This window comes from Bos indicus x Bos taurus, chromosome X, assembly GCF_003369695.1.
Source record: "Bos indicus x Bos taurus breed Angus x Brahman F1 hybrid chromosome X, Bos_hybrid_MaternalHap_v2.0, whole genome shotgun sequence".
NCBI lineage: Eukaryota > Metazoa > Chordata > Mammalia > Artiodactyla > Bovidae > Bos > Bos indicus x Bos taurus.
This window is the reverse complement of record NC_040105.1, coordinates 14973465-15550180: the sequence shown is the minus strand read 5'-3', so window position 1 is coordinate 15550180 and position 576716 is coordinate 14973465. Positions and strand designations below refer to the sequence as shown.

At 45.0% G+C, this 576716-nt stretch overlaps 3 protein-coding genes, 1 non-coding gene and 2 pseudogenes across 15 annotated transcripts; 4 read left to right on the top strand and 2 right to left on the bottom strand.

The window, feature by feature from the left end:
- The first annotated feature begins 18894 nt into the window (after nucleotides 1-18894).
- On the top strand, nucleotides 18895-90366 carry RAI2 (retinoic acid induced 2). 3 transcript variants are annotated; one of them, XM_027534437.1, is made up of 3 exons: nucleotides 18895-19094; nucleotides 88401-88559; nucleotides 88710-90366. In XM_027534437.1, the coding sequence occupies exons 2-3, from the start codon at nucleotides 88425-88427 to the stop codon at nucleotides 89994-89996; spliced, it is 1422 nt and encodes a 473-aa protein (XP_027390238.1). In that variant the 5' UTR covers nucleotides 18895-19094; nucleotides 88401-88424; the 3' UTR covers nucleotides 89997-90366. The 3 variants fall into 3 exon arrangements, with proteins under 3 accessions (XP_027390238.1, XP_027390236.1, XP_027390237.1); XM_027534435.1 differs by having other exon boundaries at nucleotides 88401-90366; XM_027534436.1 differs by lacking the exon at nucleotides 18895-19094 and adding an exon at nucleotides 19385-19692 and having other exon boundaries at nucleotides 88401-90366.
- A 25026-nt stretch (nucleotides 90367-115392) lies between these two features.
- SCML1 (Scm polycomb group protein like 1) lies at nucleotides 115393-133281 on the bottom strand. 6 transcript variants are annotated; one of them, XM_027533973.1, is made up of 8 exons: nucleotides 133095-133281; nucleotides 126581-126725; nucleotides 125470-125550; nucleotides 124923-125000; nucleotides 121496-121606; nucleotides 120606-120651; nucleotides 118605-118756; nucleotides 115393-117077 (listed from the first exon to the last, which is right to left on the bottom strand). In XM_027533973.1, exons 2-8 carry the CDS (start codon nucleotides 126608-126610, stop codon nucleotides 116943-116945), a joined length of 633 nt encoding a protein of 210 aa, XP_027389774.1. In that variant the 5' UTR covers nucleotides 126611-126725; nucleotides 133095-133281; the 3' UTR covers nucleotides 115393-116942. The 6 variants fall into 6 exon arrangements, with proteins under 6 accessions (XP_027389774.1, XP_027389775.1, XP_027389770.1 ...); XM_027533974.1 differs by having other exon boundaries at nucleotides 124923-124997; XM_027533969.1 differs by having other exon boundaries at nucleotides 120606-121113; nucleotides 133095-133279.
- A 1535-nt stretch (nucleotides 133282-134816) lies between these two features.
- Nucleotides 134817-480652, bottom strand: NHS (NHS actin remodeling regulator). 5 transcript variants are annotated; one of them, XM_027533111.1, is made up of 9 exons: nucleotides 479504-480652; nucleotides 199174-199326; nucleotides 184407-184540; nucleotides 151317-151379; nucleotides 149133-149325; nucleotides 146516-146647; nucleotides 142804-145080; nucleotides 141455-141581; nucleotides 134817-138892 (listed from the first exon to the last, which is right to left on the bottom strand). In XM_027533111.1, the coding sequence occupies exons 1-9, from the start codon at nucleotides 480051-480053 to the stop codon at nucleotides 138283-138285; spliced, it is 4239 nt and encodes a 1412-aa protein (XP_027388912.1). In that variant the 5' UTR covers nucleotides 480054-480652; the 3' UTR covers nucleotides 134817-138282. The 5 variants fall into 5 exon arrangements, with proteins under 5 accessions (XP_027388912.1, XP_027388908.1, XP_027388911.1 ...); XM_027533107.1 differs by having other exon boundaries at nucleotides 142114-145080; nucleotides 479504-480651; XM_027533110.1 differs by lacking the exon at nucleotides 479504-480652 and adding an exon at nucleotides 244139-244583 and having other exon boundaries at nucleotides 142114-145080.
- On the top strand, nucleotides 162908-165838 carry LOC113886724 (annotated as a pseudogene).
- Nucleotides 235033-235104, top strand: TRNAW-CCA. Its single transcript has one exon. It is a non-coding gene; the product is annotated as a tRNA-Trp (tRNA).
- A 36577-nt stretch (nucleotides 480653-517229) lies between the features above and the next one.
- Nucleotides 517230-518016, top strand: LOC113887562 (annotated as a pseudogene).
- Nucleotides 518017-576716: the final 58700 nt, after the last annotated feature.

The window sequence follows — 576716 nt, the reverse complement described above, 5'->3', positions numbered from 1 at the left end:
CCAAGGAGTAAGCGTCTTTTAATTTCATGACTGCAATCACCATCTGCAGTGATTTTGGAGCCCCCCAAAATAAAGTCTGACACTATTTCCACTGTTTCCCCATCTATTTCCCATGAAGTGATGGGACCGGATGCCATGATCTTCATTTTCTGAATGTTGAACTTTAAGCCAACTTTTTCACTCTCCTCTTTCACTTTCATCAAGAGGCTTTTTAGTTCCTCTTCACTTTGGTGTCATCTGCATATCTGAGGTTATTGATATTTCTCCTGGCAATCTTGATTCCAGCTTGTGCTTCTTCCAGCCCAGCATTTCTCATGATGTGCTCTGCATAGAAATTAAATAAGCAGGGTGACAATATACAGCCTTGATGTACTCCTTTTCCTATTTGGAACCAGTCTGTTGTTCCATGTCCAGTTCTAACTGTTGCTTCCTGACCTGCATATAGGTTTCTCAAGAGGTAGGTCAGGTGGTCTGGTATTCCCATCTCTTTCAGAATTTTCCACAGTTTATTGTGATCCACATAGGCAAAGGCTTTGACATAGTCAATAAAGCAGAAATAGATGTTTTTCTGGAACTCTCTTGCTTTTTGCATGATCCAGCGGATGTTGGCAATTTGATCTCTGGTTCCTCTGCCTTTTCTAAAACCAGCTTGAACATCTGGAAGTGCACGGTTCATGTTTTGCTGAAGCCTGGCTTGGAGAATTTTGAGCATTACTTTACTAACGTGTGAGATGAGTGCAATTGTGCGGTAGTTTGAGTATTCTTTGGCATTGCCTTTCTTTGGGATTGGAATGAAAACTGACCTTTTCCAGTCCTGTGGCCCCTGCTGAGTTTTCCAAACTTGCTGACATATTGAGTGCAGCACTTTCACAGCATCATCTTCCAGAATTTGACATACCTCAACTGGAATTCCATAACCTCCACTAGCTTTGTTTGTAGTGATGCTTCCTAAGGTCCACTTGACTTCACATTCCAGGATGTCTGGCTCTAGGTGAGTGATTACACCATCGTGATTATCTGGGTCATGAAGATCTTTTTTTGTACAGTTCTTCTGTGTATTCTTGCCATCTCTTCTTAATATCTTCTGCTTCTGTTAGGTCCATACCATTTCTGTCCTTTATCGAGCCCATCTTTGCATGAAACGTTCCCTTGGTATCTCTAATTTTCTTGAAGAGATCTCTAGTCTTTCCCATTCTGTTGTTTTCCTCTATTTGCATTGATCGCTGAGGAAGGCTTTCTTATCTCTCCTTGCTATTCTTTGGAACTCTGCATTCAGATGCTTATATCTCATTTTCTCCTTTGCTTTTCGCTTCTCTTCTTTTCACAGCTATTTGTAAGGCCTGCCCAGACAGCCATTTTACTTTTTTGCATTTCTTTTCCATGGGGATGGTCTTGATCCCTGTCTCTTGTACAATGTCACGAACCTCCGTCCATAGTTCATCAGGCACTCTATCAGATCTAGTCCCTTAAATCTATTTCTCACTTCTACTGTATAATCATAAGGGATTTGATTTAGGTCATACCTGAATGGTCTAGTGGTTTTCCCTACTTTCTTCGATTTCAGTCTGAATTTGGCAATAAGGAGTTCATGATTTGAGCCACAGTCAGCTCCCGGTCTTGTTTTTGCTGACTGTATAGAGCTTCTCCATCTTTGGCTGCAAAGAATATAATCAATCTGATTTCGGTGTTGACCATCTGGTGATGTCCATGTGTAGAGTCTTCTCTTGCGTTGTTGGAAGAGGGTGTTTGCTATGACCAGTGCGTTCTCTTGGCAACACTCTATTAGCCTTTGCGCTGCTTCATTCCATATTCCAAGGCCAAATTTGCCTGTTACCCCAGGTGTTTCTGGACTTCCTACTTTTGCATTCCAGTCCCCTATAATGAAAAGGAAATTTTGGGGGGTGTTAGTTCTAAAAGGTCTTGTAGGTCTTCATAGATGCGTTCAACTTCAGCTTCTTCAGCGTTACTCTTTGGGGCATAGACTTGGATTACTGTGATATTGAATGGTTTGCCTTGGAAACAAACAGAGATCATTGTGTCGTTTTTAAGATTGCATCCAAGTACTGCATTTCGGACTCTTTTTTTTGACCATGGTGGCTACTCCATTTCTTCTGAGGGATTCCTGCCTGCAGTAGTAGATATAATGGTCATCCGAGTTAAATTCACCCATTCCAGTCCATTTTAGTTCACTGATTCCTAGAATGTCGATGTTCATTCTTGCCATCTCCTGTGTGACTACTTCCAATTTGCCTTGATTCATGGACCTGACATTCCAGGTTCCTATGCAATATTGCTCTTTACAGCATTGGACCTTGCTTCTATCACCAGTCACATCCACAACTGGGTATTGTTTTTGCTGTGGCTCCATCCCTTCATTCTTTCTGGAGTTATTTCTCCACTGATCTCCAGTAGCATATTGGGCATCTACTGAGCTGGGGAGTTCCTCTTTCAGTATCCTATCATTTTGCCTTTCCATACTGTTCATGGGGTACTCAAGGCAAGAATACTGAGGTGGTTTGCCATTCCCTTCTCCAGTGGACTGCCTTCTGTCAGACCTCTCCACCATGACCCGCCTGTCTTGGATGGCCCCACACGGCATGGCTTAGTTTCATTGAGTTAGACAAGGCTGTGGTCCCTGTGATTAGATTGACTAGTTTTCTGTGATTATGACTTGTGTGTCTGCCCTCCGATGCCTCTCGCAACACCTACCATCTTACTTGGGTTTCTCTTACCTTGGACGTGGGGTATCTCTTTGTGGCTGCTCCAGCAAAGCGCAGTCGCTGCTCCTTACCTTGGACGAGGGGTATCTCCTCACAGCCTCCCCTCCTGACCCTGAATGTGGAAAGCCCAAAATCTGGAACACTAACAACACCAAATGCTAGTGAGGTTTGGAGCAACAGAAACTGTCATACCCTGTTGCTGGTTCAATGTTGAATGCAACATGGTACAGCTACTTTGAAAGACAATTTGGTGGTTTCTTACAAAATTAAACATACTCTTACCATAGGACCCAGCAGTGCCACTCCCTTATACTTACCCAAAAGAGCTGAAGCCTGGCTTGGAGAATTTTGAGCATTACTTTACTAGCGTGTGAGATGAGTGCAATTGTGTGGTAGTTTGAGCATTCTTTGGTATTGCCTTTCTTTGGGATTGGAATGAAAACAGTGGAAACAGTGTCAGACTTTATTTTTGGGGGCTCCAAAATCACTGCAGATGGTGATTGCAGCCATGAAATTAAAAGACGCTTACTCCTTGGAAGGAAAGTTACGACCAACCTAGACAGCATATTAAAAAGCAGAGACATCACTTTGTCAACAAAGGTCTGTCTAGTCAAGGCTATGGTTTTTCCAGTAGTCATGTATGGATGTGAGAGTTGGACTATAAAGAAAGCTGAGCACAGAAGAATTGATGCTTTTGCACTGTGGTTTTGGAGAAGACTCTTGAGAGTCCCTTGGACTGCAAGGAGATCCAACCAGTCCATCCTAAAGGAAATCAGTCCTGGGTGTTCTTTGGAAGGAGTGATGTTGAAGCTGAAACTCCAGTACTTTGGCCACCTCATGCGAAGAGTTGACTCATTTGAAAAGACCCTGATGCTGGGAGGGATTGAGGGCAGGAGGAGAAGGGGACAACAGAGGATGAGATGGTTGGATGGCATCACCGACTCAATGGATATGGGTTTGGGTGGACTCTGGGAGTTGGTGATGGACAGGGAGGCCTGGTGTGCTGTGTTTCATGGGGTCGCAAAGAGTTGGACACGACTGAGCGACTGAACTGAACTGTACTGAAAAGAGCTGAAAACTCATGTCTACACAAAAACCTGCACATGGGTATTTATAGCAGCTTTATTCATAACTGCCAAAACTCTGAAGCAACCAAGATGCACTTCAGTAGCTGAACAGATAAATTGTGGTACATCCAAACAATGGATTATTCAGCACTAAAAAGAAGTGAGCTATGCCGGCTGTGAAAAGACATGGAGGAAACTTAAATGCCTATTACTAAGTGAAAGAATCCAATCTGAAAAGGCTGAATATTGTATAACTCCAATTATGTGCCATTTTGGAAAAAGCAAAAACTTTGAAGACAGTAAAAAAAAAACAAACCAGTAGTTACCAAGAGTTGGGGATCAGAGAAGGGATAAATATGTGGAGTACAGAGGATTTGGGGGCAATGAGAATACACTAATGATGGATACATGTCATTATACATTTGTCAAAAATCATAGAACACACAACACAAAGAGTAAAATCTGAGGTAAAGCACAGGCGTTGGGTGATTATGATACATCAGTGTAGGTTCTTCAATGGTAACAAATGTACCACTCTTGTTGAGTGATGCTGATTACGGGAGAGGCTATGCATGTGTGAGGCAAGGAGGTGTATGGGAAATCTTTGTACCTTCCTCTCAATTTTGTTGTGAACGTAAAACTGCTCTAGAAAAATAAGTCTTTTAAAAAATAAATCTATGAAATCTATCATATCAACAGAATAAAGAAGAAAACCCAAATAATCAATAATTGGTGCAGAAAATGCATTTGACAAAATTTAGCAGTCATTCATGATACAAACCCTCAGCTTTGTTCTTTCTCAAGATTGCTTTGGCTATTGGGGGTCTTTTGTGGTTCCATACAAGTTTCAGGATTGTTTATTCTTTTTCTGTGGAAAATGCCATTGGAATCTTGATAGATATTGCATTGAATATGTAGATCACTTTTGGTAGTATGGAAAATATTTAACAATATCAATTCTTCCAATCTAATAACATGAGATATCTTTCCATTTATTCCTGTCTTCTTTAGTTTCTCTTCATCATTGTCTTATAGTTTCCCATATACAGATAATTTACCTGCTTGGTTAAACTTGTTCTTAGGAATTCCCTAGTGGTCCAGTGATTAAGACTCCACACTTTCACTCATGAGGGTTTGGGTTTGATCTCTGGCCAGGGAACTAAGATTCCACAGGCTGCATGGCACAGCACAAAAAGAAAAAAAAATGTGTATATATATATATATATATATATATATATATATATGCTATGCTAAGTCACTTCAGTCATGTCCAACTCTGTGCAACCCCATAGACGGCAGCCCACCAGGCTCCCCCATCCCTGGGATTCTCCAGGCAAGAACACTGGAGTAGGTTGCCATTTCCTTCTCCAATGCATGAAAGTGAAAAGTGAAAGTGAAGTTGCTCAGTCGTGTCCGACTCTTAGCGACCCCATGGACTGCAGCCTACCAGGCTCCTCCATCCATGGGATTTTCCAAGCAAGAGTACTGGAGTGGGGTGCCATTGCCTTCTCCAATGGGGTCGCAAAGAGTCGGACACAACTGAGCGACTGAACTGAACTGAAAGAGTATACCAAAAAAAGTGTTTATTAATAAACAAATTCAATAAAGTTGCAAAATACAAAATTAATGTACATAAATCAGTTGTGTTTCTATACAGTAACAACATATTATCTGAAAAAGAAATTAAGAGAATAATCCCACTTACAACAGTGTCAAAACAGCAGCATGCCAGGTCTCCCTGTCCATCACCAACTCCCCAAGTACACTCAAACTCACGTCCATCAAGTCAGTGATGCCATCCAGCCATCTCATCCTCTGTCATCCCCTTCTCCTCCTGCCCCCAATCCCTCCCAGCATCAGAGTCTTTTCCAATGAGTCAACTCTTCGCATCAGGTGGCCAAAGTACTGGAGTTTCAGCTTTAGCATCATTCCTTCAAAAGAAATCCCAGGGCTGATCTCCTTCAGAATGGACTGGTTGGATCTCCTTGCAGTCCAAGGGACTCTCAAGAGTCTTCTCCAGCACCACAGTTGAAAAGCATCAATTCTTCAGCACTCAGGCCAACTTCACAGGCCAACTCTCACATCCATATAGTCTCACATCAATATAGTCTTTATATAAGTCTTTAGGGTTTCCTATTTATAAGGTCATGTTGCCTGAAAACAGAGACAATTTTAATTTTTTCATTTTGGATTTGGATTTGGATGCCTTTTATTTCTTTTTCTTGTATATTTGCTCTAACTAGAACTTCCAGTACTATGTTTAACAGATGTAGTGAGAGTGGACAGCCTTGTGTTATTCCCCATCTTAGAGGAAAAGCTTTTAGCTTTTCAATGTTGTGTATGATATTAACTGAAACACAGGGTCAGAAAAAAAAAGCTCCTTGACAGTGGTCTTGGCAATGATTTTTTTATATGACATCAAAAGCAAAAGCAACAAAAGCAAAAATAAACAAGCAGGAGTACATCAAACTAAAAAGCTTCTAGAAAGCAAAGGAAACAAGCTACACAAAGAAAAGGCAACCCATGGAATGGGAGTTAATATTTGCAAATGTTATATCTGAGATATATAATATGAGATGTTAATATCCAAAATATGTAAGGAACTCATACAACTCAATGGCAAAAAAGTCAAAAATAACCTGATTTCAAAATGGGCAAAGACTGTCAATAGACAGTTTCCCAAGGAAGACATAGAGATAGCCAACACATATCTGAAAAGATGTTCAACATCACTAATCATCAGAGAAGTGCAAATCAAAACCACAATGAGATATCGCCTTACATCTGTTAAGACAGCTATTATATAGGCAAGGATGTGGATAAAAGGGAACCCCCCCCCCACACACACACACACTGTTGTATCCATGCTCAGCCGCTCAGCCATGTCCAACTGTTTGCAACCCCATGGACTGTGGCACACCAGGCTCCTCTGTCCATGGGATTTCCCAGGCAAGTATACTGGGGTGGGTTGCCATTTCCTACACTGTTGGTGGAATGTAAATTGGTGCAGTCATTATGGAAAACAGTATGGAGTTTCCTCAAAAAAATTAAAAATAGAGCTACTATATGAACTATCACTTCTGGTATTTGTTTTTTGCTATAATGATATACATTTGTGTTGTACTAAATAAAAGACACATCCAGATAAATAAGATGTAAATTTTACTGTTTAATTAATGTGAGTAAAAACAGTAGACTCACAATTCTCTTAGGTATAAAAGTGGAAAGCACACAAATAAAAATGCCCCATCTCCCTAGTAATCAGTGAAGTATAATTTAAAACAAAATAAGACAAATATTTTGGTCTATACTAGTAAATACTCATAAGGCAAGTACTCTAAGAGCTCATATTTGGAGTTGTAAGTGGAGCATCCTTTTTAAAATCAGTTTGGCGACATGTAAATGTTTCTGTGTCTGCTCCAGAAATATTCCAGTTGTGTATTTATCCTGAGAAATAATTATTAATAGGAAACATTGGTATACACAAAGATACTAATTGTAGATTCTTTATAACAGCAGGATTTGGAAATAGCATACATTTCCAACAGTAGAGCAAAATCTTAAGTATATGGTGATGAATCCACTTAATAAAATTGTTTATTGAACCATTGAAAATGTTTATTTTGATTATGTAACATTACTAGAATGCTATGGAAAATCTTAGTTGAAGATATTAAGAGACAAAAGCAGGAATACAATTATATGTAATATTATCTCACTTGAGTAAGTGCTATAAAAGAAAAATTTGGAGAGAATATACAGATATTTGAGAGTGGGTATGATTGAATGTTTATGCTGAAGATAGAATAGCCTTTTACACTTATATTTAATTTTTAATGAATGTTATAATGAAAATCATTTTTAAAGAATTATGTGTAGTCTACAGTATTTCTATATCAAATGTGAATATTTTCTAAAGCAATATTTGTAAAAGGTCACTCTATTTGCAGATAAAATGTTTATTCTTCAAAAAATCAAAAACAACCACTGTAAATCTCATAATGAGGACCCATCTAATAGGAGTGCAAGAGATAATCCAGGATGGTGGTAGTCTGCAATTTATGAAGATACTCTTGTCAAGTGTGGGTACAGTCTCTCTAAGGCAAGATGTCTGTAAATGAGAAATCAACTCTATGTTATACATACAGAGACTGATGGGGATGCTGGTGAGTGGGGTTTGGTGGTGGGGCTACATTTCCAATGGAAGGCATGAGAACTCTGCAGAGTCACAGACCCAGAAGCCTGATCCTAGGGCTGGGGCCAGTGTGGGGAAGGGTCATGGAGAAGAAGAGCTGCTAAATGGGGCTGAGCAATGCCTCAGGGACAATGGGAGAAGCCATTTTCAACCTCAGACCCACACACTGGTAGTCTGGTCCAGAAATTAGGCAGGGATAATCCCAGGGTGAAGAGTACCAGAGAGTCACCTGGAGGGGCCAAGGAGGGCAGGAACTGATGGAGAGTAATCTCGTGAGAGCTCTTGGATGTTGACCTGGCAGAGAGACCACAAATGCAAAGGGCAGCAATGAAAACTGTGAGCCATCCTAGCCAGAGAGATTTTACTCTTGCTCTCTCTCCCTCCTATAAAATTGTTCTGTTCATAAAACTCTGTGATTTGAGAAATCCTCCCAACTAGAGAAAAATGAAATGATTGGAGTCCCTCCTGTATTATACATTGATGTCCTGTTCAAAAATGAAGGATCTTGCAAGTCGTTTTACCCTTGAACTTACAGCAACAGAAGCCTTGTCAATTGTGTTGGAGAGAGTGGCCGCTCCTGAATCGGACGCACCGGACAGGCCCCACACACTGCGGCTGCAGGAGGCAGTGCGTTTTGTGGCGTAAGCCGTTCGTGAAATTGATGTCTGTGTTCTTGTTTGTTTATAAGCTGTGTGCTAGCTAGGTCAGATAGGATGTATCTGTGGGAGTGATCACTAATCCCTCCCAGAAGCCGATGCGTTTAATGGCTGAGAAAGCCCTCAGCAGCTCTTCTTCCAAGGGCCAACTGCAGAGATAGACTCTTGTCCTGACCACAGGGCCAGGCACCGGGGACCGTGGTTTTCAGTGATTGAAGATGTTAAGGGGCCACTGCTCATTGTCCCCTTTAACATGAACACTCCTGCCTTGGAGTACCTCAGCAGTTATTTTTTAGGATTGTTTTGGATAATATTCTAATTTTCAATGCTCCTTACTCCAGGACAACTTTGTCAATTTTTCCTTTTTCACTGGGAAATCAGGCTGGCTCATTTCTGAATGGATTTTTAGGAGAAGGTGAATCAGACCCCTGGAAAGAACAGAGGAGTTGGCAGGTGTAAAGGGGTGTGTGTGTGTGTGTGTGTGTGTGTGTGTGCACGCATGCATGTGTGTGTAGTTCTCTGAGCATCATTTCCCTCATTCAAAGGCCGGGTGGTGTGTGGCCATCTCTGAACTAGCCTATCCTTGGTCCTTTATGTGGCAGTATTTCAATCACACTCATGTCATAATTGGTACTGTTAATCCCATCCAGCAAACTGTCACCTCTCCAAAACCAAATCTGGGTCTGTTTTCCACTTAACCAAAATCTACTGCCTTATTGTTTCATGCCTGTGACTATAATTTTTGTTTCTGGTCCTTTCTTGGTGATGAATATGCATGCCCCTCTGTCTCATGCAACCTGGCTTCTCACTTGGCTTGTACAGGACTCTTCATTGAGTGAACAAGCCCAGAAAGCCTCAGGTGATGATCACGTGGCTTGTACAGGGCTCTCCGTTGATTGGACAAACCCCAAAAGCCTAATGTGTTGATCACATGGCTTCAACCCTAAACCCACTCTGTCCATAACCTCCCTCCACATGGAAAAGAAAACTGCATTTGATGGTTATAATACTTGTACAAGATGAAGACTATTGATGCTCCTTAGTAATAAGACCAAAACACTCATTGAGTGAGGCGAGATCCTCATGAATTTAACCATTACTTTTAAATTTTATTTTTAATATATTCTTATTGAAGTGTACTTGAGTTGCAATGTTTCAGGTGTACAGCAAAGTGGGTCAGTTATACACATAATATATATTGTTCATGTTGTTCAGTTGCCAAGTTGTGCCTGACTCCTTCTGACCCTATGGACTCTAGCCCACCAGGGTCCTCTGTACATGGATTTTTCCAGGCAGGAATAGTGGAGTGGGTTGCCATTCTTTTCTCCAGAGGATCTTCTCAAACCAGGATAGAACCCATGTCTCCTGCATTGGCAGGGAGATTCTTTACCACTGAGCCACCAAAATTATATATATTCTTTGTCAGATTCTTTTCTGTTGTAGGTTGTTACAAGATATTGAATATAGTTCTCTATGCTATACAGTCAGCCCTTGTTGTTTATTTTATACTTAGTAGTGTGTATCTGTTAGTTCCAAACTCCTAATTTTTCCCTCTCCACCTTTTCCCCTTTGATAACCCTAAGTGTGTTTTCTATGTCTATGAGTCTGTTTCTGTTTTGTAAATAAGTTCATTTGTATAATTCTTACATCCACATATAAGTGATACCATATGACATTTGTCTTTCTCTGTCTGATTTACTTCACTTAGTATGATATCGCTACGTCCATCCACGTTGTTGCAAATGGCATTATTTCCTTCTTTTTTGTGGCTGAGTAATGCCAAGAGAATGCACTGGTCATAGCAAACACCCTCTTCCAACAACACAAGAGAAGACTCTGCACATGGACATCACCAGATGGTCAACACCGAAATCAGATTGATTATATTCTTTGCAGCCAAAGATGGAGAAGCTCTATACAGTCAGCAAAAACAAGACCGGGAGCTGACTGTGGCTCAGATCATGAACTCCTTATTGCCAAATTCAGACTGAAATTGAAGAAAGTAGGGAAAACCACTAGACCATTCAGGTATGACCTAAATCAAATCCCTTATGATTATACAGTAAAAGTGAGAAATAGATTTAAGGGACTAGATCTGATAGATAGAGTGCCTGATGAACCATGGATGGAGGTTCGTGACATTGTGACAGGAGGTTCATGACAGGAGACAGAGATCAAGACCATTCCCAAGAAAAAGAAATGCAAAAAAGCAAAATGGCTGTCTGGGCAGGCCTTACAAATAGCTGTGAAAAGAAGAGAAGTGAAAAGCAAAGGAGAAAAGGAAAGATAGAAGCATCTGAATGCAGAGTTCCAAAGAATAGCAAGGAGAGATAAGAAAGCCTTCCTTAGTGATCAATGCAAAGAAATAGAGGAAAACAACAGAATGGGAAAGACTAGAGATCTCTTCAAGAAAATTAGAGATACTAAGGGAACATTTCAGGCAAAGATGGGCTCGATAAAGGACAGAAATGGTATGGACCTAACAGAAGCAGAAGACATTAAGAAGAGGTAGCAAGAATACACAGAAGAACTGTACAAAAAAGATCTTCACGACCCAGATAATCACGATGATGTGATCACTCACCTAGAGCCAGACATCCTGGAATGTGAAGTCAAGTGGACCTTAGGAAGCATCACTACAAACAAAGCTAGTGGAGGTTATGGAATTCCAGTTGAGCTATGTCAAATTCTGGGAGATGATGCTGTGAAAGTGCTGCACTCAATATGTCAGCAAGTTTGGAAAACTCAGCAGTGGCCCCAGGACTGGAAAAGGTCAGTTTTCATTTCAATCCCAAAGAAAGGCAATGCCAAAGAATGCTCAAACTACCACACAATTGCACTCATCTCACATGCTAGTAAAGGAATGCTCAAAATTCTCCAAGCCAGGCTTCAGCAATATGTGAACCATGAAATTCCAGATGTTCAATCTGGTTTTAGAAAAGGCAGAGGAACCAGAGATCAAATTGCCAACATCTGCTGGATCATGGAAAAAGCAAGAGAGTTCCAGAAAAACATCTATTTCTGCTTTATTGACTATGCCAAAGCCTTTGACTGTGTGGATCACAATAAACTGTGGAAAATTCTGAAAGAGATGGAAATACCAGACCACCTGACCTGCCTCTTGAGAAACCTATATGCAGGTCAGGAAGCAACAGTTAGAACTGGACATGGAACAACAGACTGGTTCCAAATAGGAAAAGGAGTACATCAAGGCTGTATATTGTCACCCTGCTTATTTAACTTCTATTCAGAGCACATCATGAGAAATGCTGGGCTGGAAGAAGCACAAGCTGGAATCAAGATTGCTGGGAGAAATATCAATAAGCTCAGATATGCAGATGACACCACCCTTATGGCAGAAAGTGAAGAGGAACTCAAAAGCCTCTTGATGAAAGTGAAAGAGGAGAGTAAAAAAGTTGGCTTAAAGTTCAACATTCAGAAAATGAAGATCATGGCATCTGGTCCCATCACTTCATGGGAAATAGATGGGGAAACAGTGTCAGACTTTATTTTGGGGGGCTCCAAAATCACTGCAGATAGTGACTGCAGCCATGAAATTAAAAGACGCTTACTCCTTGGAAGGAAAGTTATGACCAACCTAGATAGCATATTGAAAAGCAGAGACGTTACTTTGCCAACAAAGTTCCGTCTAGTCAAGGCTATGGTTTTTCCAGTGGTCATGTATGGATGTGAGAGTTGGACTGTGAAGAAAGCTGAGCACCAAAGAATTGATGCTTTTGAACTGTGGTGTTGGAGAAGACTCTTGAGAGTCCCTTGGACTGCAAGGAGATCCAACCAGTCCATTCTGAAGGAGATCAGCCCTGGGATTTCTTTGGAAGGAATGATGCTAAAGCTGAAACTCCAGTACTTTGGCCACCTGATGTGAAGACTTGACTCATTGGAAAAGACTCTGATGCTGGGAGGGATTGGGGGCAGGAGGAGAGGGGATGACAGAGGATGAGATGGCTGGATGGCATCACCGACTCGATGGACATTTGGTTGAGTGATCTCTGGAAGTTGGTGATGGACAGGGAGGTCTGGCCTGCTGCAATTCATGGGGTTGCAAAGAGTCGGACATGACTGAGTGACTCAACTGAACGGAACTGATTCCATTGTATATATGTACCATTCCTCTGTCAATGAATTTAGGTTACTTTCATGTCCTAAACAGTTACTTATGGTAGTCCTCCTAACTAACATAGGTCCAGCAGGAGACGTAAGCCATGAGTCCTCCCTTGATACTGCAATTAAGTCAGCGAGACAAGACATGAGGGGGATGCCGGCTACTGCTGTTACAAGGTATCTGAGGCCAGAGAGAGAACCTTGCTGGCTCAAAGCCACTCAGACAGAGCAGAGAGAGGACAGGAGATAGAAACAATCTCTCCTGACACTTGTTGCTGGAGTCTCACCCTCTGGCAGAGGTGGGGGAGTACCTCCAAGGTGCTGCTAGCATGAAAACCACGATGTGCACAGTGAACCATGTACTTTAACATGTTCTAGTTTAGATTATTTTCTGCACTTGTCCTCAGTCAGATTAAAATATCAATTACTGACCTACTTCCTCCCTGCACTTATTTTTGTTAGGTTTCTTGATTTCAGAACAGCCCTTACCCCTTTCCTGGGACTAAAACCAAACAAAAACAATTCCGTAATCCTGAATGTATGTTTTAGGATGCTTTTAATTGCAAGCAGAAGAGACCTGATTCAAAGAAACTTAACCTATACAGCAGGGTAATGATTTACATAATAGGAAGTGCAATTTTAGGTGGTTGTTCTAGCAGTTCAATAACATCGTAATAGTTTCAGATTCTTTCTCTCTTTTTGTTGTGTTGCTTGAGCATCAGCTCCCTCCTAGCATTGCTGTGATCATCCATTGTGGTTTGTTGAGAAAACCCAGTTTATGCCTTTTGCCCTGACATAATTAGTAATAGCAACCCCTTTCATCCTTAGTAGTGTCCAAGTTTAGATGGTCAATTACATGGTCAGCTGCATCGTGTTCTTGCTGCCAGTTACAACTGTGGTTACACTGTCTTTACGTCCATTGGGAGAGGGGGTATTCTTCCCAGCAAATCTCTCCTCTCACCTATTTGGTCCAGGTTATAGCAGAAGGGAAGCAATTATCCTCACATCAAACAGACCCCATCCTAAAGTTAGGATCAAATTCTAAGGTACATGATTTCAAAGGAGAGGGATGGATACATGAACAGCATTAGGGCTCTGTTAGGAAAGAGGAATGGCGAACGCAGAATGGAGCAGCCACAAGCAACGCCCTTTATAACTACTTCTTACCCTTGACAATTTCTGCAAATCCTCTGAAATCAAATGCCCTCCTGACTGAGACTAGACAGAGCTACAACTGGACTATGAGAGACCTCGGGCTCTCATTGTTCAGTACCTCATTGCTCCATGTGTTGTGTGTGTGTGTGTTGGTCGCTCAGTCATGTACGACTCTTTGCCACCCCATAGATTGTATGGGATCCATACAGGCTCCTCTGTCCAAGGGATTCTCCAGGCAGGAATACTGGAGTGGGCTCCCATTCCCCTCTCCAGGGGATCTTCCCGATCCAGGGATCGAACAGGTCTCCAACATTGCGGGCAGATTCTTTACCATGTGAGCCACCAGGGAAGCATGTAGCTTATTACTGTAAAGTAATAGCTGTTGGAGATATGCTTGTCGATTGCCTAACTGAAGGACCAACTCACAAATCTTTTGATTCACTCTTTGCCAAAATTATCAAAAATTTCACTGGACTCTATTATGGTCTTTGGATAAAATCAGGGCATAGGAAATTTCATAAGAGATCTCTGAATGAAGAATACTGAAGCCCCCATGCTGACCACAAAATCTCTGTCCTATCAAAATAGTCAAAACTTTTCCCTTACCCTGTGGTTCTGGATGTTCCTTAGGTCAAAATGTCATTGCAGCTGGACTGTCTCTCTGAATGCTCTCCATCCTCTTTCCCGGAGCCTGGGTTGGATTTCAAACCTCTGTGATTTAATTACTGCTTGCATTTTTTTCCAGTATTTATCCCTTTTGCATTGTGATTATGTTTTCAAATGCCTGCCTCATTCAGTCACTTAATCATCCAGTAAATATTCTTGACCACAAAAATTTTTTAAAGAGTTTCAGTTTTAAATACATTATTCAACTTCAGTAAAATATAGACCCCTTAAGAATTTCTTGCAAGTAGTGGACCCTTTCCCCCAGTGACATTCAATACTAATGAGCATTAAACTGGCATCAACAACTTCAGGGCTTCCAGCAACTCCTACAGAAATCCACAACAGTGTTTATGCAGATTAGATCAAATCATGTTGGCACAGCCCAGGGTAATGGATTCAGCCTTCAACTCAAGTCACATGTGTCTTCTATGGAGCTCATCAACACCCACTGATTCGACCAACACCCAATCTAGGTCTGCAGCTTAGAGTTTGAATTCCAGACCTGTTCTTGCGAATGCCTCTTGGACTTCTCTATGTGGTTATCCAAGAGGCACTTCCAACTCAAGATGTCCTAACCAGAGCTCCTTGGAGTGCACACTGACAGTGCTCCACCCCCATCCCTGGGATGCCACCATTTCAACGTGCTTCACACACATCCAGCTGCCAATATCTTTTCCCAGTACCTGAGAAGGGCTCTCTGCCTACGCCAGGTGGCAGGTTAAAATTGCCAGATAATCAGCGCCCCCTGGGCCCTTAATCAGCTTCCTCACCTCTTGAGTGGGACGATTTTGAAATGAATGCTTTGCATCATGTCCAAGAGTTTGCTTGCGGGATTCAGCTCCAGTTGCCTGTGGTGGTAATTGGCACCCCCGCTATTGGCTGCCGCCTCTCTCTTTCCCTTCCCTACTCCCCTATCAGTGTTTCCTTCACCTTCACATTCAGGATCTGCTTCTGGGGGACCCTAGAGTGTTCATCATCTCCAGCTCCTAATCTGCTTCTCTTCCTCAGGACCTCTATCACAGTGATCACACCCCCACCCACTGTGTCACCCAATTTAGAAAGTCAGGCACAAGTTATTCCAACTCCTACTCCATCACTTAGTCCTGTTGATCCTGCTGCTGCTGCTGCTGCTGCTGCTGCTGCTGCTAAGTCGCTTCAGTTGTGTCTGACTCTTAGTGACCCCATGGACTGCAGCCTACCAGGCTCCTCCATCCATGGGATTTTCCAGGCAAGAGTACTGGAGTGGGGTGCCATTGCCTTCTCTATATCCCCAGAATCACTTGACTCAAGTTCTGATCCTTCGTGTCTGCTGGCACTGCCTTGACTCAAACTTTGGTCATGCCACAGTCGTTCTCGCCTGGTCTCCCTGCTGCCTATCTTACCCCCACTGCAAACAGCCCTTCCCACCCAACACCAGAGTGATCATTCCTTAATCCAAATCTTTCCTGGCCACTCTCTTGCTCAAAGTCCTTCAGTAGCTCCCCATTGATTACAGGAAAAAGCTCCTTTACAGGACAGACCCTAGCTAACCCGTGGCTTCCTTCACCCCTCCTTGCTGCTGTTCTTCACAGCCCCTTCTCCAGCCTCACAGAGCATTTGAAGCCTCCAGAACGTGCTTTGCATCCAAGCTTTGGTGCCTGCTGTTCCTTCATTTGTAATGACCCTCTCTTCGAAAAACTCCCATTCATCTCTCACTGCTCCACTCTTAGCAACATCTCTGTGCCATCTTTTCTGACTTCCCTGCTCCATGCCACTCACTACGTCTTCCTGCACAGTGCTAGGCCCACCCCCCTGGTGTTCACCTAGCCCATTTTATAACTCCTCATGTACACATAGCGTCACATTGTGTTGTTAATAGTTTGTGTACTGGCCGATGAGCTCCTTAAGATCAGCAGTATATGTTGACCATCTCTAACCATAGTCCTTTAGCATACAGCAGGTGCTTCATAGATGTTTACTGCACAAATGAATGAGTTACTCATCTGGCAAGTATGTGAAACTGGATTATGAGTCAATTCTGTATTAGAAAAGCAGGATATAGATCAAAGAACCAGATCCAAAGTGGGAAATTTCCTGAGTCTTTACTTAAAATCACCAAATGTTTGAATTACAGATCTCAACAATTGATTGACCCTGATTGACCCTGAAAGATTTTTTTGTTGTTGTTCTTTCCTGCTGTTTGGGCATGTCCTTTCCTCCGTCCATTTTCTGTATGAACGGAATTCTTTCATATTAATGTCCTATTTCTATCCCCAAACCTCTCCTCCCCCCGATGCAGACCCTCCCTTATAGACTTTTCTTTTCCCCTTTTCTCTGCAAGGGCAGCTGCAGTGAAAGTACAGAAGGGTGCCACTGCACATTTCTCTGGAAATGGGGGCCATGATGCCTGTTTATTATGCATTAATCTGAATCAATACAGTCTTTCCTGAAAACATAAGCACCTCAAAGGGCAGCAAATATGAATCACAACTGCCAGTGAGGATCAAACATTAACCCAGGGCTGCGATGAGGCCAACAAAAGAAATAGGCTAGTAATTGCCTTCCAGGATATCAATCCCTACCTTATACACACATACCCCCTCAACACACACAAAACCTTTATGGTTCTTTCATCCATGAACTTGCCCAATTATAATTGCCCAGCTGTGTCTTTAGTTGTATTCAGACTAGGTCCTGGCAGCCGAGACCTCACATACCTGATCCACGACTCAGAACACTTCTCAAATCTATAGAGGAAGTCTTTGGTTTCTGAAATGATTGAAGATGAATTCACAGACAAATATTTCCACAGGTATCATTAATGACTTGAAGCTGATTTAAAACCTCCAGAACCTGACCGCAACAAGCAGGAACTAGTACTTTCTGTTGATACTCGTTTCTATCAGTTCTTAAACTTGCATTGTGTCTTTCTGCCCTTAGGTCGATCGGGCACTTCTCAGTTTAACTTTTTTTTTTTTTTTCCAAAAGAAGAAATTCAATATCAAGGAAAGGTACCACCAGGGCTGACTTCTCCTTTAGGGGCTGTAGGCATGATGCCTGAGGCCCAAAATACTTTCAGGGGCTCAGGGAAATGTTTTAAAATCAGATTTTCAAATTTCTTTTAAAATCAGAAGAAAACGTGTTGTTTTAGGTCAAAGAAAATGTTTTAATATATAATATTAATTCATTCGTCTTTATACCAATGCAATCATAAAATGTAATTTTTACCATTTTTTCTATGGAGGAAATAGTCCACAAAGGCAAAGTGCCCACAAAAGGTATAACGTGGCCCTGGTTTCTACCACATTATGCTTGCAACACGAAAAGGTTAGAATTGAACCTTTCAAACCCAAGTTCCAATTACCATACTCATAAACATGCAGGCTGCTCTGTATGTACTGCACACTCTGGTCACCCCCAATTCTACAAAAGGGAAAGTCATGGCCACTACTCATATGAGTGTCCAGACTGAAGGAGGTTTGAACACGCAAAGGACATCCAGATTCAGACCAGCAGTCTCTGCTCTGATTCAAATAATTTCTGCTCTGCCTTTATCTCTCAAATATCTGCATCCTGTTTTGATTACCAGAAAAAAAAATCTTCTCATCTTTAGGGATTAATTAAGCCAATGTATTTGCTTCCTTTGCTCTCTTAAAACATTTATAGTATTTAGGGTTTTTTTTTTAACTTTGTTTTAAAATGACCAATACTACTACTGATACCTATGATTTATTTACTGGTTGGCGACCACATAGTCATCACCTCTAAGGCCAGTTCCTAGCCCAGTGTCTGGCAAACAAACACTGGGTGCTTAATAAATGTTAGATTAACAGATGCATCACCTCTCCAGCAAGTATGCGGAAATGAGATTATGTCCGTGGGCTAATTTTGTCTTCAATCATCTCGCACCTTGCGAGAAAGATCTTCGACCTGTATCACAATTGGCATTTTAGTAGATGGTCGCTGGGCCCTCAGCACCTCTGCCGCCTCCATCCACCAGCCACTCCCTCCCCGCTGGGCTCTGTTCTCTCCCAGCATCCTGGGGTCTGAAATGGTCCCCAGCCTGCTGGGAGGCAGCAGGGTCCCGCTTCACCGGCCCTCCCCGGCGTCGCCCCCGCGCCCTGGCACCCCTTCCTCCCGCCACCCCGTGCCTCCCACAGCCACGCCCTCCCCGTGGGCGAGATCACCTGTCCGTCCTCAGCAGCCGCCTCCTCGGGTACCCTTTCGCCCCCCTCCTGCTCCCCCTCCTCCGCCACCTCCCCCAAGCCCTCCCCTTCCCCGCCTCCTCCCACCCCTCGGTGTATATAGTAAAGGCCGGGCGCCGCACGCAGACACACACTCGTCCGGACACAGGCGCACACACGCTCACGCACGACCGGCAGCGGCGGCGGCGACAGCAGCTCGGTGACAGCGGCGACGGCGGCTCCCACCGCTGCGCACCCCCTTCAGGCGGCCGGCGGCGAGGCCAGACCGTAGAGTCCCCGCACCCGCGACCACCCCACGGCTTCCTGGAGGCGGCGGCCGCGATTTCGAGGTAGCGGCCGCGACGCCCCCGTGCGGGCCGGGGTACCCACCCCCCACCCTGAGCCCTCCCCGCGCGGACCTGCCACCGGGACGCAGGGGGCGCGCCGGGCTGGGCGCGCCTGGCGGGGCCCGGCGCCCGGGGAGGGGCCTGCTCCCGGGGGCAGGACGGCGCCTGGAGGCCGGGGCCAGCGGGGAGGGCCGGCGGGGGCGGGGACGCGAGGCGAGGCCGCCACCCGCGCGGCGTCCCCGGGCCCCGCTCCTGCTCCCAGCGCCGCGCACTGGCCGGCGGGGCCGGGGCCGGCCGGGGAGGCGGCACAGGGCGGCGGGGCGGGGGCCCCGAAGTGGGTTTCGGGCCGCCACCGGCGCTGGCACAGGGCGCAGAGGGCGGCGCGTGGTGGACTCCGCGCCCGGGCATCGCACCCGGCCGCTTTCGGCTCTGTGGCTCTGCCCCGGCCCGGAAAACCCGGCGCCTTCCAGGCCCATCGAAAGATGGATTCTGTTGACGTATCTGGCGGCCCTGGCGAGCCGGGTGGAAAGTTGGGTTTTGCCAGATCGCACTGGGCTCGTCTTTGTGACGCTCGGCCAGCCCCGCATCCTCCCGGAGCTGGGTGAGTGTGCATTGGCGCCCCGGGAGTCCTCGTGCCCCCCAATGCCCAGACCCAGGGTGGCCGCACCAGCTCGGGCTTTCTGCCATGTTAGGCACCGAGCAGCCTTCTCGCTGCATTTTGGCGTGCGTTTCAGCGGTGCCTTTTGCTGCGAAGGGAGTTCTTGCCTCTCCCCGTTGGCTTTTTCGGGGTTGGGGTTATGCTCTGTGTGTTTGCTTGTTTGCCGTTTAAAGCCCGACTATTGTTCAGGATAAGCTCCGCCTGGGTGGGGAAATGGCATCCCACCACAGTTGCCGGCGAGGGGTAGAAATGTTGCCAAACAGCTGCTGCTTTGTGTTTCCCTATCAGAAGTCCCTGGAGTAGGTTTGGGGCACGACGGATGGACGGAGAGAGGAATGAGGCACGGAAGAAGAAGGTGGCTTTGGAGAAGCGAATTGTCACCCACCCCAAGGCACGCAGTCCGCTTCCCTCTCTGCCTGCCAAACTTTTATGAATATTCCTTTTGTGATGGGGGAAGCTTAATGAATTCAGCCCAGTTTTCCAGGGAAAAGCAACCCGGCTTTAACAATGGTTTGAGAACTTAATCAATGAGAAGGGCAGGGGAGGAGGAGGAGGAGGAGGCGCTGACACCAGTAATCGGCGATGTGGTTGCTTTTTGCAGAGTCAGGTAGGGGAGAGGTGGGCAGGGCAGGGCGCAGCGCCTGGGTGGCCGCGTTCCGGGGGAGTGTCAGGCGCTTTTACCTGTGCCCACTGGAGCCACCCACCGCCGTGCCCCCACCTCACGGTCTGCCCAGAACTCTGCGACGGGGCTTGAGGGGCCGCTCGCGGCAGCGCGCGGGCGGCCCCCCTCATCTGGCGTTTTTAAGGATGTGTAAATATTTTGCTGAGGGTAAGTGACATCAACAGAATGATATTCCGCAGAGCCCGGGTGTGCAGCGATGATAAATAGATACGGCCAAACAAAGTTTTGATAACCGCGGATTCTCATGGCTGGCTCTGTTTCATTTTGGGTCTTTGTTTTTGTTGGTTTAGCATTATCTCTCATCCTCTGGTGTGATCCCTTTATTTAGCTGTTTCTTGGAAGCTTCTCTTTAGAACAGAGAGAAAAGCAGCCAGCAGGGAGAAAATGATTCTTAGCCTTGCATGCATCGGGCAAGGTTTTCTATGCTTTCCCCGTGAGTCTTTCCGGGACTGTTTTCTATGTCTCTCTTCCTCCTTTCAAGTCACCAGAATCGTTTGTTGATTGACCAGGAGATTTCGGATAACTTTGAAAATGTGTTGTGATGTGCCTTTGTTACAGGAAAGAGGTGGCAGTACAGTGGGGAGGCTAGTGGGAGGACAGTGGGGAGGCTAGCGGGTGGGAGCCCCTACCCACTGATTATCCTTGGCGTTTTCTTCTCAAAGGGGAACGCGGGGAGCTGTGCTTCTTTTCAAAGGTGGCGGGGTGGCTGGAAGGCTGAAAGCCGGGGGGCATCCCAGTTTCTCTGCCCCTTAGAAGCCCAGAGAAGCCACTGGACCCGCCCCTATACACAGTATCCTGTGAGCGGGCACGTCTGTCTCATCCTGCCAGATGCCTGCCAGAGGCATCCACAAGGTGGCTGGGCACCAGGAGCCAAGTCAGACTGGATCTTGGGGGTCCTGGCTGCTTTGGCACTAGCCCAAGGGACCATTTAGCCACCCAGGCAGGCCCTTTATCATGCAAAGAAGCCAGACCTCCAGAGGTGAGGTTTGGCCCAGGAAAGTCTGCCCATCTCAGAAACAAATGAGAAAACAGCTTTCCAGGTGATGCCAGTTGCCAGTATGAGAACTTGGTTGATGGGCATTTGGGCAAGAACTGTAAAATAAATGAAAAGTCTTTTAGCCAGAAGACAGGGCCCCTGAAATGCAAAAAAAAAAAAAAAAAAAAAGAAAGAAAGAAAGCAAAGAAAAAGAAAAGGCTGGAAGGTGTGTGACAAGGTGTTGCTGGGAGCGCTATAACACCAGACGACCAATATAGCTCTGGCTATGATGACCCCGAAAACTAGATAGGACTGGTCTCCCCAAAGCCATGCCATGTGACCCAGAATGGAAGTATTCTGTATGTGGAGATGTCCACACACAGTGTGCTCTGAATGGACAGTAAGAAGAGAGCAAGTGTTTGTCTTCTGGCTTCTTCTCTAACCTTAGTTTTGGGGAAGCAGTGGGTAGTGGAGGGAGAGAAGTCGAGAAGGAAATGAACATTTGCTGTTGCCCCTCTGTCTGCCAGACACTGTGCATATGGGAAACCATGATGTGATGGAGGCATTATTTTACAGATAAGGAATCAGACTCGGAGAAATTTCCAGTCAAGTGTCTGATTCCAGACCCCAGTGGTTATGACTTAAAGGGGCAACATATTCCTCAACCCTTCCCTCAAGGCTCTTATTTATTTCTTCCCGAGACTAGAGTCCTCAGCCCCTACCAAATGCAATACCTAACTGAGGGAGGCGGGCACCAGTGAGGCAGCTCAGCCACCCAAGCAGGGTACATGCTTATGTGCTAAGGAGATAGATCCCAGATAGTCCCTAACCATTTCAGATGGAAAGACTGTGCCTTTTCATCTTGGAATTCCCAAAAGTCAACTGTCGCTTAATGAACAAGTGTTGAGTGACTGAATGATGGAACTGATGGAGTGAATGAATGGTGGTGGGAGGGAGCTGTGTCATTATCAAGGGAGACCAGCCGGGAGAAATCCAGAGATTTGTGTGTGGTTGGGGTCTTGGAGGGCCTGGTGTGATGCTGCAGTTCTAGCCTTGAGGAGTTCCAAGCCGACGAGCCTGAGTGAGATGAGCAGTCACATTCCCATCTTATCCATGAGGAAACTGAGGATGAGATAGAGTGGGTAATTAGCCTGAGGGCCATGGTAGGGCCAGAGGGTAGGTAAGGTATTTCTGACTCTTAAACGTCTCAAATAAATAAACTCTAAATAAAAATGAGATGGGTTCTTGCTCTGCAACTGCACCATCAAAGCAAAGTCCTTTAGCCCCCTTCCAATCAGATGGTGGCCTTTAAGCCCCTAGAAATTCTGGGGCCACTGGGAGGGCCAGGATTTGAATCCCTGTATGAGGTGTTTCTGACTCTCCTGCCTCCATGATGAGAATATGAGGGGGGACCTCAGAGAATGAGGCTCTCGAGGAGGGGGAAAGATGGCTAACTGCACTCTCCCCTGCACAAAAGCCTGCGTGGGATTCTGAATTAAGCTTGATTTGGGGATCAGGGTGACATCCTTGCTGTAGAGTTGGCAGTGCTTGTCTCTGGAGAATGCCTCTGATTACCACTTCTCCCTCCTACCTGACCGTCTGCCCGGATGCCCATCATCTCATTCTTTGCAGCTCAAGGCATCTCCTTTGTGGCTCGTCATTTCTGATGAGCCTCTCAAGGCTACCGCTCTCCTGTGTTCTGATGGCAGCTGCTGAGGAGGTGATTCGTGTTAGTACTTCGGGATTTTGCACATGACACCCTCCTTCTCTCTCCAGCCAAAAACACACATAGGAACACGCATGCACGTGCAGAGGCAGGCACACGTAATTTGATCATGTTTCTGTATCTGCTTCACCAAATTAGATTGCAAACCCAGAATTGTTATTGAACGAACATACATGACTTTGGCGATCTTCTATCCCAGCCCCTGCCTTAAACAGATCCATAGAGCTAAGATGCAGGCTGCTCAACCTGCAGATGCCTTAAGTAATGATTATACTCTCTGGCCTTGCCATGCCAGCCCCCAGGGCCTTTCCTAAGAGCCCACTTTAATCTCCAGTTAGAGGTAGGGCTGGGGTCCTAGAACATCCCAGTCTTGCAGTTCCCATCTCTTGCTATAATTCTTATCACCCACCCTGCTCTCACCTGTCATTCTTCTTCCCACAGCTTTTTTAGGTCTTTCAACACAGCACTGTCTAATAGAACTCTCTATGAGGAGAGATTTTATATCCACACCATGCTGTATAGTAACTGCTAGTCACATGTGGGTTTTCAGCAGGTGAAAGGTGGCTACTCCAAAACAGGATATGCTATGATGATAACGTATGCACAGGATTTCTACGACCTAGTGCAAAAAAAATATATATCTATAAAATAGCTCATTAATAATTTTTATATTGATTACATGTTAAAATGATCATATTTGGAATGTATTGGTCAAATAAGCTAGAGTGTTGAGATTAATGTCACCTGTTCTTTAGAATTACATACATATTTCTGTTCGACAGCTCTGCCCCACCAGCCTGAGCCTTCAGCCTCATAGCACCTCTAGGAGTTTCAGGTGGCATGAACACCCTCCATCCCCATGGCAGGCGGGAGGCCTGGGGTTTACTCAAGAGCCACGACAGCCTGGCATCAGGCCACTCTGATTTTCAGGAGCTAAGGTGCCATTTGGGGGGGGTCCCCATAAAGCCCACCTGTGAGCATGTTTGCTCAGTCACCTCCTGTGGGGAATGTGGGCTCTGAAACTTAATGGAGATGAGAGAGCAGGGCGGGGGTAAGGGTGGACAGGGCTGGTTTCCTTTCCTCCAGCCCAGGCTGGTGTCCTTGTCCATCAGAGAGCTGTCTCCCTCCTGAGTGACTGATTTCCTCAACACCTGCTCTAATAATATCCTTCCCCAGGATATGTGTTTGGAGAGTAGAGGCCCAAGGAGACACCCTTGCACTGAGAGTGGGTTATTTGGGGCTGGGGCCAGTCTTAAAGAAGAGAAGGGAAAAGAGGGGATGCACATAGTCATTTCCTGACAGCTTGATGAAAACAAGAGCAAGGGAATAAATGCAGTTTCTGCGCGGGAGACAAAATGAACACCAGAAAGGCCAGTTTCACACACCCGCGGTGCCATAGATGAGAAGCCCTGAGGAAGGGACAGTTCGGGGAGGTGGGGGAAGGCTCACCGTGGGCATTGTGCCCTTGGCCCTGGGCATGGCCCAAGGAGACAGAAAGAGCTGGAATAATGGACTCGGGGCTTCGGTGATTTATAGGTCAGGCGCCTGTGGCTCTGGCTCCTGAGGGGGCTGCCCCCACAGGGGACCCTTGGCTGACCTCCTCGAGCTCCTCGGAAGGAGCTGGTTTTGTTTCCCATGGCAGAAGCAGACTGTTTACTGGAGCACAGGAAGAATCCGACGTTCTGGCGAAAAATAATTCATTAACAGCCAGGGTATTACCAGTTCCCTGGAAAAGCTCCTCCAGCTGCACTGGAGCAACTGTTCTTTCTCAGAAGCGGAACTGGGCCTCACTGGTGGCCAGGACTGGGTATGCGTGGGCATTTTTGTCGTTGTTGTTATTTCTGCCTTTGTGTGTGTGCCCACCTTAAAATCCAGACAAAGGAATGGGGGCCTGAAAGGGTTGAGATAGTATAGCCATCAGCCATTCTGTCCTCCATGGTTTTAGCCTGGAAACACTAGGCCAACTCTAGGAACATGCATCTTCCCTGATCAAAGTCCATCCTCATGCTGGGGGCACTGCACAATCACATAGGATGTTCTAGAACTAAAAGAATTTTAGAGAATCTCAGCACCTGCTCTTAAGATTTTATAGAAACAATTGGCTAAAGGACTCCCATACCCACCTACCCCCATCCCCCCTACACACACACTGGGCAGAATGTCCTATCTTGCTGTGTTGAATTCTTTGCTTACTATGAATTGGCACAGCAGGCCCGAAGTATGTGATTCATCATCCCAGTTTTGAGGGTATTTGGAAAGCCAGGCAGGCATAACCAACAGAATGGTTTGCATGTTTTGTTCACTAAGAATGATTGAATCTACAGTAATAAATAAAATGGAATGATTCAGGAAGCTTTTTATGCTCTGGAAAAATCTGCTTTAAAAGAGGGGGGTGGTTGTGTGCTTGTTTGTTTTTTAATGCCTCATGCTCAGAAATGTGTATCCAGCTAGCAAGAAATGGGGAAGAATGACATTTCCTTGGTTTAGTTTTTAAAAACACTAATTGCAGGTTAAGTAAGATGCAGTGTATTGATTTTGGTTTTGTATGGAACATAATGAGATAATCATTTTATTTTATGAGATATTAATTTCCATCCATTTAGACTGATGAAATACGCATTTCACATGCACCCTGCTAGCTCCACCATCATCACAGTATTTCTTTAATGTCTCTAGATTCAGACTGGGAACCTTTTTCATTTATTTGGAAAGGAAATCAGTATGTCCTTAGTAAACATATGTGTAAGCCAACCTTAGATTTCAAGGAAAATGGGATTTTTCTTCTTTGATGACTGCCAGAGATATGAATATTAAAAGCCGATTGTATTTGCCTTTAATTAGAGCACAGTTTCTCCACCTTGGCCCTGTTGCCATTTTAGGCCAGATCATTCTATGTTGTAGGGGGCTGTCCTGTGCACTGGAGGGTGTTTAGCAACATCCCTGGCCTCGACCCACTAGATGCCCAAAGTGTCACCCCTCCCCCCTAGTTGTGACAGCCAAAAATGTCTCCAGATCTTGCCAAATGTCCCCTCTGGGGCAAAATGGACCCTGATTGAGAACCACTGGTCTAGACCAAGATTTAATAAGTAATTTGTGGCTTTTGGATAATTCAATTTGAAATAATACAAGACAGAATTTCCCTCTCTAACTTATATGTACAATTCATGGGAGTGATTAATTAATGGTTGGAAGTGGGTCATGTGCCTGATTTAATTGTAAGTTGGATGCAAGGGTCTGTAAAATTGTATAAGCACAGAGATTTTTCTTTAAATTCAGGTGACTGAATAAGTCATAGGTAATTGGGGGACACATTGTAACAACTAACACCTTTTCTGTTTTTTCATGAAGAGAACAGGTTTATTTCTCCTCAGTTTCTTTTTCATACTGCCAGATTTCAGACATGCCTTGTCAGCCACCAGGCATCTTCTTCCACCCCCACCTCTCCCCACTGTCATTTCTCCTGTAGCATCTTAAGCCTAAGCCAATTAATTTAGCCCTTTAGTGTACTTGGGAGAGCCCTGCTCATAACACTGTAATAGACTCACTGCAGATCGTGGCAGCCCTTTACCCACCACTAATTTCTCTGTTTTCCCGTTCTGTTGAGAGAGAAAGTCAATGGTGAGCAGATGGAGCATGTTTCAAAATTACTGGACATTCACATTTAGGTGGACTTCACCACCCCTCCCACCTTTTCCCCCTCTTACACACATTTATTTCCCTGCAGCAGTTCTGCTTGGGAAAAGGAACGACAGCAGGGCTCCTCTAGCCAGCTCGGTCCTGGTAATGCCCAAGGTCAGCAGCAACAGATGGAAGGCTGCCACTGGACGAGCTGCAAGAGGGGTAATAATGCCTTCACGGGGAACGTGTCATGGGGTAAACCATTCCTGCCCATCCATGGAAGTGGGATGAGCCCTTGGGGGACAGAGAGAGAAAGGAGAGGTGGATGGCTCATTACATAGGACAGTGTCCTGAGGCCAACCTCATCCTGACCGTCTTTGGGGTGAGATGGGTGTTTAGGGAGTACTCACGGGTGTGTCCAGGTGCTCAGGGCAGACATCACTGGGGGGCCACTTCACTTTGCAGGCATCCAAGGCCGGCTGAAGGCTGACCTTTTCCAAAGAGTGTCCGAAGGAGTTCTGAGTGTCGAGTGCGGAAGGAAGCTTAGCTAGTGAGGAAAGATAGAAAGGTGAGCACGTGGGGGGTTGGCCAGGCCAGCAGTAGCCCTTCATTGGCGAGTTCTTGCCTCCCTTGATGAGTCGTTTGACTCTTGGCAGACATCCCCTGAGTGCTTGGGTCCAGGCAGAGAAATAATTGATTTGCAGCACATGAGTTTTGGTCATACTGAATTGGTTCTCCCTCGTGAACCAGGATTTGGGTGATGGCTGCAACACTAGGAGAGGAAGTGGGATCAAAAATCTGGGCTTGGAGGCCAGTTTCGTGGTACAGAGGCCACTGGGGCCACCTCTGTGTGCTGCTGAAGCCAACAGACAGGTCCGAGTGGTATGTTGTTCCTCAAAATAATGGCAATGGAAATGGCTGTGAAAAACATTCAGACCCTTGTCATAAAAATGCAAACAGTCTTCCTGCTATAGGGAAAAGCTAAATAAACTCTATTGCAGCTGTATTAAGTAGAAACAGATTTAAAAATCGGGTGTTTTTTTTCCTGAGACACTTATTTATAGCAGGTTGGGCAAAGGCTGCCACTATCTTTCGCGACTCCGGAAGACTGTTTTCCAGATGGTCCTTGCTGTTTTTCTCTTTATTAAGCTTAGCTGAACCCAGCCTTGCTTGGAAAGGTTCATAGAAAGTGGTGTTATTTTTTTCAGATTACAATGGCCATTGATTGGCTAACAAATCAATGGAAGGGAATGGATTGAGCCTGTGCCGATGGATTTCCTTTCGCATTTCAAAATAAGAAAAATGTCAAGGAAAGCTCAGAATAGGAGTGCTATTTTGACTGTGTACATCAAAGCTTTGAAAACCATTCAGGGCTGCATTTTCTATTAATTTACATTTGCATCTTTTTCTAAAATAACGCCCTCCTCTTTGCAAAAAACTGCAACGTTACCGTTTCCTTTCCAACATCTAAACAATGTCCAGATACATTTCAGATTGAGCAATTAGCTCTGGCTGCAATTTCCTTTTAGGAAAAAAAAATCACTAACCCACTAGACTAAATATGAAATTATTGAATGTGAAGATATCAATATTTGTTCTAGGATCCTTTGTGGCTTATCACTTGCATTTTAAGAAGGCTAGAAGAGGCTGGTTCTACCTGGCCTTGCCATGTTAGACACACCCACGCCAGAAAACTCAAACTTTGTGTTTTTCCCTTAGGAGCTGGGCAGCTGAATTTGGGGTCATCAAGGCTGATTCTTACAGCTGAAACTGCACAGGGAACCATTTTGGAAAGGCGCATAAACCAGTGATCCCTGCAGACCAGGCTTGAGTACCACCACCCCACATGGGGTAAAATTTCTACCCATTCACAGTTAAATGAAAGAAGAGTAAAACTGTATACTGAGTTTCCATTTTTATAGAACTGCCCTTTATTCTGAAATGGCCTTTCCCACTTTTTTTTAGTGTTAAAGTCTCTTTTGTGAATGATGATATTTGTAGTTTAGCATCTTTTTTTCACAAAGTCAGAAGTTGAACTCATGTTGGATCCTACTTTTTTTTTTAATGTTACTCATTCAGAACATTACAAAGTCTTGGATTTACTGAGGAGGCCTCAGTAGATCAGGAAAGGGAGCCTTTGTTGCCATTTCTAAGCCAGAAAAACTCACTTGAGCTAGAGTCCTGCTCCCAGTTCCTTACCTGATTCTTTTGACCCATCAGCCACAGAACTGTGGCTTTGTCCAAAGCCCATGTGAAGAATGGAATTGCTTCTCTAGAGGAAGTTTTTTGTTTGTTTGTTTTATGTTTTGTTTGTTTTTTTGGTTGCACTGTGAGGTTAGTGGGATCTTAGTTCCACCATCTGAGATTGAACCCAAGCCCCCTGCAGTGTAAGTGCAGAGTCCTAACCACTGGACCACCAGTTCACAGAGGCTCGACCCACCATCCTCCTTTCCTCAGCATGGCTCACCAGGCAGTATCCTCAGTCTCCTTACTGCTGCTCCCCCAGCTGCTCCTCCTCTTGCTAAAGCACCCCTCTGATTTCATCACTGTAGCTCAAGAACATTCAATGACTCCCTATTTCCTAATTAGAATAAAACCCTATATGAAGCCCTTTTTTCATTTTCCCAGGCCACTCTCTCCCTCAGGACTGCTCTTCAGTGGAGAGGATGACTCCAGATTGTACGCTTGCTCTCACTGTGTGTGTTTTTATTGAAGTATAGTTGATTTATAATGTTGTGTTAGTTTCAGGTGTACGGCAACACACATATATATGTAGGGCTTCCCTGGTGGCTCAGCTGGTAAAGAATCCACCTGTAATGTCAGAGACCTGGGCTCGATCTCTGGGTTGGGAAGGTCTTATGGAGAAGGGAACGGCTACCTACTCCAGTATTCTGGCCTGGAATTCCATGGACTGTATAGTCTATGAGGGCGCAAAGAGTTGGACACGACTGAGCGACTTTGACTTTCATATATAGGGGTGTGTGTGTGTGTGTGTGTGTGTATGTATGTATGTATTGTGTGCTCAGTCACTCAGTCGTGTCTGATTCTTTGACTCTTTTGCAACCCCATGGACTGTAGCCTGCCAGGCTCCTCTGTCCATGGGATTTCCCAGGCAAGAATACTGGAGTGGGTTGCCATTCCCTTCTCTAGGGGATCTTTCTGGCCCAGGGATCAAACCCAGGTCTCCTGCATTGCAGGCAGATTCTTTACCATCTGAGCCACCAGAGAAGAAATAATAATAATAATATATATATATATATATATATATAATTTTTTAGATTCTTTGCCTTTATAGATTATTATAAGATACAAGATAGATTATTACAAGATATTGAATGTAGTTCCCTATGCTATAGAGTAGAGCCTCATTATTTATCTATTTTATATACAGTAGTGTCTGCTAATCTCAAACTCCTAATTTATCCCTCCTTCCCTTGTCCCTCAGATCAGATCATATCAGATCAGTCACTTAGTCGTGTCCGACTCTTTGTGACCCCATGAATCGAAGCACGCCAGGCCTCCCTGTCCATCACCAACTCCTGGAGTTCACTGAGACTCATGTCCATCGAGTCGGTGATGCCATCCAGCCATCTCATCCTCTGTCGTTCCCTTCTCCCACTGCCCCCAATCCCTCCCAGCATCAGAGTCTTTTCCAATGAGTCAACTCTTCACATCAGGTGACCAAAGTACTGGAGTTTCAGCTTTAGCATCATTCCTTCCAAAGAAATCCCAGGGCTGATCTCCTTCAGAATGGACTGGTTGGATCTCCTTGCAATCCAAGGGACTCTCAAGAGTCTTCTCCAACACCACAGTTCAAAAACATCAATTCTTCGGTGCTCAGCCTTCTTCACAGTCCAACTCTCACATCCATACATGACCACAGGAAAAACCATAGCCTTGACTAGATAAACCTTTGTTGGCAAAGTAATGTCTTTGCTTTTGAATATGCTATCTAGGTCATAGCTTTCCTTCCAAGGAGTAAGCGTCTTTTAATTTCATGGCTGCAGTCACCATCTGTAGTGATTTTGTAGCCCAGAAAAATAAAGTCTGACACTGTTTCCACTGTTTCCCCATCTATTTCCCATGAAGTGATGGGACCGGATGCCATGATCTTCGTTTTCTGAATGTTGAGCTTTAAACCAACTTTTTCACTCTCCTCTTTCACATTCATCAAGAGGCTTTTTAGTTCCTCTTCACTTTCTGCCATAAGGGTGGTGTCATCTGCATATCTGAGGTTATTGATATTTCTCCCAGCAATCTTGATTCCAGCTTGTGTTTCTTCCAGTCCAGCGTTTCTCATGATGTACTCTGCATAGAAGTTAAATAAGCAGGGTGACAATATACAGCCTTGATGAACTCCTTTTCCTATTTGGGACCAGTCTGTTGTTCCATGTCCAGTTCTAACTGTTGCTTCCTGACCTGCATATAGGTTTCTCAAAAGGCAGGTCAGGTGGTCTGGTATTCCCATCTCTTTCAGAATCTTCCACAGTTTATTGTGATCCACACAGTCAAAGGCTTTGGCATAGTCAATAAAGCAGAAATAGATGCTTGTCCCTAGGTAACCATAAATTTGTTTCCTGTCTGTATTTCTGTTATATATATATAAGTTCTTTTGTATCAGTTTATTTTTTAGATTCCATATATAAGTGATATCATATGATATCTGTTTTTCTCTGACTTACTTCACTCAGTATAATAATCTCTGGGCCTATCCATGTTACTTCAAATGACATTATTGTATTATTTTTTATAGCTAAATAATATTCATACACACACACACACACACACACACACACACGCATGTGTGCATGCCAAGTTGCTTCAATAGTGTCCAACTCTTTGTGACCCCATGGGCTGTAGTGCACTGGGCTCTTCTGTCCATGGGATTATCCAGGCAAGAATATTGGAGTGAGTTGCCATGCTGTACTTCAGGGGATCTTCCTGACCCAGGGATCAAACCCACCTCTTGCATCTCCTGCACTGGCAAGCTGATTCTTTGCCACTAGCACCTCCCAGAAAGCCCTACACACACACACACACACACACACACATACACACACATACACACACATCATACGTCATCTTCTTTATCCATTCATCTGTCAGTGGACAGGTTCCTTCTATATCTTTGCTACTGTAAAATAGTGCATTGCTATGAATATTGGGGTGCATGTATCTTTTTTAATTAGAGTTTTTGTATTTTCTGTATATACATGCCCAGGATGGGATTGGTGGATCAACTCTTATTTTTTCTTTTAAGGAACCTCCATACTGTTTTCCATAGTGGCTATATCAGTTTACATTTCCACCAACAGTGTAAGAAGGTTCCTTTTTTCCTACATACTCTCTAGCATTTATTATTTGTAGACTTTTTGATAATGTCTCTCTCAGCTGTGTTTTATTTGCTTTCTTTATGGGGGGAGGTTTGCAAGAAGATTACGAGATCTTTTGGGCATCTTTCTCTAGATGAAGAGCATCAAAGCCTGAGTCTAATATAATGGACCTTCCCATGGATTGTGACACTAGTGGTTTAAAAAAAAAAGGAAAAAACTCCACACAAAATGAGGCTCTCTAGCTTCAAGAATTATAGCCTTACTATGAGTCTCTCCTACAGTACTGCTTCTGGATAAAAATGCCCCATTTTTGACCTGCTGGCAGATGGGTGTTGCTTCAGGAGGGGACTGCTGGCTTGTCCTACTGAAAACAAAACGACTTATACAAACTTTGAAATTTGCAATTAAGACATAGTGAAAGACATTAGCCAGTGCAAACTGTCCATTCTATTAGAAATGTTTCCAATGGCCTTTTATAAAGTCATAGTAGGACAGTATCATCTATTATTTGTCAAGTTCCTGCTATAGCTTGGACAGTTGTACCAGGTGATTTACATCTATTATTTTTGTTCCAGCTCCATAAGAGTCATATAATGTAGGTGGGTATTTTGAGCTTTATATCATAAAGGGGGAATTAGAGGCTCAGGGGCTTCCCTATAACTCAGATGGTAAAGAATCTGCCTCCAATGCAGGAGACCTGGGTTCAATCCCTGGGTCAGGAAGATCCCCTGGAGAAGGGAATGGCAACCCACTCCAGTATTCTTGCCTGGAGAATCCCATGGACAAAGGAGCCTGGGGGGCTACAGTCCACGGGGTCACAAAGGGTCGGACACGACTGAGTGACTAACACTACTACTAGAGGCTCAGAGAGGGTTAGTAACTTAAACAGAGTCACACAGCTCATGGGAGGTGGAACTGGGATTCTTCCACAGTGTGGTTCAAAAGAATTTTCTGTGATGATGGAAATGTCCTTCACTATCCACTATGGTAGCCACTAGCCAGCCTTAAGTTGCTGTTGAGCACTAGAAATGTGACTGGTATGTGACTGAGGCCTGACTTTTTAGTTTTTTCTTAACCATTTTTGAAGTGTACAGCTCAGTGGTATTCAGTGTATCCATATTGTTGTGCAGCCATTACTACCATCCATCTCCGAGAACCCTTTTCATCTTGCAAATTGAATCTGTGTCCTCCTTAAACACTAACTCCCTGTTTACCCTCCTTCCCCTAACCCCTGGCAACCACCCTTCTACTTTCATTTTTCTTTCTTTTTCAGTCTCCCCTTTACCCCCACAGCCTCTGGTAACCACCTTTCTACTCTATGTTAATATAAATCTGGGGAAATTTTTTAAAAAATATTCTACAATTACAGCTGTGCAAATTTCCCCGTTTGTATATTTCCAAGAGCCAGTCTTGAAAGGCATGAACTCAAAGCCTGATTTCTGTTATTTACAGGGATCTGAACCCATTAATCAGTGATGAAATGTCAATGCAGTACTTGTCTATTTTAAGTGTAAATTGCCCCTTGTGGCTAGAAGGTGCCGTATTGGAGAGTGCCTCTCTGGACCGACTTCACTGTGCCATTCTGCTTGAGGCCCACCTCTTCTGGAATGCCCAGCCACTCTGCATCTTTCTTCTTCCCTCTCTGCCCAGCATAGCTCCCCTGTTCTCAGAGGCCTATAGACCAGTGATTCTCAAGTTTTAGCAGGTGGTAGAAATACCCCTGGTGGCTTAGAGGTTAAAGTGTCTGCCTCCAATGCAGGAGACCTGGGTTCGATCCCTGGGTTGGGAAGATCCCCTGGAAAAGGAAATGGTAACCCACTCCAGTATTCTTGCCTGGAGAATCCCATGGATGTAACCCTGGTAGGCTACAGTCCACGGGGTCGCAAAGAGTCTGACACGACTGAGCGGCTTTACTTTCACTTTTTACTTTCAGAGTCATCTGGTGAAGTGAAAGTCACTCAGTCGTGTCCGAGTCTTTGTGACTCCATGGACTGTAGCCTGCCAGGCTGCTCTATCCGTGTGATTCTCCAGGCAAGAATACTGAAATGGGTAGCCTATCCCTTCTCCAGGGGATCTTCCCGACCCAGGGATCGAACCGGGGTCTCCTGCATTGCAGGCAGATTCTTTACCAGCTGAGCTACCAGGGAATCATCTGGAGGGCTGGTTAAAATACAGATTTCTGGGACCTGCCTGGCAGGCCTGGAGTGGGGCCCAAGAATTTGCATTTCTGGCAAGTTCCCAGGTGCTGCAGGGCTGCTGGTGCTAGGATATTTGGTTGAACATTGTCTATCCAGGCTTAAAGGCTAATTCCTACATCTTACAGTGGTGTGGCCTGGGGTTTAGCTGTTACCTCCTGGCATGCAGGGAGCAGCGGCTGCTGGCTCACCTCAGCTGGTAGAAGCCTCCTTCCTGCTCCTGTCCTGGGGACCTGGCCCTCCCTCAATCCCGACTTGACTTGGACCACTGTTAGCTTGGGTCACTCCCTTGGCAGTTGTTCTGGAATGCATTCATTTTCATTTGGGGCTCCTTAGGAGGGGCTGGAAAGCCAGGCAGGGTGAAGAGGCATAATCTCTAAGAATTTGCCTGACCACGTAGGGCAAGCCAGTAAGGAGAGGCCCATTTATTGTCCATGCTGCTATTCTCTGCAATTAAAGGTGGCAGAAAACTTAACTAGAAAAGGAAAAAAAAAAAGTGAAGAAGGTGAGGCAGACAGATCACGAAGCCTAGTCTCCCTATCCTTGTATTCTTACCCAAATTAATGCCCTGGGGCAGGATTGGAGGTGAAGGGGTGGGTGTGGCCAAGAGGGCCCAGGAGTCCTTGGAAAGGGTGCTGTCGGGTTGGCTACCTTGAGTCTAGACCTAGCTTTCATCAGTGTTGAGAATGTTGTTCTTATTAAAAATAAACACACATGTGAAGAAGTAGCTGCTAGACTGTTTTTCTTATGAGTCTTTGTAAAACAAAAGAGCAATGTGGAGTCATTTTTTTTCCCTTAAGTGTGCACATATCTGTGTTTTCTCCCACAGAACCTATGCTTTTTTCTTTTCTTGTTTCCCTGTCTTTGTTTTGTTTTGTTTTGTTTTGAGAGCAGGAATCATACATCTTTTTTTTTTTTTTTTTTTGTGGCTTGGTCTTAAACCAGCATTCATTCTCTTGAGCCAGGCAGCACTTCCTAAAGTTCATTTTAATCACCATCTAGAACAACCCAAACCCTCCGTGGCTCCTGGCAGCATGCTCTGCAGTACTTAGATGTTGATAATATGTTTAATTTTTGAAAGTTACAACTGCGCAAATTTCCCCGTTTGTATGTTTCCAAGAGCAAGTCTTGAAAGGTATGAACTCAAAGCCTCATTTCTGTTATTTACAGGGGTCTGTCCCCATTAATTGGTGATGAAATGTCAAATTCTTGTGCTTCGAGTACTTCCATCTTCCCACTCAGCTCTGTGCCATCTCCCCCTGCATGAGCTCAGCAAATGTGAGCACACCAGTGAGGTCCCAGGCTTGTCCCTCTTGTTTTTAATCACTGCACCTCATCCTACTTTCCTCTGGTCCATTGGACCCACTCTCAGCTCCATCTCAGATATTTGGAACACAAGGCTCTTCATCCCCTGTCTGTATGGGATGTGTCTTCCCTTCCTGCAGATCTGTGGCTTTCCCCCTCTCTCTGTGATGCCCATTGCCAAGTTCCCCATTCCTTTTTTCACTTATGTGGGTGGGGTGAAGATACCGGGTTCTCCACATCCATGATAGAGCTGAAGCACCTGGCCAGGAATTTCATTTACATGCTCGCAGGTAAACTGCACCATACTATTTAGAAACAGCTATTTTACTTTGCAGTTTTCACGAGGAAACTGAGGCAGAAGGGCAGGTTATGGATGATGAGCAGAAAAGGTTGGCAGGGTCCAGATCATCATGGATCTTATAAGCCTTGGCAAAGCGCTTGGACTTTATCCCTAAGCAGTTTTACACAAGCCAGTGACATTATTTACTTCACATGTTTTGTTTTTCTCCCTAATGGAGAACAGAGCAGAAGGGAAGGTAGACCAGAAAGGCTCCATTGCAGTAATCCAGGGAGACCAATGACCTTGACCTTGAGTGGAAGCAGCATGGTGCCTGTGAATGGGGAGGCACGTGGCTGGATTCTAGAACTATTTAGGAGGCTGACTCCGTGGGACCTGGTAATGGCTGGTAGACTAAATTGTGACAGCACCCTAGTTTCTGTCATTTAGGCCCCTTAATGAGCCAGGGAACTCAGGAAAGGGGGACAGTCTAAGTACCTGGGCCCCATCCCACCTTTGCAGCCAGGGGTGGGGCAGCCCAGATCTAGACAAGTGGTCAGAACACCCTGGCACTGGCCCTCAGTAATCATCTGAGCACCCAGCTCTGAAGGGAATATGATGAAAACAGTGAACGAACCAGAAAATGTGGGGGAGAGAGGAAACCTGACAGACGTAGTGAACAGCCAAGAGCACCTTCAGTCAGCAGCTTTAAAGACGCGTTCCAGATTCATATGCTCTAAATAGGTCAGACTTTGTGAGCACTGGCAGACATGAGTGATCCTGCTGGTAGAGAGGAGTTTGGCTGGTAGCCTGCCACCAAGGTGACCAACTGTTCTAGTTGGCCAGGGATTCAGGGGGTTCCGGGGACATGGGACTTTCGGCTTTAAAACCCGGCGGTCCTGGGCAAACTGGGCAAGTCGGTCACCCCGCCTGCCAGGGGAGGAGTTGCAATCTGGACACCTGGCCTGATCAGGGCCAGAGCACTGGAGACTCAGTTCAGCCTGGAGACCCGGTATGGATATGCCACCACTGAGCAGAAAGGGAGCTTGGGAATGGCAAAGGAAAGAACATAACCCGAGCCCTTTCAGACAGCTTCCCTGGGTCTGCATGAAATGCTTCTCTTAAAATAGGAGCCTGAGAGGCCCATTCTACTTTCCTGGAACTACCCTATGCCTCGTGCTCCTTATAATCCTGCCCATTTGGGGATTCAGCCGGACATTTCCGGTGAATAATAGGTGAGTGAACAAATTCTTTGGTCCTGCTGGCTTCCTGGACATGCAAGTCCTTAACCAGATGTGGGAATATTTAAACTGGGTCCTGGGTGAGCGGAACAGTTTCTTTACATAATGTGTTCCTGTATCCAATCATGGGTATGTGTGTGTGTTAGTCACTCAGTCGTGTCCGACCCTTTTCGACCCCATAGGCTATAGCCCACTAGGCTCCTCTGTCCATGGATTTCTCCATGCAAGAATACTGGAGTGGGTTGCTATTCCCTTCTCCAGGGGATCTTCCCAACCCAGGGATTGAACACAAGTCTCCTGCATTGCAGGCAGATTCTTTACCATCTGAGCTACCTGGGAAGCCCAATCATGGTTAGAAAAGCCTTTTTATTTTTTAAGAACAGTAAATGGCAGAATCATTTGTAGCAATAGAACATTCAGATCTTTATTTGCAAAGAGAGCATAACCCTCCATTATTCATAACTCTTTTAAAACCAAATGACAATTTTTTTTGTTTTCAAAGGCTTCCCTTCCCCACCCTTATCCCAACTATTTTCTCTTCCAAACTAAACCTCAGTAAATAAGCAGACTACATGTTGCAAATGGCAGGACAGAGGAGCACTTGGAAGGGGAAACTAACGAAACATTTTTCCTCTGAAGGTCTGGCCTGGTGGGAGCCTTTCACTCCCTTCCGAAATGCAGAGAGAAATGGAGTGAGGTGACCCCCATTCAAGGAAACCCCTGACACCAGGGAAAGGGAAACATATGAGTCCATTTGTGAGGTGGACAGCAGCAGCAGGAATAAGGAAAATTTCTGTGCAGGGAAATAGAAGAATAGAGGAAGGTGTGAAAAAAGTAAGAGTGAGATTCCTCAGGCCACCAGGCTCAGATAGCGTAGGAGTGAGAAGGGCCATAAATGGGACTCGGGTCTTTGGAAAGGAGCCTCCAACCATACCCTGTGTTAAAATGAGTCAGAGAGTGAAAATGAGCTTTGTCATTTCCCTGTGCCCTTCTGGATCACTTTAAGAGGAGTTGTAGCAAAATTGCCTACAGTATATTCTTTTCCAAGCGTAAAGGACTTGGTGGGTAAAAACTTAAATAAGAGTATCAGCATGTTAAAAAGGTTTACTATTTCACATATACTTTAAATAGATCAGAATTTTTAAGCAGTGGGGGGATGGGGTTTTTATTGGTAATGTTTGACTTTCAAAGTCAGCTTTATGGACGGGAGAAGTCCTAAAACTTTTCCATCACGGATTTTTATTTTCAAATTTTTGTCCAAACTCTTAACATACATACAGGAAAGTGCCTGTATGTACTGCTTGAAGTATTTCCACCAACAGCACACCCACGTCACCAGCATGCTGGTGGAGATAGGGATCGAACCAGTCCATCAAAGCCCCTGTGCCCTTTCCACCACCCTTCACCAATAGTGACCACTATCTTCCCACAGCACAGATGAGTTTTGTCTCCCACAGGGCTTTTTCAATCAGGGCTTTGTGTGTGACTACCAAAAAAAGTCCTTGTAATTTTTTTTTAGGGAGCAGGGAAGAAATTTTGTAACAGTTTCCTTTCTCTGGCAGATCCGAGTTAGGCCTGTTAAACAGGAAGTTCCCGAGCTGGGTCCCTGCTGGTGCAGGGTTTGGGGCAGGCTGGTCTCTGCTGCCCAGAACGATGCCCAGGCCATGAGCCAGTAGCCTGCCCTTGGCGCCACCTCTACCAAAGGCAGCCACTGAGCTGGCCTTATCTGCCTCATTAAAGCCTCTGTCAGATCCTGCAGAGACACGTGTCCGGAAGCACTGGGGACAGGACCACAAAATGGCCGAAAGTTCCCTGAACGTACTGGCCTTCTGGAAAGGAAGGCCAGGCACCACTCAAACTACCCGATGCACTCATTTTTTTTTCCAACTTCCAAATGAGAGTGTGATTGATTGATTTTGCTTCCTGGTAGGTTTCAATGTGCTTTCTGCCCCCCTTTTCTTGTTGCTGCAGGAAGCAAACAGTATGAATGCGGGAATAAAGCTATGGAACATACATCGTAATGTGTCTGGAGCGGCATCAGAAAAGGACTTATTTGTTCTCCTGGGTTGTGTAGTGCCGAGTGATTGAATGCTCGCCAAGCTGTCAGTTTTATGAAACAAATTCCCTAACCCCCTTGGCCCAGAGCTTTGCTCAGCCTGAGATGGAAAAGAAATAACTTTTAATAGAAAACTCATTGCTAAAATCTAAGATAAGATTTCAGAGTTACTTCTCTCCTAAGAATAAAATGAAATATGGAAGAAAGCATTTGATGGGGGACTCTTAGGGAACCTTATTTCTCAGTTCTTGGTTAACAAACTGTGTTAATAAAAATATTTAGACCGTCGTGATGCATAATGCATTTTTATTCCTAGTGAGCTGGCCTATTTGTATACACAGATGTTTCCTGTGGTCCTTCTATCATTGCTTCTACTTTTTCTGAAACAATATTTCTAGCAGGAAACAGAATCTTATGTTAAGATCCTAAGTCCCCCACAGACGCTGTTAGTTTGAGAGAGGATATTTCCATTTCTAGATTTGATATTGGTGGGGGAGGGGGTGGTAGGAATCTTCTTTTATTCAAAAAACATGGAAGATAATGCATTGAATCCACCATATCGAGACATTATTAGGCAATTCTTCCTTGGCTTCTAAATTAGACCTGGACGATTCATCCAGGCACATTCATTGCTGAAGGGCTGGATGGCTTTTCACTCTCCGTTCTCACTGTCAAAGGTGCCGTGAGTAATGCCTGCTCTTTCATACAAACCTTAGGTGTGTTTCACTGGGTTTTACAGATTTTCCAAAGCATTGTTCTCATAGAGCTGCAGTTCCCTTTCCAGCACCAGGGAACACTGGCAACACAGCTCACCAGCCCAGTTTCTCTGCCAGTCTTAGCAGCATATGGAAATCAATTAAAAATGAAATCTATAGGCCAGCGTGCTAAGGAAGAAAATGAGGTTTTACACATCAGCATTTCTCAAAAAAAAAAAAAAAAAAGATGAACCTGTCTTAATAGAAAAATGGCACAATGCCGTAATGAAAAATTAAGCTTCAGGACTTAGTCCCTTATATCTCAGTGCTGAGCATGTATTTCCTCCTGTGGCTACCCCTGTGAGTGAATTCTGAAATAATCAGGCAGTATGTTGAAATAAGATATCATTCTGCCTGACTATAGCAGTGAAGCTTCACCTTGTTTGGCTGACTTGTCAGTTACCACTTGAATGCTAGGAGAGGAAGAATCTGGTTCTTTGGAAGTTTATTTTTCTCTAACATTTTAGTTAATTTGTTTCTTTATGATTATAAAAGTAATAATGCTTATTTTAGATAATTTACAAATACAGAAAGGTGACAAGGAAAGAATAAATGTTGTTTTGGGTTCTTGTCCTAAAGGGTCTTATTCTCCTATACATATGTCCTTTATCTTCTTCAGGCATTTGAAAGATATATTCTACAATTCAAAGTCTTCCTGTGCTTAAATGGATTATTACCCCCAAAACTTCATTAACTTACATTTCTCTAATTATCAATATCAAGAATGAGATGTTGTCTATTTTATTACCTCTCATGTGTGACAAAGAATGTTGGCCTATTTACCCCCTCCCACCTTCCACTTTTCCTTCCCACCCCGCTTGTTCATTGCTGTATACCCAGCACCTAGAACTGTACTCAGCACCTTGCCAGCTGTTGCTTAATAGATTTATTGAATCAAATCAATGAATGAATGCTGAGAGCTTATCCTCACATTACTTGCAGGAGGTGAGCACTGACTCCTGAGGCTGACTGCTTTCCCCCTTCCTTTGCTGCCTCTCCCAAGCAGTCCATTTAAGACAAGGCTTCCATGGCTCTCTGTTGTGTCTGCTTTCCCAGATCTTCCACCTGGGGAGGCAGTGAGGAGTGGTGGTGAAAAGTGCCTGGTCTTTGGAGTCAAACAGATGGAATTCCCAGGTCTGCAGATGACCGCATAATGAGGCATGAGTCTTAGTCTCTATGGGCTCAGAGATGCTATCTATAAAATGGGCAGTGATGATTCTTCCCTGACAACATGAACAACAGGTATCCATGATATTTGGTACACAGGATCCAAAATCTATAGCTCCTAATATTGTTGCCACTTCTTTTTCCAATAACAGTGTAAATAAAGAGCCCATGGCACCCTAGAACACTGCCTTTCTCCTTGCATTTCCAGTCATTTCATCTCATGAGCAAAGGAGACTTTCAAATGAGTTACTTTGTGCTTCTGTGCCAAGTAAATTGTTAGTGGCAAAGAATCAAGTGGCCTTTCTAATGACTGTGTTTCCCCTGCCGTCACACATGCTTCCCCTTGGTGAATTGTTCTTGTGTGTCTACTAGCTGACCCCCACTAGATGGTGAATGGGCCGGCCTTCCATCTTGGTATCCTCAATCTAGGACTCACAGTGCTGTAACCGAGGAGTCACTCAGTATGTATTTATTAAGTGAATAAATAAATGAATAGTATAATGTTGTACACATCTTGCCATATCTCAACCATACCTGTGGGCTTTCTGGAATCTTCTGAATGGCAAAAGTAAACCAGACTATAGAACTAAGTTTCTAGCCCTCTGAATCTATAATGTAAGCTTCTGGCAGACAGATGCAATACTTATTGGTTCTGCAGAGAGCCAGCTTAAGCAAAACCAAATTCTAGTTCCTCTTAGTTTCCATGATTAAGTCCATGGATTCGCTGGCTGGCATATAAGGTTCTTTAGGGGAGGAGGAATGATACTGTGTGCACAGTCGCGCTCGTGTCTGCAGCTTTGACTTATGTGTGTGTTGGCACCTTTTTCACACAGAATCTGATGAGTTGGCATTTATTTTTGACAGAATCTTAAATCTTGTGAAAGTCAGAGTTGGGAGCTGATGTTGTTGTTTTTTAGTAATATCTCAGATGATGGCAGAACAACCTTGATAATAAAAAAAGAGAGGTTTAAAAAGATGTCCTCTTAGAGTTCTTCCAGAAAACTAAATGTTCAGCAAAGAAGAACTGCAAAACTTTTCAGAACAAAGGCTTCCTGAACATTGGAATTTTGCAGACTGAACACAAATAAACACACACACACGCGCGCGCGTGCACACACACACACACAGAGTCTCTGAGGTGTGTTTCCTCATCTAATTCACTGTGACAGCACTTGCTGGTTAGACTTCCAAACTTGTTTTGTTCATCTTCCCAGGTACCCAACTAGACTACATTTCCCAGCCTCCCTTGAAGTTTTATGTGTGGCCATGTGACTAAGTTCTGACCAATAAGATGTGAGTGAAAATGATGTATGCACCTCTAGTTCAGTCTTAAAAGCTTTCCAGGTTTTCCTCCATACTCGTTTGTCATCCACAGTGAATGGGCAGTTCTGGGATGGAGCAAAGTCCCAGGGAAACCTTGGAAGGAAGGTGGCAGAGCCTCCTCTGCCTGGGGAGGATCATTTTATAAAATGCAAGTGCCTGATCTGGAGCCCCCACCCTAGACTATTACATAAACAAGAAATAACCTTTCATTAGTGAGCCATTGCAAGTGTGGAGTGATTTGTTAGGCAGCTTATCCAACCTTAATTAAGTCATACTCTTTGGATACTTTTTTAAAAAGGAAGAATAGCCAAGACTCTTCAAAGACATTTTGTTTGCCAGGAATCATTTATGTTGATACTAATCCTTTCATCAGCCCTGTAAAGTTAAACCCTCATTTTACAGCCATAGGTACAACTCCCTGTGGGAAGCAGGTGAGGATTTTGTCCACTATGATGGTTGTTAGGGCTGGCATGGAGGGGGGCATTGAGTGGGCTCTTGATGAGGCTTGATGATGGAGTAAAAGAAGGCTCAGCAAGGTGAAGCCACACTCCCAGAAAGCCACAGCTGGAGAAAATGCTGGACTCACTATGTAATCCCAGTCTTCCTGGCTTCAAGGTCCAGCTACCTCTGAGGACCTATAACCCAAGACTTTAAAAAGAATGGGTGGGGAGCCAGTGATGGGACCTTAGAGAAAAGGTTTTAGTCTCTCATCTTGTATTTCAGATTGGAAAAAGTAACATATATTTTAAAAATGAAAACAGTACAGACATCTAAAACAAAGAAAGGAACCACCCTCTGTAATCTTACCAGAGAAAACTAGTACATGCTTGGTTTTATTCTTTAAGTTCTTAATGTATACACATATTCAACAAAAATTAGTTCACTTTGTGTATAGAAAATCTATAGATTCTCTCCCACCTCATGACCTTTACACTTATTTTCCCCTTAAATAATTTCCTTAGGCATTATTTCTATCTCAGGACATACCAATTTGTGTCATCGTTTGCAATGACTGGTGATATTAGGTTGGTGAAAAAGTAATCACGGTTTCGGACTGTGAATTTTAAATCATTTAAACTAGGCTCAAACACATCTTTATTAATAAAAATAAGAACCATTTCTTTGTTTATTCCTGTAGCATAAAAATCTGTGCTTCAGGATTCGATTAACTCTTTAAAAACATTTTTTTGCCTCCTGCTGGTTGTGGAAGCATTTTCCCTGCAAAAAATTGTCGAGATGCTTGAAAAAGCAGTAGTCGGCTGACGAGAGGTCAGGTGAAGATGGTGGATGAGGCAAAACTTCGTAGCTCAATTTGTTCAAGTTTTGAAGTATTGGTTGTACAACGTGTGGTTGGGTGTTGTAGAGAAGAATTTGGCCCTTTCTGTTAACCAGTGCCGACTGCAGGCATTGCAGTTTTCAGTGCATCTCATCGATTTGCTGAGTATACCTCTCAGATGTAATGGTTTTGCTAGGATTCAGAAAGCTGTAGTAGATCAGACCAGCAGGAGACCACCAAACAGTGACCGTGACCTAATACAGACTATTATAATCTGCGCTAGTTAACCAGTTCCCTCTTGGTTATCATTTAGGTTGTCTCAGTCTTTATGGCACCCCACTCCAGTACTCTTGCCTGGAAAATCCCATGGACGGAGGAGCCTGGTAGGCTGCAGTCCATGGAGTTGCGAAGAGTCGTACACTACTGAGTGACTTCCCTTTCACTTTTCACTTTCATGCATTGGAGAAGGAAATGGCAACCCACTCCAGTGTTCTTGCCTGGAGAATCCCAGGGACGGGGGAGCCTGGTGGGCTGCCGTCTATGGGGTCGCACAGAGTCGGACATGACTGAAGTGACTTAGCAGCAGCAGTCTTTATAATACAGAGGAACTGTGATCAACATCTTGTGTGTATCTCTGGGGTAGAATCCCGAGAGGGGAGACATGTGGGCATGTCTTATTGCCTCACATGTGTGGAGACCTATTGCTACAGAAGGTCCGGATGGTCAACAGGCATGGAAATGGACTTGATGGGTGTAGTGCTTCAAGCGAAGGTAACGAACAGTGGAAGAAAGGGTTTCTAGCATCTCAGGTTGTTGCAGAGATGGACAGTGAGAAGGCACTGGCATCCCAACCAGAGGCAGTGACATCAGCCTTGTCCGAAAGGCCAGGGATGGTCCAGACCCCAGAGAGGACATTGTCCTGCACTCCAAGAAGTGAAGCAAGACTTCCTTTTGGGGGAGAGGGCAGTGGCCAGTAGGCCAGAGAGAAAGGGAGGGATGGGGTATGTCGATGTCGCCACAAGGTTCCTGCCAGGGCTGGAGCTGAAGATGGCAGGACCCATTCCTCAGGACCAGACATAAACCTGATGGGCCTGGACAGTTTTCGGGGCGAGCAGGCAGCTCCAGGCGGATGTCTTTGTCTGTGGGCACAGCTGTGTGTGCACTGAGACGTCCTGTCCGTGAGGGATGTTCCCGGGATGATGGTGATGATGATAATGATGATGACAGTGGCCTTGGTTGGCAGCGGGAAGAGAAAGATGATTACCCAGACAGCGCTGGAGCGCTCAGAGCTGAAGTGTGTGCGTGTATGCGTGTGTGTGTGTGCGTGTGTGTGTAGTCCCGTGTGGTATAAGCACAGCTATGTGTTGGAGTGGGGAGTCTGTGCAGTGTGTTGTGTATGTGAGTGGGATGTGTGTGGTGTGGTGTGGATGTGTGATGTGTACAGTGCTCTGGATGTGTTGGAGGGGGTGCCGATTAAGTCCCCTGACGCATTTGTGTGGCCTACCAAAGACTCCCAAGCTGCTCACTTTTGAGTTTTTCCTCCTGTCTCCCCTGTTTTTCTATGTCAGAAATGCCTGCTTCACCCAAGACAACCCTCTCGACCCTTCTCTCCCTTAGGAGGCCAAGTTCTAGGGAAGCACATAAGTTTCTGCTGGTTATCGCATTACCTGACCGAGAAAGGGAGGCAGTGTTCTCCAGAGCCAGCCTTGTTTTAGTCTTTTAACTTAGCTGTTCTCTTTTACCTTTTCACTAAGGTACATAAAACACATAAAGTACACGAACTACCTGAATCTGACAGATGTGTACATGTGTAGTCACCCGTCAGATCACAGCAGAAGCCATTCCCAGCACCTCATCAAGCCCCCTGTGCCCTTTCCCATCATTATCCCCCAAATGGGATTTCCCTGGTGGGCCTGTGGCTAAGATTCTGTGCCTAATGCAGGGGGCCCTGGTTTGATCCCTGGTCAGGGAACTAGATCCCACATGCTGCAACTAAATCCCAGTGCAACCAAGTAAATATTTTAAAATTATATATATATATATACACATACACACACACACACACACGTATATTTATATATCCCCAAACAGCAACCACAGTTCTGTCTTCTGTCTCCATAGATTCGTTTTGTCTGTTCGAGAATCTCCCGTCCGTGGAGCCACACAGTGTGGTGCTTGGGGCTTGGCCGCTTTCACTTCACACGGTGCTTTTGAGACCCGGCTGCGTTGCCCACATGTATCAGCACTCGCATCTTCCTATTGCCTGGTAGTACCTCATTGTATGGATGTATCACAGTTTGTTTATTCATTCTACTGCTGACGGACATCTGGGTGGTTTCCAGTTTGGGGCTATTGCAAATAAAGCTGCTACGAACATTCTTGAATGTGTCTTTTGGTGGCCATATGTAGAGCTGTCTTAATGTTGCCTGTGAGAGCATTTGACAAAGATAGAGCTTACAGAAATCAAACAACAACAGTGAAACCCTCAGCTTACTCCAGCAGGCTTCCCTGAGGAAGGAAGCAGTCGACTTGCCGGACTTGCCTGTGACCAGCCTCTGCATTTGGGAGGAGAAAATGGCCATCTCGGGGTGGCAGGCTGTCTGTGCGCAGAGTGCGGAACAGCCACCACCTCTGAGGAGGGCGCTGTTTGCGGGTTTCCCAATGTGACGGTTGCTCCTTAGGGTCACTGGGTCTTTGAAAGGACCAGGGGCTGCTGCAGTTTCTGTGGGCTTCCACAGAACCTTCCAATGCCCAGATTCTCCCACCAGGAGCTCCGTAAGGCTGGGTCCAGACAACTTCCAAATGATGCCCAACTTAGTCTGAGGGAGCTGGGACCTAGGCAGAAACCAGCCTGCTGTTGGATCCCGGGACACAGGGAGGGTCTTCCGGGAGTGAAAAAAGGAACAAACTCGCTTGCATCACCACCCACCCCACCAACCCCAGTGGCCCTTTCCGACATTCTGGTGTCTGCAGCACCTAGCCTGTGGCCGTGCTCTCCAGCACAAGCTCTAGGGTGACCTCTATGTCCCTGGCCCCCCTTCTATCTGCCTGTCTGTCCACGCCAGCCCCTGCCCCCAGGGCTTTCTGTGGCAGGTTTCCAGGGGCCCTGGGAGCATGCTTGGCCCAGATTCAGAGCAAGCAAGAGGCGCTGGAGTATATGTTCCCCAGGGGCAGCCTCCAACCAGTGGGGCAGTGGAATTTGGAGGCAGATCCTATGGCTTCCCCATCTCAGCAGGGATGGCGCTGAGGTTAACTCCTGGAGGGACTGAGCCCTGTGGTCCATGGCAGGACCTGCTCATCAAAGTGCCTGGGACCAGCTACTTGCCCATCCCCACACTGGGGCTACCTGGGGGATCCCAAGTGAAGCCATGCTTCTTCCCAAACCCCAAACGCTCTCTGGCACATACATTCATTCTGCCTGGGAATTTTCCTAATTCTATGGTGTCTTTTGACCACCCACCCCACCAAGCCAGTGCCAGCTACCTTTGTTGTGGAGAAGTGTGAAATCAGTGGCTGACCTGGGGGAACAGGGATAAATAGTAGTTCATTTTCAAGTTGCAATGAAGACAGACAACCTTTTTTCCATTGCTCTCCATCAGCCTTTCTCCCCATAGTGTGCACGATGGATGTGACACTGTGGAACATTGTGCTTAAATGAAATCATTTAAGACCCCCATGGGAGATGTGGGGAATATGGAGGTGAATGGAGTAGGATGGGGGATGGGCATTGCTATTTAAGGAGATTCCAAGCCACTCTGGTGCCCCAAGGAAGATGGCTTATCAAAAAATACAGAGTGGGAAAGAAACAACAAAAGTGACGTCCCTGCCATGACAGGTCATTTTCTTAAAAAATAATACAAAATTAAATAGTTTTGATCTGTTGGGGGCATATGACTCCTGAATGAATTTTTCCTTTTGTTTTTGTTTTTCCATAATGTGGCTGTAATGTAGGTGTGAACATCTTCAAAGAATTCAAGATGTATTGTTTTGCGAAGAAAAATCATAATGCACAAAGCAGCGGTTTCTTTCTAATGTTTTCCTGGACAGGTATTTCCCCACATAACTGAAGAAAGGAACAGAGGAGGATGGTGGGGCTGGGGGCAGAGACCTATAATTAAAGCATTCGAGGATTTGAGTTTGTGGTTCTGAAAGGATAAACAGGCAGACCTCTCAGCGAGGCTGTTGTGATCGTCAGCCATAGCACTGAGGGAGGGCAGAACGTGAGGCTGCAGGTACAGACCTTAGTTCATCTGTGCAGACGGCACAGATAACGTCAACCTATAGAGATCGGGCTGGTAGAGGGACAAGTGTGTTCTGGGTTCTGAAGGACTCCCTTTGGCTTGGTTCTTCCAGGCGTGGTTAGAAGCGGACAAGCTGTTGAAGCTACTACGTTCTATTCATCTTTCCCCAGGGCTGTGTTGGCCTGCGCTGATCCAGCATATAACCACACACATCTTCTAAACATTCTGCTGTTGCACTGCTTGTGGAGTTAGAAGCCTTGCCTGTCTGGTAAAAAGTCGGTCAGGAAGTTCCTGACTTTGGGATGCTGCTAATAGACTTCTGAATGGCAGTGTAAGGGTGCCTGGATGTGACATTTGAGGAGAATGATGGCGATCACTCACTGATGCTTCTGTGTTGGAGTCATTCCTTTCTCCAACAGGTGCACGTGTGGGCGAAGCCCTGCAGGTTGCAGGTGCTGCTGAGAAGTGAACTGGCCCTGGGCTGTCAATTTAGAGGCAGAGAAGTGCTTTTTTGGAGAAGGCAATGGCACCCCACTCCAGTACTCTTGCCTGGAAAATCCCATGGATGGAGGAGCCTGGTAGGCTGTAGTCCTTGGGGTCTTGAAGAGTCGGACACGACTGAGTGACTTCACTTTCACTTTTCACTTTCATGCATTGGAGAAGGAAATAGCAACCTACTCCAGTGTTCTGGCCTGGAGAATCCCAGGGACGGCAGAGCCTGGCGGGCTGCCGTCTATGGAGTCACACAGAGTCAGACAGGACTGAAGTGACTTAGCAGCAGCAGCAGAAGTGCTTTTTATCCATGCCTTATCTCACCTCTTTGGGGAGCTCGCTGCTGGTTCCCTTTCCCATCAGCTCTCCCCTCCCTGAGCCACTGCCATAGCCTTGCACAGAGTTCCGTCTCATCGCCTCTCAATCCCCTCCTAGAAGCCCCCAGGGCTTGGCCATCTCCCTTGTCATACCTGGACTTCTCGAGAGCTTCCTTCTCCTGGTAGTTTATTCTGTCCCCATATCTTTCTTTAGGATACTTCTGGCCAGGCAGAACCCATAGAAAATAACTCTGCATAGCCTTATGATAAAATAATTAGGCCTTTAGGTTGCCCTCAGGAAAAAAAGTAAATTGAATCAAATTATTAAGACCTAGACATTTGTCAAATTCACCATCTGGGCATTTGTAGGGTGAAAGTAATTACTGAGCTAGGGTGTACTGTGGGTGTCTCTCTTGCTTGCTCTCTCTCCTTTTAAATTTTTAATGGGAACATTTTTTGTTTAAACCACTTCTTTCTTCTAGTAGACAGTGGTGATCATAACTGTGTCCAGCTAAAACATATTGCTCGTGTGTGTTCAGGTTTAATTTGAACATGACAACAGTAATTTCTTTGAAGTCTCATACTCACCCAGAGCTAGCCTGCCATTGGTTGTTTTAGAATCCCAGAATTTCCTAGAGGAGGAGAAAGAATAAATCAACATAAAATGATGTAATAAAATCCTCTTAAATAACAACCAGGTAGTAAATTAACATATACACGACCTTTGAAATGATCATGTACAAGGAAGTCAAATGCAGCAAACAGCTGGCTGGGTGCCTGCCCTTGACTAATAGGCTGAGAGATACAGCTGCTGGAAAGAGATTTGAGAGTGAGTCCTAAATGCAGAAAGCTGTCTTTTATTAAAAAAAAAAAGAAAGAAAAAAATCAGATCCTTCGTTTGACAAACCCTAATTTCATTGAGATTGACAGCACTGCCTTTGTAGAGCGTACATTTAACAAATGAGATTGAACAACCACGCCACTCAGTTTCATCTAATTTAATTTGACAACCAAAGCAGGTAGGTAGAATAATGTACTTAGAGAGGGGGGGTGAGAAAGCTTCCTGGGGTTCAATGACAGGGCTTGCTGGATCAGGCTCAAAGCGGAGAGCTCCTCTGTTGTTTTTGTATTTTTGTTGTTTTGTTTTCTTTTACTTCTTAAGTTGATGTATAAAAAGTACATCAATTGAGTTCATCTTAAAAGTACAACTTAATAGATGTTTGCCAGTGTGTACTTTTACAGAGCCACCATCCAAACCAAAACATAGGACATTTCCATCCATATGAAAAGCTCAATTCCCAGTCGATATAACCCCCTTCTCCTTCCCAAAAGGTAACACTACCCTGACTTCTAACAGTTTTTTAGAATGGTCATCTCTGTAATTTATCAGGCTGTGTGTCCTTCTGTGTCTGTTTTCTTTCACTCACTGTGAAATTCATCCATGTTGTTGTGTGTATCAGTAATTCACTCTCTGCTATTGCCCTGTAATATTCTGCTATGTGAATATAGCAGCACAGTTTATGTATTATTGATGGATATTTGGATTATTTCTGGTTTAAGCCATCAGCTTCAGCTTATTTTTCTAGATAGTCTCTACAAGGGCATCCTAGAAATAACCAAAAGTGATATGCCTACTGGTGAACTTGTTCCAGACTGGTAGCAGAATCCACTTACCATCACGTGAGCAAGTGTTCTATGTCCTGAATGCAAAGATATTCTTGGGTTATCGTTCTCCTAAGAATCACGCCAGCGTCATGTTCTCTCATCCCATCCCCCACAGAATCGTGGGGTGAGGATGCTGCTTCATTGCCCTGCCTCCTGTAACCCTGAGATGCAGGAAGGGGAGGTGAGCAGGGTCTGCAGCCAGTTATAATAAGACAGCTTAGCAAACAGATGGGAGGGTGGGCCTTGGGGGGGAGGGTTTGAAGGCAGCGAGGAAGGGAGAGGAGCAGTTTCTCATCTGGATGCCTGTGTATCTGGCACCCTGCCCACCTTTGGGCAGACTCAGGGACGCAACTTAAATTAGGGCATCCTTCTGGATCATTCTGACACCTTTCCATTCTCTGAATCTGGGAAATAAGCCACTATCATCTCTCATAAAGACATTGACCCAGTAGTAGGGAAGGGTTGTTTTTTTTTTTTTCGTTGGGCAGAAACGGGCACAAAGGGCAGTCATCTTAGAAGGCCTCCCCCTCCCTCCACCTGATGGATAAGGCAAGTAGCTGAATATACATATGTGGCAGGCCTGCGACCTTCAGAGATAGGCAGGTCTGCAGGCCAGATCTGGTGGTGTGGAAACAAAGGGAGAGAAGGGCAGCCATTTACCACTCTCGGCTTGCCTGGGACTGTCTTGGGGTAAGCACTGCAAGTCCCAGGTCCCAGGATGGTTGGTCATCCTAAAAAGCGGAAGAACTTTTCACCCGCTTATCTGTGCATTCAGTTTACAAACAGTACTGAACTCTTAGTATAGACCATACACCTTGCAAGGTTTGGGGGTAGAGGGCTGATCAACAAGACAGTAGGGATTCCTGCCTCCCTTCCTCTAGGGAGAAGAGTGGGATTGGGGGAAGTGATTGCAGTTGAGTGCAATGCTCTCTTTGACTGGGATAAGAAGGCACTGGTTTTTTTTAATTAATTAATTTAAATTGGAGGCTAATTACTTTACAATATTGTGATATTTTGCCATACATTGACATGAATCAGCCATGGGTTTATGTGTGTCCTACCATCCTGAAACCCCTCCCACCTCCCTCCCCACCCCATCCCTCTGGATTGTCCCAGATCACCAGCTTTGAGTGCCCTGCTTCATTCATCAAACTTGTACTGGTCGTCTATTTTACATATGGCACCAGGTCTTTTAATTGGGAAAATACCAGAGGCTATGAAACAGGTGGGGAAGACAATGCACAGTGGATTCTTTATCTCCTTAACATATCCACAAAGTTCTAGAGTTGCTCAGAAAAGCAATGTATAGCAAACTGATGCATTCAAAACCTCTGTGGAACAGAAAAGGTGGGGCTGGAGGGTGATAAGGAAGTAGACAGATATAGGTTGTCTCCTGTGATCTTCCAAGCCACACAGACCCCCCAGGACTTGTTGTTCAGTCGCTAAATCCTGTCTGACTCTTTGCCCCGCCATGGACTGTAGCACACAAGGCTTCCCTGTCCTTTACCAGTTCAGTTCAGTTCAGTTGCTCAATCATCTGACTCTTTGCCACCTCATGGACTGCAGCATGCCAAGCCTCCCTGTCCATCACCAACTCCCAGAGTTTACTCAAACTCATGTCCATTGAGTCAGTGATGCCATCCAACTATCTCATCCTCTGTCGTCCCCTTCTTCTGCCTTCAGTCTTTCCCAGCATCAGGGTCTCTTTGGAGAGGGAGGGGGGGATGATTTGGGAGAATGGCATTAAAACATGTATAGTATCATATAAGAAACGAATTGCCAGTCCAGGTTCGATGCAGGATACAGGAAGCTTGGGGCTGGTGCACTGGGATAACCCAGAGGGAGGTGGGAGGGTGGTTCAGGATGGGGAACACGTGTACACCTGTGGCGGATGCATGTTGATGTATGGCAAAACCAATACAATATTGTAAAGTTAAAAAAAAGAACCTAAATAAATAAATAAAATAAAATTTGGGGAAAAAAAAAAAACAAATGAGTCAGTTCTTCGCATCAGGTGGCCAAAGTACTGGAGTTTCAGCTTCAGCATCAATCCTTCCAATGAATATTCAGGACAGATTTCGTTTAGGATGGACTGGTTGGATCTCCTTGCAGTCCAAGGGACTCTCAAGAGTCTCCTCAAACACCACAGTTCAAAAGTATCAATTCTTCGGCACTCAGCTTTCTTTCTTTATTTTTTTGTTATTATTATTTTTAATTACTTTACAATATTGTATTGGTTTTGCCATACATCAACATGAATCTGCCACAGGTGTACACATGTTCCCCATCCTGAACCACCCTCCCACTCAGCTTTCTTTAGAGTCCAACTCTCACACCCATACATGACTATTGGAAAAACCATAGCTTTGATTAGATGGACCTTTGTTGGCAAAGTAATGTCTTTGCTTTTTAACATGCTGTCTAGGTTAGTCATAACTTTTCTTCCAAGGAGCAAGCATCTTTTAATTTCATGGCTGCACTCACCATCTGCAGTGATTTTGGAGCCCCCAAAAATAAAGTCTGCCATTGTTTCCACTGTTTCCCCATCTATTTGCCATGAAGTGATAGGACCAGATGCCATGATCTTAGGTTTCTGAATGTTGAGTTTTAAGCCAACTTTTTGACTCTCCTCTTTCACTTTCATCTAGAGGCCCTTTAGTTCTTCTTCCCTTTCTGCCATAAGGGTGGTGTCATCTGCGTGTCTGAGGTTATTGATATTTCTCCCAGCAATCTTGATTCCAGCTTGTGCTTCATCCAGTCCAGCATTTCACACGATATACTCTGCATAGAAGTTAAATAAGCAGGGTGACAATATACAGCCTTGACGTACTCCTTTCCCAATTTGGAACCAGTCTGTTGTTCCATGTCCAGTTCTAACTATTGCTTCTTGACCTGCATACAGATTTCTCAAGATGGTCTGATATTCCCATCTCTTTAAGAATTTTCCACAGTTTGTTGTGATCCACACAGTCAAAGACTTTGATATAGTCAATAAAGCAGAGGTGGAGAAGGAAATGGCAACCCACTCCAGTGTTCTTGCCTGGAGAATCCCAGGGACAGAGGAACCCAGTGGGCTGCCGTCTATGGGGTCACACAGAGTCGGACACGACTGAAGCGACTTAGCAGCAGCAGCAGCAGCAAATGTTTTTCTGGAACTCTTTTGCTTTTTTGGTGACCCGATGGATGTTAATTTGATCTCTGGTCCTTTACCATCTCCCAGAGTTTGCTCAAACTCATGTCCATTGAGTCGGTGATGCCATCCAACCATCTCATCCTCTGTCGTCCCCTTCTCCTCCCGCCTTCAATCTTTCCCAGCATCAGGGTCTTTTCCAATGAGTCAGTTCTTTGTATCAGGTGGCCAAAGTATTGGAGTTTCAGCTTCAGCATCAGTCCTTCGAATGAATATTCAGGACAGATTTCCTTTAGGATGGACTGGTTGGATCTTCTTGCAGTCCAAGGGACTCTCAAGAGTCTTCTTCAATACCACAGTCCAAAAGCATCAATTCGTCGGTGCTCAGCCTTCTTTATGGTTCAAGTCTCACAGCCATACATGACCACTGTAAAAAACTATAGCTTTGACTACACAGACTTTTGTCGGCAAAGTGATGTCTCTGCTTTTTAATACATTGTCTAGGTTTGTCATAGAAGAAAAGTCTTTTAATTTTGTAGCTGCAGTCACCATCTGCAGTGATTTTGGAGCCCAAGAAAATAAAATCTGTCACTGCTTCCACTTCTTCCCCTTCTGTTTGCCATGAAGTAATGGGACTTGATGCCATGATCTTCATCTTTTGAATACTGAGTTTTAAGCCAGCTTTTTCTCTCTCCTCTTTCATCCTCATCAAGAGGCTCTTTAGTTCATCTTTGCTTTCTGCCATTAGAGGGCTATCATCTACATATCAGAGAAGGCTGATATTTCTCCTGGCAATGTTGATTCCAGCTTGTAACTCATCCAGCCCAGCATTTCACATGATATACTCTGCATGTAGGATAAATAAGTAGGGTGAGAATATACAGTCTTGTCATACTCCTTTCCCAATTTGGAACCAGTCTGTTGTTCATGTCTGGTTCTAACTGTTGCTTCTTGACCTGCATACCGGTTCCTCAAGAGGCAGGTAAGGTGGTCTGGTGTTCCCATCTCTTTAAGAATTTTCCACAGTTTTTCATGATCCACACAGTCAAAGGCTTTTGCATAGTCCAGGAACCACAAGTAGATGTTTTTCTGGGACTCCCTTGCTTTTTCTATGATCCAACAGTTGTTGGCAATTCTATCTTTGGTTCTTCTGCCTTTTCTGAATCCAGCTTGTACATCTGGAAGTTCTTGGTTCACGTACTGCTGAAGCCTAATTTGAAGGATTTTGAATATAACCTTGCTAGCATGTGAAATGAGCCCAATTGTGTGGTAGTTTGAACATTCTTTGGCATTGCCCTTCTTTGGGGTTGGAATGCAAACTGAGCATTTCCAGTCCTGTGGCCATTGCTGAGTTTTCCAGATTTGCTCACATATTGAGTGCAGAACTTTAACAGCATCATCTTTTAGGATCTGAAATAGCTCTGCTGGAATTCCATCACCTCCACTAGCTTTGTTCATAGTGATGCTTCCTAAGACCCACTTGACTTCACACTCCAGAATGTTGCGCTCTAGACTAGTGATCACGCCATTGTGGCTATCCGAGTTATTAAGACCTTTTTGATATAGTTCTTCCATGTATTCTTGCCACCTCTTCTTAATCTCTTCTGCTTCTGTTAGGTCCTTGCCATTTCTGTCCTTTATTGAGCCCATCTTTGCATGCAATGTTCCTTTGATATCTCCAATTTTCTTGAAGTGATCTCTAGTCTTTCCCATTCTGTTGTTTTTCTGTGATCACTGACCTAGAGCCAGACATCCTGGAATGTGAAGTCAAGTGGGCCTTTGAAAGCATCACTACGAACAAAGCTAGTGGAGGTGATGGAATTCCAGTTGAGCTATTCCAAATCCTGAAAGATGATGCTGTGAAAGTGCTGCACTCAATATGCCAGCAAATTTGGAAAATGCAGCAGTGGCCACAGGACTGGAAAAGGTCAGTTTTCATTCCAATCCCAAAGAAAGGCAATGCCAAAGAATGCTCAAACTACCACACAATTGCACTCATCTCACATGCTAGTAAAGCAATGCTCAAAATTCTCCAAGCCAGGCTTCAGCAATATGTGAACCGTGAACTTCCTGATGTTCAAGCTGGTTTTAGTAGAGGCAGAGGAACAAGAGATCAAATTGCCAACATACTCTGGATCATGGAAAAAGCAAGAGAGTTCCAGAAAAACATCTATTTCTGCTTTATTGACTATGCCAAAGCCTTTGACTGTGTGGATCACAATAAACTGTGGAAAATTCTGAAAGAGATGGGAATACCAGACCACCTGATCTGCCTCTTGAGAAGTTTGTATGCAGGTCAGGAAGCAACAGTTAGAACTGGACATGGAACAACAGACTGGTTCCAAATAGGAAAAGGAGTACGTCAAGGCTGTATATTGTCACCCTGTTTATTTAACTTCTATGCAGAGTACATCATGAGAAACGCTGGACTGGAAGAAACACAAGCTGGAATCAAGATTGCCGGGAGAAATAACAATAACCTCAGATATGCAGATGACACCACCCTTATAGCAGAAAGTGAAGAGGAACTCAAAAGCCTCTTGATGAAAGTGAAAGTGGAGAGTGAAAAAGTTGGCTTAAAGCTCAACATTCAGAAAACGAAGATCATGGCATCCGGTCCCATCACTTCATGGGAAATAGATGGGGAAACAGTGGAAACAGTGTCAGACTTTATTTGGGGGGGCTCCAAAATCACTGCAGATGGTGACTGCAGCCATGAAATTAAAAGACGCTTACTCCTTGGAAGGAAAGCTATGACCAACCTAGATAGCATATTCAAAAGCAAAGACATTACTTTGCCAACAAAGGTCCGTCTAGTCAAGGCTATGGTTTTTCCTGTGGTCATGTATGGATGTGAGAGTTGGACTGTGAAGAAGGCTGAGCACCGAAGAATTTATGCTTTTGAACTGTGGTGTTGGAGAAGACTCTTGAGCATCCCTTGGACTGCAAGGAGATCCAACCAGTCCATTCTGAAGGAGATCAGCCCTGGGATTTCTTTGGAAGGAATGATGTTAAAGCTGAAACTCCAGTCCTTTGGCCACCTCATGCGAAGACTTGACTCATTGGAAAAGACTCTGATGCTGGGAGGGATTGGGGGCAGGAGGAGAAGGGGATGACAGAGGATGAGATGGCTGGATGGCATCACTGACTGGATGGACGTGAGTCTCAGTGAACTCCGGGAGTTGGTGATGGACAGGGAGGCCTGGACTGCTGTGATTCATGGGGTCGCAGAGTCGGACACAACTGAGCGACTGATCTGATCTGATCTGATTTCTTTGCACTGTTCACTTAAGAAGGCTTTCTTAGATCTCCTTGTTATTCTCTGGAACTCTACATTCAGTTGGGTATATCTTTCTCTTTCTCCCTTGCTTTTCTCTTCTTTCCTCAGCTATTTGTAAAGCTTCCTCAGACAAACACTTGCCTTCTTGCATTTCTTTTTCTTTGAATGATTTTAGTTACCGCTTTGTATACAATGTTACCAGCCTCTGTCCATAGTTCTTCCGGCACTCTGTCTACCAGACCTAATGAATCTATTGAATCTATCCATCACCTCTGCTGTATAATCATAGGGAATTTGATTTAGGTCATACCTCGATGGCCTAGTGGTTTTGCCTACTTTCTTCATTCTAGTCCTGAATTTTGCAATAAGAAGGTGATGATCTGAGCCACAGTCAGCTCCAGATCTTGTTTTTGCTGACTGTATAGAGCTTCTCCATCTTCAGCTGCAAAGAACATAATCAGTCTAATTTCAGTATTGCCTCACTGCATTTATTCGCCTGCTCAGAGGGCACCTATTGGGTGGTGCAGAGCAGGCAGTTGTGTGGTGAGGAGATATGGGTGTTGTCCATGCCCATAAATTCACACTAATGAGCATGGCCTGGCAAACCTCCTGCTATCTTTTCGGGTTGTGTGGATAAAATGCTGTGTTCGGGGGTGGGGAGCAGGGATGATGTACTGGGTTAATAATTCAGTGCGTTTGTAAACAGGGCTCTAGGAGCGAAAAGTTAGTGCCAGAACAGAACAGCATGTACTTCTAAGTATGTAAAACTAATAGACATGTGTTCTTGCCTAAGAGGCCCAGTTACTGTTTGTTGAAAAGGAAAAACATTTTAATGCATTAGAAATATATGGCAGCTGTTGTAAGATCTGAAAGGCCGGCCCAGTGCCGTTTCGTTCATTTTTCATCCATTTCACCAATATCTATTGACGTATATGCCCCTGAACATTTCACTTTCTACCCAATCAGCACATTGCACCAGCAAAACAAAACAAATCCCCCCAGACTGAAGCCCTTATCTCCATGAGAAGGTCCAGACTTTTATTCCATTGTCAAAGACACAACCAGGTAGGATGGCTTTTGAGTTTTCAAGTCTCTTATATTCCTCAGCTTAGATGGTGTCAGCAGTTTTTCTGTAAAGTGTGTCTTTTTATTGGTGTCTGTAGAAAAGAGAAGGATGGAGGATTTTTTCTAGAGGGGAATTTTGATGATGTGTTAGAAATAGCACAGATCTATTGGGTGCAGGTTTTGTTTGCTTGTTTGTTTCGCTTCTTTGCCTCCTTTTGCCACTGTGCAGTTAAGTCCTTCCAGAGGATTTTTTTTTCCTATCACATGGGAGGCAGGATACCGCTCACTTGCTCTGAGTAGTGATCCTTTGAGGGCTCCCAATCACCATGCAGCCCCTTTCTAGTCGAGCTGTGGTGGGTTAGGGAGGGATCATGCCGCCCTCCCCTAGGTGACCTCCAGGCACTCCTTTGAAAGGAAGCAATGATGGAGACTTAGCCATGAGGAACGAAGCGCCTCTTCTCTTTACAGTTTGACGATGCCTTCCTTTGTAGTAGTTCAGCACGCTTGTCCTGATTTATGATTTTTTGCCATCTGGTTTATTTCTCTTGTTGTTTTGTATTGTTTTAAATATGCCCGAGGCCATCTTTGAGTCTTTTCTTTAAAAAATACAAATTGAAAAAGCAAATCATAGGAGTGTCATTTGAAGGTTAGGGATGAAAGAGAAGTTTAAATAGGTCTTGGATCTTCCCTGTGAAGTTCAGTAGCTAAAAATAAAGTTCTTTTTACTTTGTTGATTATGTAATAGAACACATTCTCAGATGTGAACGCTATGGAATGTCTCAGTTGTTCAGAGAGTTCTTGTTTGGGTTTTCTTAAACAGAGGTGCAAGGGTTCTATCAAACAAGTGAATGCGTTTGCTTAGTGACTGAGCACCTATTGGGTGGGAGCCACTGTTGGGGATCACTTTGTGATGTTGATGAGTTTTAACCAGAGGCGGGACTTGATTTTTGCTTGGCCTAACCTCACTTTTCATTCTCTTGAACTAGATTACTCTCTCTAAAGAAAAACTTGTGTGTGGAGGGAGTGGGGAAGTAGTCCTGTTGTAAGAGGAAAGGGTGGAGTTGGGTCAGGGGTGTCTTTGTTTTTAAAAGAGAAGGTTCTCCGGGTGCTGTGTGCTGTGTTCTGGGCAGCCATGAAATATCGGTGACCTGGATAACTATGTTTAAACCATGTTCTTATTAAAACCAGCAGTCCTGGCTTTCCCAGACAAAGAAATTCTGAAACAATTTTGGAAATACATTCACAAGAGTGGAATTCATAAATGGAACTGTACAGCCATCAGCTGCACTGTTTAGACATAAAGTTGGATGAGCAAAGGGGGAATTTTATAAGTATGGATTCAAAGCTTTTAAATGAACTTGCCTAATTGGTAGTAGTGATGTAGAGCATCTTGCTGGAAGGAAAACAAATCTTGTATCTAAAAATGTTCTCTTAGATGTGAAAGCAAACGCAGCTTCAAATAATGCTTGGGAAATATCTTGATTAAGGATTTTAAAAACAATATAAGGATCCAGGGTTAGTGCCTGGCACGTGGTCAGTTGCCTCACACAATTTAGCAACCTCATCAAGAGGTACCTAAATCCAGTCAACTGACCTTAGCATCACCTGGGTGGAGTTTGGGACCTGCACATTCCTAGACCCCATTAGATATATTTGGCCAGGTTCCTGGGGGTCAGACAGAGAATCTGTATGCTCAGTGGGCTCTCTGGGGATTTCGATGATTGGCCCAATTTGAGAACTGCTGGCCTAGTCCCTTCCTCTGGACAGGATCCTGTACGTACCATTCCAGACAATTTTTTTTGCCCCACAACTGGCCATGAAACAACATCTCTACAAATGCCATCAACTCTGGATTATATCTTTATTCATTTGCTGAAGCCCAATGTTAAAATCCAGTCAACTATATAATTCCTTTAAATGACTTTGAATCAAGTCACATACAGTGCTTCTCAAGGTTTATTGCTGTGTGTTACTATTCTGCTTGAGTCCTCAGGCCATCTGACTGCTCCTGGGTGGGTGGGCTAGAGGCATCAACAGCATTGTCCCCTCGGGTGTGGGGACAGTTGGCAAGGGATTGGAACAGTGTGAGGCATGCCAACGCTCCCAGCATCTTTCCAGGGATGCCAGGAACCCCACTTCACAAGCGGATAAGGTAGAGTGATGATCCAGGTCAAAGAGCTCAGGAGAAGAGCCAGCAGTGAAGCCAGGCCTTCAGGATTTACCCACTACTTGTTCCCCCACTGTCTCCCGCCCCAAGCCTGATGCTATGTTTTCCTCTTTGGAGATGTGATTCAGCCCCAGCTGGGCTCCTCGAGGCACATTGGCTCCTCAGGAGACCTCCATAATCTGTTCAGAGGGACAGCACGTCCTGTTCTGATTTGGCATGTTTGAGAACCATCAAAGGTAGGACTGTTCGTTTCTGAAGTATACATAGGCTTCCCTCCATCTCTAGAATGTAATTAAGAAAAAGGGCTTGAGGAATACCAATTTCCAAGCCAAGAGTCTTATGAAGCTGCCAAAGGAAGTAGATACTAGCAGCTTCTGCTGGGTGCCGTGTGGGCCGGGGCTGCTCTTAGCTTCTCAGCAGGAGGGAGCAGCTATGTGTGGTGCCAGGAGGCAGTAGAGAGGCAGGCCGGGGAGGCACTTACCTTCTGCCCTTTGGACATTGCAGAGGTGAAGCTGGAGCCAGGCTGGCATTTCTCAGAGATTCCCAGATGGGCCCTCCATTGCTGGCCTTCCACCATTTTCCAGATCAGCAGGGTCACTCACCCTTAGCACTGTTGACATGGGACCAGATCTGTCTCTGCTGTGAGGCGGTCCCCATGCACGCCATGGGATGTTTGGCCGCATCCCTGGCCTCCACTCACTGGATGCCTTAGCACCCTCCTCTCACAAGTTGCGACAGGGAAAAAAAAATGTCTCCAGACACTGCCAGATGTCCCCTTGGCAGCCCGGACAGAGTCACACCAGGTTGAGAACCGCTGGCCTAGACCTAGAGTAGAAATAGGAAAGGAAGACAGCATCTATTGTGGCGGCAGGGGACACTGGGTGGAAATGCTGGCAGGAGCCCCCAAATTCCCATCTTCCCACCTTCCCTCACGTGTATAAAGCCTTCACCACCCAGGGTTCCCTTAAGGGGTAGGTAAGCCTCCAGCTTGCTCACTTGACCTTCTCCTTGCTGTACTTCGCCTCTCCAGCCCCCTGTCCTTGGTACACGGTGCTGCGACCCCAGTTCAGACCCCAGCTCTGCCACTGAGTAGCAAGTGCCCTGTTCTCTTTTCGCCACCGTTTCCTCATCTGTAAAGTAGCGGTAATAACAGCATCTCCCTTGTGGGGTGGTTGGTGAGGATTGGGTATTTATAAACATTTGGAAGAGTACCAGCACATAATAAGCGCTTTGTATAAGTGTTCTATAAATAAAACAGAAGTGATCTGGATGAAGAACCTCTGTTACGTACAGCCATTCAACAAATGCTTATTAGGTGTTGAACAGGGCCGCGCCCCTACCATCCAGGTGCTCAGTTTGACCATGAGCCCCCAGTAATTTAGGTGTGTTAAGTCAGTAAGTAAGTTAGTAAGAAGCACTGCCCTGGACGTGCTCTCCCATATATTCCCCGAGGAAAGCCCTCAGCATCCCAGTGGACACAGCATCCAGCCTTAGTGCCCCATGCCCTGCTTCTTGTTCATTGTAAGTGGAACCCTGCTTCACCTTGCCATAAGCTCAGCACTCCATTTCACAGTGACTCAACTCTGTGTAGCTCCAGCTATAGCCAAAATGCGTGGAGCCCATTATTCAAAATTTAGGAGCAGCTCTGTGAGGAATTTGAGGTATTCTGGTCGTTGGGTACACTAGTTGGGAACACTTTCCTCTTTCCCTCCCTCTCTCCTTCCCTCTTTATTCCCCCACCCCGTCACCCTCCCTCCCTTCTTTCCTCACTTCATTCCTCCAAGCATATAGTCATTGAGCACTGTCTGTGGACTGAGCATTATTCCAGGTGCTGGGGATACCTCGATGAACATGGCAGATGAGGAGCTTGCTTTCCAGATGGAATGGAGGAGACAGAGTATAAATACTAAATCAAGGGGGAAACAAGAATTTGCAAATATGATAGATGCTGAAGGAAGGACACATAGAAGTGATGTGAGAGTGAACAGCTGGGATGAAGTTGTGGGCTTACAGATGGTCATAGACTCTTATGTAACGAGACTGGTTTGATTTAAGATGTAAAAGCTGGGCAGGAACCAGCTGTGAAGACACTCCAAGCTGAAGAAACAGCCAGTGCAAAGGCCCTGAGGCAGAAAACAGTGGTAGTTCTAAGAAAAGAAGTATCCTGATGGAGGAGAAAAGTGCAGAACAGAGCAGAGATTGGAAAGGGGTAAAGTGGGGCTAGTCTGTAGGGCTTTGCAGGGCTTGGCTTTTAGTTTAAAACCCAGTGAGAAGCCATTGGAGCTGAATAAAGCAATCTGATTTGTGTTGGAAAAGAAGGAAGGAATGGCCAAGCATGTGGAACACTGCAGGGACAAGTAAGATAAGGGCTGACTTAGTGGATCTGGCCATGTGGTCAACATGACGTAGTAAGAGCATCACAGGGAAGGAGTAGACAGCAGCTGTGCCCTCTGTCTTTTGGTTTTAGAACATAGTCTCACCAAGGGATTTCTCCAGGGGATCTTCTCAATCCAGGGATCGAACCCGGGTCTCCCTCATTGTAGGCAGGTGCTTTACTGTCTGAGCCACCAGGGAAGTCTACCAAGGGATAGGCATTTGCATTGCAAGGGATCCTTAATGTGATAACATTTCTTAACACTGCTTTGGTCAGTTTTCAGGGAGTTACTTGGCTTTAATTCTCTCTTTAGTAAGAGACTTACTGCAATGGTCACAATGCTGTTGGTGGTGGTGATGTCTTTCTTGGTGTCTATGACATCACCAAGCTCCTACTGTCAACCTCTTTGGTGATTTTGCAGTTGTGAGACAGTGCCAGCCCAGCCATACACCGCCACTGGGCCTCTGGGCGATCCATGACCCAAGTTCATTGCAGAATGGCTGCCCAAAGCTGTGGGCTGCCTGTGACACAGAAGAACTACCCAGGCCCCTTGCAAGAGGGCCCTGCAGGGCTCCGAGTGGTGACCTTAGCCTCCGGCGCCATGTTCTGACGGCTGTCCTCTGCATGGCCTTTCACTTCGAAAGTCCACCCACCTCTGTAACCTTGCCTGAACTTTTAAGCCCAAGAATGGTAGGAAATCCCTCAGGATAAATCCTTAAAGAGGCATTTGACAAAGCATATATAAACTTACACTTGGTGAAAAGTGACTGTAGAAGAAAGTATGTTTAGCCCAAGCTTAAATATGACCGTGCTTTTTCTGCGGTCTCCCGCAGCATTTTGGAACCCTGACATTTTTCCTGACTGATCGTTCCCTTTGATTTTTTTTCCTCCACTGCTTTGATTTTGTAACACAAGAATAATATTTTTTCTGGACTAAACTTCTTATAAGTGGTCTTACCCTGGGAATGTTTTTAAATTTAAAGATGATTCTATTTTCTCTTAAGTACCAAGAACTACATATACATACAAACACATTTAATAGCTTCAGATGAGATAGTTTGACTTTTTAAATGCATATTTGCAAAATTTGTTCCTCTTGATTCCAGTTCCTAATTCAAAGTTCCATCATATTAATGGAGAAGATGCCCAGTCACCTGCAGGGTAGAGGTCTCTCCTGAGGGGTAGACCTTGGTTCTGCACAGACGAATCCACCTTCATTTATAGTGCCTTCAGGATGGATTCAAAGGTGAATCCATCCCATTTTCTGAAAGGGAAGGTTAATTTTACTCTCTCAAGGCAAAGACCCATCTTCAGTGTGATAGGCAGGGCTTCAGAATGCCAACACCTTTGTTTTTGCCAGCTGGCAGGACTAGTTCCTGTCAGTAGCTGCGTGGGGGTGCATTTTGTACTTAACCCATCCTGGGAGTGGGGGGCTGACAGAGGACTGTGCTGTGCTTAGTTGCTTGGTCGTGTCCGACTCTTTGTGACCCCTCTTTGCAACCCTCTGGAGTGGGTGGCCATGCCCCTTCCCAACCCAGGATTGAACCCATGTCTCCCGCATTGCAGGCAGATTCTTTACCCTCTAAGCCACTAGGAAAATCCAAGAATACTGGAGTGGGTAGCCTATCCCTTTTCCAGGGGATCATCCCGACCCAGGAATTGAACCAGGATCTCCTGCATTGCAGGCGGATTCTTTACCAACTGAGCTACCAGGGAAGCCCAACAGAGGACTGCTCTGCTCCAAATCTAATATCAGGCCCTGCCTTACTGTGAGTTTTTTTAATAGCTTAGCTGACTGGCTGGTGGGTCTTTTCTATAATCTCTCTCCTATTTAGGAGGGTCTCTCTTATGCTTACGCCACTGAATTCTGGGATGGTCTGAGTTCTTACCTGAAAAAGTAAAGTGAAAGTGTTAGTTGCTCAGTCGAGTCTGACTCTGCAACCCCATGGACTGTAGCCCACCAGGCCCCTCTGTCCATGGAATTTTCCAGGCAAGAATACTGGAGTGGGTTGCCATTTTCTTCTCCAGGGAGTTTTCCTGACCCAGGGATCAAACCCAGGTCTCCTGCATTGCAGGTGAATTCTTTACCATCTGAGCCACCAGGGAAGTGTTTCTTCTTTCTTATCTGAAAGTCTGTGCAAATCTCAATCTATCATTAAAGAGAATAAGTATTGGCCTTGCCTAAGGGTGACCTTCTCCCACCTTCCCACAGAAGTGGAATTTCAAGAGCACGGGTGTCCTGGACTATCCACTCTTCCTCTCCCGTTCCCCACAAATCTCTCTGTAATCAGAACTGTAGGCACTTGGGCAAAAATTCAGCCAGGGCCCGCATTGCTTTGGGGTGATGCCAAGAAGTAGATTTTCTGGGTCAGTGAGTGTGAATGCTTTGAAATTGCCCTCCAGAAAGTTTTTAACCAATATGACTTCCATATCAGCAGATATTTGCCGTGGTGCAAGTATTCATTCATTCCTTCACGTATGTAATCTATCCACTCCCTTACTAATTCTGAACCACGATGGTGTCCCAGGCACTGTGGACTCACACAAGTACTAATGAGCTCCTGCCCTGCATGAGCTTGTGGGTTTTCTCTGTCTCTGTCATGAGAATTGAGACTGTGTGTCTGGGCCTCCTGAAGACTGACCAGGGAAAGTGCTCAATCATGTCTGGAGCAGGGTAGGGACAGACCCGAAGGTGGGGTCCTTGCCACTGGCTGCACATTCAGATCACCTAAGGAAATCTCAAAGATTCTGGCACCCGGGCTGACCATGGAAGATTCTAATTTCACTGGTCTGGGATGTAGCCTGGGTATCCAGATCTTTTAAAGCTCCATAGCTGAGTCTCACGTGCAGCTCACCACCCTTCATCCAGGGGGGTCTGGCCTAATGAAAACCCTCCATCAAGTCACCACTGCCTCTGCTTCTGACCTTATGCTTGTCGCTTCAGACTCATAGCATTTACTATTCCTTTGCACACCTTGCCCACCATGGCCAGCACCATGCCAGGCTGACAACTTGCCGAGAAGAAAAATCACCTTCCTTTTCTCTTATTTATTGCTTATTTATAGTTTAAAATGAAATTCTCACCTCATTTAGTGCTCCACAGTGAGGGTCCTCTGGCTCCCCTGTCTTTATTATACTAACAATAGCTTGCCCCTGCTGAGTGCTCACTGTGTGCCAGGAACTGTTCTAAGTGTTTCTGCATGTTAACCCGCTCACTCCCTTCTGCACCATACAGCAGAGATTCTGCTCTGACCTTCCCCTCCATTGTACAGATGACAACACTGAGGCATGGAGAGGTTCGGGCACTCGCTCCTGTGCCCACAGCCAGGGCATCTCCACCCTACTTCATGAAGTGAGCCTCTTCTCTCCCAGTCGGAAGGGTTTGTCTTGGATTGCTTATGCTTCAGCATTGTATTTCCTTTCTCAAATTGGAGCTTTGGGGCATGAGTACGGGTACACCTGTGAGGTCTCCCAACGTCCCGATATTTCCACAATGGCAAACAGAGGCTTAGCACAGAGAACTTAGCAAGGGAAACATGCAGCAGCTTCTCAGCCAGCAGTTTGAGTCACTTCAGTTGCATCCACTGTGGAGACGTAGCTTAAGTAACTAAAAGCAGACGGTTCTTACCTGCGCCAAAAGATGTCAGGCCCTTCTGCCATTAGCACCCTCCCATCCGCGTACTTTCAGAATCGTCCCCACAAGAAAAATGAGAGGCGGAGAGAACCCTGGGCGTGATTCTGAAACAGCCTGTATTTGTCTCTTTGAAAATACGTAGAACTTCTCATCTGCTTATTCTCCTGGGAGAAGTCACAGACTCTCGGAAGTCAGTCATTGTGATCTCTTGAGTCATAATTTCGGTAGTTGTATCAGAGCCCAGAGTGGGGACTCAGGATGGAGGCAGCACGTGGTTCTGTTGCCATAGATGAGTTGTAGAGTGGAAGGGCTGAAATCTCCTCCTGGAAGGAAGGGATTAGCGGGTCAAAGAGGAAAACAGATTTGAGAAATGCATTCACCCTGAAGATTTAATAGGGAATGCAGGTCAGACTGACTCCAGTGTCTTTAGTCACAGCACTCTCTGTTTTATCTTGTACGCAACTCAGAGTTGCAAAGGAAAAGGGGAGGTGAGCCTTTAAATGCTGACCTTAATATTTCCATCTGTATTTTAGGAGTAAGAAATCTTATGTGTTGAACTGAAAGGATGGCCTTAAATTACATGTAAAAGTATTTATCTACTACTTATGTATTTCTCATTTATTTATAGATTATTAAGAAAAATTCTTTTTTCTGCTTTTGTGGTCATAGTGCCCAACTCAAATTTAAAAGAACATCACCAGCATATCCTTGATGTTTTTCTTGAGAATATCACCCATGATAAGAAAATACCTTGGAAATACTCACATGGTTTTGAACATGGCCCTAAGGCCATTAAAGAATGTCAGAATCCTAATTAGTCATCAAATAATCTTTTTTTGTGTGTGATACAGAACTTCTGGTTAGAAGAACACGATTTCAATATGCTACTTGTCACCATATTACCTGGAAGCCACGTTTGGTATTTGGAGGCATTTGGTGGAATCAAGCCATTTGAGGGCCCAGAGGAGCAGCATGTTGCCAGGAACATTGCCTTGAACAGAAGGGACTTTGAATTCTAGTCATAATCTTGCCCCTAAATGGATGGGGCACGTCATCTTTTCTGAACCTTTGTTTCCTCATCTGTAAAATGGGTTGTACTGGCTAGCCTTTGTGAAATGAAAAGTTGAAGGCCAGGCATGACTTAGTCCCTCACCTTTTTTTTTCTGTCACTCGGGAACTTTCTCACTTCCCTCCTCTGTCTCCCTGTCTCTGTCTGTCTGTCTGTCTCTCACACACACACGCACACACACACACACTTGTCAGAGCACTGGAATGCTGCCATGCTATGATGTTTTCTCATCTTTTAGGTCTTTGCTGCCCGAAGCAGTCTCTCCCCCACCCCATCCCCGTGTCACTAACCCTGACTTACTTTCTTCTTAGTACTTAGCCCCATCAGAAAGTATAAGAAGACACTCCAGTGCTGGTGCTGGTGTAAACAAAAGAACTGGGAGCATAGAAAGTCCAGGAATAGACCCACATGCTGTTGGGTGGGCCATGCCTTCATGAGTGTTTGTTATTTTAAATGTTATAATATTAAAAATAAAACAGTTTTTAAAATAAAACCCCAAAAAGGGAAAGCCATGTATGCAATGGTGTTATGAACCAAAGGTGATGACTACATACATTCTGTGCACCTGCGGCCCGAGAGTTAACAAGGAGGTCTCTACTCCGGGTGGGAGTTTGGCGTGCATGACCAGGAAAGGCCTTCGGAGCCCAGACGCAATTCTGTGTTGAGCATATACTGGGCACCAGGCAAGTTCTCCTTCACCAGCAGTAGGCGTTGTTTCCCCGTTTCACAGGCAGGGAAACTGCAGCTCAGAGAGGCTGAGTCACTTTTCCAAAGCCACACAGTTCTGAAGGGGCAGAGCCAGGGCCAGTTCGTCATAAAGCCACCCTGGGCTATTTGAGGGCTGCACATCACAGCAAGTGGGCGAGACTGCTGTGGCCTCTTCCTAGAGAAATAGAAGATTCCTCACCCTCATGCAAAATAGACCTTTGCCCTTAAGGAACTTCCAACTTCTGCTCCTGCCCATGCTGTTTTCTGGATGCCCCACCCCAGAAGCCCTTGAGGAGGTCTCAGTAGCAGCACTTTGAAGCCTCTCCCACAGGGCCTCCCAGTCGGGCAGCAGTTGTGCAAAAACCAACACGTTTTGGCTCTTGCTCGCCTTAATACTCCCTCCCTTTCCCAAACACAAAAATATTGGCATTTCCTGGAAAGTGGTTTGGGCTCAAGGCCTGATAGCTATCCCACACTCTTGGACCAGCCTCCTTTGGGGCCTCTGTTCTTTTATTTCATGGAGCATTTGTTTGGAGGCTGATGTTGCTGCCTCCTTCAATTGTACCTGGGATAAAGGACCTTGACAGGTTCCCTGGTCAGGGGGTGTTGCTCCCCCTTACCAGCAGCATCCTCAGTCTCACATCCCTTCACTGTGCTCAGAATTAGTCGAAACTTACCATGCATGCACAGAGAACCACTTTGGGTTGTTTTTTCTTTTTTGCAGTTTGATAGTATTTTCAATGTCTAGTTTCTTAAATCAGGGGACAGTTTACATCAAATGCATTGAGGTTTGACAGAAAACAACAAAATTCTGTAAAGCAATTATCCTTCAATAAAAAAATAAGTAAATAAATAAATAAAATAAAATGAGTTTAAAAATTTACATTAAATGATTCTTAAGTGGCCAGATATATCCATGTTGACTGTTGTGCTCACCTGTGTAACCACTGCCTGAAAGAGGTTATAAAACATTTCCATCACCCCAGGAAAGTCCTTCTCCATTCCCCACTCACCAGAACAACTATCTGATTTCTGCTGCTAAGTTGCTGCTAAGTCGCTTCAGTCGTGTCTGACTCTGTGCGACCCCATAGACGGCAGCCCACGAGGCTCCCCCGTCCCTGGGATTCTCCAGGCAAGAACACTGGAGTGGGTTGCCATTTCCTTCTCCAATGCATGAAAGTGAAAAGTGAAAGTGAAGTTGCTCAGTCGTGTCCGACTCTTCACGACCCCATGGACTGCAGCCTACCAGGCTCCTCCATCCATGGGATTTTCCAAGCAAGAGTACTGGAGTGGGGTGCCATTGCCTTCTCCGATCTGATTTCTATCATTATATATATTTTTTGGCTTGTTTTTGAATTGTGTCAGTGAAATCTTATAGCACGTACACTTTTGTAGCTGGCTTCTTTCACCTAACGCAGTGTTTTCAAAACATGGATGTCATTGCTTGTGGCAGAAGTGCGCTACGTTTTATTGCTGAGCAGAGGTCCACTGTGTGGGTGTTGCTCGTTGTGTCCATCCCTGCACCTGTTGACAGACATGTGCGTTGTTTCCAGTTTGTGGCTCTTATGACCAGACTGTTTGGAACATCTGTATACAAGTCTTTTGTGAATATAGCTTCTCATTTGTCTTTGGAGGGTACCTCAGAGTGGGATTGCTCAGCCTGAGGGTGGACAGTTGTTTAACCTCATTAGAAACCGCCAGACGGTCCTCCAAAGTGGCTGTGTCATTTTACCAACAGTGTATGAGCGTTCCGGTTGCTCTGTATCCTCATCAACTTTTGGTGTTATGGTCTTTTTTATTTTAGTCACTCTAATGGATGTGATATAACCCTTTAGGTTTTCTTCTAAAGGACATCTTTAATAATATTCAAGCATGTCAGTCAGTGCCAGCTCAGACACTGAAATGGTCCTGTGGAGGGGAAGCAGAGTGCTAGATTTTTATGGTCAGGAGGTTTCTGCTTGTCATCCTTGTCCCTGAAGTGGAGTCTTTCAGCCCTGAGGGCTGTCTATGGGCTACTGTGGGGCAAGCTCAAGGCCAGGGCCCCAGAGAGGCAAGGCAAGCCAGGAGTCAGAGGCGAGATGGGAGGGGCCCCCACTCGGGGAGATCAGAATGACACATGACAACTGCAGGAGACAGATCACAACATGTGTGCATGCCCACACACACACACTGAGAATCTAAGCTTCAAGTAGCCAGCAGGCATAGGCCAGTTCACAGTCCTGCTGTCATTTCAGCTTCAGTGATCACCCACAGTACGAAAGCTTCACTCAGTGGAGACATGACAGCATTTCCGATTTCTTACTTTGTAGTTGGCTTAAGCAACTGGAAGTCTTCCAAAACCAGTTGCATGGGACCACTTAGGTGGCAAGTATCAGAAGCATTCGGGGCGGGGGGCGGTGTTGGGCTGGCTATGGCTTTCCTGACTTCTCCAACCCTACCCACACGGGTGTGGGGAGCACCTCTAAAATACTTTAGTTGATCTGTGTATCTTGAATATCACTAGTTTTATCCATTTCTAAAAGGAAAGTTATGACCAACCTAGACAGCATATTTAAAAGCAGAGACATTACTTTGCCAACAAAGCTCCATCTAGTCAAGGCTATGGTTTTTCCAGTAGTCATGTGTGGATGTGAGAGTTGGACAGTGAAGAAAGCTGAGCGCTGAAGAACTGATGCTTTTGAACTGTGGTGTTGGAGAAGACTCTTGAGAGTCCCTTGGATTGCAAGGAGATCCAACCAGTCCATCCTAAAGGAGATCAGCCCTGGGTGTTCATTGGAAGGCCTGATGTTGAAGCTGAAACTCCAATACTTTGGCTACCTCATGGGAAGAGTTGACTCATTGGAAAAGACCCTGATGCTGGGAGGGATTGGGGGCAGTGGGAGAAGGGGACGACAGAGGATGAGATGGCTGGATGGCATCACCGACTCGATGGACATGGGTTTGGGTAGATTCTGGGAGTTGATGATAGACAGGGAGGCCTGGCGTGCTGTGATTCATGTGGTCGCAAAGAGTCGGACTCGACTGAGCGACTGAACTGAACTGAACTGAACAGTCATTATGCTAATTAGCCACTTATTTTACCACCAAAAGAGCATTTCTGATTGTGCTCTGCTAACCAAGCCTCAAGTATTGATAGACATGAAGAGATAACTAGAACTCAGCTAGCAGTCTGGAGTTGGGCCTCTCTGCTTTGAACTCAAGCTGACACCTAACTGCCCCCTTGGGGTGGGGGGGAGTGCACACTTGATGACAACGGTGGCTGACTGACCACTGTAGGGCTTCACCTGAGTTAAAAATGTCCCACTGTAGACGGGGGTGCCCCTACTGTGTACAAAGTATTCCGATCAGTTTGCTTCCATGTGGCCATGCCCCAGAGGCTTTAGAGGAATGGATGTCTTGGAGAGAAACCCAGAAAGAGGGCAGTAATATCAGACGTCACACAGAGCTCACTAGTAGTGAAACAGCAGTGTTTGGTGGAGCGGGGCACACTTTTGAAAGGGCAGTCTTTGCCTGTACAGTCAATGATGTAGGACACCAAGGTAAAGCTGACCAAGCCCCTTGAGCCACGGCTGGTAGACTCCCTGAAAGGAAAAGCTGCAGGGACCTCTCCTGTAAAGAATCCCGTGTGGCTGGGCAAAGGGCAGAAGCCCAGGCCTCCCTGCTCTTCAGACAGCAAAACATCAAAGGAGACAAAGAGAGAGGGAGGTGTTGTGGTCCTCGCAGCTTCCTCTGGCCTGATGCCAGGCACGCCAGCTTCCCGGATCTGTTTGCCTGTGCCATGCCAGGCCCCACTGCTCCTCCCTCCCATGCCCCTAACCGCTCACACAGACAGGCAGGGAGAAAGGCCGGCCTCCTCTGCTCTCTGATGGCAGCTCCACTCCTCTGGGCCTCTCCGAACCCCGCCAGCTCTGTGAATGCCAAAGAGATGAACTCTTTTAGAGGAGATTTATGCAGGAATCAAGCAGAGAATGGTCCCGAACCCACGTTCATAAATCGATTCCAGTCAGGAAGAACAGCCAAGGGAGTCAGTGCTTTTAGTGCAGAAAAGTTTGCACATGGAGGCTCAGAAATGCTGGGCTTCGAGCCCTTGGGCTGCTCCTGCCATTCTGGTTTTCAGCCAGGGGGGCTTGAGTTGCTCGGAGGCTGGAAGTTGGCATGCCCCCAGCACTCGCTGTGCCCCAAGCTGTCCCAGGAAGCATGGTAAGGTGATGCTAGCTGCTCTTTCGAACAAGTCAAATGTAGATTGTGGCTCAAGTACACAAAAGTTTATTTCTCACTCAAAGCCCAGAGTGGACGTTCCCTGTGGCAGGCTGCCCTCCTCTAAGACATGACTGTGGTGTGCAGATTCCATCTTGTGGCTCCACTGTCTCCCATCAGGCGGCTTCCATGAGGTCCCTGTGCATCAAGCTGAGGGGAAGATAAAGAGCTTGGAGCATCGTTTGGGAAGGTTTGTAGGAGCCAGGCCTGGAAGTACTGTATTTGGCTTCCACCCACCTTCTGTTTGCTAGAACTCAGGCGCTGGGCCACACCGAACTGCAAGGGAGGCTGGGAAATGTAGTCCAGGCAGATGAAGAGATGGGTATGGCGAACAGCTGGCCGGGCAGCCACAGATGACATACTGTTGAGGGAAGGATGGGAATGAACCACTACCTGGGATGCGTTGAATTAGGAAGAGAGAGTTGTCCTTCAGGGGCCAGGAGTGGCTGGTGGAGGGGTAGTGGTGGAGCAGGGAGCTGCCGCAGGGGCCAAAACAGGCCGGGGAGTTCTAGGCTCTGGTCAGAGGCGAGAAGACACTTACCCCTTCGCCAGCCCCACCAGCCCCGACACGGTACCCTTTCTTTCCGCCACCCCGCCCCTCCCTCTTCCCCCAGACTTGCCTTCCCTGAATTCAGTGTTGTCCACCATTCTCGGAAGGCTCTGTCCCTTTTGTTCCCTGGGGATTCACAGCTCAGTCTGTTGGGAAAGAAAACCAACAAACCAGTTCACACCAAGGTGGTACTGATCTTCTGGGGTTGCTGAGAAACTGAGTTGAGAAAATGAATGTGAAATACCTAGAGGGTGCCTGGCACATAATAAATAAATGCTTAGTAAGTAGGTTATTATTCTCATCTCACGAGTGTATGTGTGTGTATGTGTGTGAGAGAGAGAGAGAAAGAGAGGAGGGGAGAGACAGAGCGCTAGCCAAGTCCCACAGATTAATCTACAAATTAATCTATTCTTTTCCTCCCGATCTAATGGTCTCCTGACTGAATCATGGCCTTAGGGCCTGTGAAAATATCAGAATTGTTCTGGTTGAGTCGGCAGGCCTTTGGCACACAGGCTCATTGCCGAAGGGAACCTTTTAAGCCTCTTTGGAGGAGCCAGCCACCTCGGTAATGTTCACAGTACCCTGTCTCCCTCTCAGGCCCTCACCAGCCCTGGGCCCCAGGCTCCACATCTTTCCTCTAGTGCCTTTCCTCCTGCTTTTGGACACTTGACCCCCTTCCCCGGGCCCCCTTGCCATTCCACCATCTCCGCTGAAATCCTGTCCCCATGCAAGACCCAGTTCACAGGTCGCTTCCGGGAATAAAGGCTTAATGACTGAAACTTAGAGGTGCAGCAGGTGAGGACAAAGGAGAATTATCATGGAGCCTGGCTTGGGCACCTGGAGTGTTAGAGGGACAACAGGTGGACTCATTCCTCCCGGCCCACCGTGGGGTGAGTGCACGTGTCTGTGAACACACGCGTTCCAGAACTCTTTCCCAAACGAATAGGAAGTGACACCTGTTATCTTCACCGTCAACTAGTCAGAGGTTACACGGCAGCTTCCGCTCCCCACCCGGCACCCTTGGCGTTGTTTATGCTGTATTACTTGCAACCGTGATTCAGTGAATTTCTGGAACTTCAAAAGACTCACCAACCCGGAGGTTCTGCAGAGTGCCTTGTGCTGCTCTTGAGAGAGCCACCTCCAGGCAGAGGAGTGCTTCTTACAAAACAGAATTCCAGAAAGAAGGCTCCCCATTTAAAAGGCGAGCACTCTCCAACCCCTTCTCCCAGTGTTGTCTGCCTACTTCTTGGGTCGAGGTTACTATTATTATTATTTTTAGGCAGTGTGCAGCTGATGAAGTGAAGTGGCATTTTTTTATTTATTGGTTTTCCATCCCTATGTTGGAACACGAGATCCCCAGCAGAGAGACTCCCTCTGTGACTCATCCCAGCCGCACAAATATGATTAAAAGAACTTTCTCAAGGGCCCCAGTTATATTCTAGCAAAGGAACACATGAGCTGGGCTGACCACCTCTGAAACAGTTTGCTTTTAAAAAGAGAGCTGTCTGCCTTGTTGTGTCCCCAGTTCGTTATGACATCTTGGGGCACACTTCTAGCGAGTTCCTCTGTGGCTTGGAGGTTGCTATCATTACAGAGTGTCTTTTTCACAGGGGTCATAGAAAGTGCCACCAGTTGAGGAAACACCTGGTCAGAGTGGCTTGAATTGGTGACATTTGGGTCATCACATAATAAACACTAGAACTTTCCAGGGCATGTTGGTATAGCAGACATGGCTGATATCCTGTCCCCATGTCCTCTCAGACTGACCTCTATATTCCAATGGCAGCTCACTGAAAATACCTGTGGTTTTTCCCTGAGGCTTTGTTTTTGGTCTCAGGAGAACATTAGGCCCACGTGCTGGACTGGCTGGAAATGCCAAGGAATTAGCACATCGTCCAGGAGCAGCCCTTGACCTCTGATGGATGGATGGGAGTTGGTGAATAAATGCCCCAACTCCCAGGCAGGTGTTCTCCACTGTCTCCCAGCATTCCCTGTGCAGCTGAGCCTCAGTTGCCTGTGGTGGTAACTTGATAAGTTGGCTTCCTTCCTTTCCAAGTCTCACTGCTTTACTTCTCTGCTGGTGTTTTCTAGATCTTCTCCCAAAGAAAGTCAAGCCAGTCTGTACAGGAGCCCAAACTACACTAAGAAGCCAGTTGGGATTATCAAAACCCAACAGCTTTGCTGCTCCCCCACTCCTTACCATGTCGTTGGGCTTCCACCGTGGCTGTGGCATTGCAGTAGCATGTGTGCATGGGAGTGCTGTCCTTTGAGAGCCCCTGGCCTTTGCATAGAAACCTCATAAGACAGAAACCAGAATTGGAAGGGGTACCCACTTCAGGAACACGGCCCTGTAAGGACAATTCCAGCTATTGCTAAAACCTCTGGACCTGGGAGCCACATACTCATGTGGTTCCTCGTGTATGAACAGCAAGTGTTTGTTGATTGAGTCTAAAAGGATGATCCTATAAAGGGGGAAGATCCCCTGGAGAAGGGCATGGAAACCCACTCGTCTTGCCTGGAGAATCCATGGACAGAGGAGCCTGGTGGGCTACAGTCCATGGGGTCGCAGAGAGTTGGACACGACTGAAGTGATTGAGCATACTTAGCACAGCATACGGAGAAGACAAAGGCACCCCACTCCAGTACTCTTGCCTGGAAAATCCCATGGGTGGAGGAGCCTGGTAGGCTGCAGTCCATGGGGTCGCTAAGAGTCGGACACGACTGAGCAACTTCACTTTCACTTTTCACTTTCATGCATTGGAGAAGGAAATGGCAACCCACTCCAGTGTTCTTGCCTGGAGAATCCCAGGGACAGGGGAGCCTGGTGGGCTGCTGTCTCTGGGGTTGCACAGAGTCGGACATGACTGAAGTGATTTAGCTGCAGCAGCAGCACAGCATAAAGCAATGAAGAATTGACTTGCACTCACTTCTCCTAGTTCTGAAAACTTAAAGGTTGAGGCCATGTTCCATCCCCTTTTTGAACATCAGGTACCTTTTCATGGAGCCAGAAAACTTAGTTGTAGTTATAGCCTCGTGTCTCTATGGAGGGATTCAAGATAAGAAGATTCCTCCCTTTGTTTGGTGTCTAAATTCTCTCAATTAGAGTTTCATTTCTGTGTTCATAACATTATCACCGACTGAATTAAGTTTATTATACCAATGGAGGAAATATAATTCTTGAATCTATCTATCATAGACTTCATTGAGAATGTTTATCAGTTCCATTCTGGAATACCCAATTTTGATACAGGAAACCCAATTCTGACTGCCCAAGGAGGGGTGCTGCTGCTGCTAAGTCGCTTCAGTCGTGTCTGGCTCTGTGCGACCCCATAGACGGCAGTCCACCAGGCTCCCCCATCCCTGGGATTCTCCAGGCAAGAACACTGGAGTGGGTTGCCATTTCCTGGAGGTAGGCAAAAACTATAAGATGAGCACCAAAAGAAGATAAATCTATGTTGTTTTCTACAGCTGACAAGTCACAAGTAACTGTGCTTGGTGGTTTTAAGAGCATGGGAGAAGCTTTCCCCAAATATGGATCACCTTTTTCATGTACCTCTGGTGGTGGTGAACAATTTCCTATTTTCCTGACCTCCTCTTTCTACTGGGAAGCTCTACTGCCTCTTTCTCCACCATGCTGCACAGCAACCAAGCTGTTGTAGCTCAACAGCGACCTCCTGTGGCCAACTGGATAAAGCTCATTCAGTGCTTTTCTCAGAGCTTTTCTCAGTTTCTGTTCCAGCTAGCTGAGAAACCGCTTTCTCATTTGGACAGGCACATACTTTTTTATCCCCAGCACCCCACTACCTTTTTTCCTTCAACTCTTGCTCGATTATCTCAGAAAATTCCTCTGCTTTCTCCCTCTTGTCCTTACCCTCTTCCTCCCCTCTTTCACCCCTCCCTTGTTTTTGAGAAGATGCCCCTCATCTTGCAGCTAGGCAGGAGAGGAGAGCTATTTAGGCCTTTGTGTCTAGAATAAGCAAAACAGTAGGATCTGAAGTGAAATTATGCATCATAACCAATCAGCGATAGCTTTGGAACCTTACAAATGCTCATGAGTCCATATTCAAGATACAAAAGGCTCTGGCCACCTCTTCTCTCTCCCCCAGCCTCTCAGCCTGGATGAGAAATAGATTTGTGTATTTACTGAATTGTTTTCCCACTGTCTTTCATTTCCAGTCGTGCATCAGTGTTGCTTTTATTTTCACTGCAAATATTAATATTTCAGCAATGTTGGGGATTAAGTGAGTTTTTTCGCCATCAAGTGTAACATTAATTCTATGGTAACTGCCTTCCCAGTTCCTAGCAATTGATTTTAAAATGAACCTTTGAACAAACAGGGTTTTAACTCAGAAATTGAATATACAAGCCCATTGGGAGCATTTGTCATGCTACTTAAGATGCTGAGAGGAACTATGGACCGTGGATCTGATAATGAAGACAGTGATGCTGGTGACAAGATGACAGAATGATGGTGATGATATGACAGCTGTGACAGGAGGATGATGCTGCTGCAAACCGTGATGATGGTGATGGCAGTGGTGACGATAGGGGTGATGATGATGTTAGCCATGTCTTCTTGAGCACTTTCTAAGTGCCAGGCCCTGTGCCAGGAGCTTTACACTGATTATTTCCTTTCATCCTTACAGCCACCCCAGGTCTTTTTTAATCTCCATTTTGCACAGAGGGAAACTGAGGCTTAAAACTAACCTGCCCAAGGTCACACAGCTAGCTAGGCAGAGCTGAAATTTGAACTAAGGTCTGTCTGAGTTCAAAGTTTGTACTTCTGACCTGTCTGGTGGGGCAGGGGGCGCGGGGAGTGGGGTGCAGTGCCCGGGGTGAGCCTGGCAGTGTTCATGCACAGAGTTGGTGGGGATAAAGGGAAAATCTGAAGTCCAGGCCTTTGCACTTCGCAAATGTGCACCCCTTCCTTCCAGTGACCCCTCGGGGGGTCTATTTCTGGCACACTAGTCTCTGGAAAATGTCCTGCTAATGACACTGGATTATAAACAGTCCTTTTCCCAGAACAAAAATTTAACCTTTGTATCTCAACCTAATTAGAAGTATTTTCTCTTCCACAGGCCACAGGCAGGTTTCCATACTGCGCTCCCCGCCCCCATCTTTGTTCCTTACTTAAGAGGTTTCTTTATGGCCAGGAAAAATCTCCAAAAACCATAGCTTTGGGGGATGATAGACCCAGGCCTGAGATCTTGAACGTGACCTGGGCTCCTGCACGAGATGGCGCTCTGACACCAGCACCTGAGGTTTTCAAGTGGTGTGTGTCCCGCTGACGGCTACGGGGCCTTGGCCACGTGCAGGGACAGATGCTCACTGGCTCTCACGGCCCATGTGCCCTGAGCATCCCCTGCCACCACCAACAGTTCTTCATGATTTTCTCCAGTGATTCTGAGGCATGCCTCTTCCCTTTCACTGTGGTCACCAACACTTGAGGATGGCACTTCTTTCCTCTTAGTTTCACAGGCAGCCCTCTCTGGACAATAAGTATTTCCTCTGGTCCTCGCACTGACAACTCTTCCCACTGCTGGCTAGGGCCTGGCATCCTTTTAGTGACTTACTCCTTTACCTCTGCAAGAACTGTGGGCCTTGAGGGAATCCCGTTAGAAGCAGATTGCCCTGGGAGAGTAGCAAGTGGTTAATCCTTGGGGAATTGAGCCAAGAGAAAAGGCAACGAGCCTGTGGAGAAAGCAGCATCAGGGTAGATGACTAGGAGATGCGTGCCTGGCACGTGGTAAAGGTGCTCGGTTTCTGAAAGAATAAATAAGTGAACGGACAGAAACCTAGTTCCCTGTTCTGGCCCTGCTCCCAGACCTGCAGCCCAAGGACTGCCATAGGTCCTTTGTGGGCAAGCTGGAGGTAGTTGGGGGTCTAAAATGAGATCGGAAATGCCAAGACATCTGACACTCTCCTGGAGCAGAAAGGAGCCAGGGAAACCCCAAGGCACCCTCCACAGCCAGACCCCCAGATCCCACCTGTGCTCTGGCAGAACCCTCCCAGGCCCACCGATAGAAGACCAGGCCCGGCAGCTGCTGGCTCTGGTCGTGAAGTTGTCTCTGCACTCTTCGGATTTGTCCTGCTTTAGTATTTCAACCATAGTTTACTTGGTGATGCCCAGCCTTAAGCTGAGACCCTACACAGACCTCATCGTAGGTCCGTTTGGCACATCATGGGTTCCCTGCCAGTGCTGTGATGTTTTCATCCACAGACACTGCCCTGCTCTGGGAAGCTGAGGGCCAAGAGACAGAAACCATACTCTGACTGACTCTGAAGAAGTCTTCTTACCTTCTCCCCTCCTTTCGGCCTTCCCTTTCAGCCTTCTGTTCTCCCCGGCCACCAGAGCTTGCCTCCTTTTTCTAACCATTCCTGGTCCTGGGGGCTTTGGAGTTGGGAGGATAGGGGATGGAGTCTTCTCAGTGGTCATAGGGGTGGCCCCAAGAGACCCCTCCATTCTGCCCTTCCCTCACCCCTTGTGCACTTTCCTTCCTGGGTCCAATTCTCTTGAATGCCCACCTCCCTATCTTTCAGGGCCCACTGCAATTCCTTCTCAGCAGGCGGCACTCACTCATGGGAGGCCTGAGTTAACATTCCACTCCTCCATGAGAGTGGGCAGTACCCTGTGTTACAGAGGAGGAAACTGAGTCCCAGGGACTTAAAAAGGCTTTACCACAGTCACAAACAGCTTGTGTGTGTGTGTGTGTGTGTGTGTGTGCGTGCGCGCGCGTGCGTGTCCTGAATCTCATTTTCTATTTCAATTACTTGTCTATTAGGTGTCACGGACTCAAGGATGTATTTCATCTTTTTTTTTTTTTTTTGTAGTCAAGTTCCTCACCCATCAAATTATTTGGCATTTGGTGATTTCAGTTCAGTTCAGTTCAGTCGCTCAGTCGTGTCTGACTCTTTGCGACCCCATGAATCGCAGCACGCCAGGCCTCCCTGTCCATCACCAACTCCCAGAGTCCACCCAAACCCATGTCCATTGAGTCAGTGATGCCATACAACCATCTCATCTTCTGTCATCCCCTTCTCCTCCTGCCCTCAATCTTTCCCAGCATCAGGGTCTTTTCCAATGAGTCAGCTCTTTGCATCGGGTGGCCAAAGTATTGGAGTTTCAGCTTCAACATCAGTCCTTCCAGTGTACACCCAGGACTGATGCCCTTTGGGATGGACTGGTTGGATCTCCTTGCAGTCCAAGGATCTCTCAAGAGTCTTCTCCAACACCACAGTTCAAAAGCATCAATTCAGTGCTCAGCTTTCTTCACAGTCCAACTCTCACATCCATACATGACCACTGGAAAAACCACAGCTTTGACCAGACGGACCTTTGTTGACAAAGTGATGTCTCTGCTTTTTAATATGCTATCTAGGTTGGTCATATGAAGGCAATGGCACCCCACTCCAGTACTCTTGCCTGGAAAATCCCATGGACGGAGGAGCCTGGTGGGCTGCAGTCCATGGGGTTGCTAAGAGTTGGACACGACTGAGCGACATCACTTTCACTTTTCGCTTTCCTGCATTGGAGAAGCAAATGGCAATCCACTCCAGTGTTCTTGCCTGGAGAATCCCAGGGACGGGGGAGCCTGGTGGGCTGCCTTCTATGGGGTCGCACAGAGTTGGACACGACTGAAGCAACTTAACAGCAGGTTGGTCATAACTTTCCTTCCAAGGAGTAAGCGTCTTTTAATTTCATGGCTGCAGTCAGCATCTGCAGTGATTTTGGAGCCCAGAAAAATAAAGTCAGCCACTGTTTTCACTGTTTCTCCATCTATTTGCCATGAAGTGATGGGACCAGATGCCATGATCTTAGTTTTCTGAATATTGAGCTTTAAGACAACTTTTTCACTCTCCTCTTTCACTTTTGTCAAGAGGCCCTTTAGTTCCTCTTCACTTTCTGCCATAAGGGTGGTGTCATCTGCATATCTGAGGTTATTGATATTTCTCCCAGCAATCTTGATTCCAGCTTGTGCTTCCTCCAGCCTAGCGTTTCTCATGATGTACTCTGCATAGAAGTTAAATCTCCATACTTTAGTGTTTGATGCTGGGTCAGGGACACAGACATAGCAAGGGATCTCTTTGAATCACACCAAATGTGAACCCAAAGCAGTGGCTGAGGGACTGTACTTCTGAAGGAGCAGGGGTCTGGGAGCCTTGAGTACCCCAGCATCTAAGCCTCACTGAACCTCTGAACCTCAGCTTCCTGCTCTATGAAATGGGAGATGTGGCCTGGGCCAGTGACCCTAAGATGTGTTCAAGCAGGAGGGACCCTTGGAATTCTCACTAAGCCTTGGAAGCTCTGTCTCTCCTGCTGAGTTGCAACTTCTTCATGCTTGCACTCCTGTCAGAAAAAAGAAAAAATTTTGGACACCCCCTCAATACATAATGCATTGTTAAATTATATATGTGCTTCTGTATTTATTTATTATATACACCAAAAAATAGAAAAATGGGAATAAAAAGGATGAGATGGCAAAACAAACATAAATAATTTTTATGACGACTGCACCCTGCTCCCCGGGAAGACCTGGGAGCTCCCTGGTGTCAGTGGCCAGTTTGTGATGCTCAGGCTCACTGCTTCCTCTGCCTGACTGGCTATCGTCTCCCATTTTTTTTTTTTTTAACCAATATCACATCAGAGCTAAGATTTGTACTCTGTCCTCTCTGGCAGAACTCCCCACCTTCATGAAGGTGAGACTCTGTCATGAACTGCTTGGCCACCGCTGTTTTCATAAATTAAGTAGCACGTTGGGGAACGTGTTCCCAAAGGTAACCTAGGTGCTCATAGTCCTTTCAGAGGGCTGTGTAGATATCTGCATGTAAAACGCAATCAGCTGTAAGCCAGGGTAACTATTTTGCATTTTCTCCTTATTTTAGCCAATTTGAGAATACATTCATGTGGTAATTATGTTCATAGCTTCAGTAGAAAGGCCCTGTGCTGATGTTTAAAGCTCAGAAAATTTAATCACCGGGGCAAGTAATTGACAATTATTACACCCTGTGGGGAGAGCAAAACCATTCTTTAACCAGTTGGAATTACTTCTTAGATATTTAGTGCATATCAGGTCCTAAACGGTGAAACCATATCCATGTTGTAATAAAGAATGAAAATTAGGCTTTGCTCATTTCACTCATAGTGGCTAGTGGTTTTTACACAGAATTAAGTCAATCACTGACAGTGTAGTTTAAATGCTGGGTTGAAAGCAGGAAATAGAATACAGGGTGCAGTTGGGAGGAGTGGGATACTTACACAGGTCTCTGGGAAGTCAGTCTTGCAAGAGGGAGTGACGCCTCAGTGTTTTCTGGTGGGCAGGGGAACACAGAAAGACACTTTGAGAGCCAGGGTGGAAGTTGAGGGAATTTGAGGATAGATGGCTTTAGGCTTCTCTGTGAAGTAAGAACCAAGTGAAAAGTGAAAGGGTTAGTCACTCAGTCGTGTCCAACTCTTTGTGACCCCATAGACTGTAACCCACCAGGCTCCTCTGTCCATGGAATTCTCCAGGCAAGAATACTGGAGTGGGATCACCTCGCATCCTGGGATCAAACCCAGGTCTCCCACATTGCAGGCAGATTCTTTACCGTCTGAGCCACCAGGGAAGCCCAAAGCAGCACTGAGAAGCAAGAGCACTCACTAAGAACTCGTTTGGCTGACCAGGTGCCTTGTTCTCTGGCCTTTGGATTAAGGCCTTTCTGCACAGTGGAGTCACCTAGGGAATTTTCTTAAAATCCCGATGCCCCGGCTGTACCAGAGACCAGTTAAGTCAGAGTCTTGGTGGTGGGACCCAGGCATTGTTTTTTTTAAAGCTCCCAAGTGACTCTAATGTGTAGCCAACTCTGAGAAGAGGGCTGAGCCAGAACTTGTCAGATGGGAACATGCACACGAGTCATCCCAGGAGCTTGTGGAAATGCCACTCCCAGGACTCATGAGCAACAAGGACAAGAACGATCCCATTCTGACCTGAAAAATGGACGGCTGCCTACAGTCGTCATAAAAACCAAAGCTGTTGATATTTTACAGCTGGAAAACGTATCAGGACGTATTTTTAGAAAATGAATGTCTTAGAGAAAGAAATTTATCCTGATAAAAAAAAATTCTAGGTGAGGCTGATTTCAGCAGCAGAGGAGGGCAGGTCACCTCTTCAGGGTGGGGCCCAGGGGACTCTGGAACCGCTGGCCCCCGAGCATCCGGCTCATTGAGACTGCCTCCCTTGAGGCTGAGCTCGCCTTCCTGTGACCTCACTCCAGTGGCTCCAGGATCCTCACAGGGTTCTGAAGCAGGCGGTGGTCCCCCGCTTGATTCCCTGTGAGGTAACCCTGCCCACCAGACCCAGAAACCTAGGCCTCAAACCTCTCCTCAGGGGTGCTTAGCTTTGTGGTTGGCTTGGTAGTCACTGTGGTGAAAACACTCTCAGTTCACAACATGAAATCAAGACGCTTTCCAGAAGGTGATACAGGGCTCCCTGGCATGCTCCCAGGGGATCATTTAGGATGTAGCTGAGGGTATTAGCTTATTGGAGTGTGTGAGCGTGTGTGTGTGTGGAGAGAGAGATTAGGTGTTAAATGCCCACAACATGGAAATAGATGCACTCTACAATCTAGAGAATATTCAGAGTGGTCAAGTGTTTTCACCTTCGAAATTAAGCCATAGTTGAATCCTCATCATAAAAATGTCAGTCTGTACAGAAGCCCATAAGGTAAATCGAGTCCTCTGCAATGCTCTGGAAGCGGAAGCCTGAGAGGCAGGCTTGTTTTGCAGGGCACCCAGTGGGGTGCAGATGCAGGGCAGGTGACTTACTGACTGCCGGGAGTTGGGCCCCAGGTCAGCTTCTTCCCAAATGTAAGTGCTTATGAGAGAAACGGCACATGTGCCGCTTTGCCTTGGTCGTCTTTTTCTGTGTGCATCAGAGAAACACAGGACCCTAGGACAAATCCATTCACTGGTCACCCTGGCAGACTCTTCACTGTCCACAAAAGTGCTTTTGCATCGCCTGCCTCATCGTCATCGGAGTCTCCCCCTGACCAGCAAGGGGGTTGGCTACCACGTTCCCCTCTGTGGGGCCTATGGGCCCAACCCTCTTTTCTTAGGACAATGCGACCGTGTGACCTCTGTGATAACTGGCCTCTGATGAGTGGTAATCAGAATTTCTGGGTCACAGTCTCCTCATCGATAAGAAGGGTTGAGGAGAAGACAGAGGTGTGAGGTTTCATGCCCTGCCAGCCTTGCCCTGCCCTGATTCTATAAATGTGACAAGAGGCTGGTTACAAGAACACCAGGCTGTGAAGGGCCTATGTGTGGCAGTCTGAGAGGTTGGAAAAGAATTTCCAGACATGAGGGAAAAAAATGAAAGAATAGACTTTATTAGAGGGGGAGACGCTGTTAGAATAGTGGGCCAGCTCAAGGGAGAGCTGCCACTTTCGTGGGCTTGTGGCCAATTTTATAGCCTTAGGACAAAGAAAATTCCTATAGAAAGGTGGTGATAGGTCATTGGTTGGGGGTCCTTTGGTGCCCACTTTGACTAACATGGAGAATGGAAACAGTAACTGGCCAGTTAGGAAAGGATGGCTCGTGAGAGACAAGATGGCTCCTGACAGTGGTTGCCATGGAGCTTGGCTGATTCTGGATTTATTGCTCTATGACCTCAGTATAGGGTTCCACAGCCTAGACACTCATTGAGGCTCTCCCTCATCCTGAAAGGATTCACGGAACACCTGCTGTTCATCAGTTATGGGTATAAAGATGAGCGAATGAGAAACTTTGTTTCTCTTGCTGGCCGTCCTGGGGATGGGCAGGACTAGACAAGGCCAGGCAGGGTCCTGTGGGAACTCAGTGGGGTTGGGGGAGGTAGAGACTTCAGAGTGTGACAGGTGAGCAGGAGTTGGCTGGGTGAAGGTCAAGGCCCAAGGGGGCACCAAGCTGAGGGGCAGAGCCCAGGGACAACGCCCCTGCGGTGTGTACTTAGATCTTTGTGATATTTAGGGGGTTCAGGTGGCAATTCTGTGACCCCACAGGTCTCTGAGCCCAACTACTGCCCCACTTCCCTAGCTGCCGTGTGCCCTGAGGCTTCTACCCAGAGTCTCTGCCTGCGGGGCACACAGGCTACACTGGGGTGGGCCCCAGCCCCCTGCCTTCCAGCCCCAGCAACTGGCCGTGGGCCAAGAAAGCAAGGGTCTCCAGCAACCGCAGATCCACAGGGCCCAGTTTCCCTCCCTTTACACCCCATCCCATGCCCCCAGGGTAATAGTGTAGGCTGGATGGCTGACCTCATTTAAATTCATTTGCAAAGAATACCTTAAAATACTCAAAGGGTCCCCTGCCTCCTCGGCTGGGCACACTTGGGCAGCCCATCTGGCTTCCTGGCTTGTTCTCAGGGACAGAGACTTGCCCTCTGAACCCTCATCTCTTGAGCTGCTTGTTATCCTCAGGGCATCACTGAGGCTTCCAGCAGAGGCTCCTGCAACAGGGTCACCCACTGAGGCCCCCCAGAGTTGGGGCTCCTGCTGACAGGGTAAACAAGAGAAGGGAGAGCAGAGAGTAACCCAGGGCTACCCTGCCTTTATCACTCACACCTCCCTGGGCCCTGCATGGTACCGGAGGGGAGCTGCTGCCCAGCCCATAGTGGGGAAGCAGTGGACCAGCAGCAATCTCGGGAAGGGACTGGGGCTGGTCACCGGCCTACTCCCCCTGAGCCACCAGGCAGCTCCAAAGCTGTGGAGCCGGGAGGAGGCAGGAGTGAGATCCGGGCCCTTGGCCCCTGAGATGCCACACGCTGCTCACCTCCTCCTGTGCCCCGGCCTCTCCTGCATCCGTCTGTCCCCAGTCCTGTTCCCAGAGGCTCGTGGCCCCTGCAGATCTGGTGCCAAGAGCTGAAACTCACTAGGTGCTGTAGAGTAAGGGAGTTAGAGAAGGCAAGGTTCGGAAAAAGAACGAGACCGGCACTTTACAGGAACAGATCACCTTTAATGAGGCGAGAAGGGGCAGCAGTCAAATTAGTGACCTGCTGCACTTATCCAAAAAAAGAGTAAGTATATATAGGCATGTACGTGGAAAGCTACTGTCTTAAGGGGGCTTGTTCTTCTCCAAGGTTGTTCGGAGAAGTTATCTTTTAAACAGCTGGGGCAAGGAATTTTGTAGATTGGCCAGAGGCTGGACCGGCTGGGAGCTGGGCATAATCAACCTTAATGTCCATTTTTTCTTTGGGTGAGAGAGTTCTTTGTTTTGCATAGAATGGTGGGGAGGACCTGGTGGGGAATTTTAACTCCAGGCTATTTTGAGCCGTGTAACTTTCCTACAGGTGCCACCTGTGGGAGAAGCAGGGGCCCATGGGTGACACCCTGACCTGGCAAGGTGGCTTCCTCACACTCTGAGTGGGAAGGTGCTGGAGGATTAGCTGTCATAGAACCAGGGCCAGGCAGGGAGAGGAGTGGGGTTGTGGGAAGACATGAGAGCCACTGCCTGGGCTGACGGTGTGTGCCTGGAGCAGGTGGAGATGATGCCCCAAAGTTTCCCTTCTTGCTCTTGGTGGGCAGGGGAACGGGACTGAGGGAGGCAGAGAGAGAGGGAGGCCCACATCTGGAAGGACAGACGGTATAGCCCGTTATGAGGAAGCAGTCTCTCGGCGGGGTAACCCCAGACCCATGGGAAGCAGGGAGGAGGATTTCTTCTGGTGGCTTGCCTCGCAGGTCCTCAGAAGCCACCTCAGATGGACAGTCGCAGATACCTTCTCTGCTGCTGTCCGTGTCCTCTCCAGCCCCACTTTAGCTTCCCTTCAGGCTCCTGTCACCCTCCCAGAGTTCTGGCCACTGAGACAGACGGGGCGGCCCTTCTGGAGGAGCCCTGGGGTGCTCAGGGCCTTCCAAGGGCTGCATGTGAATGGCCGACAGAGCTCTGAGCTGCCGAGCCTGCTACCTCTCCTGGCTTCACTCTGAGGCCTTCTCACGCTGGCCAGTCTCTATCTGATCAAAGACATGCCCCTCCACTAGACTATAGTCTCCATGAAAGCATGAGCATCTCCAGGATCACAACAGCATCTCCAGCCCCCAGCAAAGCTCTGGCATGCAGTTAGGCATTCAGCAAATTGATTGTTTGGATGAATGATGAATGAATGCATGGAAGAATGAATGAACGCTATATCGGAGGCATGTCACTTTCTGGACTGAATAAGAGAGCACTCCTCTCAGGAAAAGCAGACCCTTCACCTGGGGCAAGCCCCCTTGCTACTCTACCCCCAGGGGCATCACTGGCCAGCACACTGGGCCAGCTCATGGTCATCTCCAGAGCACACCTGGCCCAAGGGAGCTGGGCTCTGGTACCCTTCCTCAGAGGCTCTGCAGTGTGCCCAGCCCAGGGTATCACTCACCCGTCCTTCTGCAGAAAGTCATTTGCACAGCATCCTTCGTCTTGCCCTCCCTTCCTCCTACTTCAGAGAAATTCCTTGTTCTGTGCATTCAACATGTTGTGATTGTCTGGAAATATCACAGGGTTGTTCATTTGTTAAAGCCGCTCTCCTGTAGGGAAGGCTCATTGGTTGACTTCTAATCCCACGGTGTTCTGGGCCGCCTCTCTTGTTTTAGAGATTGTGTTGGTCATTTAGGGGTGAGGAGAGAAGGATGAGTTGACCACGGGACCAAAGTCTAGACAGCTCAGACAGGTGAGGTCAAGAACTGGAGTGGCCCAAGGCCTGCCCAGCAAGACTGAGGATTATTGAATTATTATTGAGCCCCACCAGACTCCAGGGCTGCACAGATCCCTGAGTTAGACATGGTGCCTGCCTTCTCCATGGTAACAAGGCTAAATATGGATGTGTTTCCATGGAGAGCCATATTGCAGCTGCAGCCCTGCTTCCTCCAGGAAGCACCGGTGCTGGGCTCCTTTGGCATCTTAGGAGGTGGCCAGAGGTGCCAAGGACATCAAGAAAGTATATCTCACCTTTGAGGATGTTTGTTTCCAACAAAAGTTCCATTTCCCCAGCCCTAGATTCATCAACACCCCCTCCTCTTGACAGCTAGAAGTTAGGGGAGGCCAAGGGTCAGACAGACTGATTGGGAAAGTGACACTGGACCCCGATGAGTGTTTGCGCAAGTTACCCAATCTCCCCCTTGCTCCTCGGAGTGGCTTTTCCTCTGGCTGGAGGAAAGAGGGTGCCATTGGTCAGAGAGAGGGAGACAACTGTAATGACCCTTGTATAAATACACTGGTGTTCCTCTCATCAAAGCTCTTTTGGAAGAATTATTGCTGCTACAAAGAGGTTTTTTTTTTTTGTTTTTTTTTTAAATACTTTACATAACTGGGATGGCCCCTGTCCAATTTTATAGAATATTCTAATGTGGCAGGGCTCTGTTTTCTCCTTAAAGAAAAGAAAGTCTTAGCTCCTTATTTGAATTTGGACAAGTCCAATCTCCACATATCTTAACTGTCTAATACAGTGATGTGGAATGAAACTTTGTGTTTCTTGAAGGCTAAACATAAGCTGAGTGCGTATTCAGCTTCACAATTCTCTGTTCAACCTCACTCGGCTATTTAGTCATGACATCATCTGTGTTTATAGTTTAATCGTCTGTTAAATTGGGGCTGTCCACGCACAGCTGATCATATGGGTGTGTTCGTATATATTAGGAAATAGCTGTCACATGTATGTGTACACTGAGAAATGGGTGTGCTCCCTGGGTAACTGAGACATGGAAACTTTTAAGAGATTTGGGGAGAGCTCTGGAGGCAGCTATAAATGGTCTCAGAAGGAAGCTTCACACAGTGTATTCTGTGTTGCAGGCCGAGTGGCATCCGAGCAGAGTGATGGACGATCTGCAGTCCCAGAACCTCGCCATGGACATGAGCGACTCCTCCCCCACCTTGACCAATAACAGACTGGAGAATGGCATGGCCCAGCTGATCACCACCGAGGCCTGGAACATCAACTCCACCGACCTGGTAAAGAAGGCGCTGGTGACCGTGCCTGCCCCATCCATCCTGAACCCCCCGGCCGAGTCCCAGAGCGGCGTGGCTCTCAAGGTGGCGGCCACCGTGCTGCAGCCCCTGTGCCTGGGGGAGAGCCCTGTGGTGATGCCCATTCACATGCAGGTGGAGGGCAGCTCGGCGCCCGAGCTCAACCAGAGCGGCAACGCCACATACGTGATGACAGCGCAGGGGCCCGTGCAGCTTCCAGTTGTGCTGGAGCAGCACGTGTTCCAGCACCTCAACTCCCCGCTGGTCCTGCCGCCGGAAGCCCCGGGCTCCTCCAGCACCATCCACAACAACCTCTTCCAGGGGGCCCGGGACCCCGAGGCACAACCCCAGCTCCTGGATCTGCGGATCCCCAGCCAGCCGCAGGAGCCCCCGCTGCCCTTCGAAGCTGTGCTCCACAATCTGTTTCCCGCCCAGGGCGCGCTCGGCCCCCCGCCCTGCCAGCCTCCCCCAGGCTACACCGCGGTGCCCCCCCAGCCATTCAACTCCCCCTTGTCACCCCTGGTCCCGCCGGCCACACTCCTGGTGCCCTACCCAGTGATTGTGCCCCTGCCCGTGCCACTCCCTATCCCCATCCCCATCCCTGTGCCTCAGAGCTCCGAAGCCAAGTTCAGCCCGACTTGCCCCAAGCCGCCATCTGCCTTCGGCCTCCACCCCTTTAAAGGCCCCCAGAGCCCTCTCCAGAAGGAGGAAGTAAAGCCCTTCGACCTGTTCCAGCCCCGGGAGTACTTCCAGCTCGGCCGCCACACCGTCATCAAGATGGGGAGTGAGAACGAGGCCCTGGATCTCTCCATGAAGTCAGTGCCCTGGCTCAAGGCTGGCGAAGTCAGCCCCGCAATGGACCAGGAAGACACAGCCCTAGACCTGTCGCTGTCCGCCCACCGGAAACCTGAACCTCCCCCCGAGACACTGTACGACAGCAGCGGGTCCGTGGACAGCCCAGGTCACCCGGTGCTGGAGAAACTGCCCAGTGGCATGGAAGTGCCCTTTGCCCCCACCACGACTCAGGAGGCTGCATCTGTCATGGAGAGTCACGGGGGTGGCAGCGACGCCACTGAGCCACCCAGCCAGCCCAGTGGCGAGGTCAAGGCTGAAAATCTGGTGAGCGAGTCCCAGGCGGCCAAGGTGATCGTCTCCGTCGAAGACACTGTGCCTACCATCTTCTGTGGCAAGATCAAAGGCCTCTCGGGGGTGTCCACCAAAAACTTCTCCTTCAGACGAGAAGACTCCGTGTTTCAGGGCTCCGACGCCAATAGCCCAGGAGAAGAGGCCCTGGGAAACATGGAGGCCCTCAGGAAACCCACCAAAAACCGGAGCATAAAGTTAAAGAAAGTGAACTCCCAGGAAATACACATGCTCCCAATCAAAAAACAACGGCTGGCCACCTTTTTTCCAAGAAAGTAAATAATGGCTTTTTAAAATTTTTATGATTATAATATGGGGAAAGGTGCATTGGTTTTATAAAAAGGCATTTAAAACAAATTATCTTTGTTAATTATTTTGGGGCATAGCTGGGAACCAGGAAAGCAAATTGGCTCTAGAGGCCCTGTAAGCTAGGATCATTTTCTTTTTTAATTTTTGACTTTTCACAAATGAGTAAATAAGAGCAACCTATTTTTCAAGCAGATTGCACATTTTTTGCAGCTTTAATGGAATATTGGGTGAATCAGAGGGGGTTAAAAAAGCTATTTTCATTGCCACAAAGTGCTTTGATGATGTAATACCTAATAAAGGGTAGGATGAATATTTCACAATAAATGTTCATTTGCACTAATTGGTTGCAGTATTCTATCATTTATAAAATTTGCATGCCTGAACTGGCATGCTTTGGCCAAAACTGTCACTTGTAAAGCACTGAAAGTTATCCATGTTTAGAGACCAAAGTTCTTCAGACATGCTGGACAGAGAAGAATCATACTGGCCTCTGCCCTCAGAAAAGGAGGATTAGGAGTACGTATGACTTTGAGCAATTTATTTCCCCTTCTGGACCCTTTCTTCATTTGTAAAAATGTGGCAGAGGGAGGTGAGTTCCAAGTACCCACAGCCCCCTCTAGTTCACAGAGACCCTGGATGTGCAGAATTCGGTCTGAAACCCTCCATAGACTAAGACAGACAGATGTCTCTAAAGGCATGTTTACCTGCCTCCTCTCCTCCCTCTCCCAAAATTTAGCTGAAAGGACTTTCTTTTCAAGGGCAGCAGGAGCATTGTTCTGAATGAGTAGTAGTCTAGGAAGTCAAAAATATTACCAAAGGCAACTCAGAACAAGAGGAAAATCCAGTGGATTAGGAGGTGTCTCATAAAAGTTCCCAGCCCTGAGTAAAGATGTTTGGGAGTGGGCTCGGGGAGGGAAGAGAAAGCCATTCCAGCGACTGGGGGTGATTGTGCCCTCCAGGGAACATCTGGCAGTGCCTGGACACGCTTTGGGTTGCCACGGCTGGGGGAGGGGGTGCCACTGGCATCGGGTGGGCAGAGAGTGATCCAACCCCATGTCCACAGCGCCAAAGCCGAGAACCCACGCTTAAAGCATTTCTCAATGGACAGAAGCGACGCACCTGGAAGAAGAGACCAGCGCGAAGTCATCCACCCCAACAAGGAACTGTGAGTGTACATTTACAATAGACCTGCTAGGCGGCACGGCACACTTGGGTCTGAAGCTGTGCCGGTGAGGCACTGATTCCAGCATGCCTGCTTTTAAACTTAAAGCTCTTTCTTTTACTTCTTGGAATTAGTATGTATCCAGCTGTTACTGTGAACATGGACAGGAGGGGAAGCAGTTGTGAGACTGTTCTTTACTACCAGACCCTCTGTGTCTAGGGTTACAGTTTTAGCTGGTCCTGTACCATACCCCTATAGTGGGTTTTCTTTTTCCTGTTTTTCGCCTGTGTTGTTAAAATGTCTCTTTCAAAGTGTGACACGATGTGAAATAACCAAGTGGTTGTTTCTCCTGAAGCTAACTAGTTCCATTCTCTTACACAAGCCAAACTCCATCCTTTCCGCTTCAACATGGGGTGATCTTTTTCCATTCTTACTCCCATTGTGGGTTTCTGGCCATGTTTCCTGAGCATGGCGTGTGTAGTTCAGTTTCAAATGCAACCAACACAAATGTGCCTAGGGACTAGCAGTTCCCATTCACCTGCTGTCTTCTTCTCACCACGTTTGTGGTTCTTTCTGCTGCCCCCGCAGTGCTAGGCAGCCTTTGCCCCAGCCAGCAAGGGTCCCTGTTTTCACAGTGTACTGGGGAAAGCTGCTGCTTATTTGGCTTTGAGGGAACAGAATTCTCACTTTGCACTTTAGAAGCAAGTGTTTAAACCTGAGGGATAGCTAGGTGGAAAGGAAGGCATTTGTAACCTGTGATCACATTATAAACATCAGTCTACAAATCTCCCTTTGCGATATCTGAAGATGCCCTTTTCTCTTCCGATGTCAGCTCTGATTGGGTGAGAAAGGCTGGCTCCACTGCCATCTGTGGGTGTCGAGCCAGCGTGGGGCCATCCCCCAGCCCTGGAACCGGCCTCTGTCCTCACCCCAGCTGTGCCCATCCATTGGCCTTGCCAGTCATCATTGGGTCTCGGGAGAGAGGCCTGTGTGGTAGAGACTGGCTGTCGGGTTGGGAGACTTGCTCACTGAGATCTGTGAAGGCTGAACACAGAGCTGTTGTGTTGGAACCAGGGCTGTGCTGCAGGGGCAGTGACACCCTCTACCTGCCCCCCCTTCCCAGCCTTTGGTGGAAACCAAAATCTACTTTGCTCTGGAATTAGGAAAAGAAAAGGGCCTGCTGCTGTGGCCAGAATGAGCCTAAGGTTCCCTGGAGGGACAACTGTCTCCAGTTACCCTTCTTCCAGATTTCAGTCCTGCAGGATTTCCATCAGGTTTTTTCTCATGACTTAACTTCCCATCTCTTCTCAAAAAAAAAAAAAAAAATGTTTTAGTCAACTAGCCTAAAGAACGGCTTTTCAGAGTCTTTTAGGAAATATGATTAGTCCCTAGGAATGTTGATATTTGCTCAGACTTGTCAAGATGGCGTCAGTTGGCTTCAGTTCAGAAATGATAAAAAATTGGAACACGTTGCTAGGATTCATATTTGAGGGTAGTGATCCTCCTGGTTAAGTAAAAACTGGATGATCTAGAAGAAAGGAAGAAAGAGTTAAAGATGATACAGTTACTATCCTAACCAAGGAAGTCCTTGACAGTGAGTAGAAAACACTAAAGTGAGGTCAAACATTTGTTTCGATTCAAAGGCAAAACTTCACACTTTAAGCATGAAAAAAAAAAAAACATGTCTGCAATGGTTAAAAACTCCAAGAAGAAGGAAGGGAGGAAGGGAGGAAGGGGGAAGGGATGGGAGGAAGGAGGAAAGATGAAGGTGGCCGATTACTGAGAGAGTATGTCAGTATAGTCATTATCTTTATAAATAGCCTAATTAATAAAGCGGAAAAGGATTTAGATTTCATTTTACAAGTGAGAAAATCGAGGCTCAGAAGAGTTTTCTGCTTCCAGTTTTTAAGCATCAACAACTCAAAAATATGTACTTTGCAATGATTCTTAAATATTGGGTTTGAAGCCTGATGAACCCACAGGAATTTGGATCCTTTGGGGGCAAAAACCAGTATGAATTAGTGAAGAGTCTGAATTACAGCTTTTTTTTTCAATTATTTTCAAGACCATTCCAGTTAACTGGAACGCCCAGAGCACTTGGCACAACGGTAAAGGGGAGATTTCAAGCTGAAGTGTATGGATGCCAAGCCTCTAACAGTCACACTCAAAAGCTGCTAAGCTGAAAACTTTAACAGCAGGGGAAAAAAGCGTTAGAGGTCATTCTGGCCGACTTTACTCCTCATTAAATAAAAAAGGCAATTTTCCAGAACAGCTCACTACCACCAGGTCAAATAACTGACCTCCCACATCAGCGAAACAAAATAGGGTATATTTGAAGCCTTTAGGGTGCCATTTTAATAAATTGAGATTCTATTTTAATTAACATATTGGTTATTTTATAGTAAGTAGTATATATGAGTGCTTGAAAGAACTAGTTCCAAAAGATTGTAAATAATCCATCTGCAACTGTTATTAAGCCAGGGGATTTTTAAGTGAAGTGAGATTTTAGCTATGCTCTGCCAAAATTATGAACAAGTTCAAGTTAAAGGAGATGAACTGTTGAGGTTTACTATATTAACCCAACTCATAGGTTATTTTCCATCCAACTCTATCTGTACAGAGGCTCAAATGAAAGTGTAGGCTTGTGCTGCTGATAACGATGGCAAAGGCCACCTGGATCCTGTCCTCCCTCTGCTAAATCATTTTTAAAAACATAAGGTTTGATAACCCAGTCAATTAGTAAGAATGTGATGAGCCGCTTTACATTGATAGCACCATGCTGTTAGTCCCAAATGGTGTCAGGAACTCAGTTTTATTTATAACTCTTCAAATAAGGGACGTGAAGAGTGTTTTCAATGCAGAAACTTTCTTTAGGACTCATTTCAAGCCATATTAAGAAGTAGCACAACAGACAGACCAAATTCTTTGAAAGCAGGGGCTGAATCTTACTTATCTCGAGGTTTCTCCAACTCAGTACCATTGGCATCTGGGACTGAAGGGCTCTGTGTTGGGGGGCTGTCCTGTGCCCTGTAAGATGTTGACTAGCATCCTTGGTCTGTATCCACAAGACCCCCACAGTACCCCTCCCATTGCCCCAACTGTGACAACAAAAATGTCTCCACGTGTTGGCAAGAGTCCTCTGGGGGCAAAGTCACCCCTGGTTGAGAACCACTACTTTATTTCTAGGATCTAACACCTGGCCCACAGCAGGAGCTCAAAAATTCTTTGAAGAATGAATTTAATCAAGAAACAATAAAAAAGAGATCTGTAGCTCTGATCTCTGGTCCCTCATATTTCCTGGTTTACTACCTCAAGGCTGATCTGACCAGGAAACTATTGGGAAAGTCCATTCATCCATCCAAAGGGCCATCACTCATCCAGCATGTTACAGGGTCCTCCTGAAGCTTCTCCCTCATCACCGGGGGTTCAGCAACACTACTCCCCCTCACAAAAAGGGCAGGCCCTCACTCAGCCAGTTCTGGAGGGATGCCTCACCCCTTTACCAGCACCACGAAGCAGGAAGGACCCGTGATTCACAACTCGCCCTGTGATGGCTGTTCATCAGTCTTATTTCCAAGGGCAGCATAACCCAGGAATTCACCAACATTGCCAGGAAGCTCAGTGTGTCTTTTTTCCCTCATGCTTTACCTAAATCCTTCTTGCTGTAATTGAGCCAGTTTTTTTGTTTGTCCTCAATGGAAACAAAGGCCAAATCTTCTCCTTTGAGTCGTTTCCTATTTAAACACCAGATCTTTTCACAGCCTCCTTGCCTTCAACTCAAAAGCCCCATTTCCTCTCACACTCTCTGAGATCCTCTTTATACTCCTTTTGTCATCATGGTTGTTCCTTCTCCAATTTTTCCATCTACCTCATAGAGTCAAGAATTCCAAGTAGTTGGTGAAAATGTTCTAAAATTGATTGTGGTGATGACTGTACAACTCTGTGAATATGCTAAAAAAATAAACCCAAACATAGAATTGTGCACTTTTAATGGTGGATTGTATGGCATGTGAATTATACCTCAATAAAGCTGTTATCTTTTTAAAAACAATAAAAGAACCCCAGATAGAAATTGGGAACTGACTGTGGGTTCCAGCAAAGCCTCCTAAAATGAACATTTACTGCCCACCTTTGATCAGCTACATCCCTGTGCCCACCACCCTTGATATGCCTGTGATACATCCTCACTCCGCTTTGAACCCCACTCAGCTGCCTTTCTCGGTTTTTCTTTATGGTCAAAATTTTGCTTGGAACATCATCTGCCATGTCTCATTTCTTAGAATCTAGAATACCTTCCTCCAGGTGCTTTGTCGTGAGCAGGCCTTCCCAGTCCTGTAGTTTGGTCCTCACCATCTGTCTACCCAGGTTCAAAGTATATTTGGCCACAGGCCTCTTAATTCAGAGGAAATCACATGTAAAAGACCTGTATATGAAAGAATCACAGGGACTTCACTGGTGGCTCAGTGGATCAGAATCCGCCTGCCAATGCGGGGGACACAGGTTTGATCCCTGATTTAGGAAAATCCCATATGCCATGGAGCAACTAAGCCAGTGCTCCGCCATAAGAGAAGCTACCACAACGAAAAGCTGACGCGCCACAACGAAGGGTAGCCCCTGCTCACGGCAACTAGAGAAAGCCTGCCCAAAGCAGCAAGGACCTAGTGCAGCCCAAAATAAAATAAATAATTTAAAAAAAAAAGGATCAGAGAGCAGCAGCTGTGCTGGTCTGGGGTCCCCCCTGGTCCTGCAGGGGCTGCCCACAGGGCAGAGGAAAGCTGCTAAGTGATGGGGCACCCTGCATGCCTAGCACAGCAGCCTCTTCTCCATTAAGGACTCGAGATACCGGGGTGTGTGCCTTCTACTGCTTCTTCGTATGTCCCATCCAAGAGTAGGAGGGACATCGAGGCCACATATGGTCTAATAACCCTCTGAACTCAGCATTCTGGGACCAGGTTCTCACCCATCACTTCCTCCCCTGGAAGCGGAGCTGGATCCCAGGCCAGAGAAACAGTCAAGGCTCCAAGGATCCAAGTGCCATCCTCAGAGAACAAAAACTCAGCCCCTGATTACAGGATGTCAGCAGGTGTCAGTCCCCAGCATGGCCACGCGATGGCATTGGAGACAAGCAAAATGCCCCCGGGCATTCAGTCTTCCTGGCGGCCAGGCCAGCACTTGGAGTCAACAGCTTTTTGTCAGCAAGTTATTTTTTTTTCATGCAGCTTTATGATTTCAAGTGCTGCATGAATGGAAACCAGCTAACAAGGTCTTGCCTGGCAGAAGTCCTTGGGGGAACTCGTCTTAACACAGGGATAACATTATTTGTAAAGAGGGTATCAACCCTTTGTGAGTGAATGGTGCTCCTCTGGTACTTGAGCGTGGATGTGAACAGTCTGTTTTCTTTGTGTGGCTGAGGAATGCCACTCGCAGGCAGTGGGCGAGCCAGAGAAGGGAGGGCTAATTCTTTAAGCTCCAAGACTTTACTGCAAGTGTTTTCAATGGGAATCTTTTCAAAATGCATCAAGCATCTGGCAGAGGAAGCCCCATCTTGACTCCGTCATTGTTCTGGCCTCAGGGGCTGGAAGGCCGTGATGCCGTCCAGACCCTCCGGGGAAACGGGGGGCCTCTGTTTCCCTACAGTGTGGCTCTCCTGTTTCCCCAGTGCTCCCTCCACACTGGTGCTGCTCTTTTCCATTAAAAAAAGCTCTTCCAATTGTGTCCCTTCTCACAGCGTGCAGGACAGCAGGGCACGCGTGGACCGCGGGCACTGGCCGGCTGGCTTCATCCACAAGCTGACGGACAGCATGAAACGGCCCCCAGCCTCCAGGCAAGTGTCTCCTCACCGCCCGGCCGGGCCCAGCCCCAGGGGCACCTCTGGGCAGGTCTTCCCCAGCTCCTTTCCTCCCAGGCTTCTCTGAGAACAACTGCAGGGGGTTGACACTGCAGGGAAGCCTTCTCCCATCTTCCCTCAGGCCCTTAGGCCACAAGCCTCCCGAGACAGGCTTGCAACAGAGACGTGATTGCTGGGTCCTCAGCTTCTGGCCTCCATGACTGTTTAGTGAACTGGAACACAGCATGCCTTCTTTCCGTTCCCACTGATCACTTGGTGGCTACACTGGTCCCTGCTCTGGGCTTGGCCAGGGTCAGGCCCTTCTGCTTTGAGCCTGTTCTGGATCTTAGTTCTGGACACTATAGGTTTTACACACTCCACTTGCAGCCTACCTGTCCTATTCGTTTACTCTTTAGACCCTTCGCTTGTCACCATGAAGGTTAAAATCCAGCAGAGCCCACTTGAGACAGCGTAAATTTCCAAATTAATGACATTTTAGTGAATGTTTTTCTGAAGCTCCTTCCTCCCTCTCTCTCTTCGTTCCTCCCTCTCTTTATTTCCCTTTAAAAAAAAAACTCCCAGAAGTCCTACTCCTGTTGAATTTTACAAGTGACAGCACTTATCCAAGGAGCTCTGGTTGCCTCTTGGGCTTCATCTTCCTGACCCTTCAGAGGTGTGGGACGTTCTTACCCTGTTCTTTCTCCTTAGTGTTCTGGGCACATCTCTCTCTGCAACCTCTTGCCTCTCTGACTTGCTGCCTCCTCAGACGAGATACTCCTGACGCCCCTTTTCTTTCTCCTTCTCCCTCCGTCACAGACTCTGTCCCAGGCCCACAGCTCTCACTCCCATGCTATGGGGACCACATCCACTCTCCTAGTTGTGTCCTATACTTTGTTGTGTTTATTCCTCCCTGTCTCTAGGCCAGCCCTGACTTTTCCCTCCCTCTATCCCTTTCTCATCATCTCCCCGCTCCCTGTCTTTCTCTCTTCAAACACCCAAGGTCCAGCCTGCCATCTTCACAGGGTGCTCACACAGGTACTTCAGATTCATCACCCCTAAAACTAAACTCAGCTTCTCCTTGCATCGCCCCTGGCTCAGATCTCACCACACGACCTATGCTCTGCTGCCGCCCCCATCCCTCGTTGCCCTCCATGACTCCTCCCTCGCCTTTGCCTCCTTGAAGTTTTTCTAATCCATCATTCCTTTCCTCTACACTTCCTGTGCTTCACTCAACCCACATCATCCTTTGCCTAAACTTTTGAAATGTCCTCAAAACTGGGTGGGCCTGTGCCTCTATCTTTAGCCCCCTAATCTCTCTTCTAGACTTTCACCAGAATAGTTTTAGTAAAAAACATTCTGCTGCCTAAAAGTGTTTGCTCTTAGATGTCTCCTCATACCCCACAGAGGCCTCCCACACCAGCACAAGCCTCTGTGGTTCTACCCTTGAGTACCCTGACGCTCCTTTCCCATCTTCTTACTCTGTCTAATCCTTTAAGATTTAACTCCAAACACCACCTCCTCCAGATGACTTTCCATGACTGCTCCTGCATAAGCTAAGAGCCATCTGCCAGCCCACAGTGATGTGCACGCTTCTATCATCTTGTCCGCCTAATTCCAGAGAAAGCGGGTCTCTGTCCACCCCTCTACACCACAAGCTCCTCCAGACCCAAGGTCAAGGCCCCTGCATCTCACACACCTGACACAGTGCTTGGCATTTAGGGGACCCACAACAAAGACACACAACACAAGCACACACACAACAAATGTGTGTGGACTGAACTGAACCCACAGGGAAAGTACAGTGTGCCCTTCTTAACCAGATCAGTACGCCATGTGGAAATCCAGACAGAATATCTGAAATCTATCATTCATTTCGCCAAAAAAAAGATGTACTGATTGATTCTCTCAAATCATATGGTTCACTATGCTTCAAAACAGGGTGGAATCTTCTAGAAATATACTTAGACCATAAAGCAAGCCATAGTCAAAAATCTCTTCAGAGGTGTACAAAGAAAATGTTTTGGCATTCACCTCCTCAGAGTTTGAGGATTTAATTATAAGTTACAGGCATAATGCATAGATTATAAAACAGTTGCAAAAATCAAAATTTTGAGAGAATGAAACAAATATAAGGAGGTTTAATATATTCTTTCCATGCCCCAATTCATCATCTTATGTATCCTCCTCGGTTATAATAAAATGAGAAAATTCTAAATCTTTCTACTGAATGAATGAACCTTTCAATCCAGGCATCACTTTGACTTAAAATATGGAAAAACCCCAAGCACAAGATGTTTCTGTAGCAGCACTAGGAACAGTTTGGGTCACTGCATCTAAGCAAGGGGATGGTTGGGGACCCTGGGCAGAGTTAGAAGCACTAGCTTTAGAGCTGCTGCTGCTGCTGCTGCTAAGTCGCTTCAGTCGTGTCCGACTCTGTGCGACCCCGTAGACCGCAGCCCACCAGGCTCCGCCGTCCCTGGGATTCTCTGAATTCAGTTCCCACCTCCACTGTCGAGTAACTCTGTGATTTTGGGCAGGTCACTTAACCTCTCTGCCCCTGACCTGTAAAGTGTGAGTAATACAATATGTGCAAGCACTCAAGCTAGAATATTTGGGCCACCCAGGACAGAGTGCTCAATAAATGAGTTCCTTTTATACTTATTTACAGAGAGTAACAGAGAGTGCAGCCATCAAGGGTCATGGAAATGCCTGATTTGACAAAGCCTCTCAAGGCAACTGACATTTTTAGTTTCCCCTCTGCTCCACAGAGGTGGGTCTCTAGCCAGGCACTTTCATGCCTTCCTCCAGAATACATAAATGTCATCTCATTGTCCTTCCTCTGGGTCTGAGAGCAGGGTTGATCACTTGGCCTAAGCAGGAAATGGACTAGTTAGAAAAGGAGAAAAAGAGATACTGGCAGGGATGGAAGATCTCAAGGGCAAGACTGGCCACAAAAGCAGTGGTTCCTATTCTTAAGCATCACTCTGCTTTGGATTCCTCATCTGTAAAACCATGACTTGTTGCCTTTTGGGGATTGACGACAGAAGGGCCACCATTCCCTTCCTCTCCCACAGCGGATGGGCCCCCGCAGCAGGGCACAAGGACAGGCCACATCCTGAGGCCTCCAACCGGGCCCGGGGCCCACTGAAGCCAGGGGAACGGAAACTTCCCCCAGGTCAACATACAGAGCTGTACTCCCTTTTATCAGCCCCTTTCTATAAATGTCTGATGTCTCAGAGAAAACTTTTATTTGAGTTAGAAATATAACTTTGTTTTATAAGAGATAACAGAAGTTCCTGTTTTCAAGGAGTTTTCTCAAGCCTTTAAACCTAGTCTAGCTGGGCAACCTCTCAGGAACCCAGACACTAGACACACTGGGGGCATCTGTAATTGAAATAACTACCCTAAAGGGTTTGTGAGGTGAGGATAGAAAAGGAATCCCTTGCTCACCCTGTGTAAGAGCCACTGATCTCTTCATCACAGGAAGAGGAGCCTGCTCTCAGCAGCAAAGGAACTCAAAAAGTCAGGACCAAGGCTGCTTTCTCTAAGGCCCTGCTAGGGAGAAGCTACCGCCGATCCCCACCCACCCCCCACCCCCCACCCCCCACCCCCGACCCCCACCCACCCCCGACCCCCGACCCCCACCCACCCCCGACCCCCGACCCCCACCCACCCCCGACCCCCGACCCCCGACCCCCGACCCCCACCCCATCCTCCCATCCCTCTACCTCCGCTCCCGCCCCCGCCCCCGCTCCCGCCCCCTGCGCCAGGGCGGGCACAGCGCCCTCTGCCGGCAGCCAAGGCAACAACACGGGGCCTCCGTGCATAGTGGCCCTGACACAGGCACCTCGCTAGTGACTCAGGTCCTCTGGAGGAAGCTGGTCTGGGGGCATCTCAGGACATCCGTAGGAAGGATCCAAACTGAAAATCCTCGAGGCCCCAGGTTTTCAGGAAGGAGCCTCCTCACCCTTTAGTGACACAAAACTGTGTTTTGGCAAAGCCAGGGAGAGAGACTTGAGGACCCAGGCCTTTCTAGCGTCCCGTACAGGCGACAATACCAGCTGAGGGCACCGCCCGCTGCACCATGTGTGGAGCTGAAGACCTCAACGTTTGCCACGGTGAGAAAAATCAAGCCAGGAAAGGTCGGCGGGGCTCTTGGGAGGCAACAGAGAGGGGGATGGAAAGCAGGGTCCCCAAGGGAGCTGGAGGAGCAAGCTGGGGAGCACGGGGCCCAGCTCCACCCACTGCTCCCAGGGGAGGGTGGCCGAGGCATTGCTCACTGTCTTCACTCGCATTTGCAACCCGGGCTGTGCCCGCCAACACCAGGGAAGCTGTAACAACTCCTGGGGGGCATGGCTCTGCCCTCCATGCAGTACTGGCACTGGCTCCTTGCCCAGCTTCTGTTCCCTTTGTAAACAAAGGAAAAGTCGGTTCTCCACGTCTGCCTCTGTATTCCTGCCTGCACCTAGGCTCATCAATACCGTTTTCCTAGATTATATATATATATATGTTAATCTACTTGTTTTTCTGACTTACTTCACTCTGTATGACAGCCTCTAGGTACAGCCACATCTCTGCAAATGGCACAATGTTGTTCCTTTTTCTGGCTAGGTAATACTCCACTGTATATATGTACCCCATTTTCTTTACCGTTCATCTATTGATGGACGTCTAGGTTGCTTCCATGTTCAGGCTATTGTAAATAGTGCTGTAATGAACACTGAGGTACATGTGTCTTTTTGAATTGTGGTTTTCTCAGGATATATGCCCAGGAGTGGGATTGCTGGGTCACATGGTAGTTCTATTTTTAGTTTCTTAAGGAATTTCAGTAGTGTCTGCATAGTGGCTGTATCAATTTACATTCCCACCAATACTATAGGAGGGTTGCCTTTTCTCCATACCCTCTCCAGCATTTATTGTTTGCAGATTCTTTGATGATGGTCATTCTGACTGATGTGAGATGATACCTCATTGTAGTTTTGATTTGTATTTCTCTAATAATGAGTAATGTTCGGCATCTTTTCATGTGTTTATTAGCCATCTGTATGTCTTCTTTGGAGAAATGTCTGTTTAGGTCTTTTGCCCATTTTTTGATGGGTTGTTTGTTTTTTTCTTTTGATATTGAGCTGCTTGTATATTTTGGAGATTAATCCTTTGTCGGTTGCTTCATTTGCAGTATTTTCTCCCATCATGAGGGTTGTCTTTTCACCTTATCAGTGTCCTTTGGGAAGGAGAGGGTGAGACAAATTGAAAGAGTACCACTGACATATACACATGACCATGTGTAAAACAGCTAGCTAGTGGGAAGCTGTTGTGTCACACAGGGAGCTCAGCTCTGTGATGACCTAGAGGGTGGAATAGGGGAGACAGAGGCTCAAGAAGGAGGGGACATATATGTACTTATAGCTGATTTATGTTGTTGCACAGCAGAAACCAACACAACAGTGTAAAGCAATTACCCTCCAATTAAAAAAATAAATAAATGAAAGTAAAGACAGAAAAAGGCCTGGGAGAGGCACAGAACACCGCTTCCAGTGGTGGTAAAACTGGATCCCATTGGCCCATTAAGGCCGAAATGGGGATGGGGTATGTGAAAGAGACTGTGGGGGAAGATGGGGCTATGCCAGGGCCTGAGAATAGAAAAGACACTCCAGAGAGGACACGGAGGGAATTAAATCCAACTCCTCTCCACTGCTGTGTGACCTACACTTTGTAGGTGGCATCAGGCGAGGTAAGTGGGACAGCAGCTTGTCTGCCTCCCCAGCTGAGCCTGGACCTGGGACCCTGGTGGCTCTGGAGAGCACCCTCTCTCCTCCAGGTGGCGGCCGTCCGAAGACACGGGACTTGGGGCCTCTCCTCACCTGTCTTCTTTGTGGCAGTGACGCGAGTCCCACATGGCTTCCTGGCCGCAGTGCCTGGCTCCTGGGCTCCTGGGCGCCTGGGTGAGGTGGGGAGATCTGTCTGCACCCCATTGCCCTTTTGCACTGGGAAGCAGCCACGGCATACATGGCCTTCCCTGTGGGCCCAGAACTTTCTTTTCCTGAGCCTGGAACCTACATTGCCAGCGGTCAAGGCTTCTGGGTGCCTTCCTGGCTTCTTCCCCAGCCTGAAAGCTCATCTGAGACCCATGCCAAAAGCTGGGCCTCCCAGACCTCGGCAATCTGGAAAGGAACCGCTAATTTCACTTAAAGAGAAAGGTGGTTGTGCTAGACTGTTTGTGGGCAGTGCTGAACCCAGCAAACAACTCGGGCGTCTCTCAGAGGGATGCCTCCTCCTCTGAGAAGAGCTCAGAAAAAGGTAGAATGAAACCACTGGCGTCTCCCCCAAAGGACATAATGTGGACGGGGGTGCCTCAGAGGCTCTGTGCACTGCGGGCAATCTATGGGTTTTGTTTGCTGAGACTCCCCACCCCCAGTGGCTGCCAGGATGATCAGTCCACAATGTAGGTCTGCTAGTGTGACCCCTGCCCCATTTATAATTTTTTAATTCCCACCCACAGTTCTTGAGATTCATGTGAAACTGACATATGAGCCCTCCTATTCCAAGTTCATAATGACACCCCAACACCCATTCCTATTTCAGTCTCTCTCAATACTTTGTGGTTTCCCCAATGCCGGAAGATGTCCTAGCCTGGCAATGACCTGGAATGCAGGGAAGCTTGTCCTTTAAGTGTGGCTCAAAGTGCTTCAGTGGTCAGCTGAGCTTGTGTGAGGATGATGGATTTGAATCTGAACCAGGATGAGCAGAGGGGATGCTCCCTGGCAGAGCCTGATTCTTAGAAATGTGGGATCAGCTCTACCTCAGAGAAATAAAGGGTCAGTCAAGATCCGAAGTTCCTGGGCCAAAGAGCTAAGCACGATCTTAATGTTGGTGGCACATAGGTCCACTGAGACCTGCAAGCGCATTTTGTTTGGCCTCATATTTTCAAATCCTTAAGCCTCCTTTTTAAAATCGGGAGATTTCACATTAAACTCTGCTTTTCCACTTGCTTTGGAAAAACTGGAAGAACTGTAACATAAGACTCACAATCTTGCATGGCAACAGTTGGGCTCCAGTCAGAGACAGTTCCTTCCAGTTACCTGTGCCCACCTATGCACTCCACCCAACCAGCTTCTCCCAGTTAGGCCACCAGCCTGGCCCAGCCCCAAAGCACATCTGCAATCATTTTAGCTTGAAAAAAATCCTTAAAGCCTTGTGGTGGAAGCCATGTTGTATGTTCACAGAATCTTCTATTTTCTTCTTCCTCTTCTTGTTAGAACCACTCTAACCAACTCTCTTGCACTTAAGCAGGGCTGTGTAACTAGTTCTACCAGTGGGTTCCAAGTAGAAGTGCCACATGTCAGCTCCGGGCAACAGAAAGATTCTTGGAGGCCATGTGTTACATGGGCAGAGCCACAAAAGAAGCGGTAGCTCTCGGGACTTCGCTGGCTTAGACTCCGCTTCTACTGCAGGGGATGCAGGTTCCACATGCTGCATGGCGAGGCCAAAAAAAGAAAGAAAAACAAAAGATGCATCTCTGGAGAATCAGACTTTGCCTGGGAGAAAAGCAAAACCATTGAGATTTCAGGGTTTGTTTTTTAAGAAACAAAGCACAGTTTATCCTGACTGATGTAAGCATAGTGACCAAAATCACATCTTATTAATCAGGCAGTTTACTTATTACATGATGATAAAGCATAAAACCCTTTGCACTCTGGTCATGAGTGTATCCATTTAACAGGTACTATTAACACTGGCAATGTCTGGAATGGAACTCAATGCTGAGCAGCGCCGTTCCCCATCCTGGTCAGGTCCTGTGTTCATAGTCCCCTGAAGGAAAGTTATGACCAACCTAGATAGCATATTCAAAAGCAGAGACATTACTTTGCCAACAAAGGTTCGTCTAGTCAAGGCTATGGTTTTTCCTGTGGTCATGTATGGATGTGAGAGTTGGACTGTGAAGAAGGCTGAGCGCCGAAGAATTGATGCTTTTGAACTGTGGTGTTGGAGAAGACTCTTGAGAGTCCCTTGAACTGCAAGGAGATCCAACCAGTCCATTCTGAAGGAGATCAGCCCTGGGATTTCTTTGGAAGGAATGATGCTAAAACTGAAACTCCAGTACTTTGGCCACCTCATGCGAAGAGTAGACTCATTGGAAAAGACTCTGATGCTGGGAGGGATTGGGGGCAGGAGGAGAAGGGGACGGCAGAGGATGAGATGGCTGGATGGCATCACTGACTCGATGGACGTGAGTCTCAGTGAACTCCGGGAGTTGGTGATGGACAGGGAGGCCTGGCGTGCTGCGATTCATGGGGTCGCAAAGAGTCGGACAGGACTGAGCGACTGATCTGATCTGATGGTTGGGTGGGGGGTGGGGGAGGCACATCACTGACTAATTCAAACATTTCAGGAAGGGATTATATCAGGACACTCTTTTTCTGACCAGAGTCATTCCTTACATTCCTGTACTTTTTCTAATAGCAGTGTTGTTATTGATTTTGCCAGTATCCTTTCTAACTTCTATAATTTTTATACAAAAATTAATAAAGCCAGATGCACCATTGGAAACCAGTAAGCATCACTTAATGAACACTTCTAAATGGTGATACTCCTATGCTGATTGTACATTATAGATCAATTTTCCACATAGAAATGAGATATATACTCACATGTGGGAAAAGCAAGCAACAACAGACTGTTTCTTAAAGGAAGAAAAGGAAAAGAAGAAATCAATCTACATGGACATACATAACTTCTCCGTTAAGCATATGCTGTAACTCCTTCTTCCTGGGAGTTGACCTCATTCAGTCACAAACAAACATGGAAAGACAAGTGAAAATAAGACCCAGGCACTCATCAGAGAGATCTAAAAATAACTAGTGGAGCAGGTTGCACATATCAAATATTGCATGCACCATGAAGAAACATTGCATATTATCCTTTTAAAGAAAGAGCAGTCACTCCTTCAGAATCTCACTGGGACTTTGGACAAAGATTTCCACAATTCAGATTTGAGAGATCAGGACTTTAAGCAGAATACTGCATGAATGTAGGATCATAGAAGGGAATTGTTAATTTTTAAATAACCTTTTGATTTAAAACAGTTTTTTTCCCTTTTTGGGCCACGTTGTGTGACATGTGGGATCTTAGTTCCTAGATCAGGGATCAAACCCACGCCCCTGCCATTGAGAGCACAAACTCTTAACCACTGGACCCCCAAGGAAGTCCCTAGAACCATTTTAATTTACAGAAAAGTTGCTAAGATAGTAGAGAGAGTACCCATACCCATTTCCCCTCATTGTTAATATCTTACATTATGGTACATTTGCCACAACTAATGAGTGAATATTGGTATGTTATTATTAACTAAAGCCTACACTGTATTCACATCCCCTCACTTTTCACCTTTTTCTGTTCCAGGATCCCATAGTATGTTTACTCATCCTTTCTCCTTGGGCTCCTCTAGAGTGTGATCATTTCTCAGACTTTGCTTGTTTTTGATCAGCTTGGCAGTTTGGAGGAGGGACTGGTTAGGTATTTTGCAGAATGTTCCCCAACTGGGATTTGTTTGATGATTTTCCTCATGATGAAACTGGGCTCATGGATTTGGGGGAGGAAAACCACAGAGATAAGGGGCCATTCTCATCCTGTCATATTATGAACAGAACTCCTCACTGTTGAGGTTGACCTTGATCATCTGGCTGAGGGTGTTTGTCAGGCCTCTTCCCTGGACAGTTCCTCTTTTCCACCTTTCTGTATTGTCCTCTTTGGAAGGAAGCACATACTTCTCTGCACAGCACACACTTGAGGAATGGGGAGTAACGCTCCACCTCCTTGGGGGTGTCTACATAATTTGGGATTCTTTTGCACAGATTTGTCTGCCCTCTCCTGTTTCTTTATGTAGTCAATCGCTGACAGTAGTCTGCTGCTGCTGCTGCTAAGTCACTTCAGTCGTGTCCGACTTTGTGCGACCCCATAGACGGCAGTCCACCAGGCTCCCCCGTCTCTGGGATTCTCCAGGCAAGAATACTGGAGTGGGTTGCCATTTCCTTCTCCAATGCATGAAAGTGAAGAGTGAAAGTGAAGTCGCTCAGTCGTGTCCAACTCTTAGCGACCCCATGGACTGCGGCCTACCAGGCTCCTCCATCCATGGGATTTTCCAGGCAAGAGTACTGGAGTGGGGTGCCATCGCCTTCTCCAGACAGTAGTATGGACTGAGGGATATTTGTTATCCTTTGGATTATGATCCAATACTACTTTGTTTTGCTGCTCAAACCATTCCAGACTTGGCCACTGGAAGCTCCCTGTGTCCCTTGGACATACCTCATCATTGTTCTTTTTGGGAGCATATCCTTCTGACACTGCAAGATACTCCAGAGTCAACTCGGATATTCCCTGTCCCAGTCCTAGAATCGGTCCTTTTTCCAAGGAGCCCTGGTTCCTCTCAGTACAGAATGCTGTTAGAAATGAATAATCTTTAAAGTCTCATAATGGTATGGTACTTTTTAAAAGTTTATCTTTTAGATATACATGTGTGTGAAAGTTGCTCAGTTGTGTCCAACTCTTTGCAACCCCATGGACTATACAGTCCATGGAATTCTCCAGGCCAGAATACTGCAGTGGGTAGCCTTCCCTTCCCAGGGGATCTTCCCAACCCAGGGTTCAAACCCAGGTCTCCCACATTGCAGGTGGATTCTTTACCAGCTGAGCCATAAAATGACCTATTAGATTTCCTTCAAAAGAACATGGAAATGGGAGATGTGAATGGGAGTGTAGATGAAACAGGGTAGGTTATGAGCTGATAAATATTGGAGCTGGGTGGTATCCCTTCACTACTCCTCTGTTCACATGTGCTTGAAATGTACCATAATACAGCTGTTTTTTATTTTTTAAACAAAGGAGTAAACTTGACAGGGTTAATATTTGTTCATTGAATCAGGTATTTAATAGGAGCTATCAACAGCAAGCACAACTTTGACTTTCTATATTTATATTTTTAAATGCTAATTCCTAAGCATGAAATAGGTGGCTCCTAAATAGCAGAGAAAAATATAAGCTGGGCTCAATAAAAATGGCACCTCCAGCAACTGGTTTGCAGACATAAAAGTTGTCAGTAGGACATGGGACAGCTTTGTTAAACTTGTTTTAAGTGTTTACAGCTCATAGTGACATCTTTAAATCCTAAACATGCACACATACACACACTTGGTTTGTGTCTATGACAAATTGTTCAGTGTATTCATAAAGATTAGGGATTTTTTTTTCAATTCTACAAGGCCAAAATCTCGGCCTGTCTTTGCCTGGAGAGTCCTCTGGATCAGCCATCTCCCACTACCATTCAAAATGTATCTGAGCTGCTCCATGGTAGTAGCAGGGAGCCACACTGCATTAATAAAGTACAAGCATCAATAAAAATTGTTTTATTGTAACCTGGGAGATGTACTGGAAAGAGCCATGATTTTTAAGAAAATTTGCTTCTGTGTTCTTCCTTTTTTTATTTAACCAACATCCAAGTACCTAGTATGTGGAAACAGTATGCTAAATCCTGGGAATACAATAATAAATAAGTGGATAAGCCCTGGAAGTGCTTACAGGAAAGAAATTTAGCATTTTTGAAGTGGCATATGGCAGCAAAACTCAGGGAATAAGATTGGGGGGCCCAGACAAGAGAGAGTTGGGAGAGGCAGGATGTGGGGGACCAGATGACCTCAGGGATACAGGGGGCTATGGGCAGTGAGGAGCTGAGGCCAACAGTGGCAGTCACAGTCAGGTGCCCGGATGCAGCAGTGGGCGAGGTGCTGTTCACAGCGCAGGGACCAGGGGCGGGGCACGTCTGCAAGGGAAAATGGGAGAAGATTCCAATGTGATGAGGCGATGCCTGTGGACTTGCAGGTGGAGACATCAGTAGACAAGAACATACCCAGGCCTCGAACTCCAGGACAAAGTTCAGGAAAGAAGCTGTGACTAGAAAGGTAGGGGTGCTTATTTTTCTTGTTAGCATTTGAGAAGTATTTCATTAAGATCTAAATTTGACACTCCAGCTCATTGCCTGTACTAACTTTGTTACCTGCATTTCAGAGTCTTCTATGTAGCTTAGTGTGTGCTCATTTTGTGAAAGCTCCATGGGTTCTTGGTAACAGTGAATCCACTTTCTAAACCTAATGCCTATCAATAATGCCTTTTTAGTTATACCAGTATCTCCCCTTTAATTTTGTCTTTTAATTTTATTTCAGTCAAAGATTGAAAGACACAAAAAAAGTCTTTTTTTTCCTATTGCAGTTCCATTAAATTATCCATATGGTCTTTCTGGTTTTGCTTTTTACTTTTGATTCTGTGTAATTGGTTATGCACAAGTTCATAATCTGTCATCCCTGTACTGGAACCTCTTACAAACATAAGGACTCCTGATGCATTGATTGTGTTTTGCCTGTAATTCTACCTTGCAGGGATTTGTATTATCTTTGTGGCCTACTTTTTGTTTATTTGCAGATTAGTTTATGTCCAGCCCTTTATTTTTTAGTGTCTAAAGCAAAGGACACCATAGGTAAAAGCACATAATTGTTAAGATCCATCCTTGAATCTTTTTAATATGGGCATGCGTTTAATCTATTTATACATAATATTAAATTAAGTTGGTTTCCTGACACATGCTATGCTTTTTTCTTAAGTTTTGCTGTTTCTGCCTCCCACTAAATGGCACTGTGTTATTTCCTTTTATCTTCCACAGTGATGTAAACATGATATGGTCTGTGTTTTTGTAATTAAACAATTATTATAAAAGCCATACACTACAGACAAATCAGAAAGTAAAGATAAGCACATACTCAGAATCCTACCTACCCATAGATGCCCCCCTGTAAACATGTTTGTATTTCTCTTCCCAAATGTCTTCCAAGCGGATAAGCACATCTGTACACACACACACACACACACACACACACACACACACAGAAATCCTCTAGAGATGTCATGCTTCCCATGGCTACTTCACCTTTGCCTCCTTTTGTTCACTCATCAATTACCCAAATACATGTGTTTTTTGGGGTTTCCCTGGTGGCTCAGCGGTAAAGAATCTGCCTGCAATGCAGGAGACCCAGGTTTGATCCCTGGGTCAGGAAGATCCCTTGGAGGAGGGCATGGCAACCCACCCTAGTTCTCTTGCCTGGAGAGTCCCGTGGACAGAGGAGCCTGGTGGGTTGCAGTCTATAGGGTTGCACAGAGTTAGACACGACAGAAGTGACTCAGCAGCAGCAGTATTTTCTAATGCTGTCCTCCCAGACAGACAGGAAGCAGTCTAAGGTCAGGGATCTCACCTATTTTGTTTATTCTTAAATGCCAAGCTGCCTGCCAATCATTTAGTGCCTTTCTGGGGGCACTTTCTCCTAACTCCAGTTTTAAAAACACATTAAAAAACACACACAAACTTTCCCAACATTTGCTCCTAGCAGGGTTCTTCTCAGCTCAGATTCCATGTCCTGTGCTGTATCTGTGACCCATACATAGCAGGCATGCACCATAGCCCCATGAAGAGCATAGTCTCCTCAGCTTCTTTCCCAATGGTTTGCTGGGCAGGGGGTTGGAATTGATATCACTGAAGGAAAAAGCAAGAGGTAGAGCTTGGCCAAGCCATGAATGACCATACTTCATGGGGAGCAGGGTATATTGCCAAAATTAAACCCCGAGGGGCTTTTGCTTGTGTTTATAAGTGTTCTGAGGCTGATCCAGGGAATGGGGAGGGCCCCAGGGTGGGGGGGTTTCCCTGGTGGCTCAGATGGTAAAGAATCTGCCTGCAATGCTGGAGACCCCGATTCGATCCCTGGGTCGAGAGCATGGCAACCCACTCCCGTATTCTTGCCTGGAGAATTCCATGGACAGAGGAGCCTGGCAGGCTACAGTCCATAGGGTCACAGAGAGTCGGACATGACTAAGTGACTAAAACACACACACACACACACACACACACACACACACACACACACCAGGGTAGGGAAGACGCACAGACCTTGGCAGACAGTTTGCTTCCTCTCTTTCACAATATGACATTTCCCTTTTTTTCCAGCAGCTTGATGGAATTAAACCTTTTTAGACAAAAGATTCATTTTCTTTTCCCCTTAAATCTTAAGGTTCTCCCCTCAGGCAGACAGCACCCCTAAAGCCAGAGAAGGTGGCCCCATAACACCCAAGTTGCCTCTAAGCACACCAGGGAGAGTGGGCAAGCTTGGCCTGAGGATGTCGTCATTGTGGAGAGCTGCTTTCAGGGTTCAAGTTCACCAAGCTGTTGGACAAAACAGGGAAAACATCAGGAATCCTCAACCTTGGAGGGCTTATAAATATAAGCAAGTCCCAGCATCACACTGTAAATACCACCCCAGAAACTTAAAACTACTTCATTTACTCAGCCAACTGTGACTACAGTTCCTTATGTAGTTTGAAAACGAAGCACTTTTCCTCTCATAATCACTGTTCCTAGTCGTGATGTTCAATTTCTAATATTATTACAGAAGGGCGTGGCCTTTTCTTGCTTAGAGAGAGTCTGTATCATCAGGCCACCCAAAATGGCTGTTGTCTTGCTCTCTGTACATCCCCTGCTTGGACAGTGTCTGCTTCATCTGATCTTTAGGTCAAACATCTCCACCTGATAGCTTATCAAAGGGGAGGTGAGGGACATGCCCCTCAGCTGGTTTCCATGGTAACTGATGAGCCAACCTGATGTCAGTTTCAGCTGTAACCCAGACCCTCCCTCTCTCCGGAGGAGCATAGCGTAGCCTGCTGCCATGTTCTGCCCACTGTCTGTCACTGCACACGCAGGTTGTTGTTCCAGGACCTTGCTTCAGACAGGTAGGCTCCCCCAGCCATTAAACCATGTCTCCGTCGCCGACTCCAGGCCATTCTTTGGTCTTGAAGCTGGGCAAGCACAGGCCTTGTAGGCCTGTGGGGTGCAGCCCAATTGGCAGAGCCGCCAGGAGACCAAGTGATATCATAGATATTTGTCTTCCTCTGACTTATTTCACCTAGTATGATGATCACTAGGTCCATCTATATTGCTGCAGGTGACATTATTTCACTCAAAAAGGTCTTTTTACATTTTAGCAGGAAAACTGAGATCTCTTTCTCTATATAGATAAGTGTATGCCTATGCGTACCTTTTAAAGTGTCTCTGTTTCCAAATGGCATTGCCAAGATGGGTTCATGGATGAACTGTTTAATTGGTTTAAAAGAAATTTAATGTTTGTGTAAATTCTCAGAAATATAAAAGACTGGCTTAAATAAATTTCAGGTTCATGTGGCCTGAGAAATACTCAGTACTTACTGAATATCTAGTATTGAAGCTAGCTAGCTTAAGCTTGTTAGTTTGATTAATATAGACATGTCTTTAGAGTCATCAGTGGTATACTTTTTAAAAAATAATTTTATTTGGCTGTACTGGGTTTTTGTTGCTGCACAAGCTTTTCTCTCGTTGTGGCAAACGAGCTTCTCATTGCTGTGGCTTCTCTTGTTGCAGAGCACAGGCTCTAGAATGTTTGGACTTCAGTAGCTGCAGTATGTGGGCTCAGAAATTGTAGCTCACAGGCTCCAGAGCACTGGTTCAATAGTTGTGGCCCATGGGCTTAGCTGCTCCATGGCATGTGAAATCTTTCCAGACCAGGGATTGAACCCATGTCTCCTGCATTGGCAGGTGAATTCTTTACCACTGAGCCAACAAGGAAGCCCATCAGTGCTAACACTTCTGTTGTACCTAAGTTTAGTGAAAGTGAAGTCACTCAGTAGTGTCCGACTCTTTGCGACCCCATGGACTGTAGCCTACCAGGCTCCTCCATCCATGGGATTTTCCAGGCAAGAATATTGGAGTGGGTTACCATTTCCTTCTCCAGATCTTCCCGACCCAGGGTTTGAACCCAGGTCTCCCAGATTGTAGGTAGATGCTTTACCGTCTGAGCCACCAGGGAAATCTCTGTACCTAAGTTTGCTGCTGCTGCTGCTAAGTTGCTTCAGTCGTGTCCGACTCTGTGCGACCCCACAGACGGCAGCCCACCAAGCTCCCCCGTCCCTGGGATTCTCCAGGCAAGAACACTGGAGTGGGTTGCCATTTCCTTCTCCAGTTTGCTAGAGAGTAAATAATACCTTATTACATCTGTTGAAAATTTTTCAGCCAGGAAAATAACAATATGATGAAAGTTTAAGTAAACATAAGTGAGATAAAACTTTTAGGTAAATGCTATAGTAATAAATATGTTTTGGGAATGAGAGAGTTAATTCTTAGGTAGGTTGATAAGGAGTCTGGGGCCCTCCAAGAGAAGGGGATCCAGGAATCTTGAGAAGGAGAAAAAGGACAAACTTTTTCTTAAACTCTGAGTTGTTATGACAACAATCTTGAAGACTAACTTTCTTTAAGCCCAGAGCTAATGATTACACAGAAAACAACTCAAACCCGGTACTAATGATTATATAACAATGTATCTTGCTCAAGGACATGTTTCTCCTTAATAGGAACCTTCTGACTAATCTTAAGTGGGAGTGGGTCTGGTAAGACCTTTCTTTAGTTAGTTCTAATCTTGTTAATTTAAGATGTATGTTGTGGGAGTGGGTCTGGTAAAAGTATATAAGGCCTTGAGAAGACTAGCGAGTGGGGTCACTCTCCACCCCGCTTCTGATGCCCATGTCAGAAGCTTTCTCTGTCCCTTTTATACTTTAATAAAACTCTGCTATACAAAAGCTCTTGAGTGATCGTTTGGTCCCTGGTCCCGAAGCTAAATCTTCTTTGGAGATCACGAATCTGACATTGTTCACTGTAAGCTATCAGGAATATCTATCTAAAATAGTCTTTCCAACAAATACTGTATGTGTGTTAGTCACTTGGTTGTGTCCAAATCTTTACAACTCTATGGACTGTAGCCCACTGGGCTCCTCTGTCCATGGAATTCTCCAGGCAGGAATACTGGAGTGGGTTGTCATGCCCTTCTCCAGGGGATCTTTCTGACCTGGGGATCAAACCCAGGTCTCCCACATTGCAGGCACATTCTTTACCATTTGAGCTTGCATATATATGGTTCAGAATGGGGGTACACATGTATACCCGTGGCCGATTCTTGCTGATGTATGGCAAAAACCATCACAATATTGTAATTATCCTCCAATTAAAATAAATAATTAAAAAAAGTCTTTCCAGATTTTGGTAACTTGATACTAAACCAAGTTAAATGAAGAGAATTCATTCATTACCTGCATCATTTCAAATAGGATAAAGTAGTGGAACATTCATTGCTGGTTGGGTCTAAGTTTACCCACCTTTGCTTTCTTAGAGGAAGATGAGAGCATAAGTTTTCCAATCAGTAAATGTTGATATGATGAACAGGTCATAGTTACTTGCTTCTTGATTTTCATCAGTGATTAACGTTTCAAGGGTTAAGATTATCATTTGGTTATAATTCTAGTTATCATAACCAAGTTTCTTTAGTGATTACATTATAATCAGGTGTCTGTGCTTTTTAAAGCCTTTTGTTATTTATAGGTAGTTATTTTACTCTGATGCTTTTGCAAAAATGCTTCATTTTCAAGATGATATAAATAGGAAGCCCTTTTTGACAAATGCAGGTCTCTGATAAGTTTCAGATCATACAGCTGAACTGGGTCAGATAGTAAAAAATCCTAATGGAAAACTTGAGGCTTCATAAAAAGTTAACAAATAGTTACTGTGTGAAGTGGTGAATATGGTTATAATTTTTATGGGTTTTGCCTGTAATATTACTGGTTTTGATCTGTGTTTTCCAGATATAGGGACGCCCTTCCCCTCAAGTTATTTGTGACTTAAAGCACTTTAGTAAACTACACCTGTGGGTAGAATCGAAACATTTTCCGTCTCTCTGCCTGGTCCCTCCAGACATTGGAAACTCGTGGGTGCTGAGCAGCCGTAGTAGGTGAGTGGGATTCCTGCTGGCATGTGCAGGAATCACGTTTTAGGGATTCTGTAGAAGAGTGAAATCCACTGAAGTACAGCCTGATGGCAAGCCTTTGGTATGTCTTTCCTGGCCTTGAGAGGCCTTTTGGGAATTTGGTCTGAGATGAATCCTGAGGATTTCCACCACAGCCACTTTGGAGGAGCCTATGTGGTCAACTGGTCAGTTGACCATTCCATGAACAAATTTAGTCTTGACTTGACTATGTTTCATGAAGATGAGGGTAATTTTAGAAAAATTTGTTTCAGTGGATATGAAATTCTAGTTCTGGTACTTGAAGTCTGTATTTATGAAAGTTGTTGTGTTAGCCATACTTTTGCCTTGATATTCAGGATGGAAAGAGAATTCTCTAGTGAGGCTGTCACAAAGCATAACGATTCATGACAAACATCACTGCTGGCTTTAAGTCTTTAAGCAAGTAAAAGCAAATCTGAGGCTTTGACATTAACAGCTGTAATTATTAAACTTTATTATATTTAAAATCTAAAAACTGTAAAACATAGTGCTTATACAAACACCTGAGGACTGTTCAAGTGGGCACAGCATCTTCACAAACAGTTTGAAAGAAGACCAAGTTGAAATCTGAATCTTCTAACACAAAAGGACTAACACAGATGAAAATGTCCTTTAAATCATATATGCCCAGTAAATAGTTACATTTGCTTATAAGGTACACTTGGTTTTCTAAAAAGATAATGTATATTCTTACCCCTGGTGAACATCTTATTGGCATTTATAACAAATGGCTAATAAAATCAGCACCATTTCTCATAGCTTATTAACATTACACTGAATATTATACAACATAATGATGTAATAAATAAAATAACAATGAACGTTTCACTTGAAGGTTCTATTTTTTAAAGTAAAGTTTAAATCAGAATTAATGTACTTGTTCAAAGTGCAGTAAGATAAATGGCTCAGAAAGGAAATTAACTAGAAACATTGCACAAGATAGAACTTCCCTGTATGGAAACCCTGAAGTGTGAGCTGAGAGGTACCAGTGAGAGCAAACAACTTGCATGTTTTAAACACAAACAATTTGTGTTTTAAAGAATTAAAAAACTCACTATATATAGAGATGGTCTTTAGCTCAGTGGGAGTGTAAAGTGCCATTTTTAATTAAAAAAGAATTTAATTGTGTGCATCCTTCAGATACAAAATATAAACACAAAACAGTATCCACATGAGGAATGAAGAGACAATAAAACACATCTTTAAAAAACTCAGACATAGGCATCTTCATGGAGAGATGGGAGCAATGAATGCCTAGTTAAATGTCCAAGTTTAGACAAAATATGGAAGTTGTAAAATAACATGTATTTAGTTGAAAAGAATATAGTCAGACTCAATCCAAACCACCCTTGTAGTGTAATATCTCTTGCATGAAATGACTGTGTGATAATTTTTTTAAAAACTGGTAACAATGCCTCATGAAATCTTAAAAGGCTGCTTTTTCCCTTCAAATAGGGACAGATAAAACATACAGTGAAATAATAACAGAAAGGAAAATAATTTATGTGGCTATTCCCTTTTGGGAAACTGGTAGAACACAAACAGAACATTGCAGTAACAGACATAAAATATTTGAAAAAACAGGATACCTATAGTTGCAACTTTAAATTTTCTTCTAAGGAAAACATCACATGGATTTCTTTAGAAAGCCTGTCACTGCCTGATATTTTGCCCTTTGGGATTTGGCTGTTTTGGTTTTACATATAAACATTAACCAAAATCAAAAGGTGTTTCTGTTTCTTGCATGAAGTACATCTGTAAACTATACAATGAAAATAATGAAAAGAACAAACAACCGTTTGACTGTGCTAGCACTAACACATTAAATGGCTTCTAAAGAAGTAGACTGGACTATCCCAGGTTCTGCTATTTTGGATACACCATATCTTAAAGGAACCTTCTACACAACAAAAACTTCTAAGGGTGGAGCAAAGACGGCATCGGTTTCCCCAGAATTAAGTCCAATCTAACGTGGTTTATCAATTGGGGATATATCTTTCTCTTTTAAGCCTGTCAATATAGTGGCAAATCTTCAAGGCTGTCCCCACCTTAAGCCCCATGTACTTTATCATCATGTCACTCCTGAGCAGTAGCAGAGCTTTCCCATCAATGCCCTACAGAGCAAAGGAAAATGAAATAATTAATAAAGCATTCATATTGAATCAGAATAGTTTCTCCTTTCTATATAAGAACATGTAACACAATTAGAGAGCAGCTCATTCCAGCTATATATATATTCTCTGAATCTGCAACTGATTGATGGAAACTATCAAAAATCTAATTTGTACAGAGAAGCATCACTTAATCACTTGTAAATTTGCTTCAAATTTTAAGAAAAAGGACATTTAACTTAATATCTTAAAAATGTCCTAAGCATCAAGCTACCTAATTTTAAATACCTTGTGTTAAACAAAATACTGCATAACTATGACAAAAAGAGTAAAAACTTAATGAATAATAAAAATGAATTTCAGACGGTCATTGACTTTCTTAGAAGGGCTGGAACATGAGTATCTCAGCTATTAGTATGCTATACAGTGCTGTCTTAACATTGGAAGGTAATCAGTTAGTTGTCTGAAGCTAATTAAATGCTGAAAACTAATGACTGATTTTCTTACCATATTGAAAATGGTACATCAGATATGTGGGCACTAATTTTATTCATTAGGAAACACTACAAAAATATTACTTGAAAGTCACAAGCCATCCTCCTAGTAAAAAAGAATTAATTGGCCAAGTGATGCTGCTGAAGCATATTATTTGGTTTTTATGAGAAGCCAATGGCACCCCACTCCAGTACTCTTGCCTGGGAAATCCCATGGACGGAGGAGCCTGGTAGGCTGCAGTCCATGGGGTCGAAAAGAGTCGGACACGACTGAGCAACTTCGCTTTCACTTTTAACTTTCCTGCATTGGAGAAGGCAATGGCAACCCACTCCAGTGTTCTTGCCTGGAGAATCCCAGGGACAGGGGAGCCTGGTGGGCTGCCGTCTATGGGGTCCCACAGAGTCGGATGCAACTGACGTAACTTAGCAGCAGCAGTTTAAAAATAAAACTGTGCTGAATCATTTATCACTGGCTGAAGGGACCTGAAGTCCTTCACAGTACTGCTTTTGTCAGGTACCTTCTATACATTTTCTAGTAAGTAAAAGTAGAAATTAAAGAAATTAGAACTTAAAAAATTTAGCCCATGATGTTACTTTGTAAATAGCATGAGAGTATCAGCATCCCAAATTGTCAGTAATCATATAAGGTCAACAGGACAGAGCCAAATGGAATCAGTTACTGGGTTCACTCCCTCCTACTCACAATCCCGGGGCCAAGCAGGGAGCAGGTGGGGAGGAGGATCATTGTAGCTGGTCTTACAAAGGAGAAGACACCTGAGAGTGGCCATGCTGAATCATCTTCTCTTGAGAACTTGAAGACTTGTAGTATGTTAGGGACTTGGGTACCCATTTAAAGCACAAATCCACCCTCTACCCTTTAAGGATCTGACTTTGGGCAAAGTAAACTCTCTCAAATATGGAAAACTCAGTTGATAGGGTTCTCCCACCATCCATATTAAACAGTAACCAACTGAAGGGTCTGCAAAGAGATAATAAAGTCATTAAGGCAGAAAAACTAGATCAAAAGATACATTACATGGTCCCTGAAGAGGTCAACCAGGGGATCAAATGTCTGAGGATCTACATCTTGCAGAAACATGGTCACTTCATCCACGGACCAGAATGAGGGGTCCTCAGGGAGGTTTTCTCTGAAGAAATCCGGGTTATTTCTGACTGGTGAAGTTGGAGCTTCAAAGAGGGAAAAAGACAAATCATACTTGACCTGATATTATCCTGAAAGAAGAGATTTAAGTAGGGAGTAATTGTATCATTCCTGGAACATTCTGTGAAGTACCCCAGCATGGATCCAGAACTTCGAGGTAAAATGTAATGAAAGCCTAAAGATGACCTGAGGCTAGCTACCCAAGAATGTCCCATGTGAGTTAAGTGAAGTCGCTCAGTCGTGTCCAACTCATTGCGACCCCATGGACTACAGCCTACTACGCTCCTCCATCCATGGAATTCTCCAGGCAAGAGTACTAGAGTGGGTTGCTGTCCCACGTGACCTCCCCCAAACAACAAAAGCAACTTCAGAAGGTAAATTAAAGAGTTTCAAAGATCATAAAACAGACTGAGCAACCCAAGGCCTCTTTGGCCACAGGCAAATATAGCAAAAAGACCTGTAATTTAGGTTGAATTAGGTTAATCTAAGCCAGACTACTGCTCTCTTCCTTTAAGAATTTCAATGAATTTCTCTCAATTTCTGTCCTCTTGGTCTCTCCAGATGAGGTTTATTTTACTAGCTAATTTCAGTGGAAATTTCCAGAATTTATAGTTCTAAAGTTGCTTAAATTTATTAATTTTAATTAACGAATTTCAATAACTTCCATTATCTTTGAGAACCACATGAGTTCTCTTACCAAACCTCTACCATGGCTTTTAAATTCCTGTATCTCAAGGCTTAAATGCTTATCTGAATTTTGCAGAAAACATTATTTTGTGCTTAGCTAGGTCAAAAGTAACTTTAACATTACACTGAATATCTCTTTCAAGTTTAATTGCATAGTAATAGATATTTTGGTTGGAGGTTTGTATTTAAAAAATAAATAACTGAGACATGAAACAATGTAAGTGCTCATACAAGAAGTTTTAGCTGTGCTATAAAATAAAAATGAGAAAGTGTTAGTTGCTCAGTCATGTCCAACTCTTTGCGACCCCACAGACTGTGGCCCACCAGGCTCCTCTGTCCATGGGATGGATTCTCCAGGCAAGATTACTGGAATGGATTGCCATTCCCTTCTCCAGGGGATCTTCCAGACCCAGGGATTCAACCCGGGTCTCCTGCATTGAAGGCAGACTCTTTACTGCCTGTGCCACCAGAGAAGCCCATGCTGTAAACTAAGTTGTACTCAAATTTCTTTGTGTCCAGACAGTTCAGTTCTGTTCAGTTCAGTTCGGTCGCTCAGTCATGTCTGACTCTTTGCGACCCCATGAATCGCAGCACGCCAGGCCTTCCTGTCCATCACCAACTCCCGGAGTTCACTCAGACTCATGTCGCATCGAGTCAATGATGCCATCCAGCCATCTCATCCTCTGTTGTCCCCTTCTCCTCCTGCCCTCAATCCCTCCCAGACAAGTACTCAGTTATTCAACCAGAGTGCTCGACATCTTAAAGTTAGTGTGTTGTAATGGAGGTGGGTTTTGTAATTCGCTAGGAAGATCTGTTTCTCTAACCAAAGATGTCAACACAAGTTTGACCTCTGTGTGAATTAACCTAAAGTGTACCTTTCCTTTTCTGTCATCTGGGCTCTAGCCATTTTAGGAACACATGATTGTTTACACAGGGAAAGGGTCAAGAAAAACAAGATGAAAAAACTCACAGTGCAATCATTATGATTATTAGTGTACAGGGAGTGTCAGTTGACTGGCATAGTGTGGGCACATTAGAGACACTCAAGAAGTGTTAGTCATCGTTAAGAGTATCACCCCAAACTAGTACTCCAGATGAGAAACAAATAGCTTACACAAGCTTGCATCCAAGTGCTAAGGAGTATAGGGTAAATAATGCTACCAGGAACAGGTGTCAGTTCATACTCACCATAAGCGCTCGGAGTGTAGGGAGGCGAGATACTCTGCCTGGAGGGCTGGGGATCAAATAAAGGTGGATAGGTCACAACGTCAGGGGGAGGTATTGGTTCAGGTCCCATGTCAGGCAGTATGGCTGCAGGTGGAGTTATAGTGGCCTGGTCCAGTGGGAAGAAATTGTGGGCCCGTGGGCTGCTGCAGTAAGAGGGTCCCTGCATGGGTTCCTTCTGCATGTATTCGTATGGCTCATAGGATTGTGTGAAGACGGTGGGGCTCTGGTTGAGATCTGGCTCCTGATCCTGGAAGAATGACTCCTGCTCCCGCTCTGGGGACTTATGGGACTCAATAGATGTTCCCAAAGTGTTGCTCTGGGAATCATCATCCCGCCTGCTTGTTGGTATAGTGGGGCTATAACTTTCAGTTAAAGATAATGAAGAGGGACAGTCCCTTCTCTTCCTTTTATGGCTTTTGCTCTTTCTAGAATGCTGGTGATTATTTTTATGTCTATTTCCATGTAGTTTCTGAAATGACACAAACCCAGTACAAATTAATTGTGAGTAAAAGAAAAAGGACATATATAGTAAATACATTGATACTTACTTTCTATGGAAGATTGCTTTATATTATTAAAGATAAGTGCTCTATTCCTCTTCACCCCTACATTTGAATCACATTTTATATATTATGGTTACAAATATAAAAATACCCATTGTCATACATATCTCAAACCTAAACATCAGCATTTTTCCAGCAGAGGTTTAGTCTCCCATCTGCTGCTACAGTAAGTACAGATCAGCCTTACTCCTCTTTAAGAGTTATTAGTTCTCTCTCACTTCTAATTGGCATCTTTAGAACCCAGAGGTTTATTTATTATAGCTGTGAAAATATTTTTGTAACACTTACACGACTTTGCCACGTTGACTTCACACGGCAACGGGAACGGTGAATTTTTGAAACCTTTCCATGAATAATATCAAACTTCTTATCCAGGTCTTGAATAGCATCATAGATGGCCTATTATAGTACAAACTGTTACTAATTTCTACTTCAAAAGAAAAGTAATGTAAAAAATACCATTAAGCCAACCTTTGACTGCCAGAGCAAAGAAAATTCTCAAGCCATCAGAAATTTCTTGTTTCCCACTTAATGCCTGGTTGTTGGTGATCCAGGGCCGAGCTGGCTGAGATTAAAGCACCCCAACCTCCCACTCAACTACTCCATATCATACAGGCATTTGAAGAAGCTTGAATACTGGAAAGTAAATGTACCACAATTCCTATAAGCCATCACATTTATGTTGGAGTCATTTTACATCAAGGAAGGTGATAGTTTAGGAAAGAAATTTTAAAATCTGCTTAAAGGCAAAAGAGCCTCTTTCCATAACGATGGTATAAACTAATAGGCAGTGAGGGGTCCACTCTGGAAGGAACAGTGAACCAAATACAACAGATGTGACCTTTGGCATCAGCATATTTTATTTATTTATTTTTGGCCATGTGGCATGTGAGATCCTAGCTCCCTGACCAGGGATTGAACCCTGCACTGGAAGTGTAGAATCAACCACTGAACCCCCAGGGAAGACCCCAGATTAAGGTCATGCAATTAACAATTAACTTAATAAAATGTTTGAGTACACAGCCCCTGTATGCTAATCGGGTATGTGACTGATAAAACCTGAGAATTCTTGAAATACACAGGAATTTCATTTGGGCAAAAATACACTTAAAAGGCCAGAACCATTACATCATTCATTCAACTAAACATTTATTGAGAGCTTACCACCTGCCAGAACTGCTTTGCTAGATGCTGGGAATATGGACATTAAAATAAATAAAAAAGAACAGAACCAGCTCCTGCCCTAAGGAACTCCCATTTTAGCTGGAGAGAGACAAGTAAAGAGACCAGGTAAATAGAGTGATAAGCAGTCGGGAGCAATTGATTTCAGTGCCAGAGGCAACAGCACCATCTAGTAGCTTGTCGGAAATGCTACATCTCCCACCCCAGATCTACTGAATTGGGAAGTCTGAGAGCGAGAGCAGCGACCTGTGTTTTCACAAGCCCTCTAGGTGATTCTGACACGATCAAGTGTGAGACCTGCTGGCTCTCAGCACAGGCTTGAGGGGAACACAGTGGGGTTCAAGTTACTTCTCTGCTATTCAATTTCCTTATTAATATAATCAGGATGAAAATATCTCTTAGTTCTCTTAAGGACAAAGCAATGTGCTATAGTATTACTACTAACATAATAATAATACTGCACAATGGCTAGTCCAGTAGTGTTCAAGCATTATTAATATTATGGCCATAATACAGATAAGAATAAGAAGCTAAGTGTGCACAGAAGGGCAAGACCTAATCTAGGTGGGCAGTTGTGGGCGTTATCTGTGTTAAGCGTGAAAAGATGAGAAGGTGTCTGCCAGGTAGAAATGCATGCAAGAGCATACAGGGCAGAAGGAAGAGTATATTGAAAAATACCCAACAAATTAGGAGTATGACATTAACTGATATTAACTACTATACATAAAATAGGTAAGAAACAAGGTTTTACTGTAGAGCACAGGGAGTTACACCCCAAATTTATGCTCTACACCTGGAACTAACACAATATTGTAAGTCAGCTCTACTTCAATAAAAAACAACCCTCCCAAATACCCAAACAGGAAGTCAAATGTTCACAGAGTGAACATAAATGACATTCAAAGTGCTGGGTTATGAAGGGAAGGAGAGAGGGTTAGGAAGTCAAACAAAGTGATTTTAATAAATAACAGTGGGAGAATGAATATGCTGAGAGACACAGAGGCTGAAGATCCGGGAGAGAGGGGGGTGATGGATGAAGGGAGGTGTCTGAACACAGGGAAAGAGGATCAGATGCAGAAACCAGAGGAAGTGATAGTGTTAGCCTTACAGGGGGAACCCTTTTCCCCCTCCAGCGGTCAGGAAGGAGGTTGGCAGAGATGGAACTAGGCAGGTTTGTGGGCTGTGAGAAGAATCGGGACTTGGAGGGGATTTCTGCTCCACGCTTCACCATTTTCTCCATGAAATAAGCGAGAAGGATTGGGGTTGTCTGAGGGTCACCAGTCCCCAGCAGAGGTCTTCCCCTCTGCTTCCCAGCCTGGCTGGACAGGGCTGGGGTTTTACTAAAGGGGACGCTGGGAAGGATAAAAAACAACAGGTGGAAGTGCTGCCCCGTGTGGCCTAGACCGGGAAGGGAAGGCGCTGAAGACAGGAGGGAGCCGGCACAGGAGGAGAAATGGAGAGGATCCCCCAGGGCCCACTGCAGGGCTGTGACTCTGAAACCTGGGCGTGTCTGATGGGAGATGCTCCATCCCACCGCGTCTTGCACAATCGTTCAGAAGGTCCTGGCAGAGCCCTGTCAACCTCATTCATCAACCTCGTGGATCCTGATGTAAAGCAGGCTGGGCTAGCACTGCTCAAAATCAGAACTCCCTACTTAGCCCCTACGTTCCTGCTCTCTGTACATCCTTCCCCAGAAGACACCAAAAGTCCCCTTTACGTGTTCCACTTCTGTTCTCAATAGTGATAATGATAAAGACTCTCATAAACACTTCTTACTTTTCAAAGTATGTTAGTTCATTGTATCAAAGAAATGTTATATGTTAAGAAACATTTATTTGTTGTAAATGTTCATTATTGCTAGGGTATGCAGCTCACAAAATCCTTGATAGTTAGCTACCTCTATCAGTCTCCACTAATATGTCAATTTTTAAAAAAATCCCCTCAAAACTATGTAAGATAAACTCGTTAATAAACAGTGGGGTGTCATTTCATTTCAACTGAAATATCCTGACATACATTTAAGGAAAGTGAAGTCGTGTCCGACTCTTTGCAACCCCATGGACCGTAACCTACCAGGCTCCTCTGTCCATGGAGTGGGTTGCCATTTCCTTCTCCAGGGGATCTTCTCAACCCAGTGATAGAACCCAGGTCTCTGGCATTGCAGGCAGACGCTTTACCATTTGAGCCACCAGGGAAGCCCTGACATACATTTAGGTACATACTAAATTTTATCTATATCAGCCAACTTCCTTTAAAGAATTAATAGGGGAAATTAATTCAGTATCGAACAGTTTAGATCAAAGAGCTGTAACTACATTTGATCAGTTAAGGGCTTTTACAAAAGGCTATAAAACCTACACACTGCTATTTTGAAACTTTCACCAAAGAAAACTGTTAAAAGATCATAATGAGAGTGATATTCATAAATAATTCAATACAGCAAAATTTCAATTATATACTTTATATGAGATAAAAATAGTTTTAGCTTAGTGTTTTAGAAAACTGCATTTGAGACAGACAGAACTTTTTTTACCTGGCAATAAACAAGGATATCCTGAATTACTGCTTGTTGTTCTTCGTTGAAAGATGTGTCAGATACAGCAGTTTCCTGCTAATAGTTTAAAAATTGAACAGTTAATAATTCTGTGAAATTCAGACTGAACAATGAGAGGAAAGAATAATATTAACTTATTATTTTAAACCAACTTTTCAAAGAGTTTCAGAGGTCTTAATCTAAACCAGAGACAAAAAAAATCATGTTAATATGAGAATGAAAATATACTCACTGCTGATTAAGAGAGGGAATAAGGAAAGAATTCATAATGTCAGAGGGACTTAGGTTTAGAGTTTTACACTGACAAATAAGTAAAAACTGCTCTGACTTTCCTACTCTGCAAGGGAAAAAAGAAGTGAAATGGTTATTTTGCTCACTGTTTAATGAAAGGAAGTGGACAAATTTAAGAGAGACTAGTATTTTTTGAGAGTTTAGAGGAAATCTGTAGTTTATGAAGAATTGAAATCTTTTTCTTTAAAGTGGTTAAATGTTAATGTATTTGCAAATGGCAATTAACATTACTTACATTACTGAAATATGCAGTATTTGGTTCATATGCATAAAGAACAGTGTTATCATCATCATAAGCAGGGATTCGTGTTCTTATCTAAGGAAGATTTATTAACAAATTAAAAGAAATGATGATAGAGAAAAATTGAGGACTTACTTTACTTCTAAGAAGCTCCAAAAGGCAACTGGTGATATCAAAGGACCTTGTCTATTTTCAATACTATGACTACAGGAAAAGATGCACTTTCAAAACTTCTCATTATCACAACCACACATAAGACATCAATTTCCTCCTCTGTACCTTAAGGTAGAAAGTCTAGTCTTCTAGTAATTTGGCACCAGAACTGCTATAAAATAAGCAAGTTTTCTAAAAGCAACTACGAAGAATCCTCTACATGGCTTTTGATTTTTTAAAATAATCCAACAGTGCCACTCTGTGGACAAAATAGGAAATACTTAGGCATATATTTTTTATTATTTTCTTCCCCTGCACTGTGAGGCTTGTGGGATCTTGGTTCCCAGACCAGAGATTGAATGTGGACTCTCAGCTGAGAGTGAGATCTCAAGAGTCCTAACCACTAGACTGCCAGGGAATTCCCCACACCTATTTCTCTTGAGAAGTTAATCTCTAAATCACCTAAAACATTCTGGGGAGAAGGAGATAGGGCATAAATAAGTAAATAGATAGCAAACAACCATGATATTCTAAGAGTGTATTTTAAGAATGGATTGTGAGCTACAGGAATAATTTTAACCATTTAAAAGTACATATGTCTGTTTCAAAAACCATAAACAAGATAATGTGGGATTGGGTTATAGATTAATACTTAAAAATATATAGATAGACAGATAGACCCCATATTACCTTTGTATACAGGGCGTTATACTCTTCAAAATGCTTTCATATAATTATGTCAAAAGAGTCAGAAAAAATGAATCTTGGTAGATAGTTAAAATTTTAAAACTTGTACACATATGCTCATCATTTAAATACTTTAAACATCACTGTCTGGAACTTGTGAACCGTACAATCTCTGCATTTTACTGTATGAAATTAAACTCAACTTGGAAAAGAAACAGAACACAATAAAATGAACAAAAGCAGATTTTCAACTTGAAATACAAACCACATCAACTTCACTAGATCCGCTTGACATCTTTTTTGTGCAACAGAGCAACTCCACTTCCTGAGTTGGGCCTAATTATTTTGAAACTTGCTGGAGGATTTATTTGTGAAAATGCTTGAACGTCTAGGACTGGTAAAGCTTACTCCTGAAAAGCAATGCATAAAAAAGTTACTTCACACACTTATTGCCTTAGTAAACTTAACATAAGTATATTCTCAGAATGCCAACTCAAGTTGAATTGGAGTCCTGGTTGAATTTTAGAGAGCAACAAAATGAGAATTCTTTCATTAGTGATTTAGGATACACTTAAAAATTGAAGGGCTTTATTATTCAGATGTAGGAATAAGAATCCAGATCAAACACAGTTCCAAATTGTAAAGTGAATGCTTTACAACCTAAAGGCTACAGAGTAAGTGCTGGAAACAAATGAACAACAGAGCATAAGTTCTAACTGTTTTTGTCAAGGAGTTCAGAGGCTTTTTACTCAGGGAGGCTGCAGGCCTGCAGATCTGAGTCAGGAGAGTCCAGCTTGGGCCTCCACCAAGGTGTGGCCTGGGCAGACACTAAAGACATCAGATCCTCCCCTGCCAGGTGAAAACTGGGCAAAATTACATCTAAGGTCATTTCAGCACCAAGATTATGATTGCTTCCATGGTTAAATTTTGTATTAAACCTAAATAACTAACTGCATGTTAAAAAATAGGTCAACATCTCTTCTAGAATTATGTAGGCTCAGTTATGGTTGAGTCATTCCTCTTAGCAATCAGAAAAGGATATTGAGTATAATGCTATCATTGTAGCAGATTTGAACGCTGGGAGGGGTGTTCATAAGAGAGCTGCTGCTGCTGCTGCTAAGTCGCTTCAGTCGCGTCCGACTCTGTGCGACCCCATAGACGGCAGCCCACCAGGCTCCCCCATCCCTGGGATTCTCCAGGCAAGAACACTGGAGTGGGTTGCCATTTCCTTCTCCAATCATAAGAGAGCTAATGCCCTTTTATCCATCCTGAGCAGTAATGAGAGGCAGAAAGAGAGAAAAGTAACTCCAGTTAGATTGTTGTTATTTAGTTGCTAAGTCGCATCCTACTCTTTTTCGATCCCATGGATAGAGGAGCCGCCAGGGCAAGAATACTGGAGTGGGTTGCCATTTCCTCCTCCAGGGGATCTTCCTGACCTGGGGATCAAACCTGTGTCTTCTACTTGGCAGGCAGATTCTTTATCACTGAGCCACCTGGGAAGACCCCTCAAGTTAGATAAACACAGTCTACTAATGTAAAATAAATTCAGGTTATTAGATACCTTTAATTCGAGCTGTAACTTCAACCAAATTTTACTTTTTTTAGACTATTTTTTTCTGATTATACAACTAATACAAGTCATGACTACTTGAACTGGGGTTTCATACAAAGGAAGACTACACAGCACTGAGAATAAACCAACTCTCACAGCAGTGAGAATAAACCAACTATTGATACACACAACAAGGATAAATCTCAGAAATCTCACAACCACCACAATGAGTAAAACCCAGATGCAGAAAAGAATACAATGTACAAGTTCAAAAAGAGACAAAAGTAAAAGATGTCTTTCTAAATCAGTACCTTTAGATATACCATAGTCACTTCAACAACGTCTCAGTTCCCCATCTTGCAAATAGGCTATGATTTATTTACCTAGTTCCAAGTCATAGATATTCAAAAGTTACTCCTCAAGTCTTGCTCTTACAAAAGACACTGCAGAGCAGGATCTGCTCGAATGCACAAAGAATGAGAATAGTGAGTTAAAGTGTCTACTCTAGGGCAGTAGTCCCCAACCTTTTTGGTAGCAGCGAGGGGTTTTGTGGGAGATACTTTTTCCATGGACTGGGGAGGGGGAATGTAAGTGATGGGAGCAGCTGTAAATACAGATGAAGCTTTGCTCCCTAGCCTGCTGCTCGCCACCGCCATGCAGTTGTGCTACAGGCCACAGACTAGCACCAGTCTGTAGCCCAGGGATTGGGGACCCCAGCTCTAGGGAGTATTTCAACAACTTTGTTTTATAGATTTAAATATATAATTTTTCATTAAATACAGTTTCACTATAGAACATTTGGACTATGCCACAAGGTACAGATAATACCATCTAACAGATTTTTTACTGCTTATTCTGTGCCAGGCAATGTTCTAAGCACTTGATGTATGTTAATTCATTTAGTATTCCTGACAACCCCACAAGGCAGGCTCTATTAGCATCCCCATTTTCCTTAAGAGAAAACTGAGGCAAAGAAATTTTAATAATTTGCCCAGGTCTCATAGTTAGTACGTGGTGCAGTCTGGCTTCAGAGTCTAGGTGCTTTACTTTTTCATTAAAATCACCTGGAATCCCTTCTTGGCCAAGAACAAAATAAAATCCCAAACTCCTACCATGGCCTACAAGGTCTTTACAGTCAGGTCTCTCCACACCACTTAGATGTCACCTCTTATCACTTATCTCCTTGCTCTAAAACTAAGATACTTGCCATCTGACCTTGTAGAAACAGTTTGGCAACCACTGTTAGAGCTCTAACAGTCAGACAGTCCCCCTCTGGCTTAATTACAATTCTGTTAAAACTCTACTGTAAACACAGAGGCAGTGTACATGGAGTCACCCAGCAGACACTCACCCAGCACCTCTGGCTCTGTAGGACACGGACAAATCAAAGCTGACCTGGCATTCTTTGAACCTCTGCACTTGCCGTGCCCTCTGCCCCCAGTACCCTGCACTCCACAAGACCACTCCACACAGGAGAACCAACTCAAAACGTCAAGGCTTCCTTCAACTTCCAGCTCCACAAAGCAAGCGTGCAATGTCACACCATCTGGAAGTAAAACTGCTTTTCCAGAAGTACCAGAACACTCACACTTCAACACTTTTAAAACAGTTGTCATATGCTGGCTAGTTACAGGAGAGACAACATCAAATAGCATTAAGACCTTAGAGTTTGGGCCAGCATACAGGGTGTGGGTCCCAGCTCCTCCACTTACTGTGTGACTCTGGACAACTTACTTCTCTGTGCTTAAAAAAAACCAAAACCGTAAAATGGGGATAATAGCACAAACCATGGAATTATGAGGATGATGTGAATTAATATATGTCAAGTGCTTAGAACAATGACTGGCATAGAAAAGCCACCTTATTATTATTTAGGTAGTCATGACACCCTCTCAAAGAATCAACTTGTCATGGAGCACACGGACAACAAATCCTCAGGATCATATATGCTTAGTCGCTCACTTGTGTCCCACTCCTTGTGACCCCATGGACTGTAGCCCCTTAGGCTCTTCTGTCCATGGGATTCTCCAGACAAGAATACTGGAGTGGGTTGCCATTTCCTCCTCCAGGGGATCTTCCCAACCCAGGGATGGAACCCTGGTCTCCCACATTGCAAGTGGATTCTTTACCATCTGAGCCACTGGAGAAGCCTACATAGATGCTATAATTTAAAAGAATGTATACCATCTACAATAAGTACATAGGATAGATATTAGAAGAATTAAAAAGCAATTATTGCTATATATTTTAGTATAAACTAAAAAAAATTGTTTTTTTCTTTTACAGAGAGATTTTCCTTTCACTAGGAGCAATAGCAAAAATGTACCTTGAAAAGGATACATTTCAAATATAAAAATGTTCTACATTATTTTGTCAGCTTTTCCTTTGATAGTTATAATCTGATGAAAGCATAATTTTGCAACATTCAAGTAACCTTTGAAACATAGTTTTATTACATCAATAAATGTTTCAAGGTTTTTGGAAATCAACCCAACACTGAAAAACTGTAACTTCTATGAGATTCTTTGGTACTTGGAACACCACCAAAAAAACAATTGTCAAGGATTTCTTTTTTGCTTCATATATATATATTTTTTGCTCAGGATCATAACATGTAATTATCACTCATGTTGCACCATGTACTGCAGGTATAGCAACCATTTCCCCTAAATGAATTTTAAATAGCAGTCCACTGTGCAAAGAACTGGACTTTAAGAAATACATGAATCTGAATCCAAACTGCAAAATTTGCTATTTTGCTTAGGCAGGGATTTAACCCCTCTGTGCCTCAATTCCTTAACCTGTAAAGTTGGAATAATAGCTACTTCATAGAGCTGTGAAAGACCAAATTACAGTTAAGCACTCAGCATCATGTCTGGTTCACAGTAGGCCAAGTCTAAGTTTTAATTCCCCTTCTCTTCTTTCCACAAGGGAAGTAAAGGTTTTGCAACATTTTCTTAGAGCCCAACTATGACTAGATTCTGCAAAATTAATATAATGTGTTAAATTCAAAATCTTGCAAAACAAGCTTACTTACAGTGAAGTTCACTTACATTTTACACTAGGAAGTCTAAACTCAAAGTGTTAAGAAAAACCATCTGGTTTTCAAACAGACACAGTTCAGACATTAAAAACATTGCAAAGGGGGCTTTCCTGGTGGCTCAGCAGTGAAGAAACCGCCTGTCAATGCAGGAGACAGGGGTTTGATTCCCACTCTGGGAAGATCCCACATGCCAGGGAGCAACTAAGCCCCTGTGCCACACGTACTGAGCCTGTGCAACTACAGGAGCCACAACTACTGAGCTCACCTGCAGCAACTATTGAAGCCTGCACACCTAGAGCCCGAGCTCCACAACAAGCGGAGTCACCACAATGAGAAACCTGTACACCACGACTAGAGAGTAGCCCCCCGTGGCTGCAACTAGAGAAAAGCCGGCGCAGCAAGCAAGACCCACCACAGCCCCAAAAAATACATTACAATTTTTAAAAATTAATAAAAGACACTGCAAAGACATTTTCTCAAAAGTCACTTGAGGATTCTGCTCTTTAGCTCTCCCTTGCCATCAACTCATCAACTTATCCAAAAACCACAGCAAGAAATATTTGGTAAGACAGGGCAGATTACAATCGCCAGACCACGCCAAAATTTTTTTAAACAAGTCTGTGTCAATACACTGATCACTTTCTAAAAGTCCTGTCAGGACTCTGAAAAGCAGCCCTTCTGCTGTCCGTATCAAACATTAGAGGCTATAAACTCGGCCGACAGGGAATCGAGCCCATACACTGCTCTTTATACAATACTGTATATAAAAGTTTTGCTTGTAAAATCACTATGCATAAACATTAAACTAGTTTAAAACGCTAGAGCAGTACCACTTCAGGGAAAGCCAGGTAAACGGAGGGAAGCGATCCCCAACAGATGAAGTTATCAAACGACTGTGCTCGAACCACATCTTTACTTTGTTTCACCTGAAAGTCGCTCAGTCGTGTCTGACTCTTTGTGACCCCATTGACTACATAGTCCATGGAATTCTCCAGGCCAGAATACTGGAGTGGGTAGCCCGTTCCCTTCATCAGGGGATCTTCCCAACCCAGGGTTCGAACCCAGGTCTCCCGCATTGCAGGAGGATTCTTTAACAGCTGAGCCACCAGGGAAGCCCAAGAATACTAGAGTGGGTAGCCCATTCCCTTCGCCAGGGGATCTTCCCAACCCAGGGATCGAACCCAGGTCTCCCGCATTGCGGGCGGATTTTTTACTAGCTGAGCCACCAGGGAAGCCCAAGAATACTGGAGTGGGTAGCCCGTTCCCTTCGCCAGGGGATCTTCCCAACCCAGGGATCGAACCCAGGTCTCCAGCATTGCGGGCGGATTCTTTACCAGCTGAGCCACCAGGGAAGCCCCAAAATACTGGAGTATCCCTTCTCCAGTGGATCTTCCCGACCCAGGAATTGAGCTGAGGTCTCCAGCACTGCAGGTGGATTCTTTACCAACTGAGCTGCTGGAAAGCATATTTACAACACCAACAGCTTAGCTGCGCTTTATTTGACTAACGCCGGTTACAATCAGATGCCTCCAAATCAAAGTTTACATCTCAAAAAGTGTTACAACAAACCTTGCTAGTTAATAGGATTTTCAGTTTGAAGAATCTGAATAAAGCGTGAGAGCCTCGGTCGTTCGTCCCCCTCGGCCCCCTCGCATGCCAAGGAAGAGAAAGGATGAAAAAGGATCAACTGTTTTCAGTCAGCACCCGGTACCCACTAAGAGGCCAAATCTCAAGTGCCTACGCACTGGTATCCCAGAAGTGGCAGCGGGAACCACCTCAACAAAACACTCCGAACTATTCCAAACCACCTGAACCATCCCAAACCACCCCACCAACAGAGCCAGAAAAGAGTGGCTCTTTCCGAAAGGGCAAATCCTTTCTCTTCCCTCAAGTAAATCTTCCTCCCCCGCCACCTCGCTCTGGAGCCCCGCAGCCATTAAGTCAAACTCAAACCTCTTTTCAACTGCTTCTAGCGGGACGACCCAGAGGGATGGTGTGGGGAGGGAGGAGGAAAGGGGGTTCAGGATGGGGAACACGTGTATACCTGTGGTGGATTCATGTTGATGTATGGCAAAACCAATACAATATTGTAAAGTAATTAACCTCCAACTAAAATAAATAAATTTATATTAAAAAGAAAAAGAAAAGAAGTTCAAAGGAAGGAAAAAGTGCCATTTGACAAACCTTTTCTGGTCCCGGAGTCCGCGAAATTGGCCTCAGAAAGGGGCGGGAACCGGTTAGCCGTGAGAGAACGGTTAGCCGTGAGAGAACGGTTAGCCGTGTCCCGTACCCCCAGCAGACGCTGAAAAAGACGGTTAGATTTTACCAGTGGTGGAGTAAACGGTCCTCGCACCGGAAATAGGGCTCGTCCACGTGACACGCCAGTAGCCAACCGCACCGCCCCATGCACACCGCTGACCATTCAGCGGCCGCCACAAGACACGCCTCCCAATCCAGGGGGCGCTATTAGAGAGATGGCCAATGGCAAGGCTTTGCGGATAGCCACCCAATCAGCGTGGCTATCAGCTACCCAATCCAGGGGACCCCTGAGCTGTCACAGGGGCGCTATTAGAGAGATGGCCAATGGCAAGGCTTTGTTTCCCACAGTGCAGCCGCACTGGACCTCTGGTTTGTTTGTGGAGGCTGGTGGGATCCGAACCGTGCTTGACTGAAAACATGGGCCTCTAAAGCTTAGAGAGGTTTTGGCAGCTGCCCTAAGGCGCCTGCACGGGCTACTTCCTACGACGGTGCGGGTTTGAAGCTTAGCGTGCTGCTTCACCACCTGTTGGCTAGTTCTTTGAAGCTTTTAAAAAACATATATAATTCCCCCCTCTGCCCCCTCCCTCGAAGTCCCTCTGTGACACACCACAGGCGTTGACTTTGACTCAATCCTAGGTGTACACGTCAATGCTGAAATTTGAAGCGGGAGAGAGAGGAGGCTTTAGCAATTGTGGTTTGGTACAAATGGGGAGTTCAGTTCAGTCGCTCAGTCATGTCTGACTGTTTGCCACCCCATGGACTGCAGCACACCACGCTTCCTTGGCCATCACCAACTCCCTGAGTCTACTCAAACTCATGTCCATAGCGTCGTTGATGCCATCCAACCATCTCATCCTCTGTCGTCCCCTTCTTCATATGGGGAAAGTTATTTCAAAAAGTTCTCTCTCCACGGGGCGAGTTAAAACAGACCTTGGAGCCAGATTTGCTGGGTTTGTACCCTAGCCCCAACATTTAAGCGCTCTATGGCTTTGGGCAACCCAGGTAAATAATGGCTCTGTGCTTCAGTTTCCCTATCTGGTTAAACAGGCACAGCATGGTGGGAGCGGATATTCTTGAGTTAGAGTAAGCAAAGCACTTGGAACAGTATCTGGCACACAAATTTGCATGATAAAGGGTTCGTGGCATTACTTAGTGGTGTATCAAGGTTGCTCATCACAGTCAGTAATTATCAGAAACCAAGCAGGTTACTTTAAAGAAAAGCCATAAGTAATTTCCTGGCCTGGAGAGGTACAAGGAAAGTATACTGGATGTTGGAAATGTATTCTCTCTCCTCTCAAATACAAAGCAAAATTAGAGCCCATTACAGAGACAGTGTTTATTATTACCATTATTATTTTGCTCATACTTTTACCATAGCAGTTCCCCTTGCTTAGGTCCAGGTCCGCTGTGAAACACTTGCTGTTTGTGAAACCCCAGGCATGCATGCTTCAAGACGGCAGTGATGTTGAAGACAGCCCACTAAATCTTGGACTTATATGCTATGTGATAAAGCCATGTAGACTATTCCAAATTACAAAGGAATTTCTTGCTTTTTAAAAACTCAGTTTGTTACTCAATACTCTTTTGCACAGTGAATTTTAAATCCATGTTATACAATTACATAACAATGAAGAGAGAAGCCAGTTGTTTAATTGCAGTCACGTTTATTTGCAGTTTCTATACACACTTTCTAGGTAATCAAACTTTTCTGGTACATTTTTTTGAGAGGGGTTCACAATGAAATTGTCACCATTTTTACTAAAAATAAATACAAGACTTAAAGTGTTGCACAGCTCTAAAATATACAAAGGCTTGAATTGAATGTAAACGTTGAAAACATCTTACAAAAGAAACCATTTTTGCAACAATTTAAAAAGTCCATATTTACAAATATTACAAAAATACAAAATGGAGGCAAGTCCATAAACCATTGTCTTTCGGCCAGCATGAACTGGTTCTAGTACCAAAAGAGTTACACTATAACCTTCCTCATAGTTGTAAATCTTTGTCATGATCTAATTCTCTGAGTCTGCCACCACTGCAGCATATGTACTCTCTCACTGAACTTTGGCAAGAGCAAACAGCATGTTTTTGTTTGCTACAACTAGTCCATGTCCTCTACTTAGCCAAAAAAAAAAGAAAAAAAAATCAAAAAATAAGGAAAAAATATCTCCCCCACACAACATAGACATGTTGTATAACATAAAAGAAGAAAAAATAGCATCAGTGCAAACAACAGAAGAAAAGTTTGGGTTGATGTTCTTCACAATACCTAATGTGTGTATCCTGCTTCAAGACGGCAGTGATGTTGAAAACAGCCCTCTAAATCTTGGTCTTATATGCTATGTGATAAAGCCATGTAGATTATTCCAAATTACAAAGGAATTTCTTGCTTTTTTAAAACTCAGTTTGTTACTCAATACTCTTTTGCACAGTGAATTTTAAATCCATCTTTATCTGGGTTTTTTTTTAAATCTATGAAATATAAAATAGAGAAACTCTGCTATAGATTTTTAGAGTAAACAAAATAAGTAAAACTATATTCTAAGGGTTAGTTCTGTGATCATTACATATAGATGCTCTTATTGCCTCACAATTCAAGTCAATATGTATTTTAAAATATATATATGGTACCATTACTTAAATTAATATCAATAATAAGGTGACATATTTGTTAAAGCCAATTTGTGTTTTCTGTTCAAGATTTAGAATCACTTTTAAAGCCCACATACCTTTCTTTACACTAAAAAACCCCTAATTACACAAAAGCCATACTGCAAACGAACTGCTTTTATGAAAATTACAAAAGATCACCTATTGTGACTGGAAATGACTTCTTATCGCATTTGTCTAAAAACCTTATTTTTAAAAGTTTGCCAAGTGTACTTTTCAAAGCATGAGAAAAAAGTTATTCATGTTCCCATGTGGTGTTAAACCATGCTGGTTTTCTTAACTAATGGGTTCCAATGAGAAATGATGGTCCATTTGTTCCAAACCCCCAAACATTTTTCTTTTAATAAAAAGTATAATACTTTATAAATGTTCAAATGTATCCTTTACCAGGTAGCTTATCTATCCCTGCACAAGCATACACACACACATACACACACACACACATTCTCCCTCCTATACCCTACCACCCCCAGCACCCCTTTTACACACAAGGATGACAAGAAATTAAGAAACACATTTTGATAGCGAAAACAGAATAAACTGGTTTTTTTTCCCCCAAAGAAACAAACAGAAACCCAACAGCAATCAGATCCTGTTATTCTCACTCTGTAATGTCTTATAAAGTGTTTCTATTGAAAGACAGCATCTTCTTAGACCAGGCTTTCTCCTTCATATTGCATGAATTAAACCAAAACCACGAACCCCCTTTCCCACATTCTACTTTCCCAAATGCCACTTGCATAAGCTTAAAACCAGCTGCTTATCAATTTCTTGGTAACTCTGGTATGTTCTATCATTCTAATCACATTCTATTCTTTTATAGGCCATATTCCTTCTTAGTTCTCTACTTTCTACCTTCTCTCATTCAAAACATATTCCAAGTTCATAGCTGCTTATATTTCTGACATATCATCTCAAACATTAGTATCAGTTCATGTTAAAATCACGGGTGTATAACCCATTGGCAGATTTCAACTTGTAACTACATTTTTTTTTCAGTTTTAAGACAAGAAAAGTCAAGTAATTTCAAGTAATTCAGCTTGTTTCCCTGCCTTCATTTTATCAGAGCACTTGCCCTGACATTTCTTGTCCCACCCACCACCCTCCCCTTTTGCCATCAAGCAGATAGAGTAAAATCAGACAAAAACTCAGTTGTATGTAGCATTGTGAACCAGAGATGCTCCCCAATCCCATTTAACAGTGAATATAAATAATGCATATACACATACCTATTTCCCAACTACATTGTTCACAGTGTCATTTCTGTTAATTTTTAGGTAGCATGAATCTCATCAGCACAGAGAGAAAGCATCACTGAAAACTCATTGCAGGTACTTACTGATAAATCCACAGCTCTGTGGCATGCTTATGTTTTATTTTTGTTCATTAAACAACCTGGAGCTAATTGCTAAACTGTTGAAGGAGTTTAAAGATAATTGTTATCAGATTATGACGTTTATGTCCCCAGCAGTGTAATATAAAATGGAACCTAAAATTAACTACTGTTTCCCCTACTCATTCTCTTTAAAGCAATCCATTGAAAAATTGAAGTTAAAAGGACACTGTCAAGTGCTGTTGTTCAGGGCTTTGTATTGAAAATGATGACTTCTCTCACTAATTTTGTTTTTTAAATCAAAAGCATGCTTTTACTTCTGTTCAGATTACCACATGGCCAATCAGCCACGTGTTACCAGTAGTTTGTGTGGTGCTGCAATTTGTCACAAAATGGTTAAGTCTGAATTCATTGTTTTAAATTAATCACATTTCACTATATGACCTCAAGATTTCCTTTATTTCACCAGTTTAAAAGTCATATTTGAGGTTTATCACTCAGAAATCATATTGGTGGACATTTAAATATGGTCTTCGATATGAAAATGGTATTCACAGAATACAATTATTACACTGTATTTGTTGTGTTCTATAAACAGTTGGTGTGTGGTAGATAATTGGCCACATGTCCACTCGTCGTTGATAAATCTATTTACACATTTTTATCAAAAATATGGTATTTACATGTGTGTAGTTCTTCTAAATTTTGCTTTAGTCCATTTGAATGTAAAAATATACCAAACCTCCAGAGTAATTTCATCTTCATATGAATTATGACAGTGAGGGCTTTGTTTTCTGAATAGGCAGCTCTGGGAAAAAAATTTTCTAGGTTTTGTGAAAAGCACACATTTTAAAATTCTCTATTATCAAAAGGAATGAGACTGAGTAAATCAAACTATGCTAAAGAAAAATATGAAAGACAGTGCAGCTACTGAAAAACATAAGAAAGACCGAACCACCTTCCATTTCCCCAGAAAATATTTAGGAACTCATTGGTAAACGTGATGGGACCCCACCACATGCTGACTTATCCCACGTCTTCCGTTTTGTTCCTCCATCCTCATATGAGTAAGGTTTTGGCCTTGGATAGCCAGCCTGGCGGGTTCACCTACGTGGAGCTCTGGGAGGATCGGTCGTCGTGTGGGCTCCCGTCAGAGTTTTCGGTCTCACCCTCAGAGATTGCCTGCATGGGCGCGTTGTACAGCCTGCAGCGGACACTGTAGCGGCTGCTGCTGGCCACAGGAGGAGCCCGGGAACGTCCAACCCTGGCTGATGCTGAGGTGGCAAAGTTCTTCGAGGAAAACCCTTCTGCGTTAACCCGTGGGGAGCACGGAGAGAGGGGAGATAGTGCTTCAGTTCCCGGTGACCCCTGCTGGGCCTCATGGGGGCTTTGGGGGGACTCCGCGGTGAGGTCCCCAGGAGGTTTGGGCAGGATGGGACTCTTCAGGATCTCAGTAGCAGACATACGGTAACTGGAATCTGAGCGACTGCCTTTCTTCAGGAGTAATAGCTTAAACTCTTCATTGGATGTGTTGGACTTTTTGGCATTTCGGTAGATGAGGCCAGGAGACCTCTGGCTGTTTGGGGTGGTCACATTGCTGTTGGGCGAGGTGACAGAACCGGCACTGTTGCTGCTACTGCTGCCCAGGGAAGCTCTCGATTTACTGCGGACAGACATGTCCCCAGAATCTTTTCTTCCAAGTACTTTCCTCTTGGACCTTTTAAGAAGGGGAAAAATCTCAGTCCACAATACATTTGGATGAAACTAAAAGTGTTAAGTCACATTCCTGCATCCCCTTAAAGAACAGTTCGGGGCCCCCGTCTGCTGGGATACTAAGCATTAGGGCCGCAGACATGAGGAGTAAGACCCAACCCTTGTACTTGCAGCCTGTGGGAAATTCTCCAACAACCAGTGGACAGGAATTAGGTTTATGGAAGGGACCGTTTCAAATAATGACTCATGTGGGGGCTAGAGGTTTTAGAGGATGACTTACTGGCATGTTTCACAAAAGTATAAAAAACTACTGCTGAGTTCTGGTTAGCATGTAGATGGTGAAGGACTGTCCCCTTCATTCAGCCTGTCTCTGTATTACAGATGAAATACTCTGATGTCTGGGACTGGCTTCCTGTGAGTACTGGGAGAGCAAAGTGGATGGAGGTATGGATGGGACAGGACTAGCTACAGGCTGATGGTTGATAGGTTGATAGGTGATAGACATGTCTGTGTGTGTGTTTAGGTGGGGAGGAGGGGTGGGTGCATTATACTATTCTGTCTACTTTTAAAATTCCTCCATATAAATATATTTCTTCCATGACTCCTTAAATAAGTCGATCTATTTTGGCTGCAAATACCATTTTCCATAGCTACCTAGGAATTTCAACACTCTATTAATCAGTATCTAGGCTACCTCTGGAGCTCTTAAAGCTCTGTGCACTATAAGCTCTCAAGAAAAGAAAATGTTTCTTGTCACTGTGCTGCACATAAATAAATGCTGTCTAAATGTAAATCTAAGATTGCCAAACTCTGTTAAGTCTACCAAACCTAGGCACCCATCCATCACTGTATTATTTCTTTAGCTAAAATAAACAGGCATAAATTTAGTGAACTTAATCATGAGTCAGCATGACGTCAGTTCATTGCAACGTACTGGCGACTTGCTTTCTCACCAACCTAAAAACCTGTAGGTTAGAGAAAATGTCAGCTTTGCAACTGGAGACCAGCCTGATTTTCATGCACTGGAAGCTCTGTGGTTACTATCTTGTGTATGTCAGTGTCTGGCACTCCAATAAGGTAGGGATTTCAAATTAATGTCTGCTTGTAGTATCTATCATATTCTAGACAATGACATGATACTGTATCATCAGAACAGAACGCATGAGCTATAGGTACCCTATTTACAGCAAGGGAATAGGTAAACAGGTTTTAAGTGGCTCGAGACTGGATAAGTGGCAGCACTGGGTTTCAATTCCATGTCTTTCTGACTCTACTCCTTACATTCTGTCCACTCTTCTAGACACTAGCATTGGTTCTTTAACTCACATAGCATTTAATAACTTGTCCTAAGGTTGGGGATAAAAGCGGGTGAGGGGAATGTAACTGGGGACAAAGAAAAATAATGATTCTTCATTCTCCGAATAGAAAGGTGAGCCTGCTAAGGTCTACACAGAATGTGCTTGTGAGCAGTGCTCCTTCTTTATGAGAGAACCACATGAAGAGAAAACATGAGTTTCCCTAGGAGGTATGATCCTGGGGAAAAAAACAGTGGTAAGCTACTTGAGAAGAACTTGCTTCACAGTATAACTCCATGAGGAAGACAAGACAGTCCCCAAGTTTTGTCCCTTGGGAGCCGCATCTAGGTCACTGAGACCTAGTGAAGTAGGCAGTCGCAACTGTGAAAGGAGTAGGCATGCTCTGGACAGCTCAGTCTGATACGGGCTCAGTTTCCAAGGGCTAGTTCCTGCTCTGTTCTTTGGTCACAGCTTGTAAGGAGTGTTCTTGCAAATAGGGGCTCTGATCACAGGGGTGCGGGGACTGATGAGAGAATGTGAATGATCAGCATGGAAGCAGCCCAGAGGACATCCCCTATTCATGGGATGCTGCTGCTGCTGCTGCTGCTAAGTCGCTTCAGTCATGTCTGACTCTCTGCGACCCCATAGACAGCAGCCCACCAGGCTCCTCAGTCCCTGGGATTCTCCAGGCAAGAACACTGGGATGGAGGAGCCTGGTATGGAGCATTAAATCTAGAGAAGGCCAGTGTTATTAAAGAAAGTTTTAGGAAGAGAGGGGGAAAAGAGAGTAATGATTAGTTGTTGTGGACTGTGAAATGGGCAGGTTTCTACACCGTCTTGTTTTAAATCTGGGGCTCTGTGTAGTGAGTCAACTTACCTCTGCTAGTGTAGGGTTATAGCTTTGAGCATGTTTTTTAGGTTAATAAATTATTTAAAAGTCAGGGATTACACTAGAGTTTGAGTTTTCACTCTTAAGTTACTTGACCACAAATTGCTTTCAAATAAAAACTTGTTCCAGAATGTCTTTCCTCTGGGGGAAAAAACAGCTTCCCTCAGCAGTTCTTAGGAAAGTCTCTCAATTGAATTCTACCTCACTACATATAAAGCCACATATTTCTCATCTTGAATATAAGTCTATCAATTTGATTTGGAAAAATAATTTTTTTCCTTGTGTTTTTTGAGGAATGTATTACTAGTACCCAAGGCTTTTCCATATTTGCATTTGATGAGAAGCATCATCAGAAGCGAAACCTTTGGTGTCGTTGCCTCACCTGTGAATAACTGCAAACAAATCCTCAGTTGTTCGAGGTTTGTTGGGAGACACGAACACACTTTCTGCTTCAGCCTGAGAGTCTTCACTTAATGGTGAGATCACAGAGTCATCACTCGGTGACGATTCTTAAATTAAGAACAAAAGCATCTTTAGGAAGAAGTCACCTGGCACATTGCTGGGCTTCACTCACTTGGGGAACAATAAACAGCAGTTACCTGGCTGCCATGTTTACAATGAAAGAGCTATCACTTAGTCCCTCCGTAACAAAAGCTTTGATCGTAATTGTTTTAGTAAGTTAAAAAGGAGGAGGGATTTGTCTTACATATTGTGGTGCTCCTATGTTGGGTGCATATATATTTATAATTGTTATATCTTCTTCTTGGATTGATCCTTTGATCATTATGTAGTGTTCTTCTTTGTCTCTTTTCACAGCCTTTGTTTTAAAGTCTATTTTATCTGATATGAGTATTGCTACAAACCAATACAATATTGTAAAGTAATTTGCCTCCAATTAAAATAAATAAATTTATATTTTAAAAAAAGGAGGAGGGAAAGCAATACCCAGGGCTGTACTGTATTATGGGGAAGAGAAGAAAGAACACTTCAGGAAGTGCCAAGAGACACCTTTCCATTGTGACAAAGGTGTCAACAACTGACCTTTCAGTGAAACCTCATCCACACTTCCTTGGGTCTCCTCTGCTCCGCTGTTATCAGAGGCACTTTTGGCTGAAATCCCTGAAGCAATATTTTCCTGCTCAGAACACTTTTCAGGGCATGGATTTATAGTTGATATCTCTGCTTCAGAGCTGATATTCCCAGGCACTTTGTCATGGTGGTGGCTCATCCCAAGTTGAGGCTTAAGTTGATAGCCTATGTCTGTGACTCGAGTTGGAGAGTCTGACTGAGGTGTGAGCACATCCACAGACTCTGGGGGTGCAGCTTCCTCGCGATCTACAAAAGACAACTTCTGGACCTGCGCTAGGGCTCCATCCGGACCAGCTCCATATTGCAGTGTCTTACCATCTGAATCATTTGGGCGAGCAGCAGAGACCCTCTGAAAGCCTTCCGTGAGAAAGTCACAACTTTTACTTGGTTTGTTTTCTGAAACAGGCTCACTCTCCATATGCATTTGGTCTCTTGTGACACTTGAATCTAGAAGATTGCTACCAGCTGAGGTTACTGTTTCTGGATCACAATGATGCTTCACATCAAAAGTATGTTTTTTTTCTAACTGTAGTTTATCTGGTCCCATCTCAACTGCAGAGGAGTCTAAAAAGGACAGGATGGTGTCTTCAGTGGTGTACTGACATGGTAATGATTTCTTAATCACGTGTGGCCTAATCTTACCTGTGGTGAGAGTGCTTTCCTCCAGGTAGGGGAGATCTGTGTTGTTGCCTTCTTTTTGCTTAACTTCTTCAGATTTACTGATGGACCTAAGGTTAACTGATTTCAGGACCGTGGGTGTAATTGCAAGAGACGGTGGAGGATTGGACCTCAGAGTTTCTCCTACTGTGTTCTGCTTATTATGACTGAAGACGTGTAGTGGGTGGCGGTGGTGGAATGGTTTGTTCAAGACATTATGAAGAGCACTTAGGTCAAGATGGGTAGGAGGTATAATTGGAAGTTCCAGATCTTTACTTAGTGACAGAGCGCCATCTTTCAAAGAGGGTTGCTGGAGGGAAGATTTCCTTTCTGGGACTTTCGGCTTTCTTTTGCTGCCTCCAGGAGACAGTGGGCCAGAAAAGAAAGCAGTAGGGAAAGAGGATGTTGGCGTTTCAGACTGGCTGGAGTAGCCACTTGATGGAGATGCCAGGCCAGCCAGCTTTTCTGGTGAAGCCAGTTTAAACTCATTGTCGACAGAAGGAAGGGAGGGGGTGGTGGCTCTAGATTCTGACTGGGATGTTTGGGATTCAGAACTCTCTGGAGATTTAATGCATTCGATAACAGTGGTACCTGTAGCAGTGCTTGAATTCGATAAAGATCTGTAAGGGTCATTTGTTTTCAAGTCATTTAGAAGCCAGAGGTCTGCATAGTGAGTTGATTCAGCACCTTCATCTTTGAATGGTGGAACATCTGGAGTGTCTAACTGAGGTTCCTTAATACCATGTTCATTCTGGTTCATCCACGAAGGTTCTGGCTTGGTGGGAAGATTGGCATTTTCCATTAGAGAAGGTGTGTTGGAGAAATCGAGAGGCAGCTTCATTTCCCTGGAACTGTGAGGCAGGAGCTGGCCACTGCTTGTCTTTGGTTCTTTCTTCTCAGAAGTGTCCGCATTTCCATCAGACTTCCTCAATGATGAGCTACGTTTAGGTGGAGTTGGCTTTGCCTTTGGTTTCCTGAAAGAGATGCTTGGTCTCCCCTGCCTCCTGTGGTCTAAGTAGTCCTGCCAGGCACAGTCTGAAAGTGCAGGAGGAACCCCAATGCCCTGGCTGTTCTCCGGGCCCAGGGCTGCATAGTGACAGACATAATTCTTACTGCCTTTGAGACCACAGTCAAAGTGCATGGAGGTGTAGTATCCTTCTGTGTCCACTGAAAAGTGAGAACTGGTGTCAGCTTTGTCCGACGGAGACTTTTCCAGAAAGCTGTCATAAGTGGCCATGCTCGTGAAGCTTGGGCAGCCCAGGCTGTCTGCCTTGGGACGCTCAGGACTAAAATCCTGGCGGCAGGAGGCGTCGTGATGATGGTGTAGGTAATTCCACTCGCTGTCACTCGTGTTGCTATTGTTGGGGTCATCCAACAGGTCTGCCACCGTGGAGGTAAAGGAGTTTGTCCGGTGGCCTCTCACTTTCTCCAATTGGTCGTTGTACTGCTCTGTCACGAAGACACTGGTGTCCTCATTAGCATGAGGGGCCGTGTTGAGTGACAACTCCGAGTCACAGTGTGAAGAGCCAGTGAGGGGAGGCGAAGCTGCAGGAGGGATTGTCTCTGAGGTCTGTGAGGGGCATGTGGAGCTGCTCCCGCTCCAGTTGCCACTGGATGACTGGTGGTCATCTTTCTGGTCCATGTGGCTGCTGAGGAGGACGCCAGCTGTGGAAATGCAGTGGATGGGGCTCCCAAAGGTGTCTGAGTTGGAGGAGATGTCGCAGCTGCCAGAATCGGCAGCCATCCGGGACAGACGTGACCTCCCTCTCTCATTTAACTTGTGCTGGGGGCTGTGAAGATGTTGAGAACAGGCCAGGCTCAAAGCAGGCTGGTGCTCCTGTGCACTGGGGCTGTTGGGGGCCTCACTGCAATCGGTAAGGGTTCTTTCTTGGTCTCCCACGAAAGGCTCCCCCTCTTCATATGCTGAGGGTTTAGCACCAACTTTGGGCTCAGCATCCCCACCTCTGTTGCCCTCCCTGGGAAGGCTCCGAGATCTCGTGCGGCTGCTCACTGCAGTAGTAAACACGGTGTCACCTTTGTCTGCCAGTGCAGAAATGTTGCCAGCAGAATGAGAAAGGGAAGCTGCAATGCTTTGACCTCTTTGAGCTCTGATTCTTCTTCTGGATGGAGCAGCAATCAGAATATCCTCAGTTTGGCACTCCGAGTCCCTGGTTCCAGATCTCCTGTTGACAGTGTTGGAAGGGTCTGGATTTGTGTGCACAATCACATTCCTTTCCCTGGCCACGGGTGATTCATCAGAATCTAGGGCACATGGAAAGGCACAGTGAGATACTTTATGCATCAGCAGATGAACAGACATTCTGGGAGTGAGATACTTTATGCATCAGCAGATGAACAGACATTCTGGGAGCTGTCCACAAGTTTGGATGCTAGTATGTTGAAGTTTTTCTTACAGGAAAAAAAAAATCAGTGTATAAAACGAGGAGAAAGTTACAATGCTTTGGGCAGTCTCTCTCTGTCCCTTTGCCTCTCTGATTCTCTCTCTATATATATATATACACAGAAATACACACTGTATGTATATATGTATATACACCAAGAGAAGATAAGTATTTATATCTCTTGTGAATTCTCTCTCTTCACGATCAAATTACTTTACCCCAGTAGGTCTAATATTTTTTAAGTAAAATACATCTTGTTTTTTTGGCCACTATACACTTTTATTTCTTGATATAAGCATAATGAAATAAAAATCATAGAATTCATTATGATATAATCTTATATACAAGAGATACTATCATAATAATTTTTAAAATTATAGGAAGAGATATCTTTAGTACATTGAACAAAAAAAATAGAAAAACTGTAACCAAGGGTATCATGTTATCAATATTCAATATATGAATATGCTTAAACTTTACCTTTTAAAATAATTAATGTCATAGAGTATATCTCTCTTCAGACAAATCTATACTTTTCTAAAAGAGTCTTTCACTGAATCTTGTTTTGCTTAATTTCTACCTTCAGAATATTTTTACAAGTTAGCAAAATACTATATTTCAGCCATAAAATCTGAATGTGCATGCTGTGATGCTAATTCACTCAGTCGCATCTGACTCTTTGTGACCCCATAGACTATAGCCTGCCAGGCTCCTCTGTCCATGGGATTCTCCAGGCAAGAATACTGGAGTGGGTTTCCATGCCCTCCTCCAGGGGATCTTCCTGACCCAGGATCAAACCCGCATCTCTTATGTCTCCTGCATTGGCAGGTGGGTTCTTTACCACTAGTGCTACCTCAGTTCAGTTCAGTTCAGCTGCTCAGTCGTGTCCGACTCTTTGCGACCCCATGAACTGCAGCACACCAGGCCTCCCTGTCCATCACCAACTCCCAGAGTCCACCCAAATTCATGTGCATCGAGTCGGTGATGCCATCCAGACATCTCATCCTCTGTCGTCCCCTTCTCCTTCTGCCGCCAATCCCTCCCAGCATCAGGGTCTTTTCCAATGCATATATGAGTAAATCCATAAAGTCAAGCTTTCACAGTCAAGAATGCAAATTTAAAAAGTAATACTACCTGGCTTACTGAACACCAAACAAGTACACATCATTTCAAAACCTCTATGAGTTACAATAATAGTTGATGATTTTAAGGAAGCTGGTTAAAGGCCGGCTTCCATTATGTGTCCATATAATTGGCACCCGACAGAATGTTTCATTAACAGTTTTATACCACACCTATTTCTTGTTGGACTCTTCTGGGGATACCCGAAATGGTTTTCCTCCTCCTCAGTTTTCGTCTCCGCTGTAGCACAGATTGTGAATGAACAAGAGAGCAGCGTATACTAGCCTCTCTGTCAAAACCGACTCCTGCAACCCACAAATAGGTCTCATTAGCCTTTAGGAATGGCAAACAAATTTTTATTTGCTTGAAACACAATGATATTTATTGATTGGAAGGAAGGAAGAGTTTGGATTAAGCCTGTAAACAAATATAAGGGAGCCCTTATTCAGCTCTTATTTAAATTATGCTGTAGTACATTAAGCTTTACTTCTAAATGCAGCTCGCCACAATAGCTGCACTGCCAAAAGTAACAAGCCAAGAAGGAAAATCAAAAGACAGAGGAGAGAAAAATAACATCAAAGAATCACTCTCACACAGAAATGGCTCCTTAAGGACTTCTACAACCTTTAGTTACTTACTGGTCTCTTTCTGGGCTTTCTGAAGTGGATATCTTTGCATAGCACAGACAGACAAATATACCACCTGTCTGTCTGTCTCTGTCTCTCTCTCACACATATACACACACACCACCATCACCACCTGTGAGGAAAACAACAACCTAGAGATGTGTTTTTAAAATCATCATGTAACTGCCTATTTCTTCTGCTACCTAAATTGGACACCTTTTGGTCTAGCAACAATGTCTCATCAATAAAACATACAAGGCAGTCCCCACTTCTTCACTTAAGTGGACCTACCTTCTGTACCAACTGTCAGTAAAGCTGGAATTCCCAGTCTTTACACATGTGTCTGTTTTCTTCTGTAAATACAGGGAGCAAACCATGATTCTCATTAGTTGCTCTTTCCATGGTCTCTTGACACACTAATGCAGCCCTTTCAAAACTAGAATGATGCAGGAGGTGAGGAACTTGAACTGCCATATGCCAAAAGTGCTTTGGAATCTGGTTGCCTCTTCATGTATCCTGATTGTTGAACATGGGGCAGGATGGTCTGTTAAACCTTTGTTCAGTTATGTAATGAAATGGTTTGAGTTCTGCTTAGCTTCATAGTAATAACAGTTTCTAGAACTCATGTTGAAAAATCTGAATGAGATATCATATGATGAATAATTTCAAATGCTATCAGATAATTCATACTAATGAAATTTTCCTTTTTTAGTTCCAACCAGAGATTAAAATCCTTCCTTCTAATCATAATAATTACATTACAGACATAGATATTTTGTGTCATATGGACATAATTGACAACTTTCTCATTAAAGTTCTTTAAATCAACATATAATCTAGGCTTGAGCCTGAGAGTTCCTGAAATAAAGCAGAAGGAAAGATCTTTCATTTTCCTGAATCACAAGACCTATAATCAAAGGACTAAATTTGAAAACAAAATTTTACTTACAGTGCCATGAAGAAAGCAGGTGCTGCTAATAATCAGATGTTTCCAGAACTGAATAAGAGGATGCCAAAATGATCAATTTTGACAGCCATCTCATTTAGATTATGGAGATCAGATAAAGTGTACACCTCTAGGATAATTTATCCTACAAGTTGAATAGGTCATCAGGAAAATTAACTCCCAGCTCACAATCAGCCAATCAACTAGAACTCCTACTTGTCAGGAAGAAAACAGTATCCACCCTGATACCTGGTCATCATTTGCTCCCCACTTTATATGAGAGAAATTTGAGTGAGGTTAGTAATGGCCATGTCCAAAATGCATCCTGAACAACATAAAATCTTCAGTTATTACATGTTACCAGGATGGAAGTCAGTCATAAAATGGCCATTTTGAGCTTCTCAACGTAAGTTAGAATTTAACTATTAGAGATGCTTAAAGAAACCCCAATGGATAGATCATTTAATTTCCATCTTTGAAAGTGAGACTGTTTTACAGCAACATTTTGCTTACAGCTAAGGTTACCACATTGGAAAATCACCAATTCTGAATTTTTCAATTGCTGCCAATAAACTTTCCAAGAAAAGTCCACACAGGCTTGCCTTTGACTTAGACTAATATCCCAATTTTCAGTACACAGGAGGAGGAAAGCAGAGGGTGAACAGAAGACAGGCTTGCTGGGTTTAGAGCAGAATTCAGCCTTCATCTATGAATCCATGTATTTTTAGGTCAAAAATCAGTAAAAGCAGTGCAGAAGTCTAAATGAACTTTTAAACAAGCCTACCTCCATCCAAGGAAGCATGAAAGTAAGGTTTTATAGTTGATCTATAGGATCATTACTTGCAGTTTTAGAAATCTGGGGCTTGCTGCTCTCTCTGGCAGTGCCCCGCATCATTACCATACGATTAATCACTGCCGCTTTCTCCATTATTTCAGTCAGCTCTGGCCAGAGAGCTATTTGGTGACTTTTTTTTTCCCCAGAAAAAAACTGTCTATCATTTACATAACAAGCAGCCCAGCAGAACATATGCAAATTGATGTTCAAAACCTGACAAAAGCATATTGAACATCTTCTGGGTTGCGTCCTGATGAAAAAGGTATTATTTGTTTACAAAGTGGTATTCTTAACTGGTACTCCCACCAGTACAGGCTTTGACCATATTTAATACACTGAATATTCTGACCCGACTGCCCCAAAGGAAACGAACAGAGCAATACCAGTGACGTTGATGGGAATAATGCAGGAAGAAATCACTTGGGCATCTTGTTTCATCTTTTCCTCTGGCGTCGGGAGAGGCAGTGCTTTGCTCCAGTTGGTCTGCTTGTCCAGTGTGGAGGGGATATTGTGTACTGGGTTTTTCGGCCTTTGCCCTAACATGACATCTGTATCTTCATCCTCTGGGGGATGGGACTGCAAACAAAGTACGTTCAGACTCAGCTCTCAGAGTTTATACACAGACACACATATAAGGAATTTCAGAGTTTAGTTAAGAAAAATGAGGTCAGAAATAAGCTTTCAGGTCAAACGAAGAATTCCTAGGCATAGTTAGTAAGCACAACAAATTGAAAGTTATAATTTCAACAGTCAAACAACACAAAGGAAAAAAAAAAATCGGCTAAACATGCTTTTCAGGTCAAAGGGAATTAAGAGGAGACACCAGGTAGCCAGAAATCCCCAAACTTGAAACTGAAGAAAGATGTGAGTCTCACTTTCTGGATATCTGTCTCCCCATAAATTCTTACTCAAACTCTTGAAAGCTCTAGGTGACTAGGATCACAGAGGATGATTTAGATGCCCTTGAAAAGGTTTGGAAAAGTGGCCAGAAAGCCTGGAGTCAGGAGACATTCCAGAACACATCACCAGAAGGATGAGCTGAGCTAATCTGAGAGGCCAGATTCAAATATGAGGAGTTAATTTTACTGCAGGACGATAGCATTTGTGAATGATATTTTAAAATGCAGTTTTCCAACACTATACACATGGAAAAACAAAAGTGAAGAACTTCCTCCCACCATTGATAGTGGAAAATACAAATTCTGTTATTGGAGGGAAAGACTCAAGTGGGTTTCCTCTTCAGATTCGGAAGAGTAAAACAGTCTTATTTTCCTTCACCTTTGTATGTGAAGCTTTTCTTCCAGCTGTGTATTTAAAGGCCTTGACTTCCATGTGATGTTTGAAAATTCTCCATCCAAACCTTTGATTGATACTAATATTGTCTAACTTTTATTTCAGGGTTGGGCTCCTAGCCCAGATTTTTAAAAAGGCTTCATCCCAAGTTAGATTTCAGGGTTGGGCTTCTAAACCAGATTATTAAAAGACTGTTTTCACCACTGAACCTAGTTTTCTTTCTTTCCACAATTGGCAGGAAGGTGGCTGTATAAAATAAGCATTTTCCCCTCTTACTCCAGTTATGTTTTAATAATACTCTGTGCTAAAAATCAGGATCATTCAATAAATTCTCATCCTCACATTTGGAAGCATCACACCCTGTTGACTCAGAGGATTGCACATATCGTCAAGTGAACTGTCCTCAAGTCCCCTTAAAGAGAAGATTCCAGAGCCACTTACTTTAAATTAACCCCCAGCATTTGCTTACCTTGTCAGAGGTATCTGCAAAGCCCCCCAACACACCCAACAGGATATGATTACCCCCTTGACAAAAATGTGTTCGCCATGAACGTTTGTTAGCAAAACATTGCAACCTTCTTTCTCTCTTCAGCTTTTGTGCAGATTCCCAGCGAAGCGAATAGCTCAAATAAAGTTGGAGCACAAAAGACTTTGTTTCCTAGGTAACTTCCAAAAAGGAAAAAAAAAAGTTTGGTGCGTGCAGAAAGAGAGACAGAGAGGGGGAGAGAGCAGGAGCTGGAGAGACACCCCCGCCACACACACACACCAGAGGCCACATTATGTAGGAGATTCCTTCCTTGAATAACAATGGACTGGGAAACAAAGAAGGAATAGTGACCTGACTACAGTCTCTGACCAGCAGCCAAAAGCACTTTGTATTTAACGGTGACAGGGACAATTGGCTGCCAGAGAATCCTTTTGTCCTGTTCTCTTTTGATTTGAGAAGCTGAACCTTTACAGTTCTGATAAATATAGGGCAAGCTGAAATTTCCTTTCTCTGAACTACAAAGTCCAGGAATGTCATTAGGTGAGGCTTTGAACAGAGCCTTCATGCAACTGGGGGAGGGAGAGGCATAGAACAGCCAATGACATTACTGTCTGCTTTATATTTTATTTAATTCAAGTTAGGGAAATACTACTCTTTAAACTGATTTAAAGGAATACCTGTTGGTTAGTTAGAAATAACAGAGTTTTCCATAAAGAAAGAGAGAAGAAAATGACAGTGTATAGAGAGAATGGGATAGGCTGTGACGGAATGTTCTCAAAACCAGTACCTTTCTACTCCATGGGGTCATGTGGCAACATTCAGTGGGGGAGGGCGAACGGGTGCTGTTAAACTATGAACATGAAATGCAAAAAAAAAAAAAAAGAGAGAAAATTAAAAATATGCACACAACACACAGTCCGGTTAAGCCAAATCTATGATATGAATGAATGAATATACCAGGATAACTTCTTTCCTTCCTTCCTTCTTTCTGAATGCATCATTGTTTTATAAGAAGCAGCATGGTGTGGTTAAGAGCACAAATTCTGGAGCTAGACTGAGTTCGAATCCTGGTTCTACCTCTTATTTGCTGTGTGACCAGGAGCACTAAGGTCAGTTTTCTCATCCTTAAGGTAGGAAAAGAATAGTATCTGCCTTTTAGGGCCATTTTGAGAGTTAAATGAGTAAATATATGTAATAGGCTTAGAAGAATCATGGCACTTAATAAGTTCTACATGTTAGCTATCGGATACTATTACCTATTATTATTATCCTCACTTTGTAGCTATGAAGTAGCTGTGAAATTATCTTTGTACACTGTAATTTGATACCTTTTAGATCCCAGTCCCACTTGCTAATTTGGGAAAGACCAAGTTATTTTCTTAGAGTGAGTTTATTTTCCTGTGAACTGTTTGGAAGAAAATGTCTTGTGTATAATTTCCTCCACTGGACTCCTCAAAATTTGCCTCTTCCTCATATTCATAGACTGTATTTGAAGACAAGGCCAGTTTCACAGGCATGTGACCTGTGCAGTCATATAGGACCCCACACTCAGAAGGACTCCATTCTTGGTTTAATGCTGTTGCTATCTTGAAATTCTAAGTTTTTGAGTAATGAGCCCTTGTATTTTCATTTTGCACTGGACCCCACAAATCACATAGGCAATCCTGTTAGAACAATCTAGTAACCAGAATCCCCCTTTCAAGATCTACTGAGAAGGACAGTGAAACTCTTTTAAACTCTGAACCATGTTAGCTTTGGATTCAATTAGCCCTCTAGTGCAGCATTTGGCATACAATATTGCTTTAATGTAACATGAATTATCTCTGGATGTGTCTTTTCATCTATTAAGGTTACTAATTCCTAGAGGTCAGGCGCCATATTTAACTTTTCTTTCAGTTATCCATGATGCCAGCAAAATGCCTCCTCATTTGTAAGAGCTCAACAAATTATTTGTGTATTTGAATGATACCAGCTCTTTGTGTCTTAACAGTGATGGGAAACCCAAATAAAGTCAGGGTCATGTTCAATATCTCAGAAGGAAGCAGACACCACAGACTCCAAGGGTACTTACCATCTTAAGGCAAATAGGCGAAAAATAGAGAAAACCACAAACAACTCTTGGTTTCATCAGAGGCTTAGCATTGGTGTACGCAGTTCTAGTTCTTGAGCCTGTGGTAGACGTGTTTCGGAGGGGAGGAACACTCCAGGTCTAATTCTATTCTAAGTTTGTAAATTTTAACTGACAGGGTTGCTCATTAACTTCTAAGCAAAGCAAAAGCCATCTCCTCCTGCCCAGTTAACTTTGCTCTAGACCTTATTTAAGGACATAGTTTTGTGGAGTCCATGGCTCCCTCATTGAAAGCAACTGTTTTGAAGATGTGGTGTATGTGGACAGAGACTAACTGGCCTCTATCATAAGAATCAATCATAGGTAGTGACATGCAGGTCTCAAGTAAGACACTGGAGTGTGCAAAACAGAGAACTCATGGAAGCAGGAAAAAAGGAACCTGAATGCAAAACCTACATGGAAATCGAACCTGTTTGCAAGAAACCAAACCAAAAGTGCTCATGAAAGGATTTCAAAAAATTACACAGCAGGAAGCAGCAGGGCAGAAAATATATTAGTGATTAATAATAATAGAGTAATTTTGGTAGTTTGTCTTAAATCTCCTTAGTTTTCCTGTTGAATATTTTTTTTCCGGGAATGAAGGATGAGGAGTGATTTTTATTTCTCAGCTGTTTGAGAAACGCCCCCATCCCATTAAACAAGCATGAGGTGACACCTGGGAATGACTAAGGATGGAACGTCCAGAGAGAGCTCTGACTGTTCAGTTCTGGCCACCAATCGAGGTTTCCATGGGTTATACTCCACAGAAGATTCCTTCTCAGCTAATCAGCCTCTCCACTCTTTTTTTAAACTGCAGTATTTACAATATTGTATTAGTTTTCAGGTGTACGATCTATTCCTTTGATAGTAGCTCCAGCCTCCAGCTTGCGAGGGCTGAAACTAGGTACTCTTGAGCTTGTGTGTGTAAGGATTGTGTTCTTTGGTTCCACCACCTAGACACAAGCATGCAAGGCCCTGCAGATGATGGTCTGTCTATGTAGAGTATTTTAGTTCATAATATTCACATGGGCTGTGGTTATATTCTCGCCATGACTTAGTAATTGCCTTAGCATAATATTTTAGACCTTCCTCTTTCTTGGGTATTTGGTCAAAGGAATTAAAATCATTTGGATTATTTCTGATTAGGTTTTTCTATGGCAAATACAGTAGTTCATACAGTGTTTCCCCTTCCTTTTGCAGGCTTCCACTGTGGCTTTCCCACTAAGTTTGAGAGGCCTCAGACTCCGTGTTGCACCATTTTAGAATCAGCCACCACCAGTCATCTTGTCCCTGACAAAAGATGCTTCTCTGATGCTTTTGCTGCATTTCTGTCCCTGCTGGCCCCATCAGTTACAGCCTCAGACCCTTTCCCTGGGTTCCTGTGGAATTGCTTCAATAAGAGCTGGAGTTGTAACCAGTGTTCAGAATAAGAAATAACAGACATCATACTCAACAGCTGTCAAAGAAATATTTTTCGTGAATAATGAAAGAATATTTTCCAAAACCCCAATTTCTCTTGTGGGGTGTGTGTGAGAAAAAGTTCATTTCTACACTTTCATGGCTATGAACAAGTATTTCTCCAAAGATCTCAAGACTTTCTCCTATCTTTCTGTTACTGCCAAAAGAAAAAAACAATCTACCCACAGTTTACTTTCTTTTCAGTTTTATTTTATATGCTGATGGGGGCTTGTTTTGCTTCAAAACTTTCCAGAAGACATCTGTTAAAATGCTGTGGGTATTCCAGCAGGAAATGTTTTGAAAAATTGGCTTTGGTTTGTGATCTAACCGATACCACATGGCATTTATAGAAGTCAACTTTCAGAGCTGATTTATTACTATCATGCTGTCTTAAACACGAGAAATGTTTACTAGAGAATCAATGCTGCGGCACATTTGAATACAGCAAAACTGTCCACTGCAAGCCACTCTGGGCTCCTAGTGAGGTAAGGTGATCTGAAATCTTATTCACATCCTGCCCTGGGGCTTGTTGTCCTTAGACTGAGTCTGCATTTCTGCACGGAGTATGGCCTGTCTGCGAGATAGAGGGGAACTTGTCTGCCTCAGATTTTTCTTCACTGGAGTGTGTGTATGTGTTGTACACAAATAGGAAGTGCTGTGATCTTTCTGAAAGGCTTAAAGGTGTCTGGCATACCTTCTTCACATATGACTCTCGCTGCTACAATTACACAGCATTGTTATTCCCTTGAGACTGTCCCAAAGTCTCCTGCTGGCTGACACTGGCCTCCTATCTTCCCAGAATGTTTAATAACATCATGTTAAACTCATACTGTGTTGCTCTCTTTCCTTTCTTCTCAACTCCAACCTTTACCAAAGTGTACAACCATGGGGAAAACAAAAGGATGAGGTAAGTCAAAGTCTAGGGCCCATCGCAGGCTCTCCCTGTCCCTTTCCTGGTCTCTCCCTCATAATCACACTCTACCAGGCAAAGCAAGGCCTTCATACTTCCCCAGCAGGCCTGAATGCAGCACCTCACATACCCAAAGCCTTCACATCACTCTCCTGGTCAGTTGTGAAGCTGGAGAGAAGCCCACAGACGAGCTCACATCTCCATGCTGAGAACTCCTGGTGATAAACCCAAAGAAAGAAATCTCTCAAGCAGAATTCTGGACAGTGGTTTGTAGGCTAAGAGGAAGATATTTAGGAATAGATGCCTATTGAGTTCTTCTTTTAACCACTCTATACACTAATGTCTATTTAAAGCACATGTACAAATATTCACACTGGGAAAAATGGCCTTATCCTTGTTATGTCTGCTTTTCCCAGTCATACGTTTATTTCTGTTCCCTGACATTGGCACCACCACTTCCTCAATTCTCCTGAGAAGCACTTTACAAAAGGCCAATATGCAAATGCAAAGGCACTCAGTATCATTTCTCATCAGGAAGATTCAAGTGAAAACCACAGTGATATACTAGGGGCTAAAATGTAAAAGATTAATAATACCAAGTGTTGGCAAAGATGTAAAGCAACTCAAACTCTCAAAAATTGCTGGGGAGAATTGAAAGTGGTGTAGCCACTTCAGAGACTAGTAGTGTCTGAACTTAAACACATGAACTTAAACAAGTGTCCACCTTTAAAATTTTTTTTTTTTACTTTTAAAACATTGTAGTCGATTTACAATACTGTTAGTTTCAGATGTATAGCAAAGTGATCCAGTTATACACAAATACATTCCTTTTCATATTATTTTATATCATAGGTTATTACAAGATACTGAATATAGTTTTCTGTGCTGTACAGTAAATCCTTGTGTTTTTTTAAAATCTATTTTATATATAAGGCTGTGTATCTGTTAATCCCATACTCCTAATTTATCCCTCCCTCTGATTTCCCCTTTGGTAATCATAAGTTTATTTTCTATGTCTGTGAATTTTGTTTCTGCTTTGTAAATAAGTTTATCTGTATTATTTTTTAGATTCCACATATAAATGATATCATATAGCATTTGTCTTTCTCTGTCTGACTTATTTACTTAGTGTAAACCTAGTGTAATAATCTCTGGGTCCATCCATGTTACTGCAGATGACAGCATCTCACTTTTGTAATGGCTGAGTACTATTCCATCGTTCCATATTGTGTGTGTACATGTGTGTGCATACCACATCTTTCTCCATTCATCTGTTGATGGACATTTAGGTTGATTCCATGTCTTGGCTATTGTGAATAGTGCTGCTATAAACACTGGGGTACATGTATCTTTTGGAATTAGAGTTTTCTTCAGATATATGCCCAGAAGTGGGATTGCTAGATCATATGGTAGCTCTGTTTTTAGTTTTTTAAGGAACCTCCATACTGTCCTCTATAGTGGGCTGCAGCAAGTTACATTCCCACCAACATTGTAGGAGGGTTCCCTTTTTTCCACACCCTCTCCAGTGTTTATTTGCAGACTGTGTCTACCTTTTAATTCTCTCTTTAAGTATATGGAAGTGTGAAATATGAGTGTCCACAAAAAGCCTTTCACAGAGATATGTATAATACGTTTTTTCATAAAAGCCCCCCAAAACCCCTAACTAGAAATAACTACCAACAGCAGTATGGATAAACAAGTTGTGGAGTACTATATTCATACCATGGAATACTATACAGTAATAAACAAGAGCATGCTATTGATACACATAATATTGACCTCCAAAAAAGCATGTGGAGTGAAAGAAGCCAGATACAAAAGAGTACCTGCTCATTCACTTTTGAATCACATACCATTGATAGATTGATAGACAGTTTGTGTATGAGATCCGCTCCTAGTGAGCAGAGCTTGAACGGCAGTGGCAATAGCAGTGGTGCATTTTTCACCCTCAGAGAGGCCTCCTGAAAGACCCTGTGGAACCACAGAGAATCGCTCTCCTTTTGATCTCAGCTGCTGCTGCTGCTGCTAAGTAGCTTCAGTTGTGTCCGACTCTGTGCAACCCCATAGACGGCAGCCCACCAGGCTCCCCTGTCCCTGGGATTCTCCAGGCAAGAACACTGGAGTGGGTTGCCATTTCCTGCTCCAATGCATGAAAGTGAAAAGTGAAAGGGAAGTCACTCAGTCGTGTCCGACTTTTAGCGACCCCATGGACTACAGCCTACCAGGCTCCTCCATCTGTGGGATTTTCCAGGCAAGAGTACTGGAGTGGGGTGCCATTGCCTTCTCCATGATCTCAGCTAGAACTGAACAAAAATTCTCAGTGTGATGGAATGCAAAATGACGTGTATTTTAAAGTTCAACAATCCTTTGTTTAATGGAATCATATTAATGAAGTAATTTAAATGTACAGAGCACATTAAAATTATATTTTGAAGCATATGTGGAAAGTATTCTCATGGATGGAAAAGAAGGCTACGGGGAGACTGGGGGAGGCGGGGCACAGTTCCCAGCGCTGCTCTGTTATTTATTCACAGGAAGTGCTCTGGCCTGTCCAGAAGAGCACAAAACAAGGCTCACCAGACTACAGTCACTGTGAGGTTACTGCCAGTGAGGACCTTCTTCCTCCCTGGTGGCTAGCTTTGCCAATTGGTGGGGTCACTGCCCAGGGCCACTTAGCATCAATCCTCAAAGGTCGCTTGCACCAAATAAAGATATGAGTGGGGGAGAAGCAGGCCAGGCTTTGAAGTGCTGCAAATAGCACAAATAACTTCCCCAGACCATAGGAGCTGGCAGCATGAGACTCAGCACAGCCCTCAAGTGTGAGGCGGTTCCACCCTCACCCTCTGTGCCTGGCCCTTGGCTGGGGGCTCCAAGGTTGAGGCTGAGCCGGGGCTTCAGTTGCCTCAGCCCCACTGACTGAAGAGCTTTTGCGCATCTGGTCTCCTGCTGAGGGACACGTGCCCCTTGTGACTCAGGCAAAAGCTGGGTAGGGTGCTATTTGACTTTACCACAGCAAAATAAAAAAAAAGCCAACCTTCTCGCACACAAGCTATGCATGTTGCTTCTTTACCCCTCCCCCTCTTTTTTTCTTTAAAAAAAAAAAAAACTGTCTGGCCACATCATGTGGCATGCAGAATCTAGTTGCTTGGGCAGGGATCGAACCCAGGCCTGCCCTGCAGTGGAAGCAGGGTATCTTAACCACCGGACCACGAGGGAAGTTCCTCCTTTTTTTAATTGGCTCTTTTCAAATTCCAGCTCTATGAATGTTATCACATGCATGGACTGCTGTAATCCTAGCACACTTAGGATTCAGAACATTTCCATCATCCCAGCAAAGTCCCCCCACTCCTACCCCTGGCAACCACTCATCTGTCATCCATTACTATGGTTTTGTCTTTCTGAAAGTGTCATATAAATGGGTCATACCTTTTGAGACTGGCTTCTTTCACTCACCCATTATGCCTTTGAGATCCAGCCAAGTTATTGTATTATCAGCAATTTGTTCCTTTTTATTGCGAGTAGTATTAATATCTTATTGTCTGCTTATACTTTGAACAATGAAATGTCTCAGGCATGCAAGAGAATGTCAACCTGAGAATGTTCTGTAATGATGTGTACAAACAAGTAATTTTATTGGCTGTTCCACAGCCAGGGTAATGTTTTACAAAGAAAGAAACTAAAGTCTGCAACAGGGAATTTTCTTTGTTACTCACAATATTTAATATAAACCAGACTCATTGGCTAATGCTGTCCTTAGCTATCGTGCTGGCTCTTAAGCTGTGTCTGTCAGTTCCAAGCCTATCCTTCCACACACTGCACTGGTACTGCCAGGACTCTGCAAACATTTCTGTGCCAGCTGCTCCCTCTTAGCTTTTGCCCTCAGAGTGTCAGCCGCTTTCTGCAGTTACTGTCTCTGTGTCACCTCAGTTTCCCATTTGCCATGCCAGTCTTATAATACCTTCTCTCTTTTAAAATAACTGGGTGCTTTCTGTTTTCCTGACTGGACCTTGACTGATAAGGTACCTAGCATTGGCTCCTGGCTTGCTGATGTCTGAAGCCTCTGAAGTACTTGCTACTTCCAGTTCCTCAGTCAAAGGAGGAAAATATGAACAAGTGTGATGTTCCATGGGATGTCAAGATTTTAATGCTTTCCGCAGTTTGTGGCGGAGAGCAGGGGAGCCAACATAATGTCAAAAGCTAACTGCTTCTAATGGCCCTTGAAAATGGGTATAGAGGAAAAAAGTATTTGCTGGGGTCACTCCACATGCCAGGTGCTGTGCGAACATGCTCCAAGAAAAATACCATATTGGAATAGCAGCTACAAAGTCACAAACTACTTACAGCCAGTTTCCCAAATCTGTCTACCTGCTGTGAAGACTAAACAGGTGAGTGAAGAGGAGAGTGTGAGAGGCATCACCACTCCTCCAGTCTTAGATTTGAAACTCAAGCCAGGCTTTTCTCTCCCTGGGATACTATGAACGAGGCTCTAGAAATGGAGGAAATTAATCCTGTACATACCTAGCCTCGTATCTTCATAAAGCACTGCTATTTGTGATCATGTTATTTCTATGCCCAGAGCCTTTCGATAATTTCCCTTGCCTATGGAATACATTCAAACTTTTTAGTCTGACACACAAGATCCTTCAGGATCTGGTCTGTTGAACCACTGCAGCCAAACCAAACTTTCAAAATACATGTATACGCACTCCGTTTTCTCCTGCCTCCGTGTGCTCGCCCTTGTGGTTTCCTCAGCCTGTAATCCTTTTCAAAATTGCACCCCATCCTTCAAGGTCTTCTCAAATGCTCCTTTACTGTGAAGTTTAATCCTAACAATTTACTCCATTCTAACACCCTACACCAGTTAGGTATTAACACCTGACATTCAATACCATATAATTTCCTCTAGTAGTCATGCACTTTCGATGGCAGAGATTATGTTTCATTCATTTTTGTATCCTCCTAGTACTTACTTCAAAGTGAAGGAATAAATAAGAGGCTACAGTAGGGGAGAGGGCATTCCAAGTGGCAATATTGCTTTGAGAGTGCAGGATATTTTCTAGAGAAGCACATGGAGTTTGGTCTGCATGAAGGATCTGTGGGAAATCCATCTGGAAAGGTAGGTTAGGACCAGATTGTACAGAGGCTGGAGAGTAGCTGGATTAAGGATTTGAAATTATTTCTTTAGGCAGAATGGAGGAATAGAAGGCTTAGGTTTAGGAAAGAATTTGTATGTCAAAGGTTCTCATGCCAAAGTTAGAAATTTTTGTTAACTGGTTTAAAGGAGCAAACTAGATGAGATAAAGGGAAATACCTAAGCTGAAGCAAGACAGACTTGACTTCTACGGACAGTACCTTATTGAGACAGGTCATAAAACAACAGAATACTTCTGAGAAAGCTTGCAAAACTATGAAGATATTTTGTAAAAGCAAAACAAGACTTGTCTAGGACACTGTGGTATGTGTAATTCTTTTATAGAAAAGGAAAGGCGTGGTAGCATTTCTTAGTCCCAACTCTTACAAACCAGTAGAATACTGAAATCCCCAATGTGAATGCATGAATAAAGGGAAGGAAGGGAGAGACTGGATAAGAGAAGACAGAGTTGGGGATGGGGGAGAGGGTGAAGCAGCATGTACCTCTTTATCACCAGGGCAGGTAAATAGTATTGAAAACAACCCTCCTGCTAACTCTGGTCTTTAATCTCTTATGGCTCAAAACTCCATTCTCAGCCTTCTAATTCTTCTGTGAGCTAGATGAGTTTTTCTCAGAAGCTGCCTTCTGATAAGGCTGATTTTTTTCTTCTTGATAAAAAAAGGAAGAATAAATATGGTTATCATTTATAGCTTTGGACTACGACCAAAGGGGCGTGGGCCAGAATTGGAATGATGTCCTCCGTTTACTTCTGAATAAGCCTGTTGGAATGCCCCCGTCTTTCAAATGCACCCCCTTAGTAAGAAGAAAAGTAGGATTTGACAGATTCTTATTTTTAATATCCCTAGATGCCACAGTGTGGTAAGTAAGGAAACTACTATCAGGCTATGAAATGACAAAGAATCTCTGATGTTCTTTCCTGGTTCATTGTATCAAGTCTGACAAAGAATATTACTGTGAACATGATTGGAATAAGTTAACTGTCAACCCTGATGATAAGGATTTAGGTTTCATTGTTTCTCTGGAACCTGATAAACCTCTGCCATCTCATAGCAAGCATCTCCATCCCATACCACAGAGACCATTTGACATCATGCTCTGCATCGCTGGGGAGGCTTGAAGAGGGACGCTTGGTGAGACTGCTGGAGCCTCTTCCCACATTTGCAGAAGAGTGACTTCCATGCCTGTCTATCTAGACAGCAGAATCTAAGCAGGAACTTAGACTCCAAGAGTCCTGGAGACTTGACTGCAGGCCAAATGCAGCAATAGACTGTTCAGCTCAAATGCTGACTTTGATCAGCTGGGGCGGCAGGGACTATGTGGGAAAGAATGTTGTAACCTTCTTGGGAATGCCTGCGTTAAGTTTGTATAGAGGAAGAATATGTGAACATTCCAAGTGTGTGCAGATCTGAGCCTGGACCAGGGGTCTTGACTGATGAGAACAGATAAGCATTCAGCAAGGGATCAGACTGAACTGCTCTGACAAACTGACTCCACACTCTGAAATGGGAATCTATGCCATGATGGTACATTAGGGGCCAAAGTGTCATATACCATGGCAACTTCTCATCATCTGAGAGATTTTTGTGGCCATCTAAATTTTGCTATTTAAAGTAAATAAACTGTGTACTAAGCATTTCCTGGTTGAACTTACCTTTTCCTGAAGCCATATATGTGTCATAGGCATTGGGGTGTAGGTCTCAACTGTGAAATATCTATGGCTAAGAGTATACATTTATTTTTAACTTTATATTTTGAAATAATTTTAAACTTAACAGGGAAGTCACCAAGAAATAGAGTACATGTAATCCTTATCTAGGTTTTCCTAATGTTAACATCTCACATAACCATAGTATACTTATTGAAACCAGGAAATTAACACTGATAAATACTATTAACTGATACAGTAACCTTGTTTGGATTCTATCAATTTTCCCAATAATGTCATTTCTCTGGTCCAGGATTCAATCCAGGATCTCGCATTGGGTTTAGTTGTCAAATCTCCTTAGTCTCCTTCAGTTTGTTATAGTCCCTCAGTCTTTGCCTTCCGTGACCTTAATATTTGTGAAGAGTACTGGCCAGTTATTTTCTAGAATGTCCTTCAAGTTGGACACTGTCTTGTGATTAGACTGAAGTTACTAATTTTTGGCAAGAACCCCACAGAAGTGTTATCTCAGTGCTTCCTGTCAGGGGATTCATGCAGAGGCATGCCTTTTTACTGCTGATGTTAACTTTGATCCCTGGGTTAAGACTGTGTCTGCCCAATATTTGCAGCTCAAGTTACTATTTTCTCTTTATAATCAACAAGTATCTTGTGGGGAGAAACTTTGAAACTATGCAAGTATCCTGTTTCTCAGCACAATAACCCAACTATTTTAGCATCCAGTGATTCAGTTCAGTTCAGTCGCTCAGTTGTGTCTGACTCTTTGCGACCCCATGAACTGCAGTACACCAGGCCTCCCCGTCCATCACCAACTCCCGGAGTCCACCCAAACCCACGTCCATCGAGTTGATGATGCCATCCAACCATCTCATCCTCTGTCCTCCCCTTCTCCTCCTGCCCTCAATCCCTCCCAGCATCAGGGTCTTTTCCAATGAGTCAGCTCTTCACATGAGGTGGCCAAAGTATTGGAGTTTCAGCCTCAACATCAGTCCTTCCCATGAACACCCAGGACTGATCTCCTTTAGGATGGACTGGTTGGATTTCCTTGCAGTCCAAGGGACTCTCAAGAGTCTTCTCCAACACCACAGTTCAAAAGCACCTATTCTTCAGCACTCAGCTTTCTTTATAGTCCAACTCTTACATCCATACATATTGCCTGTAAAAAATTTTGCTGTCACATTTGGCTAAACGGTGATTTAAAACACCTTCCATCACTATTTCTATATTTATTAGTTAGAATCCTTCTGTAAGGAATAGCTACTCACCCCAATGTATTTATTTACTTATCCCAGTTTACTTATGTCAGTATAGACTCCTGGATATTTCTTTTATGCTGTGTCTTATAATCTATTACTATCATTATTTTACTGTCCCAGATTTGGCCATTGGGAGCTCCTTCAAGTTGGTTCCTATGCCTTTTTCACATGGCATTATTATTATTTTAGTACTTTCTTGCTTTCTGGCCTCTCAAGATATTCCAAGCTTGTATTCTATTTTCCCCAGCCCAGTCCTGGAAAGGAGTCCTGGTTTCTTTTTATTACAGAGTGGTATTTAGAAGCAAGTTCTAGGCACTAGATATGCTTAAATGTTACCAGAGTGTCATTGCTTCTAAGGCACTCTCAGATGACAGAGCTAGGAAGTACGTTTGAATACTCATAAATGCATATGTGCACATATTTTGTGCCTAACTACCTGCATATGTGTGTGTGTGTGAAAATACATGTATGAATTTATAGTGGTACTTTAGATTCTAACCTAACACCAAGGGATTGATTCTTGATGTCCCTCTTTCCTTATTTGGAACTCCTTTCTCCAAAGGTGACTAATCATCCACAAAGTATTTGTTCAATCCTAGTATACACAAAAAGTAGTTTCAGAATTTCTAACTCGTTCTCTTGTAAAGAAAAAATTTACCAACTAAAGTATAATATTTGTGTACAATTCCTTTTGTCTTTAGTCTACACTGTTTCTAAAGGTGTGGGGGCTCCCTGAGGAGCTGTCATGTGCGAATGGGGTCTCAGGCTTCCATGTCACTGTGGAGGGAAGAGCTTGAGGAGGATCAAGACAGAGACCTGCTTCTCCCACAATCAAATCATCTACCTCTACAGCCAGTTCACCAGCCTGGACAAAAGTGAGAATGGGACCCTCAGCTGGGAAGATTTCCAGTGGATTCCAGGACTTGTCATCAAGCCACTTGGGGACTGGCTCATCAGCGGCTTCTTTCCAGACGGAAAAGATCAGGCAGGCTTCCATGGCTTCATAAAATCTTTGGCTCACTTCTGACCCACTGAAGATAGTGCAAAGTGCAAAGATAAGAATGGACCAGAACCACTTAACAGCCGAAGCAACAAACTGTACTTTGCTTTTCGACTATATGATTTGGATAAAAATGACAAAATCTTCCACAATGAGCTATTCCAGGTTCTTTGCATGATGGCTGGAGTGAATGTCTCGGATGAGCAGCTGGGTGGCATCACAGACAGGACCATTCAGGAGGCTGATCTAGAGAGGGATGGTGCCATATCTTTTGAAGAATTTGTTGAGGCTTTGGAGAAGGTGAACTGGCAAGCAGAAAGTGAGCATCCAATTTCTTGACTAAAAGGCCAAGACCAGACTGTTCCCTGCTCTCTAGTATCTAAGAACTGGACGTGAGAGTCCTCCTGTCTCCCAGCCCTCCCTCTCCCCTGTTATCTATCCAAGATAATACGGCAACCTCCCTTTGGTGTACATGGTGCATTCCAGAACGGCACACCCAGTTCATTCCTGTTCAGTATCCATTCACCAGTTCCCCCTTTATAAATATCACCACCGTCCCCCAGTTATGCTGCTGAATGCTACACATCCATCCAGTCTGAGAAACTGAGAGAGCGACTCAAGCCAAGAAGCAGCCAGGCGATCTCTGTTACTGATACAGACCGTAGCTACCCCACTGTCCCTCCTCAGCATGCAACTTTGGCCTTTTCCATGTGGCCTTTGCTTCCTGTTTCTCTGTCACCCAGTCATCCATTGCCTTGATCTTTCAGTCTGCATGCCCTTTGTCATGCCTCCAAATCTCCTCTCTTAAATATATGTCTAACTTGACAGGATGCTTCTGTGGCATGGCAGCTTTTATTTACCTTTGCTCATAAATGAGGCTCTGGGACGTTGTCTCCCCAGGAGCATTCTGGGAACCAACACTTGTCTCAGAAGAATGTGACCATCTGTTTGTCCCTTGCACTCTGCTCTGTCATCAAAGGGCTGCTGGAGGGAGACATTCTTCTTGAGAGGTGTCGAGCCAAGTCTTCCAGATGGCTTGCCATGGGTGCTTGACCTCTGGCCTCTGATTCTGCACATGAAGGGTGGCTACTCTGTGGGTACCCGTTAGTACAGTGTTGTTTCTTCAGAAAATAGCCACATGCCTGCTGGTCTGCTCAGCTTTGGGGCACTGTCACAAGCAGAGGAGCCGCCCTGACAGTCTGCCTCGGACTCTCCAAACAAGAGAGCCTCTTGTGTCCCCAGCTCTGCAGCATGCTTTATACAAGTTGGTACTGCACACCCTGGAATGTTTTTCACTGCATGTTTCCAGTGGAAAGAGTTATGGAGAGGCCTAATTCATCCTGTCCAAGGGATTTCAAGATTGTCCTTAGTATCCTCAAGGTTTTTGCACTTGGCAAATAATTATGTCAGAAGCCATAGTCGGCTCCCAGTAGAGGTCCAGAGCACTGACCATATTGTTACATTAGCTGTCCGGTTATGCTGGCTTCCTGCCTCCACTGGTAACTGCTTAGAATCAAGGAGTCTGGCAGTGGTGGCACAAGCCGAGGTAGCACTGTAGACCTTTCAGCGAGCCAGGAGTCAGAGCAGCTTCTTTGCCAAAGTCAGCTTAGTTTAGACCTCACCCCAAAAGGCTGTTGCCATCCTAACACCTAAATCTGTTCGTTCATATATCTGCCTGTGGTGGATTTTCTCCTTATCACCAAATTCAGACTTAAATCGAAGAAACTAGGGAAAACCATGAGACCATTCAGGTATGACTTTAAATCAAATCCCTTACAATTATATGGTGGAAGTGACAAATAGATTCAAGGGTTTAGATATGATAGACAAATTGCCTGAAGAAGTATGGACAGAGATTCATCACATTGAACAGGAAGCAGTGATCAAGACCATCCCCAAGAAAAAGAAATACAAAAAGGCAAAATAGTTGTCTGAGGAGGCCTTACAAATAGCTGAGAAAAGAAGAGGAGCTAAAGGCAAAGGAGAAAAGGAAAGATATACCCATTTGAATGCAGAGTTCCAAAGAATACCAAGGAGAGATAAGAAAGCCTTCCTCAGCAATCAATGCAAAGAAATAGAGGAAAACAATAAAATGGAAAAGACTAGAATCTCTTCAAGAAAATTAGAGATACCAAGGGAACATTTCATGCTTTCTTGAGCATGAAAGATGGGCACAATAAAGGACAGAAATGGTATGGACCTAACAGAAGCAGAAGAGATTAGGAAGAGGTGACAAGAATACACAGAAGAACTATACAAAAAAGGTCTTCATGACCCAGATAACCACGATGGTGTGATCACTCACCTAGAGCCAGACATCCTGGAATGTGAAGTCAAGTGGGCCTTAAGAAGCATCACTACCAACAAAGCTAGTGGATGTGATGGAATTCCAGTTAAGCTATTTCAAATCCTAAAAGATGATGCTGTGAAAGTGCTGCACTCAATATGCCATCAAATTTGGAAAACTCAGCAGTGGCCCCAGGACTGGAAAAGGTCAGTTTTCATTCCAATCCCAAAGAAAGCTAATGACAAAGAATGTTCAAACTACAGCACAATTGTACTCATCTCACATGCTAGCAAAGTAATGCTCAAAATCCTCCAAGCCAGGCTTCAACAGTACATGAACTGTGAACTTCCAGATGTTCAAGCTGGTTTTAGATAAGGCAGAGGAACCAGAGATCAAATTGCCAACATTTTTTAGATCATCAAAAAAGCAAGAAAGTTCCAGAAAAACATCTACTTCTGCTTTATTGACTATGCCAAAGCCTTTGACTGTGTGGATCACCACAAACTGTGGAAAATTCTGAAAGAGATGGGAATACCAGATCACCTTACCTGCCTCCTGAGAAATCTGTATGCAGGTCAAGAAGCAACAGTTAGATCTGGACATGAAACAATGAACTGGTTCCACATCAGGAAAGGAGTACGTCAAGGCTGTATATTGTCACCCTGCTTATTTAACTTCTATGCAGAGTACATCATGTGAAATGCCGGGCTGGATGAAGCACAAGCTGGAATCAAGATTGCTGAGAGAAATATCAATAACCTCAGATATGCAGATGATACCACCTTTATGGCAGAAAGCAAAGAACTAAAAAACCTCTTGATGAAGGTGAAAGAGGAGAGTGAAAAAGCTGGCTTAAAACTTAACATTCAGAAAACTAAGATCATGGCATCCGATCCCATTGCTTCATGGCAAATAGATGGGGAAACAATGGAAACAGTATGAGACTTTATTTTCTTGGGCTCCAAAATCACTGCAGATGGTGACTGTAGCCATGAAATTAATTAAAAGACACTTGCTCCTTGGAAGAAAAGTTATGTCCAACTGAGACAGCATATTAAAAAGCAGAGACATTTCTTTGCCAAGAAAGGTCTGTCTAGTCAAAGCTTTGGCTTTTCCAGTAGTCATGTATGGATGTGAGAGTTGGACTATAAAGAAGGCTGAGCACTGAAGAATTGATGCTTTTGAACTGTGGTGTTGGAGAAGACTCTTGAGAGTCCCTTGGACTGCAAGGAGATCCAACCAGTCCATCCTAAAGGAAATCAGTCCTGAATATTCATTGGAAGGACTGATGTTGAAGCTGAAACTCCAATACTTTGGCCAATACTCCAATACAATACAACTCCAATACAAACTCCAATACTGATGCGAAGAATTGACTCATTGGAAAAGACCCTGATGCTGGGAAAGATTGAAGATGGGAGGAGAAGGGGATGACAGAGGGTGAGATGGTTGGATGGCATCACCAACTCGATGGACATGAGTTTGAGCAAGCTCCGGGAGTTGGTGGACAGGGAAGCCTGGCGTGCTGCAGTCCATGGGATCTCAAAGAGTCAGACACGACTGAGCGACTGAACTGAACTCAACTGGTGGATTTTCTCTGACTCACTGTGTGCTTCCTTGCTTGGAAAGAAGCAATTCTTTAGGAAAGGAATGGCCAAAGAACACCACTGCAAAGAGAAAGGAAAGGAATGGGGGACAGAGGAGTGGCTGGCTGAGATCGCTCAAGTACAAACAATGAGGAATTCTGTATGATGTATCATTCTGGCTTTCTGATGAAGTGATATAACACAGGAATTGTTTACAAGGGGAGAACTGTCTGATAAGCATCTATGCAGCACCTCAGAGGCTCTTTGACTTGAATTTTTAAAGTTCCTAAGTTTATGGCTTTGCCCTCTTTCAGCAGTAATAGCATACTGTTTAAATCCTTGGCCATGCCTTATTCTTCTATTTAAAATTATACTCATCAGTCCATCAATAAATATTTATGATTAAGACAAAACAACAAAATAAACATAGGTTTTTCCAAAGTTACTTAGGTTAGCTATTTTCTTCCCCATCTCCTTCGGTGTGGTTATGATATTCATTTGTAATATAGTTAGGTTTATTTGTTATTGCCTGTTTTCCATTTTGGCTTCTCTTTACATTCGGGCTGATGTTAATTATTTATTTATCAGGTTGGGTATGTGATACACTGGGGCTTCCCAGGTGGCACTAGTGGACTAGTGGTAAAGAACCCACCCGCCAGTGGAGGAGACATAAGAGACACGGGTTCGATCCCTGAGTTGGGAAGATCCCCTGGAGGAGGGCATGGCAACCCACTCCAGTATTCTTGCCTGGAGAACTCCATGGACAGAGGAGCCTGGCAAGCTATGGTCCATAAGAGTGCAAAGTGTCAGACACGACTGAAGCGACTTAGCATGCATGCATTCGTGTGAAAGATTACTTGGGTTCTAAGAGTTAGAGCTCCCCAAAATATACTCAAAGACATGCTACCTCCTTCCCATCCCCCATGCTTTCTACCCCATTCCTACCACACCCTGTTGGTAAACCCGTCTCATTCGTTTCTGGTTTCTCTCTCCTGTATAGTCGGTTTTGCCGTAACTCTTGTTTTGAAAAAGCAAGTTTGTCCCAGCATGAGTGCTATCTTAGAGAACAATCTGAGCTTAGCGTGAATTTTGTGTTTGTTTATGCACAATTTCGTGCATGAGAAGCTCTAGGTGAATGCAGGAACTGACCCAGCTGACCTGAACTGTGGAAAAACACAAAATGCACACACCTCAATCATCTCTGAGCCCCCTTGGTTCCCCTTTGTCTTAGCAGCCATGCCTATCACCATCCGGTACTGCACCTGCCTTCTGATTTCAGGCACCCCTGCATCTCCCCCTTCTCCTGACCCCCATGCCACAAGCACACTTTAGGGCCTTTTCTAGGGAAAGTAACATATTTATTGTATTATACATTTCTTAACCATTTCGCACGTGTAAACCTGTGCTACTTTTATTAGGTTCCTATCTTTGTATATGTGTGTGTGACAGAAATGTTTTGAGTGTTGTGCTCTGTTTTCTCCATAAACCTTTTGATTTTTATTGTGCAGTTCTGCATAATGTGAAGATTTATAAGGATGGCTATGTGGTGCTATAGCAGAATTGACTATTTCTTTTACACAAATAAGTGGATACCTTCATATTTTCTTATATATCCTTCTTTGTAACATGAAGGGTAGCATACTGTAGACACTCTTTTGGGCTTTGCCTTTGTCCCTTAAGCGTATGTCCTGGAAAGCACTCCTTATTAGCTCATAAAATATTTTTTTACAGCTGCATAGTACTTCATTATGTGGATGTCCTGTAGTGTATTCCATCACTACATGTACAGAACCACAGAAAAAGGGCTAATATCATTAATGAATAAATACCTCTTAAATATATCCATCTGTTTATAGGCACCTTGGTTGTTTCCAGTATCTCATAACTGTAAACAACACTGCAATGAATAATCTTTTTGTATTATTGGAGGTGAAGGTTTAGCAAGATTTCTAGGGCAGAAAGTGAGTGCATATGTGGTTGTGTTAGAGACTGCCAAATTCCCTTCCAGATAGGCTGTCCAAAAAGTTTGCATTTCCACCAGCAATATTTGTGAGCACCTGTTTTCTCCCCAATTACACCAATGGAATAGAGTATGTTGTCATATTGTTTAATTTTTCCTAATCTGATGCTGCTACTGCTGCTAAGTCACTTCAGTCATGTCCGACTCTGTGTGACCCCATAGACAGCAGCCCACCAAGCTCACCCGTCCCTGGGATTCTCCAGGCAAGAACACTGGAGTGGGCTGCCATTTCCTTCTCCAATGCATGAAAGTGAAAAGTGAAAGTGAAGTCGCTCATTCGTGTCCGACTCTTAGCGACCCCATGGACTGCAGCCTACCAGGCTCATCCGTCCATGGGATTTTCCAGGCAAGAGTACTGGAGTGGGGTGCCATTGCCTTCTCCGTTTTCCTAATCTAATAGGTGATAAATGGTATCTGTATTGTTTGTATTTCTCTAATTATGAGTTTGAACAATTTTCCCTAAGTTTAACAAACGTTTTCATGTTTTCTTCTGGATTGTCTGTTCAAGGCTTTCCCCCCACATTTCTACCAGATTTTTGCTCCTTTCTTTGTCCCTCATTTTTAAGAGATATTTATCTATTAGTGATATCAGTCCTTTTTCCCTATGGTATACGTCGCACATATATTCTCCCAGTTTTTGGTTATCGTTTGACTTTGTTTATGGTGTCTCAGCATGCAAAAAAGTTAATGTTCAAATTTATCAGTATTCTCTTTTATTGCCTCTGTTGTCAGAGTTACAGAGCCATTTCCTAGACCAAGGGCAAAGAATAATTCACCCCTACTCTGTAATAGTACTTGTATGGTTGCATTTTTTATGTTTAGGTCTCTGATCCCTTTGGAGTTCAATCTTGCATAAGGTGTGAAGTATAACTCTAATTAAATGGTTCTCAACCAGGGGAGATGTAACAGTGTCTGGAGACATTTCAGGTTGTCAAAACTAGGGGAAGGTGTGCTCCTGACATCTAGTGTATAGAGGCCAAGGATGCTTCTAAACATCATACAGTGCATAGGCTAGCTTCCACAGCAAAAAATGATCTGACTCAAAATGTCAGTAGTGTCGAGATTGTGAAATTCTGATAAAATTTTTTTTCTTCAACAAGTGGCTACACAGTTGTTCCAGCATCATTAAAAAAAAAAGAAACAACTCTCTATCTTTTTGCCTCAATGTTTAGCGATACTACCTCTATCAGATATTTTCATATATACTTGGGTCCATATCTGGAATTTGTATTCTGTTCTACTGGTATATTTATGCCAGTATCACAGTGTTGTAATTCAGTGTATTTAGGCTTTAAAGATACTTTAATATCTGTTAGGGCTAGTCCCCCCTTATAGGTGTCTTTTTGTCAGGGTTTTACTGGCTATTCTTTTTTTTAATAGACTATTTTTAATTGAATGGGTCTTTAAATTCTATAGTGCTTTGCAATTTTCAGAAGTTTCACACACAATTTCATATAACCCCATAATAACCTATGTTACCCCTCCCCTCTTCCCTCTCCTTATGGTAACCACTGGTTTGATCTCTCTATCTCTGATTCTGCTTCTTTTTTTTTGTTTTATTTGCTAGTTTGTTGCTTTTAGTTTCTACATGTAGGTGATTATCATACAGTATTTGTCTTTCTCTGTCTGATTTATTTAATTTAGCATGAGTGAGTGAGTGAAGTTGCTCAGTCATGTCTGACTTCTTGCGACTCCGTGGACTGTAGCCCACCAGGCTCCTCCATCCATGGGATTCTCCAGGCAAGAATACTGGAGTGGGTTGCCATTTCCTTCCAAATCCATCCATGTTGCTGCAAATGGCAAAATTTTATTTTTATGGCTGAGTACTATTCCATTATATACCCACACGCACCATATCTTCTTTATCTATTCATCTGTTGATGACAGGTTGGTTCCATCTCTTGGCAATTGTAAATAATGCTGCTATGAACACTGGGGTGTGTGTACATTTCTGAATTAGTGTTTCGGGATTGTTTTTTCCAGATATATGCCCAGGAGTGGAATTGCTGGGTCATATGGTAGTTCTGGAGAAGGCAATGGCAACCCACTCCAGTACTCTTGCCTGGAGAATCCCATGGGTGGAGGAGCCTGGTGGGCTGCAGTCCATGGGGTCACTAAGAGTCAGACATGACTGAGCGACTTCACTTTCCCTTTTCACTTTCATGCATTGGAGAAGGAAATGGCAACCCACTCCAGTGTTCTTGGCAACCCACTCCAGTGTTCTTGCCTGGAGAATCCCAGGGATGGCAGGGCCTGGTGGGCTGCCGTCTATGGGGTCACACAGAGTCGGACACAACTGAAGTGACTTAGCAGTAGCAGCAGCAGCATGGTAGTTCTACTTTTAGTTTTTAGAGAAACCACCATACCGTTTTCCACAGTGGCTGCACCAATTTACATTCCCACCAAGTATTCAAAGGTTCCTTTTTCTCCAGACCCTGCCTTGCATTTATTATTTATAATAAATAATATTTTTGATTATGGCATTCAGATGTGTGTGAGGTGATCCTCATTGTAGTTTTCATTTTCATTTCTCTAATAATTAGTGATGTTGAGCATCTTTTCATGTGCCTGTTGGCCATCTGCATTTCCTTTTGGAAAAATGTCTATTCAAGTCTTCTGCCCATTTGTTAATCTGGTTGTTTGGTTTTTTGATGTTGAATTGTATGAGCTGTTTATTTTTAACTGGAGGATAATTGCTTTACAATACTGTGTTGGTTTCTGCCATACTGTATGAGCCATTTACATTTCTTAGATATGATCCCTTCATTGGTCATATCATTTGCAAATATCTTCTCTCATTCAGTAGGTTATCTTTTCATTTTGTTGATGGTTTCCTTTGCTGTGTAAAAGCTTTTAAGTTTAATTAGGTCCCATTTGTTTATTTTTGCTTCAGGAGGTGGATCAAAAAATATATTGCTGTGATTTATGTCAAAAAGAATGTTCTATGTTTTCCTCTAGGAGTTTTATAGTATATGGCCTTACATTTAGGTCTTGAATCCATTTTGAGTCTATTTTGTATATGGTGTTAGAGAATTCTTTTACATGTAGCTGTCTAGGTTTCTCAGCACCACTTAAAAGAGACTACCTTTTCTCCGTTGTATATTCTTGCCTCCTTTGTTGTAGATTCACTGATTTTAAGTGTGTGAGTTTATTTCTGGGCTCTCTATTCTGTTTTGTTGATCTATGTGCCAGTACTTGGTGCCAGTACCATATTTTTTTTGATGACTATAGCCTTGTAGTATAGGCTGAAGACTGGGAGCATGATTCCTCCAGCTCTGTTTTTCTTTCTCAAGACTGTTTCAACTATTCAGGGTCTTCTGTGTTTCCATACAAATTTAAAAATTATTTGTTCTCATTTTTTGAAAAAAATGCCACTGGTATTTTGATAGCTCAGTTGGTAAAGAATCCACCTGCCATGCAGGAGACCCCAGTTTGATTCCTGGGTCAGGAACATCTGCTGGAGAAGGGATAGGCTACCCACTCCAGTATTATTGGGCTTCCCTTGTGGCTTAGCTGGTAAAGAATCTGCCTGCAGTGTGGGAGGCCTGGGTTCTATCCCTGGGTTGGGAAGATCCCCTGGAGAAAGGAAAGGCTACCCACTCCAGTATTCTGGCCTGGAGAATTCCATGGACTGTATAGTCCATGGGGTCACAAAGAGCTGGACACGAGTGAGCGGCTTTCACTCTTTCCCTTCTTTGCACTGAATCTGTAGATTTCCTTGGGTAGTATGATCATTTTAACGATAGTCTTCCAGTCTAAGAACATGATATACTTTCTATCTGTTTGTGTTGTCTTCAGTTAATTTTATTAATGTCTTACAGTTTTACAAGTACAGGTCTTTTACCTCCTTAGATGGGTTTATTACTAGTTTTTTTTTTTCTTTTTGATGCAATGCTAAGTGGGATTGTTTCCTTAATTTCTCTTTCTGATAGTTTATATTAGTGTATACAAGTGCAACATATTTCTGTATTTTAATTTTATACCAAATTCATTGAGCTCTAGTACCTTTCCAGTGGCATCTTTAGGATTTGCTATGTATAGTATCATGTCATCTGCAAAAAGTGCATTTTACTTCTTCCTTTCCAATTTGGATTCCTTTTGTTCCTTTTTCTCATCTGATTGCTGTGGGTAGGACTTCAAAACTATGTTGAATAAAAGTGGCAAGAGTGGCCATCCTTGCCTTGTTCCTTAACTTAGAGGAAATGCTTTCAGCTTTTCACCATTGGCATGATGTTAATTGTGGGTTTATCATGTATGACCTTTATTTAGTGGAGTTATGTTACCAATATGCCCACTTTCTGGATTTTTTTTAAATCATAAATGGATGTTGAGCTTTATCAGAAGATTTTTCTGCATCTGTTGGGGTGCTCATATGGTTTTTATGCTTATATTTGTTAATGTAGTGTGTCACATTGATTGATTTGTGGATACTGAAAAATCCTTCCATCCCTGGGATAAATCTCACTTGATCAGGGTGTATGAGCCTTTTAATGTATTGTTGGATTTGTGTTGTTAACATTTTGTTGAGGATTTTTGCATCTATGTTCGTCAGTGATGTTGGTCTGTAATTTTCTTTTTTGTGATAACTCTGTCTGGTTTTGGTATCGTGGTGACACTGGCCTCATAGAATGAGTTGAGAAGTGTTCCTTCTTCTGCAATTTTTTGGAATATTTTGAGAAGGATAGGTCTTAACTTTTCTCTAAATGTTTGGTGAATTCACCTGTGAAGTCATCTAGCCCTGGACTTTTTTATGGGGTGGGGGTGAGTTTTTGCAAAACTAATACAATTATGTAAAGTTTAAAAATAAAATAAAATTAAAAAAATAAATAAATAAAATAAAATTACTGGTTCAATTTCATTATTGGAAATTGGTCTGTTCATATTTTCTATTCCTTCCTGGTTCAGTCTTGGAGAGTGTACCTTTCTAAGGGTTTGTCCATGTGTCTTCTAGTTTGTTCATTTTATTGCCATATAGTTGTCTGTAGTAGTCTTTTGGTGGTTTAGTCGTTAAGTTGTGTCCGACTCCTGCAACCCTATGGACTGTAGCCCACCAGGCTCCTCTGTCCATGGGATTTTCCAGGCAAGAACACTGGAGTGGGTTGCCATTTCCTTCTCCAGGGGATCTTCCCAACCCAGGAATCAAACCTGGGTCTCCTGTATTGTAGGCAGATTCTTTACTGACTGAGCTACAAGGGAAGCCCTAGTAGTCTCTTATCCTTTTTATTTCTGTGGTGTCTATTTTATTTATTTATTTCAATTGGAGTATAACTGCTTTACAGTGTTGTGTTAGTTTCTGCTGAACAACAGTGTGAATGAGCTATATGTATACATATATCTCCTCCCTCTTGAGCCTCCCTTCCACCCTCTAGGTCATCACAGAGCATCAAACTGAGCTCCCTGTGGTACACAGCAGCTTCCCACTACTCATCTATTTTACACATGGTGGTGTATATGCTGCCCTCTCAATTCATCTTATGTCCACAAATCCATTCTCTCTGTCTGTATTCCTGTCCTGCAGATAGTTCATCAGTACCATTTTTCTAGAGTCCATATATATGCGTTAACATACAATTTTTGTTTTACTCTTTTTGACTTACTCACTCGGTATCACAGACTCTGGGTTCATCCACATCTCTACAAATGGCCCAGGTTTGTTCCTTTTTAGGGGTAATATTCCATTGTATATATGGACCATATCTTCATCCATTTATCTGTCAGTGAACACTTAGGTTGCTTCTATGTCCTGGCTATTGCAAATAGTGTTGCAGTGAACATTGGGGAACATGTGTCTTTTCGAATTATAGTTTTCTCAGGGTATATGCCCAGTAGTGGGAATTCTGGGTCATATGGTAGTTTTGTTTTTAGTTTTTTAAGGCGCCTCCATACTGCTCTCCAGAGTGGTTGTATCAATTTATATTCCTACCAACAATGCAAGCGGGTTCCCTTTTCTCCACATGCTCTCCAGCAATTGTTTGTACAATTTTTGATGATGGCCATTCTGACCAGTGTGAGGTGATACCTCATTGTAGCTTTGATTTGCATTTCTCTAATAAAAAGCCATGTTGAGCATCTTTTCATGTGTTTATTAGCCATCTGTAGGTCTTCTTTGGAGAAATGGCTATTTAAGTCTTTCACCTGTGTTTTGATTGGGTTGTTTGTTGTTTTGATATTGAGCTGCATGAGCTGCTTATATATTTTGGAGATAATATTTTGGATAATATTTTGGAGACATATTTTGTCAGTTGCTTTGTTTGCAAATATTTTCTGCCATTCTGAGGGTTGTTTTTTCATCTTATGTAGAGTTTCCTTTGCTGTGCAAAAGCTCTTAAGTTTAATTAGGTTCCATTTATTTATTTTTGTTTTTGTTTTTATTTTCATTACTCTAGGAGGTGGGTCAAAAAGGATCTTGCTGCAATTTATGTCAAAGAGTGTTTTGCCTATGTTTTCCTCTTAGAGTTTTATAGTGTCTGGCCTTACATTTTGTTCTTTAATCCATTTTGAGTTTATTTTTGTGTATTATGTTAGGAAGTGTTCTAATTTCATTCTTTTACATGTAGCTGTCTAGTTTTCCCAGCACTACTTATAGAAGAGGCTTTCTTTTCTCCACTGTGTATTCTTGCCTCCTTTGTCAAAGGTAAGGTGACCATAGGTGCATGAGTTTATCTCTGAGCTTTCTGTCCTGTTTCATTGATGTATATTTCTGTTTTTTTGCCAGCACCATACTGTCTTGATGACTCTAGCTTTGTGGTACCATCTAAAGTCAGGGAGCTTGATTCCTCCAGCTCCATTTTCCTTTCTCAAGATTCCTTTGGCTCTTTGGGATCTTTTGTGTTTCCAAACAGATTGTAAAAATATTTTGTTATAGTTCTGTGAAAAATGCCATTGGTGATTTGAAAGGGATTGCATTGACTTTGTAGGTTGCTTTGGGTAGTATAGTCATTTCACAATATGGATTCTTTCAATCCTAGAACATGGTATATCTCTCCATCTGTTTGTATCATCTTTGATTTCTTTCATCAGTGTCTTATAGTTTTTCTGGATACAGGGCTTTTGTGTCCTTAGGTAGGTTTATTCCTAGGTATTTTATTCTTTTTGTTGCAATGGTGAATGAGATTGTTTCCTTAATTTCTCTTTCTGATTTTTCATTGTTAGTATATAGGAATAGAAGAGATTTTGGTGTTTTAATTCTGTATCCTGTGAGTTTACTAAATTCATTGATTAGTTTTAGTAGTTTTCTGGTGGCATTTTTAGGATTTTCAGTATCATGTCATCTGCAAACAGTGACAGCTTTACTTCTTTTCCAGTCTGGATTCCTTTTCTTTTTCTTCTCTGATTGCCATGACCAAGACTTCCAAAACTATGTTGAAAAATAGTGGCAAGACTGGGCACCCTGAATAAATTTCAAAAATCCTGCATTTGTATTCTCCTCCCCTCATGATTGCTTTATTTTTGTTGCAAGGCTTATGGAATCTAAATTCTGCAATCAGAGATTGAACCTGTGCCCCATGCATAGGAAGCATAGAGTTCTAACCACTGGATTGCCAGGGAATTCCCACAATTACTATTTTTAATATCATATTTTTATGTAGTTATTTTGTGTATTCCTTAACAGTTTATTGTGGATATAGATGATTTTACAATACTTTTGTCTTTAACCTCCCTACTAGTTTTTTGGGGATGATTTTCTACCCTTACTGTATATTTGCCTTTACTGGTGAGCTTTCTTGTTTTGTAATTTTCTTGTTTCTACTTGGGGCCTTTTCTCTTTTTGCCTAGAGAAGTTCCTTTAACATTTGTTGTAAATCTGGTTTGGTGGTGCTGAACTCTTTTTGCTTGCCTGTAAAGCATTTGATTTCTCTGTGAAATCTGAAGGAGAGCCTTGCTGGGTAGAGTTGTCTTGGTTGTAGGCTTTTCTGTTTCATCACTTTAAATATACTGTGCCATTCTGTTCTGGCCCGCAGATTTTATAATGAAAAATCAGCTGATAGCCTTATGGGAGTTCCCTTGAATGTTACTTGTTGCTTTTCCTTTGATGTTTCTCATATTCTCTCTTTATCCTTAATTTTTGTCATTTTAATTATAGTGTGTCTTGGCGTGTTCCTTTTTGGGTTCTTCTCTATGGGACTCTGTGCTTCCTAGACTTAGGTGACTGTTTTCTTTCCCAGGTTAGGCAAGTTTTCAGCTATTAGATTTTCGGATATGTTCTCAGCCTGTTTCTCTCTTTCTTCTCCTTCTAGGACCTGTATAATGGGATTTTTAGTATGCTTGATGTTGTCCCAGAGGTCTCTTAAACTGTCCTCTTTTCATTTTTTTTTTTTTTTTCTGTTCACTGGTAATGATTTCTACCACTGTCTTCCAGCTCATCGATCCAGTCCTTGATATCATTTAGTCTACTATTGATTCCTCCTAAAGTATATTTTTTTCATTTCAGTTACTGTTCTTCATCTCTGTTTCATCAGTCTTTATATTTTCTAACTATTTGTTAAAAACTTCTAACTTGTTTTGTGCATCCATTCTTCTCCCAAGTTCTTTTATCATCTTTACGATCATTACTCTGACCTCCTTCTAAGGTAGAATGTCTGTCTCCTCTTCACTTAGTTCTTCTGGGGTTTTATCTTATTCCTTCATCTGGAACATGTTCCTCTGCTACCTCATTTTTATCTAAGTTGCTGTTGGTATTTTTACATATGTAGCAGGTTAGTTATGTTTCTCAGCCTTGGAGGAATGGCCCTCTGTAGGACAAGTCCCATGCGTCCCTGAAGCACATTCCCCTCTTGTCACCCAAGCTATATGCTCTAGGGATTCCCTCTAAGATGGCTGTGTGGGTCCTTCTTTTGTGGTGGGCTGATGATGTGGGTGGTCTGGTAGGCCCCTAGTCCAACTGGTTGTCAGGCCCTGCCTTGTATGGATGCTACTGGCTGCTGGGACTTGTTTATGAATGTCTGACTACAGAACTCCAGGGGGCCCTGGGGCTAGTACCAGCTCACTGGTGGGTGGAGTCAGGATACAGAAGACTCAGGGGCTATTGTCCTCTCTAGTGGTGGGTGAAGGCAGTTCTTGGGATTAGTGCTAGACTACTGGCAGGTGGAGCCTGGTCCTGGAGCCTGGCTGCAGGGCCCAGGGATCCAGAGCTTGTATCAGATCACTGATGGAGGCATAGTTGTGGTGGAGGCATAGTTCCTAACACAGTTGAGTATGAAGTTTGGGGTGTCCCAAAACTTGTATTGTCCTGCTAGTGGGCAGGGCATGTCCAAGGATTGGGTCTGATGTACTTTTGGCTGGCTGGGTCTACAAGCTGTGGGACTGTAGTTTTCTGGCATCTGGTATCTGCCCACTGGTGGGTGGAGCTGAGTCTTGGCCCTCTGGTGGGCAAGGCCATGCCTAGAGGTGTGTCTAGAGGGGGCTATGAACTCATGATCATGTGAGCTCAGACAGTAAAGAATCCGCTTGCAATGTAGGAGACCTGGGTTCAATCCCTAGGTCGTGAAGATCCCCTGGAGAAGGGAATGGCAACCCACTCCAGCATTCTTGCCTGGAGAATCCCCATGGACAGAGGAGCCAGGCGGGTTACAGTCCATAGGGTCACAGAGTCAGACATGACTGAGTGACTAAGCACACATGAGCACACGAAGTCTTTAGGCAGCCTATGTGCTGATGGGTGGGGCTGTGTCCCCATCCAGTTAGTTGTTTGACCTGAGATGCCCCAAAACAGGTGCCTACAGGCCACTGGGTAAGGCCACGGCTTGGTGCTACTGAGCTAATGGCACCTGCCAGCACTGACTTCCATGGGGTAGAATAAGTTCCTAAATATGGCTGCTGCCAGTGTCTATGTCCCCAGGATGAGCCACAGCTGCCCCCACCTCTCAGGGAGGCTCTTCAAGACCAGCAGATGCTTCTGGCCCTGGCTCCTATGAAATTACTGCTTTTGCCCTGGATCTTGGTGTGCATGAGGTTTTTGTGTGTGCGTCTTTTAAGAGTGGTTAAACCCTGCTGGCCTTCAAAGCCAAATACTCTGGGGGCTTGTCTTCCCAGAGCATTGCAGGACCTCTGGGCTAGGGAGCCTGATGTGGGACTCAGATCTCCCCTGTGGGAAAAACTCTGCAATGTAAGTATTCTCCAGTTTGTGGGTCACTCACTTTGAGGACTTAATTATATCACAAATCCACTCCTACCCATCTTGTTGTGGTTCCTTTTTTTTTTTTATGTCTCTAGTTGTTAAAGATCTTTTCTGATAGGTTTTGGTCTTTTTCATAGATGGTTGTTCTGCGGATGGCTGTGGTTTTGGTGTGCTGTGAGAGGAGGTGAGCTCAGGGTTTTTCTACTCTGCCATCTTGGTCAGAATTTTCTCTCACTGTTCTTGTATGTTTGCTTCTCCAGGAGGACTTCAGTATCAGTGGATCTAACTCCCTTTTTATAAAAGCTTATGAGTAATTTTGGGGGGGATTGTGTTAAATTTCTAAGTTAACTTAGAACTGACTTGTTTATAGTGCTGAATCATTCTGTACAAGAACAAGGGATGTCCTTCCATTTGAGAAAGGCTAATTTTGTGTCTTTTAGGAATGCTTTCAAGCTTTTCCAATATAGGTTTTACACATTTGTGAAAAATTAATTTCTAAGTAACCTTTGTTATTGCTGTAAATGGAATTTTCTATAGCACTAGGTCATCTAATTGTCTCTCATTTGTATACATGAAGGGTATTGATTTTTGTGTTTATGTCCTGCTACTGTACTGAATTCTTTTATTGTTTAAATTAGTTTTATCATTTATTCTCTCCAATCTTCCTGGTGCAGCATCACATCACCTGCAACTAGACCTAGGTTTACTTCTTCTTTACCAATTCTTATACCTGTAATTGATCTATTTTGTCTAACTGCATGGATTAATCCCTCTAATATAATGCCAGTTAGTACCAGATAGTGAGTATCCTTCCTTTGTTCCTGATTTTAGTAGAAATGCCTCTGATGTTTCCCTATTAAGTAAGATATTGGCTTTAGGACTAAGGCAGAGATATTTTATCCTGTTAATGAAGTACCACTCACTTCCTATTTTCTCAAGTTTTCATAAAGAATAGGTCTTGTATTTTATTAAAGGCCTTTCCATCATCTATGGAAGTAATCATATGGATTTTTCCTCCTTAGATCTATTAACACAGTATATGATACTAATAGATTTCCTAATACTGAACCAACCTTCCATTCCTGGAATAAATCCCATTTAGTCATGGTATATTAATTTCTTAATATGATAGTGTATTCTGTTTGCTCAAAGTTAATTTACTTTTTAAATGTATTTTATTTATTTTAGCTTTGCACTGGGTCTTCATTGCTGCGTGTGGGCTTTCTCTAGTTGTGGCAAGCAGGGGCTACTCTTTCTTGAGGTGCACAGGCTTCTCACTGGGGTGGCTTCTCCTGTTGCAGAGCATGGGCCCTAGGGCACGCAGGCTTCAGTAGCTGTGGCACGTGAGCTTATTAATTGTGGCACATAGGCTTGGCTGCTCCACGGCATGTGAAATCTACCCAGACTAGGGATCGAACCTGTGTCCCCTGCATTGTCAGGCAGATTCTTATCCACTGTATCACTAGGGAAGTCCTAATTTAGTAGTTTTGCATCAATAATCATGAATTGATATTGGTCTGTCCTTCCTGGCTTTTACTCTCCCTCCTTCCCACCTTCCCTCCCATCTGTATCAGGTTTAAGTATCAAACCTTCAGCAAAAGTTCATAAAAGAAATGGTGAAGTTCTTCATTTTCAATGTGCTGAAACAACTTATAGAGCATTGGTATTATCTGGACTTTGAAGGTTTAGTTGAATTCCCCTGGGAAACCGTCTGGACCTGAGATCACCTCCTTTGCCATCCTTGCTAAAGGAGAATTTCCACGTGGACTTTAGTTAGGAGATACCCCTTGAATTTTTGGCTTACAGAGCTGGGATTTAAACCTAGTTAGACCCATGTCTTATCACTGTGTCACTGATAACCTCAGGGACTTGACTGCCTAATTGTAATAATGATGATGTCTAATACATATTAAGTGCTTATTATGCTTCAGGTACTGTTTACATGTATTAATACATTCAATCCTTATTTCAGACTTATGAGGTACTAGCTCTTATTCTCCCTGAGACACTGAAATGATTATCTTGTTCAGGGTCACACAGCTCGTAAATAGCAGAGCTGGTCTTCAATTCCAGGCAGCTGGCTTCACAGTCCATGTCTTTAGTGACCAAGGTACAGTATAACAGTTTGTAGAACTGTGGATGATTGTATACCAGAATCTCAGTATGAATGCTTTTTTAAAGGAAAAAATGATTTAACTAAAGTCTTGTAAATGAAAGAAGAGTTGCCATTTATGATGATGTATGTCTAGCAATTTGGCTACAAATTTCCTATCCCTACACCAACAGCCTTTTCTCTTTTAGCAGTGTACGGCCTTTGTAAGCATAATGTACAGAACTGTGTTCTATTGTGAGTCAGCTCCAGGTCTGAGGGATTCAACTTGAATGGAAAATCTTCCAATGACCATGGTGATCCAAACTCAATCAAACAAGTCAAACAGTTAAAGTTTTCCCATATTACTTAGATATACTAAATAGTATCATTGAGATGGGTAAATTTTCTGCTTTATATAAGTATGACCTCTTATTAATGTCTATTGGGAAAATGAAGTACCCTCATTGCTATTCATTAGTCTAAGCTTTTTCCTATACTCTTACTTTGGAATTTAGACATTATTAAAAATTATGCAGATGAAGACAAAGGGTAATATTTTTATGTCATTTCTGTAAATGCTTAACATCTTCTCTCCCACCTCCCCCCGCCAAAAAAACCAACTTAATGAGCCACAAAACATGTTATAATGAATGGGAAAAATATTTTTAGCATTTTTATGCAGAAAATGCCTCATTAAAAGCAAATGCTTCAGCAAGCAGATTTGAGCTTAATAGGAACTTTTGTCAAGTAGGGGCTTTTATGACAAATCACTAGCATGTGTAACTGTTCTATATAAAGACCTGGAAAGCCCTCAGAGGCTCTTACCTTCCTTTCTGGTCCCTGAACCGCATTGCAGCAGTGTGGCACTTAGCAGACATTTGATGAGCCTGAAGGATGTGAAGCCTACTATCTAGCCACAGGTAGGAAAAATGTCTGTCTACTGTTAAATATTACTCATTGTTTTACCTGGATATATCATGAGAGTCATTCAGATGAAATCTGTTCTCATCTGGGTGTCTGGCATCATGTGACCCAAATATTTTGATTCTAATTTGCATGTTATAAAACCCAGAAGGGTACAGGGTTTATAATCATACATACAACCTTAATTTCAAATAAAAACCTCAACCTCTCCCTACACTATTATAACTTCTTTAGACTTAGGCATGACACTGGCATGACAAGGGCGCAGGAGTCCACCCACTCAGGCAGGCTACGTGGGCTGATTTGGTCACAGAAATAGCAGTCCCTCACCTCAGTGATGGCAGAAAGTGCTCACCTGTTCCTGCTTAGGCCTCAGAAGACACACCTGGGGTAATGGTGTTTCAGGTATTCTGAGCTGGTCTCAGCTTCATCATGTCTGATCCATACCTGGGGGCTTGAGCCGAGTTACAGCCACACCCACCCAGGCAAGGCTGACATCACCAGTGGTGGTGATATCACTCTAGTAGCTGGTTACTCAGAACACCCTTCTTTGTAGAATGGGGGAAGCATGAAATTATGACATGATTCATCTTTAAACACTAATTTTTCACATCACGTAAGTTCTTTCTCAGTTCACCCTGCCAAGACAGCCACGCTATCACCTGGCTGGTAACAATAGTAGTGCTTGCAGCAATTAACATTTACTGAGGTCCTGCTCTACGCCTGGCATTGTGCTAAGATCTTTGTATGCCTTATCTCATTTAACCCTCAAACTCTATAAGCTAGCTACTATTAATATCCCCATATTACAGATGAGGGAGCTTAGGACAAAGAAGGTAAATAACCAGCCCTAAATCTTTCAGATTTAGAATTGCAGAAGAATTAGGATTTGAAGGACTTTCCCCCCTGATTTTATTTTTATTAAATTATACTTTAGAATATCATGTTAGTTTCAGGTATACAACAAAACTATGCAATAAATCCTGTTTATCTTTTTTATATATAGCACTGTATGTGTCTTAATCCCATACTCCTAATTTCTCTTACTTTAGAGTCCTTAACTGTTACTGCTCTACAGCATTGTGCAGCCAATTAACTGAAAAAAAAAATCTGTATCCCCACTCTATTCCAAAGAAAGAGGCATTCCTTTCAAAAACAAAAGGGGAAAAATTCAGTTGTCAAATGCCCATAACTAGCTCTTTCAGGCAGCCCAGTCTCCTTTGGTAGGAGAAGGGACACTGACTCCCAAGACCCACTCAGACTTCCCACTAAGCAGGCACAGGGTGGCCACTTGGCCACCAAGCTCACCGTTAAGAAGTGCCGGTCCTTGGCTTCGCGCCTCCTCTGGCTGTGAGCCGGGGGGTAGGCGGGCAGTGGAGGAGCTGCTACTGAGATGGGTGCAGCAGCTCTCTGCTCCCGACGATCGCTCCGGCTCCGGTGTTCTGGGGGCAGAAAAATCAATAATATAGAAACACACTTGGCATTTTCAATTTCTCTTTCTCCCTTGGGAGGATGAGCAAAAGGCTGGAAAAAAGTGAGTTTTTGCTAATCTAGCTCATTTGTATACCAAATAAGATTTTCAGAATGGTTCTGAACTAAACTTTTACTTCATAGTAATATGAAATTGAATGCCTACATTCAGTGGGTCCGTCTCAAGACGGATCACTCTGCGTTTGATATTTCTCAGTACAACTTGTTTCAAAACAACATGAGCAAGAAAAAAAAATCTAGAATAGTGGTGCAAGATCTGCTGACCTGAGTCCTGGAGTAGACCATAGGCACAGACACGCCAGAGCCTCCCAGGGCGTGGTAAGGACAGATGCTCACAGATATCCAGTGGGTGATGGAGCCAGCTCACATTGGCTCAGGGGCACAGATAGTTAGGCGTTCAGGAATTTTGCAAGCCAGCTTGTAAATTGTCAGTAACTTGAAATAGGCTACGGTGGGAATATTTATATCACAGAAATTGGTGAGTCCTACACATTAGGGCCTCATTTATTTATTTCTTTATTACATTTTTGGGGCTTCCCTTGTAGCTCAGTTGGTAAAGAATCTGTCTGCAGTGCAGGAGACCCAGGTTCAATCCCTGGGTTGGGAAGATCCCCTGGGGAAGGAAATAGCAACCCACTCCAGTATCCTTGCCTGGAAAATCCCATGGACAGAGGAGCCTGGTGGGCTGCAGTCCATGGGGGTCAAAGAGTCAGGCAGGACTGAGCAACTAATGCTTACTTACTTACATTTTTTTTTTAAAGAGACTGTGGCTGGCACACCATTACACCCGTCTAAGCCCTGTCACCCACAACACCCAGATGGTTTTCAAATTCTGGGTTCCTAGAGGAAGCAAAGGGATCCCAGTGATGACAACTGTCTGATTTAGGAATAAAGCTACTTTGGGGAAAAAAACCAAGAAATTTCCATGTGTGGGGTGAAGTGATCCTAACTGTATAATAAGAATCACAGGGACACCAGGAGCACAGTTTAGCTTTCTGGGTATCTCAGTGAGCCTACCCAACATACCCTGCCCAACAAACTGGCCACAACAAAGGCTGCACTACCTGCCAAAACCCAGCCCACACTCACACCCAGGGCCTCAAGTCTCATGACCCCCACCCAATATGACGGGGTACAAATTTGTGCAGCAGGTGTCCTAAATTGCCTCCTGTTGTTTAAAACTGCCATCACTCAGCACATCTACAATAATAATTGTAATGCCCAGTGCTTGTTGGGCAATGGGCATGCATCAGAGATGCTTTGCAAAAGCTTGTAGGTGCATTATCTTGACTATTGCACGAAGCAGGCACTGATAGTGTCCCTCTTGTGCAGACACCTACATGGATCAGGGAGGCTAAGTCATTGCTGAGCTGTCACTGGTACACACTTGGCCCCAGGGCCCTGCTCGTGACCACTCCTTGACCTGTAAGCTCTAGAAAATGTAAACACACCTTGCCCATCAGAGCAAGACTGCTGGGATTTGACAGTATTTGTTATAATTACATTTTATCACATTCTAATTCTTAACACACCTTGCCCATCAGAGCAAGACTGCTGGGATTTGACAGTATTTGTTATAATTACATTTTATCACATTCTAATTCTTTGGACACTGATAATATAGAATATTTGGCTACTCATAAGACAGTATTCTTTCCCCCATATTGTTGTTTAGTTGCTCAGTCGTGTCCGACTCTTTGCTACCCCATGGACTGTAGCCTGCCAAGCTCCTCTGTCCATGGGATTTCCCAGGCAAGAACACTGGAGTGAGGTGCCATTTCCTTCTCCAGGGGATCTTCCTGACCCAGGGGTCGAACCTGCGTCTCTTGCACTGGCAGGCAGACTCTACCACCAAGCCACCAGGGAAGCCCTTTACCCATATTAGGAAACAGCCAACTACACTGACCCTCTCAGGTGGCGTCAGGTGTCTGTTCTCTACAGGCCCTGTAGTGCCCAGGGCCCATTTCATCTCTGTCATTGTAGTGATAAAAGTCAGGATCTCTCTGTATGTCTGCCTCTGTATAGAAGTCTGCTCCTGGACAACAGAGATTATAGTCAGCTTTCCATCACTGTGCCCTGCTGTGCCTGTGATACAGTGGATTTTCAGTAAATGTGGAGTGACTGAAAGGAAGAACAAATTAATGCTTTCATGAAGGTCTGCTTTTGTAATCATAGAATGTACTCTAAAGCCCTGTCTTTCCATGGGCTGGGTACTGAGTCAGTGGCCTCACTGTACCCTTCTCTTAGGCCCTTCTCTGGGTCTTGTTGCCCGTTGACACTGGCCTCCCTAATGCTGCCTCTTCTTTGCTGTATTCAGTGTGCTGCACTCTAAACCAGTACCTGAGCACTCTCGAACCTTCTGATTTCTGTCCATGTCTGATTGGCTTGTCTGTGGGCCTCCCTGCCTCAACTGCCAACTTTGTCTGCCAGAAAATGTGGCAGAATTACTCATCTTCCTTTGCTTGGGGTTCTTGAGACAAATGTTGACTCCCATTCACAACCAGAGAAAAGTCCTCAACCCCATGTAGGTGCTCTTTGCTGAACTGCCTCCAAAGCCATTGCTCATCAGGAAGACTTCTATAAAAAGTATTTATTATATATAGTAGATTTACAATATTGTGCTAGTTTCAGGCATACAGCTTCAGATTCCTTTCTGTTATAAGATACTGAATATAGTTCCCTGTGCTATACAGGTAAATCCTTGATGTTAGTCTATTTTATATATAGTGCTGGGTATCTGTTAATCCCATACTCTTAATTTATCCATCCCCCTTTGGTAACCACAAGTTTGTTTTCTATGTCTATGAGTCTATTTCTGTTTGGTAAATAAGTGGATTTTTTTTTTTTTAGATTCCACATGTAAGTGATAACATATATCTCTCTTTCTCTGACTTAGTATGATAATCTCTAGGTCCATCCATGTTGGTGCAATATTTCATTCTTTTTTCATTGCTGGGTAATATTCCATTGTATATATTCCACATCTCCTTTATCCATTCATCTATTGATGAGCTCTTATGCTGTTTCCATGTCTTGGCTACTGTGAACAGTGCTGCTATGAGCATAGCAGTACAAGTATCTTTTTGAATTATAGTTTTCTCCAGGTATATATGTCCAGGAGTGGGATTTCTGGATCATATGGTAACTCTATTTTTAGTTTTTTAAGGAACCTTCATACTGTTCTCCATAGTGGCTGCACCACTTTACATCCACACCAACGGATAGAAGGGTACTCCTTCTCCACACCTTCTCCAGCATTTATTATTTGTAGACTTTTTCATGATGGCTATTCTGACTGGTGTGAGGTGATACCTTGTTGTAGTTTTGATTTGCATTTCTCTAATAATTAGCCATGTTGACCATCTGTTCACATGCCTGTTGGCCATCTGTATGTCTTCTTTGGAAACACATCTATTTATTGAGTTTTTTTACATTAAGTTGTATGAGATGTTTGTATATTTTGGGAACTAAGCCCTTGTTGGCCTCATTATTTGCAAATATTTTTCCCAGTCTGTAGGTTGTCTTTTGTTTATGGTTTATTTGTTTATGACTGTCTTTTTGTTTATGTCTTTGCTATGAGAAAATCTATAAACCTCACTAGGTCCTATTTATTTATGTTTGTTTTTATTTCTTTTACCTTGGGAGACTGATCTAAGAAAACACTGCCATTTATGTCTGAGAATGTTTTGCCTGTGTTCTTTTCTAGGACTTTTATGGTGTTATTGTTTAAGTATTTAAGCCATTTTATATTTATTGTTGTGTATGGTGTGAAGGAGTGTTCTAACTTCATTGATTTACATGAGGCTGTCCAGCTTTTCCAGCTCCACTTGCTGACAAGACTGTCTTTTCTCTAGTGCATATTCTTACCTCCTTTGTTGAAGGTTAATGACTGTAGGCATGTGGGTTTATTCCTGGGCTGTCTATTCCGTTCTTCTGATCTATCTGTTTTTTCTCTTCTGTTCTTTTGATCTGTTTTTGTGACAGTACCAAGCTGTTTTATTGCTGTAGCTTTGTAATATTGTCTGAAGTCTGGGAGGGTTATGCCTCCAGCTTTGTTCTTAAGGCAATTCTTGGTCTTTTGTAGTTCCATATAAATTTTAGGATTATATGTTCTAGCCTGTGAAAAATGTCATGGATAATTTGATAAAGATCACATAAAATCTGTAGATAGCTTTGGGTAGTATGACTGTTTTTAACAATATTAATTCTTCCAGAACAAGTACATGGGAGACCTTTCCATGTCTTGGTATCACCTTCAGTTTCCTGTATCAGTGTTTTATAGTTCTTACATATAAGTCTTTTACCTCAGTGGTTAGGTTTTTTCCCTAGGTATTTAATTTTTTTTACACAATATTAAATACACAATAAATGTTTTACTTTCTCTTATATTTCATTGCTAGTGTAAAGAAGTGCAACAGATTTCTGTATATTGATCTTGTACCCTGCTACCTTGCTGAATTCATTTATTCTAATAGTTTTTATATGGAGTCTTTAGGGTTTTCTATATAGAGTATCATATCATCTGTGTACAATGACAATTTTATCTCTTCCCTTTCAGTTTGGATACCTTTTATTTCATTTTCTCATCTAATTGCTGTGGCTCGGACTTCCAATACTATGGTGAATAGAAGTGATGAGAGCTGGCTTCCATGTTGGTGTTGCAGAATTCAGTGGGAAGGCTTTCAGCCTTTTGCCACTGAGTATTGTACTAGCTCTGGATTTGTTGTAAATGGATGTTATTCAGCATTACGTTGTTATACTCATTTTCATGTGAGTTTTTATCATGAATGGTATTAAATTTTATCAAATGCTTTTTCTAACTTTATTGAGATGCTCATGTTGTTTTTGTCTTTTTTTTATGGCATATGGTGTATCACTTTGATTGATGTGTGTATGTTGAACCATCCTTGGAATGAATCCAAATTGATCATGATGTATGATCCTTTTTATATGTTGTTGGATTGATTTGCTAACATTTTGGTGGGGATTTTTGCATCTGTTGATACATGTATCAGAGATATTGAGCTGTAATTGTCTTTTTTTGTAGTGCCTTTGATTTTGATATCAGGATGATGTTGGCTTCATAAAATGATTTGGGGAGTGTTCCCCTCTCTTTAGTCTTTTGGAAGAGTTTGAAAAGGATAGGTATGAGTCTATTTTACTTCTAGTAATCAGTGTATTTTGGAGAAGGCAATGGCACCCCACTCCAGTACTCTTGCCTGGAAAATCCATGGATGGAGGAGCCTGGTAGGCTACAGTCCATGGGGTCGCTACGAGTTGGACACAACTGAGCGACTTCACTTTCACTTTTCACTTTCATGCATTGGAGAAGGAAATGGCAACCCACTCCAGTGTTCCTGCCTGGAGAATCCCAGGGATGGGGGAGCCTTGTGGGCTGCCATCTATGGGGTCGCACAGAGTCGGACACGACTGAAGCAACTTAGCAACAGCAGCAGCAATCAGTGTATTTAAATTATCTGTTGCTTGTTGATTGAGTTTTGGCAGGCTGTATGTTTCTAGAAATTTGTCAGTTTCTTCTACGTTGTCCATTTTGTTGGCATATTACTGTTCATAGTATTTTTCTTATTTTTTAATATGTCTGCAATATTGGTAATTATTTTTCTTTCATTTCTTATTTTGTGTAATTGGGTCCTCTCTCTCAGGTGAGCCTGGTTAGCCATTCATTGATTTTGCTTACTCTTTCAAAAAAAACAGCTCTTGGTTTTATTGATTTTTTATTTTTAATCTATATTTTATTTCCTCTCTGATCTTTATTATTTCCTTCCTTCTGCTGACTTTTAAATGTTCTTTTTGTAATTCTTTTAGGTGGAAGGTCAGGTTGTTTATTGGAGATTTTTCTTATTTCTTGAGGAAGGCCTGTATTGCTATGAACTTCTCTCAGGTCAGGACGGCTTTTTCTGGATCCCAAAGATTTTGGATGGTTGTGTTTTTATTGTCCTTCATCTTGAGGTATTTTTAAATTTCCTCTTTAATTTCATTGTTGGCCAATTGGTTTTTAGTAGCATGTTGTTTAGTATCCATGTGATCATTTTTTCCTCATTTTTCTTTCTGTGACGGATTTCTAGTTTCATGCCATTCTGGTAAGAGAAGATGCTTGAGATAATTTCCATCCTTTTATATTTGTTCAGACTTTATTTTATATCCTAGTGTGTGGTCTGTCCTAGAGAATGTTCCATGTGTGCTTGAAAAGAGTGTGTATTCTGGTTTCCTTGGATGTAGTGTCCTGTAGATATTAATCCATTTAACTATTCTAAAGTGTCATTTAGATGTATCTATTGCTTTACCTATGTTCTGTCTGGAAGGTCTGTCCATTGATAAAAATCTATTAATGTATCCCCATCAGTTGCTCCTTTTATGTTTGTTAGTATTTGTTTTATGTATTTAGGAGGTTTAGTATTGTGTGGATATATGTTAATGAGGACAATATTTTCTTCTGTTGATCCCTGTATCATTAATATAGTGTCCTTTTTTGTCTTTATTCATGGCCTTTGTTTTAAAGTCTGTTTTGTCTGATATGAATATCACTACCCTTACTTTCTTGACATTTCTATTTGCATGAGGTATCTTTTGCCATCCCCTCACTTTCAATCTATGTATTTCTTTCACCCTAAAGTGGGTCTCTTGTAGGCAGCATATTGTAGGTTCTTGTTTTATTATCCAGTATGTCATTCTGTGTCTTTTTATCAGAGCATTTAGTCTATTGACATTTAAAGTAATTATTGATAGTATGTATTTATTGCCATTTTAAACCTTGTTTTCCAGTTGATTTTGTATGTCTTCCCTTTTTTGTTTTTCCTTTTGTAGTTTGATGGTTTTCTTTAGCATTGTGCTTGAGTTCTTTTCTTTTTAGTTTTTGTGAGACCACTGTATGCTTCTGATTTGTGGTTACCCTGGTTTTCAAGTGTGTTAAACTGTAACTCTAGCTATTTGTTTTAGACTGATAGTCATGTGAGCTCAGTTCAGTTCAGTTCAGTCGCTCAGTCGTGTCCGACTCTTTGCGACCCCATGAATCGCAGCACGCCAGGCCTCCTTGTCCATCACCAACTCCCGGAGTCCACTCAGACTCATGTCCATCGAGTCAGTGATGCCATCCAGCCATTTCATCCTCTGTCATCCCGTTCTCCTCCTGCCCCCAATCCCTCTCAGCATCAGAGTCTTTTCCAATGAGTCAACTCTTCACATGAGGTGGCCAAAGTACTGGAGTTTCAGCTTCAGCATCATTCCTTCCAAAGAACACCCAGGACTGATCTCCTTTAGAATGGACTGGTTGGATCTCCTTGCAGTCCAAGGGACTCTCAAGAGTCTTCTCCAACACCACAGTTCAAAGGCATCAATTCTTCAGCGCTCAGCCTTCTTCACAGTCCAACCCTCACATCCATACATGACCACAGGAAAAACCATAGCCTTGACTAGACAGACCTTTGTTGGCAGAGTAATGTCTCTGCTTTTCAATATGCTATCTAGGTTGGTCATAACTTCTCACATTCTAAAAAATCTACATTTTCTTACTCTCCCATAGTTTGTGATTTTGATATCCTACTTTATATCTTCATGTTTATCCTTTTTCTGTCCCTTATAGTTTTAATTGCTTTCACAATTTTAATTGTTTTTTTAATGCATGTATTGGCTTATCTAAGTGATTGTCAATCCTTTCATATATTTACCTTTCCTGTTGTAAATTTCCCTTTCCTATAGATTCTTGCTATTTTTCTACTCAGAGAAGACCTTTCAATATTTCTTTTAGGATAAGGTTTAGTATTGCTGTATTCTTTTTTAAGCCTTTATTTTATATTGGAATATAGTTGATTAACAATGTTCTGATAGTTTCATGTGTACAGCAAAGTGATTCAGTTATACATGTAGCTATTCTTTTAAAAATTCTTTTCCCATTAGGTTGTTACATAATATTGAGCAGTTTCCTGTGCTATATAGTAAGTCCTTGTTGGTTGTCCATTTCAAATATAGCAGTGTGTACATGTTAGTCCCAAACTCCCTAACTATCCTTTACCCACACCCCTCCCCAGTAACCGTAAGTTCATTCTCTAAGTCTGTGAGTTGGTTTTTGTTTTGTAAAGAAGTTCATTTGTATCACTGTTTCTTAGATTTTGCATATAAGTGATATCATAGCAATATTTCACTTTCTCTGCCTTACTTCATTCAGTATGACACCCTCTAGGTCCATCCATGCTGCTGCAAATGGCATTATTTCTTTCTCTTTTGTATGTACCACAGCTTCTTTATCCATTCCTCTGTCAATGGAGATTTAGGTTTCTTCCGTGTCTTGGCTATTGTGAACAGTACTGCTATGAACACTGGGGTGCATGGATCTTTTCAGATCATGTTGTTCTCCAAGTATATGCCCAGGAGTGGGATTTCAGGATTATACAGTAGCTCTACTTCTGGTTTTTAAAGGAACTTCCATACTGTTCTCCATAGTGGCTGCACCAATTTACATTCTCACCAACAGTGCAGGAGGGCTTCCTTCTCTTCACACCCTCTCCAGCATTTACTGTTTGTGGATTTTTTGATAATGGCCATTCTGGCTGGTGTGAGGTGATATTTGACTGTAATTTTGATTTACATTTCTCTAGTCATTATCAATGTTGAACATATTTTCATGAGTATTGCTCTATTCTTTTAGTTTTTGCTTGTCTGAGAAGTTCTTTCTATTTTCTTCTATTCTAAATGATAATCTTGCTGGGTAGAGTATTGTACTTTGCAAGTTTCCCGTTTAAGAGCTTTGGATATATGTTGCCACTCCCTTCTGGCCTGCAGAGTTTCTGTAGAGGAATCAGCTAATAGCCTTTTTATATTCCCTTGTAAATGACTCTGTTTTTCTGTTGCTACATTTAGAATCCCTCTTTATCTTTCACTTTTGCCATTTCAATTATATATCTTGGTGTGGATCTGTTTGGGTTCATCTCATTTGGGACCCTCTGTGATTCCTGTACCTAGATATCTGTTTCCTTCTGTAGGTTTGAGAAGTTTTCAGCCACAAGTTCTTCAACTACATTTTGATCCCCTTTTTTCTTTCTTCTTCTGGAATCCCTTTCATGTGGAGGTTGGCATACTTTACATTATCTCGTAGGTCTCACATGTCGCTTTCATTTTTTCTTTCATTTGTCTTTCTGTCTACTGATTGGGTGCCTTGTGTTAACTTCCAGATGACTTATTTGTTCTGTTATGTAGACTTGGTCTGCTGTTTATTGGCTTTAGCTTGGTTTTTATCTCAGCAGTTGAGTTGTCTAATTTTGGTTTCCTTATGGTTTCTAGTTCCTTGTTACAGTGATCTGCCTTTTTATCAATAGTCTTTCTGAGGATCTTTAGCATTTTTATCACTTCCTTTTTGAACGTTGGGTCTGGTAGACTGGCGAGGTCTGTTTCTCTCAGGGAATTTCTCTCAGTCTTTTTAAGTGGGAATAGTTCCTCTGCATTTTCATTTTACTTATATTTCTCTTACTCCATGAATTTAGGAGGAACAGTTATCTACTGTGATCTTGAAGTGCTGTTTTCCTATAGGAGTGTTCTGGTACAGACTATGTGAGTCCAGTAGTTTTGATGTGAGGGCTGTGTTTGGTATGGATGCCTGCCGCATCTTTCCTCAGCATGTGCTGGCCGTTATCCTCCCTTGATGAAGGGTGTGTTTGGTGCTGTGCTGTCCAGAGCTTGCACTGTAATGTTGGGTGGGGCCCCCTCTTTGTTCTGTAGTTGCCACAGCTCTGTTGGAGGCAGGGCCTGCCCCCCAGTTGTTGGAATAGAAACCCTGAGATCTGGTTCTCAGCTGTAGTGTGAGGTAGGTAAGACCAGAGCACTCAGCTGTGTGCCAGGACACGTGACTCTGTGACGTATCCTGCCAGCCAGTGTGCACGTCTACAAAATCAGCTGCTGCTGGTGCCACCCCAAGACCCATCTTGGCTGTGAGAACACTGATAATTGGCTCGGGTGGCAGCCTTGCCTTTGCTGTGTGCACGTTCACAAAGCGTGAGCTCCTAATGCCCACTGAAGCAGTGCCCCATGGTGGGAGCACTGATAATTGGTTCCGATGTCAGCCCTGGTGTGTGTGTGTGCTCCCAAAGTCTGGTGTGGCTGGAGCCATGCACCTCTGTGAGCACACTGAGATTGAGGTGTCTATGGTGGACCTACACTCAGCCCTGCCTGTGTTGACTGGGGCTCCTTTGGTGGCCCTGTGCCCCGTCCTGTGTGTGCCTCTACTTATAGCCCAGACCACACTCCAGGCTCTTCTGGATATCTCTGCGTAGCCAAACCAAGTCCTCTCGCCGTGTCTGTCCGCTGAAGCCTGAGTTTCCACACCTAGCACTGTGCAGACCCGCAGGTGCGCCTCCCTGGCTGGGCAGTAACATGGCAGCTTAGTGCCCGTCCCTGTCTATCTTGCTTGGCAGCAAGGTAGCACGGGCACACTCCTCTCTTGGAAATTCTAGACCCCTGAAGCTCCCTTGTCCTGGCAGACCTCCCAGCTAGTGAAAGAGGTTCCTGGGGTGTGGCAACCAGTTCTCTTTCACAGCTCTCTCCCAGGGGTGCAGGTCCCTCTCCCTTAGTGCTACCCAAGTATATGGGGTTCTTTGGTTGGTTGAGCTCTTTTGACGGCTTTTAGCTGGTACGTTGTGAGAATTATTCCAGATGCAGCTGGAATTTTCCTGTATTTGTGGAGGGAGGTGGGCTCCAGGTCCCACTCTGCCGCCTTGCTCTCCCTTCCAGGAAGGTTTTTGAGATAAATCTGCCATGTTAAAGTGTCTGCCTCTAGTGCCACCCTCGTTTTTCTCTACCAGGAGAAAGTCGGCTTTTCTAGATGGGCGGTGGGAGGAAAAGCTTCTACATTCTTAAAATTGTAATGAGAGTAAAAGATAGGTGTCGCTGATTGGGAAAAGGTAGAAGGAAGGGCGGAGTCTGGAGGGAGATATCAACTCAGTTTCCCATTGGGCTTCTCCCCGCTTGCTCTTTCTAAAGCTCATCTCGTTCATGTGCCCCAGGCCTGCAGGAGGCAGGCAGATTAATGGCTCCCTAATACTTCTTTCTGGTGGTGGTGTGGGAGACCATTTATCAACTAGAGCCTGAAACTGCAGTAGACTCTTGGTCCTCATTCCCTTAGACCAATGAAATGTAGACCCCAGCCCCGAAACTTGAAAGAAAAGGAAATATAAAATGTAAATCTCTCTTTATAGCCTCATAATAATCTCTCTGTCACTGTCTTACAAATGTAAACATTGGCATCACTTCAAGCCATTATTGGCTCTGAGCATAAAGAACTGCTAAGAAAAAAAAATGGGAAAAAAGAAGAATCAGAGGCTTAATAACTTGAACTCCATTAAGGCATTGCTTCCTCTGAGGAGCCTTCTCTGAAGCTCCATGGCCTGGTTAGTGCCTTTGCTCTGAGCTCCCGTGGCCCTGTGTTGAAATGACCTGGTTACTTGCCCTTCTCCCTTACTAGATCAGGAATTCTTTGTGTGCCAAGAACCATATGCTATTGCTCTCTGCATCCCAGGTTTAGCACAATGCCTGGACCCTCAGTTGACTTTGTTGAGGGGGGTTGCTGCAGAGTGGATCTTAAAGGCAGCCGGTTTCTCAGTTCTGATCTCAGGATACTCCAACTGTCTAAATAGAGCACCTACAGGGAAGCTCATTTGTGAGCAAGAGCTTGTCGGATAGGTCAGTATTAGTCATGGCCACCAGATGGCGAAAGTGGTATTCTGACAAATGCACTAGTAAGCTTCTGTTTCTTGGACAAGGTTTAAAAAAAAAGTCACTTTCTAATTTCAATTCTACACTGCATGTTTTTAATTCTATGATGCCTATAATTCCTGTTTATGGCTCTCTGCAGTGCTATTAAAACTACTACACCCAAGATTTGCTATGGAGACAACCACGAAGCAAGCCTGTGTGTGGAGGGCAAGACGCAGCTCCTCTGTCTTTCCTAGAAACCCCAGGAGGCCCCATATTCCTCTCTCAGCCCCCCAGGAGGAAGTTCTGAGAAAATTGATACTGGCACTTGCTGTTCCTTAGTTCTGCCATTAAGTCTAAACCTGACAACACAGTGAAATGTGGTAGCTTATGAGCAGCTTAGCGTTATCTGGTTGAATCTGGAAAAATCTAATCAGAGATGACTTATGAATAAAAATAAAGGGATAAAAATAATTATCTCTAAAGGGCTAACATTATTGAAGCTCTCTACTGATGGGATCCGGAGAAGATGATAGCACCCCACTCCAGTACTCTTGCCTGGAAAATCCATGGACGGAGGAGCCTGGTGGGCTGCAGTCCATGGGGTCGCTAGGAGTTGGACACGACTGAGCGACTTCCCTTTCACTTTTCACTTTCATGCATTGTAGAAGGAAATGGCAACCCACTCCAGTGTTCTTGCCTGGAAAATCCATGGACGGAGGAGCCTGGTGGGCTGCAGTCCATGGGGTCGCTAGGAGTTGGACACGACTGAGCGACTTCCCTTTCACTTTTCACTTTCATGCATTGTAGAAGGAAATGGCAACCCACTCCAGTGTTCTTGCCTGGAGAATCCCAGGGACGGGGGAGCCTGGTGGGCTGCCGTCTATGGGGTCGCACAGAGTCAGACACGACTGAAGCGCACTTAGCAGCAGCAGCAGCAATGACGGGATCAGAAAAGTATTTAGTGAGAATGATCAGATTCCTTGGTCATCATTCTCTACCCCTAGTGCTCAAGCAGTTTTCTGCAGAATTTGATTCAGGTACACAAACATTCATTGAGGACCTACTATGAGTGAGAACTTATTATGTCAGGGTTATGGTAAATGCTTTGAATAAAAAAGAAAATCTATGGTAATTCCCCAGTGGTACAGCGGTTGGGACTCAGCACTCTCACTGCTGAGGGCCGGGGTTCAGTCCCTGGTTGGGAAACTAGGATCCCACAAGGCACTCAGTGCAGTCGGTCAAAAAAATTTTTTTTTTCTATCTTCCTCATCCTTGACTTGTTCACGGATTGATGGTAGGAGACAGGCCGGTAAGTGGTTGGTGATGATATACGCTTTTAAGTGGCACGATGGGAGGATGCACAGGCTATTATGGGAAGAGGGCCTAATCCAGGCCACCGAGGAACAGGAAGGGTGTTGTTAAGGAAGCTTTCTGGAGGGTGGCTGGCACTAAAAAATCAGTAAAGAACTTTTCAGCCAACTATCAAATCCAAGTGAATAGTAAGAATGCCAGAGGTAGGTCGAGGGGATATGGACGGTCAGTCTTCATGATAAGGCTGATAGTATCAGCTACTAATAACCAAGGAGAATTGTCAGAAAGAATTGTATTAGGGATATTAGGACATGAGCTCTTTTGTTACAGGTGAAAAAGACAAGGAATGGGGGAAAGGGAGAAGTCATGTACATGAGGAAGAAAAAAGCTGAAAACATTTGCCATTTTATTTCTCCATCTTGACAGTAACATGAAAGCCTTTTATGTGAATGTTAACACTCTCACCAAATACCATTCCTTAAAGGAGCATAGGGTATCTGGAACAAAGACACCTGACTGTACAGGCCCCATATATCTCCACAGCAAAAATCTAAAGACCAAAAAAGCTGGCATACCCAATTCTGACACCAAAGGAGAGGACTCTGGAAGGATGATGCCAGGTTTTAATTTCCTTGTCCTAAGTAGAGTGGCTTTACGGCAGTAAAAATGCAGGCAGTGGAAGAAGAGGCTGCATGCCTATCTCCGACTTTCACAGGACTATGAGAGGGCTGAAAATATTTACTTCCCTAGGACAGTGTATGATGTGGAGGAAAATAAGTCTGGCTGGGGGTCTGGAGGCTCGGGTCTGGGCCTGGCACTGTACCTAACCTGTTGCGTGTGACCCTCACAGGTGTCTTGGCCTCTCTAGGCCTCCATGTGCTCCAATGTAGAATGGATCACATCACTGCTTCTCCACAGGAGCAGAAGCCTCCACCCCCACCCTGGGAAGCTTCTGGTTCATAGAGGACCAGGCTGGAGCCAAGGATGGGAGCCCTCCTACAATGCGGAATCAGTGCCCCAGGTTCCACAGCTACCACTCCAGAACTTCTTTTCATGGAAAAGCCTAGAACGTATTTCTGAGTCAAACCTAATTCTCTTGTAATTGTAATCCAGAGGTGTTTTATTTTTTGGTTCATGTTTAATACGTGCTGAATGCACCAGTTTCTATGGCTGTTTCCTCTTGCCACTTTCATGTCTCTGTACTTTTTGATCAGAATGACTCCTGTCTCTACTTATTCTGAACCTACTTTCGATAGGCGTAAACATCTGACTCCATGACGTCTTTTAGTGCTGCCATGTTTGGCCATTTATATGCTGCAAGTAGTATTATTATAAACCATTTTCCTTTTAAATTCTCTTTATTGCTATATTCAGGCCATAATGCTATTATTAGTTATATCCATAGGCAGGTTATACTAACCAAGAATTTCATTTCAGGGTAGAAAAGGGAGCATTTCAAAGTACTGGCTCTAATGAGGGGAGGTGTTGGGACCAAAGGGACACAGAACAAGCCTTTGTGGGGACGAGCTCCAAGTTCTCTCCCCCAAAAGCCCCCAAGCCCGAGATCAGTCACCTCTGCGCAGGGCTTGCAGGCTCTGCCGGGCCTGGCGGTGCAGCTCCTCCACACAGGGCGGCCTGGTGGCCGGGAGGAAGATGTTTCTCTGCTGGTGCCACGGTGCACGGTAGTAAACGCTCAGCTTGCTCTCGACGTCCAGGTTGGAGACAGCTGCAAGATCAAGAGGGAAACAGGGCATTAGACAGGAGCAGCTTTCAGCTGTGCATTGCGCTGTCCCCGGGGTGGAAAGGGGAACAGGAGTGGGGCCTGGGCACAGTGGAAATCCAGTCCGCTGCATTGACCAGAGGAGTTCGAGAAAGGTTTCAAGTTGCCAGTACAGACAGGGACAACCTTTGCCCCCCAAAGCAAGGGATGAGAGACCCTGGCTCTTTGAGCCAGGCCTCAGAGTGGGGTGAGGTCCTGCTTTGTAGGAAGGCAGAGAAGTACCAGAGGAAGGCCTCAGAATTATATAGTTCTGCACAGCTGCTCCTGATGCCTACCTGATCAGTGCCTTTGTCTTACTTCCTATCTCCCGAACCTTACCACTGAGCCATATATTATCCACTGTACTATCTGCCCATCATTCAAAGCACTGCTCAGCTTCCTTAGTTTTGCCTAAGAGCACAAGAACTAAAGAACTTATTAAATAACCTATTACAAGGGTGATGCGTGTTAGGAAGGGAATGTACACATAGTGTTGGAGAGGAGGCGGGGCATGACAACACCTTTGGAATCCCTGCAGAACTCCTGAGCACCGTGCGAGCATCAGGATTGGTAGGATATATACCTCTGTGGTGGGAGTGATTTAGTCATTAAGTCGTGTCCAACTCTTGCGATCCCATGGACTGTAGCCTGCCAGGCTCCTCTGTCCATGGGATTCTCCAGGTAAGAATACTGCAGTGGGTTGCCATATCCTTCTCCAAGGATCTTCCCAACCAAGGAATCAAACCCAGGTCTCCTGCATTGCAGGCAGATTCTTTACAGACTGAGCTGTAAACTGAGGGTAAGCTCTCAGAGCTGGGCGGGGGGCAGGGTAGAAGGTTACCGTTTAAGAGTTGCTAGGTGGTGTAGTGGTCAGGACTTTGGTTCCCAGTTCAGGGGTCATGGGTTTGATTCCTGGTCGGGGAGTGGGGGAGTGGGGGAGTGGGGAAGCCAGGTCCATACCATATTAGTGCATAGTGGATATGTGGATTCTTTCTTTGTTGGATAGTGCAACAGTGATGATGTAAGTGTAACTTACAGGTACCTGGGGGTACTTATTTTAATTCTTGATTTGGCTGTGCTGGGTCTTATTTAGGGCTTCCCTCAGAGCTCAGTCGGTAAAGAATCTGCCTGCAATGCAGTAGAGACAGGTTTGATTCCCGGGTCAGAAAGATCCCCTGGAGAAGGGAATGGCAACCCACTGCAGAATTCTTGCCTAGAGAATCCCATGGACAGAGGAGCCTGGCAGGCTACAGTCCATGGGGTCATAAGAGTTGGACATGACTTAGTGGGTCTTATTTACAGCATGTGATCTCTTAGTAGCAGGATATGTGGATCTCATTCCCTTACCAGGGATTGAACCTTGGCACCCTGAATTGGGAGCTCAGAGTCTTAGCCACTGGACCACCAGGGAATTCCCCTTTTTACATGCTTCATCCTGGGAGAAGGACTAGCTGCAGAGAGAGCACTGGTGGCTTGGAGACTCAGGCTCCAGTGGTTTTCTACTAAGAGAGGCCAGTACTACCCCCAGGTTGGGGGCCAGAGAGACTCAGCGCGGGATTCTATTTACTCCTGATTCTTATATTTCCCAACAGTTACTAAACCCAAGCCTCCACCTGTCCTTAGAGATGAACCTCACCTTCCCACGAGACAGGTGGACACCAACTTCAGATAAACCCAGTGACCATAACCTTGTGGGCGATACATCACTATCTGTCAAGGTCTAGACAATCCCATGACCTTCAGAGTTCCCAGGGGATAGACAGTAGGTTCAGCCTAAAAAGACGTCACACTGCCCTGTGGACAATTCTTTCAGCACTTTGGTTCTCTGGTCTCTGTCTGCAGTGCTGTTTGTACTTCTGGAATATGACTATCACTTCACATCCCCCTCCCCCAGTCAACCTTCCTTTAGGCCAATGTCTCTCAATGTTGCTTGGGGAACAGACAGCAGCTTGGAAGCCAGAGCTGGCTTCCAACCCCAGATCTTCCAGGCGCAAGCTGTGGGCCTCTGCACATGTCATCAGGTGAAACTCCTTCTTTCTTTCTCCCTCTTGCTCCATCCCTTCCTCCCCAGGGCCTTGCCTGCACACTGGCAGTGTGCGGTAGGGAGAAGCCCGATGCCAAAGCCTGATGTCCACGGTCTGTCCCTGCCAGGCAGCCTTTTCATTCCTGCGGAATGAACCACAGTCATTCCGCGCTGTGGACACAGCATCCACCATGGACGCCCTCAGCGTCAGAACTTGTCAGGAAGCCTAGACTTTTTTTTTAACACCGACAGAATAGGGAAAACCTGGCTGTGTATTTATTTATGCACTACATGAATCCAGAATGATTTTTTTCCCCTATAAAAACTTATCTAACTTCTAAAATAAAACGGAGCTTCACATTAGGAGTACTGTTTACTTATTGGTGCTGCTGTTTGCACACTCGACATTCTGTAGAAAGACCAGAGGAAGCCTGGGTTCTACTCACAGTTCTCTGCCCTGGGGCAAGTCACTGACCGTGCCCAGGACTCAAGTTCCCCATCTTTACAAATCAGGGTTTGGCCTTCCTGTTGGCTGAAGGAGGCCCATTGCCCTTTGTGCCTCTCCTTTCTACCCATCACCAAACTTCAGGATGCACTGGGGGAAGGCCCTGGGCTCTGGGATAGAGAGACAGGGTTTCTGCCTGCCAGCAGTGGTCCAGAGCAGTTGACTGAAATCTTTGGGCCTCTGTCCCCTCCTCCATAAGCGGGGCTCCTAGAGCCTTCACAGAATCCAAGGAAATGATCATGATATGATCATTCCTTGACATGTCTCTGCTTACTATATACCAGTTCCCCTTGCTGTGGTGGAAATGAATAAGATGAAGGGGCCAGGCTTGGGTTCAAAGACAAAAGTCTGGAGCTCTCTTCCCTTTTTATTTTCCTGTCTTCATGGTGAGTCATGTGTAAATAAACATGAGGCTACCAGAGATGACTGTTGGTGGGGGGTAGGGTGTCTTACATTCTGGAAACTGTAAAGAAAGCTGCCTACAACCAGGGAGCCTGTGGCCTCTCTGAGAGGTAGGATGTCCCTGGTCTCTGATGTTAGCTAACTTGGGCAGCATTCAGTGCGGTGATTTTGAGATGCTAATTCTCTGAGTCACTGTGAGAGCTGCACTATACGTTCTCCCTGGAAATGGTTTATCATTTTCTTGTTTATCTGTGGGTCATTCTGCTGCCATGTTCTACACCATGCACTTCCTCCAGAGTGTGTAAGCATGCATCCATCTGTCACAGCTCAGCTGTTGTTTTTGGAAAATTCCTGTGGGCACTGAGCAGCGCCATTGGATTCTACTGCTGAAGAGACCTCGGAAATGACGGAGTTCTGTGTTTTTTCAAACCACAGGGCATGACCCTTGAGTGGATTGTGAAATCCATTCAGCGGATCAGAACTAGCCTTTTTTAAACAAAGACATACAGGAGACTGGAATAGAAAATGCCAACATGCATCGCACACAGTGTTGTTTTGTGAAGCTGTTGGTTCTGTTACATATGTGTTCATTTGTACATGTGTGCACGTGGATGCTGGGGTGTGATGCAGACATGTACTTCTTGCTCTGGGCACCAGTCAACATACGGAAAGTTACTGCTTAGACTGCCGCTCTCAGGTACTAATGAGGGAATCAAGGTTCCAAGGTATGATCCAAGATCCCAGAGTTGATTTTTGGCAGAGGTAGAAACAAAGCTTAGGTCTCCTGAGGCCAAGTCCATGCACTTCCCTAGGCAGCCTCTTCCCCTGACATCACTTGGCCTGGCCGCTGCTCCCTTCCTCTCCGTTGGTGACTATTTGCTATCTATTACATCTATTAAGTTGTCCTTCCAAAACCAAAACTCTCAACTCACGACACACACACGTTTCACCTGTTGTCTGAGAAAGCAGCCATATGAATTTTAGGATGCCAGCAACACTTCAGCCCAGGGAGCAGAGAACAAGTTTCCCAGGGACGCTGATGCTCCCAGTCTGCAGACCACATAGTGAAGACCACTGACTGCTTTCCAGAAAGAGATACTAAGGCAACAACATAGGTACTCGACTAAACAATATTAAACGAGTGATGTTCAACCGTTTTGCTCTACACAAACCTTCTCTAGAGTTCAACCTAGTAAATAAAGCCCAAGGCCAGCTTCACTACAGAGGCTGTCACGTTCTCAGATGGCAGTAATGCGCCTGCTTCCAGCAACCTGGACTGAAAGCAACCACTCCATCACCAAGTCCTGACACCTCTGTGCCAGTCTACAAGGCTTGCGTGCCTGAGCTTAAACCAGAGTGGGAGCCTGGCTCTGCCCTTGCCTGGTCAGCCCCACAGACCCTAAAAAGACACTGGCACTTTTATATGGTGGCAAACAAGTTACAGTATACAAAAGATAATACAGATCAATAATAAGCAATTGGATCTTTCAGGAGAGCCTGATGGATAACTAAGGAATGCTTCTAAGATTCAGAGAAGGGCGACTTGTCACAAAGCTATTTTCATTATTTGCGAAGAACCGGGTGAGGTTGGTTCTTTGAAAGCAGGAAAATGGAGACTCAAGAAGGCACTCTAACCACAAAGATGCATACGGTGTTTTAAAGTCCCTTCACTCCCTCTCAGGCTACAGATGTGATGTTACGAACGCAAGTACCTCTCACATTCCAGGGAAGATAGTGGAGCTGGAGTGGGAGATACAGATCAGAGAAAGCATATGAAAATCACCTTTCTGTTCAGGAGACACTGCATACGTATCACCAGTATGGTGCCCAGACTCTCTGGTCTGCTTGAACAGGTGCCCTGGGCTCAAGTAAATCATGACACAGTAAGGTAATTAGCACATGACACCAGATTATACATGCTAGTAAATCTCTTCTCCTAGATAGAGGTGAGACTCTTAAAAATTACTTAGAGATCACCAGCAACAATGGAAAATTTAAAAATATCCAGACTTACAGAAGGTCCCACATACCCCTCCACTGCACTCCACTAAGACTTATTACTTACTTGCTAGTTAGTATCTTCATAGGTAGAGAAGTAATGCCCTTTACTGGGCCCACAAAGAAGCTATAAATACATGAGCCTGCAAGCCAAAAGGAATTCTTTTCCAAGGACCTTTCCACACGCAAAGCCTAGAGATTTATGTGTTCTGTGCTCTCTGTAAAAGACACACATGATATATTGAATCTGGAGTCACAAAAGATGTGTTCTCTTTTGACTCAGTTAGCCTGAGTCTAGCCGAGTCTGCAGCAAGACTGAGGAAGGCCCGCTCTTCAGGAACAGTGGCTCTTTCTCTCCATCAGCCCAGGGAAGACAGGCTCTGAGAATGATTCCTCACAACTGGCACTGAGACAAAGCTTCAGGAGGTGATACTAAGCAGGGAGCAGGGAAGTGATACAGGGAAGGGAAGGAAGCCAATAAAGGGTGCACAGGCTGGAACCCCTTAGGAGCCAATGCAGAACACACACCTTAGAGACGAGTGAGTGGGGATATTTATCTCCCACTTCCTATCAGCCATCAGTTGAAGGCTGCTGAAGTGCCAGAACAGTATTTCCTTGTACTTCTAGAAAAGCATACTCCTCTGTGGGTTGTGGGAGCTGTTAAGTGAGGCTGCCTGCTGTGCACTGAGGTGATAAGGGGAAGGGCACTACTCGGCCTGGGGGTTTTACAATTTGTGACCCTTGGAGCACACAAGTATTTGCATTTCAAATTCAGGATGTCTGGATTGTGCACCAGACTACTTTGACAAGTTGTCCAATGCCAAAGTAGCTTAAAATGGATTTACTGTCAAAATACCCCAAGCCTGGCAGTGAAAAGCCCTGGTCAGACAAAGCTGGATCCTGGTTGGAACATCGGCAGGAAGGCCGTGGCCAGGAGGCCGGGCAGAGGGACGGCTGCCTCCTGTGGGCCCTTGAGCAGATTGCTGGGCCTCTTAAGGTTTCTTTCCTCCTTGGTGGGAGTTTCTGGCCTGGTGTCTATTCCAGGATCATCTCCAAGAAGTCCGGGCTTCTTCCCAGGGAACCGGCTTTAAGGAGCACGTCGTGCATGCCGGGGGTATTCACTGTTGCTAGGTGCCCATTGCCTCTAAGCTGCTCCAACCGACAGGACTAGAAAATACGTAAGTCTTAGAAGGTGAAGATAAAAGCTGAGTTGAAACTGCTATTTCCAATTCAAATCTAAGATTACAGGTTTTCACGTAACTTACTTGATTTTATAATTGATCTCTTTTGTGCTGAAATCTTGATTCTTTATGACACTGCCATAATTTCCTATTTGAATAGTCTCAAAATGACTACAAGAAGACAACTGATTTCAGTTGTAGATATCTTTTTGTTTTCCTTTGTGTCTTTAGGATATTTTCTACTAGAAATGGATATAGCAAAACATACTTTGTTTAAAAGGCAAATGACACGACTGAAGGTGTTGAATACGACGATTGTTAAGGTTCTGAATAATCCTTTGGGGACATGAAATGAGAGATGTTCCTGATTGCCCCATTCAGGTGTTCATCACTAACTAAAATCCGTTGACAGTTTCTGCACTGGTAAGTTACAGCTTATTTGAGAAAAACATACAAGCCTTCTTGCCCTTCGTGCAGTCAGGGCCCTTAGGAGGTTCGAACCTGGCAGCCACGTGAGACAGAAGAGATGATGAGCCCAATGGGCTCAAGCGTGCACCCTGAGAGAGGTACAGAGGGCTGGCCAGGTGTGGGAGAAATGCTCTCTGCTTGGGAAGGGACACGGGGAAGAGGAGGTTTTGAGGTGGGGGGCAGAGGTGATGGACAGGATTCGCCGGGAGGTTAGAAAATGCTGGAAGGGAACCACGAGAGATTTCTATTTTGAGGGAAGAAAGATCTGACTGTTGGCAATTTCTGGAAGGGAACCACGAGAGATTTCTATTTTGAGGGAAGAAAGATCTGACTGTTGGCAATTTCTGGTGAGGCAACCCAAGAGGAAGGCTAGAAAGAGTTGGTCAGGGCTGGTCCCAGGAGTTGACTGCCACTGGACCAGGGCTTGGGAGGCAAAGGGGGCAGGTTAGTGGCTGCCAAGAAGGAAGACCATGCTACCAGTGAGCATGTGCATGGAGCAGGCACAGCATTAGCCTCTGATAGAGCCCATCTCATTTGGTTCCCACAGTAAGTCTAGGAAGCACGTCTGATCATCTCTACCATGCTGAATAGGCACAGAGAGGTTAAGAAATTGTTCAAGGCCCCAAAGATTATGAATGATAGAGCCAGGAACTTAGAGTGAGCACCACTGAGTCCAAAGACCCACACCACATTCTGCCTTGCTCCCCATTTTCTAACCCACACCACTGCCCCACACAGGTTCAGGAATCTGTGTGGGAAGGCCACGGCCATCCCAGACAGGAAGACTGAAGCCGTTTCATGGAGAGCCCTGGTAGTTGGGACGAGGAACCTGCTGTATCATGGGGAGCAGCTTCCATGTCCCACAGCTGAGCGCATGACAAACTGTTGAAGGTTAGAGAGGGGCTTCCTTCTGTACTTTTTGCATCGTCCAGATAAGCAAGTCTAGAATATGGACCTATATGTTATACAAGCTCAACTATTTTGGTTGACTGGATGGGACTTAACCTCATAAATAGTTCAATCTACACAGACCTATATGTTGTAGAAGTTCAACTATTTTGGTTGAATGGATGGTTGAACGTGGCTGCCAGGTTTGAACCTCCTGAAGGCCCTGACGGCATGAAGGGCAAGAAGGCTTGTATGTTTTTCTCAAATAAGCTGTAACTTACCAGTGCAGAAACTGTCAATGGATTTTAGTTAGTGATGAACACCTGAATGGGGCAATCAGGAACCTCTCTTCATAAATGGTTCAATTGATACATCTTTGGGGGCTTCCCTTGTGGCTCAGCTGGTAAAGAATCTGCCTGCAATGCAGGAGACCTGGGTTCTATCCCTGGGTTGGGAAGATCCCCTGGAAAAGGGAAAGGCTACCCACTCCAGTATTCCAGCCTAGAGAATTCCACAGACTGTATGATCCATGGGGTCACAAAGAGTCAGACACGACTAAGCGACTTTCACTTTCACACATCTTTGTGGCCCTTTCTCTCCCCTTTACTCTGCCTCCTTTCTTTTCCTGATCTCTTTTCTCCCAGAAAAATGCTACGCTATATCCAGCTCAAGTTGTAACTCCTCCATGAAGCCATTAAGACCTCCAGAGCCCAGTAGGTTCACATTCATTCATTCATTGAACAATGGGTAATTAAGGATCTCCCATGTGCCAGGCAGCATGCTAGGCACTGGTGATACAGCAATGGACATGACAGACACAGGCCTTGCCCTCTCAGAGCTCACATCCAGGTCGGAGGTAGGTGAGGAAGTTGACTGACCAATAAGGAAGGATGTAATCAGGTAATAAGAAGCACTCTGATGAAACAGAACAGTTAGCAAGACTACACAGAGGCATGGCACAGAGTAGTGACAGTAGATGACCACAAAGGCCTGAGAGTCTCAACTAGCCGTCAGAGATATCAAAGTAAACATGAGAGAGAGGGCACCTGGCCACAGGGAGCCAACCCAGTGGAGTGACCGCTTCCTCTAGCTCAGTGTGGCCTAGCTGGTTACCAGAGTCATTTCTTCTTTTTTGGCACACAGCTGGAGTACATTTCCCAGCCTCCCTTGCAGTTGGGTATAGCCATCTGTGGCGGTCTAGCAGTAGCATGTGAGCAGAAGTGAGTGGGACCACTGCCAGGAGGCACAGCCCAGGGAAATCTGCCACATGTTATCATTCGTGTTCTTGAGAAGCCATATATGGAAGATGGTAGACTCCCAAGATAAACAGAGATCCTTGAACTCCAGCTAGGAGCGGAGCCACCCACCCATGAAGAAAAACCCATTTTTGACATTACACAAGTGAAGAATAAACTTGAATTTTATTAAAGCACTGGGATATTGGGGGTTATTTGTTATGGCAGCTCACATTTACATGAATACACTGAAGTCACTGTGTCGCTGCCATAGCTACTGATTTGACCCATTCTCAGCCTAGGACATGGTTTTCTCCTACTCTTTACTGTTGTATTTTTAGTTCACTTCTGCTTTCCGTAGGTCCTACCCCCTCAACTCAGATGGCCACGGTGCAGCCAGAGGCCTGCCCTTCTAGGGTGAGTAACTTTGATACCTTATCTGCGCATCAGAGTGGATCCTGCTTTCACTGCTACATCATGTTAATGGATGCTGTTATGGCCCTTTACATCATTTGTACTTTTAGGGAAATGCTGAGTGCTTTCTCTTTCACTGTGCTTAGAAGGTATGTTTTCTCAACTACCACAAACACAATCCTTATCTCAATCTTTCCCCAAAATTAGGAGCATTCCTAAATTTGCGGGCCAGGGTCAGTATGACAGTTCCTGCTCATACAGGGGGAGCTGCTTATTTCCCTGGCACACTGTATGCGTTCTCAGGTGTCTACCTCAGCACCAGGCACAGGCAGGCGCAGAGCAGGAGATCAGTACCTGCTGGCTGAGGAAATGAATAGGGAGCAGGGTTATTTACTGTGGCGAGACTCACTGGCATGCGAGGGAGATAATCTGCACCAGTTTTTGTTCTTCAGAAAACATCTTTAAAGCCACCCCCTCAATTTACAGTCAGCATTAACAAAAGCTTTTCCTTGAAAACCAAATGCATAGAAGTCAGGCTGAATTACGAGGCGCTCTGGGGCGTCCACAGAAATGAGGGTTGTGTGGAGGGCACGTGAAGCAGGACTGTGCTCTCCTGCTGCTTGGCTAAGTGCTGGCTCCCCCTCGCCCCTCCCCACTTTGCTCGCTCTTCTCAGACTCTACCTCCAAATTATCTCTAGGCGTCTACAGGCAGAGCCACTCTTTATCCTGACACATGCCTCCCTAAGTCACCTACCCTGTGAAAGCTGCGTGCACCCACTTAACCCAATACTGGGCTCCATTCTCTCCAAGGTCAACAGGCGGGCAGTGCTCATACGGCGGGGTGCTGACCTTGGAGAGCAAGACACTGCCTCCTCCGTGCCCTCAGAGCTAGTGGCCCAGCCCTGCACAGGCTCTTGCCTCCACACTCCCCTCCCGCTCCAGATAGAAACTTTCTTCAAATGTCACAAAGCAGAGCTTCACTGGTCAGACACCATGGCCAGACTAATAAGGCAGAGGACCATGAGCAGAAGAATGGGTGAAGAATCCATAACCATGAAGAGTCAAAGAATTCCCTTACTGTGGTTTTTCTTTCATAGCCTCAGACCCCTGCTGCAAGAGGAACTGAGGTTAAAACACTGAGGCCACTAAACCTGCAAACCGAATGGCATGAATCAAACCGAATGGCATGAGACACCAGCTCCAAGACCTGTTTTGAGTCCAAGCCGTGGTCCAAGTTGCACAGAGGTCACCTTGCTTGATCTAACAAGAGATCAACCTCAGAATGAGGCATTTGTGACAGAATTTTGCCCACTGAAAAAAACAGTGGCTAATCTGTTTTTTTTTTTTTTTTTTCAAGAATAAATGAGAAGCATTTATTACTTCATTACACTTACACAACCCATAAGCCACCTTTTAAACTGGCTCCTTCCCCAAAGCTGCCCATGAACTGAAAGGTATAGAGGCAGTCCTGTGTAGGCAGGGGACAGACCTCTCTCACTGGGCTGCCATGGGGGCCCCTCCTGTCATTCCTGCAGGGAATTAGATACTAGGGCAGGAGGTTTACATGAAGAGGTAATGATAGTGCAGCAAAGGTAGTGCTTAAACACAATGTGGTGATCTCAGTTAAGAATGAATTTCAGCCAGTGTTCTCTCTTTTAAACTTTCTTTTAAAGGCTGTCAAACCAATAGCTTTGGTGAGCACAACATTTATGTAACTTTTATCCACCCAAGTTAGTGTTCTTTCCAGAACAAAAGACGCCTGGGACAAATGCCACACAGAGGTGTCCAGATGCCCATTTTTCTTACCACTGTGTCAGTGTGCTCAACCAGGTCCTTTTTAGATATTGGCTACTGGCTAAAGCCCATTGCAGAAATACCAGGGTCCTATGTGGTAGGGTTTTCTGCTGGGGGCTGTCCAAGCAAACTGCCTTTTCATGGGTAACAGATGCCAGAAGTTCCCTCCTCCTGGGGTGAGTTCAAGCCAGTGGCCAGAAGTAGACCAATCCAGGCCTGAACTGTAGGACTGTCGGGGCCTTCTCACTAACAAGTGTGGATTTGGGCCTTTCGGGTGGTTGTATTTATTTGGATAGACCCCGTACTCTTGCCTGGAAAATCCCATGGACGGAGGAGCCTGGAAGGCTGCAGTCCACGACTGAAGTGACTTAGCAGCAGCAGCAGCAAAAGGCTCTATGCAGTCCATGGGGTCACAAAGAGTTGGACACGACTTAGCAACTGAACAACAACAACAACAAAAGTCTCATCTCAGCAATTAAGAAAACCCTACCTGGGTGACTATGCTTGTGAATGAGGACTCACAGACCGCTAGCCCCTCCCCCTCCCCTGCTTTGCCTCCTGCTTCCCTGGACCACACGTCTCTGTCACTCCCTTCCTCTATCCCCTTCACACTCCTCTCCCTTTTGTGCTGAGCAAGGGCCTGGGTCAAGATCAAGACTAGCCTGCTCTTTTTGGATACATTACATTTTTCAGCCTCTAAGGAAAGTCCTGGTGTTGGTTTTTTCCCCATTCGGTGTATGGGACTAGAGTAATAGCTATTATGATAATTTAACTCATGACAAGAATGAAATTATTAAGTACTGAGAGAAATCTGACCAAGAAATAAATGTCTAGTCATTCTCCTCTCTTCACTCTGTATCCACTGACACACGTGCACATAAACCACAACAATGCCTGCTCAGCAGATCACTCAGCCGGCACCTACATGGCCCACCTTTGGGTAAACGTCACCTCTGTTCCTACAACTTATTTCAGGCCTACTCCTCCCACTCGCACTGAGGATAATAGTGCTGTTCAGGACAACAACGAGCCATCTTCCTTTGAATATTCATTCAGCAGATAGTCCCTGGACAGCCACTGATGCTGTGCCTGCCTGAGCCAGAGGGAGTCTAGCCTCCTGGAGCAGACCAATCAACACCCAGATCCAAGATCAGGTGGTACAAGTTCTGTGAGGAAGTCAAAAAGCGGACCAAGGCCTCAAGAGGGGAGGGACCAAAGGGCTCACGAGGGGAGGAGCCAAAGGGCTCAAGAGGGGAGGAGCCGACGAGCTCAGTGCCTTGCTGACATCCCCCCAGTATTTACCTAGATGTAGGAAGGTCCTCTGCCTTTGGTGATTGTCTTCCAAGCCCTGGGAGAGTGCTTGGCCCACGAGCAGGGTAAGCAAGAGTATGAGATGATTCATGCCAGTAGGAGTGGCCCCAGCGATGACAGACGCCCCCATCCTTCGAGGTTAGGCCAGCTCCTGAGAGTGCTCTGGCCCTCTCCCCAAGGTGCTCAGCAGGCCTGAGTTCCGTGGTCCCCGCCGTGACTGCTGGCCAGCACACGCACCCTCTTGGCCTGTGCCCCTCCAGCTCTCTTCCCCACACCCTGCCGGCATTCCCCGTGTGCACTGCTCCCTGAACCACCTGCACTCCAGCCCTTGGCTCAGGGTTGACTTCGGGGAGAATCCAAACTAAGATGGCTACTTAGGGCGTCTCTGCCAAGGTGACCTTGGAGCTGACGCCTAGTCCAGTGAGGGAAACGTGCTGTAAGGCAATCCCAAGCAGAGAGAACAGCAGAAGTGAAGGGCCCGAGGTGGGCTCCTGCTAGAATGCCTGAGGGGCAACACAACTCAGGAAGGAAGGACAGAAAGCGCGAGGCAAAGGGCGTGAGAAAACGGCTTTCTCCCTTTCCTCCTCTCATAGTTATCATAGCGCCTGGAATTCTTTCTGTCGCGATTTCCTCCAATTGCTTCACTTCTCATTGCTCTGATGGCTCATTTTCTCAGAGTTCTGCCATTTAAATGAAATAGAAATAGCACTTTTTATTTCACTCTATTTGAACACATCTACCACCGATTGGCGTGGAGCTGTGGGGACTGTCTGCAGCTCTGGTTAGGGAGGTGGCCTGGGGTGGGGGAGGGAACAGCTCGCTCCCCACAGTGGTGCCCACCCCAGATATTCTTAAAAGGTGGGAGATGGACCCTCTTCTCCTGCTCTGTCAACCATCATTGTCAAGGACACCTTCTCTTAAGAAACCACTATGTGCTGTACTTTGGGTGATTTGTTTCACCTTCATCATCTCTGACCCTGATGCCAGCTCTGAAAACCAAACAGTTAACTACAGCCCAGGGAGGCTACCTTCTTTGTATTTCCCCCTCCAGGCAGGTGCCCCTGGCTACACAGGATACACTGCAGAAGTGATTCCCAGGGCCACAGAGCCCTCGCCATGCATTTGGGGCCCTGCCGATGCGGTTGCTTTGATTTCAAATAGGAGACTCCAGATCACAGAGGATTTGGAGTTCTTTTTAGGCGGCTGGCATGAGCTCAGCACAGATGCCTCCTGGAGCAGGACTGCTTTGCTGCCTCCTGGGAGGTTCATCATCAAAACTTCCTGCCCTGACCCACATCACGACTCTCCATTTGTGCTTCTGGCTGCAGCTACTGGGTAACCGGCAGTGGAGTCTATTAGTGCTTCATTCTGCTCACAGTTCCTTCTGGAGGAGTTGGCATCTAAAAATTAGTTAGCAGTAAGCGAGCCCTGAGGTGATACCTATTAAGAACTAAAAGGTAGGCCAGGGAGACTGAGCTCTGTTGGCAGAACTAGCCTGCTCTCTGTGTAGCTGGTCCTCAGGAGTCCCTAGCATCTCTAGGCTTTCGGTGTCTCTAAGGCTGGAAGCGATAACAAATAGGTTTTAGGGCTTCCTGTTACCCGGCTTGTCCTTAGTGCTCACCAAATGTTCACGTATACAGCTACATTTTCAGCTTCCTATGTCGTCAGACTGAGGCCAAATGACAGAGTGTCAGCTCCTAGCCAGTGGGATGCAGGCAGAATTAATGTACACCTCTTCAAGGCTTGCTCCTTTTAAAACCTCCCAGGAGCCTTGCTTCTCTTCCTCCGCTGCTTGAGAACTACATGTTCTAGGCTTATATCAGACTTTGTGTGAGGGAAAAATAGAACTTTTATTGTATTAAAGCACTGAGCATTGTTGGTTTATCTGTTAGCATAGCATAGTACAGCCTATCCTGACTAACACAGTTTTCCTTTATTATGCCTATTCATCCATCCACCCAATCCATTCATTCATTTGTCCTTTCAGAGGTCATTCATTCACTTGATAGTACTTAAGTGCCCACTATCTGGCTAGTACTTTAGCATGAAGACACCTTAGGTTCTTTCTCTGGAGAACAGGTGTATATCCAGGTGAGGAGATAGACGTGGGATCAGAGACAATAATAATACAGGGTGCTAAGTGTGTCCTGGCTGCATAACATTCTGTTATGTGCAGAGAAAGAAATATTCAGAGGTCTTTACCTTTAAAAAATGCCACTATCCTCTTTTTACTTTTATTCTTTATCAGACTCCTGTTTTTAAGACAGTACCCAACCCTGCATATTGCACTCATTCTTAAAAAAAAAAAAAAAAAAAACTGCATTTACCACCAGTCTCTCCTTCCTAGTGGCCCATCATTCCAAACCAATCTTCCCAAAGTACCATTTCTACAGATCATGCCCCTGTATGAAAATCATCCAGGCGTCTCTCATTGCCCACATGAGGTTCTGCTGCTGCTGCTAAGTCACTTCAGTCACGTCCAACTCTATGCGACCCCATAGATGGCAGCCCACCAGGCACCCCCATCCCTGGGATTCTCCAGGCAAGAACACTGGAGTGGGTTGCCATTTCCTTCAGTCCTCAATTTGGCATTGATCCAGATCTGAGCTATCTTTCTAACCTTATTTTCCACTTCTCCTTTACCCACAACTATTTCTTCAACCAGATTGGCATAATCCATGGCCAACAACCCACACCACTGATGACCCCACTTCCATGTCTTTCTCACACCACTGCTTCTCCAGGACTCCCCTCCTTGTCTGCCTAAGTCCCTTCCTCTCGTCAAAGTCCCACCTCAAGTGGTATCTTTGATCTTTGTCTACTCAACTCCATAGTATTAATATACTCAACAACTTAGATGAAATGGACAATTCCTCATGGAAAAAACTAGCACAGGACATAGGAGAAATAGAAATATAAATAGTCCTATATGTCCTAAAGAAACTGATTTCATAATCAAAACTTTTCCCACGAAGGAAATTCTGGGTCCAGATGGCTTCACCAGTGAATTCCATAAAGCATTTTAGGAAGAAACAATCCAATTTACACAAGTTCTTTCAGAAAATAGAGGAGAACTTTCCCCAACACATTGTATGAAGCTTGTATAACCTTGATAACAAAACCTGCTGAAAGACACCTCAAAAAAATCTATAGCTAACATCATATTTAATGGTTAAACATTGGCTGCTTTCCCTAAGATTGGGAGGAAATCAAAACATCCTCTTTCACCAGTATAAGAAGACACAAGGATAAGAAAGGAAGTAGCAAATACTGTCATTATCAGCAACATGACTGTGTAGGTTAAAAGCCCTATGAAACTGACAAAAACTGCTAGAACTAAAGAGTAAAATTACAAGCCATTGAATATAAGGTCAATATATAAAAATCATTTGTTGAGGGGGACTTCCCTGGTGGCCCAGTGGCTAAGACTCTGAGCTCCCAATGCAGGGGGCCTTGGTTTGACTCCTGGTCAGGGAATGAGATCCCACATGCTGCAACTAAGAGTTTGTATGCCACAACCAAAGATACTGCATGCTGCAATGAAGATTGAAGATCCCGCGTGCTTCTACTAAGACACATTGCAGCCAAATACATAAATATTATTTTAAGTGATCAATTGTATTTCTCTCTCTCTCTCTATCTGTGTGTGTGTGTGTGTGTGTGTAGACTTCCCAGGGTGCTAGTGGTAAAGAACTCACCTGCTAATGCAGGAGATTAAGAGACTCAGGTCCGATCCCTGGGTCGGGCAGATCCCCTGAAGAAGGGCATGGCAACCCACTCCAGTATTCTTGTCTGAAAAATCCCAAGGACAGAGGAGCCTGGTGGGCTACAGTCCATGGGATCACAAAGAGTTGGACACGACTGAAGCAACTTACCATATGTATGTATATACACACATACACACACACTAGTAAAGAAAAATGGAGAATAAAGAAAGGAAGTGTGTTAGTCACTCATTCATATCCGACTCTTTGCAACCCCTTGGACTGTAGCCGCCAAGCTCCTCTGTCCATGGAATTTTTCAGGTAAGAACACTGGAAAATGGACGATTAAATAAAAAGGTATACCATTTACAATATTATCAAATATTTAAGTCTAACAAAAGGCTGCATGTCTTCTACACTAAAAACTACAAAGCTAAGAGAAATTATAGACAGCTCATGGGACCAAACGCTATACTATATTCGGGGACTGGAAGCCACAACATTGTTAAAGATGTCTATCTCCCCAAATTCATCTATCAGTCCAAAAAAATGGCCAATCAACATCTCAGTATTTTTTTAAAAGAAATTGACAGGCTGGTTCTGTGATGTATGTGAACATGCATAGGTTCTAGAATAGCTAAAATAATCTTGAAAGAAAAGAACAAATTTGGAGAATTTATGCTACCTGATTTCAAGACTTACTATAAATCTACAGAGGTCAAGACAGTGTGGTTTTGGCAAGACAGTCGACATATAGATCAATGGAGCAGAACAGAGTCCAGAAATAGACCCACACACATACCGTTGATTTTTTTGGAAAAAGGCCTTAAATCAATGGGGGTGAAAACAAAGTTTTTTTGTCTTACAAATGGTTCTGGAACTGAATATACATATGGGGAAAAAAAGTAATTTTGACCCCTACTCCACTCCATACACAAGAAGTAATTACAGAAAGATCACAGACTTAAACATAAAAGCTCAAACTATAAAATCTCTTGAACAAAATGCATGACAAAAATCTTCATGAACTTAAGGGAAATGGATTTCTCTGACAGGGCTCATAGGGACTAAGCCATACGAGAGAATACTGATGAACTGGACTTTGTAAAAAAAATATTGTTTAATGTCTGTATGGCAACAGACTACTATTTATAAACAAATTGGTAAGGCACAGACTGGGAATAAATATTTGTAATCCATATATCTGATAAAGAGCTTTCATTAAGAGTATATAAAGAGATATTACAAATCAATAATAAAAAGACAACCCAAGTAAAAATGAAGAAAAGCCTTCATGACAGTGTACAACAGAAGATATACAAATGTCTAGTAAGCTCATGAAAAGATATTCAACATTATTTGTCAGAGAAATTAAAATTAAAGCCACAATGAGATACCATTTCATATCCACTGTAATGATACTGTCATACCAAGTGTTACTGAGGATACAAAGCAACTAGAACTGATACATTGCTGGTGGGAGTGTAAAATAGTACAACTATTTTGGAAGAATCTCTGCCAGTTTCTTATAAAACGAAACATACACTTAACCTATGACTAAGCATTTTCACTCCCAGATATTTACTCAAAAGAAATGAAAATGTAAATCCATAAAAAGCCTTGTACAAAAATATTCTTTGCAGCTTTATTCATAATAGCCCCAAACTGGAAACAGCTCAACTAAATAGATACACAAATTGTGGTAAATTCTTACAATGAATTACTGCTCAGCAGTAAAAAGGGATGAACTACTGATATATAAAACAACATGAGTAAATTTCAGAAATATTATGCTGAACGGAAGAGGCCAGGCATTTTTAAAGCATAATACTATATGGTTCAATTTATATGTACTCTTGAAGAGGCAAATCTAATCTATGGGACAGAAATCAGAATAATGGTTGACAAAGGGGGTGGAAGATTGACTGGAAAGGGGTACTAAAATTTGGGGAGTGATGGTAATTACTATTTGTTACTTTGGTTGCACAAATGTATGTGTCAGAGTCACTGAACTCAACACTAAGATGTGTATGCAACTTAATTGTCTGTTAAATTATATCTCAATTTTAAAATTACCCCTGCTGCCACCCCCAAGAGCCATGTTGGGTACTACTGTAATGTCTTGTTATTTATTATTTTCATATGCAGTTATGCGTTTTAAACTTTCTTAGGTCCCTCAGCAGGTCCTGCACTATACTTGGGACTCTACATTTGTTGAACCAATGAGTAATAATCACAGTGTAAAAGGGAATTACAGGAAAATTAGAATACAACACATACATAATTCCACTGTTTCCATTTTCCTGTGAGTCAACACCACTGCAAATGCAGGTCCCTATCTCCTAACATGTAACAATAACCCAATATCTAAGACAGCTTGCTTTTATTTACAATAAAAGAGGAGGCAAGGAAATAAGAGAAAGCTTTTGTCTCCTATATTTTGAGGTAACACCACATAATTACTACTCTATTTCTTAACTCTAGTGCAATAGACCAAAAGACATCTGATGAATCACCTTTTCATTCATAAAACCCTGCTTATATCTTTTATCGCTTTTATCCTGCTAGAATAATAGCAGAGACACAGTGCTTGATGGGCCTGCATTATCAGACGCTATTGGAAAGGTCTAGATAAGAGTGCTGAACCACCTATTAGTATTCTGCATGCAAACCCTTCTCTATAACCCAGAGTCATCCGTATCCTGGCAACCCTCAAAATTTCATTCTCATTGAATTGCTAGATCTTTATCAAAATATAATTATAGCCTTAATTTGAAAGATAAATTTTGATTGCCAGTGCCATGCCCAAAGGAAGAAATAATCAGGTGGGAGAGTGCTCAGGCACAATTGTTAACCATATAATCAATGTCATGAATCACCCATCCCCTAAAAAAAATAACTTTGGGGAAGTTGTGAGGGGTAGGGCAAGGAGGGGAAAAAAATCACTGAGGCATCAGACTGACTTAGGACTCCGTCACTTCCTGTTTGCTCTTTTTCTCACATTTCTGCTTCAGCACTTGTCATCTCTGCCCAACTGGAAGAGTCTGGGGACGGCCCATGCTGTGTGGCCTGCTTCTGTGTGTGCGCACAGTGGCCCAATCCTCAGCAGGGGGTAACCTGGTCTCCAAGCCACCTATCTTGGGTCAGGTTTCCAGAGAGCAGGCTCTGGAGTCACATAGGCACTGGAGTGTGGGAAGCTTAGTAGGAAAAGCTCTTGGGGTGAGGGAGGGAACTGAGCAGGATCGGGCAGAGAGAAGCTTCTCTCTTCGCTTGTGGGAGGGGTCCTCGGCTAATCCCCGTCACAACGAAGGGCCAGCCAGCCCCCTGGGCGAGCTCTGGAGTTGGGGTGGCTGCACAGAACTGTCCTCAATGGAGGCAGTGTGGCCAGTCGCTGGTGTGTGCTGACCTGGGAAGGTAAGGGGTGTGACCTTGGGCGAGGCAGCTCTCTTCAAGGACAGTTCCCAAAGAGGGGCTGGGCTGTGAGCCGTCAGCCAGCCGTGCCCAGCGCTGGGGTATGAGTGCTTGAATCCTGAGGAGGAAGGGGCTGTGTGGGTGCAGCGAAGTAGCTGCTGCCCCTCCACTGGCTGGAGTGATGCAAGGGCCTGTGGAGGATGATCCGAAATGGAAGCCCAACACACTGAACCCATGAGCCCATTTCTGCGGGAGAGCAGCTGTCCTTCCTGAGGCAGCCAGGTGCTCCCAGTGTGCGTGCTCAGTCATCTCAGAATGCATGTCTAGCTGGGAAAGAGGAGGTGGACATCAGAGGGACTTTTGTGCCCTGATCCAACTGGTATGCTTCTTATTTGAGGGTGGGTACTGGTACTTTGTAAAAAATAATCGATACCTGTGAGATGCTGTCTGGGAAGGGCAAGAGAACAGAAGTCACATACTTCAGTCCCCTTTCCTTTTGGGCACTTACATCCGCAGCCTCAGTGCTTTCATGGTCATAAACGGGTCCTGACTTTGGGATGGAGAAAGACCCAGGCACGTGTAGCCATCTCTGTCCACTAGAGTACAAGGAATAGATATCTTTAACCTACATCTTAATGTACAGTCAGCTTCTCCTGAGACCTCTGGGAATGCTCAAGTTTGTAAATACAGAGCCTTCAGAGTTCACCACTGTGGTAGTCTGTCTCCGCCCCTCCAGGATTCATGGCCTTTTGGCAAAATAAGTCACAGGCCCAGCCTTGAGAAGGCTTGGAAGCCTCTGCCTTTGTGCTTTTGGGGACCCCAAGTCACTAGGTAAGAAGTCCATACCCTGCTGGCAAGGGCACTTGGACTGGCCCTGAGACTACACAGAGACAGAAGCAGAGCTGAGCCCTCAGAGCATATACCACCAGTAAGACTAGTGGAAGAACTGCCCTGGGAGCTTACCCGACCCTGCAGAATCTTGAACCAACAGATCGGCAGTTGTTTCTTAGGCCCGTGAGTTTTGGAGTGGATTCCTACAGAACAGTAGATAGACAACATAATCACAACTAGCAATTACCTCAAGAGTCAAATGGCTATGCTGGCCTTGCCCCTCCCCTCTCGAGTCAACTGCCTTTTCAGATTGGACTGAAGAGCCCTTCCTCATTTGATGGCCACTTCTCACAAGGAAGAAACATTTTTTATGACTTCATAGTAGATACTACCTATCCAGGGATGAGTAGACCGAAAATTTTAAAAGGAGGAAAAAAAAAAAAGCTTCACTGGACTGTCAGAGCCGGAGGTGAGGAACTGGGGCTGTCTCACTAGCTACATGGCTTAATCCTGTGTATCATTTTCATATGCTGGGGGCTCAAATTCATGCTTCAGTCCATTTACAAATGACTCCCTGTCATGGACCTCCAAGGTCACTCACTAAGAGAAGAAACTCAAAATATTACATCCTGAGTATCAGGGTCTGTGTTGACTGTACACATCACAGAAGGCCAGAACCTGGAGCCCACCAGAGCAGAGATGGAGTGTAGCCAGATGGTCCAGGATTGGATTCTGGAGCCATGTCACCTGGGATCAAATCCCAGATCTGTCACGTGTTACCTGTAAAACCCTGCACAAGTTACTTAACTTCTCTGTGCCACAGCATCCTTATCTATAAAGTTGGTATGATAATAATCCCTCCCTCACAGGGTTCTTATGAGGATTAAGTGAGTTCATCTATATACCGGGCATAGACCAGTGCCTGGCTCTTCTGAGACTAACTCTAACTGGTTCTACAGTAACAACTGGGGGGAAAAATCTCACATCGATTTTAGGTAATATGAATGGCTGTTTCTAGTGATTATACAATATGAAGGCTATCTAGGGGACTGTATATCAGCTTTCTGAAACTCTACCCTATGTAACTGTTTTCCTAAGAGGGCAGAGTGATCAGCACATGGCAGAAGGAACACAGAGCTAAGAGAAGGAGACCTAGGTTCTAACTGCAGCTCTGCCATAAACTAGCTGTATCACATTGGGCAAGTGATCTATAACATGGGGAATAATGACAATGACCAGATGGTCCCTCCAGAAGTCTGTTATGTCTCAACACCTTTACAAATCCTGTGAAACAGGAAAGGGCAAGGTGGAATTACCACCATTTAAAGAGAGAGATATGTATTTGGCTACACGACCTGCCCAGAGCCAAAGCCAAATCCAATCCCGCTGCTGCTGCTGCTGCTAAGTCGCTTCAGTTGTGTCCAACTCTGTGCAGCTCCATAGATGGCAGCCCACCAGGCTCCCCCATCCCTGGGATTCTCCAGGCAAGAACACTGGAGTGGGTTGCCATTTCCTTCTCCAATGCATGAAAGTGAAAAGTGAAAGTGAAGTCTCTCAGTCGTGTCCGACTCTTAGCGATCCTATGGACTGCAGCCTACCAGGCTCCTCCGTCCATGGGATTTTCCAGGCAAGAGTATTGGAGTGGGTTGCCATTGCCTTCTCTGATCTAAAGGAGACCAAAACAGGGGCATCTTCCAGGCACAGACTACATTTCCCAGCCTCCCTTGCAGTTTGCTGTGGTCATGTGATTGACTTCTAGCCAGTGGAATGTGGATGGGGATGAGATGTGCTACTTCCAATCCCCAGTGCTCTTTCCCCTTCTGTTGGCTAGATGCAAAGAAACTCAGGAGGGACTCTGAGGCCTTAGGGGATAGCAGAGCTGCAAGAGGGCATGAGACCAGGTTCCTTGTCATCACAAGCTAAAAGTTGATTACACTTTTTATGATAAAGAAAAAAACTGCATTGTGTTAAAATCCTGAGATCTGGGACTTATTTGTTATGGTATTCCTTAACCAATGCACTCAGTGTGAGTCTCCAGTTAACTGCTGATCCAGGTTCTGAACTTCAAGAGGAAGTAGCACCTTTCTGTTTTGGTATAACAGATCATTGACATCTTATTTGCTACAGGCAGAGCCAAGTCAGTGAGTCTTTAGGAAAGACTTCTGCATCCCAGCTCATGATCTTCCCATCTGCTCTTCTAAGGGGACCAAAGAGTTAGCTACTGTTGCACTGGGCCTTTGGGCTAAATGGAATCATCAGTAATCTTGCATCTTCTGTAGGGAACATCAAGGTGAGGGACATTTCTAAGATGAACCAGCAAATATTCTGAGGCCTCTGCTGCTGCTGCTAAGTTGCTTCAGTCATGTCCGACTCTGTGTGACCCCATAGAGGCCTCTACTAGAAGACTAATCAGGAATGATTAGAGGATTTATCAGAGGTATTTGGTTTCCTAATCTCTTCCTTCCCCCAATCAAATGCTATCTTAATATGGTCCTGATCTCCTCTGTCCATGGGATTCTACAGGCAAGAATTCTGGAGTGGGTTGCCATGACTTCCTCCAGGTGATTTTCCCGACCCAGGGATCGAACCCAGGTTTCCCACATTGCAGGCAGATTCTTTTCCATCTGAGCCACCAGGGAAGTCCAAGGAAAATAAATGTATAATTTAAAAATCAAAGTGCACTTTGAAAAGGAAGAGAGACTCACCCAGTAGGTTCTATCTTGAATAGGGAACTGATGGTGGGAATGTGCACCTTCCCTCCTAAATTCCCATACACTCTAGTTTATTTCTTTCAGTGTTAAAAGTTTAAGCATTTACATTTTTTCAGCAGTTACCAATGCATTTTTGCCAAAATGAAAGAAAAAAATCCTATGATTCAATCAGATCAAGAACAGATGGGGTCTCTCTTTTTTCTTCATGCTGGACTTTGCTATCTTTGCCACTAAAGGAAAGGCAAACATGGGGAAAATGAAGGTTTATGGAAATAAATAACAGGAGAGCCCTGGCAGGCTCAAGGGAACCAGGAATCCAGGAGGAGACCGCAGCTTCCTGCCATCCACTAGCATCACTGAAGTCCTCAGTCCCTTCCTGTCTCCTCCCTTCCATGTGGTACCTTCCCCATTAACTGAGGCTGCCCCTCTCAGACAGACCAGGTTCCCTGCAGTTACCAAGAAGAGGTTCCTCACTCAACTGTCCAGAGATTTACATCTGGACAAGATAGAGTGGCACCCCAGCTACCATCTGCACCCAGGGAGCTGGCATGATTTAAGTACCACCTGGACCCTTTGGTCCCTCTATATTCCCGGACAAATGCCTCTGGGGGGGTGTGGCCTGCTAGCCCCTGAAGCACAGAGGAGGAAGCCCCACATGGATGGCTAAGCAGAACTCCCAGAGAATGTAAAGCTGCAGAATACCACGGCTGGGGGCTGCGGAGGGGTCCCTGTCTGGGATCCCATCCCCCAATCTTGCAGCCCAGTAGCTCTGGCCCTCACAGAGGGGTGGACAGGCAGCTGCTGTCTCACCCAGACCAGCGCCCTAGCATCCCCACCCTGTCCGGAGACTGGAGGCAGCACTGCCTCTGAAGGCTGTGTGGACCTGGCCTCAGGCTTCCTGGGGGCCCAGCGGGGCTCACTCTCACATATCCGGGAAGGGAGACCCCATCCTTGTGATGGTGGGGTCCGGCTAAGCTGCATCTCCAGCCGCGCAAGGCTATTTTTAGATGCTGTTATCTTTGCCTTGCTCACAAGCAGCTGTGAAAAACAAACTGGGGACCAGGAGGCACGAAACTGGAAAATAAAAACCTCATAAAACAAGAGCTCCCAAAGTCAGGAGCTGAGCACACGGTGGCCACAACGCCGGGCACCATCATGGCGGGCTTGCTTAACCTTCCCCTGAGGGGGTACCGGGGGTGGGGGTGGGGGGCTTCGCTCTTCTACTGTCCACCCATCCCTGGCCTGGCAGGCCCTGGGCAAATCCTGCTTTGGCCCGCTGGCCGGCGGGACTAGTCAATCAGAAGCCGGACTCACACGCCCCCAGACAGTGACCCAGGTGGACAGGTGTACCAAGGGAGCTGGCTTGATGGGGTTAACACTGCCACAAAAGCAAAAGCTGCAGCTCGGTCGCCTCCCTCGTCCAGCTCATCCTAACAGTCCACTTGCCTTACAGCATCACAGCCAGCTCTGTGACAGGGAGACCCCTGCACAGGCAAAATGTCTCCCAACACCCAGCGACAGGGCAGAAAAACAGGAAGAGGCACCAAGAGGTGCCCCCAACTTCTCCCCAGCCCCTAGAGCTTCCAGAAGGCCGAGTCTCGGGGTGCCCTCCCACTTCCAGTGCCTTCGAGTCCCTGTCGCCACCAGCCCCTGCAGTCCCTGCACCCAAGCTAGAAGAGGCCTGGGCAGCCGCGTGGAAGAGTGCTGCCCCGCCCCAAAACCCAGGATGGGGGTGGGGAGGAGGCGGCAAACTTCAAAGCTGCAGCTGCAATATGCTTAAAAAAAAAAAAAAAGGCCACTTCCCCCAAAACCAGAGTGGCTCCCCTCATCCCTCAGAGCTTTGCGCGGTCCACCTTGACCACCGGCTCCCCCTCACTCTGCTCTGCCAAGGGGACCTGGCTCTTGGACCTTGGCTGGGGGTATTTCCTCTCATGCTAGCGTGCGGCGGGGCTGCGGCTCCTGCTTCCTCCACTCCCCAAGTTTACCCACCACCCAGAGGTGTGAAAAATTAGTTAAAAATGATGTCACCTGCCCCTCCCCCCTCCCCCACACGCCGGTCCCATCTCACACACACCGGAACATCCCGGGGGGTTGCGGTGGGGCTCCGGGCCGAGGCTGGCCTCCCCGGGCGCCCGCTCAGGCTCGGGCTCGGCCCTGGGAAGCCCGCCCGCGCTTCGTTCCCCCGGTGCAGAGATCCTACCGCCCGTGCGCCCTGGGCGCGCCGCCGGGCCCCGCGCCGGCTCCCCGGGAATGCGGCCGTCAGGTGAGGTAGGCATGCGTGCCGGCTCCGCAGCGAAGCAGCAGCTGGCTGAGGCGCTGGGCTCGCGATCTGCCTCTTCTCCCTCTCCCTGCAAAGGAGAGGCCTCTCGGGGGGCTTTCCAGCACCTTGTTGCGTTAGGACCGCATTCCCCCTTCCTTCTCCCTTTTATCTTAGTTTCTGCTTCAGATGCAAAAAGGGAGATCGCCGGAGTCCATGCTCAGCTCCAGCCAAACTCGGTCCACAGGCTGAGAGAGAATTATGAATGGATGCTGCCTTCTGATGAGGAAGTCGACTGGGGAGGTCTCTGCGCACGGCGCGCTCCATCAAAGCCGGGGCATTGGCCCCTCCACTGCTTCAATGCTGCAGGCAGAGACACCTAATTGACCACTGGGAAATCAGGTGCCAGGAGACCTGGGCGGGACGTAGCCCCAGGGCCACGCTGGGATCGAGCGCCTTGCCGGTGTAGACAGCTTCGATTTACAGCCCAGTGAATGGAGGGGACTGCGGCAGCCAAACCTCCCGGGCAGCAGGCACGGTTGCACCAACGCTCTGCAGACAGCCGCCCGACTCTGTGAACATCTCCTGGCTCCACTGGGCTAAAGGGAACCTGCTAAAAATAATCCGTCCCCTGCTGCCAGCCGCAGTGAGCTGCAGGACTCAGACCCCAGCCCCAAACTCGGTGGCGCACCGGAGCTGGCCACAAAGCGGGCCCTGCGCGCTTAGACGAGCCGGGAGCTGCAGAGGATCCTGGATCTGGATTTCTGGTACCTGTGCGTTTCTTTCTCCGGTAGCACGACCGCTGGCGCTGCGCGTTACCCATGCCCAGAGAGGCGGCGGGCTCGGCTCATCACCAACAGGCTGGACCGACCACGGCTGCTCAGCACCACACCCCCGTGGTTCCCTTCTCACCTCCCCGCTCCCTGGTCTCAAGCCAACAGCAGAGGAATCAGAGACGCCGACCGTGCCAACTCCTCCAGCCGGGGCAAGAAGGAGGCTGGAGACTGGCGCGGAGCATGTGCCCGCGTGCGTAACAGGATTAGAGCGGCCGAATATTGTAACATTGCCTCCCCTCCCCCCTTTCATTGGCGAAACCTCGCAGCCTGGACACAACTCAGCCTGCCCAGGCTCCAAAACACTGCAAAGACAATGCCTTCCCGGCGACGGGCTCATCTCCAGGGATGGGTGATTTACTAAACCAACTCTGAGAAGAAACCAGGGCTAAAAACCACGGCACTGTGTGCCCATGCCTTAGGCTGGCAGGTTCTATATATAACTACCACATCCAGAAGACAGAAAGCCATTTAGGGCCACTAAAAACACAACACTTATGGGATATATCCCTAATATATAACCAGGGGAAAAGCAGTGAATGAAATTATCCAAAATATGCCTTGTGGGAGGCAGTTTCTGGTACTTTGTCTTGAAGCCTTGGAAACCCATTTAGGGAAAACTTGTCCCTGTTTTGACCAGGCTACCTGTTTTCAAATAGGGAGACCGAGGTCCTGGGCAGATTTGCTCACAAGAGCAGTCCTGTGTCCATGAGGCCCCTGACCCCTCCATAATTCACAAATTGTGGTGAAACACTCGACTTGCCAAGGTCACAAGAAATCACAGGGTTGCCACAAGCCCTGGTAGAGAGTATTTCCTAATTGGCATTACTATGAATTACAATTGTGATCACACAAAAGATCACGTGGAAGCCAAGTTAGTCCAGGCTGGCTGCTCTCCTCTGACCCCACTCACACCAACCTCTTCCAAGGGCTGCCAGCCTGCAGCACAGGCTGGAGTCCCCTCCGGAAGACAGAGCGAGGCGAGGTCAGGAAGGATGAGGTGGGAGGAGGTGGTGCAGTCACTCCAAGTGAGGCCGAGAAGAGTCGTGAGCCCCAAAGTTCAAGGGGTAGATTGACAAAGGAAAAGATCCCACCAGGGAGATGAGACAGAGAAGCAGCAGACCAGGAAAGGAGGGATGGCCTCTCCTGGACACCAGGGGACCACAGGGTTTCACGAAGGTGGAATGATGGAGAATGCCAGACATCCCTGAGGAGTCAGTGGGAGCAGAGCCCACCACTCCCTTGGCTTTAGGGGAGCCTGGTTGAGTGGCCACAGCGGGTATGGAACTGCTGCTGAAAAAAGAAAAAAAAGGAGTCTTTCCCTTAGACTTGCTTGTCAAAGGACCAGAGGCACCCGGGAGCTTGTTTAAAGCACACTGAGAGCTCTGGGACAGACTCCACCAGGCCACGGGAAGCCCTACCATGTGCGGACTCAAACCTCTCGGGCTTTGAAATGATAATTTATGTTCCAGTGAGCAAAATGGCCACCCTCTACAGCAATCCCTGGCAAGATCAGAGGGAACTGGTGGCCAAGTCACTAATCACACATCCCAAGGAGATGGACTGTCTTGCTCCAGCTTTTCAGGGCTGCTCTACCAAAGGAGAGCCTCAGCAGTGAGGCCCGCAGAGCTCTGTAAAGTGATGAAAATGGCCATCCACCCTTTGCATTCATCTTTATAGCAATGAGGTTGTTGTTAACAGTGACAATGAAAATAATGATATAACTAGCTCACTTACATTTGGATAGGGTTTTGGCAAGTCCTGTGGGAGAGAGAGAGAGCGCGCACAAGAGAGCAAGCAAACAAACAAACCCTGGACTTAGGTCCCAGAAAGACCTGAGTTGGAATCTGAGCTTTTCCACTCTTAGCAGTATGGCCTTTGGAAAATCATTTGACTTTTCTAAACCTTGGTTTCCTTGAAAAAGGCAAACAGGATGCCTAATTTATAGGGTTGTTAGGAAGAGGAAATAAAATAATAGATACAAAGCACCTTGGTGGTGCCTGGCACATAATAAACCCCGATGAAGATAGCTCCTTCCTGTGTCTTAGGTCTTCCCGAACATGCTCAGACTGTAGTTCTTCTGAGTCCCCACCCTGTTTCTGGTGGTTAGGGTACCTGATGCTTCCTATGGCTCACAGGTTCAAACAGAAGTACTTATTGAACATCCTGGATGCCAGGTACTCTTCTGGGTACTAGAGTGGACAGAGCGGACTCCACCCTCTTGGAGCTAGCATTCTAAGGGCAGAGTTTACATCCCAGCCCATGTGGGTGTCCTGCTTTTTTTTTTTTTTCTGGAAGCCAAAGGTACCAGGTCTCAGGAAGAAAACAATGGCAAATGTGTTGTCCCTTTAGGACAGTGATGATCTACAGTAGGGATCAGCAAACTTGTTCCGTCAAGGGTCAGATAATATTTTAGGCTTCGAAAGCCACGAGGTCTCTATTGCCGTGACTCCACCCTGCTGTTATAGCTCAAAAGGCATAAATGAATGGAGGGGGCTGAGTTCCAATAAAACTTTATGCACAAAACACACAGGGGGTGGGATTTGGCCTGAGAGCCACAGTTTGCCAGCCTCTGAATCTATGACATGACTCAGGACAGGACTGTTCCCTTTAACTGGTATTCCCAGGAAATGTAGGAATGGTATTCCCAGGAAAAGTCCATTCATTCAATTATCGGTGATCATCCATTCAATTCAAGTTGATCCGACCAAAAGCGGTTCACTGAAGCCCCTCATTGTTTTGGAGTACATTTTGTATTTTCCCTGGAAGAAACTAGCTAGTTAGTTATTCAACTGACTGTCCCTGTCTTGCTCCTCCAACCAGCCTCCCTGGCCATGAGGTGCAGCCATGTAACTCAGTGTTGCCAGTGGGAGGTGGGAAAGGCCTGTGTGTCCCAGGCCAGGCTCAGAAAAGCTCCTGACCATCCCAACACATATTAAGAGACCCTGGGGTAAAGAAACCCCAAAGTGGAAAGAGCCTGGGGACGCAAGTGACTGCATGCCAACCTGCATTAGACTGCAGTGTCAGAATGAAGCCACTGAAATGTTGGGGGTTGGTTACCAGAATTAGCCTACCTTGAACAAGTCACTCTCCTATCTCTTTAATCAGATGATACAAAACACAATTTAATGCTCTGCTGATTACTTAGGGTCTTTATTAGGAAGGCTTATTATCAGTCTCTATGGCAACACATTTCAAAGACTCCTTTTTGGATTTCCAAGCTCTTTCCCTGATGGTTGTTAGTTCCCCACTGTCATTCCTCTCTTACCTGCTTCTAGCTCCCTCCCTGTACTTTGAAGCCACATTGGGCTGAGGGAAACAGACATCATGGCTGGGTAACAGCTGCCCACTAAGGAAGAGTTACTAGTGGCCTGAGCAAGAATCTAAGTGGCAAGGTGCGTGGGCTTGCTGACAACTATTTGGAGCCCGGGGAAGTGCCTTCCACTTACTTTCAGGCTTAGTGCTGTGTTCCAGAGATAAAGTTACTGGAAGCTCAGCATCTCTGGAAAGAGTGGGCCCTTTCGGTATTATCTAGCCTCCAGATTTTCAAAGCTTTAATGCTTCTACTCATCATCTCAGAGGAATCTAAAAGAAAGGTTCTAATTCTGTCCCCTGACATTCATGGTCTATTCAGCTTTCAAAATACTGTTACTTCCTGATTTTCTATACATAGATCATATCCAATATATGCCCCAAGTCTGTTCTAACCTTGCCTTTCCTGCTTAATTATTTTGTTGTTATCTTATAGGAGCTGAAAAAATTGATTGAAAAAAGCTAAAAAACTTTAGTCCTGTTCCAGAAGTGATATGTTATCTTTATATCTTGGAGCAGTTTACCAAGAAAACCCAGCTATGCTTTAGACCTGGGCTTCTCTGGTGGCTCAGATGGTAAAGAATCCACCTGCAATGCAGGAGACCTGGGTTGGATCCCTGGGTTGGGAAGATCCCCTGGAGAAGGGCAGGGCAACACAGTGCAGTATTCTTTGCCTGGAGAATCCCATGGACAGAGAAGCCTGGTGGGCTACAGTCCATGGGGTCCCAAGGAATTGGACATGACTGAGTGACTAACACTTGCATTATTCGATGGGTGGGGGCAGTCCTTCCCCAGCATAAGGTTGGGCAGCAGGAGACATATTTGGTGTAGGGAGGAAGCAAATCAAGGAGAGATGTGGGGAGAGGCCTACAGACTCCACAAACCCTGACAGTCTGCATTCATTTTTTAATTGAAAGAAGCAAGATGACTCAATGTAAGTGATCCTCTTGGTCTGTTTCTTCAGCTATACAACAAGGACAGTGGAGATGACCTGAGAGGTTTTCTCTTGGTCTCTCATTCTGGAAATTTATTGTTTTATGAAACCTGGAACAAAAACCACCTTCTGAAATGATTCCTCATCTTCACTTCTTATTTCTTCTTGCCATTTCTGCTTTAGAACCGACCACTCTACACGTAACTTCAGCATCTGCAAGGGCAATAATATGACCTGGGGTGGGGGAACTTCCGAGTGGTCCAGCGCTTAAGAATCTGTCTTGCAGTGCAGGGGGCATGGGTTTGATCCCTGGTTGGGGAACTAAGATCCCACGTGCTGTGGAGCAACTAAGCCCACACAATGCAACTGCTGAGCCCGAGCTTGCAAGTCACAACTGGAGTCTCCATGCCACAACTAAGACCAAGGCAGCCAAATACATAAATAAATCTTTGTAAATAATAATAGTAACAGTATGAACTATGATCTGCCCAGTCTGGGAAACCCTTTTGCCCCAGACTGACCTTGTTGGTGACCTCAGGAATTCCAATTCTAATTTCACTCTCCAGCATACACACCCTCCCCAGATGTTTCCCTAAGGTGGCCTCCCTCCTTTCCTCTCTTGGGCTCCAATGACAAAAACCCAGTTTGGCCTCCAATGTTTATATTTCCCTGAAGCAAGCCTGGCATCACGTGGGTGTGGCAGAGTCTCACTCCTCCTGGCTCCTTGTAACGTCACATCACAGCTGCCAGCCCACCGCTGCTCACAGATCTCATGACTTCCACAAGACACCACTGCTCTAAAATGGCTTGCTTGTTCCTAAGGAACTATGTGTTTATTCATATACATTTTATATCATAGCAAATGTGAATTAATTTCAGGGCCCAGCTACCCAAGCTAGTGTCTGTATGGCTGCCTGTATACAATTTCTCCTCAAAATTCTCAAAACCATCTGGCACAAACTACTGTATTGTGACCTGTTAAAATAAGTAACAGCTGTGATAATCCCTCTCGATTTATGGCAAGCTATAAAGCTTTGCATATCCTGGCAATGCACATAAAATAATAAATAAAACCATTATCATTCTGTGCTGTCTTGGTGGGAATTATGATGATTTAGCCAAAATGGAGCCCCATGGAATGCATCTGAGAAGCAGAGGTCTGGCCCCATCTGCCCCCCTTCCCCAGCCGCCAAAGCCCCAGCTCACCACTTAGAGCCCCTAGATGTGTTTGCAAACCTTCCCCACTGTAAATACGTCCTTTCTGAGAGAACTCCATTCCCATACACTGCTGCCCACTTTTTATTACTTCAAAGCCTTCTTTTCTGGTGGTGAGTTTCCAGAATTCCTCAGGATATCCAGACCATAAAGAAAATCAAGCTATGCACAGTTCAAGAGTGTGACATAATGTACATCACCAAAACTAAGAATTGTCTTGGAATTGTTAGCTGTATGCTTATAATTGCAAATACTTCCAAGATCCCAGGTTGAAAAATACTATATCAAAGTCATTTCTCTAAAATATGCAGGTTGTAGAAAAGAAAAACTTGGTACCTGGCAGGAAAAGGAACTTGGCAGCTGTGATTCTAAGTAGAAGCCACTATGCCCACTGCATGTGAATTTCAAAAAAAGAAAAAAGGAAGGGAACAGGGCTTCCCAGGTGGCGCTAGTGGTAAACAACCCACCGGCAATGCAGGAGTGGCAGGATACCCGGGTTCCATCCCTGGGTCGGGAAGATCCCCTGGAGGAGGGCATGGCAACCCACTCCAGTATTCTTGCCTGGAGAATCCCACAAACAGAGGAGCCTGACAGTCTACAGTCAGACACGACTTGCAAAAGACTCAGACACGACTGAGCACACAGACACACAAAGAAGACCCAGTGCAGCCAATAACTAACTAAATAAAATTATTATTTCTTTAAATGAGGGGGACGGGGAAGGAAGCTAGCATGAAATGGCTCTTTACTATGTATGGCTGTTATACATAATCTCATTTAATCCTCACAACAACCTCAGGTATCACTATGCTTGTTTTATGGCTGAGGAAATTGATGCTTAAAGAGGTGAAGTAACTTGCCTAAGGCCATCCAGCTAAAAGTTGAGATGAAGTTTGAACTCAGATCTGTCTTTTTCCAAGGTTTGTGCTCTTTCCACCTCACCACATTGCCTTCTGGACAGCTGTTCACAGCCTTTTAACAAGATGACTCACATGACAGATAGTATTTACATGGATCATTCATTGTCATGGCCATGGACAATTCCTACCCCTTATCTCCCACTTACAAAGTCTATTTGAGTGCAAGTGAGAGTTACCTTATCAGTGGAAGAACGCCAAATTCATATATATATATATATATATATATATATATATATATATATATATCAGTACATATTAAATTACAAGTAAAGGAGCTTGGTTATTGTATAGATTTCAAAAAAGAGCTGTAGTACTTTTCAGCTTTGCCCGTTGACAGGTAGAATCTATTTTTCCACCCTGAATCTGAGCAAGTCCTTGTGACTTCATTTGGCCAACAGAATGTAGTAGAAGTGACAGTGAACTTGTTCTGAGCCTGGGGCTCCAGATGGGTTCCAGCTTCTACACCTCTGCTGATCATGGTGCCTACCCAGGCTTATAGCCACAGGGCAGGGCTAGGCTAGGCTGGGCTAGGCTGTTGGCTGATGACACACATGGGGTCCACTTGTCCCCCTCATTCTGACCCCGAGCCCGCTAACCACCAATGTGTGAATGAGGCCACCCTAGATCATCCGGCAGGGCCTGACCAGAAGAACCACCCACTGATTTTTAAGCCACTAAATACTAGGGGGGTTTGTTACACAGAAAAGGCCAACTGAGGAAGTTCTGTCCATTTCTAGCCACTTGTCAAAACAGATACTAAGTGTTGAGACCTGGTTTAAATGCAGATATCAATCAACTAAAACCTTCCTAAAAACAAAATGAATTCTTTTTGAAGGCTCCACACATTGCCATAGCTTAAAGTCTTCACATCATCTCATTTATGCCCTGTGAAAGTGCCAAGCCAGAAAGGCTTCCTATGACTAGCCTTCAGCCATGGAGATCCACCTTCCCTCAACCCTGGGATTGTCAGCCTGATGCTGGGTCATGTGGTTTGGGGGAGAGCATCTCCAAGGGGAGTGGCCCAGAGTCACCCCCAGGAGATGGTCAGTGCATAGGAGGAAGAGAAGGAGAGATGGTGTGTTCGACCCCAGAACCCACTCAAGGAAACAGAGGAGTAAGCCCAAGAACAAGAACCAGTTTTGTAATATTCAACAACAACAGTCACGGTTGTCTTAAGAAGATGCAGCAGCCAAAGACACAGGTGGGCAGGGGAGAAGAGATGCACACCCTCCCCTTCCCACACACTTGGGGAACTTACAGATGGAGACTCTCAAAAGGAAGAAAGGAACAATTACAAACTAAATTAGGGCCGCACTCAACAGTCTGAGACAGGAAGAAACAATGGTTACAACTAAATACCTCAACAGAAGTGCTCAACCTTGGCTGCACTACCGCAGTTTCAACATGGTGAAATCAACCCCTGCACTCTTAATTGCTACATTAATTACTAACTTTATTTAATAGGAAAAATGCTCAGCATTCAGAGTTCCCAGCAGCTTCATCAAAAGCCATTTCTTTTGCAGAAAGTGCTGGCGAGTAACATATGAGTTGATTGTTTCACTGTCTTTGCATGAGATGCTTGGGCTTTTTTCTTTTCTTTCATAATTTTCTTAGTAAATCTGGGAACCTTTGAACTTAGGGTAATTTCTCTTTTCTTTCTCTTGGTGCCCTCTAGTTATAATTACAGAGGGAGTATTTACATCTATACATCTATGGTTTCTTCATTTGGTATTTACAGTGCTGAGTGAATGAATTAATTTAGTTCATTTTACTTCTTGGGAAAAAGTGTATATGATGAAAAGGGGTTCTCTTCAGTTGACTCTGGCAAGGCTTTGCAAGGAGCAAATAAAGGAAAGGGAGAAAGAAAGAAACCTTCTTTGTAGCCCTGTGAACATATGTTGGTCTGTACCCTCAGCGATTTTCTACATTTGTGGTTCAACACATACTAATTATGTTCCAGAAAGGGGGATGTTTTGCTGAGAAACTTTAGGAATTAAAAAAAAAAAAAAACCCTCTCTACACCAGTGGTGGCAGCTTACCCCAGTTCAAGCCCTGACCCTGCTTCCCAATCACTTTGCCCAGTGTGAGAATGGGGATTCCAGCTCTAGGCTGGGACCTCTGTGCGGTGCCTTCAGGGTGGAATCAGAACTGCAACTTCCAGATCAGAGGAGACAGAAAAATACCATCATGTGCCAAACTGGGAGGGAAGATTTTGTCATTTAAGGATGGGGTGATGTCAAACAATAGAGAAATGACTGGGTGGGCTTCATAAGATATACCAGACGCAATGCTAGAGAAGCCAGGTAGGCTGTGACCTGGAGGAGGATCTAGGCATGGTTTGGCCTGCTCTTGAAGGGTGTTCCATTTCTGTGAAGAGTAATTCACTTCTAAAGAAGGAAGGGGGACTTCCCTGGGCATCCAGTGGTTAAGACTTCGCCTTCCAATGCAGGGGGTGTGGGTTCAGTCCTTGGTTGGGAAGCTAAGATCCCACAGGCCTGGAGGTCAAAAAATCAAAATGTAGAATAGAAGCAACACTGTAACAAATTCAATAAAGACTTTAAAAAAATAAAACTTACAAAAAGAAGGAAGGGTACCAGTGGGAAGTTTCTGAAGAATAATTTCATAATAAATGGATCATGTGTTGAAAGTTGCTTTGCACAGGAGAGTTCCTTTACTCAAATATTTCTTAAGAAACTTAAGTTTAGTTGAGACTCTCTTTTAAAGGAGAGATGATAGATGGCTCAGGTGTTCATTTGTCTGAACCGGAGAAAGACAAGAGTTTTAGGATCACAAATGTCAGTAGGATTTGTGAGAATGAATTTTTCTCGCTTCCTGAGACATTCATTACACATCCAAGGTAGCCTGATGCTGCTGCTGATAGAACCAGAGAGACTCGAGGGAAGGACCAATCTGAGGTCATCCCTGACCGCTCCAGTGATTCTGGGATGTCACTCTGTGGCTCTGGCTTCAAGCCTCCTTACCCCACTTCCTCAGGCTGTGGGCAGTAAGGCCTATAAACAGAAACTGCAGAATGGAGGGGCTTGACCCTTGAATATAGCTAGTCTCCAGCATCAGAGTGTTTCAGAGTTCATGTGTAAGTTTTTTGTTTTTTTTTTTTAATTCAGGACCAAATTTCCCACAGAAAAGAAGTGACAGATGACATTTAGAGTTCCAAGTCTGCCCATCAAGGCTTCTTTCTTCCACAGTATTGCTGGGGAAATATGCATTTGCCATGAACCAGAGCGGGAAACAATACTGGTATCATGGTAGTGACTAAATGTTAACATAACTGCAGAAGATGGTTTTAAAAATTAATCTTAGGGACTTCCTTGGTGGTCCAGTGGTAGGATACCATGCTCCCAATGCATGGGGCCTGGGTTCAATCCCCAGTCAGGGAACTAGATCCCACATGCTGTGACTAAGACCCAGCAAAGCCATGTAAATTAACCTTAAAAAATAAAATAATAAAAATTAATCTTAAATGCCAGTGCCCAGTGAAATGCAAACGTAACTAGAGAAAGAGAAGTGGGCTGATGGAGACCTTGGGGTCAAAGAGATGACCCCATCTCTTTGAGGTTTAATAACACTGGTTCTTTATTATGTTTAATATCACGAGAAAGATTCACTCATTCAAAAAAATTGTTTTGAGTATCTAAAATCTTAAAAATATTACAGCCGAGATGAAAGACTTAGTCCCTACTCTGAAGGAGCGCATAGAATGGCCAACTAGAAAGACACTGTACTATACATGGTTTTCAGAGGGACTTCCACATACTCTCAACATATACTGTGTTGTGCCTGGGGGTTCAGGACGCCACAGGACAAAGGTGGGGGATCTTCATGGACCATAGTTTTACTCAATAATTATTTGGGGGGAGATTATTTTATATGAAATACTGTAGGGAATAGTGCAGATTTTATAGAAACGGTCCAAACTTTATAGATACATATAATTACAAAGAAATCTCAAGATCTCTGGAAGGCAGCTTTGGGCCATCTCCACCTCCACCCTGTGGCTCAGATCCCCTCAGGGGCATTAGTTCATCCTCTGCCCTTGGAAAAGTGAAAGTGAAAGTCGCTTTGTCATGGCCAACTCTTTGCGACCCCATGGACTGTCCATGGGATTCTCCAGGCAAGAATACTGGAGTGGGTTGCCATGCCCTCCTCTAGGGGATCTTCCCAACCCAGGGATCGAACCCAGGTCTCCCACATTGCGGGCAGATTCTTTACCAGCTGAGCCACAAGGGAAGCCCAAGAATACTGGAGTGGGTAGCCTATCCCTTCTCCAGCTGCCCTTGGAAGCACCACTAAAATACAGGCGTGTACAGCATATGGGCTACGGGAAGGGAGATGACAAAATCCCTCTGAGCAATGTCAGGAAGGGCTTCTCAAGGAAGGTGACGCTTAAGCCAACCCTTCCAAACTGTCTAGGAGTTGGCCAGATGAAACCAGTCATAGAAGCATTCCAGAGAGGGAACACTGTATACAGGCTTGGAGGTGTGTGCGACAGCATGGTATGATGAGAAAGTACAAAGAATTCTGCACGACTGGAACACTTGGCTGGTGTAGGGAACTTCAGAGACACACATGCATTTCATCTCACAGTACTGGAAAGGATGCTGAGTCTCAGGGTTTTCTGTTCCAGCCAACAGGCAGCACTGTGGGTTCAGAGCAGCCAGGCCTGAGAACTCTGGGAAAGCAGATGATGGTGGGAAGATGGCCAAGTGGAGAACGGAGACAGTTACAATCAGATTCCTGCAAATCCAGGAACAGCTGTAATCGTACCTGCTACTTGTTACTTTGTTCAAAACCTCTGAATGAGATGAAGTATAATCGCTGTGAGGACCTTCACCAGGATGCTGAAGTCAGGAAGTCAGAGAGGACCAACTCTCCTCTCTCTCGCCACTGAGAGACAACTCATGACCTGCCGACCCTCACAAGCGATGGTGTGGGAAACCCCACATGGTAACTTCTTGACCTGCCACAACCTCCCCCACTTGTTAATCCAACACCTTTTATGATTCCAGGAGATATTTACAATCCTCTCCTAGGAAATGAATATTTGAACAATATGTCACTGATAAACAATGCTGGATAATAAATATATCAGTTACAGGCAGTCAGGTTAACTAGCTTAGGACTGAAAGAGAAAGTCAAAGGCTTTCCCTACACCACTCTGTTTTCTCAAGACACGGGGTAACAGCGGGGGCGGACACTGTTGGCTCTGTCCCTTCTCTGGCACCTCTTCTTAGCTCAAGTCTCATGTTGTGCCAGGCCTATCTCTGCTGATTAGGTGTTGCTCCTTCAAATAAAAACTAAGTTTCCTTCTCTTTGGATGACCTCAGCAGAGACTGGAGCATAGACCATGGCACATCTTTTAACTCTTAACCTGTATGATAACCTAAAGATACCACCCCCAAGTTTACTTCGGAGTCATTACTTTCAAATCCTCACAGTCAGTATGGCCTGGTGGTAACAAGCCTGGGGTTTGGGATCAGACAGACATGGGTCCAAGTTCTGGTTCCCATCGACTGAGCTATAATCTTGGGCAAGTTAGGCAAACGCTCTAAGCCTCATTTTCCTCCTCTGGGGAACAGACATAATTGTGCTTGCGTCAGAAGGTTGCTATGAGTAGCTGCTGTGACCCACACGGTTCTGCTGAGCACATAATAAAGAGTCTGTAGATGGGTTTTAATCTTAACATCCTGGTTTTCCCCAAGCTCCGGGCTCCAAATCTCCTCAGCCCCCAATGTTAATGGACAGACCCCTCTCAAAAACATTATATTGATCACTTATGATACAACAGTACTTCGCGTTCTATTGTAAATGCTAAACTTTAGAAGAAATAAGTTTCATTGCTTTTTGCCAGAAATACCTTTCCTTTTGTGACCCAAACAAAAGCACTGGAGGATAAACAGATTAGAAGAAAAAAACGACCAAGTGAATGTTTTTTGAAGTTGCGGAAATGAGTTGATGAAAACAAAGACCGAAGAACAATGCTTGCATCCGCCACTGGTTTTATACCTATACCGCCACGCAAATATCCACCCACTCCTAAAATTATAAACCCTGTATACAAGATGCTATATTGAGAAATGCAGTAGGGTTCAAAACATCTTTTGAAACTTGGTTGAACCTGCTTTCATTTTGCCAGAGGTGAACTAATATTAGCCAAAGTCTGCCAAGATATGAGAAATGAGAGTCAAGCCTTAGAAAGAGTGGGTTACAATTAGCGGGCAAAGGGTTTTCATGGCCTGTGACTGAGAGCCTTCAAGTTCTCCACACAACACCATCTCCTGATGATGATGACGACAGCAAACAGTTCCTCAGTCTGCATTGTGGGCCGAGCCTTGCACTATGTGCTTCGTTTTCATTACTTCCTCCAGTCTTCACAACAAGCCTATGAGATCTTGCCAAAGAAACCACAGCTCAGAGCTGTGACCCCAGAATGCTTCTTGGGGCCAACAAATTCCTAGCAATCCATCAAACTAAACCTCCCTCCCTTCAGGGCGCCTCCTTCCCTTCTCCTCCTCCATCCCCCACTCACTCTCTCTGCAGTCACTTGGAGGCTTGGTTTGTTTGTTTGCTAACAGCTGCTCTTAGACCTGCGGTGACACACCAGTTGGGTTCCCCAGCTCCTGCACAGAGCACTGGCTGGGTCTTTGTAGGTGGCTGTGATACCTTGAAGGTAGGCGAGTCCTCAGTTTTGCTCTGAAAACAGGGCAGGATGTAGGTAGATTCTGTAGCTACAGAGTCTGATCCAGGCCTACACGTCTATCAAACTGCAATGAATTGGATTTTCATCCTTTACCAAGTTTCAGATTTCATAGTTATTTTCTGCTTGATACTGTGGACCAAGGGTATAGAAATGTCACCGTTCTACAGAGAGTTCCAGCCACAAGAATGTTGTGCAACAGGAAAGGAAGATATTTTTTTATCATTGAACTCAAAAACTTCCCTTCTTATATGAATCAAGGGTGTATCTTATCTGCCAGTGATTTCTTCTGAGTCCATCAGCAGCCAGCCCTGCCACCCTCCCATGAGAGGAGAGCAGACAAAGAGAAGCAGAATGCGATTTGGCGGCAAAGAACATTTTTTCCCAGGAGAAAATGGAGTGACTTTTAGCTTATCTGCTGTCACCTGGTTAATGTGATCATTGTTCTTCAAAATAAAATCTCTCTTTGCCCATGATGTCGTTAGTGTAAAAAAAGAAAACGAAACAAACAAACAAACAAAAAAACTCAACGACAACAAAAAAAGCAGCAGCAAGAACAAGTAAATGCCAAGAGGAGATGGGCCGAGAGGAAAAAGAGAAGGCTCACCAAGCGAAGCTACAAATCACCTTCTTTTCAAGGAAAAGCATTCAATACACAATTATCTTAATTCTCCCAGCCGGCCACTTTGCTGGCTTTCCAAGGTAGCTGTGGAAAGTACTAGAAACCCATGACCCCCGTCATCACCTCTGGCTTTCAAAGCAGGAGCTATAGAGGCCTACATTAGGTAGGATGAGTAATTTGTCATCCATTTAAGCCAAGGGCCCTGTGGCTACTGATGTGTGCCCCTTGCCTATTCTCAAGCTCTTCCTTATTTCAAAATTAATCATCCAGCTCTATCTTGCTGGTGAAGGTTTCCAGGGATAAAAACTTAGATGGAAGAGGGATCCTAATTGTTAAAGGCCAAATGCCATCCATGGCAAGCATAACATAGAGACAAGGTGGTGAGAGAAGAGTGATTTACTCTGTCTTGAAGAATATATCAAAACTTCCTCCTTGCTTGGCTGTAGAGTGGGGGCCAGAGGGAGAAAAGATAACATTCCTGAGAGGCCTCAGTTCTTCAAAGCCGAGGAAACATTTGCATCTTTCCCTTTATTGGCATTTGACATTTGGCCTCTGGATGCTGAACAACTAGGCCTGCGTTTCAGATAAGAGGATATGACTGAGGTGAATTCCTTTCCACATTTCCTTTCTGCCATTTCGGGAGCCAGTGGGTATCACCACACTCAAGGTCACTGAGTTAGAGCCACACGTAAGGCCAGCCACCCTCAGGAGAGTAGACTTTCTCAGTATCCCTCCTGACTCCAAATGTGGCACCCAGGAGGAAGAAAGCCATGCGACCCAACAGAGCATTCAGAAGCACAGGCCAGCTTTGGAGAAGACTAGAAGATTCTGCCTTGAACACAGACATGTAATGTCTACCTAAGTCTACATACAGAGGACTTGTGCAGGGTAGAGAGTGGACAGCAGGTTACACTGGCTTCTGTTTTCCTGCAGCCTTAACCCTTCCTAACCTTCCCATCTCCTCTACCTCCCCACCCTCACCTCCAACTCAGAGAATGTAAGAATCAACCCCAAGCAAATAGGCTTTCATTTTCTGCAAAATATTGCCTCTATAAAAGACGGTAATACCTAGATACCTAAAGATGGCAAAATCTCTTGGTTTTACAGACTAGGTATTTCGTTCTTCATACTGAAGATCAGAGTGAGCTCATTCTATCATGTTCTCAAAAACAGAACAAGGCAAAACAGACAAACAAGCAAGCAAACAAATAAAAACCCCACAAACAAAAATCCACCCCAAACTTGATACACATTAACCCATTTACCCTAACGTAGGAGGTTCAAAGGTGCCCTGCTCTGTCAGCCACACTTGGCTGGCCAGGCCACACCCCACAAGGGAGAGCTGGTCCCTCCTTCCTGTGGATGGGCCCTGAGGTACTGTGACCAGCCTTTCTGCTGCTCGTGGGTCAGTATTCTCCCGACTTGTAAGTCCTTGAGTGCAGAGCAGGGTCTTAGTCATGTCTGAGGCCCACAGCCAAGCCTGGTGCCCAGCACAGAGATGCTGCTCCATCAAGTTCAGCTCCCCAGATGCTCAGCTCCTTCAAGGCCCTGGTCATGCCAAGCAGTCAAGGCCCTAGAGAGGGGAAGCAACCTAGTTGGGTAGCTGGGAAAGAAGCCAGGTCTGAGACAGAGCAGCTCCAATATTCTATTGAGGAACATTCCACAAGAGAGGCAAACTAAGGAATTTCAGAGGAATTTCTCAATGGTGTGCTTTTGGGTTATGCTGTGTTTTTTCCTGGCTCGCCTCAGCATGCTCAATCCAGTGTAACACTTGGCTGCTTGCCCTTCCCTAGGCACACTGTTGGTATTTTCATGTCCCATCTGCTAGTGCCTCTGGAGGACGTTAGGATAAGTGGGTTGATCCAGAAAGGACACCCACTGTCCTGGCCCCCTGCCTAAGACATGCAAATGCAGAGTAGCTTCCCAGCCAAAGGCGTGTTATTTTAAATATGATTATTATCCACAACTACTACGGACTGAACAGTTCCTAGGTGAGTTACGCTAAGCCCTTTGCCTGCATTCACTCATTTCATCCTCATTTAAAGAATATACAAGGCAGATTTTACCATCTCTATTTTAGAAATAAGGAAGGTGCAATTCTGTAACTTGACCAAAGTCACACAACTGATACATGGCAGAGTAAGGATTTAAACCCAGATCTGGCAGATACCAAAGCCTATTTTCCCCACACCATGCTGCCCCTCCAAAACCTAACTATCAAGAGGATGAAACCCATAACAATGAACCCAACTAGTAAAACCAATGGAAATTACCAAAGCTGTCCTCTGAGGTAAATTTATAGCTGGCAATTCACCTATTTATTTTGTAAATTAAGCATTCAATTTAAGGGTTAGGAAAAAAGTTTACAATCTGAAGTCAGTGACTATAAAATCAGATAAATGAATCAAAATGGAAAACACTAGTAAAATGGACAAAATAGACTTTGCTGTAAGATGGCGGCAGTCTACACAGCACTTCTGAATGTGGAGTTCCCAGGAATGAACTAAGGAACCTGAGAGGATATTTATACTAATGTGAAAGCTTTGTTTCTGGTAAATATGTATGCCCAGAGACTAGGGCATAAATAATGGCAGTAGCTGTTGGGCCCTGTGGCCCTGGACTATGGGATGGTATAGAGGTCCGGGGCCCAAAAGCCAGCCTGATTAGCTTAGGTGGTTCCCACACTTACCCAAGCCACTAGGACACTCTTGTAGGTTAGATGCAGCAGGAGCCTTAAGCCTAAGTCTCGCTCTGCCCTCCTTCTGAAGACCATACTACTCCATTGAGGTCTACCCCCATACAGCTTAACAGCTACAAGATCTAGCATGGTCAGCTGGTGGCTATGCCTGCCTCTAGGTTGGGAAGATTCAGCAGGGACTGAGAAGGAAAGAATGCGGGGAGTTTGCTTTTTCCCTGAATTATTCCTATGCTTATAAGGCAATCGTATGAAACAATTGTTCCATGGCTTTAAATCTAGTAAATAAAACTCCCTTTGAGACTCCGGTTTGAAAGATGGTGAAGATCAGAGTAACTACATTGTTTATATAATAAACACACACCCAAAACTATAACATTTTTATAATGAAACCTGGTGTAATAAAATTTGTGTTGAAGCAAAAAGCAGTCATTTTCCTCTCCGCTTTTATTGTGCCGAATGCAATCTCTGCCAAGTCCTACTTGGAGGCATCTTTGATTAAGGGCCTGGTCTCCCCCAACTGGTGAGCTGTCCAGAGTTGGCAGAGGTGCCATGACCTTGCTGAAACCAATGCCAGAAGATGACTCCATTCACAAAGTGCCAGTGGCTCTGAAAGGGTGAGCCCTCCAACCTCCCCCTACTCCAGACCCCAGCCTGCCCCCAACACCTCGGCCTTGGATCCTCACGTCTCCAAGGTAAACTGGGTCAGGCTGTCCTAAAGGCCTTCCCCCCACCCCACCATCTTTCTCCTTGAAAACAGCCTGGAAGCCTGGCAGGCACCTGCAGGGGACTTATGTCTTTGACACTCCTTCCAGTGACTTGGTCCTTCTGTCCTAATAAAACACTACCTGGCTGTTTATTTGCCCCTGAATCCACTGATCCTCATGAAACTGGGTGGATTTAGGTCCTGGATTGTCATACTTGGTTCCCTGAGGGAAAGCAGGGGTTAGGGTGGGAGTGAAGTTCTGATTTCTTACCTAAGGCAGTGATTCTCAACCCTAGCCGCACATGGAGGTTCAGCTGGGGAGCTTTCTAAAGAAATGCTCTGATGCCTGGGTTGATCCCCAGAGGTTCTGACTGAACTGGCCTGAGGAGCAGCCTGCATGTCAAACAATGGTGATTTATCATAAGTATATAAGCTATTTGAGATGTGGACTGAACAATCTCTCTGCTCCCAAGTACAGAAACCGTCATGCCCTGAAGAAACACACAGGTTCGGTGGTGCCCACCGGAAGCTGCCAGGCCCACAGGCCTGTTTCCTTCCCCTCTTAACGGACCTTAGGTAACTAAGTGATACAAACCAGCGCTTCCTCATCACCACACCTGAAGAAGCAACTTAGAGGGAGCGCTATCAGATGGTGGAGCAGAATAGCATTGTCAATGAGTGAGGCTGCAGATGACCACATTGGTTAGGCTAACGCGTGGCCACAGAGCACTGCCCCAGTCTCCACAGACCCAGTGGAGGCAAATGAGCACTATGGTGGCTTAGCTAGGCTGAGAAGAGTGCCAGCTTCAGCCAGCACACCACCCTGCCTTGCACTCACGGTGACCGACATGGTGGTGGCATCTCTAGAAAAAAGGCCCCATCCCTGCCATGCAGGAGCCCGAGTTAAAATGGAAGGACTAACCATGGTGCAGGACAGATACTGCAAAGAGTTCGACACTTTGCAAACAGGGTTCACTGGTGTGGCCGAGCTGATGTGGCAAAGAACTAAAAGGAAGAGGGGGTTTGGACCAAAGAAGTCAAGATGGCCGAGAGTGGGTTAAGGCCACTGCAGATGGAACAGAAATGACACTGGGGAACTTGGCTCTGGGGACTCCCAGATCAAGGCTGTTTGGCGGCCACTGGGAGAGACATAATCCTCTACTTGTGATCTCAGGATGAGGACAGGATACTGAAGAATTCCAACAAGACAGGGGGCAAGGTGCTGGAGGAGAAGCAACAGACTAGCAGGCCAGATGCAGCGCTAGCCAGTGCAGGACATGGGGCCAAGCCCACAGCGGCCTCCTCAGCCACCCAGACCGGAGCTTGCTGATGCTGCCCTGACTCCTCCCCAACGGGCCACCCTCTGGGCCCTCTTGGAAGACAGGCCAAGGTCGGCACAGAAGAGGAGGAGGGAGAAACCTTGTCCTCTCTGTCTTAAGTGGTCCAGCACCTCAGAAGGAGCACAAAGTTGCCAAGTTGGCCAGCCTGGAAGAAGCACCCCAAGTGCCTGGAGCTCAGGAGCTGCCGAGCACAAAAGTGAGGGTCATCTCTGCAGGTCAAGCACGGCCTCCCCTTGCTCTTCCCTCACTCCCCCCAGAAGATGAATCACTGCTAGAACCGCGCTCCCTCGGCCCAGCCTCCCCAGGTTCCCTCCCCCTTTGTCTTGCCAGGAAATGCTGCAAACCCCCAAGTACCTGCATTCTTGGGCATGCAGCAAGCGAGAGGCATGCTTGGATTCCCGCTCTGCTTCTTGAGGCCGGGCCTTTTCTTTCATCCAAAGCCCTCTGGAGTCCCAGGAGCTGAAAGCTGATCTGCTTAAGTCGGCAGGCAGAGCAGGGGGGTGGGAGGGCGAGGGAGGGCAACCCTCGGTGAGGAGGGTGGCAGATTCTCACTCGACATCTGCGCTGCCTCCGGGACTCCCCCCTGGAGGGGGAGATGGTCTCACCCAAGCAAGCGCTGGGCCAGCTGCTAATCCCTCGGGGGTTCACTTGAATGGCAAATCAGGACTCTGGGGCAGCCTCCGCCACACCCTGTCTGCAGAGGAGGGGTTCAGCCGCACTCTCCTTCCTCGGCCCGGGAGGATTTCAGAAGGCCCGGTACTTTCTACAGCTGCGCTGGCATCACCTGGGAGCTGGTTTTAAATGCAGACTCTCAGGAGGAGCTCTGCCAAGAGCCACGTGGCTATGGAAACCATAAGCATGCCGCTGGACACAGGAAGCCGGCCCAAGGCTAACAGCCAGGGAGCCAAGGCAGCCCAGCCCCGGGGTGACTGTCCAGTCATGATAAGGAACACACCCCATCTCATCACCCCATGCCAGCCCCGCAGCATCCCCATCCCCTCCTCCGTCCTTCTTCTCATTAGGCTGGGGCAGGATCACTTGGCTGTGAAAAAACGTTAGGTTGGTGTGAGGCTGAGCTGCTCAACAGGTCTGCAAATATTTGCACACCCGCTGAAAGGATGAGGGGCAGCACACAAGTGGAGTTTGCTCTTTGCAGGTTGCAAATCAATTTCAGATCCCCTCCCACCCCCAACGCACACACCACCTGTATCAACACGTTAGACTCATGCGATGCCAATAACAACAGTAACAGCGCCCCAAGCCCTTTCACAAACATCCACCATCCTGGGGTCTGTTGAGAGCGTCTTCTTGGCACCAGAGGGAGAAGGCAGAGACTTCCACCGCTTTGCCCTCACAGCCTTTATGTTGTCACGGCATGCACTTCACCTCCCAGCTGAGCCCAGCAACGGAATCAGTGTGCAAAAACTGGAGGGAGGAGGGAAAGAAAGGAGACAAATGGAGGGAAAGACTGAGAAGGGCGCTGGCCCTGCAGTCCAGAGAGGTCACTGAAACGACTAACGGTGTCAGCCCCTCGCTTCTGTTCCATAGCCACGTGGAGTGAGAGCCAGAAGGGTGACTTCGTGTCTGAGGGGAACTGCTGGGCGCTGAGCCCTGGGGTACACCAGGACCGCTCCAATCAACAGAAAGACTCCCCAGCCTTGCAAGCACCTGCAGCATCAGGGGCGGGCCTGGCCCTCACCTCCTCGAACCCTTCTGGAGGGAAGAAATCAAAGGGCTGGGGAGAAGAAGGAAGAGGAAAAGTCAGCCAGGGATGATGACAGACAAGCAAGAAGGCAAAGAGGGTGGCCCTGAGCTCTGCTGGAATTCGCGAGGGCCCTTAAAAGCACTCCTGGTGGGCTTCTGGGTAGAGACCCAAGCTGAGACAGAATTGAAAAATCCGTGGATTCCCAGTCTTGCCTCCAACAACAATCACTCATAAAAAGACTCACGGATGGGAGGAAATGAGGCCGTTGTTTTATTTTCTATGGGAAGTCATAATAGTTTTTAAAAGGTTAATCTCCTTCTCAGTCCTGTTTTTTCCCTTCCAGTGACCCCAAGCTGAAAAGGAAAAATATTTGCACTTGGTGTTTAAAAACCACAGTGAATTAGCTTTTGTTGTTCATGGCAAAGCCACTATTTAGCTGCCCAGAATCAAACCAGATGTCAGGGAAGAAAGAAGGCCTGCACCCTGTGAACTTGCCTTTCACCTTTGCAGCGGGGGCCGAGGGCCAGGCTGGACTGAGAAGACAAGGTGGATGGAGTGGGGTGGCCAGCAAACCCGGCGTGTAGTTCTGAAGGACTCACTGGTTGGGTCTGCGTGGGGGGATGCCAGTGGGACTGGAATACAACAGCCCCACGACCCCACATGTGCAGTGCCTTTGGACTTCCCGAACTTTCTCCTGTGGACGGAACACAAGGCACTATTCGCACTGGCAGCAGAGACCACAGAAAAGCAGGGAAGACAGGATGAGGAGACAGCAGCAACACAAGAAGGGGTCAGCAGGGCTGGCTGGCACACGCAATCTATCAGAGAAGGTGAACAAATCCTGCAAGGAAAAGAACTGCATGCTCTTTCTGGGGCCTTCCAGGAGAGTATGAGGAGGAGATTAGTATTCCATTTCGTCAGGCTTGTTTTTCTTTAGCACACCACCCACCACAACTCACTGCTTAAACTGGGAAAAATAAAAGTTCCTCTGGGGCTCAGGATGTTTTCTCGGTTTCCTAACTCAGCAGCGTAAGGAAAGACGAAGTTCTCTCTACTCCAGGACCCTTTGTATCCACTCAGCGAACATTTACTAAGCACCCCTGCCACACACACACACACACACACACACACACACACACACACACACGTTGGTAAGCAAGATATTTGGGTGATAACAGAGGCCTTGGCTACTATTCCTGTCTATTATAGTCTACTGGGCAGGACAGACATGTTCAGAACAACACCGATCCTAATAATAGCTATAGGTCCTACTTTTCAAAATGTAATGATGCAATAAGGACTGTGTTTTCCATACAATAGCTTATTTAACCCTTACAATAACCCTATGCAGTGAGTTTTATTATTCCCATCTTATAGATGAGGAAACCAAGGCTCAGAAAGCTTAAAGAATTTGATCAAGATCACACACCTGTTAAGATAATAGGGGTCTTTGTTTTTTGCGTTGATGGAGCCCAAGTGCCTAGAACAAAGCCTCGTGCATAGTAGGTGTGAAATAAATCTTTACTGAATGAAAAAAGCAGCTGGGGGTGCAAGGAAGGGCTTTCAGGGGCCTTGGAGATGAACTGTGAAGCATGGCTGGGATTTACACAAAGAGGGTAAAAGGCACACTGGGAAGAAAACACGAAATGAACGAATGCACCCCTAAGGAAACACAACTGTTTTACAAAATAGCAGAAGGAGTAGGAGGAAGTAGTAGTTAAAACAGGGAGCCTTGAGTCAGAGAGATTGCAGTCCTACCTTGACCCTGCTGCCTATGAACACGACTAAGCCAGCCAGTCTACTGTACCTCATATTCCTCATCTGTAAAATGGTGAGAAAAGCATTACCTACTATGGCAGAAACTGTTCACTTCCTATCAGATCTTCCGTGTGTGCCCTCCCTTTCGAATTCATACAACCTCAATTTTTTAAACTGGGTCCATTGCCAGACAACCAAACGGCTCTATCTCCAGGCCTCTCTTGTAACTAGGGGCTGCTATGTGGCCAATGAGATCAAAGCAACTGTGGTGTGGCATTTCTGAAAAGTCTCCTTAGAACACAAGAGACATGCCCCTTCTTTCATTCTCTTGTTTGAGCCAGTGATGTGATGGCTGGAGCTCCAGTGGCCATCTTGGACTGAGAAGATGAGGGCCACATGGGTGGCAGAACCAAGAGCTGGGAGAAGTCTTGGTCTCTGGACTAGCCCTGGACTTCTTACACATAAGAGAAAAATAAAGTTCCATCTTTTAGAAGCCTTTGTTAATCCCCAATGGATATATTTACTTCAAAGAGTTGCTGGGAGGATTAAAAAGATAATGCAGACCAAGTAATCAGTGCTGCACCTTACACATAGTGGGCACTCCAACAAATCTTAGCAATCATGTTTTGCTGCTATTCTTATGACTACTGTCATCATTACCGTTACTAAAACCCAAAATGTTCCCTTATTCTGCATCAGGCTGAACCATCTTCATTCAGCTATTTAATCAATTTGCTTAAAATTCCTTAGGATTATGTCTTTCATGAAAACCTGATCAAGAGTCTTCCTATCACAGGGTCCTCTTTGAATTTCATCACCAAATCATCCACATAACCAATAATATTGAAAATCTAGGCCTGTTGGTGACACAGTGGGTAGGGGTTAGGAGGTTAACACTTCTGAGTATGGTGACTGGGAAGCGTTAATTAAATTCCAAGTTGGGTCAAATGTCCCTTTTTGGAAAGCTCCATGGCAACTCAGTGCCGCGAGAGACTCCCTTTTCCCAACCAGACAGACCTTTACACTGCAGGACGAGGGAAAAAAAATGTAAAGATACAACAATTCGCTTAAAAAGTTCTGAGAGTCAGCATAGTATGCTGGACTTCAAGACACTTGCCAAGAACTGTGGATCCTTTTACTTAAATCTCCACTTCTTAGTATCTCTGACAGATTGTGTGGTTTGTTCCTGAACTTGATCAATAAATGTTTGCTAAAAGATCTAAGGAAGGAAATAAATGCCATGAGTTAGAAGGAGTGGTTCTCATAGGTCAAAGGATTGGCTGCATTCAGATGATGAAGGATGTACTCAGGAAAACCACAGTATCTCAGGCCTCACCCTAGACCCACTGGATTAGAATCTCTGGGTGTAGGGCCTGGAAATCTGTATTTTTAAGCTGCCCTGGTGATCTGATGTGTAGTCAAGTTTGGGACTGTTCTGAAATGCCCCACTTCCCCTGACTCTCTCTTAGGTTGGGTTGCTATGTGCTCAATCACTCAGTCGTGTCCAACTCTTTTTGACCCTATGCACTGCAGCCCTCCAGGCTCCTCTGTCCAGGAGATTCTCCAGGCAAGAATACTAGAGTGGATTGCCATGCCCTCCTCTAGGAGATCTTCCTGACCCAGGGATTGAATCCACATCTCCTGCATTGGCCACTGAGTCACCTGGGAGCCCCCCTTAGGCTGGGTTACTTAGAAGCAAAGTCTGTGATGGGGATTCTTGTTGAAACGCTGTATGGAGGGGATACTCTCAGTGCAGGAGGAGCATGCCAGCTGATGGAGAAGACAGAGGCAGGGCACCAACAGAACCCAGTCCCAACTCCACCATTCTAGGCTGGAGTGGAGTCAGCTTCAGTACTTGTGTGGCTTTGTTCCCCACGGAAGCCCTCATGTTTCTACCCTCTTTGCTGACTTGGTCCGAGTTTACCATTTACACAAGGGTCTTGAAGACGAGTTTAACCTGGAAGGAGGTTTCAGAACCTGATATGGTCCTTTCAAGGACCAGGGCCCCTGAGTAGGTACACCGATTACCAACGAAACTGCGGGAGTTATCATTTGCTTGGTAAGTTCTGCCAGGAGTTGGCCCAAAGTCAGTGTCCCAGAATCCTTCTCAGGTGTTCCAGCCATAGTCACTCAGACTCCAGAACAAGGGACTTAGAGGACTCCAGCCACCTGGTGGGCCATCCCTTCTTCCTTCTCAACCCTGACAAATTCAGATGCAGGCTACAGAGCTCCCTTTGGCTTATTCTCAATGACTCCTAAATGGGTCAAATCACTCTGGAGACTGGCTCAAAGCTAATTTTGTATTCACCGCTAACTTGTTTGTTCTCCCCCTGGCACTTCAGGAAAAAGTTGGGTGAATGCCTTTTCTCCTGGTTTCAGTCTCTCCCCTTAGAGCAAAACTTGCTGCTCAGGCCACCGTCATTTATCCAGAGCTCCTGTCCTGGGATCAGTACCCAAGCTTGCTCCCTGCCCATCTGCTGCATCCCTGTACCTGAGTGCACATGTGGGGAAAATTAAAGGCCCACTGGGGCCCCAGTTGGAGCTGCCTGGCCCCACAGCTGTTCCCACCCCCACCAGGCTTAATGCCAAGGTTTGTGGAAGGTACCTTGGAAATGGGGAGCATCAATGATAAAGCACAACTCAGTCCCCCCATCTGTGACCCGCTTTTCATCCAGAGATCAGCCAAGAACAATGTCTGGAGCACTCCAGCCCCCTAAAGAGCTCCACAGTGACTCAGTCTCTGCTCTCATCAAGGAAATGCCACCATTTTGGTTTCTTGTATTGGAGCAGAGTTCCAGGAAAAGAAGCCAAGAAGGGAGGAAAGAGTGAGGAGTGCTGGAAAAAAAAAAAAGCGGGGGTGGGGGGGTGGGGGGGGGGGAATGAGCTGTTTTCCTTTTGTGGTTCATTCAAATCCAAGTGGAAACTCAACACTTTCAACCAGTCAGAGTCTGGAGCTAGGAAAATAAAAAACCCAGGCCTGGCTCAACTCTCTCCAGAAACTGCTGTGTGGAAATGCCTTAATTTAATTGTAAGATGTCAATCCCCATCTCCGTCTCATCCCAGATTTCATCATTTGTTTTGTTTTGAGACATTGAGTTGTTTTTCCTTTCCTTTATAAACTGAGAACTCTCTGCACATGAGTCTGTGTGGCAATCTGGGCCTGCCATGAGAACAAAAACAGCAATTCTTAATAGGGTTCTCCTCAGATTGCCCACTAAAGCTGAAGCCACCACATCGAGTTTCCTCCTGGGAATTACATAATCACGATAAAACAAAGAGCCTATTCATTCAGCAGGTATTTATTGAGCACCTAGTAGGTATGTTTCCCTGGTGGAAACTCATCTTAGGGGCTTCCTTGGTGGCTCAGATGGTAAAGAATCTGCCTGTAATGCAGGAGACCAGGGTTCAATCCCTGCGTTGGAAAGATCCCCTGGAAGAGGAAATGACAACCCACTCCAGTATCCTTGCCTGGAGAATTCCATGGACAGAGGAGCCTGGTGGGCTACAGTCCATTGAGTCACAAAGAGTCGGACACCACTGAGTGACTAACACACACAGTAGGTGTCAAGCATTATTTTAAATGCTCTGTAATTCTCACAACAATTCTATGAGGTACATACTAGTATTACCTCCACTTTACAGGTCTGGAAACTGAGGTACAGAGAGGTTAAATAACTTGTTCAAGGCCCTGGAGGTGGTAAATGGTACAGCCTGGCCTTCTAACCACTATGCTGGTTACCCCAATGATAGACGTTAGGGAACTCATTATCCTACCTTGGAAAGCGCAGACTCACCATCTCTCATCATTCACATCCAAACCCAAGTTAATCATGAGGCAAGACCAGGACAGAAGTCCCAGCTACCCACAGGAAATACCTGGTGCTTGCTTTGCTGAGTGTTTCAGGTGGAACTTTTATGTAGAGATGGAGTCTAATGCTGAAAGCATAAACCTCAAAGTCAGCAGGTGGAAGAGAATTTGGGCATGAAAAGGGAGGAAGAACCACTGGGGTTTTCTGTAGCTTTAGAATTAGCTAATGCTTCACTTACGATTTCTTGAGGATCCTTAGTAAAAGAAAACTATGTTTTACCCAGAAGAGGAAAGAACATTAAAATGACCTTAAGAGCAAGATCATTCCGGACAGAGAGACAGCAATAATCTCCAAGGTTCCTAATAGTTCTAACATTATGATTTAACTTCTTTTTTTCCCCATCTTTTAATGACTCTAGCTCCTTTACAGGTCTTGGCTGTAGAAAAGAAAAGACTTGGCTTCTCCAAATCTGAATGCATTCAAGATGGTGGCACAACTGCTGTCTTAGGCAATTCTTGACCCTAACAGTTGAGTGTATGAATTGAAAGGCAATTTGTGTCCAGCCAGTACTGTGTACTCCTGGCTCCTCCGACACTCTGCAGTGTGGACCTGCAGGCAGAAAAGTAGGGTATCCAGTTCAATAAGGAGCCCAGGAAAACAGTCTTCTCATGTCATTCTCATGTCATTTAGCATGAAATCACTTCAACCAGAATGGTGCTAGCCTTCAATGAGATCCTGATGGATGGGAATTAGGTTTATTTAGTTTGGCTACCTCAGATAAGGAAATTCCAGAAGCTTTCCAATTGCTGTCAGATTTATTAGAAATGACATCATGCACTCAGATGCAGGATTCTTGAGTGAGTCCAACATTAGGAGAATGGATATGATGGAATGAGAAAACTGGCAAAAAGGTTAAGTAGTCAACTTGGAAAAGGGAGAACATTTTAAAGGGATAAAAGTCATTTCTCTTGTGTGCCCACTCAATGAGAAGGCTCAAACACCTGACCAGCCAAAAAACTTGCAGTAATGGGACCCGATGGTCAGACTTGGAATTCTAATCTTTTTCATTTGGGAAGTATAAATAAGAGATACATCAATGTGTAAAATGGTATAGCTTTTCATTCTCCTGAATTTGAAATGGTTGGGAGATGATATCATTCAAAAACAGAACAAAGTCTTTATGCTATACTGACTTTCTCTGGCTCTCTCCTTTGAGCCTTGTTAAAGTACTTTTGCTGCCTTTGAGTTACAAGATGCTAACCTCACTGCTGCATCTTTACCCTGAGTCTGTCTGACCTGGAATTTCACTCCATCTCTTTTCCAAAAGGTAAAGGGAAGCAATGGAATGACATGTGGAGACAGGAAGACAAAGGGCAAGCTGACACTGATGCAGAGTTCGGCACTAAGAACTTAGCAAACTTCCTAGGGCTTGGTCCCAACAAACACAGCAGCCCAGGCCCTTCATGGTGCCTTCCCATTTAAGCTCCCACCACGTCAACCAGAGAGAGGTCCATTCCAGGGCTGGCTGTGGCCAGCAGTATACGTCACAGCTGCATCAGTAACCATGTGGGACTATTCTACATACATGAAAACATCAAATGAGAAGGTCCTAGAAGCCAAGCTAAAAGGGAAGCTGCCATTGGTAGTATGGTTGCTGAATGCTTCTTTCACTTCGAGAGGTCTAACACCCTAACCAGCCTATGAAGAAACCCACTGTGGCATCAGCTTGAAAAATAGTAAGAATGATTAACCTTTCATAGTTAGGCTTTTAAGAACCTGAGAATCACAGGATGGGATGGATAAGGAAAGCACAGGATAAGTTTGAGATCTGCTCTGTCCAGTAATGACAGCCACTAGCTGTATCTGGCTACTGAGCACTTGAAATGTGGTTGGTATGAGCGAGGAACTCAATTTTTTATTTCTTTTAATTTTAATTTGAATACTCCAATTATTAGAAGAACTTGAATATATATTGTTTTTACACTGTGCTTTGGTAGGCACAGGAGGGGATAAAATAAAATTTCAGACATGGTTCCTGGTTTCTGCCTTTACATCAGTCTTTCTGAGAGAGAAAAGTAGAAGACTTAATTTGGAGGTGGGCAATTTGGGGCGCCTTGTTTTGCTTGGCCAACACGATGGCTTACTTTGAATTTACTTGCAATGCTTTTATTTCCTTAGAACGCACATAGCAACTCGGGCCCTGCCGTTCCTTGCTATTATGCCTGTGGCCCTGTCCCACACTTGAGGTACCTGCCTGACCCTGAAGGCACCTGAGTTTGAGGCCTACAATGTCAATGATTCCAGCGGAGACTCAGGCCATTGGGCGATGGAGACCTAGCTCACTGCACTAACACTGATGGCCAAGGGTGGAGCTATGGGGGCAGGGAGGGGGTGCTGGTGTGAGGGGGAGCAGAATACGGGGTGCTGTGGTCTGGAGGGGCCCTCTGGGGAAGATGGACTGACAGGCCAAGGTTTGTGACCGGGGGGCTGCTGTCAAGCCGATATGGACATGCTCTGACCACCAGTCTCCCGGGACAGTCCTCCACCAAGAGGCCACTTCTGCCATTGCTGCCAATTCCAATATGGGGTTTCCCATCAGTCAGGACCTGTGCTTGTATCCAGCTGCTAATGTGTGCCTCTAGGGGAGATCACCTTTCAGGACGTTTCAGGAGTCCCAGAGCCCTAACCCTTATCTTAAATGGGCATAAGTTACCCCCCTAACCTCATCTCAGTTCACCCTACACCCACAGAGGCCAGGGCGCAGGTAGGCCAGGGAAGAGCCTGGCTCCAAGGAAGGGGGAGCAGTGTAGCTGGTCATCGTGTGCCCAGAGGAGGACAGTGTGAACACTGCTGAGAGGGCTGCCTCTGTTTCCTGGGGACCCCCTCCTTCCTTCCTGGAGAGCCAACACTTGGCAGAATCCATAAAAGAGAGCCCCTCCACCCCAGTTGGGACACTGGGATGCAGTCAGAGAGCTCCCAGTCACCTGGCCTCTGGCCCCAAGGCTGAAGCCCCTCACCCCCACCTCCACACCTCACCTCTAAGACCCTCACTGAATCCGGAGCCAGCAGGACCACAAGACTCATCCCATCCTACATTGGCCCAGATCCTCCTGGCTCCACGGCTGCTAAGCAGCCTCTCAGCCCACCTCTGCCTCCTCCTGGCTCACCCTGTGTGCTCCCTGAGCCTGGAGATGCCCCCCGGGTGGGGACGGATGCTGCCTCAGGCCTGTGCACAGGCCCACCCTGAGGTCGGCGGACAGCGGCCCGACATTCCCAAACAAGGCCCCATTTGGAAAGCTTGACTCTCTCTGGTCTTGGCTGGAGGAGGGAAGATTGCTTCAGGATGACCGCAGAGAGTTGGGAGACTGTCTTCATCACAGACAGACCCACTTTCTTGCTTCAGCTCCTGAGAAATGATGCCAGGGCTCATAAGCATCTGGGGGACTTTCAGGAGCCCTCGATGGGGAATAGATCACGTGCACTGGAATCTGTTGCCCACAGCTTCAAAGCCGACGTAGGGTCTCCCCTCATTTTTCCAAGACTTTGAAATCTCTCCTACCCTCAATAAATGAAATTTGGGAAGTGGAAGAAGGGGTAGAATGGGGCCTGTGGACTGGCACCTCCTCACACCTTCACTGGAGCCTAAGGAATTCAGATGTGTTCAGTCAGATGGTCAAGGTTTGAAAAACAAAGCGGGAGGCTTCTGTGTGTTTTTAATTGAAGCTGAACAGGTGCAGCCCACCCAGCCTCCACAGGGCCTTGCACAAAAGAACCAAAAAACTATTCTCTCCCAGGTATTGATGGCGATTGTACCAGCTCTGACTGCCAGTTCTGTAAGAGGCCACTCACTTCACCCTGTGGGCCGAGACAACTTAGGATCAGAAAACATTTGAGCTCAAAGTACTCTTCAAGCCAATCCCCTCATTTTACTGATGAGGGAAAGGAGCCTGGATCACATGGCAAGGGGACTCAGGGCTCAGGCCTAAAACCAGGCAGCAGCCAGATCCCAGCGATGCCTGACTCATCAGTGGTGTTCAGAGCCATCATTGGGGGGTTCATTCCTCAGAGCTGCCAAGGAGAAGGAACAAGCATCAAGACCACATCTCACACACACACACACACACACACACACAAGACCACGTGACAGGAAGCGGGCAGCCCCTGAGGAGACAAGTCACTGGCTACAAGCATCATGGAGACCAGGAGAAGCCAAGATGGAGACAGACCAGATAATCATGCTATGTGAAGTCAGTTAGACAGAGAAAGAGAAATACTGTAGGATATCACTTAGATGTGGAATCTAAAAATGGATACAAATGAACTTATGTACAAAACAGAAACAGACTCAAAGACATAGCAAACAAACTTATTATTAAAGGGGATAGTAGGATGAGGGATAAATTAGGAGTTTGGGTTAACAGATACACACCACTATATATAAAATAAACAACAAAGGCCTACTTATAGCACAGGGAACTATAGTCAATATCTTGTAACAACTTATAATGGAAAAGAATATGAAAAAGAATATATATATATATATATATTGACTATACACACACACACACACACACACACTGAATCACTTTGCTATACACTATAAGTCAACTCTGCTTCAACTTTTAAAAAGGGTGGGGGCAGACTAGCTTGGAGAGGCAGAAATGACTCTTCAGCATCTTGAAAAGGAGATGGGCAAGGAAGCCAAAAAAAATGATATCACCTAAAATCAAATGGCTAAGGTTCAGAATCTGACCTCAACCTTTCTTTCCTGGTGTTCCTCCTCTTTGTTAACATCTGATTGCTTCCTCAGAACATGTTCCTCTTCTCTTGGCCTGGCCACACGTTCAGTTGTTTTTTGCATATTCCCTGCTGGCAAGGCTATGGGTATGTCGGCTTCACCATGTCCAGAACCCCTCAGCGGTCCATGCACACCTACTCCTCACTAGGGTTTCCTGTCTCAGAGGAGAGCACCCCCACCTTTGCAACCATGGCCCAAGCCAGACACCCAAGAGTCCTTCAGTCCCCATATCCAGGGAGTTCTGAAACTGCCTTCTTCCTTCCACATCCCCCTGACCCTCGCTCTAATCAGGCCTCCACTGGAGGCTTGGGGTGGGGCAGTTTTGCTGCAGAACAGTCGGTGTGATGTTCTTCCTCAAATTCACATCGGCTCACTTCTCTCTTCTGCTTACAGTCTTTCTCGTGGTTCCCACTGCTCACAAGCTAAACTCCAGACTGCGGAACCAGAGCAAACGAGGCTCTTCAGAAATGACCCTCTGCCTCTTTCTCTTGCCATCATTCACTTTCCAGTCCCACCCCTCCCCTTCCACACCCAACACACCCTCCAGTACCACTCAAGCCATGTTCCTAGTCCTTGACAAGATACTCTCTCACCTCATGGCCAGAGAAAACCTAAGTGTGTCCCTCTGCCTGAACATTCTCTTCCCTATGTGGCTGGCCCTTTCTTGTCATTCTGTCTTCAGCTTGCATGTCATGGGAATACTTATTTCCCAGAGGCCTTTCTGACCACTGATGGAATCTTCCTAACCTGGGCATTTTCCATCATGTTGACCTCTTTGGATTTTTTTTTTTTTCACAGAACATTATCTCCATTTGACATTTTCTTGTGTGTTTATTGTTGGTCTGTCCCCACTTGATTGGAACCTCCTGGACGGCTGGGCCACTGTGTCCCAGCACCTAGAAGCAGTCTCTGCCCTGGGAGAAGTTCAAGAAATGCCGGCCTAGTGAATGCATGGAAGCGTAAAACAAGATCGGTCCTAGGCCTTAAATAAGGTGATTTGGCTTTAACTGCTACTTGCATGTTTGTTCCCAAATGTTTTCATTAAGGGATTTGGGCCATCAACTGATTGAGCTCCAGCTCTCAAAACCTCACAGTGGTTGGGAAAAATAAAATCTGAAAATGGATCCTGCTCTTGTTTCTAATACAGATTTCTGTTTAAGCTGAAGTCAGTTTATCTCAAGTTTCCTGTTTTTAAAAAGGGAAAACTCTATCCCACCTGTCCAACTTAAGTGGTCTGAGGACCGGCTCATGACGACCCTAAGGCTATTGCTCATCCCTGATCACCAGAATCTCATTGTAATTCACTGCCTTCATCACAAACAACACATATGGGCAAGGCATTGGGCAGAATGGAGGGCATACATCAGCGAGGCGGTTGAAATGGCCTCTGCCATTTCGCATGGTCTACTGGGGGAAGAGAGGCAAGCTCATGAGCAAGACATGACCAGCCAGTAAGATATGAGTCTGATGAAGGCACATGGGTGATAAGACCACAGAGTGGGAAGCAAGCCACCCAGACCTGGATGGGAATTAGAAAAGTCTCTTTAGAGGTAAAACAAAACAAAACAAAACAAAACAAAACAAAAAAACTGAAGCTAAAACCTGGAGCCCTTTGTAATTCATACAGATTTCTGCACCCTCCTCTGGGGAAGCAGCTTACTGAGATGATCAGTTTCCACTATGTCAAACTGTCCACAGTTGCATCTGCCCCAGATAAAAGGCCGACTCAAACCGGAAAAATCACAGTAACTACGTGGCTTAATTGGACATGGTGATCAAAGAGCCCTATGGCTCATTGGTTACACATTTTCACAACCTACTGTTCAACACCAGTAATGTGCTCTGCCTGTTCCATGCCCCCTTGGAAGCTGTGGAACATGTATAGAGAGAGTATTGACTCTCCACTACAACTATAAGAATATTAGTTAGGGTAGGCTAATAACAAATAATAACAAACAACCTGCTGATCTCACTGGTTTTACACAACAACGTTTGATTTCTTGCTTATGTCATCCTTGAGAAAGTTCAACTGAGATGCTCTGCTCCATGCAGTCATTCAGGAACCCAGATTTCTATCCTGTAACCCCATCATCCCCCAGGGGCCTGGGGCCTTCCACTAGACACTCTACACCTAGGTAATGGGCAAAGGAAGAGAGAGTGTATGGAAGATGAGAAGGAAAGATTTTAAGGCTGGGGCTCAAAGAGGATCTAATTACTTCTGCTCACATCCCATTGGTCATAACTCAGTCATAGGGCTTCCCAGGTGGCACTGCCTGCCAAAGCACATAGATATAAGAGACACAGGTTCGATCCTGGGTGGGGAAGATCCCCTGGAGGAGGAAATGGCAACCCACTCCAGTATTCTTGCCTGGAGAATCCCATGGACAGAGGAGCCTGGCAGGCTGCAGTCCATAGGGTCTCACAGAGGCGAACACTACTGAAGCGACTAAGCATGCACACATAGTCACAGGGGGTCCTTCTAACTACAAGGAATGCTGGGAAATGTAGTCTATCTGTGTGTCTTAGAAGAAAGGAAAATGGGGTTGGGTGAACACCTAGCATTGTCTCTGCCATCGGACATTTAATAGTGAGATAAAATACAGAACGAGCCAGTGCAGTGAAAATAGAGCAGTGGTACACTGTGTAAACCAAATCATCAACCACTGACCACAAAGAATTAAATCATGAGTAACTGACTGCATTTTCCAGTTGGTGAGTTAATCCTGCTTAGTCAAAGCATTCTCTCTTCCAGGTGACAATCGGAAACAGTTGTTAATGGAGAAAAATAATTTTTTCCATCTAATGCACAGGACGTAACCCTGAAAATGTTCACGTATATGAAATTAGTAGAAGAAATGAATGCTTGGCTAAATTCTCAAGAGCATACCTGACTCTGTATCTAATCACTTACTCAAGGGATATTTATTAAATATGTCAAGCCAAATTTAAGTCTGCATGCTACATGTCTATATTCCAAAGTGAACATGTAGAAAGCCATAATTTTTCCTGGCCCATTGAAAAACCCCAGCACGAATAAACACGCTTAAATATACACGGTTCTCTGAAGATATTTATTTGTACTTAGAAAAATAAAAGTTTGCAGAGGGCCTTGCAGTTTTCTGATGAAAGTTGCTCTCTAAGCACAAAGCATTATTTGATGTCAGAACAAAATCATGGCACAAGGTGAAAGACTGGAGATGCTGGGAAGAAGCCAAGAATTAATGATGTAGATCTGCTGTAACTTTGCTCAAGAATTCTTCACACTGGCGGCACTGTGCTAACTTCAAAAGTAATAATGATTAAATATACTGAGGACTTATATATCATCAACTCCTAAACCAAGCCAAAAAACAGATAGTTCCAAATGTGTTAGCACCACACTGTCACAGATCACAAATCCAGACCACCCTCAGGATGGTTATTTGGATATGTAACGAAATAATTGACAAAAGCCACTCCGAGGGCCGTGACTCCAATGTGTCAGCAGATCTGAATGGTTCAAGTTCATGGAGCTTGCTAGCACAGAGGCCCACATACATTTTTCACATTAAGGAACAGATGGAAGCTGTAATTCCTGCCATAGCTCAAGGATGCCTTGCACCCAACAGCAGCAGATAATAAGCTCATTTGGGGAGAACTTTGCTATTTTCATCCAAGAGCTCAACAAACTGCTGCTGAAGCACTCAGCCAACTGTGGACAGCACACTTCCCAGAGGGAGAGGGAAGTGGTACTTGCTTCAAGACCCCGAAGGTTCTAGAGTCACTTCAAGTTTCCCCTTAGGTCTCACATCAGAGCAATAACGGGACCATGACCCACCCTCACAGAATTCTGGGGAAGTCAATGCCTAACCCCAGTTTCCTGGTATAAATAAGTAATGCCGAATGCTTTCACGGTTTCTATGAGACACGGCGGCTGGATACTAGGTCAGGTGACACACCTCATTTTCATTTGGTCCAGAACATTTTTGCTCTCAACTTTTTGAGCTCTAAAGTGGTCTCTGGGGTGCCATTCAATGGGAAACTTGAAGAAAAAAAAAAGATATATTCAACTATTTTGGATTTGGAAAATATGCTGTTTGGCTGAGAAAGATGTTTTCCACATATTTGATCACTCAAAAGCAGTTAAGCACTGAAAGATGCAATATGTTCTAATCTGATAAAAGCTGAGAGCATTGAAAAATGAGTCATCCCAGTGCTATGGATGCTCAAGTATGGAACTGACACATGCAATCAACATGTACCACCAGACACTGGTGTAGACGCACACTGCAGAAGGTAACACAGATCAGAGTAGTTGTGTAGGGCGGCAACTGTGTAGACACAGACCCTGATTCTCAACCCCGCCTCACCAACAAGTCTGGCCATTACACGGGTCATTTCATCCCTGGATTTTCAAGTGCTTCATCCACAGAATCCTATTACCTTTCATGGCAGGCCCAGGAACGCAGCAGGCAACAGGGCCCAGTTTCATGAAGGACTTGGTGGCAAGGCTAGCTAATCAGAGTTCTCTAATACCACTCTCCATTACATTTTTTCTTTATTTTAAAAAAACTAAGTTGTAGGAGAAGAGGAATGAGCTAAATGATACTGTGTCTCAAATGGTAGCCATTAGCCACATTTGGCTACTGAGTATTTGAAAGGAGACTAATGCAACTGAGGAATGGAATTTTAAAACTCTAATTCTATTTAGTTTAAATTTAAAAGCTGCTCAGTTTCTGGAAAATTTTTAAACACACTTTGAAGACCTATGATAAGTGAATCTACTTTTTCAACTGTAAATTCTAGGAAATGTAAACACAGATCATGTGTACTCTGATAAAAATTTAGCATTTGCATGAACATTTGTTCTAAGTATGTAATGCATAGAGCTTTTGAAAACTTAGTACCAAAAAATGTGAAACATCTCATTAATAATTTTAAAATATTTGTTGCATTCTTAAACTAATAGATTTGATGTATTGGGCTAAATAAAATATATTACTAAAATTAATATCACTCCTTTTTTTGCTTTTCAAGTTTGAGTAGAAAATTTTAGGTTACATCTAGGGTACACATCATATTTCTGTGGGACAGTGCCATTCAAGACTAAAAACAGCCTCACATAGCTATCAACCTGCCTCCCCAACTTCTTCCCACACATATACATCTATACAGTCCCCATCTCAATGTGTAAGATAACAAATGGCAACTGAACATCTAGAATCAAGATCTCTGAAGAGGTGGCATCGCCCAACCACTGAGGATGGTGACAGAAGGGAGAGGGTCTCTGACTTGACTTGTCCTTTGCAGGGCTGTGAATAAGAGAATCCATTGATCTGTCCTTAGAGCAGTGGATGTGAGCCCCTCCCCAACAGGGCTATCATTCACTCACTCAATTCATTTCATGAGCTCTCCTTATGGCCCGGCCACTTGCTGGATGCTATGGCAGGGCCCAGAGAAAAGTGAAACAACATCCTGGCTTTGTAGTCGAGTTGTTTCCAGGCATGTGCTTAAGTAGCTAGGTTGTATTCTGGTTAGTTGTTTCAGCTTGAAATAAATGCTGAAATTGAGCTCACATCCAAGGGCTCCAGAAGTTCAGGATGAAGAGTGATGAGTTCCACCCATGGAGACTTTGGTGGAGCTCACCACCCAGGGTGAGCTTTCCATGGGGTAGCATGCAAGAGAAATCTTGACAGACAAGGCGGATTTTCCTGGTGGGAAAGGGGGAGAAGGAACCACACATGACAGAAACAGCCTGAGCCCAAGAAAGGACAAAGGTGAGTGCACGGTGTGTTCAGGGAATGGTGAGGGGGTAAAGGAGGGAAGTCCCAATGGATGACGCTGGAAACGTCCAAAGAGGCCAGATGATTGAGAATCACACACACCAAAGGGTCCTTTAGGACAAGTACAGTGTTAGAAGACAAGAGTGACAGGGTCATGGAGATCATGGCATTATTCCAAGTGAGAAACGACTGGAGCCTGCCCTGGGATGGCAGAAGGAAAAATGGCAAAGGAGAGGCACGTGCAGATGCCACCATGGAGGAAGATGGGGCTATCATGGCAGTAAGGGAAGAGAAGATAGGAGTTAATGGTGTTGTCATGAAGCAAGATTGAGGAACACGGGAGGAAGAAAACATCTGACACAATGTGTAAAAACAAAAAACCAGCACAGCAAACTCCTTGGAAGAAAGCCTAGATTAACACAGGACACTGATAATAGACCTGCAGACCCATGTATGCCTAGCATTCGCCTGACAAAAATCCTTCATCACATGACGAAGATGGGAAATTGCCAAGGGGGGATATCTTCATTTCGGAATTTCCTGAGTTCATTTTCAAATAGGAGGGACCACGAGTGTACACTGTTGACACTTAATATGTGAGGCATTGGAAATAGAACAAACATAAGCTAAGCGTGGGCACTTGAATCCTAACAATACACCTATGATCGGTGGAAAGTCAAAGCTCTGCCCTTGGAAAATGTAACCCACTGTGATGAAAGGATTATGTAATTTTTGCAGGGTCAGAATTATCAGAGGTTTGCTTATACAAGTGGAACAGACACCGACCCCCTCCACCCACCCAGCTGCCCACCCCCACAGCAAGAGGAGCTCAGGTTTCAAAAGCCAGCTTCTGGCCGAGCCCTCAGGCTGAGGCTCTGTGGTTTCAGATTGGTTTTGGCTTCAAGCGAAGGCAAGTCCTTCCTTCTGCTCTCTGAACTAATTCCAGCGTTTACGGCTGAGCCTTGTGGCCCCTCGTCTGCTCACCATGTGGGGAGCTTCAAAGTCTTTTCGATGTGATTATTTGTTCTGTCAACAGCTCCGTGCCTCTGAAAAGTGAGGGCCACTGCTTCGAGCGATCACTCATCCTCTCTCTCGGCCCGGATCACTTCTCAACAATGCAGACCTTCTGGAGAGACGCTCAGCATTTTAACACCACCTCCCCACCCCGATCCATACTAAGTGATACCAGGCATCGTTTTTAATCTCACAAGAACAAGCCAAACATTCTGTTCCTGTTCCTACCCCCAAAAAGAAAAGTGCAGACCAAGCGAAAGAGAAGGTTTACCAGCAGATAAACCACAAAACCATTAATTAATTCCATTTCACAGGAGCTGTGGGAGCTGAAACTTTATGTTTTAGCCATTATTTTTAGTTGTCTTCAATAGACTCACTGGTCAGAATGATCTAGTCGACCATCAGCCAGAGTGCAAGCCCCTAGAGCTTAACTTCGCTCTATGTATTTATCCCACTGTCACAGTCAATTACAAATATGTCTTTAAAAGGACATGCTGAGAGGAACCGAATGAAGCCCCTGTCCTGTGGATGGGAAGGGTCCTCTCTTAGGGGAAATAGTGAAACAGAAGTGGGGGTGCGCTGACACACTGACTTGGGCTGAAGTCAGACACCACGGATCATTTTGCTCTCACCACTGTGCCATGACAGGTGCCTTCAGAAACTCAGTTCCTCAAGCACTGCCAAGAGGGCAGGGAAATGCTGCTTTCCGCACATGCAAAGGCTGAAAGGAAGAGCCCTTGTTGAAAACATTATGACAATCAGAACAAGTAGAAGGACTAAAGGACATGAAGCCAGGGCCCCAAATGAACCGAATCCGGGGGAGTTACTACTTTTGGTATAAATGGCCAGTCAGATCTTGATTCTGGACTCTAGGAGATGGAGAGTGAGATTCCGCCCTCACCAGCCCCTGAGCACCAGCACTCTTGGTTCGATGTCATTACCGCCCCATTCCTATGAGAGGTGTGCAAGAGTGATGGCAACACTGGTCACTTGTGAAAAACAACCAGCCAATATATCCATAGAGCTGAGGGCATGCACCTAGCTTGGGAGATGAGCCATGCACATGGGGGGAAAAAAGACTCACAAGGCTGTGTCTGAGAGGAACCGGGGGAGTGGTACAGGCAGTCTGAGCTACAATTGAAGGGGAGATGGGAGATCATTTCCAGCTGTGGAAGCCAGGGCCGGCCTGCAGAAATGAGTAGAATTTGGATGGTAGTGACAAGAGGAAGGCACATTAAATGTGGGAAACAATGGCCCAGAAATAGGAAGCTCCTAGGCATGTCCAGGGTCCAGTGGAGAATGAATGGCCCAGCAGTCTGGGAATAAAGTCACAGGGATCTATTTTCCCGTCTGTTAAGTGGGGATAATAATTATCTTCCCCAATGAATTGCTGTGAGGATTAAATGTGATAATATGTGGAAAGTGCTTGGCATGGGGTCTGGTATAGAAAAAACACCCAACAAATTTTGGGGCAGAAGGGCAGCTGTAGCCAAAAGGATCAGAGAAGGCTGGGAGGGCTGTTCCCACGGGTGACCTGTCAGGATCCAGCTGGTCATGGGGAAGAAAAGGACAGGGAATACCAAAGTGAAGGTGAAAGTCACTCAGTTGTGTCTGACTCTTGGGCACCCCATGGACTATATAGTCCATGGAATTCTCCAGGCCAGAATACTAGAGTGGGTAGCCCTTCCCTTCTCCAGGGGATCTTCCCAACCCAGGGATCGAACCCAGGTCTCCCACATTGCAGGCGGATTCTTTACCAGCTGAGCCACAAGGGCAGCCCTGGGAACACCAAAGGGGGCTCAGAAATTTGGGGTCTAGGAAGGAGGAACATGGAGGGATGACTGGCAGAACCTGGGGGCGGGGCAGAGAGGGCATGTTTCATACACATGGTGCTCCAAGTGCCGGAAGGCGGTGTTTGTCTACTTCAACAAGACGAACAACCATGTTTTCACAATAACAAAAAGCAACTAAAGCTTCATGGCTACTGCTGCTGCTAAGTCACTTCAGTCGTGCCAGACTCTGTGCGACCCCACAGATGGCAGCCCACCAGGCTCCCCCGTCCCTGGGATTCTCCAGGCAAGAACACTGGAATGGGTTGCCATTTCCTTCTCCAATGCATGAAAGTGAAAAGTGAAAGTGAAGTCATTCAGTCCTGACCGACTCTTAGCGACCCCATGGACTGCAGCCCACCAGGCTCCTCCACCCATGGGATTTTCCAGGGAAGAGGACCGGAGTGGGGTGCCATTGCCTTCTCTGAAGCTTCATGGGGAGCTACACAAAGTAAATTTGGTGTCCAAATTCATCTGATTCGAATTCCTGCTGTTTGTTCCAGTTAGGTGATGCTGGGTACTCTGGAAAAATTGTTTTGTCTGTCTGAAACATTTCATAATAAAATGCTGGAGTGAGGGGTTGGGGGAGAATACAATCCTAGAAGAAACTGTTATTGAATCTCGCTGAGCAAATGTGCATTTATGTTCTCCTGAAAGTTAAATTCTAGTTTACTTCCAGCACACAGGATCCAAACAGCGGTTGAGACTCACATCATCTGCTTCCTTGACAGTTCTCTAACCAGCCGTGTCTCTGCTTCCAGAGAACACACAGCTCTGACAAGCTCCCCTGCCTGATGGCTGGACAACTGTGGATCTGAGGCTCAAGGGGACATACTTTTTCACACATTCACAAAGAAATCAAGAGAAGCGCTCTCTGCTGGTAAAATGGTATTTCAAAACTCAGTCACCTGATACAGACTCTTCTAAACACCTGGGTCATTTGGCTCTTCTTTGCTGAAGATATTGGAAGTTTGAGATTTCTGCCCTACAGTCTTCCTTAAATTCCCAACGAGTGGGAATTTAAATGGAACTCACACCGCTAAGCCAAACTTTATCGTGAAAAACCCAAACACGTTTTTATTAGGTAAAAAGGAAAACTTTAAAAACTGTTTCTTTCCCTCTGATAGTTCTTCTCCTCAACTTCTGCCCAGGGAATCAAATGCTATGTTTGAGTTATGGGAGGGCCGTCCCCAGTCTGCCCTCTGATCTAGGTCCCTGTGCCCCTTTCTGCAGGCATAGCGGAGGCCCTGAGCACAGGAGAGGCGCCTCAAGAACAAGGAAAACAGAGGGTGGGGGAGGAATCCAATGAATGGTGTGGCTTTCCCCCTCCCCTCCACTGCGCTCACAGGCTTCCCTCACATAAATGCAAGTCTGGAATTAGTTCTTAAATCTGACAATGTGCCTAATGACAGGATATGGTTGGAGATCAAATAACCAACCAAAACAAGGGGTCTGTTTCACCTCAGCCACTCAGCATTTTGCTTTTATCTCCCCTATTTGTTTCCTGATAACTTTCAAAGGAGTTGGCTGATTCTGATCAAATGTGGGGCATGGCTAAAGGGTTTCAAGATACATCTTAAGCTCAATTTGTGGTTCCGCCAGCCATCCTGAAACAAAACAGTAGCCAGTAAAAGTTTCTAAATGGGCATATGTGCTGTAATCTTTAGCAGACTTCACCAAAGTTCATACACGAGGAGTGGTTACAGATCTGTGTGATTACACGGAGTGAAGTCTGCAGACCACAGCCCCAAGAAGGGGTCCGAATTCACTGCCTACAATGCCGTCTCACAGCCTCTCCAGAGGCGAGGGTTATCTCTGCTTAGACAAAAGGGAATAAAATCCTTAACACAGGGGGACAAAGTTACATCACTTTGGCCATATCCTGTAAATGATTCGTGAGAGAAACACTTCAACAGATACAGAATCCAGCCCAGGAGAAACAGCAACACTCCAATAGCTAAATGTCTGCAGTGGAAACAGGATCTTTCAAGAAGCAATGCGGCCACCAGTTGATAAATCTGAATGTCTGCAAAGAAACCATTCAGCCTGACACGTTGAAATGAAGTCTTTATCATGGTGGCGCCAAAGGACAGCTTAGAGGGGTGCTCATCCCTCCAAGTCTCCATCAACTCCCACCAAAACCTCCATGAAATGAATGAATAATAACTCTGCCTCTGTAAACCCTTTAAATATCATTTTAAATGAGCACAAAGTGTGGAGCTAAGCGTTTTCATTAATCACGTCTGTTTCCTTCATTTTGTGTTGATTAGTCCTGGACAGCTGATGACATTACTCATGTAGGAAGTAAAGAACTGTGTTTTGGTAATATTTCTATAATGACTTTTTTATATCTGTCTTTTTCCTTGCCCTGTTTTTATAAACCTGTAATACATGACTCAGTTAAGGGCCACATGCTTCCTATACAATAGCACTTCCCGAGGAGCCCTCTTCCAGACAGGCAGTCATCCTTAAGTCCTTCTCAAGTAGAAACTGCACAGTTACTGTGGGACTTTGATCATTTGATTGGATGAATGAAGAAAGTCAGTCAAATAGAGCAGATCACTAACAACTCAGAAAGAACTGAAATAGGGAAGTCTTCACACCCAACTGTAGCACTGGAATATCACCTTCTGGAGCAAGCACCTCCAAAACCTCCTATCTGGGGCTGATAACCCCATGTCCACCCTAGGCTGCTACATCTTAGTTAAGAATGTCCACTCTCACCAGGTCCACTGAGCTGGAATCCTTAGAACCACCCTCATCTCCTCCCTGCCTTCTGAATACAACAACCAATCGATCTGAATCCTATCTCGTAATGGCTCGCAACTCTATTCATTTCTTCCTTTCATTGCCTCAGCTGCTGCCAGAGGCCAATGGTCCCCTTAACCGTCATGTTAACTATGGCCTCCTGGCTTGTTTCCCTGACACAAGTCCATTTCTCCCGCTCCGAACTCTCCTCTCTCATCTTCCTTCAACTCAAACCCCGCCATCACTTCTGTGCTAAACTTGACTGGCTCCCTGTTGCTTACAGATTTAAGTCTATTTTTGGCACGGCATTCCAAGCACTTCACAATATGACACCAACACAGACCCTCCACTTCATCTCCTATTGGACTCCCCACCCTGACTACCACCACCCAACCTTTATGATCCAAACTCGTGGCACCTCTAATTCTTCTCTGTTCTTTTACACTTTGGGGCTTTTCAATTTGCCCTCTGCCTGGAATGTCCCATGTCCTGATGAATGTTTACTCATCCTTCAAGACCCAGATCAAATATCACTTTCTTCTTCACACTTTCCCAATATCCCCATGTCAGAGTAAAGACTTCCTCCTCTGCCTCCCACAGCTTTTTATAACCACTTCCATTTTAGCATTGGCTCAGGGTTTTCCATACTGTGATTATTTGTTTGCCTATCTGTCTCTCTCACTGTCTGACTCAATTTGACATTAAAGAAATCAATGATGGGGTGGCTCGGTGCCTTCCCACTGAAATAATTTCATTGCCTGGAGGCTGGGCAAAGCCACAATGTTCGGGGGTGATATTACAGATATTTAATAACTGTACAGTATGGGCTCAGACCAATCAAATGGGTTCCTGGCTGGGTGGGTGCATTTCAAGTGAAGACCAACCTTGGCCACAGCTCAGACTGTTCCACGTCTGATTCTGTCTTTAAAAAATGCTAAGCTTTCAATGTGATTCAGTCAGCTAGGTCCTGAGGCTTTGGGTACTGCTGGTTAAATTCTTCAGGCTCCAAGATATTGCCCTGAGTATAGGCAGCAGGTTAAAAAAAAGTTACTCTCATTAATTATTTTTAGAAAGATGGTGACAAGATGGACAGTACCTAACTGTGAGATTGCTTTGTAGTAATAAGGCCTTCAACACACACACACACACACACACACTGATATTCCTTCTCCCCCCAAAAAATTGTTTTCATTGTCTTTGTAGTCACAGTATAGCCACACAAAGCGGGCTTTCATTTATGTTTCTCTCTTTCTGGGAAGCCGGGCTGGAGAGTAAAAGATATCTTAATGTTCTCTTTCAAGGCTGCTGCAATTTAGAAACAAAGATTGGTAGGATGCTACAATATCAGCCTTTCTTTTACTCTCCTCCTGCCCTTTCTCTTACCTTCCATTTGCCTTAAACAAGATTTATTTGAAGCAGCTCCTATTTTACTTAGCTACCTGGAAATGTGTTTGAAGTAAGTAGCAGTGGGAAGAAATTCAATTCTGAAAAGAAAGACTGAATTGGGGGTTTTGTAGCCAATGTTCATGGATTTAAGTTTTAATCCAACAGTTCACATTTGAAAGCTGCAGTTCTAGCCTCCTGTTCAAACTTCCCCTGGTAAAATTTAGGAACTTAGAATCATGTGGACTAAGCCGGAAGGAGAGGGCTTGATGCCATGTTCATGCAGGAAAGTTTCAGGGCTGTAAAGTCCACTACAGAAGCCACTAGTCACACATAGCTATTTGTATTTCCATTTTAATTAATTAAAGTGAAATCATCCTTTAGTCACACTAGCCACATTTCAAATGCTCAACAGCCACTTAAAGCTAGGGGCTACTCTGCTGAAGAGCATAGATAAAGAACATTTCCATCGCCCAGAAAATTATGCTGGGCAGTGGTACCAGTGATTAGACTTTATTTGGCTTGGGGGTGGGAGGCAGAGACTGGCTGGGAAACAGAAAACTCCTCATGGGGAAGAGACAGAAACTCCTGGAACACTTCTCCTTCCTCCTCATTCCCTGCTTTTCTATTTATTTTCCCATCCTTGATTCTCCTCTCCCTCATCTCTGTGGCTGGAAGAATGGATCAGGATGTACACCAGAATGGCATCTCCTCAAGGGCAGGGAGTTGGAGCCCTTCGGCTCACTGTTGTAGTCTTTCCAGCACTGCAGTGCTAAAGGGCAGGTGCTGAGTGGTTGGATGAGTGCTCCCAGCAGGGCGGGATGTCACTAACTTCCTCTATGAGGCAGGAAACTAAAACCTCTTCCACTTTCTGCGTGGCTGGAGTTGGGCGAGGAAGCTGCTGTTTGGACCGAACAAGCACACCAGGGACCACCAGAGGCCCTCTCAGTCAGTCTCTATCCTCAGCTCCCCAGAGCTGGGCAAAATCCTGCCTTCCCTGTGAGACTAGGAGGGGCAGCTTGTCGTAGGAGATAAAAACTCGACTCCGTGGGTGCGAACACTGGCTCTGTCACTTATGAGCTGCATGGCCCTGTGGGAAGCCATCTCACCTGCTCAGAGCCTCAGCTGCCTGGTCTTTAAAATGAGAATAATAAATAATAGCTCCCACCTCATAGGGATGTTGTTTACAGGTTAAACCACATCAAGCACTTGGGGGCAGTTGTGGGCTCATAATAAATGACAATAAATGGTAGCGATTGAAATGCCCCTGCCAAGCCCATCTTACTAAATGAGGCAAGACAGTCCAAACCGTTGCCAATGAACCCACAAGAGCAGCAGAGCTGAATGTACCAAATAAAATGAAACACTGAAAATCTGCTCCAGCCATCCAAAGCCCGTATGTTAGGAGGCTTCTGGGAGTGCCAAGGTATTTGAGAGATTTAAAAGCAGAAGGAACTCCTCCATAAATAGGAAACATAAAACTTTTAGAAAAACTGAGGGTGGAAATCCTTTTCTGTCCCTCCAACTGGTCACCTCTGTGGCAGGAAGATAAATCAACCGGGTTGTTTCAGATGGAAATGGGCTCTGAGTATCTCCCAGTGACAGAGGAAGGACTTGACGCAAACTGAGATTTGAAGGGCCAGACCCTCACGGGTTCTGAAAGCTGACAGGCAGCCCTGGCAAGCATGGAGGGCATGACCAGCCTCTGCGCCCGCAGTGCCTACCAGGGGCCTCCGCTGGTTCAACAGAACAGTCTGATTGCTGGGACCACCACAGGCCACAGCCAGGGTGGGAGTCAACTGAGAAGGGAACTGATGAGGAGCCACCCTGGCTGGCAGGGCAGCCTCTGGCGCTGACTCCTCATCTGTGGTGGTCCTTACAGGCGCTCACGTGCCAAAAGACAAGATGCACATCAGAGAGGGCAGGGTCCACCTTGGCTAGAAGCCCCCTGCCCCAAGGGAGCAAAAATATCTAATATAGTGAGCAACTGGAGTTTCCAGGGGCTCCAGAAGGAACACGCCGGCACCCAGCACTGTGCACCTGGAGAAGCCCCAAGTTATGGCTTCCTGCCAGGTATTTAGATTCCTTTACAATTCTGCTGCACCAGAAGCAATTCCACAACTGGGTCATTTTTACTATAAGCAATATTGCCTGGTAACACAGCTGACACTCCACCTTTACCAGGTTTCCAGGGCAACAGAGCTCAGAAGCTAACACAGGGACCAATTTCCACAGAGAAGGGGCAGGGTTCTGTTAACCCCTTATCCACAGTGATGGGCTCTTCCATAGAAGGAAGGCTACCAGTCCCTGCTAACTGGGGAAAAGCAGGACTCCCATCCTGGCAAGGGAGCAAAGGGTAGCCCTCAGAACTCCTGAGAGGGGTGGGGCTTCCTGGGTCACAAATGCCGAGGACTGGAGCAGGGCTGATTCTCTGACGGGAAGGCCACGAGCGACAGGTCCTCAGGACTGCTATAGTACTGGCCCCCACAGGGAGGAAGCTTCATGATTTGCACCCCAGGGCAAACTAGAGGAACCCCAAAGAAAGGAAAGCCAATCTCTGTTAACCAAGCTACTCGCTGACCGAAGTGCAGTTAAGGACTCTTTACCGAGGCAAAGGAGAAAAGGAAAGATATACCCATCTGAATGCAGAGTTCCACAGAATAGCAAGGAGAGATAAGAAAGCCTTCCTAAGTGAACAATAAAAAGAAACAGAGGAAAACAACAGAATGGGAAAGACTAGAGATCGCTTCAAGAAAATTAGAGATACCAAGGGAACATTTCATGCAAACATGGGCACAAGAAAGACAGAAATGGTATGAACCTAACAGAAGCAGAAGATATTAAGAAGAGGTGGCAAGAATACACAGAAAAGCTATACAAAAAAGATCTTCATGACCCAGATAACCATGATGGTGTGATAACTCACCTAGAGCCAGACACTTGGACTGCAAAGTCAAGTGGGCCTTAGGAAGCATCACTGCGAACAAAGCTAGTAGAAGTAATGGAATTCCAGTTGAACTATTTCAAATTCTAAAAGATGATGCTGTGAAAGTGCTGTACTCAATATGCCAGCAAATATGGAAAACTCAGCAGTGGCCACAGGACTGGAAAAGGTCACTTTTCATTATAATCCCAAAGAAAGGCAATGCCAAAGAATGTTCCAACTACCACACAATTCCACTCATTTCACAAACTAGCAAAGTAATGCTCAAGAGTCTCCAAGTGAGGCTTCAACAGTATGTGAACCAAGAACTTCCAGATGTTCAAGCTGGATTTAGAAAAAGCAGAGGAATCGGAGATCAAATTGCCAACATCTGCTGGAACATAGAAAAATCAAGAGAATTCCAGAAAAACATCTATTTCTTCATTGACTACGCTAAAGCTTTTGACTGCATGGATCACAACAAAATGTGGAAAATTCTTCAAGAGATGGGAATACCAGACCACCTTACCTGCCTCCTGAGAAATCTGTATGCAGCTCAAGAAGCAACAGCTAGAACTGGACATGGAAGAACAGACTGGTTCCAAATTGGGAAAGGAGTACATCAAGTATTGTCACCCTGCTTATTTAACTTCTATGCAGAGCACATCATGTGAAATGCTGGGCTGGATGAAGCACAAGCTGGAATCAAGATTGCTGGGGGGAATATCAATAACCTCAGATACACAGATGATACCATCTTTATGGCAGAAAGCAAAGAGGAACTAAAGAGCCTCTTGACGAAAGTGAAAGAGGAGAGTGAAAAAGTTGGCTTGAAACTCAACATTCAGAAAACAAAGATCATGGCATCCCCTCCCATTGCGTCATGGCAAATAGATGGGGAAAGAATGAAAACAGTGGCAGATTTTCTTGGGCTCCAAAATCACTGCAGATGGTGACTGCAGCCGTGAAATTTAAAGACGCTTGCTCCTTGGAAGAAAAGCTATGACAAACCTAGACATATTAAAAAGCAGAGATAGTACTTTACCAACAAAGGTCCACAGAATCAAAGCTATGTTTTTTTTCCCAGCAGTCATGTATGGATGTGAGAGTTAGACAATAAAGAAGGCTGAGTGCTGAGGAATTGATGCTTTGGCACTGAGGTGTTGGAGAAGACTCTTGAGAGTCCCTTGGACTGCAAGGAGATTAAACCAGTCAATCCTAAAGGAAATCAGTCCTGAATATTCATTGGAAGGACTGATACTGAAGCTCCAATACTTTGACCACCAGATGCGAAGAGCTGACTCATTAAAAAAGACCCTGATGCTGGGAAAGATTGAAGGCAGGAGAAGAAGGGGGCAAAAGAGGATGAGATGGTTGGATGGCATCACTGTCGCAATGGACATGAGTTTGAGCAAGCTCCAGAAGATAGTGAAGGACAGGGAAGCCTGGCGTGCTGCAGTCCATTCAGACACGACTGAGCAACTGAACAACCTAGTTTCCTGGCTCAGCGTTTGCCTGGGGAACACCTTTTCACCCTCACTGTTTCTGCTGCAGGATGGAGCATACATTTCCAGTTCCTAGTAAGCAAGCTTGTTTCTCTCCCACTCAAAAAGCATATCAAAATGGGATGAAAGTGATATTGGCTGTAGCCTTAAATCCACCCTAATTTATATTTAAAAGTAAATCGTTCCCAAATGTCTGTCATGAATAACAAAGTACTTCAGGCTTACAACTTGAGCTTATGAGTGACACGCGGATGTGTCAGGACCTGCGTCTGAGAATCAGTGCCCCATCATATCAGCCCAGGGGCAGGAAGATTATGCCCATGCTACCCTCAAAGCCGCCCATAAGCTGTGAGCACACATGCCTTCATCTTTCTGAAGTCCAAGTGGGGAGGATCAGGCATCTCTTGCCCCAACCTGCACTGCTCTTGAGCATTTTCCTGGGGTCAGGCTACAGTTCTGGGATACCCAAGGTGAGCTTGTTCTGGTATTTTCTTCACCAGGTTTGGTTATTTATCTAGTGTATGGGGTCTCAAATCCTCAAATCCAAATGCATTTTATATTCTCATATGACCTTAACTCAAAGGATAATCAGGATTAGCTGGTGCTTGGCTTAACTCAAGCTTGGAGAAAGCATTCATTCATTCATTCATTCACTCAACAATCAAGTATCCAAGGCTCATGCTAGATGCTGTTAAAAGTGACCTCAAAGGGTCTTCATGGAGTTCCTAGCCTCAAGGAGTTCAAGACCTTGCTAACTCAGATACCTGATTACCCTCTCCCGCCAACTCCTCCCCCTCCTTCCTCCCACTGAGAAGTCCCAGAAACTCTTTATTGCTGGAGGCCTGACCTGGATGCTCTGTAAAGGATCACTCTATCAGGAAGCTGCTTCTAAACAGCATCTCCTGAAACGTTTCATGGAACCCGAGACTCAAATGTGTTAATAGAGCTCTGTGGTCAAATGAACTTGGGAAATGCGTCATGATTGAGTCTTATTTTTAGAGTCACAATGTGCTTCAGGATATTAAAGACTCTCACCCATTCTGCAATACAGAAACTTAGCTTTTTTCTTTTTAAATTCATCCAGTTTTCTCAAACCTTGACCACAGAAACGTGTGTGACCTACTAATCCGACTGAGCGACTGAGCACACACGCATGATCTGCTGATATCCTGAGGAACCCACATAGTGGGGGAAACACTTCACTCAATCAATGCACCCTTCACTTGTCTCCAAATCTGGAGATGTGTTTATTAACATGTACATACATAAAATGCCTTACATTATTATCAACTTGACCAATGTCTTTTAACTCTTATTAAAAAGTACTGTTAACATAGTTTATTATCAGGATGCAATTATTGTCCAAGTGAGATTCCTAAGGTCCCAGAGTAGCATGCTGTGGGTACAGATAATAAATCATTAAAGCAGCAAATTCATGGCCCTCAAGGAAATTACAGTCTTCTCTGAGAGGTCACTGAAGCCAAGTCACATTCTTTTCCTCTTGGGCCATGGGTCCCAGGGACTTGGGCAAAGAAAGTTCTAGTAGCTATTTAAAATATGTGCCCCCGTCTTACTGCCACTCTAGCTTTGGGTGCCAGTCAGAGTTAGGACTAAAGCGGCTGAATGACTTGGCCATGGAAGCAGTAACTTTAGGATGGTGTTCAGCCATGGTGTGAAGTCACAGAAACATCTTTTAGCACTTATAACTATATTTTATTACGTTCTTTGTTTGAACCATTAATAATGGGAATGAGAATGACTGAATGAATGTCTAACTATATAGCAGGTTTGGCAGGCATTCGTGAGAAGCTGTGGACTCTGGAGAGAGAAAAAAAGAATGCAAATTCCTTTTGTTCTATTTTCTGAGCTCTGAAATATCTTGGAGAGAAGTCTGAAATGGTTACAAGTATCAATTCAATGTCCCCAAACGAAGCCAGCATGTTTTGTCTGAGGCTGTTCTGGCTCTTGGCCGACATACTTCTTGAATCCTGCTCTTCAGAAAGAAGGAAAGCAGTTTATCTTGATTTACACCCCCAAGCCTAAAATCACTGCTGCTCAATGCCTGAGGAAAAAAAAAATGCAAGTCTGTATGCGAATGTATGTAAGAATGGAAATGAAATGTTTAATAAGTTTATCATGTTAACAGTAGCTGGGTTGCTGCCAAGTAGCCTTGTGCTCTAAGGGACCCCCTATGCAGAGGAGAAACCCCACTTAAAGAAGTGTAAAGAATTTTCTTCTTTGAACTTTTTTCTTTTCCTTAACTGCTGTTCTCAGACAGAGAAGGGGAAAAGTTGAGTGGCTTAGCAAGCAGCAGGAAGCTTTTGGCATCTGCGCCAGGACCCCCACACTGCCTGCCATTACGGCCACACGCCCCGACACCTGGTCTCCCCTGGACAGCACACACACCCCGGTTCTCTAGTGCTGTCCCATGGCTCCTTCCTTCCAGTGGACTTGGCTGCCTCCAGTAGAGCAAACTTCCCTTTTCTTAGCCAGAGGCCTATCTGACCAGGTTTGTGATGAGGTTCAGGAGGCCTCTTCAGTTTCTTCCAAAGGCCAAAGTCTTGCATGAAAGGAAGCTGTGACTGGCCATCCTTTTTCTGTCTCACCAATTCTAAGTATTCAGGATGCTTTCCTGGGAAGATTCTCAAAGGATTTCTCAGATTATCTCTTAATGCACCAAGGAACAGCTTGCAAATCATATAGGTTTGATTCTCTGGTCGGGCTTGTGTGTGTATGCTGTGTGTGTAGTGGGGTGTGGTGGGTGGAGGTGCTCTTTAAGAAGCCTAGCCTGCATTATTTAGAAGGAGTGTTCACTGTCTTAGCCAACAGCTCAAAGCTCCTCCGGAGGACTTTGCCTCTGGTCCTGGTTCCTTGCTAGCATGCAGGGCCATTTCTCATTTGCTCTTTAAAGTCCAATTTACAAGAGAAGTGATGTTTAAATAACAGCAGTCAAAACTTGATTTGGGTTCTTTAATACGCTTTGTGACTCAAGACACAGACTTTACGCCTCTGAGCTGAAACCTTCTTGTAGGTAAAAGAGGCTGGCCCCTCTCACAGGTGCTAAACAGACCTGTTTGTTGGCTTGGTGCTCTTTTCCCAGAGTAAGAGGGTGAGGTCAGTGGAAGTGCTGGCTAACAGCAAACCCTTCTGAAACAAGTACTTAAGTGGAAATGTTCATCCTAGGTGGAAATGTCTCTGTAAGTTATCATTTGGGGGCCATGCTCCTTCAGCCACTTAAAAATGTACGTGAGACTGCTGGTATCCAGGCCAATCTGAAGGAGTTTTTCAAGCGAGATTGTCTAACACAACGCAGAAACATCTTTTAAAGCCCCAGACATAATGTCCTCCTTCTCATCCAATAATTATGTAATTTTGAAGATAACTGCTCTTTTCCATCATCAAATCCATTTATCTTGATTTGAGAGGAGTCTTTGCCCACAGCAAACACTCCTGCCATGCCCGGATCTTTTATTATTTTCCATCTGGGTTTACTCTGTACTTCGATAGGGAACTAAATCTCATTTCCTGACCTGGAATGGGCAGGACTGGTCTTTATGTGCCGCCCACCCACCTCATGAAAGACAAATACTCTGCAACGCCATCTCTCTATGTGACAACCTTCCCGCTTCCCTAGGATTTTTCAAAACATCGAAGAGAGACAGGGTGCCCATTGCTTCACCACACCAATCATCAGATTGGCTGAGTCTTTAAGTTGGGGATTTCCAAGCAGCTTAAAAAACGAGCTCCATCCCGTCTCTTCTCCACGACCTGCCACCACTACCACCTCCTGCAATGCCACCGCCTCCCATGGTTTTACCACTTTGTAGCTACTTACACCACCAGCACCCACGATGGTTTCCCAGGTGTTTCCACCAGAATTTCTCATTGACCTACTCTCTCTCTAGTTTCTTTGCACTTCCTTGTACTCTGAAACCAGTCTGACAAATGGCTTGATCTAGAGTCCCTGTGTGTTTGTTCCTGGAGGTTTGATCATAGCATTTATTATGATATGACTGGTACCTTTGCCTCAGGGTCCACCATGCCACATGACATACCAGCTCATAGGCACCCACTCATCTTCTCCTTCATCTTTTTTCCTTTTTTTTATCTCTTCTCTCCTCCCATCCCCATTCACTTAGTTCAGCCTCTCTAAATGCCACCTCTCCAGGAATAGAGTCTGACAATACCAGACAGCTGAGATCTACTGGAAAATACTAAAAATAATTGCCTTTTGTTATTAAAGTCAGGATTGGGGCTGCTGTTCCCTCCCAGGAATTTGCAGAGTTTCCTGCAGGGATTCAGAGGTCTGTAGCCCAGTGCTTTTTTTAGAACATGAAGGGCTGTTTCAATAAACATGCCACTAAATTGACGACGTCGTCGTCTTCAATTAATGTGTATTGTCTCTTGTCCCATTTAGCTCTGACTGTTGCGTTTCTGGAATTTGCCTTGGAATATTTTATACACTGATCTCTTCCTGCTGTCCTCCACACCCTCTTTGGTGTGAAAGTTCCTTTTGTGATTCCAATGAGGCCAAGAGCCTTAACTCTCTGCCTTAGTCTCCTACCAACTGGGGAGCAGTTGCATCATTTATGCTTTCCAGTGCAATTTTTGTAGTCAAGGTCTTGGGAAACCTAACTCAAGAGTCATCCTCCTTAGGACTCTGGTATTAATAGGCTGCCTTTTTGCCCATGAGCCTTTATTTTATTAAAATACTGGGTTGGCCAAAGGGATCATTTGGGCTTTTCTGTTACATCATATGGAAAACCCTGAATGAACTTTTTGGCCAAGCCAATAAACACAATGCGAACCACATGAGTGTCTCAGTACTGGACGCCCAGACTGGGAAATGTTATACCTCCTGGATTTAAAACATTATTGACATATATATATACACTGCTGCTAAGTCGCTTCAGTCATGTCTGACTCTGTGCGACCCCATAGATGGCAGCCCACGAGGCTCCCCCATCCCTGGGATTCTCCAGGCAAGAACACTGGAGTGGGTTGCCATTTCCTTCTCCAATGCAGGAAAGTGTAAATACACTAACATGTATAAAATAGATAACTAGCAGGAAACTGCTATATAACACAGGGAGCCCAGCCTGGTGCTCTATGATGACCTAGATGGGTGGAATGGGGTGGGGGAGAGGGAGGCTCAAGAGGGAGGGTGTGTATAAAAAAAAAAAAATATATATATATATATATATAATTATTACTAATTTGCATTGGTGTATGGCAGAGACCACCACAACATTGTAAAGCAATTATCCTTTAATAAAAAATTAAAAAAAACATTATCAGTGCTATTTATTGGGCATGATTTTCTACATCTGGAACACAGGCTATAAGGATTTAGCATGCATTAGAACCAACTGAAGTTTCTTGTTCAAAAGTTACATGCTTGACTCCAGAGGTTTTGATTTTTAGTGGTGGATGTGGTCCAACAAATGGCATTTTACAGGAGCGCCATGTGCTTCTAGGGTCCATGTCTGGACAATCCCCGATCAGGAACAATGACCATGAAGGCTTACATCAGGTAACAACGCCCCACACATCATCTGGTTGGGTTTGACTTTATTGAGCAAAGAACTCACTAGAGTTATCAACCCACCTCTGGTGCATTTGCAAAAGCTGACCGTGACACTGTTACCTAATAGTCCTCGATTTGACATTAGGAGAAGATATTATCATTGCTATTCATTTCTCAGGTGTGTATGCTGTTTAACAAGCATTACATAAACGGTAAGGTATCAACACTGGTTCATGAAACAAGTGTACCACACTAATGTAAGGTGTCCATAGGAGGGGAACCAGTGCAGGGTACATGGGAGCTCTCTGTACCATTTCTCAATTTTTCTGTAAGTCTAAAACTCTTCTATAAATAGGCTATTTTTTGTTGAAAAGTGATACATGCCACCTGCCAGAATGTCTAAAAATAAAAAGATGGAAAATTGCAAATGTTGGCAAGAGTGTAGGGCAACTGGAGCTGTTGCACACTAGTGAGGAAATTATGAGATGGCGCACCCGGTTTGGAAAACTGCTTGGCAGTATCTACTACAGCTGAATATTTGTATTCCCTATGATCTTGCACTTCTAGGTATATACCCAACAGAAATATGTCTGAGTTCACCAAAAGATGTGTACACAGCAGCAGTATTCATAACACTCCCAACTGGGTATTAGCAAAATGCCCATCAATCATAAAATGGATAAATCAACTGCAATATGTCCCCAAATTGAAATACTACATAGCAGTAAAAACAAATACATTTCAAAAAGAGGAAAAGTTGTTGCAGAGGGAAAGAAATCAGACATGAAAGAATTCTTACTGTATGATTCCATTTGTACACAATTCTAAAAACAGTTCAAACATATCCATGTTGGTAAAAGTCAGAATATGAGTTATCCTCAGGGTCAAGGCAGCAGTGAGGGGGCTCCTCTGGGCCTGGTGATGTTCTGTTTGGGGGGATGTTGTGTACTTGGGGGCATTCAGTTTGTGAAAATTCACTGAGCTGTATAGTTAGGATTTGTGCATTTTTGTGTATGTGTGTGATACTGTTTCACAAAAGCAAACCACATTATCTTGGGGGAAAGAACATATAAAGCATTGGCCTAGTTGAGTTACAAATACACACTCCAACTACATGGGCTTGGTTCAGGTTCTTAACTTACTACCTAGGAGCTGCATGAAGATGGGGAAGCCATTAAGGCTTTCTTACCTCAACGTCCTCACCTGTAAAGTAAGGATAATAACAGTTATGGGGTTGTGGTGAGGATCCAATGAGCTCAAATTAGTACAACTCTTAGAATAGTGTAAGGCCCAGAGTAAGTACCCTAAGTGTCTGTTAAATAAATAAAACAGTTTTCTTGAAGAGGGGTGCACTTTAATAACAAATCTTTCAATGATCACTACTCTAAAGGAGATTGAGGAAGAAAATCAGAGGGGTGGAACTTATTTCCTAGGCAGAGTTCTTGATTATGAGAGAAAAATATCATCTTGGCGCTTGGCCAGTGAATTCTGTTCTTGACTGGGAGTCTGGACTTCCAACAAGCTCCTGGGCACCAGTCCAGAGCCTTGACAGCGAGCCACACTGGGGACTGCCAGAAACTGCCACAAAAGGATCCGCCCCAGAGGGCCTGTGGGAATTGCTAGGGAGGGAGAACACGATGCAGTCAAGAGCCACACCAGGCCCTGCGCCAGGCTGGAGGCCCCCGACGCTACCTAAGCCCTTGCCTCTCCTCCAGCTCCCTGCCAGAATCTTCCCTTCCATCACAGGTCTCCTCCCATAAAAAAGCTGCCTGGGACGTGGCTGCACTCATAGACAGGAAAAGAAAAGAAAAAGAGAATCGAGCAGGAAGGGCCTAGTCTTCCAGAAATGAGCCTGTGTGCGTCCTGGCCCCTCTCTCATTCGAGTCTGTTCTTCCTGGAACAACCCTAGTGAATGAAGGGCCTGGGGGGCCTCTGGTTCTACAGGCCACCCCTAGAGTCGGCCACAATCAGGCGCCCGTGGTGGGGCTCGCCCTGCTCTGCTCTCCCAGTTACTTTCTGACTCAGCTGGGTCCTCAATCAAAGCACATTTCCCTCTCATCTCATCCTTTGCTTCGGGAAGTTGAACTCACCCTCTGAAGCCTGTGCCTGAACAAAATAACCCAAATGAGAACAATTTTTATCTCCCATTATGAGTGTAAGTGAATCCACTCTAACTTGGCAACTCTCCTGGAATACCCACTCACTGTTAACTAGTTTCTTGCCTGTCCTCTTTTGGGGCTCTTTCTCCACCTTTCTTCCAAATGCTTGCTGGAGGACAGAACCTCTCCCCCTCCCCCTGCTCCCTTTTGTTTTTCCTTTTTTAGACACATGGTCTCAAGTTCTTCAAACCACGTGCAGCAGACTGGCTGGTTTCACACAAAACCATTTCCCTTTATGTCTTGGGCACATGGATTTCCCAGCCTCCCTTGCATGGCTGTGGGGTCATGTGATGAGCTCTGGCTAGAATAGAGGCATGTCCATCACACTTCCCACCCTATCGTCCATGCTCTTTTTTTGCCTCATCTACTGGCTGGATGCAGGAGCTCTGGGGGTAGAGAGGACTAGAAGGTTTCAGCGGATAGTGAAGCCATAAAATGGAAGGAGTTTTCGTCTCTGAATGCCTAGAGGAACGCAGCCCCTTTTCCCTTGGAACATGACATGAACAAGAAATAAGCCTTGATTTGTGTGAAGCCCCAAGACTTGGAGTGGTTGGCACAGCAGTTCACCTATCCTGACTCCTACACCAAGTTCCAGACACTCAGATTTCTTTCTACCAGTGTGGACACTCTAGTCCTGTCTCTCAGTGATTCCCTGTGCAAGTGTCTTTGACTTCTTTGTGTGATAGACCATACCAAGAGGGTTAGCATCAAAGTCTGGACCCTCCACCTGTAAGCTTGGTTCAGGTTTCAACTTTTAAATATGGTTTTCTGCCTGCTGATTAAAATGTACTTGTTGGAAGTGAACTGAACGTCTCAGAAATGGTGCCCATTATTCCCTTAACTGAGTCTTCAGGCCATATGCTGTGTGTGTCCACGTGGGCATGTTCAGGATATTTGAATTAGTCCCTCTGGCTGCAGTGTAGACAAATAAGAAAAGAGACTGGAAGCTGCCAGCTCCCTCCAAGCTGGACAACTTCTCCCAAGCCACCCTTCCCATTCTGAGGCAGAATAATTACAAGCACATTACAAAGAAAGAGCCGTTCAGCATCTTGGCTTTGCCTGCACCCTGACTTGCATCCATAATGACAAGAAACAGGCAGCTTTGTGGTAAACAGAGGCTGACACAGAACTACAGACTGAGAAACTGAGTAGATTTATTATATTTGACTTTGTGAGTTTGAGGGCTGCCAGATTTTCAATGAATAATGGTGAGTATAGCAAATCTTCAGTGTTGTGTGTGTGTGTGTGTGTGTGTGTGTGTGTGTGTGTGTATGTGTGCACTTTAGAGGGGAGGAGTAGGGGAGTAGGTGAGAACATTATCCGTAATTTAAGCCCAGCTCAGGGCTCTGAACATCCTTCTGTCAGTTCTCACTTGGTGGGAAATTAGAGCTCTAAGAGCTACATAAAAATCACTTTTCCATTATTAAAGAACCAACACAAGCAACTATTAGACTCAACATTTACTCCTTGGAATAGATGATGGGTAAATATTTACCCATTGGCACAGCTGTTGAATAACTGCCCATTAAGAAAGTTAAATGTTAATCACTAATTTCTGAATCGAATCATTTCAACACGATCCTATGACTAATCTTTAAGACCTAAAAGCAAGAAAAAAAGTCTACATCCATTGGTTTCTTTCAATCTTGAACATAAAGGAAAGGCACACTCTTAGGAATTGAACACATAACTAATACTCACACCCTTAGCACTCCAAGGCAGCTTGATTGCTTTTTCATTGTTCTTCACCCAAAGAAACCTTGACCTCCAGTTAAGTATTAACAGGAATGGAGAGGGAAGGGTTGGGTAGGAGCTTAGCAGGAATATGGGGAACATGTGAACTAAGAGGAGAAATAAAACTTGGGAATAGGAACTATCACCTAGAGGTGATGAGGTTGGCTGAACTCCACCAAAGGGGACCATGTGTGACAAATGCTGTCAGAGTACAAAACCCTAGGCCATACGTACCCTAGAACATCAAGTTTCAGCTGAGTATGAGCAGGGCATCCCAGCAGCAGACGGCCAACAAAGAGTGGCTGGGGAAAGTCTCCAGACTGGCAGGCTCATGGGAGGGACCCTTGCTTGGTACCCCTCTCCCCCAGGGTCAAAGAGAAAACTTCTAGGTTAACTATCCCCATCCAACAAGTCAGTCTCTCTTTGGATGAGAAGGGCAGAGGCCAAGATAGCTGCAGAAATTCCACACAGACCCCAGGACAGCGGAAGCATAGATGGGAGCTTGCTGGGTATGGTGGGTACTATTGATGCCCCACTCAGATCCCCTTAACTGGGCTGGAATCCCTTTCCCAGCCGCTATGAGTGTTGGCTACTAACAGAAGCTCACGGATGATCCCTTCTCTGGAGAATTTGCCTTAGTCAACAGCAGTCAACCTCCAGCCCAGGAGGTTATGCCTGCTTCCCCAGCGGCAGCCCATAGCCAATGACTGACAGAGCCGAGGACACAAAAGGTCAGCTCTTGCTTCAAGGTGGGATCAACGCTGCAGTGCAATTCCTGGTCCTGCGAAGTGAGGCTGAAGCTGGTCTCCTAAGACCACAAACGTGCTCAGAGCTTTTCCCTTTAGCCTATCCTGCTCTCCTTCCTCCCCTCTCTTGAGAGCACTCCCTTGATGAAGCACATGCACAAGAATCAATGTCTTAGTTTCTGCTCCTGTTCTGCTTCTTTTTCTGAAACTGGGCAAGGACAGCAGGACACGCAAGACATCTGTTCTCCTTTCACTGGTTCCAGGTCGTCTGAGAACCTGCCTGCAGAGGCTGCCCCTGCGGGCAGGTGCAACAGCCTGGTCCCAGAGGTGTCCCCAGCAGACCTGAGGCAGAGAAATCCACTTCACTCCTTCCAGCCGATGACTGCATTCCAAATAGAGGACCAGCCTGGGACTGCAAGACTGGCTGGAACCTCTCTGCTCTCTCCATGGATCCATGAGCTCCTCTCATCTGCCACCCACATTCCAATGTATGCCCAAGTGAAGACTCTCTTCCTTCCATTGGATTTTCTTCTGACTCCCCTGCCTCATAGCAACACATTTGGGTTAGTGGCTCTCTTTCTCACTTCTGTACTGGTATCAATGGCTTTTGCTATAATTATGCTTGCACTGCGTGATGCACAGAAAGAATACGGACTTACATGGTACATGAACTTGGGCAAGTTCTTCAGTGTTTCTGAGCATGGATTGCTTCATCTGTAAAATGATATTAATAAGGCCAACCTTATAGAGTATTGTGAGAATTAAATGATCCAAAAACTCAGGGTTCACTGATACCTTACCTGGTACACAAAAGGCACCCAGTGGTAGACTATTAGGTTCTTCTTAGTGAGAATTTGTTTTAAGACAAGTAAGATATTAAAAGAAACTGAAAAATTAAACTCTATTCTTGGCACACAGAGAAAATAGGTATCCTCCCTCAGGTCAGTTTCACCATCCATCTGTCTATACATCTACCCAACCACTCACCCATCCACCCAACCTTCTATCCACCCACCCAGAAAAACCCTTAGACTTCCTTGTGAGTCACATATTAGGAATACAGAAGTAAATTAGATACAGACTCCATGTAAGCAGCTCACAGTTCACTGCTGACAAAGTTGTATGCTGCTTCCCCTGGGAGTCCAGGGACATCTGGATAGAGGAGACGAGAGATTTGGGGCTCAGTTCCACACTGAGAAATCATTTATTTTAGAAGTCTTTCCTGTATATAGGATTCTCGCACTCCCACTCAATGAAACAACTAGGTATCTCTTGGGATTTGATGGGACCTTCTCCCTCATTAAATTCTTGCTGAAACGTGGAGGAAGCTCCCAAATCATCAAGTTCTAAGAACTGGGAACTGCTGGGCCAGTCCTTTCTGTGGAACCTGAGAGCTCCTGTTTTCCTGAAGACTGAAGGAATAACTGCTCCCAAATATGCTTCCTCTCAGTGGGCCCACTGGAACCCATTGGGGCTCTTAATCCACTTAGAAGATTAATAATAAAAGCAGGGACTACTTGGAGGGAATGCCTACCAAGGCCAGGTAGAGTTCTAGGTAATTGACGCATGTTCATTTCTCATGGACCCAGCAACTTTGGGACGTGGATGCTGTATCCTCATTTTACAGCCGAGGGAACCAAAGGTCAGTGATTGCCCAGAGTTACAAACAGTAAGCGACATGATTCGAACTCATGTCCTTCTTCAAAGTCTGTGCTTCTGATAACCTTTGTGGTATGGTGTTTTAATAACCATAGCCTTGTAGTAAGTATGTTGTTTTTTTCTGCCACTTATTTGCTAAATGATCTTGGTTGAGTTTCTTCTATTTCTTCTCTTTTTTGGGGGAGGGGGGAGCAGTTTCAGTTCTTATGGAAAATTTCTAATTTATACCCCAAGTTGACAGAACTTACCGTGAAACTCCATGTACTCATTACACATACACAACCACCATCTAGGGTTCATCTGTGCCATTCGCACCCCCGGCCACTTCGCCCTCCCACCTTGGCAATGCAAAAAACAAACCTTGTAGATCTGGCTTCACGACCCCTTCCCATGCTGATCCCTGCTCTTTTCCTAGCATTGTGCCCTATTACAGCACTTCAGCCCACTTTATATGATTGTTTATGTGTCATTCTCTTTTTTAAAAGAACTCATCACAATTAATAAATCTGATAATATTCAAGTTGACTGTAGAGAGCACTTCAAAGCTTAACCTCAGACTTCCAATTGGCAAAGGTCTAAGGTCCCATCACTAAGCTCCCTTGGTAACTGTTGAGACAAAGTTAGAGTATAATAGAATTCAAAGCACTTTTACTCCAGCAAAAATAAATATATAACCAAGTAGCTGGCTTGCCAGTTGGGCAGTACAAATTGTTCTTTTTCCTTCCCTTAATTACCTCTCAATGGAACATTCTAGAATACCCAGGGGATAAGTCCCCACTAATTTTCAGGCTTCTCTAAAAGCCAGTGCCAATACAAAAGTTAAATATAGAACAATATCCTATAAACAAAGTCCTGAGTCTAAGGACCCAAATGATTCCAACATTATTCCTATTCATGGCTTACAAAGAATGTAAAATGAATTGTGTCAATTGTGTCAACACCTCTAGAGAATATTATATTGGAACACAAAAGACGCAGACAATCAAGGAATTTATAATATGGTTGAGCATACAGAATATGCCCAAATGAAAACACAGCGATCCACAGAAATCTCCTGACAGTTACATATATAGACTTACTGCAGAGTACTATGCACATGTGTACACACACACACACACACTGGCTGACCACCTCATCTCAGATGCACACAGTCAGTGTCAGTGTGATATAAATGGAGAGAAACACAAGATGACCCAGGGACAAGGAAGAGTCTGAAGCTTTAGTTTGAGTTTCAAGTTGGTGACCTTGGATAAAGGTAGTCTCAGGGAAATAGGGGAGTCTGCTGGAGAAAATTCTTAAGATTGGAATGGGTTCCATTCCTGGATCAGCCACTGAGTCATTTCTTTAAGCCGCTTAACTTCACTGGGGCTCAGTCTCTTTGGTTCTAAGGCACCTTCCAGCTCTAACCTTGTATGATGCTATCAAGACCCACTTGAGAAACAACCCACAAGGGGAATTTCCCGCAGTATGGAGTTCTGGGACACAGAGTGTAATCAAGGCTCACACATTAGTTGGTGTGTCTTGCGCAAATATTCATGTTGATGTATGGCAAAACCAATACAATATTGTAAAGTAATTAGCCTCTGATTAAAATAAATAAATTTATATTAAAAATTAAAAAAAAGAAAAAGTTATAACAAAATGCACCAGTAGCAAGTGACTTGGACACGGCCATGGAGTCAGAGAAGGCGCCAATGTATCTGGCAAATACAGAGGGTTCCTCCTTCACAGGAAATGCTATGGCCATGGTGGAGACAGGTGTTTTCCCACCCCTCATGAGGGCTGGAAAGTTCACCTGTAAGTTTGCAGCAGTTTCTAAACATCCTGGTTTACCTAGTAGATCTTGGGTTTAGTTCTGAAGTACAAAAAAATGTTGCGTTGACGCCTCTTGGCCACCAGAGAGCTCCATGCATCTAGCTAGAGGCACCTATTTGATCAGCAAAGCACAGGTTTTTTAAAAAAGCAGACTGCCCTTCAGTGCCTGCAGCCTGGAGCACAGGTTCTACAAAAATTTCTTATACCAGCAAAATGCAGTCATCTGCCTTGTCACTAGTAACTCTGGCCTCATTTCCCTGCCTTTGAGATTGTGGGACTTGGTGTATTCAGGAGGCGACAAACATGGGTACCAGGTCCCTACACTGGTTCAAGGACTTTCAGGCTGTGGGGCAGGAAAAGCCTGGGCCTTCAGACTTCCTCGTTTTGCAGGTGGCTACCAGCACTGATGGCTTTGTGCAATACAGGCCTTCTTTTTGTAGATTTTACTTGGTGGTAACTTTCTTTCGCTGCTCATATAAATAATATATGCCAATCATGAAAAAGTTGGAAAATACAAACCAGTATAAAGAAGAAAATAGCAATAATCTATCATTCCATCATCCAAAGAAACTCACTGATATGATCTGGACATATTTCCTTCCAATCTTCTTTTCATCTTAGGACATGTGAGTAATCTTGCAGAGTTAGGGTCAGTGTATTCTGATTCTGGGGGTTAATTTTTCAAACCTGATATTTTCTCTTAATTTTATAAGTGTTATTCCATGTCATTTACATGTGTAGTGCAAGACAATTTGGAGATTTCAGAGCAACATAGAAGAAAAAACGCTTTGTTTTACTGGTACCCAGAGATAATCATTTTCACGTTTTGGTGTTTTATCTTCTAGTCATTTTTCTTAACATGGTATTTATTTACTTTTACAAAACTGAGACCCTGTTGTATATACTGTTCTAAAGACTTCCCTTTTTATGTTAGTATTATGTCATGACCATTTCCCCCATATCATCAAGTATCTTCCAATAACATGATTGTTAATATCTGGGTAATATTAAAATCTATGAGTGGAGCTTAATTCACTTAATGACTTTATTGTTGGCCATTTGTGTTGCTTCCAGTGCTTTTAATTCCAAATAACATCAGGATAAACAACTTCATGAAATTATATAATATGTTCACATCACTGATTATCTACCAAACATAAATTCTTAGATTTTGAATTACTGGGTGGAAGGATTTGAACACTTTAAAGAGACAGATTCTAATGGCCACAATGTCCCCCAGAAGTGTCATTACCAGTTCATCTTCTCATTAGCTGTTCCTGAGAGTCCCTGTCTGACTAGACCCTCACCCACTCCGGGGTCACCGATCTAAAAAATCTTTGCCCTTGTGAAATATACACTCTAGCACGTGAAGTTATTCCTCACTGAACATTTAAAACTTTGTGTATTAGCCATTTTTATTTCATGGTGAATTACTGAGATCTTAGTAACTATTCTAGCACTGTGCTACATGTTTAATAACAACTAAGTCTTCCAAAGAACCAAGCAAGAAAAATACCATAATCTCTATTTTACAAATGAGGAAACTGAGACGTAGAGATCTGGAGTGTCTTCTCAAGGTCACACAGTGAATAAATGGCAAAGTTTGGTGTTCAATTCAGATCTGTGATTCCCAATTTCATGCTCTGCCTACAATACCACACTGTCCCCCTGAGAAATGTATTTTTACAGAGGAGGTAAGATTAAAGAAACATCTCTACTGTTCATGTAAGAAATGGTGTGAGACTGCTTGGTAATATTGTCTTGCTAAAACTCAGAAGGTAGACAAGGAATGAATGAGAGCACTTTGAAGACCTTTTGACAATTACAGAATCCCACTGCCTCATTTTTATAAATGAGGACTCTGAGACCCCGAGGAGTTCAATGACTTGCTAGGTATGGAGGTTTCACCAAAAGATAAGGGAAAGAGGACAAGAAAATACAAACAGCACAAGAATCTGACAAGCTCTTTCATGTCTCTGTGTCTCCGCCCATCGGATATCCTGACTGAATTTCTCTCCCCATCTACCTGGGGATACCACTCAAATGTCAGCCCCTCTGCAAAACCTTCCATCATTTTTCAAGGCAGTATTACTCTCCGTACTCCATGGACGTGAGTTTGAGCAACCTCTGGGAGATAGTGAAGGACACGGAAGCCTGGTGTGCTGCAGTCCATGGGGTTGCAAAGAGTTAGACATGACTTAGCAACTGAACAATACACATCTGTACTTTCTGTACTGTGAGCACTTATTTTTTACGTGGCAGAGAAGTCCCATTGCCCAATAAACTTTTAAAATCCCTTCTACAGGGATCACAGGAACCAAGATGATGATGGAAAGTGGTTTCCCAGCCAAAGGGACTTGTAGGCAACCCCCCCAACCTTTGCAGGTAGGTGTGGCCAGGTGACTTGTTCTGGCAAATAGCATGTGAGCGAACATAATCTTCTACTTGCTTACTGTTTACGAGCTCTGTCATTTGAGAATATGGTACTTGGAGCAAGACAATCATATTGCAACCAAGAGACAACAAGCCTACAAAAAACCCACATGATGAGGATGGCAAAGCAAAAGAAAGGGAAGATCCTGGTGTGAATGATACTGTCAAACTACTGAACCAACCCTAGAACCATCTACCTTCAGACACTATATTTTCTAAGATAATTAAATATCTTTATCATTTAAGTCACCATTAGTTGGGTATTCTGTCAAAGAATCCCACTGCTATCTTTGATTATTTGCCTGTCTTTCACTAGATTATTAACTTTAAAGGGCATCCTTTGTGTCTAATTCATCTTTATATCTCTCTTCCTCAGGCCAATCACAGACCCTTCAGGGGCTCAGCAAATATTCCCTGAATTGAAACCACCAACAATGTTCAACTTTGGTAGAAACATAGTGCTGTGCCCAGTAATAGCTGATTTCCACTGGCCAAGTCCTGTAAGAACCTATTTACTTAAAACCAGACTCGCCCAACTGTGGCTCCATGAAGCAGTCTGCCATTCCTACAGTCCAGTGTAGAATTTCTAGGCAAGGGTTTATTTAATGCTTGTTAATTAGTCAAGTGCTGAGTGCACCACATGACTCATTTTTACATTATTTGCACAATTGCACAATTAGCATTTTAAAAGGTTTTCTAGGAGGCTGGCCCAAGTAAGTTTATCTTAAAAAATGTCACAAAAAGAAAAGAATAATTAACAAATCAGTTCCCAAGCAGATTCAGTGGACCATTGGTTTCAGCCCAAAAGGCATTGCATACAGGACTCACTTTTAGTATGTGGTCAAGCAAACTGATTTTTGCAGGACTTAAACCTCGTGGGTCCTACCCCCTACCCCCAGAGCAGCAGACCTGCTGAGGAGGGGAAGGCATGCATTGTGCTAGGAGGTATTATGTAGTTTTTACTCTGCTCAGTTCAATAATTAGCTCAGGTACCTGTCCCACTGACTCTAACTGGACAGTTACCAGTTGGGTAGTCTGTTTTTGAAAGAAGCTAAAGAAGAGTGTGAGAGGCATCTCATCTTAATTATAAAGTGAAAAAACTGCATTCTTTAATGAGGATTTGCAGTTGTTGCATATAGTAATGACTCAGTAAGTTAATACATGTCAATGTACAGTATTTGTATCTTCCCCTAGGAATGCCAACTTACGAAATCAGCACTGTCTTGGGTATGAGGAAATCCAATCGTTAGGTCCTCGCCCTCCCCCCATGGTTCACTAATAAACCAGTCACTCAAGAAGTTAAGACAAAAATGGTATTATCATTCCCTGTCCTGTCAACCTCAGAGGTTCAAAAAAGAAACCTCTGATGCCTGTGCAAAGCCTACAGCATAGCGAAGGACTGATCGTGGCCATAAAGCAGTGCGCCTGCGCGTCTCAGTGTTTCAGGCTTTTGTTTATGGGATTCTAGTCCTATAAGAGGTCAAGTGACATCAGGGGGCACTCTCAGAACTCAAGTAAATGGCTGTGTTTGTTCATAGAAGGTGGCCGGGGGTGTGTGGCTCAAATAGGGAACCTGATCTCTTTACTGAAAAAGCAACTGACAAGGTATCCTGTCACTCTGTCAACTCCATGTGGGTTTCCAGCCACATTTTCTCTCAGCATCTATTATCTTACTCTGAAATACTCCTATGGTGACTCATTTTATCCTGTGCCTCAGTAAGTGTTCAGGCAGCTTTTATACCTGTGCTTTGCAGTCTCTTGGTTTCCAAGGCCCTTGAGCACAGTGGCTTGTCCTCTGCTTTCCTTGTAGCCATTCTCAATGCAGGCACCTGGAGCTCTCCATGCTGGGAAGGAAGCTTCCAGGAGAGAATGGACAGATAAGCCCACATTCACCCAAAAAGGTGACAGCATGACCCACTGTCACATCTCTCATTCCCCCAAAATAGCACTTCTAGCCTCACTTTCTTAAATAGATGAGACATCTGGGCCCAGAGAGGTTAAGTTACATGGTCCAGGCCGCACAAGGTGGAACAAGGCCAGTGAGACAGGCTCTCTGACTCCTCCACCAGACTTTTAAAATTAAATGATCTGATAACAAACACCCTTGGTTTTGGAGAGGGACACAAGCAAGCAAACAACTCTCTCCAGTCTGGTCTTGCCTTTTCTCAGATGGCACCCATACAGATATGCTTTTACTCTGGCTTTCGTAGTGAAATTGGCACACACACACACACACACACACACTCACAAAAAAATCCCCAAAGCTCATTTTTTCCATTTCATTAAAAAAAAGAAAACAAAACTAAACCCTCAAATACTTCTCCATCATCTCATCTAGTACGAGATCTTGGCTCCCTCTTCTTTCCACCTACATTGCTCTGAGCTATTTTGGGGGCCATAAATCCCCCATCATAGTCCTGGGAAGTGAAGCTTCCTCTGGGTGATGGCACCTACATTAAGGCCCCATGGGGCTTGCAAGGGAAGGAAGAGCCTTATCTGTCAGGTCCCTCCTCAGAGCCAAAGGTGCATTCTAAGTCACCCCCTCTTCCTACTCAAGAAGGCTTGGTGTTTCTTAGAAGGCATGAAGAAAATGGAACCACACTGGATCCCTCTAGACACAGCCAAATAGAGGCAGGGCTTCTTTACTTACACGAGCTCTATCTACTGAGTGAAGATAGAGCTGAGTGAAAATACTGCTCACTAAAGCTGTGCCATACCCTGAAAGGTCTGAATCCAAGAAAGACGCAAAATCAACACTGATGTATAGAAAAAGTACATACTACTGACAACAGCAGCTAACACTGGTTTAGTCAGAATATATGCCAAATGGTGTACTAAATCCTTGGAACAACTCTGAGATAAATATTAATACCAGCTCCCTTTTTCAGATAGAGAAACTGAGGCACAGAAAAGTTAGGTATCCTGCCCAAGGACATATAGCTGGAGCAATAAACCATGGTTAAGTTTGGGGAACAGTTGGAGAGGGGCTATTTTCCACTTTTGAAAAATTGTATACATCACTTTTTCATCTTTTTATGTATTTTTTTGCCACAAGCAAATAACTATATTACTTTTTCAATTAAAATGATATAACCAAACTGTGGGTTTCCCTGGTGACTCAGCAATAAAGAATTCCCCTGCAATGCAGGAGATAAGGATTCAACCCCTGGGTCAGGAAGATCCCCTGGAGAAGGAAATGGCAACTCACTCCAGTATGCTTACCTGGGAAATCCCATGGACAGAGGAGCCTAGTGGGCTACAGTCCATGAGGTCACACAGAGCTGGACATGACCGAGCAACTAAACAACAACAGTAGGCAAACTGTTAAGTCAGCCTAATTCAGACTGAATGAAAACATGGTAAGTCCTTACACTAGTGATGAGTATAAGACAAAAAGTTATTTTCCAAAGTATACTTTTTCATCTTTAAGTGTTGAAGCCAGGCCAACCTAATACCATGCAGGAAGACTTCCTTGAGCAACTATTTGTTTGTGAAGAGGCGTTTGAAAGTTGGGACACTTAAGTGACTGGGAATGCTTAAAATGCTTTCTCATTGGAAGGATTTTAGGCATTCTATCAGCACTCCCAGCAATATTCTTTTTTTGGTTCTTGTTGAATCAACCTCCCAGATTCCACCCGAGTAACCTGTGGTCTAATAAGATTTGTTTGTATTACAAAAACAGAGCAGTAGAGTTAACACTGATATTAGCGCCAAACTCAACTTTTGCCTGTGGTTCAGTTCAGTTCAGTCACTCAGTTGTGTCTGATTCTTTGTGACCCCATGGACTGCAGCACGCCAGGTTTCCCTGTCCATCACCAACTCCCGGAGCTTGCTCAAACTCATGTCCATCAAGTTGGTGATGCCATCCAACTGGCTCATCCTCTGTCATCCCCTTCTCCTGTTTTCAAACTTTCCTAGCATCAGGGTCTTTTCTAATGAGTCATCTCTTTGTATCAGGTAGCCAAAATGCTGGAGCTTCATTCAGCTTTAGCATCAGTCCTTCTAATGAACATTCAGGGTTGATTTTCTTTAGGATGGACTGGTTTTATTTCCTTGAAGTCCAAGGGACTCTCAAGAGTCTTCTCCAACACTGCAGTTCAGAAGCATCAATTTGCCTATGGTACCACCTCTTTTTGCAGAACACAGCTTTGTGTGGTGGCTTCCTTGTAGACACCAATGTGCACAAGGCAATGAGAAGCGCACAGAGGCATCTAGCAAGAGGAGAAGGAGAAACAGGACACCCAGCTACTCTGCCCAGGAAGCGGAGCCGCGGCTACATGGAGCAGCACGTGGGGCTGTGCTGGGCACCCTCTGCTTTGTCCTCCTGCCTCGGAGCCTGGTTGGGGTGAAAGCTGAAACCCAAAGGAAGTTCAGCAGTGTCGGGATGCAATTACTTCAGAAGGACAGACTTCCTTTGAGTCCCTGATTTTCAAATCAGAGAATCTAGAAAACTCGGCCGCCCCACCTCTCCTCAGTGCCCATCATCCCCTCAAAAGGAAAGCTTCCTGTCTTCCTGCACAGACACAAATAGCCTGTCTCAGTGACGAGCTTATCCATGTTGATCAAGGCCGCCTCTGTGCCAACTTCCAGCCCTCTCAGAAAACAAAGAGAGAGAGGAAGAGTTGGGGACATCTGCTCGTTGCCACATCCACATGCACAACTGGATCAATAACCTCCAGTTTGCAAACAGCCTCAATGAACTTTTACACGAACATTGTCCTGAAAACTCAATCAGAGTCAACTTACAACTCACTCAATGGCAGAGAATCCTGACTAGAGAGATGATATTTATCCCCAGTCTGGCCTGACGGAGGAAATGGTACAGGGAGCTCTACAATCAATTGGGGGCACCTTTGGCCTGAACATGAAGAGGGACAGGCTGGGGCAGCAGGAAGGCGGATTTCCCCTCATTTCCTTTTGGAGTCCTGTGTGTGCTGGGAATTCCTCCCCCAGCTGCCGGTTCAGCTCAAGGCCTGCAAAACGCACGTGTGTAATGCCTCTGCCGGAAATAATTTGTCTGGGTGGCCATGCCTGGCGGACCCTGCCACGTTGAATGACTTTGACTCAAAATTAACTGCCCCAGGTCATTCTGTTGAACACAAGATGCCTAGTTTGGAGAGGAAGGGGTGAGGGACAGTTTGTGTAAACACTTGGAGAGCAGGCAGCTCTTTAGATTCACAACTGCCCTATGGAAAGCTTCTGAATAAAAGAAGGAATGGGTGTGAAGGCATTCCTTGTTGAGCGATGGATCTGTGACATCTTTTCCACAGCCCTCCTGACACACTTCACTATCTGACATAGTTTATTGTCTGCCTCCCTTCCCTGAAATATAAGCTCTATAAGGTCAGGGGCCTTATCTGATTAGCAGCCTATTGTATTAATATCTCCAGCACCTAAAATTATGCAGCAGGTGTCTAATAAATATATGTTGAATGATATTCTTGACTGAATTGGCTATGGAATATCATTGGAGAGTGGTACCCCAAGTGACATGAAGAGAGCACCTCATGGAATGCTCTACTGCAAAGGCCATGAAACACATGTTCAGATGCGCCCCAGCACAATTCAAGCCCAATCCATGACAGGAAGTCCAATAAGTCAATCAGAAGGTTGACACATGGTGCCAGTGGTAGTCAAGGTGTGGGTTTGATGCCCACTTGATCCTGATCAAGTTAACTCAGCCTCACAGTCACAGGTTCTCCTAACCAGGCAGCCATCAGTAGTGTGCATTCACACATGGGTGTGTGTGCCTGCCTGTGGACACACGCTTTTAGAACTTGGGTTTATTATCTTTTTATTGTATAGAAGAGGAAACAAAGGCACAGAGACTGATTAAGGAGCTAGACCCAGGTCATGCAGCTGGTAAGTTGCAAAGGCAGGATTCAGCCCTGAGCACTGAGCTGCACTTGCTCAGACCATGGGGGACCACACAGGACACCACGAGGCCTCTCTGTGCAGAGTCTGGCTCTGCCCTGGCCGGCCCAGGGAGAGTGCCATTCTCCTCTGTGTCTGAGGGAAAACTCAAAGGTCTCTCTCTTCACAAAGTCACCAGCAGAGCAGTCCCTGTTGACCATCCCTGCCCCATTCCTGCCCCCATCAGACATCTCTTCTCACTTCCAGACTTTCATAGAGTCAAGATGGAACATCGCTCTATAATCTTTTTTTTTTAAATCTCCTGTGGTACTTCAGCCTTTCTTGGAAAAGAAATACATCAATTCTTAGTCATCCTTCCTAAGTAACAGCACAAAGAAAACCACAGAATTTTCTAAACTTTCCTTTTGGCCAGCATTTCAGCTGCACTTCCTACCAAATCTTCTTCCCAGAAACACCCCCATGCAGGAAAATAAATAACTAACTTCAGTTCTATTTCTTCATCCCATTTCCCCCATCAGTCAGTCAGTTCAGTCACTCAGTTGTGTCCGACTCTTTGCAACCCCATGGACTGCGGCATGCCAGGCCTCCCTATTCATCAACAAATCTAAAAAGTGGGGACATACTCAAAAAGTCAGGTAATGGGAGAGTAAAGAGGAGGCAAGTCAGGGAACCGAATGAAACCAAGATCTAAACACAAGCCCCTGAAAATCCAAGCAAATTATTGACAGATGCTGGCCTGACAAGCCCAGCTTAGTAGCCCTGTGAAGAAAGGGAGCAGGGGGAGGCGGAGTCCTTGGCAACTTTCAGCAAAGCAAACAACACAACTTCTTGCTCTGCAATTCTGAAGCCCATTTGTTTTTTCTATTTTGGATGAGAGATTAACATCACTAAATAATAGAAGACCTCCATTCTTGAAAATTTAATGACTGTCCTACATCAAGCAGCTGTCAAATTTATTTGCTTGTTTTCCTGACAAAGTGTTTCATCCTACACATTCACACAGGATCTTGCCTTCATCAGTCTCAAGTCACTAAGCGGGGAAGCGGGTGGGGTGGGGGGAGGTGAGAGGCAACTCAAAAAAAGCAGGAAATCCCCATTTCCTAATTAAATCTTTAATTTCGAAGACTAGATCAGCCTGCCTTCCCCCCAAGCAATTGCACAGAAATCACACAGTAGAGGATAAGCCAGACCCAGACAATCTCACTTTGTTGAAATTATTAGCCAATTCCAACAAGATTCTATTGTGTCTTTGGCTTGTCTCTCTTCCTTCAGTTCACTTCACGGCTGGTGGTCCCAGTTTCCCAAACGCCCTCCCTCTGAGGTGGTTTCTGTGGCTCCTCCCCACCCCATTCTGCTCCCAGTGTCTCTTTCCACCCCTGGGGTGCCTCTCTACTGTCAACCCTTTGGTGAAAGTGGCCATTCTTGCCCTAGCACCAGCCCTCCATCTTCCTGCCCAACCACTGACCTGGGCCAGTTCTCTTTCTATACTTTTCTTCCTCCCTGGGAATAATCCCAGAAATAGGTGCAATCATAAGAAACCTGAGCTCCATCCTTAACCACCAATGCCTGCTTCTGGGGAGGGATATTAAAACCGCCCCCCCTGCTCCCTGTCTCCCTGGTAACCGCATCCAAAGTTACACCTTTGAGACCAACCCTTTGTTCCAGTATTATGTACGCCTGGCCCCAGGAGGCAGGAGAGGGTGAAACTCAGATTTCTCCACTGTGCACAAGCGTTGCCCCCCTGCCCTTGAAACTAATGATTAAGCTTCATGAGTAATTACAGGGGAATTGGGACTAGGCACACTCTCCTATTTCCTCCGTGCCCTTCCTGCCCTAGGGGTCTGGGCTCTTGCAAGGTTGGTCACGAATGTTCAACTGGGCTTCAGAGAGGCAGTTCCTGGCATACTGCTACTGCTAAGTCACTTCAGTCATGTCCAACTCTGTGCGACCCCATAGACGGCATCCCACCAGGCTCCCCCGTCCCTGGGATTCTCCAGGCAAGAACACTGGAGTGGGTTGCCATTTCCTTCTCCAATGCATGAAAGTGAAAAGTGAAAGTGAAGTCGCTCAGTCGTGTCCGACCCTCAGCGACCCCATGGACTGCAGCCTACCAGGCTCCTCCGTCACTAATTGACCATTTCCTTCTTGGTATCTTCTGTTAGTCAAGCTCTCAATTTAGTTCAGTCACTCAATCATGTCTGACTCTTTGTGACCCCATGGACTGCAGCATGCCAGGCTTCCCTGTCCATTACCAACTCCCAGAGCTTGCTCAAACTCATGCCCATTGAGTCAGTGATGCCATCGAACCATCTCATCCTCTGTCGTCCCCTTTTCCTCCTGCCTTCAATCTTTCCCAGCATCAGGGTCTTTTCCAATGGGTCAGTTCTTCGCATCAGGTGGCCAAAGTATTGGAACTTCAGCATCAGTCCTTCCAATGAAGGACTTACCTAAGCTCTAGGTTTGAGCAAAGAAGTCAGTGTGAGTAAAAAAATTTCATCTACTGAGAAGAGAGACATTTGTTTCCTGTCCTTTGTGGCTATTAATAATGTTAACTTCTGCTTGGAGACTGATTTGGAAAATAAGGAGAAAGCGGTGGGCTGTTCCAGGGGTGGCAGGTGGGGTGGGCAGCTGGTCCCAGAATCAAACTCCATCGTCTCCCCTCTGCAGGAGACAGAAAAGTGACTGACAAGCTCAGTTAGAACTGAAACCATTCCCCCACACCTCACGCTGCCAATGCCTCTTGTTTAATGTGATTTCTTTAGTCCCGAGTGAAGAAGGCAATGGCACCCCACTCTGGTATTCTTGCCTGGAAAATCCCATGGACGGAGGAGCTTGGTGGGCTGCAGTCCATGGGGTCGCTAAGAGTCAGACATGACTGAGAGACTTCACTTTCACTTTTCACTTTCATGCATTGGAGAAGGAAATGGCAACCCACTCCAGTGTTCTTGCCTGGAGAATCCCAGGGACGGGGGAGCCTGGTGGGCTGCCGTCTATGAGGTAGCACAGAGTCGGACATGACTGAAGTGACTTAGCGGCAGCAGCAGCTGCTTTAGTCCCGAGCAGTACCATTTTCTAACACACAATAGACTTTATACATTCATACATTCATTATGTTAATTGTTGATGGTCTGTCTCCTTCCCTGAGACTGCCATCATGAGTGCAGAGGTTCTGTCTGCTTTGATCATTGGTGTAAAGCCACAAACCAGAGTTATATGTGGTATCTTAGTAGGTGCTCAATAAAGATTTGCTCCCAGAATATGTGGTATCTAGTAGGTGCTCAATAAAGATTGGCCAAGTGAATGAATGAAAATCAGCAGCCGAAGAAACCTTAGCTTCACAACCTAAAGAGAACTGCATATTCCACATGAGATTACAGAAGTAAAAATGCTGCGATTTCTCCAACTTTGATCCTGGCGTTCAGACAGTGTGGGGAAGAGAGGGGCAGGATACGAGCTATAATTGGGTAAATAGTTTTAGGTTCTTGTCCTATTTTGGGTTCCCCAAAAAAGCAGCCCCAAGTGGATGATTTAGGAGCACGAGGTGATTCCAGAAAGCCCAGCAAGGGAGGGCAGGAGTGGGGTAAGACAGGGGAAGGAAGGAAGCCAGTGCAAGTCACTGTGGGGGATGGGAGCTTGATTCTGCAGGGGACCCGCTGAGAGAGTGTACAGTGCCTCTGAGGACTGTCCCACTGAGGGGGGAGGAGGAATTTCGAGTATTCCTCCAGCAAATCCCCCCTACTCTTTGGGTGAAGGTTGCTGTGTGTGTGGAGAGGTGTGGAGCATGCTCCTGAGAAAGCCTCGGACAGAAAGGCTGCAGTGGGTGCATTGCAGTCAGAAGCTGGAGGTGGGCAGCAGACTGTATACTGCGCTAGAGGTGAACAAACCTCTTGATGGGCTTAGGGGTGGGGGCAGGGCGCCGACCGCACCTGCTACACTTCTTCACTGTCTCCTTCTGAACCTGGTACACCTACATGAAGAGGCATAATTGGTTTTGCTCTGTGCTGGCTGTCACGTCAGCCTGCCTCTCATTAGCTTGCTTGCCTGTTGTTTAGATTTTTCCTCTCCTCATCAATAAAAGCAATTGAAGTGTTTCCTTTGGTGGGGGGGAAGGTGAGCAAGAGAATGGAATCCTGCAGTGTTTGAAAAAGACAGGAGAAACAAGGCTGCTTCCAAATCAAAATAGCATCAAGACAAAAAATAGGAAAAAGATTGCCTGCAGAAAGTTCCGCTTTTTTTCTCATTCATTGTTAACACTAAAATAAAGCACACTATAAATATGAAGCACTGGGATGTTTGCAGAACATCAACCTACTCGCGTTTAAAACATGACACACATTCCTGAGAAGCTAACTGTAAATTGTGTCGTGTACTGAGAATGATTTTTTTCACTTTTTACTTGCTTTGGAAATGCAAGACTTCCTGGCCAAAACAATCTGATCAGGGGAAATGTTTCTTGCCTAGAAATGGCAATAAATGTTGACAAAGCATCTGAATCTCACAATCTCACCAGGCTTACACAGCTGAATTAGGTTTCCTGCAACGGAACTTCTGACTGATCTCAGCCACGAGACACACACACCTTGTCCACAAACACACACTCACGCATTCACACATTCCTGCACAGAATAGGGCTGGGGAGCATCATCTCTGAGCTCCAATGAAGCTCTTAAAACCCCCTCTCCAACACTGTAGGGAAGAGAGACACTATCGCGACATAGATAAGGCTAACACCTCTTGAACACTTAATAGGTGCCAGGCACCGCTGGAAGCAGGGTCTTTATTTTTAATAGACACAATTTACTCAGGAAATATCTTAGACACATCTAAGATCCAGCTATAACATGAGTTTTGATTATTTAATACTGGCAGCTGATTTTAGGCTGTATGTTAGGATGTATGCTAGCCTTACTTCTAGTTGCTAACAGCTATTATTAAATATGAAACTGAGCATTTAGACATGTCACAACTCAGTTAATCCACACACCCTATGCGACCAATTACTCCCTAGTCCCATTTGATGGAGGGGGGAACTAAGAGAAGTGAAATAACTTGCCCAAAGTCACCCAACATGTAAGTGGCAGAGCCAGAACTTGAACCTGGCAGTTGGGCTCCAAGTCCACTTCCTTAACTATCAACTCACCCAACGCTGGGGTGCCTGGAAGGCTGGATGGATCCTAGTCCAGGCTAGACCTCTACCCATGTGTAACTGTGACACAGTGTGGAATCCTTCTGGGCTTCTGTGTCCGAGAGCATTCTTCATAGTTATTGCGTGTATACACTTCTCTGATCATTTCCAACAGCTGGAAAATGCTAAAAGTCTCTAATAGGAGACACTGAATGTTGGCAAAACTAAAGAGCATCATTAATCCTAGCATCATTCGGTACAGCTGGTGGCCTCAACTTTGCATGCCCTTCATCAGCGTTTATGAAGTGTTCATTGCGTATTTAACAGTGTATACCCTTTCTAGTATAAGAATGGTATCTCATTCATCTTTTTATCTTTCTTGACTAACACAGTAGCACTCGAACTGGCACTCAAACAGGTTTGTTAAATGAATGAATAGCTCAGAATTAAATCAGGGTGCATATAACTGTGGAAAATTCTGAAAGAGATGGGAATACCAGACCACCTGATCTGCCTCTTGAGAAACCTATATGAAGGTCAGGAAGCAACAGTTAGAACTGGACATGGAACAACAGACTGGTTCCAAATAGGAAAAGGAGTACGTCAAGGCTGTATATTGTCACCCTGCTTATTTAACTTCTATGCAGAGTACATCATGAGAAATGCTGGGCTGGAAGAAGCACAAGCTGGAATCAAGATTGCCGGGAGAAATATCAATAACCTCAGATACGCAGATGACACCACCCTTATGGCAGAAAGTGAAGAGGAGCTAAAAAGCTTCTTGATGAAAGTGAAAGAGGAAAGTGAAAAAGTTGGCTTAAAGCTCAACATTCAGAAAACGAAGATCATGGCATCTGGTCCCATCACTTCATGGGAAATAGATGGGGAAACAGTGGAAACAGTGTCAGACTTTATTTTTGGGGGCTCCAAAATCACTGCAGATGGTGACTGCAGCCATGAAATAAAAAAAAAAAAAAAAAAAACTTACTCCTTGGAAGGAAAGTTATGACCAACCTGGACAGCATATTCAAAAGCAGAGACATTACTTTGTCAACAAAGGTCCGTCTAGTGAAGGCTATGGTTTTTCCAGTAGTCATGTATGGATGTGAGAGTTGGACTGTGAAGAAAGCTGAGTGCCGAAGAACTGATGCTTTTGAACTGTGGTGTTGGAGAAGACTCTTGAGAGTCCCTTGGACTGCAAGGAGATCCAACCAGTCCATTCTAAAGGAGGTCAGTCCTGGGTGTTCATTGGAAGGACTGATGCTAAAGCTGAAACTCCAATACTTTGGCCACCTCATGTGAAGAGTTGACTCATTGGAAAAGACCCTGATGCTGGGAGGGATTGGGGGCAGGAGGAGAAGGGGACGACAGAGAGGAGAGGAGATGAGATGGCTGGATGGCATCACTGACTCGATGGACATGAGTTTGAGTGAACTCCAGGAGTTGGTGATGGACAGGGAGGCCTGGTGCGCTGTGATTCATGGGGTCACAAAGAGTCGGACATGACTGAGTGACTGAACTGAACATATATATATATATTCCATTAAATTGCAGAACTATGGTACTGCAAGAGTCCTTAGACATACTCTAATCTCTCTACTCCCACCCTCTTGTACAGACGAGGAAACAGTTTGATGAAGTTGAGAAGGTAGGGGAGGGGAGAGAAGACAGGTTTCTAATTCCACCTGACTTGGTTCCTGCCATTTCCTATGATGGTATTTGAAGGTAACACTCAGCATGTCAACTAATAAACCAGGGGCACCTTCCAAAGTCAAATGTAAGTTCTGAGGTGCTGGCAAATTTTGGTTACTTAAAAAATGTTTATATCTATAGCTATATAAATTGAAGTATGGTTGATTTACAAAGTTGTGTTAGTTTCAGGTGTACAGAAAAGTGATTCAGTTATACATACACATGTATCTATTCTTGTTCAGATCCTTTTCCCTTGTAAGCTATTACAAAATATTGAGTAGAGGTCCTTGATGTTTATCTATTTTATATATAAGCAGTGTGTATCTGTTAATCCCAAACTCCTAATTTATCCCTCTTCCCACCCCAACCCCTGTTTCAGTAACTGTAAGTTTGTTTTCTATGTCTGTAAGTCTATTTCTGTTTTGTAAATAAGCCCTCCAGCATTATTTTTAAGATGCTACACATAAATGAAATCACATATTTGTCTTTGGCCACTTTCTAACAGCATGAAAAATTGAGGTTGAAATTGTTTCATTCATTCTAGACCAAATTTTGAAACTTAGTTGACTAAGGACATGTAGATGTTAGAATCTAAGTCTGCTTTAAGATAGTCATCATATTTCATTCCCTGATTGAGGCACACATTAGAAGAGATATTGAACTAATCAAAATGAAGAAGGTTCTATTTAAAATTTAAATAGTGAACTCTCAGTAACCCTAGGAATGTACAGTGTGGAGGTTCCAGAATGCTGGCATCTCCAGAGGTCATATTCATTTCCTTGTGTATCTGAACTTTTTCTCAAATTAGGTCCATAAGGATTCCAATGGATCCATCACAATTCCCTAGGCTCCTAGTTATTGTTCATGAATTCTGATTACAGTTCATAGCAACTTATAAAGCTACTCATTGAGACACTGGGGAAGTTGATGGGCCCTGGACATCTTGGATTGTGGGCTAAGGGAAGAAATCCTGGCTATACTCAGCAACTCTAAGGGACAGTCAGGTCAGTTCCATTTGCTCTTCCTACTGGCAGGGCAATTAGGAGAAGGAAGAAAACCAGAGAAGCATGTCACGTCCAAAATCCCAATCTTGGGCAACTGAGGTCTACCAGATAACCTTTTCACTCTTTCCTTGTTTGTTCTCCTGTCTGTAAGCTGCAATTAGAATGAATATACTATTTGTTTTCTTTGAAGATTTCTTTCTGCTGAGAGATTCTGGGAACCCATCAAGGCTAGATAGGTGCCCGTCCCTCAGTCTTAAGAAGATGTAAATGGAGCGAATCTGGATGGGGTCCGCCAGGTCGTCTCTCCTGATCACCACTCCCTGTGAAAGGGAAAACAGTTGTGTGTTTATCCTCACTGCTGACAGTGTGCAGATGTGTTTCCTTAATGGCACTTGTGACACGTTTATTTATCCTCTTTGGTGCTTGCAGCCCATGCTTTTCACATCTTTTCCAGCTGTACAGGGCAAGTCTGTTGGTCACCTCCTATTTTTTTCAGATTGATTCTCTTGCCCTGGATTGTTAGTTTTGTTTTTTAAGTAATTTAAACCACACAAGTAGCCCTTGGGAGAAGGGTTATTTAATCAAGGGAAAGTTGTTTGGAACACCACCCATGAGATTTTCCCATAGTTCACCCCTTGGCCGGGACAAAGGTTGGGGGGAGGATAAGCCAAAAAAATGAGATTTGTCTTATATCAATCATTTTGAGAAAAATTCAAGGAATGTCTGGAAGGTGAAAAGAGACTAAAATCTATCCACCTCTCTAATTTTATCGGAGTGTCTCCAGTAACACAAAGGAGAAGTTAACTGCCAATGGTGCCAAGCTAAATTCTCAAATGTTCACTGCATTAGCTTATTGCTTCACAGTCTGTAATATTATTTGAGGGTGAATATATACATGATGGACTAGGGTGTGGGTGTAGATCCAACTCCTTAGGTGGCTGAGGACAGTGAGGAAGGAGCATGATAGGGATCTCCAGCTTCTCCTTTGGGAAAGAGGCCTGCGCTAGGGTCTGAAGCATGTGATGGCAGGATGAGGAAATGAAGCAAGGTGATCCCCAGCTATAGCCTGTCACATTTCCAGACACACATTGCAAACATTCCAGGTACGCCAGCCATTCATGTACCAACAAATATTGCCTGCACAACTCCCAGGAGCCAGGCCCCACTGAGGACACAAAAGCGAGCACTGTCAACCTGACTATGAGCTTGCAGTTTAGTGAGGGAAGTAGAACAACAGCAAGGACGTGACCAAACAAATAAAAATACTTGTCAATTGTGAGAAGACCAAAGGAGGATAAAAAGAAGGTGCCGAGATAGAGAAGAACGGGGAAGGAGGGGTACTGAAGGATGGTCAAGGCGCTAGGAGATCATAGGAGTTAATATTTCCTGACTACTTACTACACACGTGCCATATGTGTGACATGGATGCTCTCACTTAGGGTTTACCCTGTGGGTGAAAGTCACTCAGTCGTGTCCGACTCTTTGCGACCCCATGGACTATACAGTCCATGGAATTCTCCAGGCCAGAAAACTGGAGTGGGTAGCCATTCCCTTCTGCAGGGGATGTTCCCAACCCAGGGATCGAACCCAGGTCTCCCACACTGCGGGCGCATTCTTTACCAGCTGAGCCACAAGGGAAGCCCAAGAATACTGGAGTGGGTAGCCACTTGAACCAGGGTCTCCTGCATTGCGGGTGGATTCTTTACCAACTGAGATACGAGGGAAACCCAGGGTTTACCCTCAATGGTACTAATACATACGGCAGACCTCCTGGGCTCTCCATGGTGCCAGTATGAACATTCCATCCAGCTCACATGCCAAGGCGAAGGCCCTCTCTGGGACTGCCTTCTACACAGGACAGGGGGACAGGGTACCCAGGTGACACTCTGGGACTGTGAGAGCTGAGACATGGGCAGCTCTGTCGGGCATGCCCAGTGGCCTGCCAGTGGTCTTGGTGAGCTAGCCGACACACAGGGAGTGTGGGATCCTGTCGCCTTGACCTTTGGGGCCGCGTGGCACTGAGGCAGAGGGCCAACTCCCATGGGGAGGCCTGACTTATCTGCTGCTTCCGAGGAGAAATACAGGGTGGGGGGAAGTGCATCTCCAACTCTATCTGGAAGGACAGGAGGGGAAACAGTGAGGGGAAAGATACTTTAAATAGCTTTATTCACGTTTTGAAAACTATTTGAATCACCTTCTCTCCCTTCTTTTAAGGGGGTCCCTTTTCTTCTCTCCCCCTCCCCTCTACTTCCTCCCCTTCCCCAACTGCTCTTTCCCCCTTTCGCAGTGCACATGCCTGTGTGTGTACAACTGGAAGCAGCTTCTTTTCTTCTCTGGTTGCTCTCTCCCTGGGACTCAGGGCAGGGTGACACTGAGGGGAGGTGGTAGAAGCCGGGGAGCCCGTCCATTTCCTCCAAGACAAAAGGCAGGGTGGAATCTGCTTGTTTGTTGATTTTTTTCCTCTGAAGCTATAGATCACCCTTGAGTAGAGGAGACAGCGCATAACCCCAGCGCAGTCGGCCGGGGCCACGGCCTGTTTGTCTGTGTGGGGGACTGAGAGGAGGGGGAAGGAAACCAACTGTCTTTCTCATTTAGGTCAGCAGAGAAAACAGAGTGAGTGGGTGGCAGGGAGCTGGGCTTAGCTACCCCCAGAGCGGAGTACTCCCACTGCAGCTTCGCCTTCTGCCCCAGGCAGCAGGGCAGCCCCAGTCTTATCCTTTCATGCACCCAGCACACAAGTGGTTACTGAGAAACACGGAGAATCAGCCCATTCTTGGCCCACATGGGGACATTTCTTTTATGGCTTCTGTAATTATTTTTAAAGTAAATGAATTAACTATAAGCCTCACCCTAGAGGCCAAATCTTCAGTTCAGTGTTAAGTAGAATCAAGATGAGAACTATTATTAGCTTCATATCAGAAAAGGCCATTTCGCTTTCCCATTCTGTGGCTGAGAAAAGGACTTGGCTTGACAGGCAGATAAACAGTAAGAAGAATGTAACTCTGAGAGGTAGATCTTATGCCTTCCCAGTGCCCGGGTGGGCCTGGCAGCCCCTCAAGGAGTCACGGGGCCAAGCGGGGTGGGCAAAAGCCTACTCCCCAGGGCACCAAGCCAGCCCACATCAGGGATGTTCACGGCATGTCCCACTGAGCCCAAGAAGGAGTTCTCAACGTCTCTTCTCCCATAATCACACACTGTGACAGATCAGATAATCAGGTGTGTCAAGTGGCTTTTTAAAGGAATGAAGTCCTGGAATCAAAAAAAAAAAAAACAAAAACAAAAAACGAACAAATGCTAATCATCTCTGAATCTTAGCATCCTCACTCATGAAGCAGAGCAAGAGACTGAACGCAATGAATTCCAAGCTCTCCCCTAGCTCTCAGCTTCTCTAATTCATTCATTCTTTATTCATTTATTCATTAATCCATCCCATCCATCCATCCACCCACAACTGTACTGAGGAACAACCAGGAATCAGACCCCCTGCTATGTGCTGGGGATGTCATAAGCAAAGAGAAAGACAGAACTTCTGATGTAAGTAAAGCCCAGCGGGGGCTGGTATGGAACATTAAAGAAAGAAGTCACAAAAAATTATTGTCGTGAGTGCTAACTACAGCTTTCTTTAGATAATAAAGAAAGGGCTTCCTAAGGCATCTGCTTTAGATCAAAAGTGATATTCAGTGAAAGCATGAAGATGAAAAGTCAATTACTGCCCACCATTTGTGAGGAAAATCTTAGTGTGAACTACCGACTTCCAAAGTGTGACAGTGGCAAATGGAGGCTTAAGATATTTTCCAGCATGTCACCACACCTAGGAGATGTGTCATAGTCAAGTCAAGCCTGGTGAAAATGGCTATGTGTGTGATACATGGCATATATACAGGAGCTGGACACGTGAGGCATCCTCCACATATACGTGCTATGCAGGTCTTCATTCTATAGTGCAGACATTTGGCTTTTGTAGCTTTTACTCATAAGTTTTGGACTTTTTCTTGTGGACTCCCAATATAGAAACCAGCAGTTTTCCTAAAGAATGTGACTGAACAGTGCTCACAGGGGAGGCTAGTGTGACTGCCTGAGACACTCAGCAGGTGAGTGATGCCAGCCAACCAGCTGGCAGTCTGGAGAAACAAGGCTTTGCTGCCCTTTATATGAAGTCACACTCTTATAGATTGTTAAAAACTAACAGTGCCAATAGGTGTGTATCAGTTATCAGCGGCTGCATAACAAACCATCCCCAAACTTAGTGGCTTAAAACAGCAATGATTCATCATTTTGCATGATCATGTGGATCCACTGATAGTTCTGCTGGTTTTATCTGGCCTCATTCACATGGCTGGATTTAGCTAGGGGGCGAGGACTCTGAAGGTCCAACATGTCCGTTTGGTGGTGTTGGCTGTTAGTGGGGTGCCTCAGCTCTCCTCCGCATGCCACCCATCCTCCAGTAAATGACATCAGCTTCCATCTAGGGAGGTCTCAAGACAGTGGTCAAGAGGGCCAAGGCAGAAGCTGCAAGGCCACTAAAAAGCTCTAAGCTCTGGAACTTGAACAATGGCACTTCCACCAGATTCTGTTGCTCAAAGCAAGTCACAGGGTCAGCGCAGAGTCAACTGGGTGGAGCGTGGTCTCCGCCCGTTAATGGGAATCACTGAAAGGACTTTGTGGCCATACTGAATTCACCACAGAGTGAGAGAGAACTCTGGAGGGGAGTTTTGCAATGTGGTTAGCTTGCGGTATGAGGCTCTGCATGGAAAACATTGGACTTGCCTGAGAAATGTGCCTGCAAAGAGTCCTGAGCCTAAGCAAACATTTCTACATCCCAGAACTGGAGAATTTTGAAAGGTGTTCAGGACATATCTCTTAAGGCCCTGTGTTTAGGTTGAACCATACAAAAACTGCTGATATTTCACCACTGGAGCCTCAGAAAGTGGCCATTTCATAGGCTCTAACCAACCCATGCTGAAAAAAATCCTACCTGATTTAGAGCTGTCCCGAGAATGGAGTGCCTGCTAAGATGAATCTCCTGGTTGGTCATGTGGTCACTGCCAATTCTCTCTTGTACACCACATGTGCAATCATTTCATTTAAATGTTTGTGCATGGTTCTGAAGACATATGAGGCACCATCTGAACCCCCAAATTGCACAGAGCAGTACAGCGAGTGTCGGATTCTAGGACCCATCAGGCTTATATCTAGGCCACTGGCTCTCAGTTAGGGGTGGTTTTGGCCCTCAGGGGTTACAGGTGATGTCTGCAGGTATTTTTGAATGCAACAACTCAAGGGAGCTGATACTGACATCAAGAGGTTAGAGGCCAGGGATGCTGCTAAACATCCATCCCAAGACAGTCCACCACAGCAGAGAATTACCTGGCCCTGAATGTCACTAGTGCCAAAGTTAAGAAGTCCTAGGAATTCTATGTATTACATGTCTGTAATGTTAACGCACTTCTTCGAGTTTTCTGATTACTTAGATTTTGTGTGAATAAGATGCCAAGGGGTGTGTGTATTGAAATGGCCAGATTGTATCAGTTGACAGATGCAGATTAGATTAGCTTTAGGAACAAACATAGTAAGAAGATACCGAGTCTGGGAGAACACAACCTGTTGGAAAAACACAGGTCTGTGCCAAACTCTGTAGCATAAACACAGCGCTGCCCTGCAAATGTGACTCACACCTACACACCGCCCTGCCCTCTCCCCTCCTTGGGCACCTCTGCTCTCCCACCCCATCCCCCCATCACACACTCTCACCACCCACAGAAACCATACCCAGCCCCTCCAGCACCCCCTCCCCCGCCCCTGCTTCTTAGCTTTCCATTCACCCTCTCATCACCCACCAATTCTAGAGAATGACAAAAATTTTCTTGCGTGACTGATCGACCCTGTGAGGCTTTTGTGGTTAAGATATAAAGTTCCTGAAAAAACCTCGCCGAATCTGAACAGGATTGCAGTGACATCAAAGCTTTTCCCCTCTCAATGTCTTTCATCCTTTGCAGCCTCTGGCACTCTCCCCACCAGCGTCAAGGCAATTAATTGAAAAGTCGTTAGAAAGGCCCTCCCCTGTGAAGGCCTACCTCGTCAGCTGCAGATCTGGGGCTACTGAGAAAGAACAGAAGGGCTCAACGGCTTCCACTGTATTCTGTATCAGCATCTCTCCCTCCTCTGTTCCCCCCTACCCCTTTCTGTTCTCAACTAAGGCTGGTCCAAGGAGTTATCAGTGAACTGGAGGGAATCCGCTCATCCCATCAAACATTTATTGAGTGCCCACTATGTGCCAGTCACTGAAACTAAACCTGACCTAGTGCCCATCCTAAAACACCATCCCATCCTTATTTCCCCATCCAGATGTGGCCTCATAAGATCAGACTCTTTATCCATCAATTTCTTCTCCATCACATATGTCTGACTTGTGGCCTCAGATATGGAATCCCTAGCCACTGCTCTTGCAAAATGCAGGCCGTGGTTACCAGGAGAACCTAGCCGGGGCTGCATGGGCACAAACCATGGCTCAGAAGTAGCTGAAGGAGCCTGCCTGGGTGTGGAAGTCACTACCCAGAGCAAAATGCACTGGTTTGCCAGAACCCCATTTCCTGACTAGAAAATTCTAGAAAAAGGCTTCATTTGTTGATCCACAGGCTGAATTTTAAGGATTCAGGCAAAGAAACCCCAAATATGCGAGAACTTAGGATTCTACCAAACGGTATTAAAATCTAGAATTTCATACTGGCTTCCTTTTATATTTAGGTATAACTCTGCTGCTGCTGCTGCTAAGTTGCTTCAGTCATGTCTGAGTCTGTGTGACCCCATAGATGGCAGCCCACCAGGCTCCCCTGTCCCTGGGATTCTCCAGGCAAGAATACTGGAGTGGGTTGCCATTTCCTTCTCCAATGCATGAAAGTGAAAAGTGAAAGTAAAGTCATTCAGTCGTGTCCGACTCCTAGCGACCCCATGGACTGCAGCCTACCAGGCTCCTCCATCCATGGGATTCTCCAGGCAAGAGTACTGAGTACTGAAGTGGGTTGCCATTGCCCTCTCCTGGGTATAACTCACATGGAGTCAAATGCACAGATTTGAAATGTACAATGTAAGTAATGACAAATGTATATACCATGGAACCCTTACCACTACCCTCTGGCTTTTGAAAATCTCTTTCTTTGAAAAGTTTTTTATTTATTATCCCAAATCTTCTTCTACATCTTATTAAAGGTTTATTAGAAATGCTTATAGAGACCATAACAGTGAGAAAGTCCCCTTCCCCAACAATCTAGATATATACCCCTATGAGACTGTAGCCTCTACTGTCAGAGGCTCCCCTCCTCCCTACAACCCCTGGACTGTACACCTCGGTGCACTGCAGCTGACTTCTAAAGGCCTCTATCTGCATCTCTGGGTCTGGATTTTTTTCCCCATAACTGATGAAGGCCACTCTGTCCACAGGTGCTGGGACACCAGTAACCCAGAAATGTTGGGGATTCAGCAACCCTAGGAAGTATCTCTTAACAAATGACTATCGGGAGTTGAAGTATCAATACCTCAGCTCCCTTATCCCTAAGGTGGGAGCATTCTGAGTGTTCTACACACCCAGTATCTCCCTTGGGATTCAGTTCCAGTTGCTGATAGTGGTAATCTGCTTAATCACCCTTCCATAGCTTCAATCCCTCCCGCAGTTCCCTTCTCCACTCTGTTATCAGTGTTTTCTTCACTTCTCAAATAAACTACTTGCACTTCAACCTTTGTCTCAGGGTTTACTTCTGGGGAACCCAAACAAAGATGGTCATCCACAATCCGTTTATAGTATCTACTATCTATAATATCTAAAGAAGGCAGTAGCATTGCAGTTTCTCTACCTGTATACATACACACATACTAAGGAAAAGGCTGAGAAAAAACAGGAAAGATAAAAGCCAGAAACTTCAGACCCTGATTCATCTGGATTATGATTCTTTTCCTGGCTAAAAACTTCGCCTGTGAGCCTGGGTCATTTCTAAAAGTTGGCACCACATAGTGGGCAGCTCTCCAAGCCCTACCTAGCCCTGCCAAGCCAAACCATGCTTTGGGACAGCATGATTTGTGTGTGTGTGTGTGTGTGTGTGTGTGTGTGTGTGTGTGTAGGTATACCTGCATGTCTGTGACCCTGCCCGCTGACTTGAGTGGGAGTGCAGGAAAATGGACTCCTCTTTGCTCTCCCTGTCTCCAAGGCCCCGCAGTGGAGGAGTTCACTTTAATGCACTCTTGATACTTGTGTGCACCCTCCTTCCATTCCCAGACAACAGAGTAGAAACAACACCTTTGTACCCCTTCCAAGTGGGTAATCTGGCAAAAGTCAAAAGAGATGTCCACATGGCTTGGTAATGAGGAAACAGCAAGAGAAAGCTTTTTATTTCTGCCTGTTCCATCATCACAGACCCTGTTTCTCACTACACAGCTGAGCAATATGGAGTCAGTGGGAAATTCAAGAGAACTGAGCAAGACAAGGCTCGGAGACCTTATGCCCTGGATGGTCAACCTGGCGGGGCAGAGGGCTGCCCAAGGCTTTCCTTATAAATTAGGTCTCATTGGACATCCCTCTGCTTCAGTTCATTGCAGAGAGACTAAGCTAGCTATTTTTAAAGACATGGGAATTGTTCTTGAGCAGGACTGTGGGGCAGATGAGTGCTCTGGGAGAGTGTTCTCAGGATGGTGAAGGCCATCTCATTTAAAGCCCCCCCAAAAAAAGCCCACTGGGAGGCCCTGGGGAGAACTTCAGCTTGTGCTGCCCTGTCAGCCTGGCCAAGCCAGCAGAGTGGGCCTCTGCAGTTCAAATTTGAAAGGCTGAAAAATGTGATCACCTGAAAGACAATAGGAGGCTTTGTTCCAGGAGGAGAGACAATAAGGGAGCATTCAGCCCTCCCAGATCTCTGTGCTGAGGCCAGTGGAATCTGTTTTCAAGCCGGAGACTGAAGTGTGTTTATATGTCTACACAGTGCTGAACCATGTCTTGGAGCTACAGCTTGCCAATGAGAATACTCACGCCACCCTGATAGCATGAGGCTGCTCATCACAGACTGGCAGGATGATTCAAGATGTACATGTTGCCTGGGCTCCCTTACATGGAAAGCTGAGCCGAAAGAACCATGGGTTTCCCATGGGAAGCCAAGCATCCATGGGGAGCTTTCTCTTGATTCTCAACTTGGAGAGTTCTTTCTTTGTCTTTGGAAGTCCAAGGTAGGACAATCACTTTTTCTAAAACAGGAGAGTTTAGCAACCAGTCCTGAAGATCTTCCAGTCGGCTAGCCTGTGGCCCACCAAACCACCACTACAAATCAGTGTGCAAGTCCACCAAGCTGCCCAAAATAACTCAAATGGATCCTAGAAGCAGATGCCCAGGGAGAGGGTACTGAAACATCAATGTTGTGACACCAATAAGAAGACAGGAAGGGGAGCTTGCTCAGCTTCCTTAAACCAGTGGCCTTTACAAAGCATATTGTATGCAAAGAAAAACACTAGACCACGGATGTATGTATGTGTATTCATCTCCTCTTTTTGTATTTTCTATTTTTACATGTCTTTTAAGATGCAATTGTTTTGAAATATAAGTAAATTGGGTTTTTCTAGCAACTTGGAGTCAAGGATTCAAGGGTAAAGAGTTTATTTGGGAGGGGCATGAGGAAGGAAGGCAGGCAGTCAAGAGAGGCAGCAAGTAACTAGAGCTCATTTCCCCTGGGAGACTGCAAAAGTGCTGAGAACCGACACCTCCAAGTACTTCTCCTGGGAGCAAGGGAGCCGGGGCATGTATACACCAGCCTCCATTATTAATGGGATGAGGCTCTCCTGGGGTATGTGATTTCCCCTGCACTTCTGGCCTGCCCAGGGAGCCAGTGGAGGGGTTTTCCACATCTTTAGAGCAAGCCCACAGGCAAAGAGATGGAGAATCTGGCAGTTGGCTATCAGACGGCTTGCCCTAGGTGTGAAGGCTCAGGAAGACAGGCAGGAACTGCTACAAAAAGCACCATATTACTACAGTCACCCATGCATGTAACTCCTCAGCAACTACCATGGGTTCTATTATTTTTACAGTGAGCAGGTTGCAGGGAGGCCACTACCTTAACCATGCTCTGGCTAAAGGTATCTCTCCTCACCTTAGCTTAGAGGCCAGAATCAAGCCTCTGCTTAAAGGTCTCCAGAATTAAATAGTACAACCCCCTTCAGATGCGAAGGCCAATAGCTAGTTCTCGGTCAACCAGCGAGGATGGAGTATGTCCTAGTGGCGGGCAGGACTCCACCGAGGACATGTCTACCTGGACTTCCATCCACAGTGCTGCGTTGCCTTCATGCCATTAGCTCCCCTCTCCGCTCAGCAAAAATCCCAAAGGCCGGCATTCATATGAGCATCTTCACTTGATGGAACAACCCTCCCCAAGTAGCCATAGGGAAAATAGGTAGATTGGAGCCACTTCTGAGGCTTCTGCTACCCTGGACATGAGGAACTGTTCACCAGTAAGTCAGATTCCCTTTCCCACTCCACATAAAATCGCCAATATTCAACCATCTTTTTAACTTACAAAATAGCTGTTTCATGTCACTCAAACTAATACGCTGTCATACATGTAAACCAGGGCCTTTTATTAACAGTGATAATGTTAGTCAGATGGCTGTGTAGCTGTTGGAAAATTACTTGACTTCTCTTCATGCACACCATCCACAACATGGAGAAAATGAAAGGATCTGCTTTATGGAGCTAGGTGAGGGTTTAATATGAAGACGTGCATTCAGCCAGGTACATGTGAGGACCCAATAAACATGAGCCGGTGCTCTGCTTGTTTCCTTAATCATGACTGTGATGGTTTACGCTGACAATGACCCATTTCTACCCTGAGGGTCGACAGAGGCAGCCTTTGGGGTGTGGCTGTTGGCGTGTGTGGCTTTCACTCAGCTTAGGGCTCTTCCTGGAGTCTCCCCGATTGCCTTCCCCAGGATGGTTCCACAGGCTTTAGCCAGAAATCCCAAGGGGATATCCTCATCTCCTCAGATGAGTCTTCTAAATCAGCCTCCTCCAGAGCAGACCCAAAAAGCTTGAAATTCTAGGAACAATCTTTTCTACAGAGCAAATGCTTCTGTAAACTCCCAGTCCCAACCTAGGAAGTATTTAAAAAAAAAAAAGAAAGAAATCGAGACTCGATTCTTCTCCATAGTCTAACTCCAAGCCCCTTTAAATGCAGTCTGGGACTGAAGGCCAGGTTCAACAGAGTGTGTATTTTATCCAAACCCGTCTGCTCTCCTCTCTTGCCAGCAACACATTTTTTAAAATCTAATCTGTGTTTTCTTTACATGAATCTAGACCAAATGTGATTTCTCCCCTGCATGTGAAAATAAATTATTTCAAATGTAATTTTCTCCTCCGGTTTGTTCCTGCTCCTCCAGAGACCTTTGAAGGGTGTAACTCCAGATGCAAGCTGCCTGCTACTGCAGCACCAGCAGGAACTCCCAGGCCCCTGAGGTCCCCTGGGGGGTGGGTGGGAGGGGGAGCCTGGGGGGTGGCCAGGCTAAGTCCTTAGCACCTCAGATTCCTGCTTCACACTCGGGATGGTATCTTAACTGCCCCCATAAACGAGGACTGGGGGAGTGGAAATGAAGTGCTAGGCTCAAAAGGAAAGGTGGCTATCACACTGAGTTCTGATCCTGACAGAGTCAATCTGTCCTAAGGGCGGAGGGGTAGAGAGAGGGGAAGAGCACCTCTCTGGGGACACTGCTCCTCAAAGTGCAGCCCATGAACTGCTGCCTGGGCATCATCTAGGAGTCTTCAGAAATGTCAGCTCTTGAGCCCCACTCCAGACCCACTGGATCTGAATCTCTGAGGGTGGGACTCAGCCATCTGGGTGCTGCCAAGCTTTCCAGGTGATTCTACGCATGCTCCCATAGAAGATGCCTAGCTTCAGGGGGTTGGCCACACAGAGTGGAGACCTGTGACCTTGGAGCTCAAATCTGTCACTGCCATCTTGTGAGGGGACAGATGAATTACTGAATGTTCAAAAATCCAAACCAAGGTCCAAAAGACCACAGTCCACTGCAGCCCCTCCCACTGACTGAGCAGGCCCCAGACAGCCTCTCACCACAGTCCCATGACGCACTCACAGACAGGAAGCGTCTTCTGACTGGAAGAGGATGGTCACTGCAGTTGGAAACATGGGCATGGCCACAGAGCCTGCACATAGAGCTGTTCCTACAGTACTGAAAACAGCAGCACGGGTCTTCCAGTTGGGCTTCAAACTCTCGTAGACAAAACAATGTCTGAAGAATGAGACAACCCTTCATCTCACCAGATCCCAGTCAGTGAGAAATGGCTCCTTCTAGAATGGTCCCACCAGGCCGGCTGCACCGCCATTCCTAGTTCTGCATGACAGAGAGCTTCCACAGTCTGGGGGGTCACCTGGCAGGCACTGCCCTTACTCCACTCACCTGGTCACCCCTGCCCACCATCATGGCCTATGTCCCCCTACAGCTCTGGCCTGTGTCTGGGAATAAGGGACATTTACAAGTTTTCTGAGAAAATGCACTGGAGAAACTCAGTCACAGAGGTCTGGCTTGAGGAACTACACCCTGATACTCCACAGCTGTCTTTCTAGATGGCACAAGAGTCTGAAGCAGCCCAGCAAACATAAGAGCAAGACTCTGGGCTGTACCATTTGCCTGGATCCCAAACATCACTCAGACAAAAGCAAAGTGGTTAGGGAGACAAATGGAGAGGCACTGGCCTCAGCGAGCCAACTTAAGGCCCCGGGACAGCTCTCTCTCCCCTAAGCTGGGTGGCAGAGGGCCACAGAACTCCCATGCAGAATGGCTGTGCTGAAGGACTGATTCCAAGTTCTTCAGGAAGTTGCCCCTGCTACTCTGGGATTTCTTGCCCCCCCCTCCAAGGGTGGCATAGAGAAGTCCTAGCATGTGGCAGTATGCTACTTGCCAAGTGGCTCCTAGACACCAGCCTTCAGTAGCCAGGGCCCCGTCTTCTCCTTTTTACTCCCACAGGTCCATGGCACATGCTTGTTAATGGAGCGTGAGGCCTGAGAAATCCACCAGCCTCCAGGCCCCCCAAACAGGAGTTTCCGGGCAGCCACATGGGCCGCCCAGGGCATGAAGCAGGAGGCTGGAAGGCAGAAGGGGGAGGACTCGGAGGAGGCTCAAGGTCAGGAAAAGTTGGTTTTTTTCCACTAATAAATCAGATCACTCCAGCTCATTCCTGTTGCTCTTGGCTGGCAGGACTAAAAAATAACTCTGAGTCACCAATGCGACTCATGACAAGTGCTTCCTGTGTGGGATTCAGGCATTTCTCTTCTGTTTTCTTGGCAGAAGGAAGAAAGCAACATGAAGGGGTGGAAGAAAGGAGTGAGGAAAGAGTTAATCTGCTGTGTTACCAGGTTCTTAATCCAAAGCCCATTCATCCTGGCTGTTGATGTATGATTAAGTCCAGTAATGATACCTCCAAACCACCCGGATAAAAAGCCCACCGGGTTCTTAAGCATCTCCTTGTCAGCTCTCCACACCTCCCCCCAAGAGGGCAGGGCCCTCACCATGCTCCCCTATGGAGGAGTCCCGCCTCAGGCCTTGTGCAATTCCGTATCCCAAGGGAAAGGCCTTCTAGCTATCTTTCCTAAGCTCTGCAAGGAAGCTTTCTAGGTGTTTAGTTATTGGCTCTGTCTTCATACAGGCAGAGGGAGAGAAGGCCCCCTCCACAGACGAGAGCTGATGGGGTGGCTAGTCCAGGACTGGGAAACTTCTCAGCATGCAGGACTGTCAGTGCTAAAATCAGGACAGCCCTGGGACAACTGGAGTGTGTTGACCATCCTAGAGCTGAGGGCTGAGAGGATTGGTGGAGGCCAGGGAGAAGATCCCGTCTTCTCAGTCCATTTTCTAGAAACAGCACTTCTCGACCACTGATGTACACAAGGATCACCTACTCAAAGGCGGATGCTGATTCAGAGATCCAGGATCACTCCGTATTCGAGGGAGGTCACACTCCATGGAAGAGCATCTCTCTGCCTTCTCATGCCATATTTCAGCCCAGGAAGACAAGTACCTCCTACTGCCCTGGCACAGCCAATAAAGAATGGGATGCTGCTGGCCACGGCATCTGCCGAAGTGCTCCCAGCCAGGAAGTGGGAAACACTGGTGTGGTAGGCACTGTTGGGTCACAGTTCCCTCTCCAACCCTCTTCCTTGTCACCTTCCATTTCAAAGCCTCGAACTCTGGAAACACTTCTTCCCCAGTCTACAGCTAGGGGTGCCCCTGTGCCTGAGCTCTGGTGGATGAGTTGTAAGCAGAAATCTTCTGGCAGCTGGAGATGGAAGACTGGGAAAATTTATTTCAAGATAAAAAGGGGACCGATGTGACTGACACCCCCTTCCCCACCTTCTTTCTCCCTAGAATACAAATGTGAAGCTTCAAGCCGTGGTAGCCATGAGGAAAGGACTAACATGGGGCACAAAGCCTGGCATTGCTGAGCCACTGATGCAAGCTCTGCAGCCACTGAGCTCCAGACCTTCGCCTGTGTGAGAACACAAAAACTCTGCTTTGTTTAATCCCCCTCCCTCCATGAAAGCTCAGCTTTTCTATTCCTTCCAGTGCAAAGCATTCCTAACTGATACCACTGGTCTCCTTAAGTCAAGTACTACTCCAGCAGACAGTCAGCGTGGCTGTGTACTCTAGGGAGCATCATTCACGATGCCCTTGGAGCTGTGCCGTGCACCACCTGCATTACCGTATGAGGCAGTCTTGGAGCAGTCCCTGGTCTTGGGAGTCAGACCTTGGTAGAAACCCAGTTCCATCACCTGCTTTCCTAATCAGCCCTGGTCCAGCCCTGGTACCTCTCTGAGCCTCAGTGCCCTCTCTTTAAAGAGAAATAATAATGCCTCCTCGGGAGGATTCTTGTAAAGATTAAAGATAAGAGTAAAACACCTGGCATGTAGCAGACACGCTATAAATAGCAGATATTATTACAGAGAACGGCACGCGATCTGAGCTGGCGTCTGTTTGGAGCGCCCGCCTGGGATGACTGCAGCGAAGATACGGGTCGCCTCCTCCCACAGCTGCAGCGTGTCAGGCCCAGGCTGCGGCTGGGGACATCGGTGGAAGGGTGCGGGGAGGCACGTTCAGAGGCCTCCCTTCTCCATTTGATCACCTGCCCCAAAGCATCGAGTGCGTGCTGCCACTTATGGGGACGGCAGGTTCCTTGCTGGAGCCCTTGCACCCCCACGGCCAGGAAGCCATGGATTCAGGCCACCTTCTGGGAAAATCATCTCATCACCAGACTGAGAAGTTCTCACAGCTGAGAAACAGGCTATCCTCTTTGTTCCTAGATGTGTGTCCACAAGAGTGAGAGCAGACCAGGCAGCTTTGGCCATTTCTGGGTGCAGCAGTGTTCAAGAGTGTGGATAAAGGGGATGGTCTCCTGGAGATGCAGGAGCCCACTTGTGCCAGTCATCAAGGGCGAGAAAGAGCTGGTTTCTGCTGCTCAGTGGAAGCACTGAGATTTATGACAGCTGGAGTGCCATCCCCAAAGGCAGCCTCGGGTGTGGGTCCATTCATACAGTTTGTTAGGTGGTGATCAATGCTATGGAGAAAAATTAACCAAGGAAGGGGGATTCAGGGGGCCTAGAGCATGGGCAGCAAAGACCTCACTGTGAAGGTGAATTCTGAAGGAGACGAGGGTGGGAGCTGTTTGAGTAACTGGTGAGAGAATGTTCCAAGGGAGAGGACCAGCAAGAACAGAAGCCCTGAGGTGGGGGTACTGGCTGTGTTTCTGAAATTGCCAGTGCAGGAGAGTCGGGGGATGTGGAGGCAGAGATGCTGGGGCCCAGCACACTGGGCGTGGGGGCTGCCCTGAAGGGAGGGGCTGGGCCCCCCCGAGTGAGACACAGGACTTCTGGATGAGGCCTCTTCTAGTAGCCAGGCGCAGAATGGACTAGATGCAGGCAAAGGCGGGGCAACGGTGAGGCGGCTGTCGCCGTCCTATGGGGGCCAGAGCTCTAGGGCGCTGGGGTAGGCTGTGGGTATCCACCTCTGTCCCTCCGGGACCCACCAGGCTGCATCTGGAGCTCATCGCCTCCAGGCACAGGTGCCCAGTGGCCACCCCGTGGCTAAGTGACAGCAAAAGCCAGGGGCCCTGGGCCACATCCTTCCTTGGACTGTTCACCACTGCAACACCACGGAATCACCAACTGCCAGCCTGAACTTTAACCAAAATCTTGACAAGCAACCAAACAATAAAACAGTCGTCTCCCTAGGATGTAACCTTGAGAGGTAATGCCAAGTCCAAGGAAGGTTTATAATGTTTAAAAAGGAAGTGTTAAGCATGTGGTCAGGAAGAAGATGAGCTCATCCTGTGAGGTGAATTTCTTTGTTTCACAGAGCCAGCTGCCTGGACTGTGTGTGTGTCCATGAATGCACATGCAAGATGCTGAGAGAACTAGAGAAAACAGTTAACTGTCTCTGGTCACTTAGAGTATCAAGAAATTACCTCCTCACCTGTTTCTTTACATAGATTTTCATTCTCTTAAGAAAAACCACAGCCCTATGGTTAGTGGCACAGATGCCCAGCATTTGAACTCGAGTTGATTGGCAGTAATGAAGCCAACGTTTCTTCCAAAACCTCCATGGTCTCTATTGCACACCACTTTTAGACTCAAGGGGTCTCGTGCAAGTTCTCTCCTGCAGATCAAACATGTGGCTCAATTTGAACACACTTGTTCCTGAACTGGGGTTCAAGGGCTTTACAAATTCTGATTTTATCCACTGTCCCCCCACCACCTCCAAAGTCCTCCAGCTGTTCCCTAGGTGTTGATAGTAGCGCACCTGAGGAAATCAGCTTCCATTCAAGGCCCACAGAACCCGTTTCTGGAGGGACCCTGGCCACAGCTGCCACCCTGGCTTCTCTTGCTTCTGCCCAATGGAACCCAGCTTTCTTGTCATCTGCGTTCTCACACTCAGCACTACTGTAAAGCCATTGAGTGCTGGCTGGAAGATGACACTCCTGTGAGCTGACAACCTCTAAACACAGACAAGAGGAAGGCCTGAGTTGCTTGGGAGGGGTGCCTTTCTCTCTCATCCAGTGGGGTGAGGCCCATATTTTGACTGTCAATGCGTGTCCGGGATGAAGAGACTACGGGAAGACTTAGAGGAAAAACTCAGCTCCGCAGGGCAGCAGGGACAAGGCTTGCTGGCTTTCCCAGTTTCCACAAGAGCCAGTTCTTCACAGCCTCTAACATAAGTGGCCACCACAGGCCCTATTGGAAAGCAGGCATAGAAAAAGGTTGCTTTTCTGATGCTAATGTGCAGCCTTTTTTTTTTCCCTTTAAATGAGGGGCCTGCTCATCTTGAAACCTTTTAAAATAGGTCTCCTTCCCTTTTTCCTCCAGCCCTGTCACCTGCTTCTTTGTTAGCAGCCTGAAGACTTGTCTCCCCCAAGTGTGTACACAGAGATGGGAAAATTTATTTAAACAGACTCTTTAAACAATGGAACAAGTCTGATACACAAAAACGTACTTCAGGCATCATTCTGTAGAGCAGAGTGTGGGGGTTTCTTGAATCGATGTTCACCTTGAAGGCAAAAGGGGCAGCCTTCCCCCAGGGTCTACCGTCGCCCTCTTCCCTCTCATGTCTGCACAGCCTGCTTTCTATTTGGCAATTCAAGGATCCCCTGGGATTGGTTTCCAGAAGTCCTTAGAGGTTGTCTGGAAGGTCGCACATGCAGGTACACATTACGTACGTGTGTGGTGTGTGTACGTGTGCGGGGTGCAAGCTTGCAGATGTGGCTGTGTGGATACGTCAGGGGGAGTGAGCATGCACGTGTAGGGTCCACGCACACCTGTGCCTGTATGCAGGTGTGGGTGCGTGTGTGCATGTGCTACATGTGTGTGTGTACACGTGTGAGTCTCTAGATTTCAGTAGAGGCTCAGTTTGTCCACCTTTTCTCCCACCGTCTCCATGGCAAGAACCCTGATGTTTACAGTCCACTACTGCACCCACCCAGGCTCTGTCCTGGGGATCTGAGCTCAAGAAATCTTTGTGGAATGACTGAGTAGCCTGTCAGTGGCGGGGTGAGACACATCAGCACCCCAACATGCAGAGAAACAAAATCTCATTCAGTGAATCTGTTCCTCCTTCAGGTTTTCTACTTCCCAGTGGCCTCAACCTTCTGCTCACTCAGCTTCTCGCCCTGACACTGTCACAGCCAGCCTCTCTTTCACTGGCACCACATGTAAATAAACAAGCCACCAACATGTCTGGGGCATCTCTTACCACCTGTAGAAACTGTGCAATGGTCCTTGAGTCATCCCCAACCATGCTGACTCTGACTTGGCCTTGCCACTTGGTCTGGTTCAAGAAACAATAGCAAATCTGACTCAAAGAGAGAAAGGCAAAAGGCCTGGAGGCTTGCCCTCTCTTGCTACTGGGGTCCTTTCACCCCTGTCACATGAACCAGCCTGGGCTAAGCCCCTGGAGGATGAGCGATCACGTGGGGGAGGGGGCCCAGCTAACGCAGCTGTTCAGGCTGAGTCTCCAGCCCTGGGAGCAAACCAGCCTAGACTTTCCAGCTTGGCCAGGCCAGCCCAGACCTGACCTGCCCACTGACCCACAGGATCACAGGACAGAGTCTGCGTGTGTGGCCGTAGGTCACTAAGTTACAGCAAAAGCTAATAGATAACCTCCATTACCTCCCCACAGCTACCACCTCTACACTTGACCTGCTCATTTACTGACTCAGTTCAAAAGTCTACGAGAGAAAACAAACAGAAAACATTAAATCACACTGGGTTCTATATTTAGAAGCTGACTTTACTGAAATGAATCAAGATATAGAAAATCAGGACTGTCTTAGAAATGCTAAGTTAAACAAGTCACCAAAATAACAGCCTAGAAGTGACACAATGCCTGGCACAGAGTGCCCTCAATGCAAACTGGCTGGATCCTGAACTAACTGACTCACCATTTTAAAGACACGAAAACAGAGGCCCAAGGAGGTTAATGACGTCCATCAGTCCTAAAACTAACGGCAGGCCTCCTCTGTAAGATAACATTTGTGTTTCATAAAAAGGGTGTCTGGATGACTTGTGACTTTCCTGCATCAGAGGGATGGGGCTACAAGTCATCCAAACATTCAAATCCATAGGATCTCTCTGGTTCTTCCTCACTGGCACACAGTAGGTGCTCAATCCAGGTCGAATGAGGGCATGCATGTGGAAAACTTCACATTAAAGGACAAATCTACAGTTCAGAACTGCAGGGCCCTTCCTCTGCCCTCACACAGAGTCACAGAAAATGTACCACTTTCCCAATGTGTCAGAGAAAATGTAGCTCTGAGTGCTCAGGAGCAAATGCCTAAAAGATGCAAATCAAAGGGACTCCTCTGGGCACCAGGGACAAAAACACAGGCTTCCAAGAGGCCAACGTGCGTTGACTGCCCTCATTTAATTTCTACTTCTCTCATTCTGTTCAGTCAAGGTCAGCCTCCCCTTGATTTAGCCCCTGATCAGGAAGGCTGCTTGCTGGGAGAGCAAATTCAGGCAGCAGAATCATTGAAGCTTTCCATGCCAGGCCAAGGACGTGCTCATTGCCACTTGCTCCTCCTCTCTTTTCTCCAATGAGAAGAGCTAACCTCCTTTCCACACACCCCTCCAATGGAGGCAGCCAAGAAGAACCACACTCTGCTCTCAAGCCTGGCTATCAGTGCTTTGCTAGTCCTTTCCTTGTTTATATAATGAGTGTGCATGCCTGCGTATGTGTACCCACATGCATGTGGTGTGAGCTTCTTGTGGGTAAGAGCTGCCTTATTTATAGCTCTATCCCCACTATCAGGCCCATGTCTGGCCTACAGTAATCTGTGTTCAGTGAACCAACGAATGAATTAGTGGACAGTACTCGGAAGTCTCTGAGTGATTCTTTGAGATTCCACTGTGGTCACACCATGTAACCAAGGCACAAATCGTGTGAGCTTGAAACAAAATCCCCAGTGCCAATTATTAAGTTATTGTCTCTCAGTTCCAAGTCCACCCTTTCTATATGCTGCTCTGTAACACCTGGGCTGAGACTCTGCACACCTTTCTGCTTTGCCAGCTGCTCCCTGCTGGACTCTTCCAGTAGGGGGAGCTAGAGGGAGGTTGGCAGCTAGAGGAAGAAAGGACTTGTGCCTCTTGGCTTCCCAGTCCCAGGAGCATCCCCTTAGTAACAGCCCTTTTTCGGGTAGCGGCCACTGGTTCCAGAATCAAGGTGTTTTGTTTTGCTTTGCTTTGTGTTGGCAATCCCAGAACCAGTCTCACTGCACTCCTAAAAGACAGTAGCTCTAGCCAGGCAGCATCTTGTCCTCAGGGTCTGAGTCTCAGCTCTGCTGGGTATCCCCTCCACACTTCTAAGTTTTGATAACCTCAACCCCTTCCCTTCATTCCCCTGGTGCTGGGGGCGGTCACTGCTTCTTGCATTTCCCATCTCTGTATCACTTTTTGCCTTTTCAGTCTTCTACTGCCTGTTTAACCAACAGCTTCTGTTAAAATAACTGGCATGGTTGCTCTTCTCTGGGCTGCATCCTGACTGACATGGGAACCAGGGTGTTTTCGGGGACAGAAGCACCTTGTGCACTCCTCCCAGGATTTGAAGTCAGGCACAGGCACCTCTATGTAGTCCGGAATAGGACCCTCCAAATTTAGTTCTGACCCAAAAGACAAACGACAAAATTGCCTCATGCCTACAGCCAACAGGACATACACAGCATCTATGAGCCTGACACAGAAGACACTTCAAAAATATTCACTGAACAAATAAATGTACCTGTAGCTGAGATACTGCTATCTGGTCCCCAGGACCTGTTACCTCTTCTTCTCAAAACACAGCTGGACTACATTTCCCAGCCTCCTTTGCAGTTAAGGTGGCCACGTGACCAGATGCTGGCCAATGGAACATACAGATGTGATCTGTGCCACTTTCAGGCCTGGCCCATGACCATGGGTGAGACTCCCCTGTCCACCGATCAGATTTATAGGATAAGGAAGATTGTAGAGCAAAACCACAAGGTGGAGGGGCCTGGTCTCAGACCAAGAGGAGGATCTGTCAAATGTGAAAATAGAAAATGATGAAGTAAAACTGTTAGCTGAGTACACAATACATGCCTATTGTACTCAGCTGCTGAGATTTGAGCATTGCTGGCAGCAGCAAAAAACCCTAACCAATAAAGAAACCAAGGGCATGAGGTTGATCTCTAGCCTTGGCCCTCCAGCTCTCTGCTTTGGGGCATGAAGGTGGCTAAACAGGAATTTGGGTGATCAGCAGTTCACTGTAACAACTGGAGGAACAGCTTGAAGGACAGAGCCTCCTGATAGCAGGTCCCTAGCTGGCAGGAAAGCACATGATTATAAGGAGTCCTTCCATCCAGATAATCGAGTCAGCCACTTTCGGGGGCCTCATGGAGGTAACTCTACAGAATGATTAACTGAACTGACTGGCTCCAGCAGAGTCTGTACCCCTATGACCCTTCAGAGAACAACAGAAGAGCACTTGCTTGAGGTGCCTTTAGACATTGAACTAGGAGGAAAGAGATCGAGCCAGTGATTTTTCACTCAACTACTAAGTCTATTTTATTGTAAATTAATATATCGTAAAGGGGAAAGCAATTAGAAAATCAGAGAGGAAAAAGCGTTAGTTATACTACTGTACCATCCAAACAAATCATTGTCAAAATGCTGGTGTATTTCCTTCCAGAATTTTTGCCTGACTAAACTGAGCTCAAAATGTCATACTTGAAACCTATCTTGGCTCCTTCCTAGCTCTACAGCCGTAAACAAGTTGCTGCTGCTGCTGCTAAGTCGCTTCAGTCATGTCTGACTCTGTGCCACCCCATAGACGGCAGCCCACCAGGCTCCCCCGTCCCTGGGATTCTCCAGGCAAGAACACTGGAGTGGGTTGCCATTTCCTTCTCCAATGCATGAAAGTGAAAAGTGAAAGTGAAGTCGCTCAGTCGTGTCCGACTCTTAGCGACCCCATGGACTGGAGCCTACCAGGCTCCTCTGTCCGTGGGATTTTCCTGGCAAGAGTACTAGAGTGGGGTGCCATTGCCTTCTCCGGTAAACAAGTTACTTCACCTTTTTGTGTCTCTGATTCTTTATCTGTAAAATGGGGATGATTCACATCTCGTTTACCTTGTGGCAAGAATTAAATGATGGCATGTCTGAAAGCCCTCAGCACAGTGTCTGCCTGCCTGAGACAAAGCACTTGTGAAATGTCAGCTGTTGCTATAGGCTATGGACAGAATTATCAATCTTGACTGAAAAAAAAGAGTAGTGAGGCTTTCTGATTGAAGAAGTGGTATTTCCTCATGGTAGGCAATTAGGAAAACAGGGCAGGACACCACAAAAATAAAGAAGCCATGATTTCCAGGTGCCCTACAGCTCCACTTTGCTTGCATTTTGTCCCCAGGGAGACCCAAATTCAGGAACTCCCCAAACCCAGGCAGTTGTGAGCTGAAGGAGCCTCTGGTGTCAAAAGAAAAAAAAGGGGGGATACAGAGAAGAGAGCAAAATCCCAAACTCTGTGGGAAGGCACTGCATTCGAAGATGTAAGGGGAAACTGACAGGACACCGAGGGCAATGTAGCCCCTTATTTTGATAGCAGTGGTATTTGATTTTCATGTCTCATAACTACAAAAGAAAAAAAATCAAGAACTGCCTGAAGAATATTTCTGAAGCACTCTTATTTTCCTCTCTGCACGAACTCTGTGCAAGAAAAGCAGATGAGAACACGTTTCCCTCCATCAGCTCCATCTGCCTCCCTGGGGATGGGGAACCCTCCTTCTCTGTGACAGGAACATGCTCTGACTCCTAAGTAGCGCTCCAGTTCAGCAGTAGGATCAGTCTGCAAGCCCTCAGCATTTCTTAGGGATGTCCGTTTTTCTCAGCATTAGCTTCTGCCTTCCTATCTTATCAATGCTTAGGACAACATTAAATGTGAACTCTGCAGCCAAATGGAATAGAAACTGCAGTCAGATCAAAGTCACGTGATTCCATGTGGTGCTTGTGGTATGAGCTAAGATGAAATGCATTGCATCCGTCCCTCTAGGCTGCAGAATATCCATTGCAGATAATGATAGTGCTGTCTTGTGGTTTACGATAATACCAATGCCAGTCAAAGTAGGGTTCGTGGGCCAGCAGCAGCAGGACCTGGTTAGAAATGCAGACCTGTGCAATCAGAACCTCTGAGGACGGGGCTCAGAGCTCTGCATTTTTCCCCCACTCTCCTGATGATTCTTAGGCATACTGAAGTTTGAGAAGCGCCAGTTTATTTATACCACCTTCCCTAGATGGTCAAGCACTCATGAAAATATTATTAATAATAATAACAGTAAGATCTAGCATGAAACAAATACTTCCTATGTGCTAGAAACTGTGTTCTTACTCATTACTTCCTTTACTCCTGATAACAATTGGTAAGCTAGGTCCAATTATTATACCCATTTCATAGATACAGAAACTGAGCATTAGAATGGTCATGTAACTTGCTCAGGGTCACCCAACCTGGAAATGATGGATCACAACCCTGAATCAAGGCTGCTTGATGCAAAAGCCCTACACATCTCAACTGCTCTCCTTCTCTCTCCTCCCATTCATATTTTCTCTCTTTCTCTCTCTCAACTCTGGACTTCCTGGAGGAAAAGTTCCCCAGTGAGTCACCTTGTTGGATTCAGGCATCTGAATAACAGATGCAAATAAGGCTGACCCAGGAAGCCCCAACTGCTATGAGACAGGAAGCTGTAAGAAAATGGGCCAGCCTTCAACATTAGTTTTAATGACAACCGGGCAGGTTCAAGCATCCTCAGGCTTCTGTTCTTGTGGAACTGCTTGGCACAGCCATGGAAGCACGCTTGGCACTGTCCCTATTCCTGCTGGCATGGGCCAGTGCCAGGAAGGAATGGGCACCAGCACCAGGCCGGGGTGCCAAGTCTCCCCAGAGGGCTGCTTTGCCACAACAGGTCAGGCAAATGGCAGAAACGTAAAAACTGCTTCTCGCAACTGGGGAGCAGGCATGCAAGTACAGCGAACCCTGGCAGGCTCTCCACAGGCGGCTTGCAAAGGCTCTGGCCAACATGCAGGAAAGTGCTGACAGGGGACCAGGCGGAGATCAGTTCATGGCAGGCCCAGCTCTGCAACACCAAGAAGATTCAGTTCTCTTCGTCACATGTCTTTGAAAGGTTTAGATGCCCCTTGTTGTTTAGTCGCTAAGTCATGTCTGACTCTCTGTGACCCCGTGGACTGTAGCCCACCAGGCTCCTCTGTCCATGGGATTCTCTGGACAAGAATGCTGGAGTGGGTTGCCATTTCCTAGATAGATGCCCCTATAAGGGTGTTTTTTCAGTATCCTCTTGTCCTTTCTTGTTGAAATTGGCATTATAAGGCACTAGGAAGAGGTTTTTCTTTTTGGCTGCAGTGGGAGGCTTGTGGGATCTTAGTTCCCTGACCAGGGATTGAACTTAGTCCTTCGACAGTGATAGCAGTCTTAGGCACTAGATCACAGGGAAGTTTCATGGAAAGGCTTTTTGTGACCGTTGGCATTTCACCCTTAGGTCATGTTCTATCGAAAGCAGACTCCAAGAGAATCCTGAAAGATGATTCATGTGCACATGGTTTATCAGAGAGATGTTCTCAGGAGAGATAGGCAGAAGCAGCAGGAAGTAAAGAGAAGAGCCGAGCAAAGGTGGGTGTCAGGTAGAGCTCCTGCAAGGCTGAGGGAACTCCGGGAGGGGAGTTACAGCTCAGAGCTGTCACAGCTGGGGCAAGGGAGCTGGGCTCTCGTCCTCGTCAGTCTTTGGCTGAGGCCTGTGTGTATGTGTGCCTGTCCATGGGTGCTCCTGTGTGTGTATATGGGCACGCACACATGAGCGTCAATGCAGGCACTTGGTCTGTGTCAGCCTGTGGGCAAAGCAGGTCTAGGAGTCCATGGATGGTTCTCAGAAGATGAGCCAGGGGGCACCTGCCACTGAGAGTTATCACAGCTAGAGTGTTGGCAGGACCCTAAAAGATTTCCAGGGGTCTAGACAGACACCTACATTCTTTACTGCATACACCTTTCCTCCCATTTTATTAACATGTGATAACGGAATTAGAGAACAGACTGGTGGTTGCCATGGGGAGTGGGTTGGGGGAAGGATGGAAAGGGAGGTTGGGGTTAGCACACGTAAGCTATTGTACAGAGAATGGTTAAACAACATGGTCCTACTGTGGAACGCAGGGAACAGAACTATACTCAGTATCCTATGATAAACCAGAAAGGAAAAGAATATGAAAAAAGAATATATATATAACAGAGTCACTGTGCTGTACAGCAACAATTAACATTGTAAATCAACTGCACTTCAATTAAAAAAAATATGGTATTACCTGTGAGTTCCAAATTATCACTATCATGATTAACATTGTTAGTCTCCTTGAGCATGCTCACTGCACTGAGACATGGGCTACCTTGAGACCAAGCTGCCTGTCTTCACAATGCCCTCGTGAGGAAGATGGAAGACAAATACTGAGTAAACCCTTTCTCGGAGGGAAAGAAAGAGAGATTCTCCAACTAAAAGCATTTTACACATCTCACAGAAAAGCCTTGTGCAGCCACCTGATGTGTTACAGAACCACTGTCACCTTCAAGTCTCACTCTGAAGTCAGATTGTCTGTGTTTGAATCCCAACTCTGCCACTTCACTCCAGGCAAGTCACTTAAGCTCTCTGGGCTTCAATGTCCTCATCTATGAAATGCGGATCTTAGCACTGTCCCCTTCAGAGCATTATGGAGAGGGTAACATGAGGTGACTCAAGTGACCCACTGAAGTCAAGTTGCTGGCCCACAGTGAACATTCACTCAGTGGGAACTCTTACAGTTGTAACAATATCTGGGACTGGAAAATCCCCTGGAGAAGGGAATGACAACCCACTTTGGTATTCTTGCCTGGAGAATTCCATGGACAGAGGAGCCTGGCGGGCCACAGTCCATGGGGTCACAAAGAGTTGGACATGATTGAATGACTAACATTTGGGGCTTCCCAGCTGGCACTAGTGGTAAAGAATCCAGCTGGCAATGTAGGAGAGAGGTTTGATCCCTGGGTTGGTAAGATCCCAAGCAACCTCCAGGAAATGGCAACCCCCCTCCAGTATTCTTGCCTGGAGAATTCATGAGCAGAGGAGCCCGGTGGGGAGGAGGACAGATGAGTCCATGGGGCTGCAGAGTTGGACGTGACTGAGCGCATACGTATACACACACATACATACAGACTCTTCACAGCCTCTTGGGAAATGCCTGGCGTTTTGCCCTAGCCAGGATTCAGAGGTGTGAAATTAACTTGCAAAGCTCTTCAGAGGGTTGTCTGTTTATCAAGAACAAGGATCTCCATTTCTGTCCCCTTTCATCCGCCCTCTCTCCACCACCCAAGTCAGCTGCTTGGTAGTTCTGATCTGATCGGTCTCTTTTTCCCTTCGGCCAACATTCCACCTTCTCAAATACAAAGTCACCTGCTGTTACGGCCCGGATGTCATATCTAACTGTCCCAGCCCAGAATGCTTTAGCTTTTACCATTCACAATCAGTTCTGCCATTTCTGGTGACAATCTTTTCAATCTAAAGAAGCCAGGTCAAAGCACAAATTCACCAAGAAACCTCCTGATGCCCTGAGAGTCTGATGTCATGGAATTTGTTTCCTTTTCTCATTCCAAAGGCAGTGTGCTATTTTTTCACCTGGATGAGATATTGTATCTTCCCTAGGACTACTGTGGAAGTCACAGGTTAAATCATGCACACCATCACCCACACAACCCCTACCCCAATGGTGAATATCTGCCTTCTAATACAAAGATTGTTTCCTTTGTGAATAAGAAAATAGGGATTTGGAGTGAAGTGACTTACCAACAGCAACACCACTAGTACCTGATAAGATTAGGTAGGATAGGCTAGGTCATGCTGCAGTAACAAATTGTCCCCAAATTAAAGGTTTGTTTTGGCCCATGCCATATGTCTAAAGCAAGAAAGCAGGAGCTCTGCTCTGAGTCATTACTCAGGGACCCAGGCTGACAGAAGTTCCACCATCTCTACATGTGGCTTCAGAGTTTCCTTAGGTAGGTGACAGGGCATGTGGAGGCTTCACACCTGCTTTACTATACCTCAGGCAGGAAGTAACAAGCCATTTCCACTGAACCCTACTGGCCAGAAGCAGTCGTGTGGCCCTGGCCCACTGAACAGGGCTGAGGAATGTAATCTTCCCTGTACCTAGAAGGAGAGCTGGATACTGGTGAGCAAATAATACTTAGAACATTATGGGACGTGGGCCCTGAACCTAAGAGATTCCAGTCAAAGTTGCTTAGGCTCTCAAAGCCTCTGTTCTGTCCTTTGCACAAGGAGAACCCTTTGTGGTTAAGCTTTAGGACAGAGTGGGTCTGTTAGTCTTCTAGGCACTGCGCTAGGAACTAGAAAAATGCAGGGATGGGAAGAATGTAGTTTACTCTCCACAGACCTCCATTGTCCTATGCCTTCAGTCAGCCATCTTGTGTCATATCTACCATATGCCAGGCTCGACCCAACACACTGGGGATACAACCGTCAACCAAACAGAAACAGGTCCCTGCCTTCGTGAAGCTTCTATTCTAGAGAGGCCAAACAGACAAGGAGATGGGTGAGGTGAAACTAGACAAATTTGGCAGTGTACCACAGGGCAGTGAGGACAATGAAGAACAAGAAAGCAGGGGAGGAAGGCCAAGGAGGTGAGTGGTTGTGTCACATTTTAAATGAAGAGGTCAGGCAGGGCAAGCTGAGAGGAGGCAGAACCGTGGGAAATATAGGGAAAAGCCTGCAGGTGGGGGGAGCCACAGGGCTTGATAAAGCTTGGCTAAAAAGGGGGCGGGAGACAAGGGCAGCAGCTGGACGGAGAGTTGCTGGACGTTTCACTTGAACATCTAACGTGCTTCCAGAACAGAGACGTGCACACCATGGAGAGTGCAGAAAAGCACTTTTGATCTGTGGGATGCTGAGCCCTCAGAGAGGTGCTTGCCTGGACTCTGGCCTCCCCACTGGCCAAAGATGACTAGGTGCCCATTGGCGCAAGTCCTCCCTATTCTGCACATGCTGGGCACCTGCGGTGTTTTGCCCGAGGGCTTTCTCAGAAGTACCAGGGGCTCCAGGCCTCTGGGGACAGCTCTCAACCGAGAAGGGGCAGGAACTGTGGATCAATCACCCCTGCAGGGCACCCTGCTCAGTCTCCTGAGGAGCAGGCTGAGGTCCAGCCTCCCCACTCCCCCATCCACCACCCCACTCCCACCCTCTTGTCCCTGAGTGGCTTCCTGGGATAGCCTCCAGATGGTACCCGCTCCTGTCCCATGTCAGGTTGTAGAGGAATCCAGTCGGACACACCGCCCGAGCCCAGGAAAGGCATTTCACTTCTGGAGCCTCATTTCCTTCAACACAATTTATAAGCAGGGTGTGGGACTGGATCAGCCACAGGGCCACCTTCTGCCAGGAACCTCCCCAGAACCCCAGAAGAGGCCACGGCACAAACCCCCTGCAACGGGAGTAGAAGGACAAGTCCATGGACCTGGCCCTTCCCCTCCTCTGTCTTTCTCTTTCTGCGAAGCAGGCAGAGCCCCATCAGCCCTGGGGAGGCTTGTCTCACACAAGATGGGAGGCCCCCCAGCCCCCCCAGCCAGGCCACGCAGGAAGCCCTCTTGCCGGCCGGCTCTGCCGCACCCCCCCCCCGCCCCCCGCTCCTGTGGATGCGCTGGGAACAGTTTCCCCTTTGTTTGCCCCTCTGATCCCCATCTGCTCAGCAACTGCCCAAATTCAATTCCGGCGTCGCGTGCCTCCAGCCTCCAGTCCGGCATTGTCTCTTAGGAATCACTCCAATCCCCCCAAACAAAGGCCCTCAAATCTGAATAAACCCTCTGACATCAGCCTGGCGGGGCAGGACGCTGAGCGGGACAGTCCCCATGCCCGCCGCTTTGCAACCCTTGGGCTCTGCTGACCTCTGTCTCACCCCCTCTCTGTGCACTCCCTGTCCCCACCAGGCCAGGCACCGCATTTCCTGGGGCTTGAGCCCCTGTGCTGAGCCTCCATTTTTTGTGACCCAAAGCCTGCCTTTGCTCAAGGTCAGCTTTGTTCTCTTATAGAAATTAACCTCCACAGGGTCTGATCTGTGACAAGCAGACAGGATCAGGGTAAGACCAGACAGGACCCTGTGGTTACCTTTACCTGGGACAGACTAGGAAGAAAATTTTTTTCAGAAATTCTTCAGTTTCTACATAATGCACTTCTAACTCATTTTACTTTCTCTTCCTAAACAAAGAGATTCTGTCTTGTTCTACTTTGAGAGGTAGACTTCCCCCACTTAAATTAGCCTCCAACTAAAATAAATTAATGTTTTAAATGGTCATCACAGCTATTTCATCATTCATTATGGTTGGAATCCAACTTAGAGCCCAAGTTCTGCCATCTCCCCATGAGGCTTCAGCTAGTGTTTGGCTGGTGAGTTTTCTTGATGCCTAACAGAACAGGCAACATGTCTCCCAGAAACTCCACTTCAAGGTTGATGCCCTGCACCTGCCTGCAACATGGGAGCAAAATGCTTTTTTTCTTCCCTTTTTGGATGGGTCCTTGTTTTGCCTAGACATGACAAGGGTCACTGCTTTGCTTCCTACTGGCAAGCCTTTCCTGTTATTTCCATAGTTTTATGACTCACATTTCACTTTATCTCCACAATTCAATCATTTTATAGAAAATCATGATAAACATTCCTTTAGACTTTCCCTCCTGGAAATACTAAGCTCATTTCACACCAAAGCAGCATGGTAGCATGGTCTTCCAATGCCTTTGTAGAAAGGGAAAAAATCTTTGCAAAGAAAAGGTCTCAAAGGTCTCATGTAGTGAACAATTTGTTGATTAGTCAATCCAGTCCCCATTTATGGAAAGTTTCCTGCCTGTCAGACAGGGACTAGGTCTGTGGCATAATGAAACCAGTCTTTCCCACACTGGGACATAGTTTTACATTTTCTTCAAGAAACAGTTTTTATTGGGCTCCTCAAATCCCTTTGTAAGAAATGAAGAGGAAAATGGTGGTGGCCACAAATCACTTCAGTGGTAGAACAATAAATGACTCAGGAATAAACTGCAAATCTGACTCTCAGACAAAGCAAACCTTCTAGAACTTTCTCATTTTCTCTTTTTCTATACAATATCTGTGGGTCTCTGACAAGGAGGAGATTACCAAAGAAGCTGTTACCCAAGGACGAGCCTGCTCTAAGAGCCAGTATCTTCAGAGCATGTGTATGTCTGCAGGCAAGCTTTGTAAAGTTCCTCACTGACTACAAGGGCAGGAAACCCTGTCAAATGAATAAAGTGGGAAATGAGTAGAGGAATTTAAGCAGGCAAAGGGCCTGAGTTAAATGTTCCTTTTTTCAATGTTTTAAGAAGGAGGTAAGTCAGTGGTTATACCTGATATCACAGAATCTACTATAGAGCTATCACTGAACCCCAACCTCCAAAACTGAAATATGCCATGGTGGGTGCTGCTCCATGTCTGAGGTTCACGGATAAATTAATTGGAGAATGCCAAAACTAGAAAGGACTTCAGAAATGATCCGGAAGCAGTTTTCGACCAGGGGTAGCACTGTCTCTTGCAGGAGTTTGGCAGGATGCGGGGGGTTAGAAGGGTTTTTTTTTTCACCAGGACTAGGGGAAGGGCCCCCACAATGGTCTCAGGAGGCATGGCCACAGATGCGAGATGATTTGGGATGCCCAGTTCATTCCACACAAGTCACTGTCCTAGCCAAACCACCTCTTTTATCCCAGCTGAAGCAGCCCATGACCCTCATTTACAGAAGAGGAGAGATCTCAAGAAATGAGATGAATTGGCCAAGGCCAGAGACGATGATGAGACTGGGGTTGGTAATCCAGGTTTTATACTGTACTGCAGTAAATGAGAGCATTACTTTTCTCTTATAGGGACACTCTGAAATGTTGCCTTAGGATAGGTTCCCCCTGGGAATCCTAAGACAAAGATTAGCCAACCCTGAGACAAAGATTCAAGTATTGGGCAGTAGTGTATTTGGGAAGCACAGTAGAGCAGTGGGGGAAGTGAGACAGGGAAGGGAAGGCAGCCATAAAGGGGAGGTTAGCAAACAGGTTCCCACCATGGCCATGGGGTTTCCAACTTATTGGGGGACTCAGGGACACTGTAAAACACAGTTCAGAGTTGTCCCATTTGAGAGGTGCAAAAGCTGGGGTATTGATCCTCCAGCTTCATTCTTCATTGGCTGAAGGTTGCTCCCAGGAGCATTAATTCCCAGGCACTTCTGGCCTGCCCTGTTCACAGGCTGAGAGAAAGTTCTCAGGCTGAGAAATGGAGCTCCTTGGAGTGGGACGCTGTCCAGGTATGCACCAGAGCAGAGGTGTCATGAGTGCATGCAAAGACCTAAACTGAACAGTGCGTCCAGTCACTTATTCAGTACATGCATCAAACAGCCTGGGCTTATAGAAACTGCTGAAGGTAATTTTGTAAACACCTGCCTTTATGCGTGCATCAGTTTGTAACATTGAATTGTGGATCCCCAAAGCAGATTTGGCCAAGGGTCCTTCATGAAGCCCCAGACACTGGGGCATTGCCATTTATGGGGCCACTAGAGCCATAACTGCACTTTTGATTTCTCTCTTTGAAGTGGTTGCTAGCTTTCCCAACCCCAGTCCTTAACTGTCCAAACAGGAGCACAGAATCCAGCAAAAGCCACCAAGGTTTCTAACCACACTGGTTCCTCAGGGTGCGTGTGTGGTGAGCAAAGGTAGCCATGGGGCAGGGGGATGAAAAACAGGGCATCATTTTCCAGAAGCCCCAGTGTCCCAGGCACCCCGAGCCACACTGGCCTCCTTGTGACCTTCTTCTTCAGGCGGTATCCAATGTTCTGTCATCAAAATATATAATTTTCAGCTCATGAAATTAAATTGTGGTCCCAATTCTATGAAATCTTTCCAAAGGCCCATCAGCTGCCAGGGCATCATTAGTATGTCCCGGGAAAAGTGTGTTAACTTGGGGGTAGACACACACACACACACACACACACACACAGACATACAGACTTTTCAGACAACTGACTCTGAAGCCCTTCGTTCTCTCAGAAGGTGAGAGAAATCATCACCAAAAAGAGAAAATAGTAAAATATCACACTCACAGACTCCCTTAATTTGGCTTTGTAATTAATTCTGTTAAGTGCTGACAAGACTTTTGCTTACAGAAAGTACATATTAACAGAAAAGAAAGGAACCTGACAGTTCATTGAACAGGTTATTAGACACTTCTGTATCTATGTCATTTAGTCTTCAAAACAGCCCTTGGAATAAGCATGACTATAAACTGCATCATACAGGCCACAGAACATGACTTAGAGAGGCCCTGGGGCCTGCCTGAGGTCACAGAGTCCATGGGACTGCGTCAGGATTCAAAGACCCAAGGCCCTTCCTAGCAGGAGTCGGCACTTTGTGTTCCATACTTGGAAGTGATGTTTCCCTGATGGCTTTCAACATTTTTTTTAAGCCATAATTTTAAAAGACAACAAGAAGCCTTACAAAAAAAAGCTTGCTGAAAAATACATCAACGACTTAGAGTAATAAACAGTCGAGCCACACAGACTCAGGCACTGGAGAAGATGCCATATAAAGCCACATCAGTGACCTTCACTCTTTCAAGAGCACTGACCCACCCGCATCTCTCTGATGCCCCAGCAGTCCTGTGTGGTGGGCAAGGCAGAGGCCTGCCAGCAATTTAATAGGCTAGGTGATGGGTTTTGTTCACCACAGAAAACTGCACATATGTCTTTGGTAGGCACTGCTCTGCAGGCCTGAAATGGATCACAATGATACATCCAGCTTCTCTACCTATAGGCACAGTAATAAGTGTGTTCCATAGATCATTTTGTTTATTCCTCGCCATGGCTCTCTGGGTAGATATTATGATTCCCATTTCACGGATGAGGAAAGGGAGACTCAGAGAAGTTCAGAAAAGTGTTTGAGTTGGGCACCAGTAAGTGACAGGGTTGGGACTGCTGCTGGGTGAGCAGCTAGTTTGCCTGAGGCCCCCAGTCCCAGCTGCTTCTTTGGTCTGGACCTCTCCCAACCACGCTGACATCTTCCCTGAATTACTCAAATCTCTGCCGCCCCGGCAAACATCCCGTAGAAGACTTGTCATGGGGATGGCTCATGGTCTTGCAAGGGGAGCGCTGACGTGTGCTTCTCATGCCCTTGTCTGCATCATCTCGGAATTCTTCCCTCCAATTAAACTCTCCAGGGCCTGCCATCTGCTGCCCGGCCCCACAAGGGCAGCAACCGCATCATGCAGCTCCGTCTCCTAGGGCTCCAGTCTGATGCCCCGCATATAGTCAGGGCTGAAGAAGAGTCCATCAATGGCCTGGTTAATTCACAAAGCGATGGCTTCCGCTCATCCTAATTAGAGCCAGAGCAAAGAAACCTTCCTGACCTCGAGGGCCGACTCATGCTACCAATTATGGAGACATTTAGAGCTGAATTCTTGTATGTGTAAGACAATTCTAAAAAGGCAGCTGTTAGAAGTTTGGAGGGGAGTCTGGTTCTTGTTTCTCAGTACCATATTTGAGGAGACCTGCACTCCCCCACCCTCCCTACACCAGGCAGACAGTCCACCAGGGCTGTTCCCACGTGCATGCCACCACATGGAGTTGCACAGGATCCCAATGGCTTCCACAGCTGCTATTTATTGGGTGCATTGTGGATGCCAGCTTCTGAAGATACAGTGCTAGGTGCATGCTAAGTCGCTTCAGTCATGTCCAACTTTGTGTGACTCCATGGACTGTAGCCCACCAGGCTCCTCTGTCCATGGGATTCTCCAGGCAAGAATACTGGAGTGGGTTGCCATGCCCTCCTCCAGGGGATCTTCCCAAACCAGGGATTGAACCCAGGTCTCTTGCATCTCCTGCATTGGTAGGTGAGTTCTTTACCACTAGCACCACCTGGGAAGCCCCCAAAGATACAGGGACCAACACAAATGAATCAGGTCCTGTTTCCTAGAACGTATAGTCCAGGAGCAGAGATACCCACTGATTTCATCATCATGCTCAAAGGGAACCCCTCAGTCGGGGAGGGGTCAAAATAGGCCTCCCTGGGGCAGCTTGGTGAGTCATCTCAAGCACTGCTGAGGCACTGCTCCAGTGAGGGTGAGGTGGGGAGCATCTCGGCTCATGCCAAGGCCCTGTGGTACCTGACAGTAGGGACTGTGGCTGGAGCAGAGAGCAGAGCCACCGGGTGAGGGCAGCAGGGGAGCCAGTGGAGGAGGAGGCAGGGCCCACCCGCAATGCCTTCTGGGCCATGCTCAACATGGTAGGCTAAGATCCCCATTTCACAGATGAGGACACCGAGGCCCAGAGAAGTTAAGTGACTTGCCTGGAGTGAAGTGGCAGAGCTGGGATTCAAGCCCAGACAGTCTGGCTTCAGAATGCGGCATGAAGGTAACAGCGGATCTGTAACACATCAGGTGGCTGCATAATGCTTTTCATGAGATGTGCAAAATGCTTTCCTGGACATATATCTCCACCTTTGCCCCCTAGAGGAGAGCTCAGCTAACCAGTTAATCAATGGTTAGCCACTGAAAGGGTGAAAGCTGTGGCAGGGGAGGAGAGGGAGTGATGATGGGGGGAGTCTGAAAAGGTCACTGGGCCATGAGGCTGGAAGAGACTGGATGAAGGTAAGCGAGGCCATGAGCAGTGTCCCTGAGGACACTTGCTGGGGAGACCACAGTGCAGGTGGCCAGGGTGGAGGAGAGATGCTTGGGCGGCGAGATGAATGACCAGGGGATAGACAATGTGGGGGCAGGGAGGGAGGGCCACAGGGAACTTAGAATCTAACTGGGAAGTTGGGTTCCCAGGTGATGCTGCAGGACTAGAGTCTAGGGCCACACCTGGAGATCCCTAGACCTACAATCAGCCCTTATTTCCTGTCTCCTTATAAACCATCCTCACTAACCTGGGCCTCCCTTCCCTGTTCCCTTGATCCCCCTCTTTAGGGAAGCCAGTTTATCCCCCTTAAGTACCTACCCACGTCCTGCCTGGGAATCCATGTGCATGTCATCTTTCCCACTCCCTCTGCTCACCAGTGACAAAAGAGCAAACGACATAAAGCCAGATCATCATCTCTCCAGAAACCTGAAAACTGGCATGCTCTGTAGCCAGGAGATCAAACCAGTCAATTCTAAAGCAAATCAACTCTGAATATTCATTGGAAGGACTGATGCTGAAAATGAAGCTTCAATAATTTGGCCACCTGATGTGAAGAGCCGACTCACTGAAAAAGACCCTGATGCTGGGAAAGATTGAAGGCAGGAAGAAAGGGGATCACAGAGGATGAAATGGTTGGATGGCATCACTGATTCAATGGACATGAGTTTAAGAAAGCTCTGGGAGATGGTAAAGGACAGCGGAAGCCTGGTGTGCTGCAGTCCATGGGGTCGCAGAGTCAGACATGACTGAGTGACTGAACAACAACAATTCTAGCCAAACTTCTTCCGGGGAAAGCCCAGCCCAGGGAAAGGTCCCTCACTCAGCAGGGCTGGAAACCTACCCAGCAGATAAGGATAGCCCACCCCATCCACCATCCTGGCTTGAGAGGAGATAAGAGATTTGAATCCAGACCTACTGGATGTGTTTGCTGAAACTCACTTTCAAGTTTTCCTCAAGCTATTTTTCAATTGTTAGCTCCTTTAGGAGGGGAGTTTTATTAACTCAAGTTTGCAGAGAAAGCATCTTTGCAGAGGAAGCACCTCTGTTCTTCCTTCTCCATGGCCCAGAAATAGAGTGGTCCCATCCCCCTTGGCTGCCACCAAAGCGCCAAAGACCACAAAGCGGCACAGCCATGCAGGGAGTCTGGAAACGGAGTGAAGGGCACAGGCCAACAGGAGACCCAGAGAGGAGAACAAACCAAGCAAACAAACAACAGAGGTAAACAGGATGCAGGTGAGTTTCAGCTGACTTCCTGTTCTGTGAAATTCACATTGTCATCTCCCAAACATGAAATCTCCTCATGAGAACGACACCTACAAGTTCTCTCTTGGGACCAATCGAATCATTGACAAGAAGGCCCCTTTTGTGTTTCATAAGAATCAAATAAATTATTCAAAGACTTTGAGTTGGAGTCTGTGTGGACTCAGGGCAGTGGGGTCTCATTTTGGTTTTCTGCTGCTTGTCTGCACTGAGAGTGTACAGGGAAAGGTTTTTTTCTCCCAGAAAAGCAATGTGTCAGCTCTCTGGGCCAGCTGAGAGACACTGAAGGCATCTCAGTGTTAGCCAGACTGGAGCCAACTGAAGCCTGCCCGCTCCCGAGCAGGCATCCAGCCACCCACTGTGCCCAGCCCTCCCCATCTCTCCTGATGGCTCTCATGCCGTGCTGTCCTGTGTTTCGGAGCCATCCACACATCGACGGCTCACGAGCAATTTTTAGCTCTCTGACACATAATAAAGGCATCCGTTTCCAGCTAAATCAGGTCTTCTGTTCAAAGTGTTTTCCCTAGAAAATATGGTGTCTTCCAATTAAATAACTCACTGAGCAGCAGGAGGAGATAGTGTGGAAATTAGAGCAGCATTTCAGCTTACGTAGCACCCTTCCTGACAAGCAGCCCGTAGTACTAATAGTTGACGGGCTTCAGAAAGTCAAGTTGTGTTCTCTTCATGCTTACGCGCTAAGAAAGAAAGAAAAATCGAGAGGGAGCAAGGGTGCAAACCCCTGCTAGGTCCTCGCTCTGCCCGCAGCATCTCGACACGGCTCTCAAGATTCATTAATCTACCCCAGGAAGACACTTGGAAGATGGACAGAAATTACAAATGGCGATTCTACCTCCCATAACTCCCTTCTCTGGAGGGAGTAGACAACAAAACAGCCCACTAGCCACGGACAGAGCCTGGGAGCTCAAGAGCCGGCAAGTCCTAGCCACCAGAGTCTCTCGGGTTGTAGCCAGTAGCTCCCAACTGGCTCCCTGCCAGGGCCCTGGTCTCTCCATTATGTAGCCTCCAGCTGTAGCCAGAGCACTCCAGCTGGGATGCAGGACTGGCACATTGATCCCCACCCTAAAAGCCACCACTGGCCCTGCTCAGGCTTGGAGCCAACACCCAAGTTCCTGCCCCAGTCTCCCAGGACCAGTGATAGGAGTGCCCCCCAGTAGTCCCTTCCCTTCTCCTCCATCATCTCTTGCGGCTCACCCCTCATCTCCCCACTCTGGCCCCACCAGCATCTGTGCTGCTCCTGGAACCTGCCAAGCACATTCCCACCTCAGGGCCTTTGCCCTTGCATGTCTGTCTGCCGGAATGCTCTTCCCCAGAGAGCAAGCCACACAGGACTGGCTCCTCTGCCTCCTTCAGGTCTCTGCTCAAATATCGCTTCCCCCGAGGTGTCTCTCTGAAGCCCTCCCCACAGCAGTCTATCCCCACGCCCATCACCTGTCTTCCCAGCACTAAGCACAACTTGGCCTCATATCACCCATCATTTTGTGGCTCCTGTATTGTCTGTCTCCACGGCTGTGTTCACTGCCACCTCTGCGATGCCTCCTGTGGTGCCTGGCACATAGGAGGCATCCCACAGACACTCCTCCTTGTTTACTGCAGCGACCCTAGGAGAGGAGAAGATGAGGAAGGAGCCAGGAGGAGACATCCCTGGAGTGTCCATCTTCCAGACAGTACTGCTGCCGGGCTGGTGTCAGGAAAGGCAGGACAGCTCCAGGTCTCGGGTCTGGTCAACCTTTCATCATCCTAGGCCTCCCTCCACTGTCAGTCTGCTGCTGGTTACAGTGCACTGTGCTTGTGAAGACAGATGGTGGCCCAGGGCTGGCTAACGTTTGCAAATGACAGATCTGGAACATTCCAAGGAGACCATCTATTTATAAATATTTAAGAAATGGGGCATTTCCAGTGTAACATATGTCCATAGGGGTTGCCTTGAAGTGTGGGTGTTTTCACTTATTTTTATTTCTTCCTTTTTTAATTTTTTTTTCTTAAAGCCAGCAAATCTACCCTAAAGCCACACAAGAAGCCTTTGAAGAAGGAGTGAGTCAGTCAGCACACCCAGTGAGAACCGGTTCCTCAGAGCACAGAGATCAGCCACCATGGAGCTCCCTGTGGGTCAGCCCAGCACAGTTCCCGCCCCGAGCCACCAGAACTGAGACTCCTGCTCCCAATTCCTAGTGCTCACATGACCCAGTTACTCTTATGGACTGAAGAATCCTTCAGTGGAATGTCCTTTCCCACAGTGGGTCATACTTATTTACAGGGAACCAACACCAGACCCAAGAACAGTTCTCTCCTGGATGGAAGTATGGAGGAGCCACATTGGAAGTGGGGGGCAGAGTCATCCTTAGGTGGAAAGCAGGGCTGTAGACAAAAGTCAAAGGAAATCAGAGGCAACAGTGCAACCAGTCAGCAGGCACCCATCAATGTGGGGGTGGGGTGGGGTGGGGACAGGAGGGAGAAGAAAGGAAGAAACCTCGAGATGGAGGAGCAGAGATGGAAGGAAAAGATATATGGATGTAAGGAGGACCACACAGGCTCCAGCCAAGAAGAATTCAAGTTCTAATTCAACTTGCAGATAAGACCCGTGGAGAGAGCCTTCCAACACCAAAACTCGCCTGGATATGGGTCCTACGGAAGGTAGCTGTGTGTTTGTGAGCAGGCCAAAGGGGCAGAAAAGCCAATTAAGAAGGGAGTGTCTCACAGCTCAGCAGATAGCTTATCAAACTTACTTGAAGAATTTCAAGCAATAAAAAAACTCCAAGTGCCACCCTGAATGCTCCTTTCTTTAAACTTGAAGGCTTACCAAACTTTCTGTCAACACATGGGAGCCTGAAGTGATTAAAGCTAAAGGGAGCACTCCCTCTATTGTGTCTGCTTTTAATACTCAAGAAACTTGTCTTCTACACACACACACACAAACACAAGATGTGCTGACGTGAATGGCAAGGGGATTTGAGGACAGAGCACAGGGGGACCCCTGAGACTAAGAAGTGAAGGGAAGGAGAGAAAGAAGCGCTGTTTCCTCCTCATCCCCTGTCTGGAGTCAAGAGCGGGGGCAGTGGGCTGCGCTCCCAAGCACTTGCAAGGGACAGACCTGGGGAAGCTGCCCGGCCCTCTCTCTTTCCCACTCAAGAGCCAGATCAGACAGTGGAAAGTGAGGCGCCGCCTTTATCAAATAACAAAGGAGCCTGCAGAGTGCCTCCAAGGCTTAATAAAGTCTAACTAACTAAACAAAGAAAAAGTGTAGAGAAAAGGAAAACCTTCACACCTGGGTATGCTTTTTATTACAGACTCCAGCTTAGCCATAACCTGCCAAGCTCTGGCCTTCCGTCAGAAACAAGCCCAACAGGGTGAACTGGTCAGCGAAGGTGACACAGACGTCTTTTCAAGCATCAGGCCCCAGGGGAAGAATTTGTCTGGCCCACACTCATTGTTTCTGCAGTGCATTTGATTATACATTTTGCGAATGTATCTGAAGCTTGTTCACTGTATGTCAAGTGAATCCTCAGCTTTGTTGCTAAGTAAGGCTGTATACTCATTCACCAACATTTACAGAGCACTTGCTGCACACTAGTTCAAAGCACTTTACTTGGATTCACTCATTAAACCAAAGCTTTCAAAATAACTTCTGTAATTATAAAATATCTGTATCTCATTTTCTTCCTTCTCTATGCATTTTCTCAAATATAGAAATGTGGATAAGAAGAATAGCCAGGCTCAACTGAGTTGGTCTCTGCAAACACTGCAAAAATGTCTCCAGGCATCACTCCTGGTATCCCCACCCCTCTGCAAGGAGACCTTGTAGGCCCTCCCAGACGGAGATGGAGTCTGGGCTTCCCTGGTGGGCCAGTGGTTAAGAATCCGCCTGCCAATGCAGGCAACATGGGTTCAATCCTTGGTCAGGAAGATCTCACATGCTGTGGAGCAAGTAAGCCTAGGAGCCCAACTGAGCCTGTGCTCTGGAGTCAAAGAGCTGCAACTAACTGAGCCCACATGTCACAATTACTAAAGCTCATGTGCCATAAAGCAGCACAACAGAAGTACCCATTGCAACTGGAGAATAGCCCCCACTTGATACAACTACAGAAAGCCCGCAGGCAGCAACGGAGATCCAGCACAGCCACAAATAAATAAATCTTAACAAAAGAGAGGACTCTCTTTGGCCAATACACTGCAGCGAAAGTTGCATCGTATCACTTCTAAGCCTGAGTCTAACAGGCCTTCTGGTCACATGCCTTGACCAGCACGTGAGCCAGCCTGGGTGAACATGCTAGAGGATGGGTGGACACTTCCAGGAGAAACACCGCGGATGAGGCCACTCAAGGTCGGTTGGTCCCCAGCCAACCTGCCAGGTCACTGTGGACACACGACAGAGCCCAGCCAAGAGGGGCTGAGCCAGGCCCGGGTAAGAACCACCCAGCTCAACCGCAGACTAGAATACATGCTTGTGTTTCGCCACTAAATCGTGGGGTGGTTTGCTCCCCGGCAGAAGTGTACCATGCGGAGCATGGACTCAGTTCTTTTGTCGGCTGACTCTCCAAGAAGGAGTTAGGACTTGCCGTGGGTTTGAAATGGATGGGACCACCTTTCTCTTTTCTCTCATCTCCAGGTCTGCACACGTGCACATCCCAAGGAATACAGGCACTCAAGGGGAGGACTGCTCCAGATCGTACATCTTGGGACTCACCAGCATTTGTTCATTGGTAGGTTTTATGGAAAACAGCTGCTTTTCCTTCATGTCCACTTACAGCTTTCACTGCCATTATGAAAACAGTTACCTTAATGGGAACTGTAACAACCGGTGTTCTAACAACACACAGGAGTTGAGCAACCTCCCAAATAGTTCCTTTGTTCCTATGGTGGGCTATATAGAACTATCTGAAACGGCAAAACTCAAGACCAAGAACCTCATATTCTCGCCCTAGTAAAACAACAGAGGTTCACCCACAGAAACCCCTTCCTCAAATAGCAGTCAATGGCTTGCAGAAACTGGAGCTAAATGAACAGGCTAGAAAGTGCTTAATGATTCATTTCAAATCCAATCAATAAAAAACCAAAATACCTAGCAATGCCATTCAGTGCTTCAACACCCCCCTACCCTCGGCCCACAAAAGAGCTCCTACACAAGCATTTTGAAGCATTCCTGGAAGTTCATGTTTTACTTAATTCATCTGCTTCTAATAGCTAGTTTTCCTTTCCAGTCTAAGGATCCTTCTCAGAGTCCAAACAACGTTTCTAATTTCCCCTGTTTCTCTGGAGCAGGGTTCATATGGTGAGAAGGTACTATTATAATAATTTCTTTATGATCAAATTTCTGCTGATCAACACTTTGCAAAAGATCCAGGTGTAATTTTACCAGCAGATGCCACAAAAATTATTTATCATACATGTGACCAAAATCCCACCTTTTTTGTAGAGCATTTAAAAAGTTATTTCAATGTATACAGTGATGTATGTCATCTTTCTCAATAAAACTGGGGAAAAGGGGGGTTATTCCAAAGTCATCTAAGATCTAATTAGTCAGTCAGTTCAGTTGCTCAGTCATGTCTGACTCTTTGTGAACCCATGAAGCGCAGCACACCAGGCCTCCCTGTCCATCACCAACTCCCGGAATTTACCCAAACTCACGTCCATTGAGTTGGTGATGCCATCCAACCATCTCATCCTCTGTACGTCCCCTTCTTCTCCTGCCCTCAATCTTTCCCAGCATTAGGGTCCTTTTAAATGAGTCAGCTCTTCGCATCAGGTGGCCACATTGTTGGAGCTTCAGCTTTAACATCCATCAGTCCTTCCAATGAACACCCAGGACTGATCTCCTTTAAGATGGACTAGTTGGATCTTCTTGCTGTCCAAGGGACTCTCAAGAGTCTTCTCCAACATCACAGTTCAAAAGCATCAATTCTTCGGCGCTCAGCTTTCTTTATAGTCCAATTTTCACATCCATACATGACTACTGGAAAAACCATAGCCTTGACTAGAGCGACCTTTGTTGACAAAGTAATGTCTCTGCTTTTTAATATGCTGTCTAGGTTGGTCATAAATTTCCTTCCAAGGAGTAAGAGTCTTTTAATTTCATGGCTGCAATCACCATCTGCAGTGATTTTGGAACCCGAAAAAATAAAGTTAGCCACTGTTTCCACTGTTTCCCCATCTATTTGCCATGAATGGGACTGGATGCCATGATCTTAGTTTTCTGAATGTGGAGCTTTAAGATCTAATAAGTATTTCCAAAATGAGTTACTACACATGTCAAAACATACTCAACCAACCAGGACTGCTTTACAGAGTTCAAGGAGGATGTCAAGGCCCTTCCTGCCCCATGAGTCAGCTCCACAGTGGGTATGTGGCTCCCTACCCCATCCAGAACTATTTTGGATTCACAAGGATAGGAGGGACAATGGACGCAACCATCAGAGTCAACCATTATTCAGGCAACAATCATCAGAGAGCACTAAGACTAGGTGGAGAGAATTTGAGGAGGAATGGGATATTTACAAAGAATCAAAGTATCTTCCTACAAAGTGTACTTGTTCATTACAAAGGGGAAATCGGTGACTACACAGCAAGCACCGTAACCAAGTGATCAGACCTGACATCACCAGTAAAGGGCAAATGGATGTCTCTGCCTCCTGACATGGCTCCCTGAGAAGGACAAGTCACCTATCTCACTTATACAGCATTCTAGCCAAAGATGCACATTTCTCAACTGAAACACAAGGAAACATCTGCTGCTGCTGCTGCTGCTAAGTCGCTTCAGTCGTGTCCGACTCTGTGTGACCCCATAGACGGCAGCCCACCAGGTTCCACCGTCCCTGGGATTCTCCAGGCAAGAACACTGGAGTGGGTTGCCATTTCCTTCTCCAGTGCATGAAAGTGAAAAGTGGAAGTGAAGTCGCTCAGTCATGTCCGACTCTTAGTGACCCCATGGACTGCAGCCCACGAGGCTCCTCCATCCATGGGATTTTCCAGGCAAGAGTACTGGAGTGGGGTGCCATTGCCTTCTCCGAAGGAAACATCAGAGAGTCACAAATTAAGGGATATTCTATAAAATAACTGGGTAGCAGTCTTCAAAAATGTCAAGGTCATCCAAAACAAAGGAAGACATAGACTGCTCTGGATTAAAAGAAATGACATAACAGGACAATTAATATGTAATGTGGGATTCAGAACTAGCTTATAAACTGAAAGAGAAGTGTTATGACGGGCATTATTGGGACATTTTGGAATATGGATTCTGGATTAGACAAAAGTATTAAATCAATATTATATATCCTAAATTTGATGACTGTAGTTATGGAAAGGCATATTTTTGTTCTTAGGAAATACAAGGGGAAAGGGATTTTGATGTCAACAGCTTACTTGCAAATGCTTCAGGAAAAAATTTACATATACACACGAATATATGTATGAGTGCAAACCGGGTATATGTAAAAAGAGAGAGAAAGAGCGAAGAGATTGAACAAATGTGGCAGTGAATCCAGGTAAAAGTACCCAGGACTTCTTCATACTGTTCATGTAACTTTCCTATTGGTTTCATAGAAACAGAAAGTAAAACAAACAGCATCATAAATGCGGAGGTTTGCCACTGGTAGGCATGGCCAGGCTGGACCCTCAGAGCAGTCAACTGGGGGGCAGGCCCCCTTCCAGCCACCTCCCACAGTGCCTTCCCCCCAAAAGGACCCCCTCTCAGCGTCTTCTGAGATGGAGCCTTTGTGACCACAGACCCCTGGCACTTTGGGATGATGTGCGTCTTGAAAGTCAGGAAATTGAAATGACTCCAGGCCACAGTTCGATTCTTTTTGAACATTTGCTTCCTGTGGCTTTTCCATGCTGGCACCGGAAAGAGAGACTCTGCTTTTATGGAGGCACAGGGGTGCCCCTGGAGTGTCGGCTGCTGCTCTATCTAGACCGTCTTCTCCCTTTTGCGGAAAGACCCACTTTCGGCAGCTCCCCTGAGGCACTGTCCCCATTGCTGGCTCTGCTCAGTCTCATCTGCTCAGTGAGGATAAGCAACGCTGCTGTGGGGGCTCTGCCTCTCCGGGGGGGGGGGGGTGTCCCTGCAAGGACAACCCTTCAAAGGACAGTCACCGTGAGAATTTTCCCTAGATCAGGATCTTCCCTGTCCATTCTTTTCCTAACAAGCCTCGGATCCAGTAAGCCCAGAGATGACCCCTGACCTCTAGAGACATATGCCAGTGCAAACCTGACTTCTAGGTGCGACCAGGCAGGCACCAGGGAAAAGGTCCATCATAACCGCACCAACACGCCACAGCACCTCCCCAAGCACAGCGCCTGGAACTTCCATTGCTGGGTCGTCACATAGCTTTGAGAGGAATTATTCTAGGAGAGGAGAGAGATTTGGGGAGAGTGTCATGAGACAACTCCTCAGAGGCTGGCAGGCACTGTCAGAAGATAGCCTTCTAGGCCTGTCAACCACCGCTTCACAAAGAAAGGCTCCCCCTACGCCAGGTAAGGCCATAGCCAGGCCTGAGCAGAGTCCAGTCCGGGTTTCCCAGACAGCAGAACCAGGAGCTTCAGAAGAGCTCACCCAGGCTGGGACAGGCGAGCTCCTGATCATAGGCCAGGCCTGGCCCCAGGCTGCTTCTCAGAGGCTTCCAGCTACTACTTGAGCAGACGTGTGTGAGCTGTCCCAGGGGGAATGGTGGGCCTGGCACAGAGCCCTACCCCAGCCCCCAAATAAGTTCCCTTCAGAGGCTATAGCACCCAGCAGGCCACACCATCCTCCAACAGCCAAAACTTTCCCAAGTCTGCTCCCTGGGGCCCACACATCCGACAGCACAACCTGGTAGCTGGAGGGGTCCCTGCACTTCTCTGAGGCCAGAACCACACACTAACCTGACAGCTTGCTCCAGGCGACTTGGGGGCTGGGCAAAGCGAAGATTTGGAAGAAAGACCTTAAAATGCCACGGAGAACAGTGGACTCCATCTTCCGAGTGGCCCAGGACTGGAGGTGGCTACGGCCCAGGACCTGTCAGTCTTTGTCCTCCAAGCCGGGGCCTCCCTCCACGGCCCCCAGGGGAACACAGACCAAGGTGTCCTGACTGGACAGAACCCAGTTACGGGCCGAGCGTGTGGGCAGCTTCCTCTGCCAAACAAACCAAAATTCAGTTGTGAGGCGACTGTCCAGAGAATTGGAGCCAGACTCTGATTTGCCAAGGTCACTCAGCGAAATGGAGGCCATTTCTTCATTTTCCATTTTGCTTCAGCTATGGTGACCTGGCCTTCAGCTTGACATTTAAAATGAAGCAGTAGCAAATAAAAATACATTTGGTTTTGTAAAATGAATGAATGAAGAACACTCAGTCAGCACAAGTACCCGCTCTTCCCAAAGAAGCACTTTTAGAAACCTAAGGTGTCACACAATAAATATCCGTGTGCCAAGGGATGGGAACAGTGAGTAGAGGACTAAGGTAGAATGTACTAGAGGTTTCTGCGGCAGCAAAACCAGAGAAGAGGGAGAAGCCAGTTTAATCCTGCAAGGTCTCACAGGTCATATGTGACCAGGAGAGGAATCTTAAGGTGACCCCCTGCCACCTTGTCCACACTGCCCCTCCCACAAAGCTTTCCAAGGCTGAGCATGCCTATTTCCACCTTGGAGGTGGGTTGGCGGAGCACACAGCACTCCACGCTCCCTAGGAAGGGCCAAATTGGGTCTCCACATGAGATGTAACTGACTAGAGAACTCTCTGTGGCTTTTTAAAAATCCCAAGAGCAAGACTCCCTAGACTGTACTGTGCACACGGACTGCCCAGCCCAGGCTCTTGCTGAAATGGAGATTCTGACTCACAGTGTCTGGGGTGGGCTGAAAGTGCCCATTTCTCATCATATCCCAGGTGATACAATGCTGCTGGCTCCACAGACCCCACTTGGAGAAGGGGATGAAGGTCAGGGAGGCACTTGTTCCTTCCAGTGGTCTCTTGCCCATCTTTCAATCCAACTGTCAATTACAAAAGTGGGGTCCTTACTGAGGGTGTCATCTGGGATGGATGCAAACGTGTTTCTGCTTTCCAGTCATTCTTGGGAAAACTTCCTGTACAAATTGCTAATTTCCTTCCATCCACCCTCTCCCTCTTCTCCCCTATGACTCCTCTCAACACCGCCTTAAACTTGATGCCCTGCAGCCAGCCCAGCTGGAGGGCCATGACTCTAGAAGCAATTCCTAAAAGGGGTAAAAAAGTGCAGGTCCCACAGTTCTCCTTTCTGTCTAAACAGAATGTGAGCAATCCAGGCTGTGCTCTGAGCCAGCCCCGAATCCCCATAGAGCTGGCTGTCTTGGCAGTCAGAGGAACTATCACAGTCTGTCCTTTTGTTATCAGCTCTCAGATCTCCATCATTTGGAGACATTCCTCTTTTCCATGTTTGTCGGGGTGGGGGCAGACAAAAAATGAAAACATACCTTTCTCACAAAAAGCCCACAGATATCAGAATTTACAGCAATGGCATTTTATTGGTCATCTGGCTTGCTCCTTCGGGGACTCTTGCAAAATTGTTCCCTAGGGCAGATTCAACGGGTGCAGCCAAGTTTTAAATGTCTACAAAGATGAGATTTCCCATAAATTCACAAATGTCAAACGGAACTAACTCTCTGATGTGTGTATCATATGCAAAGAATTAAGAATGATCAGGAAAGAGATCCTGGAAACAGAAATGTAAGTCTTGACATTGGCTTGTTAAATTATTCAAAGCTCCAGAACCCAAAATGGGGTGGCGGGGGTGGGAGGAATCTAATCTCAGGAATTGAGACACTAAGAGGCAAGGAACTTGCCAAATCAACATTCAAAGGCTGAACAGTCCTGCAGGCTTATTTTAAAGGAAGCAGGGATGAGAGAGATGCCACAGTGACAAGCTCCCCCCTCCCAAAGGGCAGTCCCCCAGGAGGGTGGTCCCAGCAGGTCATCAGTAACAACAAAGACATAGGACTCAGAGCAAAAGCAATAGGTCAGAGCTCTTTTAAGCTGGTCGCCACCCAGCCTCTTCCCGGCACTTCCCATATCTTGTGTTTGAAACATTTCAAAGTGAAACCCAGATACACACAGGAACATCTGGGGACAGCGTGCTCACGCGAGCACTCCTGGGGTCCAAGCCCAGCTGGCCTGGGAGGTCCTGGGAGGAAGGGAGGGAGGTGCTGCCCTGCCTGCTTCCCAAAAGCCTGCTCCTTCATGTGGGAAAGTCAAAGGAGCAGCAGGGCCACAGAAAGACATTTCGAAATTGCTCCTTTTCATTCTTTTTCTCTTTGACCATAAAAGCTTCCCCCAGCGAAGGAAGTAGGCTTCCTTGGTAGCTCAGCTGGTAAAGAATCCGCTTGCAATGCAGGAGACCCCGGTTCAGTCCCTGGGTTGGGAAGATCCCCTGGAGAAGGGAACGGCTACCCATTTCAGTATTCTGGCCTGGAGAATTTCATGGACTGTATAATCCATGAGGTCGCACAGAGTTGGACACAACTAAGAAACTTTCACTTGACTAGCTAAAGTGCAGTGAGAATCCATGGAGATCCCCACCTGGTTCTCCTCTCTGAAGCCTGGAGAAGCCAGGGGAAGCCTAGAACTGTCTTCATTCCCTTAACCCGGAGCATTGCGAAGGGCGATCATGTTGACGAGCCTCACGGCTTTCACAATGCCCCATGCCTTCTCCAGCCAGCCTCTGAGAACAGCTGGATTCTTCAGGAAGCAAGCTGCAGCTGGATAACAGCCACGCCCACAATAACAAAAAGCACTGCACTGATCACCCAGGGAGCACTGACCTACGGTACAACACTTACTGTGTTAGCCACCTGTCATATAATCATCACCACCAAAGTCTCCCCAAACCAAGCAGTGGAGAAATAAAGTTACTGGGGCAAAAGCCATACAGCTGTGAAATGGAGACATCAAGTTTGGAACCCAGGTCTCAGCGGGCCCAGAAGCGGGTGCTCTGCACCAGAGGGCCTCAGAGTGGAGAGCAAACAGGCATCTTTCAGCAGATGAAAAGATTCCGGAAAGGTCAAAGGTTCGCAGAGGCCAGTCTGACAGGAGTTACTGCTACAGTAGGCCTCAGGGGCTCATGTCAGGCGTTTTCAGAGTACAAGTGAACTCCAGTAGACCGCCAAGCCAGCTGTGAGCTGACCTTGGATCATGGCTGCTCAGGCACCCCTGAAGTAGACGAGAGTTTGGAATGCTCCAGACTCCAGCATCTTCTGCTGTGGTGATGGACTGTACTGTTGTTCTCACCCTTAGCCCTGCAGAGGGTGGACACATCACCAGCTGTGCTCTGTTGAACTCAGAGTTGGCCTGGCCATATGACTTGCTTTTGCCAGTTAAGTATAAGCAGAAATGTGTCATTTCTGAACATAAGCACTGAAAGCAAGTGCGTGATAGTTACTTTCCCTCTCCTCATCCGCCACTTGGATCAGCAGTGTTCTAGACTGATAATGATCCCATCAGCCTCAGTCTGACTGTGCAGGTGATGAAGGAGAGAACTGCAGCTTACTCCTGACGAACATTTTTCATGAGCAGGAAATCAACTTTTACTGTTGTAAGCCACTGAGACTTGGGGGTCACTTGTTACTAGGCCTATCCTGACTGATACAATCAGCCACCTTCAGAAGATTCTGATTCCATTTATGCTTTAGAGTGGATGAGATACACCAGAGTGTTCACTTCTCTATGAAACTCTTCCCAGAAGGAAGGGATGGTGACATACAATATTAGTTCCCCTCCCTGACACCTTAAATCCTTTCTGAGATGAAAAAGGGTCTAACCGAAATTAAAATAAATGGATTTTCTCTCTTATATTATAAAAAAAAAACTGCATTTGAAATTAGATACCTACATGCCCCACTTCTCTCTCCCTGGTCCTCTGATTTTCCACCAAAAAAAAGGGAAGGCTCATTTCCAGCACTGACAACCTCAAACCCAGAGATTCTGATCTCAGTGGTCTAGAGGCAGGGTATCAGCATTTTAGTGTATGTGCTGCTGAAGTGAGCACCTGGGCATCAGCATTTTCAACGATACCCTGGTTTCTCTAATGTGCCTCCTGGATTGGAATTTAATCCCACTCCCCTTTCTTATCCCAAAGGCTCAGAGGGATGGAGGGCAAATAGTTAATGGCAGAGTTCAAGACCTTTCGTCCATGATCTTCTCATTAGAGTATGTTGTTTCTCAATAATTATGAATGTTTTTTCTAAAAGAGCCACTTGTTGCCATGAGTTTAATAAACAGAAAGATGACAATACCAATGGCTAGTGCTTTTGTTGGCCTATCTGAGCGTTCAAGGGCACCTCTGTGCATTTCATTCATCAGTCAGGGATTGCTGCCTTCTACTAGAAAGATACAGAAAACGCACTTGCTCTTTAAGACTTCAGTAAAACAACTATGTGTATCCTTGGTATTTAAGTGCATCTGTAATTACCACACTCCTATCCTGCAGAGTTGTGGTGAGGATTAAATGAGCAAAATAAATGGACGATTTTTAGAACAGCATCTGGCAGGTGTGATTGCTCAATTGACATTAGGTATTAGAATTATCCAAACCATGTTGACTTTTCCAGAATTTAAAAAGACCCCAAAGGGTTTTCCAGACTTTTAACAGGTTACAGATGAAAGAGGTTCCACCTTCGAACTAGAGCATACACGAAACATTTTAATGATAAACAGGAATTTGTAAAATATTACTAAGTAGCACTCCAAACATCCTTCTTTGTAGATTACTTGACAAAGCTTATCATTGCATAACAGGCTTATAATGGAGATACATATTCTTTGGCCTATAACACAAACGCTATACTAGAGTCACTGATTTTCAATTAATTCATGACACAAGGGAATACTCCCGATGTTGAAATGACACTGAACACTAACTCCTCTTCAGTGATTTGGAAGGTACTTCTAGATCTTTCAGTAAGCAAGGGTCAACAACAAATGAGGCGTGGATGTCCCCATGTAGGCACTGTCCTAGGTGACAAACAGGGCCAGCTTTCACTGTATCATGCACAGATCAGGTAGGTACTAAAAATCGACTATGTTTGACAAAAAAATCTACACACACTGACGAAAAAGCTCATTTCTGCATCTCCAAGTTTGTGGTATTCGTTCTAACTCCGCAAGAGCCCTTATGCCTTGAGGTGACCTGATTTACAGTTCAACTCCCGGATGCTGGAGCAGGCACCTTTAAGAGTCAGCCGTTACCCCCACCACCCCGATTCCACCTATGAGGAGCTGTCAGTCAGTCCAACATGCTCATCCAGAGAACTCTGTCGCTTCTAAACCACCCAGAGGTGAAGAAACCAAGGGAAATAACGACAAAGGAAGCAGCTCTATAAGTGCAGCTGACTCAGAAGAAATCCCTGAGGGTCCCAACCAGGGTTTCTCAGTCTTGGCACTACTGACATTCGGAGCCAGATCCTGCTTTGTGGTGAGGCTGCCCTGCACGCTGTCCGATGGCCACCTACTAGAAGGCTGCACCACTCCCCTTGGAGTTGTGACAACCACAGTGTCTCCAGACCCAGCCGGATATCCCCTGGGGGCACAGCTGGCCCCAGTGGAGACTTACTGGTCTGAACCTTTCAGTTTCTGCTTAGGCGGTACAAAAGCATCATGTGGTAGCTGGTAGAAAAGGTATAGCCCTGAGGCCCACTCCCAAGATATTCTGATTCAGGAGGCCTGGGGTGGAGCCCAAGAAGCTGTGTAAATTTCTAACAAGCTCCCTAGGAATTCTGATGTGGGTGGTCTGAAGTCCACACTCTGAAAAACACCGATCTTGCAGCCTGGGTGCACGCCCAGGTCAAAAATCAAGGCTACACAAAGTATGAATCTGAAACCAAAGCAGGACCAGTTAAACAAATAAGCTGTGTGGTATAAAAGTTGCCTGACTGTGCAGAGCTACATGTGGGAGAAACCAGGTGCTGAGATGAAAGAAGCCGTAGACTAGAAAAGAACCCATTGGAAATCTACCATGGGAAATTAAGAATGAGCTGAGCTCATGCTGGAACTTTCTCTCCTGGGAAGCACTGAATGCAGGTGAATAATACATCTACCAAGGTTCTAGGAAGGAGCTGAGCATGTGCAGAATTCTGCTCTAGCTCATAATATTCTGACATCTGATTTTAGGTTTAAATTGGTTCCAAGAAATTGCAAACAGGCAACCAAGATTTTCAGGACTTGGACAACAGGGTTGGAGGTGAGGCCATACAGTTTGGGGGGTGCAGAACCTTCCATGGGGACATTTTAGCTAGAGACGTCACTTCCTGCATCCAGCCATGGTCTCTGTTGAGCTCTTCTGAGAGCACTTCTATTCAACACGAGAAAGATCCAATTACAAAATAAAACTACCATAAAGCTCCCATTAATAGGTATCTTACTTTAAGTTTAGACACAAGCTCTGCAGCCAGGAGGCCTATGCAAGTACAGTCGCTCTGCTTTCACACTTGTCTTGAAAACAAATATGTTCCAACCTGATGGATGTATTAGGGAAAGATTTGAACATCACACAAATGTTACATTTGCTTATGTGCAACTTTGTCTGTAAGAAACAGTACAGGAGTACAAGAAAATGTGCCCAGCTGCATGGAGCGATATTTACAAAATGCACACGCCTCAAACATCTACTAGCTCCTTCATTGCGCCTTAGGAGCCCTGGCCATCCACCCTTGGGGTTACAACTGTCCATCCAGTTCCTGATAATCCTCCAACTACCCCTTCACAATAACTCATGAGTTGCAATCCCTCTGATGCTCACTTCTGCAGCCACCTGCAGGGCTTTTTCTGGGTAGAGTGCCACTGGGATTGGACCTATGCACCCTTCACCATATAGCATGTGCAAAACTGTGCTGCCATTTTTATTAGGCTCCCATCTTATTTTTTATGTGCTACTAAGGTTTGAGTGGCGTGCCCCTGATCTCATTTATCCTATAAGCCCTGTTGTTTTTATTGCATAATTGTGCACAGCATGGTGCTTTTCTAGGAACTCCTGTCACGTTACAGTAGAGAATTTGAGCGGCAAGGCAATGCTGGTAGGAAAACAAGGAAGGGAAACAGTACGGCAAGGCAGCCTGTGAGAGTGCACTGTCACGCACGTTACTACTGTGGGAGACTGGAGTTCAAGACCACTGGGAAATTCTGGGCAACAGCGCAAATGCAGCTCAGATTTTATGCTACCTCAGAGGTGAGGGAGCTGCGGTATTTATACACCAACTCCTCGCCAGTCCCACTTGAGGGCCACTCCTGGGGGTGTTCATTCCATCCTACTGAGCCCTCAGGAAGGCAAGAAGATGCACTTACTGACACATGGAAATCCCCCTTGGAGCACACTGAAGTGGTGAGACCCAAGGGATGTGAGTCATCTCACGAGGAGCCATAAAGGCAAAAGCGGGGAAACACTGCAGAAGAAAAGAAGACAAGAAAGAGCATGGGGCTGTGCACTGCAAAGCCTCCAACTCTAAGCCAGCATCTCCCCAGCACGCCTGCTCCCAGGAACCACCTGAGGCTTGTTAATGTCCGGATTCCTGGGTCTCACTCCCCATCTGTTGAATAGGGTTCTCCAGAAGAAGAGCCCAGGGAGCTTCTTCATGGCCCAATACACTCCTTCCCCACCACCACCCTCCCTCCCCACCAACACCCTCTGAAGATGACTGTCTCATCGACAAGCCGGGGAAACAGCCACTAGTTCTGCCAGATTCCAACTGGCCCCAGGAGAAGTCCCCATACTGAGCCCCAGGGACAGAAGAGAGACAAGGAATCACTGTGGCAGAAGCCTGAGGGGATGCTTGGCCCCCCAACCCTCTGTCACTACACCCACTCTCAGACGACAACAAGGTGGCAGGCCAGCTGTGGTCCTTCGTCTCTCTCCTTAATCTTCCAGAGCAGTGAGAGCCTTTTGGAGAGCAAGGGGCCAGGCACGCAGGCCTGCTGTCCAAGGTTACATCCTGCCCACCCACAAGCAAGGTCACATAAGGCCCCAGAATAGCTTCTCTCATCCTTGAGATAACTCGGCTTCAGGAAATTGCTGTACATTTAATCTCCTAGAGCTTAAGGCCAAGGGACTTGTACCTCACTACTGAGCTCAGGCACAGAGCTGGAATTCTACAGACAACCAGCCCATCCACCACCGGGGTCAAGCTCTGGTGCATCAGCTTCAATTCCTTATTTTTCCTTAACCCAAAAGACGGCTCATTTCCAAGTCTTGTCAAGCGAACAAACTCCTCATCTATGAAACGGAATGAAATAACTGGATGGAAAATGTTGCTCTCGAATTGATAAGTAAAACAAATTTAGGCCATCAGTTAAATTGGCCATCGAAGGCTCATGGCTGCCTCCAAAAAGTCCAAAAATAAAATGTCAGAGTAATGAGGTTGGAGTTTATTTTTACATGCAACAGTGTATGAGTCAGAAGGACAGAATCGTCCCTCATGGTGAAGGGGAGATGAAGGGACCAGCCATTCAGGCTCCTTTGGGAAAATCTCAACAGCTTCACCACTCAGTTTATAATCTCACTACTTAAGCACCACCTCGGCTGCTGCTACAGAAACGGTGTTAACCTTGGCCATGTGTTTGTACTAGGCGCCTTGGAGAGCACTGCTCATTAATGGCAGTTCGTCACATGGAGCCCATCTCCACGTGACATCTTCTGAACAAATACGCCAACAGGAAAGCAGGAGATGGGAATGCTGTTGACCTGTAAACCTGCCAAGAGGAATGAGACTGGAGGCTGCATAAAAGCCCACATCCAGTGCTCCAGGCAAACTGCAGTGGGGTTGGCCCTCCACTGGAAAGGCACAACAACCTGGGAAGTTCTAGAAAGGTACCCAGAATCCTGAGGGCAGCTCTTACTGTCCACCTGCTGGCTCTCATTTCCAGAGTCCTCATCTAAAAAAGGAGACAGTTCCTATGATGTGAGAAAATCACGGGGAAGGTATTTAAAAAGAGGAAAAATAACAGTTGTCACTTGTAGTCAAGAGTAATGTCACCAAGGGTGAACAGCTTCCAGAGACAAACTCTGAGACAGACCCTGGGGGATGGGGTGTACCTTTTGGGGACAAGAGCTTTTATGATGCTTGTTTCAGATACAAAGGTGCTGCTGGGCACGTGCTGGTAAAAGGTTACCATGCTCGACTGTACTGGGCTGCACGACCACAGACACTGGAACTGTTTACTGCAGCTATTATTATTTAGGTATCATGGCACGATTGCTCTAAAATAACATTCCTTTATTACAAGCGGGTTTTGATTTAAAGAAAGCAGTTTGTGTTCCAATTAAAATAAATATATTAATTCAAAAAAAAGAAAGCAGTTTGCATAACTGCATGGCATAGCAGAAAGGCCAAAGGAGACCCAGCATAAGCCCGGGATCACCTACCTGTAAGCTGTGTGACCCTGAGCAAGTGGCTTAACCTCTCTGAGCCCGTTTCTTCACGTGCAATATGGAGATGCAAGTTATAAAGCTGGCCCTTCCAACTGCAGATGGTTGTTCAGTTCAGTTCAGTTCAGTCGCTCAGTCGTGTCCGACTCTTTGTGACCCCATGAATCGCAGCACGCCAGGCCTCCCTGTCCATCACCAACTCCCGGAGTTCACTCAGACTCACGTCCATCGAGTCAGTGATGCCATCCAGCCATCTCATCCTCTGCCGTCCCCTTCTCCTCCTGCCCCCAATCCCTCCCAGCATCAGAGTCTTTTCCAATGAGTCAACTCTTCGCATGAGGTGGCCAAGGTACTGCAGTTTCAGCTTTAGCATCATTCCTTCCAAAGAAATCCCAGGGCTGATCTCCTTCAGAATGGACTGGTTGGATCTCCTTGCAGTCCAAGGGACTCTCAAGAGTCTTCTCCAACACCACAGTTCAAAAGCATCAATTCTTCAGCGCTCAGCCTTCTTCACAGTCCAACTCTTACATCCATACATGACCACAGGAAAAACCATAGCCTTGACTAGACGAACCTTTGTTGGCAAAGTAATGTCTCTGCTTTTGAATATGCTATCTAGGTTGGTCATAACTTTCCTTCCGAGGAATAAGCGTCTTTTAATTTCATGGCTGCAGTCACCATCTGCAGTGATTTTCGAGCCCAAAAAAATAAAATCTGACAGTGTTTCCACTGTTTCCCCATCTATTTCCCATAAAGTGATGGGACCAGATGCCATGATCTTCGTTTTCTGAATGTTGAGCTTTAAGCCAACTTTTTCACTCTCCACTTTCACTTTCATCAAGAGGCTTTTTAGTTCCTCTTCACTTTCTGCCATAAGGGTGGTATCATCTGCATAGAAGCCCCAAATGAAAATCCTATGCAGAGATCTTTTTGTAAAAGTAACATGCCACACAGATTCGAGCTAGGTCCGACTACTACCTAAAGTTCAGGAATAAAGCAAGATGGCTCCCATGACACTATTAACCGGAGAGCAGTGATCCCATTTGAACTCCTCCATTGCCACTAGACTTTCAATGTCAATGCTAAAGAGACCATGCTGTAGGATAGTTTCCCAGGGAGGATTCCAGGAACAGCCCCGAAGTATAGGTGTGGGGAGTAGCGTAACTAACTGGAGGTTACATGAAGTTTCTGGGTTGACTTCTATCTCTAACCCTTATTAGCACATAGTTTCTCTGTACCAAGTTTCCACACAAAATACTGACAAAAATAATACCACCTTCATATATACCCCCAAAGAAATGAAAGCTGGTAGGCAAACAAGCTCTATACCTGTGTTCGTGCAGCCCTCTCCAGAGCAGCCAACAGGGAGAAAGAGCTCAAAGGGACGTCAGTGGATGAACAGATCGACAAAGCGTGGCCTCTCCATACAATGGAGTCTTGTTCAGCCATCCAAAGGAATGAAGTAGCAACACAGGCTACAAGGTACAGGAGCCTTGAAAACTCATGTTCCTGTGAAAGAAGCCAGGCACAAAGGGACAAATATTGTCTGACTCCAAATCTGGGGAAAGCCAAGAACAGGCAAATCCAGAGCATCGTGAAGCAAATTGGTGGTTGCCAGGGTTGGGAGAGGGAGACATGGGGCCCAGCTGCTGAACAGGTCTGGGCTTTCCTCCGAAGGTGAGGGAGATATTTTGGAGCTAGACAGAGGTGGTTGGCTGCACAGCACAGTGAATGTACTAGATGCCACTGAACCGTTAACTTTTCCAAATAATCATAAAATAAAAGGATGACTTCTGTTATGTACATTTCACCTCAATGAATACAATACAATTCTAAAAATAATAACATCACCACTCTCAGGCTGCCTATGAGAATTAAGTGAGATGGTATGTGTAAAATGCTTAGCACTAGGCCTGGCACAGAGTCAACACTCAGCAAATGCTGACCTTTATCACTCCTGCCTCCACCTTTCAGAGAAAGACAGTGAAATGTTTGGCAAAGCAACACTATGAGAGATGAACTAGAAGCACAGTGAATGTTGTTCTTGGCTCCTAATAAAAAAGGCCTAATCTAACTTGCACTCTAAAACCAGATGAACACACCCCTTGCCCTTACCTCACGCACCCCACAGCTCTCCAATGGTTTTGTCTGAGTCTTAGGCAAGTGTCAGTATGAACAGTGACCAGGTACCCTGGGTAAGGCAAGGTGAGAGCACGCCAAGTCTCCACTCAAGCTTCCCATCAGCAACAGAAAGAGAAGCGCCTGTTTTTTCCACTCTGAAAGGGAAAGCCCTTTCTGGCAAGAAGCAGGGAAAATCCCCAGGGGCGGAATTTTCTGGAGATTTAAAGACACACCTGGGATGTCTTGCCATTCTTCATTTTTTCACTTTGATCTTCATTACGGTGTGGTGAGGTGTGGTTTTAGGTATTTGTGGTTCCCCCCCCCCCCCCCAGCTCAAAGCAAAAATCCAGCACAAGTAAAGACGGGGAAAGGTGTGACAGACAAATTCACAGGAGCGTACAAGTCACAGTAGAAAAGATGTCATCACATAAAGACCCCAGATGTCAAAACAGCAATAAAGCCCTCTCTTCACTCATTTCAGGGCTGTCAGTGACCTATGAGCTAAGTATTCATTTATGACCCAGGAAACATGGCATCTGAAGATGTCACCATTTACAAATGAAAGCACAGACATTTTTGGTGCCGGTTTTGTTTATTGGCTATTTAGGGATTGTTTGTTTTTAGCAAAACGTCTTATAAGACTAGCCAATGGGATTGTAGAAACCCAGACACAGGCTGGAGAAAAGAAAACTATAAAAGATAGGATGGAATCTTAAAAGTAGACACTTCAAAATATACTCCATCATATTAACATTGCCCATCTAACTTGTATGGTGTTTTTCTCAGCTTTAAGAGTGTCCAGAGGAAGATCCATCCCAGATGTATTCCCTAGAAAACAGTGAATGCGAACCCCACTCCAACCCCACCCAGCAGATTCCAAAAGGCACAACTACGTCTAGTTGACAAAATCTAATTTCCAACTAGGACCTCTGCAGGTGAGCTTGGGAAATGTGCAGTAGCTTTGAGCGTTCCAGGCCCTCCAGGACAGGACAGGAAGGCTTCCTGGAAGGAAGGAAAACTGGCTGCCAGGGCCAATGCGCTGTCTTGTCGATAACTAGCGAGGCAGAAACTCTTGTAACTCCCTCCCCCTTTCTCTCAAGGAATTACCAACAGTCACAAGGAGAGAAGAGGGAAGATGAAAAAGTCCCCAAAGGTTCTCCAGTGCTATCAGCCAGAGGGCCACCTGTGTTTAATCACATGATATGTGTAACATTCCCATCTTTCTGACAAATACATTTGGGAGAATAAGAGGTGGGGGAGGTGGCCCGTGAATGCTGCTTCTAGGACTGAGTGCTTTGGAGATGCAAGGTGACAAAATTCATACGTGATTCTAACTTAAATTTCACACCACATGGTACTTAATTCCCTATTTCCTGGTTCTATTTCAGTGGGATCCACAAAGAGACGATTTGTCTGGAAGTCAGATGAGGAAAAAGAATGCTTGGTGTGAGAATTAAATCGGATAATGTAGAGGGAAGGATCTGAGGCTGAAATGTGAGGTTTGCAGGGTATTAGGGGGAATGGTTGGGAGCAGAAGAGAAAGAGCCTGGATTCAGCCATCTCCCTTTTCTCAGGTCCTGGTGCCATATTACCCGCATATTCACACAATGTTTCCACCCTCAGCCCTGCTGGAGAGACAATGCAATTTAGTGAAAACAAATGAAATCTCAAGGCAGGAAACCTGGTTTTGATTCACTGTTCCCTCAGTGCTTGGCTCTGGTCACTTTCTCCCTCTGAGCCTCAGCTTCTTTGTATGGAAAATAACACTAATCCCAACATCACTATTCATTATGCAGATTAAATGGGAGAATGGAGTCGAAGGTATTCTGCAAAGGAAATCACACTAAACATAAGACCTGTCATATAAAATCAGTACACATTGCTTGTGTCACCTATTTCAGGTGAGCAAAGGCTACAAGCTTGGTCATACCCAGACTTGCTACAGGTTGGAAGAAGGAAGGTTCTGCTCCACACAGCAGAGAAGCACCAATGGTCAACCTAATCAGAGGGCAATTTGGCAGTTATCTCTCCAGTTGGAAAACACAGCACCTTTTAAACTGGCAATTCCCAAAGAGGAAGCCAAGTTCCGAGCAAAAAAACATACAATGCAGCAATGTTGGTAGCAAAAGATGGAAAATCTTATGTCTTTCAGTGGGGACTGGTTCAATAAATTATAGAGTTGTAAATACTATGCATCTGATGAAAAGAAGAAGTAGCTCATTTGGATCTGGAAAGATTTTGAAGGCTTGTTATTAAGTTAACTGAAAAGCCAGATAATGAATATCGTGTGTACTATGAGCTAGATTGAGAGATATTCATGCAAACACACACAGGCAGGTAATTGCATAACACCTTCCTGGAACAATATATGTGAGTCTGTTGTTGGTGTTTATCTTTGGAGAGAAGAACTCAGGAGAGAGGAAGGCTTGCATGTTTCATTTTACTTTCTTCCTTTGTTTCCAGTTGGAGGTTTTATTTGTAATCCTAGGCATCTGCTTTATTTTTTAATCTCAAAGGACACAGCATAAAAGAAAACCAGCAAACGGAGTAAAGAAGCCCCTTTTGGCACGTGGGTGTTGTAAAAATAAAGAAGCAGCCAATGGAAACAGTGAGACATGGCACGAGGTGGCCCAGGCTCAGGGTTTTGCTCTCCCAGGAGCCGGGCCTCTGTTCCTGTCCTCAGGAATCCTGAAAGGTAGAGGCTTCCAGAGAGAAACTGGAGTGGAAAGCCAAGGAGAATAAACATGGCAGGAGTCCAAGAATAAATGGGGAGAAAATGAGGGGTAAGAAGAGGGTGAGGAGAAGTCAACAGAGAAGCACATTCTCAAGCTGACAGAGGATGGTGACAGGAGAGATGTTGGCAGGGGGCAGGGTGCAGTTTCACATCTGAACGTACAGTTTGCACTGAAGTGACTACTTTCACCATCAGGGTGGCTGCGGTGAAGCATACATTTCTTGTTAGCTGAGAATCCCAAGAAGGAGCAGATATGTAAGCTTTTTCCAGGAGACTCCTACTGTTTCTAATATGGTACCAGCACCAAAGGCCTAAACTTTCAAGTCCTTGCAGATTCGAAACTGGAGACACCACTCAAGAATGCATAAGCCATGTGGCCCTAGAGTGTGCCAGAACCCCGGCTCTGGGGGACATTCATTAAATGCTACCCCAAGATTGGATTCCATGGCAAAACAGGGATGGTAAACACTTGAATAATCTAAGTGGAATCGTTTTTTCAACTGGGAACATCTAGGTTCCTTTAACAAGTTCACATGCACTATGAATTCCCAGAGGGTGAGAAATGGTCTGCAGGGCTTCCCAAAGTCCTGCCTGGGAACCCTTTCTTTTGAGCCTGGTACTGGACTGGCAAGCCTCAGAATGCACTTTGAGAAGCCAATTCATTCAGGGGTCATTTCTCCTCCTCAATGTTGAGATTGCAGAACAGGAATGAGAAGTAGGACCTATGCCACAGAACACGGTAGCTGAAAGAATTATTTCAACATCCAGACTGGGGCAAAAATGATGAAAGTCAGGTGTTGTGGCTAAAGAAAGCCTGAGAAGCTATTGCTGTCCGAGAATAGAATTTAGGAAGAATACAGCTCATTCCTCAATCCGTTATACAAATAAGGAAATGGGGTCCCAGATAATGCACCACAGGGAACAGAGCCAGAGGTTCAGAGCCGGGACTCAGGGGACAGAAGGCCTGGGTCCCAACCCCAGCATCCTGCAGCACCTCAGGCAACTTGGTCCACATCTCTTGGCTTCCACTTCCTTATCTGAAGAATGAGGATAATGGTAGTCTCTACCATAAAGGGTTGAGATAAGGATTAAGTGAGCTGGTATTTGTAAAGTGCACGGGCCAGTGCCTGGTGCAGAGTAGGTGCCAGATAAGTGTTTCTTTAAGCAAAACGACATTACTGGGCCCTCGGGGTCCCAAACGGAGGCATCTTTATTCCAACATTGCTCCTCTCCCCAAACACTCATTTAATAAAGTGAAATCAAAAGGATAATGGGTTGGCCATCATCAAAAAGTCAACGTTAATGGGGAGTTAATGGAGTTCACACCATTGCCAGAGCAAAGCTCCAGAATTCAAATAACACTTCTCCCTCTAGAAACACATTCTGTGTAATTAAAAAATACATATATGGGCCAGGAAGGCAAGGGATCCATGCATTTTTTTTTCTTTCCAGGCTTACGGTTCTAGAAAGATCAGGTCATTTTCCAAGAGGATGTTCACAGTTAGCACTGGGGACTGGAGGGTGGCAACTGTAGATGAGGAATGCAGGGCGGACAGGAGAGGAAGGGCCAATATGTCAGCGGAACTCAGAGCAAAACGGAGGTGTTTCTGGCAGCAAAGTGGGTCCAGTCAGGATCTAAACAGGGCTGCGGTTCCTCCCTCCCCTTGAATTTGTGTTTAGGCAGGTGTGTTGGGCCAAATAGGAAGCTCTGGCTCCTTACGTCAGGTTTTTCTCAAGTCATCTGGCATTAGTTGCCTTGCGCTGGCACTGGAGTTTCAGCCTGAATGCTGAAATGCGGATTTGCTAACTGGAGCGTGGAGAAAGTTCCAGAAAGAGAAGGGACAGGAATGGGGTGGGGAGGAAGGGCCAGGAGGCCGTCTGTCCACTGTCCCCCGCTCACCCTCCCCAAGCTCAGAGGGAAAAGCGGGGCAAGGGTGACAAACTGCTAGCCTGAGACCTCGTTCGCCTGCTTGTCCTTGGCAAACGGGCCCCTCCCAAGCTTTGGAAGAGTACTTCCAAATATTCGGTGAGGAGAATGGGAGGTCAAGCAGCGCAGACAAAAAAAGATGGCAGGAACCAGAGACAAACGGTATCTTTTTCTCCTGAGCTGACATGGGTATCCATTAAACACGGTGCTTAACAGGCTGGTCTGTGATATGGAACACTGAGGTTAAAAAGAAAAAACAATCAATTGACTTACATGAACTCTCCACTAAACAACTGAAAGTGGAGTTTTAAACACCAAAAGTAACCCCATGAGGAAACTGCTTTCTCTCCAGATGCTCCAAGGACTCCTAATATTCCCCAGCAGGTTGGCCCAGAGCTATATTCTCCCCACAAGAACAGTGATCATACTTTATGAAACCCAAATCTGTACATTGATGTGGCTGCCCACTGAGGCAGACTATCTAAAACTGTAACTCCAGACATATTCGAGACATATGGCCACCGTGCCCATACATTCGGGATGGGACGCCTCTGACCTGTCTTTTCCTGCCGTGGCTGGGTCTCGGGGGAACTCTCAAAATACCCTCGTACCATCTACACTCCCATAAACCAGGGATGCAAAAGGACTGCCCTGGGAAGCCATCACAGCTGCCACTTGCTGAGTATTTACAATGTGACAGGCACTTTACACACTATGTCATTTAATCCCTCACTCACCACCCCCAATTTAAGACAGGTATTATCTTCCCCACTTTGAGGCAGAATGACAGTGCCTGGGAGCAGTGGAGGGCCTCCGCTAAAGAAGCTCCTACAGCTGATGAGTGGTGGAGCCAAGATGGAGCCCAGCCCCACACGCTAAAGGAGCAGCTGGAGATGTCCACAGAGGCTTAACCCCCCACACTGAGTTTGTATAGAAAACTCCAGACTCCTTTCCCTGGCCTCCCACAGAAAGGGAGCCACAATCTTCGCTATTTCTGTCTAGTGCTGCTTCTTCAGAGTGCAAGTTCTAACCAGGCACCCCAGGAGGAAACGTGGCCACACAGTACAATAGCCAACAGCGGGATGTCAGCTGAGATGTTGTGATGAACCCTTTTCTCTCCCTGCAGAACCCCCAGCAGACAAACAAACAAGAAGACATGATCGGAATCAAGGAAGGCTGAAAACCTGCAAAAGAAAACCTGATCTGGGCCCAGCAAACTTTGGGCACACTTATCTGGGTTGCCCAGGTTTATGGCTTAAGGAAGCAATTGCATCCAAAGCTTTCAGGGCTGCTGTTTGCTTTCCAGGCCTTGAAGCCCTGGCTGGGAACCACCACCTAGCTTGGGAGTCCAGATCAGGAAAGGCAGTGGCCTTCCTCTGCCATCTGCTAGGGGATTAATTTCATCACCACATTTCTGCTTCTCGGGTCACACATGTGCCTGAGAACACTTTTCAACATACAAAGTGGCTCCTAGGCATGCTGCAGGTCCCAGACTCAATTCCAGGGTTACGATGGAAAACAGCAAAGCTAGACTCAGATCTGGAGCCAGAACAAAGATGCATTGTTCAGCAGAGTCCTCTCACGACGTGCACAGCAATTGTGCTTACTATTTCCCTACCTACACGAGGCCCGTCTCCACCCATAGCCCTGTATGGCACTATGTGAGAGCTTTTATCCCCCGGCTGGTGGGAGCGGGGGCTGCTAGTGGCTGACAACTGTCCCCTCCTTGGGACAGCTGCCCTGAGGAGAGCCACCTAGCCTGGGAGGTTAGGCCCTCCCTCTTCACGGGCAGCTCCCAGCCACTGCCAGACTGGGCGAGTGTACACAAGCCCTCTCTCTAAGATACCAGTCCTGTCCCATTCTGCCGCCTACACACCCTTACCGGCTTCTCCTGAGGTTGTTCTCCTGGTAAACCGCATGCACTAGCATCCCCGATTAGGCACCTGCTCCAGGACGTGAAGTCAAAAGCAACATTAAGCAGCAGAGTAAAACCCTGCAAGGAGGTGCCCCGAGATGAGATTCTGGACGCAAATAAGTTGTGCTTTCTAACAGGGCCAAGATGGGAGTAGGGGTGGAAGGAATACGGATAGGAAGGTGAGGATGGAATGGGCAAAGGTAGTTAGTCCTCGAAGTCCCCAGGTTTCTCCCTGCCCAATCTTGGCAGAGAGGCCAATAAAAGAGGTGCCAACTGACCAGGAGATTCCTAGCCAGCCATGGGGCCCAGAATGGGCTCCACCGATATTTAAGCCCGAGAGAGTGGCAGTCAGCAGAGAATGCCACCAGACACTGCACTGGGACAGATCAGGATCACATGCACTCCTTGAAGTCCTGGCCGTGGAGCGATGTAGACTTGCCCCCCTTCGTTGGCCCAGCATTTTACATGTTTGAACCATTTTTGGGTTCTCCCTTGCATACCATGAAGAAGTGTACTCTATGAGGGTTAAAGTGGCTAAGTTCCAAGTGGAAAACAATGACAGCCTCTCCGATTTTCACCCGTTCAACTTTCTAAATCTTTACAAATCCAGAGAGATGAAGATCAATATGAGCTTTCAATGTGTGAGCAGGTGAGAAAGCCTCACTGAAGTATCCAGAACATTCCGAGCAAAAGAACATATGAGCAGAAAGATATGTCACTGCTGCTGGGGCTGGAGGTAGGCTCTCCCTGATGTTTCTCTGCCACAGTTCTGAGGGAACTACCCTGGCAGTCTGGGCTTGGCTCAACATCCCGTTTCTCCAGCTGCTCAGAGGACAATTGCATTGGACCTGTGGCAAAGCAACACGAGAACCACCTGGTCTGTGCCCTTTGTCACTTGACCCCCCCAAACTAGACATCACTGGTAAGCGCCAGACCACACCCTGAAAAGCCTCCTGGACTATACCGACTAGTACAGATGGCAGGAGCCTCTCAACCACAGCATCTTAAGTTGCAAAATAATGTGGTATTTTAGGAGCCCCAAGCTTTGAGTTATGCTTTGTGAGAACAGCTCCTCCTCTGCAACCTTGGGGCATGGCAAGATTTTATCAACAGATGAATCAGGTGGAGGCAGGCGTGGGAGGCCATCAAAGGGATAGCTCTCTGCCTCCTTGGAGATCTCTGAGGGATCAATACAGTGTCATGGAGGAGGTGATGCCACAGGGATAGGAGACCTCATACTCTGTTGATGGCCCCAGGACCTGGAGGATGACTTCGGGGACTAACTTGGCAACATCTACAAAGCTGAAGAGGAACAAACCCTCAGACCCAGACATTTCATTTCCAGCTAGCTACCCTAAAGCAATGGGTGTCCATGCTGGTGGCACGCTGGGATTGTCTGAGGGAGCTTTAACAATATACAGGTGCGTGCCTGCTTCACACCTCCAGCAATGTGGATGGAGTTGGGCTAGGTGCAGCCTGACCCTGAGACATTTCAAATTTCCCAGACAATTCTGATATGTAGAAAAAGTTGAGATCCACTGCTTCGAGTCCTTTTTTCTCCCATAGGCCACAGGGACATTTGACAAGATTGCTTGTGGCAGCACCGTTTGCAGGAGCAAGAAATTGGAAGTAACCTCAATACTCATACCTGATAGCTCAGTTGGTAAAGAATCTGCCTGCAATGTGGGAGACCTGGGTTCGATCCCTGGCTTGGGAAGATCCCCTGGAGAAGGGAAAGGCTACCCACTCCAGTATTCTGGCCTGGAGAATTCCATGGACTGTATAGTCCATGGGTTTGCAAAGAGTCAGACATGACTGAGCAACTTTCACTTCACTAAATACTCATCCAGAGGAGGGGGCATAAATAAATTGCAATGTATTCCTCTCACACCATTCCTCAGGGCAGTGAAAGATGAAGGCAGCACAGCTGTGCAGATCAACATGCTTGAATCATACAGCAAGTTATAGAAAGACACACAGTATCATAGGATTTATGCAAATTTGCAAACATGTCAGTAATGTTTTTGAACATATATATATGCAGTAATAGTATTAAAACGGATGGAGGCAAGGCTTGAAATGCCAAAATGAGGATAATAGTTCCCAGTGGGGAAGGAGAGGGCCATCAGATTAGACAGGGGCCACGGGAGCTTTCGATCCCTACTGTAACATTTTCTTTCTTTAAACAAATATAGAGCAAGCCTGGGAGAAATGTTAGCTTTGATAGAATTGGATGGTGGGTACATGGCTGTTATGTTATTCTTGGTTTGAAAGCGTGCATAATAAATATTTAAAGCTACAGAACATAAAAACGATCAAGCTGCTAAAATGACTCAACATGTACGTAAACCTCCAAATTCATCATAAACTGAACAGTACAGACAGCACAGGTAGTAACGCCTTGAAATAACTGAAATCAAACAAAACCTCGCGGAGACTTTATTCTTGAGGCTTTATTAAATCCTTAGAAAAACTTCATGACATTGGTTGCCTGCTACCAAATGCTGCTGTGTGTATTTAACACAAAAAGACACCTGTCAAAGGAAATGAACAGGGTACTGTACATTTTGCATGTTCCCATCCACTTAGCGAGCATTTCTTTTTTGAGACGCTATTGTGTGCCTGGCCCTGAATGAGGCGTAGAGTTTCCCTTTTATCTCTTCCCAATCGTGAACCCAAATGACCATGAGTTTCCCTTCTCATTGCTAAGAGTTCACAGAACTGCGCTAGGAACCACAGAAATGATTTTTCTTGTGCCAGGGTTTTCCCATTTTGGTTTAAGGGCATCAGATGTGTCCAATTATGTACACAGAAGGTTGTGAACGAAGGGGGAGACATGTCCTGCAAACAAACTCACCTTTATGAGAGAAATACAGAAACAGAACAGAGCCCTAGGGGTGGAAGGAGGGGTGGTAAACAGAGGGAGACAACAAGCCTGCAAAATCCAGCACACCAGGAGAGGATCTGACAAAACTGCTGCTGCTGCTAGGTCGCTTCCATCATGTCCGACTCTGTGCAACCCCAGAGACGGCAGCCCACCAGGGTCCCCCGTCCCTGGGTTCTCCAGGCAAGAACACTGGAGTGGGTTGCTCTTTCCTTCTCCTCTGACAAAACTACAAAGGTTGAAATGAATATTTTCATCAGGTGAATTAGGCAGTATCCAGAAGAATGGGTGATGAATGCCAGTCCTTGGGGCCTATCAACTTTGTTGCCAAACCAGTTCTCCGGGCAGGGTACTGGGCAGTGTTCTCTTTGACATCTGCTCACTGACGCAGTCCTCTATGGGGTCACTGGAGCTCTGGTCTCCATCTCCCACAGTGACAAGAGGTTTCTATCTGGGCCTCAAATGTGTAAATGGACCGATCTAAACCACTTTCTCTCACCTTTGCAAACTCCTTTTTTTAATTTTTGTTGGGGGGTGGTGCGGCGCAGTAGGGGGGCAGCCCTGAAGAGTAGTCAGAAGTGGATAGCTGCCAAACCTGCTGGAGAAGGAGGAAGGTCAACAGGAGGGAGGGGGCATCCTCAAGAAACCAGGGGAACTGGGGATCCCCATGAGGGAGGAAAAGTCTTCCCTGGTGGCTCAGACAGTAAAGAATCTGCCTGCAAACCACAAAGCTATTGGTCTGAGGATACACATGCCTAGGTGTAGGGATGCCATGCTGGGCATATTATCCCTAGATCCACGTGCTCTGCTGGGCAAGCAAGGAAGCCTCACCTCTGCAGGCTGCATCTTTCAGGGCCTGTGGCTGCCAGCTAGGTGCAGTCAATGGGAGGGTCTGAGATGAAGCTGGAGGGCAGGAGGAGGGAAGAAGTATTTCTTCCGCTCATTCTCAGCCCACGGCCATGTCTCCTGTGTGGTCCCAACTCCCATCAGGCTGGCTCACCCTTGGTCCAGCCTGTTGACGAGGCCTCCAGCCCTTAACCTCTGTCCCTCTAGCTTTCAGAATGGTAGCAGCTTCCTGCCATCACTAAATTCTGACTTCCCTCACCATTCTGTTCGGCGTCTCAGCTCTTCCATAGTCAGAGTTACCAATTCCCTGTATTAAATTCTCCCTCTGTAAATACCTTGAATGGTTCCATTATCCTGGTTGAATGCTGAGCGGTACACATACTTTGAGGCAGCAGTGTGCCACTGGGTTTGCAACTGGCTTGTATGTTACTCTTGGCTGATGTGGCATTTGGTTTTGAGTCAGAAGACCTAGGCTCATATTCCTGCTCTCCCTGCCAAAGGGTGTGACATTGGCCATTTATGTAACCTTTCTAAGGCTTAATTTTCTCATTTTTAAATGGAACTCACACTGTCTACTGGATCAACTGCTGAGAAGCTTAGATGAGATGACGATAGGAAAGGGCCTTTATATCTACAGAATGCTAAAGTAACTTAAGCAAGTATTATTATCCTCTCAGCAATATTGTTGTTGCTAAGTTTTTGGTCTATGGGTAACATTTTTATAAAATGATTCGTTTTACAAATATGAAATGTTTGCTCTTTCCTATCCACTCACCTCTAAAGGGCAATTTTTATAAGATATTTTAAAGTGAATATTTCCCTTTCTTTTATAGAAATGTTTACCATGTAAATACACAGCCAGGCCCAGTTAGAAGTAGGATTGCTGAGCTCTGTTGGAACAAGCCCCAGGTAAACACAATGTATCATGTAACGGATGTGTGAGGCAAGCCCAGGGAGTGATGGGGTGGGGGGCGGGCAGTGTGAAACATTCACCTTGGCCATCATTATTCCCTGGAATCTTGAAAAAGCTTGAGTTTCGCCTTCCTGCATGGCTCAGTTGTAGAAAATCCCTCCAGATTAGAAAAGGGAAAAGCTGCCCCAAACTGTCTAATTACCCTTGAGTTTAACTGACTCGAACTTGCTGACCCATCAGTTCAGTTCAGTTCAGTCGCTCAGTCGTGTCTGACTCTTTGTGACCCCATGAATTGCAGCACACCAGGCCTCCCTGTCCATCACCAACTTCCAGAGTCCACCCAAACCCATGTCCATTGAGTCGGTGATGCCATCCAACCATCTCATCCTCTGTCATCCCCTTCTCCTGATCCATGGTTATGGCTAAAAGTAGACTGACAATCAGGACTCATAACACCCAGGGCGAAAGCAGGCACCTCTCCATGGGATGTGATTCTTGATGCATGCACATATGTAAAGCTTTCTTTTTTTTTTTTTTTTCAAAGGCTTTCCCTACCAGTCTTCTGATGCCTACATCAGGGGAAAAAAAAAAACAAAAAAACTTTTATCCATGATCAGGAACCCAAAGTTCTTAGGGAATGGAATGCTTTGTGATTGCCAATATGGGGTGTCTTGCCTGGGAGCAGGATCTTAGGAGATAAGGTGACTGATGCTCTAGAAGGAAAAGGATGTTGCAGAAAAGGGGAAAAGATGCATACGTGAGGCACTGGGGCACCCGAGCCATACTTCACACTTTACAGGTTTTCTAAGCATTCTCAGTTATCATGATCAAACAAGAGAGGGAAAGATTTCTAATGCAAGTAAAATTATCATAGCTTTTCAAATTTGTCATTCCCTCATATTTTGGAAAGATAGCCAAGTAGAATTATCCCAGGAGTTATTTACAACCTTCTCTGTACTCCATACCACAGTTGCTGCCCTATTTCATCTTTCTGTGATCTGGGAGATATGCCTCATTCATCCCACTTTTCAGATCAGAAAATAGAGGCCTACAGAACCAGGAAGTGGGCAAAGGTGAGTTATGCATCACATCGAGGATGCCTGACTCAGGGATGAGTGCACTTAGCCATCCCTCCCCCGGGTGGGTGGGGTCTTTGAAATCATAAGCTCTTCCTGGCTGGCATGCTTGCTCTTTCCAGTGAAGGGCTCAAATCAGCAGTGACCTTTAAACTGTGATGTGCCTATAGCATCACCTGGGAATCTTATTAAAATGTAGATTCTGTGGCAGGAAGTGTGGGGTGGGACCTGAGATTCTGGGTTTCCAGAAGATGTCAATGCTGTGGTCCAGGGACCCCACTTTGAGCGGCAACCTCATATACCCCCATCACCTACCAGTTTTTCAGCTATTCACTCATTCAAAATGTCTTGTGATTACTAAGTGCTTACTCTATGCCATGTACCATGCTAGAAGCTGGCAGTGCAGCCATGAGCAGATAGACCAAGCCTTCTCTCTCATGTGGTAGAAAGAGACAACAAATCCACATGGAAGTGAACAAATAAATCATCGTCAGGTACAGGCTGGGAAGCACTGGAGAGACAATGGCTGGAACAGGGTTCTCTGACCCAGCACTATGGTCCTGGGACTGTGATCCATAAAGATTTAGTGGCCTACCTGCTATATAGAAATCAAAGTATGGGATGAAATGATACAATGTCTGGGATTTGCTTCAAAATAATATGGGAAGGGGAAGTGAGTGAGGTACAGGTGAAACATAACTGGCTGGAGTTGGTAAGAGTTGAAGCTGGGTGATGGTCATCATATTCTACTTATTTTATGTTGGACATTCTCCAATTAAAAAAAAAAAAAAACAGAATTAAAGAACATTAAGTGAGGGCCTTCCCTGGTGGTCCAGTGGTTAAGAATCTGTCTTGCAATGCAGGCGATGCAGGTTCGATTCCTGGTCGGGGAATTAAGATTCCACATGCCACGGAGTGACTAAGCCCACACGTGCACCACAACTAGAGAGTGCCACACGAGAGCGAGCCCATGTGTCACAACAGAAATATCCCGCATGCCACAGCAAACACCCCGCAGCCAAACACATTCATAGGTGAACATACTTTTAAAAAGCTCTGCTATGCTAAAAAACAAACAAACAAACAAGAACATAAGTGGTTTGAACATAATAGCTGCCCTCAAGGAACTTACAAAGTGCCATGCAGCCTGCTTCTATGTCGGGGGTTCTTCACCTAGAATTCAAGGGGTCTGGGGACCTGGAGGGGAATTTTACATTTTATTTCATTCATCTCTAACTGAAAGCTCGCACTTCTTCCAGTTATGGATGGAGGCAGCAAACCACTGTGATATTATCATGACTCTGTCGCCGAGAGAAACCACTGGCATTTTCATGTCACAGTCACTGTCCTTTCAGGACTCTCAAAATATCACTTCGATAACCCTTCAAATCAAGCTTGATAATCAGTGGGTTAATAAGAAGCTCATATTTCACTACATCACCAATTCCTATCTTAATATTTTAATAACTGTATTTCTTTAGCCACTGGGTTTAATAACTGTTGGTCTCTTGTAATTCTAGATGCTTCTACATTTTCAATTCTTAGTTGGGAGTAGGGGCCAGGCCTCACCAGGCCACCAGAGGGGCCCACGGCGAAAAGAGGGTTAGGAATCCTGCCCCTAGGTCAGGACACAGAGGGACCACACACCTGCCCAAGCAGTGCTGTTCCCCCACCACCACCCCCTGCACACCCACAGGAGGCCGGTGTTGCCCGCAGCAGTCATAAATCTCCCATCCTTTCCCCTCCAAAAAAAATGTAGGTTCTTCAGCCCTCGAGCCCCAATGTCATTGTGACTGCAGCACTCAGAAAGCGGGGGGGAAGGGGGAAGCATCTGGAAGTTTCCAGTGTTTTGGAGATAAGCCTTGACTCTAGTATGAAAGATAATTCAAGCAATGGGTTAAGAAACGTTGGGCAGCAGGCCAAAGAAATGTAACATTCTCCCCTGCTTGTTCTTTCTGGATCACTGGGGCCTTATCTCTGGGAATCTCTGCCTCCAGCGAAGACTCCTGCATGACGGGTGTCATCATCAGATTGTGACAGGACAGAAGTTGGGAGGTGGGATGGAAGGGCTAGGTGAGATGCCAGGAGAAATAGGTGAGCAGAAATACTTGCACTGGAGTTTTGCTGGCTTGGAGATATTTTTGACCCGGTTGCAAGGGTGGGTGTATACATTGGCACAACTTCTCCGGCTGATGGGCAGCAAGACCAAGGTTATGTACAGAGCTGCTGATGGGCACTTTATTGGGGGTCGGGAACTTTCAATTCCCTGGAGCTCCCCCAAACTGGGGACTTTGGATCCTCTCCCGTCTTTGGGGTAAAAATGTTGCTTTCTCCTTGGCTTTAGGCGACGGAGACTTGTGGCTTAGGGACATCTGTTAACATGCCATAAAGAGGCCCCTTCATTTCCCCTGACTTCTTACGCAGCACTAAAATCACAGCCTCACAACTGGCCTCACCCTTTGGAGCCTGTAACCGGACACCACAGGACAGCCAGGGCTGCCACAGGAGGAACAGGGCGGGGTGCCCGGGGACACTGGGGACATGCCATGTCATGAGAAAGGGCTCGGAGACCATGAGAACTACTGCACAACTATTGGGCCATGGCACCCAGCCCATGCCAATGCACCAACCAGGGCGTGATCCCCTGGCTGGAAAATCAAGAAATAAAAGGCCGCCCTGTAGGCTGGGAGCCCTCAATCAGAAGCCTCCCAAGGACCGAAGGCAGAATGAGGGAGAAACAGCCATCGGGTAACCACTGAGTTGCTCCTCAGTCTGTGGAGGGGTTCCTGCCAGGAGCCAGGCCTGGGCCGCCATGCTGGCTTAGCCGCTCCCCAGCTGTGTGACTTGGACAAGTTCCTTAACCTCTCTGAGACTCAGTGTCCTCACCCATAGTAAACGAAGAGAGTAAAACCTCCCCGACCCAGACTCCCACAAAGGTTAAAGGAGCCAGGATCTGTGCCAGCGTGCAGCTGACCTGGAGGTGCGCCAGCATCGGCCAACACCTTTCCCGCTGTCTTGAGTGGGAGACCAGGGGTTAAGAGAGCGGGCATTGTGCCTGGACTGCTGGGATGTGAATCCTGGTTCAGCTGCCTCCGACTGTGTGTTCTCCCACAAGTGCATCAGAAATTCTGTGCCTCAACTTTCTTATCCGTAAAGTAGATTTTAAACCTGATGGTGCCTACCCCCTGGGGTTGTCAGATGGTTAGATGAGTTTATTCACAGAAAATGCTTAGTGTGGTGCCCAGCACAGAATAACAGCCAATAAATGATCACTATTATGAGAGTCTGGATTATTGCTCAGTGATCATCCATTGCCCTCATGGTCCCATTGAAGGGAGAGTATACTTTACCACCCATGGCTTTTGGGCTTGCTTGGCCAAAGGGAAGTTGGAAAATCTGATGTTAGCTAAAGCTTAAAATGCCCTGCTTTGAGCTGCAGGGCTGGCCTGCTTGTGCTTCTGTGATGGCCATGAAAAGAATGCGCCCTGGTTAGCCCACTGGTCCTGGAAGGATGAGAGCCCTGTGAAGCCGACTGAAATCTAACCTGAAAACTAGAGCCAAGCCCAAATGAGATTAGCCAATTTGCAGACCTGCAGCTTAAAGCAAGGTCACCACAGTCGATGTGCAAAACTGAAAGCTTGAGAATAATACTCATTGTTCTAAGCGACTGAGTTGAGGGTTATTTGTTATGCAGTCATGGCTGAATGAGAGTTATTATCATTAGTTTTACAAGCCAGCTACAGCTTGGACATTTTGGGGGCTTTAATGGTAAATTTTAAAATGTACTCCATTCCATTTTTGGACAACTCTCATTCTAAAACTCAAACAAGAACTGTTGTCTTTCTGCTCTAGGATATATAAAACAAACATCTGTTCATTCACTCAATCACCATTTACTGAGCACCTACTATGTGCAGATACCACACTAGGTGCTACAGAAACATATGCTTCAGAGACATCTGCATTTAATTCCTGCAGCTAAATCATCTTTTGCTGCCTAACATGCTGGTTCTTAAAAAGCCAAGTTGTGCCCTGTGATGCCTGAGTTCTGGCCAGGGAGGAAGGCTGGCATGCCACGATCACCAGTGGAATCCACCAAAGTCTTTAGCCAGGCATGTGTCTGCTTAGCAGGAAGGCTGTCTGTGTCCAGCATCCTCTCAGCCCTGTAGAAAGTTCTACAGCCTCCAAATTGCCACTGATATTCAGAATCCAAAGTGCTGCCATCTTTTTCCTGACTAAAACCCAGCTCACACCTGGGATGAGAAAGGCCGTGAGTTGCATCCCTCTCACCCTCAGGCTATCAGCAATCCTGGTCTGTAACAGCCAACTTCTTTCCTGAGGCTCAAGGGAATCACAGAGCAGTCTGTCTGGAGACTCCTGCAATAGCTGATGCTGTTTAGAACCTGGCAGGGGCAGGGATCAAGGACCCGACCGCTCTTTTATCATCCCTTCGATGTAGGCCATCTAAGAGTCTATTATCCAACCTGCGCCAACTGGCAAAACTCCAGGTCAGCACATTTCAGAGTCGGACAGCCCCTCAGAAGCCATTTCACCCGTGCTGCCCTCACTGCCCTCTGCCTCGGCCCTGGGGATAAAGAAAGGGTTTACTCTGCAGATTATTCCACTAGGACTCCACTGTGAGCCTGGGAATAATGGGCCTCGGGTACAGCCTGTGTACAACTTTGTAGAAAGCATATTTCTCTTCTTAAGCGAAACGCGGAACACGGTTACATAAAAATAACTGGTGAGTGTTTATTTCTTCTAAACACTCACTTGGTTTCTGGAAATGTTAAATGGGTGTCCCTTCAAGTCAGAGTTAACGCACAGAGGGCTAAGACTGGGGACCTCATAGACCTATCACAGCACAGTTACCTCAAGCATTAAATTGGCCGTAAATCTCCACGTGGACTTCCCGTCACACTTCTGAGGGCAGCTGTCGCTGCCAGTGTGTGCGACATGAGACACTCTCATCATGGAGCTTGAGGCAGCAGGGCGGCACCTCATGCTACTTCTTTGGAAACCACGCCGATGTAACGCCGCTGCCTGCCACTCTCAGGACAATGTGGGCTTCTGTGTTAATCATGTCATTTTATTCCCTATTTTTGATGCTCTGACACCTTGGGGCCTTGATGACCCTGTGGGGACTGCCTCTCCCAGAGCTACCTAGCTCCTCAACAGTCAACCACTCCCCTGGGAGCCTGTGTCTTTGATGCAAGCTAGCCAGCCCACAGCCAAGATGCCCAACTGCCTCCTTTATGGTCTCTTGCTCTCTGGGCCATGATCCACCTGCCCAAACCACCCCAGGTCAACGAGACACAGCTCCTATATGCCCGAGCCCACTGACATGATTCTGAGTCGCCAATCCTATGGAGGCTTACTCTCTCTCATCCATTCTTTCTCTTGGAAAATCGTAATAAAAGCTCTTGCCCACAGTTTTCCCCTCTCCTTGACCAACCCTGGTACAGTATTTGTCTTTCTCTGACTTATTTCACTAAGCATAATAATCTCTAGGTCCATCCACACTGCTTTAAGTGGCAGAATTTCATTCTTTTTATGGCTCAATAATATTCCATTGTATATTTATACCACATCTGCTTTATCCATTCATCTGTTGATGGACACCTGGGTTGCTTCCATACTGTGGCTATTGTAAACAGTGCTGCTGTGAACACTGAGGTGCATGGTATTTTATTCAAATTAGTGGACTTCTGATCCTGGATAACTCTCTGATGATAGTCAACACATCAGCCTTGGATACTGAACTTGAGGACAAAGTACAAGTTAATTTGACAATTGGGAGTCAAAGGGTGCCTTTGTCAGCTGAGTTACTCGGATGAGGGCATCAGCTGCATGGAGACAACCCTTCCCGGTCCCTTGTCACCCTGCCTGTCTCCCAAAGGGATGTGTCAGGAAGGATCATTTCAGCTCAACTCTATGGGGCCCTGAGGTGAATGCTCCAGAGTTTGCTCCTTGGTGGTTTCAGACTTTCTGCTTCCAGCCTCAGCAGAAAATCCCAACCTCCTTTCTCCCATGTGACTTTCAAATAAATCAAGAACATTCATCACCATGGTCTACCTCTGAGTTGCCCACTCTAAAATTCTGATAGATTCATTGATATAAGCATTATCAGAATTCTTCTACAATTCCTCACAGTGCTTTTGAGTTCATAGAATGCCTTGTAGTTATTTCCTTTCCCATATAGTGACTTTTTTTTTTAATTAAAAAAAAAATTTTGGCTGCACAGCATAGCAAGTGGGACCTTGGTTCCCCAACCAGGCATCAAACCCACGCCCCTTGCACTAGAAGTACAGAATCTTAACCACAGGCCCACCAGGGACATCCCAGTGGCATCAACTTTACTTGACATAATCACATGCTGAGTACCAGTGATACACTAGTGAATGTTTAACAATGGACTGTCATAGGGGAATAAAAAAGCCCTAGCTTGTAGTGTTTGCTGATTTCTCTAGTGTAAATACTCACACCTTGGCTGAGTTGAAGCTACTGACTTGAAGTCACTAAACGCTAAGTTGGCAGGACATGTGCACAGTTGGTCCCTATGAACCAGCACAAGCTGACTCCAGAACCCAGCACCCAAATGTGTTATGAAAAACCTCATCCTTTAATAGTTCTCAAAATACCAAAAACTCACTACGAGTCCATGGTGAATAACAAGTGATTAAGGTATTTGAGACCCAGCTGAGCAGCAAGATCTTGGGAGCTGATAGCATTGTACCTCTTCTGTTCAAAGCCGACTGCTAGGGCAGCAAAAGCAGGGATCAGGCAAAAAACCCGGGCATGTACCACAGTCATTAAAGCTGTACACCGAAGGGACAAAGCTCATTCCACTATGTAGTGGTCAAGCACTTTGTACGTGGGAAGTATTCCCCCACAGTTTATTCCTCAAAGTAACTAACTACAAGGCTCACACCTCCAGCTTCCCCAATGCCTCTGAGATAAACATCAGCTTGAGGTAGGCATTTTTGAGCCTCGATGTTGTTTTATTTCCCTTTGATCATATTTATTATTTACTGATGTCATCTTGGCTTCCCTGATAGCTCAGTTGGTAAAGAATCCACCTGCAATGCAGGAGACCCTGGTTGGATTCCTGGGTTGGGAAGATCCGCTGGAGAAAGGATAGGCTACCCACCCCAGTATTCTTGGGCTTCCCTTGTGGCTCAGCTGGTAAAGAATCCGCCTGCAATGCAGGAGACCTGGGTTCGATCCCTGGGTTGGGACAAATCCCCTGGAGAAGGGAAAGGCTACCCACTCCAGTATTCTGGCCTGGAGACATCTTACGCTAGATATTTTTCTGTCGGCTCTTTTGAAACTCTTCCAGGCTATCAATTAATAAACAAATCCACATAAATAAAAAGAATGAATGAATGATATGCAAACACTTGGTAAACTGCATAACAGCTGTTGTTATTACTAACAGTAGCCCACCCACCACATACCCCTGCTTTCAGGGTCAACCTCAATGGCATTCACCTCCACTCAAATGCCCAAGAGGGTCCTAGATAAGCAAAGAGGGCTAACAGTCTTTATCATCTGGATGGTTATGAAAATAGCAACCATTGATTGTCTACTAAGTGGCAGATATTTGTCCTGTGTTACAGGAGAAAACATTAAGGATATAAGAAAAATCATAGCCTCTTTCCCTCAGATTTATTGAGTGAAAAAAAAAAAAGAACAGAGGTAGGAATAGGAAGAGGGACAAAAGAGAAGCACCCACATAGGTGGGATGCTGGAGGCTGTCTGGGAGAGTTTGGGAGAACTGAGAGGAAATGAGGACACGGAGAGAAAGAAACTTCCAAGATGCTCAGGTGTGTTTGAAAGATGAAAAGAGGCAGGTTCTGGAGCAAGTACTGAGAACTATTGCTGTGAGTTATAAACTGATCTTCTAAACAAGAATTACACTTAATCTTCTAGCTGTCAGATATTTTTTTGTCATGACAGTACACCAAGACTGGACCACATGGCACTCCAGTTATACTGGGTATAAAATATATTATCTCCATTACTTAAAATGGTTCATCAGGGTAGGCATTTGTATTTCCATTTCATGGATGGTGAAACAGAGGCTCAGAGAGAATAAGCAACTATTTTAAGACCAAACAAACTTATAAGTGACTGAGCCAAGACACAGTCTCCTACTAGGAAAATAATAACGTTGAAAATAATGAGTAGTAATTTCTCTTTTCAGAATATTAAATACAAAAGCAAAGCATTATCAGGGAGACATCTGTATACAAGTGATGAGGGGGATGGCTAGTGTAAGTGCTCCAAAGAGTGAAGAAAAATTCTCAGAGATTCTCCTAGCCCAGGTGTAAAAGAGCTGAACATTGATACCTGCATGCTCATTCCCCCTAGCGGGGTATATGCCAACCCCAAGAAGTAAGCTGTGGCAGAGAGTTTTCATAATATCCAGGTATCTATCTCCCAGCACAAAGCTCTTCAAAATAAAGATGACCTCTGGCACTCTGGTGGTGGGTAGCATTGAATCACAGTCTCAGTGGAAGTGGCATGCCCCACTCTCAGAAGGTCTGTCTCTGCAGGGAAGGGACTTTCCCTTTGTCTTTCCACCTTCCAGTCTGGAATGTAGGCATGGTGGTCAGCCATCTTGGACCATCAGAACAGGGGTATCTCTCTGGGTATGCTAGAGCACCCCAATGGACACACCCTGGGTCTCTGACTACTGTATGAGGAAGAAGTAAACTTCTCTCTTGTCTAAACCACTGTTAGATGGAATCTCTGTTAGAGCAACCCAACCTTCCTTTGAACCTGACAACCCAGTAATTCCACTTCTTGGTGTACATCAAAACAATGGAGGGTGGAAACCTATCAGAAGACAAGACTCTTCACAGTAGCTTTGTTCCTAACGATCAAAAGCTAGAACCAACCCAAATATCATTCATCAATGGGGAAGCGGATAAATCGACTGTGGTATATTCATCTAGTAAAATACTGCAGAGGGGTTCCTGGGTAGCTCAGCTGGTAAAGAATCTGCCTGCAATGCAGGAGATCCCAGTTTGACTCCTGGGTCGGAAAGTTCCCCTGGAGAAGGGATAGGCTACCCACTCCAGTATTCTTGGGCTTCCCTTGTGGTTCGGACAGTAAAGAGTCTGCCTGCAATGAGGGAGACCTGGGTTTGATCCCTGGGTGGGGAAGACCCCCTGGAGGAAGGCATGGCAACCCACTCTAGTATTCTTGCCTGGAGAATCCCCATGGACAGTGGAACCTGGAGGACTGCAGTCCATGGGGTCGCAAAGAGTCAGACACAAGTGAGCGACTAAGCACAGCAAAGCACAGAACACTGTAGAGCAATTAAAAAATAAAGTACTGATCCACACAACAACATGGATGCATTTTATGGACATAATGCTGTAAAATACATTTGGTATGATTCCATTTATGTACGGTCAAGAACAAGCAAAACTAATCTCTGGTGACATATGTCAGAATAGTTACCTCTGGGTGGGATATACGGACTGGCAGGGGACAAAAGAGAAGCTCCTGGGAGTGCTGACAAGGTTCTTTGTCTAGATTGCTGCAGAAGTTACACGCTTGAACAGCCATACTTATAGGTGTTGTTACAATGCATCTGTGTAATATTGTAAAATCTGTTTTCTTAAATCCTCTTTTTTCCATATGTTTTTCTTCTAAACAAGATGGAGCAAATTCCATGTTAAGGAAAAGCATGTGCAGACACACACACACATGCACACCCCTTAGAACAAGACAAAGTTCAAACACCATGGAAAACATAGTCAACTCACTACAAGTAATTGTGCCAGACACATCATGGAGAAATTAATTTGTGGCTGCATATTGAAAGAAAAAAAAAATAGATTACTTCCAAAACCCAGAGAACACAAGATGTCTCTCAGGAAACTAAGTTTCCATGGAGGCAAGGCCATGAGTCAGGAGGAGAAGAAAAAAGTCATGTCAGGGGCAGCCAAAGTTTGTCTTCTCTTCCTTAAATGTCAGTGCCCACTGACCACCAAGTCATCCCCATGGCTTGTTAAAGTAAATGTCACAAAAATTATGGACACCACCAGATTCATCAAATACACTTGATGAGCTTAGTGGGGGGGTGGGGATTTTTTTGTTTTTATTAAATAGACAGTTTGCATTGCAGTGAGAGGTTTCTAGCTCACACCAGCCAGAAGGTCATTCCTAACATGGAATGGGTGGTGCATGAGATGTTTTCATTCTTAGGCTGTGCTCAAAATAGGAAGAATGTGGTGTTTAAACTTTAAGGCAGCTTCCTCGCAATGCAGTCACCTATCTCAGCTGGCACACATGAATCCACAAGAGTACACAATAGTGTGTGCTAAGGAGGTCCATCCACTCTGCTCCACAGTGGAGGAGACATATTTAAAATCACATATATCATGAACGCAAAAATCATCATGGTTCTAAAGTCAAGACTTCTAAGTAGTTCTGTATTTGAAAATGTGTACCCGCCATACTATCAAGGTATTAATTCTCTTTTCTCTACCACCAGGAACACTTCAGTGGAAAAGTTTGAGAAGTACTATCTAGAACTGCACAGTCTACTCTGGTATTGAAGTTCAAATTTAAATTAACTAAAATTGCAAATGAAATTAAAATAAAATTAAGGCAAGTTAAAAATCCAGTCTCTCAGTTGTGCTAACCACATGATCAGTGCTAAGTAGCCAGCCATAAATGGCTGGTGGCTATCATACTGGCATAGATATGGAACATTTCTGTCATCATATAATGTTCTATTGGACAGTGCTGAACTAGATTACAAAAATCTGGTTAATCTACAGCAGTGCTCCAAGATCCTTCCCCCCTAGCTTGAGAAGAAGAGGGGAAAGTCTGAGGTATCAGATAGACTACTGGAGAAACTGACCTCAATTCCATGGTCATATTAACTGAGAGTCTACCAGGTTTTAGGTGTTGGGAGAAAAATTAAAAACAAACAAACAAACAGGTATAGACCTCAGGAAACATCTTCCCAAACCAAGGATTGAACCCAGGTCTCCCGCATTGCAGATGGATTCTTTACTGTCTGAGCCACCAGGGAAGCCCAAGAATACTGGACCGGGTAGCCTACCTGTTCTCCAGGGGATCTTCCCAACCTAGGAATTGAAACAGGGTCTCCTGCACTACAGGCGGATTCTTTACCAGCTGAACTACCAGGGAAGCCCCGTCAGGAAACATACCCATCAATTATTCTAATATAAGAACCTAGTATCAGACCTTTTGGTCAACATCACCTTCAGAATACTTCTCTCCGCACTACTCAGAGAACAACCCCGAATAGCTTCGCTCTTAAATGTGGCTCATCCATTAGTAAAGCAGATAGAAAAGGAGTATTAACAACTGGCACAGAATTCATCTTGGGGGTTAGAGTTGGGGTCCTGATTTGAGTTGGGAAAATCCCTTGGAAGTTACTGGAAGTGAACTGGGAGATTCAGTGCAAAATGGTCAAGAGTAAAGTTACCAAAGATCTGGAAAGTTCTCTTCATGATACAAAAGATGGATGCTTATTCTCAAGAAAGAAGGACACAGAGGCCTGGAAGAGGCAGCGATGAGAAGGGAAGAAGGAAGCTGAGAAAGAAACACTTCATGGTGTTAAAAGGAACAAGGCCATTACATGGAAGTGCTTTTCCAACTTACCCACACCCCATCTTGAATCTTGAGTTGGTATATGCATACCATATGCATATGGTGGCCGACATGGCCACCATGGTCTACATTCAACACGGGACATCTTTCTGGACCTTCTATTTTACTCCATCATATGAGGTGCACTGACCCAAGGATATTTTAAGAACAGGGATACTGGCAGTTCAACATGACATTGTTCACCATGGAGGATTGTTTGCCAAAATAGTCATGGTAATTACCCTTTTTAGTTTCCACACCCCATACAAAATTACTATGCAGCTCCTCCCATCGAGAGGTGAGACTATTTCTCCTTCCCATGAATCTAGGCTTATCTTGACTTGTTTAAGCCAACAGAATGCAGCAGAAAATGTGTTATGCTGCATGTAGCCTCAAGAGGTCTGTTCTGACTCTCAACTTTTATTCATGAAGTAAATATGGAGTGGAATGGAAGGTTCTAGAAGATGTGCTTCCTGATGGGCCTCCTTGCTTCCATCCACCCCTCCCCTGTCTCGGTATGTCCTCAGCACAGCAACATAAGCCAGAATAGGTCCCTTCTTTGTTAAAAAGCCCTTCAGTGGCTCTTTGTCTCATTCAAAGTAAATGGCAAAGGACCTACAATCACCCAAAGGTTCTGTGTGACCTGCAGTGTAGCCCCCACCCCAGCACTTCATGCCTCATCCATTCTGCTCCTAGCACACAAGAGCAAAGCCTCCTTGCTTTTCCTTGAACATGCCAGGCACACACTCCTGCCTCAGGACCTTTGCATTACTGTTTCCTCTGCTTGGAACTGTTTGCTCCCAGATCTCCACATAATACATTCCCACCAGATTTTTACTCACATGTCAACTACTCAATGAGGTGTTCCCCAACTGCTTGATTTAATATGGCACCCTCAGCAATCCATATCCTCCACCTTTATATTTTTCACAGCATTCTCAGCACCTGACAAGCTATACAATTTACGTATTCTGTCTACGTTGGTCTCCTTAGAATCTAGCTTCCTTCTTAGACTGTAAGCTCTATTGGCAGAGATCTGCATGTGCTTTGTTTATTGTTGTATCCTCAACACTTAGGACAGTGACAGGAACATAGAAGCAGCTCAATAAATACTTGTTCAGTGAACAAATGAATAAAACTTAGCTATTGGAGCAGATCCTGTCAGTGATCCATACATATCCCTCAGACCTTTCAGGTTAGCACCAGTAGATTTTCAACAGCCAGCGTGCATCTCTGAGCCTGAGGGCCAATTTTCCTGAACCAGTACTGTAAAAGGCCACTCAGACCATGCACAAGGTGGACTGGAAATGCTGGCAAACTAACGCCCCCAGAAGCAGCCTCCAACCAATGACTCGGGAAGTGAAGTGAAAGTCGCTCAGTCCTGTCCAACTCTTTGCAACCCCATAGACTATACAGTCCATGGAATTCTCCAGGCCTGAATACTGGAGTGGGTAGCCATTCCCTTCTCTAGGGGATCTTCCCAACCCAGGGATCAAACCCAGGTCTCCCACATTGCAGACAGATTCTTTACCAGCTGAGCCACTAGGGAAGCCCTGATTCAGGAAGGCAGAGTATAAATACTCCAGCTCCCTTGCCCCATGCAAGAGATAATTCTCCTGCAGGACTAAGCTTGGCAGTACCCCTCCACGGGCTCCCCCCTTCCCTGTGTCATAGCCTCATGATGTACTAGTATCTCCAAATACCCCAAATAAACTACCTATGTGCTTAGTCACTCTGACTCTTTGTGACCCCATGGCCAGACTCCTCTGTCCTTGGGGATTCTCCAGGCAAGAATGCGAGTGGGTTGCCATGCCCTCCTCCAGGGTATCTTCCTGACCCAGGGATCGAACCCAGGTTTCCTGCATTGCAGGCAGATTCTTTACCGTCTGAGTCACCAGGGAAGCTTATACTAGGCTCATTGTCTCAAGTTTACTTCCGAGAGAACCAAAATCAAGACAGCTGAGAGACCTGACTGACTGCACACTGAGTGAACATCTTCCGAGTCCCCACTATGTGCCAGACCCACAAACTGCGCCCAACAGAAGATGTCTAATTCCTGCCTGATGAGCAGGGCAGAGGGAGACTTATGAAGCTGTTATGAACTAGATGACCATCCTCACTACATACCGTTTTCCAAGAAAAGAAAGAGAAGGATTAAGAAGTTCATTATAGCTTTCCTCAACAGCTGTCCCAGAGCCCCAGTGACATGTCTTCAGCCCATCTTGAAAATTAAACAAACAAAGGCTGCCTTGCTTTTCCTTTAGACTACTGATCAGATTCATCATGTGACCTAACCCAGCTAATCTCAAGCATCCTAAAGCTCTGAAAACTGTGGTCCTTCCCTGCCAGTCCTCCCACACACACTCCATTCTCCCTTGAGTCATTCCCTCTGGTGGATAAATCAGAGTTCCTAATTCTCTTGTGATGCTGTAACAAGCTGGCAATGGTCATGACATGTACCAGGGGAGGGCATCAGATCAGATCAGATCAGTCGCTCAGTCGTGTCCGACTCTTTGCGACCCCAAGAATCGCAGCACGCCAGGCCTCCCTGTCCATCACCAACTCCCGGAGTTCACCAAGACTCACGTCCATCAAGTCAGTGATGCCATCCAGCCATCTCATCCTCTGTCGTCCCCTTCTCCTCTTGCCCCCAATCCCTCCCAGCATCAGAGTCTTTTCCAATGAGTCAACTCTTCACATGAGGTGGCCAAAGTACTGGAGTTTCAGCTTTAGCATCATTCCTTCCAAAGAAATCCCAGGGCTGATCTCCTTCAGAATGGACTGGTTGGATCTCCTTGCAGTCCAAGGGACTCTCAAGAGTCTTCTTCAGCACCACAGTTCAAAGGCATCAATTCTGCAGCACTCAGCCTTCTTCACAGTCCAACTCTCACATCCATACATGACCACAGGAAAAACCATAGCCTTGACTAGACGAACCTTTGTTGGCAAAGTAATGTCTCTGCTTTTGGAGCCCCTAAATCAGAAATAATAAGATTTCTCTCTTAGAGGCAGCGTGAAATGAGAGGCAAAGAGTGAGGCGGCTAGAGATAGGAAAGGGATGAGGAGGGCAAGAGGGGAAATGAGGTAGCTGGGGGCAGCTTTAACCCAGTTCATGCTAACACACTTTTAGAGGTGTGTGGGAGTTAAAAGTGTGCACATCCCTGTCTGAGCACAGACACACATGACACGCACAGCTGTTAAATTACAGATAATGAGCTGCAGAAGCAGAAGAGGTCTATGGGAAATGTACCTGTCTAGTGATCACAGACTACTGGGCATTTACAAATACGCAGGGGAAATGCTTAGGAAGAAGCAGGATCATGATGTAAACGTAGCCTAGAAGACACAACTGAAAAGCGGAAACAGAATCACCAGATGGATGGACAGATAGACACACAGAGAAAAATCAGAGTCAAACTCCCAGGGACCGATTCGGCAGTTAGAGGAGGATGAGACAGCGCTGTGCGGACCTCGACCATCATGGGACTTAGGACACTGGAGGCTGTGGATTCACCCTTCTCTTCCTCTCCCTTCCTCTCTCCCTTCTCCCAAGCCCTCAATCTTTCTGTGTTCTAGACATTAGGGTTCATTCCAGGACAGGAAGGAGAGGAATTTGAGAGGACACATACCCTCCTCCTCACTCTCCAGGTCTAGGATGATGGCACTCGAAAGGTTTGGTGTTGCCAAGTCTGGCTGGGGGCTGATGGTTAGAGCAAGACTGAGATGTGGTGGTGGATGCTGTGGCGGGTTGCCCAGACACCCTGTCCTAGATGGAGGGCTTCTTCCCCCAGCTGCTGGGAGTGCTGGCTGCTGTTTCCTGCTCTGGGAATTGCCGTCTGTGAATGGAGCTGCCTCCCTCAAGGTTCATTCCGTCCCTTCCCCAGAGGCAACCTGCACCCAAAGACGGGTCAACCGGTGGACACGGATGCCCAGTCTCCTCACTTCAATTTGGTATGACTCCAAAGGGTCAACTTGCCTCCAGAGCAGACATCTCCAATGTGTGGCATGGCCATTCCAGTCCTCCCCTGCTGGTCCCCTTACTTCCCTCCAGCCTGTGTTGATCCTGCCAGCTTCCCCTGTCAGTTTCCTGAACACAAACCTCTGTCTCAGAGTCTGGCCAGGGAACCCAGATTCAGATAGTTTCTAGGAAGAAGCCCAGCATCCTGAAACCATCTACCAACTAGATCCTTCACTGAGTTTAAGGCTTAAACAGAACACAACAGAATCCAGTAAAACCTAGCTTTCCCAGCATACAGAGATTTGCATTAGATAAATCACCTAGTGGTTGGGTTCAGGAACTGAAAGAAAGAACAAGGCAAACTTTCAGTTCCATGTGAGACTAGAGGGGCCACCATCGTCCTGAGATTTCAATTCATTTCAATCTTCAGTGGCAAAGCTAGCCTTAACCACCAAACGTGGCACCTAAAGCACTACCCAACTGAACTGTAATGCAAGAAGACAAGCCACATATGTAACTTTACTTTTTCCAGTGGCCACATTTTTTTAAAGTAAAAAAGAAAAACTGCAAAAGAATCTGGTGAAATCAAGCTTCATAATGGATTTTAACTCACTGTCTAAAATACTATCATTTCGAAATGTGATCAATGTAAAAAAAACACTAATGAGGTATTTTGCATTCTCTTTTTCATATTAAGTCTTTGAAATTCCATGTGTTTTTCTTACACCCAAAGGACATCTCAATTGGGGTGATAAATTTTCATCAGAAATATGGATACTTGACCTATATTTTGATTTCATGAAATCGACAGCTGGAAAAGTAGATTCATAATACCAAAATTGCTCTAAAGATACTAAAACTTTTCCAAAAACTGAATCAACTGTCAGTCTTAATTTACATTGATTAAAATAAAATAACATTTAAAATCCGGCTCTTTAATCACACTGGCCACATTTCAAGCACTCAATAGCCACTAGTGGCTAGTGGTTGCCATATAAGACTTTACAGCCTTAGAGTTCTTGACAACTGAATATTCTGGTCAGCAGTAAAATGGTTATTAAGCTGAGAAAAAACAATCAGGTTACTCTTCCGATGGGAAGAATCATCCTCAGTGAACCGGCTTGCTTGTATATGTCAAAGAGAAGTCTTCCAGTATAAATGGGCTACTGTTCAAGAACACTACACTTATTTCTACATGGGCTCTATAAAAAGAATTCTATCACCACAGATTCTTTCCCACCACTTACTAAGTTGGGTTCTCATTTTCCTTCTGGTATTTGTCAAGATTTTACTGGCACACTCATGCTTCCTTGCCTGGCTTGATATTCTTGATATTGTCTGGTAAATAAATCATGTGTGTTTATGCTGAAACTTTTTACTCTCTGCTTATCATTGGAAAATTCGAATCTTCCTTACTCGAACTTATACTTAATACACATTGTTCTCTGACACATTTGAAAAAGTAGAACATAACCTGTTCCTCCTGCTACAGCTGGTATCTGGAACTTGAATGCCATTTGCTAAAAGTGAACACTGCCTTAGTATTACACACTGAGGGACTGACTAGTGAAAACAGCTCTGCATATAGTGGCTACACCATCCCACTGGATCATTGTACCTGGAGTCCAGAGAATCCAGACTGACTCCCACAGGACTCAACAAAGCCCCCTATCCTGAGTCTGTGACTGTCTATACAGTGGACCCAAATGCTTTTGTACACAGGACCTGCAGGGAACACTTCCTATATTCACAGTTGGATGGCACTAGGTGATAACCACTGACCTCTGACCTTGAAAGCTGTCCTGCCTCACAGACAAGGTGTTACTTGTATCTGGAATCAAAGGAGGTTCCAGCTGGAAGGAACATTAGGAATCAACTCATCTCTCACTGTGCAACTCAATGGTGGGAGCCTGAAAAGCTGAACTGGGTGAAATGTTCATCTTTAGGAGGGCAGTACTGGTCTACTTTTTCATTATCCTCAGCAGCCCAAACATATCTGTCTGGTGCCATGGCTCCCACCCTTGCTCTTCATGTCTCTCTTTCCCCCTTTCACTTTCTCTTTAGTTCTTTCTTGCCCCCAATTTTCCTTCAAGTCAGAGACCACCTCTCTAAGATGCAGAATCCTCAGTGCTTTCCCTGATCACATTTCACATAGCAACTAAATGCCTTGATCTTAACACAAGTGGACATGGTGTCAGGGGACTCCTGGGGAAAGTCAAGCCTATCGGATTGCAAACCAAAGCCAGAAGGAGACATGAGAATCTCTGAACAAATTTATGACCACTTCTCCACCACTTTATAAGGCAGGGTTCCTCAGATGACATTTCTCCTGTGAAACCATTCAGTGTTCTCTGGACTACAACTTTACCCCAGAGGTTAAGGGTTTTAAATAGATATTAGCCTGCCACCAATCCTATCCCTGCTCCCCAAGCACACACCTCCACTCATGAAGTTCCATGCACAGGATTCTCCTGGTCCACACAGGTCTATTTGCTACTGGCTTCTGTGCTCACTGGGAGAAACAGCCCTTAGTGCTGCACCTTCTTACCATTTCCTTCTGATTCCACTCGTTTCCTAATTATAAAGATAGATTTCCTGTCTTATTATTCTAGCATAGTTAGATTTCACTGAGAGCCAGAGAAAAGAGCCTTGAAATGTGGTTTGAACTTTTTCATTCCAGCGTAACCTTCATCTCCCCATAGCTTTAATTACAACAGTAAAATCATATAAGTAACACTGCAATTAATAGAAGACATTTGTAGGAAGGGCATTAACAAATGATACTATAATAGCAATCATACTCACAGGTTAGAAACAAATCCAAAGGAACTGAGATGCTGTTGAAAAATAGCTTAGTTCAAATGATAACTGGATAATCTGTTCCTTTTTAAAAATCTAAGTATTGCTCTTTTCCACTCCAGTGGCTCATGTAAAACCAGGAGGGCAGGAGAAGGAAAGACTTAAACCACGGACTCCCAAACATGGAGGTTCAAGGTCTAACTGAGTCAGCAAGCCTCATCACAGTTGTGGTTGGCTACGGTCTCAGCACTCAAACGATCTTTAAAGTGCGGAGATAAAACAGACATATACAAACCAAAGTAAATAAATACAGAGTTGGACAAGAAGAAAGGCATCAAATAAAAGTCTCAACCAAACCAAAAGCTGGTTCTTTGAAAAGCCTAATGAAAAGATAAACCTCTGACGAGAACAATCAAGAAAAAAGAAAGAATGCAAAAATAATATTGGAAATGTAAAAGGATATGGCGCCTAAGAATTTCTCCCATTCAGTGTCAGTTCCAGCTACCTTCTTTGGGTATCAATTTTCTGAATTTTCAAGCCAGTTTCGTTAATTCATTCAGTATTTATTGGTGTGCCCAGGATGCACAATGATCAAAAGCCTACCTTGTCTGTGAAATGATATAAAACAAACAAAGCAAATCAATTTATCACATGCCAGGTAGCAGAAATACTTGGAAGGAAAGTGAAGCAGGTCAGGAAGTGGAAAGCAATGAAGAGTTAATTTGATACAGCGAGGTCAGAGAAGGTCTCTGTTAATTTGGTGACTTTGAGAGAGCCCTGGAGGAAACGAGAAACTAAGCCATGAGAATATGTGGGAAAGAGAATTCCAGCTGGAAGGACAGTGAGTGCAAAGGTTCTGAGGCATACTGAGTAGGCCAGTGTGGCTAAAGCGCAGTGAGGGGGGTGGGGCACCTGAGCGGGAAGAAAGACAAAATGAGGGCTGCTGCTGCTAAGTCACTTCAGTCGTGTCCGACTCTGTGCAACCCCATAGACAGCAGCCCACCAGGCTCCCCTGTCCCTGGGATTCTCCAGGCAAGAACACTGGAGTGGGTTGCCATTTCCTTCTCCAATGCATGAAAGTGAAAAGTGAAAGTGAAGTCGCTCAGTCGTGTCCGACTCTTAGCGACCCCATGGACTGCAGCCTACCAGGCTCCTCTGCCCATGGGATTTTCCAAGCAGGAGTACTGGAGTGGGGTGCCATTGCCTTCTCTGAAATAAGGGCTAGTAATATTAATCATGCTTATCTCCCAGGTTTTGAGCAATACTCACAGAGGAATAAGCGTGCAGAAGGGCTAAGACAAAGGGTTAGATCCTGCTCTGAAATGGGCTTATAAAGGGGAAGAAAAGAGACTAAGGGGATCATTTTTATTTGGTCCTGTCTCTATGATACTGTGGCTCCTTGGGCAATAGCTTTACCAGAGAAATGAAAATTTGGACCAGAAGGGTCAAACACTGTGACCAAAATGTATTGCACTGGCTCTTGACAGTCTGTGAGAGATTGTGAAATGGAGTGCATGGGAGCAGAATGTTCTGGTTTGGATCATTAAGGAGAGGAGTCCTGGAGTCAGACTGCTTGGGTTCAGCTCTCTTTTAGATGTCTGTGCTTTGGAATGTCACCTAACTGCTTTGCCCTTTAGTTTCCTCAGCTGTAAAACAGGAAGAAAGACATGGTGGCTTCCTAGGACTGATGGGAGGGCTGAGTGAAGAAACAGCCATAAAGAGCCAGCACCGTCCAGGCACATTGGCCCTCCCAAGGCCGTCATGGAGGCCTGTTTTCCCCTCTCTTAACCAAAAGCATCTGTTTCCAAACTCATTTTTTTAAAACTATAGAACTTGTTCTTAAATATTGTGTGGAATTCTAGCACTGTCTCTGAGCCAGATAAAAGGGGCACTGCTCCAGTTGAAGGCGGAATCAGAAAAACACCAGCCAGGTCTATGTTCTGAGAGGCCCTATCCAGGCCTAAACTCCCATAACTACCATCACCTACAGAAAATGGCAGGGTGGGAAGAGGGGAACAAAACAATATTTCTGGCTAAATAATCCCTCCTGAATGATCCAGAATTTCTTCTTTGGGATATGTATCTATCCACAAGAAATATAAACACATGTTCTCCAAAGTCACGGACAAGAATGTTCATAGAATCACTATCCGGCATAGTCTTAAACCAGAAAAGACCCAAATGCCCATGGACAACAGGCTGGATAAATAAATGCACTGCGGCCTATTTCCATGATGGAATGCCATATAGCGATATGGATGAATGAGCCCTGCTATATCCACGACAGGCTTGAATCTCACAAACATATGTGGAGCAGAAGAGGCCAGCTACAAAAAGGCACATTCTGTATGATTCCATTTATGTGAAGTACAAAAATAAGCAAAATGAATCCATGGTGTTAGAAGTCAGAATAATGATTTTCCTGTGGGCAGGAGGGAACAATGTGCCCCTCCCCGCACCCTGCCCCGTGACTGTCCAATCAATCCAAAAGTATTTCTCGTTAAGAAAAAATTCCTTGTGTGGACTTTGTTTGGTTTTGTTTTCTTTTTTGCTTTTTCTGTTAAAACTAGACTATTCAATTATTGGGTTAAGAGCCAATTAAGTAATTAATCAGTAAAATGGTAATTAATTGAAAAATTTTAAAAGTATGTCTTAGGGGAGTAAGTTTAGGTGAGAAAATTGAGGTTCTAAGAACATGTTCAATTATAATTGGCAAAAGTATCATTTGGAAGAATGGTAAACTAAAAATCCAATGTTAATCACTATGAAAGTTGATGTCACCACTCTATGACCCCCCACCCTCAAGAAAAAGTCCTGAAGTAGCAGGAACCCATAAGTCCAACTCTTATTAAAATGCAATGTTATTAAGTTCATTTGTTTAGCTTGAAATGAAACCAAGAGATGAGATTCCATGTTTGACACTGAAAGGAAAGAGTAAGAGTTTGGGGAAACTAGAGCCACTCCCTGTAGTAAGTAAAAGTAACATTTCTGTGTCTTCTTTTAAAACTGAAAGGAAAAAAGGCAACTTAGATGGGATCATCTTTGTTCCTTAGGAGCATTACAGTAATGTAGGGGACAAGAGAAACTGGGAAACAGCAGAAAGAGCAGTGGATCAGGAGTGGAGGCGGAGACCCAGGACTGTTTCCGTCATGTCTCCATGGCTAAGATGCAGAGGTCTGAAGCCCTCCCAGGCCTTCTAAGCTCTCCTGCCCTAAGACTAGATGCTGTGTACAGGAGCCAATAGAAAGAAAGCCTTCACTCCATGTGAAGCCACTGGCCACAATCCCTTAACAGCTGGTTCATAGGAACATCTTGGGCTTATAGGTAACTGCAAACATGACTTCTTCAACTGAAGCCCATGAAAGAATCCTCTGAAGAGGGCATGCTGTTGCTCCCATCATGGGATCAAACACATCAAATGAGCTTCCATCACCTCTAGAGGTACAGTCAATAGATCCAAGTTGGATGGATGCATGGTCCAGGGCAGTAAGGTCTATGTTTTGGGACTACATCAAAACCCCTTTCAGAGATGATAATTAAGAATGAAGTATTAGGGGTCTGATGCTGGGTAACAACAGATCTACTGGCACAGGCTCCTTCCCCAGCAATGCAGAGAAACTTTCTGTTCCCCCTTTCCATTTTATTGTTGACAAGATTACAGTAAGATTATTTTCAGACTTTTTTCTTTCCACTAAGAGGTGCCTGGTTACCCCAACTCTAGCCAACTCCTTCCACTCAAACTCTGCCCAATACACAGACATAGTCTTTCCACTGATCCCTCAGCCCTGAATGAAACATCATTATTCAGTGGTTAGTTATATACCAATCCTACCAGGGAAGCTTTGTATCATCTAATTCTAACTTGGGCTCTGAAATCCTTTCTAACACCCTAATGTCAAGACATTCCTTAAAATACCTGAGGACAACAAATTGGATTTTTCCAGACTTCCCCCATCTGTTTTCCAACTACTTCCATATGGCATCTCAAACTCCCCCTCCCCAGCCTCACCAGCCTGTCCAATCCACTGCAGCTCTCTCGTGGTCAGTGAGGTAAATATGATGCCCGTCAGGACAGGAGGGCAAAACTTTATTTGATTACCCCCATGATAAGCGTATGTGTGCTGTATGTCTTTAGAGGAAGGGACATGCATGCATATACATGTCATTTTACAGCACACGTGTGCACACCCAGTGTCACAGCTAATTCCCATATGCTAGACATTCAAATCCCATTCTATACTGAGGGCAGGCCATACATGAGAGAAAAGACGGGCAAAGACCAGTTCTCCTGGGGGCCAAAAGGGCACTGCTGGATAAGTACCTAGCCAGATATCAACTCTACCAGGAAATGTATATAAAGCAGCTTGGGCATGCTGGATGCTACTCATGATAAACTAGCACCGTACACTGAAGAACTTGATGCTTTCAAAATAGACAAGGCAAACAGACCAATGGAAATTTCTGCACAAGAACACATACAAAGGTGTGTTTCCAGAGAAAGAAAACGCTCCCTAGGTGCCAGCCTCCACTGTGTACAGAGTAGGCTTTTTCCCCTCTGGGAGAGCAGATTCTTCTAAGATGCAGGCAACCTAGTTCTTGAGCCTCTAGCAATGAATGGCTCCAGCAATCTGAGAAATTAGCCAAAGGGAATTTCATTTTTATTCCCCTCCACAAATACCAGTACAAAGATTAACAATGAGTGACCTCAGCCCCATCTGAACCCCACACCGATAAGGGCACAAAGAGCCCTTTGCTTCCATGCCGTTTGCTGCTGTCTTGACCATATATGACACACAGAGAAGAAGTTTCAGTGGAGGCCTCCTCCTAAGTGCTACTCTAATTCTTTCCGTATTTTTGGCTCCAGGGCATTTATGAAGACTTTAATGAGCTGAACAGCCAATTGCATCATTTTGTCACCCTGTAGTATCATTGTACTCTCACCAAATCCATCCTAAAGCTCCTGAGTCCTGGTCAAACTCTGCACCCCAGTCACCTACAATCCACACTTGTAATCGCTGAAACCACCTTACCTTGAAATGTGGGTCTCCTTTCTCTCCTGGTTCCACTGAAGATGCATGCATATGTCCAGGACTTAACCAGCTGCAGTGAATGCTCTCATGATCCAACCTATCTTCTGTATCTTTCATCCCAGGAATTGAAGCACTTTGCAGCATTATACCAATGTCCAAATACTGCCAACCAGAGCATTAGACTCTATCTACCTTGAAGAATTGCCCTGAAGGCCAGGTGCAAACCCTCTCAGTGAGGAAGCAACCACCTCTGGAGGCAAAAAGCTGCTTTTCACAGGTCTTAAATGGTCACTGGGCCACCACCTTGATCCCTGAGAGCCTAGTTGGCCCCACTAGGTACAGCGGACAACAAACTAATAAACTCCCCTGCCAAATGCGTGGGTTTTGTGAGGACAATTCTTGCTGCATCTCTAGATGCCTTTATTCCTTGTTATTATCAGCTATGTTTCAGAGAATTCCAAGATCCCACCCCCCACCCCCACCACCACTGTAAATGAGACTATGAAATAAAGTTTGGGTAAGTGAAATTATGCTGTAAATTAGATAAGAGTGTAAACTCCTTGGAGAGTTGAGTATTAGCTTGCTTGTGTACAAGCTGTACAGCCTTAGACATATAACTTACTTCTTGGAGCTTGGGTTTCCTCATCTAGAAAATGGGGATGGAAGCAGTCCTTGATGGAGCAGACAGCTGTAGGAATGAAATGCCACAATATGTTAAAAAGTGTTTGGAACGGAGCCAGGCATATCCTAAGTCTTCAATACATGTTAGTAAATATTAGTCTTAGGCCTATAGTTTGGTAGCACATCAACTCAATTTCACTGACCAGTTAACGGGTAAGATTTCACAGTGGGTAAGAGTCCACAGGCTCTGGAGCAAGGCTGCCTGCATGAAAATCTGGGGCCACCTCTTACTAATTTAATTGTGTGGCTTTGGGCAAGTTACTTAACTTCTCAGAGAGTAAAGTTATTCCTCTGAAAAATGGGAGAAATAGTAATACCTGGCTCTCAGGGCCACGGTGTGATTGAAACACCTTAAGATACCTATATAAAGTACTTCTAACAGTACCTGCAGCTCGTACACATTTAGTAGATGTTGGCTAATGTTATTGCTATTTATGCTCTGACTTGGAGAATGATTATTAAAATGGCTACAGATTCACCGTCTCCCTGCATTCACACCCTTGAAATCTGACACTGCAGATCTCCCTTCAAGCAGTGGAACTGATTTTCCCACTCCTTGAACTGCAGCTGGTCACGTGCCTTGCTTTGACCAATGGACCATTAGCAAACACTATGCAGCAGTGGCTTGCAAAAGCACTTGTGAACTGGGACTTGCCCTCTGTTGCTGCTCTTGAGAGCCCTGTGTCCACCTGTAAACCCAAACTTGTAAGCCCAAGCTAGCCTGCTGGAGATACGAGGCCACGTGGAAGAGACGCAAGGCACCCGAGCCAAGAGCCACGCCCTGACTAACAGCCTGCCGTGACCCGCTGACCTGCCTGTTGGCCACAGATACATCCAGGAGGCCAACAGAGACCAGCTGAGCCAGTTGAGAGAGACGAACTGCCCTTACAATCCACAGTATTATGAGCCAAATAAATGGTGCTGTTTTAAGCCATGAAGTTTTGAGGTGGTTTGTTACATAGCACGAGCTACCTAAACCAGGCCTTCTAGAGATTTCAATGTACTTCCATGTATTATTCTTACTTCTGAATTCTTGTCTGCCAGGGTTTAGTGGCCAACCTGAGAACTAGATGCTGTAAGGCATTTTACAATAAACACACACACACACACACACACACACACACAAAGTCCTGTGCCTTGGCTAACCAGTTTTTCTAAAGAGAGCAAAACCCCCTCAAGACATTTCTATTAAAAACAGCTTAAGAGGAAAAGCTTCTTGGTATAATTATAGACACAGATGGGATCTAAAAGTTGGAACATAACAAGCAGAAAACTTTGTGGGTGGAAGGGACATTAAAACACAGGGCGGGTTCTCAACAATTACAAGCTTCCACTCATGAAACTGGGGACTGATTAGGCCAAGGGGCTAGAACTGGCTCCTGGCCATGGCCTCTGAAATGTTTCCTCAGCTCTTCGCACTGACATCAGCCTCTTCTTGTTGATCTCCTCTACCTGGAGTACCATTTCGGCTTTAGGTCATACGTGATCCTATGTGACCCTCGGGGAGCTACGTTACTATGTGCATCTGCATCTGGTCTACCAGGCAGAGTGTGAAATTCTTGGAAAGTGTTAATAAAAATCTGTCTCCATCCCTCATTCACTAGAGCACCTAGTGAAGTTCCAGGCACAGATTAAACAGTCAAGGAAACCTTAACTGATCACACAAAACCAAGTACTGAGGTTTTAGAAACTCAGTGGTCGTTCACAGAAAAGAATCATTGTGCTCCAAAGTACTGATGGCACCTCAGTTTCCGCATCTGTGAATGGTGAGACTGCCGTGAGGAGGAACTGAGATAATGAATAAAAAGCGCTGTAACTATACCACCGAATACTACTTGACAATAAAAAGGAACCAACTTCAGATGCACTACATTCAGTGAAAGAAGCCAATCACCAAAGATCACATATTACAGGATCTCACTTATAAGATCTTTCTGGAAAAGGCCAATTCATTGGGAGAGAAAGTAGGTTAGTAGCTGCCTGGGGCTGTGGTGAGATTGGGGATTGACTGGCAGGGCAGGAGGGCTGAGAGACATGTTCCACAGTCAGACCATGATGGTGGCAGCACGACTCTTCAACTTACTATAAAAATCATTGGATGGTACCCTCAAAACAGGTGAATGGTTTGATATATAAATTACACCTCAAGAAAGGTGTTTAAAAACATGCATAGGGTTTAGAGAACAGTGCCTGGCCCAGAATGAGCACCACCTAAATGTTTATCAAATCACATAAATAAGCCTTATTCTTGGGAAAACCCAGGGAGAGCAGTGCTCACAAGGATGCTGAAACAGCCTAGTCTTTCTAACCCCTTGTTCACCCCACCTCCTCATCTCAGAGAGCTAAACCCAGGGATCCTCTTCCCATGAATCCAGGATGCTGTTAAGTCCACCATATGTGTCTCTGGCTGCTACTGTCCCTCCCACTGCCAAAATGCTACACAGTTTATTAAACGTCTCTTGTTTATGTAGCTCCTGATGCCAAGCTGAGTTTTATTATACTGAGCCAACTGGTCTTAGGCAAGGTTTTTCGGGTGGGGTGGGGGGAGGTGCTGGGAGGAGGGAACCATCATAGTATGAAGGGAGGGAGATTCCTTAAAACCATGACTCCAAAACAGCTGCTGATTACTCACAGAAGCCCACACATCCCTGCCCTTGACAAATGTCAGGCCACAGGGTAGTTTGAATCCTGATCAAAGCCTGGACAACAATACTCTTTGGGCGGAAGGAGCTGGGGAGGGATGCGAGTTCAAGAAAGAGAAAAGGGCAAAAGGGATGGGAAAGAAATCCCTGTTTGAAAGAGATTTACACCCAGGCTCTGCCACATAGGCAAGAACAGGGAGGGTTTCATTTGTAATATGGTCCTGGAATAGACAAGAGCCCCAACCATACAATTCTTCTCCACTTGTGGCTTTAGCATCATGCCCTGAACCATCTGCGTGGAGTTCTAACTCCGCCCTGTTTTATCTCCTGGCCTTCATTATAAACTGGCCCGACCACTTGGTTCCCATCAGGTCACATGCTCATTGATGCTGGTGGAGTTAATCTTCCCAGCCATTAAAGTACATCTATCCAAATTTTTTTGAGAGGGAGAGAAATATGACTCCATCTCCCCACAGTCTCCTCAGACTTGGCAAAACAGATACCTGGAGTCCTGCCCAGACCTAGTAAGGCCAACCCGGTTCCTCCACTCAGTGTCAATATGCATGCAATCATTCAAAGATTATTTATGGAGCACCCACACATGACAGGACCTGGGCTCCCTACCCTAGCAGTGCATCTAAACTTGAACTTGCATTGGGATCACCAGGAGAAATGGGCAAACACAAATTCCTGGGCCCTAACCCCAGAGCTCCTAAGTCAGTAGTCAGCATTTATAACCAGCTCCCAGGTGATGCTAACACCACCGGGGCATGGACCAAACTTTGAGCGGCACTGTTCTAGAGGTGACAATGGTGAGTAACACGTGCAGCTGGCCTTGAACAGTCATTAATCTGTTACTGGACACAAGGCGTGTATGAGCACAAAACAAAATGATGTACCACGGTGTAAAACATGGTAAGTCTTAGCCTAAGGAGAGACCCAGAGAGCAAGTGTGGGAAATGCAGAGAAGAGGTTAGGCCAAAGACATATTTGCGCACATCACATCCAGGTGCATCTACCTCCAGACACAAGCTCTTCCTGGGCGAAGACCTTATTGTATTCATTTTTCTACTTCTAATACCTAGTACAATGCCTGGTACACATGCTCAATGCAATATCTCCAGAGCGAATGAGTGAATGAATGGAAGCATCCATCCATAAAATTGTATGTTACAAAATCACAGGTCCTGGTATTTTTCTGCCTTGTCAAAAATCAATGTATCAACAAGTACTGAAAGAGCACAAGGAATGTGCCTAGAACATTCTGTCCTGGATCCCAGAGTGAGCATGACATATGTGGTTCCTGCTCTCCTCAAGCTGACATTCTCCACATTTGAGTCCAGAGTTCACTGGAGCCTTTTCTGAGCCCTACCTCTGGCTGGCATGCCATGGTCCTGGGCTTTGAATCCTGGCTTGCTGGACCTGAGTCTTAGGGTAAGTTACTTAACCTCTGTGCTTCTCTTTCCTCATCCCTAAAATGGGAATAACAGCAGACATCCTGTGAAAGGACTAGAGTGCAGCTGGAGATGCACTGAGAACAGTGCCTGGTCCATAGAAAGTGCTTGTTAAGTGCTCGCTTATTTTTACTATCATGACTATCACCATCACTATCTTCATCATTATCATCATCAACAAAAGCTGACATTCTCAGGAGCACAAGATGTTATCAGCCTATAAAGTGCAAAACTCAGAAGTCTGGAGACAAAGAAAGCAAGTCTTCCGAGCTTCCAAAGCCCAGCCTAAGTCTTATCGTTTCCTTCCTCTCCCCTTACGTTTCCTGTCCCCCCACCCCTCCAATGTGTTCTTGCAACAGCTTCTGGAAATACCTTACCCGTCTAGAAATCAGGGCCATGGCTGCGATGGCTCGAGTCCAGGCCTGAGTTGGCAGGATTCAGGCAAGTCGGGCCCCTCTCATTCAGCCACACACAGTGTGCTTGACACCCTTTTGGAAACCAGTGACTCTGATGTAAGCCTCCTGCAAGGTGGCAGCTGGTGGGCTTTGGCAAAGCACACAAAGGCCGTGCGTCCTCTCTCCCAGCGACCCAAGGCACCCGGCAGAAGGCCTTCGCGTGACTCCCATTCAGGCTTTTGCCTAATTAAAATGGCATTACCACTTGCCCTGGCAGGCTGCTGCCACCACCGGCTGCCATATCCGGTTCTCTCTTCTGGAGCTTTTTCTTCTTGTGTTCAGTATTTTGGTCCCCAACATGGAACTGAAGATGACTAGATTAAGAGAGAACTGCTTGGCCCTCTTCCCCTCTACCTCGCCCTGAGATCCCAGGTCTGCAGACGATTATTTGCCATCTCTGTTTAGTTAAACAGAGGTTAGCTCAGAGGCCTGGCCTTTGGCATGTTTCTAAAAACCAACAGGCCAAAGTCTTCTGGGTTAACAAATGGACTGCATTTTATAATTGAGCATAAGGCCTCTCAGGGCTGGGCACTCATATTTTATATGAAGCAAGACACTCCTGGCCTGCCCACCTCAAAAAGACACAATGTCTGTCCTGGTGTCTGGCCAGCTGACAGGATAGGTCACTAAATGGATCTCACATTTTCTCTGCAAATTCTAAATTCCTTCCTCTCAGGAGGGGGCTACTTGCCTGCAAGTATCGCCAGGAAATTCTGTGAGAAACTCAGTTTTTTTTTAATATAAATTTATTTATTTTAATTGGAGACTAATTATTTTACAATATTGTATTGGTTTTGCCATACATCAACATGAATCCGCCACAGGTGTACATGTGTTCCCCATCCTGAACCTCCTCCCACCTCCCTCCCCATCCCATCCCTCTGGGTTATCCCAGTGCACCAGCCCCAAGCATCCAGTATCATGCATCGAACCTGGACTGGCAATTCATTTCACATGTGATATTATACATGAGCAAGTCAGTTCTGTCGGCCCTGGCACAGACTGAGTGCCACCTTGCAGTCTATGGCTTAGGAGCTCTTGAGAAGCCACCTGGTGGAGCTTAGGGAGGAGTTCAACTGCCCCAAGAAGCAAAAGCAGTCAGACCCCAAGGTGAGATCCATGGGACAGAGCAACACTGTTTATACCATTCGGGATGGGAAGTGAAGAGGCAATAAAAGAATAAATGACACCTCAGTAAATCCACTACTACCACAATCTCCCCTCCTTTCTGCATGCTGTGGTATTTACTCTTTTATCTATTTGCTCACGTGTTCATCAGAACTTATTCAACACCAAAGAGACTGCATGCATAGGGCATGCTGATTGAGGGTAGAGGCTTTGTGTTCAAGGAGACCTGCTCAATTTCCAGTTCTACCGCTTGACCAGCTGTGTCCCTGGACAAGTCATGTGCCTTCTCTAAGCTTCAGGTGCCTGAGTGCCATGAAGTGTGGTTGTGGGAGCTAAATGACACTACGCATGTAAACCACTCAGCACCGTGCCCCACACCAGCATTAACTATAGAATACGTGATGATAGGGATGGTGATGTGATGATGAAGATGATGAGAATGAAGAGGAGGAAGAAGATGAAGACGAGGAGGGCTGCTCTTGGGTATTGGGATGAAGCCACCAGTAGCTACTGATCTGGCTAAGGAGTCCTGGGAAACTCCTTTTCCAGCTCCAAGATTCCCAGCCTTTTTTGGATGAAAAACTACATTTGTTCCTTCCCAAGACCTGAGATTCCAGCTCCCAGTTTCTGGGGAAGACAGCCCCCAACAAGGGTAGTAGGTAAGGAAATCAAATGGGGGATTCTGCTCTATTCTTCACTGTTACCTACAATCCTCTCTCTTCTGGGACCCTCTGAATAGAAGAAAATCCACCCACTCACCAGACCCTCATCCTCAAGCTTAGTGCTCAACCTGGTAAGGGGAGAAACCAACTGGGACCCTGTTGTAATAGAGCATAAAATAAAGGCCTTTCATCGTATTCTGGCAGCTGACCACTGGAAGTATTCCAGGCATAAAATGAACCTCAGGTCTTTAGACTCTTCAATGAACATTCAGTGGAAAGACAACATTAAATCACTGAGAGGCTCTTGTGATGGAACCCATAGGTGCCTTTTGAGATTCCCCTCTGCTCTCACCAAGTTCTGATCTTCTCCATGTGTTTTCATAACCTTTGGTGCTCATGAGAATTCTAAGCAGGGCCTTGATTGAACTCATTTAGCAGATGAGGAAGCTGAAGTGGACAGAGGCAACACAGCACTCCCAAGATGACGCTGCAGTCATTAGAATATGAAAAGTTAGAACCTCAGGCTCCAAACACCAAACCTGTGTTCCTTTTCCCCAGTGGCTGTCTAGTCAATATTCAGCTGCTGAACTGAGCTTATAGACTCCTCACTAGCAGAATGAGAAGAGGAAATGCCTGTGACTAGACTAGAGGAGGAGTCAGTATCTCTGAGTGTAGATACTGGGGGTGGTTCAGAGTTCATCTGGGATTGGCAATGGCCGGGGACACGGACAAGATGGTGCCCATGCAGAGTTCTCAGTTGTCTCCAGCCCACATCTTCTGTGGGCCCTTCTGCCCTGAATTTATCCCTTCATATCATCTACCCCATAGCTTCCTTTATGTGGCTCTGCAATGGCTAAGTCCTGTATGGTTTAGTCGCTAAGTTGTGTCCGACTCTTTTGTGACACCATGGATGCAGCCTGGCAGACTCCTCTGTCTGTGGGATTTTACAGGCAAGAATACTGGAGTGGGTTGCCATTTCCTTTTCCAGGGGATCTTCCTGACCCAGGGATTGAACCCAGGTCTCCTGTGTCTCCTGCATTGGCAGGTGGATTCTCTACCACTAGCACCACTTGGGAAGCCCTGGATAACCCAGCCTAAATGAGCTCTAATGACATGACTTGGCCTACAAATCAACGAAGGTCCAAAGACTCAGACTCAGGCTCCTGAACAAAAACATGCCCAATTTACTTCCTTTTCAACCACAAAAGAGAGGCAACAACTAAAGTCTCAGTTCACCCCACTATACAAAGCATATGGGGCCAATTAATGCCAGATAGGAAGACATGCACTCCATGGTGCATGTTCATACAATACCATGGGGCGAGTGCATCGGGGTGGGGGGGACTTTAATTAAAGGCTGCCTGCCACTGTCCTCTTGAAGTCATTGTTCCACCCCTTGATAGCTTTGTCCCTAGACTACAAACCACCTGACTCACTGTCCCCAGGACCACTGCAGGATTTCAGCTTCAGGCTTTCCCTCCTTCAGACTAACACACACCAGTGTAGGTCCCATGAATTAGAGACCCCAGGGTGAGCAGCAGCCTCCACAGTGAGTACACACATCAGAGGATCACTTCCTTGAGCAGGGGTTCCTAATTCTTGCTGTGCCACGCCCTCTTCAGCAGGCTGGGGAAGCCCTTTTCAGAATGCTTAATGATAAAAGAAAATACACAGGCTCATAAAGCAAATCAATCATATCAAAATGCAGTTATCCAAATACTCAACAGAAAATTGGTAATAGAGTATTATGTATTCCTGTTTCTCTAACACACGAAATAACAAGATCTAGTGATGAGTCTAATACCACCATGACTTTAAAGTAATGAGCCTATTTTGAGCTCTAGTAGTTGTAACATGATACAGAAATGCCAATGAGTTCTATTAGCAATCAAGTCACAGGTACACTCCTGTGGTTTGTGGCTTTATTTAGAATCGAAGGAAATGCCAAATTTTAGGTTAAGCTTAGTGAAACTGAAGATGTCATTTCTTCCCAAACTTTCTGAATTCTGTCCACAGACTACTTTGAGCTGGGTCATTTCAGGTTAGGATCAACTCTTGTCCCAGAGAAGGGCTAGACCTGATGGACTGCTGCAAAAGACATGAATGAGCCATATATACCAATAAGAGGTATGTTAACAACGAGTTGTTGTTGGGGAGGGTGGAGGGACAATTTCTAAATACTGAAATAACATTCTGAGCTCCCCCTACAATGAAGAAAAAATGATGTTCTGGGCCATGACATTACAAGCATGGTAAAACCACAGCTAAAGCAATCCCAATGCAAGAGATACAGATACCTGCCCTAGTAAAATGAAAGTGGCAGGCTTCTAACTTACTCACGTGTTATCCATTATATTGTTTCTCTTGGTATTAAAATAACTTTCTAGATTAGTGATCATGCCTGTCAGGGCACATCCTTGGATAAACTATCCAACCCACCACAGCCCAGAAAAGGTATATGCGTAGGAGGGTGACTTCGACGGCCATTTTTTGTAGCTTGTCCCTGCTGCACCTCATATCATAGTTGACTAGATCAAGAGTGAGCATCAGCTTCAAGAGCAGCTTAACTATTGGCTGGTCAGCAGCCAATGACATGGCTTGATTTTTTATTTTTTATTTTTTTAGTGATTTAGGTCAAACAGCCTTTCTTCCTCATGCTCTGCTTGAGAATATGAAGTGAGACACACTGTAAGGAGGCAATTCTAAGTGGCACTCAAAGCTAAAACAAAGAAGCAAGCCAGACTTTGCCTCAGGGTCCTAAGAGGAAAGAACCCAGGAGAATCTGAGCCCAGCTAATGGTGGAGAGCTGCACTGGAGACCATGAGCAACAATGATCGGTCTCTAGGGTGACCTCAGATTCATCCTGCCTTCCACTTCCTGTCTCCAAAGCAAAATGGAATTCAGAGGGTCCATGGGGGCGGGGAATCACATTTTAAATATAACTAAACTGGAAGTGAAACTTAGCATCTCCTTCTCCTTCCTCTGGGAAGCCTTCTAGAACCTCTAAGATTGGTTGAGGTGTCCCAAAAACAAGCTCCCAAGCCCCTTTCACCTCCTCTTAACAACAGAGAGACAACATTCATTGTAACGCATACCTATCTCTATCTCACTTCAAACCTTAAGTGTTTTTGTGGGCCAGACCCTTGTTGGTCTCCTTTGGATTTCCAGGGTGTGGCAAAGTAAATGTACTGTAGTATATACTGTAGTTTCCAATGTTATGGAATCATCAACAAATGAAGTTTCTACAGGAAGTCATAGGGACATAAAATAACAATTTAATGATGGAAGCTTAGTGACCAAACCACAGCTCTAGAGAGGAAAATAATGGAGCAGATACCAAACCTTACAGGAGAATACTAGCATTAAGGCCTCTCACACAACAGCTGTTAAGGCAATTCGGTTCAAGGAATATTTACTGTGACCTACCATAGGTCACACTCCCTTCCTATACGGCTTTAACTATTAAATAATATAAGAAAGACATAGCTAAAAAACAATGCATATACAATGAGATACATATGGTCCACGATACATCATTTGAGGGGAAACTGTCATTAGCATAGAGTCAGATGACCTATATCCAAATCCTGGCCCCACCACCTATTAGAAAAAGAAACTTAGGCAAATTGCTAGACCAAGCCTCCATTTCCCTACCTGTAAAATGGGGCTAATGATACTTACCTCACAGAAGAGTTAGGAAGATTAAATGCAACCATTGTGTGAAAGCACCTAACTGGTACATAAGAGAGATTCATGGGGTTTAGATCTTTTCCCTCAAATACAAAATTAATTGTACATAGACAGTAAGACGGCGGTTGCAGAAGACAGGAATGTCATCTGTGGCACATTACTACTCCTAAATCCATTCTACCCATGACTGTGATGCAACCAAATTTTACTCTATTTGGAGCAGGCCAGAAAGAAGTTTTAGTTTAGCACTCAAAAACAAAACAGAAATTCAGCATGAGTCATGTATATAATGGTAACTTTTCCAGTAGCCACATTAAAAAAAGTAAAAAGAAACTGGGGAAATTAATAATGTATTTTATTTAACCTGATAAATCAAAAACATTATTTCAATATATAACCTATATAAAAATATATTAATGATGTATTTTACATTCTTTTCCTGATACCAACTCTTAGAAGCCAGGTGTATATTTTACACGTGGAGTGTTCTTCTAGATACATTTCAGGTGCTCAATGGCCATGTGTGGCTGGAAGCTGCCTAACCAGACGGCACAGGGCCACCTACCATGGTGAGAGGGACCACTGCACTGGAAATCAGACTGTCAACATTTTATTTATACAGTGGATAAGAGCTCAGACTCTGGGACCAAACTGGGTTTGGATGCGGACTTTGTCACTTACCAGCTGTCTGATCTTGGGCAAGTGACTTTAGCTCCCTGTGTCTAACTCCTTCATCTATAATAGGGCCACAGCCATACCAGCATCCAGAGCTGGCGAAGATGAAATGAACACATGCAAAATGCTTAGAACTGCATCAGGCATGTAGTAAGCTTTCAATAAATGTAATAGTGTTACTATTACAGGTCCAGCAGCGCATGGGGAGAGAGTGGCAGAGAAGCGGAAAACCTATAGAGGATTAGAGGTTTGCCACTTCCCTTTTGGTGTCACCCAAACTGATTAGGTGACTCTTGCTGTCCTCCTTTACAGGCCAATGCAAGTGAGAATCCTGGGACATGGCGTCCCAGAGAGAAACAGTCCCTTGGAGGGTGGCGGGCCCTCAAGTTTATAATCTAGAGGGAAGCTGAGGAGCTATGGTTCCAATCAGGAAGGCAAAGCTGGCCCCAGTACCATTCCCCACAGCTTGGCAGGAAAAGTCATTTGCAACACACCAGACCATGTCTCCCACTTTCTGTCTTTGTTTCTCTGTTCAAACATTTGCAAATCATTCTGAATTTGGGAGAGGCAGCAGCAGCAACTGTTTTAAAAGGCAAAGTCAGGATCAAATGAAAGCAGACCAACACACAAGTGGGCAGGGGCATTAGAGGATGGAATACAGATCATGAAAATAAAGAAGAAATTAAGAGTAATAAAATTAGTGCCTGCTGAATGTAAGCACCTCTGATTCTTACAGATGAAGAGTTATCTGCATCTCTGAACTCCTGATGCTCAGATAGGTCCATGTCTCCTCCCTGGCATTCCTTGGCCAGGTTTCCACGATACGGTTACAGGTCAATTCATTTTTATTTACTTTTTTCTTGAGGTATCACTTACATAAATCTTAGGTGCATGACTCAAAACCTTTTACATACACCTACAGTGAGGTTCACATCATTCAGGTCAAAATATGGAATACACCCAGCACTCCAGAAGACTCCATCCCAAGATAACCACTCTTCGGACCTCTTTCTCCAGAGATTAGCTCTGCCCAGTTTTGAACTTCATATAAATGATATGCCTCCTGTCTGTTTCCTGAGTCCTCAAGCATGTACTTAAGCAAATTATAGCAGAGATGCAGAAGAAAAAGGAGCAATAGAAAGTGACCAAGGACACGAGATTGGTCTCATTTATACAACCTGATACCCAAACAGGGCACCCGCAAAGCAGCCCTCTAGAGCAGGGGTCCCCAACCTCTGGGATCGAAGGCCTGATGATCTGAAGTGGAGCTGATGTAATAAGAATAGAAATAAAGTGCACAATAAATGTAATGCACTTGAATCATCCCCAAACCATCCTCACTCTGCCTAGGTCTATGGAAAAATTCTGTTCCAGAAACTGGTCACTGGTGCCAAAAAGGCTGCAGACTGCTGCTCTAGAGGATGACATCCCACACACTCCATTCAGGTCCCCTGACTGCAATGCAACTACCACTCTCCTAGGTTCCCAGATACTGCACAGGAGGACGTCAGGTCCACAGCCAGCAGGTGCTGAGCTGCAGCTCGACACAATGTCGCTCTATCTGGGGAAAGGTAAGGAGGCCTTGCTTCCCCTGGGACCTTCTTTTCAGTCGAGCATGCAAGTTACGAGCTGGAGACAGCCAGCCTGGGTGGGTCTGAAGCCAACCTGGCCACTTCCTAGCTGTGTGACCTTGGGTAAGTTTCTTCATTTCTGTGCCTTCTGTGTCTTGGTGCGCTCATCTGAAAAATGGGGATAGCAACAGTACCTGCTTCATCAGACATTACAAGGAGTAAATGCCTAGAACAGTGCTTCATACAAATATGCACCTTCAACTCCCCTCTTATCAGGATATAGATGACAAAAAGTCTTCCAACCTTCCTGGAAAGCTCGTGTTTATTAAAATCAGGAGGCAAAAGATAGAAGTTCGGGAAGCATAAAACAGGGAGAGAAACCTCATTCATAAAGGAAGATCTCTGATATAAGCAGGTGTGGGGAATGAAAACATTGCACTCCCTAAATGCATGTTGGGTTCACGCATGCTGAGGTGATACTGTGTGAGCTGGACTTCACAAAATGCCCCTAACATACTGGCAGGAGACCAGACTCTGGCCCCAAACCAGAGCGGGTGTTCACAAAAGAAAGAAGAGGTGGGTTACTGTCATTCTCATGACAGCAAACACCAAATCGAAAATCCAGTTGTCCCAGAATATCATCTTAGAAATTCCATCCACCTCTAGAACTCCATACACCCTACAAAAGGTCCCAAAGCCCCAGGACTCGAGAGATGGGGAAGTGACATTAGACAGTATCAAGGGACATCTCGTACCTCTAAAGATTTTTTTTCTAGACAGCAATGAATTTTCAGAGATGCCATGAACACAGTAAGAAACTTTCCTACTAAAACATTTTCCAGTATTATTACAAATCTCCCGTAGCATATTTCTTTCAGGCATCTCACCTGGGAGGTGAGCATGGAGCAAAAATATACTGTTATATTTACTCCCCAGGAGGGTCATAAGGAAAAGCAACTCAAAACCCAAGCTTAAAGGTCAGTTCAACAAAGGGCAAGGGTCAGAGGGTCAGGGTGATGGGACAGTGATGGAGTTTAAAGACTCCTAAAAACCCAGGAAAGCCAGTTATTTATTGCCTTAAATTTTAAAAGACCTTGCTAGGCAGAAATAGTTCTACATCTTTAGGGCACACATAAGGAAGGGCCTCAAAGAATTTCAGATCTAGCAATTTCTTCTTGTTTTATGATTAATGGAGAAAGGACTAAAAAATCTCACTCTCTCATCCCTGCCCCCCAAGCGCGTACGTGCATGCGCGTGCATGTGTGCATGACCACAGTGCCAGTTTCACTTCTGACTCAAAATCTTGCTAATACTGTCTATTCGTAAAGTGCTAGCCAGAAAATGTTGATATGAGCCAAACTGACTTGGACTTTCGCCACAGCATGTGTATAGATACAATGACATTTTATTTCCTTTTCCTCATCATTAATGAGTTTATTGCCTCAAAGTGCTTTAAAGTTCTCCAAAGTAGTTCCGTGGTTTATAAACACCCTAATAGCATCCCCAATAAAAACGACAATGTCCACCTGTCTGTCTGACCCTCAGAAGACTGCATAAGAATTAGGAATCTGGATACCATTTAATCTCTTTGGGAAAAAGGTAAAAGGTCAACCGAAAGCCCATAGGTGCTAGTTAACATAAGTGAATAACTCCATAAAATTAAAAAGGTGTGCCTTCAAAATGAGAATCCTGTGACCCTAATGTCTAACAAACGCACTTTGACTCTTTGGCAAGCAGGGATGAGAAAATTCCTAATCCCAACCTAAAGGTGAGTTAGTGAAAAATCAGCCCTTCACTCTTTACTTTCTGAAAATAACCAGAGACCAGGACATTCGACATCTAATGCTGGCCTTGATGTCATGATCACATGGAGATCTTCTCACTTTGACAACTCTGCCCACCCAGCTTCTTGCCACCCAGCAGATACCAACTGGCACCCAAAAGATTGAGGCAAACACATCATTAAGACACAAATTAAAGCCTGCTTTCCTTCAAAAGAGTTGGCAGTGTGACTTACTGATTACATTTTTAGGACAGTAAAAGCCATTTAAGGCAGCTCATAAACCTCACGCCAAAAATTTTTTTTAACAGATTAAGCCTAATTTTGCTATACAAAGAAAAATGACGAAACTATTAAAAAGGATGTTAGAGAAGAACATTTGGTGACACAGAAAGATATTCTTGTTGTAATAAGTGAAAAAACAATCAGTTTACAAAAAATCAGTTATAAAGCAATATATAGATTATAAGCCCATTTTATTACAACACATCTAAGAAAAAAACTGGACGATATACACTAAAACATTAAAAGTGATTCTCTTTGGGTGAAAGATGCAGAGATTACTTTTATTATTTCATTGTGTTGATCTTTATTTTTAAAATTTGGTTCATTTTACAGGTCTTAGGCTTCCATACTAAGAAAAAAAAAAATTAAGCAGCTCCATTTAAGTTTTACTGAAGTCCTAACTCTACCGAGAGTCCAAGATCAATATTTGGTTGAAATGCTTCCCTACCATGATGTACAATCACACACACACACACTCTGAATCTCACAAACACAATACCAAGCGGAAGAAGCCAGACACAAAAGCTTAGAAAGTGAATGATTCATTTACCTAAAACACAAAAACAACACTGTGATGTCAGGAATTAGGGCGGGAGTTGCCCTGGGGCTAAGTGAGTATTCAGAGCATGATTTAGTGTCTTGCAGTGTTTCTAGTTGTACTTAGTGGGGAGGAGCTGGGAGAAATGAATCTCTGCCAACTCGTGTGGGCTGCCCAGGCCAGGAGTTCTGTTTAAAAACACCCGACCTACCCCTTATAAAAGACAGATCTGGTGGCCAAATGACATGCCTGCTGGGCCCTCAGGCCTCTGACCTAACACCACAAGCCAACAACACGCACATCCAGAATTTCACAAACATAGTGTGAGTCTGGATTCCAGTGCAGGTACCAGGGAGGCAATGTTTCCCAACTCATTCTCCCCTACACTTGGTTTCCCACTGGCTGGCCGTGTAAAATCACAATGGATAAATGAAACAGGGGTGAACACACACACACACACACACACACACACACACACACAAATGAAGCTTTTGCTGTTAGGTTGCAAAAAACACAAAGATAGCCAAGACAGTTCTGGATGAAAATAATGCCTATGGATTCCTGAACCCTCCTCAGCACCAGTTCCCAACATCCTCATGCTCGGTATCCAGGAGGCTGGGATGACTTGGAGAACTGCAATCTCCCCTAAACACTGGGGGACCGAGGGCCCAGGGCCCACTCTAGACCAATGACCTTTGGGTCTCAGGGGGTGGGATGCAGACATTAGCATTTTAAAATCCTTCCGGATGAATCCACTGGGCAGCTCAGGGTGAGAGCACTGGTTTTAGAGCAGCACATATGAAACCTTAATGCGCATCCATTACCCAGGACAAGTCAGGCTGAAAATGAATGTGCTGCTGGTGTTCTCAGCCCTGATCCCCACTGGGACCAGTGAGTGAAGATCCAGACCACAGCCTGAAGCTACAAGCCAACTTACTAAGTGGGCATTTCAAAAAGGGGCAAGAACGCTCCTCAGATTTCTCAAGCCCCTGAGGCCCACGCACACATGATGGGATGCCAAGTCTGTGTCCCTTGGGGCTACTTCATAGGTGCGGGTGGTTTCCGCCATCCTCCGCTTTAGAGAGAGGCCATCAGAAGTGGAGGACACCAAATGTCTGGAACACCACATGAGAGAAAGGCAGCCAGCCCCCGACCAGCTCCCACCCCATTCATCACTAGAGGCTGCTCAAGAAGTGAGGGCTCCCTGCCGCTGGTGGTTTGCAAGGGCCTTCTCTAGGCTCCCCTATTTGACAAGATATTAGGCACAAGCCAGACCAGAGTCTGCATTAATGAGACCCACATGGGACTGCTTAAGAATAAACACTCACTTAATCCTATGTAGCTGAACAGTCTAACAAATGAATTAGCTGGTGGCATCCACTTAGGATATATGATCCAATTTATACTATGATTTCTTTCTAAGGGCTGAACTGATTTTGACACATATAAAAATGTGGTTTCAATCACCCACAATTGCACCGTTTGAACAAGGGGGAAAGAAAGGCTTTAAAGGGCCCAGACCTGAGGGGCGTCAATAACAAGGTGCAGTGGGGGAGCTGTGCGCTGGCACTGGGCTGGGGAGGGGCCCTCCGAGGCAGGAGTACTGCCCCAAGGAGGAGCCTGGACACTTTCATCTCTGCTGCAGGGTCCACTGATCAAACATGCAGGCGCGGCCTGGAGAAAGAGCACAGAGAATTCCTCACTGCCTTCTCCTGCACACCGAGCTCAGGTCCCCAGAAAGGGCAGGGGCCTCTGGCTAACTGAAAGGCACTCAAGCTCTGGGGAGGCAGGCAGGTCATTCTATTGACCTGCTGGCCAAGCCAACGATGGTCATCCTAAAAGCAAACAAAAGCTAAGGGCTTTATATGCCCCCAAGAACTTGCACACTGGCTTCAGCTAACGATGTCAGGAGGGAGAAATGGCAGACGAGGCCATTCACAGATCTTTCCCCCGACTCTTCAGTAGGGTCCTTAGCTTTTTCCCATCCCACTGTCACAATATCCGTAGGAGGCAGGTAATACGATCAGCCCCTTTTGACACAGGAGGGAGCCGAGGCCCAAAGATTCCAGGCAGTTCAACTCCACAAGCCAAGTATGAAATGAATCACTGTGGCTCAGGCCTGGGCCGCTCCCTGAGGCCTGACTCCCTGGGCTGTGTCTGAGGCACCTCACTGCAGCCTTCGGGACAGCCGTCCAGCTGCTGAGATGGGCGTGCACCTGTGTTCTTCACAAGCAGATCCCACAGCTGTCCACATGAAGGGGCTCCCAATGCCACAACAGCTTGGCTCCGTCTGTCCATCTAAGTGCAGGAAACGCAAAAATAACTACCCTCTGTTGTTATGTGCTTGGCACTGGGCTAGTAATGTTCATATCTCTTACCCCAATTTTTATAGGAAAAAAAAAAAAAAAACAGGTACAGAGAAGTTACGTTAACAGTTTTTCAGTGAAGAGCGTCTGGACCTAAATCTGGTGATTATTTTTCCCCTTCTGTAGCTCCACTATAATGATGCTAAATAACAATCTGAACTGTCTGTAGCATATTTCCTTGGAAGAGCGTGAAACATTTATTTATTCTCTCAACACGAATATTCCTTTCCAGTCAAATCAAGCTCCTCGAGGAGCCTCAAATAGGCTGCGGCAAAGACTGCCGTATATTCCTTCTGGCTGAGATACAGTTTACAGGCTCCTTTGCAGTTAAGCAGAATTATGTGAGTTCTGACAAGGGCACACGGGCAGCAATGACATGCTTCTTTCTCCTTTAGGCCTGGCACATAAAAGCCTTCTGCACAATGCTCCATTCTCTCTTCTCTCAACTGCTGGCTACATTCAGATGCTCTAAATGCAGGACTCCAAGTCCCCAGGGATTGGCAGAGCCACAAAGAGAAGGAGCCCGTGGCCCTGAAGACCTGCATGGAGTAGAGCATTCCCTGACCAACCCACGCTGGACTGTAAAAAAAAAAAAAGAAAAGCAGTAACACTTTGCTGCGTTACTGTACAGACTTTAGGGCTTGTTTGAGACTTAGCCTACTCTAATACACAGATCACACTCATTTCCTATTTCTTGCACTTTTCAAAATCTTCCCTATTGCTTAAGTCAGTGATTTCCCAAGTGTGGTCCCTAAACAGCAGCAGGAGCTGGCTAGCAATGCAAATGCACAGGCCTCACTCCCACCCTACACAATTGGCAATTTGGTTTGGGGAGGTGGGGAGTGGGGGTCCAGATGATTCCGCTGCACTCTCGAGTTGGATGCCCAGTGGTCTAAGTGGACTGAGATGTACCAGGACGTCTCCAAGGCAATCTCCACACCTCATCCAGCTCCCCTTCTCTGACTCCTGTGCCCTCTACTCATTTCTGCCCTTAACTGCACATGCTTGACCACACTGCTTCCCCTATGCTTCCCCTGCCCCAAATATCCATGGGCAGAGACCATCTCCCTTACTTCTTGGTAAATGCTGGAAGAAAGGGAGAGAGGGGCATACCCATGATACAGAACAGGGCAGGACAGCCCTTGATCATCAAATCATTGATCATCCCCATTCAACAGATGGAAAATGTTAAGTACCAGAAGACTAGGTGAAGTGTCAGGCTGTAATTTAGTAACATGTTTGCTTTGGGAGGCTTCATGTCTTCACAAGGGCAGAGAGCGGACACAGTAAGGGGTTCTGTACTCAGTACTAAAGCCAGACTTTCTGAGCTCAAATCTTTTTGAGCTTTTTGGGCTTTTGTACTAACTGGCTGTGCAGTTTCACACTGATTATTTAACCTCTCACTGTCTCAGTTTGCTCACCTGTAAAGTTGGGATAAAAGTGGTACCTACCCTCACTGGGCTGTGATGAGGATTTAAAGAAAAACTGTTTGGTGCTGAGAACAACGCCTGGTGTACAGAAAGTTTTGCACCAGGCTAAGAAGTATATTCTAGGGTGGCCTCAGCAAGTCACCTACACTCTGAGCCTCAGTTTCCTCATCTATAGAATGGGGTATTGTAAGGATGGCATCACCAACTCGATGGACTGAGTTTGAGTGAACTCCGGGAGTTGGTGATGGACAGCGAGGCCTGGCGTGCTGCAATTCATGGGATCACAAAGAGTCAGACACTGAGCAACTGAACTGAACTGAAGGATTAATTGAGATGGTGAATGGTAGGGACTAGTGTGGATGAGGGGCCAGGTCAAGGGCTCAGGGGTTTCCCTCCCCTCCAAATCGGCCTTCTTTGCAACTTGAATTCATACTTGTGCAATCCTGAGTCGGGGGAGAGAATACACAGGTACACATTTCCAGGAAAATACAGTGCAAGTCAGCTAGCAATCCATTCATGGAGGGCTTGGCCTTCCCAGAAGGGTTCAGAATGGGAACTGACCAGACTCCCCAAACCCCTGCTTCATTTCTAAACAAGCAACAATGAAGGCACCATTGCCGATGACCGGAGAAATCTTTGTCCAACTGTGAAAACTGTCCAGAGCAGTTACAGTGCAAAGGTTAGACACAGCTCTCCTCAGACTTGTTATTAATGGATTCCAAAAAGGAAAGGGGCTGCTTATTTATTACCTCCTTCTAGCTCGCCTCTTCCTGAACTAAGGCGAGAGAGACAGGAAGACAAGGAATTTCCTTCCAAACTTTTTTTCACATTTTAAGATGAGAAGCAAATTTACAAGGTCAAGAAAACCCACAATGTCTGCCTCGGGTGAAGAGGCAGGCAAGACAAGCAGGGACGTGGAAACTGTCAGCTTGACTCTTTTTCTTATTCATCCTCCAGCTTCCCTCTGACCTGGGGTGGGGGGTCCATTTTTCTTGAGTTCTTTGACTTAAAAGAAGAATGGGAACACTTAGAAGAGGAATTCACCAAGCTCTCGCAAAGCCAAAGATACACGCAGACTTCAACCCAGCAAGCCCACGCCCAGGTTGACTGTGATCCACAGTGAATTTCATTCCACCATACTCATTACAATGACAAGGCCACTGGGTGCCAAAGTAAGCTGTGTCGCATTGTCACTGAAATAAGTTTAAAGAAACGCTTAACTCCTCTTACCATGGGGAACATATTCTGATCTTTCCTAATGTGTTTGATTTTACTCCCGATTCAATTCCATTTTTTTACCATGCCAGTTACAACCCATTGGGAAAAACCCTGCCCTGAAAAACTGCCACATACCTGCAATAAAATTACATACATTCATCGTGGCATTGTCTAGAAGAGGAAAAACTTGAGACGCCTTACTTGTCCATCAACAGAACAGATAAACAAATGGAGGTACTTTCATGTAATGAATTATATACAGTAATTAAAAATGAATCAAGTAGAGCTCTCAGTAACAGCATGAATAAATCTCCATATGGAATGTTGAGCTTCAAAAGGCAAGTTGCAGAAATATACAAGCAGTATAAACAATATACACAAATTTAAAATCAGGCAAAACAATACTACATGCTGCTTGGGAATCCATACATATACATTAAAATATAAACACATGCCAGGGAGTTATTAACATAAATTTCAGGGTATGGTTGAAGAAGGTGAAGCTGCTGAGGAGTCTATGCTATAACTTTATTTGTAATTATTTCTTCATCTGGATGATGTTTCTTATATCATTCTCTATCATTTTCACATATCTGAAATTTTTATAACTAAAAAATCTGTCAAGGGGATGGCAATCTTGGGACAACTTTGCTTCTTCCTTTTGGATTCAGTGAAATAAAAGTTCTCCAGTTTCAGCCCCAATTCCCATTGCAGGACAGAAGGTGAGCCCAGAACGTAGACCTGTGGGAACATGCCACTGCCTTTCTTCCCAATCAAGCCAAGGTGCACCAACTTTGAAGGAAAATGGTTGTAACTGAAGCAAGTTAATGAAATAGCAACTCCTCTCACCATGGCGAACATACTCTGATCTTTTTTCTAATGTGTTCAAGTCTATTAGGATTCGACTTCATTTTTTTCCTGTGCCAGTTACAACCCCTTGGTTTGAATTCATGACCCATCAGAGTCACAACACACTCTGAAAAATCCTGCCCTGAAAAACTAGCACCTAGCTGGGGCTAGGTCCAGGAAAGATGGGGACACCGTGCCACAATTCACCAAGGATCTTAGAGATGTGTCAGTGTGGAAGCCGTTACTCCAGGGAACACAGTCTAGAGGAGCCACAGAATCTGAACCATAAAGTCAGCTGTCTATCAGGGCTGTCTCTGGGTGCATATGGCACCCAGTGCCTCCTTTCTAACTCTATGGAGATTCTCGACTCTCTCCCATACTGTGTGAATTCGGGCAAATGCTGGTTCAGAATAAATGTTACTGCTTTGACCTTCTCTGTATATTGCCAAGGAGAATGTTTAACTAAAACAGGATATTTGTTGATCAAGACCTATTGTGTAAATAGAGTGATTGATTTCTGAGATCTCTGTCCTCACAGCTAGAGTTAGAACCTACCAGATAAACAGAATCACTTGGCTGGAAGGAGTCCTAGACCAGTGCTCCTCCAATGTTAACTTGCAAGTGAGTCCCCTGGAGATCTTGTTAAAGTGCAGCTCTGTGTGCAGGAGGTCTGAGGCAGCCCAGTGACGCTGTGCTGAGAAGCACTCTGGAAAGATCAAGAGTGATACCCTAAACTGCCATCTGCTCTAAAGCTGCCAAGGTCGAGGGATGGGAAGGACCTGATCCCTCTCTCTGAGTACTTTGCCGGATGAGAACCTGGCTCTTCAGAGCTGTGCTTCAGTACTGATCCATTCATCTACAGCACGTCTCTGCTGCTGGATACACCAAGCCAGCAAATTGGCCATGAAGTTTCTGGCTGCTCCCAACTTAGAGGGCATCCCTGGCCCACAGTCCTCTGAACTCTTGCATCTCAAAGTGGGACCCACAGATCAGGAGCATCACCATTACCGGGGAGCTCCTTAGAAATGCCCAATCTCAGGCCTTCACTCCAGATCTACTGAATGAGAATCTGCATTTTAAGTGAGATCCCAGATGGCGCACATGCACATGAAGGTTTCGGATGCACTAGCCTAACCAATACACAATAACAATACACAATACTAGACAGCAGGCCTCCATGGCGTCACTGCCTTTCTCACGGGCACAAACTGCCGGCTCGCGTTCCCTCTCCCTATCTCTCTTTCCGCCACCCCCACAATGCTCAGATGCAAAACACTGCGTGCACGACTGATCTTCCTTCCAGGGAACACTTACTGGACACATGCCGAGCACTCTCCATGCTTTAGCTAATCCTCACGACACTCTGGGATGTGGGAAGTTTTGCTATTGCTATTTCACAGATGAGGACACTGAGGCTTCACACGGTTAGGCAACTTTCTCGAGCCTTCCAGCAAGTGCTAATGGCTAACAAGGAAAAAACCAGACTGTCAGTTGCCTCTCCCAAAAAAGTGATCCAAATGCAGCTCAGGGAATTCCCTCAGTCCAGTGGTGAGGTCTCCGTGCCCTCACTGCCAAGGGTCCAGATTTGATCCTTGGTCAGGGAATTAAAATCCCATAAGCCTCATGGCTGGGCAAAAAAAAAAAAAAAAACGCAGCCCGGGAGCTGATGACTCTGACTTTGAAAATGAACCTCCCAGGGAGAGACCTGAGGGGTTTCATCCTTGTCCCATTTCCCAGGGACAGAAGGGAGGGTGCTTCTGACCCTAAGCCCAAGGGCCTGCCTCCCCAGGAATTAGGCTTCGGGAGAGAGAGCAGAGGACAGCAAGAGGGGAGTTGCAACCTGAAGTCACCCAAAGGACAAATGCACGAGATGAGAGGCTTGCCCAGTGCTCCTGGACCACAGTATGTGTGTCTGCATGTCTCTGTGTGTGTTAGTGTGCTTTGACGTAAACTCCCAAAGTGATTGCCTGCTTAGACCTGAGCCAACTACCATCAGATAAAGGAGGAAAGACAGAGGGGAAACTGCATCTGGAGGGTTAGTGAGAGCACTGTTTTGATCTCATTTTCCACTCCTTGAAAGCTACATTAGAGATACCGAGTGGAACTTTCTAGGGGGCAGGAGTTCTATGGGGCCTCATTCAGAAGTGTCAAGAGGAAGAGCCCCAGTAGGATGAGAACCCTCTGCTGATCTCCTCCGGGGCTTGCCTGCAGAGCCCTGTCAGGTCACCCTGAAGAAGCTTGGGCTTACATTAATCAGAGGAGTGGAGGCAGCAAGAGCTTTAGATCCTACTTTAAAAATAAAACCTCAGCGTGGTATAACAGCTGGAGACACACGAAAGCATCAGCAAATCCTCCCACCTATACCTGACGTAGACCAAGCTAATGACTCACGGCACTTCTTTTGAGTCAGTGAATATCAAGCCTCAGAATCCTTCTCAACACAGTGCTTCCACAGGGACTATCAAATGATGAAGATAGGCACACCTTTGAAAGCTTGCCTGCCATTGGTGTTAAGGTAACGAAACTTTCTGTGAGACTCAGGAGACCAGGTTTCTATTCCTGGGTTTGCAATTAAATAGTTATATGACCGAGGACCAGGTCATTGACGTCTCAGCAATTTTTTCCCCCCACATGTCAAGTGGGAGAACTGAGAAGTAAGAGACCTTGAGTCGCAGAAAGGGGTTGTTTCTGGCAGATAAGCTAAGTTGACTGTTGGACATCTTGGATGCCAGCAAGTTTTCCTGTCTGCCACACCTCACTGTGTGGCAATGACGACCCAGGCATTCAGCTGGGTGTCAGGTTCTAACATCTGAGAAAGTCCAAGCCCATGCCGTATTGCTGGATTGGCTGATCAGCCACACCAGAAACTGATGGGAGACCACGGCTTGATACTTTTAGCCTAAACGTTGCCCTGAAATCTCCTGGCCAAATGGCTTCAATATATCACTGTAATTTTAAGACAGTTTCTAGATATTCATAAGTATTCAGATATAAATCATTTCCAAATCTTTGTTCCCACACCTGGCATCCAGAGTGCTTGGAAAAAATGTGTGCCCAAGAGGGCACCATGCGAGGGCAGAGCTCAGATAAAGAAGAGAGGTGATTTTTTTGCTGTATCTCTGAGGAAAACCAAATAGCCATAGTTTTTCTGTGAGGAAAAGAATAAAAATGGGTCTAAACTTTGCATTAATTTTTTATCTTAAACAAGCCAACCTCTATATTTGTGATGAATCCCCTCAGACCTCACAGACTTCTGAGAGACACAGTTCTGACTGGCTCCATACCTTGCCACAACATTTTTCTGCCTCCAGTTTGGTAGTTTGAATGATCAAATTATAAGGTTAAGGCTTTATGCTTTCCAAACAGGAGCACAGTTTTGCTAAGGTAATGGGTAAGCAGGTGCATATTTGCCAGCAAGCAGGTACCAGGGACTTCCAAACACATGAGAAGAACGGTGCATCCTGGGAAAGGCATGAGGCCTGAGCAAGCAGGACTGGAAGGTCTGAGAAGGGGTAGGACTCCATGCTGGCTAGGTAAATCCTAATGGGTTCTTTCTAAAGGAACCCTAGTGCAGGCTGCCAGGCTGCTGGACGGCTGGGGCTGCACTCACACCCCTGCCCTGGGAAACATAGATTCCAGCCAGAGGCGGGCATGGTCTGATGTTGGCTCTTCTCTGTTTAAGAAACCAGAGAGGGAAGCTGGGTTTTAGATATCCCATCCTTCCTCTGGCCCTACCTTCCCCCAAACCACCAAACGAAATCAGCTCACGGGGCCCTGCGGGAGTGGGGGTGGGGGTCTCGGCGACGGTGGAGCCCCACCCAGCTGAGAGTTCTGGGGAGAAGTGAGTCCTCCCTACTACATCCTGGGAAGTAGCTTCTCGACTAAGCATGTCCCCCTCTGCCCTCCGCCAACCCCAAACCTCAGTACGGAAGCAACTTCATTCTGAAAAGCTTTCAGTGTCTCTCTCCACACACACACACACACACACACACACACACACACACACAGGACAGGCGGGCGCTGTCCTCCTGGCCTTTCTTTGAAGCTGCTGTTCTAGCAATTCTTGACCTTGGCTGTGCAGCAGACTCACTGGGGAGCTTCTTTTTAAAAAAATGCTTCGACCTACCCCCCAAGATTCAGAGTTAATTGGCCAAATCTACCCCACATAGCTCCAAAGTGCAGTCAAGGCAGAGACCTCTGAACTGTTTCCTCTGCCTGGCACACCCTCACCACACCCCTGTGCTGCCTCCCTTCTGCTGGCTAAGTCGTAGTCCCCCTGCTTTGGGTCTCAGCATAAATGTCTTTTTCTGGAAGCTTCTCTAGCTCTCCCAGGCTAGTCTAGGTCTCTAGCTATGTGCTCCCATAGCACCCTGACTTTCCCCCATACAGTCCTCATACCTGCCTGCCATGTGACAGGTACCAGCTCCAAGAAGACAGGGACCGTTTGTGCTACTGTTCACCACCACAGCCCCTGGGCCCAACAGAGGCCTGACCCAGCAGAGATGCTTAACAGAAAACTGAACAAATGAATGTCCTTGGGACACCCTGGGAGCAATTTTTAAATCAAGCATTTTCCAAACCACAGTAGGATACCCTGACCCTCTATAGGGCAACCGAGAGGGCAAGTTTCCAGTTTGGTTTTTGCGGCACAGATTGACTAGTTTTTCACCAAACTATCTCCTTCCCTCTGGGCTCAGTGCTAGACCGCACATCCCAGCCTCCCTACTGGGGCGTGGGGGGAAGCGAGCAATGTGATTCCATGCCTAGCCCATCAAAATCACTTCCTTCACTCTCCCCACATTGCTCTCTCTTGTCCCTTGACTGCTGGCTGAATTTGGGAATCCATTGGAGGACTCTGAGGCCCTAAAGGAGGGTGGTGCCACAAGACAGAAGGAGCCTGGGGCCTTGAATGACCACAGGGAGCGCTGCACCTTCCCCGACCCCCTGGCAACCCACACTGGACGGTGGTGTGAGGGACAAACATCTACTGGGATAAGTCACTGAGGTTCGAGGGTGTTACGGCAGGTAGCTGACCGAGGGAAGGACACAGTTGACCACTGAACAGTGCCAGGATTAGGGGCATTGACCCTCTCAGTGATCAAAAGTCCACATAGAACTGACACTCGGTCCTTCCTGCCTGCGGTTCCTCGGTATCCAAGGTTCCTCATCTGCAGATTCCACCAAGCACAGATTGTCAAAAAACATTCACGTGAAAGTGCACTTCAAACTTGTGTTCTTAAAGGATGACTGAATTTAATACATTTTTTTCACCAGTTTACTAAAACTTCAGGGTACATGGAATCCATAAATTCAAAGGTCAAAGTACATAAAAATCACCTTGACTTACTTGGGACTGTTGTTTTGATGAACAGGCTTCTTTCTGCAAAAGATGTGGGAACTGGTTCAGGGTAACTCATTCTCTACCTCCAGCCTGGCCAAGTGTTACTAAATCAAGTGGGGAGGTGTCCTCAGGTGCCACTGGCATCCATCTCCTCTTGACCTGTCACCTGTTCTCTGGAATCCAGGAAGGATCCTGGCTTGAATGGGGACCAAATCTACCCAATTCTTTACCACTGATGTTGTCTCTAACCAGCCATGCCCAAGAAGAGAGACCCCAGCTCCCACGCAGACAACCAGAGCATTCCAACCATGAACTAAAGAAGCAACTGTGATTATTTTCAAAGTCCAGAACCCAATGCAAATAATTCACTATTTTTCAGACAGAACCAAAGGATTTTCATGTGCTTTTATTTTTTAAAACATAACAGTTGCAGGAGTTCAAAGCAGAATGAAACCTATATATTTTCTAAAATTGCCAAAGTCTAATAAAACTTTAACACCAACCTGTTCTTTGAACTGAACTCACGGTTTTATTTATTATGAGTCTCTGGCACCCACTGTCACTCACCTCTTTAACTTTTACCTTTAGCACTTCCTTTAGCAAAAAAGAAAGCAAACCCAACATGCCATGAAATAATTTGAGAGAGATCCTCTTTGTATGCCTATGTTTCTGTGTTTCCATTCAGTTAAAAAAAAAAACACCACCACCACCCAGAAATTTCATGGTTTAAGACCATCATTTCCAAAAGGGATTAATTATTTACCAAATACTTACTGCCCTCCAAGCAAGGCCTCACAGGAAATACCAAAACAACTGACCCAGGCTCCACACTCCAACAGCTGACCATCTGGATAGGAAACTACATTTAAAGCACAATTAACTCCAATAAAGGTTAAACGTGGAAACACCATAAAAGGAGGTAGAGACAAAGTGGTAGCCAAGGAGCAGTGGATGGCTCCCAGATAGGAAAATGTATGCATTCATTCAGTCAACAAATATTTTTTGAGCATTTGTTATATGCCAGGCACCATACTTGCTGCTTGCACAGCAGTGAGCCAGCCAGACAAATGCGCAGGCGCAGCTTCACAAAGGAGGTGGTACCTGAGCTGGGCCAGCAGCCATCAGTGGACGGAACACAGGCCACAACAACAAAGACAACTAAACACTTCCTAAGCACCTTCTAAGTCTGTCAACCTATTTAACCTACCCAACAACCAGAGGTAGGTATTTTTATTTGCATTTTACAGATGAGGAAATTGGACTTCAAGAGGTTAAATTACTTGCTCAGGGTCACCCAGAGCCGGATTAGCCCCAGGCAGTCCTCTCCATGGCCTTCATTGTTCGACACCACACCCTAAATCATGAATGGTCTGGAATTCCCGGGCAGAGAATTTCAAGCCCAGTCTTTGCCATGATCTGAGCCAAGGCGACGACACATGGGATGAAGACACAGGAAGGAAACTTGTGCAAACCTGCTAGCGGCGCATGTCAGGGAAGGCATTCCACCCCAAATTCAGGACAGTTCAACAAAGCCCAAGAAAAGGGTGCTATGTGCCCAGAGTGTAAGTGATGAAGGTCTTGGTTTTCTCGGCCAGTGCCATGGAAATTCACACCAGTGGGCCATTGAACAGTGAAACTACACTACCAGATGCTTTCATTCTTTAGTAATGAAAGCCCCTGGGGAGAAGAAGCTCCTGTATGGAAAGTAGAGGTGTTTTTCCAGCCTGACCTGACTTTTAAAAGTGACTTCTCCTTGGTTCACCATGCACCTCCTCACCACTACACACACACACACACACACACACACACACACACACACACTCTCTCTCTCTCTCTCTCTCTCTCTCTCTCTCTCTCTCTTTCTCCTCCAATTCTTATGGAATAGATTCATCACTGGATTCCATCAAACATCTTACTAAACTGTTGAGTTTAAGACAAAGAGTGGCCCTCCAGTCGCAGCCCAGACACAATGCAAATAACAGGCTGTGAAATGAAGGACCCAATTAAAGGAGACCAGCAACTGCAAGGCTCTAACTTGGGCCACTGTTTGGGGGGAAGATCTAAAAAAGGCATTTGGAGATAAGACAGAGCTAAGGGAGCTGAACAGCTGGTTTGTGTTCCCTGAAGATAGGGGCTGACAGTCCATCAAGCACTCCAGGAGGTCGTGTTTCACAGGCATCCCTCAAGAGAGGTTAAAAATAAAAAACTCCCTAGTTCTGGGCAAGGTCACAGACCCAGGAGGGTTGTTAGTCTCTGGAAAACAAGGTCACGAGGGCCTGAGGAGGATGAGCACAGCCAGGCTGGGCATAGCCGAGATCCACCAATGACTAACCTGTAACGACTGGCCTGTCCCTTTCCTAACTTCAAGCCTCAATGGACAAAAACAGGTTAAAACTGCACAACGTGTTTCTCCAAAAGTCACATGGTATGACCATATGAGCCAGCAAGTAGGTCTGCTTGTAGACATATACCAAAAAGAAACGAAAATATGTGCTCACACAAAACCTTGTACACAAATGACTATAGTAGCATTATTCAAAATGGTCAAAAAGTACAAACGACACAACACAGCAGATGATTGGATAACCGAAATGTGGTGGATCCATGTGATGGAATATTATTCAGCTATAAAAAGGAATGAAATACTGACATATGCTACAACATGGATGAACTTTGAAAACATCATGCTAAGTCAAAGAAGCCAGACATAAAAGGTCATGTATTAATATTCTGTGACTCCATCTATGTGAAATGTTCACAATAGGCAAATCCATAGGGACAGAGAGAGAGATTAGTGATTGCCAAGGGCTGGGGGGAGGGGCAAGTGAGGAATGACTTCGAATGGGTACAGGGTTTCTTTTGGGGGTGATGAAAACTGCTTCAACTAGATTGTAGGGGTGACTGCACAACTCTGAATCTAGCACTGAAGCATATGCTTTCAATGAGTGAATTGTATTTCATGCAAAAATATCAGGCAAACTCAAGGAAAATTCTATAACGTAACTGGTTCTTCAGAAATGTCCATGTTGTAAAAGGCAATGTCAGGAAAGGCCCTTTTGTATTAGTCTGGCAACTGTTCTGTAAGTTTGAAATGATACAAAAATGCTAAACTATCATTAAAAACAAAGAGACCTGGCGGTGACCGCTTCTGATATCTGGGTGCACTCCCTTATAGACCTGAGCCTCTCTCATAAGCTCCCCGGCCTTCAACCAAGTTAACCAAAGCGGGTGGGGGCAGAAGGCGGTGAGTGCTGCTCGCCGGGCTGCACTGGCAGGCCTGAAGGGGAGGCGTCTGGGGCCAAGGGGCCCCCTAACAGCCCTGGTGAGAAGTCCTGTGTTGCCACCCAGAGAACATTCTCCCACCAGCACCCAAAATGACCTTACCTTATGTATCAAAATGAGAGTGCCATGTTACAATCATTAACGCTAATGACTGCCAAAATGCTCAGCCATAACCTGACCCCCTGACCAGACCGCACCTCCAGGGGAGCTCTAGAGCCTCTAGACAGGGGTCCCCAACCTCTGGGATCTAATGCCTGATGATCTGAGGTGGAGCTGATGTAATAATAATAGAAATAAAGTGCACAATAAATGGAACGTGCTTGAATTGTCCTGAAATCATCCCCCCTCCCCATCCCTGGTCTGTGGAAAAACAGTCTTCCACGAAACCCATCCCTGGTGCCAAAACAGTTGGGGACTGCTGCTCTAGAGCATTTCTTTTCTGATGCCCGGATCCTGGGTTTGTCTGACTGCCCAGTGTGCGTACAGCCCCAGGGCCTTATTGGGCTAGCTTTCATCCCAATCAAACATTTGCTTATTTTTCTCATCTTAAGTCTTATGATTGGCAGGATACATGCCTAACAGGTGAGGAAAGATTCTGTGCACATTTCTCTCAGACAGAAAACAGAATGAACATATAAGACTGACCTAAAAAAACCAATCAAGTTCCCCTTCTCCAATTTCTCCAAAAGTCTTACTGGATTTTGATTCCCAGCAAGGCTCCTCGATGCCTTGGAACTGCCCACAGAAATACTTGATGTTACTGTGGACTAAATCAAAGGGAATTAAACATTAAAGCACTCAGATAATACTGCAGGTTTGTGACGGTCTGAGCTACAAGACATATGCGTGTGCACATGTGCACGCGCACACACAGGGGAGGTGCAGCTTTTCTCTAAGATACTTCATCATCATCTCTTAAGGAACCTCTCCCCTACTAAGGAAGCTGAGATGCTAGGTTAACAACGGGAGTTTCTTGCCATCCCCCTTCTTTCTGATTCCTATGAAAAACTCTGAGTCCCACAAGTGTTTCCCTACTAGTTACTAAAGGGTGACATTCCCTGTGCACACATGGGTCACCTCTACATCCCCAACTTGGAATGCAAGAGCAGATGAGACAAAAGGGAGAAGCTTCGGTCATGGTGAACTGGGGCTAAATATCTTTTGTTTAAAATACTTGCGTGTGTGTGCATGTGCATACACACACACAAACACATGAATTCAAGGGCAGAAGGCAGATTAAAAGATTTGCATCTAGGAAATTCCAAAAGAGTATCGATATTCTCCAATTGAACATTCTTAAACTGAGGTTCACCTACCACAGGCATCCCCAAAGACTTTCTGGCAGTATATTGGGTATCCAGATCTTCAGCTTCCCTGTGTTTGCCTCCCTAAAGCTGATCTGCCAGATCTGTGGTCTCCTGCTTCTCCTTACCCTTCCTCCAATGCTTCACCTCCCCTCTTCCTAAAGTAATGTATGAAAAATAGTAGTGTCAGTTGCTCAGTCATGTCCAACTCTTTGCAACACTGTGGGCTATAGCCTGGCAGGCTTCTCTGTCCATGGAGTTCTCCAAGCAAGTGTACTGAAGTGGGTTGCCATTCCCTTCTACAGAGGATCTTTGTGACACAGGGATCAAACCTGGGTCTCCCACATTGCAGGCAGATTCTTTACCACCTCTGAGCCACCAGGGAAGCCCAAAGTAATGTATATTGCCCACCTATCCTCAAGCTCACCAGGGTGCATAATCCCAGGGAATAAGGAGCTCCTGGCAGCCAAAGGGATAATTTAAGACAGCATCAGTTTAGAGGGGCAATTCCAAGAGCAGAGCAAAGGAAGCTTCAATAAGAAATATTGAAGGCTATGGCACTGTATTTTATTCAGGTGACAAATTCACAGAGGAGCTTTATGTCTTATATATTTATTTAGCTATGCAGCCACCCATTCATCTCAGAATCAGAACTCAGAAGGGAGATGGGCCAACACCATCTATTAACACATTCACTTGAGTCAACAAAGAAAGTCAGTTCTTTTTACTGACTGAAAGCAAGTTTAGTTGGGCTGACTGGTTTGAGAGAAAGAAATGGCTTCTGCAATTAGGGCATATAGCAGAACTTTTTTCATAAATTGAAAGGTTTTGATGAAGACAAGCTTAAAGCACATATATACACGTGTGTGTCTTTAACATGCACAGAAATCACCCAGGAATCTTTTAAAAATGCTGGTACTGATTTGGTGGGGCTAGGGAAGGCCTCCAGACTCTGCATTTCTAACAAATTCCCAGGGGCTGCTGAAGTTGCTGGTCCATAAATCACACTCTGAACTGTGAGAATATACAATGTGCTGGGAGATGTACTTTTTGCAATGAATTAAAGTTATTTAAAAATTCAGATATCAAATATAAAGTGTACAAGGGGGTGCTGAATTTTTTAAAATATATTTAGGAAATATTCCAATAAGAAAAGTTCAAGCAACCCTGATTTGGGCCATGGTTGGCAGCCTGAGGATAAGAGGCTTGCATCCTGCCTCTGTCATGTATGCAGAGCTGAACTCTGCTTTTCCTCCGAAGCCGAGTCCCAGAGGAATTTACTGCTTTGCTAGCCCTTCATGCAGCCTTTGTTTCTGGTGGCAGACTCCATGGCCCAAACCTTCAGATGTGGGAATCGTGGCTGCAGCTGTCGAACGTAAATAGCCTAACTGGGATGGCAGGGTGGGCAACCAACCCTGTAAACAGTCAGCAAAGCAGTCGGGATTCCTGATTCAAGAGTAAATGGCCTCCTGGGCACATATGCACAAAAGATGAAAACTAATTCAAAAAGAGACATGTACCCCAGTGTTCAAAGTAGCATTATTCGCAATATCCAAGACATGGAAACAACCTAAGTTCCCACTGACTGATGAATGGATAAAGAAGACGTGGTGCATCTATACAATGGAATACTACTCAGCCATAAAAAGAATGAAATCATGCCATGTGCAGCAGCATGGATGGACCCAGAGACGATCATACTAAGTGAAGTAAGTCAGACAAAGACAAATATTATATGATACCACTTATTCGTGGATGCAAAAAATTATACAAATGAACTTATTTACAAAACAGAAATAGACTTACAAACATAGGAAACAAATTTATGGTTACCAGAGGGGAAAGGGGATAGGGAGGGATAAGTCAGGAGTTTGGAATTAGCTGACGTGCACTCCTGTATGTAAAATACAGGGACCTAGTGTATAGCACAGGGAATTATATTCAATATCTTATCAGATCAGATCAGTCGCTCAGTCGTGTCCGACTCTTTGTGACCCCATGAACTGCAGCACGCCAGGCCTCCCTGTCCATCACCAACTCCCGGAGTTCACTGAGACTCACGTCCATCGAGTCAGTGATGCCATAATAACCTGTAATGGGAAAGAATCTGAAAATATATATAAATATATATTTGTGTGTGTGTAACTGAATCACTTTGCTATACACATGAAACTAACACAACATTGTAAACCAACTATACTTCAAGACAAAAATGTTTTAAGAGTAAATGGCCTCATTAACAAAATCACAGTAAGAGCTGGTATGAATTGGCATGTGTCAATGTGCACATTTGAGCAGAGAAGGCTCATCTCATGGACATGTATTTCTGCAGGTGTTGAAATATGGGCTTACATATCTTGACAAGATTCTAAGCAAAATCACCAAGTTGCTCAAGTCTGCAGTCAGTCCCAACTTACCCATCAGTCACCCTTCTCCTTCCAGACACGCCCCCCATGGTGGACTGGATCTGTTCTACATTCTAGTAAGTCTACTCTTAACTCCCCAAACAAGCCTCTACCATCCCTCTTTTAAAGAAATTTGAAGAGAAAGCTTTATTTAAACATGTGTTCCCAAATCCTCTGGACTAGCAAAAACCTATTTGAGCATATTTCCACTTCAGAGAGATGGAAAAATATAAAAAGCTCTGTGGCAAAGCAGACAGGCCACATTATCCGGGTTCATGGACAGCTGATTAATCTCAAAACTGGAACCTCTTTAAGAGCAGGAAGTAGGCTCTTTTCTGATCAAGAGCAGAGAAGCCACTAATTCCAGACCCTCAGCTCACTACCATGATAGACCCCTTGTAAAGCTGGCACACTCACGCAGCCTTCCTCCAGGAGGGCTGCTATCTTGAAAGTGCTTTGTCACCTCTAGAGAAAAGGAACTAATTACTAATGTTCGCACCTGGAGGGGCCCCATTCATTCAGGCTGGAGGCAGAAGTTTAGATAGAACTGAAATGACTGGGAACCCAAGATCTGGAGAGAAAACGAGAGCGCTTTGAAGGGTCCTGAGCCTTTAAAAGACATGCCATCTCCCAGCAGCTAAGCTCTCGCTGAACTGCCAAATGTCAGAGCTAAAAGGAAACTGAGCAATCATCTAATGATTCAAATTATTTTTATTATAGTGAAGAGGAAGCTGAGGACTAGAGAGGTAAAATGACCTGTCATACAGCTTCTTAGTGAAAGGAGCAGAAGCATCACCCCAGTGATCTTCTGCCATACAGCCCCCCCCCCTGCCACACTGTCTCAGGCTGACTATTGTAGATGAGAGAACAAGGGTTAGTCTGCCTGGACACAGCAGGTACACTCAATGAAACCACAGCAAAGGGAATCTCTTCCCTATAAGCTAACCAGTCCCATAACTGAGGCTGAGGGGATGTCAAGAGTGAGGATAACTTCCCGTTTGTGCAGACAGGCATTTAACAACCAGCTTGGGTGGTGGGTAGCCCTGACTTGCAGCCTGTGCTGATTTCTGTAGTGTAAACACCCCCAGCATGGCAGATTTCAACCTCCCAGCAGGTTGCCACTGAGCACAAGTTGGGGAGAGACATTCTGCAATCAGCTCTCGAGGGCTGGACTAGTGAGGCCAGCACACTACTACAATTTCTGAGAAGTCCAAATGACTTGCATCACAAGATGGAATGACCCGTTGTATCATGAGGAAAAAAAAATCCAGATTTGTAAGAAAAATTCTAGCAGCATACCCTTCTCACTCATTTAACCCTAAAGCCTCTACTGCCAATGTCCATGGGACCCAGGGAGAATCAAAGTTTTGAAAAAGTCACTTGGTACATCCTGCCTGTATCTCTGATGACTCCAGGCGGGGTGCTGAGAGGTGGAATCAACATCACGTATGTTAACATCTGGGCAACCAAGCATTCCTTTCCCAGCAGCAGTGGGATCCAGTTTCCAAGGTGATGCATGAGCTCAGACCTCCATCTTTGCCAATGTCAATGGAAGTGCCTGGATTCAGCTTTGGGCAGCCCTCCACAGGTCTCATAAGCAGGGAGGAAAACATGAAAAACCAAATTCCTCCTCAATTTCCTTTCGCTGAGAGGAGTTCCAAGGCTGAGGGGAGCAACTCATCAGGCAAAGTTCTTAGCCTGTGCTTTCCCTGTGCCAAACATTGATTGGCTAATGGAGAAAAAAACCTGGTGTATAAACAAAGGTGGCTGATGACATCCGAGGGTCTGGAGCAATTCCTTTACATCGTTCTGACAGCTAACAAATGGAAATAGCTCTCAGGGAGCGTGTTTAAGGAACAGCTGGAATATGTAACGGACATTTTTCTGTGAGCTTGACAGGTTGAGCTCTCTAACGGTTGAGCTACACTCACTGGACACCGATCAGAATGAACTCTGCCATTCCTTGGAAGGTTGCCAAGAGGCCTTTGAAGAGAAGGGAATCTGGGGCCTCAGTTTCAGAAATGGAGGAGAATAAATACCAGACAGATCATAAGCAGACCTGATTTAAAGAGAAAGACCTATAAATGCCAGTCTCTCGGCTTTCTCCCTGGTTTCCTGACCCTATGACCCATCCCACCTAAGTGACACACAGGCAACCCTTCCCAGAGGGTCACCTGTGGGGAGATCCTGCTGTGTGTTGCCTAGTGGTCTTTAGTCTTATCTCCCCACACACTCATGATAAAGTCAACAGATGTAAGTTCCTGATAGATACACAAGACATAAGATACTATGCCTTATACAAGGACTCCCTCTAAACATCATTTAAATGACAAACTCTCATGAGACCCCTAAGATAACCTGATTAACCAAAATCTGGTTTGCCTTCAGTGTTTCAGGAGCACACTCATTCTCCAAAGCGAGGTGGTTTTCAAAATCAACAACCAGAGAAACTTCTCAGAAGCATGAGATTGAATTTTAAAGATGCCAAGATTCAAATCAAGTACACTGGTACGATCATTTGTCTTCTTTCAGGCTCAAAGGAGTTACCATAAACAATAACATGCCTAGAAAAGAGTCTGGGAAAGTCATAAGATCTAAAGAAGCCAACAGTCCAAGAGTAGGAGACATACTTCTCAACAGAGCAGCCCTGCATCCAGCCCTGTGACCACGAGGTCCATCCAGATACACAAACCTTATGGCAGCAAAGGATGACTTGATTAGCTGCAAGGGGCATGACCAATCAATCAATCCTCCTCACAGTCTAGATGCCGTGTGGAAGCTAAGAAGGAGAAACTGACCTCTTGAAAGACATCATCAGAAGTTATGACAGCCTGGAGGGGCAAGCTGCTGCTACAACAGTGGAAATCCTACTGCCATTGGTAAAAGTGAGGAGGAGAACACAGCATTTTCTTCACACCTTCTCTCTCCCTGGCAGTCTTCTCGCTTTTCATAACTCTAAAACTGACCTCCATTTCGAGAGATCCAACTCAAGGCCATCTGGCTTGACCTCTTCTAATCCACTTCCTCCCTCCACCCCAAAGGAGATTAAGCCTACCTTGGATAACCACCAGAACCTGATGATTACAAGTCAAAGATCTTCAGAAGGCATGCCAACTGATAAGCCAAATTAGTACCAAGGCATAAAATCGAGCGGCACTGTCTTTGTTCTCTAGTGATCAGTGCCCCATGCTGCCCACCGTGTGGCCCTTTGTGCCACGAGACACACTTAAAAATCAAGAGAGACACAACTGCTGAAAAAAGAATGAGGAAAACAAGGGCACTCCCAACAGGCACTCTCTGACTTTCCTTAAGTCTACTTAGCACTTCCACAAGCCTTTTCATCTTCAAAGCATTTGAGGAACATCAGCTAAGTAATCCTCCCAACAGCCCTGCAAGGTGAGGAAGGATTATCTCCATTTCACAGATGGGGAAAAGGAATATTTTGAACACCAGCATAAAACCTGGGACAGACCAAATTGCCAGAAACTGGGCTGGGCTCCCTCCCGGTGTCTTTGATGTGCATCCAGGCCTGCCACGGTATCTCATCCCCAACCTGAGCGCTGCCGAGGGCTCCAAACCAGGAGGGAGCCAAGCAGACGGAGAGCCAGAGGCAAGAGAGACAAGACTCTCATGCTAACACTTTCAAGTCTATAATTAATTCATGATTTCACCTGACTGTCTGGTTAGAGGAGGTCCTTTTTGAAGGTTAGATGGAGGACGAGAAGGATGTGGAAGGAGGAGGAGATAGCTTCTCCACTCACCTCCTGAGCAATGACTCTGATGTTCCTCGCTCTACAGCTCCACTCCAGTGGGAATTTTCAACCAACACTGAAGACAGTGTAAGCACGGAGGGACAGCCACCTTAAATCCTTCCTGGACCCAAGGCAGTTTCTTAAATACGTGAAAAGCCTTCGGCATCGTGCTTGTATTATCCAAGTTTTCTCATATTTTAGGACCAGACTTTCTGACCAAATCTCAGTTGCAAAAGCCAGTTGGAACCCTGGTCAAAACCTCATAATTAAATGCAATATAGGAACTCTGTCTATCCAGGCTTATTACTCAAGGCAGAATTCCAAACTGTGGCAGTCTCAGAAGTTCTTGAATTTTCAAAAGCTTTAAAAGCTCCTAGAGATTCAGGCTGCCAGTACAGACTTCAGAATTGCCACTTTTAAGTTTGACCATCTGCCCTGTCGACAGCTACAATCCAAGCTTACCCATTCCAACCCTCATACTTTCTTTCAAACTACTCTCCACTCTAGAAGTGAACTCTGTGTGCTTTGCACATCCAGGTACACAGCAAATGGAGAACTCGGAGACCACCCTCCCTGTTTCTCCAAAACCTCTAGTCGGTTCTTCCTATTAGAAGCCCACAGTAAGTATCTAAAAAGGTGTATGAACTCAAATGGAGGAAGCAGCAGTATGTTGAGGTCAGTGGTTTTCAGCTGAGGGAAAAGACCCCGATGCTTGGAAAGATTGAAGGCAGGAGGAGAAGGGGACGACAGAGGATGAGATGGTTGGATGGCATCACTGACTGGATGGACATGAGCTTGAGTAGGCTCCAGGAGTTGGTGATGGACAGGGAGGCCTGGCATGCTGCAGTCCATGGGGTCACAAAGAGTTTGACACGACGGAGCGAATGAAGTGAACTGAGATTATGACCCTAGGGGGCATCTGGCAATGTCTGGAGACATCTTTGGTTGTCAAAGCTGGCATGGGAGGTGGCATGGGCAAAGGGCATCTAGTGGGCGGAAGTCAGGGATGCTGCTGAGTAGCCTACAGTGCACAGGACAGCCCCGCCCACAAAGAATGACCCTGCCTCCAATGCCAACAGTGCTGAGGGTGAGAAGCTGAGTTAGATGACGACCATCTCGGAGAAGCGCATGCTGAGCACATTGTAAGTGGGTTTTCAGTAAAAACTGACAGCTTGATGGACTGAACCATTAGCTGCCTCTATCCCTGGGACCAACCTCTGTTACCACAATAAGAAAAAGAAATCAGACAAACTCAACGAAGAGCAATGCAAGTAGCAATTCTACTTTCTTAGAACAGAGGCAGGAATCTTGACTGTTTTGCCTGTGAATGAAAGCTGATGGTTTATCTACTTTAAGTCACCAATGAGATGTTTTATGGCAGGGATCACATCATATACTTCTTTTATCCCCAGTGATGCTGGATACACGGTACGTGTGAAAAAAATTTGTTAACTGATGGATGATCATGGACTTCAATTACATCATAGGGAGGGGACAGACAACCAAATACAAAGGAAAAAAGAAATAGAACATTTTAGCTCTATCTTATTATAGTTTTAAGATAACATACCTAGGGAAATGGTCAAAAATTAGTCATTATATAAAAATACAACACAACAATACCCCCTCGAAAAAAGAACAGCTCTTCAATATACAGCAACATAGATGAGTTACATAGACATAAGATCCGTCAAAGGAAGCCCTGACACGAAAGACACATACTGTGTGACTCTATTTTCATGAGGTTCAAAAATAAGCAAAATGAATCTATGATAGTGGTCAGAATTGCAGTTATTATTGCAGGAGGTGGGATATGACTAGTGACTGAAATGGGCATGAGGGAACTTTCTGGAACACTGAAAATGTTCTACATATGGATCCGGTTGGTGATCAGATGTGTTTGCGAACACACAAAAATTTATCAAGCTGTACACTTAAAGGGAAAACAATGAAAAACGAAAAGTACAAAAGAGGAAAAACTCAGCCACAGTATAAAGTTTAAAACTAGCTTTTAAACAGGTAGACTTATGTTAACAAGGTTCTTTCCAATGATAAATATGCACGGCTTTCATGCAAATTTCAGCCACAAGAGTTGTCTTCTTTCTTAATTAAAATGCAAATATAGACTCGATGGCTAGACAACAAGGCAGGAAAAAAAAAAAAAGACTCAGCCAAAAAGAACACACTAACTTATTTCCCATTCAAACAGTGAAATTAAATCCAAGTCTGACAGACCAGGTCTGTCTCCAAGCATCTCACACACACACACACACAGAGTGCTGCTTTTGATGTGGCTGCCTGGAGCAGCTCATAACAAGAATACTACTACTTAAAATCTAAGCAATTGCATTTCATAATTAAGAAACCATCCGTGCCCTCTCCCTCCCAAGAAACAAGAAAAAAATCATTAGTTTCCTGCTACTGAAAAAAAAGATGGTCTTTTTAAAATTAGTAAATTCTCAGCTATGTCCCCTTAATTTCTTAACACCACGTAACACCTGCCTCTATTTTTCTTATCTCCATTTTAAAAGCATACCTTTATAGATCATTGCAAAAATTCTCTACCTGTATGTGTAAGAAGTCAGAGAGAACAGGAAGAGAATATTCAGTTGCCAAAGCCAACCTTAGCATTGTCTTTTAAAACAATAACTATTAAAGAATGCCCAATATACATTTATTGATTAGGTCACCATGCATTTGAAGAATGTTTTTCTACTAAAGTCTTTATAAAGAATTATTTTATTTATCCTGTCTCCCTACTCAGATTTTGAGCTTCCAGAGGACAGGGACTGTTTTGTCAACTTTGCATTTAAAATACCAAGACATGTGCATGACCATGAGGCCTTCAGCATCTGTCTGGTGAACAACTGATGGATGGGGTGATGACTAGATGGGGAAAGAGGGATGGGTGGGGAGAGGGAAGGATGAAGGAATGGGGGATGGATGTATGGATGCATGCACAGGTGGATGGAAGAGCAGGTTGAGGGATGAGAAGATGAGCGTCAGGTTAATGGGTGAATGGATAAATGAACAAAGTACTATCAGATGGATTACATACTTTGGCAAATTATTTTTAAGTTCTCAAATCGTTTCCATTAGACCTCTACTTACAACATTTCTCAGAGTCAGATTTGTAGTAGGTACTTAGTTAACACTTGTCAATTTTAAGAATTAAAATAGAACCTCATTTTCCAAAACTGACGTGATGAGTAGACTGTCTACTGAGGTAGAATACTATGGCATAGAGAAGTTAAAGAACAGCCACTACTCAGCTATTAGATTTGCTGAACAAAGTCAAGGTTGATAAAATGGAAATTCATAAAGAACCTGAAGAGGGTGAACATAAATTGCTCCCCACATTTAGAAGTATTAGGAACAACTTGCAGAATTACTTATTCTAACGTGTATATAAGCACTTAAATAATTCAAAACTACAAATGTCTAGGAAAAAAGTATCGTAGACTTCACCTCTAAAAATGACATCAGGGAACAATTTTAACTTTTCATGGCACATGCCTTAAAGTTGGTTGATGGCAGAACCCCGGGCTGTGTGGACTGTGGTCATAACTAATCGTTTTTCACCTTCTAACCCACTATTCTTTATACACTGTATCTAGATATTCTTTCTATCACGCATGTGTAGACATGGATCTTTAGATGGTTCTTGAAGCCTCAAACCAAGTTTAAGCAACACTATACAAGCATACGTGACAGAGCAAGTACACCCAGTCTTCCCAGACATTAAAGACAACAGCTATTGTCTTTTCATGTTTTATCCCTGTGTACTGTGTCTACATTTTTGTTCCTACTTCAAGCTAGAAATGATAGCCATCCAAAAGCTTTAAGTGTTATTATTCTCAGAAATGCACTAGATTTTGAAAGCTCATGTCCAAGTTCGAAGTTTCGCTTAAAAAGGAAGTCTCAACTGACAACTTCAATGCAAATCAAGGATAATACTTCAGATTCCAGTCTGAAAATATTCCTGGTGCTGATGGCAAGTCATCAAGGATTTTCAACAAAAGATCTGCTCATAAGAAGGATCATGCCCTTTAGATATCCAGGCTTTTTTTTTTTTTTTTTTTTTTTGATATCCAGGCTTCACACTAAAAATAAAACTATGTTTTTACAAGTCTATACCAAAGTTTGCTGCCTTTAAGATATATTGATCAAAGGAAAGGATCTATGTTAAACCATGAAGATGCTAAGATAAAACTGCAACAAAAATATTCATGACAGAATAATCCCATTTCTTTGCAGCCCTATCCACAAACACATATACACAAACCGGAAAGAGAGGTCTCTGCTCTGAGAGCCTTCGCTGTGAAATTTATGTCTTTCAGCCACCAACCTGAACATCAGTGTTTTCTTCTATTTGCCCCTTGCTGTTAGAGCCGCTCTTCCCCTCCTTCTCGTCCTCTTACTGACTCCTCCTCCTCCTAATCTTCATTAACCATTCTCTGATTTTCAATCTCTTTCTTTCACTTACTATTAGACGGGCTGGATGAATATCATCACAAAGGTAAGCCCTGGAAAACTGCACTGGAAAGAACCCTTGGCCCAGGCCTTTGAGAGAATTTATCATAGGTGGCAAGACAACACGGAGATTTAAGGATTAACAAATCCTAAAAGGGTGGAGATGTTTCTTTCTACAAAGTTCGTGTGAATGTGGAAGAAGTTGAGGGAATTTCCAAGCTTCCTTGGTGTTGGGTTGACGGCAGCCAAGCATGAGGAGAAACACACTCTGGTGTCCTGACAGACTGAACTTGAGGACAGGCTCCAGGCAGGCCCAGAAGAAGAGACTAGCATTCCTGAGAGTGAAGGAGGAAATGACCCAGACCAGCCTGGGCCAAACACGGAGAGGCCCAGGGCAGAGCAACCACATGGGGGGGGGAGGTGGGGAGCAGGGGCAGAGCACTATGGAAAGGAGAAGGGAAGCGCTAGTTTCTGGAAGTGTGATGAAGACATCATCTCTATACCTCAAAACCCCTTTAAAAATGAGCAATAGTGAAAAGACTCCAATAAAAGGAATGAATTCTCTGAACGCACCATCTTGCTTTCTCATAATATTTAGGCATCATTCAGCTCCTTGTCCTTTACCTCTTCTTTTTGCAATGATTTCTTACTGCTTAGTTTTCGTAGAAGCTCCCGACGTGCAAGAACAGGATACAACCCTCCAAATACTCTGCAGTGAAGTCAACAGGCTTCACGCTTATACAGAAATGTGAGCAGCCCCACAACAGATAATAACATTGAAGCCCATGCTCCTGTGGCAAGTCTGCCATTTCCAAACTGCTATGCCCATGCTCTCAGGCATGATCCAGACCTTCCTTAATTCCCTAAAATGAGGCATTTGTGGATGTGGGTGCAAAGAAAGGCCATGGCTGACAAAGCATGAAACTGCAAAATTAAACAAAGTCATGACACTGATGCACAGAATCCACAGTCCCTTATTGCTCATCCAGAGGCACATCACTAGAGTGGTTCATGGAATAATCTGGAGCCCTATTACCAAATATGCAAATACCTTGACCACGCTATAACTTCTACAAACATATCTTTGATGCCCAATTCTGACTGTTCTGATCAACACAGTGCCAAAAAGAAACAGAAATCATCTCTGGAAAAATGTATCTTTCTCAGATAAGCCAATGTCTGACCATTGCATATGAGAAAATGAACCATGGAGGGCATAAGTAAGTAAACTTATTGCCAAAAACTTGGATTTTGTACTGCATTTTATTTTACTTATGGCAGCTTAAAGAGTTTAATCATAAATATTCGTGGTTGACGTGAAAACAAAACTGATTCCAACTGTTCACCCATTCTCAGGGCACTTGCTCCCACTTTATCTACCCTCACGTGGTTTATATAATCCCAAAAAGCTGCAGGAAAAAAATAATTTTAATAAATGTCATGGCTGAATATTCACTATTCAAAAGAAGAGATTATATTAATTTAAAAATCTTTATTTAAAAAAATTATGTTGTGTAAACTATGTATTGTTTATGGCTTCTGTCTTTCTACAAGGCCAACTTGAGTAGTTATGTAAAAAAGAAAAGACTACATGTGTCTCAAAGCCTCAAGTATTTACTATATGACCCTTTATAGAAAAAGTTTGCTGACCCCTGATATGTAATAACTCAATGAACAGAAAATCTCAATTTGTGTGTTTTTAAAAGAGTTCGTGTGTGTGTGTCTTCTGAAATTCACAAACCCACAAATCTCAGTAAAGAAGCATTGTGTCATCTCCTGTCAATAATGGGTGTCTGTCCAGAAGGCTGATAAAGCAGGTAGATGTAATTTTCTTGCTATTTCGTGAAGGAAACAGCCCCTCTTTCAATGCTCATTTCAAGAAAACTGTGATTTGAAATTAGATAATAATAGTACCTGCAGTAACCTTCTCTCTCTCTCTCTCTCTCTCTCTCTCACACACACACACACTCTTCCAGTTTCCTCATGGGACCCACTCATTCATTCAATATTTAATGAATACCCACTGGATGCCAGGTACTATGCTGGGCCCCAAGAACACAAAGCAGATGAAGATTTGGCCCGCACACTGATCAGGCTGTCAATGAACTGCAACAGGCATGTCACAAATAATTATGGACCCACGTGGTAAGTACTGTCCAGAGGAGTATCTGTAAAATATGAGACTGTTTTGGTAGCAAAATGGAGGGAGCAAGCAGATGCAGAAATTAGGGAAGGCTTCAGAGAGGAAGTGACATTTGGCTTGGGGTTTGAAGTCTGAGTAGGAGTTGTTTCCAGTGAAGATGAAAACAAAGGGCATGGAAGCAGGGGAACAGCTGAGGCAGTGAAGTAAAACGTACATGGCGGGGCAGGGATATACAGCACATGTGCGGCAGGGAGCGCCAGGGCGGTGGTGGAGCCCCAAGGGATGAGCTGGAAAAGTGGGCCAGGGTCAGGCCTATGCCCTGCTAAGGAGTCTTGCCTTTATCTTTAAAGGTGGGAGCTATAACAGGTGTTTCTTAAGCAGAGGAATAATAAGCTCTGATTTCTGTTTTAAGATAACACTGGAGACAGGATGGAGGAAGGATGAGAGGCGAGAGAGACACACAGCGACACCTTCCCAGATTTATCAGTGTGTGTCCAGCTATAGGCCCTCCCCAGGACACCCAGGGAAAGGGCCTCCATAAATGCAAGACGCCCTAGTGCCTGGGTGAACCGAAGAGAGAGTTCACACAATCTGTTCGTTGGAAAGTATAGGACAGTCATAATGTGCCAATTTTCCTTCATAAGAGGCAAAAAAACCCTTCTCCTCCGTATTGCTTTTGTGTCTAAAAATCTGCAGTATCCCCAGCAGAGCCCTGCAAATGGCAACAAAAGTAGACAGAAATGCCACAGTTACCAGATTTTGTGCTCCTGGTCAAAAAAGAATGAAGACTCTGTTTCCAAGCCCAGAAACATCGATTAGTACAATATCCTGATCACGGCCCAGACATCTCCAACTTGTGGAATGTTTGCTCCACACTTTCCCTTCAGAAATGCCTCCTCATTACAGAATTCTTGCAAAAGTGAAATAATTCCAGCTACTGTTTTTCCCATAAAAGGGACCACTGTGCTTCTGCTACTTTCCCCCAGCATGTTTCTGTAGGTGGTCATTTCAACAATAAAGGAAGTTCAAGGGTTCAAACAGATTTCCACTGTTACAGCCCAAAAATTTGAGGTTTTTTCAAGGAAGTCCCCCCTACCGAGCAATTATGCTTGAATTCAAGGCTGGCTCTTTCTTACCGACTGCTGTGGGGAGAGGAGGGCAGAGGGGACCGGGTGAGGAATGGGGTGGGGGAGGAGAAGATAAGAGACTAAAGAAATCAGAGCACTCAATCAGAAGTAAATGGTTGCAACCAGCCATCCGACACCATGGAGACTCAGGAAGGGGGAGGAGAGAGGAGTCTGGGGGATTGTTTCATTCCTCACTCTTATTCTTGGCCAGTTTTTACTTTGATGAATTGATACACTGAAAGGGGGGAGTCCTACAGGGGCCATATGGGCACTATTGCCTGCCCTAGAGATCATATTCAGAAGGTGCTAGAAGGAGCCAGGTAGAGCTGCAGTATCTAGTAGGGAAGGTTTGCTTGTTCCCAGGGCAGTCTTGTAGATTACCACACTGCTTAGCCCTCCCCAGCGAGGTCTCCACCCCTGTGTGATGTCCCTTAACCCCAGAACAGGGCAGGCCTGCTCCCAAGATGCCAGCCCCCCCACTGCCCTGCAGTGTTGCCATGGGCAACAGAGAATTGCTGCTGGGCCAATTTCTTTTCTTTTTTCAGTAATCATTTTTAATCGAAGTATAGTTAATTTACAATGTTGTGTTATGTTCAGGTATGCAGCAAAGTGATTTAGTTATACACGTACATACAAATATATCTTTTCAGATTCTTTTATAGATTATTATAAGACATTGAATATCATTCCCGGTGCTTTACAGTAGATCCTTGCTTTTTATCTCTTTTATATATATTACTGTGTAGATGCTAATCCCAAACTCCTAATTTATCCCTCTTACCCTCATTCCCTTTGGTAACTGCAGTCTGGGTTCTATGTCTGTGAGTCTATTTCTGTTTTGTAAATAAGTTCATTTGTATCATTTTAGATTCCACATGTAAGTGATATTATATGATATTTGTCTTTCTCTGTCTGGCCTATTTCACTAAGCGTAATAATCTCTAAACCATCCATGTTGCTGCAAATGGCAATATTGCATTCTTTTTATTTTTTTTTTTAATTAATTTTATTTTATTTTTAAACCTTACATAATTGTATTAGTTTTGCCAAATATCAAAATGAATCCACCATAGGTATATATGTGTTCCCCATCCTGAACCCTCCTCCCTCCTCCCTCCCCACACCATCCCTCTGGGTCGTCCCAGTGCACCAGCCCCAAGCATCCAGCATCATGCATTGAACCTGGACTGGCATCTCATTTCATACATGACATTTCACATGTTTCAATGCCATTCTCCCAAATCTTCCCACCCTTTTTATCACTGAGAGATAATCTCCATTTTCTTCTGCCTTTCTGCCACCCCATTCCGGGAAGGACCAAGACTAAAGGTGACTCTAGACACATATGACTGAGGGCCCTGCTGCTCCACCCCGAGTCTCTCATCTCTTTTCTTCGGCCTCAATGTGTGTATGTGCGTCTCTTTCTGTGTTGTGCATCTCAAAGTGGAATTCATTATTCTCACCTGCTTCACAGAGTGCATGCGTGAAAACATCATAGGCTAGAAAGTCCTTATCTCCCTTTTTCCCTTCTGCTAAAACTGCTGAGGCCCCAGCCACCCAGTTGCCCACCTCCCAGGTCCCAGTGGATCCCATTCTCAAAAGCTGCTAGGGTACCATTTCCTTGCTACTGCTGCTGCTGAGCACAGAGCAAGGAACCATTTGGAGCCAACAGGCACTGCTACGAACAAGCACTCTTTTCCATGTATTGCCCGATCATTTCACCACCAAGAGAAAATGTTATGAAATAAAAGCCCTGACAGCACCCACATTTTCAGAACCGATAGCACAGGAAAGCACAGCACTGCCAATGATGAGAATGACTGAACTGTCACACTAACATCCGCAAACGCACGCTCCCAGGGGAGTTATGGAGGCACCACTGCACCCTGAGCCACACGGATTCATTCCTGTCCTTCTTTGCCGCAGGTGACTTTCACATTTCTGCTTGCTGCCGCCTTGTGCTAAAGGTTAGCTCATTTTACGAGGAAGTGGACTGAGGTGAAGCGAACGTAGGCGCTTTGGCATAGCAGGGCGTGAGGGAAAACACACTCTCATCTGGACACTGTCTGGGCCAGTCCCTCCTAATAAAACCTTGAAGAGAAAATGCCCAGAAGTAGTAGCCCAGGCCCCAAGCGGTGGTAATATTTTAAAAGGATGGGCTAATGTCATTCAGTGTGGTTTTCGAGGCCTGCGGTGAAGGTGTGGGGTGTGTCAAAAGGAAATGAGATCAGTAAAAAAAAAAAAAAAAAAAAATTATGAGAATGTTTCCTCAGGCTTGCCCATGTTAAGAAGTGTCTGACTGGATTTCGTTTAGATTTCCTTCAAATGAGCTCCCTCCCATGATGAAGGGGTTATTCTGTTTCCAGATGCCTTTTGAGGGTTTTTTTTTAATGGGTGCCTCAAAAAAGGCTGCATTAACTCTTCTCTTTTTATTTTTTAACTCTTCTCTTTGTTTATTTTTTTATTTTGAAATTTGGGTCTGCTTTGTGTTACCTTAGAAAACTCAGATGGCATCTGTTATGGCTGAAGGTGGGAGTGAGGGCAGAATACCCCTTCCTGTAGGGAGGTGATCTCAAGAAAATGCTTCAGGAAAATAAAAAGTCATTTCCTAGAAATAAAACATAAATGATATCTGCATCTTTTTATTTGAATTTCTAAACTTATCTTCCCTTGTCATTTCATGGGAATGAAAGTGAAATTCATCCTTTCAACTTAAATTCTTCCTATTTAGGAAAGATCAGTCATTTCTTTGGCCAAAAAAAAAAAAGAAATATGTTTAGTCCAACAGTTAGAAAGTAAGACTCACTGCCTGAATCTCTTTAGAGACAGAGCTTCTCAAATACAAGGCAGAATCTAGTTACAAAAAGTCACAGCTCTTGTCTGATGGCCTGTCTCTTGTAAGGAGATGCTCCAGGACGCTGATCCAACACGTATTCAAAGTAGAAAAAGCAATTTTTTCAATGCTTATCAGCTTTTTTGGTCCAACTTTTGAGACTGTCTATCATTTCAACCTTTCCAGTGTAGAAGGATTAATAAAGAGTGATAGTTCCCCTGAGGACAAACAGGTGAGCAGATAGTACAAGCCAGATTTATCATCCCAATAAATCCACTTCTCAAAACAAACAGACTTATCATTTAGAAAAGCATTGTCCTCTCCCATTTCTGGGCAAATGACTACATTTTTTTTTTCTGGGAAGGAAAAAAAGTATTTTGCATAGAGTCTGGAAAGATTGATCAATCTGCCCAAACCTGTGGTTTCATTTCAATTAATGCCTCAGTGAAAACTGTATCATGACATCAATAGAGAATGACTCATAACAAAAGCGACTTGCATAGCCCACATTAAAAAAAAGAGTCCATGTGAATAGCACTGCCACCACTAAAGGGTATTAATTAAGCAGCCCCTATGATCATGATGCAATGAACTTGAGAGGAGAAAAGACAACAATGACAACACTGCATAAACTTTAGATGGATAAGGTAGCCACAATCCCAGACAGAATCAGAATATTTATTTAGAAAATGGGGCATGTTTATTTACTGTAAGAGAAAATTACATATACAGGAATTCTTCTAGACTGATCTGAAAAATTCTTCTAAATACTCTGTCTCATTCTTGTGTGTTTGCATTTGAACACACACACACATATTTGGGTGCACATGCATGCGTTAAATATAGGTATTCTCATATTCAACTAGGTGCCATCTATAAATTGCTTTTCAATTAAGCTATAGTTAAAACGCTTCCTAGTTAAAGATTGAGGACTGACAAACTTCAGCCCATGAGCCAAACCAACCCATCATCTGTTTTTATAAATAAAGTTTTATTGGGACACAGTTGTGTTCACTCACATACTGCCTACAGCTGCTTTTGAGTTACAGTGACAAAGCTGAAAAGTTGCAACAGACGTTGTAGAGCCTGCAAACTTAAACAATTTACTATGTGAATCTTTACAGAGAAAGTGTCAATCTCTGATGAAGAACAATGTATACCTTCTCACTCACACATAAGTCAGACTGTACTCATTGTTCAGGTTTCATTCAAAAATCTCTAGACATTTCCCCCCAAATTATTGGAAACTGTTAAGTATTATGACACACTAAGAAATCAGATAAGACAAACTTCTGAAACTTAGTAAAATTACTACCTTCATTTTGAACCTTAATTCCTTTGGAAATGTTTTTGAGTTATGCTCTTGATAATGATGCTATAACAGATACCTATCACTTTACTATATAATATGTACTATAAATACATTACTTAAGTATATAGATATCATTGAAATGGAGCTACATAAATGTTATTCAAACGTGTTTTTTTTATTTTATTTTATTTAACTTTACAATATTGTATTGGTTTTGCCATATATCAAAATGAATCTGCCACAGGTATACATGTGTTCCCCATCCTGAACCCCCCTCCCTCCTCCCTCCCCATACCATCCCTCTGGGTCGTCCCAGTGCACCAGCCCCAAGCATCCGGTATCGTGTATCGAACCTGGACTGGCGACTCATTTCATATATGATATTATACATATTTCAATGCCATTCTCCCAAATCATCCCACCCTCTCCTTCTCCCACAGAGTCCAAAAGACTGTTCTATACATCAGTGTCTCTTTTGCTATCTCATATACAGGGTTATCATTACCATCTTTCTAAATTCCATATATATGCGTTAGTACACTGTATTGGTGTTTTTCTTTCTGGCTTACTTCACTCTGTATAAGAGCTTCATACACGCACAAGATTTTGCCATTATATCATATGGACTGACACACACAACTCTGTAACTATGTTTATTATCATTAACTATCACTTCATTCATCTCATTGCAAAAATCAGGAAGATATGTAACAATCAGAGGCTGCTGAACAGCCAACTGAAATCCCCTGGTAGCAAAAAGTATGACACTACATGTAATTCTAATACCATCATGAAATACATTTCTCACATACATCTTTCCTGAATATAACAACCACTCACCCTTTACAAAATGAGATTATCCTATTTCTTAAAAAAAAAAAAAAAAGTACTTGTTCTTATCTCTCATGTTCTTTTTTCTCATGCACTGTGTTTAAAAGAGCATTTGGGGCAAATATGAACATGGAACAAGCAACTGTTGGGGGGGTGCAAAACTGTTACAGAATCTGGTCACGAGTTACTCTATACTATCTGAGTCTATTTCAAGGAATATTTCATATTTCCCTCTATCTCTAAATATAATAAATCTGATTTCATTTCTCACACAGAACCTATTAATTATCCGTAGGTGATACAAAATTCCCTTTTTTAAAAATCTAAAGGTAAGGCTCTCACCGTTTGAGGCTAAGGGCTGAGCATAATACACATCATTACTGTCATCCTCTGTCAAGCCCATGCCCCGCAGATGACAGAGACAGTGATGGAGTGTGGTAGAGTAGCAATGATTGGGTTATTCTGTATGTAGATGCAGCCTGTCACATTCATGATGTGGATCTAGGGTACATGACCTCATTCCATAGCTAGTCAACCTAGAGCAAATGTAATTTATTGGAGCCAGGAGGCCTCATTATGATCTGGCATTCAACATAGCCCATTCCTCTTACTGAAGCAACTCCTCTTACAAAGAAAAATGATAGCCATGTAAGAAATCTGTATTACCAGTCTTCATTTTACTGACAAGGTTTCTAAGGTAGTGGAGAGAAAATATATTGCCCAGGGTTTGCCAATCCATTACAGAACATATTAAAATGAGTGCATATTAAAACGATTATGCAAAATGAATAAGGGAAAATCATTCACTTGAAATCTCATCGGAATTTTTGGCTTTGGCGTAACACTTTTATGACACTTAGCCAAAAGCACCATCTCCCAGGAAAAGTTTAAGCTGCTATTGCTTAATTTAGGATTCCAAAATATCCTTAATGTCTCGAAAGCCACTTGGAACTATCATTTCTCTTCCTCAGTGGAAGTACCCCACCCACACCACAGTGCTTGCTAAGTTTCACACAAAGACAATATGGCAGGCTGGCTCCTTCCAAACGAACCATAACAGGCTCTTTGAAGGACAATTGGAAGATCCAGGCCAAGAAGCCGAAGTTTCCTTTGACTAAGTGACAGCAGTTTTACCTTTTGATGTAAAGACTAACTGTAGGAGTGAGGAAGACATGTGAAAGAGTGTAAAAATGGGGGAAATGTAAGCTAGCAACATTTATTCACGGGTTTATTTGAGGTTTTTCCAGGAATTTTCCATTATATCACAAAGTAAAATCAACAAAGACAGCCACTCGAAAATCAATGGGAGTGAAGACCTATGTATTGAGGAAGCTAGGGAAGTGGAATGAAGGGTGTCAGAAGGAACACTAATCTCCTTACTCACTGGTTTTCTAAGGTCTGTTTTTTGTTGTTGTTTTTTTTTTTAACAAAAAAATTGGAGCAGAGAGTTGCCGTCAGAAAGGTCAGTCTAGTCTCCCTTCGATGCTGTTGCTGAAAGTCTGTGCGACCTTTATCTGGGTAGATAATGAACTAGTTATTATCTCCACGGAAGGTCTTGACTCTTTCTATGCTCCCCATCATCAACTCGCCATGCTTAATTCAACCTGTGTTTATGCAGCTCAAATGTAATCCCACCAGATTCAGCCATCCCCTTCCAGACAGCGATACTCCGCTAACATCACGCTGGTATCACTTTCAGGAAGGATGGAGAAAAAGCTTTATCATTACAAGGAGACCACCCTCAGACATAGCCACTTTTTTTTTTTTTTTAATGTTTTGGCATGTTTGGGGGTTTTCATTTCTCAGTGGATCTGAGATAAGCCACCTGGAGAGCTTTTAATTGTTTCTTTGAGGCTATTGTTATTTATACTCTATGGACACTTGAAAGGCAACTCTCATGATCTCAATGAAAAATGGTTTCATTCGCTGGATCTCATTCCAGGCACAGAAACACTCAGCTAGGTGAGAAATTCCAGACACAGGAGCTCTTTTGCAAACAGATTTTTTTTTTAAAGAACTTTAAAACTTCTCATTTGTGCCACCAGTTCTGCTCAAGTTCTGTCCACATTTACCTAGGCCTCATTATTACCCCATCATAATAATAAGCAGTACTGTTCGCCAAATACTTTAGCTTTTCCTCCTTTGTTTTATCAACCTCTTTGGGATTGGGTGTGGCCATGTGACTTTAGCCAATCAAGGATAAGCATGAAGGGAAACCTTTAAAAGCCAGTAGGCAAATTTACTACATTCCCCTTCACAACACAGGTCTCAAAATGGAACCTCCACCAGACTGGATCCCAGAGCAATTAAAACTAGCAGAGCACCCCTGTTGACACTCCTTAGACATGGAGTGGGAAAGGAGAATTAGACATTTGTTACAGTGAGCTCCTGGGACGTGGGGGATGTTTATCATCACAGCATAATCCAGCTTATCCTGACTTTCCTATTGCATTTCCTTTGACAACTGCTGCCCTGTCTCCAAAACATGAATATGTTCCTGCAACAGACATGCTCAGGAAAATTCCCAAGGATTCAAAAAAATCATAATGAAAAGACAAAGGCATGGTAAAATTAGGTTCAATCAACCATAGACTTTCATTAACTGCTCCTACCTGATTCCTTTCAGACTCTTCATGCATGGTATTATGCTTATTTACATCAATAGTGTAGTACTGTGTTTATTTTTCATCACCCTTTTCTTGACCAGGAAACTCCAAATGTTATGGTAGGCAACAAGTACACTGTGCTATGGAATGAATCTTTATGTTCCCCCCAAAATTCATACTGTAAAGTTCTAATCCCTCAGGGGCTGTATTTGGAGATGGATCCTCTAAGGAACTAATTCAAGTTAAAAAAGGTCATAAGAATGGGGTCCTGATCCAACAGAATTAGGGTCCTTAGGAGAAGCAATACCAGAGAACTCACACTCTCTCTCTCTCTCTACCATGTGAAGACACAGTGAGAAAGGGGCCATCTGCAAGCCAGGAAGAGAACTCTCACCAGATACTGAATTGACCAGAACCCTGACCTTGGACTTCCAGCCTCATTACTGTGAGAAATAAATTTCTGTTGTTCAGGCCACCCAGTCAGTAGCGTTTCGTTCTGGCATGCTGAAACACATTGGGACTAGTCACATGGGCATACAAGGAGATAAGTTGGTGATCACATGAAAGGAATTTCTCTCAGGACTAAGACGCTAGGATAAAAAGACCTCATTCTAAGGAAGGACAGATTTGAACAATCCATGACAGACCGATAGGTGTTAGGCACTGGGCATGGAGCTGGGGACATACAGGCCAATGACATGAACACATTGGCTCTGATGCCAAAGAACTCACAATCTAATGGAAAATATACTGAGTAAACACATTACTTCAGTCCCACCAACACTTGCTGAGCACCTACCACGAGCTATATTAAATATCGTGTTGGGATTTGGACTAGGTAATACATAATTATTACTTTTATGTAATTTTTTTGTAAATTACGTAATTTTTATGTAAATTATCGCTTTCATAGAAGTATATATGCTGCTCAATCATGACAAACACTCCATGGCCTTCTCACCATGTGGTGGTACTATTATCTTCAGAACCTTGCCATCTTCTCCCTGAGTTGGTCTCAGACTGACTGACTTACCCTGAAAGATCATGAAAGAAGTCTGACCACTATGGTGCCTTGTAAATAGCTTGTTGTTGTTTAGTCACTAAGTCGTGTCCGATCCTTCCCCGACCCCACTGACTGTAGCCTGCCAGGCTCCTCTGTCCATGGGATTTCCTAGGCAAGAATAGCTGGAGTGGATTGCCATTTCCTTCTACAGGGGATCTTCCTGACCCAGGGATCGAACCCACATCTCCTGCACTGGCAAGCGGGTTCTTTACCACTGAACCACCAGGGAAGGCCTTATATTAATAAATAGCAGGGGATCCCACAAGATGAACTAGTAACAGCCTCATCCTGAGCTCTACTAGGCAAATGCTTGGCTCACAGAAAAGGTTCGATGATAAATGTCTTCATATACAATTCAAAGCAAGTGGTCATTGTGTAGCACACAGCACAGTATCTGAAGTAAACATACCATTAGACTCTCGTGAAGGGTAAGAGAAGCAGGTTTGAATTCTTACCTGAATCCTGGCAAAATAATGCCTCCAAAAAGCAATATCAGTATTCCTCAGAGAGAGCCTGCTGTCCAGAGCCTTTCCTCAAATCTCTCAGATCAGGCATCACTTCATGCCAGTCTCTCACAAGGAACCTTAGGCCAGATCACAGGAGACCCATAACTTCTCTGTTAGAGAAAAACTGGGTTATCTTCCCTAGGAGATGAAGCACAGATGTCATCCCAATTGGGTTTTTTATTACTATCAGGAAAAGTGAGAAATTGGAGGAAGGCTTCAAAATATGGTTTATAGGGATGAATAGAGAGCAAAATCAGAGAAGGCAATGGCACCCCACTCCAGTACTCTTGCCTGGAAAATCCCATGGATGGAGGAGCCTGGTAGGCTGCAGTCCATGGGGTTGCTAAGAGTCGAACACGCCTGAGCGACTTCACTTTTTACTTTCATGCATTGGAGAAGGAAATGGCAACCCACTCCAGTATTCTTGCCTGGAGAATCCCAGGGAAGGCGGAGCCTGGTGGGCTGCCATCTATGGGGTTGCACAGAGTCAGACACGACTGAAGCGACTTAGCAGCAGCAGCAGCAGAGAGCAAGATAAAGGAAAACAGAAAAAAAGTGGTAATAAGTCTCTGATGGCAGAAGACTAAACACCACAATCTCTCCCAACTCTGGATTTACTACATTAATGCTTCAATATGGGAAGAGATTTGCTGAGAGTCTATTAGATGGAGGTCATGCTCTGCTCCAGGGAAAACAAGGCAGGGGAGACCATGGCAGAAGACACAGGTTTCCCAGCATACCAGAGCCAGTGGGATGGAGGGAGGAGGTTTAGGAACTGACATCAGCCATCCTTTCCTCCAGCCAGACACCTTCTTTGCACTGTGAAGGTCTGGATGCTGGAAACTCTACTCTGGGTTCTGTGGGTAAGGACCCCATCCTGACCCCTCTGCTCCTTCCAGCATCCTCCCACATTACAGACAACCTGCAGCGTTTCCCTCCTCCTCTGTGCTGGCAACGCCCAGAAACCAGATTATGATAGACCTGGGCAAACTACAGGCTTTGCCTTTAATTAGACAGGATAGCAAGGTTAATGTCGGCTTTCCATCTGAGTGAGGTCGGAAGAGAGTGTTCACGGGTCCTAGGAATACAACACTCATGCTTGCCAGCAAGCGTGCACACGGACAGTTATGCAAACATCCTGGCCCTGGGCATTCTGGGGTTTTATTTTGTTTTAATCTGAAAAAGTCCCATGACACAACCCTCCTAGACTCTGCTATAATTAACTGGGGTGCAACTTGAAAATGGTTTTCACTGTCTCTTGTCTTCTCCACCAACACTTGGGGGAGGCCACAATCCACAAGGCACAGGATCTGAACACAGGAGAGGACCTTGTGGCAGCTCCCAGCAGACCTGCTGCTTATCAACAGGAAAGTACACGGGCAGTGCTGACAGGGAAGGGTGGCCATCAGACACATTTGCAGCCTCATGAATTGCAAGCTAAGGGGGAATCTTCTGGAATGCAGTCTGCCAATTTGAGCAATGGGGCCCGCGGTGGAAATAGCCAGCATGGAAGAGCAGCCACGTGGGCTTGGGAAAGTCAGCGGAGTGGTGCGAGCCTCAGTTCACTCATCTATAAAGCAGACATAATCACCCTTGGCTCTTCTGACCTCACCGTGCTGTGATGAGGATGAAATGAGATAAGGTGTGGGAAAGTGCTTCAGAAGATTCTGGAGCCACCCACAGTCAAGGAGTTATTATATCCCAGCCTATCCAGAAGGTGAGTCTTGGAGGCTAATTTGCAAGCTAAATTGCTGGTCACCAGTAGCTCTCACCAGGTGGTTCTCTTGCACCTTCCTATCTGTGTGGAGAATGAGGTGTTGCACCCAAAGGGGGCTGGGGTGTAGGGGAAGCCCAGGTGGACACTTCAATCAGAAGGCAGCATGGCCTCTGGGATGCTCTGACCACACAAGGGAGAATGGACACGTCACATGTGTTACATGCCTGCTCCCTCCCAGACAGGAGAGTAAGAGGCAGCTGGGCACATGCATGGGCATGCCACGCGCTTCCCCCACACACCTAGGAGCAACGTGTAGAGAAAGCTGACACCATTACCTTCTAAAATTAAAGAAGCAGTCCTCACTCCTCCTTTCTGTTATTTCCTCCTTTGTCCCCTCTGAGAAAATAAATTTTGGTATAAAAATCTCTTCCCCTGGAGGACTGGGAAGGGTAGTACCTCACTGTCTGGGTGCCAGATTCTCCGACAACACTGCCCTTCCCTCTACCACTGTCTGGAACACTTCCATGGCGCTCAGGCCCCTGGAACCCGCTGGGCACTTTCTCTGTGATCTGTCCCTCTTGATGAGTAAATTGAATTGCCTAAGAATCAAGATAGAGCCTAGCATATAATGTTGACTCATTCAACAAATTCAACAATGATTTACTCAGTTCCTACCATGTGCGAGGTAAGCACTGGGATATCAGAGACTAGCTACTTGCTCACCCAGCCTGCTCACCACTGAATGACATTTCCCAGCATCCCTTGAAATTGTATGCAGTCACATGACTGTGTTCTGGCCAAAGGAATATGGGTAGAAGTACCCAACTTCCGGGCATGACTGTAAAAACCGTCCTATATGATCTCCATGTGCCTTCTCCCATTTGTCTGTCAGAGGCAGACTTGGAAAGAAAGAAAAGCCCTAGGGGATAAGACAGCTGCCACAAGAAAGGGACCTAGATTTCTGAATAGCCTGTGGAAGACCATCTACTGAACACCCACAACGAAGTATTATGTGGGCAAGAAATAAAACTTGTGTTTTATTTAGTGACTTAGATGTCTGGAGTTCTTTGTTACAGAAATTAGTCTACCCTCACTAATGCAGCTGGGAGCATGATGGGGAACGAGACATGGCCCCTGAGCCTATGAAGTTTTTGGTTTTGTGAAAGAGCCCAAAAACAAACAGGAAATTACAACAGAGCAAGATAACTGGTGTGGAGAGGGAGACACAGAGTACAGTGGCAGTTGGCTCAGTGAAGGGCTTAGTCAACAAGGCAACTCAGCGAAAGGGGCATGAAGGCCAGGACCAGACGAAGCTGGAGGAGCTCTAGAGCTTGGCATGTAAGAGGACTCTGAGCAATCTTAGACCTGGGCCCAGAGCCATGAGTCTAGGGAAATGAATGAAGAGGTGAGGCTGGTGAGAGGCTGGGACCAGTCATGTGGTCCCGAAACCAATTCATTTAGATGCTACCAGGAAGAGCAGTAAGAGACCACGGAAGAATGTGAACTGAGGAGTTATGTGACTGGATTTGTGCCTTGTCAGATGCGCTCTGCAGGAGTGTAGGCAATGGATTAGGAGAGAGGAAGACAGGCAAGCACGATGACCAACCAGAAATCTCTTCTGTGCGCCAGACCCTTGGGCACCGATGTCAGCCCAGACCCCACCCACAATGACCCCAATCCTCGGCCATCATGATTTGGACAGTTGGCCATCTTCTCCAAGGGACTAATCTCAGCAGAATCACTTCTCCCTGGCCCCGGTGCTTCCCTTCCTCTCTACCTGCCAGCCTGTCCTCAAGGTCCCAGCAAGACTTTCAGCAAAGCCCACGGGGGCTGATGCCACAAAGGAAGAGGCGCTCTTATTCCATCTTACACTCTCCATAAACAAAGCTTAGTAAGCACCCACCCCAAGACAAGTGCCACCGAAAACAAGGACAGGACGATGAGGTGGTTTCCACTATGGTCTTAGCAGCCAGACACAACCAAATAGGCTGTCAGAAAGACGGGCAGTGCTTGCCTAGAAGGGCAGGGACAATTGCTACAGAAATGTCACTAAAATACTAGAGCTGTCCAGGCAGCCCTGAAAACAGAGGCACCTGGAGGAGGAAGGGATCCACTCAGGCCACCTGGTCCCCAAGCAGAGCTCAAGCCCCTCCGCCACAAAGGAGCAGCTGTGTCTGGGAGTGAAGGACACTCCCAGGGAGCCAAGAAGAAAAGATCAAGAAGGGCCTGGGGCAGATTTCTATTTAAAGCACAATCTTAAAGGGGACAGATCCTTATTTTTATTCATCCCATGTCTGAGCACAAAGAAACAGCATTTTATTTCCCACATTCATCTCTGGCTCCCCTCTGAAGGACAGCGTGGCTCTATCATTCCATCGGTGAGATGCTCAAATGCTCCAGGTTGCCCTGGCTCTTCATTTCCCTCCCCAGGCATTACTAAGGGAAGCGGGCGACAGGCATCACAGCAATGTGCCCTGTAGCAGTACTGTGGACCTGGGACCGTTCCACCAAGAACAGAGGGAAGAAATGAAGCTGGGCCTGTCTCAGCAGTGGGCCATCCTTCTCCCTGCCCTTGGTCCACCCATGTGGCAGAGGATGGCTAGCTGCTTGGCATACCTGTTTCCTTTCTTCTCGGACACACGGGCAGACTGCACGCACCAACCTCCCCCGCATCGCAGTGTGGCCATGGGACCGAGGTCTGGCCAACGGAATGTGAGTGAAAGAGAACTTACAGGTCCTCAGCTGGGCCTGGATCACAAACTCAATCCTCCAACTCTCTCTTTCCCACCCGGCAGCTGGAAGGAGAGGGCACCCAAGTTCTCAACAAGGGTACAGATCAAAGATGGAAAGAACCTAGGTCCCTGAGTTAACATTTGGGGAAGAAACGATCACTGAGGATGGTGACCTGACTAGGGTCACACGACTGGTTGAAAGAAACCTTTCCTGTGCTCCACCACCCAAAGTTGGGGGCGGCTGGTTGCGGGAGCTGGCCAAGCGTTAACTCACGCAGCTCCTCCCCCTATTCATTTGAGTGAAGACTCCAAACTGTTAACGTTTCTCTCAAGTTTCCTAACATCCTCTATACCTCGCAAAAAAAAAAACAAAACAAAACAAAACAAACAAAAAAAACCTTACAATGTTGAAACAAACACTGATTCAGTTATACATATATAATATATATTTTTCTTATTCTTTTCCACTATCATTTATTACAGGATGTTGAATATAGTTCCCTATACAATAGGACCTAGTTTATCTATTTTATATACAGTAGTTTGTATCTGCTAACCCCAAACTCCTAACTTTGCACTACAAAATGTGATGTCTGCCGTCACTTTTTCACAGATGGCCTTTATCAGGTTGAGGAAGTCCTCATCTATTCCTAGTGTGTTCAATGTTTTTGCCATGAAAGTGTGCTGAATTTTCTTGAATGCTTTCTCCGCATCTACTTAGATGACCATGTGCCTGCACCTTCTAATTACAAAGTGAATAAAGACCACTAAAAAGAAATTCAACATGCAGCCCACTTCCCCATATTTCCACTATAGTAATCCATTTACCTTTCCTCCTTCCCTTCCAGACTGTGAGTTACCTGAGGTTAGGGGCCCTCATTAGATGTATTTGTATCCTCAATATCTAGTGATATGTCTAATACATAGGAGTCACTCAATACATGTTTATGGAAATGATGAGAATCAGGGTAAACAAGAACTGAAAGGCCCTTTCCATGGAAAAGGGCTATTGATGTGAAGACTGTGACTGGGATTAAGGCAGGGATGTTCTTAAGGTACAGTGTCCCTTACCATAAGCAGTAAATACCACCTGTCTATAACAAAGAATTAAAAATCTCAAGTAGGCAAGAGGCTTCATAGTCTATAGACAGAGTAATAGCTATGGTCTTCTTATAAAGATGGCTTTGGAACTTTTTCCAGTGCCCAAATTAAGGAGACAAGATACAGTAATAACTCAGTATTCTTGTGGCAGATAGCAAAAAGGGCAATGATTCTTCCCTTCCTGTATCCACACCCCTTACTACTCTCCAGTGAAGAAGTAGAGTCTCTTTCTCCACCACCTGAGTTTCAGTTGGTCTTGTGATTTCCTTTGACCAGCCCTAAGCCCAGGCCTCAAGAGGTTATGCATGTTTCCCTGCTCTGCTGGAATCCTGCTGATGATGACAGATTCCAAGCCCAGGGACCTCCTTACCCCAGCCAACAGCCAGCCATCCCTCAAATGGAAGGCCATCTTAGACTGGCCTGTTCTAAGGTGGCTTGACAGCTAATCTGCAACTTGTCATTGACCAGAGGGAGCTCAGCTAAGACTAGAAGAATGACCCAATTGCCAACTCATAGAATTATGGGCTAAATAAATGGTGGTAGTTTTGAGCTACGAAGTTTGGGGGTTATCTGTTATAAAACCAAAGCTAACTGATACAGAGGTAATGTCTGCCTGAATCAGAAGACCAGGGCTATTCCTGGATTGCTAACTAACCAATTTGAGAACCTTGGATAAACCACTCGACCTTTTTGGATCTCAGTGTCGAAAGCAGAGAAACAAGGAAAGTGTTTGGTAAACATCATTAAGTAGACAAGGCCCTTCCTCAGAAAATATATGAAACAGATGAAAAAGGACCTGCTCTGGTTCTCGAAGAAGCTAAACCCCATCTGTTCAGCTTTCCTCTAACTCCCACCTGCACTCCCTGAAATGGTACCCCAGAAATCTGTGGATCAGGCCTGGAAAGCATTGTGCCATTCAGTTTCTCTAAGGCTTCTTCTGGGCTAACATCCCATGATTCCAAGCCTGGAGGGGAGACTTAGTTTTGCACAATCAATCCAGGTTGGCCCCTCTAGTAGCACTGCCCACACTATGTAGTACTTGTTTACTTATCTGTCTGTGCTGCCAGACTGTGAGCAACTCAACTACAGACTGCTCTTCCTCCTTTTAGAATTCCTTCCCTACTTCCATGCTTGCCACGTGCCCCACAATACAAAGCATCTAGCCAAGAATATCAAGTAAGCAGATGCTTAAATGGATGGGTGGGTGGATGGATGAAAGAATAAATGAATGAATAAATGACCACATGAATGGATAATTCATCAGATAATAAATGAATAAGTAAACGAGCACATGAGTAACTGCGACATGTTATTCACAATGTTTCAAAGATAGAATGAATCCAGCCTTCTCCCTTAGCGGAAGGCCATGGCTCCAAATAACATTTTTAGCATTGTCAGATTACTCTCGGCAGAATGTCTGAAACAACAGTAACTAAATTAGTACCTCTTGGAAAGCAACCCCAGTTATTTTCTCAGATTTCCTATCATTAATTCCCTCCAAGGACAGGAAGCATCTCTCCTCAGGCCCAACCTTGAAAATGCCAGCCAGCCTCTTCCCAAACCCAACCCTATGGATCACCCTCCCCCACTTGACAGCTGGCATGCATGCCCAAAGATTTGCTTATGCCCTACATAAACACAACTGTCTGCAGAAATCTCTGCCCCATTTGTCCACTGTTTTCCCAGAGAAAGCTCACTTCATATGCCACCCACTTTGGCTTGGTGGGGTTCTGGGGTGGGCTCTGCAGATTTCCAGCTGTGTGCTGACAGCAGGGACTGTTCCTGTCCTCTGTTAAAGCCTCTGCTTCTTGCTCTAAGTTCTTAATGACTACTTTCCATTTAAAATCATCTTTAGCTTTAAAGGAGGTTAAGTTTGACAGGGCTGTAAGCCAAGATAATGTGGCCAGAAAGTAGTCTGATGAATTTAATATCTATTTCTTTTAAGGTGGGGAATGAACATGACAAAGTGCAATCTGGAACAGAAATAGAAATAAATCCCAGAGAACTAATGCAGTATCGCTGGGGTAAAGCAGTAAGTAGGCATGCTTTAAAGAGATGGGAGTACCAGACCACCTTACCTGTCTCCTGAGAAACCTGCACGCAGGTCAAGAAGCAACAGTTAGACAACAGACACGGAACAACAGATTGGTTCAAAATTGGGAAAGGAGTACAACAAGACTGTATACTGTCACCTGGCTTGGTTAACTTAGATGCAGAGTACATCATGTGAAATGCTGGGCTGGATGAATCATAAGCTGGAATCAATATTGCCAACAGAAATAACAACCTTAGATATGCAGATGATACCACTCTAATGGCAGAAAGTAAAGAGGAACTAAAGAGCCTCTTGATGAGGGCGAAAGAGCAGAGTGACGAAGCTGGCTTGAAACTCAGCATTCAAAAAACTAAGATCATGGCATTCAGTCCCATTACTTCATGGAAAACTGAAGGGGAAAAAGTGGGAACAGTGACAGACATTATTTTCTTGGGATCCAAAGTCACTGCAGATGGTGACTGCAGCCATGAAATTAAAAGACGCTGGGTCCTTGGAAAGAAAGCTATGACAAACCTAGACAGTATATTAAACAGCAGAGACATCACTTTGCTGACAAAGGTCCATACAGTCAAAGCTATGGTTTTTCCAGTAGTCATGTATGGATGTGAGAGTTGTACCATAAAGAAGGCTGAGCACCAAAGAATTGATACTTTCGGATTGTGGTGCTGGAGAAGACTTGAGATTCCCTTGGACAGCAAGGAGATAAAAACCAGTCAACTCTAAAGGAAATCAGGGTTGGTTCATTGAAAGGTGAAGCTCCAAAACTTTGGCCACCTGATGAGAAGAGCTGACTCATTGGAAAAGACTCTGATGGTGGGAAAGATGGAGGGCAGGAGGAGAAGGGGATGGCAGAGGAAGAGGTGGTGAGATAGTATCACCCACTCAATGGACATGAATTTGAGCAAACTCTGGGAGGACAGGGAAGCCTGGTGTGCTGCAGTCCATAGGGGTGCAGAGCATTGGACATGACTTAGCAACTGAACAACAACAAATGGATGCCTGGTGACCTTTTGAGTTTGAAGAGATCTTTGCGACAGTCCATGGAATTCTCCAGGCCAGAATACTGGAGTGGGTAGCCTTTCTCTTCTCCAGGGGGTCTTCCCAACCCAGGGATCAAACTCAGGTCTCCTGCATTGCAGGTGGATTCTTTACCAGCTGAGCCACAAGGGAAGCCCTTAAAGAGATTCAGTCATGTTTAATTGTCTTATTATTCTACTATTTAAACTGTGTGCCTCAATGGATATATCAGTTCTTCCATAAAGTTCTTTAAGCTCCCCAGAACACTGTGCATGCCCAATAATTATGATGTAAAGTGAAAGTCGCTCAGTCCTGTCCGACTCTTGGTGGCCCAATGGACTGTACAGTCCATGGAATTCTCCAGGCCAGAATACTGGAGTGGGTAGCCTTTCCCTTCTCCAGGGCATCTTCCCAACTCAGGGATCGAACCCAGGTCTCCTGCATTGAGGGCAGGTTCCTTACCATCTGAGCCAAAAGGGAAGCCCAAGTATACTGGAGTGGGTAGCCTGTCCCTTCTCCAGTGGATCTTTCCGACCCAGGAATCAAACTAGGGTCTCCTACACTGCAGGCAGATTCTTTACCAACTGAGCTATCAGGGAATCCCTGATACATACATATTTTATGCAATCAATATTTATATTCCTTAAAAGTTGTTTTTCAATGGAATCATTATGTCCTTTTAAAACTTTCATTAGCCCTTATATCATACTAGTAACATTGAAAAGCAAAAAGGACCTCCTTTCTCAAAAAAAAAAAAAAATGATCTAGTATAATCCCACCTGCTAGAGATAAACACTCTACTTTTCTATGTATTCTAGAGCAATGTTTTTCAAACTATGGCTTGTAGTCCATTAGGAAATCATGAAATCATCTTAGTAGGTCATGACCAGCATCTTAAAAAAGGAAACAGAAAAAAGAAGAGAAGAAAATGGAATTTGAATAAAGTAGAATACAAGAGGGAAAGATAGAATAAGATAGTAAAAAAGAAAAAAAAATACATCAGAATGCATTAGAGAAAAGTAAGTATTGTTGATAAAACTATTGTTCCAGCCACATTCATCTACTGGGTCACAAATGTAAAATGTGTTTTTCACTGTGGATCATGATAAAACATTTTGTACAAAGTACTGATTTGGTATATATCCTTCCAGACATTTTCCCCCAATATTCCTACATCCTTTTAATAGACATGCAATAATCTGCATACTATTTAGTGGTAAGTGTTTTTACCTTTGGAATATATCATAAACATAATTTTGAGTTAATAAATATCTATTTGTATTATTTTAATGGCAATAGTCTGTTTCACTGTTACAATACGTAGTAATGTTGTTTGCTGTGCCAATATATAGTAATGCTGCTTCTTCGATCAATTTTCTATTGCTAATCACTTATTACTAATTACTAATTACTAATGCCCAGTAACTCTTAATTCTAAGCAACACCGAACATCTATACATTCTTTTGTTCAACTTATATACTTATTTTCTCAGGTTAAATTTTGAAACAACATCTCTGGCACACAACTTTTTGATATATTAATTTCATACAGCCAACTGCCTACCAGAAAATTTATACCAGTTCCACACTTCTATCAGCAATGTCTGAAAGTACCCTTATATCCACTCCATTTTCATTCCCACCCCAAACTTGGTCATTATCAGTGTTTCATTTTGGCCGATTTGAATAAATTAAAAAATGGCAACTTATTTTAATCTGAGTTGATTAGTTATCTGAATTGAGGTCACTCACAGTTAATTTACACCTGCCTTCAAGCAACACTACAGCATACAAATAGGCAACCACTGAACTAAAAGAGAATCCTGTGCATCCAGGAGGTGAATCTTTTGGGTCTAGGTAGTAAAGGCCTTAGTATCGGAAATGATTCCTGCTACAGCCACTGCTTTCACCTTATCCAATCTACTAAGTTACAACAGAACAATGAATTAGGTATAGCCAGATGTGCAGCCACTGCCTCTTTTCATCACACATCGGAAACAGCTGGGACTCCTTGACTCGGGAACCCTTCTGTCCAGAGGCACAATCCCAGCCCTTCTGAGCATCCAAGGTCCTACCTGAACACCGTCTGTATGTTTTTGGTTTGTTTCTTATTTTATTTTTTTTTTGCCTCTGCTTCCCCATCATAACCTGGAGGCAGAAGGCTATGGCAGTAGCGATCGGGTGGTGATGGAGGGAGACATCAGGCCCACACACACAGGAGCTGGGCAGGGTAAATGGAAGACCAAAGCTAACGTCACATGGGGATCCTGGCTGAAGCCCTTTTAAGCAGGCAATGGCACCCCACTCCAATACTCTTGCCTGGAAAATCCCATGGACGGAGGAGCCTGGTGGGCTGCAGACCATGGGGTTGCTAGGAGTCAGACACGACTGAGAAAATTCACTTTCACTTTTCACTTTCATGCACTGGAGAAGGAAATGGCAGCCCACTCCAGTGTTCTTGCCTGGAGAATCCCAGGGACGGGGGAGCCTGGTGGGCTGCCGTCTATGGGGTCGCACAGAGTCGGACACGACTGAAGCGACTTAGCAGTAGCAGCAGCAGCCCTTCCAGCCACCAGCGGAGCCTGGAGCCTCGATCCCCCATTCCTCAACTACCAAAAAAAATTCCACATTTGCATCACAGCCATTTGAGGGGCTTGTGAAGTAACGTACCAGCAGAAAGCAGTCACACAACAGATGTTAAGGGAACGTGTGTGCGCCCATGAATTTGCTTGATGTCCGCGGTGGGTTTAAGCAGGAGGTACACAGGTCCTCAAGAGTAAATCTGCATTCTTAAAGACCTCTTATTCTGCATAAAGCTCTCTGCACTTACCATCTGATAAGTAGAGAAAAGTACATCCCACCCACCTGCCACAACCCCACCTGCCACTTCTGACCTTACAGAGTGCTTGCACCAGGCCTCCAGGGCTTAAAAGCCAAAAAGTCAGTTAGTCTCCTCTACATTTGAAGAAAATCTCGGTTAATGTTCCAAAGCAGTTCCCTCATGAAAAAACTCAGCTCACTTATCCTCTAGCTGGGAAAAGGAATATAGCGAAGTATAGTCAAGTTGAAAATCATGTTCAAATTTATTATAAAAACCCACTTTCAAAGGCCCAGCTGTGTGTCACTCAGCATCAGGGTCCCCTAGGGGCATCACACACCTTTACAGCCAAAGGAACCAAAGTGAAGTCACTTAGTCGTGTCCGACTCTTTGCGACCCCATGGACTGTAGCCTACCGTGCTCCTCCGTCCGTGGGATTCTCCAGGCAAGAATACTGGAGTGGGTTGCCATTTCCTTCTCCAGGAGATCTTCCCAACCCAGGGATCGAACCCGGGTCTCCTGCATTGCAGGCAGACGCTTTACCATCTGAACCACCAGGGAAGCTCCAAAAGAACCAAAGGCTCTATCAAAACACCCAGCACCCCAGGGGGCTGCCTGGGTCTCCAGTAGGTCGCACATATTCTCAGGAGGCTTGAAGGAGACAGCTCAGACTCAAACAGTCAGGCCTGAATTCTCCCATCAGGCTCATTTCAAGCTAAAGAGTGAGGAAACCTGGGAGGTAAGTGGGATTAGGGGGATTATACTACTCATGGGATCCAGGACCACCAGCCTTGGCAGTGGAGTCTGGAAAGCTAGCTTGTGCCAGGGGTTTGAAAGAAAGTCCGGTGGGCAGTTTTTAAGAGTTTGCTTGAAGTGAAGTTAAGTGAAAGTTGCTCAGTCGTGTCCAACTCTTTGTGACCCCACGGACTGTATAGTTCATGGAATTCTCCAGGCCAGAATACTGGAGTGGGTAGCCATTCCCTGCTCCAGGGGATCTTCCCAACCCAGGGATTGAACCCAGGTCCCCGCATTGCAGGCAGATTCTTTACCAGCTGAGCCACAAAGGAAGCACCATCCCCCCATTTGCTTGAAGGCTTTTCAACCCCCAGAAGCCACAAAGTTCCGTCTAGTCCAGGTTGCCACCTTGTAGGTCAGAAATCCAAGATCCTGAAAGCAGAGCCATAAGAATAAACCCTGTTAGGGGGACAGACAGGCTTTCCCCTCTTTGTCTCTTGCCCTTCTGAGAAAATGTTCTGCTTTGCCTAAATTCTGCATAAAATCTTGATGGTCCAGGTAACTCCCACCAGCTCTAAAGCTAATCCCTTCAAGGGATTAGAGGACTCAGGACTCTTCTTCCTCCAGTCCCTCCCCAAGGAAAGGAAGCAATCTGAAAACCCACAAGAATCCTCCTCCTCACAAACGAAGAGCTGAAACAGCACCAATAAAGATTCCAACATCAAACTCTGATGACACAGATTTTGCCAATAACTTGAAACCTAGCTTTGTGAAGAGGCCTCATCTGAGAATCAAAATGCCCTATAGCTGTGCTTTAATAGAAAGAGAGGCAGAAAAACAGGTCCTTTGAAGCAAATCACATTTCCTTCATTTTAGACACCAAACTTGGCCATTAAGGATCAGTCATCATCTTGACACTCTAGAAAAACAGAACGAGACTTTTGCTTAGTCCAGAAGCCAAGATACAGAAAGGAATAAAAACAGCTTCTGTCACAGTCACTGTCACAGCCTTGAAATATCTTACCAGGGAAGAGTTTTGTACAACTACCAGGCAGGGAGTTTTCACCCAAAAGAAATGTGTAGGCACATTCACCAAAAGATAAGAAACAGAATGTTCATAGCAGTATTATTCAGAATAGCTCAAAAAGGAAGTTATCCAAATGCCCATCAATAATAGAATGAACAAATAAACTATGGTACAGAGGAATACTATATAGCAATGTAAATAAATGAACTACACCTACGTGAAACATAAATAAAATTTTGACCAAAAAAAAAAAAAAAATCCATGTATCAAAAAGCACATACGGGATGATTCCACAACATTAGAAGTCAAGATAATGGCCACCTGGGGAGGTGTGACAGGAAAGGAAGTTTCAGGATTTCCAGAGGGCTGTGAATGCCGTTTCTCATTCCAGGTTCTAGTTAAAGAGGTGTGTCCAATGTGTAAAAATTCACTGAGCTGCAAACTTATAACTTGGGCATGTTGCTTTATAAGTAGCTCTTAAAAGTGTTACAAATATATGTATATCATTTTTATATGTGGGGAGAGAAAGAGAATGAATGAATGAATATGAATGCATTCTTTCCATTCCAGGTAGCAACATTTCTCTAGAAACTACAATTCTGTTAACAAGTTTTCATTTCCATTTGCTTATTGGAGGAAAGCTGTTACCCTGCTCTGGTCCCACACAGAAGCTCTTTATGTCTCTCAGGGAAAAAAAAAAAAAAGACTATACAGTTTAAAGTCTCTTTTATTTCATGAAATGATGCCAAATACTTTGGAGTACTTTTGTCATCTGTTCATTTTCAGGAAAACCAGACCTTTTTTCTCCCTGTGCTGTACCTCTATGTCAGTCAGGGTCAGTTAACTGCTGTAACAAATGTCCCCTAAATCTCACAAGAAGAGTTCACTTCCCCTTCATGTGAAAGCCAATCAGGTGGTGGCAGACAGCCTTCTATGCGGTAACTCTGGGACCCAGGGCTCCTTCTGTCTGACGACTCTACCACCCCTGAGGGCCTTGGAGTCTTCTGCTAAATCCTCTGCATGCAGCCAGCACAGTGGGGAAGAAATAAACTTCAGAGGGCTATGCAGGAGCTTTTATAAGCCCATCCCAGAGTAGAGTAATTACCCCTTCCACCTTCCACTGGACAGAACTCAGTCACATGGTCCCACTTAACTGCAAGGGGAGCTGGGAAATGCAGTAGAGCTGTGTTGCCCGGGGGAAAGGGAAAGAGCTGGTGAGCACCCTAGGAATTCTCTGTCACAGTCTGCTCAGATCGGTCCTCTTCTTTCTTCTGCTAGATGTTCCATGCCTGGTGTCTGACTGCAGGGAGCAGAACACAAAGCCCTGGGCGAGTCATTACAGGACACGATACAGACGGGCCCAGAAAATGAGGGCTTGGGTGTCCACACTCAGCGCCACTTCCACAATGGCACACGTCCTCAGCCAGGCCATCAGTGGAAGGCCACTCATTTTCACTATGCATCCAGCTGGCCAGAATATTTATGCTGGTTGAAGAGCCATAGAGGCTGAGTTTTACCCATTGTTCCATCTATTTCCTTTACCCAAGCCCCCTGATAATGATAAAACAACAACAAAAACAGTAGCACTGATGGTACCCAGGTATTCCTTAGCCTTACTATGTATTCTGTGTATACGGCACACGCTGCAGGAACTGTTCATGGACTGATGTACTCAATCTTTACTCAACAAGATTGTTGTGAAGATTCTCTGTGGTTAGTCCTAAAAGTATTCCCATTTCACAGATGAGGAAACTAAGACCAAAAAGACTACAAATTTGCCCAAAGTCGCACAGCTGGCAAGTGTCAGAACTGAGAGGATCAGAGGCCAACATGGCCTTTTATGAGAAAGGCAGCTGGGGTCAGGAATGCAGCCTGTGATCAGGACAAAAATCCCAACCTTCCAAGTATAAACCCTGAACTCAAGCTTCCTCAAGAGGGATTGACCCAACCAAGGTGAACAGGTCACAGAAAGGAGTACAGAGCAATATAGAAAGAAAACCAAGTCCATCCTGAGAAGTCAAGGAGGGTTTTGGTGTTTTTTTTTTTTTTTTTTTAATTTACCTTCTCATTCAATGTGCTAAGTTACTTCAGTAGTGTCCAACTCTGTGACCCCGTGAACTGTAGCCCCACAGGCTCCTCTGTCCAGGCATGCCTGGTTCTCCACGCATGAATACTGGAGTGGGCTGCCATTTCCTTCTCACTCAATAGCTGTTTAAAAACTCAGAACTGACAAATCCATCAAGAAAACCCAAAAGGGCTTCAAAAATTTACCCTGACCAGCCAACACTCTTTTATAGCCTACACCATTCACTGTCTTTACTCAAATGTGTTTGGAAGTGAATCTCATTTCTCACTATCAACTCTCACCCTATCATGAGGCTGAGATTTGCTGGGTTTAGGCTATGGGGAAAGGGTTAAAATAAAGCCACACAAGCAGCAACCTTATGCAACATATGTTCCTTCATGCAATTGGATTAGTTTTAATTAGTGAAGGCTCAAACTTTGCCAGCTGAGCCCTAGTGACATCTGATACCTGAGGAGGGTTCCAAAATCTCTTCTCTCACACTGAAGGCATTTAACCCAAGTGAAACTTTCCACAAACTTTCCATGACATCCTTCCCAGTGTCTTTCCTCAGTTTGCCCACTCTCCCCCAACACTGCCCCAAACTTTGAAGCATCCTTATCTCCTGTTTACAAGGCAAAAAGCCCTATGGCTGTCACATGGAGAAGGATTTCTGTGGTATTTATTCATGCTGCACTCCCCACACCACACACAAAGTTCATCTCCAGAATCAAAGTCTTGAGAAACATGCGCCATCTTGCAAATGGAAGAACTTCAGGGGTGAGGAGGGGGCTGGCTGAGGCAGCTGAACTCTGATGTGAAATTCAAATGGAAAACACAGCTATACTTGCATTATTAAAATACAGATCCAGGCTAAAGGAATGGAGTCCAGATGCACACTGGAGAGAAACATAAATATTGATATTATATTCTAATGAGCATTATGTCTCACTGGCTGTCATCCTTCCCCCTAGCTCCTAGTTCTTTCCTCCCTCAGATGTCTAGTAGCGAAAATCAAGAGTAGCTGAACTCCAGAGTACAGCTCCTTTTCACACACATCTAAATGCACTTCAATGTAATAATAATAAATCATCTTTTAAACAACTTTCTTCATCCTCCAGCCAGGCTTCAAGCATCAGCTGAAAACAGTTGCAAATCAGCATTCTCTGCTACTTAAAAATTTGCCTAAAAGTAACAAGTTCTTTTTTTTCCATCTCTTTTTAAATGCTACTTTAGCTCTATCTTGGAAAATTCCTACTTCTAAGTTACCCCTGGGGCCTCTGAGGCCAGATTCTTAGCCTTGTGTCAAATGGAACTCTCCCTAACGCCTGCCACCAAGACATCGTAAAGAGCCAGCGCCCTCAGAATGAAGTGAGGAAACTCCACTATTTTCAATCTGTGTTAGAAATCTTTTTTTGGCGTTCAATCTTGTTTCTTAATTGGGGTACAACTGCCATACATTATATTAGTTTCAGGTATGCAACATAATGGTTCAGTATTTGCACATATTGTGAAGTGATTGCTCCGATAAACCTAGCTAACATCCACCACACCTTACATAATTACAATTTTTTTCCTAGTGATGAGAACTTTTAAGATTTACTGTCTTAGCAACTTTCAGATATACATCGCTATTGATCATATTCATCATGCTCTGCATGGCATCCTTGGCACTTACTTAGCTTAGAACTGGAAGTTTGCTCCTTTGCTCCTATACATGGAATCCCCAGTTCTTAGTAGGATCCTACTGGATACTCCACAAGTTTCTGTGGAATCATTATCTTCCATGGCCGTATTCACACAACAGCCCTGGCAGGGGCTGAGGTAAGAGCACCAGAGTTAACATGCTGCTTTCTTACGTTAAAGGAGTACTTACTCTATCTGAAGTGAGGGAGCAGTTTCTATCTTAACCAGAGTGTGGGTTACACAGTGGGTCCATTTATAAAAACTCACCAAGCTACACATTTGAGGGCTGAACATTTCTCTGGATGGAAATTGTACACTGACTTTTTAAAGAAGACTATCCATTAGGATGCCTTTTCCATTTTTCCGAGACAGCAAAATAAGATTCACCAAGACTCCAGAAGTGCCTGCCTCCTCAACATTCAGAAATGGCTTTGCAAACAAAACGCATTAGACACGTGAGATTTTGCTTTTGCTCCTCCTAAAAGGAGCAAGGCACACTGTAGTCTGGTTTCTTTTGGAGCAAGTCTGGCAGAGTAAGAGGCGAGGGGGGCTTTCCTCTCATTTTCAGTTTTAGGCCCATCTGTATAAGCTGAGTTGCCTAGCCCTGAACATGAAACAAAAGATGCCAACAGCTCTAAGTTGGATCCAGCTGCTTCTGGTTACTTCCACCAAACCACTACTGCTTCTCACCAGGATGGCCTCCAAGTTGGACTGTCTATTTCTACCTCTGCCTCTCTCAACAGTCTCTTCATGGCCCAGTAGCCAAAGTGATGCTTTTAAACTCTAAGTCAATTATGTTACCGCTAGGCTCGAAACCCTCCAGCGAGTCCCCATTTCACTCAGTGCAAAAGGCAAAGTCCTCACTCACAACGGCCTACTTGACAGTGCCGAGCCGCCTTCCAGCCCCCTCCCTGGCCTCCTCTCCTGCCACTCTCCTCCCTGCTCGCTCGACCACATGGGCTGTCCCTCCATCACACAGGGCATGCCGTCACCTCAGCGCCATGGCAGGAGCTCTGGTTTCCTCTGCTGAAACGCTTCCTCTCCACTCACGAACTCATTAATTCCCTCACATGTCCCCAGTCTTCACTTAAATGCTGTTTCCTCAATGAGGCTCACCTGACCACCCCATCGAAAACAGCAACCTCATTCCAATCCTACAGATGGCCCTCATGCTGTGCTAGTAGCTTTTCTGCCGGTACCACTGATCACCTACTAACATGCTTTGAAATCTCCTTAAAAGTGTCAGGTTTGCTGTTTATGGATTGTCTCTCTCCTCTGTAAACACCTTGTAACTTCTTGTTCACTGATGAAACCCCTAAAAGGGTGTCTGGCATATAATAAATGAGTGAATCTGGATGATAAGGTCACTGGTCAATTTTTTTTTATTCCGATACTTCTCTGCATGACAAAAAGAAGCCACAAAGGACACAGAAATCTTCAGAGCCATCTGAACGCGAAGAGGGACAGAGCATTGCTTGGTCAGCTGTCTCCTTCTCCCTGAGCCAGCAATTCAAAGATTCAGGCACACGTTTATACTTACTTGAAAAAAATGAACACGGGCCTCCCACTCTGCATGATCCAATTATAGTTCCAATAAAATAACAGCCGATAATTACCAGGGGCTCACAGGGACAGCTCTAAGTGCCTGAACATCTGACTCCCCGGTCCTGTCAACAACTGGATGCAGCAGGCACTGGGTTTATCTCCATCCCATAATAGATGAAGAGCGAGGACCCAGGATTTGAACCACGTGATCAGACTTCAGCATCCGTTTTCTTAACCACATGTCCGCTTCCTCTCAACAATGAGATAAACCAGATACCTGACAACCTTGCTCAAACTAAGCCCAAGTACACTCCGAACGTCATGAATTCCAAACCTTTCTTGAAGGTACAGAGCACAGGGACATAACGTTCTCACCAGGTATCCTCCAAGAAAGGCAGGGACGAGCACTTGAATTCTCTGCTTTTTGACAAACCAGGCACTTTGGAGGCAGAGAGATGGACTCTAGGACCCAGAGAGTCCTCTTGCTGTCCAACTTTATAGTCATTCGATGGCTGCAACACCAAAGCAGATTCCCCCAAATAAACTCTTTATGCATTATACACAAGAACATTTAAATAGCCCCTCTGATGGCTGTAAGTGAGTCCAGTTTGAGCCAGACTAACCTCATTTCCCTTTTGAGTAGGGTTATTAGACTGGGAGATCAAAGGAATGCTACAGACATATGGTATCTTGATTTCAGCAAACCATTTGACAATCACTCATGATGATAGATCTTGTGGGCAACGTGGAGAAATGTGGTTTGAATGGGAAGGTGGGGGGAGCATTCAGGGCTGCTGCAACAATGGTACCCAAGAAACAGTGATTAACAGACGTCAACTTGGAGGGATGCTGTTAGTACTGCCTGCCAGTGGGCTCTGGCCTTGAGTCCATCTGAACATTAATTTTATCAAAGATGTGGGTGATGGGCTAGAATCATGTTTATGATGTCTGCAGAGAGCAGACTGCCGTGGGCAGTAGCTGACACATTGAATCAAGATTTTAAACCATCAGCACTGATTGGAAATGAAAGAGCAAAGCAAGCAAGATTCAATTTAACAGAGACAATGGGGGAGTCTTGTGAAATTTAAGTTCAAAAATACCAACTACACAAATGGAACAGAGGAAGCCACGGGTAAAAGAACTGCCACCATAAAGGATAGGGGTTTGTTGGGCATAAGAGCAATCATGCACCAGCAGTGTCCTGCAAATGGTTAAAGCAACAAGGGCCACCTTAGTCCTAGGGGTATATCAGACAGAGAAAGGAACAGGTACACTCCTGCTCTCCACCTGTGGCAGGGGGCAACCAGAGTAGAGGGGACAGGAAACTTGGCATCAAGAGTCCTGGTTGAAGGAACTAAAGTTGTTTCACCTGGGATGAAGAAAACTTAGAAGTGACAATAATAGTCACCTCTAGACACTTAATGATGTCCTAGAAAAGAGATGATAAGCAGATTCCATATGGCTCCAGACAACAGATCAGGACTAAAAGGCAGGCACTGCCAAAAGACAGATTTAGTCTCAGTGTAGGTAATGACTGCTTTAGAGTGGTAACTCTCCAGTAACAAAGTTGGGATGTGGGTGGCCTTTCCTAGGAATCTTGGAGGGCACAGAAAGTCAATGGGCTTCCACTTGGGACATCTTTAAAAAGAGTCCCACCTTGGGTGGGCAGTTGGATGTGATGAATGCTAAGGTCTTTCCCAACTCTAAGATCCCAAGACTCTCCAACTCTTGTTAACTTCATTTTATTCTTGGTTAACTTTGAGAGTCCCTTGGACTGCAAGGAGATCAACTCAGTCCATCCTAAAGGAAATCAACCCTGAATATTCATTGGAAGGAATGATGCTGAAGCTGATGCTCCAGTACTTTGGCCACCTGATGCAAAGAGCCGACTCATCGGAAAAGTCCCTGATGCTTGGAAAGATTGAGGGCAGGAGGAGAAGGGGACAACACAGGATGAGATGGTTGGATTGCATCACTGACTCGATGAACATGAGTTTGAGCAAGCTCCAGGAGTTGGTGATGGACAGGGAAGGCTGGCGTGCTGCAGTCCATGGGGTCACAAAAAGTCAGACACAACTGAGCAACTGAATGACAACAGTTTTGAAGGACTTAGATGTTTCATAATTAAGTGATTTTTCATCATATGGATGATCAGGTCCTCAGAAGCTCTATTTCAGTACACTCAAACCTTCTCATGTTCTCACGCCTGTCTTAGTCATTTACAAAGATGAGCTAGACAGGGTCTCTGCCCTCTGTGGGCTTACAGTCTGCTTAGGAGGGTTCACCAAAACCTTATTTCAACAAATTTAGACCTTAGAATGGGAGCTTTACATTTAGAAACAATTCTTACCTCATTATCTTCTGTTTTAACTTGTTATCAAGATGTGATTCATGAGGAATTCTTGAAGCGAAAAGAACTTTCAGGAAGTTTTGTGACTGAGGGTTTGTTCTGGGGATACTCTTCCCATGATTGTTTTTAAGTGTCTCACAAAATCTTGTGGTTCACGGTTTTTATTAGAGTAAAAATAAATTCAACTGAACTATCGGAACAAAATTCCAACTACGTTTAAAATTGTCTTTGTTCTAAAATTTCAAAATATTGGGAATTCCCCGGTGGTCTAGTGGTTACGACTCAGCACTTCCACTGCCATGGGCCTGGGTTCAATCCCTGGTCAGAAAACTAAGATCCTGAAACCCACAAGAGTGGCACCAAAAAAAAAAAAAAAAATCCAAAATCAGCGGATCTTTAAGATGTTTGGGCTAACATGGGACAAAAGGAAAGATGTCATGTATAACTGGAACTTAAAGGTGATGACCATTATAGACAAGAAGCCCTGAGACTGAAGATGTGTCTGAGTGCTTCTGTGGAATTCACACTTTCCTGATGGCATTGTGTAGAAAACACTTCCACAAACACAAAGAGAGAAATCTTTACTGTTCCCCTCTTAGAAATATCAGCCCAACAGAATCACAATTATTTCCTAGGTAAAATAGTTAGGTAGTTTTGATTTAAAAGCCCAATTCAGTACAAGAAAAGTCTAAAAAGAAATGTGTTGCTGTTACTGGTTATGAGAAAGTTATACCCATGGATTATTAACCTTTGAAAGATTGCTTTCTTCTCGGTTGCTCCATGAGAGGTTTTAAAGCAGCTTTCAGTAGAGCTGTTCGGATTCCATAATGTCTCAGAAAAACTTGCTGAGTAGAGCCAGGAGGAAAAGACACCTAACCACAGTGCGGAAAACATCCCTCCCCACCCCCCACCAAACAAAAAAAAAACCAAAAAAAAAAACACATTAACCAGACTGTAAAGGGGTTTTGTGAGTGGTAGAATGAACAGAATGGGAAGGAAAGGGATCATCCTTCCAAAAGCAGGCTGAACCCATGATGAGCGTTGCCATACCAAACCCAAATGAACGATTCACCCCAAGTGTTACTTCTTAGACTACTTCTGGCTTTAGCAGTTTGGGGCTCAGCTGTGGCTGAGATTATGTATTCCAAATAGGTAGCATGGATCTCTTGGGGCCATCACTGGCCAAATTCCACAGGAAGACAAATGGTACTCTCAAAGGCTGGCTGACAGAACACTGAGGAAATGATGGAGTATGTCTTCATCATTGTAGGCCTGAGTTTGCTTTGTGCCCCTTCTCACCTTCGAAGCACTGAAGACCTCCTCCCACCCCAATAAGAGGTTCAAACTGTGAGCCCACTTAAGGGTGGTAAGTTATATCCAGACCCACCACTGAGCGTCTGGAAGGGTGTGCCCATGTGGCAAATGTAATAATCCTCAGGAAAGAAGTTTAGGGAAAAAGAAAGAGAAGCGTGACCTCTACCACACTCTCGGTCCCAGGTCTTCACCTTCATAGTTCAAAGATTACACAGACAGCTCTGGCATGGGCTCTCCCAGACCTTATGAGCACAAGTGCAAGCTCAAAGGCGAGAAGGTTTTATGGGAGTTGACCCCAGGGAGCACCCATAGGTAAGAGATGGGGAAAAGAAGGCAGAGAAGACACAGTGTGTCTGAAGACACGTCACCACGGTGAGCAACTACAGCTCAGTCCTCTGGTGAACTCTGAGAGATGGTACAGAACATGCCTTGGAGCTCTCTCATCCAAGGGGCAAGGAAGCAGGGCCATGGTCCACCAATGTCCTATCCATAACTGGTTGAGTACTGCTTCAGGGGCATTAACTCACTGGCACTTCTGGATTGCCCTCTGCATAGGGCCTAGCATGGTCCATCAGGCAGGAAAAAAAAAAAAGAAGCCCCAGGCACAGTCACAGGAGTTAGCAGTAAGCAGCCTTCAGACTCGGAGAAGGCAATGGCAACCCACTCCAGTACTCTTGTCTGGAAAATCCCACAAATGGATGAGCCTGGTAGGCTGCAGTCCATGGAGTCGCAAAGTGTCGGACACAACTGAGCGACTTCACTTTCACTTTTCACTTTCATGCATTGGAGAAGGAAATGGCAACCCACTCCAGTATTCTTGCCTGGAGAATCCCAGGGACAGAGGAGCCTAGTGGGCTGCCGTCTATGGGGTCACACAGAGTCGGACACAACTGAAGTGACTTAGCAGCAGCAGCAGCCTTCAGAATGAGAGGTGAGAGCTGAAGGAATCTAGCAGAGCACCCACACAGTCTGCTGTCCAGAAGGAGAAAAGTTAAGATAAAGGTTAGTACACAGTTCTAGAAAATTCGCAGGTGGAAGGCAGCAAGCAAGGGATCAGGTTCCACTGTACCGAGAAGGTGACAACTCCACAGATTAGCAAAGAAAGCACAGAAATGAGCCAGTGAAATGTTACAAAGAGAAAAGCAATATACACATTGGCCTGAAGAACAAGAAAGCCTGGCGACTTAGGGAACAGCCAGTAGAGCTCAGTGTGACTGGACTGGGGTGGAAGGTGAGGAAGGCAGGGAGAGACATGACAAGTGGACAGAAGCATATTGATTGAAACATTGGAACTGCTCTAGATTTGTGCAGCCACTCATAGGAGAAAAGTCTAATGTTTGCAAATATGGTTTGTGCACTCAGACCTGGACCCTAATTCTAGGCTCCAGCACTTTCCAGCTGTTACTACCCAGAGTAAGTTGTTAACTCTCAGTAAAGTAGGAAAATAACAGGACAATAACTCTCATAGAGTCATTGTGAAGACTCAATACGATGATTCATACAATGATCTTAGCACAGGGCTTGACATAGAGCAGAACTCAATGAATGTTAACCAGAAAAATAAAATCAATCCACTCGTTAGATAACAAACATGTCACTGCAGTAAAATGGGGAAATGATGGTCTTTTCAGTATGTGGCAATGGATTAATCCACAGGGAAAAAGGCATCTTGCCCCTTCTTCCCACCATGTGTAAATATCAATTCCATGTGAATCATGGATCTAAATGACAAAGTCCAAACAAAAAAACTTCTAGAACATAGAAGAATATCTTCATGACCCTGGGCTTAGTGAAGAATTTAAAAACAAATAAAACCGAGCACAAAGAACACTCACCATAAAGAAAAGGATCCATAAAGTGGATTACATAAAAACAAGAACTTCTGCTCACCAAGAGGCAACACTAAGAGAGTGAGAAGGTACATGACAGAGGGAGGGTAACTGCAACATCTACAGCTCACAAAGAACCCACACCCACAACGCACAACAACTCCTACAAGAGAAGGAAAAACACACAAAGAACCTTATTGCAAAATGAAGAACAAATGAGGAAAGGAGAACATTCAAGTGGTCAAAAAATATATGAAAATGTTCTCAATCTCATAAGCTGTCAGTGAAGTGCAAATTAAAACCAAAATGAGACTTTTATTAGCTACCCACAGAGTAGCTACAATTAAAAAGACCATACCAGTGTTGGTAAGGACATGGAGCAACTAGAACTTCCATATACTTCTGGGAGTATAAATTGGTACCACTAGTTTAGAAAACTGTTAGGCAGTAGCTACTAAAGCCAAATATCCCCTTTGATCTAGCAATTCCACTTTTAGACATATTCCAAACAATTGTGTACATATATGTGTGTATGTATGTGTATATATATATATATATATATATACACACAATATTCCAAACATAAGCCCACCAGAAAGCACATAGAAAAACATCTGTGGTGATAGCCCTACCCTGGAAATAACCCAAATATTCATCCTTAGAACAGACCAACAAATGGTGGTATATGCACACGATGGAATTTTATTCAGCAACGAGAAGGAACAATCTACTGTATATACAACAACATGGAAGACTCTTACAAATATAATATTGGGTGAGGAACACTAGACACTTAAAGGTATATATACTATGTGATTCCACTTACACGAAGTTCAAAAACAGGAAAACCTAATTGACGGAAGAGGTCTGCCCTTGAGGAAGAGGGTAGTGACGGATAAAACGGGCCTTGGGAGGGTGGTTCAAGATACAGCAATGTTTTCTTCCTTGATCTTGGTGATGGTTATGTGAGATGCTCACTTTGTGAAAGTTAACCAAGCTATACATTTATGGTCTGTGCCCTTTTCTGTTGATTTTCCCGATGGCTCAGTGGTAAAGAATTTGCTTGCAAAGCAGGAGCCACAGGAGATGTGGGTTTGATCCCTGGGTCGGGAGGATCCTCTGGGGGAGGGCATGGCAACACATTCCAGTATTCTTCCCTGGAGAATCCCATGGATAGAGAAGCCTGGTGGGCTACAGTCCACAGGGTCACAAAGAGTTGGACACAACTGAGTGACTTAGCATGAATTTTCAGCTTCAATATAAAAAGTACTTTAAGACTCAGAAACTAAATACAATCACTGCTACTGCTAAGTCACTTCAGTCGTGTCCAACTCTGTGCGACCCCATAGACGGCAGCCCAACAGGCTCCCCCGTCCCTGGGATTCTCCAGGCAAGAACACTGGAGTGGGTTGCCATTTTCTTCTCCAATGCAGGAAAGTGAAAAGTGAAAGTGAAGTCGCTCAGTCGTGTCCGACCCTCAGCGACCCCATGGACTGCAGCCTTCCAGGCTCCTCCATCCATGGGATTTTCCAGGCAAGAGTACTGGAGTGGGGTGCCGTTGCCTTCTCCAAAATACAATCAACAGCAACCCAAAAGCCAATGTCATTCAAATGTCTCAGGATGAACAGTTTGGGGTTGAGCCCCATGAAATAATTCCAAAATCTCCAGTTTTAGTGACCAAAAAACTGGACTGAGTCCATGTTTATGACCGTAAGTCTCAGAAGGCTCTCCATACAGCCAGGGAACCCCTCCATACTTCTTTCCTGCATCCACATTCCCTTCCTGAGACAGCACTAATGCCTTGTCTTCCCTCCTCACATTACCAACACCCTCTCAACTGATGATCTCTCCGAGAAAGTCAGAGAAAAGAGACGGAATTGGGTAAGAACACCCCATCCCACTGCTACCAGTTCACCAGTCCACCTGTCCCTTTGCCCATATCTGTCATCTTCTCTCCAGTTCCTATGGGCGACGGTGCTCTGATCCCTTTCCCTCTCAGCCTCTCAAGGACTTCCATAATTGTCCAGTTCTTTCTCCAGCATCATCAATTCTTCCCTCTACATGGAATCTAAACATGCCTCAATATCAACACCTTTTATGAAAATCTCCCTGGGCCCTGCATTCCCCTCCAGCCACGGCTCCATTCCTCCCCTACCTTCAGAGCAACACTCCTTACAAGAGCTGTCTGTGCTTGCTCTCTCCTCTTCCACTTCTCCTGTTCTCTTCACCCCTCTTATGTGGCCTTCCTCTGTACCCCTCCATTGAAATGGCACTTAGCAAGGCCACTCATTGCTAACAAGGTACCAGACTCAATGGTCTTACATCAGCACTCGTCTTCCTCTCAGAAGCATTTGACCAAAATGATTCCCCTTCCATTCCTGAGACACCTCCTCGTGGCTTCCATCACACCACTCTCCTGATTTTCCTTCTAGCTTGCTCACTGCTCTTTCTTCTCTACTAAACTTTTGAAGTTGGACTGCCCTAGGATAAGTCTTGGCCCCCTTTTCTTTACTCTCTACCTGGTCCTGAGCTCCAGGGTTTCACATATCATCTCTGCCCTTACATCTTGCATCTGCATCTCCAGCCTGGACCTCTCTCTTGAGTTCTGAATTCACACACCTAATTGTCTTAGACACAAGCATCTCATGTTAACATAACACAAACAGAAAAGTATCAGTTCCATTCCCTCCTACCCCAACTATAAAAGATCTACTCTTCCACAGACCTTACCCGTTTTTGGAAATGGACCTTCTATAAGCTATTTAAGGAAAAAAAAAAAAAACCCACTAGGAGTCATCCATAATAATTATTATTATTTTCTGCTCTTATGCCCTGTAACCAATCCAATTGGTAAGTCCTGTCAATTCTATTTGCAAAATGAATTTACAATCTGAGCCTTTCTCATTGTCTACTGAGTCCCAGCCATGGTCACCACTTGCACCGTCTAACTGGTTTACCAGCCTCCAGACTTGCCTCCAGAGTGACTTTGCTGAAGTGTGTGTCAGATGATGTCACCCCTGCAAAAACCACCCCAGCTTGTCTCAGGGCAACAGGAAGAAGCTATCCAAGGATGAAGCAGCATGGAGAATGGTGATATGGGTGGAAAGGCTACACAGGGGTATGGAGGCACCCAGACACATTCAAGGGGGGAGAAAAGGGAAGTCCGATCACTTTTAGGCTTCCTCTTCCTTTGAAACTCCCTTAGGCTTTGAGCAACGCTGAAGGGAGATGCATAACACAGCAAAGGCCATTGGTTCTCCACCCACAAACAGCCCCTTTCCCCTTCCCAGGCGACCCCTGCAGACATTCCCAAACACGACATAGACATTGTATTTTAAATATTTATTTACTTGGCTACACGAAGTCTAAGTTGCGGCATGCAGGATCTTCACATCTAAAAGGTCCCGCATGCCACACCACAGACTTTTGACACCTCTCTGCATGGCCCAGGAGCCTGCTGAGCCCACACCTGGGGTGGGTCTCAGAAGCCAGGGAGTTCAGGCTCCAAGTGTTCTCCATCAGTGAGTGCTGAAAGTTGATGGATAAATACTCCAGCCTCCTCATTTCTCAGCGGAACACTTTCAGGTGTGTGCTGGATTGAACCCCAGTTGCCCACTCCCCCACTCCCTCCCCGTGCTTCATGGGATCCCCTCTCAAAGAAACTCCTTGCACAGAAATCCTTGTCTCCACCTCTGCACACTGAGAAACCCAAATTAAGACACAATACTGTGCTTTTCCTCCCAAAGGTAATGCCTTTATGACATCAAACAGGAACAATGTCATCCTAAATTTATGTGGACAAGAGAAGAGAGAGGTATGGGTACAAAGCATGGAGATCACGTTTTAGAAAAACGTAAAAATAATAGGAGATTTTAAGCCTGTCCCTTTTATTATATGAGCCCCATCTTTATTCATGTATAAATACACATAAACAGAGTATGAAAGAAAGTGAAAAGTGAAAGTAGTCAGTCGTGTCTGACTCTTCGTGACCCTATGGACTGTAGCCCACCTGGCTCCTCTGTCCATGGAATTCTACAAGCAAGAATACTGGAGTGGGTTGCCATCCCCTTCTCCAGGGGATCTTCCCGACCCAGGGACTGAACCCGGGTCTCCCGCATTGTGGGCAAATTCTTTACCAGCTAGGCCACCAGGGAACCGCCTAAACAGAGTATATGTTCATCATACGTTCATCACTTGTAAGCACACACCAAAAATCCCCTTTTCTTCATTAACCATTAGTCTGTACTCCAAACAGTGTAAAGGATTGTATTAAATTCAGGGTACATAACTACCCACCTCTGCCTCTAAAGAAAAAAGGGAGAAAACTCATTCTCTCCAGTGTTGAGTTTCACTTATGAGAAATCTCATTTAAGGGGCAGTGTGTGTCACACACACACACACACACACACACACACACACACACACACACACACACACACACACACACGGGAAATGTATGCACCACTCAACAGTCTGCAAAACTTCCCTCCACTCCTTTTGAAGTGAAATCACCACTCCCCCGACCGCACTCCCTAGATATCAGCGCTGTTGAAAGTGAAGGGCCTGTCCCTGCTGTGTGGTTTGGGGTAAAAAAGGAGGTAGGATTAAAGCGCTCATTTCAAGTCCCAAAAGTAAAATACGACTTGGCCCACGGCAGTCCTAATTCTTTCCAGAACTCATCCCCGGAATTGCCCTTTAAACAACCAGTCATTAACCCAACTCCGGGTCTTTTATAGCTGCGAAAACCGATCGCGCACATCATTTATTCATTACGCTTATTATTATTGTTATTGCAGAAAGCAGCGAATTCCCGGGCCGGGGTTCAAAGGGGTTTTACTTTATTTTATTTTTGGGAAGGAAGGCAGTGCTCGAGCGGGAAGGGTTGGTTAGAAGGCTGGGCCAGGTTGCAGGGCAGAGGTGCCCGGAAGTCCCCGGGGAAGAATGCCGAGAGCGCCCCCGCCCCGCGCGCTCAGCGGCCACCGCGCACCGGCGCAGCTGCTGCAGCAACCGGGGAAGCTTCTTATGTAAGTCGGAGGCGCTGACATCACCTTCGCTGTGAGCGTCGCAGCCGCTGAACTAGGCGCCAAAGGACCGGCATGCTAGCCTAGGGCCCCCGCCCACCGTCCGCTCGGTTCTAAATGACTCCGACACCTCTTGATTTGGCCAACAGTGCGCCAGGGGACCCTCCTGAGCGCCAGAATTACATTTATTGGGAGCCCTGGGATGTCGCAAGAGTGAAGTTAACAGGCAGCAAAGGTGCTCAGGGGTCTTGCACACGCGAGTGAAATTGGATGATAGTACACGTTGGGGTGGGGGGTGGGAGGGGGGCGCAGAACACCTCCAAGATTCTTGGAGGGAAGATGGCATAGAGAGTCATTCAGTAGGAACCCTGTTGTGGTCAGGCCAGGAGAGATGCCCAAGGGTCTCCTCGACCTCCCCAGGGTCCAGGACACTTCTCCCTCCACGCCCCTCCCAGGCCACAAGGCTGGAGCAGAGCGCTTCGGAGTTCACTCTGGGAGGCGTGCGGCGCCACGCTATGGCGCACACAAGCACAGGGCACAAGTCCGGAGCTCGGTGCAGCCCCTGAGGTCACAAGAGGGCCCAAACTGCCACAGTGTAGCAGAAGCCCTAAAAGGCCACTTCTCGAGCCCCCCACCCCACCCCACCCCCGCCAAGCACGCACTGGGATGGGGGTGGGAGGACTACACAGGGCTCAGGACGGGCTGCTGGAAACCACAGAAGTAGCACCAACCCTCTGCCTCCCGAGGAGGGACAGAGAAATCGAGCCCCAGAAGTCAATGACAGACCCCTCTGCCTTCTCTGTCCCCATAAATGCTCCCTCTCAGTCCACCGCTGCCTTTGAGGTCAGAGACCGCCCCCTTTAACTTTCTCCCCTGGCGTCTGCATCCCTCACCCGAACTCTGGGAGGACTGGGGTGAGTTCCAGGGGAGGGGAGGGATGGGGAAGCAAGAGTAAGGTGTAAACCGCAGCAGGCGCGGCGCCGCGGGGCTGGGATTGCGGAGACCACGGAGGGCGCGAGGGCGCGGCGCCGGAGCGAGCGCTAGGCGGGCGGACCGCGCGGGTACTCACGCACTGCCTCCTGCTTGGGGTCCAGCGTGCCAAGCACGCGCTGCACGCCGCCGAGCTTGCCCTGCAGCGCCCAGACGCGACGGTGGGTGAGCTGGATGTCGCTCTCGAGCTCCTGGAAGAGACTGCACGCGTGCCGGGCCACGTCCGAGAGCTGCCGGAGGACGCGGGCCAGCGCCGCGTTGCTGACCGCGCACAGGTCGAGCATGAGCAACACCGCGGTGGCTGCCGCTGAGGACGCCTCGCCAGCCACGGACGCCGCCTCCAGGACCCCTGCCACGCTCTCCTCACCCGCCGCGGGCGCCTCTCCGTGCGGTGGCGGCGCCTGGTCGGTTGGCGCGGGAGGTGGCGGCCCGGGAGGCGCGGGGGGTGCGCGGGGAGGATCCTCTGGCCCCGGCGCCACGGCCTCGTCCCGTCGGCCGGGCAGCTGCAGGGGCGGCGGCGGCGGCGGCGGTTCTGCGCTGCCTCCGATCGCGTCCTCCGCCAGGTCAGGCGCCGGGCGTCGCTGCCGGCACAGCCACTGCGGCTCCACGATCCGCTTGGCGAAAGGCATCCCGCGCAGCCGGGCCGCGACTTTCCGGTCTCCTCAAAGCGCCCCTGGCGAGCGGGGAAGCGGACGCGCCCACCTGGGTGGAGAGGCGGCTGGAGTCCGGCGAAGGTGCGTTCGGGCAGTCCAGATACGCAGGGGGCTCCTTGCTCACCTGGCTTCCTCCTCTTCCCCGCCCTCCCCCTAGCAAATCAGTCCAGCCGGCCCGTGCACCGTTCCCTGAGTAGGATGACAAGCACGGGGCGCAGAAATCCCGGGGCGCGCCTAGGCTCTCCTCACTTGCTTCCAACCCGGGTCGGCTGGCTCAGCTCCATCATTCCTGCGCTCGCCGCCGCCGCCGCCGCCGCCGCCGCCCCGGCCGCTACCGCCGCCACCGCCTATATAAATGGGCGTGTGTGTATGTGTGTGTGTGTGTATGTGTATGCGCGCGCGAGCACGCGCACGCGCGTGTGTCTGGGTGGGTGGGTGTGAGTGTGTGCGCGCGCCTCAGTTTGAAAGTACCCCGGCACAGGCCTCTCCCCGCGCGCCCGTCGGCCGCTCCGGGGAGCAATTGCGCCCGGGATCTCTCGCCCTCTCTGGGCGGGGAGGTGGTTTCGGAAAGGCGCTTTGAAAACCCGGAGAGAGGAATCTGCCTCCAGCCCAGGCGCAGGAGGCGGCGCGGGGGCGGCGGGGCGGACGCAGGGCAGGGGAGGGGAAGGGGGAGAGGCCGGGGCGAGGGGGCGCAGCGCCCTGTGCGGCCGCTGGGAGTCACTGGTGGCCTCACCTCTCCAGGCTTGTTCTGATGCAAAGATACTTCTTCGCCTCGGTGGGGTTAGGATTGAGACTGTCAGCGTGGTGGGGGCGGGGAGTCCTCAAGTTGGGGTTGGGGGTGTAAGGGCGGAAGGAGGGTGGGGTATTGGGGATGCAGCAGCTTTGACGTGTTGGAGCAAGTTGCTTCGCCAAATTCCAGCTCTGAGCACGTCCTTTGCGTTCCTAGCAGGGAAAACTGGGCTGCCCCTCAGAGTGCATCCTGGTGTGGCCAGACTGGCAAACGTGCTGGCTTATACCCCTTCCTGGGTATTCATCTGCCGCTGGGCTGGACCAGGACTCTATAAGAACATCATGAATGAGACCCAAACCACCCATGAGCAAAACCCCAGAAAACTGCTTGCAGAACTCATTGACACGTCAGGTGGGATAAACCAGATTACCTCCCTGTCACCCTACTCTGCTGATCACACACAGGGATGTTAAAGCTCTCCATCACAGAGTGGATGATTCACAGAAGAAAATAGTTTCCCCCTCTGGTTAACTGAAAGGTGTAGTTTCTAAAAAGGCATGTACAGTATTTCGATTGCACCAGTCTAAGGCTGGATGCTGTCAGCCTAAAAGCTAAAAAAGAGTTTGAGAAATGTTAATAAAATGCATGCCTTCATCTCTCCAAAAAGAATACTGTAAAAATATTTTTTTTTATTTTAAAGCCACAAGCCAGATCTTGGGAATGCAGACTTCATTTCATGTGTCTAAAGAGAACATGGAAAAAATATGTTTTATGGCAACAATAAAGCCCTCCAGACCTGTGGTGGGGTCTCCTCTCCACTCTCCCTGCCTTTAGCAGCAGCCTGCATAAGGCCTCACGCTTGGCACTCTAGACGGGCTCACACTTCAGTTATAAAGGCTTCAACAGACATCCCTCTCCTACCTCAGAAAATAACATTTTTGTCGAGAGAGTGTCCTTGTTCATAAAAGATCCAGGCTGAGGATGTGGGGGTAAAAGAACATGATGTCTTCAAGGTACCCGTGGAAGTGGTTCAGTAGCAACAAGAAGAATGATGGTGACAATGTATATGGACAAAGAAGGAAAAAAAGAAAAAAGGACAAAATGTGCAAAATAGTGAGTCTAGATAAAGGGCATATTGGGATTCATGGTACATTTCCTTAAACTTTGAGTTTGTTTCCAAATAAAAAGTGAAAAAAGAGAATATTCTGGAAAAGCATCTTTTGGGAGTTTGTGTGTGTTTTTTTTTTTTTATCTCACAAATCTAAAGAGCTTAGAGCTGCCTGTTTTCAAATTCAGCTTGACTTTTTAAATATGTTCACAATTCTGAACATGAGTTCTTCTAGGTAGCCAAGCCACCCGCTCCTCCCTAAACACTGAGGCAGAAAGAATAATGAGGGTATGTAAAAGCATCCAGTTAGGGGGCCTTGCAATGGGTCTGCCCCACATCTCACTGCCCCTCCCCTGGCACTGCCCTAGTCCTAGCCTTCAGGGGCCAGTGCTTCCAGGCCAGCAGGACATGACCAGGGTGGGGTCTCATTCCTAAGGGGAGCTTTGGATTATTGGGGAATTCCTTCCTTGGCCCTGACCACCAGACAGAGGTGATTGAAGAGGAGGACAGAAAAGTCCCATGGGGAGGGGAAGCTGTCCTCCAGGCCCAGGAGGAGGAGAATTCCAGGAAGTAATTAAGTTCTAGAGCAGGCTAGCTACCTTGGTGTCTGCCCCAACGCAGTCAGCAGAGTCAGGACTTCAAAACGATTCAAAGTACAGTTCGGCTGTGTGAAAAGGGAAACTTTTTGTCATCTCCTGGACTCCTGCTCATGTGCTACATAAAGCCACGTGGACAAAATAAAAAGCTTTGATTGTGGCTATTGATCTCCTTCATTCTCAGTGCCCCCCCCCCACCAAAACGTCCTCTGGTAGCCTGCAGGGACCTCTCAAGGTCACTTCAGCATTTTCTTCTTGATAAGTGTGAAGGATAGCTTTCCTTTCAAAGTCACCAAAAATAAAACTAATACAAATTAAAATATGCATTCATACTGGTGGGCTGATGTCTTTCTCAGTCCACTGGAAGGTGTGAATAAAGGCACTTTTAGAGAAGTGATTGTTAGGCTTCCCAGACACTATCTAAAAACTGTGTGCTAGCTTTGCAAGGGCAGCTTCAGACCACCTCGGGCCTCACTGTATCCCTCTCACTTCAAGCTGCACCCCGACCCCCGTCCCACCCCTCAGCCACGGTTTTAGTTTGGTTCCTACTTCATAGAACTGAAACACGGAAATCATGTCATCATGAGGGGGTGCATGAATATTCTTTGTGCCAATGAATTTTCCATACACCGAGGAGTTGTTGTTCTTATTCAAATCTCAGATTGCCCCATTTGACTCCAAGTTTTCCCACAAAAATCTCTGATGAAAACAAGATTGACATCTGAAGCCAGACTGTTACATCTACTTATGTGCGTGTTCATCTCTCTGGATCACGATCCCCTCCCCCCACGCCCATGTACACATATTTATCACCAAGAGCTTGCAGCCAAAAGGGAAAGAAAGGAGGCATTTAAAAATGACCCCACTGCGGAAGTCCCAGCAGTCATTCATGCAGCTCAAAGGCCAGCACAATCCGCCCATAAACTTAAATGTTCGGTCAGTATAAACCTTATGCCATTATAAAATGAACGAAGCATACTGTGTCAGCACACCCCCCAGTTACACTCATGCCTGTGGCAGTCCAGGGGGGCCGCGGGCTTTGCTGAAGGAAAGGCCTGGCATGGAGGGGCCACCCAGCCCCTTGGCCTCCAGCCTGGCTAGGCTTGCACTCTGCAGAGCCGTCAGCAAGCGGCCCCTGGAACCTCACAAGCAACCAAGCAGAAATACCCGAAAAATTCTTCACCAAAAACGTCTGTTCTGTTTCAAATACACCAGCATAGATGCTGCACCGCCATTATTTATGCTTGAAAAATATTTCTTTTGTCCTAGAAATTCCAGGAGACACATGGGCTTGTTAGAATAACCGTGTAATTATAGTGACTGGAGTCTCCCTCCCTCCACTCAGTAGCACCTACTCCTCACAGAATCACTTTTATTCACTCCTGAAAGTCCTGCCACTAAGTAAAAAGCTATTAAATAAAAAACATTTTCAGTCAGTTTACTGGTCAAAATTATGAGCCTCCCATCTCAAGCCAAGTTACCTGAACCATTTTGCAATAGGAACATCTATCAAGTTTACATAAGGAAAAAGCAACAATTGGAAAGTAAATGAATGTGGTTTGTCCATAAAACGTAATGTGAAGATATTTTGTAGTGGGGGTACCTTCCACTTGCCAAAGGTGGAAGCATAGATTTCAGAGTCTGGAGCATGGGCTGGAGAATAAAGGAGAAGCTGCCATTCTTGGGAAACTACTGGAGAGTCATATGGTTCACATTCAAGCAGAACACTTTTTGGAGCTCACGGTTATCCTATACTCAAACTGCACCCACAAATAAAGTTAGAGCACAGAAGAACACCTTGAGGGCAAAAGAAAAGCTGAAGACGAGAGAGCCGTGAAACACATGGGGAGAAGGCATCCGCACGGCCACAGAGAAGGCTGCAGAAGATATTACTGGCCTCTCTCTCCACATCAGGGTTCCCAGGGATCTTCTCCCCAGTGCTGTTATTTGCTGAGCTCTGAGATTCCCCAGTTCCCGCTCTCCTTTAGCCGTACTGGGGCACGGGAGGAAGCCAGCAGCCCGTGCTTATACACCGTCCCATTGGAACCAGCACGTTTTCTCCCAGATCTGTGGTTCACAGCATGGACATTATGTCCAAAGCCTTCTTGAATTAGTTTCTGAGACTCAAAAGTTCAAGTTCTTCTAGTTCAAGAACCTCAAATTTGGTCTTATGTACCCATGTTCCCAGGGCTTCCCCGGTGGCTCAGTGGTAAAGAATCCACCTGGCCAATGCAGGAGACATGGGTTTGATTCCTGGGTCAGGAAGATCCTGGAGAAGGAAAGGGCAACCCACTCCAGTATTCTTGCCTGGGAAACCCCATGGACAGTGGAGCCTGGTGGGCTACAGTCCATGGGGTGGCAAAAGAGACACGAGTTAGTGTCTAAACAACAACAATCCATGTTCCCAGGAAACAGCAGAGGGAAAAATTCATTAAATATCAAAATGTGAATCCACCGTACACATAAGTTCAGGTACCTGACTCTTGACAACTATCATGTGTATAATTTCCAGGGCGGTGGTGGAGGGCAGGGGGTGGTGAAACTATATACCACAACAGAGGATTTCCTTTGTTTTCGTTTGTACTTTTCTTCCTCAAAATCTTCATCTATGAAGTATGCAGGACAGGGTTGTTTTTTTTTTTTTCCTGCATTTTACTGGCAGGGAAACATGGGCAGAAAAAAAAATCATGCTATTAAATGGTTTTCCCAAAATGCCAAAGACAGCAAATCCAAAGACTGTTGCAACCAGCCTTTTTATCTTCCCTGCAAAGAACTGTTGATTACTCACATTGTTTCCAATAGGAGAGATTTCAACTTCTTTCTTATCTTCAAAAATCCTAGCCTCACATTTTAAAACTGAATATAATTTTAAACATGCTAAATCTGGATCTAGTCAGAACTGCAAATACATCAAAATAACGGACAGAGTTAAAGCAGATGGTGATAGCAAACAACCAGGGAGTTTCATTCACTTATTCGTCCCTCTGGTTATGCAACAAACATTTACCGGAAGCTTTATTTACTGAGTGCAAACATTTATCGGGTGCTCAGGCCTCTCTTGGCTGTCAGGGATATAAAAGGAAAGAAGGCACAAACATCGCTCTCCAAGGGTGGAATCTAGTAGGGTAGATAGACATGTAAACAAACAATGGCAGGGCAACGCGGGCAAGCTGTAATAGAGAGAGGAATTAAGTGCTGCCCAGAATCCCAGGGCGATTACCACTGTCTGGGGGGATCCAGACTGGAGCAGGGATGCTAAAAGCAACTCGGGTTTCAGTGCTGCTTCTTACAGCTTAGAAACAGAAAGATTGAAGCTGAGACCAAGCATCACCACATGGTTAAAAGCAAAACACAGGGGCCCAAACTGAGACCCTCCAACCAGCTGCGAGGGAAGATGAGCTTCTGACTAGTATCATTAAAGGGCATTTGCAACAAATCTTTTCAAAATCCTACAAACCAGTTGGTGGGAGAAAGAATGTGGAAATTATGTTGCTTTTCTTTTGAAAGCTGACTTAAAAAGTTCACTCTTTGGCAGGGCTCGCTTTAGAAAGAGGAAGTGGATTTTTAATATATTTACTATAAAGCAAAGTCTTCGACTGGGTAAAGTGAACCACCATCTCTGGAGCACATGGCCCTAATAAAGCGAAACAGCCATTCCCCAAGGGTTCACAAGCTCCCCGCCGGCACCGCCCTTTTTTTTTTTTTAAAAACTGTTCAGATTTTGGTCTCCAAGCACCCTTCTGTAAGGAAAACACCCAGTGCTGGCCTTGACCCAGAGGAAGTGCTTTGGACTGTGGTGGTCCTGAAGTAAATCAGCTCCAAGAGAGGAACTTGACGGAGTGAAATCTATGACTCGCATTATCAGTCTGGGATGGAGTCCTTGTGAACGGCGGAGGCAGCAAACTTCAGACTTTATCAAGATCGTTGTGCTCATTAAGGAAGTGAAATTAAGCCAGATTTGAAGGAAAGCACTGGAGTAATTACAGAGTTATGAAGATTTAAAAGCTATGCGCCTGGGCACGCAGAGCGCAACGTGTTTCCTTTGGGTTCAGAGACACCGCAATTACAGGGCTTAAGGGTAGCAGAGCACCGAATTAGAACTCCCCATTAGTTTGATTAATCACTGATGTAAGTGCAGGCACTGCAAATGGCTATGGCTCAGCTTGATTTGTGTCTCTTCCTCGCCTCCCTCTCCCCCTTTCTCCCTCTATTTCCTTTACAAGATGAGGGGGTCAGGGAAGAATACGAACCTTGTATTAATGATAAGACACTGGGTGCAAGAAAAGTTAAAACTTCCTAAAGCTTAATGATTTCCCTACATTGGTGCTGGCTTTGCCAAGACTTGTATAATAGTGTGTTCTTTCTGCCTCCCAGGCTGTTAAATGGTAATGGTACAGCAGTGACATGTTAGTAAATCTAATAAGAAAACCGGAGAATAAAGTATTTTATGTGGGTGTAGAACAAGTTAACATCCCCATAGAAAGCTCACCAAGATAATAATATATGATATTGCATTTGACAGGCTATAACAAAAAAACAAACAAGAACCCCCAATATCTAGCCAATTAGCAAAAATGGGTGAGAGCCTGGCTCTTTTGAAGGAATTGTTACACCCTTCAGATAAAATTGACTTATAAATCTACTTGCAGAAATGCTGTCTTTCCTGGGAAAATGATGCTGCTGGTGTGAGGTAAGTATTTTGGGGTCAGGATATTTGACTTGGTGCCTCCATGTCAATATAACCAAAAGTATGGCCAATGTTTTATGAATGGGGAAGACAAAGGCTCAAAAAGTCAGTGCACTAATTCAAACCTAGCACAACCACTCAGAGGAAGAACGCTGTAAAGGAAAATCCAGAATTCTTGGCACAAAGGCACTTTACTGGACAGGCCAGCCTTTGAATTGTGCGCTGAGATGACCCTTGATGGGAAAGGTGGTTTTGTCAGCAGGAGATTTTTAAATAAAAAATGTCACTGAAATTTATTTCTGTGGCCCTTTTCATATTTGCATGTGAACTACAGGGCTCCTGGGATCAAATGGGAGACAACTGACCAGCCATGCCTCTTAAATTATTTTTCCGGAGGTGTTTTCTTTCTCCACCTCAATTGTAAAGATCCAGGAATAACAGCCCAGTGAACAAAGTAGACATTTTTATTTCTCATCCTGTCTCAATGGTCTCATAATGGGTTCAATAAGAGTCTGGAAATAATGAAAGCTTCTCCATGGAGAAACACAAGACTCACTATACGAAAACAGCAGCGCCTTGGAGTCTCCTATAGTAACGGCAACACCAGAAGAAACATTGCAGCAGTCCGATTTTCCCCCTTAAAAGAAAAAGAATTTTAAAGGTGATCATCGTCCACACTCACTAGGGTACAGACGGAATATCAGGCCACTAAGTGAAAAATAAAATAGTTATCCAAGAATTCTGTTGGAAAAAAAAAAGTGGTAAGCAAGTGCCTGGGTTACAGGCTCATTTTGATTTGTTTTGAAACATGTCTCAAGTATTTCCTGGACTTCCCTTGTGGCTCAGCTGATAAAGAATGCGCCTACAATGCGGGTTTGATCAAAGACCTGGGTTTGATCCCTGGGTTGGGAAGATCCCCTGGAAGAAGGAAAAGCTACCCATTCCAGTATTCTGGCTTGGAGAATTACATGGACTGTACAGTCCATGGGGTCGCAAAGAATCAGACACCACTGAGCGACATTCACTTTCAAGTATTTCCTGTGGGATTTGGGAAGAAGCTCAACCCTGGTTGCTATGAAAGTCATCAGAAAATGGATGGGGAAGGAGAAAAAGAGAAAAAAGGATTTGAGGGTTTTAAATCATTTTCCATTTTTCTTTGAATTTTGCCTTTCTTTGCCCTTAGGAGAGACAGTGTTCATTTTCAACCACCTGTAGCCTTGCTCAGGTTTGCTACTGTGACAGACACAGTCATCTGCCTCCCCACTAACCCCTTCTCCTTTTCTAACAGCATCTCCATTGTGTTCCGGGTGGCAATGGCAGCAGCCAGTCTGCTCCCCATCCTAGACTCCCTTGCATTCAGGATGGTCCAGATGACGCAGTTCTGGATAAAGACTTCCCTTCTCGTCTTTGGCCCTGGGGAGTAGACTGGAGGCTGAGAGGGAAGGGCTGTCCTGCCACTGTGATGGACGCAAAGATGAAAGCAAAGGCGTAAGCCTCTTGGAGTGTAAATAACAGAGCAGAGTGATGCCCCAGGCCTGGCATCCCCCACTCCAGATTTCTTTTTTTTGTTGTTTTTGTTTTATTTTTTATTTTTTTTAATTTGATTTTATTTTTAAACTTTACAATATTGTATTAGTTTTGCCAAATATCGAAATGAATCCGCCACAGGTATACATGTGTTCCCCATCCTGAACCCTCCTCCCTCCTCCCTCCCCTACCCTCCCTCTGGGTCGTCCCATTGCACCAGCCCCAAGCATCCAGTACCGTGCATCGAACCTGCAGATTTCTTGCATTGTGAAAAAAATAACCCTCTATGCAAGCCAGTTACTACACGTGGTCAGATGTAGCTCTGATTAACAGGAGTCCCAGTTCCTTACAAAAGCATTGCTCCAACAGTCCAGCACCAGAGCTCTGGATCTTCCTCATTCATTCATTCCACAGATGTCATGCAACAAATACCTACTATGTGTTTGTGACTATTCTGGGAACCAAGGAATCGCCTTTGAATTAAACAAAACAAAGACATGCCCTCAAGGTGTTTCCCTTCCAGTTAAACAGCATTAAATCATCATTGTCCAATAACAAACAGTTTACATATTCAAAACATGGTGCTAGTCCAGTTCTAAGATAAAGAAGTACTACAGATGTCGTGTAGAACATGACAAATATAATTAACATTGCTGTATGTTACATATGAAAGTTGTCAGAGTAAATCCCAAGAGTTCTCATCACAAGAAAAAGACTCTGCTTTTCTATTTCTTTAATTTTGTATCTATATGAGATGACAGATGTTCACTAAACTTATTGCGATAATCATTTCGTGATGGTTGTAAATCAAATTATGATGCAGTACATCTTAAACATATAAGATTCTATATGTCAATTATACCTCAATAAAAGTGGAAGGAAAAAAGATGATTCTACTGGGTTCATATACTTAAAATAATAAAAAAGAAATGATGTCTGTAGCAGGTGATGCAGAGTCCCTTGCAGAACGCCTTCACCTGGCTGGAGCACTCAGCTTCACACGGCTGTAGACATGGGCTGCTCACAGTTGCCACCTGCTCTGGAGGATTTCCTGTGTCCCACTCAGGCTACCCGGGAGGTTACATCCCTCTGGAAGGGCAGGCAGGGCCAACGACTCAGTGGTACAGGGTGGAACACTCTCTGTGCTGCTATCCACACCCCAGAGCTCTTTGTGGTATCAGGCTGAGGCTGCCTTGTGCCTGAATCTATCTACATCTTTGCTCACCTCCTTCCCCTGCCAGCCCTGCTTCCCTCACCCACTAATCCCCGAGAGCTCTCTCTCATGACATCATCTGCACCAAACGTTCCCTTCCTCAGGCTCTGCTGCTGAGAACACCACGTATGACAGGATCTGCTTCCATTTTTCTTTCATTGATAAAGAGTATAATTTTTTCATTTCCCCTGCTTGAACAAACCATCTGACCACTTTCTCATTTTAATTAAGGTTCATAGAAATTAGAGGGGCTGACTTATAACTCAGAGCTTATTATCATTCAACTAAATACAGCTAGCTACCATGTTGGTTCTGACCAGTACAACACCCTAATTGTTCTAATAAATTGTTGCTGTTGTTCAGTTGCTAAGGCATGTCTGACTCTTTGCAACCCCATGGACTGTAGCACGCCAGGCCCCCTGGTCCCCCACCATCTCTAATAACAAGCCATTAATCTTTCACCTTCAACTGATCAGCAGATAAGAAAAGATGCATAAAGCTTCTGAATACTGAAGAAGAATGTCATGAAAAGTATAAAAACAAGAAAAGTTATGAAAATCTCCTCTAGATCAGTATTCAACTGATTTCATATCTTAGGTACACATTAGGATGCGGCTGGTACCTCAGAAACTAATGTTAAAAGTATCATGACGATTATACCCATTTTGCATTTGTTGGGAATAAATACTATCCATACTGTAATTTGTTATAAACAATAGCACCAAATATTTCATATTTTGTCTTGGTCTGCTCAGGCTTCCATAACAAAATACTAAAGGCTGGGGGACTTGAACAACAGAAATGTATTCTCACAGTTCTGGAGGCTGAGAGTCTGAGATAAGGGTGCAAGCATGGTTGGGTTCTGGTGACGAACCTTTTCCTGATCTGTAGGCTGCCTTCTAAGTGTGTCCACATATGGTGGAGAGAAAAGGGCTATTTGGTCTCTTTCTCTTCCTACTGGAGTGGGGAGCCATTCCCTTCTCCAAGGGATCTTCCCGACTCAGGGATCAAACCCAGGTCTTTTGCATTGCAAGCAGATTCTTTACCATCTGAGCCACCAGGGAAGCCCTTCTCTTCCTCTGTTGTTGTTCAGTCACTCAGTTGTGTCTGACTCTTTGCAATCCCATGGACTATAGCATGCCAGACTTCCCTGTCCTTCACCATCTCCCCAGAGCTTGCCCAAGTTCATGTCTATTGCATCGGTGATGCCATCCAACCATTTCATCCTCTGCCGCCCTCTTCTCCTTTTGCCTTCAGTCTTTCCCAGCACCAGGGTCTTTTCTAATGAGTCAGTTCTTTGCATCAGGTGGCCAAAGTATTGGAGCTTCAGCATCAGTCCTTCCAATGAACGTTCAGGGTTGATTTCCCATCATGGGGGCTCCACCCTCATGACCTCAGGTTAACCATATCACTTCCCAAAGACCTTACCTCCAAGTACCATTTCATATTATTTTTAAAACTCCCCAATGTGTCAATAAAAAGCACAAAATGAAAGAATTATTAACACTATGTCATGAAAATAGTTTTTGTCTATTTTGATGCTTGAACATAAATTTAAATTTGCACTAAACTTTAATATACATTCAGTCTAAGACCACATAGGAAATAATATGTCAATTTAAAATGAATTTGTTGACATTCTTATATAAACAACTTAAAGGTAAATAAATTGTGTCACCTGTCGAGTATAAAAATATCAGAATTTATCTTTATAGCTTTTCTAAGTGTTAAAATTGCATTAAGATGAATTTCCTAGTATAAGTTTGAATTATCTGTTAATCTCAAATTAAACAGTATTTGCTTAAACTCAGATATTTCATCATTCACTACACAAAAAAAGATAAAATGACTTTAACATTTTAAGGGACTGAAAAGATGGCAGGTTATTTTCAAAGTGGTTGAAGTATCCATGAGATGGAAATACTAAAACAAGTTGATCTCGAGTTGCACATGATCTGAATAACTGTGACTATCTTGTCCTAAGTTGATCTGTGAGCTGTAGCATGCCTGGGGCCCTTGATTTATCAGCCATTATATTAGTAGGTAGTCAGATAACAGTCCTTAAGTGCCTTCCTCTCTCCTAGAACCTGTCGTGTCATACTGTATTTTTTGGAACAAGTAGTAATGGACTTACTCAAGGAAAAAAGTACACAAGATGTGAGATGAACAAGTCTCTTGACTGGAAAAACTCTGAGCTGAGTTTATGGAATCTCCAGCTTTAGAGATATATTAGAATGTCTCTCACCTCAACATCTGGTGTTTAAACATTCAGTTACTTAGAGGGAAGGAAATGAACTAAATGACCCTTTCAATTCTAAAACTACATGTTTCCAACCACTGGTGTTCAATATTAATCCAAGCTGAGCTATTCCATGCTGCTTTATGTCTTCAATGTTAAAGCCCATGAAATGCATGCACATTGTAGACAGAGTCTAGACCACAAGCACAAAGCAGTGCATAAATGAAGATAACCAGAGAGAACCATGATCTGAAAGATAAGATACCCAAACTGAGTTTCCATTTGGAGAAACTAACTCATCAACTTTATAATAACTGCTGTGTTTTTTCCTACCCAAAACATGGGATTCCGTCTTATTAAAGCCCTGAAATTCATATGACCTTTTTTCCTCCTTCATCTCTTTCTCCCACAGATGCCAACCGAGTAGCTAAAACCTAGAACTAATTGACAGGTCTGCCCATGCACTGCCAAAACTCTGCAAAATCCCCCTGGGTGATTTTTTGTAAATAGAGGTTTGGATCTATTTTTTAAAGATAGCATTTTGATTAAACATTATACTGAGTTATAAAACCAAACTTAATACTTTATATGAGTTCTTTATATATCAATGCTGACATTTATTTATTATATATGTTGTAAATAGACAAAAGCAAATTCAAATCTTTGTATTGAATGGTGGTTTACTTTCCTCTTTCCTCACATTTTAAGAACTCCTGTAATGAGTCTAAAAAGTTGTCACTGTAAGGATTTCAACTGGTATGAAGTTAGCCCTCCATGCTTAGGGTAGGATCCAAAGGGTAGAGCCTGGGACTCAGAATCAGAATCTCAGAAAACAGTACTCTCTCGGTGACTTCAGTGACATTCCTTGGGCAAACTACTCATCCTTTCTTTTCTTGCTTCTCTTTCAAGTCATAATTCTCATCTTTACATACAACAGTTCTGAAAATAAGCCTCAACAAAAGAGCTTGGTGATTTGGGGATGAAATGAACCATCAAGTACTGCTATCTCCAGTATGATGTTTTCCAAGGAGGAAATGACTCCTCTAGCCTTTTCTCCATAACTGTCTAAACCAATTTCCTTGGAAAACATGCCTGGAGGTTTGTCCATTTCAAATGATGCAAACAAAAGGATCCTTCCTAACTCTGGGGTCTCAAGGCAAGACTGGGACACAACTGAGCAACTGAACTGAACTGGACTAACTCTCTGGAGTTACTCTTCTGTGGTCTAAGAGGATTATTAGGCAACAGCTTCCCAGGAGGTAAACGGTCCCAAACACATTCCCACTACTTCTTCCAGTACCTCCACCCACCTTACAAGACCACTTTTCTGTCTTCAGGATACACTTCTGAAAATGAGTACACACTGCTTCTTACCATGGTGTGATCCCAAGCCAACATGAGGGTACGCTCCCCTTCTCCCCCAGCTACCGTTATTTCTTCACATGTGAATCCAGGGTTCAGTCCATTCAGTAAGGTTTTTAATTTTTCTCAAAAATGCTCTATTAGATGCAGGATGAGAAACAGGGGGTTACCTTGGGTCTGCTGCTGCCGCTAAGTCGCTTCAGTCGTGTCCAACTCTGTGCGACCCCATAGACGGCAGCCCACCAGGCTCCCCCGTCCCTGGGATTCTCCAGGCAAGAACACTGGAGTGGGTTGCCATTTCCTTCTCCAATGCATGAAAGTGAAAAGTGAAAGTGAAGTCACACAGTCGTGTCCGACTCTTCATGACCTCATGGACTGCAGCCTACCATGCTCCTTCGTCCATGGGATTTTCCAGGCAAGAGCACTGGAGTGGGGTGCCATTGCCTTCTCCTTGGGTCTACTTCAGGGTTTTATGTGGTTCTCAACCTTGTCTGCACGTTGGAATCACCTAGGAAGCATTGAAAATGATCGCTACCTGGCTTCCTATCACCAACTCCACTAAGAAGGTCTGGTCTAAATGGTCCAGGGTGCAGCCTGGAGATGAGAATTGTTTAAACCCCCTAGATGTTTCTAAGATTCAACCAAGGCTAAGAATCAACTGGAGTTACAAGATTTGACTTAAGTACTGTCACTAATTAGCTCTGTGACCTTGAGCAAAAGAACTTTTCATTTATCCAATAGGTATTCCTTCGCAGCTTGTTGTATGCAAGATAGTGCTAGGGACTTTATCTCTACAGCCTCTAAGGTAAGTGAATTGGACTCAATAATTTATTTATTCATTCAGCAAATGAGTATTGAGTGCCTACTATCTGCCGGACACCAGGCAGGACACCAGAGGTACAGCCGTGAATTCGATGGACAGACTCCCTGCCCTTGTGGAGCTTATAGTTTAGTTAAGGGAGTGAAAATGAAAGAGCAACATCATAAAAAAGGGTGGGAAGATAACAAGAGGGTCTGGCAGTCAATATGAAGAGAGTAGGAGGAGGGGTGGAGAAGGTGGGGAAAGGAGAGAGGCACATGTGGTTCAGTCGCTCAGCCGTGTCCGACTCTTTGCAACCCCATGGACTGCAGCCTGCCAGGCTCCTCTGCCAGTGGGATTTCCCAGGCAAGAATACTGGAGTGGGTTGCCATTTCCTGATCCTCCCGACCCAGGGATTGAACCTGGGTCTCCTGCATTGCAGGCAGATTCCTTACCATCTGAGATCTCAGGGAAGCCAATAAGAAAAAGTCAAGGAGATAATATCTCCAGGACTTGGTGATGGACATGATAGAGGAGTGAGAGAGAAAGGGAAGAAGGCCAATTCCTAGGTCCCAAGATTGAGGGTCATTCACTTAGGGCAGAATGTGAGAGAAGAATCATAGCCAACCCAGAAGGTTGTAGGGGTCTAGAGCTAAAGCATATGAAACTGGGGCAATGGAAGCAACTGCCATCTCAGACAGAGCTCAGGGCAGAGGCGGGACCCTAGCTGAGAAATGCAGTGATTCTCACAAGAGGTCATTTCCGGACCTGGGCTGGGTTTTTATATCGCTAAAGGTGAGGCCACTAAAGAGCCTGAAGCCACATGCCGGGGAGTGGAGAGCGGTAGGGAAAGAGAGAAACAAGATCCACACCTACTGTTGGATAATCTGAAGAGTAAACACATGTATGTCCCTCTCCTGGGGGGCAGCTCTGAAGGACCGGTGGACAGAACACCACTGCTTGACTGAGTCACGCTGGGGGCAAGGTCCTGCTTGGAGAAAGGAATGTATCCTGGGTGAGAACAGCTCCAGTGGATAAACATTTCCAAAAGGCGGGAGGCGCATGTGGAAGGAGAGAGGGCAAGGGCAAGCTGAGGAACTGAGGTCTTCCTCTAAGTGTTTCTACCCTCTCCGAGAAAACTTCAACTTCTCGTGTGTTTCTGAGGTTCCAGTCTTTCCTTCACATATGTTTGTTCCCCCTTTACTGCTCCTCCAACCCTGAGCACAGACTGAGAGCCCCACATAAGGGTGTACCTGTGCAAGGGAGGAAAGTGAGAGCTGGGACTCCCAGTTACTTCCTGAAGCTCCCAGGGATCCTTGCAGAGGGAACAGCAACTTACCAAGAGGAAGGTCCATCTCAGAGCCGGACGTCTATCCTTGGGGATGTTTGTAACGCCTCCTGGTGGAGTTGGGAGTAATACACAGAGAAGTGGAGTGATAGGGGTGTAGGGGTGGACAACTTGAGATGGGGCTGGGAATCAATCCGTCCCTTTCCCATATACCATGGGGAAGCAACCCTGAGGAGTGAGATGGAAACTTCCATTTGATGTACAGAGGCAGAACACCAGGCACAGTGCCTGGTTCAGAGTTGGCAATCAGCAACTGGCAGCCATGATGATGGTTATGATGATTATGACTATTGAGATTCAGTTGCTATAGATATCCTGTGGCCTTAAATGATCCTAGAATGGTTCACAGAGGAAGAAGCCCCACAGGCTTAGAACAAGTAGATTATAATGCGGAGGGTTTGAGGACACAGTCAATAATCCAGCTCCAAATCAGTCCTTAGCCTTCCTTTCCAGCAAGTGTATGCTGGCCAACTGATGTTCATGTAACTCCCACTCAGACCACTGCCTGAGGAGGGCAGAAGACGCTGCAGGAGGCGAGAGAAAAATCAGAGCAAAACAGGGCCAAGAGGTGGGATGGGAATGGAGAAGAGAGGAGGATAGGGCCAGTCAGGGTCCCAACAGGGAACAGACGGGATATTCCAATGAGGATGATTTGCAGAGGGTTCTTTCACAGAGGGCCAATGGCAGTGGGTGGGAAAGTGCAGGAACTCAGAACAAGAGGCAGCAGAGCTGTTACCATCCACAGGCTTACAGGTTTGATGGGAGAGAAGTTACCTGGAGAAGACGGTCACACAGGCTTCCCTAAAAGAAGCAGTGACCTTAGGTCAAGGGACAGTCAGCCCAAAGAGGTGACTGAGCAGAATCGATGTCTGGACCTCACAGTCCTCCCACCTTTTGATCTACTTCCAGAACTCTCAATAATTTAGACGTAGCTGGAAGTTTCTGCACAAGGGAACCATGTTGACATAATCCACAGAGCACCCAGGCCACAGAGCAGGAAGGCACCCCACTTCCCCCCACCACCATGCCCCGCTTTGGGAAGTTCACCTTAGGCCACTTTGCTTTTACAAAAGACATACATCCACACCTGTATTCCCTAACCAAAAGAAATCCAAAGAGATTCTCACTTTTACAAGAAAAGGCAAAAAGGGGAAATAGTGCTCAGCGTTTGTTTTGCAAGGAGCAGGTTACAGAGGCAGCAAGCACCCCCAGAGGTGAGAGGGTCGCTGCCACACTCCTCCTTGGGACCTGTGCTCAGCATCTCAGCAGCCAGTCGTCAGGCTTTTACCCAGGTCTGGGAACATCTGGGCTTTATCTCGATTTATTGGGTGCATCCCATAGCAAGATGTGTTTGAAGGTCATTGCTTCCTGAAAGTTTTCATAGGAACACTCTACTTTCAGATAGTGGAGAAACTTGTATTGGGTTTTTTTGACGTTTGTGTGTGTGAGAGTGTGTGTGTAAAGAGAAGACCCCAGCCCGTCGGCAGCAGGACAGGCAGAGTTTATCTCAGAAATGATGATGGGTTTATAGTCACCATCCAAACTCTCTCTTCATTCTTGGGGTGACAGACAAGCCTCATTCTGAAAACAGCCACATATAGGAATAAGCAGAGAACACCCTGGCAAAGAAGCAGAGTTTTACTGGGGGAAGGGTGCTAACAGGACCACAGGGAACTAGAAAAGTTACTATCAGGGGGCAAGAAGAGGTGCCAGGGTGGAGGGGGAAAGCAGAAGAGCTCATAAAAGAAAATAAACATTGGGCAGAGGACGGCATGGAGTAGAAGGTGGCTGGACAACGTGTAGCTGGGGTCTGTGATAAAGGGCTGTGGCCTGAAATCAGGAAGTGATGTGGGGGGCAGGGGATGGGTTCCTGTTGAGATATCACATTTTTCATAGTCCAAGACTTCACTTTCTTCTCTTTTACCTAATGTCCTCCCAGAAGTCCTATAGAGCTTTCCCTAACACTGCAGGGTGTGTGGGTGTGTGTGGGGGTGTGTGTATGTGTGTTTTCACTTGTCACTAAATGATCAGCATTCAATGAAACACTTCTATTTTGGGGGCATTACCATCTCTAAAACAAGACGCAGAAAAGCAGAGGCAACTAGGGGCTGCATTTAATCTTCTCTAATATCGCAGTGCGAAGGAAACTGGGGAATGAAAACATAGTCATTTAGAAAATGGTTGATGAGTCACTGATTGGCACTGGGTAGAGAAAAAGAGAAGTCATTATTCATTCAGAGTATGCCTGGTCTTTTAAAAATAGGCTCGTCACTCTGCTGGAGGGGGTGTCTGGGCTTTAGAGACGGAGCTGGTGGCAGAGGGCAAGGGCCGGACTGCCCCAGGCTGGGAGGGCCGACCCTCCTCCTCTATCTCCTGGCATCTCAGCCGTGGAAAACCCTCCAGCTTTAAGAAACAGAAAGACAGCTTAATGCTGCCTTGTTCTTCCTGTACCTCTTTCTTGAGGCCTTAATAATACTTTTGGGGAAACTTCAGCTTCAGAGGAACCAGGCCAAATAGAAGAGATGGCACTTTTTGTGACCATAATTTTGCCAACAGACCCAACCCTCCATTACTCACAGAGTTCCTTTCCCAGGTCCTGGGCTACCCAGGTCTCTCTGTCTCCCTGCTCTTGACATCTTTGTTGTTTATTAGTTCTGTCATCAAATTAGTGGGGGTAGGGAGATTAGATTAGAACATGGTGAACCATTCACTGGGAGAGGAAAATGAAAGCCCCAGGAAAGCAGAGCTTTGGGGAAATGCTTGGGAATTTGGTCTCTGCGTGTGTGAGAGGAAAACAAAACACAATGAAAATCCTGCCCACTAAAGGTTTGCCTTTGCCTGATAGTTCTTGGGCCTTAATGTGCAGATCTGGGCAATGGGTGAGGCACGGAACCGAAAAGAACTTAACTGCTTCACAATGAGAAGGGCAAAGAAAAGAATGGATCTAGAAGAGGAGGGAGGACAAAGGCCAAGTCAGACTGAGTTGGAGACACTGGGAGAGAGATACTGGGAGAGAGATGCTGGGAAAAAGAGGAGCAAATTTTGGGCTGAAAGGAAATGGAGTTTTGGGGAGAAAGATAAGGGAAGAAGATGGCTATGTGCTACAAATGTGAGTCCTTCTTTACGTTTTGTTGATATGACACAAAAAATTTAAATAGCTTTTTAGTTATTTTGTGTTGCTGGAGTGTTGTTTCTTGCGGATGTAGCACTGAGCTGAGATGGACATCAGGGTGGCCAGGATTTATGCAGATTACAAGTCTAGAGTGTTCCCCCATCCCACATATGTTACGACATATGCTTAACTTTCTTGTATTTTGGCTTCTCACTTGTTTAGTTAGTTGTGCTGCTCATACTGGGCTAAATTTACCTACCCTAAGTAAAGACAAAGTCTTATGTTGGGTCTAGTTTCAGAAACAGGGGCAGATCTGCAAAGGCTCAGTTCATCTCTGCTAGGAATTCTACCTTGAATATTCAGCTGGGTATTCATACTGAATACCCAGAATCTTCCAACTTTTCAGCCTCTATATCCTTCGAGAAACTGCTAAAGTACTGGAGGTAAAGGGAGACTCAGTGACCTACAGACTATTGGGGAATGCACCCATTTTGTTTGGAGCCTACAAGTATAATACTTCTCATACAATATTATTTTAAATATCATTATATGAATAATATACAATTTTACATATTTTTATCAGAAAAAATTTTAATTGTATGCACTTTATTTAGTTCCTCAAAATCCAGAAAATTATTTTAGGCATATAAACCCTCCTTTAGTCCCACCAAGATGGAACTCTTCTAGAAAAAAAATTGTAGAACAATATACTAAAAGAATTAAACATCTTAATCCAGCAGAATTTATTCTAGGATTCTAAAGTCTCAACAGACATCTAAGAAGTATTTCTTAAGACATAATGCCCATTCTTGATATTAATAATAATCCTTAGCCAACTAAGACTATACAGACACTTCCTTAACAAGATAAAGAATCTCTCTCATAAGCCAACAGCCAACATCATGTCTAACCTTACCAAACAAGCAACACAAGAATTAGAAGCATTTCATTATAGCAAGGAAGAAACAAAGAAGTCCTGATATCACCATGTATTATTCACGGTCATTGAACACTGCCCTGTAGGTTCTAGCCACTATGGTAAGACCTTAAACAGCAAAAAGTGGAAAAACTTATCAACATTCCCAGATAATTTACTTGTTTGCCCTGAGAAACCAAAAGAATCTAATGAAAAACCAATGGGCCACAATCAAATTCATTAACGTGGGCCATTTATAAAAAGTATATACAAAATTCTATCATCTTTTCTATAAATAGCCATCTTCAATTAGAAAATATATTGGGAAAAAGAGTACATTGTTAATAGTAATATATGTTTGTAAAAGCTAGTTTCAATGTGCACAGTGTGCTCCACTGCACACTCATCTGCGACTTTACTGAGTCTTTACCGTATTTCAAGTACTGAACTGCGGCAGAGCTCCCCAACGTATATGTTACAGAGAAAAGCCCAGCACATCCAATCTGGGATTTCACAGGTATCTCTGCTTAGGATGAAATGTAAAAGTCACCTTTTTAAAGTAACTGTATTTCAGTTACTAAGGGGGTTCTGTTAAAGGGGGAAAGAGGGTTGTGCTGAAAAGAGAAATGGGAAAAATGCTAATAGAGGCGGTGAGCAGCTGGGGTTCCATTTGCTGTGCCCCATCCACCCATTCTCCTCAGTCCTCCTCCCGGAAGGCTGGTGGGCTCCCTTGCTTCTAGCTGGGTTCAGCCAATGGGGAGTCCCAGCAGGAGATGGGGGGCGGTGGAGAAGAGTGAGGCTGGTGACTGCTTCAGTCTCCTGCTTGCTCTCCCTTGGGTGTTGCTGCCGGCTGCCTGAGCCCCAGTCTTGTAGCCTTTTCTAAACACTCCCCAGTAAAGCCCATGTTTGCCTCTCTTGCCTTCTTCAAGCCTGGCATGATCAGAGCTCCCCACAACTGCCAGTCCTGGGTCCTTGCACTGTCCCTTAGCTGCTTTCTTTGAACCTTGCCCATGCTTTTGTAACAGATCCTTTTACTAAACCTTCCTCCAAGTTGCCCTGACTGATACAGTGATATATGCTCACGGCTCAAGTTTGGGAAGCTGAACTGTGCTATTCAGTCCTAATAAGATGAGTATCATTCTCCCCATTTGACACAGGAGGAAACTGCAAGGTCAAGAGTCTGGAGAGCTAAGGAAGTATCATCAAACTATTAAATGGCTGGATGGTACCCTGCTTTAGAACTTCACCACACAGCCTCTCAGGTAAACCCAAGGCTGTATCCCACTTCCAACCCACCACTTCGCCATTCCTTCAAGAAAAATATAATAGTAACTCTGGCCAACTGGCATCTAACTCCTTGAGTTTCTTTTCTTTCAGGCCAAATGCTTTACGAGGCTGGGCTTTGAGGAGTGGTTGCCTATATAGCCTTGCACTTAAAATCTCTTCAGTGAGCTGGTGGATTAGGAGTTTGGGGAGGAAAGGAGTCCTATACTAAGCTTTAGGCTCCCACAGAACTGACACTGTTGTAGCTGGCTATGTTCAACTTGAAGTGATAAAAAATAAAGCATAATAAGCCTACATCCACCCAAGAGTGACAGACTTCTGAGCTGATTTCTCGCCTTCTGAGGCCATAAGAGGTCTCGCAAAATTTAAGCCAACTAACAGACTCATGTTTTTTCTCTGTCTCCCTTAGATTATAAAGGTTTCATAAATAACATGACACTTCATAAAATCATTTATGCAGCGAGGATAAGGACTTACACATTACTCTTTAGACGGAGAGAGGAGAATGTTAAAATTTTAAATAATCTGATGAAGCTCATTTAACTATTTACTGAAGAAAATCTGAGCTACTAACATTTTATTTTATGCTTCATTTTTGATTTCTTTCTGGCAGGACAACTGTTCTTATAAATTTGAACACTGAACTTCTTTTTTAAAAAATTACCTTTTCTGCATTTGCTAACAGTGAAATAAATGCAAATCCTCAGACAGTCCTTAGAAGGAAGTGTAGCATTATGGATAATAGCTTGTATGGCATCAGCAACTCAGACTGACTCCCCAGCTGTGTTATCTCAGGGAAGTTTCTTAACTTCTCTGTGTTTTAGGATCCTCATGTGTACAGTGAGACTAATGATGGTATTTTCTTCATAGAGTTACTGGGAAAAGTACATGAGGCAATTCATGTGGGGCTTAACATAAACACTCAATAATTCCTACTGATTATTTTGTTTCCAAGGCAAACCGTTCAACATCACAGTCATCCAAGTCTATGCCCCAACCACTGATGCCAAAGAAGCTGAACCTTATGAAAACCTTACAAGACCTTGTAGGACTAACACCAAAAAACATGTCCTTTTCTTCATAGGGGACTGGAATGCAAAAGGAGGAAGTCAAGAAACACCTGGAGTAACGGGCAAGTTTGGCCTTGGAGTACAAAATGAAACAGGTAAAGGCTAACAAAGCTTTGCCAAGAGAATGCACTGGTCATAGCAGCACTGGTCATAGCAAACACCCTTTTCAACAACACAAAAGATGACTACATGTGGACATCAGCAGATGGTCAATACTGAAATAAGATTGATTATATCCTTTGCAGCTGAAGATGAAGAAGCTCTATACAGTCAGCAAAAACAAGACTGGGAGCTGACTGTGGCTCAGATTATCAGCTCCTTATTGCAAAATTCAGGCTTAAATTGAAGAAAGTAGGGAAAACCACTAGGCCATTCAGGTATGACCTAAATGAAACCCCTTATGATTACAGAGTAGAGGTAATGAATAGATTCAAAGGATTAGATCTGGGAGACAGAGGGCCTGAAAAACTATGGACAGAGGTTCATAACACTGTACAGGAGGCAGTGACCAAAGAAAAAGAAATTCAAGAAGGCAATGCTGTGGTTGTCTGAGGAGGCCTTACAAATAGCTAAGAGAAGAGAAGCAAAAGGCAAAGGAGAAAGGAAAAGATACCCAACTGATTGCAGAGTTCCAGAGAAGAGCAAGGAGAGATAAGAAACCCTTCTTAAGTGAGCAATGCAAAGAAATAGAGGAAAACAATAGAATGGGAAAGACTGAGATCTCTTCAAGAAAATTGGAGATACCAAGGGAACATTTCATTCAAGGATGGCACAACAAAGGACAGAAACCTAACAGAAGAACCTAACAGAAGCAGAAGAGATAAAGAAGAGGTGGCAAGAACACACAAAACTCTACAAAAAAGGTCTTAATGACCCAGATAACCATGATGGTGTGGTCACTGACCTAGAGCCAGACATCCTGGAGGGTGAAGTCCAACAGGCCTTAGGAAGTATCACTATGAACAAAGCTAGTGGAAGTGATGGAATTCCAGCTGAGCTACTTAAAATCCTAAAAGATGACACTGTTGAAATGCTGCACTCAGTATGCCAGCAAATTTGGAAAACTCAGCAGTGGCCACAGGACTGGAATATGTCAGTTTTCATTCTAAAGAAAGGCAGTGTCAAAGAATGTTCAAACTAGTGTACAATTGCACTCATTTCACATGCTAGCAAGATAATGCTCAATATTCTTCAAGCTAGGCTTTAGCAGTACATGAGCCAAGAACTTCCAGATGTACAAGCTGGATTTAGAAAAGGCAGAGGAATCAGAGACCAAATTGCCAGCATCCATTCGATCATAGAAAAAGCAAGGGAATGCCAGAAAAACACCTACTTATGCTTCACTGACTATGTTAAAGCCTTTAACTATGTGGATCATAACAAACTGTGGAAAAATTCTTAAAGAAATGGGAATACCAGATCACCTTACCTGTCTCCTGAGAACCCTGTATGCAGGTCAAGAAGCAACAGTTGGAACCGGACATGGAACAATGGACTAGTTCAAAATTGGGAAAGGAGTATGTCAAGGCTGTATTTTGTCACCCTGCTTATTTAACTTATATGCAGAGTACATCAGGCGAAATGCCAGGCTGGATGAATCACAAGCTGGAATCAAGATTGCCAGGAGAAGTATCAACAACCTCAGATATGCAGATGACACCACCCTAATGGCAGAAAGAGAAGAGTAATTAAAGAGCCTCTTGATGAGGGTGAAGAGGAGAATGGAAAAGCTGGCTTAAAATTCAACATTCAAAAAACTAAGATCATCCCAGTGCACCAGCCCCAAGCTTCCTGTATTAAAATAAATAAATTTAAATTAAAAAAAAAAACACTCAAAGTGAAAAAACTAAGATCATGGCATCTGGTCCCAACACTTCATGGCAAATAGATGGGGAAAAAGTGGAAGCAATGATAGATTTTATTTTCCTGGGCTCCAAAAATCACTGCAGACAGTGACTGCAGCCATGAAATTAAAAGACACTTGCTCCTTGGAAGAAAAGCTATGACAAACCTACACAGCATATTCAAAAGCAAAGACATCATTTTGCCAACAAAGGTCTGTATAGTCAAAGCTATGATTTTTCCAGCAGTCATGCATGAATGTGAGAGTTAGGTCATAAAGAAGGCTGAGCACCAAAGAATTGATGCTTTCAAATTGTGGTGCTGGAGCAGAGTCTTGACAGTCCCTTGGACCGCAAGGAGATTAAACCAGTCAATCCTAAAGGAAATCAATCCTGAGTATTCATTGAAAGTACCAATGCTGAGGCTCCAATACTTTGGCCACCTGATGCAAAGAGCTGACTCACTGGAAAAGACCCTGATATTGGGAAACATTGAAAGCAGGAGAAGGGGATGACAGGATGAGATGGTTGGATGGCATCACCAACTCAACGGACATAAGTTTGAGCAAACTCCAGGAGATAGTGAAGGACAGGGAAGCCTGGTATCCTGCAGCCCAGGGGGTTGCAAAGAGTCAGACGTGACACAGCAACTGAACAGTAACAATTATTACCATCTTGAAACTTCTAAAGATGTCTGTATGCAAGTGGACTGTAATTTATAGAGAAAAACTAGCATAAACCATCATATAAGGCAGAACTAATGGATGGTCTGGACTACAGAGTGTCATAGAAATACAGATGATGGAGAAATTCCTTCCAGCCTGGTATTCTAGGGAAGGCTGCATGCTGAAGTGCTGTTTGGATTGACCCAGAAGATGGTTGGAATTTTGATACATTAGAAGGGAAGGAAACAAAGGAGACAAAGGCCCAGAGGAAATGAAGGCAAGGTCATGTCTGGGGAAGAGAGGAGGCAGGAGCTCAGCTAGAGCACAGTATGCATCAGGGGTGCGGGAGCCCGAGGGCCTGGAGGCTGGATGGGAGAAGACAAGACACAAGATAGGATGCAGGTGGGCTGGTCTAGGGCCTGTGAGAAACGGAAGCCAAGCACAAAAGGAAAACTGGGGCTGGAGTCAGTAATTTGGATGATCTCATCCTGACTTTCTATTCATTGGCCCATGAGACCTCTGGATTCAGTTTTTTCACTTAGGAATGGAGAGCACTGGATGTGGCTATCTCTTTGAGACTCTGGTTTCCATTCTTTTGGTCATACATTTACAAGTGCAATTTCTGGATCATATAGTGGTTCTATTTTTAATTTTTGGAAGACCCTCTACCATGTTTTCCATAGTGGTTACATTGTTTTACATTCCCACTAACAGTGCACAAGCGTTCCAACTTCTCCACCTCCCCAGCACCATCTGTACTTTCTGGTTTTTAGATAGCAGCTATCCTATTGGGTGTGAGGGGATATCTCACTGTGATTTAGATTTGCAATTGCTCTGATGATTAGTGATGCTGAGCACCTTTTCATATGCTTGCTGGCTGTCTGTATATCATCTTTGGAGAAATGTCTATTCAAGTTCTTCACCCATTTTCTAATTGGGATATTTGACCTTTTTTGAGTTGTAGGAGTTCTTTATATATTCTGAATATTAACCCCTTATCAAATATATGATTTGCACTGTTTTCTCTTATTCTGCAGGTTGCCTTTTCACTTTGTTGGTTATGTCCTTTGATGAATGACACTTCTGAAGTTTCACGCTGTCCAGGCTGTCCATTTTTGCTTTTGCTGCCTGTGCTTGTGGTGTTATGTCCAAGAAATCATTGCCAAATCCAATGTCATGAAGCCTTTTCTCTTTGTTTTCTTCCAGGAGTTTTAGCATCTTGTATGTCACCAGTCCGTAAACTTCCCAGTTGCACAGGGCTTTGGCTTGCAGTGAGAAGCCCAGGGACACCGGGGACAGCTGCACAGGAACACACAGGGTCCAGACACCAGAGCAGTGCAGCAGACAGGATGTAGGATAACTCCTTGGGACACAGGCACCAGCTCCAACATCCAAGGATCAGTTGTACTGTGTAAAAGAGTGAGAGAAACTGCAAGTCTTTATAGCTCTAAGCATCCTCTCGTGCATTAATTCAATCTACACTTACCATGCATCATACATGATAGAAGACGTGGTTCTAGGCACTTTGCATGTGTTCTTTTCATCCTCTGGATGCACAAACTAAGCATCTACTAGGTACCTGTAGGCACTGGGGATTAAACGTGATCGAGACACATCACTCATGGTCGAGGAATTCACCATCTTGCCAAAGTCACTAGGGTTTGTATTCGTTTCCCTGTTTCTCCTTCTCCCTCTCTTTCTTACACTCTGGCTCTTCTTTCTCTCTGACTAATCTTGCTTATAGCTCAACATATGTCAGGCTGTCAACATATGGCATATTTTGCAAACAGATAAACAGTGGCACATATGCAACCATATATTCCTGGCACGCAGATGCCCCAGCTTGGCTTCATCAGCCTCAGCAGAAAGCGCTTGGTAAGTCTCTCTCAGAAATTCAAGAATGCAAGAGCTGCTCATGTATCCTCTGACAAGTGGTTAAAAGAAGTTGTTCCTTGTCTTAAGTGTGAAAGCGGGAAAGCTGCCTCCCTGCTCTTTCAGTCCAGAGGCATTCAAGACCAAAGGCTCTGTCCTCACTCTCCACTGTCTGGGATGTTCTGACCAGAGGTCAATTTGCCCATTAGAGATCCTTTTGTTTCTCCATTGGCAGTGATTCATTATCTCCTCTGTGGCAGTACATCAGCCCTCTGTGGATGTGGATGAGCTGGACTCTAGGAGTCTCAGGTATATTTTGTCCATGTAAAAATAAAAATAAGTGTGCAGGAGACTCTGTAGATGTCCCCCCCCCCCATATCCTTCCACACTGTCATTTCCCTGCACATCAACCCTAATGTCTGGATCTGTATTTCTTTGTCTGAGGGCATTCTCAGCTCGTGCATGCAATAGGCCCTGAACTGCCTCTCCTCCAGCATCCCTCAACCCACTCCTCATGAGACTATGCTGGATGAATACCCCAGTTTTCTCACCCTTCATGGATGATTCTGAAGCCTTGGCTCCCAGAGCTCCCATGGGGAGACTTGCTGGGTAGTATATCCTAGTAGGCCTCCTTCTTTTTCCTTCCTCTTTCCCACCACTCCCCTACTGGTGTTTCCTGCAGTTACCCCATAAACAAAGTACTTGTACTTGAATCTCTGTGTGAGGGTTTTCTTCGGGGGTACCCCAATTAAGATACTCTGGAATTCAATTCTGGGGAAAAGGGTGAGCAATTATAACACAGGATCTCCTCAAACGTGGGCTTCTGATGGTGGCCCAGGAAGCAATCTGCACCAAAAAGAAAAATGCTCCTGGATAGCAGTGGAAGCAGCAGCAGATCCCACACTGTTGGAAATACTCCACCCAAATCAGAGTGGGTCACTGAGTCTGGGAAGAATTTGTCCCAGCAGCTAAGCAGAACTGCCCAGCCCTGGTCATGAGAAAATGTAAACCAAAGATAGAGTGAGTAAGTTAGCTTCTACCCCTTTTTCTACTCTGGTGCGACTTCTTGCCTCTTGCCTCTTAAGATCATGTTTTCTTCCTTTTCCATGTAAAGATTAAAATGATACACAAATGATAAGATCAGGGAAAGCTGCAACCCAAGACGAAAATGAACATGGCTGTTGGGTTGTTATAACGGCTCAGCATATACTAAATCTGAATTAACATGTAACTGCTAAAAATTCGGGTTAGACCCATAGAGGCAAAAGTCATTTAACAAAGGTAACTCCAGACATCAAATTTTAAAATTATCTTTATTATGATTGTCATCCAAATTGTTCAGCGAAGTCTTAGGGGCAAATTTTATAAGCTGACTATGGGAAGGAAGAAAATAAGAGTCTGAAATGAGAATGGTGCCCAATACATCTTGACCATTGATTCACTGAGTAAGCTCTAGGCCAGCACTGTCTAACAGAACTCTCTATGATGATGGAATGTTCTAGAGCTACGCTTTCTAATACAGTAGCTGCTAACCCCATGTGGCTATTGAGTATTTGCAATGTGGATAGTGCATTCAGTATGTATTGCTGCTGCTGCTGCTAAGTCCCTTCAGTTACGTCCAACTCTGTGTGACCCCATAGACGGCAGCCCACCAGGCTCCCCTGTCCCTGGGATTCTCCAGGCAAGAACACTGGAATGGGTTGCCATTTCCTTCTCCAATGCGTGAAAGTGAAAAGTGAAAGTGAAGTCGCTCAGTTGTGTCCAACTCTTAGCAACCCCATGGACTGCAGCCCACCAGGCTCCTCCATCCATGGGATTTTCCAGGCAAGAGTACTGGAGTGGGGTGCCATTGCCTTCTCCGCAGTATGTATTACTTAAATAACTCATCTATTGCATTATTACATATGCTGTTCAATAGAGCTTTATAATTGCGATACAATCACAGAATGGTTATTTCAGTGCCAGCTGTTTCCCTATCCCCTTCTTCTTCCTCTCCCCAGTGAAGCCCTGACTTGAGACAATTTTCCTGTCTTTGACTCAAGTATCCCTTTCAGCAGGGGTCCCCAACCTCCAGGCCATGGACCAGTACCTTCTGTCAGATCAGTGGCAGCATATGAGATTAGAAATAAAGTGCATGATAAATGTAATGTGCTTGAATCATCTAGTAACCATCCCCTCACTCCTGATCCATGGGAAAATTGTCTTCTATGAAATTGGTCCCTGGTACAGAAAAGGTTGGGGACCACTGCCCTACAGGACTGATTTTCTGTCTATTCTTCAGACTTGCTCGCTGTCCACCACCTCCCAGGCTTTGGGATCTATTGGTGGAAAGGATCACGGAGTTTGTTCATCTCCAAACCAAATTCCTCTTTAATCTCTTTCCTATTGACTCAACCAGGAGGTAAGGACACCAGAGAAAATGTGGTGACTTGCTGCAAACCTTACATCATGGACATCATACCCCTTCTTCCCTTCATCCTTGGGCCTGCTCTGAATTTGTGGAGAGACCCTGACAAACTACTCCTCATGGAATAGTGAGGCAGATGCTGTCAGAGGTCTGCACACATCCCCTTAGAGGCCTTCACCATCTTCATGCACATCTGTCACTCCCAACCCCCTCCAGCTGGGACCTGCAACTGTTTGTTGTAGGAAAGTCCTCAGGCTTCAGGAACCTACTTTGTCTATGGAAGTAGATCCAGAAGTGCCTGGGAATCTACAGTGCAGTGACTTCTGATCCAGTGATTAGCAAGACAGCAAGGTGGGTGGTCTACAACTACTCCAGCTCCCTTGTCCCCTGGTTAGGATTTACACTATCCCCAGACCAGGACTGAGTCCGGGTTACCCTCCAGGGACTTCACTTGAAGTATGACTCCTCCTTGCAATTCTTCTCTTTCCAGTTCCATTTCCTTACTGCTTTTTATGAACCTTCATCTCAGAGTCTACTACTGAGGAATCCAATCTAAAAGAACTATTTTCTTACACTCAAAAAGGGATTCCCAGGTGGCACAGTGGTAAAGAATCTGCCGGCCATTGCAGAAGATGCAAGAGACATGAGTTCAATCCCTGGGTCGGGAAGATCCCCTGGAGTAGGAAATGGTAACCCACTCCAGTATTCTTGCCTGGAGAATCCTGTGGACAAAGGAGCCTGGCAGGCCACAGACCATGGGGTCACAAAGAGTTGGACATGACTGAGTGACTAAGCACACACACAATAAAAAAAAAAAAAAAACTAAAATCCTCTACAGCTTCTTCTCCTTGTTTGGTTTTTTGGTTTGTTTGTAATCTTTCTTTTTTTAACCTTATTTTCCAAGAGACCAGTGGGCAGAAATATTTTCCAATTAAACACTTAAAAATATTTTGAGCCTAGCAGAACAGATCAGTGTTACCTTATACTCTTGAAAATGGTGTTCTCTGTCCAACAGATACATTCTTCAGAGGTCCTCAACCTAAACCTGTGAATCATTACCTCGGTGTCAGGTCCTCAAAATATAAAGGGAAAGAGAGGGACGTGTCACGATTCAGCAAATATCTGTCGTGGGTGTACAGCATTTGAGGCATCCATCCCAGACGGAGAGACGACAGCAACAGGGCGCCCCGAGTTGCTCTCATTTCACACAGTTTTGGATGAATGTGCTCATCAGACTGCTGAGCAACATGCTTGGCGACGAGGACTTATTAAAGATGGAATTGGGCTCTTCAAAATCTTTTTTAAAAATTACCAAAGGGCTACTTCATGGCCTAGTTTCTTTATTAAGCAATAATGTATGGAACGTCTTGTTTTCAGTCCTCAGCAGCTGCCAAAACCTGAACATGTCAAATCCAAGCGATCACAGCCATCCAGGAGATCTATTAATAGCAAGATAATTTTCAAGTCCACTGTACCGAGCAGTGTTTTGTTTTCTGGTTAGGCATATAATACATTCCATATCATGTCTGCTGAGTTCTGTTTTGAGGTTCCACTTTTAAAAATAAATCAGGCTTGTTTTAAATTAGGGCAACAATAAATCCATCAGTGTTTGGTATTTTGGCTTGGGATACTGTGGGACCACAGCTAATATCTAGGTTTATGGAACCTAAATTAAAACACTCTTTTTATATTCTTGTACTGTGTTTCCTGGTGTTTGTCTGGAACCACAGAAGTGAAAGAAGGAAAAGAGTTCTCTGGCAAGGAAGCAAATTGTAATAATACAAAGAGGCATATTATCTAATATGGATTCTAGTCTGCTTGGGGGCATCTCATATGAGGGGAAGAAAGGCACAGGTAGGAAAATACATTTCCCCCCGTTCTAACCATTTACCAAGGCCTCTGCCTCTGTATCTGTGTGTATTTAAAAATCCTTCCCTACTGCAGGGCCATAAAGCTATTGTGATGGTTAATTTTTCAACTTGGCTAGGCTATGGTGCCCAGTTATTTGGTCAAATACCAGTCTAGACATTGCTGTGAAGACATTTTACAAATGTGATTTAACATTTATATCAGTAGACTTTGATAAAGAAGGTTACCATCCATAGTGTGTAGGGGCCTTATTCAATCAGCTGAAAGCCTTCAGAGAAAGGACTGAGCTTCCTCAAGGAAGAAGGAATTTGTTCTCCAAACTGCCTTCAGACTCAAGACTGTTAACAGCAACTCTTGCCAGAATTTCCACCCTGCTGGCCTGCCCTGGGGATTTTAGACTTTCCAGTCCCACCCCTACAATGTTGTCAGTCAGTTCCTTAAAATAGCTAAATAACTAAATCAATCTCTCTCTCATATATATATATGCACACATATACATATATATGTATCATGAATTCACACACATACACCAGTAAGGTATATACACCAATCTATACATATACACACATCCTATCGGTTCCATTTCTCTGGTGAACTCTAATACAGATATTCTCTTATGTGTTGTTCTAAAAGTTAAGTTTGGCATTTTACAACTAACTTCTTAACCCATCTGGAATTGATTTTGAGGATATATTCCTGATTTATTATTTCTTCAGTCAATTTCATGTGTTTGAGGAAATAAAAAGAGTTAAATGTCTGCGTTTGCCAGTCCTCTTGGTTGTAATTTTGTGTGTCTTTTTAAAAGCATAAACATCTAGTTCTCACTGCACAAATTCTGATTCAACAGGTCTGAGTTGGGGCCTAAGCACATATATTTTGTTAATACAGGCAATTTTGAAGTTCTATCTAGAAGAAAATATAGAATGAATATTTTTAATATCCTTTAGATAGGAAACATCTGAAAATGACATCAGAGACAAAATCTACTAATAGAAAAAGCATGAAATATTTGACCATATTAAATATTTCTAAACTGTATAGAACCATCAGTTATAAGATGAATAAGCTCTAAAGATCTAAGGTATAACATGGTGACTAGTTGACAATAGTGAATATTGTATAACTGAAATTTGCTGAGAGTAGAACTTAAGTGTTCACACCAAAGATAAGGTAAATATGTGAGGTGATGCACATGTTAATTAACTCAATGGTCAGAATCCTTTCACAATGTATGAAAAAAAGTGTTAGTCACTCAGTCATGTCCAACTCTTTTGCGACCCCATAGACTCTAGCCCACCGGGCTCCTCTGTCTATGGGATTCTCCAGGCAAGAATACTGCAATGGGTTACCATGCCCTCCTCCAGGGGATCTTCCTGACCCAGGGAGTGAACTCAGGTCTCTTACATTGCAGACAGATTCTTTACTGTCTGAGTCACCAGGAAAGTATATGTATATCAAATCATCACTTTGCACACTTTAATTATAATTCTATTTCTCAATTAAACCTCAATCAAGCTGAAAAATTCATATAGAAAAGTGCATCCACAAGATTTTTAAATTTCTGTACAGCAAATACCACCAGAAGGAAAGTAAAAAAGTAGAAGGACAGACTTGGGAAAATGTACGATACATATTAAAAATTAATATCCCTATATAAAAAGCTCTTATAAGTAAATACTACAGGAAAAACGAATAGATCAGAATGATTAAGAAACTGAGTTCTGGGGTCTCCCTGCATGGTTCTGAACCCTGGCTACAGCACTTACAAGATCCTGGTAGACACATTATTGCACCTCTGCCTCTATTTTTGCATCTCAAATATCATAATAATAATAACTTCATTGGGTGATGATGAATATTAAAATAGGTAATGACTGCTAAGGGTTTAGAACAGTAACACATTGTAAGGCATCAATAAATATTAACTTTCTAATTAAAAGAGGAACCTTCCAAAGAAAAGTGGACAGATGACATAAATGGTTGATTCACTAAAAGCAACAATAATGTACATAAATCAATATCTAAGTGACAAACTTATTCCAAGATATACTTAGCATACAACCACTGGATGCTAAATGAATCTTTCCAAATAAAATAATAAATTGGCTGCCACCAAGAATATAAAAATAATTTAATGACCTTTTAAATTGTTAAAATAAAACGTGAAAACCTATGCCTGATTCAAGCTGTTTAACAGAGTAACAGTATTAATAGCTAACATTTAAACAGCACTTGCTGTATGCCAAGGCATCACATGTTTTGCATTCTTTTGCAAAGAATACTATTATGATTTCCTTCTTCTGGCTGAGGAAACTGAGGCTCAGAGAGGTCTAATAATTTGTTCAAGGTCATACAGCTAGGAAAATGGCAGATCTGTGGTTGATCCCAAGCAGTCTGTTTCCTGAGTCTGTGCCTTTAACTGGCATAAGACAGAAAAAACTATATATAAATATGAAAGATCATTTCTTAATTATTTGGTGTCTGAAAGTTACAGCTGTGAGCTATCCAGCACGTTCCCTGGTCTCTTGCAGGTTTCCTAACTTCATGCAGTTTCATCAAGCATTAAAGCATCAGGGTGGACGTGGTGGTGAAGATGTGCTAGCTGTCAAATGGTTCCATTGTGCTGCTTGCTGTCACTTTCTGAGGGATCTGTTGAGGGAGACGGACAACATGAAACCTCTAACTACAAGCAGGTCTGTCAACTGACAAGGTTCTTATAATTTCTGCTTTCCCTCTCCATCAAGACCACCAACTATAGAAAGTTATTTATAAGGTTGTTTTTCCCAAGGTTGTCCATCCCATTCTATTGTGCAAGAGGCATTTTTATACCCCATTACCAGCACAGCTCTGGATACACTACAAAGAGCACATGTTCAACAGAAGTATAGATGAGGAGGAGGAGGCGGCTCAGGCATATTACCTAGCAAATGCTCAAAAGAGGGGTGATGTGGCTGACTAGTTAAAAGCAGAACTTTAGGGTCTGAGTAGACCTGGGTTCAAATCCTGTCACCACAATTTACAACTTGTGGGTCCTTGCACAAGTCAGTTAATCTCCTGGTGTCAAATAGAGATAGGAGGGCATTCTAAAGATTTAATGATATAATTCTTGTCAAGAATTCAGCCAGAGCTGCTACTCTCGATCATCATCATTTCAACTTAACAAAAAGCTTAGAAACTATGACTTCATCACATTCAAAATTATCTATAGACTTCAATGTCATCTGAAGCAAAGACATAGATCTATGCCATGGAAGACAGAAACTGAGAGTTTAAAGTTTTTGGTGACAAACCTTTCTTGTGGTCTCAATAGTACAAAGTGAGTACAAGATGGTGGCCTCAGGTGGTCAAATGTAATCAAGACTGGTAATTCCATCTGGAGTCACCTGATGAACCTTGTCATTTCCCGAGAGAAATTACCCTCCCTCTGCCCCCAGTACTGTTGTGACTTAGAGATGTTATCCTTTCCCAGCTCAGCATGGCCACGGTCATCCACTATCAATGCTTGAGGACAATAGAAAGCTGGCTTGGACCTACTCTGCCTGTTCGTTATTGCCCCACATAACCCCACTTCTTTTCTTTCAACAGACAGGGTTAATATGTGCAGCCTTAGATTATAATTTGAAGTCTGCAACAGAGTCATGTTGAAAAAAGCCAAGGAATAGATTTTGTTAAACAAAAACCAGTGAAACTAAAGGAAACGTCATCGTTTTTGTACCGAATGCAATCTAATGATAAGCTGTATATGTGAGAATCCATCTGTTCCTTGGGTTGTAATTAAATTTCTCCTTGAACAACCATCTTGTATACTTAGGGGAAACTGTTTACATTTCATCATATCTTTGAAAAGGTAATCGATCTCTATCTTAATCAACCTTTCTTACTTGGATCACTTCTTTGAAAGGCTGATGAACACGGTTGCTTTTAAAAAAACATCTCAGCAGTGAATTTGACTGGTATCAGAAGTACCATAAATCAGTGCAGTTTTAGAGATAGTTTTGATAATGAATGGCTCTGACGCCCAAAGCACCTTTGGCAGACTGATGCAGCAATGGCTCCCAATTTGTTCAAGTCTCTCTATATCCATACCCTTGGGGAGTCTCCTTCTACTTAGACTTTAGACTTGGCTGTGTGATTGTCTGATCCACAGCATAAACACAAATGTGATGCAAGCAAAGATTTGAAAAGCACGTGCACACTGGAGCTCTCCCTTTCTTGCTATTCTTAGGACTCTTGTTATAGCTGCAACGTGAATAAACCCATCTGGGGCTGTCTGATGAAAGATAAGAGAAATCCATAGCTGGAACTTAAATGGCTGCCTCAGCTAACAGCCAGCCAGCATCCTAGCTGACCCAGTGGCCACCTGTAAACACATCGGAGTGACACCTAGTTGAGACCAGCAGAAAGCTCATCCATTTGAGCCCAGTCCAGATTTCCAGATTACAAAATTGTGGTGGCTATTTTTAAGCCACTAGGCTGTGGGGAGGTTTGTTATACAGTGAAAGCTAACTGACTCAGTGGCCCAGTTAGAGCAGAGTTGTTGCACCAGCACTGGGGCAGAGGTTGGACTCCATCTGAATTATTTTGCTTATAAACAGCTGTGAAGGACACGAACCTAGAACAACCAAACGTGAGCCAACACCAGGTGGTCCATCCAGCCACAGACACACAGGTACCTCACGGTGATTAGGAAAACTAGAGTACACCCTGTCACAGAGGAGAGGGGCAGGCTGGCCCTTCACTATTCAGTGTTTGGGATCAGTTGAGTAGACACCTGAAATTATGAGGATTTTAGGAACACTGAGAGCCTCCAGTTCAGCACCACCTAAAACTTCATTTGTTTGCTATTTTGTGTTTCACGCTTTGCACAAAGCTCCTGAAGCCCTTGGTTGGATCAGATCAACTGATTCGTGAAACTGAAACTTCTTCTGTGACTTTTTTTCATCTATTTTTCCTAAGTATACGCTCTGTAAAATCTCCCTTAGGAAAAGGGTTCTGTGGTCATATAAATTACTAGATACTCCTGATTCCTCTTGGAATTTCACAATGTACCTCGGTATACTAAAGTCCTGATTGTTTTCATTCATTCCAGTGCTGAGATGTATATGACCATGGAACTCTTTTTGTGAGTAAAATATATTAAATCCTCATTAACCAATGCTTTTCAGAGAATGCTTTGAGAAAGTTTTTTCAAAAAACTTTCTTACAGTGAGATATGGTATACATATGGAAAAGTACATGAAGCACAAGCACGCAGCACAATGAATTACTGTAGACCAAACACTCCTCCAGCTACCACCCTGATCAACAAGCAGATCACTGCCAATACCTCCACTAGACCCCTGCGCACTCCTAATCCATCAGGATTTCCTCCTTTCTCTCGAGAAAGAACCACTGCCCTGACTTTATGGTAATAACTTCCTTGCCGTGTTCACTGTTTTGCCACCTAGTATATATACCTAAACTTGAGATTTGTTCCGTGTGTTTTTGAACGCTATATAAATGGAATTATATGCTACATATCTGAGGGGCAGGTGGTGTAAGTATCTTCAACTTTAACAGAGAATGTCAAAGTCTTTGCCAAACTGAGGGAAAGAGGACCCGCTGACATGCCTACCACCAGGGTACAAGAGTTCCAGTTGCTCACTAGCAGATGTTTTCATTTCTGCCATCTACTCAATGGACAGTGGAGCTTTGAATTTGCATTTCTCTGTTTAGTAAGGAGGTTGAGCACATTTCGTTATGTTTACTGGTCATTTGTATATCTTCTTTTGTGCTGCTCATGTTCAAGCTTTCTGCTCATTTCTCAATGGAGTTTCTACTTCTCTCTTAATGGATAGGAGTTCTTTATCTATTCTAGATAAAAGTATTTTATTGGGTACAGGAGCTGCAAATGTATTCTCTTGCTCTTTGGCTTGTTTTTTCTCTTTCTTAATGGGGTCTACTGTTGAACAAACATTCTTCGTTTAAACATAATCACATACATCAGTTGTTTTCCTTTTATGCTTAGTTCTTAGTATGACTCCTGTAATAACACCTGTCTCTGGGGCCAGTGGTATTCCGAGGAGCTGGACTTGAAATAGTCAAGTCACTGGTCACTGCTGCTGCTGCTAAGTCACTTCAGTCGTCTCCGACTGTGAGACCGGCAGCCCACCAGGCTCCCCCGTTCCTGGGATTCTCCAGGCAAGCACACTGGAGTGGGTTTCCATTTCCTTCTCCAATGCATGAAAGTGAAAAGTGAAAGTGAAGTTGCTCAGTCGTGTCTGACTCTTGAGATCCCACGGAATGCAGCCTTCCAGGCTCCTCCGTCCATGGGATTTTCCAGGCAAGAGTACTGGAGTGGGGTGCCATTGCCTTCTCTGACACTGGTCACTGGTATTAGTCAAAGCCAAAAACTGCAGGTTGGAGAAGAAAAGGGAGGTGGGTGGAAATGGGGAGGGCAGAATGCCAGAGAAGGAATGATAGGGGTTATCAAGAAAGCAACAGGGGCCCTTCAGGTGGATAGAGGGTATGACTGCAAGTGGACTGAATGTCACGTTCACCAGACAGCTCCTTAAGCGTGGAAAGGATGGTGGCAGTATCTCAGAATGAACAGAGAATCAGTTAAGAAGATGTGTGGGGAGAGTAATGTACATATCAACATCTCCAAAGGGAATTATGCTGAGAGAATTACCACTCTGGCTGGATCCACGAATGCCATCTTTAAAGCCTTTGCTACCATCATGGATGAACTGGAAGAGGACATCAGCACAGCTGCCAGCAAACCCTGGTCACCCTGAGCCTAGTGGTCCCTGCTAGCAGTGTGGCTCTCTCACTCAGAAAGGTGGTTTTGAGATCAACAAAATATGACAAGGGAGTACAGGGGTTCAGGACCAGGTGGCAGGGAATATGCCTCCCTACTCGAGTGACCAGGCCATTATAATCTCTGATGTAAGCCATCACTGAGTGTATCTGACAAGCCCTTCTGGTCATGTTGGAGTCACCCTGACTCCAAAGGCCATCCAGCTCTCTGGTCATCTTTGCAGTGATCAGGACACATAAGACACAGGCAATGATGGCAAGGGCTTTCCTCATCCCTACTCCACTGCCCATCCATGTGCCTCAACCCTGGAGGCCTGCAGAATTCAAGGATGCTATTTCACAGCCACATTTGACCAAGCTTCCCCTGCTGGCAATGTGAAAATCTTGTTTTCCTCTGAGGCATGGCAACCCTGGATTCAGTGACATTGAATCCACTCTCCAGAGATGTATCTACTGTGACTACTCATGGACTCATCATTTCAAGCATTTTCATTGACCTCTTACGGGTACCACCATACAAGCGGTAGCCATTCTCTTCTCCAGGGGATCTTCCCAACCCAGGGATAGAATTCAGTCTCCTGGACTGCAGGCAGATTCTTTACCATCTGAGCCACCAGGGAAGCCCACTACCACCACACAATGGGGCATCAGGGTGCCCAAATCAGTAAGAGTCATCAGACATGGGGCATAGTTCATCACTGCAAACTCAAAGGAAGGACCTACCGTTAGGCCAGTGGCCATCATTGGATCTGCCGCCAGCATTAGCCTGGTTCCGTATCTAGTTGTCCAACTGTCCTCAGAAACAGGTGGCACAGGGAGCTGCTAAGACAATGCAGATCCGTCTACAATCCTCTCTGGCTGTTCACCGCTCTTGATCCATCTGTGTTGTTTCTGAACAGTCAGCATTTCCAGGTTTTAAATAGTCTGTAAGTTTCCATTTCTTTACACTTTACCATCCACTTGTGACTTTTAAATTATTCTAATTCCTTTCTCCATTCAGCTGTTAGAGCTGAGTTCCATATTTAGTTTTATAAGCTTCTCCCTGTTTTGTTTTATTTTGGGGTTTTATGGTCATGAATTTCTTCTTGCTTGTCACAGACCCAGAAGACTAGAATATTAATACAATGCAGCTTACTCTATGAGGTCAGAAATTTCTTAAAAACTAATTAAAAGATGGACTGGAAAAATTGTTAGCCAGATAAGGTTTTCCTCATGGTTGTCTTTGCTACTGTTTTGTAATCACAGGAAGCTTGAAATCTTGATAGATTCTTGCTCTTGGTATCTTTTCGCTTTATTCTCCTGTGACAAAAGCTACAAGGACAAGAACATCACATCCTCTTGGTAGTGACTGTGGAGCAGCCTTTTGGAAGTCAAAGAACTGCCATTTATTCATTTGCTCCTACCTGCTAAGCATTGTACTGAGCTGCGGACATACATCACGTAGTTGATTCTCTCCCCAGTTCTGGAGGGAAGTGTTACTAGCCCTCTTTAAAGTGGGAAAGTGAAGATTCACTGAGGCAAAATACCTTGAGCAAGGTCACACAGGTCAGCCAGCCAGTCAATGGCAAAGGCTGGATCTGAACTCCAGACTGACTCTCACCCAAGTTCATGGCTTTCCCACTGCAACATGCTACCCTCTGGTCAGAGCAGGGGACTTGGCTAACTGGTTCTGTGAAATGGGAGAATAAAGTGGCACCTTTGCTGCAGGATAAATGATGAGGAAAAATTCTTTCTATTTACTGTCTTGGTGTGGCTTACCCTAGAAGTGGGACCTAAGAGAGGAATGTGAGTACAAACTATTTCTTTGTGTGGTGATTCCAGGAAACAGTAGTGGAGAAAGTGAGATAGGAAGGTACACCAGCCAAGAAAGGGAAGATTATCAAACATTGGGGGTCACTGGAGCACAGTTCTGCTGGGGAACTTCCAGAGGTTGCCCTGTACCCTAGAGTTAGCAAAATTCACCATGGCTCCAGTGCAGGGCTGAGGCAGCTGGTTTTTTTATCTGCCAACTCCCACCCATCATTAGATGAGGGCGGCCATGGAGAGATTAGTGCTCTGGCATTTGGGTTCCCCCTGAGGACTCAAAAGGGTCCTGTTGGCCAAGCCTTGCAGGTGTTTGTAGTAAAGAGCTTTTGGTGTAGAGGTGGACACCCAGGGGATGTGGCAGAAAACCAATACTGTCTCCTCCACCCTCTGCTAATAAAACCCAATGTGAAAGAGAAAGAAAAGCTCTGGTAAAGAAGAGAAGGCTATAGAAAAGGTTTAAATCCCTCCAAAGGGCTGTGCAATATAATATTCCTGAGACATTCACAGTGGCACCTTCCAATCTAATTTGCCACACTCAGGAAGTGACACCCACCACACTACAGTTTAATAATTTAGCTATTATTCCAGAGCGATCCTATTAACAGTCCATTCATTTTCTCCCCAGCGGTTCAGCCATTGAAATTCACCCACTGCGTCTTGTGACTATTAGTGATACTCTGGGAAGTATTATTCAGGAGCATGTACCGAAAAAGATTTGACAAAGATTTCACATGCAACCTGATACGAAAGACATGATTTCCACATTGGACTGGGGAATGGGCTGGGCTGGGTTGAGTCTCAGACACTCTCTTATAGCTGGAGTTTTTCCAGCTCCCTTTCCCATTCACAAAATGGGGGGAGGGGTGGCCAGTCCAAGCGGTGTTTAGAGATTTTAAAGACTGACTAAATAAAGGGGCTTTTTAATGCTAATTAACCCACTTAATCCCTTTCAGAGACTAGCATTTTCAATAGCTTTAAAATAGACAAAAAATGTAATAAATGGGGAGGGAGGGAGGAGCTGACTATTGAATAAGGTGACAACTGATGTTAACTTGCACTGACTATGAAGGACTCTGATGCTGGGTAGGTTCAGAAAGAGCAAACACCTTAAAGAAAACCAGTACAATACCGCAAAAATTTTCAGTTTCTGCCTCAATTTCTTGTTCAGCAATGTACAACCCATGTCCTGCCTTGGCCAAAGTTGCTACAATTTAGTTCATGTGCCCTTGTGAAAGTAGTTGTAACCCAAGGACTACAAGTAAAATTAGGCCAAAGTAAAATTAGTTATCAAAGCAGACACTCTTTTTAACCACTCCCCCCACTACACACACACACACACACACACACACACCCCTTCACACACATACCTTTCTGATGACAACATTTTCTTTCTTCAAGATGAAATAATTTCTAAGGTGTTCTGATGCTTGGTCTGTACTTCAGCCTCAGGACTTTTTGTTCTTAGGGTCAGCTAAATTGCTTGCTGATCCTAGCTCTAGTGATGGAATCAGGTTGACCAGGGTTAGAGTTCAGGTTATGTCACTTAACTGGTCTTAGGTTTTTTAACTTGTAAAATGGAGCCAATACTGGTATATTTCTTATCAGCTGTAGGAAAAATTCTGCTCCAAAGGAAAACAATACGGTCTCCATAGCAGGGAGGTCAAGTAACCTTTTCTGTAAAGGGCTAGAGAGTAAATATTTAAAGTTTTGTGGACTACCTGGTCACTGCTGCAACTATTCAGTTCTGCCATTGGAGCATGAAAGCAACCTCAGGAAATGCGCAAATGAATACATGTGGCTGTGTTCCAATAAAACTTTATTTACAACAGCAGGCAGTGGGCTGCATTTGGCCCATGGGCAGCAGTCTCCAGCACAGGTGTCTAGGTTTTACCATTCTAGCTTTTTGCTGCCATTGAGCCATTTTACAACTCTGTATTTGAAAATCATTCTTGTCTATAGACATGCAAATTCTGTCCTTTAGAGGTTCAATTTGATGTGCCTTCAGCCCTGTGGAAAAGATCAAATTTGCCAGTATTTGCATATTCATTTCAATATTCCTGATCTATAAATGTGTCTGCTCTTGAACTGGTTGTGCCATCCTACCAATTCCTTCATCAATGAGAAAAACATTTAATAATGTTAAAGAAAAAGTTATTCTGACACCTGTTAAACTGATATGGAAGACTGTATCATCACTATTGCAATAGGTGTCCAGACTATTATAACAGGGCAGACAAATCAGGCTCAACTTGGAATACTGGCAAAGACAGATGTGGATTTATAGCCAATGATCAGAGTGAAGGAGTCAATGGGTATAAAATTATTAATACCAACAGGAAACATCAAGCATACAAGGATTCTTGGTGAAGGCAGGTCAGGGTAATGAAATATCAAGGACAGAAGTTGAGGAATTTGATCAGATATCAAGGGTGATCAGATGTCAGGAATGGGGTGATTCTCACTGACCTGCTTTAGCAGGATTCTTGCTAAAACTGGGCTAGGCAGGCCAAAGACAAGGCCCAAAGATGAGGCCTAATCAAAAGGAGACCTCAGAGGAGCCTGTCTCAAGTTTGGTCAAAGAGTTTCTGTCATGGTAAAGAAAAATGTCACGACACTTCTTAAAGACAGTAAGGCAGATTTATCCATGGGGATTACAACAATGAGGTTTTGTACAGGGAGAGAGAGAGATCAGACTCATCTCCGAAACCAGGACAAGTGAAGATTTATAGCCAAAGGTGGGGTGGGGGTGGGAGTGGGGGTCAGTAGATGGAAAACTACTAAGAGGAAACTGAGGGCTGAGGGAGATTCTGGCTAAGCTGACTCGACAGGATTCTTGCTGAGGCAGGTCTGGGTGGTAAGATATCATGGGCGAGGGGATGAGAAATGTGATCAGATACAAGAGCAGTGGGATTCAAATGGAGGATTGTGGTTGAACTCAGTAGATTCTCAAATAAAGAGACCAAGGACAGCACCCAAAGCTAGGGCCTTGAAGATTTAGAGGGGCCTGACTAGAGTTAGGTTGAGGAGAGAGTCTTTGTCAATCAACATGTGTTCATTTTATATCTGTATGAAAGTCATGGATGAAGCTTTTTTGAAAATTCACCTTAAATCCAGCCAGTATTTTTGAAGGAATTAACACAGCAACTGGCACATGGTGAACACTTAATAAAGTTGTTCTTGAGTTGTTACTGCTGGTTTGTTGTTATGATTAGATGAATGAGAATGCCAACAAGAAACAGAACTCAGCCCAAACCGTTCAAATTCCAGTGAAGGGACTACTTTGTGGGAAGGTTAAGGGAACCAACAAGAGATGTCAAAGGCCAGAGGCTATGACAAGGAGCCATTACCATGTGCTGAGGGCATAAGGGGAGGAAACGGTGTCACTGGATTGCAGTGAGAGCTGGGACCATGGACAAGGGGCCACTGGTCAGGATCTGTGGTCATAGAGGGACGCAATTCTTGCCAGAGATGGGGTGCTAAAACAGGGAAGGAGCAGGGAAGAAATATTTCAGTCTCTCCTCCTGCCTTCTGATCTCCTGCTGGGCCCATTCTTTGGCTGAACTCAATCAGAAGGCAGCTGCCAGGGAACCTGGGTGATATAGTCTGCCTCCTGGGGCACAGAGGTAGGCAGACAAGGATGTAGGATGCATCTTGGGGTGGGGGGGTGGTGAAGAATACCCAGCACAATTATTACTATTATTTTCTTATAATGCTCAAAACCCACAGAACATACAACACCAAGAATGAAACCTAATATACACTATGGATTTTGAGTGATAATGATATATCAGTGTAGGCTTCTTAATTTTAACAAATGCCCCACTCTAGGGTGGTGGGGTGCTGCTGACAGTGGAGGCAAGAGTGCTCCCTGGAGGATGCTTCGTGCAGAGGGGATCCAAAGCTCAAGGGCAGAGCAGAGGGCTATTAGGGTGCCAAGTTCAGAACCTCTCCAGCGATTTTCAGAACCTCTGCCTGAAAGACCACCTCTCTCACTTCTACCCCTGGCTACTCTTTCTCTTTGCGCATGTGTCAGTTTAAAGGTTACTTCCCCAGAGATGCCTTTCCTGACCCTCAATACAAATCAGGTTTCTCCCATTATTCTTGACCCTTTGTCTTGTTTTTTCTTCAGAGAGCTTATCACCAGGTAGGATTGCTACCTGGTGATAAGATAAGATAAGATAGATATTTGCCAATCAGTTTATTGCTTGAGTTCCTCTCTTACAGACTATAGGGTTCATGAGAACTGAAACACCACCTACCACTAATAACCCAGTGTTTAGAAGAGGCCCCGGAGAAGGCAATGGCACCCCACTCCAGTACTCTTGTCTGGAAAATCCCATGGACGAGGGAGCCTGGTGGGCTGCAGTCCATGGGGTCGCTAAGAGTCGGACACAACTGAGCGACTTCACTTTCACGTTTCACTTTTATGCATTGGAGAAGGAAATGGCAACCCACTCCAGTGTTCTTGCCTGGAGAATCCCAGGGATGGGGGAGCCTGGTGGGCTGCCGTCTCTGGGGTCGCAGAGTCGGACACGACTGAAGCGACTTAGCAGTAGCAGTAGAAGAGGCCCTGACATGGAGGTGATAATCAATAAATGTGTGTCTAATAAGTGAATGCATGAATAAATCAATTAAGTCACTGAAATTAAATGAATGAAAACTAGTTGCCCCTTCTAACCTCACATAACAGCTTTCTCTACTTCCAGCCAGCCTATGGATATCAAGATGCCAGCAGGGTAGGAAAGGACAGGGGAATCAGGACAGATTTTAAAGATGGTTATAAGGACCTGGGCTTGGCTTCTAAGTCAAATGGGAAGGCATTGGAGGGGCTCGGATACCTTCTGCCCCTGCTTCCACTTCACTGAGCACTCTCTCCCATCCCTAGGAGAGGTTCAACAGTAGGGACTCATAGTAGGCATTCAATCAATTTGTTGAATAAATGCATGGATGTATGTGTGCATGAATGAATAAAAACATGATTTCTGTCCCTAAAGAACTTATGAGTATTGTAATAAGATACAATTCATATTCATGGAATTATTGGAGAATTCCAGGGATGGGAGAGGGTACAAGACACATGCCAGACTGCAACCAGATATTTGGTGGGAGAAACTCAGGAATCACATTTCTATATTTTGAATTGGTTCATTGTCTGTCTTGTCTCCACTGTTTCAATTAGAAACAGTTTTAGAGCAGAGCCCAAGTTTACGACTGATTCAGATCCCTGGGGCCCTAGCACAGAGCCCAGTGTCATGAGGTGTGCCAAAAATACTCTTCTGGTTCTCATGCTGCTTCAGCAGGCTGGATTAATTTTTAGGGCAGTGCATGTCACATGCCAGCCCTCTAGACAGACCTTGGGGGATCCCTCTTGGGGAGTCACCCAACATAGTTCCCTTCATGCTGTACAGCTAAGAGATAGCTCTGAGGGGTCTGGATTTTTTACTGCATTGTCCTACCTCTCCAGTCCCGAGGTGGGAGCAAGGGTTGTTGTTCTGGAGTCACTGGCTTTTCTTTCTGTACAAAGACTAGCCGTGGTGCTCCAGGGTTGTAGGAAAAGCACTGGGCACTTACTATCTGTGTGTCTACAGATGCATCATTTCATTTCTCTGGGCCTCAGTGTTTCTCATTTATAAAATTAGAGGGTGGAGAGGGGATAAGAGAATTCCTAAGATCCCTTCCTGCTCTCCACAGATTCTAATTCCTGATTTGACATGAGAAAGTGATTCCTTAAATGGCCATAATCCATCTTCTAACTTCCAGAATGCTCCTAAGCCATGTATGTGCTGTATCTCTGGACCATTTCCAGAGATTTCAGATTTTGCTCATCTTAGAGACACACTTATTTCTAAAATGCCAGACCCTGATCTGTTTGGTAACTGGAGCTTATTTTTATTTTTTGGCATTGAGTTTCTGACATCTGGAACAACTTCCTGTCAGATCCCAGAAGGTTCCCTCCCAGAGTGTCTTCAACAGCAGCAAACAATTTACACCCACCCAGGACCCATCATGCCTAAGATGTCTTGGGGGCATCTTACTGCAATTAGGAGAAAATGAAACCAGGAGTTCAGACTGATGAAAACTGAGGTTGGAAACTAGTACTGAAATAGAAATCATTAGTGTAGTTAAAATGTAGCTGAAAGTGCCAATTCCTTTGAGGTAGCATGTTTGGGAGAGCAAGCAAAGGATGCCAAGTCATTGTGTCTGTAGTTCTGTGGACAGGACAAACTCAAGAACAACATTAAGCTTCTACTTGTTGGTTAATCGGCCAGAGATTCTGATGAGCTGATAAAACAGGAGAAGCCACTGAAACCTGGGCAGTGCCCTTAAACATCATTCTCTTCGAGCTCCAGTAATTGACTAGTTTACGTTGCATGTAATCAGGCGCAGACTCCTTAAAGGACAGAAGCGTGGTAGTTTACATAGGAAGTGATCCTAGAAAAGTACCTGTAGATGAATGGGGAAGTAAGATAGGGAAGGAAAGAAAGCCAATAAAGGGAGGATTATTGAGCAGGGTACCACTGTGAGTGCTGAAGCTCAGTCCTGCTGGGGAACTCTGGGAAACTGCACAACACATCTTGGAGTGTGTCACCTGAGGGGCATGAAAACTGGGGTGTTTACCCTCAACTCCAATCTGTCATTGGTTGAGGGCTATTCCTGGAGGCATCGTTGGCCTCCCCATGGAAGTAGCACACAGAACCTTAAGAGGAAGAGCTATGAAGTAGGTATGAAGCTTGAAGTAGGATGCCTTCAGAATGGTAACTGCTGAGGGGACGTGAGCAGAGCCCTGAGAGCACCTGCCATCTTACCCCTGACCATAGTTCACACTGCTGGGTAGTCAGTCTGCACAATGAGTCAGGTGTGGGGGAAATCATAGCATCCTGGAGATAAGTACACCTTACTGATCTCTAGTCTATCCCCCTCATTTTCCAGATAAGAAAATAAAGGTTTAGAACAGCACTGTCCAATAAAAATGTAATGCAAGCCACCTATGTAATTTTTTTGATGCTATTTTTTTAAATGCTAGTAGCACATTTCAACAGAGAAGGCAATGGCACCCCAACTCCAGTACTCTTGCCTGGAAAATCCCATGGACGGAGGAGCCTGGTAGGCTGCAGTCTATGGGGTCGTGAAGAGTTGGACACGACCAAGCGACTTCACTTTCACTTTTCACTTTAATGCATTGGAGAAGGAAATGGCAACCCGCTCCACTGTTCTTGCCTGGAGAATCCCAGGGACGGGGGAGCCTGGTGGGCTGCCATCTATGGGGTCGCACAGAGTCGGACACAACCGAAGCGACTTAGCAGCAGCAGCACATTTCAAAAGTAAAATGAACAGGTGAAATTGACTTTAATAGCATACTTTATTCAACACAATATGCTCAAACTATTAGCATTTTAACATAATCAACATAAAAGTGATTACTGAGATATTTTGCATTTTAGATACTATGGCTTTGAAAATTTCCACTTACAGCACATCCCAATACAGACTGGTCACACTTCAAGTGCTCAGGACCCAGCTGTGGCTAGTGCCTACCATACTGAACAGCACAAAGTGAAACATTTCCATCATTGCGAAAGTTCTGTTGGACACCGCTGGTCTAGTGTCATCTGCTCCAATTTAGAGTGCTCGTGGGTAGGAGACATAGCTGACAAGAAGCCAGAAAAGAACCCTAGGATCTGTAGTTAGGCTGGAACCCTGGGCTTGAAATCTCCCCAAAAATAAAAGGAAGGAAGTTCTGATGGCCCCTCAAGCTGGTGAAAGCCAAGATTAAGTTGGCTGTTTGCACAACCTCCTAGATACAAGAAGATCCTGAGGTCCTTCTCCCCTGGAGAAGGAAATGGCAACCCACTGCAGTACTCTTGCCTGGAGAATCCCATGGACAGAGGAGCATGGTGGGCTACAGTCCACGGGGTCGCAAGAGTCGTACATGACTGTGCGACTAAACTACCACCACCACCTGAAGTCAAGCTTAGGGAGACCTCTGGAGGGAAAGGTCAGGTCTTTCCTGTTCATCACCATGTCCCCAGCCCAGGACCTGGCCCACAGGAGGCCCTTGAGAGCTCTAGTGAATGGTGATGAGCAGCATCCTTGGGGCGCTGTCACAGATCATCAGTAGGTGGGGGCTGGGGAGAAGCTGTGAGGTGATCAGTGTCGCCATTTTGGGGGTCACCTGGTGACACGGTCATGAGCACAGTGGTGAAGGGATGGTTGGATGAAGGAACCTAAAAGAGAATCAAATCTCCGTCCACTCACCGATCCTTTCATAACAACCATGTGATACGCCATCCCACAAAGAGAGAACAGAGGCACAGAGCAGTTAAGAGAATCTTCCAGCGAGACCACTGTGTTTGCCTGGCATGAACTGCTTTGACATTGGGCCCTACACACATACTTAACAAGAGGCACTTTGCCTGGGGTTTTATTCCCACAATAAATCTTGTCATTTTCTGCTCCCAAGACTGGCTCCTCTCCTCTGTACTACGCTAACAGCTTCCTTCCCAGCAGCCGCAGCAGTAAACGGTGCACGCAACACCGAAGGTAAGGTTTCAAGGTGAAGCCTTTGGAAGTGACTTCTTTATAATCTCATTTATGGCCGTGCCATATTTCATGCTGCAACTCCCTAACGCAGTGGGTGGCTCTCTGTGTCTTCTGGCAAAAGGGAGACTGAGCTGTAATCCCACCCTCCAACACGCACACACCCCTCCCAGTGGAATTTGGAAGTGAAAGCGCCTCCCGGCTTTTGAAAGGAGAGGTTATCTTCTCTTCCTGCTCCTATAGGGCTACTTGCTACCCAGCCAGTCAAGAGAAGAAATGCGGGAGATGCGGCTGCTCCAAGAAGGCACCTCTAATTCATTCTGCACACTGAGAGGCGCCTCCCCTAGAACTCCTACTGTGCTGTCAAGCCTCTGTCTTCCGTTGGCCACGAGACAACCATTCCTCTTGAGTAGCAACGAGGGAAGGGTGTTACTCTGTTGCTTCCTCCTCTCCTCCGTATATCTAGCCCAACTCCATCAAAGCCCTGCAAATTGGTTGACTGATCTACGAAATGATTGCCAAGTTCCATCTTTGGTGTATTCAAATCACATAATTGGTATGGTCTCTCTAGCAGGCAAACAATGCAATGTGACTGGTCTATGTCTTCCAAGAAGGAGCCAAGAGTCCTACAACCGAGGGAAAAATTCAATGAATATATTAATACTTGGGGTCTAGATCAGTTTCAAGTTCTGTCTGAAGCCAAAGCACAACCTGATTTTGCACACAGACTCCTCACATTCACAAACACACACATGATGAGAGGTCCTATAGGACCTTTTGAGGATGTGATCCTCAAATATTCTTTATCTGGCACACACTGGATGCTTAATAAATATATGTTAAATAAAATCAATGAAGGTGGCCACTTGGTTATCCTGGGGAGACTGCATGATCAAGTAGGGAAAAAAAAAGTATGGGCAATAGACAAATCTTGCCTCCACCTAGAGCTATCTGTGTGGGCTTTGGCAAATGCCTTGACCTCTCAGAGTGTCAATTTTCTTCATCTGTAAAATGGGAATGATCATATCTACCTCCCAGAGTTGCTGTGCTGATTACATGAGATATTCTCTATAAAACTCCTAGGTACCTCAAAGGCACGTTGAGAAACATCAGTTACTTTCCCCACTGTCTGGAATATTCTTGCTCACATGGCAGATCCCCAGGTGTACATGCCAGCTCTCTAGACAGATCTTGAGGGATCCCTCTTGGGGAGTCACCCAACGTAGTTCCCTTCATGCTGTACAGCTAAGGGAACTGTACAGCTTGCCTTGTTATATTGCAAAGCCCTGCAAATCGGTTGACTGATCTACCAAATGATTGGCAAGCTCCATCTTTGCTGTATTCAAATCACATAATTGGCTTTGCAATATAATAAGGCAAGCTGCACAGTTCCCTTAGCTGTATGGCATGAAGGGAACTACGTTGGGTGACTCCCCAAGAGGGATCCCTCAAGGTCTGTATTGTATATTTGCAAGGCTTGCCTTGAATCTAACAGGCCAGGAAGAGGCACTCCCTCCTTCAGCCCTGCTTTTCTCATATCTCTTAGGGCACTTACTGCACTTCTCACCCCACACTGGGTCACTGAGCTTTGGGTCACTGCTCTCCAACTGTGAGGTCAAGACCAAGCTTCCAGCATTTTGTATCCTCAGCACTTAGCATACTGCCTGGCATGTAGTAGGCACTCAATAAAGACTTCCTTTCCTGTGTAGGAAAAAAAGGTAAGAAGTACACATACAAAATGTAACCATGGTTATTTGAAGTTGGTGGGATTATGGTTTGTTTTACTCCTTTGGCAGGGGGGTCTTCTATATTTTAAAAAATATTTTCCCCTACAATAGCCATGTTATATTTGAGTAACAATGCTGTGCTGTGCTGTGCTTAGTCGCCCAGTCATGTCCAGCTCTTTGCGACCCCATGGACTGCAGCCCACCAGGCTCCTCTGTCCATGGGATTCTCCAGGCAAGAATACTGCAGTGGGTTGCCATGCCCTCCTCCAGGGTATCTTCCCAACTGAGGGATTGAATCCAGGTCTCCTGCATTGCAGGTGGATTCTTCACTGTCTGAGCCACCAGGGAAGCCCAAGAATACTGGAGTGGGTAGCCTATCCCAACTCCAGGGGATCTTCCTGACCCAGGAATTGAACCGGGGTCTCCTGCATTGCAGGTGGATTCTTTACCATCTGAGCCACCAGGGAAGCCCTAAGTAACAATATGATTCTGGAAAAATTAATAAATGTATGCTCTATAAGATGATGAATGGGTGGGTAGGTGGATAAGTGTATTTGACACATTTAGGCAGTTTCCATTTTCCCTGATTTTCAGTGTCTGGGTCTGGGGCTGAGCCTGCTCCCTATTTCCTACCAAATGGTTTTGAAGCTCTATTCCTCCCATTCAATTTTACATTTTTCTGAATACCCCACCCAGGAAGGAAAAATGATCCCCAGTTCACCATGCCAGCACTCAGCAAACTTTTGTTACAAAGGTGTAGGTAATAAAAATATCTTAGTCTTGGGGGGGGGGGTGGTACAGTCTCTGTTCACAATTTCTCAACTCTACTGTCATAGCATGAACACAGCCATAGACAACACGTAAGTGAATGAGCGTGGCTGTGTTCCAATAAAACTTTATTTACAAAAATGCAGCAGGCCAGGTTTGGCCCAACAGCTGCTTGTTGCCAGTCTCTGGTCTGTGACTTTGCCAATGGTGCTTCTCTTCCTGGAAAGCCCCCTCTCCTGCTCCCCTATTTAAATTCTGTCCATCTTCTATCTTTCAGCTACAACATTACTACTTATCATCTACTGTCTTAGCCTGCTGTTACTGCACTAAAATTACACGTATTCTCCCTCGTGGCTCAGATGGTAAAGAATCTACCTGCAATGCAGGAGACATGAGTTTGATCCCTGGGTTGGGAAGACCCCCAGAGAAGGGCATGGCAACCCACTCCAGTATTCTTGCCTGGAGAATTCCATGGAGAGAGAAGCCTGGCAGGCTACAGTCCATGGAGTTGCAAAGACTTGGACATGACTGAGCAACTAAGCACAGTAAGTGCTAGATAAATATTGAACCATTGGCTAAGAAGTGTTCTACTTCAGGGGGGATTTTTTTTAAAGTGTATGTTTTGGAATCATGCTTGGAAAGCAGTGCAATGGGAGAATGTAAATATTCCTAATAATAGACTACATGGCTTCAGTCTTATAATGATGTGGGCAGCCTAGTAATCCCCATCCTAGAAGAAAAAGCCACACCAAATGACCTAATGGCAGAGCAACAAGAAGAAGCCAGGTACTATGACTCAATGTCTCATTCCTTAAGAAGTGTCCTCACTTGATTTCTAAGATCTAAAACACACACAAAGAAAGTGAATCGTCTGTTAAGGAATTTAAGACCCAAGTGCAAAGGCGTTTTTAGTAGCTTTGGCTAAGCTACGGATGATAAATCAAGCCCCACCACTGGAGATGTGAAGTCTCCCTTTTAAATGAGCCACCATATAACAGTCTGTGCAGAACTCTGGCTTCAGCTTTTCGGTTTCATTTTTTCTGCTCCGTCGAGCACTGAGCCTGTGCTCTTGGCTCGGGGAGATGGGCTAAGGTTTATGCTTAAGATCACGTGGCAGTCCCAGAGGCTCTCAGCAAATGTGACCGAGTCATCCATAAATGGTCCTTGTCTGGTGGCAAAATACTTGGCTCCCTCTGCCTAAAAAGGAAATACTGAAGAAAATGTGCATTATGGTCACCGTGCTGCCGAGAGGACAATTTCCTGGCCTGCAGACCACTTGCTGACAGAGCAGGGCCAGGGAGAGGAGAGATGCCAAGCCTGTTGATTCACACTCAGGGCTTTTCTGAGTGTCTGACAGCCCCATACTCACAGCAGTGGCGGTGGCTCTGTTTGTGAGCATACACCATCTGGCCCCAGAGCCCTGCAACTAACTGAAGGAGATCTACTTGAACAGAGCTTTGACATGGGGCTTGAAAACTCGCCTCCTAAGACTCCCTCTGGAATTAGAGATTTAAAGACGTCCCCTTTCTTTCCCCTTCAGTCATTCCAACCACACCACACCTTTTCAAACAGACCTAGTGCATTCATTCATCCACACAGTCACTCACTCACTCACTCAGTCCACACGTCAGCCCATACTGCTGCTGCTGCTGCTAAGTCGCTTCAGTCGTGTCCGACTCTGTGTGACCCCATAGACGGCAGCCCACCAGGCTCCCCTGTCCCTGGGATTCTCAAGGCAAGAACACTGGAGTGGGTTGCCATTTCCTTCTCCAATAGTCTATACTGAGCACCTCACAAATGCCGATGCTTCAGCTGCAGCAATGCAAAAGTCACACGTGGTCCCCATCCTCCCCGAAATTATAGGTCAGTAGACAAGGCAGATGTTCAACATTTATGATTCTGTGTGAGGAAGGTTATGTGAGAGGCAGTATAGTGTGCTATGGATAGGATGACTGTGTAATTGCCATCTGAACCTGGATGCTTTTGAGCATAAGAGGAGGTGCTATAAATAACTACTCCAGAACAGCAGGAGAAGCTAGGACTGTCCGGGCCAGGCAGGTCATATGGGTCCTCTAAGCTTTGGCCATGCAGCCAGGGACCTCAGTTGACAGGCTCCCTCCTTCCCTCCCTTTGTGACTCTGTTCCTGCTCACCCCCATTGTCATTCTGCTGTTGCTCCTTCACAGCAGAGCAGAGTGAGGTGGTCTGAGTGATGGAGTCCACTGAGGTCAGTGCTTTAAATCCCGCACTCAGCAGCACTGCCAGGCACCAAGCTGTCATCACCTCCTCCTACTCCAGGTTACCTTGAAAAGAACCTTCACCATACAGAGACTTTAAATCCTAACTCCTGCCTTTGATTCCAGCTCCCTCCCCATATCTCAACAATGTGGCTGGGTCTCTGCCCGGGGCTGCCCTGTGATTTTATACACTTTAGCAATACAAGGAGCAGGCTGGCTTTGTTGTTCTGGAAGCTTCTTCTTCAGGGAGGATAGGGGTCCTAAAAACCCAAAGCTCATTGATCTGGCAGTCACCTAGAACGTGTACCAAAGCATAAATACCTCATCAACAAGCTATCATTTTGTTACACCTATAAGCCTGACCTGTGGAAGTTATCTCTTCATTATTAACGGTGGATCTGCAAAACCAGGGGGCTTCCCTGGTAGCTCAGCTGGTAAAGAATTTGCCTGCAATGGAATCTGGTTCAATTCCTGGGTGGGAAAGATCCACTGGAGAGGAGATAGACTAACCACTCCAGTATTCTTGGGCTTCCCTGGTGACTCAGACAGTAGAGAATCTGCCTGCAATGCAGGAGACCTGGGATCAATCTCTGGGTTGGGAAGATCCCCTGGAGAAGGGAAAGGCTACCCACTCCAGTATTCTGGTCTGGAGAATTCCATGGACTGTATAGTCCATGGGATCTCAAAGAGTCAGACACAACTGAGCAACTTTCACTTTTGCAAAACCATACCATTAATGCCAGCCTTGGGACACGTAGCAGATGCTAGTGAGGCTTGGTCCCACAGTCCCAAGGCCCACCTCTGAGTTCACCTACAGCCACACAAATACTTCCCAGCAGGCTGGTAGCTTCTTACCAGAAACATATATAAACCCTCTGCCTGAGTCTTCACCTACCCATCCTCAAGCTTGCTCAACCCACGAAAGGTAATCCTCAACCACAGTGGGACAGAAGGCAATGGATGAGGTAGCCAGGCTCCAAGATGGCCCCAATGAACCTGGCCTCCTGCTATTCATGCCCTTGTGTAGTTAGTTACCTCCCACAGTGAGTACGGCTAACCAGGGTGAGCAATGTAATACAGCAGAAATGATGGTGTGTGACTTCCAAAGCTAAATCATAAAAGGCATTTCTGCTTCCATCTTGCTCTCTTCTGGATCTCTCTGGGGGAAGCTGGCAGCCATGTCATAAGGACACTCACGTAGCCTTATGGAGAAGGCCACATGGTGAGGACCTGAGGCCTCTGGCCAACAGCCAGCACTGGTTGTCAGTTAGGTTACTGAGCCATCGTGGGAGTGGATCCTCAGCCCCAATTAAGCCTTCAGGTAACTGCATCTGATATCTTATGAGAGACCCCATGCCAGACCACCCAGCTAAGCCAACCTCAAATTCCTGACCCTCAAAACTGTAAGAGATAATAAACGTCCATTGTTGCCTTGGACTGCTAAGTTTAGGGTAACTAGTGACAAAGCATTAGGAAACTAATATGGTGGATAAATATCCTAGCTTTCACACAAGCACAGTCCACGTGGCTCCTCAGGCAGTCCTCAGTGGGACTGAGCCCTGGTTGTTCACAGTGCTAATCTTCTCACTGCACGCTTTGAACTATTTTGTTATTTTTTCCCCTCTGTCTCATTCTCCCTGCTCTCTCAGTTCTGCTTCCTGTGATCATCTCCCAACTAAACTACCTGCCCCATGTCCTTGTTTTGATGTGTGTTTTAGTGGAACCCCAATCAATATAGGGCATCTTCTTGCTATTCATGGATCAACTTTTAAAAGGAAGACTGCTAACTGCTACTGCTGCTAAGTCACTTCAGTCGTGTCCGACTCTGTGCGACCCCATAGACGGTAGCCCACCAGGCTCCCCCGTCCCTGGGATTCTCAAGGCAAGAACACTGGAGTGGGTTGCCATGTCCTTCTCCAATGCAGGAAAGTGAAAAGTGAAAGTGAAGTCGCTCAGTCGTGTGCGACACTTTGTGACTCCATGGACTACAGCCCACCAGGCTCCTCTGTCCATGGGATTTTCCAGGCAAAAATACTGGAGTGGGTGGCCATTGCCTTCTCCAAAAGGAAGACTAGCTTTTGTGAATATTCTTATGTCTGTAGAAAACAACTATTCTAAGTCTTGATCAAAAACAGTGCTAACATATATTTTATGATTCTATGTATATGACATCTCCAGAACAGGCAAATCTACCGAGAGAGAAAGTAGATTAGTGATTGCCTTGGACTGATGGAGGGAATGGGGACTGACTGAAATGGGCCCAAAGTGACAGAAATATATGGGGTAACAGAAATATCCTAAAACTGGATCACAGCAATGGCTGTAAGTCTCTCTATATTTCCCAAACATCAAAGTATTCATTTTAAACAGGTAACTTATATGGTATACAAATTATGCCTCAATAAATATGAAAACTTATTTTCATAGCTGAAACAAGTGTAAAAAAGAGAAACACAGAAATAAGTACAACAGGAAAATCATGAAGTAAAGGATTCCTATTGCCAGTCACTTCCCTAGTGGCTCATATGGTAAAGAATCTGCCTGCAATGTGGGAGACCTGGGTTCAATTCCTGGGTCAGGAAGATCCCCTGGAGAAGGGAATGGCTACCCACTCCAATATTCTTGCCTGTAGAATCCCATGGACAGAGGAGCCTGGTAGGCTACAGTCCATGGGGCCACAAAGAGCTGGACATGACTGAGCAACTAACCATTTCACTTTCTTTTAGAGCCATGAGAACTAGGTTTACTAGTCTCTTCCAAAATAAAACCAACATATTTGATACAAGACAAGGAGTAATGAAGCCAAACTATGCCTCTTCAAATACATAAAACTAATATGAAAGACAGAATCTCATGAAGGCTTTGTCTAACCAAAGAAGACTCCCCTACAGAAGCCACATCTGTAGGTTTAGTAACCAATATTCATGTCTGACATATAAGAACACTTCTAGGGAGCTTGTGGAGGAGGAAATGGCAACCCTGTGGGAAAACGATGTAAGACACACACAGGCATACACATACATGTACCAGTGACTTGGTTGTATCAGTTAGCCTTTGCTACAGAACAAACCACCTTAAAACTTAGTGGCTTGAAACAACCACCATTTATACAGACAATGATGCTGAGGTTTGTCCAGGCAGTTCTTTTGGTCTGGGCTGAGTTTTCTCACTTGCCTGCAGCCAGTTGGCTAACCTGGAGGCTGGGTGATCTAGGACGGCCACATGCACGTGTCTAGAATTGGGAAGTTATTGGCTAGGGCCACAGGGAAACCACATGTCTCTCACCATTGGGCAGGCCATCTTGGGTCTCAGGGTCCCAGGAGCCACAAGAGAGCAAGCCCCAGAGCACAGGCATGTTTAAACCCTCGGCTTACGTCATGTTTGCTAATTTCCCATTGGTCAGAGTGGGCCACATAACCAGACTAGACTAAGGGGAAGAAGAAATAGATTCCACCTCTGGATGCAAAGAGCTGCCATGCCAGGGCCAGGGGAAGTATTGGGGGCTAGCATTCATATACTCTACCACATCTGTTTGTTTTTGTTTCGTTTTTTAATTTTCTTCTCATTTAAGATCTGCCGGTTGTCACTCTTCTCACTTGCTGGAGAATGTGTTTTGCTCAACAGCTGTTCTAGCAGCTAGAGAATATCATTTATTTTGAGATGAGCCATTTTGCCCTGAGATAAATTAAACTCTAGCTCTTTCGCTTGAAGAGAAAATTCTCTGTTGCCCTAATCAGCTATTGACTAAGCAGCTACTGACTGCTATGGAGACGCCCCCCGGAGTCCGATTTCAAGCCAAATCCAGGACGACATGCCAAGGAACCTGCTGACAGGGTGGATTTGACTCCCAGGTCATGGTGGGCCTGAAGGAAAGAAAAACGGCAGTGTCCAAGTCCTGCAACAGGAGCGGGGAAGAGGGAGGAAGAAAGGGAGAAGAGAGGAAGCTCTCAGTTAATAGAACTGGCTCTGGTGTCACCCTGCGGCAACATCCAAGCACACAGCACTTGGCACTTCAGGAGGAATTCGTAGCCTGGAGACCTTAGCTGCATCTTTTTAAAGGTTGATTCAACTGCATCTGGGGTTAAGTTTGACTAATCACAGGGAAGATGCTGTGTTCAATTACATACTGTCATAGGCAGCCAACAGTGTTGGGGTCTGCGAGGGAGGAGGGCAGAGAAAAGACTGTTGGGGAACAGAGGTGGGGAAGGGCACATCTGGCTTGGGAGGATTTTCCAGGGAAAGAGAGAGAGATTTGAGAGGAGTCTCAGCTCCCTGCTGTGAGACAAACATGCGGGGGAAGGAACAGGGCCCTTCAGCTCACTCCTCTCCTGCTTTTACTCAACTCCTGAAACATAGTTTAACTTGGGATCAGCCGACTGCTCAAGAACTAGCAAATAACCCTCTTGTGCAAAGCTCATGTGTAAGCGCGCCCTCAAGGCAGGGGCAGGGCAGGCCAGAGTAGAGAAAATTCTCACTGAGACCTAAAGAATGTCATTCTTCCCTCAAAGCATAGGTACAGCAGTTCCCCAAGTAGCCCACTGGGAGTTGCAGGGCTTGCTCTTTGGGATGAAGGTTGCCAGATGCCCATTACGATCCAACTGTCCCCTTCTTCCTGGGCACAGAGCTTGACTACATTTCTGTCTCCTTTGCCATAAGGCTTGATCATGTCGACTGAATTCTGGCCAGTAGGATGTGAAAGGAAGCAATGCCACTTCCAGAACTGGGATTTAAGACAGCAGAAATGTCTCCTCCATGTTATCTTTCTCCCTCCCACCACCTGGAAGCCACCACAACCTAGCTTCAATCAAACAGCTAACAGCAATATCCCCAGGGGATCCCAGAGCTACACAGTAGAAGGAATTCGGGTTTCTGACTGACTGGGGAGCAGAGCTGCTTCACTATCTGAACCAGGCCCCTCTGAATTGCTACCTGAAAGACAAATAAGCCTCTTGGCTCTGTGGACTACTGTGCTGTTAAGTCTCTTTGTGACAACAACTTAGCCTTTTGCCTTAACTAATACTTTCATTCATTCAACCTCAATGTTGTAGGGCCCCTATGGGAGATTCTCCTCTGGTCTCAAGGTCACCATGAGGCCAAAGGGAAATACTAATGAATAAAAAAATCAAAATATATATAGAACTCTGAAAAGACTGTAGAATGGTGGCTGTTTTCCCTGAAATTTTCACGGGGGCTTAGAGGGCAGTATATGTGCACACGATGTACCGACCTTGCACATGACTCAGCCAAACTGCTTCAAAACAACTTTTTTTCTCCTCAAGGTTTATTCCCTGGCAACTATCATCTTCTGCGTATGTATCTCATTCTTTCTCTTGCTCGTATGCTACATACACACACACACACGTAGCCCTCCTCCTCCTTCTCCTCCTGGGTGTGTCTCCCCCTTCTACTCTTTCGCCTCTTCTGCAGCCTCCCTCTTCTTCTAGTCTCAGCTCTCTTGTACCCCCTTCCCCATTTGTATTCCTACAGGATATCCAGGTCACAGAAAACAAAAGACCATCCTTAGTATCACCTCTTATTACGAGGCAGGAAAATCAGGGAAACAGAAACAATTTTCATGTTTTTGAAGTCAGGAGGAATAAAAATAATTTAATATTTGTCTCTGTCCTGCCTAGGAAAACAAGTTCGAATGGAGCAGCTACTAAGTACTCAAGAGATAGAACCACCTGGAAGGAATCCTGAAGGGCAACAAACTAGAAAACCAAAGTTCAGAAAGTTACTTTCCTGGAACTTATTAATGAAGAACCTGTCAACCACTTGGGCTCAACCTCTAGCCCTATGCTCCCTCCTGCCCCAATCCCTGCTCTCAAACTTGAAAGGAAGTACATGAGGCCCCTCGACAGTATGCGTGCTGGAGCTTTAGCCACCAGATCCACCAGAGGGGGAAGAAGGCAGGCCAGATGCAGGGCTGGGGAAAGGGAGCCAACCATAGAGGTGGCCAGAGCAAAGGCTTCACACCTACCCTACCAGTCAACAATTTCACTCCTAGATATTTACTTAAGAGAAATGACAATGTATGCCTGTAAGAAGCCTTGTACATGAATATTCATGGTTGTTTATTCATTGTAGATGAAAACATGAAATAATTCAAATATCCAACTTGATGGGAACTGGTAAATAAATTACAGTATAGTCACACAAAGGAATATGATCCCGTAATAAAAAGGAATGAACTGGCCATATTACTGTTCCAAAGGCCAGCTATTACAAGATGGCATGGAACAAAGTAAGACAAATATGGTAGTCAGTTTTCAAGATGGCTCTCAATGAACCTGCCACCTGGTATTACACTGTACATAGTTCCCTCCTGCACCAAACCAGACTAGAGTTGTTCTGTGCACACAACAGAATACTGCACGAATGATGGTGTGTCACTTCTGAGATTAGATTATAAAAATCTATGACTTCCAGCAGGCCTGTCACTTGACTGGGGAGAAGCTGTGCTATGAGCAGCCCAAAGAAGAGTACCAAATATCAAAGAACTGAATCCTCCTACCAAGAGTCATGTGAGTAAGCTTGGAAGCAAATCCTCATGAGAGACACGCACGAGACACCCTGAGTTCAAACCACTAGCTCCTCAATTTCTGACCTCCAGAAAATGTGTTGAGTAAGAAATGTTTTTTTACATCTACTTTTTAAAAAGGAAGGAACTGCTGATATATACAACAACATGGATGATCTCAAAAGCATTATAGTGAGTGAAAAAAAGCAAGACACAAAAGAGTATGGACTGTATGACTTCATTTGTGTGAAGTTCTAGAAATAAGACAAATATATGAAAGAAATCCCAGCAGAGATTGCCTCTGCTGCGGGGAGCAGGCGGGGGGTACTGATTGAAAAGGGGCACAAAGGAACATTCCAGGGTGAATGAAATGCACTATATCTTGATTTGTGAGGTTAGGGTTGCCTGTATACATTTGTCAAAGCTCACTAAATAGTACAGTGAAGAATTGTGTTATTTCACTACATGTAAATTATACCTCAAGCACACACACTGAGTGCATACACACACACACACACACACACACACACACACACACACAAATGGCATTAGGAGAAAAAAGATTATTACAAAGGAAATGGATACATTAAACTTGTAGCTTCTGTTTCTTGCCACATGATGTTACAAAGCAGATTTTTCCCAAACTCATTCTTTACTTATACCTCTTGACTTCATCTAGCCTTCACCTCCATTCCATCTTGGATAACTGCAGCAAAAGCTCTCCCCCATCCATCAAAACCACCATGCCAAATCTGCTGGGTGCAAATGTACAGCTTCACCTGAGACACACTGAAATGAGCATCCTAGGCTCAGCCTTGGGTTGCATGCTTCCAGGTCAGGCTGTGAATGAAAAAGACAAGATCAGGGAGATGATGGAAGCTCTTTACCAACTCTTAGAGTTCCCCTGGAGAAGGAAATGGCTACCCACTCCAGTATTCTTTCCTGGAGAATTTCATGAATAGAGTAGCCTGGTGGGTACAGTTCATGGGGTTGCAAAGAGTTCGACAGGACTGAGTGACTAACACTTTCGCTTTTTTTTCAGAGCTCCATCCTTTTGGGGAACTCTGGAAGACAGGGTGGGATGATCCCACCCAAATTATGAGGAAGCTGGGGCATTTATATGCCAACTCCCATGGGTCAGTGGTAGAAGGCTGATCATGGTGGTGTTAATTCTCCAGAAATGTTATTCTACTGTGTGTGTAGGCAGGGTGGGATCTGGCAGACAGAGAAAGCCTTCAAGCAAAGAAAGGCATAAGTTGGCAGCTGCAATTCAGATCAATATGGACAGAAATGGTAAGACATCAAGGGCTTAGACTTCCCTGGTGGCTCACATGGTAAAGCATCTGCCTGCAACGTGGGAGACCCGGGTTCAATCCCTGGATTGGGAAGATCTCCTGGAGAAGGAAATGGCACCCCACTCCAGTATTCTTGCCTGGAAAATCCCATGGATGGAGGAGCCTGGTAGGCTACAGCCCATGCGGTCCCAAAGAGTCGGACACGACTGAGCAACTTCACAAGGGCTAAGTGTGGGGCATTATAACTGTCTGCTATAAGATCTAAACATAGAGGGCCAATATTATTCCCTGATTGAGTCTGGGGTCTTAGTCCAAGCTCCTATACTGGTTAGCTTTTGCTGTGTAACAAACCACCCCAAACCAAGATGGCTCAAAACAATAAATATTTTGTTTAGCTCACAATTCTGTAGATTGACAAGGAAATTTCTATCTGGGTCAGCTCAGCTGATCTCTGCTTGGCCGTCTCATATGTCTGTGGATTTGAGTTAAATGAATGGTTGCTTTAAGCCACTCATTTGTTTGTGGATGGTCACAAAGGCTAATTGACACATGGGCTAAAGGACACAATTAGATCACGTGGTCAGGTAAAGCCTCACGAGAAGGGCCCATTTAACTGAGTCTTAAAAGATGCCAGGAAGATGGGGATGCGAGAAGGGGGCAGAGTGGTCAAGACACAGAGGACAGCAAGTGCAAAGGCTGTGGCAGGAAAGGACTCTATTTGGAGGGAACTGAAGGAAGATGAAGAAATGCCACTAGGTGTGAAGGACAGAGAGACAGAAGATTAAGACACTTGGGGAAAACCTATTCCTACCCTGACTCATGAGAGGAAAGTAGTCATAAAAATATGCTCCTTAAGGGGGACACATGTACCCCCATGGCTGATTCATGTCAATAAATGGCAAAAATCACTATTGTAAAGTAATTAGCCTCCAATTAAAATAAATAAAATTTAAAAAATAAAAAATATGTTCCTTATTAATATCTTTCATTAATAGAGCCTTATTCAAAAATATATCTTGAATACATAGCCTTTTTATATGATTAACAGAGGATACGCTAATAAATGACTCATTGGAAAAGACCTTGATGCTTGGAAAGATTGAGGGCAGGAGGAGAGGGAGACAGAGGATGAGATGGTTGGACGGCATCACCGACTCAATGCACATGGGTTTGAGCAAACTCCAGGAGTTGGTGATGGACAGGGAAGCCCAGCGTGCTGCAGTCCGTGGGGTCACAGAGTCAGACATGACTTAGCAACTGAACAACAACAACGCTAATAAAATTATTCCCATTTTTCTCCAGTCTTCTCCTGCTCTTCCCACCCCTCTCTCTCTCTTCTCCCCAGGCTCACACAGCTACAGGAGGAGGGAGATGGGGTGGAAGCAGATGGAATATTCCTGAAAGTGGAGACCAAATGAGAACTAAACAAAAGAACTCGGCTTCCCTGGTGACTCAGTAGTAAAGAATCTGCCTGCCAACGCAGGACACATGAGTTCAACCCCTGATCTGGTAAGATCCCACATGCAAGGAGGAGCAACTAAGCCCGTGCACCATAATCACTGAGCCCCCGAGCCGCAGCTACTGAATCTCCAGCACTACAGCCTGTGCTCAGCAACAGGAGAAGCCACCGCAATGAGAAGCCTGCACACTGCAACTAGAGAGCAGCCCTTGCTCGCCACAACTAGAGAAAAGCTTGTGCCGCAACAAAGACCCAGCATAGCCAAAAATAAATAAGGAAAAAAAAAAAAAAAGAGTTCACAGAACAAGCCATTAGTGGGAGGAGGCCACTCAGCAAGTTGGCAGTGTGGCCTGCTGGATTCTGGGAAACTGGCTTTCAACTTTGCCACCCTGAAAACGTCCAGCTCTTCTCTGAGTGTTGGTCTTCTCAGAAGATAGCCCAGGTGAAGCCTAAGGCCCTTCTAGCTCTGGTGAAATGAGGTTTCAGGGGACCCAGGAGTTTCATGGGGTTGTGTGTGGGTGAGCAGATGAGTAAGTAGAAATTAATTAATCTCAGATGCTGGAAAAGTATGAAAATAGAAAGGGAGTGAGAGACCTTGGAGGCTGAAGAAGAGAACAGGAGGCAGAATGCGTTCACTAGGTCATCTTGAATTGCACCAGATTTCAGGTCAACAATAAACTAGCCCTCTGATTTCAAACATCTCGTGCTTGGGCACAAATGTGTTTGAAAAGGAGAACAGATGTGGAGGTAGACCAGAACTGAAACCCTTGTCTCAACAGACAACTGAATTCAGCAGGCAAATTCCCCAAAAAAGATTTGTTTAGTTTTGTTTTCATAAATGAAGGAAGCAAACTATACCATATCTGGCATGGAAGCAGGCTTCCAGGACAAAAAAGGGGCAAATGTGGAAAGAAAACTAAAAAATTTACCACGCCTGAGGCAGTAATTGAGAGACGAAGGATATAGACCTGCTTCTGCTATTAAGGGACTATGTAAGATGGAGAAAATCACATCATCTTTCCAGTTTCCTTTTATGAAGATGTAAGTGGATCGCAGATGGCAAAAACAGCACATGTGACACCAACAGCTCTGTCCAGGCCACCGAGATACATCAATCATCAGTCAGCACGATCTTTCCTGCAACATCTAGACGTGTTCTCGGAGTTCCTCTCAACACAGCACTTCCAGTGACTACTACCAAATTAACAGAATTGACTCTCAAAATGAAACCTATCCACTTTTCTGAACTAGACTACTGGTTCCCAGCATTTAGGCTGCAGACTCCTGGGACTCTGTGAGGTTACTGAAAAATGTCTGATGTTAAGTCATACACTCACCAAACTTTGTCTCTAGGATCAGTGAAGTGCTATCTTATCACTGTCTTCATTCCCAAAAGAGAACAGGAACATCTGGCCAAGGGCATTTCAAACTCTTCTTCTGTTCTGGAACTTTCTATTTCGAGGCTGAATTTCTCTCTCTCCCCTACCCACTTCCCTCAAACCTCATTCTTCTAACACTAACATGGTTTCTATTGGTCAGGAAGGAATCTCCCAACCTTGGTTGACAGGGGAAAGAACCAGACAGCAGACGGCAGCAGGTGAGTGACAACAATCATCACTGCTTTGTCCTTGAGATGAGCCGCGATCAACTTGAGGGCCATCTGCCCAAACTGCCTCTCATACTTCAGGTCATCTGGCCTGGGTCTTTCTTTCCATATCATCTCCTAGACTTTGCTAAAGGTTTAATAGCATCCCAGATGCAAGCTTAGTTTCTCCTTCAACATTCAGGGTGGAAAGCTAAGACCCAAGGCAGTACGGGGAATAGGCTTGGGCACCACCACCAACTAGGTGAATGACCTTCAATAGCTTTTTTCATCTCTTTGAGCCTCAGTCCTCTCATCTATAAAGTGGGATAGTTGTGACAAGACAATGCATGTGAATTGCCTAGTACAGTACTGAGTCTGCCTCCTAGTAGGTATTCAACAAATGATATTCATAATGATGATAGACGTTTCCTGGACACTTCCTATGATGTCAGGTATTCTGTTAAGCATGTTAACAAACAACCTGTTTAACCAAATGTATTTTCTTTTGGTGACAGGTTGCAAAACTAGCACAGTTTCTGTATCTCAACTTTTGGATTCCAGGTATTGGCTAATATAACATGACAGAAACTATACTGTGTGAGTTCTGAGCCTGGGACCTGAGAGATGGTGCAGCCTTCTGCTGCTGCTCTTGGGACTGAGCCCAGCTGCTGTGTAAACAGACCTGGCTTGGTCTACTAGAGATTGAGGGACAAATGAAGCAAAGCCATGCTTTCCCAGCTAGAGTCATCCTAGCCCAACTAGCCCCGAGCCAACACAGCAGCTGACCTCATCCATATGAGTCAGCTGAGCAGGCAAGCCTGACTGAGATCAGCAGACCTGCCTAGTGGATCCCAGGACACATGCTGCCCCATAGAATTATGAACTAAATAAAGGATGGTGGTTTTCAACCACTATGCTTTTGTGATGACTTGTAATACAAGCCATTTTCTTCTTGACTACACAATTAGACAACATTTCCCATGCTCCTTTGCTCCTAGATTGGTCATGTGACCAGTTCACCCAGTGAAATGTGAGAAGAAAGTGGCACGTGTCACTTTCAGGCCAAAGCAGTTTAGGAGCTGGTGTGCCTTCTTGCTTCTTCTTCCTTTGTCAATTGAATGGATGCACAGGCTCCAGCAAAGGGTACCAACACCTTAGGGGATGTGGAGCCACAATATGGAAAGAACCTGGGTTCCTGAATCACCACATGGAGGAGAGCCACCCACCATAGAAAATATCATACCCATTTGGACTTCACACAATTAACTAATAAACTTCAGTTGTGTAAAGCCACTGAAGTATGGGAAGGTCTCCGTTATGGTAGTTAGCATTCTCTTAACTAGCACAGGGATTATATATTTAAATTATCCCCATTTGCCAATAAAGAAACTGAGTAAAGAGAAAGTAAGCTAGTACAAATCTGAATATGAAACTAGGCTGTCTGATTCCCAGCAACTCCACATACTAGCTACCCGAGGTACTTGTCACAGTCAATTTTATTAAGAGTCCTTGAGGCCCTCATTAATGAGTTACTGTGTAGAGACGTGATAATACAAGCTTTTACTGTTTCTTGCTCTTCCCTCATTCCCAAAACTTCATAGACTTTGAGGTCTGCGTGAAGGGAGAAATTCATACTGATGTCCCTGTCTCTTCAGATGCTAGCTGCCCCGTCTGTCATAGTCAGAGAGAATGGCCTAATAACTCTGCACCTACAGAACTTCTTACTTATGAGGGAGCTAGCTGCAAGCACAGCTTTCTTCAGAGCTCCGCCTCTGCCACAGGGGGCGCATTCCTGTGCATTTCAGCACTCTCCCTGCTTCCAATGCCTCTCCCTTCACTTACACCACAGCCTCTCTCCACATTTCAAGGATGAGAGCAGTGGAAGGGAGAATGAAACGTTCATTCCCTTTGGTTTCGTTCGACAGTTGCTCACTGAGCACCTACTATGTGCCATGTATTGTGCTGAGCCCTGGCAATGCAATGAAAATAAAACCCGGTAGAATCCCTCCCCTCCCCAAGCTTATAGCTAATGGGAAAAGGAAAAGCAATACATGGGCCACTGATCAAGGTGTGAGTCTACTTAGTTTTCCATGAATATCCAGGACAGATGAATGACGGTGTATACAGTGATTCTTTTGCCAACATCTAGGGTAGCAATTCTTCATGTTAGCCTGAATGAGAATCATCCAGACAGGCTTTAGTTTAAAAAGCACACCATAGGACCTGATGCTCAGAGATTTTGATTTGGAACATCAGGAGTATGGACTCAGGAAATCTGCACCCTTAACAAACTCACTGGGAGGTTCTAATTCACGTTGTCCTTTGAGAAACCCTAGTCTGTAGCAGGGGTAGGGTTTTCTTAGAACATTGTAGATGCGGTCCTGGGACTCATGGGCAGATGTAGGCCAGGCCTTTGAAGCCAAAGGCTGGGGGCATCAAGTAGCACTGTAATGGTGCCCATAACTGCTAACAAGTCAGCACCACAGAAGACCCAGAAGAACAGAGAACAAAGCTCTGTTAAACCCATCAAGTCCCCATGGAAAGATGGAGAGAAAGGGCAAATGTCATCATTGAGGTGATAAACAACACGCTGAATGTGAGTACGCAGAAGCCTTTCAGGGAAGCCACTTGTGGGAACACATTAAAATAGCATAGCAAACAGCAGCACTTTCTGGGAAACTCAGATTTTTCTTACCTTAAATCAAATATTCAGGGAAGAATTCATACGCCAAACAGCAGCACTGAATTTTTGCAAGAAGAGGCACCCACAGCTGAATCCTTAGCCAAGGCCCAGCTCTGGGAGCAGATCACCACCCTTTAATAAGAGACTTGGTTCCTAACGATACAAAAAGGACAAGTGGGTAGAAATCACAGGCAGGAAGTTTAGTGTGCTATGAATAAGAATTTTCAAATAATGTAACAATGGAACAGTTTGCCTTTTCAGGCAGCAAACTGTTCTTTGAAGAATTCAAGTCAAGCCTAGATGCACTGCTGTAAATCTATCAAGTTCTCTTTGTATCTAGAAATACAAATAAAACAAAAAGCAAGATTAAGACACTGTCCCTTGTCTCAATGGAATCATAGTCTAGTGGCACAAAGAAAGTATGGCCCATGACTACAATATGGTACAATGAGGCCATGACTCGAGTGTCCCTGGAGACCACAAGAGTGCAGGAGAAGAGGTTTGGACTCAGATAGAAAGGTTGGGGAAGGCTTCCTAAAGGCAGTTTCATGAGATATGAATGCTAAGACACTCAGAGAAGGAGAAGGAATGGCATTCAGAGCTGGAAAGGCAGGGGCAGATCAGATCAGGAGGAATTCTTAGGCTAAGGAGAGAGGTTATCTTGATAATAGTGAGGAGCCACTGAAGGTTGACCTAGGTGGCATCTGGAATGAAAGTCAGTGTCCAACTCTTTGTGGCCCCTTGGGCTATGGAATTTTCCAGGCCAGAATATTGGAGTGGGTAGCCATTCCCTTTTCCAGGAGATCTTCCCCAGGGATTGAACCCAGGTCTCTCACGTTGCAGGAGGATTCTTTACCAGCTGAGCCATTAGGGGAAGCCCAAGTATACTGGAGTGGGTAGCCTATCCCTTCTCCAGGGGATCCTTGTAACCCAGGAATCAAACCAGGGTCTCCTGCACTGCAGGCAGATTCTTTACCAGCTGAGCTACCAGGGTGACTTCTGGAGCCCTTTTCAAAAAAAAAAAAAAATTTCTTCAAGTCTAGAAAACTACTTGCTTTTCAATTACTTTGTAAATTGGTAATATGCATGTAAAATCAATGCAATTTTAGTCACAATTCAGCATTTATAGAATCCTGTGATGTGAGTGAGGTGGTATTATAAATCAGGAGAGAAAGCAGACATTCTTAATAAATAGCATTGGCCCTTTTTTCCTCTTAGCACTCAGCTCGTCTGCCTGTGCTCCTCTTTCTTTTCCGTTTCCACCTAGTTAGTTCCCCAATCAGCTGTCACCATGGGTTTTAGAGACTCAAAAAGCACCACCAGCCTCCAGGTGTTAAGCAACTACTTGTTGGAGGAGTAAAGGAAGCTTTGGGCAAATATGGCCCTGCTAGTATGGAAGACACCACAGGAAGTGGGGCTACAGAGAGTGAAGATTGATGACACTCATCTCTTGGGATCTGATGAGGAAGAAGACAAGAAGCTAAGGGAAGAACGCCTCACACAGTATGAGTCAAAGAAAGCCAAAAGACCAGCACTTGTTGCCAAGTCTTCCATCTTATTAGATGTGAAACCTTGGGATGATGAGACAGATAACGGCAAAACTAGAGGGGTGTGTCAGAAGCATGCAAGCAGATGGCTTGTTCTGGGGCTCTTCTAGACTAGTTTCAGTGGGCTATGGAATTTTAAAACTTCCAATACAGTGTGTAGTTGAAGACAATAAGCTTGGAACAGAAGTGCTGGAGGAGCAAATCACTGCATTTGAGGACTACATGCAGCCATGGACAGGGCTGAGTTCAACAAGATCTAAAGTCTACCATGGATTGGTGCCTCTAAATATAGTGGTGGTGGTGGTGTAGTCACTCAGTCGTGTCCAGCTCTTTGCGACCCCATGGATGGTAGCCCACCAGGCTCCTCTGTCCATGGGATTTTCGAGGCAAGAACACTGGACTAAGTTGCCATTTCATTCTCGAGGGGATCATCCCAACCCCAGGGATCGAATCCACTTCTGTGTCTCCTGCATTGCAGGCGGATTCTTTACCACTGAGATACCAGGGAAGCCTATACATACACACACACACACACACACACACACACACAAGAAACCTTTCCCTACACCCAGATTGTAAAGGAATTCACTTATAGTTTCTTCCAGTACAAGTGTGGCTCATTTGAACTTTTTATATATATCTCACTCTATCTTACAAGCATAAATTCCAAACGGATCAGGGATCTAAATGTTAAAAAAAAAAAAGCCACACTCATACTGGAAGAAAATATAAGTGAATCCTCTACAATCTGGGTGTAGGGAAAGGTTTCTTAACTATGCCTCAAAATCTAGAGGCAGTAAAAGAAAAGTTTGACAGGTTTGATTACTTAAAAACAAAATTTTGCATGCCCCAAAACACTATAAACAAAGTCAAAGCACAACTGACAAATGGAGAGAAAAATTCTTAAACAAATCATAGAAAAAAACATTACTATTCCTAATGTACAAATAACTCTTGAAAATTGGGGGGACAAAAGGCTGGGGGAAGGATGTGTTGAGGAGTTTGTGCTTAATGGTTCTATTCTATTTGGGATGATGGAAAAATTCTGGAAATAGACATTGGGGATAGTTGCACAACAGTATGCATGTACTTAATGCCAATGAAATGTACACTTAAAATGGATAAAATGCAAGTGTTATGGCTATATATATGTATGTCTATATATACTATGCACATGCATGTGCTCAGTCATGTCCGACTCTGCAACACCATGTCCTGTAGCCCACCAGGTTCCTCTGTCCAGGGGATCTCCCAGGCAAGAATACTGGAGTGGATTACCATTTCCTCATCCAGGGGATCTTCCCGACCCAGGGATCAAACCCATGTCTCCTGCTTCTCCCGCACTGGCAGGCGGGTTCTTTACCACTGAGCCACCTGGGAAGCCCCTATATATACTGTACACACACACATATATAACCACTATAAACATTTTTTTAATCACTGAAAAAAAAAAAAAAACTGAAGGACAGAGGACAAAAAAAACCTACTGGAAAAATCAGAAAAATATTTGTACAGGTAGTTCACAAAGAAATTACAAAAATGGCCCTTAAATGTAAGAAAAATGTTGAAACTCATTCATAATTGCTGCTAAGTCACTTCAGTCGTGTCCGACTCTGAGCGACTCCTCAGACAGAAGCCCACCAGGCTCCCCTGTCCCTGGGATTCTCCAGGCAAGAACACTGGAGTGGGTTGCCATTTCCTTCACCAATGCATGAAAGTGAAAAGTGAAAGTGAAGTTGCTCAGTCGTGTCCAACCCTCAGCAACCCCATGGACTGCAGCCTACCAGGCTCCTCCATCCATGGGATTTTCCAGGCAAGAGTACTGGAGTGGGGTGCCATTGCCTTCTCTGCATTCATAATTAGAGAAACACAAAATACAGCAATATTAAGAAATGCTCTCTAAATGATCAGATTGGTAAAAGTTTATTATGTTGACAAGGCTGTGAGAAAAGTGGCATTCTCCTACATTATTGGTGGGAACGCAAACTGGTAGAAAAGTTTAGCAATATGTGCAGAATTACATATGCAAGTTGGCTTTTGATCCAGCAATCTCTCTTCTGTGAAAAACATCCCAAAATACAAGAATACATATGTATAAGATTATTTGTAATTACAAAATATTGGAAACTACCTTAATGTTGATGCATGGGAGACTGGTTGAATAAATAAATGAGGCACTGACACAATGGAGCACTATATGCAGATGCAAAAAAAAAAATAATGAGGACGATATCTGTGAACTGATTTGGAATGAATTGCAAGACGTAACGGTAAGTGAAATGAAAAAAGCACAGTACAAAATAGTACCCATAGTAAGCTCCCCTCTGTGTGAGAAAGAAGAGGAAGAAGAAGATACACATAGGGACTTCCTTGGTGGGCCAGTGGTTGGGACTTCGTGCTTCCAATGCAGGGGGTGTGGGTTTGGTCTCTAGTCAAGGAACTAGGAGCCCTCATGCTGCATGGTCAAAGAATAATTAATTAAAAACTCAAACTAGAAAACATGGGATAATTTTTTTTAAAGAAAATACACCTGTATCTGTTCAACTGTGCAGAAGAAATGGAGAAAAGATAAACTAGAAACTGAGGATACTGGGTAGCTATAGGGGATAAGAGGGAACAGAGTGGGGAAGATGGGGGACTGGGAACAGGGTGGTAGAGATGAGAAGGAAGCGACATTTTTATGAGTAGACATCTTTGTTTAGTTCTGGCTTTTAGAACTTTGTTAATGCTTTGATTACCATAAAAAATGATTAAAACTAGGATGTGAAAAGAGCTCAAGATGGTATGCAATTGGCAAAAAATAAGTGTAAGTTGTTACAAGTGAACAATATAACCACACTGAAGGGAAAATAACTAACCTAAGTAAAATTTTAAACAGAAGTTTGATTATATACCTTACGGTAAAAGACATAAAGAACTGTATATTATTCTCTAGTTAGTAAATTGTTTTTCATGGAGGTTTAGTTTAGCAGTTCCAAAACTACTTTATGTGTGTATTAGGACTAAGCAAGTACATAAATTTATCATGGATAGTGAGAAACAGATTTCTCATGGTTGGGGAAAGGAATTACAAACAAGAAAAAGAGGAAAGCTAGGATGAACTCTATAATGATGGACTGGAGGAAATATCAATAGGAACACATGGCTTTTCAAACACATGTACGTAATGAGATGAAGAGAAATAAATACAGGTATGTGTTACAGGTGTGAGCATACATGCATATGTTCTCTCCTCCCATTACTGAGAGCATGGGGAAGTAATGACACCCCAGTAGCAAGAAGCATACCTATCCCAACATCTTGCTTTCCAAATACCATTCTTCAATAAAAAGAACCAGAGTTCCCTAGAAAAATGGTTATTTCAGAGCTAGGATAGGGAAAATATAAGTTAAACCTGGCATATCTTATGGTGCCAGAAAGTAAGGAAGTGCTCAGAAAATGATGAGGCGTGCTGAAAGGACATGGGACCAACTCAAAGGAGCTTCCAAGGGTCAAATCTGGGACAATCTGACCAATGAAATAACCACAGCAATAGATTATAACCCACAGGAAAAATATCTATACTGATTTTTTTATATATTTATAAGTAAATATATACATAAGTAAAATATCAGCTCCTCCTTGCAGTAGAACTCCAATCAATAAATGTAGAAGAAATGTTGGAAGCTGAGAAACACTACTTGGGAAAGACCACAGTTATTCTTGTTCCAGGTAAGAATCATTGATGGGTGCTCTTATGGACTGTGTTCCCTCAAAATTCATATGTTGAAGCCCTGACTCCAATGTGTCTGTATTTGGAGACAGGGCCTTTAAGGAGGTAATTGAGGGTAAATGAAGTCAGAAGAATGGCAACCTATTCCAGTAAGACTGATATCCTTATAAGGAGAAAAAGAGGCATGGGGGATGCACATACACAGAGAAAAGGCCATGTGAGGACACAGAGAGAAGGCAGCCATCTACAGGCCAAAGAGAGAGGCCTCAAGACAAACCAATCTTGCCAACACCTTGATCTTGAACTTCCAGCCTCAAGGACTATGAGAAAATAAATTTCTGTTGTTTAAGCCAACAGAATTTATACCAGATACCATACTCAACAGATACCATACTCAGTCTATGGTATCTTGTTATGGTAGCCCTAGCAGACTAATATGGATGATAAAATTAGTGTGTACAAGTTATCAGAAGATATTTATATCATCTCAATGTCTTTCCTCACAAGACACTTTTTAACTACAAGGGTTAAAATAGTAACTTTATATTGGAGGACCCTGTAGATCCCACCTTAACTAAGTGATCAAGGTTAACATCACTAGTAATAAGACACTGATATCATGAATCCCTGAGACAACAGACACAACATCATTTCTGTTGAATTCTTGCCTAAAATGTAAACCTCAATTTTAAAAAAAGTGAAAAAATATTAGACAAATACAAATTGAAGGGCACTGTACAAAATAATTGACTAGAACTCTTCAAAAGTACAAAAGTTATGAAAGACAAGTAAAAACTGAGGAACTGGCACAAACTGCAGGGGACTAAAGAGACAAGACAACTAAACGTAATGTAGGACCTTGGACTGGATCCCAGACTGGAAAAAGACATCAGTAGGAAAACTGGCAAAATCTAAATAAATCCTATAGACTAATTCATAGCATTTAATCAATTAATATTATCACACCATTTTTGCAACTTCTCTGTAAATCTAAAATGATATCAATGAAATTGTTAAAAGAGCCAATGTTGAATTAAAAGAGTTCGGTATGTTACACTATGAGTTTGTTTACATATTCTTCTAAAATACACACACGCTTCCCAGGTGGTGCCAGTGGTAAAGAGCCCACCTGCCAAATCAGGAGACATAACAGACGCAGGTTCAATCCATGGGGGGTTGGGGAGATCCCCTGGAAGAGGGCACGGCAACCCACTCCAGTATTCTTGCCTGAAGAATTCCATGGACAGAGAAGCCTGGCAGGCCACAGTCTGTGGGGTTGCAAAGAATTGGACACAACCGAAGTGACTAAGCAATGAAAAACATTATTCATAGATAGATACATATGTACCAAAAAACATACAAATCTGAGCTTGACAGTGGTTTGGTTCTCAGTGTTGGCTGCACAGTGGAATCAACTCAAGAGCTTTAAAAGCTACTGATGCAGGCTATCTTAGAAGAAAGTAAGCTACAGTCCTTTCTGTGGCCACCTAGCACTCCCTAGTTTCAAGAAAGAAAACTAAGACCTATTCACATCTACACTAAACAGGGGTTTCAAAATACACACAAAAACATGCTTAGGAGTCTGGAAAATCATACTGAAGTAGCAAATAAAAATCACTCTGACTTGGAAAAAAACTGATGCTTGAGTTCTTCCCTTCTTTCCCTCCCCTCTTTTTGATTTTCTCTGTCTTGTCTGAGATCCAGGCACAAGGGATTTCTAAAAGATTCTCAGGTGATCCTGACTATGTATCCCAGGTTAAGAACCACTGGGCCTGAAGGAGACTAAAGAAATCAGTGTTGGCTGCCACTGCAGAGGGAGGGAAAAGCATGGAATCAGCAGGAGAAAACCAACTTCACTTAAAATCTGAAGGAAAAATTACTAAATTTTAGGGTGTGTAATTCCGGAAGATGAGACCACAGGTATTTGTTACATTATCCTCAAGTTTGTCTCTATTTCTTTAAATTTATAACATTTTTCAAAGAATAAAAACAAGCTTATTTGCAAGTCCATAGGAGTACTCTTGCCTGGAAAATCCCATGGATGGAGGAGCCTGGTGGGCTGCAGTCCATGGGGTCGCTAAGAGTCGGCCACGACGGAGAGACTTCACTTTCATGCATTGGAGAAGGCAATGGCAACCCACTCCAGTGTTCTTGCCTGGAGAATCCCAGGGACGGCAGAGCCTGGTGGGCTGCTGTCTATGGGGTCACACAGAGTCGGACACAACTGAAGCGACTTAGCAGCAGCAGCAGCAGGAGTATCATTTTGATGAATGTAAGATATAATCAAGAAACATTGTTAGTTTCATTTTATAGAGATAAAGAAATAAAGAAACACGGGCTTCAGATTTGCAGCTATTAAAGGCTCACTGGAAGTCCCATCAGTAATTTTGGCATCTTCTCCAGACCTCTTCAGAGAAGGCAATGGCACCCCACTCCAGTACTCTTGCCTGGAAAATCCCATGGATGGAGGAGCCTGGTAGGCCTCACTCCATGGGGTCACAAAGAGTGAGACATGACTGAGCGACTTCACTTTCACTTTTCACTTTCATGCATTGGAGAAGGCAATGGCAACCCACTCCAGTGTTCTTGCCTGGAGAATCCCAGGGACGGCAGAGCCTGGTGGGCTGCTGTCTATGGGGTCACACAGAGTCGGACACAACTGAAGCGACTTAGCAGCAGCAGCAGCAGGAGTATCATTTTGATGAATGTAAGATATAATCAAGAAACACTGTTAGTTTCATTTTATAGAGATAAAGAAATAAAGAAACACGGGCTTCAGATTTGCAGCTATTAAAGGCTCACTGGATGTCCCATCAGTAATTTTGGCATCTTCTCCAGACCTCTTCAGAGAAGGCAATGGCACCCCACTCCAGTACTCTTGCCTGGAAAATCCCATGGATGGAGGAGCCTGGTAGGCCTCACTCCATGGGGTCACAAAGAGTGAGACATGACTGAGAGACTTCACTTTCACTTTTCACTTTCATGCATTGGAGAAGGAAATGGCAACCCACTCCAGTGTTCTTGCCTGGAGAATCCCAGGGATGGGGGAGCCTGGTGGGCAGCTGTCTATGGGGTCGCACAGAGTTGAACACGACTGAAGCAACTTAGCAGCAGCAGCAGCAGCCAGACCTCTTGTCCACAGCTCAAACACTTTAATCCTTGCTCTAGGGATTCACCCTTAATAAATTTCTGGTCAATGCTATAATTCGGTGGCTCAGTAAATTAGAAGAACAAGTAGTTAGATGGGAACAATGACAGCGATATTGTTTATAAACAGAAATTAATCTTAAAAGATAAGCATTTGCAATTTCTAAGTAATTCTGAACAGGCTAGTATTCAGCCTGTTTGCAATAGCTTTGGCTGGACTGGCTGTTCTCAGCCTGACTGGCTGGCTGCGGTGCTGCACAACTGATAAATATTTTGAATTTCCACCTGAGTCTTGTTAATCTGTGCTGATCTGTTTGCCCTTTTTCATCTTGCTCTGCAGTGGGTCCAGTAGCCCATCTCAACAAGAACACCACTTTGCAGCCAGAAAACAGAGGAAGGCTGGTGACTCTCAGAGGGGATCAAGTCCATAATTATCAGGAGGCTTTGTCTAACCAAGCATACAGAAGGTACTCCAGCAAAAAAGAGTATCAGTTAATGTAAGGAAACCTATTGTGGGCGAAAATTATATTCAGTGTTGGAAAAGGGGGGAAATGAATGCTGAACAAAAGAGAGAAAATGTGAGTTTTAGTCCCATTTCCATACAGTGGCTATGACATGTTCTATTTTTATTCCTCCTCTTGTTGTCATCCATCTCCCTTTTTCCTTCCTTTCTTAAAGACTTCAGTCAACAAACATTTATTTATCCAAAAGGAAGTCTAAATGTTTCTGGAAATAATTTGGCTTCTCTGACATTATCAACAACTGCCTTGCCACTCAGTAGGAGAAAATCTCTCCTCCATAATTAATAGGACAAAGGAAACTTCAGGAAATGGTTGTTTTCTAAATTATAATGTCTTTATCTGGTCCTGTGTGCTCAGTAGGATAATACTGCACAAAACTTAGATGATCACATATTCATTAAGCTGACAGCCTCCTCTGCACCCCATTTTACCTGTTCGATGCCTCTATCATCATGTCGAGTGCTGATTAATTTGTGATCCATCTGTCTTTCCACCACACCATGGGTCTCTCAAAGGCAAGAATCTTGTCTTATTCATTGGCATATCCACAGTGACTAGACCTCAGTGAACACTCAAATTAGCATGTCCACCTGTCGCTGGCTTCCCTCTAGAGAAAATTCTTTGCCTTTGTTCTAGATCAATGCAGTAGAGGCCACGGTGTGCCTCTCCAGTCCTCCCTTCAGGGCTGGAGTGCTCATTCTACCCCCAGCTCCCTGACTGGAGTGTTGGGCACCCAGCATTACCCACTTAATGGAAGAGAGCCGCCTGAACAACGCTGTACCCCTTCCTGAGGGTCCATGTAGAGAGATGAAGACTTGGGCCCTCGTCCTCACCCCTAGACAACTCTGCGAAGGTCCTCCCTACTCCAGCATCAACAGAGGCCTATGTGGCCACAGCACTGAAGCTCAAATTCTCCCTGGCCTCATTCCACTGCTCTCTCCTCTCTCCCAGGTGTTAATCCTAAGAGCGCCCCTAATATACTCAGCAGACTGATCTCTCCATCAGAGTCTGCTTCCTGGGGAGCAGGCCAGGCAGTGCTTTCCAACCAGTTAGAGACGTGTGCTTCTCAGACCCAAGCCATACAACATGGACGCCCGCTGGAGACCAGATCTACATCCGAGCTGAGTCTTCACTAAAGACACCAGAGCATAAGGAGACAGGGCCACCATCTCACTCACAAGACCCCTCTGTTCCCCAGTGCCACTTCTGCCCGCTCATCTAGAAACGTCTTCACATCCCTACTCAGACACCCTGTTAGGATCAGAATCCAAATAGACGAAAATTCCCTCCAAAGTAACTGTGAACTGAACACCGTGTAGTTAAAACTAAATCCTTCTACAGGAAGCGCCTGCTTCCAATATCTTTTCACAGCTGAGACACCCCAAGCTCTAATCCCAGCCTCATACAGCAAAACCCTCAGCTCGGCAGAGGCGCCCCTGGCACAGACCAGCTGCTGCTCGGGTTTTCCACCACTTGGCGCTCCTCTCAGCTGGGGATGGCTTTGCAATTCCTGTGAAGGAGATGGCCCCCACTGCCCCTGGGCAGAGCTCAGCTAGTCTAGCCCCGAGCCCACCAGAGATGAGAATCATCGAGAGGACTAAGACGATGGAACTATCAGGCACAGGTGTGACCTGACTGGCTTTCAGTTCATAGCTAGGGAAGCTAAGTCCCTTCACTTCTACCCTGACCTGTCCGCCAGCTTGTCACCTCAGATGCAGCAGTAAACACCCAACACCAGTCATGCAAACGGCTGGGTATCACTGTGCAAATGTCTCTTTGTTAGTCATGTAGGCCTTTTCATCTATTTCCCCCTCTGTCTGTGGAACATTCTCTCATGCCCACAAAAAAAGAAAGCCTTCTCAGGAGACACTACCATTCCTTTTTAAACCATCCCCTTCTCAAGCAATACAATTTTTTCTTTGTATTTGATAGAATCAAAATCAGATGCTTTGACATCAGGATATCATAAACTGTACTCTTGGTGTTTCATCATAATAGCAGGTTTGGGACTAAAGCCAAACAGTGGCAATTTCTCCCTTTCAAAGAAAAACTGCTTTCAAGAATTAAACAAAATTCTCCTTCCTTATACCGTCTTCAACAGACCCTTCCCCAACCCATGGTACATTATTTGAGGAAGAATATCATTTTGTAGAATATCTTGAATATTTCCATGTTTTAAATCAATGCATTCAATGCCTTCAGCAAAAATAAATAAAGTGGAGGCTTTAGCAAATCATTTTAGAGTCACAGACCAGGTAAAAATGAAGGTGAAATATGGCCTAAAAGAGCAATTAAAAAAAAAAACAACAACAACAAGTAGAGGTGGAAGAGACTGTCCTGTCTTGCTCCACAAGCAGGGAGAATCAATCTGGAGTGGAGATTTGATGGACTTCAATCTTACCCCTGGCATCTGGGCACCTTATGGCACCCAAACATTTTTATCAGGCAATGTTTACAAAGATCCAGAGAAGCAACAGCAATTCAGAAAAAAAAAAAATTTGGTTTCAGGATGGAAACAAGTAATCAAGAAGTCAGGGGGTGTATTATTATGCAACAAGAAGCAATGGGCTTATAAGTAAGTGGTGAAAGAAATGACTTAGTAAACAAACCTTTTTTCCCTCTAAGAAGAAAAGAAGACGAGCTAGAGACCATTTCAGGACTTTTTAGGAGGTAAGATTTGAGGTTTGATCTTCTCTGAAGATCCAAAAGAGTGGGTAGCCCTTTTGGAGCCACCATAAACACTGACTATACAACTGCTTTCGATTTACTCTGGGACTCTGAACCGGGATACTTTTCTCAGATGGAGGTTTTGTCATGGCAGCTAGCCCACCAGGCCAAAGTGACTGTTCCTTCTGCTTCCTGTACTGCAAGTTGGTTTATTGCAACCCCTGTGCAATGAGTATCCCCGCCAATCATCCTCATCTAATGGAGAGAATGGTGGCAGCGACGGTGACGCTGATGCTGGAGATGAGAGTGGTGAGGGTGATGGTGGTAGAAACGGGGGTGGTGACGGTAGTGACAATGATGACAGAGGAGATGATGCTGGAAGAGTGACAGTGACAATGTGGTAGGGACACTGGTGATGCTGATGTGGCAAGAGCAGCGACGGTAATGGTATTTAACAGTACAGATGATAGCAGTGCTGATGACGATGGTGGTGATGTTGATGGAGACTAGGATGGTAACGGTAACAGTGATGACGGCAGTGGTAGTGAAGGCAGTCACTCAACAATGGCAGCATGGCGATGTGGTAAAATATAGGGACAAGGCTAGTCTCTTGCAGAGATTATGTCTCTGTTCCAAAGGCTGCAAGATCCTAGAATTCATTTCTGAACTTCCTTACTGAGTCTTGCCAATAATCAGTGGACTTATTCTGTGGTTCAAAAAGTATTCATTCAGCATCCACTCTGTTCTGGGCTCTGTTCAAGGCACTGGTGATACAGCAGTAAACAAAACCAATGAGACTCTGTGCTCTCAAAGAGTCTGTATTTCAGCCAACAAGACAGTAAACTAAAAAGATCAATAAAATGTCATGTGTAGGGTGACAATAAGTCCTCAAGAGAAAAACACAAGACTGGAGGGTGAGGAGGGCAAGCAGGGCTGGGGGTGGTGTGAGAGAGAGAGTGAAAGTCTGGATGATTATTCAGCAAATTCTCTCTCTCTTCCCACTCCCACTGTGGGCAGAGTCTACTTCCCTAACTCCTTAATGATGGACTTGGTCATGTGATTTCCTTTGACCAATAGAATATTCCTGGAGTGTGAAACAAGCTAAGATCATGCATTGGCTCTTGGACTCTGGCGACAATCAGGAGGAGAGCATGCCCTTGGGGAACCACTGCCGCTTCCTTCTGGGCCTCAACACAAGCACACAAACAGCAGACCTGAACCCCACCCTCTCCCCGACAGCAGAGCTGACAAGCCCATCCTAGAGCAACCAAGGCTCAGTCCAACCCAGGAGTATGGAAATAAGTGCTTGCTGTAAGCCACTGAGTTTAGGGGTGCTTCCTAATTCTGGTAAGAGCTGACAGCCCAGAGGAGTCACAATTTCAAATAAGGTGATAAGGGGAGCCCTCGCTGGGGAGACGGCATCTGAGAAAAGATCTGAATGAGGTGAAGCAACAAATAATGCTGGGAACTAGTGAAATATGGTTCCAGACAGAAGGAACAGCAAGTGCAATGGAAGCTCAGAGGTGGAAACAGAAAGAGCAAGTTCAAGGAGGCCAATGTCTCTAGAACAAAGTCCCAGAGGGAAAGCCACAGGAGAGAGGTGACAGGAGTCGAGGGCAGACTGTACAGGGCCTGGTAGGTCAGAATAAAACTAATGGGAAGCCATCAGAGGGTTTTGACAAGAAGGGTAACTCAGTTTCACTTGATTTTGAGAGGCCTGCTCTGGTTTGAGAGAGGGTGAACAGTCAGCTCTTGGGAGGCAAGAGTGGAAGACAGGCACTGAGAGCCCAAGAGAGATGGCCAGGGAGACACCCAGAGGAGGCATGGAGCAGGGGGGCTGCAGTGGTGATTTACTGTCTCAGACCATCTTTGATGGGATGGCCCAGGCTCTTCATCCTCCCACACCAGGAGCCGAGGAAGCCAAGGCCATTAGGGTTGGGCTCAGGGGTAGTTACTGGGAACAGAACTGAGATGAAAGGCTCCACGCCCACATCGCCAATCTGTTGCTTAGCACAGGGCGCGTCGCTACTCCATCCCTCTATTGTCTGTGGGGGTCTCAGCAATTCAGAAATGGAGGATCTTTTCAGAACAGCTCAGGCAGATGCAAATACAGCCTGACAACCCAGCCACCATCTCTTGTGTGCGTGGATCCTTCTCACTTTGTCCCAGTTGGCAACATGCCTTTTATTCCAAGCATCAGATAAAGAGCTTGCCTGCATCTTGGGAGCTCAGGCTGTTCTTAATCTTTCCTGGTGGCACCTAAAGGGCTGATAGGCCTACATTCTCAGCCTCCTTGTTTAGAGGCTCCATGTGAAACGAATTTGTCTGGCTCGGGCACTCCAATAACCCTCCACTTCCCCTCTGTTACCGCATCATCCTGAACCAGCTGCTTCTCTACTTGGCCTTGGACTTCTGTGCAGTGATCAAGAAGGCAGGCTTAGTCCAGTACTTTTCAAACTCTGTGGGAGATGTCACTCTGTTCTTCAAGTTTCATCCCATTATATGGGAAGGAAGATAAGAGTGTGTGTGTGTGTGTGTGTGTGTGTGTGTGTGTGTGTGTGTGTAGGCGCGTGAGGGGACAATATTGCACAGAATATTGATTTCAGTGTTATCAAATAAGATTTGATTATTATTAGCTGAATATGATCATCTAACTTTGTGCTCCCTGTCTTTCTCTTTCTTTGGCTCAAGTTCAAGCATTCAATATGTTTTAGAAGAGAATCTTTTCCAAGTCAAAAATGGCATAAGATAAACGCATCTCTCTGCAAGAATATTTTAAAAGATAAGCAAATTAAACCAAACTAGCCTCAGTCCTCTTTTATTCTGTCAAGTGACCTCTAAGAAAAAAAGGAAAAAATTTGTGAAAAAGGTATCAGAGCAGCTAAATACTTTGTTTCCTATTAATGAATCATCAGGTTTGGAGAAATACTTTGTTCTGACCTTTTGAAGCCACGGGTGTGAGTTCATTTGGCTGGATTCAGTGTCAACCTCAGAGCCTTTGGCTGCAGGTTACCATGACAACAAGCTCCACCTCCATGGAGGAGGAGGTTCTCAAAAAGAAAAAAACTCCAGACAGATGTGTTCTTTGGCTTTTGAGAAAGAAAGCTAACTCTATCAGAGATCTCAGTAGACACTCGAGGGAGGGGTCACAAGACTACCTTCTAGCATCATAGTGGGCTGGGACTGGAGAGCAACTCTGGATGCATCAGATGAGCCACCCCATTTTACAGATGAGCAAACTGAGGCCCACTGTTGGAAGTCCCCAAGTCTGGTCCCTGGTACAGTCCTTGGGAGATGGAGTAAAGTTCCTAATGCAGGTCAGTCACAAATATAAACAGCTGATCAGAGGTGTAGAAGAGCTGCTCATGGAAAAATTACATTGCATTATATAAATGATCACTGAAGGGTGTCAAATCTGTGTTCATGATGAGGGAGGACTGGATAAAATGTTTTTAAGCTGGGCCACTATCCTGTTTGGATTCTCTTCAATGACTGTATTTGAAAACAAACCAAAAGTATAAAACTGGCTGAAAAAGAAAAAGGAGTTGGGTGGTTCCCATCAGCTGCTGGTGGCCTACGAGCACTAACCAAGAGCCCCTCACTGCCTTGCGGCCCGCACAGCCTGGCTTCCCAGAAGAAGCTGTGGATCTCCTAACTTCAGACTTTCCTACCTGCCCTCCAACTGTATTTCTCTAGTCACTTAGCCTGTAATTAACTGCTGTCATTGTAACTGACCCTGAGATTTTCATGTATTCACCCATTCTCATTACTGAGCAAAACAAGTCTCAGGGAGAGACAAGTTCAAAGATTCACCCAAGGTCACATATCTTATAAGAAACAGAAGCAAACGTCTGGGACTAGAAATCCAGTGCTTTCTCCACCAACTACGCCACTCATCAAAAAACATTACAGAATGCTAACTGGATGGCACAGTTTAATGCCAGAAATTATTAACGAGTAGAAATGCCACATAAATGCAAAGGTAAGGACAATCTGTTAGTGAGACAAGAGGAAAATAATTGTGAAAGCTAGGACAGGGACCAAACCATCAACAAAAGGATAAAATAAGTAAATACTATTTGATTATCTGGGCAGGAAGTCAACACAAGGAGGAAACTGAGGGATGCCAGCATCAATGGCTGTTAGATCATGAATCTAAGATAGTAAAGCAGAGGCAAATGTCGAGATAAATACAGAATTTTTAAGAGAAATACTTCATTTATGAAAGGCAAAACTAAATAAAATGCATAAGTTTGAGACAGGCCTCTTGCAGGAAAAAAATTACAATCTTCCATGTGACTGCATGCAAGAGAAAAAAACTCAGATTATCTTAAGCAAAAGGAAGGAATTAATTAGCAGGCTATCAAGGGCGAACAGAATCAATGAGAAGCTGGAGGAGAAGGCTTGGAACAACCAGCAGGATCCAAGGCTGCTGCTGAAGTAACAGAAACTACAGCTGAAGCCCAAGTGCAGGCAGCACAGTACTTCCTTTGTTTCTGCTGCCTCTGCTATGTACCTGATCCTGAAGTTTTCCTACATCTTTGTGCCCTTGTTTAGGATTCAGTATCTCAGGTCTGAGGCTGCAGCAAAAGCTCCAATACTTTGGCCACCTGATGCAGAGAGCCAACTCACTGGAAAAGATCCTGACGCTGGGAAAGATTGAGGGCAAGAGAAGCAGGTGACAGAGGATGAGATGGTTAGATTGCATCACCAACTCAATGGACATGAGTTTGAGCAAACTCCGTCTGGGAAATAGTGAAGGACAGGGAATCCTGGCATGCTGTATTTCATGGGGTCCCAAGGAGTCTGACACGACTTAACAAGAGAAGAACAACAACGTCCCAGGAGCAAGTGTCTAACCATCTATTTAAACCTTAGAGAACCAGGGGTAAGACAGAAGGAGGAGCTGTCCCCTTTGCCTTCTATAATCAGACCATCAGCAGGAGGCTTAGATAGCTACTGCCCTCCTACTAAAACTATGCCCAATGGGGATACATTAGTTGGGCAATACTAACTGCTATGACAAGCCTCAAAGTTTAATGGCTTAACACAACAGAAGTGTATTCTCCAGGCATGTAACTGTCCAATACACACATCCCTGGTTTGGTAGTCAACCTTCCCAGGATTATTCACAATCCAGGCTAATGAGTTCCAATGCATGTTCAGCAGTAGACAGGGAAAATCTCTTCCCTGACCATGAGATACAGACCTTCCTTTAGGTCTGGCTGGGCAAGCTTATGGTATATCAACTTCTGGACCAGTAAGAACTACTAAGAGAATGCCAGATACCAAACGACTGTGACTAATCGGGATCTGTCCCTGGAGCTGGGGATAGCGTTCCTTGTCCGTAATCACATGGAGACGATACTTGGACAAAATTGGGGTTCTGTAGTCCAAGAACTGGGGAAGCAGGGCAAATGGATACTTAGTGGTAACTCAACAATATCCACTAAAGATGGACAAAGCTTTACTTGGTAAGAAAGGCCATTCTACTTTGGGGCAGTGCTTGTCACTCTTCTTTCTCGTTTATGTACATGTTCCAGTTTGACAAAAATCCCTCTTACAAGGTCATGATTTCCCTGGTGGCTCAGACGGTAAAGCATCTGCCCACAATGTGGGAGACCCGGGTTCAATCCCTGGGTCGGGAAGATCTCCTGGAGAAGGAAATGGCACCCCACTCCAGTATTCTTGCCTGGAAAATCCCATGGGCAGAGGAGCCTGGTAGGCTATAGTCAATGGGGTCACAAAGAGTTGGACACGACTGAGCAACTTCACTTTCCAGGAAAGAACAGCAAAGCAACATCCTCCTTTGTTTTCCCTACAATCCCTTTATTAATAAAGACAAAGACTAGGTATCAAACTAAAGAACAGATAAACCCCCATATCTCAATGCCTTTATATACAATAAAGGTTTATCTCTCACTCACACAAAGTCCTAACTGACAGGTAGCTCTCTCCTCCAAGTACTGGTGACCCATGCTCCTTCCAACTTGTGGCTCTGCCATACTCTACTGTCCAAAAGTCACCCTTTCTATCAGTATCAAGCTAGAAAGGGACAGAACTTAAAGGATTGCGTGTGGACAGCATTTATAGGCCAGGAAACAGAGCATCTCACATTCCGTTAGCTAGGACTCAGTCCCATGGCCACACCTAACTGCAAAGGAGGCTGGGAAAAGGAACCCAGCGATTTCTGCCCCAGATATTTAGCCACTGGGCACTTGAATCCCACCGATGGTTTTTCTTAAGCTTGCTGCTGCCCAAACACTACCAGATTTTATCTTAATGGGCTGCTGCTAGGATGGCCTCCCAGTCCTGAAAATACTAGATTTCCTCATCTGAACCTAGGGGCAGGGCTCCTCATTCTGCTCGCTGCTTGTACTACTCCCCTCCCTTGTAGGAAGGTCTCTGTGAGCTTTAAATAGCTAAGACCCACCTAGAGAAGAGCAATTTCTGAGTGCAATCAAATTTGTCTAAGTCAAGCAAGGGTGCTGACCCATTTCAGGGATATCAAGGGCCCGAGGGAGTTACTAATACCTCCAGTGAAAATCATGTTAACATTGTCACTTTCTATATCCTTTTTGCCACTGTGGGGTTTTTTTCTTTTCTGAATTTACAAGTAGATCTCCAGATCCTCTGTCGGTTCACTCTTCTGTGTCTTAAGTGCCACGTGAAAAAGAGAAAAAACTGTATGTCTGCTTCTGCTCTACAATGCTGGGAATTTTGAAAATGAACTTGAAGTCTATGTTGCTTTCATCGCTTTTTGAGGCTTTGTGGGCCAGAACATTTGCTCTGTGTATCTATTTCCAACTCATAATTCAAGATATGTAATTAGTGGTGCCTCCGCCCCCTCCCTGGCAAGCTCAATCAGGCAGAGCCCATCCAAATGTACTGCACAGAATCCTCTTCCACAGCAAACCAAGGCAGATGTTTCTTCCTCCAAAGAATCATTTTCCAACAATTCTCCAGCCAAAGAATCATCACTGGGTTGTCACGAAATGTATCTGCTCTGGAGGAGCTCACATTAATTAACAGGGTTATTAAATACTGGACAAGGGGTTGTATGTGGCTAGAATTCTGTTACATAAAGCTTCAAAGGAGACAGTACCATCAGTTCAGTTCAGTCGCTCTGTCATGTCTGACTCTTTGTGACCCCATGGGCTGCAGCTTGCTCAAACTCATGTCCATCGAGTCAGTGATGCCATCAAACCATCTCATCCTCTGTTGTCCCCTTCTCCTCCTGCCTTCAATCTTTCCCAGCATCAGGGTCTTTTCAAATGAGTCAGTTCTTTGCATCAGGTGGCCAAATATTGGAGTTTCAGTTTCAGCATCCGTCCTTCCAATGAATATTCAGGATTGATTTCCTTTAGGATGGACTGGTTGGATCTCCTTGCAGTCCAAGGGGCTCTCAAGAGTCTTCTCCAACACCACAGTTTAAAAGCATCAATTCTTCGGCACTGAGCTTTCTTTATAGTCCAACTCTCACATCCATACATGACCACTGGAAAAACTATAGCTTTGAATATACGGACCTTTGTCAGCAAAGTAATGTCTCTGCTTTTTAATATGCTGTCTAGGTTTGTCATATCTTTTCTTACAAGGAGCAAGCGTCTTTTAATTTCATGGTTGCAGTCACCATCTGAAGTGATTCTGGAGCCCAAGAAGATAAAGTCTGTCACTGTTTCCATTTTTTCCCCATCTATATAGGTACAAAAATATTTCTTTAAAAAGCCCTTTCAAAAAGCCAGTGTGCAGTTGAACCTCATGCTGTCACAATATTTTTAGATCTGGAAGGAATCTACAGATTCACCCATACATTCAATGATTTACTAAGCATTAGCTGGGTGCCAGGCACTAGAATGGGTGAGACAGATGGAAATGAGTCCCTGGTTAGAGAAGCTTCCAGATCAGTAGGGAAGAAAGATACAAATCAGCAATTTGATAGTATAACAGAAGTGATTAATGTAAAATTCAGCTGAAAGATATTAGACCTGGATGAGGTCTCACAGATTATCAAATCCAGTCAGCCTTTCAGAACCAATACCCCCTTTTTATATAAAAACAAAACTCTAGGCTACCCTTCAGGAAACTACAACACTATCCCCCACTCCCAGAAGATATGAATACTTTAGGAACACGGAGCTGGCTGGCTTCTGTGGATCTTACCCAGCTCAGATTTGTTCTTACTTTGCTTTTTCGGTAGATTTATAAAAAAAAAAAAAAAAAAAAACACGCACCACAATCTTAATGTTTTCTAAACACTGAAAGGCTATTTCAAAACTCCTCCCTCTGCTCCTCCTCACGTCCACCACCCTAGTTAAACTCATCCCATCCAAGAGCTCCGTTTCAAAGATGAAGACATTGAGGTCCAGAGATGTGAAGAGCCAGGCTCAGGGATCCTGGTGCCTCCAATATGGTGTGGGAGGATAAAAGAAATGGCAGGACTGGTTTAAAGAACGACATAGCCTTTGCTTCTCAAAATGTGATCTATGGATCAGCAGCATCAACGTCATCTGGGAGCTTGTTAAGATTACAGAATCTCAGCCTCCACCCAAGACCTACAGAATCAGAATCTGCATTTTAACAAGACTCCAGGTAATTTGTATCTCCACTAAAATCTGAGAAGTACTGCTGTAGCAGTCACTGTGGATGACCTCATGCTGTATCTCATTTGCCCGCCTGAATTCATCAGCAGATATGGCAGACAGTTTCCAACAGGCAAGCAGCTTCAACTGCTGGCATCTTAACTCCTTGCAAGTCTAGTGGAGTTGACGCCACAGGGTAAACCCACAACCAGTGAGGGACTGAAGCCAGCAGATAAATGCCCCATCCTCCCCATCAACAAACCAGAGTTGATGAACCCCCAGCTGTTATGGTTTGTCCAATTCTGTGAACATCTTAACGTAAAGAGTTCCAAATAATCCTGAAATATTCTGTCTCAAGCTGACTGGAGGATCTTATCAAGATCTATTTTGTTCAGGTGATTGTTTGGTTTTTTCCCTGGCTCCTTGCCATCTCTCCACCTCCTAGTCATCTCCCATGACTTAGGATTACCCCAGGCCTGGGAAAGTAGCACCCAGTAATTTCTTGCAAACAGACTCTACCTGCTTCTCTCATACAGGTTCCCCATGTTGCTTTGGGAATTCATCCAACAATCTCTACCTTTCAAAGCCTTGAATCAGACACCAATCTGACTGAGGCTGGAATTTCAGGGCACTGCTTTCTTTCTTTAGATGGGGTTTTAATCATAGGCTTGCCCTTCTCAAGTCACAATGACCATCGTCCCTTGGGGTCTCTTATTTACTTATTTTACTTACTCTTTCTAAGAGGCATGCCTTCCATGGATGATGACTGTTGATATTCTGCCACCTAGTGGAGGAACCGGAACTGCGGCGATGGAGCCTACAGGCTGAAAAGAAGGGATGAGTAATTTAACCACCGCCATGATCCTACTGAACGTGTATTATGTAGAGACCACTCTATATAGAGGAGCTCATTTAATACTCATAACAACCCCACGATGGAGATGTTTTCCTAATTTCATAGGCTTAAGAAAATTAAGGAATGTGGTGATAGTGATACAGGGAAAGGACAAAAAACAATTAAAGAGCTCATTAATGAATGGGTTACAGGTCTAGGCAACTGAACCTCAACTCTGATGGGGATCCTTTGATAAACCACGTGAAACACACGTTAGAATCATCCCACCTGAGGATAGAGGTGGCAGCAGTTATGACTCCCATTTCTCATTGGTTGAGGGGTCCTCAAGAATGTTAACTCATCCACAGCTCTGGGTTGTACCTACTTGTGGCTGAGCAGACCTCAGTGGTGTCAGAGACTGCTCACAGCAAAGAAATGAAGATTTGGGCTCTTGAGGTGGGAAGCTGCCAGCACGCTGGAAACAGAACGTGGTAGAATAAGATTCTGGTCCAGGCATGTCACACTCCAAAGTCCATCTTTTAACCTGTCCATCTATACTGTCTCAATAGCTCAACCACATATAAAGCGTATCACTCGTCAAGTTCTTCCATGTAGTCAGCACTGCCAGGCAACAGTTGGCAGAGCTCGAGTTCTCCTATCAGTTCTGGGTTAGACTGTAATTTGAAGCCAGGGTCCATATCTTCTATGGACCACCCCCCCCCCCCGCCAATCACTGTGGATGATTATAGCCTTTGAAATGCTTCATGTCATCATGCTCATGAACAGGGACACTGCATGAGCTGTTTGAGCTTTAGCCTGGCAACGCCTAAGAGCTGGAAATCCCAAAGCAACTAGTGGCCACCTAGGGCAGGTTGTGGGCAGGGGGTGCCACAGCCCCACAGTTCTTGGTTTTATCCAGGCCCTCCCATCTTTGCATTTTCTTCAACAGTACCAAGATACAAATAGTTATCAAGGAAAGAGCTTTCACCAGACAGACCCAGATTTCACTCTGAGCTCTGCCATTGACCAGCTGAAGGAACTTGAGAAGGTCACTTGACTGGCCTGAGTATTCGTCAGTGGGAGCTGATACTACATACTGCCCATAGGATTGCTAGTGACTGAACAAAATAATGTGCATAAAGCAGACCAGGATCCCAGGCTTCAGGTGCCACTAGTTTATTCAGGAGGCACAGATAAAAAGGACGGGGAAGCAGGAGGACTAAAGCCGGAAAGGGAGGGCAGCCGCGGCAGGGTGCATTGCTAAGCTGGCTGCCACTGTGGGCAGTGGGAACCTCATTCTGCAGAAACAGTTTGAGTATGAGGCCCTCAGCTCAGAATCACCCCCAAAGAGTGAGGGAACTGCTATATTTGTGGACCAGTTCCTGCGAGTCATTCATTGAGAACCACTCCCTGGGTGCACAACTGTGGGGGCTGGAGGGGGTAGGAATAAGCCCCTCCAGCCTGGAGATGTGGATGCTGGCAGGTGGAAGTGGGCCGGAGTGCCCCGACAGCACCCTGGACCATGAGCAAGGTGTTAACAGCATCCACTCTCAGCTGCCAGCCTGTGCCACTCGGTATATCGGCCCCACTCTCTTGCTGCCATGCCAACCCATCCCCCATCAAAGACTCTTCCGCCATTCTTTCGAATACAACGTGTGAGGCACTTGCCATTCTTCTCTATCATCATGTTCTGCTGTAATCCCGACGCATTATTCTTTTAAATATTCGTGCCTGGGAAATCCCATGGACAGAGAAGCCTGGCGCCCATAGCCCAGGGAGTTGCAAAGAGTCAGACGTGACTTACTGAGCAGACGCACATAGCTGATGAACAGTGTTGTGTTAGTGTCAATTCAGTCCAGTTCATTCGCTCAGTCGTGTCCGACTCTTTGCGACCCCATGAACCGCAGCACGCCAGGCCTCCCTGCCTATCACCAACTCCCGGAGTCCACCCAAACCCATGTCCATTGAGCGTGTTAGTGTCAAGTGTCCTGCAAAGTGATTCAGTCATACATAAACATATATCCACTTCTTTTCAGGCTCTTTTCCCATATAGGCCATTACAGAATATTAAGTGGAGCTCCCTGTACTATACAGGTCCTTGTATCTATTTTATATACTGGTGCATCACTCTTCATCTCTTTTCCGCACTACAGTCCTCTCCCCTCTCCTCTCTCACCCAACATCTCTTCCTCAGTTCCCTCATGTTGCAGTCCCCACTCTCTGGCGACCATCAGCTTCCAGTTGTTCAGGAGTCAGTCTCTGTGCTATTTCAGAAGTCTCTTCTCCTATGACTCACGTTAGCAAAACCATCTCTCTCTCTCTTGCTCCATGAAAGGGCAGGTTACCATGCAAAATGAATATTAAAGAAAAGAGCACTGAGGCAGACACTGTGGATTGCTCGGCCAATGGCTATTCCATCCCCTTCTTCTTATCAGGAACTTACTGATTTTTTTTTTTTTTTTTAACTTTCAGAAAAAGGCATATTCTTCAGAGAGGTCAAGATCAAAGGAGAAGTACTTTGGGGTCTTAGCCAATCAGGGGCTAGCCTTTCCCTTGCAAGTGACTGATTTAGACACTGCCTGGGTAAGCAACGCTGGCCAAGGAGACCTGGGAATGCCCAGGGCAAGGTAGGCCTTGCTTATGAAAAGGGATCTTTTTTCTGCTTCTGGACATGGTTACCTGCACGAAACATCCAGAATTGCCATAATCCTCTTGGAACCATGAACAAAATACAACAGAATATGAAAGAAATGAACTAGCGTCACTATATTGTCGAGCCACTGTTTCCACCAACCCTAGAGCCAACCTATCAGATTAAGTCCAATATGATATGATAAAGTCTTTATGCTTTAGAACTTGGTTAAAAAAGTACTTATGAGAGAATGATTTTAATTCACAATGTTCTTAATGGCCCATATATTTCACTGGGCTTGGCCACATTCTCGAACATAGTGTCATTATGCATGTAATGTCTGTAAGAATGAGCCTGAAGAGACACAGGAGCACATCTAAATGAGCCCATCTGGCCTTTAATTAATACAACTCCTAAAAAGTCATGTGGAAACTGAATTTTTTCTATGTTGAAGAGCAAGCAAACTAAATTAGATGGAAGTGTTCTGGACAAACCTGAGGTCATGATAGCTTATGAATCACTTTCAACAATAAGACTTCCTTTAAATAAGCAAGCCCATGGCAAATCCTTTTGGGTTCAGAGGAATTTTATTATAAAAGTATATATTCTCCCTGTGATGAGTGATTCCTTAAATTGGAATTTGGCTTCAGGGAATCCGTGAATCCCATGAAATTAGAAGCAACATTCTATGCGTAAATGTGAATTTCTCTGAAAAGATAACTAAGCTTTCATTAGATTTTGAAAGGAATTTATAATTGCCCTCCTACCTACACACACACACACACACACACACACACACACACACACACAACTTAAGAGCCACTGCTAATGTTCAGTTCAGTTCAGTCCAGTTTAGTCGCTCAGTCGTGTCCGACTCTTTCTGACCCCATGAATCGCAGCACGCCAGGCCTTCCTGTCCATCACCAACTCCCGGAGTTCACTCAGACTCACGTCCATCAAGTCAGTGATGCCATCCAGCCATCTCATCCTCTGTCGTCCCCTTCTCCTCCTGCCCCCAATCCCTCCCAGCATCAGAGTCTTTTCCAATGAGTCAACTCTTCGCATGCGGTGGCCAAAGTACTGGAGTTTCAGCTTTAGCATCTTCCCCTCCAAAGAAATCCCAGGGCTGATCTCCTTCAGAATGAACTGGTTGGACCTCCTTGCAGTCCAAGGGACTCTCAAGAGTCTTCTCCAACACCATAGTTCAAAAGCATCAATTCTTTGGTGCTCAGCTTTCTTCACAGTCCAACTCTCACATCCATACATGACCACAGGAAAAACCATAGCCTTGACTAGACGGATCTTTGTTGGTGAAGTACTGTCTCTGCTTTTGAATATGCTATCTAGGTTGGTCATAACTTTCCTTCCAAGGAGTAAGCATCTTTTAATTTCATGGCTGCAATCACCATCTGCAGTGATTTTGGAGCCCCCAAAAATAAAGTCAGCCACCGTTTCCCCATCTATTTCCCATGAAGTGATGGGACCGGATGCCATGATCTTTGTTTTCTGAATGTTGAGCTTTAAGCCAACTTTTGACCTGCCTCTTGAGAAATCTGTATGCAGGTCAGGAAGCAACAGTTAGAACTGGACATGGAACAACAGACTGGTTCCAAATAGGAAAAGGAGTACGTCAAGGCTGTATATTGTCACCCTGCTTATTTAACTTATATGCAGAGTACATCATGAGAAATCCTGGACTGGAAGAAACTGCTAATGTAGGTGTTTTCAAAGCCTAGATTTTCTTACAGAGGCATACTCTTGTATTTGAAGGCACTCTGACGGAGGGCTAGTGTATTATTTTGAGGAACCAATGTTCATATCCAATTTGTGAATTCTCAGATGTCACACCAGATATCCTTATTTTCATGAGGGCTCTTAGGCCCTATGGGGAAAAAATATGTGAAGGAGATTTTGGAACTAGTTGCCATGCCCTGTATTCCCAGGAGACATGGTCGACCATTGGAGTAATGACCCCCAATTTTTTCCTCTATATGTCCTTATATCAATCTAGCCCTTACATCTCACATACTAACTCTGAACTTGGCCACGTGACTTGCTTTGGCCAAGGGAACAACAGCAACTGTGATAGAAGCAGAGACTTGAAAAATACTCAAATATTGGTGATTTCTCTCTTTTTTACTGTTACTGGAGTCCCTGCCACCACCTCCATATGAAAAAGCCTGGGTTGTTAGCCTGATGGATAAGAAACATACGATCCAGTCACCTCCATTATTTGTACAGTCAATCAATCCTCAGAAGCAGAACACTCATCTGGGTGGCAGCTGACTGCAGGCACATGAGTGAGTCCTGTCAAGACAGCAGTAGGACCATCCCACTGAGTCCAGCCCAAACTACCAACCCTATAAACTGAGTAAATAGCTTATTGTTGTAAGCCACTAAGATCCCTGGTGGCTCAGATGTTAAAAAAAAAAAAATTTATCTGCATTGTGGGAAACCTGAGTTCCATCCCTGGGTTGGAAAGATCTCCTGGAGAAGGGAAGAGCAACCCACTTTAGTATTCTTGCCTGGAGAATCTCATGGACAGAGGAGTCTGGCAGATTACAGTCCATGGGACTGCAAAGAGTTGGACACAACTCAGTAACTATAGTTTCACTTTTTTCACAAGTTTGGGGATAGTTTGTTATGCAAATGCTAACTGATACAGGAGGGAAGAAAATGGCTGTTTTTCCCCTGGCACCAACATCCTTTGTGGTCATATATGGTGGAGACAGCAGGAAAGACCAGAGCTGCTGTAAAATCATGTTCCAGACCATGGAAAGGGTCTGCGACAGCCCCAGAAGTGGTGGTCAGCAGGCAGGCTGAGGAGGATGGGCAGCCAGTGAGCAGAGGGGAAATAGGAACCCTATGCTAGGTTCTTGCTGCCCCTGGCCTCACTAGAGTGATCTGCACCCCAGAATAACTACTGGGCCCCTCCCTTCACCCACTCTACCTCTCACCAAAGGAAGGTCTGGTAGGGGGTAGCTAGAAAGTGGTTTTCAAGGGTTATTCAGTCCCCTTTTATAAAATGAGAATTAGAAGAGATTAAGTAGGAAAAAGGAACATCAGGAATTGAGTGTCAGAGATGGAGAAAGGGAATCAAAGAACAAAGGAAAGAAAAAAATGATAGAAAATAAACAGGAGAGAAAAAAGATGTGAAATGTTACCCAGACTTGATTATAAAGAGTATGAAGGAAAGCATATGATCATTATTTTCAGGTGCCTGCACTCCCAGTAGCCATTTAACCTTTCCAACTGTCCTGGAGAAATCAAGGCTCACACAGTTCATGGAAGGTGCCCTAAAATTACACTGCCCCAAAGTGGCAGGACCATGACCGAGGCAGTCCTTAGCCCACAAAGAAAAGCAGCCTTGACGTGGATAATAATAACAGACTACACTTCTGGGTGCTTACTACGTGCCACACACAGACGGAGTGCTTTACACAGCTCACCCATTTGGTGCTCGGAGTGGCCAGGCACCAGGATAACCATCATGCCCAGTTCACTGATGAGGACACAAATGTAAAGAGAGGTGAAGCAGCTCGCCCAAGATCACAGAGCTGGGAAGTGGTGAGGCCGGATGAGTCTGGCTGCAGAGTCTGCACCTGCAGCACCTACACCACCACACCCACCAGTGTGCTACCGGAGACCACGCCCACCGCGGGTGCCGCCCTCCAGAGTTCTTAAGTGGCCTAGGGCTAGGCTCACAGTACTGCAACCGGCCTCAGAGGAGGGCTGGTCACAGTGTAAAGATCTCGGAAGGCAGGAACATCCTCGAGGAGACCAAGTAGAGCCTCCCTCACATTAGAGAAAAAGGCCTGGCTGCCGTGTGCTCCTCAGCCAAGCTACAGCCAAGCATCCCTCTGGGATACACTTATATGACGGCCCAGTGCACTGAACATCACAGGAAAGAATCAGGAATGGTTCCTTCTCATTTTTGATGTTTGGGCCTTTGGAAGCTGGAAAGAGACTTTGCTGGGAGCTGTCTGAAGAAACAGTGAGGGGTGGTGAGGGGGAGATGAGAGCACAGAGAGGATATTGGTGAGACAGACAGAGACATGTGGAGGGGAGGGAAGCCAGAAAAGAGGAGGCTGCTCCCCCGGGGTGGTTTTGCATTGTTGACTGCATACCTTTTACATTGAAGTCCCCTGGGAGCCACAGGTGCATCCCAGCTGCACCCAAGCAAGTCTGATTCAGAACTAGATTCCCTAGCAGTCTCCTCTCTAGATCTTAGATGATAATCCCAGGAGAAGAAAGAGTGGAAGATTCCACAGAAATGTTTCACTTTTGAAGTTCCTCTTAAAGAAAAGCAATCACCTTTGTCTCCGCATCTCCACTAGCCCTTCCTCTTTTCTGAGTTTCTTCTTGGTCACCAACATGCGTTTAAGGCACTTCAAGGCAAGACACACCAGAAATCAGTTTAGCGGGAAGACTCATTTTAAAAAGCTAAAAGAAAAGAAAAGGCTTTGATTATGGTGGCAATGCTCATTTTTGTGATATGAATCCAACTGAAATAAGGAGACAGTGGCTTTGGCAACCTGGGGGATCTTCTGTGTGTTTTTTGCAGGAAATTTCTGGATCTCTGGGCTTTGAGGAGTTTCGGCATCAAACCATCTGCCCCCTTTCCACACAGAACAGAAGAAAGGCAGTGTGCAGGCCCAGATTCTCTGCTCTGTGGTTTGAAATGTTTCCAGGGAAAGCACGAACACTCCCAAGAACCCTAAGGTATGTATTTAAATTTCTGAGATGGAAGTTAAAGGTAAGGAAAGAACACAAGGTTTCCAAAGGGAAAATTCCAGAAGAAGTAACCATGGAAACTGTTCCAAGGTCTTCAGAGTAGTGTCACATTGAGCCGAGAGACAGCCAGCCCCATCAGTGGGAAACGAAACCCTAAAGCAGACAAGCTAAGCAAAGGGCTGAAATGAACTAAAAATGATTGAAACAATTTTTAATAACCAGGAAGCAATGAAAATCATGGGTTTCTATACATGAGTGATACAAGCATCCATATGCTTTCTGTAGCCCTTCAGCCTGAGGTTGTATTGCAATCACATGCATACCTCCAGGCTTTCCAAGTGGACCAGCACCGGATTTCAAGACTTTATTTATTCTCATACATGTATTCATTAGTTTACTCTTTCGATCAACAGCTGTTATAAGCTATCAGATGGCTACACCTAGGCATCCATTCAGCATTTATTCAGTACCTACTATGTGCCAAATATTCTACTGCACATGAGATATGATTGTAAACAAGACAGATATAGCACCTGTCTTCACAGAGTTTGCCATCTAGCTTATGTTGTGCTCAGTCATATGAAGGATTCAGAGAAGAAAGAATAAGTTTGTTAACCTCAGGGAAGCCACAATTTCATTATGAGGAAGAAAAAACACAGGATCAGTAAGAATTAAATACTTACACAAGCACTAGATCAGAATTCCAGGCAAGAACACAAGCAATGTCGTGGGTGATATATTTCCATTTTCCCCTTTTATCCCTGCCCAAGCTCATCCCCAAGCTTATCTCCAGTTATTTAATACATTGTGAAGTTCCTTTGTGAGGGGAATCCTTAATGAGGTGAATGTCTTGAAGCAAATCTACCCAAAGCCTGTCTACACTACAGTCATCCCTTAACCTGTATCTCCAGAAACAACTTTGGATGTAGGTAAATTTCCAAATCTACTGATGGAGGGATGGGGTGAGAAGAAATACATCTTTGAGACCTGCTACTTTGAGGGCATCATAAATAACCAGTCCACTGTGAATTATGTTCCTGAACCAGCTCTCAGCCTTTAGGAATTCCCAGTGGTGTCTTCGCTCTCACCTCTGGAGCTTGACCAGTACTAGACAACCCTGCCAAATTCAAAACAAAATGACAGGTTTCTGCCTGCTAGAAGACCAGGAAAATGTGTGGGTCTTATAAGAAGAAAAAAAGTGGAATGTGATCATCAACCTTGACCAGGGATCTCACACTGATGACCGTGTGAAAATGGGGCAGAGTCAGGCCTCGGGGCTGGGGGTGGGGAGGAGATAACCCTGCCCCCTTCCTCTCACCGGCATTGGGCATGCCCCTCCCTTTTTGAATGACACAGATGACTAATTCACCACTTGGGAAGACTTCTGTGTGTATTCCAAGAAAATGACTCCTGGCTTATAGAAGTGAGGCTTGTTTGAATCTTTGGCTATGTAACTCCCAAGATGGACTGGTGGGGAAAAAACTATATGATAGGTTGTGGTGGTGCTTAGTCATGTCCAACTCTATGTGACCCCATGGACTGTAGCCCGCCAGGCTGCTTTGTCCATGGGATTCTCCAGGCAAGAACAGTGGAGTGGGTTGCCATGCCCTCCTCCAGGGGGTCTTCCGGACCCAGGTGAGGGGAAGACTATTACCCTCACCACAGACTGCACTCCCTTTCTCCTCTGTTTCTAGTTTACTTATCACTGGCAGAGAAACAGAACCTGGCAGACAAAGCAAAACCACGATCCTGGGCTATGTGGGCTAACTGTGAAGAAAGCGGGGTTGGAAAGCAAGTCTCAAGAGGCTCGGCAACGCTGACTGATGGACTCTTTTCAGGCAAAAGTGTGGCAGTCTTGCTGAAGAGAGAATGCCGACTCTGGTTCATTTCAATTTCCTTCCATTTCTCCATGAATCAAAATCATTTTCACTTCATTGAGTTTTGATGATAATCTGGTGATGAGCTACTCATTTGCCAGAATTTTCTAATTAGCACAGAAAGGAAAGGAATCTTCAACATGGTTTGTCTCATTTGCTTTCCTCTAAGGCAGAGGTCATAAATTTATGCAGTTGGCTACCTTATCCGTGGTTTTTTGGTTTTATTTCACTTGGTAGAGGGAAGAAAAAAATGAGGTCTCCAGATCTGACCCAGGCTCACAAATTTATACTGGGCCTAATTCTTACCACTCTAAAAGGAAATATG

Bases quoted from the DNA above. Each gene is read 5' to 3' on its own strand.
- SCML1 (XM_027533969.1), bottom strand. From the start codon at position 126,610: ATGTCAAGCGGATCTAGTGAAGTTGATGTG. The intron at 118,757-120,605 runs GTGAGTATGAAC...CCCTCTTTGAAG, and splicing joins CTACACTCCGAGCGCTTATG to CTCCAACTTCACCAGTCAGA. The intron at 117,078-118,604 runs GTAATGTATCTT...TTTGCTCTGTAG, and splicing joins TTGACCTCTTCAGGGACCAT to GGCATTGATGGGAAAGCTCT.
- RAI2 (XM_027534435.1), top strand. From the start codon at position 88,425: ATGGACGATCTGCAGTCCCAGAACCTCGCCATGGACATGAGCGACTCC.
- NHS (XM_027533107.1), bottom strand. From the start codon at position 480,053: ATGCCTTTCGCCAAGCGGATCGTGGAGCCGCAGTGGCTGTGCCGGCAG. The intron at 145,081-146,515 runs GTGTGGTATAAA...CATGTGCCCTAG, and splicing joins AAGAGTCCAACAAGAAATAG to ATTCTGATGAATCACCCGTG. The intron at 141,582-142,113 runs GTCAGTTGTTGA...TCTTAATTTAAG, and splicing joins GGATGAGGTTTCACTGAAAG to AATCGTCACCGAGTGATGAC.